This window comes from Capra hircus, chromosome 5 (assembly GCF_001704415.2).
Source record: "Capra hircus breed San Clemente chromosome 5, ASM170441v1, whole genome shotgun sequence".
Classification (NCBI taxonomy): domain Eukaryota; kingdom Metazoa; phylum Chordata; class Mammalia; order Artiodactyla; family Bovidae; genus Capra; species Capra hircus.
The window spans coordinates 79,716,291-80,293,006 of record NC_030812.1 but is presented as its reverse complement, the minus strand read 5'-3'; the positions used below and the strand labels follow the sequence as shown (position 1 = coordinate 80,293,006).

The window sequence follows — 576,716 nt, the reverse complement described above, 5'->3', positions numbered from 1 at the left end:
AAAATATGAGCAATGGAACTAAATCGACAGTTTTTTCCAAAGAAGACATACAAATGGCCAATAGGTACTTGAAAAGGTATTCAACATCACCAATCATCAAATGCAAATCAAAGCCACCATGAGATATCACCTCATACTTCCCTGTTAGAATGACAGGGTTGATTTCCTTTAGGATTGACTGGTTTGATCTCCTTGCAGTCTAAGGGACTCTCAAGAGTCTTCTCCAACACCACAGCTCAGAAGCATCAATTCCTTGGTGCTCAGCTTTCTTTATGGTCCGTCTCTCACATCCATACATGACTACTGGAGAAACCATAGCTTTGACTAGATAGGCCTTGTCAGAATGAGTATCACCAAAAAAAAAGAGAAGCGAGTATATGGAGAAAAGGGAATCCTTATGCATTGTTGATGGAAATGTAAATTGGTGTAGTCATTTTGGAAAACAGTATGGTGGTCCCTAAAAAAATTAAAAATAGAACTGTCATATGATCCTGCAATCTCACTTCTGGGTACATATTCAAAGAAAATGAAAACAGGATCTCAAAGAGATACCTGCATCTCCATGTTCATTGCAGCATTATTCTTAAGACACGGAAGCAATCTAAATGTTGATTGATGGATAAATATAGAATATTATTCAGCCATAAAAGGAAGGAACTCCTACCATTTGTGACACTATGGGTGAATTTGAAGACATTATGCAAAGTGATACAGACAGAGAAACACAAATACTGTATGATCTCACTTATAGATGAATCTAAAAAATATTTAACTCATAGAAACAGTAGATTGGCAGTTCCTGGAACCTAGGAGATGGGAGAAAGGGGGAGATTTTGGTGAAAGGCTACAAGCATACAAGCTGAATAAGTTCTAGGGATTTAATGTACAGCATGGGGACTATAGTTAACAATACAGTTTGTATACCTGAAGGTTGCTAACATAGTAGATTTTCCCCCCACCCTGTTAACTGGAGATGTATTAATATGCCTTTTGTTACCCAAATGTTATTGACCAGAGATGTTTTAATATTCACTTACATAACAAATTGCTGGTGACAGGCATTAGTTTCCACAAAATTTCCCCAGTCAGTAGTGTGTTAAATGTTTTCATCACACACGCAAAAAGTAACTATGTGAGATGAAGGATATTCTAACTAACCTTTGTGTGGTAATCATTTCACAATATATATGTAAATCAAATTATCACACTATATACTTTACATGATATTATGTCAGTTATATATTGATAAAACTGTAGAAATATAAATTTAGCTATCAAAAATGAAAAAGTAGGGAAAAGAAAATTAATGCTGTGATATATCTTTTTTACTTAGATTAATGAAGATGAAAGAAATTATATAACTGGTGACAATGTATGGATATTAGAAATTTTCATACATAGTTTTTGGGAGTATAGATTATCCAACCTCTGTGGAAAGCAACTGTATGATAGCTATCCATAAACTGGAAATGTCTATAACCTTTGGCTTAGCAATTATATTGTTAGGAATTTATTCCCCAAGTATACTTCAGCATTTCCATACTATGTGTAAGGGAATATACTTCAGTATTACTGATAATAGAAAAAATATATTGGAAATAACTTAAGTGCTCTTCTTTATGGGACTAATTTAACACTGAAATAAATACAATGAAACACTATGCAGCCATTAAACTTAATGAAGGAGCTCTGTACATAATGATATGAGGCTATATTCAAGAATATTGCTAAGCAAGATATAGAACAGGTTGAGAGAAGCACCCACCAATGATGCAAAAAAAAAAAAAAAAAAAGAAATCAATTAGAGAAAGTTAAGAAGACATAAGGAGCAGCAAACACAGGATAAAGATCTCTGTGAGAAAGAAATTCAATATAACCCGATGGCCTGGAGACCTGTGGCTCCTGGGTTCCAAGATTAGAAGCACATTCTAGGAGACAACATCATTGAGAATATGGAGTTTAGTATGTTTTCCTGGGGTCAAATTTTAGAGTTTTAGTAACATGACCTGGAGCAAGAGCAGTCTCATAACTCCTTTACGCCATGAATTGAAGATATGATAAAAGGGAAACCATACAAATATTAAATGAAAGAAGAGTGCTGTATTAATATTAACATCAGACAGATAGAATTGAAAGCAAAAACCATTGCTGGAAATGAAGGTATACACCACATGATAATAAAAGTGATTGTTCCATGAAGAACGTATATCATGAACTTCTATACACTTAAGTTTAAATTATATTCGATAGATGAAAAGCAAAGGGAATATATTAAGCTTTAAATAAAGAGTTTTATATAATTCCATGTGAGTGCTCAGTCGCTTCAGTCATGACCAACTATGTGTGACCCTATGGACTGTAGCCCACAAGGCTCCCTCTGTCCATGGGATTCTCCAGGCAAGAATACTGAAGTGGGTTGCCATGACCTCCTCCAGGGGATCAAACCCAGGTCTCCTGCATTACAGGTGGATTCTTTACCACTGAGCCATTGGGGAAGCCCTAAATCTCCCCAAAATAAAAATATACATTACCTTCAAGCATACACAATATTTACTTTTTAAAAAATTACCTATATGCTAGACCACCAAAGACACCTCAATAAACTATAAGAAATTAATATCATGTAGACTGCATTTTCTGACCATAATACAATTAAACAAGAAATCAAGATCAAAAAGTGATTTGAAAGAACTCATATGTTTGGATTTTAAAATATATTTCATGTGTTAGAAAAATATATAAATATAAATAACAATGAAATTAATGCTATACATAACATTTTAGAAATAAGTAAAAAGAATTGGTATATGGCTGCAAAAGCAGAGCCTTTAACATGTTGAAAATAAAGATTTGAAACAAATAAATCATCTAATTCAGGAGGCTAGGGGAAAAATAAAGGAAACAAAAAAGTATATCTAATTTAAGGACACAATAAAGATAACACAAATTAATAAGTAGAAAATTAAGAAATGATGTGGAGGATTAATAGGCCTGTAAGCTAAAGCTTTGATAAAAAAAATGTAAAAAATAGAGAGCACATATAATTAGTAATAAAAAGGAGACAAAATATAGACATAGTACAGATACTAAAAATAAGAGGGACATATTAAATCAATTTAAGATTTAGATGAAATGTCAATTTTTTAGAAAAATTAAAATTACCAAAATTGACTAGTGAAAAAAAATTGAAAACATGAATAAACTAATAATGAAAGAAATTAAGTCTCTTTCCAATGACACCAAGCCAAGCCATCTTTAGAGGTGTATTTTAACAAACTTCCTAAAAACAAATATCTGTTGTTTTACTATGAATTGTTTATAATAAAAGTCAAAGAAAAAAAGCTGGCTGGCTCAGTTTGTGAGGTTAATATGCTGTTGATACCCAAACTAGACAGAACATTATAAAAATGAAACTATAGAAAAATTCGTATATGGGCATAAAAATAATCCTAAATAAAATATTACAAGTTGAGTTCATTAGTGTATTAAGAATACACACACACCATGTTTAAGTAGGCTTTATTGCAGAAGAGCAAAGCTGTTTCAATATCATAAAATCTATCAACTGTATTAGTACATAAATCATAGGTGCAGGAAAAGGAAAGACTATTTATTCATGTGTTTATTTAACAAATATTGATTTAGTACCTACTGTGTGTTAAGCATTGCCTAGGCAATGGATTGGAGAAAGCGATGGCACCCCACTCCAGTACTCTTGCCTGGAAAACCCCATGGGCGGAAGACCCTGGTAAGCTGCAGTCCATGGGGTCGCGAAGAGTCGGACACGACTGAGCGACTTCACTTTCACTTTTCAGTCTCATGCATTGGAGAAGGAAATGGCAACCCACTCCAGTGTTCTTGCCTGGAGAATCTCAGGGACGGGGAAGCCTGGTGGGCTGCCGTCTATGGGATCGCACGGAGTCGGACAAGACTGAAGCGACTTAGCAGCAGCGGTAGCAGGCAATGGGTATGTAACAAGTAAATAGAGAGGAAAGTGCTCTGCTTCATAGAGTTTACATTCCAGCGGATGAATCACGTGAATATGTGCTAAGTCGCTTCATTCCTATTGGACTCTTTGCAACCCTTAAGGACTGTAGCTGTCCAAATTTCCTTTGTCTATGGGTTTCTCAGGTAAGAATACTGAAGTGGCTTGCCATGCCCTCCTCCAGGGGATCTTCTCCAACCAGAGATGCGACCTGGGTCTCTATGTCTCCTGCATTGGCAGGCAGGTTCTCTACCACTAGTACAACCTGGGAAGACCCTCGGATGAATCACACACATAACCAAAGAAAGATAGCAAAACTGCATAAAGTCATGGTGTAATAATCACTATCCTCATAGCTCAGTCGGTAAAGAATCTGCCTGCCATGCAGGAGACCTGGGTTCAATTCCTGGGTTGCGAATATCCTCTGGAGAAGGAAATGGTAACCCTCTCCAGTATTCTCTCCTGGAGAACCTGGAGAATCCCATGGACAGAGGAGCCTGGTAGGCTACAGTCCATGGGATTACAAGAGTTGTTCACGATTTAGTGATTAAACCACTACCAATAATCCCTACAGAGAAAAACGAAGCAAGACAATGAGATAGAATTTGATGCTGAGTGGTTTTGAGAGGATCCCTGGATGAATGGAGGCAGTAAGACAAAAGTTTTAATGAGAGAGCACATCAGGCAGAGAGAACTGTGAATGCAAAGCCCTCAAGATAGGAATCTGCTTGGATCAAAGAAAGAAGAGGAACATTTAGAAGCATGCTTGGCCAGCATAAGGAGAAATAAGATGGTTGGAAGGACTGAGTAAGAGGTAAGAGTTTGGAGAGAATGCTAGAACTCAAATCATGAATGGTTTAATTTACCAAAATAAGGACTCTGGATTTTATTCTAAATGTAATGGGAAAATCTTTAAGGGTGTTCAGAAGGGGAGTTACAAGTTCTGATTTGTGTTTTAAATGACTTCTCTGGCTAACATGTAGGGAATAATCTATACTAGAGTGAGTATAGCTGATATAAAACCAGTTAGAAAAGGAAGACCAACTAAGAAGAAATGGTAATACCCCAGATGAAATGACTTGGTGGCTTATACTAGGGATATTACAGTGGTGAGAGAGATTAAATTGATTCATGGATAAAACCTAGTAGCAAATGGATTGGTCAGGGCTTTCCAGAGAAAGAGAACCAATAGAAAATATCAATATATGTGTCTTCTTATAAGGAGTTGACTTGCCAGTTATGGAGACTGACAAGTTTACGATCTGTGGTTGGCCAACTTGAGACTCAGGATAGCTAACAGTATAGTTCTAGTCCAACTCCTAACTCCAGAGAACCAGGTTGTAATTCCAACCTGAAGGGTGGTAAGCTTGGGACCCAGAAAGAGCCAAAGTTTCAGTTTGAACCTGAAGGTAGGAATGATGTTCTATCTTGAAGGTAGTTCAAGAAGGAGGAGTATCCTTTTACTCACTGGAGGGTTCAACTTCTGTTCTCTTCCGGGCTTCAGTTATTGGATGGGGCCACTCACAATAAGGAGTGCAACCTGCTTTACTTACCCTATTGACTCAGATATTAGTCTTATCCAGAAACACTATCATAGCATATCCAGAATAATGGTTGATCAAAGCGTCTAGACATCCCATGGTCTAGTCAACTTGACACATAAAATTAGCCATCACAGCAAACTAAGAGTAGCCCTTAATAAAGAATAGCAGCAGCAGCATGGAAAATCTAGAGATATCACACATAAATGTGAAATTTTAGAAGTGCTCCTAGCCTCAGACAAGGATATCACTATAACCACCTGTAGGCAACAGTGTGCTCAAGGTCTCATCTGGGACAATATAAGAAGAAAGGTAAGTGCTACAAAATTTGAAAAAGAAACAATAAAACTTTCCTTATTTGTAAAAAAAAATGTGATTTTAAACCAAAGAAAATCCAAGAACTTGTAAAGCTATGAGAACAAATAAGAAAGTTCCATAAGTTTATTGGACTCAAATCAGCATGCTAAAACCACTGTTTTGTCATTTCAACAAAGCAATAATAACCAACTAGAAAATCAAACAAAAAAGTCTACAAAATAAACCTAGAAATAAACCTAGTGTATGATGGTTAAGACCTCTAACAGGAAAATGAAATATTTTTGAACAATAAAAAGATTTGTATAGGGATACACACTGTTATATTAAAAAAATTTAAAGATGTCACTTTCTTTCCAAAATACTCTATAAACTTGATAAAATTCTAACCAAGATAAAAAAGAGACTTTATGAAACTTGACAAGTGAATCTTAATATGGAAGCACAAAGAATCAAAAATAGCCAAAATAAATTTAAGAAGAATAAGATGGGGGGAGGGGAAATTTGCTTGACCAAATGTATCAGGAATTTATAGAGCTATAGAAAATAAGACTGTGGTATTGGCATGGGAAGAGTCAAATAAACTCAAGTAATATGATAGAGAACCCCAAAACAGATGCTTTTATATGTGGAAACTTGAATTATGACCAGGGTGGCAATACAAATCAATGAGGAAAAGCAGGACTATTCACTAAGTGGGAAAAATTAAGTAATACTGGATCCCAGTCTGACACCATATACAAAAACAAATATCAGATGGATTAGAGATCTAAATGTTAAAAGCAACTTTTGGTAGAAAATATGGAATATCTTCATAATATTTAGTTGTGGAAATTTTTCTTAGACAAAACAAAAAAGTAGAGGAAAAGATAGGTAATTTGATACACCAAGATAAATTTTACAAACATCTTACTTTCAACAAAGACATAGCAACCAAGTAAAAAAAAAATAAACCACAGCCTGTAAAGCACATATGAATGACAAAGATATTTGTTATTTTTTCCTAACCAAAGAGAAGAATGAACAAAGTCCATTAACAGGCAACTTAAAGAGAAAATAACCTAAGCAAATAATGAATATATGAAAAGATGCTCAACCTACCAATAATTAGGGAAAAATAGCAGTGGGATATCATCTCAAACAGGCAACATTTCAATTATGACAGTATCAATAGTTGTCATGGTTGCAGTAACTGTAACTCTTATATGCTCATATACTACTAAGCAGCGTGTGAATTGGTATCATTACTTTGGAGAGCAATATTGAAATATCGGGTAAAGCTGACATTCATACTCTTCAACTCAGTAATTCCCCTGCCATATATATATATATATATATATATATATATAGTACTTCCCCTGGTATATAACTTGGAGAAAATGTGTATGCTAGTGAATGGGTGCACTTTGTTTCAGCATAGTTTCTAATGAAAAAAAAGTAGAAACAGAAATGTTATTCAATAGGAGAGTACATAGATAAATTGTGATACACTGGAATACTGTATAGCATTTTAAAAGAATGAACTAAGATGAACAGTGAAAGCATAGAGTGATGGGGGAAAAAGCAAGTTGCAGAATGGTATTTTCCGTAGTATACCATTTAATAAACTTAAAAAACTGGTAAACATAACCACATCATGTAGTATTTCTACAATGATGGATACGTAAATACTGAGTGAAGATATGAGTTATGCATGGAACTTATAAAACTAAATCTGTGAATGTGGCAAGAAAGCAAAATAATAGATCAAGAAGGGATACTCAAATAACTTCCACTGTCAAAAGTTTCAAAAATTTGGAGAAAATATAATCATTTTGATATGCTTTCATAAAACTGTGTGGTGAATATGATGCCAAAATATTCATCTTTTGTCATTTTCCATAGGGCTACCTTACTTCACAGAGAACCAATCACATCATAATCAATATAAGAGGTATCCCATGGAGCGGTGAGGTCCACAGCTTGTGTAGGAATATGAAACAATATGTTATCTATATGTTTGAAATGTTTCAAAAGAGTTAAAAACATTTAACGACATGAAAGCAAAGTGCCTAGTACAATATATGATATCCTATATATTCTATACATTTTCAAGCATGACACAACTCTGGAAGAATAGTAGGGAACTGTTCACGGTTCTTTTCCCTCCATTTAGGGGACAAGGACATGAGAGAGACATATCTACTGTGTATTCTTTTGTACTCCTTCAGTTCAATTCAGTTCAGTCCAGTCACTCACTTGTGTCCCACTCTTTGCAACCCCATGGACTGCAGCATGCCAGGCTTCCCTGTCCATCACCAACTCCTGGAGCTTACTCAAACTCATGTCCATCTGTGATGCCATCCAACCATCTCATCCTCTGTGGTCCACTTCTCCTGCCTTCAATCTTTCCCAGCACCAGGGTCTTTTCCAATGAGTCAGCTCTTTGCATCAGGTGGCCAAAGTATTGGAGTTTTAGCTTCAGTATCAGTCCTTCCAATGAATATTCAGGACTGATTTCCTTTAGGATAGACTGGTTGGCTCTCCTTGTAGCCCAAGGGACTCTCTAGAGTTTTCTCCAACACAGTTCAAAAGCATCAATTCTTCAGCTTTCTTTATAGTCCAGCTCTCACAAGAGAGAGTGAGAGTTGTGCGAGTTGTACTCTCTTGACTATATTATTTATTTAAAGTCTGCAACAACTTAAATGAAGGGAGACGGGATGGTGGAAGAGATGGTGGAGGAGAAAATATAACTACATCAAAAATACATCTACATGTGAAACAGTTCTCACGGGACATTTACTGAATGCTGGCAGAAGAACTCAGACCTCCAAGAGGGCAAGAAAATTTCCATATAACTAGATAGAACAAAACGAAGAAGAAACAGAGAGAGAGAAATAAATTAGGACAGGACATGCCAACCCTGGGAAGAAGCTGTGAAAGAAGAAACATTTCCATACCCTAAAAAGCCCTTTCACTCTTGGGAAGATCAGAAAGGAGAGATGGGGAGCTTCAGGGCCTTGGATGAAAATACAGCTACCAATTTGCTGACAGCAAAGTGGAGAGAGACTTGCAGAGATGGTTAGTGCTGCAGCTCAGAACTCCCCAGCCTGAGATGCTCATTGCCAGTGTGGGTGGCAGCTGGGTGCTGAGGCTTGGGCTTCAGAGGTCAGACCTGGGGAGAGAAATGGGGTGGGCTGCATGGAGATAGCCTGAGAGGGCTGTGTGTGGTATGCCACAACAGAGGGTGTAGGAAGAAGCCTGGGCCTGCTAGAGAGACAAGATGCCATTGATAGAGGTGCATGAGGAGAGGGGCTGGACTGTCATAGGAGCTTCCTTTTCTATGTGTGCTCTCAGGTGGTAGGGTACTGCCCACATGACCTCCAGGGTAGATGTGAGAAGGTGCCAGCTTCTGCCTCTATTTCAGACTCCAGAGGAGGGGTGCAGGCCATTGCCACTGCGGAGGATCTCACGAGCTGGAGTCAGTCGCAGTTCCTGCCTTTCCAGGAACAAGTTTTAGCTGCAAATCTGCGTACTCCCTCTCAAGGGGATAATAGCCAGCACACCCTGAGGAAAGAGATAACAAATATCTAAACTAAAAGCAGCCCATGTACCAAAAAATTTTAAATGCAAGCAAGCTACACAAGGACATTCCTGCATATAAATAGCCCTCTAGGACTATAGTGGAGGTGATGGAATTCCAGTTGAGCTATTTCAAATCCTGAAAGATGATGCCGTGAAAGTGCTGCACTCAATATGCCAGCAAATTTGGAAAACTGAGCAGTGGCCACAGGACTGGAAAAGGTCCGTTTTCATTCCAATCACAAAGGCAATGCCAAAGAACACTCAAACTACTGTACAATTGCATTCATCTCACATGTTAGTAAAGTAATGCTCAAAATTCTCCAAGCCAGGCTTCAGCAATATGTGAATTGTGAACTTCCAGATGTTCAAGCTGGTTTTAGAAAAGGCAGAGGAACCAGAGATCAAATTGCCAACATCTGCTGGATCATCAAAAAAGCAAGGGAATGCCAGAAAAACACCTACTTCTGCTTTATTGACTATGCCAAAGTCTTTGACTGTGTGGATCACAATAAACTGTGGAAAATTCTGAGAGAGATGGGAATACCAGACCACCTGACCTGCCTCTTGAGAAACCTATATGGATGCGAGAGTTGGACTATAAAGAAAGCTGAGCACTGAAGAACTGATGCTTTTGAACTGTAGTGTTGAAAGAGTCCCTTGGACTGCAAAGAGATCCAACCAGTCAATCCTAAAGGAGACCAGTCCTGGGTGTTCATTGGAAGGACTAATGCTAAAGCTGAAACCCCAATACCTTGGCCACCTCATGTGAAGAGTTGACTCATTGGAAAGGCTCTGATGCTGGGAGGGATTGAGGGCAGGAGGAGAAGGGGATGACAAAGGATGAGATGGCTGGATGGCATCACCGACTCGATGGACATGAGTTTGAGTAAACTCCAGGAGTTGGTGATGACAGGGAGGCCTGGGGTGCTGCAATTCATGGAGTCACAAAGAGCTGGACACGACTGAGTGACTGAACTGAACTGAGCTGAGGATTACAGTAGATAATTTTTTCTCCTAAATTCACAAAGTAAGAGAAATATAAGTATAATGAAGAAGTTAAGGAACCACTCCAAGTTAAAAGACTAAGAGAATTCCCTTGAAAGAACAAACAATAAAACAGACCTTTTCAGCCTAATAGACACTGAATTCAAAAAGAAGGTATTGAAAATACTGAAGGAATTAAGAAAGGCTATTGACAAAAATGCAAATTACTTTAAGAAAAGAACTAGAAACTGTAAGTAGCCAAGAAAAATTAGAAAATTCATTTGCCTAAAGAAAAGTTGAGCTAAAGGCAATGAAGAGCAGAATGAATAATGCAGAAGAAAGGATAAGTGATCTGGAAGATAAAATAATAGAAATTACCTAGTTAGAACAGTTAACACAAAGCCAGATGAAATTAAAAAAAAAATAAAGGCAATGTAAGAGACCTTTGGGATAATATAAAGCATACCAATCTACATATGATAGTCATTCCAGAAGAAGAAAGAGAAAAGGGGACTGAAAAATATATTTTAAGAATTATGGCTGAAAACTTCCCAAGCATAAAGAAGGAAACTGATATTCAGATACAGGAAGCACAGAGGGTTCCCAACAAAATGAATTCAAACAGATGTACACCAAGATATAATAAAAACGGCAAAGAATTAAACAGAAGATTTTAAAGGCAGGAAGAGAGAAGCAAAAAGTTAATTACAAGGGAACCCCCATAAGCTTATCAACTGATTTCTCTACAGAAATTATGCAGGCCAGAAGGAAGTGGCAAAATATACCCAAAATCTTGAAAGGGAAAAATTTGCAACCTAGGATACTCTACCCAGCAAGATTATCATTCAGAATAGGAGAAGAGATCAAGAGTTTCTCAGACAAACAAAAACTAAAAGAAGGCAGCAATACTAAACCTATCTTAAAAGAAATATTGAAAGGTCTTCTTTAAAAAGAAAGGAAACAAGATGATAGAGGAAAGAAGAAACCACAGTTGGAAAGTAAATCACTTAATTAAGCTAGTATACAGATTAAAAAACCAAAAATCTATTTGTGAAAGTGATGATAAACACAATGAACAGCGAAAGGATAAAAATGATAGTATAAAAGAGGCCATCAAAATTGTAAAATTTGAGGGAAAAGGGTAAGAAAACATAGATTCTTTTTTTTTTTTTAGAATGGGTTTGAGCCTACACGACTATCAGTCTAAAGCATCAGATATGGGAAGGGGTTAATATATTTGAAAAACAAGATAACCACAAATCAAAAACATGCAATAAATTCACAAAAACTAGAAAGAAGAGAACACAAGCAAAGAATAGAAGGAAATCATCAAACCACAAAGAGAAAAACAAAAAGGAAAAGAAAGGAACAATAAAAGAACCATAGAATCAATTAGAAAACAAGGTTTAAAATGGCCATAAATACATACTTATCAATAATTACCCCAAATTTCAATGGAACATGTGCTCCATACCTAAAGACACAGAATGGCAGATGATTAAAAAATCAGAGCCTATAATATTCTGCGTATAAGAGACCCACTTTAGGCAAAGGACACATATAGATTGAAAATGAGGAGATGGGAAAAGATACTTCATGCTAGTAGACATATAAGAAAGTGGGAGTCACTATACTTATATCAGACAAAATAGACTTTAAAATAAAGGCATAAAGAAAGATAAATAAAGATACTATATAATGATATAAAGATCAATAGAAGAAGAAGATTTTATACTTGTCAACATATATGCACCTCAGTTCAGTTCAGTTCAGTCACTCAGTTGTGTCCGACTCTTTGGACCCCATGAATCGCAGCACGCCAGGCCTCCCTGTCCACCAAATCCTGGAGTTCACCCAAACTCATGTGCATCGAGTTGGTGATGCCATCCAGCCATCTCATCCTCTGTCGTCCCCTTCTCATTCTGCCCCCAATCCCACCCAGCATCAGAGTCTTTTCCAGTGAGTCAACTCTTCGCATGAAGTGGCCAAAGTATTGGGAGTTTCAGCTTCAGCATCAGTCCTTCCAGTGAACACCCAGGACAGATCTCCTTGCAGTCCAAGGGACCCTCAAGAGTCTTCTCCAACACCACAGTTCAAAAGCATCAATTCTTCGGTGCTCAGCTTTCTTCACAGTCCAACTCTCACATCCATACATGACCACTGGAAAAACCATAGCTTTGACTAGATGGACCTTTGTTGGCAAAGTAATGTCTCTGCTTTTTAATATGTTATCTAGGTTGGTCATAGCTTTCCTTCCAAGGAGTGTCTTTTAATTTCATGGCTGTAGTCACCACCTGCAGTGATTTTGGAGCCCCCAAAATAAAAGTCTGACACTGTTTCCACTGTTTTCCCATCTGTTTCCCACGAAGTGATGGGACCGGATGCCATGATCTTCATTTTCTGAATGTTGAGCTTTAAGCCAACTTTTTCACTCTCCTCTTTCACTTTCACCAAGAGGCTTTTTAGTTCCTCTTCACTTTCAGCCACAAGGGTGGTGTCATCTGCGTATCTGAGGTTATTGATATTTCTCCTGGCAATCTTGATTCCAGCTTGTGTTTCTTCCAGCCCAGTGTTTCTCATGATGTACTCTGCATAGAAGTTAAATAAGCAGGGTGACAATATACAGCCTTGATGTTCTCCTTTTCCTATTTGGAGCCAGTCTGTTGTTCCATGTTCAGTTCTAACTGTTGTTTCCTGACCTGCATATAGGTTTCTCAAGAGGCAGGTCAGGTGGTCTGGTATTCCCATCTCTTTCAGAATTTTCCACAGTTTATTATGATCCACATAGTCAAAGGCTTTGGCATAGTCAATGATGCAGAAATAGATGTTTCTTTGGAACTCTCTTGGGCACCCAAATACATAAAACAAATGCTAAAGGACATAAAGGGAGAAACTGATGGAAAAACAATAACAGTAGGAGACTTTAGCACACCACTTACATCAGTGGACAATTCTAGACAGAAAATAAATATGGCAACCAAGATTCCAAATGAAACAATAAAAGAGTTAGAGTTAGTTGTTATTTCCAGGACAGTACAATCAAAAAGTGAGAATACACGTTCTTTTCAAGATGTGCACATGGAACATTCTCTGGGACAGGCTGTATACTAGGGCACAAAACAAACCTCAACAAATCTAAAAGTATAGAAATTATTTCAAGTGTCTGACCACAGTGGCATAAAACTAGAAATGAACCACAGCCAGAAAAAGAATGAGAAAAAAAGATTACATGGAGACTAAGTAACATGCTACTAAAAACACCAATGGGTCAATGAGAAAATCAAAGAGGAAACTGAAAAATATCTTGAGACAAATGACAATGAAAACACAACCATAGGAAATCTATTGGAGGTAGCAAAAGCCATTCTTAGAAGCTCATAGTTACACAGGTTCTTCAAACTTCACCTCCACCAAAAAGAATTAGAAAAAGAACAAACAAAACCTACAGCCATCAGAAGAAGGGAATAATCAAGATCAGAGGGGACGTAAAACAGATTTAAAAAAAAATAGAAAAAGTCAATAAAACTGAGAGCTGGTTCTCTGAAAGGGTGAACCAAGTTGACAAAAATCTGGCCAGACTCACCAAGAAGAGAGACAGAACCCAAATAAGCAAAATAAGAAATGATAAAGGAGAAATCTCAATGGATACCACAGAAATGCAAAAACCGTAAGAGGATACTATGAATAATTATTTGCCAACACATTTGACAACCTAGAAGATATGGACAACTTTTTAGAAACATACAGTCCACCAAATGTGAATCTAGAAGAAATAATTTGAACAGACTAATCACTAGAAATGAAATAGAATCTGTAACAGAAAAAACTCCCTACAAAAAAAATAGTCTAGGACCAGATGGCTTCACAGGTGAATTCTACCAAATATGCAAAGAAAAATGTATACTAATCCTTCTCAAATTCTTCAAAAGACTGAAGAGGGAAAAATCCCAAAGACATTCTATTAATCACTCTCATCCTGACACTTAAACCAGACAAAGATACCACTAAAAAAATGGTCAGGTCAATATCTTTGATGAATATAGATGCAAAAATTCTCAACAAAATAATTGCAAACCAAATCTAACAACACAGAAAAAAAGATCATACACCACAATGATGTGGGATTCATCACAAGGATGGTTTAACATACACAATCAATCAATGTAATACATCACATTAAAGAAAGAAAAGACAAAAACCACATGATCATCTCAATAGATACAGAAAAAGCATTTGACAAAATTCAATATCCATTCAGATGACATGGTACTATATGTAAAAAACCCTAAGGACTTCGCACCAAACTACTAGCACTGATAAATGAATTCAGCAAAGTAGCAAAACACAAGATTAACATTCAGAAATCTGCTGCATTTCTTTATACTAACAATGAAATATCAGAAAGGGAATGTAAAAAAAATGCTCTTTAAAATTGCACAATCAAAATAAAATATTTAAGAATAAACCTGAATAAGCAAATGAAAGACTTATACACTGAGAACTGTAAAACATTAATAAAGGAAATTAAAGAGGATTCAAAGAAATAGAAAAATATCCCATGCTTTTGGATTGTAAGCATTAATATTGTTAAAATGGCAATATTACCCAAAGCAATCTGCATATTTGACATGATCCCTATCAAATTACCCATGACATTTTTTAACAGAACTAGAACAAATAATCCAAAAATGTATATGGAAGCATAGAAGACCCAGAATTGCCAAAGTAAAACTGAGGGAAAAAATGTGAATCAGGAGGTACAACTCTCCCAGACTTCAGACAGTATTACAAAGCTATAGTAATCAAAACAGTGTGGTACTGGTACAAAATCAGACATGCAGATCAATGGAACAGAATAGAAAGCCCAGAAATAAATCCACACACCTATAGTCAATTAATCTTTGACAAAGGAGATAAGAATATAAAAAGAGACAAAGACAGTCTCTTCAGCAAGTGGTATGGAGAAAGTTGGACAGCTGCATGTAAATCAATGAAGAAAAAACACCCACTCACACCACGCACCAAATAAACTCAAATATACACAAAATAAACACAAAATAAACAAAATAAAGACTTAAACAGAAGACGTGCCACCATAAAACTCCTAGAAGAGAGCATAGGCAAAACATTCTCTGGCATAAATTGTACCAAAGTTTTCTTAGGTCAGTCTCCCAAGGCAATACAAATAAAAAATAAATAAACAAATGGGACATAATCAAATTAACAAGATTTTTCACAGCAAAGGAAATCATAGAGAAAAAGACAACATATGAAATGGGAGAAAATATTTGTAAGTGATGTGACTGACAAGGGCTTAATCTCTAAAATATGCAAACAGTTCATGCAATTCAACAACAAACAAAAAATTCAGCAGAAAAATGGGCAGAAGAACTAAATAGACATTTCTTCAAGAAAGACATTTAGGTGGCCAATAGGTACATAAAAAGATGTTCAACATCACTGTTAGAGAAAGGCAAATCAAAACTACAATGAGATATTACCTTACACTGGTCCGAATGGCCATCATTAAAAGTTCCACAAATAACAAATGCTAGAGAGAGTATGGAGGAAAAGGAACACTCCTACACTGTTGATGGGAATGTAAGAAATTGTGGCCAGTATGGAAAACACTATGGAGGTTCCTCAGAAAACTGAAAATAGAATTACTATATGACCCAACAAAACTGTTCCTAAACATATAGCTGGACAAAACAATAATTTAAAAAGATATATGCATGTCTATGTTCATCAGAGCACTATTCACAATAGCCAAAACATGGAAACAACCTAAATGTCCATCAACAGATGGCTGGATAAAGAAGACGTAGTACATGTGTACAACGGAGCACTATTGCTGCTGCTGCTAAGTCGCTTCAGTCGTGTCCGACTCTGTGCGACCCCATAGACGGCAGCCCACCAGGCTCCGCTGTCCCTGGGATTCTCCTACTCTGCCATAAAATAGAACAAAGTAATGCCATTCTGCAGCAACATGGCTGAAACTAGAGATTATCATACTAAGTGAGATAAGTCAGAAAGGGAAAGACAAATACCATGTGCTATCACTTATATGTGGAATCTAAAATATGACACAGATGAGCACATCTAAGAAACAGAAGCATAATCATGGACAGAGAACAGACTGATGGTTGCCAAGAAAGGGGTACTGGGAGAGGCATGGACTGGGAGCTCGGGCTTAGTAGATGCAAAATACTACATTTAGAATAGATAAACAAAAAAGTCATACTGTTTACACAGGGAAATTTATAGAATCTCCTGGGATAAATCATAATGGAAAATAACATAAAAAAGAATGTATATATGTGTATAACTGAGTCACTTTGCTGTATAGCAGAAATTAACACAATATTGTGAATCAACTATGCTTCAATAAAAAATAATGTAAGTATAAAACTCATTTTTACTATGTATTTTCATTTTTTACTCTTTCTTTCTTACCTGCAAGCCCTCCAACCTTAAAAAAGAAAGTCACTCCTCTTTCTTTTTCTTCTAGAATCTATTATATGTTACCATTTTAATAATCAGAGGAAGTGTTTGAGTTGTTTGTCATTTCTGTAATAGTGTGGCACTGCTGCAGCTGCTGCTGAGTCGCTTCAGTCGTGTCCGACTCTGTGCGACCCCATAGACAGCAGCCCACCCGGCTCCCCTGTCCCTGGGATTCTCCAGGCAAGAACACTGGAGTGGGTTGCTATTTCCTTCTCCAATGCATGAAAATGAAAAGTGGCACTACTGTGACATTAAATCAGGTTTTACGACTTCAAGTCTAGAGTTCTTTAAAGGAAAAACTATATATGTATATATACTCTATATTTATATACACACACAAACGTATCCATACATATACACATCCCATACTACCTAGGATGGTTTCAAGAAACTGAAACCTGAGTTTGTTGGTTTTTAAAGCATAGAACACAATAGTCCTACTTCTTATGCAAATATCACAAACCAGGCCCTATCTTCTGGCCTCTCACCTGGCATTTTGGAGACTAGGACCATTTCACGTGTGTTCAGTTGCTCAGTCATGTCCAGCTCTTTGCAGTCCTATAGACTGGAGCTCGCCAGGACTCTCTTTCCATGGAGTTTTTCAGACAAGAATAATAGAGTGGTTTGCCCCTTTCTACTCCAAGGGATCTTCCTGACCCAGGGATCAAACTTGAGTCTCCTGTGTCTCCTGCATTGGCAGGTGGATTCTTTACCACCAATGCCACTTAGGAAGCCCCAGGACCATTTCACATTTGTCTTTCCATCCTCAGCATGTGAATAAATTATGAATAAATGAATAAAGACACAAACCTCAAAGTAGTCTCTATGTTTAGAATATAACTGTCCAGAATCTACCATACCTTTCTAGGGAGAATGTAAAAATATTTTGAGAAATCTGAACTATCTTTATGAAAGGTGATTTGTTGTAGAATCAGATACCGTGTTTTCAAATAAAATATATTTCAATTAAGATCATTTATACTGGAAGCACGAAAGCTAGAAATCAATTTCCTATAATGGCTATTTCCCTCTCATTTGGGAATAAATTTGGAAGGTGAGGCTTCTGCCTAAACAAAGGTTGATGGAAACATTTCAGTGTCTGAAAATACATGAGCTGAACAGATTTTCCACTCCCTCAACTGCTTAAGACAAGTTACTGCTTTCGTAAAGTATGAACTCAATCCTGGAATTCACTGAGTTGGGGTTTTTTTTGCCCCTGTTTACTGTGTGGCATCAACTTCAGTAGCTTTATTAAAACAGTTGTGTCAGAGGCCTTGATAAGTTAATACCCAGCTGGGTTTTAAAGTCTTAATTCTTCATTCAAATAGTAATTAAACTCCAAAGCTTAACTCAGTTAAACCTTTCTTTTTTCCTTCCATTGAACTAGCATGCTTGTCATGGCAGGGGGTTCCTAAACTTCCTAAGCCCTGATTAAAATATTTTTTTACAAACATAAGACACAATCACCTTATATTATGTAGCTGTTCTTTTTTTTTAATCTTATGGTAGAAAATGCAAGCTGATAACAGCAAAACAATTTTTTTTTTCTTTTTCACTAATGTATTTAATTCTACCAATTATTTTTACTGAAGATGTATTTCAGTGAATAATTCACATTTACTAGAAAATTTGGAAAACAAAGTAAAAAATAAATAAAAGATCTATAATCCTCTCACCTAAAGACAACTCCCATTAAATGTTGATGAGTTTTTTTATTTCTATTTAGCCTTTTTTGCATGTACAATCTTTTGGTTTGGGTTTTACATCATTATAACACACCACAGGAAGCATTAATTTTTGTTTTGTTTTGTTTTTAAGAAAGTGATACAAGCTAAGCAAAATCTTTCAGGCCAATAGGGCCAATCTAATTTCTTTTTTTAAAGCAGGATCAACTAACTATAAATCAAACTTTGGTTGTTTTATTCTTTGGCATGGCTCAATTAGTTTATTTAGGTCCTTCTGATGTAGGACTTTAAAGCTATGTGTTTTAGTGGAAAAAAAGTTTGGAATCTCATCAATCTAGGTATGGATTCTAGTTTTTTCTCTTAGTAACTATATTTCTTGGCTATGTTCGGTTTTGCATATGTGTGCTGCTGTACATGGTCCACATTTGTGTTTGCTTGATTTCTGTTTGTTTGTGTTTTTTTTGGTATGACAGACACTGTTAGTCTGAAGTATATATTTAACCTCTGGGAATCCCCGTTCCTTCCTTTGTGAAGTGAGAAAAATGCATCCTTTCTTGCAGGACCAATGAGGGCACTAGAAGCAGAGTGTGCTAGTGAAGAGTACTACTACTAGTACTAGTGTGTCGAGTGTGAAGACTGTGTACAAACTCACGGAATGGTGACTATTTGAGTCACTTAGAAAAATCCTCGCGGATTTTCAAACACACTAGCTTCCAATTAGGCAAACTATTAATGACAGAAATAAAGTAGTTAATTTTAAAGGAATTAATTCTCTCTGAAGAAAGTGTTAAAGTAAAGCAACAAATGGGCGTCTGAAAGTTTTCACACTTGCTGCTCTGCTCAGAAGCTCTGTAGATCAGCAGGCTGAGACAAAGAAGAGGAAGGAGGAGGGGGTGGGTATGATGAGGAGAAGGAAACAAAGAAGGAGGAAAGGAAGGAAGAGAGAAAAGAAGGGAGGACGGGAAGGGAGGGAGGAGGGGAAGGAAAGAGCGAAGGAAGGAAGGGAAGAAAAGTGGATTTGACTCTGGCACAAAGACTCTAGAAGTATGGGCAGTGTGAATTGATTAGAAAAAAATGGGAGTGATGGGACTTTCCCAGTGGTGCAGTGGATAAGAATCCACCTACCAATTCGGGGTACGCAGCTTCGTTCCCTGGTCTGGGAAGATTCCACGTACTGCGGAACACTAAGCCGGAGTGCCACAGCTAGGCACACTCTAGGGCCTGAGTGAGAGTCACAGCTAATGAGCCTGTGAGGGCAGCTACTGAAGCCCAAGTAACTTGGAGCCAGCAAGTCACAGCTACTGAGCCCGCATGCTACTGAAGCCTGTGCACATAGAGGCTGTGCTTCATAGCAAGAGAAGCCTGCACACAGCAAGAGAGAAGTCCTCACTCCCTCAACTAGAGAAATCTCCTGCTCAGCTAGACAAGACACAGTGCAAACAAAAATAAGTAAGTAGATATAAAAAAAGAAAAAAATAAAGTGTCTGTAAACAGCTGAAGGATATGAATCCTAAAAGAAGAAGAATTCTGCTGTGAATATGAGACAAGAAGGAAATAGTTCAGAGCAGCTGCAGTAAAGGATGAACTGATTTCACAGCTAAGTGGGATAGTCACTGTGATTGTATTCCAAAATACAGACTTTTAAGAACAAACTAATTGCCTTCTTCTGACATAGAAATTGTGTTACTTCAAGTCCATTGGGTTAATTATCTTCTGAGAATAGTCTGATAATGGTGACAGCCTATCACCAGCAGCCCTAACACTGGCCAAACTGTCCTGCACACTATCCTCCATCTAATCCCTGGCCCCGCCGCCCGCCCCCCGCCCCAGAGCATCTCTGAATGGTAAAGGAGTTAAGGGCAGGTGAAGGAGGAAAGAAATGGTATGCCTTCCTTGCACTGAGGGAAATAACTACTGATTGTAGTAAAATAAATAACCTAATTGCTGGGTTTGTCTTTCTGAGCTTTTAAATAAACACCAACAAAAAAGGAATACACATTCTATAACAAACTGTATTTACCTGGTAATACCAAGTTGCACTAATTTGACATTTTTTCTTCATTGCTTTTTAAAAGAGAGCACTTAAAAATGTAAGCGTTAAAATCCACGTAGTTGCGTAAATGCCAATGAAGAGGTGAAACGATGAACTTGCATTTGTAGGCAGACAGAGGGCTGAAGTGATAGATTTCTGAGAATCAGCGGCTAGACAACCAGCTATACTTTAGCAGCTCTGCTCTGATCCCTTCTCACTAAAGCAAAGGCTGCTATTATGACAAATAGAAATTCTTCTGGTAAGTTTTTCAACATAATTATTGAAACTTGTATGCGGTACTCTTTTTCCTAATTCTCTGGTTTATAAGGTTTTTTTTGTTTAAGTTTTATCTTTTAAAGAGAATTGCTAACTTAGTGTACTATCTACCAAATCAAAAAGTATTGGCATTTTGATGGCACATTCAAATGTGTTTTATATTCCCTCTTCCCTTTGGCCCTTCTGGGGTAGGTTTAACTTGGTTTCATATAAAGGATGAGCCAAAATTGGGATTTTTTTTTTTCCATTCCCTTAACAGCTATAATTAGAACCACTTTCCATCAATTTTGATCCATTTTTTCCTTTTTTTTCTGAAGTATGAAAATCTCCAAATTAAAAAATTGTAATCTGAGGTATTTCTCCTGTGTATTGTAGATTATTTCTTCTTATGAAATTTTGGAGGGCTAAACAAAGGCATTGATAGTTAAAAAAATAATAATACTTTAAAGATACAAAATAAATACACAAAATCTTTACTTATATTTAAGATAAAATTAGATTAGTAAGAAAGCAACATCAAAAAAGAAAAGCAATTTCTACATGAAGTCAAAGTATTTAAAGAAATATTTAAAAGCAAAGAATTCAGGTAAGAATGGAAACAAAAAATGAAATAAATAGGTTAAGAATTGACTATATTTGGGGCATAGTAACTTTGAGAAGAAATGTACCCAAGAAGCAGATATCATCACAGTAGTTTTTTATGATACTCTATTTCTGTGTTTTCTTTAAGACTTAGGTTTTAATTATCAAAGGAATATTTAAAATGAATCATTTTATACATGTAACACTTTAAAAAATCTATTGTGAATACTATATATCAATCATTTTATATCTTTGAAGTTTATACTTTGACATCCTCAAAGCAATGAAGAAAAACTAAATTCAAGCCCCAGGGTATAAACAGTAACAAGGAAAGGTCAAGCTGAATCTTTTTCCATGTTAATGATGGTGAGAGTGGGTTTAATTCTTTATTGAACAGTGTGGACCTTTATTTTGATACAGTTTCTCTCCTTAGAAAATTGGATGAAAACGGCTGACTTAGAGCAGACAAGGGAATTTCTTGCTGTAAGGAACAAATGTAATGCTTAATCAAACTTCTCATAGCCTGACAAGTGCCACAGAAATCCATACAGATACAGTAGAATGCCAACTGGCTAGGGCACAAAGCTCCCAGTTTTGTTGAAAGCATCCAAATGCAGTGAAAATGTGACATTTCTTTAAATATCTTCCTCTCTCTTTTTTTGTGGTATATCAAAAATATTTTGAATATGGGTTTCCCCCCACGCTCTCTCCTATTTACTAATAACATCACAAATACTATAGTTCTAAATTTCTTGGCTTGTTATAACCGACATAATTTGTTTATTCTTCTTCCAAGAATTGTTTATATCTAAACTTTCTTCATATTCTGTGATGCACACGGTAACCAAAGGTTTTCTAGTAGTTTTTGTGTTTCAGGTTGGAAAAGAAAAAAATGATATCACCCATTATGTACTGTCCAAAGTAAACAAAACTGAAATACTTCCAGCATTTGTTTTGCTGTTTCTTTCAAAGTGCTGGGACTTTAAAGGAGATTCTTTTAAAAAGGACTTTAACAATAGAATATTAAAAGAATAAAGATTATTATTCTTCATCAATATAAAAATCCAGCTAAACTTTTTAAAGCATTTTTTAGTCACTTATGCTCAATAACTTTTTCCATTCTTATTTTAAAACTTGTGAATTCTTATTTCAAATAATTATGATAATGTTTCTCCTTGATTAATTGAAATTATCCTCTAGATTCAAGAAGGATGATGATAGAATTTATTGATCTAATGCTATGTTTAGCTTTCAATGAAAAATAATAGTCTTAACTATTACATGGCCCAGAAGCTTAACACTGGCATTTCCCCTTTTCCCTCATTTCCAAAATATGTTGCTGTTTTAATTGTGAAGCATTTATAAAATTATTTCTTCCCCGCATGTAAGGAAAAATTGCAGCTTCCAATTTTAAGATTTAGAGATTTTTTCACTTTTAGCAGAAATCTTGTTGCAACAACAAGCTGAAATAGGTGAGACCTCATTGCATAGACAGAGTTAAAGATATATAAATTTGTCAAAAGATCCCTCAAGTGTTTTGTTTTAATTTTTAAAACTAATCATTAAATACCATAGGGCTATTTGGTAATTATGGGTTCTTCAGATATTGATTGCTGATTATTCTGGTTTTTTAAGGTTTTCATAGCTATAATATTATGATAAGAGGTTGAGTTAAGGAGAATTTCAAGTTTTTATCTTCTAAACAAAAATCAAATTTATAATGAATCTTAATGCTATGAGTAATGTGTTTGTTGATCATAATTTTTTATTGTTATATGTAGAAAAAGTTTTTCATACTAACTTATAGACACCTGGTTAAGTTTTATGGAGAAATTACCTTTGTATTCAGTATAACACCTAATTCAGCCATATACATAATAAATATCAGGTTAGCCAAAAGTTCATTCTGGTTTTTCCATAACATAATTGGTCAGTAAATAACTGTTCTTTGACATGTTGTAAAACTGATATCATTTCACATAAAATGATCTCATGCAAACTTTCCTGTTCATGTCCCTGAAAAAAAAAGACTTTATTGAATAACTCTGTCTCTGCCTGGCCTTATTTCAACTGTAAACACTTCTCTTGGCAGAAGTCAATGTAGATATTTCTCCAACTTCAATGTTTGTTTGCTAGTTAATTTACTCATATTTAATTTTCATTTATTCGTGCTGCCATGTATTCATTCTCTATTCCTCTTAAGAGACCATTATGTATGTAAGGATGATTATCTGATTTAAACCAGTGATCTCAGGACCAATATCTTTTACTTTCTTCTGCTTCACTAGCTCTGGAAAAAATTAAAACAAGTATTCTCCAAATGTGATAAAGGCAAAAATTACATATCTGTACTACTTTCACCATGATATCTGATTTCTTTCAGAAGTGACTAAATGTTTTCAAGTGTAAGAAAGCATGGAATGCCTTGGATCACAAGATCTTTGCTTTAAGATAGCACCCTTCATTCTAAAAACTCTAGAATTCTAAATTCTAAAATATACACATCTTCTGCTTTGACCAGAGAGAGTAGAGTAGCACTCCTATTTTTAAAGATGTATAGAAGAAGTATGTTGTTGTTCGGTTACTAAGTCATGTCTGACTTTTTGTAACCCCGTGGACTACAGCACACCAGGCCACTCTGTCCTTTGCTGTCTCCTGGATTTCATGTCCATTGAACTGATGATGCTATCTAAACATCTCATCCTCTGCTGCCTCTCCTCTTTTTGCCTTCACTCTTTCCCAGCATGAGATTTTTCCAATGAGTTGGCTCTTTGCATCATGTGACCAAAGTATTGGCATAGAAGTATAAATAGTATAAATGAGCTACAAGGATATATTGTACAACACAGGCTATATAGCCAATATTTTATAATAACTGTAAATGAAGTATAACCTTTAAAAATTGTGAATCACTATGTTGTACATCTGAAATGTAATATTGTGCATCAAGTATACTTCAATTAAAAATAATTTAACTAAAGAAAAAGAAGTCTGAGAGAGTTTTTCCAACAATTTCCATTTTATTTTTCACCTCTAAGGAAACTGTTTCCATGGAGATGCCTGGTGACCTTCCCTCTACCAGCATTAGGCTCAGAGGATTGGCATGTGGAACTTATGCTGACGAAAGACACAGAGGTGCAAAGTCCTGTCATCTCACGCTCAACCCTCCCTCCCTTCTAAATAGCTACCCCATGAAAAAACAGACTTTTAATCATCACACAGCCCATAGCATGCTGATCTGGTAAAGGCCAACGCCACAGAATGAGGCCTTCGGAAAACGTTTCCATGCCTGTTCTCCTCCCTGCTCCCTGACTCACTGCTACCTCGCTTATGTCATTGGCTATTCGAGGCATCCTGTTGTTCAAACGAAACTGCTACCAAGGTATTTGCTGACCACCTACCTCACAGAAGTATTGTGAGCTTAGCTATTAAGCTGCTGTAAAGCCATCAGAAAACAAAGTGCTACAGAAGCATTAACAGCAGTGACTCAGTGAGGAAAGGGACCATATTGTACATTAAATCATCATCATTTCCTTCTTTTAGTCTTTTGTGGTCATCTCTTGAGGAAAAGTGCTATTCTAGAACAGTGAGATCTCTGCCTGCTCCTGGAAGGTAACCAGGGCGACCGATTTTAAAAACCAGTAAAACCATAATATTGAATTCTTAATTTGGGGAAACTGATTTTTTTAAATGAGTCAAATTTTTCAGGGAAGTTTTAAGTTTACGGAAAAGTTATCAGAAGTTAGAGAGTTCCTACATGGGTGTGTGCACATGCACACACACACACACGCACACACACAGAGCTTCATCTATTATTTATATCTTGTGTTACTGTGGTACATTTGTTACGCTTGAGGAACCAATATTGATCCATTACTATTAACTAAAGTCCATAGTTCCCTCATGGCTCAGATGGTAAAGAATCTGCCTGCACTGTAGGAGACCTGGGTTGGATCCTGGGTCGGAAAGGTCCTCTGGAGAAGGGAATGGCTACCCTCTCCAGTATTCTTGCCTGGAGAATTCCATGGACTGAGGAACCTGGTGGCCTACAATCCATGGGGTCACAAAGAGTCTACCATGACTGAGCAATTAACGCTTTCACTTTCTTAGTTTAATTAGGATTCACTCTTTGTGTTCTTCTTCAAAATCATAGAATGGACTTGAAAAATCAATGTTTTTAATGAGTAAAAGAGTTGTAATTGAAAACACACATGCATAATATATGAGGAAACAATGACAAAAGAGACCAGTCAGTTCTCAGAATAGAAGATGCTTTACATCATTCACCTATGCTGAACATCATTGAACATTGAACATCATGTTAGAGAAGAGGGGAAGAGGCTGGAGTAAGAATGCAGAGCAATTCAATTACACAAATAAGAAAAAAAAAAACTGATGGAAATTTAAAGTTAAAGGATATTTTTTGGGAAACCTGTAGTTATGCAAAATTTATTTCAAGCAAATGAGATAGGGGAGGCCCTTAAAATTCTCACCTGCAAAAGGCGGGTAAAAACCTAAAATTAAACTTTGAATGGGAATTGGAAAAGTGTTAGGATCACAGAAAAAGAAACTTAGAGACTATATAGTAGGGGAATTTTGAGAGTATTTAGTATCTTTCAAAAGTGAGAACTTGAAAATGTTTTAACTGTGACTTTATGAAGTCGAAGGGAATCTTTGAGAAGATAAAAGGAGCATTCAACCATTATGCTGACTTTCTTATATGGTTACCATTATTCTCATACAGATGAGCCTATATTAGTCCAGAGAACACCCTTCACTTATTCCCCTCTTTGTAGTATCAGTTCATGATTTATTTTAACTTCCAATGAAATATGGAGCAGGGAGAATTAAGGGGTGATTTTGTGGGAGTTCTCATTCCTTATTAAAACCCAAGTAAGGAGCTTGCTGTTAAATAAAAAACACTCTTGAAGGCTATAATAATGAGGTCACACAGTAGAGAACAAATACAAAATACCAGGATCTAATGACCCTTAAGAAGTCACAAACTGTAAGTAGCTCTATTATCTTATACATCATGAAAGAAAACTTTCCCAATGATTATTTTAGTAAGGATCTTAATTTAAATGTTTAAATGTGGAAAAAAAAATGTGCCTTAGAGTTGATGAAATACAGCTTATGGAGTAATCTAGAAGATGAAATACTTGATTCTTTCTGCCTCCATGTAGAAAGGTAGCCTATTTAAAAGATCCTTAAATTGTTTCACATTTAATCCTCCATTAGAGAGTTTCTTTCTTCTTCCTGCTATATTAGTTAATTGCCAAAAGCATTAATGAGTCTGCCCAATTTCAACATTCTAAGTTTGAGATCCTTCTATTATCAGAAAAGAAAATTCACATTTTGAATCAGTACCAGTTTGATTTAATTCCAAATGAGTTCTTATAACTCACTAAGCCTCAATTTTGTGAACTATAAAATGAGTATAATAATAATGCTGATTTTAAGGGTGATTATGAGAGATAAAGGAGCATTGTACCTGGTGCATTGAATTAATATCAGCTACTCAGGGCTTCTCTGGTGGCTCAGATGGTAAAGAATCAACCTGTAATGCAGGAATCCTGGGGTTAATCCCTGAGTTAGGAAGATCCGCTGGAGGAGGGTATGGCAACCCACTCCAGTATTCTTGCCTCGAGAATGCCCCTGGACAAAGGAGCCTGATAGGCTATAGTCCATGGGCTCACAAAGAGTCAGACATGACTGAGCAACTAAGCACATCCAGCTATTATTATGATTTGGTATGCAGGAATCATACTGATTTAGGTTTACTTTCTTTTGCTATAATTTTCTACTCATATCAACTTGAAGAAATTGATTAGCCTCTGTGCCTCAATTTCTTCATCATAAATGAGGCTAGTGACACTGGTCTTTCAGGTTCTTAGGAGGATTTAATGAACTACTTGAAACATATCACCTTTCTTACAGCCAGCAACATTCTGCCGATTAACTGAAAATATGATACTAGTATATAAACAGTAGTATGTGTTTGTGTTCACACACCTTATACTCATTGACTCATTTAATCCTCTCAATAATCCTAGGAAGAAGCTAGAGTTATTATCCTCGTTTTACAAACAAGGAAACAGGCACAGCTGAACACAGCCTGGGCAGCATGGCCCCACACCTTGCAAACTGCTTAAGCTACTCTTTCACTTGCCCCAATATTAGCATTAGAAACAACACAAGGCAGCCTTCCAGAATGGACATGGCCTTCTGCTAGACCACAACACCAGGGAAAGAGCAATCATCCAAGTCGCGCTCTTTGGTGGAAGGCAAAGGCAGGCCAAGGGATGTGCCTTTAAAGAGAAGGCTTGCTCACAGCTACAGTATTTGGCACACAGTTAAGAGTTGAGTCATTGAGAAGTCTCTACATAGCCACATAAGCTGGGGAATAACATGGAAGGTATTTAACAATCTGTATGAACACGTAAACCCAGCGTAATAATGAGTAATCTGTCTCCCCAGTTAATGAAAAGAGAAACCGTTCTAAGCAAATTTAAACATTTGTGCAGACAACCATATTTAAGGATGAAAGGAATGTAATACTTGTGCTTGGAAATATTTAATAGATAGGTCAGATGAAGTTCAAGGGAAAGGAGTCAGATTGACTAAAATGGTAGAGGGCAATGGAAAGATTGAACTACACAGGGCACAGAAAATGACAATATAGAGCAGGTAGGGAGGGAGGTGGTATGGAAACCAATTTGAAAAACAGCTCATGAACTCTGAGCTCCCATTGTACCGATAAGTAGTCGTGTAGAGTTTTAAGTTTGGATTTTCCTTTGTTTCCTGTGTGTTTATGTGGGTTCCTAAGCAAGACCAGTGACTGCAATGATGCAGTGAGAGACACACTAAGATTGGGATCAGAGGAGAGTTGTCTAAGACTGGCCTGCCTCCTCAGCCAGATGTCTGCAGACAAATGTTTCTTCTATGTCGAAGGTTCCTCATCTGTGAAATAAAGATAAGAATATCTACTTAAAATAAGAATGCGTGTGGAAGGATTTTATAAAATGTATCAGTTCAGTTCAGTCGCTCAGTTGTGTCTGACTGTGACCCCATGAATCACAGCACGCCAGGCCTCCCTGTCCATCACCCACTCCCGGAGTTCACTCAGACTCACGTCCATTGAGTCAGTGATGCCATCCAGCCATCTCATCCTCTGTCGTCCCCTTCTCCTCCTGCCCCCAATCCCTCCCAGCACCAGAGTCTTTTCCAATGAGTCAACTCTTCGCATGAGGTGGCCAAAGTCCTGGAGTTTCAGCTTTAGCATCATTCCTTCCAAAGAAATCCCAGGGCTGATCTCCTTCAGAATGGACTGGTTGGATCTCCTTGCAGTCCAAGGGACTCTCAAGAGTCTTCTCCAACACCATGGTTCAAAAGCATCAATTCTTCAGCGTTCAGCCTTCTTCACAGTCCAACTCTCACATCCATACATGACCACAGGAAAAACCATAGCCTTGACTAGACGGACCTTTGTTGGCAAAGTAATGTCTCTGCTTTTGAATATGCTATCTAGGTTGGTCATAATTTTTCTTCCAAGGAGTAAGCGTCTTTGAATTTCATGGCTGCAGTCACCATCTGCAGTGATTTTGGAGCCCCCCAAAATTAAGTCTGACAGTGTTTCCACTGTTTCCCCATCTATTTGCCATGAAGTGATGGGACTGGATGTCATGATCTTCGTTTTCTGAATGTTGAGCTTTAAGCCAACTTTTTCACTCTCCACTTTTACTTTCATCAAGAGGCTTTTTAGTTCCTCTTCACTTTCTGCCATTAGGTTGTTGTAATCTGCATATCTGAGGTTCTTGATATTTCTCCTGGCAATCTTGATTCCAGCTTGTGTTTCTTCCAGCCCAGTGTTTCTCATGATGTACTCTGCATATAAGTTAAATAAGCAGGGTGACAATATACAGCCTTGACGTACTCCTTTTCCATTTGGAACCAGTCTGTTGTTCCATGTCCAGTTCTAACTGTAGCTTCCTGACCTGCATACACGTTTCTCAAGAGGCAGGTCAGGTGGTCTGGTATTCCCATCTCTTTCAGAATTTTCCATAGTTTATTGTGATCCACACAGTCAAAGGCTTTGGCATAGTCAATAAAGCCGAAATAGATGTTTTTCTGGAACTCTCTTGCTTTTTCCATGATCCAGTGGATGTTGGCAATTTGATATAAATGTGAGGTTTTCAGAAGAAAGGAAAAATCTTGAGATTATAATACCTGAGATCAAGACTTTGTCGCTTACTAGTTTTACGACTGGCATAGAATAATTCACTGACGTCACTTAACCTCTCTGAACTTTAGTTTCTTTTATCTATGGAATCAACCATTTCAGTGGACTTCTGTGCAGGACACATCATCCCTGCAATGTAGATAGCATCACCCCCAATTTTATAGATAAGGAAACCGTGGAATGATGTTTTCCCCTGTCATTGTCATAAGGATTCTCTTAAGGTCTGCAACAGTTGTGGATATGAAATAAAAACAGATATTTATTGGTAGATGAATTCAAGTACATAGTTTCTTAACGGAAGAAAACCATATGTCAAATAGAGGATCTCTTATCAATTCATGAAGGACATGTTATAAAATGCCTTCCTGGGATGGTTGGTCCAGATGATCTCCCAGTGGTCCTTTCAGTTATATTATTCTGGGAAGTCAAGGAGAAACTGAACAAAGAACATAATTGGCAGAAATGAAATTACTGCTTTCCTGGAGACAGTGCTATTTGTCTGAAAATTGTAAAATGTAGATGGGAAGGAGGAAATAATAGGTCTGTGATTCATGATACTAGAAGCTAAGAAAAGGTGGGTTTTCTTTGTGGCTATAAAACAAACAGAAAAAGTACATAAACCCAGTATTTAAATGTTAATTTGCTACAGCCCATCATATGTTTATAGCAAGAATTTGATGGAAGCTTCAGATTAAAAAAACCAAATCTTTCCCATTGCTTCATTCTTATAAGGAAGATACCCAACTGTCTTTAGCAATGCGTATTTACATTTCTGCAGGGAATGTCCTGACCTTTTTTGCTGTCATGACCATGAAACAATGCTTCTGTGATGGGTAGTATGAGATATTTCAGAACAAAGCAAAACCTTGTGGTTTCTTAGATAAAGAAAAGGCTATCCCTATCTTGCATTTCTTGTAGTTACTGCTCTGTACTTGATTTATCTATTAGCCAGTGTACCCTGAGTGCCTTGTAACTGCCCTTCGGACTTGCTCAACTCTCCACATTTTAAAGCAGACATTTGAAAATCTAAAATGGTTAACATGGTATCTAACATGTTACAGATTTTAGAGGCTTTTGGCAAACAAATGAACAAGGAATTGCTTATTCATCTGAAACAGTATCCAGGCACAGGACATGTTTCCCCCAACTTTCTTTACTTAAACACACTTTTATCTACTTTGAGTTCATCTTATATTGAGGCTTAAATCAAAGAGGAAAAAAGAACTCACAAAGTTCCATAGCATTCCATCTGACAAACTTTAATAAGTAGGCTGTTCTGTAAAATGTCTGGTCAGGGAAAAGGCTGAGACTACCAACTAAAACGAGGTCTGAGTTTCTTCTGAGAATTAGAATTCCTTGTGCTCTTCCAAGTCCTAGATGACATAGATAATGGAAAATTAATTTTAATGCTAATGATATGCTTAAATTGGCAAAGATCAGTAGTCATTATGGACTGGTTTTTGTTCATGTCTTAATTTTGCCATATTCTAAACCTTTGAGCAGGTTTTAAAAACTTACTACAGTACTCCCCAAACTCCAGTGTTTACCTTCCTCCCCAATCCATCTTTTATTATTTTACTTTCCTTCCACATAGAGAAGTATGAAGGTTTTGGAGCAAGACTGACTGGATTAAATCCAAAGGTTTCTGCTAAATTGTGTGACTGTGGGCAAGGTTTTTGATCCCTTTGTAAAATAAGGATACTATCCTAGAAGACTCTCCTCTTAGGAGTGAGTGAGGATTAAATGAGACACTATGCACAATGACTGGATCAACTTAAGTCTTCTCATAAATGTTAGTTATTGTTACTCCATCTAGTAAATCGAAGTATGTGAATATTTAAAATGTTTCCTACTCAATGTCCAAATTGCTTTGGAATTTGGGTTATAATCAAAGTTAGCCCTTTACAGCTATGTGACATTGATAGACTCCACCCAAAGGAAATAGATTACATATGCAAACTAAAAATGTTTAATGAAACACAAGTCTGAAAAATTTTAGTAAATTTTTGGGTTTTTAAATTATTTTATATCTCTATAAAGCTCTTAGAGCTATGTGAGTTTTTTTTTTAATTGATCCCATTTGTTCTTTTTTCCACATTTTCCTGCCTTCTTTTGAATTTAGTGTTTTATATTACATTTCATTTCCATTAGGTTTCTTAAATATATCTTTTATATTTTTATTGTTTGTTCTAAAGGTTTGTAACATGTATCGTTAATCTATCACAGCCTACATTCAAGTAGTGTTTTATGTCCTCATATATTGGCAAGAATCTTAAAGTAGAATATTTTCTTTTCCTTCCTCAAGAATGGTATTAGAAATCAAGATTTATTTATTTTTTTTGTTTTCTTTTTTTAATTTTTAATTTTAATTTTTTTTTATTTTTTAAATTTTAAAATCTTTAATTCTTACATGCGTTCCCAAACATGAACCCCCCTCCCACCTCCCTCCCCACAACATCTCTCTGGGTCATCCCCATGTACCAGCCCCAAGCATGCTGTATCCTGCGTCAGACATAGACTGGCGATTCAATTCTTACATGATAGTATACATGTTAGAATGCCATTCTCCCAAATCATCCCACCCTCTCCCTCTCCCTCTGAGTCCAAAAGTCCGTTATACACATCTGTGTCTTTTTTCCTGTCTTGCATACAGGGTCGTCATTGCCATCTTCCTAAATTCCATATATATGTGTTAGTATACTGTACACGACAGTGCTATTTGTTTGCAGCATCCCCCCTCCCCACAGCGCGACTATGTGAGTTTAGAATTGAAACCTTGAGCAAGTTGCTTATCCCTTTGTCTTTTGTTTTCTCAATTGCAAAATGAGCATATTATAGTACCAATTTCATAGTGTTACTATGAAGATAAAGTGAGTTAATACATTTGAGAGTAGAATAGTGCCTGACATCTCCAGTGAATTCTCAGTTAAGTATTAGCTATTATCATTAATTTATTATTATTTTACAAATGAGGAAATCAAAGTCAAGCAAGGAAGTGAATTTCCCAGTTTAAGTTAATGACAAGCAGTAAGGTCTAGTATTTCTGATTTTAAGTCTGCAGTTGTTTCCACTCTGACACCAATTTACTCTTAATCTTGGCCTTGCCCCTAGATATGCTTCAGTTCTTCCACTGTGGACAAGAACTTTGCCTTGTTCATCTACAGCTTAGACAGTGAAGATATGAATTCTGATCATTGATATTTATTGCTGATATTGCAGAAAGATTGACCTCAGACAGTGAAAGAGTTAAGTTCTACACTTGGGTGGCACTTGAAGTTTCTGCTCAGGTTCTATCTTTAGCCTTTCCTTTGATTAATCACAAAATATCCTACATAAACTAACACAACAACTACAACAGCAGCAAAAAAAAAAAAAAAAAAAAAACCTACAGCAAAGCAAAAGATAAAGAAAAATTTTCTAGAATAAAAACTGTAGCAACTCCTTAAAGAATCCATGATGTGATTTAGCAGATTACTTAACAACTCTCCCAAACCTGCAAAGCATGGGCACACAATAAGAGTATTTTCAGTGTATCTGAACTGGAGAAGAGGCCGGTTTACAGTGTTTCCCCTGAGGAATCTTTCCCTGCAGGAAGTAAGCAGCAAAGAGAAAAGGAGGCAGACTTGTGCGGGCAATAAGTTAAACCTCATTTTCTTTTTAGCTCTTTGCACATTCCGACTTCAACACCCACTGTAGCCCCTACCTATTCATTCTCTTGTGTCATAATCCCAGGTGCACTCAGCAGCATGCAAAACAAACTGAAGGTGGATATATTTGCATGTCAAGATGGATAAACCAAATTTGGGCAAATGGATAAAAACAAGCACAAGTCATCAGTCTATGCTTGCAAACAACTTTTCAGTTAGACCTTGGGAACAAGGAATATGAGAGTCTTTCTACAAACTAGTGTGCTTTCTTACTGGAAATAAGTTTTTTTGGGTTTGTTTGAAGGAAATGTTCTGAGTCTATTTTAAATGTTCAAAATTGGTTGTCTGCTAACAGGGAGTTGCTAGAGCTTGGATGTTCATGCTTTGATGTCTTTAGGCATAAATTTTCCAATTTTTCTACCAAAGTAAATTAATCACAGTCAAGAGCAAAGACCAAAGGTTAGAGACAAAACCTAAACAGGTTAGCCAGAGGTAACTTTCTCAAGTTTTCCATATGTGGGGCATAGAGTTTAATAATGTAGATTCTTAAAGACAAATGGTCTAATCTTGAATCCCTGAGCCAACACTGACTAGCTGAGTGACGTTGAACAAGCAACCTATCCTTCTTCTGCTGCGGTTACTTCAGTCTGTTCAGTGGGGATAATAGTGGTGTCTCTTTCTGGAGCTGTTGTGAGGATAGAATGAGTTAATTCAAGTGAAGTACTCACAAGAAGGCCTGGCATACACTGAGGGCTCAGTAAATGAGTTTTGATTATTTTGAACATAATCCTTTGCATTCTATGCTATAATATACCTTTGTTTACTTAAAAATAATTGATCCCTACCCCCCCCCCAAAATGAAGAATGTATTGAGGGCATATTGAAGACCTATGCTGAGCTTGCCTGCTAAGTCACTTCAGTTGTGTCCAACTCTTTGCAATCCTATAAACTGTAGCTGTCCAGGCTCCACTCTCCATGGGATTCTCCAGGCAAGAATACTGGAGTGGGTTGTCATGCTCTTTTCCAGGGGGTCTTCCAGACCCAGGGATTGAACCCGTGTCCTGCACTGGCTGACGGGTCCTTTACTACTAGTGCCACCTGGGAGACATTGCGAAAGATACAAAGATAAAGCACACAGCTGGCTCTCAAGGAACTTAGTCTTCTAGAGGAAATGAATGAAATAGAGACTGGCCCAATAATAAAAACAAGCATTTATCGACAAAGTACTATAGGTTCCAAACAGTCCTGCAGGGTGGATATTAGTTTCACCATCGTACAGCTGTAGAAGCAGAGGCTCAGGGAGGTCAGGTAACATGCCCAAATCACAGGGTCTGCATGTGATGGAGCAAGGACCTGAATCGATGTCTGTCTGAGTTCACAGCCCATGACTTCTCTGCTCCACCTCCATCATTCTAGTTTGTTGACTCAGTGGTCTCGGTTTGGAAACTGGAAACCCCAGATAAGGACTGGTACCCAGAGAAGGACAGAAACATCAAAAATTGTGTAAGGATGGGAAATGAGAGAAGGGAATGGGAAATGAGAGAAGAAAGAGATCTCAAAAAAAAAAAAAAACCCAACCCCACAAATAATTGGTTCCACATTGGAGAGCCTAAGTCTGGGCAAGGACGAAGGAGAGTAGTGGGTTTCATCTCTTGTGCTGGCTCTGCTTGGAGGGTGCTGTTGGGAACGCCAGGTTGGGAAGCATTGTTGATCACGTGGACTTAGTGCAGAGAGTTCCTGTCCAATCATCTGTGTCTTCTGTGAGCAGTAGGAGTGGGGTGGCAGCGCGGTGTCTGTAAGCCCCAGCCTGGGGTAAACAGAAAAGCAATGAAAGCAGAAACAGATGAGGATAATTAGTAGGGATCGCTCTGAAGGGTAGAAGGAGGCAGTGAAACTAAAACAGAGGATTGAGCTATTTCTGCTCAACCCTTGATGTCTGGAAAAACAATCTCTTGAGTTCAGACTATGGTACCACACCCTGAGAAAGACTGAAACTGTTCTAAGCTCTGTCCCCCTAATTTGGATTCCAGTGGTATCTCCTGAATTTTGCTACCAAATTGCCCTGGATAATACAAAGTCCAACTGAATATCTCCATTTGGATGTTCTGCAGGTTCCTAACTCCATTTCATCAAAAAGAACTCATCTTCCTTCGAAAACCAGTTCCTTTCACAGTGTTCAATGTTATAGTTTAACAGTATCAAATCTATCCACTCATGCCAAATGAGAAGCTAGTCCTAAATTTTAGTCGCTCAGTCGTGTCCAACTCTTTGTGACCCCATGGACTGTAGCCCACCAGGCTCCTCTGTCCATGGACTTCTCCAGGAAAGAATGCTGAAGTGGAGAGTTGTTCTCTTTTCCAGGGGACCTTTCCAACCCAGGGATTGAACCCAGGTCTCCTGCATTGCAGGCAGATTCTTTATGATAAAATTCTTCCTTCAAGTTTTCTATTTCTGCTTATGTACTACCACCTCTCTTCTCTATTCAAAGTGTCAAATGAATCAATTCTTTGAACAAAGACACATCATTGTCACTGTGGGAAGTGTGCTGTTATTGGCTTATAATTCCCAGAAAAGTCCTATTCAAAGCCAAAGTCATGGGATCACCAGGGCTAATGTCCTGTAACCTCATAAAACTCTAGGCGGAAACACCAGAAAAGGGACACTTTGTGAGAGAAAAGAGGGTGAGAAATATTGGGAACATACGAAACTTTCCAAAAGGAGGAATGGAAAACAAATAAGCAAATTAACATTCCCACTTCATTATTCTGCTCAGAGAAGTCGGTTGTAAGAAAATGGGCTTAGAGCTTTTCAGTATTGGTTGGGGAAAGGTGAAGCATGAAAAAGCAAGTTGGATAGTCCACCTTCTTCTTTCATCTCCTAAATCCACTACTCCTGTGGCCTCCTAGATATGTATCTTCATCAGACATGACAGAGAGGTGATGATTACATCATTTGAAGTTTCACTAAAGTCCTTATAAATATGAACTTTCATTGAGGGAACCCTAAGGTTTCAGTGCAGTATTTATACTGTGAAAGTACTGACATCATTTCATATAATTTAGTGTTCTTAGCATACTCAATTCAGAAGAGCCTAAAACCTTGGGTGCTAAAGGTCAGGGCCTGAGGTACATTGGCAGGGCTGTCTATGGGAAACTTATTGGATGTCTGATCAAGTATTGATTAAAGGTACTACAAATGTCTAAATTGCATTTACCCTAAGTTTGCTGGAGTTTTTGAAGGACAAATCCTATTCACAGGTCAGAGGGACACTTGTGATATAAGTCAATTAGTGAGTTGTTCTTTTGAACTGTGTTGATTTTACTGAATTGATTTTCACTTGTTATTCTACCTTGAGCTAATTAAGTAAGTTGTCCCAAGCTTTAGATTCTCCGTCTGTGCTGTAGGAGTAATAATACAACCTAATTCATTGGACCATTGGAGGAATAAATTAAGCAATCCTGGCATACAGTGCATGCTCAAATAATACTAGTTGTCTAATAATAATAATAATAATAATTCTACCAAAGGACTATTAATTTTGAAAACTCTTTAAACCCTTCTCTACTTCTACTGGACTTCCCTGGTGGCTCAGATGGTAAAGCATCTGTCTATGATGTGGGAGACCCGGGTTCAATCTCTGGGTTGGGAAGATCCCTTGGAGAAGGAAATGGCAATCCACTCCAGTACTCTTGGCTGGAAAATCCCATGGACAGAGGAGCTCCATGGGGTCACGTCTGAGCGACTTCATGTTCACGTTCTACTTCTGCTATTATAGGCAGGGATAGGGAAAGAATACCTGCAAAGTACTCTTAATAGGACAAGTTTGGATTTAATTTTTGTCTTTCTTTGCCATCTCTGCTTCTATTGCTTTTAAATCAAAGTACTGTAGAACATTACCTAAAAAGCGAAGCAGTGCTAGAGAAACAATGATGAAAAATAGTGGCTACTACCCCATTTCTGCCTCTTGGAAGTAATCCTTTAACTCTTCTAGCTACTTCTGGTATTTCTAAATAGCATGCTTATGGTGACTTTTTTCCTTTCCTTGTATTTCAGTATTAGAATGTATTCACTGACTTCCAAATATGGGAGGTAAGATTGGTGTTCTTTTATTTCATACACACACACACACTTCACCATTTTCCTCCTCTTCTTCCAGAAAAGTTCCTTTACATTCAGTGTCTAGCTTATCTATTTTGTTCACCAGCGAGTCATGACGGGTGTGATTACGTTTCCTTTACTGCATGACTCTTTGGTTTTCCTTAGAGTTAACGTATACCATGTTTGCTTGTCTGTCTCAGTTTCTTTGTTTTCTAGGTACCTGTTATTAATATACACTCAAATTTTCTACCCGATCTAACTGTAAAACTGTTGTGAATACAATCTCAGACACATTAGGTAATTTATGTTTAGTTTTTTTGCTTGGAATCATGTCTCTATCACTCTCTGCTCCAGTCTAAACACGTTGCTCTTTGGATGTACTATGTAGATTCTTTCTTGGTATTTCCTTGGTCATTATCCTGGGAATTTCTGTCTTCTATTGGAGTTTCTTGTCCTGGACTTGACTTCTTCCTCTTTATGGTTTATTTTTCTGTTTTAATGGCACATCTACTCCAGTAACTGCCTGAAAAAGATGCAGAAAAGGTATATTGCATGCTTGCATGTCAGAAGCTGCTGGTTGTTACCAATACTTCTATTCCTTTTCTCTCATAGTTACAGATATTTTAGCTGAGCCCATAGCTACCTCCCAAGATTGAAGACCAGATTTTCCTGTGTCTTGAGCAGCTATGTGAGGTTAGTATGTCTAAATTCTGGAACAAAAGCATCAAATGTTAATCTTCCAGGGAACTTCCATGAGATAGAGATGAAACAAACCCTTTTTCATGCCTAGAATATAGATGCCACCTTGGACTATGAGAACCTGGGTCAAATCTAAGGATGATAGAACAAAGGATTATAAGGGGTCTGGGTCCCTGAGGGCATCATGGAACAAATCCCACCCTGACTGCATAACCCTGTACTTTTACGTAAGAGGGAAATGATGTCTATTCCAAGGACTACATAATCTCGTCCTTCCCATTATACCTTTCATGTAAGAAAATTTCTTTACCTTCAGACTTGAGTGAAAATTTGGTTCGGTTTAGAAATCTAAGTTGGAAACTAGGCTCTCAGAAATATTGAAATCTAGGTACCTTCTAGCTTCTAGTAATGTTGAGAAATCTGTTGCTATTTTGATTCTTAATACTTTAGATATGAGCTTCTTATTTTTAATGTCTCTCTCTGAAATCTTTTATGGTTAGTCTGATATTTAATGACCTGTTTTGATGTGGATCATTTTTCATTCCTTGTGGAAACCATTTGAGGGGCCTCTTCAAAATGGAAATTTATATATCTCAGTACTAGGAAACGTTCTTAATTTATTTCTTGAATAATTTTGTCTCCTTTCTGTATCTATTTCTGGAACTCCTATAACCTGGATTATTAGATCATTATTTTAAATTTATTCTGTATTCTTTGATATTTTTCATCTTTTTATCTATCTTTTGCAAATCTGTATTCTCACATGCAACTCATATCAAAGTTTTATTTCTTCTATAACACTATTCATCACAAGACATTTTTGTTATCTCTAAATATATCCTTTTAAAATAGCAACCTATTTTGTCTCATATTTTTCTATGCATATTAATAATTTTAAGTGCATTTTTCCTTCTCTCTGAAATACTGATTCCCTCTGAATTTCTTTTTATTAAAATTACAGTTGATTTACAACATTGTGTTAGTTTCAGGTATACAACAAAGTGATTCAGTTGTATATATATATTTTTCAGATTGTTCTCTAGTACAGGTTATTAGAGATGCTTGGTTGCTCAGACTGTAAAGAATCTGCCTACAGTGCAGGAGACCCAGGTTTGATCCCTGGACCAGGAAGATTCCCTGGAGAAGGGAATGGCTACCCACTCCAGTATTCTTGCCTGGAGAATTCTATAACAGAGGAGTCTGGCAGGCTACAGTCCATGGGGTCACAAAGAGTCAGACACGACTGAGCATGCACACACACATATAGGGAGAGCCCTCCTGTTCAGTATGCACACTTGGTCCCATGTCCAGAGCCCAGGATACTTTGGGGTTTTCCTTGTGGCTCAGCTGGTAAAGAATCCGTCTGCAATGCAGGAGACCTGGGTTCTATCCCTGGGTTGGGAAGATCCCATGGAGAAGGGAAATGCTACCCACTCCAGTATTCTGGTGTGGAGAATTCCATGGACTGTATAGTCCACAGGGTCGCAAACAGTCGGACCCAACTGAGCAACTTTCACTTTCACAGGTTAAGATATTAGGTACAATTCCCAGTGCTATACAGTAAATGTGCTATACAGGGTTGCAAAGAGTCAGACACCACTGATGTGACTTAGCACAAACACATACAGTAAGTCCTTGCTGCTTGTCTATTTTATATATAGTAGTTTGTATCTGCTGTTGGGCACTTGTGTTGTTTCCATGTCTTGGCTATTGTAAATAGTGCTATTATGAACATTGGGATGCACATATCTTTTCCAGCTAGAAGTTTCATCTTTTCTGGATATTTTCCCAGGAGTGGGATTGCAGAGTCATGTGTGCTAAGTCACTTAGTCACGTCCAACTCTTTGCAATCCTATAGACTGTAGACTGCCAGTCTCCTCCGTCCATGGGATCCTCCAGGCATGAATACTGGAGTGGGTTGCCATGCCCTCTTTCAGGGGATCTTCCTGACCCAGGAATCAAACTTGCTTCTCTTATGTCTCCTGCACTGGCAGGCTAGTTCTTTACAACTAGTGAAACGGGGAAGATCTGCAGAGTTATCCAGTTTTCTAAGGAACCTTTATACTGTCTTGATACCCTGGAGGAGGAAATGGCAACCCACTCCATTATTCTTACCTGGAAAATCCCATTGACATAGGAGTGCTGCACTTCATGGGTTACAAGAAAGTTGGAGGTGACTTAGCTACTGAACACGCATAGTGTCTTCCATAGTGGTTGCACCAAATTACATTCCCACCAATAATGTAGGAGGATTACCTTTTCTTTACACTCTCTCTGGCATTAGTTATCTGTAAACTTTTTGATGATCATGTGAAGTGATAACTCATTGCAGTTTGACTTGCATTTCTCTAGTAATTAATGATGTCAAGCATCTCTTCATGTGTCTGTTGGCCATCTATATGTCTTCTTTGGAGTAATGTCCATTTAGGTTTTCTGCCTATTTTTTAATTGTTTTTTTCTTTTGGTATTGAGTTATATGAGCTGTCTCTATATTTTGGATATTAACCTGTTTTTGGTCACATTGTTCGCAAATATTTTCTCTCTTTCTGTAGGTTTTTTTCATTGTATTGATGGTTTCCTTTGTTATGCAAAAAGCTTTTCAGTTTGATTAGCTCTCACCTCCTGAATTTCTTTTTATCTTTGTTTTGGTCTTTCATGCTGGAACTTTCTTCCAATATATATTGTATTTTGCCATATGTTCATATTTAAGAACAATGTACAAAAAATCAGATTGGAAAGCCTGCATATGTGTAAGAGGGAGAAGGGGTTCTCATATTCATAATGTAGATCTGTGCTTACATCTCCTACTTTAGGTGGGATGCCTCATCCCTGACCGCTCATCTCATCCTGAGCTTCTGTTCAGTTTCTAGTCTTTTGTCAGTCTGGAAGAGAGCTTATTGCCTGGTTATATGAAGTTGGAGAGTGGACCAGGGATCTAGTTTCTTTTATAAGAATTTCACCTCATCATCTTATTTTTTCAAATATACTATACAGTCTCTTCTGGGCTCTCTGGTGCCTCCAGTTCCTGAGACTTTTCAAGGCTCTGCAGTATGACTTGTTCAATTCCTGCAGCCATTCTGTCCATGAATACTTAGGTTTCAGCTTGATTGTGTCAGTTACGGCTCATCTATGTGTTTTCCATTTTTGAAAAAAAAAATTTTGGTGTTCCTCGACCCACCAATTGATAGTTCATTGACATCATTTTGCCCCTGCAAATGTGCTTATGTTTTAGGGGAAGATACAGATAATAAGCAAAAACCTAAAAGGTACAATGGCTATAAATGCTGTAAAGAAAAGTAAATTAGGATGAGAGGGATAAGAATGACAGGAGTGCTAGTTCACATGGCATGTGCACAGAAAGCCTCTTCCAAAAAGTAGCATTTGGATAGAAGCCTGAAGAAAGTTAGAGAAGGAGATGTGCAGATATGGAGAAGTTCAAGTGCAAAGGACGTGAGGCAGTAGAACCAGCTTGTAAGGAACAGCAAGGAGGCCAGTGTGGGGAAAGGCGGAGGTGATGTCAGAGAATAGAGGTAGTGTAGTGTTTGTGCAGGGGCCTTGTAGCTTGGCAAGGACCATGGACTTTGAGCAAGATCGGAAGATGTCGGTGAGTTTTGAGTTAGTAGTGATATGATCAGGTTTAACTTTACACCCAGTATAGTCTCCTCTCTGGTTTTAGTGGTCCTTGTGAGGGTTTTTTTTTATTTTTTTAATCTGTTTACTGTGTTTTGTGTAAGGTTTGGTTACAGTGTGTAAGAGTTCAATCCATGTGTTTGACCAGAAGTCATAGCTTCCTTATTTTAAGAAATTTTCTAACAGCTGGAGTTGTCTCAAAAAATGGAATGACCTGCTGTGAAGGCAAAAAACAAAGATGGATAATCACAGTCACTCTCAATCAAATAAAATTTTGCTTTCTCCCTGTGGATTTTCATAGCTAAAATGAGCTTTAAGGTTGGGATGAATTGGGAGACTGGGATTAAAATATATACATTATTGATACTATGTGTAAAATAGATAAGGCTTCCCTGGTGGCTCAGATGGTAAAGACTCTGCCTGCAATGTGAGAGACCCAGGTTCAATCCCCGGGTCAGGAAGATGCCCTGGAGAAGAGAATGGCTACCCACTCCAATATTCTTGCCTGGCAAATTCCATGGACAGAGGAGCCTGGCAGGCTATTTACTCAGTCTCATCTTTACTTTCACTAAATAGGTAATTAATGAGAACTTATTGTGCTCTACTCAATTCTCTGTGGTGACATAAATGGGAAGAAAGTCCAAAAAAGAAAGACTATATGTATGCAAATATCTGATTCACTTTGCTGTATAGTAGAAACTAACACAGCATTGTAAAAAATTGATTTAAAAATTTTAAGTAAAATGAGCTAGTGAGACAAGGTACACTCTTGGAATATCCCACATTCCAGCAGTTCTCACCTGGGGTTGAACCCACCCCTAAAGGGGGCATTTGGAAATGTACCCACTCAGCCCAAAGGGGCATTGAGAAGGTATGGGGATGCTATAGTTTCATCCTGAGGATTCCCCCTTCTCTCTGCCACTGTTGTGCCACAAAGAATTATCCTATCCAGTAATCCAATTGCATGCCCATTGAGAAACAGCTTTAAGTCTCTCCTGAAAAGGAAGTCCAAGAATCCTGTCTCTCCATAATGTGAGGATGAGAGTGAGTCTGGGATGCCTAAGTTTGGCTCTAAGTATCAGGTTCCTCAGGCGTATTGATTTTACACATGAGGGTACCACAACGCTTGAGGTGTACTGGGTGGTTAAATTACACCTGTCTTTGAGTATTATCTTTACCCTCAATCAGATTACAAGTTTCTTAAGGAAAAACACGTGGCTCTTCCTTTCCTCACCATTGTGGACACATAGTAATTTCTAAATAAATACTTGTAGGTAAATCTGAGTTCTGATACTGATTTTGTCATATGAGGTGATGCTTGTGGAGCACACATCTTTACTTTGATCAAATCAATCTTCTGTGAATTAGCTTTTTAAATAAAATATTAGTATGGCACATATTACTGTAACTCACATATAGTAGTGGAACTTACCTTCTTCCTTGACACTCTGTGAGGAATAATTGCCATATGATTACAAAATCCCATGAGAGTATGAAATATTTTGTAAGAAGGAGGTGAGGTAAGTCATTATTACATAAAATGCAATTCCTCCTATCATGGCTTGTCTGTGGTGTGGAAGGCCTTGGAGGCGAGCCACAGAGGGCAGACCTTGTCATCAACACACATCAACTCTGAAGAATGAACACTCACTGCTTGTGATCACAGATACAGCTGAGCCCACAGGAAATACCTAACTCACAATCGATCTCCTCCTCACTGTGGTCTGGCAGGACAGGTGATACCTGTCTTCATGAATTTTTGTGCGGGGAATTCATTTTTATTTCAGAATGGAAATCACAAACCTTTATTGACCAGTGGGAAACATGCTGATGGTCTATCATGCTTTTATTTGTTTTTATAACAACAGGCCTTCCATGGCCATTGCTATTTGTTTAAATGACAGCATTTCTTCATGTGAAAAGCTTTCTTTCAAAATATTTTCAGAATTATGTCTTTTTATTCTTCCAACAATCTTGTGAAGAAGTGAGTAAAAATGACTTCCATGACAAACAGAGTTCAGAGAGTCCATGGTGTTAAATAAATTGCTTATCAATATTGATTTCTTTATTCAACAATGTGAATAAATGAACAGTTAAAAAAGCCTGTGCTGAACATCGGTACAAATGTCACCAGGCTCCCCCGTCCCTGGGATTCTCCAGGCAAGAACACTAGAGTGGGTTGCCATTTCCTTCTCCGATGCATGAAAGCAAAAGGTGAAAGCAAAGTTGCTCAGTCATGTTCGACTTAGCGACCCCATGGACTGCAGCTTACCAGGCTCCTCCATCCTTGGGATTTTCCAGGCAAGAGTACTGGAGTGGGGTGCCATTGCCTTCTCCATGTGAGATTTTAGTGCCGTTTATTGACTATGATTTAAATATTTTGTTTGATTTGTAAATCTAGCCTTTCCAAAAACCCTTGTCAAAAATCTGCAATGAGTCACGGTATGGGAAACCAAGAGGTAGTTCCTGCCATGTATTAAATCACTTTTGAAAAAACCATTAATCCCTACATATGTGGAATACAGGGAAACAGAATAATTTAATAACTATATTTAAAAAAAATTTATACTGAATGTATAATTAATAGAACTTGCTTAAAATTGACAAGAAGAAAAGGAAAGGAGTGTGAGAATGAGGTAGAAAACTATATTTTAATAGCTTTAAACAAATAAGAATAAATACAAAACAGCTTATTACAGTATTAATGTAATGCCAGTTGGACTTTGTTGAATACTCACATATTAAGGTCAAACTATTGCAGAATGTTTGCCTTAAATGGAAGCAAGAAAATCTAAATATAGTCCAGATAGGTTAAAGATTTCAGTGCATATAAGAAATCATAATACTAATAAAAAATAAATTGTCTTATAATTTTACATAGAGAAAGGCAAACATAAAGGAAAGAATGAATAAATGGATAAGTGTTATAAATTTGTATAATCAAAATAAAATATATGCAAACTATGGCAAACTGCGCACAAGTTTCATGTTGGCATAATATACGGCAATTATTAATAGACTGAAGATATGAGAAGCATTTGTTGTTATTTAGTTGCTAAGTTATGTCTGACCATCTGCAACCCCATGGACTGCAGCCCATCAGGCTCCTCTGTTCATGGGATTTCCTGGACAAGAATAATGGAGTGAGTTGCTATTTTCTTCTCTAGGGTATCTTCTTGAGCCAGGGATCACACCTATGTCTCCTTCATTGGAGAGTAAATTCTTTACCACTGAGTCACCAGAGAAGCCCCTGAGAAGTATTTACAAATTGATAATAAAATTATATACACCAATAGCAAGGTGAATAAAGACCCTAAACAGGCAATTCATCAAAGAAGAAATGTGTATGATCAATAAATGTATGAATGGATATTCTCCCTCATTTGTAATCAAAGAAATGCAAACTCCAATGACACTTTTTACACACATATTAGATTTCCAAAGATGAAAATAATAGAAAATACCCAATATTGATAACATTACATAACTTACAAACAGCTATGAAAAGATGAGAAAGGAAAGGCAAAGGAGAAAAGGAGAAATATACCCATTTGAATGCAGAGTTCCAAAGAATAGCAAGGAGAGATAAGAAAGTCTTCCTCAGTGATCAATGCAAAGAAATAGAGGAAAACAATGGAATGGGAAAGATTAGAGATCTCTTCAAGAAAATTAGAGATACCAAGGGAACTTTTCATGCAAAGATGGGCACAAGAAACGACAGAAATGATATGGGCCTAACAGAAGCAGATATTAAGAAGAGGTGCCAAGAATACACAGAAGAACTATGCAAAAATGATCTACATAACCCGGATAATCATGATGGTGTGATCGAATGCGAAGTCAAGTGGGCCTTAGGAAGCATCACTACGAACAAAGCTAGTGGAGGTGATGGAATTCCAGTTGAGCTATTTGAAATCCTAAAAGATGATGTTGTGAAAGTGCTCCACTCAATATGCCAGCAATTTTGGGAAACTCAGCAGTGGCCACAGGACTGGAAAAGGCCCATTTTCATTCCAATCCCAAAGAAAGGCAATGCCAAAGATTTCTCAAACAACCACACAATTGCACTCATCTCAGATGCTAACAAAGGAATGCTCAAAATTAACCAAGCCAGGCTTCAACAGTACTTGAACCGTGAACTTCCAAATGTTCAAGCTGGATTTAGAAGTGGCAGAGGAACCAGAGGTCAAATTGCCAACATCCTTTGGATAAATGAAAAACCAAGAGAGTTCCAGAAAAATATCTATTTCTGCTTTATTGACTTATGCCAAAGCCTTTGACTGTGTGGATCACAATAAACTGTGGAAAATTCTGAAAGAGATGGGAATACCAGACCACCTGACCTGCCTCTTAAGAAATCTGTATGCAGAACAAGAAGCAATAGTTAGAACTGGACATGGAACAACAGACTAGTTCCAAATTGAGAAAGGAGTATGTCAAGGCTGTATGTTGTCACCCTGCTTATTTAACTTATATGCAGAGTACACCACGAGAAATGCTGGGCTGGATGAAGCACAAACTGGAATCAAGATTTCTGGGAGAATTATAAATAACCTCAGATATGCAGACGACACCACCTTTATGGCACAAAGCAAAGAACTAAACAGCCTCTTGAAGAAAGTGAAAGAGGAGAGTGAAAAGTTGGCCTAAAACTCAACACTCAGCAAACTCTCATGGCATCTGACCCCATCACTTCATGGCAAATAGATGGGGAAACAGTGGAAACAATGGCTGACTTTATTTTTGGGGGCTCCAAAATCACTGCAGATGGTGACTACAGCCATGAAATTAAAAGATGCTGGCTCTTTGGAAGAAAGATTATGGCCAACCTAGACAGCTTATTAAAATACAGAGACAATACTTTGTCAACAAAGGTCTGTCTAGTCAAAGCTATGGTTTTTCCAGTGGTCATGTCTGGATATGAGAGTCAGACTATAAAGAAAGCTGAGTGCTGAAGAATTGATGCTTTTGAACTGTGGTGTTGGGGAAGACTTTTGAGAGTCCCTTGGACTGCAAGGAGATCCAGCCAGTCCATCCTAAAGGAATCAGTCCTGGGTGTTCATTGGAAGGACTGATGTTGAAGCTGAAACTCCAATACTTCAGCCATCTGATGCGAAGAACTGACTTATAGAAAAGATCCTGATGCTGGGAAAGATTGAAGGTGGGAGGAGAAGGGGATGACAGAGGATGAGATGGTTGGATGGCATCACTGACTCAATGGACATAAATTTGAGTAAACTCCGGGAGTTGGTGATGGACAGGGAGGCCTGGCATGCTGTAGTCCATTGTGTTGCAGAGTCAGACATGACTGAGTGACTGCACTGAACTGAACTGAATGTTGATAAAGTTGTGAGAAAGTGGGCATGTTTATTGGAGGAAACAGATTAGTGATTTTTTTTTTCAGATAGTAAATCTGAAATACAGGTTTCAACAGATTTCAAATATTCTACATACAGTACATTCCCATATTCAGTTCAGTTCAGTTGCTCAGTCATGTCCAACTCTGTGTGACCCCATGGACTGCAGCACGCCAGGTTTCCCTGTCCATCACCAACTTCTAGAGCTTGCTGAAACTTGTGTCTATTGAGTCGGTGATCCCATCCAACCATTTTACCCTCTGTGGTCCCCTTCTCCTCCTGCCTTCAATCTTTCCCAGCATCAGGGTCTTTTCCAATGAGTAAGTAGTTTGCATCAGGTGGCCAAAGTATTGGAGCTTCAGCTTTAGCATCAGTCCATCCAATGCACATTCAGGACTTATTTCCTTTAGGATTGACTTGTTTGATCTCTTTGCAGTCCAAGGGACTCTCAAGGGTCTTCTCCGACACCACAGTTCAAAAACATCAATAGGATTCTGTTTAAGAACAAACATGTGTACTGAGATAGATACATGAATATTCAAATCAGCATTATTTACAATGTTTAATGTTTTTCAAAGAGCAAAATGAGACTGCTTTAAAAACTATAGTTGATCCATATCATATTAAGTAGACATCAAAATGATTTCTGTATCTATATTCATCTTGCCCCAAATAGTGTATTTTTTGCTGCTCTGCATTCTCAAATAACACAAAAGTAAAATGCCACCAACACTCAATACCTCAAAGATCCAGGGATAAATCATGTTCACAGACAGACATACACTCCTTCAAAAGGTTTTATGTATATATAGGTATAGCATGAACGTTAATGACAACATTGAACACAGAACTCTGGTCTGTAATTTCTTTAAAAAGATTTTTACTAAAGTACAGTTAATTTACAATGTTGTGCCAAACACTAGTTCCTTTTCTTTTTTAATTTAAAATATGTTATAGATATCTTTCTTTGGCTGAGTAGTTGATACTTGGCCATTGGTACAGAAAAATGTTTACAACATAGAGTAAATGAGAAAAATAGATAAATAAATAAATGGCATTAGAACAATGATTCTCAAATGGAGAGGTGGGAAAAATGGAAAGGTATGAAAAAGGAGGCGGAATCATTCGCTCTTCTCTCCTCTCTCTCATTTTGTCTTTGCAGGAGCCATGTTTGAGTAAGGTGGCAAGCCATGCGTACACTTAGAGAGAGCCCCACATGGTTCCAAATCACCAGCCGCACCATCCTTTTCCTCCCATACTCTTCCCAAGTCAAGAATCATGGCTGTTTTTTTACCTTTTAGGAAAATAATATATATGAATATGAGCAGAGAAAAAGTATCTGGAAGTATGTTAACTGCAGTGATCTTTGTAAGGAAGATAGGTAATTCTTATTTTCAGCTTTATATATTTTTTGGAATTTTTCATTTGTTGAATTTTAAATAATATTAACATTACTTGCATTAAAAAATAAAACAAGAAATTTGAAATCCTTGAAAACCACTGCTGGAGAAATCAAGTGACAGCAGTGCAACATGTAACCACAATCATAACAAGCTGAGAAGTACATAACAATAGATACCTTTTGTACTAAACCATAGTTACATGTTCTAACCCAAGAAGCTAGATAAAGTCAAGTGTACAGCATAGATGGCCTGGAGAGCAACAAAAGTTTAAGAATTTGCAACTTTGGTAAATGATGGTGTAAATAAGAAAAAAGAGACCATCTAAGTTTCTAAAGTTGTGAAGTACACTGATAATCCTATTAAAATGAGGAACATCCCCATAAACTTTGTTAAACAGAAATTTAGAAGAAAAGGTACATTTTATATAATGGACAGAAAACTTGAAATGCATTATCTCTAGAAATGAATGAGAACGACATACATAAATAGGCTGAAGAGATAATTACTGAATAAGAAAATTAACATTAGATTAAGGAAAGAAAACAGAGAATTGGGGAGTGTAATTCTAAACACTCTAGTCTGACATTAGAAAAGCCCACTAATTTCCCCATAAATCATCTCTGTGATCAGAGACAGACCAGAATTGCATGAATCTGGGTCTGACCACAACAATTTTTTTTCCATTATAAATTCCAGTTAATGGAATACAAATAATGATAAGCTTACCATCTATTACTTGTGTTCAGAATCGGCAGTTTAAAGATTTAAGTGAAAATATTAATGAAATGGATCTTTTTAGCTTCATGGAGAAGATTCAAAACAGCAGAGAGGGGATGCTGCTCTTTTTTTTGCTTTCTGTGCACTTGTCGGTTCACGCTGGACTTGTGGTCAAGCAGAATTTGTCTACGCTTGTCCTGAGACTTCTGGGTTCTAGAAATAGTAAAGTCATCCCCCATCCAAATTAAAAGAGAAAAATTATTAAGGAAGATATGAGCAATTAGTACAGATGTAGGCAGGGAAAGATGTAGGGTTTGCTAAGGTGTGCCAAAGCAGGAAGAGGAAACAGTGCAAAAATTATTTGAGGTAAAGATTCCAGCCAGGCGTGTGGTTCGTGGAAGTGCCCTTATTTCTATTTCCTATTCAGAGAAATATGCTTTTAGCTTATCACTGTATTTTCAATCTGACATCACCTACCAACCAAAGAAAGCAATTTCTTAATTGAAATGGAAACGCCTTTTGCAAACTAATCTTAATCTATACTCTTGATTGCTATTCTTCACCCTCTTCTCACCGAAGAGTTAGGAGAAATCTTCTTCCTGAAAAGCTCTGTTCGTCATTACAATTATCCGAGTATTGGGTTAAGTTTGTAATTCTTTACTCCATTAGTTCTCAGAATTACCACAAGTCATTCTTTTGTTAACGTGCTTCTTTCCTTGTTTCCTTTTCGCATGAACACACAAATACCTTTTCTGTTTCAAAGTTCACCTGATCTAGACTCTGTTCCCCCACGATCTCCACCCCTGTTGAAATCATAAGTTTCTGCATATGATCTTGTAGTCTAGACACACTGTTGATGTGCTAATTGTCACGTACAAAATCTTATAAAATCAGAGACGTGCATGTAGGTGCAGGTCTGGGAGAGGATTTTGCAAGGTAGATGGTGACGCACTTGTCCAGATTCTGTTCCCTGGGTGGAATTGACCCCACAGGCTGTAAGATTGGTTTTTCTTCTTCAAATAGTTTTATTAGAAGAATTAACAGTGAGAAATAATGAGACCTCATTTCTTTTATCAGTTAGTAACAATAGGCAGAAGTCTCTCCCTTCAGTTCAGTTCAGTTCAGTCACTCAGTTGTGTCCGACTCTTTGCGACCGCATGAATTAAAGCACGCCAGGCCTCGCTGTCCATGACCAACTCCCAGAGTTCACCCAAACTCATATCCATCGAGTCGATGATGCCATCCAGCCATCTCATCCTCTGTCGTCCCTTTCTCCCCCTGCCCCCATCCCTCCCAGCATCAGAGTCTTTTCCAATGAGTCAACTCTTTGCATGAGGTGGCCAAAATATTGGAGTTTCAGCTTTAGCATCAGCCCCTCCCTTAAATTAGTCCAGATACTTTGCTTTAAGAAAGTACTTCTTTTGTTGCAAAGGAGCTTCGTTTTCAAACTTTTGCTTTATTTTGCAGTTCTCTGCTATGTCTGTGAAGCTTTGAGGCAGTTAAGGCTGAACCATAAGGAGTGAATAGGGGAAAGCGGGGAGATACAATAACAAGGAGGAAGGAGTTAGATCATGAAGGGCCCTTAATGTTCATTAAGGAAAGGAGCTGAATTTTTAAAAATAGGTGATGAAAATTCATTGAAAGGTATTAAGCTGAGAACTGTCATGACTAGTTTTGTGCTTTAGATACAAACAGCAACAATGTAGAACCCAGATTCAGGAGCCAGGAAGCATGGGAAAGCCTGCAGGCAAGGAGATCTGGTCATAGGCTGCTGCAGCAGAACAGGCAAGGAGTGCTGAGTCTGAAGTCAGACAGAAGTGGTGGGCATGGAATGGATCCAAGAGATGTCCATAGACTCAAGCAGACATAATGAATTTTTATATACAGGTGTAATGAGGAGGAAGTGATTCTGAAGTTTCTGACTTGGATACTAAGATCTAATGAAATGAAGTGGAGCAAAATTAGAAAGAGGAAATAAGACAGTTTAATTTTGGATTTGCTAAGTTTAAGATGTGTGTGATATATCAATAGAGAGGTCTATTGCTGAGTTGCTTCGGCCATTGTCTGGCTCTTTGTGACCCTATGGACTGTAGCCCGCCAACCTCAGCTGTCCAAGGGATTTCTCAGGCAAGAATACTGGAGTGGGTTGCCATGCCCTCCTCCAGGGGATCTTCACGACCCAGGAATTGAACCCATTGTCTCTTATGTCTCCTGCATTGGCAGGTGTGTTCTTTACCACTAGTGACAACTGGGAAGCACACAAGCCTAGAAATACGAAACTGAGGTTCAACAGAAGGGTCTGTACTAAAGATAAAAATCAAGAGTCATAAATGTCTGGCACCTGAGAGTACAGGATTGGCCAAGACTGTCATGGAGAGTGTGTAGAGAATAGACAAGTGCAAGGACAGAATCTTGGAAGTAAACCAGAGTGTAAACAGGGCCAATTGTAGAAAAAAGAAACCAAGGAAGAAGGAGATAGAACAAATAGAGGTAGAAGAGGATCAAGTAATTGCCACATAAAGTAAGAAAGGCAAGCATTTCAAAGAGAGCTGGTAAATATTTTAAACTCTGTTAAAAAATCTATTGCAATAATAATTAAGTTCCCATCAAAATTTGCAACTATAAGGCTTTTGGAGACTATCACAAAAATAATTTTCTGAGTATGAAGGAGGAAAAAGCCAGATTGCAAGAGATTCAAGAGAGAAGAGGAGGGAAAGCAGCAAAAATATCAGAAGGATAACTCTTGCTAGAGGTCTGAGTGTGAACAGAGGTGGAAGAAAGCCAGCTTTCTCTCTCTTCTCCTCTCTTTCTCTTCTCTTTTTCTTTCTTTCTCTTTCTGGTCTCTTTTTTCTTCTTTGTTCTCTCCCTCTCCTCCTCTTTCTCCTCTTTGTTCTTCTCTTTCTCTCTCTAAGAAAAGAAAGATTTTTTTAAAGCTAAAATTAAGAGGCATTATTTCAAAGAGATGCCCTGATTTTGGAGGGTACTATTAATACAAACATCTGCTTTTGGGGACAAGTCTTTGTATCCTTTAATTTTTTTCATCTATACTTAGGTTTCCAGGAACACCATCCGATCTGTGACAGACCAACTTTTACACTTATAGCCCTTTGTCCTGCAGCAAGATTCAACTGCACTCACACGGAAGAGCACATGGAGTGAAGCCACCAGCCAGAAATTCCAAGAATACTGAGAATTACTCAGCAAAATGAAGTACTTTCAGCCCAGTGTGTAAGGGTGTAATACCATGCACAGTATTTTTAGTTATTTTCTCTTTATTAAGTCCATTAGATAGATCAATTTAAAAAGCTACTCAGTAAGCATTTATTTTGTACAAAATTAAAAGTATTATAGATCATCTTATGATCATTGTGTACTAATATTCTTGAATTTGTCTCCTTGGGTTCCTTCAGTTCAGTTCAGTCACTCATTTGTCTCCAACTCTTTGCAACCCCATGGACTGCAGCACGCCAGGCTTCCCTGCCTATCACCAATGCCAGGAGTTTGCTCAAACTCATGTCCGCTGAGTCGGTGATGCCAACCAGCCGTCTTATCCTCAGTTATCACCTTCTCCTCCTGCCTTCAATCTTTCCTAGCATTAGGGTCTTTTCCAATGAGTCAGTTCTTCACATCAGGTTGCCAAATTATTGGAGCTTCAGCATCAGTCCTTCCAGTGAATATTCAGGGTTGATTTCCTTTAAGATTCACTGTTTTGATCTCCTCACAGTCCAAAGGACTCTCAAGAGTCTTCTCCAACACCACAGTTCAAAAGCATCAATTCTTCAGTGCTCAGCTTTCTTTACACATATAAAAAGAAATAAAGTTCATAGAATCCTTATGGTTCTTATATTTGGGAAACTTAAAACCCCTTTCAGATATTACCTTAGTAATCCTCATAGCTTTTTATGCTATTTTTTTCCCTAAACTCCACATCATTGCCTTGGGTAGAAAGTAAGAGATGTGTCATTATGACAAACTCTGTTTTCTATCCCAGGAAATACAGCTTGTACAGACAGTTTTGGCTGACTAAAAGGCTTTTGAGTCTCAATAAAATGAACTATCCTTGGCTGTGATCCAAAAGTCTACAAGCAATAAATGCTGGAGAGGGTGTGGAGAAAAGGGAACCCTCTTACACCGTTGGTGGGAATGCAAACTAGTACAGCCACTATGGAGAACAGTGTGGAGATTCCTTAAAAAAACTGGAAATAGAACTGCCTTATGACCCAGCAATCCCACTTCTGGGCATACACACCAAGGAAACCAGAATTGAAAGAGACATGTGTACCCCAATGTTCATTGCAGCACTGTTTATAATAGCCAGGACATGGAAGCAACCTAGATGTCCATCAGCAGATGAATGGATAAGAAAGCCGTGGTACATATACACAATGGAGTATTACTCAGCCATTAAAAAGAATACATTTGAATCAGTTCTAATGAGGTGGATGAAACTGGAACCTATTATACAGAGTGAAGCAAGCCAGAAGGAAAAAAACCAATACAGTATACTAACGCATATATATGGAATTTAGAAAGATGGTATCGATAACCCTGTATGCAAGACAGCAAAAGAGACACAGATGTATAGAACAGTCTTTTGGACTCTGTGGGAGAGGGAGAGGGTGGGATGATTTGGGAGAATGGCATTGAAACATGTATAATATCATATATGAAACAAATTGCCAGTCCAGGTTCGATGCATGATACTGGATGCTTGGGGCTGGTGTACTGAGACGACCCAGAGGGATGGTACAGGGAGGGAGGAGAGAGGGGGGTTCAAGATGGGGAACACGTGTATACCTGTGGCGGATTCATGTTGATATATGGCAAAACCAATACAATATTGTAAAGTAATTAACCTCCAATTAAAATAAATAAATTTATATTTAAAAAATTTAAGAAAATGAACTATCCTGTTAACTGTTTTTCCACTCATAGCCTCTATTTTACAGATGAGAAAACTTAAATGTATAGCGTCACAGAATTAAAGGGTAGAGAGGGATCTCTAGATTGTTGGTTGTTAATAACTACACACAGGATGACTGGAACAGGTAACAGGAAGGATGTCTTGAATCCAGGCAGATTCTATCACTTATTGCCTTTTGCTTCTGCCTTTTGCTTCTATATTTCTCTGTCTTCTAGTTGGTTAGGTAGAATATGGCTCAAGTTTATACACTGCAACCTGAAATATGCTCAGCAATATTAAATACTGAATCTCCTTCTTTCCACCACAGTTCCATACCCTGAGGGAGAAACACTGATTGGTGCTACTCATGGTCCAATCAATTGTGGTTGTACCTCATCAAGCTATAGGAATATATCTCTGAGTTTGGGGTGGAGAAAGGAAGTAGTTAAGGGGATCATTGTAGGCTAAGCAGATATTCCAAAATTTGTCCCTCAGAAAGGTTACTCCCACCTTGCACCCACTATCGCTACCCCAAACACATCATTTTAATGGAAGGAAACATTCCCTCAAATAGTAAATTACTTGGCCAAGGTCATAAAGTGAAAGTTTCCCATCTAGTTGTAATTTTTCATATGCTTTAGCTTTCCAGTTGGCACTTGTGGTAAAGAATCCTCCCGCCAATGTAGGAGAGGTAAAAGATGGGGGTTCGATCTCTGGATGGGGAAGATCCCCTGGAGGAGGGCATGGCAACTCACTTCAGAGTTCTTGGCTGGAGAATCCCATGGACAGAGAAGTCTGGCAGCACATGACTGAAACAACTTAGCACGCTCAAATTGTTTGTTGTTGTTGTTGTTATACTTTTATTTTATTATTATTTTTTAGACAGTATCATATTTCTTTATTATTATTTATTATTATTTATTATTTATTTTATTTATTATTATTATTTTTTAACTTTTGCTTTTCTTTATTTCACTCTGAATCCCCCTGCTTTTCCATTTGTTTTTAAAAAGTTAGAAGGAGATCAGCCCTGGGACTTCTTTGGAGAGAATGATGCTAGATGGCTGGATGGCATCATGGACTCGATGGACGTGAGTCTGAGTGAACTCCGGGAGTTGGTGATGGACAGGGAGGCCTGGCGTGCTGCGATTCATGGGGTTGCAAAGAGTCGGACATGACTGAGCGACTGAACTGAAGAAGTTAGAGAAAATGCTGTTAGATTATTTTTTTTTCAGAAACTCTTACCCTGGTAGTATATTGACTTGTCAATTATTCTTTATGTTCAAAGAGCATGCTTTTATGCTTACAAGTGGAGGGAAGTTAACTCTAGGGTATGAGAACAAAAGAATCAAAACTCAAGACCTCTTTTTTTCCCCAAAGTAACTTTCCTAAATAATTGAGAGAATAATGTAGCCATAAATGATAGCAAACGTAAATGTATAGCAGTGTAAGCCAAACTACCTAGAAATCACTAAAGGAATAGAAAATAAAGACTATAAATGGAAATCTGCAGAGAAACTTTTAAGGAAATTTGTAATAGCTCTTAGAGAAGATAATGGTAATTATACCTCAGAGGTTGCAAATTTGTGGCCCTCAGACGAATTAGCTTTCCTTGTGTTTTATTGGGACAGCATGGTATTTTGAAAACCATCGTAAATTTGAATGTTTTTACATGAGACCTGCTGCTGCTGCTGCTGCTGCTAAGTCGCTTCAGTCGTGTCTGACTCTGTGCGACCCCATAGACGGCAGCCCACCAGGCTCCCCCGTCCCTGGGATTCTCCAGGCGAGAATACTGGAGCAGGTTGCCATTTCCTTCTCCAATGCATGAAAGTGAAAAGTGACAGTGAAGTCGCTCAGTCGTGCCCGACTCTTAGTGACCCCATGGACTGCACCCCACCAGGCTCCTCTGTCCATGGGATTTTCCAGGCAAGAGTACTGGAGTGGGGTGCCATTGCCTTCTCTGTACATGAGACCTGCTCCTTCCAATGTAGCCATGCTCTGAACTACTCCTTGGTGTCTTGTTCTGTCATTTACTGTATCATGACTATGCTGCCTGCCCTGGCCCTGAAGGCATGTGAGTTTTTACTCCCTAGATGTTGACTGTCATGATGAAAGATGGGGGCACTCATTCATTCTTGGCAGATCAGCTCATACAAAGGCCAAGACATGTGAGCCATGGATGCGTGTAAGTGAAACAGGGATGCCATAGCAGTTGTCCGAATGAAATTAGGAGACTCTATTGGTAGAATTCTAACAGATGAAAAGGGAGAGTTTCAGAAGGAACTGGTGACAGAGGCCCATAAGTAATGAGCTCAAAAAATTTAGATTTTCTCCGTTAAGCAGTTGTCTGACACTTAAATTCTTGTTTAAGAGTGTTTGGAGTTACTTGAGGCAAGGCACTTAACTTCTGTATAATGGTTAAAGTTTCATGAAAAGAAAGATATGAGCTCAACACTTTTTCATTAATCCAAGTAGGAGATAAGAGTTTTAATAAAGGTGGTGGTGGTGATGATGGAAAGACATAGAAAAGAGGGTAACAGAAAATGGGATTAGACAAGAATGACAAAAGAATTTATGAGACTGCTCTTTCCACAGAGACAAAGAGAAGCGGAGAGAAATGGCAGAATGTGGCATTCTGTTACAAAGGTAATGAAATCAGCCAATGCTGGTTTTCATGTGAGCACAGAGCAGCTCTCCATCCTGCTGGTCGGTGTATTTTCTGCCCACATAGTTACTCATGGCTCTAGCTACTTAACCATGCAGCTTGTCAAGAAAAGAACAGGCAGCTTCAAGGGGTCTTCTGTATTTTATTCATTACAGCTCCTTTTATTTGTTGTTTTAATGTATTTAATTTACTAAATTATTACAGATGTTTTGTATTACAATTCTAACAAGAAAAATGTGAAAAGATGCCCAACTTCTTTTAAGTCTGGTAGAAGTGGAAACATTTTTCCTTCTGCCCGTTCAAATTTCAGTTGATTCTTTTTGAAAATGCTGACTTAAAATGGATGGGTCCTACTCATTTTAAATAGAGAGAAGGGGGAACAAATTTTAAGTGACATTTTGAAGAAAGCATTATAGCTTCTGCTTTGAGAATATTTGTGACATTGAGAATCTGGAAGTCTCATAAAGGTCATTACAAAGTACACTGCTACTCTTTTCTAGTATCTTTATTATTATTTGAAAATATTATACACATACATGTATTTGTAGAGGAAATACTGATAGCATGCCAGCATTATTTGGTGTTAGTATTTGTTGGGGTGTGTGACAACCTTTGGAGAAGGCAATGGCACCCCACTCCAGTACTCTTGCCTGGAAAATCCCATGGAGAGAGGAGCCTGGTGGGCTGCAGTCCATGGGGTCGCTGGGAGTTGAACACGACTTGGCAAACTCACTTTCACTTTTCACTTTCATGCTTTGGAGAAGGAAATAGCAACCCACTCCAGTGTTCTTGCATGGAGAATCCCAGGGACGGGGGAGCCTGGTGGGCTGCCGTCTATGGGGTCACACAGAGTCGGACACGAACTGAAGCAACTTAGCAGCAGCAGCAGTAACAACCTTAGACCCAGATTTTGTGGATGGCTTTTGTGGGAAATATACTTCATGTGGAACAAAGGAAAACCATCTCCCAAGAACTGTATTTATGTGTGATTCATATATGTGGATTAGACCACTTAGGAAAAATCTCAACAAAGAAAAAGAACTTTCCCTCCGGGCTTCATGATTTATCCAAGTTAAATTTGTCACTGTTCAGACAGTTATAGAAGGCTCACCTAAGGTTGTATTCTCCAAACCCTGGACTGCATTAAAGCTTAGGATACAGCCACAGGTAACTAACTTTCTTTGAACTCTCCCCTAATTGGTGCCTTGTCACTGCAGAAAGAAGTTGAAATTTAATTAAGGGGCAGGAAACTCCCATCTAATTTTGTCCCCGAGCTCTCTGTGGGTTGTCTCGCAGAACTTCAACAGCTGGTGAGTGAAGGTTTTTGGCGCAGATGCTAAATAATGCCTACCCTGGTGAGGCACTTCTTGATCACCAAACAGCACAATGGCTTCTTTCTAGGCAGCTGACTCTCTCTCTATGGGACACATTGTGTTTCGCTGTCAGACTCCTACTTGCATAGATGCAATTTTTTTTTTAATTTTTGAAAAAATTTTATGAAAGGATAGTTGACTTGCAATGTTGTGTTAATTTCTGCTATACAGCAAAGTGACAGTTTTACATATATATATATATACATACATACACACACATATATTATTTTTCATATTCTTTTCCGTTCTGGTTTATCACAGGGTATTGAATACAGTTTCCTGTGTATACAGTAAGACTTTGTTGTTTATCCATCCTATATACACTATTTTGTTGATGCAGTTTTTAGGGGCACCTACAAATAAGGGCCAAATGTAATCAGGATAAAAGTATTTCAACAAAGAACTCAATTTTTCTTTCTTCTATTCCAGTTATAAATTTCCTGTTGTTTTGGTACAAAATACCCCCCAAATAATCAGCTCATCTGAACCTAGTGGGGAAAACCAAAAGGCAGTTAAGCAAATACATGTAAAAAAAGATCTCTACAAAGAAGAAAAATTAATGTATTATCAAATACTGTTTTAACAAAAACAAACTTCCCAAAGACACAGTATAAATTTCTGTAAGATTCGTGCCAAGAGGATAGCAGAGCTCCGCTTCCTACATTAGCTCCTTGGAGTAGGCCCAATGTGCTGTCTTAGGAGCATATCCTTCCCACCAGAGTGGATTTCTTCAACCACTCTCCAATGCGTGACAAGGATTCTTAACTACCTGATTGGCTTACATTATATAGAACATACTGGATATTTAGCAATCCAATATGTGCATCTGCTGAGCAATTTAAACATAACTACTGTGTAATGCCTCTAGTAATAATAAAAATATGGTGTTCATCTTTTCATTATGTGAATAACTTAATTACCAATGAGTAATTTCTACTTTATGGTGCAAACTTGACTCATTTGGAAAAGACCCTGATGCTGGGAAAGACTGATGGCAGGAGCAAAGTTGGGGACAGAGGATGAGATGGTTGGATGGCATCATTGACTCAATGGACATGAGTTTGAGCCAACTCCGAAAGATAGCAATGGACAGGGAAACCTGGTATGCTGCAGTCCATGGGGTCACAAAGAGCTAGACATGACTGAGCAACTGGACAACAATAATTTCTACTTTGGGGCTTCCCTGGTGGGTCAGTGGTAAAGAATCTATCTGCCAATGCAGGAGATGCAGGTTCAGTCCCTAGGATGGGAAGATCCCCTAGAGAAGGACATGGCTACCCACTTTAGTATTCTTGCCTAGAAAATCCCATGAACAGAGGAGCCTGGCGGGCTACAATCCATGGGGTTACAAAAGAGTCAGACAAGACCTGGTGACTAAACAACAATGAATTTCTACTTTATCATATGGTCTAATATATATAATATATTATATATGTAATATCTATATCTAATTTTATATATATATATATATATATATATATATATATATATATATATATAAAACTATCTACAAGTTCAACTGGACTAAATTTTTGGAATGGCCAGAATCCCAAAGGTTCAATTTGAAGTGATAAAGTCATACAGTGGGCAAAGCCTAGGTCTCAGACCAAGCAATGTCAGGATGAACCTTTAGGGATAAAGCAAAGATTCTGAGTATTGCGCTTGTTTGCTTGCCTTCATTAATATACGGGCTTATGGATATCAAATGAAACAGAGGATAAATGTGGTATATTACCTCTAACATCTAACTGAAAGGCATTTGGGTACTACTGCTGAATTGCTTTACCTGCTTCAATCTTTGGGGAATATAGGGCTAGGAGAGTTGGACTGAGAATCATTTTGACTGGATTGCCCATGGAGGCTTGAGTTTCATGGTCTGCTGACATGGGTGACTTGTACTACCCATGAATGTTCAGCTGTTTTACTGGAAATTATGTTTTTATATGGGGAAAATATAAGTAGTAAAAATTCCCAAATCATCAGTTCTGATCTTTTCAATACAATTGATACTTATAAAAACTGGAAGTTGTACTTCAAGTGTATAAATATTGGAATAATTCAGTGAATTTTTCATTCTTCCAAATATGTTGTTTTGAATAAATACAGCTTATGAATCTTTTTAACATATTGTTGCCATGTTACCATGTGCTGTAAATGCAATAGACCAGTTAAAGACCAAGTACTAACCGCAGTCATGTATTTCCTTTGTTTTATATATTTAGGTCAGACGCTAAACATGGGTTTAACATATTTTCTTTGTGGTTTAATTTCCTTTGTGATGATTTCTTTTATTTAATGGGAGTGTAAAAATGTCCCAAGGACTAAAAACAAATTGCAGCTTATTTTTAACACAGGCATTAAGAAGTTCTCTGTTATTTTGCCTATGGGTCAAGATTAAACTTTCAGGATCATTTTGGGTTAAAAACGCAACAGCGAGACATTTACATTTTCTTAACAAAATATAGGGGACTATATTCACGTGGCATGCTTGCACACCCACTTGGGCCCAAGTCTTACAACAAACAAGGAATGAGAAAACGTGGGCTCTACAGTGACTTTCAGTGTATCTCTGGTCTGCGCCTCCCTAGAGATGCCTGGAAGGCGCCTGCTTGCAGTACCACCCCGCAGCTCATAATGACTCCCGGGAGATGGGGAGGGATTCCTGGACATATAAGAAGGAAAGGCAAACGAAGTCATCAGGGCAGCACCCCAGGACCACCGTGAACTTCACAGCAGTGCACAGAGTGATGTGTATTCATCTCCTAAGTGTTAAAGCTGCAACGGGGTTTTTCATTTCAAATTTACTATCCAGCCCATTAACGTATGTTTGCTTCTGGCACTTCATCCAGTTTATACCCCGATAGTGAACAGGTCTGTTTTAATGGTGTGTGTAATTCTCCTTTCTCAGTAATTTGTTGAAATGTTTGCTTCTTAAACAAGACAGGAGCCTTTTCTGTTGTTGTTGTTGACATTCACTTACCTGCCTGTTTAGTGAGTAGCAGAAATGTATTTTCTTTTACTTTGGGCTTTCTAGACACAATGTATTTGTCAAATCTTGAAATGCATGCCTAATAGAATGTCCTTTGATTTTATCCAGGATTTACTATATTTAACACCTGGATAAATTTAGAGGTTCTTTTGAACTAAATGAAATCACTGAGAATCTAACAGTTACCAGACAGCTGTTAATAGTTTTAATAACTTCTTGCAGTTGCCCAGAGGGAGGAAAATGTGCTCTATTTCAGATCTTTATATAAAATAGTGAATTACGATGGGAACAATAATTTAGCTTTAATAAAGGGGAGACTTGTTGATTTTAATAGAACTAGTATTTCAGTTAAAACATTAAATATCTTCACTTTTTTCTTTGCATTAAAAATGAGAATCCTCTAATAAATGTACCCATAAAAATTAGTAATGATTTTCTATTCTTATTCTCATTATGGGTGGAAAATACATCTTGAAATGACACAGAAAAGTTTTTCTAAGAATATTTATTATTTGAATAGCAAATTCCTATTTTCCTAAATTGCACTGAAAGTTAATATTGTCTTAAACTAGTGGCAAAAGTAAACAAAACACAGAAAAATTTAAGCAGTCTCTATCTTTTTCTAGGAAGGCATAGGATATTTAAGAAAATGAGGGCAATTATTAAGCGGATATTGTTCTAAAAAAACAAAAATATTAAAATCAGACATAAATTGATGATTTTTATTTAAACATTAATGAAATTTTCCTAAATTCTTTTTGCTTTGCCAAAAGACAATATAATCCACTAACCACTTATCTAATTTGTAAAGGTTTGTTTTCTTATGTAAACAAATATTAGATACACACATGGTTATGCAGATTCAATTCAGAGTGTTTCAGACTAACCATGCTGATTTTAATAAAAATATTTCCCTAAAAAAATTGCTATTGGTTAACTTTGTTTCTTCATGAAACGTGTTTCTACTGCTTCCAAAGATCTGGTAACCGTTCACACAAATGAAAAAAAAGTATGTTTTCCATACATGCATAAGTTGTTCCACAAACATCTGTTAATGAAATTTTGAAAGTTGCTAGATTCTGAGCCAGACCAGGTGTTCTCTACAGCATCTCTAGAACTCAGCAATTGCCTGCAGTAATTTGTTGCAACTCGTATTGGCATTTTTATGGTTATGATGAGGCAAAAGGTGATGACATCATGTACTAATGTTTCGAAGGTGCTGTGAATTCAGTGTGAAAATTCCATCAATGAGTGATTGTTCCTGAAATTGACTACATTGGTGGCCATCACATTTTGCCAACTGAAACATCTGGGCACAAGTTAGTCGTGGCACACCTTGTAAATAACTTAATTGAAATTAATTGCCAGGAGTTTGCAGTACCCTAGGTAGTTTATAAGTACCACTTCTTATTCTACTGCAATGTTTTTGGGCTTAAGGATCTTGTGTTGTCAGATTCCATGGCAGCAGCTTGTGATAAAATTGAAAAGTGTAGAAAACTTATAAGTAAATAACAGGACAACAAGGAAATGAAAATGCTATTTATATATAAAGAAGAAAACATTATATCTCATATATCTACTTTAATGTATAAAATATTTATCTCACAGAAATAATTTTTAAATTATTGTATCTAAAGCAGTTTAATAAAAGAAGATAGTTGAATAATTGGAGTTGGGTCTCTATTACTCTGAAAAGAAATATTTAGTATTCAGTTCATGTTATAAATATCAAATGTTTACTGTGTTGATAAAAATACTTGAAATTATTGTAGACTAGGAAATCACATATTTGAAAAGATTAAGGGGTTGTTCTATGTATCAAGGGAGAAGGCAATGGCATCCCACTCCAGTACTCTTGCCTGGAAAATCCCATGGGTGGAGGAGCCTGGTAGGCTGCAGTCCATGGGGTCGCTAAGAGTCAGACACAACTGAGTGACTTCACTTTCACCTTTCACTTTCATACATTGGAGAAGGAAATGGCAACCCACTCCAGTGTTCTTGCCTGGAGAATTCCAGGGACGGCAGAGACTGGTGGGCTGCTGTCTATGGGGTCACACAGAGTCGGACACGACTGAAGTGACTTAGCAGAAGCTTAGCAGCTACGTAAAAAGCGGGAGTCTGAATAGAAAATCTGGGTCTTATTTTTGCTGTATAGATTCTAAAGCACAAGTTCAAATAATTTTCTGATTTATTCACAGTTTCATGCACAGTTCAGTTCAGTCACTCAGTTATGTCCAACTCTTTGCAACCCCATGGACTGCAGCACACCAGGCTTCCCAATCCATCATCAACTCCAGGAGCTTGCTCAGCCTCTTTCCATTGAGTCGGTGATGCCATCCAACCATCTCAGCCTCTGTCATCCCCTTATCCTCCTGCCTTCAATCTTTATCAGCATCAGGGTCTTTTCAAATGAGTCATTTCTTTGCATCAGGTGGCCAAAGTATTGCAGCTTCAGCTTCAACATCAGTCTTTCCAATGCATATTCAGGACTGATTTCCTTTAGGATTGACTGGTTGGATCTCCTTGCAGTCCAAGGGATACACAAGAGTCTTCTCCAACACCACAGTTCAAAAGCATCAGTTCTTTGGTAGTCAGCTTTCTTTATAGTCCAACTCTCACATCCATACATGACTACTGGAAAAACCATAGCTTTGACTAGATAGACCTTTGTTGGCAAAGTAATGCCTTTGCTTTTTAATATGTCATCTAGGTTGGTCACAGCTCCATGCATCGTAATTAGGTAAACGTAGAGCCAGACATCCTGGAATGTGCAGTCAAGTGGGCTTTAGGAAGTATCACTATGAACAAAGCTAGTTAGTGGAGGTGATGGAATTCCAGTTGAGCTGTTGCAAATCCTGAAAGATGATGCTGTGAAAGTGCTGCATTCAATATGCCAGCAAATTTGGAAAACTGAGCAGTGGCCACAGGACTGGCAAAGGTCAGTTTTCATTCCAATCCCAAAGAAAGGCAATGCCAAAGAATGCTCAAAATATCACACAATTGATTTCTTCTCACATGCTAGTGAAGTAATGCTCAAAATTATCTAAGCCAGGCTTCAACGATATGTGAACTGTGAACTTCCAGATGTTCAAGCTGGATTTAGAAAAGGCAGAAGAACCAGAGATCAGATTGCCAACATCCGCTAGATCACTGAAAAAGCAAGAGAGTTCCAGAAAAACATCTATTTCTGCTTTATTGGCTATTGTAAAGCCTTTGACTGTGTGGATCACAATAAGTAAGTAAATAAGTAAGTAAAGTCACTCAGTCGTGTCCGACTCTTTGTGACCCCATGGACTGTAGCCCACCAGACTCCTCAGTCCATGGGATTCTCCAGGCAAAAGTACTGGAGTGGGTTGCCATTTCCTTCTCCAGGGGATCTTCCTGACCCAGGGATCGAACCTGGGTCTCCCGCGTTGGAGGCAGATGCTTTAACCTCTGAGCCACCAGGGAAGCCAAATTCTTGAAGAAATGGGAATACCAGACCACCTGACCTGCCTCTTGAGAAATCTATATGCAGGTCAGGAAGCAACAGTTAGAACTGGACGTGGAACAGCAGACTGGTTCCAAATTGGGAAAGGACCTGCTTATTTAATTTATAAACAGAGCACATCATAAGAAACCCTGGGCTGGATGAAGCACAAGCTGGAATCAAGATTGGTGGGGGAAATATCAATAACCTCAGACATGCAGATGACACCACCTTTATGGCAGAAATCAAAGAACTAAAGAGCCTCTTGGTGAAAATGAAAGAGGAGAGTGAAAAAGTTGGCTTAAAACTCAACATTCAGAAAACAAAGATCATGGCATCTGGTCCCATCACTTCATGTCAAATAGATGGGGAGGCAGTGGAAGCTTAATTAATTTTATTTTGGGGGGCTCCAAAATCACTGCAGATGGTGACTGCAGCCATGAAATTAAAAGATGCTTACTCCTTGGAAGGAAAGTTATGACCAACCTAGACAGCATATTAGAAAGTAGAGTCATTACTTTACTAACAAAGGTCCATCTATTCAAGGCAAATAGATGGGGAAACAATGGAAACAGTGGTTGACTTTATTTTTCTGGGCTCCAAAATCACTGCAGATGGTGACAGCAGCCGTGAAATTAAAAGACGCTTACTTCTTGGAAGGAAAGCTATGACCAACCTAGAAGCACATTTAAAAGCAGAGACATTACTTTGCCAACAAAGGTCCATCTAGTCAAGGCTATGGTTTTTCCAGGAGTCATGTATGGATGTGAGAGTTGGACTATAAAGAAAGCTGAGTGCAGAAGAATTGATGCTTTTGAACTGTGGTGTTGGAGAAGACTCTTGAGAGTCCCTTGGACTATGAGGAGATCCAATCAGTCCATCCTAAAGGAGATCAGTCCTGGGTGTTCATTGGAGGGACTGATGTTGAAGCTGAAACTCCAATACTTGGGCCACCTGATGTGAAGAGCTGACTCATTGGAAAAGACTCTGATGCTGGGCAAGATTGAAGGCAGGAGGAGAAGGGGACGACAGAGGATGAAATGGTTGGATAGCATCACCCACTCAATGAACATGGGTTTGGGTGGACTCTGGGAGTTGGTGATAGATAGGGAGGCCTGGCGTGCTGCGGCTCATGGGGTCGCAAAGAGTTGGACACGACTGAGCGACTGAACTGAACTGATTCAAGGATATGGTTTTTCCAGTAGCCATGTATGGATGTGAGAGTTGGACTGTGAAGAAAGCTGGGTGCTGAAGAATTGATGCTTTTGAACTGTGGTATTGAAGAAGACTTTTGAGAGTCCCTTGGACTGCAAGGAGATCCAACCAGTCCATCCTAAAGGAGATCAGTCCTGAGTGTTCATTGGAAGGACTGATGTTGAAGCTGAAACTCCAATACTTTGGCCATCTGATGCAAAAAACTGACTCATTGGAAGAGACCCTGATGCTGGGAAAGATTGAAGGCAGGAGGAGAAGGGGATAACAGAGGATAGGATGGTTGGATGGCATCACGGACTCAGTGGACATGAGTTTGGGTAAACTCTTGGCATTGGTGATGCACATAGAGGCCTGGCATGCTACAGTCCATAGGGTTGCAAAGAGTTGGACACGACTGAGTGACTGAACTGAACTCAACTGAACCAAAATATTACAAGGATGTTTGAATCAACAAATTTTAATGTCAACTCTTTGCTTCTTTCCTTCTTGAATAGCCTTACCTTTGAATTTTTCTCTTTTAAGAAAGGTTTTGCAAATATACCAGTTTAAAAATATTCTGTTGATTGTTTATATTGACATGAAAATTCAATTAATAAACTAAAGTTTATACTTTCCTTGAACATGTTACAACTTATTTTTACACAGAGCAATATAAACTCCCATAATGAACTCAATATTTCAAAACTTTTGTGAAATGTCTATTTTTAAAAATAACTGTGTTGTGACTTCCCTGGCTGTCCAGGGGTTCAAACTTTGCCTTCTAATGCAGGGGGTGTGGTTTCAATCCCTGCTTGGGGAACTAAGATCCCACATGCTTCATGGACAAAAAAGAAAAATACAGAAACAGAAACCAGAATTAATACTGCTACAAATTCAAGAAAGGTTTTAAAAATGGTTCATATCAAAAAATCTTAAAAATATAATTGTGAAGTATGAAGATTCATCCATATACCAGGTTTGTTTTAGAGTTTAATGCAGGTAAGAAGTTTTTCTAACTAGTATAATTCTTTTTAGTATATTCAGAAATCTGTGCAACTCATATATATATATATATATATATATGGCTTTACTATCAAGGAGGTTAAAGATAATTTTTTGGTTGAGTCAGTAGTTATCCTGAGTTCAGACTTTCTGGTACAACCAAATTGCTTCTCTCTTTCCCCTTTTACATTTCTTGGCTTTTGGGCTTATGCTTCTATACTTGCTTCAATAATCAATTGTATCTGTGTTTTCTGTGCAGACTAGAGTAGGTGGGATTTAAATAACAAATGCTTTAGAATATCTAAAGCCATCATGTGGTATTCTTTCATATAAAAAATTTGCAAGTCTATTTATTCTTCCTAGAGCTATGGGTATTTTATATCTGAATTTTTTCTCCTTATAGCCGACTATAGTTAGATAATACTTTCTGACAACAGTGTTCTGCATTGTTTTTGAGAACAGAAGCCCTTATGTCCACAAATGAGCTTTTGATATAGCAATACAACCTAGCTATTACAATAAAGGATTTGAATTCTTTTCCTGAACTGAAAAAAAAAAATGTCTCTCTATACTCATTCATAAAAGTAATCCTGGTGCTTTGTATAACATACAGTTCAGGCAAAGTGAGTTAAATGTATTATCCAAATGTAAGAAAGGAATCCATTTACTCTTTGCTTTTGTTAGAAACAAGCGTGGAGAGTATGGGCAAAGAAGCAGCTTTAACTTATGGTTTTAATCTTAAATGTTTGAATCCCTGTAAGTTTCCCCGAGGTTAATATTTTAATGGTATCAGATCAAATTAAATAAAAAATACATAAAAGGAATGGCAGGCAATTAACAGAGCCATACAAAATCAATGATAGTTGCTTTTTAATCAGATTTCCACTCAGCTGTTTTTCACTACAAATAAATGTATTTTATAATACAAATACATAAGTGTTTGAGTTATAGGTAGAGCTGTATGATTTTAGGATATAGCTTTATAATTTAAGGAATTTTAAAAGTTTTTTTTTTTCCTTAAGGGTCTTGCTCTTAATAACAGCTACATTTAGTAAAGCTATAAAAGAGTCAGAAGTAGAAAAATGAGCCTGGGGTTTTGCTAAGGTGTTGCAGAATTGAGAGACATTGAAAGGTTTTTAGGATGCAGTACTGAACAGCACAAGAAATACAGCAAGTCCCCTACATGAGAACCTTTTATTTGCCAACTTTCGAAGACATGAATGTGCATTTGAATGTCCAATCAGGTAAGTTAGTTTACGTCTGGCCTACATTGTCATATATGTGCATTCTCTACAAGTGGTTGTTCTTTTGCATACTTTACTATACAGTATTGTATAGAGTACCTTAGTATAGTATCTTTATTTCAAGCCCAGGATGTCTGAAGTGAGCTTACAGCAGCAGTGATGTAGCTGGTACTGCTAAGAAGCACCAAGCGATAATAATGGAAACAAAAGTGAAAATAATTGAGAGTGTGGAGCAAAGTGAAAAGATGGTAAACATCACTCAGTCTTATAACATTGAACTCCTTGCTGTGCAACAAGAGGAGCTTTGTAATGAAGACCTGTTAGAATTGGAGGCTCACAGAAAGAATGAGACACTAGAGGAAGAAGCAGTAATTGAAGGACCAAGAGATTCATGACACAGGAAATGGCAAGGGGATTTTCTTTATTTGAAGGGGCACTGTTAACTTTTGAGACAAAGGACCCAAACATAGAACTGTACATGAAGGTTGCAGCAGCCATTCAGAATGCAATCTAGTTGGAAGAATCAATATTGTGAAAATGACTTTATTACCAAAAGCAATCTATAGATTCAAAGCAATCCCTATCAAATTACCAATGGCATTTTTCACAGAACAAAAATTTTCACAATTCAGATGGAACCACAAAAAACTTTGAATGGCCAAAGCAATCTTGGCTGGAGGAATCAACTTTCTTGACTTCATATACTGAGCACTGAAGAATTGATGCTTTTGAACTGTGGTGCTGGAGAAGACTCTTGAGAGTCCCTTGGACTGCAAGGAGATTCAACCAGGCCATTCTGAAGAGATCAACCCTGGGATTTCTTTGGAAGGAATGATGCTAAAGCTGAAGCTCCAGTACTTTGGCCACCTCATGCGAAGAGTTGACTCATTGGAGAAGACTTTGATGCTGGGAGGAATTGGGGGCAGGAGGAGAAGGGGACGACCGAGGATGAGATCGCTGGATGGCATCATGGACTCGATGGACGTGACTCTGAGTGAACTCTGGGAGTTGGTGATGGACAGGGAGGCCTGGCATGCTGCAATTCATGGGGTCGCAAAGAGTCGGACACGACTGAGCGACTGAACTGAACTGAACTGAACAATGATATAGTCATCGAGACAGCATACCACTGGCCACACACAGAAATATAGGCCAATAGAATAAGATAGAAAGTCCAGAGATAAACTCATAAACCTATGGGCACCTTATCTTTTACAGAGGAGTCAAGAATATACAATGGAGAAAAGATAGTCTCTTCAATAAGTGGTGCTGGGAAAACTGGACAGCTATGTATAAAAGAAGAGAAGGCAATGGCAACCCACTCCAGTACTCTTGCCTGGAAAATGCCATGGATGGAGGAGCCTGGTAGGCTGCCGTCCATGGGGTCACTAAGAGTTGGGCACGACTGAGTGAATTCACTTTCACTTTTCACTTCCATGCATTGGAGAAGGAAATGGCAACCCACTCCAGTGTTCTTGCCTGGTTCCCAGGGATGGTGGAGCCTGGTGGGCTGCCATCTATGGGGTCACACAGAGTCGGACATGACTGAAGCGACTTAGCATGTATAAAAGAATAAAATTAGAACACTTCCTAATACCATACAAAAAGATAAACTCTCAAAATCAATTAAAGACCTAAATATAAGACCAGAAACTATAAAACTCTTAGAGGAAAACATAGGCAGAACACTCTTTGACATAAATCACAGCAAAATCCTCTATGATCCACCTTCTAGAATAACGGAAATAAAAACAAAAACAAACAAGTGGGATCTTATTAAACTTAAAAGCTTTTGCATAGCAAAGGAAACCATAATTAAGTTGAAAAGACAACCCTCAGAATGGGAGAAAATAATAGCAAAAGAAAGACTGGCAAAGGATTAATCTCCAAAATATACAAGCAGCTTAATCAACTCAATACCTGAAAAACAACCCAGTCAAAAAGTTTGGGATCGCATGTAAGAATTAAAGATTTAAAAAAAAAAAAAAAGTTAGCAGAAGACCTAAACAGATATTTCTCCAAAGAAGACAGATAGATGGCTAATAAACACATGGAAATATATTCAACATTGCTTATTATTAGAGAAATGCAAATTATAACTATAATCATATCATCTCATACCAGTTAAATGGCCATCATCAAAAAAAATCTACAAACAATAAATGCTGGAGAGAGTGTGGAGAAAAAGGAGATCGTCTTTCACTGTTGGAGAGAGTGTAGACTGATACAGCCACTATGGAGAACAGTATGGAGAGTCCTTAAAAAACTGTGAACAAAACTATCATATGACTCAGCAGTCCCACTTCTGGGCATATACCCATAGAAAACCATTATTGAAAAAGAAACAGGTAACCCAGTGGTCACTGCAACACTATTTATAATAGCTAGGACATGGAAGCAACCTAGATGTCCATCAACAGAAGGACAAACATGTGGTACATATATACAATGAAATATTACTTCTCATATAAAGAAATGCATTTGCGTCCATTCTAATGAGGTGAATGAACCCAGAGCCTATTATACAGAGTGAAGTAAGTCAGAAAAACAAGTATACAATATTAATGCATATATGAAATCTAGAAAGGTGGTACAGATGAATCTACTTGCAGGGCAGCATAGAGACACAGACATAAATAACAGACTTGTGGACACAGTGGGGGAAGAAGAGGGTGGGACGAATTGAGAGAGTAGTATGGAAACAATTATATTACCATGTGTAAAATAGGTAGCCAGTGGGAATTTGCTGTATGACTCAAGGAGCTCAAACTGGTACTCTGTGACAACCTAGAGGGGTGGCATGGGGTGGGAGGTAGGACGGCAATTAAGGAGAGAGGGGACATATATATACCTATGGCTGATTCATGTTGATGTATGGCAGAAGCCAACACAATATTGTAAAGCAATTATTCTCCAATTAAAAATAAACACATTTTTTATCCTCTATCACCCACCTCCCAGAATACTGGAAATAAAAGCAAAAATAAACAAATGGGACCTAATTAAAATTAAAAGCTTCTGCACAACAAAGGAAACTATAAGCAAGGTGAAAAGACAGCCTTCTGAATGGGAGAAAATAATAGCAAATGAAGCAACTGACAAACAACTAATCTCAAAAATATACAAGCAACTCCTGCAGCTCAATTCCAGAAAAATAAATGACCCAATCAAAAAAATGGGCCAAAGAACTAAATAGACATTTCTCCAAAGGAGACATACAGATGGCTAACAAACACATGAAAAGATGCTCAACATCACTCACTATCAGAGAAATGCAAATCAAAACCACAATGAGGTACCATTTCATGCCAGTCAGAATGGCTGCGATCCAAAAGTCTACAAGCAATAAATGCTGGAGAAGGTGTGTAGAAAAGGGAACCCTCTTACACCGTTGGTGGGAATGCAAACTAGTACAGCCACTATGGAGAACAGTGTGAAGATTCCTTAAAAAACTGGAAATAGAACTGCCTTATGTCCCAGCAATCCCACTGCTGGGCATACACACTGAGGAAACCAGAATTGAAAGAGACACGTGTACCCCAATGTTCATCGCAGCACTGTTTATAATAGCCAGGACATGGAAGCAACATTGATGTCCATCAGCAGATGAATGGATAAGAAAGCCATGGTACATATACACAGTGGAGTATTACTCAGCCATTAAAAAGAATACATTTGAATCAGTTCTAATAAGGTGGATGAAACTGGAGCCGATTATAGAGTGAAGTAAGCCAGAAAGAAAAACGCCAATACAGTATACTAACACATATATATGGAATTAAGAAAGATGGTAACGATAACCCTGTATGCGAGACAGCAAAAGAGACACAGATGTATAGAACAGTCTTTTGGACTCTGTGGGAGAGGGAGGGGATGGGATGATTTGGGAGAATGGCATTGAAACATGTATAATATCATAGAAGAAATGAATCACCAGTCTAGTTTCAATGCAGGGTGCAGTATGCTTGGGGCTGGTGCACTGGGATGACCCGGAAGGATGGTGTTGGGGGGGAGGTGGGAGGGAGGTTCGGGATTGGGAACACGTGTACACCTGTGGCAGATGAATGTTGATGTATGGCAAAACCAATACAATACTGTGAAGTAAAAAAAAAATAATAATAATAAATTTTTTTTAAAAGTAAATACATTTTTTTAAAAAAGAATGCAATCCAGGCTACCATGTCATTTATGATGAGAAGGAAAAGAGCTACTAACCAGACATCATTGGTTTGTTTTTTCAAGAGTGTAGAAAGAATCTAATCCAACCAGGAATGAGAACCTGTGCCATTAATGTCAGGCATAGGCGAAATTGCAGTTTGCCCTCCATCTCCTATTGCTGACGACCTTTCAGTTCTACCATCTCTCACCTTCTTCCCCTTCTCCAGTCAGTAATTCTTCTTGCCTGTTCACTGGATGTCAGCCCCTGTATGCTATCTGTTGGATTGTGCTACTGTCCTTTTCAAGGTACTGTGCTGTAAGATTAAATATGTTTTCTTTATGTTTTTGTGTTTGTTTTTTATGTATCGCTTGTGTGAAAAGCATAATGAACCAATTGTAGTGCAGTACTACACAGCCAGCCTTGTTGGTTGGGTATCTAGGCTAACTTTGTTGGATTTAAGGACACATCAGACTTAAGAATGCACTCTCAGAATGGTACTTGTTCACATGCAGGGGACTTATTGTAATGAATATGATGTGATACAGACACTAATACTTAGGAATATATCTACCTAAAGAAACTAAAGACCTATATATAGAAAACTATAAAACACTGATGAAAGAAATCAAAGAGGACACTAATAGATGGAGAAATATACCATGTTCATGGATCGGAAGAATCAATATAGTGAAAATGAGTATACTACCCAAAGCAATTTACAAATTTAATGCAATCCCTGTCAAGCTACCAGCCACATTTTTCACAGAACTAGAACAAATAATTTCAAGATTTGTATGGAAACACAAAAAACCTCGAATAGCCAAAGCAATCTTGAGAAAGAAGAATGGAACTGGAGGAATCAACTTGCCTGACTTCAGGCTCTACTACAAAGCCACAGTCATCAAGACAGTATGGTACTGGCACAAAGACAGACATATAGATCAATGGAACAAAATAGAAAGCCCAGAGATAAATCCACACACATATGGACACCTTATCTTTGACAAAGGAGGCAAGAATATACAATGGAGTAAAGACAATCTCTTTAACAAGTGGTGCTGGGAAAACTGGTCAACCACTTGTAAAAGAATGAAACTAGATCACTTTCTAACACCGTACACAAAAATAAACTCAAAATGGATTAAAGATCTAAATGTAAGATCAGAAACTATAAAACTCCTAGAGGAGAACATAGGCAAAACACTCTCAGACATAAATCACAGCAGGATCCTCTATGATCCACCTCCCAGAATTCTGGAAATAAAAGCAAAAATAAACAAATGGGATCTAATTAAAATTAAAAGCTTCTGTACAACAAAGGAAAATATAAGCAAGGTGAAAAGACAGCCTTCTGAATGGGAGAAAATAATAGCAAATGAAACAACTGACAAACAACTAATCTCAAAAATATACAAGCAACTTCTGCAGCTCAATTCCAGAAAAATAAACGACCCAATCAAAAAATGGGCCAAAGAACTAAATAGACATTTCTCCAAAGAAGACATACGGATGGCTAACAAACACATGAAAAGATGCTCCACATCACTCATTATTAGAGAAATGCAAATCAAAACCACAATGAGGTACCACTTCACACCAGTCAGAATGGCTGCGATCCAAAAATCTGCAAGCAATAAATGCTGGAGAGGGTGTGGAGAAAAGGGAACCCTCCTACACTGTTGGTGGGAATGCAAACTAGTACAGCCACTATGGAGAACAGTGTGGAGATTCCTTAAAAAATTGCAAATAGAACTACCTTATGACCCAGCAATCCCACTTCTGGGCATACACACGGAGGAAACCAGAATTGAAAGAGACACATGTACCCCAATGTTCATCGCAGCACTGTTTATAATAGCCAGGACATGGAAACAACCTAGATGTCCATCAGCAGATGAATGGATAAGAAAGCTGTGGTACATATACACAATGGAGTATTACTCAGCCGTTAAAAAGAATTCATTTGAATCAGTTCTGATGAGATGGATGAAACTGGAGCCAATTATACAGAGTGAAGTAAGCCAGAAAGAAAAACACCAATACAGTATACTAACACATATATATGGAATTTAGGAAGATGGCAATGACGACCCTGTATGCAAGACAGGAAAAAAGACACAGATGTGTATAACGGACTTTTGGACTCAGAGGGAGAGGGAGAGGGTGGGACGATTTGGGAGAATGGGAATTCTAACATGTATACTGTCATCTAAGAATTGAATCGCCAGTCCATGTCTGACGTAGGGTGCAGCTTGCTTGGGGCAGGTGCATGGGGATGACCCAGAGAGATGTTGTGGGGAGGGAGGTGGGAGGGGGGTTCATGTTTGGGAACGCATGTAAGAAAAAATAAATAAATAAATAAACATAAAATAAAAAAATAAAAGAAGGGACAAGCTAAAAATATCTGTCAACTGCTTCTAAAGGAGATCAGTCCTGGGTGTTCTTTGGAGGAAATGATACTAAAGCTGAAACTCCAGTACTTTGGCCACCTCATGCGAAGAGTTAACTGATCGGAAAAGACTCTGATACTGGGAGGGATTGGGGGCAGGAGGAAAAGGGGACGACAGAGGATGAGATGGCTAGATGGCATCACCGACTCGATGGATGTGAGTTTGAGTGAACTCCGGGAGTTGGTGATGGACAGGGAGGCCTGGCATGCTGCGATTCATGGGGTGGCAAAGAGTTGGACATGACTGAGTGACTGAACTGAACTGAACTGAGACATTACTTTTTACTTTAAATAAAATCGCATTTTACTTTAAAAGACAGGGAAGCACAGAGACAACAAATCTGAATTATGATGTGTTAGATATCAAGATAATGTTAAGCTTGGAAATGAAGGATGGGTGGAAGAAAGAAGGGAACACAAAAGACACCTTGAGCTTCTGCTAGGTTGTTCCTTGGTCTGCATGTTGCTTACATGCATGTATTCACTTTGTGAATATTCACTGAGCTATACTCATGATTTGTGCACTGTCCTGAATTTAAAACTTAGTAAAAATTTACATGAAAGTGAAGAGAAAAAAAGATAGGAACTGTTGAATAAATACTTAAAAGTTATGTCTTCCTTTGCTTTTTCAAAAAAGCTGTCTCAGCTCTTTGTTACTACTCAGTCTATTACAACATCTAGTACCCGTCACACATTTCCAAGATTCAGCTCTACAGGACTGTCAAAGACAGGATCACCAACTCTCAAGTCCTTTTTCAATCTTTACCTCCTATAGTGGCTCTGGCCCCTTGATTCTTTGACTGTTCTTTACCTTAAATTCTTTCTTTAAATTAGGATATCTTGAAATTTTTTTTTCCCCTAATTTGTCTTTTGTGACACCACACTCTCCTGGTTCTTATTCAATTATTGACTTGTTTCTTCTCAGCCCTTTTCACTAGATTTTCTTCTGACAGTTCCTTAAATATTTATGCTCCTCTGTTTTCCATCTTCAGCATTTTCTCTTTGCTATACTTTTTTTGGGGGGTGTTAGTTCTAGAAGGTCTTGTAGGTCTTCATTAGAACCACTCAGCTTCAGCTTCTTCAGCATTACTGGTTGGGGCATAGACTTGGATTACTGTGATATTGAATGGTTTGCCTTTGAAACGAACAGAGATTATTCTGTCATTTTTGACATTGCATCCAAGTACTGCATTTCAGACTCTTCTGTTGACTATGATGATTACTCCATTTCTTCTGAGAGATTCCTGCCTGCAGTAGTAGATATAACGGTCATCTGAGTTAAATTCACCCATTCCAGTCCATTTTAGTTTGCTGATTCCTAAAATGTTGATGTTTACTCTTGCCATCTCCTGTTTGGCCACTTTCGATTTGCCTTGATTCATGGACCTAATATACCAGGTTCCTATGCAATATTGCTCTTTATAGCATTGGACTTTACTTCCATCACCAGTCGCATCCACAACTGGGTGTTGTTTTTGCTTTGGCTCCATCCCTTCATTCTTTCTGGAGTTATTTCTCCACTGATCTCCCATAGCATATTGGACACCTACTGACCTGGGGAGTTCATCTTTCAGTGTCTTATTTTTTTGCCTTTTCATATTGTTCATGCAGTTCTCAAGGCAAGAATACTGAAGTGGTTTTCCATTCCCTTCTCCAGTGGACCATATTTTGTCAGAACTCTCCACCATGACCTGTCTGTCTTAGGTGACCCTACACAGCATGGCTCACGGTTTCATTGAGTTAGACAAGGCTGTGGTCCATGTGATTAGATTGGTTAGTTTCCCATGATTGTGGTTTTCAGTCTGTCTGCCCTGTGATGGAGAAGGATAAGAGGCTTATGGAAGCTTCCTGATGGGAGAGACTGGCTGAGGGGAAAACTGGGTCTTGTTCTGATGAATGAGGGGCCATGCTCAGTAAATCCTTAATCCAATTTTCTGTTAATGAGTGGTGCTGTGTTCCCTCCCTGTCATTTACCTGGGGCCAAACTCTGGTGGAGGTAATTAAGGCAATGGCGACCTCCTTCAAAAGGTCCCACGCGTGCCCTGCTACACGCGATGCCCCCAGCGCTGCAGCAGGCCACCGCCGACCCACACCTCCACCGGAGTCTCCTGGATGCTTGCTGGCAAGTCTGGGTCAGTTTCTTGTGGGGCCACTGCTCCTTTCTCCTGGGTTCTGGTGCACACAAGGTTCTGTTTGTCCGCACCAAGAGTCCGTTTCCCCAGTCCTGTGTAAGGTCTGGTGGCTCTATGGTGCAGTTAATGGTGACCTCCTCCAAGAGGGCTTATGCCATGCCCAAGTCTGCTGCACCCAGAGCCCCTGGCCCTGCAGCAGGCCACTGCTGACCCATACCTCCACAGGAGACATGCAAACACAGTTCTATCTCAGTCTCTGTGGGGTCCCTGTGTCCTGCGGTTCACAAGGTTTGTTTGAGCCCTCTGAGCATTTCTGGCGGGTATGGGGTTTGATTCTAAACGTGATTTCACCCCTCCTGCCATCTTGCTGGGGCTTCTTCTTTGCTCTGGGATGCTGGTTATTTCCTCACAGTTGCTCCAGCACCATGCAGCCACTTCAGCACCTACCGTTTGGCTGGGGCTTCTCTGCCCTTGAACGTAGGTTATCTTCTTAGAGCCCCTCCAGCACTGTGCAGCTGTCACTCTAGTGCCTACCATTTTTTATTGAACATTAGCACAGAAAACAAGGTTCAAATTTGTCATTTCAAAAGCCCACTCAATGCAAAAAAGGCAAAACCAAAAAAAGATATCCTTTTCATTATAGGGGACTAGAATGCAAAAGTAGGAAGTCAAGAAATACCTGGAGTAACAGGCAAATTTGGCCTTGGAGTACAGAATGAAGCAGGGCAAAGGCAGATAGAGTTTGCCAAGAGAATGCACTGTCCATAACAAACACACTCATCCAACAATACAAGAAAAGACTCTACACATGGACATCACCAGATGGTCAATACTGAAATCAGATTGATTATATTCTTTGTAGCCAAAGATGAAGAAGCACTGCACAGTCAGAAAAAACAAGACTGGGAGCTGACAGTGGCTCAGACCATGAACTCCTTATTGGCAAATTGAGAAATTTGCATTTGAATTTGAATTCAAATTCAACTCTTAAACTGAAGAAAGTAGGGAAAACCATTAGACCATACAGTTATGATCTAAATTAAATCCCTTATGATTATACAGTGAAAGTGACAAATAGATACAAGGGATTAGATCTGATAGACCGAGTGCCTGAAGAACTATGGATGGAGGTTCATGACATTGTATAGGAGGCAGTGATCAAGACCATCCCCAAGAAAAACAAATGCAAGAAGGCAAAATGGTTGTCTGAGGAGGCCTTGCAAATAGCTACCATCCCCAAGAAAAACAAAAGCAAGAAGGGCAAAATGGTTGTCTGAGGAGGCCTTACAAAGAGCTGTGAAAAGAAGGCAAGCGAAAGGCAAAGGAGAAAAGGAAAGACATATCCATTTGAATGCAGAGTTCCAAAGAATAGCAAGGAGAGATAAGACAGCCTTCCTATGTGATCAGTGCAATGAAATAGAAGAAAACAATAGAATGGGGAAGACTAGAGATCTTTTCAAGAAAATTAGAGATACCAAGGGAACATTTCATGCAAGATGGGCTCAATGAAAGACAGAAATTGTATGGACCTAATAGAAGCAGAAGATATTAAGAAGAAGTGGCAAGAATACACAGAAGAACTATACAAAAAAGATCTTCATGACCCAGATAATCGTGATGTTGTGATCACTCACCTAGAGCCCAACATTCTGGAAGGTGAAGTCAAGTGGGCCTTAGGAAGCATCACTATGAACAAAGCTAGTGGAGGTGATGGAATTCCAGTTGAGCTGTTTCAAATCCTAAAAGATGATGCTGTGAAAGTGCTGAACTCAATAATCCAGCAAATTTGGAAAACTCAGCAGTGGCCACAGGTCTGGAAAAGGTCCGTTTTCATTTCAATCTCAAAGAAAGACAATGCGAAAGAGTGCTCAAACTACCACACAATTGCACTCATCTCACGCGCTAGCAAAGGAATTCTCAAAATTCTCCAAGCCAGGCTTCAGCAGTACATGAACCGTGAACTTCCAGATGTTCAAACTAGATTTAGAAAAGGCAGAGGAACCAGAGCTCAAACTGCCAACATCCACTGGATCATTGAAAAAGCACGAGTGTTCCATAAAAATATCTACTTCTGCTTTATTGACTATATATTTATTGTCATTTATTGACAAATGCCAAAGCCTTTGACTGTGTGGACCACAACAAACTGTGGGAAATTCTTCAAGAGATGGGAATACCAGACCACCTGACCTGCCTCTTGAGAAATCTGTATGCAGGTCAGGAAGCAACAGTTAGAACTGGACATGGAACAACAGACTGGCTCCAAATAGGGAAAGGAGTATGTCGAGGCTGTGTATTGTCAACCTGCTTATTTAACTTACATGCAGGATACATCATGAGAAATGCTGGGCTGGATGAAGCACAAGCTGGAATTAAGATTGCTGGGAGAAATATCAATGACCTCAGATATGCAGATGACACCACCCTTATGCCAGAAAGTGAAGAAGAACTATAGAGCCTCTTGATGAACGTGAAAGAGGAGAGTGAAAAAGTTGGCTTAAAACTCAACATTCAGAAAGCTAAGATCATGGCATCTGGTCGCATGATCAGGGACCAGATTATTAAAAAGCAGAGACATTCCTTTGCTGACAAACGTCCATCTAGTCAAAGCCGAGTGTTTTATTTAATTCAGTGTTGAACTGCCTTTGATGCTTCTCTCGATTATTCTATATTATTATTTTTCCTCTCTTTTTGGTGTTATCTCTCTTATTGTTTAGTTGAGATTTCCCATTGGCTAGAGACTTATATTTGAAAACATTTTAATTAAGAATATTTGGGTCATATACCTTCTGAGTCTCTGCACATATAAGAATGTCTTTCTGTTGATTTCATATGTAAAGAACAATTTAGTTGCATTTTGGGGGGTTAACAAAACTTTATTTCAAAAGAATACAATGTTTTCTTTCCTTTAAATTTATATTCAGGCCCAAGGGTGATCTGAGTTTTACTGCTTTAAAGGCCATCTGTGTTAACTGGCTGCCATGGTGTAGAATATTCTTATCCTTTGAAATTAAAAATTCCATCCTAATGTATCTAAGTATTAGTACTTTTATATTAATTTAGCCCAATTCAGTTATTGAACTATTTTCATTACAAGTGAACATGTTTCTTCAGCTTTAGGAAGCTTATTTTTCCTATTATAATATTGGTTAAATTGAGAAGAGCACAGATCTATATTTATTCATAAAATAGGGGAAAATGGAGAGAGGTAAAAAGGGTATTGGATCCAGAAGTGTTTGTCGGTTATTTCTAATTATCTAGTAATAGATAATTACAAATGATAAATTTAAATTATTTTAGAATACAGAAAAAGATGACAGCTTTCATTTTATAAAGCAAGTATAATCTTTGTCCAGTAGCAAAATTGGACAAAGATACCACATACAAGTGCAGAACTCTTTTATAGATATAATGCAAAAAAAAGCTAAATAAAATAGAGTTTTTAACTAAATTTTATGATATATTAAAAATAGGTAGGTTTTATTTCAAACCAATGAGTAGGACACAATTTAGTGATAACAAGTGATACAATTCATCACATTAAAAGAAATTTATATTTATATATCATTACTACTCTTTGTAGTAATGATCACCTTCGTAAATTGGATTGGATAGTTATTCACTTGGCATCACTTCTCTACCCTTTTGTTGTAGAGAAGAAGTCACAGGCTACAACTCCTAGTCAGAAGTTGCCGATAAGACGCACCGACATGAGCTTTTTAGGATTCAAGAGGAGAGACCCTTATCTCTGAGGTGGTTGCAAACATGGGATTTGTGAACCACCTACTCTGAGTTCAGACTGAGATTTTCAGGTTTTAACTCCTTGACCTTTGTTTCTGTAGTTCTTCCACAAGATGTATAAATCCATAATTCCCACATTAAACTCTAGGTATATGGATTACTTGAAATGCCAAGTTCAGACTGATACAATACAGAAATTATATTTGATAAGCTTCAAAATCCAATCCTTAATAAAAAATAAATCCATACCTTTAAATCATGACAATTTCTTGTGTTCTAGAATGTTTAATGGTAAAATATTAGAGGTATTCCAGTAAAAATGAAAACCAGTGCATGCTGCACGCTTACACCACTCTTCTTTACTGACATATATCCATGCACAACAAAGTGTGGTTACAGGATAGGAGGAGAACAAAATGTTCATCATTGTTGAATGTGACTCTTTTTACTCCGCAAAGCTCAGATAAATTAATGCTAAAATCATAGAAATCAGTGGGTTTATTTTCCATGCCAGCAATAACAATCATTATTCAGTTAGGAAAGATGGTGATGAAATTTTATAATCATTATATGTATAAAACTTAACAATAGTAGAAAATGCTTAAAGAAGTCAATAGAACTTTTCTTAAACAAATTTTGAATAAATGAAAAGACATACCTCATTCTTGGATGTTGAAGTTTCAATATTATGAAAATATCCAGTCCCTTCAAATTAATTTATACACTTAATGTGATTTAAATAAGATTTTAATGAAAATTTTTTTTTAATTTGGTAAAATTCTTATAAACTTTTCTCAGAAAGAATCATGAGCAAGATTAATTTATTAATGAGAGGACAATATACAGATATTCCACCCACTAAACATTAGAGCAAATTATAAAATTATAATAATTAAAACTGTGATATGGTGACATATCACCATAGATATAGATCAGTAAGAATATAATAAAAATATATAAAGAAAATCTAATATACATGGGAATAATAACAAAGCTGTGTTTTTAAATTTTTCTGTTGCCTCCTCTGGTTGTATTTTAATTTTTTATTAGATAACTCCAATCCTCAATCTATTACCAACTTCTTGGAATTTGACATCATGAGAGCCTTGAATAAAATGTTTCAAGTGCTTTTCATCTAATAAAATGAGCTTTTTAAAATAGCCTTTGTTTTCAGGCTTATAGAAATATTGGAGATTGGAAGACTTATCTTCCAATACATTATTGGACTTATCTTCCAACATATGTTAAGATGTCAATACTACACAAAGGGATCAATAATTGATCCAATGCAATCAAGGTCCTATCAAAAAATCCCAAAGACTTTTTCTGGCAAAATTAGAAAAACCTATCTTGAAATTCATATAAAATCTCAAGGGACTCTGAGTGTCCAAAACAATTTTGAAAAAGATCAAAGTTAAATGTCTCATACTTCTTGATTCCAAAGCTTACTATAAAGTTATAGTAATTAAAACTGCACAGTGCTTCCTCAAAAAATTAAATATAGAATTGTCATATGATCCAGTAATTCTGCTTCTGAATATACACCCAAAAGAATGGAAAGAGTTACCTGAAGAGAGATTTATACATTCATGTTCACGGCACCTTACTCACAATAGCTAAATTGTGGAAATAACCCAAGAGCCAAAGACAGATCACACTCACTCACACACACACACACACACACACACACACACACACACACACGTATTTTTCAGACTTAAAAAAGAAAATTCTGAGACATGCTAAAGCATGTATGTGAAATAGAACCAGTCACAAAGAAACAAATAGTTAATTTCAAGTAATCGAATTCATAGAGAGAGAAAGTAAAGTGGTGGTTTCTAGGTGCTAGGGGGAGAAGGGAATGAAGATTTTTTGTTAACTGGTATGGGGTAGCAAGATGAAGGGTTCTGGAGACAGATGGTGGTGATGGGCACACAACAATGTGAATGTATATAATGTCACTGAATACACTTAGAAGTGGGTAAGATGGTAAATTTTATGAGTATTTTATTGCAAATAATTAACTGATTACATACACAAATAAAGGTATATTGGAGAGATTATCTCTGAAAGGGAAGAACAGAGATTTTTTTTTTTCTGTTTTCTGATCCTTGGATAATAATTATAATCTCATTTCCTGGTACCACCTTTTTTCCCTTTAGTGGAATACCAGCCAAAATCACAACCTTCTCCACTTCCAGAAATCTTGTCACTATTTGACATCTCCACTCCTTTCTTGCTTTCCAGCAAGTTGAACTCAGAGAACTTCTTAAATTAGAAACCATCCTTCCCCTTAGAGGGTTCACATTCCTGTATTGATACATAAACAAGAGAAGGGGTGATGACAGAACAATGTGGTGGTGTCAGTTTCTGAAGTTCACCTAAAGTCCTGATGGTGTTGAACTCAAGAGGGCTTCCTATAGTACTTCAGACCATCTTGGGGACCAAGAGAAGTGGTATTAATAGTAGCATAAAGCATAAAAGTTCTAATTTAATAAGATATTTACTAAGAAATATCATGCATAATAGCCTACTAAGATGAAAGGCTTATTTTGTTCTAAATAATTATATCATTATGAGGGCAGAGTGGAGAGAAAATGATTAAAATGTAGAATACTAAGTGGTTTACGCAGAAAAAACTTCAAGCTCTAAGTCCACAGGAATGGACAAAAGTTATCTAATAAACAAGTATTTAAAGGGTCAAGATGAAAGGTAGGATTATTAAAATTCAGTTAAGTGAGAAAATTTAATAATAGATTCCTTTTTTTAAAGTGGCCAAGAAAAGAGTCTATTCTACTTATATCATTTGTTTAATTTGAGTAGAAAAACTAACAGATGAACTCAAGGCAACTCCAAAACTTCCTATATGATTGATTGAAAAACTTGCCACAAAGCAGATGCTTTAACTGGAAAAGTTTCTTTCATAGCTTCGTCTCCGGGTTTTGTAACTGTCAACCAAATTAGGGGAAAATATTAAAATGTGTTTGAGCAACTGTGCCTCCATCACAGCCTTTTAGGTTAATGTAAGAAACATGTTTGAAAATATTAAAGAAGTTATATTTTTTGTTTTTTTTTAACAAGATTGTTATTGATTCATTTAAATGTTCTATCGTATATTTTTCTTTTTTTGCATATTTTTCTATTAAAAAATAAAAAATACATAGAGTACGGTTCTTGCATGGGTGAAAAGTTCCAGCTCTTTTCTTTTCATTAAGCAGAAATTCACCACCTGCTAAAATTAGGATATTTTTAATTTTTTAAACAATAATAAATTTTTATGAATCTTATTTTCCTCAGCGGTGAGAGAACACCTTGCATTTCCTCCCATTTGACATGATGACATGATTCAAGCCTGTTAACCTGAGTGTAAAATAAACTCCTCTTAGACTTCCACATTTTAAACTTTCAAAGCATTTCAATAAACAAGTTTGTTGTTGGAGAAGACTTTTGAGGGTATCAAAAATAATGAGTTCTTCATCTGAGTTAATTTGGAAAAACAGAGAAACATTTAGCTTCACAGAGATTTGACTAAGATATTCTGTTGAAGATTTTTGGTGGATGTTATCTATTTCTTTCTCAAACCTATTTCTTCTGGGACCTATCTTTCAATGTCATCATCCTTCTGCTTGGGCTCACAACCTCAAACTATGCTCTCTTTTCACTTCACCCACATCCACTTAGTTTTGACTTTTATAAATGTTTGTTGGCCTTCTTTTCAATCTCAAAATCCACATGATATTGAAATAACCTTTTGACTCAACTCCCAACCTTTCAGTTCAGTTCAGTTCAGTCGGTCAATTGTGTCTGACTCTTTGTGACCCCATGGACAGCAGCACACCAGGCCTCCTTGTCCATCACCAGCTCCCAGAGTTTACTCAAACTCACATCCATTGAGTCCAATGGTTGCCATGCAACCAACTCATCCACTGTTGTCCCCTTCTCCTCCTGCCTTCAATCTTTCCCAGCATCAAGGTCCCTTCCAATGAGTCAGTTCTTTGCATCAGGTGTCCAAAATATTGGAGTTTCGGCTTCAGCATCAGTCCTTCCAATGAATATTCAGGACTGATTTCCTATAGAATGGACTGGTTGGATCTCCTTACAGTCCAAGGGACTCTCAAGAGTTTTCTCCAACATGACAGTTCAAAAGCATCAATTCTTTGGCACTCAGCTTTCTGTATAGTCCAACTCTCACATCCATACAAGACTACTGGAAAAACCATAACTTTGACTAGATGGCCATTTTTTGGGAAAGTAATGTCTCTGCTTTTCAATATGCTGTCTAGGTTGGTCCTAACCTTCCTTCTGAGGAGTAAGTGTCTTTTAATTTCAGGCTGCAATCACCATCTGCAGTGATTTTGGAGCCCCCCCAAAATAAACCTGTCACAGTTTTCATTGCTTTCCCATCTATTTGCATGAAGGAATGGGACGATCTAAGATGCCATGTTCTTAGTTTTCTGAATGTTGAGTTTCAAGCTAATTTTTTCACTCTCCTCTTTCACTTTCATCAGGAGGCTTTTTAGTTCTTCTTCACTTTCTGCCATAAGTGTGGTGTCATCTGCCTATCTGAGGTTAGTAATATTTCTCCTGGCAATCTTGGTGCCAGCTTGTGTTTCATCCAGCACAGTGTTTCTCATGATGTACTCTGCATATAAGTTAAATGAGCAGGCTGACAATATACATCCTTGACATACTCCTTTCTCTATTTGGAACCAGTCTGCTGTTTCATGTCCAGTTCTAACTGTTGCTTCCTGACCTGCATACAGATTTCTCAAGAGGCAGGTCAGGTGGTCTGGTATTCCATTCTCTCACAGAATTTTCCACAGTTTATTGTGATCCAAAGGCTTTGGCATAGTCAATAAAGCAGAAGTAGATGTTTTTCTGGAAATTCTTGTTTTTCCAATGATCCAATGGATATTGGCAATGTGATCTTTGGTTCATGTGTAGAGTCTTCTCTTGTGTTGTTGGAAGAGGGTGTTTGTTATGACCAGTGCATTTTCTTGGCAAAACTCTATTAGTCTTTGCCCTGCTTCATTCCACATTCCAAGGCCAAATTTGCCTGTTACTCCAGGTGTTTCTTGACTTCCCACTTTTGCATTCCAGTCCCCTATAATGAAAAGGACATTGTTTTGGGATGTTACTTCTAAAAGATCTTGTAGGTCTTCATAAAACCGTTTAACTTCAGTTTCTTCAGCGTTACTGATTGGGGCATAGACTTGGATAACTGTGACATTGAATGGTTTGCCTTGGAGACGAACAGAGATCATTCTGTCGTTTTTGAGATTGCATCCAGGTACTGCATTTCAAACTCTTTTGTTGACCATGATGGCTACTCCATTTCTTCTGAGGGATTCCTGCCTTGCAGTAGTAGATATAATGGTCATCTGAGGTAAATTCACCCATTCCAGTCCATTTTATTTCCCTGATTCCTAGAATGTCAATGTTCACCCTTGGCATCTCTTGTTTGACCACTTCCAATTTGCCTTGATTCATGGACCTGACATTCCAGGTTCCTATGCAATATTGCTCTTTACAGCATTGGATCTTGCTTCTATCACCAGTCACATCCACAGCTGGGTATTGTTCTTGCTTTGGCTCCATCACTTCATTCTTTCTGGAGTTATTTCTCCACTGATCTCCAGTAGCATATTGGGCACCTACTGACCTGGGGAGTTCCTCTTTCAGTATCCTACCATTTTGCCTTTTCATACTGTTCATGGGGTTCTCAAGGCAAGAATACTGAAGTGGCTTGCCATGGACATCACCAGATGGTCAACACTGAAATCAGATTGATTATATTCTTTGCAGCCAAATATGGAGAACCTCTATACAATCAACAAAAACAAGACCAGGATCTGACTGTGGCTCAGATCATAAACTCCTTATTGCCAAATTCAGACTGAAATTGAAGAAAGTAGGGAAAACCACTAGACCATTCAGGTATGACCTAAATCAAATCCCTTATGATTATACAGTGGACTTGGCAAATAGATTTAAGGGCCTAGATCTGATAGATAGAGTGCCTGATGAACTATGGAATGAGGTTCATGACATTGTACAGGAGACAGGAATCAAGACCATCCCCATGGAAAAGAAATGCAAAAAAGCAAAATGGCTGTCTGGGGAGGCCTTACAAATAGCTGTGAAAAGAAGAGAGGCAAAAAGCAAAGGAGAAAAGGAAAGATATAAGCATCTGAAAGCAGAGTTCCAAAGAATAGCAAGAAGAGATAAGAATGCCTCCTTCAGCGATCAATGCAAAGAAATAGAGGAAAAGAACAGAATGGGAAAGACTAGAGATCTCTTCAAGAAAATTAGAAATACCAAGGGAACATTTCATGCAAAGATGGGCTCGATAAAGGACAGAAATGGTATGGATCTAACAGAAGCAGAAGATATCAAGAAGAGGTGGCAAAAATGCACAGAAGAACTGTACAAAAAAGATCTTCATGACCAAGATAATCATGATGATGTGATCGCTAATCTAGAGCCAGACATCTTAGAATGTGAAGTCTTGTGGGCCTTAGGAAGCATCACTATGAACAAAGCTAGCAGAGATGATGGAATTCCAGTTGAGCTGTTTCAAATCCTGAAAGATGATGCTGTGAAAGTGCTGCATGCAATATGCCAGCAAATTTGGAAAACTGAGCAGTGGCCACAGGACTGGAAAAGGTTAGTTTCATTCCAATTCCAAAGAACGGCAATGCCAAAGAATGCTCAAACTACCGCACAATTGAACTCATCTCACATGCTAGTAAAGTAATGTTCAAAATTCTCCAAGCCAGGCTTTAGCAATACGTGAACCGCGAACTCCCTGATGTTCAAGCTGGTTTTAGAAAAGGCAGAGGAACCAGAGATCAAATTGCCAACATCCGCTGGATCATGGAAAAAGCAAGAGAGTTCCAGAAAAACATCTATTTCAGCTTTATTGACTATTGCAAAGCCTTTTACTGTGTGGATGACAATAAACTGGAAAATTGTGAGAGAGATGGGAATACCAGACCACCTAACCTGCCTCTTGAGAAATCTGTATGCAGGTGAGGAAGCAACAGTTAGAACTGCACATGGAACAACAGACTGGTTCCAAATAGGAAAAGGAGTATGTCAAGGCTGTATATTGTCACCCTGCTTGTTTAACTTATATGCAGAGTACATCATAAGAAATGCTGGGTTGGAAGAAACACAAGCTGGAATCAAGATTGCCGGGAGAAATATCAATAACCTCAGATATGCAGATGACATCACCCTTATGGCAGAAAGCGAAGAGGAGCTAAAAAGCCTCTTGATGAAAGTGAAAAAGGAGAGTGAAAAAGTTAGCTTAAAGCTCAACATTCAGAAAATGAAGATCATGGCATCTGGTCCCATCACTTCATGGGAAATAGATGGGGAAACAGTAGAAACAGTGTTAGACTTTATTTTTCGAGGCTCCAAAATCACTGCAGATGGTGACTGCAGCCATGAAATTAAAAGATGGTTACTCCTTGGAAGAAAAGTTATGACCAACCTAGATAGCATATTCAAAAGCAGAGACATTACTTTGCCGACAAAGGTCCGTCTAGTCAAGGCCGTGGTTTTTCCTGTGGTCATGTATGGATGTGAGAGTTGGACTGTGAAGAAGGCTGAACGCTGAAGAATTGATGCGTTTGAACTGTGGTGTTGGAGAAGACTCTTGAGAGTCCCTTGGACTGCAAGGAGATCCAACCAGTCCAATCTGAAGGAGATCAACCCTGGGATTTCTTTGGAAGGAGTGATGCTAAAGCTGAAGCTCCAGTACTTTGGCCACCTCATACGAAGAGTTGACTCATTGGAAAAGACTCTGATGCTGGGAGGGATTGGGGGCAGGAGGAGAAGGGGATGACAGAGGATGAGATGGCTGGATGGCATCACAGACTCGATGGACGTGAGTCTGAGTGAGCTCCGGGAGATGGTGATGGACAGGGAGGCCTGGCGTGCTGCAATTCATGGGGTCGCAAAGAGTCGGACACGACTGAGGGACTGAACTGAACTGAACTGATCTCTGGTTCCTCTGCCTTTTCTAAATCTAGTTTGAACATCTGGAAGTTCATGGTTCATGTACTGTTGAAGCCTGGCTTGGAGAATTTTGAGTATTCCTTTGCTAGCATGTGAGATGAGTGCAATTGTGTGATAGTTTGAGCATTCTTTGACATTGCCTTTCTTTGGGACTGGAATGAAAACAGACCTTTTCCAGTCCTGTGACCACTGCTGAGTTTTCCAAATTTGCTGGATTATTGAGTTCAGCACTTTCACAACATCATCTTTTAGGATTTGAAATAGCTCAACTGGAATTCCTTCACCTCCACAAGCTTTGTTTGTAGTGACGCTTCCTAAGGCCCACTTGACTTTGCCTTCCAGGATGTTGGGCTCTAGGTGAGTATCACACCATCATGATTATCTGGGTCATGAAGATCTTTTTTGTATAGTTCTTCTGTATAGTTCTTCTTGCCACCTCTTCTTAATATCTTCTGCTTCTCTTAGGTCTATACCATTTCTGTACTTTATTGAGTCCATCTTTGTGTGAGATGTTCCCTTGGTATCTCTAATTTTCTCGAAGAGATCTCTAGTCTTTCCCATTCTATTGTTTTCCTCTATTTCATTGCATTGATCACTTAGGAAGACTTTCTTATCTCTCCTTGCTATTCTTTGGAACTCTGCATTCAAATGAATATACCTTTCCTTTTCTCCTTTGCCTTTCTCCTTTGTCTTCTTTTCACAGCTCTTTGTAAGGCCTCCTCAGACAACCATTTTGCCTTTTTGCATTTCCCTTTCTTGGGTATGGTCTTGATCACTGTACAATGATCACTCCTGTACAATGTCTTAACTTATGTCCATAGTTCTTTAGGTCCTTGGTCTATCAAATCTAATCCCTTGAATTTATTTGTCACTTCCACTGTATAATCATAAGGGATTTGATTTAGGTCATACCTGAATGGTTTCATGGTTTTCCTACTTTCTTCAGTTTAAGTCTTTATTTGGCAATAAGGAGTTCATGATCTGAGTCACAGTCTCCTTCCAGTCTTTTTTTTTTTTTTTTCTGACCTGTATAGTGCTTATCCATCTTTGGTTGCAAATAATATAATCAATCTGATTTCAGTATTAACCATCTGGTGATGTCCATGTGTTAGATTCTCACTTATCCAGTCCACTCCCACACCATACTACACAATTTTCGTGGTAAACAATATTAATGCTAACTTTATGCTCCTATAATTTTCCATTGTCAGTTGCCTTTTGGGAGCATGTCTGATATGCAGTGCTCTCAAGGTCCTATTCACAATGCAGCCCTGTAGCATTATTTCCCACAACTACCTCTTATATACCCTAAAATCCTAGTATCCATGATGTTACTTTCATAGAAGATGTGTTTTCATCACTGTCAATACATCTAAGTGAATTTTGACTCATTTCCAAGACTAAGTTCTGACTCTGAGCTCTCCCCCAAAGCCTTGATCTTTCCATTCTCCAAATTCTCATAGAACTTTCTATAAATCACCTACTTTGTATAATTTTGATCATGTATTCAAATTTTCATTTGCACTTTAATGCATTGATATATTTCAAGTTCCTTTTGAGCAAGGTTAATAGGTGCTTTATCTTGTTATTCCCTATACTCCAATGTTCAATAAATATTCACTTAATCATTTAATCTGTGTGTAGAATTAAAAACCCTTGAGAATTCAAGTGTGAGATAGATAAAGGAAGGGAATTTACTTAGCTCTGAATAGTATTATGCGTCTGTAAGTTTAAAGAGGAGAATTGAGTTTAGTAATCCCAAAGCTCTTGTCATAAATTTGAAACTGTTACCCAGAATTTATGAAAAACTCATAAAAATACATCACATCTCATATGATTGGTTAATTTCTAAGTATTAAAAATTCCATGTAGGGGGAATGGAAACATAACAAAACAACTTCCATACTCTGTTGTCTTTCCTGTTGCCTGGTTCTGGTGATTTGACCTTGGCTTTTTCATAGGAGATACCCATTGCAGGACACAGTAGAACTGATTACTGCACACTGCCCTCTGGTGAGCCACAAGGGTAATCTAGAGGGGAAAACTTGTGGTTGCGAGTATAACTTACTCTCCATGCACAAGATGCCAGCTGGTGCCAAAGAATGATGTCACATTTTATGATGTGATCACTTCTCTCAATTGTGCTCTCTTGAGTCTACCAATTCTTTCCATGCAGGTCATCAAACGGCCATCAGTTGGTAAAACTTTCCTCTTCGCTAAGCCAAAAATGGATCCAGAATAGATGTAATGAGTTTTACTAACCCAAGCTTTAAAATAAATATTACTATTACTCCCACCACGACATTTCCCTGCATCTTCCAATATCCCCAAAGCACTGCCTGAAAATAATGATAAAAAATATTCTCAGTTTTCAAGGAAAATAGACTCTTAGTAAATGACTTGTGGAACACTCATATCCGCATAAACAAATTGTATTTCATGTATAAAAATATAGAGCTTTCTCATTCTTCAAGAGAAGGCCAAAGCCCAAATAACCAACCCAATAACATTAGAAGCACTGTTTGACTTGGAAAGACCACAAGTATATCTGGCTTTTGACCATATTAAAACAGTCATATTTTGGGGTGATGTTATTCATCTATTCATTTACCACCTGACCAAATACCATCCATGACTAAATCAATAATTTAAAGTTTCAGAATAGACATGGAACTACTCAAAACTATTCTTCTAGGAAGGATACATATAACCCCACATCCAAAGAGGTGTTTCATTGGCTTATGTAGTAGCAGTGTAGCAGTGTTAGTCACTCAGTTCTGTCCAACTGTTTGGGACCCCACAGATTGTAGCCCACCAGGCTCCTCTGTCCATGGGATTCTCCAGGAAAGAATACTGGAGTGGATTGCTGTCCCCTTCTCCAGAGGATCTTCCTGACCCAGGGATCGAACCCAGGTCTCCTGCATTGCAGGCAAATTCTTTACCATCTGAGCTACAGGGAAGATACATTTACTGTTCATATACAAGGACATTTGTTGTTTTCTTATTCTATTCCCAACTTTGGGAAACTACATGCTATGAGTGATACCAATAATGGATGACCTTCAAATAAGTGGAAATTTCCTTTCCAAAGTAAAGAAAGATTTGTAGAAACATCAGAGAAGAGCCTTCTTATTTAATGGAGTCCTAATTTTTTTTTTAAAGTTCTATTTTATCAACACTTTGAATTTCCTCCAACTCTAAGGAACTGATACTGCTTTAAAAAGTTCTAACCTTCTAATATAGAAATGTAAATTTTCATTATGTAGTAGCTGCAAATGTTTTCTTGGCTCTCAATCTTATGGTTTTTTTTACTTATGGTTAATTTATTTTACTTTCAAGTAAGAAAACTTTCTGTGGAAGATTTAATACTGATTTCTGTTGAATTGTTACTTAAAGTGGGTAAACAGATTCTTGAATTCAGAGAGAAGTTTAGATAAAATAATATCTAAGGTCCTTTAAACTCTCAAATTCAGTGTTGTCACTGGTGTCATATAGTGGTGAATAATAATTTTAAAGTTTCAAATATTAACCACATATGTAATACATACTTAAACTCAATCTTTATATTGTTGTATATTATGTAACTATAAAAGTACCATAAGGAGAAATGGTACAAATGTGTCTTTTTTTACCACAGAAACAATGTTATTCAGTTCAGTCGCTCAGTTGTGTCTGATTCTTTGCTGCCCCGTAGATTGCAGCATGCCAGGCTGCCCTGTCCATCACCAACTCTCAGAGTTTACTCAAACTTATATCCATTGAGTTGGTCATGCCATCCAACCATCTCATCGTTTTTCTTGAAATGAGAACTCAGGATTTACTCTCAATTTTAATATATAACATACAGCAGTGTTAATCATTTCCTTCTCCTCCTGCCTTCAATCTTTCCCAGCATCAGAGTCTTTTCAAATGAGTCAGTTCTTTGCATCAGGCGGCCAGAGTATTGGAGTTTCAGCTTCAACATCAGTCCTTCCAATGAATATTTAGGACTGATGTCCTTTAGGATGGCCTGGTTGGATCTCCTTGCAGTCCAAGGGACTCTCAAGAGTCTTCTCCAATACCACAGTTCAAAAGTATCAATTCTTCAGGTATTCATTGTTATTCAGGTTTGATTAAATATCAATTCTATGTCTACTCAGCATTTACTCAAACAGGATACATCTGTATTTTGTAGTAAATGCTTCTACAATAAACTAAATATTTGTCAAACAAATATGCAAATTAATAGCATTGTATGTTATAAATATTATATAAAAATTTCTTTTCCTTTTTTTATATCCAGCTTGTTTTTATGGATACTGATCAAAAAGTAAAAGGCAATAACCAAGTCATAGGATTTAAATGGCTTATTTATTTTTAATCTTTAATTTTAAAAATATTTTATTGTGGTGAGAATATTTAACATTAACTCTACCCTCTATTTGATTATTATAATAAGCTTAATGAATATTGTTCATCTCATACAAATATAAAATTAAAGAAATTAAAAAAAACTTTTTCTTGAAATGAGAACTCAGGATTTACTTTCTTAATTTTAATATATAACATACAGCAGTGTTAATCATATTTATCATGTTGTACATTATAACACTAGAACTTGTTTGTCTTATAACTGGAAGTTCATACCTTCTGATTGCCTTCATTCAGTCCCTTTTTCCTCTACCCACAGCCCTAAAACTTCCACCTCAGGTAACCACAAATCTGATCTCTTTTTCTATGGGTTTGTTTGCTTTTTAAGTATAATTGACCTGCAACACTTTTTTGTTTCTGCTATATAACACAGCGTGTGCTCAGTCGCTTCAGTCATGTCCAGCTCTTTGTGACCCTATGCACTCTAGCCCACCAGGTTCCTCTGTCTATAGGATTCTCCAGGCAAGAATACTGGAGTGGGTTGCCATGCCCTCCTCCAGGGAATCTTCTGGAGCCAGGAATCAAACCTGGGTCTCTAGCATTACAGGTTGATTCTTTACCACTAAGCCTCTGGAGAAGCCCACAACAAAGTGATCTGATCTGATTTGAAAATGATCACCATGATGAGTCTGATTACAATCTGTCATCATACAAAGATACTACATAGCCATGGACTATATTCCCACACTGTATACTTCAAACCATGACGTTTATTTCTCAGCTGAAGCTTGTACCTCTTAACCTATTTTATCTATGTCTTTTCTTTCTCCACTCCCCTCACCTCTGACAAAAACCTGTTGTTCTCCTGTGTCTATAACTCTGTTTCTGTTTTGTTATGTTTGTTCATTTAAGATTCTATGTATAAGTGGAATTTTTGCCTTTCTCTACTTATTTTACTTAGCATAATACCATCAGGTTCATCCATGTTGCTGCAAAAGATTCCATTCTTTTTTATGACTAAGTAATATTCCATTGTGTGTGTGTGTGTGTGTGTGTATTTCATATTTTCTATATTCATTCATCTGTTGATGTGAACTTAGATTGCTTCCATATTTTGATTATTGTGAGTAATGCTGCAATGAATATAGGAGCACATATATCTTTGCTAATTAGTTTTTTCATTTTCCTTGGACAAATTCCCTGGAGCAAAATGAGACTTCCTTGGTGGTTCAGATAGTAAAGAATCTGCATGCAATGCAGGAGGCATGAGTTCGATCCCTGGGTTGGGAAGATCCCCTGGAGAAGGGATTGGCTACCCACTCCAGTATTCTTGCCTGGAGAATTTTGTGGATAGAGGAGCCTGGTGGGCTCTAATCCATGGGGTCACAAAGAGTCAGACATGACTGAGTGACTAACACTTTTACTTTCTTTCACGGCATGGTAATTCTACTTTTATTTTTTTTCAGAAATATAATATCCATGCTGTTTTCCATAGAGGCTGCACCAATTTACATTTCCACTAATAGTGCAAGAGGTTTCCTGTCTCTCAAAATTCCTCAACAACATTTGCTATTTGTTTGTCTTTTTGATTAAATCCATTCTGACAAATGTGAAGGGATATCTCATTATGGTTTTGACTTGCATTTCCCAGATAATGAGTGATGTTGAACATCTTTTCATGTGTCTGTTAGCCATCTGCATGTCTTCTTTGGAAAAATGTCTATTCAGATCCTCTGCCCACTTTTTAATAGAACTATTCAGTTTCTTTTTTATATTGAATTGTATAAGTTCTTTGAATGTTTTAGGTATTAACACTTATCTTCTCCATTCACTAGGTGGCCTTTTTGTTTTGTTGAAAGTTTCTGTTATTGTGCAAAAAATTTTAGTTTGATGTAGTCCCATTTGTTAATTTTTCCTTTGACTTCGTTTGCCTGAGGAGACCTATCCCCACAAAAAAAAGAAAAAAAAATTACTAAGAACTATATCAGAGAGGTACTGCCTATGTTTTCTTCTAGAAGTTTTGTTGTTTCAAGTCTTATGTGTAAGTCTTCAATTCATTTTAAATTTGAATTTATTTTGTGCTTGGTGTGAGAGAACAGTCCAGTTTCAGGCTCCTGCATAGAGCTGACTAGTTTTCCCAACTCAATTTATTGAAAGTGCAGTCTTTCCCCATTCGGAGAAGGCAATGGCACCCCACTCCAGTACTCTTGCCTGGAAAATCCCTGGCTTCAGTCAATGAGGTAACACAGAGTCGACTGAAATAACTTAGCAGCAGCAGCAGCAGCAGTCTTTCCCCATTGTAGATTCTTAATTATCTTGTTATAGATTAATTGTCCATGTAAGTGTGGGTTTATTTGGGGGCTCTCTATTCTGTACCATTGATCTATATGTCTGTTTTTGTACCACTACCATACTGTTTTGATTTTTGTAGCTTTGTAGTATAGTTTGAAACCAGGGCACATGATATCTCTAGTTTTGAACTCTTTTCTCAGGGTTGTTTTGACTTTTTAGGGTCTTTTGTGTTTCTACACAAATTTTTAATTTGTCCTAGTTCTGTGAAAAATGCTGTTGGTATGTTGATAGGAATTGCATTAAATCCATAGATTTCCTTGGGTAGTATGGTTGTTTTAACCGTATTAATTCTTCCAATCCATGAAACCAGCATATCTTTGTTATCTTCAATTTCTTTAAACGTTTTTTAGTTCTCCAAGTCCAGAGAACTGATTAGAATTATTCCTAGGTATTTTATCTTTTTTGATGTGATTATAAAGATTGTTTTCTTAATGTCTCTTTCTGGTAGTTCATTGTTGGTGTATAGGATGCAACAGATTTCTGTATATTAAATTTGTATCCTGCAACTTTACCAAATTCATTGATGAGTTTTAGTAGATTTTTGGTGTTGTGTTTAGGATTTTCTATGCATAGCATTATGTCATCTACAAATCTGTCGTTATTTCCTTTACTTTCTTTCTGATATTTCATTGTTGTTGTATAGAAATGCAACAGATTTCTGTATGTCAATTTTGCATCCTGCAGCTTTCCCAAATTCATTGATGAACTCAAATAGTTTTCTTGTATCATCTTTAAGATTCTCTATTGTCTGCAAACAATAACAGTTTTACTTCTTTTCAAATTTGGATTTCTTTTCTTTTTCTTCTTTAATTGCTGTGGCTAGGACTTCCAAAACTATGTTGAATAAAAGTGATGAGGGTGGGCATCCTTGTCTTGTTCTTGATACTATAGGAAGTGCTTTAAGCTTTTCACAATTGAGAATGATGCTAGCTATGGGTCTGTCATAGATGATATTTGTCATATTGAGTATGTTCCCTCTATGCCACATTCTAAAGAGTTTTTTTATCATAAATGGATGTGGAATTTTATCAAAACCTTTACTTCATCTACAGAAATAATCATATGGATTTATCCTTTAATTTGTTAATGTGCTGTATCACATTGAATGATTTGTGGATACTGAAAAATTCTTGCATCCCTGGGGTAAATCCCACTTGTTCATGGTGAATTACTCTTTTAATATATTGTTGGACTTGCTTTGCTAGCATTTTGTTGAGGATTTTTGTTCTATATTCATCAGTGATATTGGTCTGTAATTTTGTGTATGTCTGTGATATCTTTGTCCATTTTGATATCAAGGTGATTTGGGCCTCATAGAATGAGTTTGAATGTGTTCCTTCTTCCATAACTTTTTGGAATAGGTTCAGAAGGAAAGTTGCTAATGTTTGGCAGAATTCACCTATGACCCCATCTGGTCCTGGACTTTGTTTCTTGGGAGTTTTAAAATTACTAATTCAATATCAGTACTGCTGGTTGGTCTGTTCATTTTTTTTTTTCTTCCTGGTTCCGTCTTGGGAGATTATATCTTTCCAAGAATGTGTCCATTTTTTCTAGGTATCTATTTTATTGGCGTTTAATTGCTCATAGTGTCCTCTTGTGATCCTTCGAATTTTTGTGGTGTCAGTTGTAATTTATTTTTCATTTATGATTTTATTGAGTTGGGTACTCTCCCTTTTTATTCTTTATGAGCCTGGCTAAAGGTTTATTCACGTTATCTTTTCAAATAACCAGTCTTTAGTGTAATTGACTTATCTGTTGTTTCTTCTTAGCCTATTTTTTTAAAATTTCTGTTCAGATCTTTATGATTTCTTCCTTGCTGCTAACTTTGTGCTTGTTTGTGTTAAAGAGTCTTGATATTATGGTATTACTGTGAATTTTCCCCCTCGTATCTGTTAACACATGCTTTTTGTAATTAGGTCACCTGAAACTCCAACACTTTGGCCACCTCATGTGAAGAGTTGACTCATTGGAAAAGACTTTGATGCTGGGAGGGATTGGGGGCAGGAGGAGAAGGGGATGACAGAGGATGAGATGGCTGGATGGCATCACTGACTTGATGGATGTCAGAGTGAACTCCAGGAGTTGGTGATGCACAGGGAGGCCTGGCGTGCTGTGATTCATGGGGTCGCAAAGAGTCGGACACGACGGAGTGACTGAACTGAACTGAACTGATGATGTGACTGGTGATAGAAGCAAGATCCATGTTGTAAAGAGCAATATTGCATAGGAACCTGGAATGTCAGGTCCACGAATCAAGGCAAATTGGAAGTGGTCAAACAAGAGACAGCAAGAGTGAATGTTGACAGTCTAAGTATCAGCGAACTAAAATGGACTGGAATGGGTGAATTTAATGCAGATGATCATTATATCTACTACTGTGGGCAGGAATCCTCCAGAAGAAATGGAGTAGCCATCATGGTCAACAAAAGAGTCTGAAATGCAGTACATAGATGCAATCTCAAACGACAGAATGATCTCTGTTCATTTCCAAGGCAAACCATTCAATATCACAGTAATCCAAGTCTCTGCCCCAACCAGTAACGCTGAAGAAGCTCAACTTGAATGGTTCTGTGAAGACCTACAAGACCTTTTAGAACTAACATCCAAAAAAGATGTCCTTTTCATTATAGGGGACTGGAATGCAAAAGTAGGAAGTCAAGAAACACCTGGAGTAACAGGCAAACTTGGCCTTGGAATGTGGAATGAAGCAGGGCAAAGACTAACAGTTTTGTCAAGAAAATGCACTGGTCATAGCAAACACCCTCTTCCAATAACGCAAGAGAAGACTCTACACATGGACATCACCAGATGGTCAACACCGAAATCAGATTGATTATATTTTTTGCAGCCAAAGATGGAGAAGCTGTATACAGTCAACAAAAACAAGACTGGGAGCTGACTGTGGCTCAGATCATGAACTCCTTATTGCCAAATTCAGATTTAAATTGAAGAAAGTAGGGAAAACCGCTGGACCATTCAGGTATGACCTAAATCAAATCCCTAATGATTATACAGTAGAAGTGAGTAATAGATTTATGGGCCTAGATCTGATAGATAGAGTGCCTGATGAACTATGGAATGAAGTTGGTGACATTGTACAGGAGACAGGGATCGAGATCATCCCCACGGAAAAGAAATGCAGAAAAGCAAAATGACTGTCTGGGGAAGCCTTACAAATAGCTGTGAAAAGAAGAGAAATGAAAAGCAAAGGAGAAAAGGAAAGATATGAGCATCGAAATGCACAGTTCCAAAGAATAGCAAGAAGAGATAAGAAAGCCTTCTTCAGCGATAAATGCAAAAAAATAGAGGAAAAGAACAGAATGGGAAAGACTAGAGATCTTATCAAGAAAATTAGAAATACCAAGGGAATATTTCATGCAAAGATGGGCTCGATAAAGGACAGAAATGGTATTGACCCAACAGAAGAAGAAGATATTAAGAAGAGGTGGCAAAAATGCACAGAAGAACTATACAAAAAAGATCTTCACGACCCAGATAATCACGATGGTATGATCACTCATCTAGAGCCAGATATCCTGGAATGTGAAGTCAAGTGGGCCTTAGGAAGCATCACTAGGAACAAAGCTAGTGGAGGTGATGGAATTCCAATTAAGCTATTTCAAATTCTGAAAGATGATGCTGTGAAAGTGCTGCATGCAATATGCCAGCAAATTTGGAAAACTGAGCAGTGGCCACAGGACTGGAAAAGGTCAGTTTTCATTCCAATTGCAAAGAAAGGCAATGCCAAAGAATGCTCAAACGACCGCACAATTGCACTCATCTCACATGCTAGTAAAGTAATGCTCAAAATTCTCCAAGCCAGGCTTCAGCAGTACATGAACCGTGAACTTCCTGATGTTCAAGCTGGTTTTAGAAAAGGCAAAGGAACCAGAGATCAAATTGCCAACATCTGCTGGATCATGGAAAAAGCAAGAGAGTTCCAGAAAAACATCTGTTTCTGCTTTATTGACTATTGCAAAGCCTTTGGCTGTGTGGATCACAATAAACAGTGTTAAATTCTGAAAGAGATGGGAATACCAGACCACCTGACTTGCCTCTTGAGAAATCTGTATGCAGGTCAGGGAGTAACAGAACTGGATATGGAACAACAGACTGGTTCCAAATAGGAAAAGGAGTATGTCAAGGCTGTATATTGTCACCCTGCTTATTTAACTTATATGCAGAGTACATCATGAGAAACGCTGGACTGGAAGAAACACAAGCTGGAATCAAGATTGCCAGGAGAAATATCAATAACCTCAGATATGCAGATGACACCACCCTTATGGCTGAAAGTGAAAAGGAACTAAAATGCCTCTTGATGAAAGTGAAAGAGGAGAGTGAAAAAGTTGGCTTAAAGCTCAACATTCAGAAAACGAAGATCATGGCATCCAGTCCCATCACTCCATGGGAAACAGATGGGAAAACAGTGGAAACAGTGTCAGACTTTATTTTTGGGGCTCCAAAATCACTGCAGATGGTGACTGCAGCCATGAAATTAAAAGATGCTTATCCCTTGGAAGGAAAGTTATGACCAGCCTCGATAACATATTCAAAAGCAGAGACATTACTTTGCCGACAAAGGTCCGTCTAGTCAAGGCTATGGTTTTTCCTGTGGTCATGTATGGATGTGAGAGTTGGACTGTGAAGAAGGCTGAGTGCCGAAGAATTGATGCGTTTGAACTGTGGTGTTGGAGAAGACTCTTGAGAGTCCCTTGGACTGCAAGGAGATCCAACCTGTCCATCCTAAAGGAGATCAGTCCTGGGTGTTCATTGGAAGGACTGATGTCCAGGCTGAAACTCCAATACTTTGGCCAGCTGAAACTCCAATACTTTGGCCACCTCATGCGAAGAGTTGACTCATTGGAAAAGACCTTGATCCTGGGAGGGATTGGGGGCAGGAGGAGAAGGGGATGACAGAGGATGAGATGGCTAGATGGCATCACCAACTCGATGGACATGAGTTTGGGTGAACTCTGGGAGTTGGTGATGGACAGAGAGGCATGGCATGCTGTGATTCATGGGGTTGCAAAGAGTTGGACATGACTGAGTGACTGAACTGAACTGAACTGAGCTACTTCCTTCTGGTCTTTAAAGTTTTTACTGAAAAGTCAGCTTATCACTTTATGGTAGTTCTCTTGTATGCAAGTTATTGGTTTTATCTTTTTACTTTAATATTCTCTGTCTTTAATGTTTGGCATTTTCATCATAATAAGTGTTCTTTAGCATGGCTTTCTTTGGGTTCACTCTGCTTGGGACTCTCAGTGCTTTCTGGACCTGGATATCTGTTTCCTTTCTCAGGTTAAGGAAGTTTTAGCTATTACATCTTCATATATATTCTCTGCCTCTTTCTCTCTTTTTTCTTTATGGGAACCCTACAGTGCAAATATTAGTATACTTCGTGTCATCCAAATTGTTCTCATTTCTTTTTGCTTCTTCGTTTTTTTCACTGTTAAGCTTGGGTGATTTCCCCTACTCTGTTTTTCAGCTTGCTGATCCATTCCTCTGCATCATCTAATATACTGCTGGCTCCTTCTAGTGAATCTTTCACTTCAGTTATTATATTCTTCATCTTTGGTTCTTCTTTATATTTTCTAACCCTTCATTAAAAGTTAATTTCTCATTCTGCTCATTAATCTTCTCCCAGGTTCTTTGAGTATCTTTATGGTCATTATTGTGAACTCTTTATCAGGTAGATTTCTTATCTTCACTTTTTAAAATTACATTAATTAATTTTACTTTACAATATTATATTGGTTTTGCCATACATTGACTTGAATCCGCCATGAGTGTACATGCTTCACTTAATTCTTCTTCTGAGATTTTTTCTTGTTCTCTTATTTGAAATATATTCTTCTGTCCCTTATTTTGCTTAACTTGATGCTTTTATTTCAATGTGTTGAGTAGGTTGGTTACATTCCCCAAACTTGGATAACTGGCTTTTTGTAGGACATCTGTCCTGTATTTTCCATGAGTACACTTCCTTCTGGTCATCAGAGGCACCCTCTATGTTTGGCTGTGTGGGTCCTTCTCTTGTGGTGGTCTGACCACTGTGGGTAATCTGGTAGGTGTGTCTGGTCCCCAGTGTGGTTGGTTGCTAGGTCCTGCCCTGTGTGGATTCTCCTGGCTGCTGGTGGGAAAGACTAGATCACAAAACAGCTAGTTGCAGAGCCCAGAGGGTACTGGAGCTAGTGCTGGCCCATAGGTGGGCAGAGTCAGGTTCTGTGATAGGTGGTTGTACTGCCAAAGGTCCCAGATATAGTGTCAGCCTATTTATGAATTGGACTGGTCCTTGATATGGTTGACTGCAGCGTGGGGGTGTCCCAAAGCTGGTATCCACTCACTGGTGAGTGGGGCTGGGTCCCAGGATGGCTGGCTGTGAAGTTTAAGGTGTTTTGGAGGTGGTGTTGGCCTGCTGGAGGCTAGGGTTAAGAGCTTGGCTTGGTCCTAGGGTTGGTGCTGGCCTGTTGGTAGATGGACTGGTTCCTGACACAGCAGTCTGTGGGGATGCAGTGGTCCTGGGGCTGGTGTCCATTTACTGGTGGGTAAGGGTGACTGCAGCCATGAAATTAAAAGATGCTTACTCCTTGGGAGAAAAGTTATGATCAACCTAGATAGCATATTCAAAAGCAGAGACATTACTTTGCCAACTAAGGTCCATCTAGTCAAGGCTATGGTTTCTCCAGTAGTCATGTATGGATGTGAGAGTTGGACTGTGAAGAAGGCTGAGTGCTGAAGAATTGATGCTTTTGAAGTGTGGTGTTGGAGAAGACTCTTGAGAATCCCTTGGACTGCAAGGAGATCCAACCAGTCCATTCTGAAAGACATCAGCCCTGGGATTTCTTTGGAAGGAATGATGCTAAAGCTGAAACTCCAGTACTTTGGCCACCTCATGTGAAGAGTTGACTCATTGGAAAAGACTCTGATGCTGGGAGGGATTGGAGGCAGGAGGAGAAGGGGACGACCGAGGATGAGGTGGCTGGATGGCATCACTGACTCGATGGACGTGAATCTGAGTGAACTCCGGGAGTTGGTGATGGACAGGGAGGCCTGGCGTGCTGCGATTCATGAGGTCGCAAAGAGTCAGACACGACTGAGAGACTGAACTGAACGGCTAGGTCTGACCTGAAGGCCAGGTCCTGGGTCTGGTTATTCATTAGAGGACAGAGACAGCTGGAGTCTCTGGCTGCAGGGCTCAGGGGTCCTGGAATTCATATCAGCCTGCTGGTGGGTGAGGCTGAAGCTCAGGTTGTGCTAGGGCTAGCACCCGTCCAGTGGTGGGTGATCCTGCTTGCAGGGAAGTGCTAGCCCACTCCTGGTCTCTGGCTTCAGGATGCTGGGAATCTGGGAATTGGTGTCAGCACGCTGGTGAGCAAGACTGAGTCCTGAAACCTGGCTGTGGAGCCCCAGGGCATTTCAGGTCTAATGCCACCAGTATACTGGTGTGCGTGGACTGGTCTTGAGCCCTCTGGTAGACAAGGATGGTGCCCAGTGTGACTGTGGATTCAGGATGTCTTAAGGCAGCTGGTTTGCTGGTTCTTGGCATAAGACCTCCCATTACTGCTACTTACATACTTGTGGGCAATGCCAAGGCCCTGTGCTAGAGGATGGGTTCCCAAGCGATGTTTGTCAACACCAGTGTCCTCCTGGTGCAACAAGCACTCAGAATGACTCTCCAGTGTCTATGTCCCCAGTATGAGCTCCAGTTGCCTCCTATATCTCCAGGAGGCTCTCCAAGATCAGCAGTGGGTCTGGCTGAGCTCCTTTCAAATTACCACTTCTGCCCTGGGTCCTGAAAGATGAAAAATTTTATGTGCTTTTCTGGTGGCTGGGTGGTAAAGAGTCTGCCTTCCAATATAGGAGACTCAGTTTTGATCCTGCATTAGATTGCATGGGCTTTTACTGTTCTGGATCTCATTGTCCATTCTATATATCTTTGGTTGTAGAAGATCTTTTCTGCTAGTTTTCCAGTCTTTCTAATCAGTCAGTTCAGTCACTCAGTCGTGTCTGACTCTTTGAGACCTCATGGACTGCAGCACTTCAGACTTTCCTGTCCATCACCAACCCCTGAAGCCTACTCAAACTCATGTCTATCACGTTGGTGATACCATCCAACCAACTCATCCTCTGTCATTCCCTTCTCCTGCCTTCAATGTTTCCCAGCATCAGGGTCTTTTCAATGAGTCAGTTCTTCGCATCAGGTGGCCAAAGTATTGTGGTTTCAGCTTCAGCATCAGTCCTTCCAATAAACACCAAGGACTGATCTCCTTTAGGATGGACTGGTTGGATATCCTTGCAGTCCAAGGGACTCTCAAGAGGCTTCTCCAACACCACAGTTCAAGAGCATCATTTCTTCAGTGCTCAGCTTTCTTTATAGTCCAACTCTCGCATCCATACATGACTACTGGAAAAATCATAGCTTTGACTAGATGGACCTTTGTTGGGAAAGTAATGTCTCTGCTTTGTAATATGCTGTCTAGGTTGGTCATAGATTTTCTTTGAAAGAGCAAGTGTCTTTTAATTTCATGACTGCAGGCACCATCTGCAGAGATTTTGGAGCTCCCCAAGATAAATTTTCTCACCAATACTGATAAACTATTTTTTAATACATTTTTCAAATTATTGAAAAAATAGTTTTCCTTAAATAGTGAAAGCTTTGGTGTGTCCATCTGAATTAATCACCCCAGGGTCTTCCTACTCTGCCATCTTGGCCATGCCTCCAAATAGCTTGTTTAAAAATGACTCTGGGAGATTTCCTACCTGAGAGAGTCTCATTAGTGGAAGTCTAGCTGACAGTGCAGGGGACACAAGTTTGATTCCTTGTCTGGGAAGATGCTACATGCAGTAGGGCAGCTGGGCCTGTTCGCCACAACTACTGATCTTTGCTCTAGAGCCCAGGAACTGCAACTAGTGAGCCCATGTGCCACAACTACTGAAGGCTGAACACTCTAGAGCATGTGCTTCAAAAGAGAGAGGCCACGGCAATAAGAAGCTTATGTACTATGACTAGAGAGTAGCTTCTATTTCTCACAACTTGAGTAAAGCTTAGTGAATTGGCCAAAGAATTCAGATATTTGAGATATATGGAGAATATAGTAGCTCTAAAGACAGTGGTAAGAGTGGCAAGAATACGCAGAAGAACTGTACAAAAAAGATCTTCACGACCTGGATAATCATGATGGTGTGATCACTCATATAGAGCCAGACATCCTGGAATGTGAAGTCAAGTGGGCCTTAGGAAGCATCACTAGGAACAAAGCTAGTGGAGGTGATGGAATTCCAATTGAGCTATTTCAAATCTTAAAAGATGATACTGTGAAAGTGCTGCACTCAATATGCCAGCAAATTTGGAAAACTCAGCAGTGGCCACAGGACTGGAAAAGGTCAGTTTTCATTCCAATCTCAAAGAAAGGCAATGCCAAAGAATGCTCAAACTACCGCACAATTGCACTCATCTCACACACTAGCAAAGTAATGTTCAAAATCCTCCAAGCCAGCCTTCAGCAATATGTAATCCATGAACTTTCAGATGTTCAAGCTGGATTTAGAAAAAGCAGAGGAACCAGAGATCTAATTGCCAACATCCATTGGATCATCCAAAAAGCAAGAGAGTTCCAGAAAAACATCTATTTCTGCTTTATTGACTATTGCAAAGCCTTTGACTGTGTGGATCACAATAAACTGGGGGAAATTCTGAAAGAGATGGGAATACCAGACCACCTGACCTGCCTCTTGAGAAATCTGTATGCAGGTCAGGAAGCAACAGTTAGAACTGGACATGGAACAACAGACTGTTTCCAAATAGGAAAAAGAGTACGTCAAGGCTCTATACTGTTACCCTGCTTATTTAACTTCTATGCAGAGTACATCATGAGAAACACTGGGTTGGAGGAAGCACAAGCTGGAATCAAGATTTCCGGGAGAAATATCAATAACCTCACATATGCAGATGACACCATTCTTATGGCAGAAGAACTAAAGAGCCTCTTGATGAAAGTGAAAGTGGAGAGTGAAAAAGTTGGCTTAAAGCTCAGCATTCAGAAAACTAAGATCATGGCATCTGGTCCCATCAATTCATGGCAAATAGATGGGGAAACAGTGAAAACAGTGGCTGACTTTATTTTTTGTCAAAATCACTGCAGATGGTGATTACAAAAAAATCATGAAATCAAAAGATGCTTACTCTTGGAAGGAATATTATGACCAACCTAGACAGCATATTAAAAAGCAGAGACATTACTTTCCCAACAAAGGTCCATGTAGTCCAGGCTATGGTTTTTCCAGTAGTCATGTATGGATGTGAGAGTTGGACTGTAAAGAAAGCTGAGCGCTGATGAATTGATGCTTTTGAACTGTGGTGTTGGAGAAGCCTCTTGAGAGTCTCTTGGACTTCAGGGAGATCCAACCAGTCCATCCTAAAGGAGATCAGTCCTGGGTGTTCATTGGAAGGACTGATGTTGAAGCTGAAACTTCAATACTTTGCCCACCTGATAGGAAGAACTGACTCTTTGGAAAAGACCCTGATGCTGGGATACTTTGAAGGCAGGAGGAGAAGGGGATGACAGAGGATGAGATGGTTGGGTGGCATCACTGACTCAACGGACAAGAGTTTGAATCAACTCTGGGAGTTGATGATAAACAGGGAGGCCTGGTGTGCTGCAGTCCATGGGGTCGCAAAGAGTTGGACACGACTGAGCAACTGAACTGGACTGAACCGAACCGAACTGAGAGATAGTGGGACATAATTGTTCTTGCTAAGCAGCATGGATGTTCTACAGTAGGATAGTGAACAATTCAGAGTAAATAACAGGAAACTAAAAGTCATGTGGGAAGTTGAATGGGCCTCTTTTTTGCATACAAGCATGGTCTCATTTCCTGCAAGGGAAAACTAGAGAAAGCTGAGGGCCAAGACAAGACTTTATGGTCACAGTGGCTGAATTTTAAAGGCGACTAAATTTTAACCAAGATACATGGTCAATGGTATGTAAAGGTGATATGGTAGGATTGCCATGTTAAAATGTTGGTGTGCATGTGTGCCTGCGTGCTCAGTTGCTCAGTCATGTTTGGCTCTTTGTGAGCCCATAAACTGTAGCCTGCCAGGTTCCCCTGTCCATGGGACTTCCCAGGCAGGAATACTGGAGTGAGTTGTCATTTCCTCCTCCAGGGGATCTTTCCTACCAAGGGGCCAAACACACAAAAGTTCAGGAAAGGGAGTAAAAGCTCAAGAAAATAGGCATGCTACACACACACACACACACACACACACACACACAAGTATGGCTGCCAGACGGTGAGATCAATATGTTCCATGGGCAGGCCAAGAGGATTCACAGTTTACCAAGAACATAAGGAAGTGCTGGTGAAATAAGCACAGCCACTGAACAGTAGCTTGGTAGTGCTCCTCTTTAGGGTGAAATTACAGTAAAGAGAGGTCTTTATAGGTCTCATCTCATTGATAGCAAAGAAGATGTTAGGACCCTGAAACACTAGAGGTTGGGTGGAGGCACTTAACTACCAGAAGACAAGGGTTTTCAATTATTATAATGACTGAAAAGTTCAGTATGAATGCCAAGACGTACAGTGTTACCAAAAAAGTTAGGAGAATGTGATAGCCTTATGGGCAAAATCGATGGGCAGTGATAAATGTAATCACTCAGCATCTACCAGCAGAAGAATGCAAGGATGGATAACTGGGAGGCTGAGTGTGGCTGCCATAATAAATGTGCCACGATCGTTGTCCAATTTATGGATCGAAGCCAATTTTCAGACCACAGAACCCATTCATTGTAGTTTTAGGTCCCCATGGGGATTGACCCTGTTATGACCATGGCATGCATATGCGTATGACTCCTATAGTCTTTCTCAAAAGAGACCAAAGGCCATGCACATTTTAAAAACAGCTGGGCACTAAGCTTTAGTTAACACCGAAACCAGGAAACCTAACATACATATCATTAGGACCTCAGTCAGAGTGAGAGAATATTTAGGGTAGTTGAAGAATGGAGTTCTGTCCAAGGTTTACAATGGGTCCACTGATTGGAACAGAAACTACCTGGCCTGCACAGCCTGAAATATTATCTAGCCCTTTATAGAGAAAGTTTGCTGGCTTCAGATCTAAAGGATGCCAGAGTAGTTATCCCTATCATACTATCATATCTCCATTCGATTCACTCATCTGGCTCCTGAAGAAACTAGATGGATCCTGGGAGACGACTATAGACTATCTCAAGCTCAACCAAGGTATCCTTGATCATAGCTACTGTGCCAGATGTGGTATCTTTGTTAATCTAAGTTTATTGTTGCTGTTCAGTTGCTAAGTCATGTCCAACTCTTACAGTGAATTAATTTAGCCTTAGAAACAAGATATGTAGCAACTGGTTTGATGAATGCATTCTTTTCCATCCAACTCAGATAACGGGGTCAAAAACCTTTCAGGGTATGTTCACATGAAAAGAATAAATATATATTTCACAAGGCAGTAGCAGGAGTGAACTATCAGATAGTGGATGTGAGAAGGATCAACACTTGTTCTCCAGTGTATATCATCTTCTTCCTGCTTTGTGGTGGAATCTCTGAGTCTCAGCAGCCTCAGAACTGCAGCTGAAGAGGCCATTTCCCAGCTTCTCTTGTAGCTAGGCATGGCTGGCCAGTGGGATGTGAATTGAAATGATATATGTACCTTCTGTGCCCTAACCTTAAAAAGAGGCATTTCCTTTCCTTCTCCCTTTCCCTTGTTCTGCCAATTAGAATGTGGATGTGATGGCTGGAGTCGGAGCAGGTATCTTGTTGTTGTTGTCCAGTCACCCAGTCGTGTCTGCCTTTTTGTGACCCCATGGACTGCAGCACGCCAAGCCTCCCTGTTTCTCACCACCTCCCAGAGCTTGCCCAAGTTCGTGTCCATTGCATTGGTGATGTCATCCAGCCATCTCATTATCTGATGCCCTTTTCTCCTTCTTCATGAGGTTCTCATGGCTGGCCATTCCCTCCTCCTGTGGATCACGTTTTGTCAGAACACTCCACTGTGACCTGTTCATCTTGGGTGGCCCTACACAGCATGGCTTATAGCTTCATTGAGTTACACAAGCAACTTCACCACAACAAGACTGTGGTTCCATGAAGGGGCCATGTATCTTAATGTAGGTTAAGAGAGAAGATTTTATATGGAAGACTCCTGTAGGTTCCAGAGTCATCTGTAGAAGGGATAAATTTCTCCTGTGGTGAGAAGAAAAAATTACCCACAGAGAATGGCTAAACCTGAGCAAGAAGAAAACAAAAAATGAATATTCACAGATCAGCTACATTGAAGTAGAGGGACTTTTTGAATTGGATGAAGAATAATCTGGAAAGTCAGAGAATCAAGACAGAATTTTGTTAAGGTTGATGGGGGAGTGAATTTCTGTAAAGAAACTGACTCAGTCTCAGATGCTTGTATATTTTAGGTAGTAAATCTAATGGGGAGATAATAAACATACACACATATGTCTTAGATACAGTGATTGTAAAACATTCAAGTCACTACAGAGTGTTAACAAAGAGACTTTATGCTATTATTATAAAGTTGGGCGTAATGTTGCCTATGCACCTCAGTCACATGGTGATCAAGGGTTCATAGCAAAGTACTAGAAAACAAAGAGCACAGAATCATTCATATTCCTCACAACAGGACTCATATAATCCATTTTTAATTCAGAAGTCTTGTTATCAAATATTTCTATAAAATCCTACATTTGGGGTATCTCATAAATCTATATAGATACACTATATAAAAATCTAACTTTACTTAAAAGTAACTTCATTAATGTAAAAGCTAATTTTATTGTCACTTAATCCCTAATTACTATCTAAAGGTATGATTAGCATTTGTTAAATTGGGAGAGAAATTAGGCAAAGTACTATATGATGTTGGGGTTTAAGATACACATCTAGCAAAGATTCTAAGTGTATTAAAATAATGTAAAAACTTATAACATGAGTAATAGTTAAAACAATGGCTTAGCTGTTTGTTAGTAGACTCCCTCATCGTCCCAAAAAAGCTTTTTTTTGTTTGTCGCTTATTGCCAGAAACAGATTTAGACACTGCAGGTTTGGTACACTTTGTGCCTTTATATCCTTATAACTATGCTTTCAAACTTAGAAGTTGTCATCAAAGAAAAAATTAATTAGTGTTTTATTTATAATTTAAATTGTAAGCCAGGTATTCCTGGATGACAGCTTAATAAATATGCAGGTAGAACTGTCTCTAACAGTATTCTCCAGTTATTTGGATGATTTTTTCCTATGTGAGGTGTCATTTGACATAATGACAAAGAATTCTTTTTATCATTACAATCACTTAATATCCAAACTTAAAGAAATAAATGGAAGGCCCTTCCACAGTTCATGTGTAATACTTTGCTTTCTCTGGTCAACTTAAAAAAGTGATCAGACTCTCAGGAGAATGCTGCTTGGGGTTCCACCATGATCTTTCAAACCCCATTTTTCAAACTTCAGAGTTTTCTCATGATGTGTTAATTCTGTGGTGGACCAAAATTTTTGAAAAAGTTTAATTCAAACTCAATTTATCTTAGTTGTAGCAGCTCTGGCATGGCTTTCTGCCCAGAGTATTGCCTGTTCCATCTGCAAAAGTGGTAGAGTAAGTTCTAAGGAAGCAATATGATAGTTTAATGTAGAGGTAAAACCTAGGTCATGTTTGGATTTTTCAATATGCATCACATAAAGTAGTGTTAGCAGCCACAGATACAACATTTAATTAAGGATTTGGAATTATGTGAATAATTTTGGAGTTAGAATTAACTCAGAATACTAAAAAAATTCAACATTTTTAATGTTTTTATAAAGTTTAATGACCTAATCCTGAGATCTCAGTTTAAAGACCACTGCATTATTGAGGATATTTCGAAGATGAACAGGGGGAGAGAAGGGCAAGGCACAAGTGATTTATTCTTTGTCTCCATAATAATCATCATGTATGCAGTCATCTCTGTAATGAGAGTGATTCTTCCTTTAGTTAAATTGAAATTAAACTCTTCCACCTTTGACATGCTTAAGATTTAAGTATGCAGACATTTAAGTTGGAGGTCTGAAGGCTATTTTTCCTACAGAACTGTGACTACCGTGTTTCTTATTGTCTTGGTCATGAAAGGTATGGACTTTCTCTGACATATTTTAACCAATATATATATCACCAGGCTTCCCTGGTGGCTCAGAGGTTAAAGCGTCTACCTGCAATGCGGGAGACCTGGGTTCGATCCCTGGGTTGGGAGGATTTCCTGGAGAAGGAAATGGCAACCCACTCCAGTGTTCTTCCTGGAGAATCTCACGGGCAGAGGGGCCTGGTGGGCTACAGTCCATGGGTCGCAAAGAGTCGGACACGACTGAGCAACTCTTGGTATATATCATAAATCCACTGGCTCATCTATATAATATCCATCAAACTAATCAAAAAACTTAATTTTAGACATGAAAACCCACTTATAGCATTCATTTTATTGGTTAGCAAAGTCTGAAGTATTAATGGAAGACAGTGAAAGCTGAAGCACTTATCCTTGCTGTGTTTGGAAAATAGTCTTTTGATTAAACACCATCTGAGTACATCTAGTGTGAACTCTAGATTATGGCAACTGACGATTATTAGATGATAAAGTAAATTAAGTAACATGTATGAATGCATATCATATTATCTAAAGTGCTTTGAGGTAAGGTATAACAAACTAGTGGTAAAGAGCTTGCTTGCCAATGTAGAAGACACAAGAGCCGCAGGTTCAATCCCTGGATTGGGAAGATCCACTGGAGGAGGGTATGGCAACCCATTCCAATATTCTTGTCTGGAGAACTCCAGGGATAGAGGAGCCTGGCACACTACAGTCCATAACACGCATGCACGCACATAAGAAGCAAATTCAAAGTGACTTAACATTCCACACAATATTCAACACTGAATATTGAGGATGAGTAGCAGAAAAGTCAAACTATGTTGATTTGATTAGAAGGCTCACATATATGAACAATGAATACGGAAAAAGCAAGGGGCCAGAGGAGTGCTTGTTTAAAACTTTTACAGCTTGTTCTTTTGCGGCTTGTTCCTTATATCCTTTCGTCTATTTGCAATGCTACAGATCTTTGTTTATTTGATCAGCGTTCCGGCTCCATGTCTCCTTCAATTTTTGGTCACAAGATGACTACCTTCAACAACAAGCACCACATGCTTTCTCGTTCAGATCAAGGGCAGGGTAGGAGGGGAGAGGGTGCCACGTCTCACAACCTTGGGCAAAGTCCTGCAGTTGGTGCCCACTCTAAAACCGTTTGTTATGACCAGGGGAACACCACAGGACAGGACTGATCCAAACTGGATTTATTTTGGGAGAAGTGTGAGGTTAGTTCCACCTAAATTTCTGAGGTATGTGCTATACAATGTAAAATAAATGTCAGGCAAGTGTTCACCACAATCACTATCAAAGCATGTAAATATACAACAATGATATGATTTTCTCTGTTGAAGTGAAAACAAAACGAAACAAAACAAAACTTTACTCTGAGCATATGTAATAAAGATCCTGACTCTATTTTTGATGTTTGATCACTGACAACTTTCAAGCCTCATCCGTTCTCTCTTGACCTGCATCGGGGCAGGCTGATATGAAAGCCCCGATGCTCCTTCTCTGGTGCCATAGAGAAATTCAGGCTGTAGAAGCCCTGGTGGCTGCATGAGAATTTTCATCTTAGAGCTACAACCTAGCCACCACAAAATGCCCAAGGCTAGTCTCCAACTCCACTACAAGGACATTTTGGATTTGCTAGGAAGGCTTGCCCTGCTCTTTCTAGAAAGTCTCATTATGTGAGCAATAACTTTCATATACCCCTTAGTATATGTGTGGTTGAAATCTGAACCAAATTTCAGGTGTGTGTCCATTTCACTCCTGTGGGTGATTGCAATAAGTTATAAGAATAATAAGTTGTAGTGTTTCATTATTCTTATCAACAAATGTATCATCTTCCTGAATCCCCTACTTCTTTCAAAATTACCAGAAACTTGGGATATATCTTTTGTTCTTTCCTAATTTTTCTTTTTTCTTTTTTGCTGTCCACCATGCCTTTCAAATCCTCTTTGCCAACTTCATGACTACTACCTCAACTCAGACTTTCAAAATTTCTCATTCTAACTGAAGAAAGCTGAGCGCCGAAGAATTGATGCTTTTGAACTGTGGTGTTGGAGAAGACTCTTGAGAGTCCCTTGGACTACAAGGAGATCCAACCAGTCCATTCTAAAGGAGATCAGTCCTGGGTGTTCTTTGGAAGGAATGATGCTAAAGCTGAGAAACTCCAGTACTTCGGTCACCTCATGCGAAGAGCTGACTCATTGGAAAAGACTCTGATGCTGGGAGGGATTAGGGGCAGGAGGAGAAGGGGACGAGAGGGTGAGATGGCTGGATGGCATCACTGACTCAATGGATGTGAGTTTGAGAGAACTCCGGGAGTTGGTGATGGACAGCGAGGCCTGGCGTGCTGCAATTCATGGGGTTGCAGAGTCGGACATGACTGAACAATTGAACGGAACTGAACCGAACTGAACTGAACTGAACTGAATTATTTCATCAGTCTTCCATTATAATAATTGGTTTGTTTTCCCAGTCTTGGCCATTTATTCTCTAATATCTCCATCTTCCACACTGTTCCTGAAGTAATTCTCCCCTAAACTTGCCTAAATAATCCATTAGATTTCCATTAGATTTCAAACTCCTTAGAAGTTAGCAAAACTATTCATCTTGCCCTATCTACATTTTTCCATTTCCTCTGCCACATTTCCACTCATCATTACCTTTGCTTCCATTATACCTACATACACACTACACAACACTTAAGTAAACAGTTCATATGCAAGGAAATACATATAAAGGTACATGCTTCTTTGTCTGGAGCACATTTGCATTTCTTAGCTTGGCCAATTTTAATTGATTCTTCAAGATTCATCTTGTGCTTTATATTTTATGAGAAGTACTTCCTGTTTAATGCAGAATGAGTGAGATGCTCCTCCACATTTCAACAAACTTGATCTCAGTGCTTACTATCGTTATGGTTGATTTGATCCTCTACATCTTTCTTCAAATTTGATCTTCTTGAGGGCAGGAACTACGTGTCTCATTTTAGAAGGTCACAATCTATTAGGGTGGTAAGTCTGTAGATACATAAATAACAAAGGTAACTAACAATAAAAAAGATGACTTATGGCAAGTAAGTAACAGAGTCATAAGTTCTAGAGGAGATAAAAAGGCTCACTGTGGAGAAATTAGGGCCTTAGTACGTTGCAAATGGAAATGAAAAAATAGTAGCCACTTTGGAAAACAGTTCAACTGTTCCTCAAAAGGTTAAACATAGAGTTACCACATGACCCAGCAATTCCACAATATATATACACACACACACACACACAAGAGAAATGACAACATATGTTGATACAAAAACTTGTACATCAATGTTTATAGAAGCATTACTCATAATAGCCTAAAAGTGGAAACAATCCAAATGTCTACCAATTGAAGAATGGATAAACAAAGTTTGTCAACATGGCTTGAAGTGAAAGAAGCCAGTCACAAATGACTGCATATTGCATGATTCTGTTCACAGGCCATGTCCTGAACAGACAAACCTATAGAGACAAAAGAGTAGATTAGTGCCTGTCTAGGGCATCAGGGAGAAGGGAACAAGAGGAACGGGGAGTGACTGACAAAGGCTATGAGGTTTCTTTTGGGAGTGATGAAAATGTTCTGAATTTGATTGTTGTGATCGTTGCACAACTTTGTGACTATACCAACAACCACTGAACTGCACTTAATAAAAGGAGAGAAAGACTTTCTGGTGCTGCAGAAATCTGGATACACAAATGAATGATGTGAAAAGCAGAGACAGCACGTTGTAGTGAATTAACAAATCTTTTTGTTCAGCAGACTTGATCTGAATCTGCTCTGCCACTTGGTCAAGTTACCTTTCCTAAGCCTGTATCCTCATCTAAAACGTGAATATATCAGTATACTTATTTCAGAGGATTAGTGTGATGACAAATTATATAACAGATGAAAATATTTAGCCGAGAACAGAGCAAGTGTTCAATAAATATTAGTTTCTATTATTATTATAAACCCGCTCAAATTGAATATTGGATTAGGTGGGACAGAAGGAGCATGTTATATCAGTGAAAACGCTCAGAAACTTATTTAACGTTTGTAGCAGAAAGAAATTTGAGGCACAAAATAATACAAAGATAATAGTATATATTCAACTTAAGAAACATTTATTAAATTCTTCCTTCTAGTCACTAGACACTGTGCTAGATTGCAGAATATAAAAGATAAAGGAGAAGTAGACTAAAAGATGTGCAAATAAGAAGTGGTCCTTGACTTGGTGGTCCAGTACACAGGTAAACAAATAATATGTAAGAAAGGATCCTATTTCTTATAAAACAAATGTTGGCTTTGCATACACCTAAGATGGTGGACAGGAATAAAAGGGTACATAAGAGGTGACATCCATGCTCAATATTGAAACTGTTTGTTAATCCCTTGAGCCTGCAATTACTGGAAAACTGATTGTTAGGATTCTTTGCTGACATTTTCCACCTGCAATACAGAGCAGAGATGATTACAGGCTTGATCAACTTTTCTTCAATGGAAAGATGAGAAAAATAATGTCCAAAATGTTAAAGTTCAAAACGTTAAAGAACGCCTGTTATAATCATCAATATTCCAGACACTAATGATTAAATTCCCTGGCTACTTGTCTTTTTCATTTGGCTGTCGACTCCTTGAAGGCAAAAATCTTGAGTGTATCTTGTGCTCTTTTTGGATTGTCCCAATTTGGCTCAGTAGTTACATTAACAATTGTTAAATGTTTCCCAAATCCCTCTTGGCTTTCCCGGTGGCTCAGTGGTTAAGAATTCACCTGCCAATGCAAGAGTCACAGGTTTGATCTCTGGGTGGGGAAGATCCACTGGAGAAAGTAATGGCAACCCACTCCAGTTATCTTGCCTGGGAAATCCCATGGACAGAGGTACCTGGTGGGCTACAATCCATGGGGTTGCTAAGAGTCAGACATGACTCAGTGACTGAACAACAACAAATCCTTATTATGTCAAAATTGGAAGAATCTTTATTTAAAAAAATCTATATAACTATGAGTGTCTTCTCTAGCGGCTCAGACGGTAAACAATCTGTTGGCAATATGGGAGACCTAGGTTAGATCTGCAATGGAACAACAACAACAAAACAACTTTATATAACCATGCTTGTTTTCAAATAAAATGGTCATTTTTGTCATTCTCTCTTTTCTTTAGGAGAAACTATTTGAAGGTTTGGTAAACAGGGGGTACCTTGGCAGCTGAAAATAGATTTTCCTTTGAACAGAGATGGCATGTACAGATCGCTGTGATGTGGAGATAAAGAGAAGAACAAATGTAATTCTAGAGCAGAGCTCTTTTGCTAGAGTCATGCAGCAGTGGTCTGGAGAGGCTCTGGACTTGACTGCAACCCGGTGCTGTGAGTTCTGATGGTCAAGAGGAGACGTTGTCTAGTCCACTCTTTTCTTGATCACTTAACTCAGTTCCAGTATTTAGGGTACTCTGCTTGAAGGTGGTTAAGAAATCAGGGCCCGTTCTTCTCAGGACCAGTCCTACAAAGTCCTAGACAGGCGTGCCATTATGGGGATGGTTTGACTTGTATGGGTTAGGCACAGAAACAGGGTCTGTCATTCAAGTGAACAAGAAGCTGGAACCAACAGGAGGTAGCGCCCGAGTCAACCTGTTTCACAGGGAAGCGCTCTGACGATCACAGGAGCCAAGAGTGGCGGGTCAGAAGATCGGGCCTGGGGCTCGCGCTTGGCCTTGGCACACGTGACGCGCCTGTGGGCGTTGAGTGACAGGCGCGGCGTAGGGCGGGCCTTGGCGGAAATCAACTTCCGGGGGCAGAGGCTCTGGAAGCCGGGTGGTGAGCGCGCTGTCTCAACGCCTGTACCTGGGCCGCATTCCCCTAGGTTTGGGTCGCGCCCGGGTGCGCGCGCGTCGCTGTGTGCTGGGGTGGCTCACCAGGCGCTGTGGGGGAGCAGCGCGGCGGTGGTGGCAGTGACGGCAGGCGGCAGCGGCGAGAGCTGGGGCGCAGGTAAACGGACGCTCGCCTTCTGGGCCTGGGTCTGGGGCCCGGGCCGCAGGAGGCCGGCGGCGCGCCCTGAGGCGGCCTGGGCACGGGCGGGGAGCGCGGCCGGGCTTCCGCCACCGGTGGGTACGGCCCCGGCCCAGGGAGATGTCGGGCCGGGGAGTCACGGGGCGTGACCCGCCGCGGGCTGGAGCTGAACCTCGCTCCCCAGCGGGCGGTGTCTACCCGTGCTTGCCCTCGCCGGCAAATTTCTGCCCCGGCATGTTCCAGAACCTAATGTTTTCGGAAGTCTACGCACAAGTACACGTGATTACTGTGTCACCAAAGCTCTCATGAACGGTGACTTTGATCCTTGCCGAGTTTTCACCGATCGCGCCTGGTTTAAGTTTTCCCTTTGACTTAAGTACAACAGTGTCCGTCAGACAGTCACATTTCCTTGTCGTTACTTTGTGCCACAGACTGCAATAAAAGTAGCATTTCAGAGTGAAGGCAGTGGCTGGTAACTTTCCAAGTGGTGAGGCATCTTTCATCCCCTTAAGTGCGCCCCCTCTCCCACAATAAAGATGATTCTTCCATCTGCCCTTTTTGCACACTGCGGAGCAAAGCTTTGGACGTAAAACCTATTAAAAGCAGCGCTGAGTGGTTTTTTTTTTTTTTTTTTTTTTTGGTAGGATGCTGCTGCTGCTACTCTTCCCTGATGAGAGTTGGGGCACAGCCTAATTACCTGGAGGGTCAAGTTCTGACCACAGTTGTAGGTGATTCAGAGGCGCCTTAGGAATTAGGGCTCTTTCTCCTTATCTCCCCTTCTGAACTGTACAGGAACTGATGCCCACCTTACTCGTTAAATAATTATCTGGGCGGTAGTTGGAGGAAGGCTTTTGGACAGCATTTTGAATGTTGCATTCGTGCTGGTGATTGGGGGTAGGCTGACTTTTCATCTCGTCACGGGGGAATGGGCTAACATTTCACCCTACAATTTAAGACCGAATTCCCAGAATATTTAGTTGGGTGGTATGACAGGGACTGGCAATAAATTCACGTTGTTCTCTGCCATCAGAGACCTGTATCCTTCATCTTATTTGCTTTCTGCTGCAGTTTCTGTTCCGTTGAGGGGATTAGCGCTACTGTACCTGTAAGGTTAATGGAGCTGGAGGATGCCAGAGGGAGTGCACCTGTGTGGTGCTGGCGAGTGGGTAAATTGTGTGGTAGAGAATTGACCAGGTTATGAAGTTTGGTTTACTGCAGGCTGGCTAGGAGGTTGTTCTGTGAGTTGGGAAATCTTATTATTAACTGGTTTCCTAGCAACAGTACACGCCAAATGGAATAAACATAAAACAAAGTGGTGAAAGTTACAATTTACCTAACTTTTATTAAATGGAAAAATGTATCTTCTTATTGGAGTGATCAGCTCAAAACTCATGTTTATTTTAATCGTTTTATTTTAATCATCTTGATATCAGACAAACTGCAGAAAGTCATCATAGAGAGACAGCATTTTTTTTTTTTTAGTGGCAGCGTGGGGGGGGGGGGAGTGGGGGGAGAAAATAGAAGGTTACCAAGTAGCTAGTCTGAAGCTTAAATGAACAAATAGGAATTTGCCTAGTTAGAGGCATTTTATCTTGTATTCCTAGCTATAGATATATGGTTGTAAAGTATATGGGATTGTTATGAATAAAGAAAACTATGTTTATTGTCTTGTTCTTCATAGCAGAAATTGGGGTGGAAGTGCATTCGGTTGGCTGAGGTCATTTTTATTAGTAACTTGGAAAGGGCATGTTTAGGTGAGTGTTTCTAAATTTTAGCTTGTAATCACTGTGCCTCTGTTCCTTGTGACTTTTGGTCTTTCTTGAAACTCATCAAATTTTGTTATTTTCTGTCTAAGCAATGAGAAAAATAAAAAGGACACACTGGAGTAACTTTTTATATCAGTGTGTTTCTTCTTACTAATGATAAGTCAGTTTTTTGATTTGTAATATTTCTAAAACTTTTTTGTTTCCCCCACGGTTTCTCCTCCACCCCAATACCCATTTAGATGGGTTGTCATTTAATTTGAAACATATTTTTCAAAGCTTCCCTGGTGGCTCAGTGGTAAAGAACCCACCTGCTAATGCAGGAGACTGGGACTTGATCCCTGGGTGGGGAATATTCCCTGGAGAAGTAAATGGCATCCCATCCCTGTATTCTTGCCTAAAAAATTCCTTGGACAGAGGAGTCCAGTGGGCCTCAGTCCATGGCGTTGCAAAGAGTCAGACATGACTGAGCAATTAAATAACAACATGTTTTTCAAAAGAGCATGTCTTGTGTCTTTTAAAATGTGGGCTTATTGAGGTATAGTTTATAAGTAAAAACACTCTCTTAGTATCTTGTTTTTAAACTGACACATGCACAATATTCATATAACTACCACCACAACCAGACACAGAACATTTCAGTCATTCCAAACGTTCCCTCATGCGACTTTGTAGTTGGTTTCCTCCCCTCAGTGGTAGATCAGGCAACCACTGATCTGTTCCCTATCCATATAGCTTTGTCTTTTCTGGAATGTCATAGAAACGAACTCCTACAACAAATAGAATTTTTTTCTGGTTTCTTTCAGTTAATGCTTTTGTTATTCATCCATTTTGGTGCATGTATCAGTACTTTGTCCTTTTTTGCTTTATTGCCATGTACTATTTCATTTCTTTGCATTGATCACTGAGGAAGGCTTTCTTATCTCTCCTTGCTATTCTTTGGAACTCTGCATTCAAATGGGTATATCTTTCCTTTTCTCCTTTGCCTTTAGCCTCTCTTCTTTTCTCAGCTATTTGTAAGGCCTCCTCAGACAACTATTTTGCATTTTTGCATTTGTTTTTCTTGGGGATGGTTTTGATCACTGGCGCTGCACAGTGTCATGAACCTTCGTCCATAGTTCTTCGGGCACTGTGTCTATCAGATCTAATCCCTTGAATGTATTTGTCACTTCCACTATATAATCATAAGGGATTTGATTATGTCAAACCTGAATGGTCTAGTGGCTTTCCCTACTTTCTTCAATTTAAGTCTGAATTTGGCAATAAGAAGTTCATGATCTGAGCCACAGTTGGCTCCTGGTCTTGTTTTTGCTGACTGTATAGAGCTTCTCCATCTTTGGCTGCAAAGAGTATAATCAGTCTGATTTTGGTATTGACCATCTGGTGATGTCCATGTGTAGAGTCTTCTCTTGTGTCATTGGAAGAGGGTGTTTCCTATGACCAGTGCATTCTCTTGGCAAAACTCTGTTAGTCTTTGAACTGCTTCATTTTGTACTCCAAGGCCAAATTTGCCTTTTACTCCAGATATCTCTTGACTTCCTACTTTTGCATTCTAGTCCCCTATGATGAAAGGGATATCTGTTTTGGCTGTTAGTGCTAGAAGGTCTTATAGGTCTTCATAGAACTGTTTAACTTCAGCTTCTTCAGCATAACCAGTTGGGGCATAAACTTGGGTTATTATATTGAATGGTAGAAGGGAAAAGACTGGAGATCTCTTCAAGAAAATTAGTGATACCAAGGAACATTTCAGGCAAAGATGGGCAAATAAAGGACAAAAATGGTATGGAACTAACAGAAGCAGAAGATATTAAGAGGTGGCAAGAATACACAGAAGAACTGTACAAAAAAGATCTTCATGACCCAGATAACCACGATGTGTGATCACTCATTTAGAGCCAGACACCCTGGGATACGAAGTCAAGTGGGCCTTAGGAAGCATCCTTAGAAACAAAGCTAGTGGAGGTGATGCAATTCCTTGGAGCTATTTCAAATCCTAAAAGATGATGCTGTGAAAGCGCTGCACTCAGTATGCCAGCAAGTTTGATCAGCAGTGGCCACAGGACTGGAAAAGGTCAATGTTCATTCCAGTCCCAAAGAAAGGCAATGCCAAAGAATACTCAAACTATTGCACTCATCTCACATGCTAGTAAAGTAATGCTCAAAATTCTCCAAGCCAGGCTTCAATAGTATGTGAACTGTGAACTTTCAGATGTTCAAACTAGATTTAGAAAAGGCAGAGGAACCAGAGATCTAATTGCCAACATCTGTTGGATCATCAAAAAAGCAAGAGAGTTTCAGAAAAACATACTTGTGCTTCATTGATTATGCCAAAACCTTTGACTGTGTGGATCACAACAAACTGTGGAAAATTTTTCAGGAGATGGGAATATCAGACCACCTGACCTGCCTCCTGAGAAGTCTGTATGCAAGTCAAGAAGCAACAGTTAGAACCAGACATGGAACAATGGACTGGTTCCAAATCAGGAAATGAGTACGTCAAGGCTGTATATTGTCACCCTGCTTATTTAACTTCTATGCAGAGTACATCATGAGAAACACTGGGCTGGATGAAGCACAAGCTGGAATCAGAATTGCTGGGAGAGATATCAATAACAGATACGCAGATGATAGCCCTACTTTGGCAAAAAGTGAAGGAGAACTGAAGAGCCTCTTGAAGAAAGTGAAAGAAGAGAATGAAAAAGCTGGTTTAAAACTCAACATTCAAAAAACAAAGTTTGTGGCATCCAGTCCCATCACTTCATGGCACATAGATGGGGAAACTCTGGAAAGAGTGACAGGCTTTATTTTCCTGAGCTCCAAAATAATTGCAGATGGTGACTGCAGCCATGGATTTAAAAGACACTCCTTGGAAGAAAAGCTATGATCTAGACAGCATATTATAAAACAGAGACATTACTTTGCCGACAAAGGTCTGTCTCGTCAAAGCTATGGTCTTTCCAATAGTCATGTATGATTGTGAGAGTTGGACTGTAAAGAAAGCTGAGCACTGAAGAATTGATGCTTTTGAACTGTGGTGTGGGAGAAGACTCTTGAGAGTCCCTTGGACTGCAAGGAGATCCAACCAGTCAATCCTAAAGGAAATCTGGCCTGAATATTCATTGGAAGGACTGATGCTCTACTTGAAACTCCAGTACTTTGGCCACTGATGTGAAGAACTGACTCATTTGAAAAAACCCTGATACTGGGAAAGATTGAAGGCAGGAGAAGGAGATGACAGAGGATGAGATGGTTGGGTGACATCACCAACTCTATGGACATGAGCTTGAGCAAGCTCTGGAAGTTGGTGATGGACAGGGAAGCCTGGTATGCTGCAGTCTTTGGGATTGCAAAGTGTTGGACTGACTGATCTGACTGCCTATTTCATTTTATGGCTATATCACAGTCTTATTTATTCACCAGCTGATGGACATTTAGGTTGTTCCAGTGTTTCTCATTTAGGAATGAAGGCACTATAAATATTCATGTACATTTCTTTGACATTCTTCTGTGGGTCTTTGTGTAGATAAATGCTTTCATATCGTTTGGTTAAATTTCTAGGAGTATGAGTCTCTGATCATGTGGCAAATGTTCACTTAACTTTATAACAAATTACCAAAGATAAGAAATTATCAGCATTGTTTGATGCTTCCATTTTCTCCACATGCTGGTCAGCATTTGTCATTTTGCTTTTAATTTCAGCTATTCTAATAGATATTTAGTGCTATCTCAATAATGTTTTAGTTTGAATTTTCCTATCAGCTAATATGTTGAGCTTCCCTGGTGGCTCAGATGGTAAAGAATCTGCCTACAACGCGGGCGACCTGGGTTCGATCCCTGAGTTGGAAAGATCCCCTAGAGGAGGGCATGATAACCAACTCCAATATGCTTGCCTGGAGAATCCCCATGGACAGAGGAACCTAATGGGCTACAGTCCATGGGGTCGCAAACAGTTGGACATGACTGAGTGACTTAAGCACAGCAATATTTTGAGCATCTTTTCATGTCCTTATTTGCTATCTTGTGTGTTTTCTTTTGTGAAGTGTCTGTTAAACTCTTTGGTCTGTTTTATTAGTGAGTTATAAGAAGTCTGGATCCGATTCCTTTATCAATATAGGTTGACAGATATTTTCTTTCAGTCTATGGTTTGTCTTTATTTTTTTAATTGTATTTTTCAAAGAGTTGAAGTTGTACATTTTGAAGAAGTCCACATTATCATTTTTTTTCCTTTTGTGATTTGTGCTTTTGCACCCTATCTAGAAAATTTTGACTAAACCAGAGATACAGTGATTTTTTTTGTGTGTTTTCTGTTAGAACTTTTATAGTTTTAGATTTTACCTTTAGGTCTGTGATCTGTTTTGATCTGCTTTTTATTCATTTCTGTTTGTAGTACAAGATATGTGTCAAAGTTCTTTTTCTCTCTTTCTTTCTTTTTTTTGTATATGGACACCTAATTTGTCCAGTAACACTTGTTGAAAAGACTATCCTTACTATCCTTTCTTCCGTAAAATTTCGTAGCTTCTTTGTCAGAAATCACTTGACTCTATGTGTAGATATGTTCCTGGACTCTCAGTTCTGTTCTGTCATTCCATGTGTCTTTCTTTTGGCCAAACACACTGTCTTCATTAATGTAACTTTGTAGTTTTGTTTTGAAATTAGGAAGTCTGAGTCTTCCAATTTTTTTTTTTTAAATTGTTTTGGTTATCTTAGCTCTTTCTTTCCATGTATGTTTGTAGAATCAACCTATTTCTATAAAAAAGCATCCTGGAATTTTGATTCTGGACGCATTGAAGTTATAATTTTGCTTGAAGAGAATTGACATCTGAATGGTTTCTAATCCATTAATAAAGCCTTGATTTTCCTCATTAATATTTTAAGCTTTTAGCAGAAAACTGTAACACATTAAAAAACATATATGTCTGTTTCATGTTTTTGGTGCTGTTGTAAATGATATTCTTTTTAAAAATTTCAATTTACAATTATTTATATAAATAAATTGATACTTTATTTTGACCCTGAATTCTCAACCTTGTTAATAAATTCACTTACACTAGTAGGTTTTGTAGACTGTTTGGAATTTTCTGTGTAAACAATCTTGTCTGCCAGTAGAGACAGTTTTAGTTAGTTCATATTTTCCTATTTGCCTTTTATTTATTTTATTTTCTCATTATACTGGCTGGGATCTTCATGATGAGGTTAAACAGAACAAGTAAGAGCTGACATCCTTGCCTTAATTCTCATCTTAGTGAGGAAAGTGTGTTATCTTTTACCATGAAGTAGTTAATTATTGTTTTTTTGTAAATACAATTCTCATCAAATTGAGGAAATTTTCTTTAACTTCTAGTGAAAATTTTTTAAAAATCATAAATGAATTTTGTATTTTTTTGATTGTGGAAATTGTAGTTGATTAGAATGGAAAGTTGAGAAATAAACCAGTAAAGAAAAGAATTAATCCATTTCTATTAGTGTGAAATAATTCCTGCTGTGTCTTGCTGGCATTTTTTTGTTTGTTTTTATTTTGAAAACATTTAAAAAACAAAGTTGTTAATATTGTTATATTTTTTCATTTTCACTAAACATTACACTCATTGCTTACTACATCATGAATTACTTGAAAATTTGACTTGTATGTTCTTGATTTGTCGTTTGGATGGTTGTTTTCCCCATTAGAATTAATATTAAGTCTATGGGCATAATTCTGATAAAATTCTTTTAGTTAATTAAAAAAAAATTGATTATTACTCAAAATGCATGAACTTTTTTCAAATTCTTAATATACACTGCCCCCTTGTTTAATTTTATATTCCTAGAATTTATCTGCCTGGACTTTAATTTGCAACAAATCTTGGAGCCAAAGGTGGCAGTTAATATCGTTGATTTTTTTGAGCCGTGTTGCAAGATAGACTCCTAGGATTTCAGAAACTCAGTTTATTAGATTGATCTAGTTTATATCATTTATTTTATAGGTTTAGCATGTGCAATGGGTAAATGACTTTTCCTTCCACATTATTATTTTCCTGTCAGTGATCTAGATAAAATTCCTAATGCGTTTTGTGTAATGTAAAATGCTCAAGTTCTTTTTATAAGGATTGTAGAAATCTTTGTGTTCAATATCATGCAGAAACCCTTTATGCATGTTGTTTTATTGAATTCCAACCATAACCTTTTGTTGTAGGTAAGTAGTATTTTCCCCATTTAATAGGTGAGGAAACTGAGTCTCAGACAAGTGAACCATGTTATTCAAGGTTGTATCAACAGTGAGTGGTAAAGTTGGATTTATCACAAGTGTTTTTTTTATACTGCTTTTATTTGTAGACTACAATATCAATATTTGTATTTGTAAGGCCTCCTCAGACAGCCATTTTGCTTTTTTGCATTTCTTTTTCTTGGAGATGGTCTTGATTATTGTCTCCTGTACAATGTCACAAACCTCCGTCCATAGTTCATCAGGCACTGTGCTATCAGATCTAGTCCCTTAAATCTATTTCTCACTTCCACTGTATAGTCATTAGGGATTTGATTTAGGTCATACCTGAATGGTCTAACGGTTTTCTCCACTTCTTCAATTTCAGTGTGAAATTGAATAAGGAGTTCATGATCTGAGCCACAGTCGGCTCCCGGTCTTGTTTTTGCTGACTGTATAGGGCTTCTCCATCTTTGGCTGCAAAGAATATAATCAGTCTGATTTTGGTGTTGATCATCTGGTGATGTCCATGTATAGAGTCTTCTTTTGTGTTGTTGGAAGAGGGTGTTTGCTATGACCAGTGCGTTCTCTTGGCAGAATGCTATTAGTCTTTACCCTACTTCATTCTGTACTCCAAAGCCAAATTTGCCTGTTATTCCAAGTGTTTCTTGACTTCCTACTCAGGCTGTCTGGGGAGGCCTTACAAATAGCTGTGAAAAGAAGGGAAACGAAAAGCAAAGGAGAAAAGGAAAGATATATCTATTTGAATGCAGAGTTCCAAAGAATAGCAAGGAGAGATAAGAAAGCCTTTCTCAGTGATCAGTGCAAAGAAATAGAGGAAAGCAATAGAATGGGAAAGACTAGAGATCTCTTCAAGAAAATTAGAGATACCAAGGGAACATTTCATGCAAAGATGGGCACAATAAAGGACAGAAATGATAGGGACCTAACAGAAGCAGAAGATATTAAGAAGAGGTGGCAAGAATACACAGAAGAACTGTACAGAAAAGATCTTCACAACCCAGATAATCATGATGGTGTGATCACTCACCTAGAGTCAGACATCCTGGAATGTGAAGTCAAGTGGGCCTTAGGAATCACTACGGACAAAGCTAGTGGAGGTGACGGAATTCCAGTTGAGCTGTTTCAAATCCTGAAAGATGATGCTGTGAAAGTGCTGCACTGAATATGCCAGCAAATTTGGAAAACTCAGCAGTGGCCACATGTCTGGAAAATGTCCATTTTCATTCCAGTCCCAAAGAAAGGCAATGCCAAAGAATGCTCAAGCTATCATACAATTGCACTCATCTCACATGCTAGTAAACTGATGCTTAAAATTCTCCAAGCCAGGTGTCAGCAATACATGAACAGTGAACTTCCAGATGTTCAAGCTGGTTTTAGAAAAGGCAGAGGAACCAAAGATCAAATTGCCAACATCTACTGGATCACCAAAAAAGTAAGAGTTCCAGAAAAACATCTATTTCTGCTTTATTGACTATGCCAAAGTCTTTGATGGTGTGGATCACAATAAACGGTGGAAAATTCTGAAAGAGATGGGAATACCAGATCACCTGACCTGCCCTTTGAGAAACCTGTATGCAGGTGAGGAAGCAACAGTTAGAACTGGACATGGAACAGACTGGTTTCAAATAGGAAAAGGAGTATGTCAAGGCTGTATATTGTCACCCTGCTTATTTATATGCAGAGTACATCATGAGAAACTGGGCTGGAAGAAGCATAAGCTGGCATCAAGATTGCCAGGAGAAATTTCAATAACCTCAGATATTCAGATGACACCACCCTTATGACAGAAAGTAAAGAGAAATTAAAGAGCCTCTTGATGAAAGTGAAAAAGGAGAGTGAAAAACTTGGCTTACAGCTCAACATTCAGAAAACGAAGATCATGGCGTCCGATCCCATCACTTCGTGGGAAATAGATGGGGAAACAGTGGAAACAGTGACTTACTTTATTTTGGGGGGCTCCAAAATCACTGCAGATGGTGATTGCAGCCATGAAATAAAAGACACTTACTTCTTGGCTGGAAAGTTATGATCAACTTAGACAGCATATTCAAAAGCAGAGACATCACTTTGTCAACAAAAGTCCGTCTAGTCAAGGCTATGGTTTTTCCAGGAGTCATGTATGGATGTGAGAGTTGGACTGTGAAGAAGGCTGAGTGCCGAAGAATTGATGCTTTTGAATTGTGGTGTTGGAGAAGGCTCTTGAGAGTCCATTGGACTGCAAGGAGATCCAACTAGTCCATTCATTCTAAAGGAGATCAGACCTGGGTGTTCATTGGAAGGACTGATGTTGAAACTGAAACTCCAATAGTTTGGCCACCTGATGTGAAGAGCTGACTCATCTGAAAAGACCCTGATGCTGGGAAAGATTGAGGACAGGAGGAGAAGGGGACAATAGAGGATGAGATTGTTGGGTGGCCTCACCGACTCAGTGGACATGGGTTTGGGTGAACTCCGGGAGTTGGTGATGGACAGGGAGGCCTGGCATGCTGCGGTTCATGGGGTTGCAAAGAGTCGGACATGACTGAGCGACTGAACTGAACTGACAATACCAATATGGAGTTCATGTAAGCATTTTGTATAGATTCGGCTTGTTCTGGATTGGTCGTCTTATTTTAATTTTTAGAATAAGCTCATTAAGCTATTTAATCAACACGAGACAGTTTCAGTTAATTCTAAAGTGACCAAATAGAAATTTGTATTACATTTATATCATTTTATATTGTCTAATTTAAATTATTTTAGATATTTCTTGCCCTGTATCCTCTTCCCTTCCCTGTCAAGTCTCAAATAAGGAGTATAAAGACTGTTATTAGCTATTGCTGTAGTTTTACTTAAAGAATTAGAGATACATTTATTGTCACTAGTAGAGAATACAGTAATTTTAAAATTTTGAAATGAGAAGATTATTTTTAAGTTACAGGTTTATTAGATGAAGATTAGAAGTAATGTTAGGTACTTTAAAATGCAGCATGTTATAATTCTAGTAAACCTTTTATCTTTAGAAGTGTATGAACATTTTGGCATTTACATAATGCTGTTGAACACATATATTCATTTAGACTAATTATATCAATGAAAAAAACCACTGTTTTGTAAAGTGTGAAATCACTTTTTCCATGAAGTGCTATTCAGGAGAAACTGTCTTTCTTCTCCCTTTGCCAGCCTTGCTAACATAGACCATGTGCATCTCCTACCCAAAGCAGGCATAGATAGTGAAGAAGCCAGCCTAATTGCCTTTTATGTTGTATCCAGTTTTGTGGTAAGAGAGGGTCTACATGATCATTTCAAGATGTTTTACTTTTGTGTTATAAGAATTCAAAATTTCTGCAATTGTAGTAAAGATAGTAGTGCTATATTATGCAAGCTCCGTTAATATGTGTATGCTTCTCTGATAGACTTAGGTGTTTACATGAATATTACTAAAAAACTACATGTTGGATGAATGAAAGTCAGATTTTTGGTTGATTTACAGACTTTTAAGAAATGGATGCTCCAAACCTTGGGTTGTTTATAGTATACCATTCTGCACATTGATTATGAAGTATTCAGTTATACTTCATGTGTTACTGGTGTGCAATATTATACTTGTGTCTTTGAATCTAAGGCATTGTAGTCTGTACATAGTTGGATCATGCTTTTTCTTCATTCTGCAAATTTCTGCCTTTTGATCAGGTTGTTTAACACATGGTTATTTAAGAGAACTATTGATAAGATAGGGATTATACTTGCCATTTTACTGTTAAGTTGGTGCATATGTAATTGAAGTTTCGAATCATGAATTTTAAATCATTATAACTAGGCTTAGGAGAAGGCAATGGCAACCCACTCCAGTACTGTTGCCTGGAAAATCCCATGGACGGAGGAGCCTGGTGGGCTGCAGTCCATGGGGTCGCTAAGAATCTGACATGACTGAGCGACTTCACTTTCACTTTTCACTTTCATGCATTGGAGAAGGAAATGGCAACCCACTCCAGTATTCTTGCCTGGAGAATCCCAGGGACAGCGGGGCCTGGTGGGCTGCCTTCTATGGGGTCGCACAGAGTCGGACACGACTGAAGCGACTTAGCAGCAGCAGCAGCAACAGCAGGTACATCTTTATTAATCAAAATAGTAACCATTACAACAAACATTTTTGCCAGTGAGAAATAGGTTTGTTTATTCCTGTAGCATAAAAATCTGTGCTTTGGGATTTGATGAACTCTTGGAAAGAATTTTCTGCTTCATGCTGGTTGTGGAAGCATTTTCCCTGCAAAAAGTTGTCCAGATGCTTGAAGAAGTGGTAGTTGGTTAATGAGAGGTCAGGTGAATATGGTGGATGTGGCAAAGTTTTGTAGCCCAATTCATTCAACTTGTGAAGCATTGGTTGTGTGATGTGTGGTCAGGTGTTGTAATGGATAAGAATTGGGCCCTTTTTGTTGACCAGTGTGTGCTGCAGACATTGCAGTTTTTGGTGCATCTCATTGTTTTGCTGAGCATACTTTTCAAATGTAATGGTTTCTCTGGGATTCAAAAAGCTGTAGTTGTTCAGATCACCAAATAGTGACCGTGACCTTTTTTTTGGTGCAAGTTTAGCTTTGGGAAGTGCTTTCGAGCTTCTCAGTCCAGCCACTGAGCTAGTTGTTGCTGGTTGTCATATAAAATCCACTTTTCTTTGCATGCTACAGTCCAATCGAGGAATGGTTAACTGGTATTGTGTGGAATAAGAGAAGACTCTTCAGAACAATGATTTTTTTAATTCGCGGTCAGTTCACAAGGCACCAATTAACAAGCCTTTTCACCTTTCGAATTTGCTTCAAATTCCAAAGGACTCAACTCAGTGGCTGATGTTGTATTCTTGGGCAACTTCTGTGGTTGTAAGAGAATCAGCTTTGATGATGTCTCTGAATTGGTTGTTGTCAACTTCTAGTGGCTGGCCACTACACTTTTCATCTTCAAGGCTCTCATCTCCTTTGCAAAACTTCCTGAACCAACACTGCACCATATGTTTGTTAGAAGTTCCTGGGCCAAATGTGTTGTTGATGTTGTGAGTTGTCTCTGCTGGTTTACCTCCCATTTTGAACTCAGATAAGAAAATTGCTTGAATTTACTTTTTGTCTAACATCAATTCCCTAGTCTAAAGTAAATATAAAATAAACAGCAAGTAATGTCAGTAGAAAAAAATAAAGAAATGCATATTAAAATGATGTTTAACATAACCACATTTAAGAATGTATTCCAATATCAAATGGCAAATTTCTACAAACAAAAACTGCAATTACATTTGCATCAACCTAGTATTTGTTTTCTGTATATTTTTAAGTGTTTTTGTTGCTGTTCCTTAATCCCATTACTGCTTTGTGTTGTATTAAATAGTGTTCCATTTTAATTCTTTTATTGTTTCTCTCACTATGTTTAAGTTACTTTTTTAGTGATTGCCCTGGGGATTATAACTAATGACTTTATAACAGTCTGTTTGGTGTCTATTTTGAATTAGCACCAACAATCTCAAATTTATAAAAAGTTTGCTCCTATGTAGTTCCATTTCTTCTCCTTTGTTGTGCAACTATCAACATAAATTACATCTTTCTACGTTGATGCCCATCAACACAGATTTGCAGTCTTTCTTTGTGCAGTTGTCTTGTAAATTGTATAGGTGAAGAAAGAATTACAAGTACACCTTTTGTGAAAGTCACTCAGGTGTCTCTGACTCTTTGTGACCCCATGGACTGTATAGCCTGTCAGGCTCCTCTGTCCTTGAAATTCTCTAGGGCAGAATACTGGAGTAGGTAGCCATTCTCTTCTCCAGGGGATCTTCCCAACCCAGGGATCAAACCCAGGTCTTCCACATTGCAGGCAGATTCTTTACTGTCTGAGCCACCAGGGAAGCCCAAAAGACAATTTTTATATTTACCTGTGTAGTTATCTTTACTGGTGCTCTTTATTTCTTTGTGAGGATTCAGTCGCTTTGTCTGGTTCTTTCATTTCAGCCTGATTACTCCTTTTAGAATTCCTCATAGATAAGACCTCCTGGTGGTAAATTTTCTTTGTTTTTGCTTCAAGTAAGTCTTAATTTCTCCTTTTTTTTTTTTTAGTATTAGTTTTGCTGGGTATAGAATTCTTGGTTGAAAGTCTCTCTTTCAGCACTTTGGGCCATCACATTGCCTTCTGGCCTCCATGGTTGTTTATGAAAAGTCAGGTTAAAAATCTTATCACTGATTCCTTGTATGTGATGAGTAGCTTCTATTTTGCTGATTACAAGCTTCTCTTTTTGTCTTTGGCATTTGAAAGTTTGATTATGACACCTTAAAGTGTGGGTCTCTTTTAATTTTATCCTACTTGCAATTTGTTGAACATCTTGGATGTGTAGGTTAATGTTTTTCATCAAATTTGTGAAATTTTCTAGCATTATTACCTCAAGTAGTTTTTCTGCCCCTTTCTTTCTCTCCTTGTTTTCTGGAACTCTGATTATGCTTATGCATATGTTAGTATTCTTGGTGGTTAGCCACAGGTCTTTGATACTTTGTTAACTTTTCTTTATCCTTTTTCCTTTTGCTCAGACTGGTTAATCTCAATTGACCTATCTTCACATTCACTGATTCTTCCTTCTATCAGTTCATAAATTTGCTGTTGAAGTCTTCTAGTGGATGTTTTAACTTTCAACTCTAGATTTTTTTTTAAATTTTTTTTTTTTAATTGGAGGATAATTGCTTTTCAGAATTTTGTTGTTTTCTGTCAAACCTCAACATGAATCAGTTATAGATATACATATATCCCCTCCCTTTTGAACCTCCTTCCCATCTCCTGCCCCATCCCACCCCTCTAGATTGATAGATAGATTGAGCACCTGTTTGAGTTTCCTGAGCCATCCAGCAAATTTCCGTTGGCTGTCTATTTTACATATGGTAATATAAGTTTCCATGTTACTCTTTCCATACATCTCACTCTCTCCTCCCCTCTCCCCATGTCCATAAATCTGTTCTCTATGTCTGTTTCTCCATTGCTGACCTGTAAATAAACTCCAGGTTTTATGTTTTATTTTTATAACTCCTGTCTTTTCATTAATATTCTTTATTTTGTGAGACATTGTTATTATTTTTCCTTCATTTAGACACAGTTTCCTGTGGTGATTTGAGACATTATATTTGAACATATTAGAGTTGTGAATTTTAATATCTTTGTCTAATAAGTCTAATGTCTGAGTTTCCTCACGAGTAAATTTCTGTTGACTGCATTTTTTCCCTCTGTGTAGGGGCTCTATGTTTTTGTTTCTTGGCATGTATCATAATTTTTGTTGAAAACTAGACATTTATAAATATATGTCTGTTGGGTATATATATTTTAAAATACATTATATATATGTAATGTGGCAACTCGGGATATTAGATTTTTTTTCTCTCCTCTCCAGGCTTTTAATATTTTTATTGTTACTATTTTTCTTGCTATTTTTCTGTCTTGGTGAACTCTTTATATAAACTCTGTGTTCTTTTCTTGTGTGGCCACTTGGAATTATGCCATTCTCTTTTATATTATTGGGCCAGTTTAAATAGAGGAAATATTTAATTAGGGCTTGTGAATTATGCTTAAAAATTAATAGAATTATCAAAATGATTATAAAAAGTAAGAAAACATTATTGAATGCTTATAGTATGCTATGCCTGAACATAGTACTTGGTTAATGGGATTTTCTAGTAAAGAAAGATAAGTAGAAGCTCAGGGTTTTTTTTTTTTTTCCAATTTGGTGAAAAATGTCTAGACTTGTACTTGTGGAGTTTTAATGCCTTAGTAATTAAAGGTAACTGAACTTACTATTTTTCCCTAGCATTTAACTCACTGACTTAGCATCTTGTCATCTTGTACTACCCAAGAGTCATAATTGAGAATGTAAGTTTCACTGCTTTAGAAGAGATTTGGATGATTGTTGCCTTCAAACAGTTGATAAGAACATGGGGTTAAAGTGTAGAAACACTTATACACAATGAATGGAACTTAAGTGAATAAAACTTACTGTTGTCAGTGCCATCACCCTAATAGCTAGCATTTTTGGATTTGGTTATATATTTACTCAGTGGAGAATGTCAGTTGACATTTCTGTAGGATCTTGACACTATTGCATAAAACAAAAACAAAAACAAAAAACAAACATTGGGAGTGCCTAGATTGCCTTGTGAGAAAACTCTGAATTTTTAGCTAATGGCTCAGTTCATAATGGTACAGAGGAAAAGTTTTTCAAACATTGCTCAGAAGATGTCAGATTTTTCAGGAATATACCCAATTATAGAGGCTTTGTGTGCTTCAGACAATTTTGTTTCCACATGCTTATTTAATTCTGTTTTGGATGAGCTAGAGTCTATATATTTTAGAAGTCTTTAAGATAAATTTGGTACTCAATTACTTATTATATATGAAAGTAAAAAAAATAAATTATGGGTTGAAATCAGATGAAAAAAATAATCCTGCCAAAGATACTGGTACCTTAATTCAGGAAGAAATGAAAATCCGTGATTAGGACAGTTTTATATTATCTTAGAAAAATGTGAGCAAGCAAGGCCTTTATGTATTTTTTTGGTAAACAGGTGTGTTTTCTGTTAAAGGACACTACTAGCAGATGAAGACCTTTGATAGGTGCATGAACAAGGATTTAATGACTGTCAAACTGAGTTTATGAGAGTGAAATAATGGACTTATAGAGCTATGGGGAGAAGCAAAATTCAACTCAACAGAAATCTTTATTGAGCCCTGACTATAATTTCAGGGTTCTGTACTAGGCAGTGGAAGATACAGAAGTAAATGTCACTTGATTTTCAAGGATGTCCCAGTCAAGTAGGTGAGAGTAATGTAAACGATATATTATAGGGAGAGCACTGATTGAAAAGTAATGGGGTTGTGAAAGTTAGATTAGGAATGCAAGGGAAGACCCTGATGAAGCTGGACACATTGAGCCCCTGAATGCTGATGAGTATTTTTGCCAGTGGAAGCATCCTTCCCATATGCTCAGTGATAGTGGCTTTCTCATCCTCACTGGGAGCTCTGCCTCACTCCCATGGGAGTAGCTCTCCACAACTGTCTGAGATCTGAGGGGATTAATTCTGCATTAATGGTTACACCAGAGGCAGTTGCCAAAAAAGGCAGTGCTGATCTTAAGACCTGCCCCTACTACTCTCAAGACCTGCCTCTACACTCTTGTAGATCTATGACTAGACTCAAATCCCAGCAGGTTTCTAAAGATGAGGTACAAAGTGTGACTCATGGGGAAATGTAGTACACTCCAAAAGAACTACTTGAGCTTTCTAATTTATAGACAGAAATCCAGGGAACATGTGTGAGAATGATACTAGAGGTATGGCATAATCATGAAAAGAACATAAAACTGGACCAGACAGAATTTATTTATATGGGCTCACTAAGCAGAGCTTCTGCATTTAGTGTGGCTGTTTGACTGAAATGTGCACCAAAAGGTGGCACACAGTGAGTGAATTGGAAACACAGGACCTACCTATTTTGGTTCAGGGATTCAAAGGCTTTGAAGGGATTCAAAGGCTTAGGGAGATAGGAATATTAGAGTGGATTTGTCATTTAAGAAGTGCTCACCCCAACTGGGAGGGTCCAGAGGACACACCTTTTACTAATATTATGAGTGATACATTGTGAGGGGAGTCCTGGCATCCTTGAAGAGCTCTGTGATTGATTCAGTGGGAATGCAGTCACTGAATCGGGAAACCTAAATGCAATAGGAGGCAATGAATTCCAGGGTGACAGGGCCCAGTCGTGACATCTAACTGTAAAGGCAAGGTGAAACAGGTTTGGACAGCAGAGTCAAAATGACATTTATAATAGTCTGACTCATGCAGAACAGTGGTGTTGGCCAGTTGATTATGGTGGTCCTAGAAGTGAAAAGATAGGAAGCCTACTAAATTCTTATTTGATCTGTATAAGCAGAAAAGTTCTAGGTCAGGTGAACAGAAGTCTAGCCTGAATCATAAACAGAGTCATGACCCATCAGTCAATTCTAAGACTTGAATTTTTGCAGACCTAGAACCCTTTGAGTGAAGAGGAGGCAAGGTCCCCTTGAAGAAGGACTCTGGTACACTGCCAAAGTGTATACCAGTAATCTTTTTCCCAGCCCTCCCCAAAGGGACCTACAGCCTTTTACTAAGGTAATTGTGCATTGGGGAAAAGGAAATAATCAGACCTTCCAAAGACTACTGGATATTGGCTCTGGACTGATGCTAATTCCAAGAGACCTAAATAGTCCCTTTGGTCTATCAGTCAGCATAGTGGCTTATGGAAGTCAAGTAATCACAGAAGTTTTAGTTCAAGTCTGTCTCACAGTGGGCTCAGTGGGTCCCCAAGTCCATCCTGTGGTTCTTTGTCCAGTTCCAGAATGCATAATTGGAATAGATATACTCAGCAGCTATTGCAGTCTCCACATTGGTTCCCTGACCAGTGGAATGAAGGTGATTATGGTGAGAAAGGCTAAATGGAAGACAGTATAATTGCCTCACCTAACAACATAGTAAACCGAAAGCAGTTTCTCATTTCTGGAGGAATTGTGGCTATTAGTGCCATCATCAAGGACATGAAACATGCAGGGACAGTGATTCCCACCACTTCCCCATTCATCTAATCTGTTTGGCCTGTGCATAAACAGATGGATCTTGGAGAATGACAGTGAATTGTTATAAGCTTAGCCATGTGGTGATTGCAGTTGTAGCTGCTTTACCAGATATGGTTTTATTGCTGGAGCAGTTTACTACATCCCCAGGTGACTGTACAGCTGTTGATCTGGCAAATACCTTTGTCTCCATCTGTCAATAAGGTCTAACTGAAAAAGTTTGCTGTCAGCTGTCAAGGCCAGCAATACACCTTCACTGTCCTACCTCAGGGGTTCAGTTCAGTTCAGTCGCTCAGTCGTGTCTTGACTGTTTGCGACCCCATGAATCGCAGCATGCCAGGCCTCTCTGTCCATCACCAACTACCAGAGTTCACTCGGAGTCGTGTCCATCGAGTCAGTGATGCCATCCAGCCATCTCATCCTCGGTTGTCCCCTTCTCCTCCTGCCCCCAATCCCTCCCAGCATCAAAGTCTTCTCCAATGAGTCAACTCTTCGCATGAGTTGGCCAAAGTACTGGAGTTTCAGCTTTAGCATCATTCCTTCCAAAGAAATCCCAGGACTGATTTTCAGAATGGACTGGTTGGATGTCCTTGCAGTCACAGGGACTTTGAAGAGTCTTCTCCAACACCACAGTTCAAACGCATCAATTCTTCAGCGCTCAGCCTTCTTCACAGTCCAACTCTCATATCCATACATGACCACAGGAAAAACCATAGCCTTGACTAGATGGACCTTTGGCAAAGTAATGTCTCTGCTTTTGAATATACTATCTAGGTTGGTCATAAGTTTTCTTCCAAGGATTAAGCGTCTCTTAATTTCATGGCTGCAGTCACCATCTGCAGTGATTTTGGAGCCCCAAAAAAGAAAGTCTGACACTGTTTCCGCTGTTTCCCCATCTATTTCCCATGAAGTGATGGGACCGGATGCCATGATCTTCGTTTTCTGAATGTTGAGCTTTAAGCCAACTTTTTTGCTCTCCTCTTTCACTTTCGTCAAGAGGCTTTTTAGCTCCTTTTAACTTTCTTCCATAAGGGTGGTGTCATCTGCATATCTGAGGTTCTTGATATTTCTCCTGGCAATCTTGATTCCAGCTTGTGTTTCTTCCAGTTCAGTGTTTCTCAGGATGTACTCTGCATATAAGTTAAATAAGCAGGGTGACAATATACAGCCTTGACGTACTCCTTTCCCTCTTTGGAACCAGTCTGTTGTTCCATGTCCAGTTCTAACTGTTGCTTCCTGACCTGCATACAGATTTCTCAAGAGGCAAGTCAGGTGGTCTGATATTCCCATCTCTTTCAGAATTTTCCACAGTTTATTGTGATGCACACAGTCAAAGGCTTTGGCATAGTCAATAAAGCAGAAATAGATGTTTTTCTGGAACTCTCTTGCTTTTTCCATGATCCAGCGAATGTTGGCAATTTGATTTCTGGTTCCTCTGCCTTTTCTAAAACTCTGCCTAATTTAGTTTGTGTGGCTCTGAATCACCTGGTTCACACTGGTCCATTAAATTGACAACATTATGTTGACTGGACCTCGTGAATAAGAAGCACCAACTACATTAGACTTGTTAGTAAAACATTTTAGTGTCAGAGAGTAAGAAACAAATCTGATAAAAGTTCAGGGGCCTCCTACCTCAGTGAAATTTCTAGGGGTCCAGTGGTATGATGTATCTTGATATATCACTTCTAAGGTTAGGACAAAGATAAGTTTTTACATCTGGGCCCTCCTACAATCAAGAAAGAGGCACAACATTCAGTGGCTCTCTGGATGTTAGAGACAACATAGTCTCCATTTGGGGTATTTTGCTCTAGCCTGTTTCCTGACTCAAAATGCTGCTAATTTTGAGTGGGACCCAGAACAAGACCAAGATTCTGCCAAAGGTCCAGTATGCTGTGCAAACTGCTCTGCCACTTGGGCCATGGGATCTAGGAGATCTAGTGGTCCTTCAAGTGTAAATGGTGGCTAGTGATGCTGTTTGGTACCTTTGGCAGATTTCTTCCAGAAAATCACAGGGCAGGCCCTTCGGATTTTGGACCAATGCCTTGCCATCCTCTGTGGATAACTGTGCTTCTTGAGAAATAGCTGCTGTTCTACATTTGGGCCCTAGAGACTGATTGCATAACCATGGGCCACCAAGTTACCATGTCACCTTAGCTGCTCATCATAAAATGAGTGCTGTCTGACCCACCAACCCATAAAATTGGGCATGTACAGCAGTACTTCATTATCAAATGGAAGCGGTATATATCTGATCAGGCCTGAGCAGGCCTTCAGGGCACAGACAAGTGGAAGAAGTGGCCCAAATGTCCATGGTCCCGACTCTGATGCAGTGTCTTCTTTTTCCAGAGTACACCTGTGGCCTCGTGGAAAGTTTGCTAAGATCAGACCACAGAAGAGAAGACTAAAGCCTGGTGTATAGATGGTTTTGCATGGTACACAGGCAGCCCAGGAAAGTGGTTGACTGCAGTAGTACAGCCCGTTTCTGGGACATCCCTGTAGGATAGTAGTGAAGGGAAATCTTCCCTGTGGGCAGAACTTCAGGCATTGCACCTGGTTATTCACTTTGGTTGAAAGGATAAATGACCAGACATGCAGATGTGCACTGATTCATGGTCTATGGCCAGTGGTTTGGCTGGATGATCAGGATCTTGGGAGAAACATGTTTGGAGTGTTGGTGACAAGGAAATTTGGGTGACAAGGAAATTTGGATAGACTTCTTTGAATGGGGGAAAAAAAGTGAAGATATTTGAATTTCATGTGAATGCTGACCAAAGAGTAATCTCAGCAGAGGAGGATTTTAATAATCCAATGGATAGGATGACTCTCTCATTCTCTGGATATGAGTCAGCCTCTTTTCCCTGTCATCTGTGTCATTGTCTAGTGGGCTTATAAGCAAAGTGGCCATGCCGGCAGGGGTGGACGTTACAGATAGACATAGCAGCATAGACTTTCCCTCATCAAGGCCAGCCTGGCTATGGCCACTACTGAATGGCCCAATCTGTCATCAGCAGAGACTAACCCTGAATCCTTGGTATAGCACCATTCCTAGTGGATGAGTAGCCAGCTAACTGGAGGCAGGTTGGTTATACTGAACTGCTCCCATCATGGAAGTGGCAGTGATTTGTTCTTACTGGAATAGATGCTTAGTTTGTATATGGATTTGCCTTCCCTGCATGCAGTGCTTCTGGCAAAACTGTCGTCTCTAGAATTATAGAATGCTTCATTTACTACACGGTATTCCACATAGCATTTCTTCTGTTAAGGACCTCACTTCACAGCAAAAGAAGTGTAGCAGTGGGCCCATAGTCATGGAATTCACTGGTCTTACCTTATTTTCTGGGCTTTCCAGGTAGTGCTAGTGGGAAGGAACTTGCCTGCCAGTGCAGGAGACATAAGAGACTGGTTTGATCTCTGGGTCAGGAAGATATTTTGGAGGAGGGCACAGCAACCCATTCCACTATGTTTGCCTGGAGAATCCCATGGACAGAGGAGCCTTGTGGGCTGTGGTCATAGGGTCGCAAAGAGTCTGACACGACTGAAGTGACTTGGCACCGCACACAGCACAGCATCCTACCATCCTGAAGCAACTGGCTTGACAAAATGGTGGAACGGTCTGTTGAAGACCAGGTTATGGTGCCATTAACTTATTATGGTGTCAGTACCCTGTAGGACTGGGACAAGGTCCTCCAGAAGTTGTATATACTTTGAATTAGCATATAGTATATGTTGCTGTTTTTCCCATAGCCAGGGTCACAGGTCCAGGAATCAAGGGGTGGAAATGGGAGCAGCACTGTTCCCTGTTGTACCTAGTGACCCTTCAGCAAAATTTTTGGTTTCTGTTTCTATGACTTTATGCTCTGCCAGTTTATAGGTCCTAGTTCCAAAAGGAGGAACGCTTTCACTTGAAGTGATTTCACTGAACTGGAAATTAAGACTACTGCCTAGCTACTTTGGGTTTCTCATGCCTCTGAATCAACAGGCAAAGAAGGAGTTATTGGGTTGGCTAGGGTGATTGATCCCGACTACCAAAGGGATATTAGACTTATATTCCACAGTGAAGGTAAGGACATCTATGGCTGAAATACAGGAGATTTTTTAAGGCATCTCAGTATTATGTCTTGTGATTAAGGTCAATGGAAAACTAAAACAACCCAATTCAGGGAGGTCTTCTAATGGCCCAGACCTCTTAGGAATGAGGATTTGGATCACCCCACCATGTAAAGAACCATGACCAGCTGAAGTGCTTGCTGAAGATACTTGATTGGACTTTATTCTGAATGTGTTTGTGAGATTAACATAAGAATTACTAGACAGAGTAAAGCCCATTGCCCAATAGAACAAAAAGCTGAGTAAGACAGAACTTCTGCCCAATTGCCTGAACTGGAAAATTGGTCTTCTCTTACTTTTGGACACTTTGGATGCAGACTGGGATTGCACCATCCATTCTCTTGGGTTTCCAGCTTGTCACCTGTGGATCTTGGGACTTCTTAGCTTATGTAATCTTATGAGCCAGTTCCTCTTAATCTAGTTCTCTCTCTGTGTCTCTTTTATGTGTGTGTGTGTACATGTATAAAATGTATATATAAAATATGCAATTATATTAAAATTATGTAGTATTATAAAAATAGTAATTACAAAGCTGCAGTTACCAAATAGTATGGTACTGGCATAAAGACAGAAAAAGATGCTCAATTTCACTAATTAGTAGAGAAGTTGAAATCAAAACTACAATGAAGTATTATCTCACATGGTTCAGAATGGCCATCATCAAGAAGTCTACAAATGGTAACTTCTGGAGAGGGTGTGGAGAAAGAGAACCCTCCTATACTATTGCTGGGAATGTATATTGGTATAACCACTGTGGAGAATGGTATGGAGATTCCTTAAAAAACTAAAAATAGAACTACCATATGATCTAGCAATCCTACTCCTGGGCACATATCTGGAGAAAACCATAATTTGAAAAGATACATGCATCCCAGTGTTCATTGCAGAACTATTTACAATAGCTAGGACATGGAAGCAACCTCAGTGCCCATCAATAGTGGAATTGATATAGGTGTGATACACACACACAGTGGAATATTACTCAGCCATACAGAAGAATGAAATAATGTCATTCACAGCAACATGGATGGCCTAGAGATTATCAGACTAAGTGAAGTAAGTCAAAGAAAGACAAATGTCATATAATAATCACTTATATGTAGAATCTAAAAAATATGATACAAATGAATTTATTTATAAAACAGAAACAGATTCATAGATGTTGAAAACAAACTTATGGTTAACAAAGGGAAAAGGTGGTAGGAGGAGGGAAAAATTACAAAAGTTTGGGATTAACATATGCGCATTGCTAATATAAAATAAGGAGCTACTGTATAGCACAGGAAACTACTCAGTCTTCTATAATAACTTATATGGGAAAAGAATCTGCAAAGAATGTATATGTCTAACTGAATCATTTTGCCATACATCTGAAACTAACACCACATTGTATATTAAGTATAGTTCAATATAAAATAAAAAATTAGAAATAAATTTATAAATATTACAAATAAAATTATATATTATATACAAATAACAATTTTTCGTTGTTGTTGCTAAGTCATGTCTGACTCTTTGCTACCCCTTGGACTGTAGCCTGCCAGGCTCCTCTGTCCATGAGACTTCCCAGGTGAGAATACTGGAGTGGGTTGCCATAACAGTTGTATATAGTTATTATTTTTTGTACTGCTGATCCTTGAACAATGTAGGGGTTGGATGCTGGACCTCATGTAGTCTAATGTCTGAATATAACTTTCTAGTCGGCCTGCTGTATCTGTGGTTCTGCATCCATTGCTTCTACCAACCATAAATCATGTCATATTGTAGTATGTATTTATTTGAAAAAAATTTGCATATAAATGGGCCTCTGCAGTTCAGTCCCATTGTTGTTCAAGGGTCAGCTGCAGTAATCTGGAGGATCCTCACTAATACACTCTCCATGGACAGAAAATAATTGACTATTTTGCAAAGTGGAGTGTCAAATATGGAGCTAATAAAAGTTTTAAAGAATATATGGTCATCTTACCACTGTATCAAGAAGAGTGACCTTGCAGTTTACTTTGTAAATTGCTTTCATTCCTTCAGTTGAGTTCGTTTGCTCAGTTGTGTTAAACTCTGTGACCCCATGGACTGTAGCACGCCAGGCTTCCCTGTCCATCACCAACTCCTGGAGCTTGCTTAGACTCATGTCCATCAAGTTGATGATGGCATCCAACCATCTCATCCTCTGTCGTCCCCTTCTCCTCCTGCCTTCAATCTTTCCCAGCATCAGGGTCTCTTCCAATGAGTCAGTTCTTCACATCAGGTGGCCAAAGTACTGGAGCTTCAGCTTCAGCATCACTCCTTCCAGTGAATATTCAGGACTGATTTCCTTTAGGATGGACTAGTTTGATTTTGCAATCCAACAGACCCTTAATAGTCTTCTCCAACACCACAGTTCAAAAGCATCAGTTCTTCAGTGCTCAGCTTTCTTTTTTATTTTTAAAAAATTTTTAAGATATAAATTTATTTATTTTAGTTGGAGGTTTATAGTCCAACTCTCCCATCCATACATGACTACTGGAAAAACCATAGCTTTGACTAGACAGGCCTTTGTTGGCAAAGTGATGTCTATGTTTTTTAATATGCTGTCTAGGTTGGTCACAGCTTTTCTTCTGAGGAGCAAGTGTCTTTTAATTTCATGGCTGTAGTCACCATCTGCAGTGATTTTGGAGCCCAAGAAAAACAGTCTCTCACTGTTTCCACTTTTCCCCATCTATTTGCCATGAAGTGATAGGACCAGATGCTGTGATCTTAGTTTTTTGAGTGTTGAGTTTTATGCCAGCTTTTTCACTCTCCTCTTTCACTTTCATCAAGAGGCTCTTCATTTCCTCTTTGCTTTCTGTCATAAGGCATATGTAGATATGTTATCTGCATATCTGAGGTTATTGGGATTTCTCCCAGCAGTCTTGATTCCGTCTTGTGCTTCATCCAGCCTGGCATTTTGCATGATGTACTCTGCACATAAGTAAGTAAGCAGGGTGACAATATGCAGCCTTGATGTACTCCTTTCCCAATTCATTTCTTACTGTATTCCAAATCTCACATGATAAAGAAATTACTATAAGATGCTGAGTCCTACTACTATAAGGATAATTTATAGTAAAACTCTTAGGAATCATGACTAAGTTCTCAGAATTAATTAGCCTCAGACACATTCAGTGTATTGACATTTAACAACTGTCTGTCATGATTACTGACAGATGTCTACTTTTGTTTTAAATGTATCTAGTAAAACTTAGTTACTGTTACTGCTATTGTTCTTTGAGCTTTTATTTTTATCATAGTCTCATTAGATTATGGAAACTAGTCATTATGCTAAGAAGTTAATCACGTATACTGTAGAGAGATTTAATGAATATAAAAAAATGAAATCATATGTCTGATAAGATACTACTTAAAAAGAGAGAAAAAAAATCTGTGAATAGCAGTACTCAGTACTTGCTTTGTTTTCATTTTTCAAAAGTAAATGAAGGGGCAGTCATGAAGTCTATAGGATTTTCCCTTTTCTGAAAAGTTTTAGGGAAAAAATATTTGGATATTTTCAGCATTTCCGTTCAGTTCAGTTCAGTCGCTCAGTCGTGTCTGACTCTTTGAGACCCCATGAATCGCAGCACGCCAGGCCTCCCTGTCCATCACCAACTCCCGGAGTTCACCCAAACCCATGTTCATCAAGTCGGTGATGCCATCCAGCCATCTCATCCTCTGTCGTCCCCTTCTCCTCCTGCCCCCAATCCCTCCCAGCATCAGAGTCTTTTCCAATGAGTCATCTCTTCGCATGAGGTGGCCAAAGCATTTTAGTTTCAGATTCAACATCAGTGCTGCCAATGAACACCCAGGGCTGATCTCCTTTAGGATGGACTGGTTGGGTCTCCTTGCAGTCCAGGGGACTCCCAAGAGTCTTCTCCAACACCATATTTCAAAAGCACCAATTCTTTGGCACTCAGCTTTCTTCACAGTCCAACTCTCACATCCATACATGACTCCTGGAAAAACCATAGCCTTGACTAGACGGACCTTAGTTGGCAAAGAAATGTCTCTGCTTTTCAATATGCTATCTAGGTTGATCATAACTTTCCTTCCAAGCATGTTTTAATTTCATTGCTGCAGTCACCATCTGCAGTGATTTTGGAGCCCCCCAAAATAAATTTAGCCACTGTTTCCACTATTTCCCCATCTATTTCCCATGAAGTGATGGGACTAGATGCCATGATCTTAGTTTTCTGAAAGTTGAGCTTTAAGCCAGCTTTTTCACTCTTCTCCTTCACTTTCATCAAGAGGTATTTAAAGCTGATTAATTACCACACGTTCTTTCCATTGTGATTATGTAGCAGAGCTGAGGTCCAGAATCAGGCAAAAAGCATGTTTGTTTTTTCTTTTTTAATTTGACTCTCAGTAGACTTGTTCTTGGAGAAGGCAGTGGCACCCCACTCCAGTACTCTTGCCTGAAAAATCCCATGGATGGAGGAGCCTGGTAGGCTGCAGTCCATGGGGTTGCTAAGAGTCGGGCACGACTGAGCGACTTCACTTTCACTTTTCTCTTTCATGCATTGGAGAAGGAAATGGCAACCTACTCCAGTACTCTTGCTTGGAAAATCCCATGGATGGAGGAGCCTGGTGGGCTGCAGTCCATGGGGTCACTAAGAGTCAGACATGACTGAGCGACTTCACTTTCACTTTTCACTTTCATGCATTGGAGAAGGAAATGGCAACTCCCTCCAGTGTTCTTGCCTGGAGAATCCCAGGGATGGGGGAGCCTGGTGGGCTTCCATCTATGGGATCCCACAGAGTTGGACACAACTGAAGCGACTTAGCAGCAGCAGAAGCAGCAGCAGACTTGTTCTCTGTGTCTCTGGTGTTGGATTTTATAGCAAACTTTTGTTGGTTCTCAGGCTTGGAAAATGTATAGTGGTTTTCTAAGCAAATCTTCAGTCACTTTGTGTCATTACTTTGTGCAGTTCAGTTACTTTGTGTCATTAATTAAAAGAAAATATGTATTGTGCCTCAAAAATATCACAGAATTAGTTATTCTAATAGAGAAATCTGTAGATCTTTTTGGGAGTTTCTGTGTAATGATTTATGGACATCGTCAGCCTTCGGGGAGGAAGGAAACCATAACAATTGAATAAAACACCACTAATTGGTTTTATATGTGAAAGCTGGAGCATATGTTTCTATGTGTAACTGTGACATTCTTTCATGTAATTATCTGCTCTTATCCATTCTTAAAATAACACAATGAGAATTGTTCAGAGTAATCTTGTTAAAATAAACAGGAAATGCTGTTTCTTCATCTTTGAAATTGAAACTGAAATTTGTTGATGACCAAGTTATATGTGTCTGTGTTCAGAAAGAAAGTTGTTGTGAGGCATATAAATAATATTGCTTTCATTTTAAGATATTCTTTGTTTTGGCCTTTCAGAATATCATAAAGATATCAGGGAATATCATACGCATCAGGGAATCAGTGTGATGACAGTGAAGGAGGCAGGGCTTAGGAGAATTGCACTTTTGTTCACATCACTGCCATTGCTTTTATGTTACCATAGTGCATATATACGTTTCTCCCATAAGGAAATTTTGGCCTAGGGAAGCTCTTAGCATATTTTTAGGGACTATGGAAAAATGAACTAGATGGTTGTATTATGGTACTGACAGCAGAGATGCTGGCACAGACTAGGACACATAATTGAATATATTTGTATATTAAGATATATGCCCGTATGTATATGTTTCACCTTAAGTTGCCTGGGCATATTGAAATCCCTCAACTCATTGTATTCTTTAAATATTCTAGTAGAGTTGTTTACACATATGTCAAGTTTGTGGATATTTGAGTTGTATATAGCTCTTGAACAATTTTTAAGTAAATTTCTGAAATAGCAATTTTGAACTGACTACTTTGTTTTATATTAATAGCTACAGGCATGCTTTGGATTTTTTTCTCATTTGAGAAGTAGAAGTCAGTAAAGTCAATCAAAAATAATGTGTTTATTAATGAACTATTGTTCTGCGCAGGAAAAAAAATTGCAAACTTCAGAATGGCTGAAAGAGTCAGAAGATGAGACTAGAAATGTAAATTTGAGCCAGATCATTAAGGGACTCTCGGATCTCTAACGGAGAAGGCAATGGCACCCCACTCCAGTAATTTTGCCTGGAAAATCCCATGGACAGAGGAGCCTGGTGGGCTGCAGTCCATGGAGTCGCTAGAGTCGGACACGACTGAGCGACTTCAGTTTCACTTTTCACTTTCATACATTGGAGAAGGAAATGGCAACCCATTTCAGTGTTCTTGCCTGGAGAATCCCAGGGATGGGGAAGCCTGGTGGGCTGCTGTCTATGGGGTCGCACAGAGTCGGACACTACTGAAGTGACTTAGCAGCAGCAGCAGCAGCAGGAGGAGGCTCTCTAAGGATAGATTACTGGTAGCAGTATAGCGGAATGTATAAGCTTCATCATGGGCATGATGAAGTCCACCCTGGGCAGGCTGGGATAATGCTCTTACCTGTTAATTGCTTGGGGAAAAAACAAAACAAAACATTATGTAATCATTGTTATTTAGCAATCTTAAAAAATAAGGCTTTTCTGGGGACAAAGGGTGGTGATATGACAGAAAGTTTAAAAGAAAGACAGAATATCAGAAAGCTGATTACAATTTGAGTATGCCTGGTAGCTTCTCCAGTCTCAGGCAGCCTGGCTTACAGTTGTTTAGTTGCTAAGTCATGTCTGACTCTTTTGTAATCCCATGAACTATAGGACTGTAGCCCACCAGGGACCTCTGTCCATGAGACTTTCCAGCAAAGAATACCGGAATGGGTCGTCATTTCCTTCTCCAGGAGATTTTCCCAACCTAGGGACTGAATCTGTGTCTTCTGCTTTGGCAGGTGGATTTCTTACCACTGAGCCACCAGGGAAGCCCCCATATTTCACTTAACATCTGAGGCTATCTTCCTGTGTTCCTAATACATCTATCCCCTTCTACTCTAGTCTCCTTGGTTTTCTAGCTTGAAAACTCCATGATCTGTTCTCACTTCCTCTGTCCTTGGATACTCTATTTCAAGGTTACCCATATTACATACCCTGAGGTACTTTACATACTGCATATCTTTTTTCTCTAAGTCTCACTCCCTCCCCTCTTTGATTTTGCTAGCAGCTATAGTTCAGCCTAAGAGATCATCTTTTCTCTGACCTTAATTTCAAGAAATGACCATTAGCTGGACTGTTTCCACATTGTGCTCTTTCTACTCCCACCCCTGCTGGAGGAAGGGACTTAGCACTAGTGATAAGCAGTGGGATTGTGATAAAAGTCTCAAGAGTATTCTTTTCCACTATTTATTCTGTATTCTGTGGTGATTTAAAAACTCAGTTTTATTGAGATGTAACATTTATACAATGAAAATAACCAATAATATAATAATATTAAAATCTTAAAAAATAAACTAACATGACACAGTGGTGGTGGTTTAGTCACTAAGCTGTGTCCGACTCTTGCGATCCCATGGACTGTAGCCTGCCAGGCTCCTCTGTCCATGGGATTTCCCAGACAAGCATACTGGAGTGGGTTGCCATTTCTTTCTCCAGGGGATATTCCTGACCCAGGGATTGAACCTAGTCTCTTGCATTGCAGGCAGTTTCTTTACCACCTGAGCCACCAGGGAAACACCAAATCACACGACTTCTGACAAATATTCAGTATTTGTGAATATTACATTCATGATGTAGAACATTTCCATCACTCTGAAATACTTCCGTGAGTCTCTTTACTGTTGATCCTGTGTTACCACTCTTGGTCCCTGGCAACTATTGACTTGGTTTTGGTTACTAAGGTTTTGCTTTCTTAAGAATTTAATATAAAAGGAACATTATAGATGTCTTTTTTTTTTTTTTTTTTTGTATTTGTGTGTGATCAGCTTCTTTCACGGAGAAGGCAATGGCAACCCATTCTAGTACTCTTGCCTGGAAAATCCCATGGACGAAGGAGCCTGCTAGGCTGTGGTCCATGGGGTCACTAAGAGTTGGGCACGACTGAGCGACTTCACTTTCACTTTTCACTTTCATGCATTGGAGAAGGAAATGGCAACCCGCTCCAGTGTTCTTGCCTGGAGAATCCCAGGGACGGGGGAGCCTGGTGGGCTGCCGTCTGTGGGGTCGCACAGAGTCGGACACGACTGAAGCAACTTAGCAGCAGCAGCAGCAGCAGCAGCAGCAGCTTCTTTCACTTGATATAATAGAGATTCATCCATGTTGCACATATGTTACTCATTTTTATTGCTGAGTAGTATAGCCCACTGTATGGATGCACCACAATTCTTTTATCTGTTTACTGGTTGATAGGCATTTTAGTTGAGTCTGTTTTAAGTCTTTTTAATTTTAGCCACTTTAGTAGATGTGATCAGTACCTGCATTTTGGATCTAATTTTCATTTTTCTAAAGGCTAATGATGGTTAAACATCTTTTCATGTGCTGTTCTTATTCCTTCTTTTATGAAATGTGTATTCATTTTTTTGGTCATTTAAAACATAGAATTATTCATCTTATTTAGTTGTAAGGGTTACGATTATATTCTGGATCTAAGACCTTAACCAGATGTATTTTTCAAATATTTTGTCCCAATCAGTGACTTGCCTTTTCATATTCATAACAATACATATATTTAAAAAATTTTAAAACTGTGGTAAAATATATATATAGCATAAAGTTTATCATTCTAATGTTCAGTGGCATTAAGTACATTGATATTGTTATACAACCATCACCACTGTCTATCACCACTTTTTTGTCATCCTTAATTGCAACTCTGTACCTATTAAACAGTAATTCCCCACAATCTCCCACCCTAGTCCTTGGTAACCACCATTCTACTTTCCCTAAGAATTTGACTATATCAGTGCCTTATATAAGTGGAATCATATAATATTTGCTTTTTTGTTTTTGTCTTATTTCACTTAATATAATGTCTTTGGGTTCATTTATATTGTGTCATATATCAGAACTTCATTCCTTTTTAAGGCTGAATTGTATTTCATTCTATGTATGTAGTACATTTTGTTTATCTGTTCATCTACAGATAGACATTTGGGTTGTTTTCACTTTTTGGCTATTGTGAATAATACTGCTATAAAGTTGAGCATATGATTATCTGCTTTCAGATAATTGTGAGTGTTTTAGTGTGTGAGGAGTCTCTGCTTTAAGTTCTTTTGTGTATATACCCACAAATGGAATGCTGGATTATATGGTAATTCTGTGTTTAATCTTTTGAGGAACTACCATTCTCGTTTCCGAGACACGCTACATTTTTAAAGTCTATTTCCTTTCTGCCTTGGTTCAGTGAGTGTGCTTCGTCATTATAGACAGTGAACCATTGGGAAACAGCTACTAGTACAGGAAGAATAGCCAAAAAATCTGCAGGTTTGCGTGCTTTCTCCCTTATTTCCATAAAAGCTGTTACTTGTGTTAATGCATTGATCTGAAAGTTAAATGTTTCTCTGAAAGTGGTTCAGCAACCACTGGCATCAAAAATAACGTTATATATTCAGATTCTTGAATATTCGTCACTCTGATTCAGACTTTCTGGAAGTAAGAACAGACAAACATGTGTTTTGAACAGACGTGTTTAATTTTGATAGTCTCTTTTGTTTCTTCTGTGGTTTGTACTTTTTGTTTTATTTAAGAAATTTCTACCTAACCTGTGGTCTGAAAGATTCTCTTCAGTGTTTTCCTGTAGAAGTTACATGGTTTTAGGTTTAGGTTTATTATCAGTTTCAAGTTAGTATTTTCTTTGCATGATACACTGTAAATGTCAAGGTTCATTACTTTGCATATTGATATCCACCTGGTCAAAAGACTCTTCTTTCCCTATTGTATTACCTTCGGAACTTTGGGGCATATATGTGTATCTGTTTCTGAACTCTATGCTTGTCACACTATGTTGGCTTACTGTAAGAATCATAATCATATAGTGTGAGTCTTTCAGATTTGTTCTTCATTTTCAAACTATTGATTATTTAGGTGCTTTACATTTTCATGCATATCTTGGAAATAGCTTGACAGTTTTTAAAGTAAAGCCTACTGGGCTTTTGATTAGGAAAATATTAAGTTTACATTTCAATTTGAAGAGAAGTAGTAGCAATGCAGAATTAATCTGGTTCCTATATATATTCTGTACACATTTTGTTAAATTTATCATTGTTTCAGATGTTTGATGATACTATTGGTATTGTTTATTTAATTTTCAATTATTAGTTTCTAGACTATAAAATACGGTTGATTTTTTTATATTGACTTTGTGTTTTTCAGTCTTTGACCTTTAACACAAAGTCAATATAAAATTTTTAGTAAATTCCTTAGGATTTTCTTTATAGAGAAGAGTGTTTCCTGTGAATGAAGATAGTTATACATCTTTTCCAGTCTATATGTTTTTAATTTCAGTTTACTGTCTTATTACACTAGCTACGACTTCCAGTAAGATCATGCATCTTTGAGCTCTTTGGGATCTTAAGATGAAGGCATTCAGTCTTTGACTTTTAAATATGTTAGCTGTGAGTTTCTTGTTTTTGTAAATAGCCTTCATCAGGCTGAATACATTTTCTTCTGTTTTTTGTATATTGAATGGGTTTTGAGTTCTGTCAAAATGTTTTCTACATTTATTGACATGATCATATGATTTGCCTTCATGTGAATTAAGTTTTTATTTAGTTTTGGATATTCAGCCTAACTTGTATTCCTGCTGCTGTTGTTCGGTTGCTCAGACATGTGCAAGTCTTTGCGACTCCATGGGCTGCAGCATGCCAGGCTTCCCTGTCCTTCACTGTCTTCTGTGGCTTGCTTTGATTCATGCGCATTGAGTCAGTGATGCTCTCTAACCATCTCATCTACCTTTATTTCATGTTATATTATCTTCATACATTGCTAGAAAGTTGTTTTAACTTTGTTAAAGTGTTTTTATTTATCTGTATTGATATTGGATGTTATATAATCTTTTATTCTCTGATCTTTGTCTGGTTTTGGTATTGGAGTGATACCAAATACAGTTAACTTCTCTATTTTGTTAAAGAGTTTGTGAAAAATTTGTTTTGTTTCTTGAATTTCATAAACTTCTCCAGTAAAGACGCCTGCACCTAAAAGTTTCTTTGTAGAAGGATTTTAAGTATGAAATCAATTTCTTTAATAGATCCAGCTGTAGTCAGTTTAATCTATTTATCTGGAGTGACTTTTGGAAGTTTTTCATGTTTTAACGAATTTGTCCATTTTATGTAAATATTTGACATTATTGGCAAGAAATGCTTTTTAAAAAAATATAACTTGCCCTTGTTATTCTTTTAATATCTGTATGTTTCTGGAGATGTCCTAATATTGAAATTCTTACATTTCTGATATTGGTAATTTGTGTTGTTTCTTTGTTTTTGTTATCAATTTTACTGATATTTGGGAAGAATCATCTTTTGTTTTTTGTAATTTTGTCTGTTTTTATATTTTGTTTTTTTAATTGTTGTTCTTTCTTTTGAGTTTAATATGTTCTACATTTTGAGATGCTTAAGGAGATAGCCTTAGATCAATTATTTGACTGCTTTTTTGTTCTGTAAATATAAGTATATAATATTTATAAATTTCCCTTAAAGCACTGTTCTAACTGTATCCCACAAATTTTGATATGTATTATTTTTGGTTATATTTACTTCAAAATATTCCTCATGGTTTATTTAGAGTTGTGTTGTTTAATTTTCAGGTATTTGGGAGAATTTCCAGATTTCTTTCTTACATTGGTTTTTAATATATTTCTTCCCCATCTAGAGAAGATACTTTGACTGATTTCTCTATTTTTGAATCAGTTGAGACTTATCTTGATATTGTATTCTATAATGTTTAATCTGTTGTTAATCTCATCTTCTTTTTTTTCTTTTTTTGTTTTAGAAGTTCTCTGGAAGGTCCATTTGAGTCTTTTTTACATCTTCCATGTTTCTTATCACCATGATCGTTTTTTCTTCTACTTTCTTAAACATGAAACGTTTATAATGGCTGTTTTCATGTCTTTGCTTCTTCTCTTATCTTGCTAATTTCCGTCTGTTGGGTGATTTTTCTCCTGGTTATAAGTCAGATATGCAGATGACACCATCCTTATGGCAGAAAGTGAAGAGGAGCTAAAAAGCTTCTTGATGAAAGTGAAAGAGGAGAGCGAAAAAGTTGGCTTAAAGCTCAACATTCAGAAAACAAAGATCATGGCATCCGGTCCCATCACTTCATGGGAAATAGATGGGGAAACAGTGGAAACAGTGTCAGACTTTCTTTTTTTGGGCTCCAAAATCACTGCAGATGGTGACTGCAGCCATGAAATTAAAAGACAAAAGTTATGACCAACCTAGATAGTATATTCAAAAGCAGAGACATTACTTTGCCGACTAAGGTCCATCTAGTCAAGGCTATGGTTTTTCCTGTGGTCATGTATGGATGTGAGAGTTGGACTGTGAAGAAGGCTGAGCGCTGAAGAATTGATGCGTTTGAACTGTGGTGTTGGAGAAGACTCTTGAGAGTCCCTTGGACTGCAGGGAGATCCAACCGGTCCATTCTGAAGGAGATCAACCCTGGGATTTCTTTGGAAGGAATGATGCTAAAGCTGAAACTCCAGTACTTTGGCCACCTCATGCGAAGAGTTGACTCATTGGAAAAGACTCTGATGCTGGGAGGGATTGGGGGCAGGAGGAGAAGGGGACGACCGAGGATGAGGTGGCTGGATGGCATCACGGACTCAATGGACGTGAGTCTGAGTGAACTCCGGGAGATGGTGATGGACAGGGAGGCCTGGCGTTTTGCGATTCATGGGGTCGCAAAGAGTTGGACACGACTGAGCGACTGAACTGAACTGAATAAGTCATATTTTTCTGATTTCTTTATATTCCTGTTAATATTTGGTTGGATTAAGACATTTTGAATTTTATCTCATTGATTGACGACTTTTGTTGTACTTCAAATAGTGCTGCATTTTGTTCTGGCTCTCGGTTATATTGTGTGGATTCAGTTGGATTATTTTGAGGGACATTTCAAGATTTTTAGTTAGTGTCCAGAAAATCCTTTCGTTGTGGGTCTAATTTAGCCTCACTGCTAAGGAGATGCCCTTTTGAGGATTTGCTGAATACTCTATGCATTAAGAGATTTATCTAATCTGACTGATAGGAATACAAACTATTGCCTTGTTCAAGCTTCAGATGTTCTGCTTACTTTTATTTTACTTTTCCTATCCTTGTGGAGTTTTCTCATGTGTATAGAGGTTATTACTCAGCCCAAGACTTGAACAGATCTTTCTAACTCTTAGGGTTCTTATCCAGTGTAGTTCTATCTTCTCAAGTATTTGGCCCTGGAAATTCTACCTATCTTGTAAACTTTTAACTCTGTCCCCTTAATTCAGTGAAGAGGCTTGGGTTTCCCTACCATTTAACCAGCCTGTAAACTGACTTCAGGTTGTAAAACTTGTTTCCTTTCTCTCAGGAATTATAATTCAGTGCTGTCTGTTGTCTCTTATACAACTGTTTCATGTATCTTGTTCAGTTTTCTAGTTCTTTTAGTTGGGACATTGTCTGTGTGTCTCCATTTTGATTTGAAGTAGAATGCTGTCTGTATATTGTAGTTTAAACTTTTCTCCAACCTTTATCATCGTTTTATTTTGAAGCATCCATAGTACAGAAATAATAGACACTCCGGTGGTGTGTAGTAGTAAAGATGTTTACAAATTAGCTACTGGTGATATTTAGAAAATGCATTTAAAAATTTATTTCTATTGTCTTATATTCTGTGTTATATTTTATAAAGTATACTTGGTAAATTACTCAGAAAAGTAATATTTCTCCTCTTAACATATTACTAAGTCTTTGTATAAAATTTATCCACTTGGAAAATGTACCATATTTTTTGGTACTTTGCTGTATCTTAAAACATCACTTTCTACTTTTAGTAAACCGTAAGGAACCAGACATTTTCTCATTCCTGCATCCATAAAAGATCATTTTACTCAGCAGCTATTTAGAAAATATCGAGTTACTTTACTACAACGTGAAGAATTTTGGTGTATAAATTTTATTTTGTTTATGTAGAGATCCTCAATATAGTTATAGGAGTTCCCTGTTCATTTTCTGAAGTGAGTCTAATCTAATGTCTCTTCCAATCTGTATTCTTTCGGACTAGGTGACAATCCCAGGGCTTTCCATCTTTGACATTATTATATTTTCATTATTTTCAAACTATTTTAAGATACCTACAATTGCACTTGAATGGGTTCAGTGCTTTGGATTTTTTAGGATTCATGCATGTGGTAACAAATACTACCAGTGACATCTTTTCCAAGGCATAAAGACTATAGATATATACAATTTAAAATTATTTCTTTTGGAAACTCATCTATTTTTCCATTTTTTCTGTATTTCTTATGGAAGTTATTATGGAATAATAAGTTTCTTTATTTCTTATGTCAAGGTTATGCAAGCTTTGACAGACTGAGATTTGCCAGCCTATCCAAGGGAAAAGTCAGCACCTTACATAGTGCCAAAGTAGAGGGAAAAAAACCCGCCAGTCTTTATGGCATTGTATAAGGAAATTGAAAACTTGGTGAAAAGTATATGTGCAGATGTATATAAACTTGTAGTTCTTGCATTGCTTCTTGGTTTTTATTGTGTTCTGTTTATGTTCTGTGCAGGCTATATAATATGGCCCTGAAAACGCGCCTGTCCCCCTTTATTCATACTTATTTACAGGGATGTGTGAATTTTTAGTGATGTTGAGGGTCAAGGTTAACTTTCTGCCTCCTGTTGATATATCTAGTACTTATCTGATATTTCTGTACATGAGTGGAATTTTTTGTATTCTTTGCATTTTACCCTAGGCAATGCTGTGTGCTAGACTGTTTGACTCTGGTTTCATTTGGCTTCATTTTCTGTACCTTTTACCTATTGAATGTACCCAACCTAGCTTCTACTGTCCAGTGCAACTATATGCCACCCTTATAGTTTGCCTGTCTCCTGAGCAATATCCCTTCATTTATATTTATTCCTTCTGCTTTTGAAACTTAACCTTTCTAGTATACTGTTTCACTAGGATATTACATAATTTGATAAATTGAGTAATTATCACATATTAATGATATTGCTACTGATAGAGAATGGTAATTCCAGGAGATTTTTAGTTAATGTGTCTTTAATATTATAATTAAGTACTCTGAGTGAGATTTATTTTATTTTGAGGTATTTTAAAGCTTTGTATAAATTCTTAACTGTGGGGAAAAAAATGTCTTCTTAAAAAAAGGAAGTGGTCCTTGAAAACTGTTATGCTCTCGTTGGGAAAAGTTTTTCCTGTTGAAACTCAGGCTGGTGCAGGTATGTCTGCACTGTTTTCTTGGTAGGTCCAATCATATTTTCATGGATGATCTGCTTGTCCCAGAAAGTGGGAATCTTTCATTTGGGAAATGAATCTTTCATTTGGGAAGTGCTTAAGTGCTCTTCTACAAATCAGTGACCAGAATCATTTCATTTTGTGCCCATGTGGTTTCTGTGGGTGGTTTGTTGTTTTAAAAACTGTTTCAAAAAAGTACATTTTTTTTTCCTGGCAAACATGTATATCCTGTGTAAGTATTTTTCATTATTAACAATTTTGAGAAGAACCATCTCCAAGTCATAATGCAGTTGGCTTAAATCATGAGGTTTTATCGAGTCATCCCATATGACTTTTATCTGGTTTGCCAAGATTGGTTAATTTGAAGTTCCCAAAGGATAAGATAATGGTTTCCTTTCCTGTGTCTCATTGTCACCAACCTGTTTTCGGAAATTATTTCTATCAATTTTATGTAAATAATCATCTTTAAGAGAAATTCATGAGACATTAAGTTACTTCTATGTTTATATATTGGTTTACTTTTGGAGGTTCAGTTCAGTTCAGTTGCTCAGTCGTGTCTAACTCTTTGCGACCCCATGGACTGCCGCATGCCAGGTCCCCCTCTTCATCACCAACTCCCGAGGTTTGCTCAAACTTGTCCATTGAGTCGGTGATGCCATCCAACCATCTCATCCTGTGTCATCCCCTTGTCCTCCTGCCTTCAATCTTTCCCAGCATCAGGGTCTTTTCTAACGAAACAGTTCTTCACATCAGGTAGCCAGAGTATTGGCACTTCAGCTTCAGCATCAGTATTTCCAATGAATGTTCAGGACTGATTTGCTTTAGGATTGACTGGTTGGATCTCCTTGCAGTCCAAGGGCCTCTCAAGAGTCTTTTCCAACACCACAGTTCAAAAGCATCAATTTTTTGTTGCTCAGCTTTCTTTATGGTCCAACCCTCACATCCATACGTGACTTCTAGAAAAAGCTTTGACTAGATGGACCTTTGTTGGGAAAGTAATGTCTCTGCTTTTTAATATGCTATTTAGGTTTGTCATAGCTTTTCTTCCAAGGAGCAAGAGTCTTTCAATTTTATGGCTACTGTCACCATCTGCAATGAGTTTGGAGTCCAATAAATCTTGTCACTGTTTTCATTGTTTCTCCATTTATTTTCCATGAAGTGATGGGACTGGATGCCATAATCTTAGTTTACTGAATGTTGAGTTTTAAGCCAACTTTTTCACTGTCCTCTTTCACTTTCATCAAGAGGCTCTTTAGTTCTTCTTCACTTTCTGTCATAAGGGTGGTGTCATCTGCCTATCTCAGGTTATTGATATTTCTCCTGGCAGTCTTGATGCCAGCTTGTGCTTCATCCAGCCCAGTATTTTGCATGATGTACTCTGCATATAAGTTAAATAATCAGGATGACAGTCTATAACTTTGATGTGCTCCTTTCCTTATTTGTAGTCAGTCAGTTGTTCCATGTCCAGTTCTAACTGCTGCTTTTGACGTGCATACAGTTTCTCAAGAGGCAGGTCAGGTGGTCTGGTATTCCCATCTCTTGAAGAATTTTCCAGTTTATTGTGATCCACACAGTCAAAGGCGTTGGTGCAGTCAATAAAGTAGAGGTAGATGTTTTTCTTGAACTCTCTTGCCTTTTTGATGATCCAGTGGATGTTGGCAATTTTATCTTTGGTTCCTCTACCTTTTCTAAATCCAACTTGGACATCTGGAAATTCTCAATTCACGTACTGTTAAAGCCTTGCTTGGTTAATTTGCTAGCGTGTGACATGAGTGCAGTTGTGTGGTAGTTTGAACATTCTTTGGCATTGCCTTTCTTTGTGATTGTAATGAAAAATGACCTTTTCCAGTCCTGTGGCCACTTCTGAGTTTTCCAAATTTGCTGACATATTGAGTATAGCACTTTCACAGCATCATCTTTTAGGATTTGAAACAGCTCAACTGGAATTCCACCACCTCCACTAGCTTTGTTTGTAGTGATGCTTCCTAAGGCCCACTTGACTTCGCCTTCCAGAATGTTTGGCTCTAGACGAGTGATCATACCATTGTGATTATCTGGGTCGTGAAGATCTTTTTTGTACAGTTCTTCTGTGCATTTTTGCCACCTCTTCTTAATATCTTCTGCTTCTGTTAGATCCATACCGTTTCTGACTCTTTGTGACCCCATGGACTGCAGCATGCCCGGCCTCCCTGTACATCACCAGGTCCTGGAGTTTACTCAAACTCATGTCCATTGAGTCGGTGATGCCATCCAACCATCTCATCCTCTGTCATCCCCTTCTCCTCTCACATTCAGTCTTTCCCAGCATCAGGGTCTTTTCCACTGAGTCAGTTCTTTGCATCAGGTCGCCAAAGTATTGGAGCTTCAGCTTCAGCATCAGTCCTTCCAATGAATATTCAAGACTGATTTCTTTTAGCATTGACTGGTTGGATCTCCTTGCAGTCCAAGGGACTCTCAAGAGTCTTCTCCAACACCACAGCTCAAAAGCATCAATTCTTTGGCACTCAGCTTTCTTAATGGTCCAACTCTCACATCCATATGTGACTACTGGAAAAACGATAGCCTTGACTAGACAGACCTTTGTTGGCAAAATAATGTGTCTACTTTTTAATATGCTGTCTAGGTTTGTCATAACCTAAAGGAATGTTGGATCACACCAAAAAAAGATACCTTATGTCCAAGGGCAAAGAAGAAGCCCCAGCAAGACATTAAGAGGGGCAAATTGTGTTTAGAATCCAACCGCATACCTGCCAGAGATGCTCGGAGGGCTCAAACAAAACCTTTTGTGCACCAGGACCGAGTGGCCCCACAGAGATTGAGCCAGACATACCTTTGAGTGTTTGTCACCTGCAGAAGCACAGGTCAGCAGTGGGCTGCCCCAGTGACAGGGCCTCTGACTTCAGCAGCCCTGGATCATGCAGCATTATCCACTATAGAGCCGCTGAGCAGATGACCCACAAACTGCAGAATTATTATACCAAAGAAATTCATGCACTGCTAAGAAAGTTCTAGGACTCAAAACAGATTTCCTAACCTGGGGATCCGGCGAAGGGACTGAGAACCCCCAGGGAATTTGACTTTGGAGGTCAGTGGGGTTTGCTTACAGAACTTCCACAGGACTGGGAAAACAGACTCTTGGAGGGCACAGACAAGACCTTGGGCACACCAGGAGCCAGGAGAAAGGAGCAGTGACCCCACAGGAGACCGAGTTAGACTTGCCTGTGAATGTCCAGGACTTTCTGGTGGAGAGGTGGGTGGACAGTTTGGCCTCAGGCCAAACAACAAGGAGGGATCACAGCCCCACCCATCAACAGAAAATCAGATTGAAGATTTACTGAGCATGGCCCTGACTATCAGAACAAGAACCTGTTTTCCCCACAGTCAGTCCGTCCCATCAGGAAGCTTTCATAAGCCTCTTATCCTTATTCCTCAGAGGGCAGACAGAATAAAAACCACAGTCACAGAAAACTAAAGCAAATTGATCATGTGAACCACAGCCTTGCCTAACTCAGTGAAACTATGAGCCATGCCATGTAGAGCCACCCAAGACGGATGGGTCATGATGGAGAGTTCTGACAAAATATGGTCCACTGGAGAAGGGAATGGCAAACCGCTTCAGTATTCTTGCCTAGAGAACCCCATGAACAGTATGAAAAGGCAAAAAGACATGACAGTGAAAGATGAACTCCCAGGTCGATAGGTGCCCAGTATGCTACTGGGGAAGAATGGAGAAATAACTCCAGAAAGAATGAAAAGATGGAGCCAAAGCGAAAACATTACCCAGTTGCAAATGTGACTGGTGATGAAAGTAAAATCCGATGCAGTAAAGAACAGTATTACATAGGAACCTGGAATGTTAGGTCCACGAATCAAGGTAAATTGGAAGTGGTCAAACAGGAGATGGCAAGAGTGAACATCGACATTTTAGGAATCTGTGAACTAAAATGGACTGGAATGGGTGAATTTAACTCAGATGACCATTATATCTACTACTGTGGGCAAGAATCCTTTAGAAGAAATGGAATAGCCATCATAGTCAACAGAAGAGTCCAAAATGCAGTACTTGGATGCAGCCTCAAAAACAACAGAATGATCTGTTTGTTTTCAAGGCAAACCATTCAGTATCACAGTAATCCAAGTCTATGCCCCAGCCACTAATGCCAAAGAATCTGAAGTTGAATGTTTGTATGAGGACCTACAAGACCTTCTGTAACTAACACCCCCCAAAATGTCTTTTTCAGCATAGGAGATGGGAATGCAAAAGTGGGAAGTCAAGAGATACTTGGCGTAACAGGCAGTTTTGGCCTTGGAGTTCAAAATGAAGCAGGGCAAAGGCTAACAAGAGTTTTGCCAAGAGAACGCCATGGTCATATTAAACACCCTCTTCCAACAACGCAAGAGACCCTACACATGGACATCACCAGGTACATTGTCAGTACCGAAATCAGATTAATTTTATTCTTTGCAGCTGAAGATGGAGATGCTCTGTACAGTCAGGTAAAACAAGACTGGGAGCTGACTGTCGCTCAGATCATGAACTCTTTATTGTAAAATTCAAACCTAAGTTGAAGAAAGTAGGGAAAACAACTGGACTATTCAGGTATGACCTAAATTAAATCCCTTTTGGAGGTTATTTCCCCACTATGTCTTTTTCTGTGTAGAATTCCTATTTCTGATTAAGGGTTGAATTCCAGCTTTCTCATTGTGCTTTGATTTTCATCTTCTCCATTTTGGCTTATTCGCTAGACATCTTGTCTTTCATTGAATTTCAAAGTGGTTACATTTTTGTCATTTTCCATTCCCCGTCCATCAGTGAGGGTTTGCTTCTGTAGGTATACTGCAACCTTTCAGTAGTGAATTTGAATTTAAAGAGAAGTTAAGTGGAGTTTTGAGCTATTTCAGAATTGTAACATCAAGCTATTAATATCTGGCCATGGTGAAGGGTTTCATAAAAGTAAAATTTTGTAGGAGAAGCTTCATGTCATCAGCTTGTAGGTAGTCCTGGAAGGCATCTTTAGGATTTGGCTAGCCCAGACTTACAACTTGAAATAGTCTGCATAAATATTTTTGTTAACGAATGAGTATTATTTATAACTTGGAATGAACTAGAAAGAATATTTGAAGATGACCTCTCTGGACTTTCTAATTTAACAGAGGAAGAAACTGAAACAAAGATAAGGTGTTTCAGATAACTGAACACAGATGACTGAAACTGCACAGATAAGGTGACCATCTGTGTAAACACAGTGATTTAGTGGAAGAGTTAAGTCCAGAGCTCTTTGTACTCTTTCTGCTACCTTGGGATCTCTTACCATTTTATCTCCAGCACAGTAATTTTGAAGAGTAAAATGAAATCAAGGATCTGGTTTTAAAATACCCCAACACATTTTATCTTTTGTGATATGAATTTGAGTGATAAGAGAAAATTTACAAATTCATACCACTTTTTTCCTCTTGATCTATAAAATGCTGTCTTAACACTTGTTTATTTGAAGAAGAAAATTATTTGGCTCTTATTTTAATTTGAGCTTATTTTCATTGCATTAAAGGATTTTAAAAACTTCCCTGAAGGTAGGAAATCATGCAAATAAGAACCTCCTGTATTGGCTAACTGTTTATTGCATATTTAGCCTTATTATTCTCCTATCTGCCTTTCTAACAGAACCTATTTGTTCACATATCTAACCCTCCTTCACCTGACTTAGAGAGAGTCCTCATTCCTAGTTCCAGGATTGGTTTTAATAAGTCTAAGTGAAACATAGTAATTCCCTTTCTTTGTTAATAACAGGTTCAAAGATGAGCAGACCATGGTCTCAGAATAGTTTGCTCTTATCTCCAGCCTATGGATAAAGTTGTACATAGGAAATCAGATCCAAGGGAGTCACAGAGAATATCTGAAGCTCTGATTTGTAGTGCTTAGAGCCTGCTCTGCCTATGGGCTTGTTATATGAGATCATGGTTATACATTTGCTTATTGTTTAAGCCAGTTTGCTTTTGGAATTTTTTGTTACTCCCAGAGTAAAGTATGGTATCTGGTGCATCTTGTACTACTTTTCACTGTGAATAAAGACTTCATATGAATTAAGTTTTGGTGATTAAACTGATCTGAATTCAAGAAAGACCTTCGATTCTTGTTCAGGGAACTAAGATCTCACTTCAAGTCACTGCTCACTGCTGTCTCCTCGAGGTAAATACTGTATTAGGTTTTTTAAAAATTATTTTTTAATCAAAGGATAATTACAGAATTTTTTGTTTGTTTTTTGCCAGTTACCAGCATGAATTAGCCATTGGTATACATATATCTCCTCCCTCTGGGACCTCTTTCCCATCTCTCTCCTCCCTCTGGGACCTCTCTCCCATCTCTCTCCTCATCCCACCCTTCTAGGTTGATACAGAGCCCTGGTTTTAGTTCCCTGAGTCATACAGCAAATTCCCATTGGCTGTCTGTTTTACGTATGATGATAAAGTTTCCATGTTACTCTCTCCATACACCCCAACCATATTACATTTAACGGTCATGGGTCCTCTTGGCTGATGTTTTTTTTTACCTTGTTTTTGATGACCTTGACAGTTTATTTTGAGGTGCAGTAGTCACGCGTTTTGTAGATTGTCCCACTGTTGGTTTTGGTCTGATGCTTTTCTTATGTTTAGAATAGAGTTACGGGTTTTGTGGAGAAAGACTACAGAAGTAGAGTGCCATTTTCATCACTTCATATCAAGGGTAAAAACTGTCATCATGACTTATTGTTGATACTGACTTGGATTATCTGGCTGAGGTGGTTTTTATCAGGGTTCTATGTTCTAAAGTTATTCTTCTTCACTCCCCCTTTCCATATTGTACTCTCCAGAAGGAAGTCACTATCTGCAGCCCACACTTAAGGGGTGAGGAGTTCCACCTCTGTGAGGGTACAGTGTCTATACAAATTGTTTGGAGTTTTTCTGCATGGAAAATTGATCAATTTCCCCTACTTATTTATTTGGGGCTTCCTAGGCAGAGAATGAGATGGCACCCCACTCCAGTGCTCTTGCCTGGAAAATCCCGTGGATGGAGGAGCCTGGTAGGCTGGAGTCCATGGGGTCGGGAAGAGTCGGACATGACTGGGCAACTTCACTTTCAGTTTTCACTTTCATGAATTGGAGAAGGAAATGGCAGTCCACTCCAGTGTTCTTGCCTGGAGAATCCCAGGTACGGGGGAGCCTGGTGGGCTGCCGTTTATGGGGTCACACAGAGTTGGACACGACTGAAGTGACTTAGCAGCAGCAGCAGCAGGTGGCGCTAGTGGTAAAAAAAATCCATCTGCCAATACAAGAGATGCACGTGGGTTTGATCCTTTGGTCAAACTGGAGTTTCAGAAATACTCTGGGAATGGCAACCCACTCAAATATTCTTGTCTGGTGAATTCCATGAACAGAGGAGCTGGCGGGCTGTAGTCCATGCGGTCTCAAAGAGTCAGACACAACTGAGCATTCACTACTGACATTTACTAATAACACTATGGACTTGTGGATATTTTCTACCTTGCTTGGCCTCATATTTTAATTGCTCTTTGTATATTGATAATTTATAAATATGTTTGTCTTAACCAGTCTTCCCACCTTTATTTTAGAAAGAACTCTTTTTTGTTAACTTCCTATTGGACCTTTTTCTTTCTTTCTTTTTTTTTTACTGAATCTCAAAAAAACAGGTCCATATTGCCTAGGCTCAGCCTACTCATTTTATACCTCATCTCTTCATTTTATGCTTCATTCAGTTCAGTTCAATTCAGTTTAGTCGCTCAGTCATGTCCAACTCTTTGCGACCCCATGAATCGCAGCACTCCAGGCCTCCCTGTCCATCACCAACTCCCAGAGTTCACTCAGACTCACGTCCATCGTGTCAGTGATGCCATCCAGCCATCTCATCCTCTGTCGTCCCCTTCTCCCTCTGCCCCCAATCCCTCCCAGCATCAGAGTCTTTTCCAATGAGTCAACTCTTTGCATGAGGTGGCCAAAGTACCAGAGTTTCAGCTTTAGCATCATTACTTCCAAAGAAATCCCAGGGCTGATCTCCTTCAGAATGGACTGGTTGGATCTCCTTGCAGTCCAAGGGACTCTCAAGAGTCTTCTCCAACACCATAGTTCAAAAGCATCAATTCTTTGGCACTCAGCTTTCTTCACAGTCCAACTCTCACATCCATACATGACCACAGGAAAAACCATAGCCTTGACTAGATGGACCTTAGTCGGCAAAGTAATGTCTCTGCTTTTGAATATGCTATCTAGGTTGGTCATAACTTTTCTTCCAAGGAGTAAGCGTCTTTTGATTTCATGGCTGCAGTCACCATCTGCAGTGATTTTGGAACCCCCAAAAGAAAGTCTGACACTGTTTCCACTGTTTCCCCATCTATTTCCCATGAAGTGATGGAACCAGATGCCATGATCTTCGTTTTCTGAATGTTGAGCTTTAAGCCAACTTTTTCACTCTCCTCTTTCACTTTCATCAAGAGGCGTTTTAGTTGCTCTTCACTTTCTGCCATAAGGGTGATGTCATCTGCATATCCGAGGTTATTGATATTTCTCCCGGCAATCTTGATTCCAGCTTGTGCTTCTTCCAGCCCAGCGTTTCTCATGATGTACTCTGCATATAAGTTAAAAAAGCAGGGTGACAGTATACAGCCTTGATGGACTCCTTTTCCTATTTGGAACCAGTCTGTTGTTCCATGTGCAGTTCTAACTGTTGCTTCCTCACCTGCATACAGGTTTCTCAAGAGGCAGGTCAGGTGGTCTGGTATTCCCATCTCTCTCAGAATTTTCCAGTTTATTGTGATCCACACAGTCAAAGGATTTGGCATAGTCAATAAAGCAGAAATAGATGTTTTTCTGGAACTCTCTTGTTTTTTCGATGATCCAGCGGATGTTGGCAATTTTTTCTCTGGTTCCTCTGCCTTTTCTAAAACCAGCTTGAATATCTGGAAGTTCATGGTTCACATATTGCTGAAGCCTGGCTTGGAGAATTTTGAGCATTATTTTACTAGCATGTGAGATGAGTGCAATTGTGTGGTAGTTTGAGCATTGTTTGGCATTGCTTTTCTTTGGAATTGGAATGAAAATGGACCTTTTCCAGTCCTGTGGCCACTGATAAATTTTCCACATTTGCTGACTTGTTGAATGCAGTGCTTTCATAGCATCATCTTTTAGGATTTGAAATAGCTCCACTGGAATTCCATCACCTCTACTAGCTTTGTTCATAGTGATGCTTCCCAAGGCCCACTTGACTTCACATTTCAGGATGTCTGGCTCTAGATTAGTGATCACACCATCATGATTATCTGGGTCGTGAAGGTCTTTTTTGTACAGATCTTCTGTGTATTCTTGCGACCTCTTTTTAATATATTCTGCTTCCGTTAGGTCCAGACCATTTCTCTCCTTTATCGAGCCCATCTTTGCATGAAATGTTCCCTTGGTATCTCTAATTTTCTTGAAGAGATCTCTAGTCTTTCCCATTCTGTTGTTTTCCTCTATTTCTTTGCATTGATCACTGAGGAAGGCTTTTTTATCTCTTCTTGCTATTCTTTAGAACTCTGCATTCAAATGCTTATATCTTTCCTTTTCTCCTTTGCTTTTTGCTTCTCTTCTTTTCATGGGCTATTTGTAAGGTCTCCTCAGACAGCCATTTTGCTTTTTTGCATTTCTTTTCCATGGGGATGGTCTTGATCCCTGTCTTCTGTACGATGTCACGAACCTCATTCCATAGTTTATCAGGCACTCTATCAAATCTAGTCCCTTAAATCTATTTCTCACTTCCACTGTATAATCATAAGGGATTTGATTTAGGTCGTACCTGAATGGTCTAGCGGTTTTCCCTACTTTCTTCAATTTAAGTCTGAATTTGGCAATAAGGAGTTCATGATCTGAGCCACAGTCAGCTCCTGGTCTTGTTTTTGTTGGCTGTATAGAGCTTCTCCATCTTCGGCTGCAAAGAATATAATCAATCTGATTTTGGTGTTGACCATCTGGTGATGTCCATGTGTAGAGTCTTCTCTTGTGTTTTTGGAAGAAGGTGTTTGCTATGACCAGTGCATTTTCTTGGCAAAACTCTTATTAGTCTTTGCCCTGCTTCATTCCACATTCCAAGGCCAAATTTGCCTGTTACTCCAGGTGTTTCTTGACTTCCTACTTTTGCATTCCAGTCCCCTGTGATGAAAAGGATATCTTTTTTGGTGTTGGTTCTAAAAGTTTTTGTAGGTCTTTATAGAACTGTTCAACTTCAGCTTCTTCAGTGTTACTGGTTGGGGCATAAGACTTGGATTACTGTGATATTGAATGGTTTGCCTTAGAAACGAACAGAGATCATTGTGTCATTTTTGAGATTGCATCCAAGTACTGCATTTCGGACTCTCTTTTTGACCATGATTGCTACTCTATTTCTTGTAAGGGATTCCTGCCCGCAGTAGTAGATATAATTGTCATCTGAGTTAAATTCACCCATTCCAGTCCATTTTAGTTCACTGATTCCTAGAATGTCGATGTTCACTCTTCCCATCTCTTGTTTGACCACTTCCAATTTGCCTTTATTCATGGACCTGACATTCCAGGTTCCTAGGCAATATTGCTCTTTACAGCATCAGACCTTGCTTCTATCACCAGTCACATCCACAACTGGGTATTGTTGTTGCTTTGGCTCCATTACTTCCACCCAAATTTACTTTTCCACCTGCTTGCTCAAGCTAGATATAAGTGAAATCCCACAGTATTTTCCCCTTATCCCCTCTCCCTCAGTAGCTCTCATTTGGATTATATTTGTCTGTTGCAGATCTGTGCTACTACTATAGAATTTTCCTCATTGACTCATAGCTGTTTTCCTTAAATTCATATCATTCATTCAAAATACTCTGTATTACACATCCCTTCTCATAATTCTTAAATAAATTCTGTTTCCAACACTAACTTAATTGTGATATTAGTCAAATTACTTGGTCTGTCTCTAGCCTAAGTTTTCTTATTTAAACAGTGTAGATAATGATAGGGATCTTCTGAAGACTAAAACTACTAGAGTGTCTAAAGAGTTTAGATATCTGTCTGGAACAAAATCATACAACTCTGACAGTCATTTTTATTATTTTTGTGATTCCTTCCAAATTCCTTGTCATGACCGTTCATATTTTGTTTCCTAGCTACTTCTTAGCAGCTTCATTCGTGGATGCTCTCTAACCATAGGGTGCTTATCATTAAGTGGCCACATTATCATTAAGCATCCTTTACTGGTGGTTATCTGGCTTCCACTTGAAGCTGTCTAGTAGGAAAAAATTTGTAATTGGAGAGTTATTGATTACTTTTGGACAGGTCTAAGTTTTAGAAAATATTTTTAATTGTATATTTGAAATCTGTTTACCATTAGTTTTTATTTGTTCCCTGGAGTGATAAACAATGTGAGCATTCAGCATTTTACAAGCATTTTACCATCAAATATGTGTTCAGTACATTTCAAAAGTCTCTTGGTTAGAAATGAGAGAAACCGGAAACACTCTAGCCTAAGAAAGACAAATTTGCTCATTGACAGTAATAGTCTCCTGACTTTTTCAGTTGTTTCCCTCTGTTAAGTAGTAGATGTACATCCAGTACGGAGAAGGCAATGGCACCCCACTCCAGTACTCTTGCTTGGAAAATCCCATGGACAGAGGAGCCTGGAAGGCTGCAGTCCATGGGGTCGCTGAGGGTCGGACATGACTGAGCGACTTCACTTTCACTTTTCACTTTCATGCATTGGAGAAGGAAATGGCAGCCCACTCCAGTGTTCTTGCCTGGAGAATCCCAGGGACGGGGGAGCCTGGTGGGCTGCCGTCTATGGGGTCGCACAGAGTCGGACACGACTGAAGTGACTTAGCAGTAGCAGTAAATCCAGTATGGGTATATCTATCTGTACATTGTGTACATACAATGACTATAATAATTTATTTTGTACAATATAAAACAAAGGATAAGAGAAAATCCTTTTTGGATGTAGTATTTCTTTTCAAATTCTGGTGGATTATCTTATGTACCCCGTAGTTCTCCTCAGGTTGGTTAATGCATACCACTTTAAAGTCCTCTAATATATATATAATCAAGCTGTAGTATGGGTAGAATTGGAGCTGGCCTTTGGGATGACTGAACAGACTCAGATGCCTCAAGAAATTCTGCTTTTTCTTTTTGAATCTTTCCTTAATGGCATCACTCTTTCAGACTGACTTCCTCTTGGAGCTAAGACCATGGCTGTTGGCTTTGGGCTCATTTCTTCACTTACTCAACAAATTATGAATGGAGTATATAGTTTGTGCCAGATGCTATTTTAGGTGTTTGAGATACAGCAGAGAGTATTAAAAAGAAAGATACTAAGTGGTAAATGCTATTGCAGAGAATTAAAGTGATAGGACAGTGATTAAGTGTCTGCTTATGAAGGCCTTTGTCCACAGGGGACATTAAAGCTGAGATCTGAATCAGAAGAAATAGCCAGCCATGCAAATATCAGAAGGAAGAGTACTCTGGGGAGTAGCTCAGGCAAAATTTAGAGGGACTGAACTTGCATGCTGAAGAGTAAGTTAAGGCATTGGATTTAGAACTTAGAAGATGAAGAAAGTTTTGTGATATATGGGATTTTCCCTTCTATCTCTAGCTGGAAATATCTCTGGGAAAGACTGATCCAGCTGGAGTCAATTCTTTATCCTTCAGTTCAGTTCAGTTCAGTTCAGTTCAGTTGCTCAGTCATGTCTGACTCTTTGCGACCCCATGGACTGCAGCACGCCAGGCCTCCTTGTCCATCACCAGCTCCTGGAGTTTACTCAAACTCCTGTCAATTGAGTCAGTGATGCTCTCCAACCATCTCATCCTCTGTCGTCCCCTTCTCCTCCCGCCTTCATTCTTTCCCAGCATCAGGGTCTTTTCCAGTGAGTCAGTTCTTTGCATCAGGTGGCCAAAGTATTGGAGTTTCAGCTTCAGCATCAGTCCTTTCAATGAATATTCAGGACTGATTTCCTTTAGGATGGACTGGTTGGATCTCCTTGTAGTTCAAGGGACTCTCCCATAGAGCTGCCAGAACTTACACAGGACTGGGGAAACAGACTCTTGGAAGGCACAAACAGTACCTTGTGTGCCCCAGGAGAAAGGAGCATTGACCCCATAAGAGACTGACCCAGACTTGCCTGTGAGTGTCCAGGAGTCTCCGGTGGAGGTGTGGGTCGGTGGCCTGCTGCATGGTTGGGGGCACTGAGTGTAGCAGTGTGTGCATGGGATGTTTTGAAGGAGGTCACCATTATCTTCATTACCTCCACCATAGTTTTTATCCTTAGGACTAATTATTATGGCTAAGATGTGTAGCTTGGTGTTGGTTAATTGTCTATCGTTATGGCTAGAAGCATGGAAGGAAGGGATGTGGGTTGGCAAAATGACTATGGACCTTGTGGGTCAAGAGCATTTCATTTCGTTAGCTAAGAGTTTTGTTGTAACATATTTGAAGATACCTGTTGTTTGTTATCTTTGTTGACTTTTTATCAAGGCTAAACTTTTGTAGTATTCTTAATATATCTTCATTCCCTGAATAGTTTGTATGTAAAGGATATATGTACTTTATTTCCTAAGGCAGGGAAATTGGCCAGTGTATTTCATAAAGTATTTCTTAAGTTGAAAGGGTTTCCTATGTGCTGCAGGGGGTAAACACTCCACCTGTCAATGCAAGAGACATAAGAGACTCAGGTTCAGTCCCTGAGTTGAGATGGTCCCCTGGAGAAGGAAATGGCAATCCACTCCGGTATTCTTGCCTGGAAAATCCCATGAACAGAGGGGCCTGGCTGTACGGTCCATGGTGTTGCAAAGAGTCAGACATGACTGAGTGACAGAGCATGTAAATTGAAAACAAAAGGAGTTTCCAAATGTGTCTTCCTGAGAACACTTTAATTCATATTGTTTCATCTTCCAAATATCCCAAGTGTTTTTTGATTAATATTTTTCCTTATTAGTTTTTGGTAATATTGGAGACTGATCAGTATGGCAGTGAGGGTTGAATGGTTTGAAATCTGTATAGCAGTGAGGGGCCAAAATACCGACTCATCGTGGTATTCACTGTTACAGGGAAAGATCGGTACTAGAGTCTGGCATTTTTGAAGTGATGCAGCTGCAACATGTCAGCTCTCTGATGCTGCACGACAGTCTTAATTCTTGAACTCACATGGAGTAGGTGCCTATAAAGAAGCATGAGACTAATTTCCATTTAGGATTGCGTATGAAATATAGTGTTAATAAATGATGAAATAATTATAGACTTTGATATCGTGTCCTTTTTAAGCAGTCGTACCATTATTTATTCAATTTTCAGTGTTTGAGCTAAGTTAGGTTTGATTCATAACCTAAAGCAACTCTAACTTAGGTTAGAGTTCCAGTGTGAACCTTGTGTGTTTGAATGCTTAATTTACATGTTGAAATGTTGTGTATTATGCATAGAGACTTAAAAAATTCACAAGAGAAGAACTCTGTGGTGAATTATTTTGCTTTATTGTTATTACAGAGTTTTAGCAATGCTTTTCTATGTTGTGATTTTGGTTTTTGTACATGCAGGTTGTGAGAAATAAACTGGAAATCCTGTCTCTGTGGTTGGAATCTAGTGTGGCTTCAAGCAACAAACAAAATATTTTATTTAGTAGCATGTATGTGCCAGGTAAAATTTTAAATGGATTTTCCATAGGGTACAAACTTTTGAAGCCAGCGATTTTATAGTTCTAGACAGATTCCTGTTGACTTACAGTTGATTTTTTTACCTTATAGGGCGGAATCACTTGCTGATTACACAAACAAAGAAAGAAATATATCTGTACATCCTTAGTACAACTTATTCCTATGTACTTGAGACAAATTGTTTGGGAAAGAGTTCTGAGGTGACATGCCAAGGCTTATTATCCTAAAAGTCTAGGAAGGTTTTTTTCTTTATATTTTAAAAATGACGGGTGTATTTCAAGATGCAGAATTTCTTGATTTGTTTAAAAGAATCTGGAAGAGTTGAAATGAGTAATTGTATGTTTTCAATTGTACTTGAAGAAGATACACGTTTTCTTCTTTCCTTTCTCCTTATATGAGAAAGGAAAACATTTCTTTAGGAAAACATTGTAGTATTATTAGGGTGGCCAAATTTAGAAAGGTCTAGGTGAATTTATTGTCTTTCAGCTTGCATCATTCTTATTTATATGATTGGCTAGAGATGTCATATGTAGTTTGAGGTCTCTGCGTCTGGTTTTATATTAAGTGAATCTGATCTAAGCTCAGCTTTCTAAAATGGTGATTTTCCCAGCTTTAAATTAGGACTTTAGCATTGAAAACTGTGTGATTTTGCGTAAGTAGAACTCAGATTGTGATGTTGTCTGTCACTTCATAATTCTAATTTTGGAGTTTTAGTTTTTAAAGCAGAATAATTCACTCTAGAAAAGTTCACAATCTGTGATTTTCCATACATTACCAGGAACATTGATGGTCAATGTTTTGAATCAAACTGGCTCTCTTTTATTAGAAATTTGGTGGAACCTTTTACTCACCCACTCATTGAATTGTAACCATGAATCTTCTATCTTTTATGTATGAAAGTACAGGAGACCCTTTATATTTGCATTCATAAATTTCTTGGGAACACAGATTTTTATGGAATTTTCCTGCACTGATAATATAAAGGGATTGTATCTCTTTTTTGATCTAAGGATAGACCTAGAGGATGAGTCACTTAGTGCTTTCTTGCCTTACAACAAAAATTCACCTTTTAAAATATTGGTCTGAATTGCACAGAGTTTCAATTAGAATATTGCAAATATCATGAAGTCTTTTTTTGTAGCTATTGTCTATTGTATAACTGCCGTGTACTGGTTTATAAATGCCTTGGGGATCAAGTTTACTATATATTCAGTTTTGTATTACATTATACTTAGCTCCTCACATAATGTGTTACACAGGGTAGGTATAAGATGTTTGTTAAATTAAATAGTATTGACTTGAAATAGAAGCAAGGAATTAGGCAGATGGAAAAACTGGGCTAACCTGAGGAAAGCTGAGTCTTAAAGTCTTTCTAGATATCTTATTGTTTTAGTTTAAGGAATCAAAGATGATGATATTATACTTACATTTAAAAACCTGTATGATGGACTAGTCAGAAGTTGTAGCATGTCTTTGTTCTGTATCAGCTAGAGATTTACTTTTCATTAAGCTGCTCTGTGTAATAATTTTGGTGGTTAAGAAATACCATTATTTTGTTTCAGGAGACAGCTCTTATGAATTAATTTCTAGATTGAATTTCTTTAGTCTTTCTGCATCCTCCATACCTCCATTTTTTAAAAAAAGTGTACTTTGCATATATTGTGAAAAGTAGAGATCAGAAGTGTTTGCCTTGTTGTGTTCTGACAAATACAAACTGCGTAACTATACGCTGATGAAGATACAGCACATTTTCATTTCTCTAGAAAATTCTTTAATACTCCATGTAGTCTCTTTTTACACCACTCTGTTCCCATGCCCTGTTTCACTCTTCTGATTTCTGTTTGCATAGATTAGTCTTACTTGTTTCTAACTTCATGTAAATGGAATTATGCAATATGTACTGTTTGTTACTGGCTTAATTTGCCCAGTGTAATACTTTTGATTTATTTGATTATTATTATGACATCTCTTCACTTAAGTCTTTTTGATGCAAAACATTAAGTTCACCATCTTTATCATTTCAAAGTGTATAATTTAGTGGCATTAAGTACAATCACATTGTTGTGCTACCATCACCATTACCATTCATCCTCTTTTAATTGTAAAACTGAAACTTCATCCTTAAGAACTTACAGTACAAGCTTCTGTAATGCAACTCACTTGGCCTGGTAATTAAGTTTATAAAATTTTTTTTGGCCAGAGTGAGTAGTCATAAAGATTATCTGTATATACCTTAAAATGTAATATATATTTATTATTAGTCTTTTGATGTTGGGTCTACATCTATTCTATGAGCATAGATCTGATTGGAGTTCATCATGGACTTCCTTAAATCAAACTTTTATCTATTATCTTCAATTTCTAGTTTCAGTTTTCTTTCAAGTGTCCTGAGACAGTTAAAAATTGTCTCAGTGGTTATTGTACAAAGTGTTTATAAATAGTCTTGCCGCTTGACGGTATTTATTTTTAGAGCAATTAGCCTTTATCAGTTTGTTATAAAGTATCCAGTTTATTCACGGAAACAAGTACTTCTAGTTCTCATAAATTTTTAAAAATAATTAACCAAATTATATTATTGTATTAACAGATACAACTCATAAAAATGCATAGTACAAAAACACCTCATTCTTGATAGTGTACAATTCAGCTGATGGGAGTCATGTAAAAGTTCAGGGTCATGTCCTTGTAACCTTGACACTTTCCTTCACACTGTGAGAATCAAAAGTAGTTAGGAATATTGGTTTATCTCTTAATTTACTCATGAGTTAGTTAATGGAAAACAAGAGAACTTCTGCAGATAGTAAGTTGATAATTTAAAAGTTTATAAAAATTTAATGCCTTAACCCTATAATGGAGAAGACAATGGCAACCCACTCCAGTACTCTTGCCTGGAAAATCCCATGGACAGAGGAGCCTGGTAGGCTGCAGTCCATGGGGTCACTAAGAATTGGACACGACTTAGTGACTTCACTTTCACTTTTCACTTTCATGCATTGGAGAAGGAAATGGCAACCCACTCCAGTGTTCTTGCCTGGAGAATCCCAGGGATGGGGTTGCTATCTATGGAGTCGCACGGAGTCTGACACGACTGAAGTGATTTAACAGCAGCAGTGGCAGCAGCAGCCCTATAAATTGGCAGTGTAAGGAAAAGACTCTCTGCTTTCTTTTCTGTTGCTATAGTGAGTGTTTACATGCTGTATGATGAAATTATAGTTTTTGTTTTTCTGTTGTGCAGCAAACATCACAATTTATTTAATTTTGCTCATGATTTTGCAGGTCAGGGAATTTGGCTAGGGTTTTGCTGGTCTTACATTGTTCTACTCAGGTGGTGGCTAAGTGCTGGGGACACCTGAAGCCCTCTTCATTTACATATCTAGCATGGAAGCAACCTTTGCTTGAAGAGAGATTGAGTAGATGTTTTTCCCTTCATGTCGGCTCTCCACATGTCTGTTTTGGGTCACCTTTCAGTGTGGTGGTCTCAGAATAGTCAAATTTCTTCTGTGGAAGGTGATTTCCTCCAGAACAAGTGTTCCAAAAGATAGGAGGTGGAAGCTATTACTTTCATAAAGTATAGGTCTAGAAAATAATACAACGTCATTTCTACCACATACTGCTGGTCAAAGCAATCAATCACAGAGCCCATTCGTATTTAAGAGGAGACAGAGACTCTTCTCTCTGTAGGAGGCATGTCAAAGAATTTGTGGTTGTTTGTAATCTGCCATGGGTTTAAATGGTGTGTATAATTAATAACATTTTTACTTTAGAAAGCTTGAGTGTATTTCTGTTGGATGTCAACATTGAGGTCTATGGAAGAAAACATGGGTTTATATTTAACTGGTTTGAATTATAAATGAAATATTTGGAAAGAGTAAAACTGATGAAGACTAGAATGCTGGTGGCAACTTCATTATAACAGTGGTTATTGTAAGATTCTTATTTATCAATCCAGTTCCTGTTCTACCATTAGGTTTGAGTTAAAGTGCTGCATCACATTTAAAAGGGGAGGAAAATAACGCTTAATAAAATATATAAATGAATTTAAGTTTTAATTTATTGGCAGGCTGTAAATCCCATTTGGTATCCTCATAACAAACATTTTAGACAATATTGTGAGTTGGTTTTAAGTGGACCAGCTCTGAGTTTCATGTTTTAGAAGTCAGCATTTTAAAACAAATTTAACATTTATAAATATTGTTTTTCTTCTTTGTTACATAAGGTGGATGCAGTGTCATTTTTGTATATAACTTGGTAAAGTTTATCTTTGTTTTTAAATGTAATAATCTTTTATCACCTGTTAACAATACAGGACAATCAGATTTTATGAGTAATATATATTTCAGTGACACACTTAATGTGATCTTTTTTGATGACCCATTGTTCATCACAGTGAAGAAACAGTGAAGAATTTCTAAAATGGTCTTTAGAAATAATTTATTTCACTAGGTTTTGCTATGCTTGCTGTTGGAAGTAATGTCACTTTATGATCAGCCAGCATTTGAATGTGTGTTATGTTTAGTTGGATGCTGAGAAAACATAGATCAAGGAAATTGGATCTATATATTCTTATATAATTGGTATCAAATTGATGTAATTAATACCAGTATTGAATTATTTTTTGAATAAAGCAAGAATGGAAATGTTCTCTGTCTCTACTTGTGACTGTGACACTTGTTTCCATGATGGTGCCATGAAGAATTACTTTCAGATTTTAATTAAGTCATTTCTTCTCTTTAGACAAAGGCTGGTTATTTCCAGTGACTTGTAAAGCAGTGTTATTAGTAATGACTCATTAAATTTCTTACATACTTTGGTTCTGTTGCATAATTTATAGTAATAAATTAATTTTTATAACCATTAACTTTGTTTCCTTATTTTATATAAATATTATATATTAGAAGGTAGAGGCAGTTTTCTATGAAAGAATATTTCTATTTGGCTTTATGATACTTTATATATAATATATATATTATATATAAATTTAGAATATATATATTCTAAATAGCAGTATAAAATTATGTTTTTAAGTTTAATGTCACTGTTTTATTATAATATGCCTTCTTCACTTCCATTCAATCTTTTTGTGCCTTGAACTGTTTTATTAAAATAAATTACTTTATTTCTAAAATTAAAAAAATTTTGTTCATTTATTTTTTACCTAATATAATTGACCTACAGTATTGTATTAGTTTCAGGTGTACAGCACCTGATATATCTGATATTTTTATGCATTACAAAGTGATTTCTGTGATATGTCTAGTTACAATTTGTCACTGTGCAAATTACAACAGTACTTGTGACTGTGTTCTGTGTTGTACAGTACATTTGTTTTACAAATGGAAATGTGTACCTCTTAATCTCTCTCACCTGTTTCACTTGTCCCCTGATTCACTTTCCCTCTGACAAATACCATTTTGTTTTCTGTTTCTATGACCCTGTTCCTGTTTTGTTATGTTTGTTCATTTTGTTTTTTAGATACCGCATATGATATTTGTCTTTCGTGGTGTGACTTGTTTTACTTAGCATAATACCCTCTTTTTTATGGCTGAATAATAATAAGCCATTGACTGACTATACCACATCTTATTTATCTGTTCATCTATTGATGGTCACTTAGGTTGCTTCTGTATCTTGGCTATTGTAAATAATGTTGCAGTGAACATAAGGGTGCCACAAATACCTTTTTGAGTTAGTGTTTTTATTTTATTTGGAAAAATAAACAGAAGTAGAATTGCTGGGCCCTATTATAGTTCTATATTTAATTTTTTGAGGAAACTTCACATTGTTTTCCATAGCAGATGCACCAGTTTCCACTGTGAAAATTATACAAGAGTTCCCTTTTCTTTTCCTTGTCAACACTTTTAATTTTTGTTTTTTTTGGCAATAGTCACCATGGCAGGTGTGAGGTCATACCTCGTTATGGTTACGATCTGCATATTCCTGATGATTCGTGATGTGAGCATCTTTTCATGTGTCTGATGGCCATCTGTATGTCTTCTTTGGAAACATGTTCAGGTCCTCTGCCCATTTTTTAATCAGATTACTTATTTTTTGATGTTGAGTTGCATGAGTTCTTTGTATATTTTGGATATTAAGCATTGCCAGATATATTGTTTGCAAATGTCTTATCCGTTTCAGCAGGCTGCCTTTACATTTTGTTGATAGTTTCTTTTATGGTACAAAAGCTTTTACTTGATGTAGTCCTATTTGTTTGTTTCTGCTTTTGTTGCTTGCCTGATAGACATATCTAAAAACAGTACTAAAACTAATGTCTAAGAGGTTAACTACGTATGTTTTGTTCTAGGAGTTTATGGTTTAAGGTCTTTCATTTAGATGTTTAATCCAGTTGGAGTTTGTTTTTGTATATAAGAAAGAAATCCAGTTGATTCTTTTGCATGTAGCTGTCCAGTTTTCCCAACACCATTTATTGAAGAGATTGTCTCATTGTATATTTTGGCCTACTTTGAGTAGATTAGTTGACAGTTTAAGCATGGTTTTATTTCTGGGATCTCTATTCTGTTCCATTGATCTATGTCTGCTTTTATGCTCATACTATATTGTTTTGATTACTGTAGGTTTGTAATATAATTTGAAATCAGGTAATGTGATGCCTCCAGCTTATTTCTTCTTTCTTTTTTTAGGTACCTACTGTCTTTTGTGTTTCCACAGAAAGTTTTGTTTTAGTTCTGAGAAAAGTGCTATTGATATGTTGGTAGGGATTGTGTTGATTCCATAGATTTCTTTGGCTCATATGGTCATTTTACAGCATTAATTCTTCCAACCCAACAATATGGCATATCTTTTCCTTTGTTTGTGTCATTTTTAAATTTCTTTTCAGTGTCTTTTAATTCTCTGAGTCTATGTCTTTTACCTCTTGTTAGATTGATTCATAGGTATTTTATCTTTTATGACGTAATTATAAATGGAATTGTTTTCTTAATTTCTCTCTTTGATAGTTCATTGTTAGTGTATAGAAGTGCCACAAATTAACATCTGTTAGTTTTCTGTCCTGCAATTTTACAAATTCATCGGTTAGTTCTAGTAGTTTACTTAGTGGCATCTTTAGGATTTTCTACATATGCTATCATGTCATCTGCAAACGGTGACAGTTTTGCTTCTTCCTTTGTAATTTAGATTTCCTTTATTTCTTTTTTTGGTCTGATTGTTGTGTCTAGAACTTTCAGTACTATGTAGAATAAAAGTAGTGGACCTCCTTGTCTTGTACCTGACCTAAGAAGAAATACTTTCTTCTTTTCTTGTTTGAGTTTCATGTTGGCTGTGAGTTTGTTATATATGGCCTTTATTATGTGGGGTGTGATCCCTCTATACCTACTTTGTTGAGAGTTCTTATCCTAAATGTATATTGATTTGTCAAAAGCTCTTTTGTGTGTCTGTTGAGATGTTTATATGATCTTAATTCATTCTGTAGTTTGTTAATGAAGTTTATCACATTCATTGATTTCTGGATTGAACTCTCCTTGCATCCATTGGATAAATTTAACTTGGTCATGGTGCATGGTCCTTTTAATGTATTGCTGAATTTGGTTTGCTCATATTTGTCCATTTTATTGTTACTATGTAAAAGCATATAACAATAATCAACTGTTAGTTTCATTGATCTTTTTCATTGTGTTAGTCTCTAGTTCTTTTATTTCTACTCTGATCTTTGTATTTATTTTCCTCTTCTAACTTTGAGTCTTGTTTATTCTTCTTTTTGTAGTTTCCTTTGGTGTAAGTTTAGGTTAATTGCAGTTTTTCATGTTTTCTACGGTAGGTTTGCATAGCTGTAAACTTCTCTCTTAGAGCTGCTTTTGCTGTGTCTCAGTGGTTTTGTATCATTATGTTTCCATTTTCATTTGTGTCCAGATGTTTTCTGATTTCCTCTGTGATTTATTTAGTGATCAGTTGGTTGGTTAGTAGCCTCTACTTGTTTGTGTTTTTTGCCGTTTTTTTCTTGTAGTTGATTCCAAGTCTCATGGTATTACAGTCAGAAAAGATGCTTGATATGATTTCAGTCCTTTTATTTTGTGGCCTTGCATCCTTGTCCTAGAGAATGTTCCATGTGCAGTGAAAAGAATGTGTATTCTGCTGCTTTTGGATGGAATGTTATCTCTATTCAGTCTATATGGTCTAATGTCTTGTTTAATGCCTGGGTTTCCTCATTTCCTGTTTGCATAATCTGTCCGTAATCTGTCCGTTGGTTAAGCGGACTGTTTAAGTCTTTGACTGCTACTGTGTTACTGCTTCTTCCTTTATGTTTGTAATATTTGCTATATTTAATTAGGTGCTTCTGTGTTAGGTGCATGTATATTTATATATTTTCAGTTGTTATATATTACTGTTGGATTGACCCTTTTGTGACGTGAAAGTGAAAGTTGCTTAGTTGTGTCTGACTCTTTGTGACCCCATGGACTACACAGTCCATGGAATTCTGCAGGCCAGAATACTGGAGTGGGTAGCCGTTCCCTTCAGGGGATCTTCCCAAGTGAGGGATTGAACCCAGGTCTTCTGCATTGCAGGCAGATTTTTTACCATCTGAGCCACCAGGTAAGCCCAAGAATACTGGACTGGATAGCCTATCCCTTTTCCAGCAGATCTTCCCGACCCAGGAATCGAACTGGGTTCTTCTGCTTTGCAGGTGGATTCTTTACCAGCTGAGCTATCAGAGAAGCCACTTGATCCTTTTATCATTATGTAAGGTCCTTCTTTGTCTCTTGTTACAGTCTTTATTTTGAGATCTGTTTTGCCTGATATAAGCATTGCTACTTCAGTTCTCTTTTTTAAAATTTTATTTACAAATCAGTATGAGTATACCTGGCTATTCAGACAGAGTTTTCCTAGTACAACCAGTAATTCTTGTATAATATATGGTATCATTTTACATTGAATTTTGATGATTCTCACATTAAATTTTTTCTCCTTTCTCGTTCTCTTACCCACCCTGTTATATACATACAAAAATCATACATATTACTGTATTCTCATGTTATAATGTGATCAATATCTCAAATCGTCATATCCCCAGTTCTAGTTCTCTTTTTTACATTTGCATGAAATACCTTCTTCTATCTCCTCACTTTCAGCCTGTATGTGTTTGAAGTGAATCTCTTGTTGGCAGCATATATATGGGTCTTGTTTTTGTATCAGTTCAGCCAGTCTGTGTCTTTTGACTGGATCATTTAATTGATTTACATTTAGAGTAATTATTGATAGATATGTACTTATTGTTGTTGTGTTGATTGTTTTCTGGTTGTTTTTGTAGTTTTTTTCTGTTCCCTTCTTTGCTCTTTTCCTTAATGATTTAATGAGTATCTTTAGTGCTTTTTAAAATATAAATTTATTTATTTTAATTGGAGGTTAATTACTTTACAATATTGTATTGGTTTTGCCATACATCAACATGAATCCACCACAGGTATACACGTGTTCCCCATCCTGAACCCCCCTCCCTCCTCCCTCCAATCTTCAGTGTTATGTTTGAATTCATTTCTCTTTTTTTAGCATGTATCTTTTTTAGATTTTTGGTTTGTGGTTACTATGAGTTTTATATACAAGAATATGTATTTACATACATCCATACATATGATTTTTTAAAGCTGATAATTTCTTAAGTTCAAATGCATTCTGATAACCCCGCATTTTTACTCCCTCACTCCCACACATTTACTTTTTTTGACATCATATTTTACATCTTTTTTTGTGTGTGTCCTTTAACTACTTACTGGCTTCTTAAACTATCCTCATTAAAAAAAAAAAAACAAAAAACAATGTTCTTTCTCTCTCTCCTTTTTAGTTCAATTTGAGTGACTTCCTCTACTCTGTTTTCCAGTTTTCTGGCCTCTTCCTCGGTATGATCCAACCTATTGTTGATGCCTTTGATTGTATTTTAAAATTCTGTTATTGTGTTTTGCAATTCCATTTGATTCTTGTTTATATTTTCTGTCTGTTAAACTCTCTACTTGCAGAGCAATGTATTGTGTTATATGAGGATATATAATGATAGGGTTGAAGGATAGGCTTTATCCTCATAGGAGCTATATAGTCCATTAGGGAAAGTTAGACAAGTATATTACATTTTAAGGGAGGTGGTAAAGTGATATTACTTCAGAGAAGTGAACTCTGGTAGCTATGCTTAGCACTAGTGGTAAATAACCCACCTGTCAATGCAGAAAGCATGAGGGAGGCAGATTCATTCCTTGGGTTGGGAAGATCCCCTGGAGGAGAGTATGGCATCCCACTCCAGTATTCTTGCCTGGAGAATCCCATGTATAGAGGAGCCTGGCAGGCTACAGTCTTTGCGACAAGGGGTCTCAAAGAGTCAAACATGACTGAAGCAACTTAGCACGTGTGCATGCTTTTTTTTGGCTAAAGGAGAGGATAAATAGGGAAAATAAAGACTGTAAAAAAAGTTGTAAACTTAACAATTGTATAAGGCATGATTATTTGAATATTATGGGCTTCCTTGGTGGCTTGGATGGTGAAGAATCTGCCTGTAGTGTAGTAGACCTGGGTTTGATCCCTGGGTTGGAAAGATCCCCTGGAGAAGATAATGGCTATGCACTCCAGTGTTCTTGCCTGGAGAATTCCATGGACAGAGGAGCCTGATGGGTTACGTGGGGTTACAAAGTGTTGGATATGACTGAGCAATTAGTACACACACATATGAATATTAAGCTGCATTCAGTCATATTTCTTTTGGTCAATTCAAATGGGATTTTACTTTAAAATTATGCCTTACACTGCCATCTTGGTTATTAAGGTCAGTATAAGGGAGAGGTTTTCTTGTGGCTAGATAATTCCAGTTTTTTTCTTTTAGGTATATGACATAGGAGAGAAATGCATGATATAAGTTATATTAGTAAATATAGACATTTTTATAAAGTGTATTTTTGGATTGGCATGCCTGTCTGTCCTCCCTTCCACCTACTTTCCTAGTCTTGTTCTTGAGGGATGAATGTATAGATAATGTCCTCAAGAAAGGGCATTCCAGGAGGGAGATATGTGTAAGAAGATAGCATATAGAGTGTACCCATTAAATGTTATTTGGTTTTTAAATAAACTTTTGTTTTAAAATAGTTTTAGATTCACATAAATACTTCAAGATTGTACAGAGAGTTATTTTATATCCCACATCTATTTTTTATTGTTATTATTTTATACTGATATGGTATGGATTTCCATAGTTTCTGCCTACTGTCCCTTTTCTATTTTAGAGTCCTGTTCATGATACAAATTGTATTTGGTGGTCATGTCTCCCTAGACTCCTCTTAATTGTGATGGTTCTTCAAACTTTGCTTGTTTTTGATGGCCATGATAGTTTTGAGGCATGTGGGTAGGTATTTTGTAGATTGTCCTTCACTTGACATTTGTCAGATGTGTTACTCATGATTAGACTGGAGTTACGGGTTTTGGGGAGGAAGACCACAGAGGTAAAAATAATTTTCATCACATCATGTTAAGGATACATATTGTCATCTGATTTACCACTGTTCATATTGAATAGTGATCATTTGGCAAAACCAGTGTTTGTTAGATTTTTCCACTATAAAATTATTCTTCCTTTCTATACTGTTCTATGCTCTACATATCTGAGGGTAGCATATACGTATAAGTTATTTGAAATGTTTCTATATAGGAGGTTTGTCTATTTTTCCTTATGTATTCATTTAAGTATTTATATCAGTATGGACTTATGGATTCTTATTTTAAACTTTTAATTATAATCCAATTACTTAATTTTGTTTGCATAAATTATTCTAGCCTTGGCCAGTGGGAGCTCTTTCAGTTGACGCTGTTTAACCATCATTTTGTGAGTTGTGTGTGTGTGTGTTAGTAATTACTTTCTGACATTATAAGATTCTCTAGGCTCATCCTTATGCTTCCTGACCAAGTCTTAGAACCAACCATTTTCTCAAAGAGCTCTTGATTTTTCTTTTAGAGAATGGTGTTAGAAACGAAGATTTGGTTGATAGGTGTTCTCATTGCTATCAGGGCGTGGATGCTTGTAGACTTTCTCAGCTGACAGAGAAAGAAAATATATGTGAGTATATACACGTATTTATGAATATTTTTCTCTGTAATCAAATTTATCTCTGAACTAAAGTATACTAAACATACTTCATATTGATGTCTTCATCTCTAACCCATTAAGCCAGCATCATTCCTGCTTTCTCTCTTGCTTATTTGAAACTTTTTCTCCTACAGTGAGAAATCTGGCTCCCACCATCTGCCATTCATGTACTGTATTGTTTAATTCCAGTATATATGTGTGTAGCATAGTTTCAGAATTGATACTTGACTATAGTTCTTGTGGATAGTTCTCTTTGTTTTTAGTGTTAGGGACTACTTATTTCCAAAGATGCCTAACTCCTTTCTTCTCTCAGTGAGCGTATTTCAACATTTGTAATACAGTTAAATTATTTGATCACATTCAATTTCCTATTCTGAGATTCCCTCAATTTCTAAATTATTTAAAAATTTTACACATAGCAAGGTTCATTCTGTGTTCTAATACATAGTGTCATATATGCACTGTTACAGTATCATGCAAAAATATCCTTATGAAAATCTGCTATGCTATAACTATACATTTCCCACCTTTAGCACTTGGCAACCATTAGCCTAATAACCATGTTCTCTAGTTTTGCCTTTATTCAGAGTGTTGTATTATTGTAATTATATATGCAAAAAAGCAAAATGGCTGTCTGAGGAGGCCTTACAAATAGCTGTGAAAGGAAGGGAAGTGAAAAGCAAAGGAGAAAAGGAAAGATATAAGCATCTGAATGCAGAGTTCCAAAGAATAGCAAGGAGAGATAAGAAACCCTTTCTCAGTGATCAATGCAAAGAAATAGAGGAAAAGAATAGAATAGGAAAGACTAGAGATCTCTTCAAGAAAATTAGAGATACCAAGGGAACATTTCATGCAAAGATGGGCATAATAAAGGACAGAAATGGTAGGGACCTAACAGAAACAGAAGATATTAAGAAGAGGACAGCAGGATCCTCTATGATCCACCTCCCAGAATTCTGGAAATAAAAGCAAAAACAAACAAATGGGATCTAATTAAAATTAAAAGCTTCTGCACAACAAAGGAAAATAAAAGCAAGGTGAAAAGACAGCCTTCTGAATGGGAGAAAATAATAGCAAATGAAGCAACTGACAAACAACTAATCTCAAAAATATACAAGCAACTTATGCAGCTCAATTCCAGAAAAATAAACGACCCAATCAAAAAATGGGCCAAAGAACTAAATAGACATTTCTCCAAAGAAGACATACGGATGGCTAACAAACACATGAAAAGATGCTCCACATCACTCATTATTAGAGAAATGCAAATCAAAACCACAATGAGGTACCACTTCACACCAGTCAGAATGGCTGCGATCCAAAAATCTGCAAGCAATAAATGCTGGAGAGGGTGTGGAGAAAAGGGAACCCTCCTACACTGTTGGTGGGAATGCAAACTAGTACAGCCACTATGGAGAACAGTGTGGAGATTCCTTAAAAAATTGCAAATAGAACTACCTTATGACCCAGCAATCCCACCGCTGGGCATACACACCGAGGAAACCAGAATTGAAAGAGACACATGTACCCCAATGTTCATCACAGCACTGTTTATAATAGGCAGGACATGGAAACAACCTAGATGTCCATCAGCAGATGAATGGATAAGAAAGCCGTGGTACATATACACAATGGAGTATTACTCAGCCGTTAAAAAGAATTCATTTGAATCAGTTCTGATGAGGTGGATGAAACTGGAGCCGATTATACAGAGTGAAGTAAGCCAGAAAGAAAAACACCAATACAGTATACTAACACATATATATGGAATTTAGGAAGATGGCAATGACAACCCTGTATGCAAGACAGGAAAAAAGACACAGATGTGTATAACGGACTTTTGGACTCAGAGGGAGAGGGAGAGGGTGGGATGATTTGGGAGAATGGCATTCTAACATGTATACTATCATGTAAGAATTGAATCACCAGTCTATGTCTGATGCAGGATGCAGCATGCTTGGGGCTGGTGCATGGGGATGACCCAGAGAGATGTTATGGGGAGGGAGGTGGGAGGGGGGTTCATGTTTGGGAACGCATGTAAGAATTAAAGATTTTAAAATTTAAAAAATAAAAAACTAAAAAAAAAAAAAAAAAAGAGGTGGCAGGAGTACACAGAAGAACTATACAAAAAAGATCTTCAAGACCCAGATAATCATGATGGTGTGATCACTCACCTAGAGCCAGACATCCTGGAATGTGAAGTCAAGTGGCCTTAGGAAGCATCACTGCAAACAAAGCTAGTGGAGGTTATGGAATTCGAGTTGAGCTATTTCAAATCCTGAAAGATGATGCTGTGAAAATGCTGCATGCAAAATGCCAGCAAATTTGGAAAACTCAGCAGTGGCCACAGGACTGGAAAAGGTCAGTTTTCATTCCAATCCCAAAGAAAGGCAATGCCAAAGAATGCTCAAACTACTATACAGCTGCACTCACTTCACACGCAAGTAAAGTAATGCTCAAAATCCTCCAAGCCAGGCTTCCGCAATACATGAACCATGAACTTCCAGATGTTCAAGCTGGTTTTAGAAAAGGCAGAGGAACCAGAGATCAAATTGCCAACATCCACTGGATCATGGAAAAAGCAAGAGAGTTCCAGGAAAACATCTATTTCTGCTTTATTGACTATGCCAAAGCCTTTGACTGTGTGGATCACAATAAACTGTGGAAAATTCTGAGAGAGATGGGAATAATACCAGGCCACCTAATCTGCCTCTTGAGAAATCTGTATGCAGGTCAGGAAGCAACAGTTAGAACTGCACATGGAACAACAGACTGGTTCCAAATAGGAAAAGGAGTACATCAAGGCTGTATATTGTCACCCTGCTTATTTAACTTAGATGCAGAGTACATTATGAGAAACGCTGGGCTGGAAGAAACACAAGCTGGAATCAAGATTGCAGGGAGAAATATCAATCACCTCAGATATGCAGATGACATCAACCTTATGGCAGAAGGTGAAGAGGAACTAAAACGCCTCTTGATGAAAGTGAAAGAGGAGAGTGAAAAAGTTAGCTTAAAGCTCAGCATTCAGAAAACTAAGATCATGGCATCTGGTTCCATCACTTCATGGGAAATAGAAGGGGAAACAGTGGAAACAGTGGTTGACTTTATTTTTGGGGGCTCCAAAATCACTGCAGATGGTGATTGCAGCGAAGAAATTAAAAGATGCTTACTCCTTTGAAGGAAAGTTATGGCCTACCTAAACAGCATATTAAAAAGCAGAGACATTACTTTGCCGACTAAGTTCCGTCTAGTCAAGGCTATGGTTTTTCCAGTAGTCATGTATGGATGTGAGAGTTGGACTGTGAAGAAAGCTGAGGGCTGAAGAATTGATGCTTTTGAACTGTAGTGTTGTAGAAGACATCCAGTCCATCCTAAAAGAGATCAGTCCTGGGTGTTCATTGGAAGGACTGATGTTGAAGCTGAAACTCTGATAGTTTGGCCACCTGATACGAAGAGCTGACTCATTTGGAAAGACCCTGATGCTGGGAAAGATTGAAGGCAGGAGGAGAAGGGGATGACAGAGGATGAGATGCCTGGATGGCATCAGTGACTCGATGGATATGAAATTGAGTGGACTTCAGGAGTTGGTAATGGACAGGGAGGCCTGGTGTGCTGTGGTTCATGAGGTTGCAAAGAGTGGGACACAACTGAGCGACTGAACTGAACTGAACTAAACTGAAGTATATAGTATGTAGCTTTTTCAGACTGGTTTCTTTCACTTAGTTCTCTTCATTAAAGATTCATCCATGTCTTTTTGTGGCTTGATGGCTCATTTCTTGTTACCACTGCAAAGTATTTCATTGTGTGGATGTATCTTAGTTTGTTTATTGTTTTTCATATTGAAGGACATTCTGTTTGCTTCCAATTTTTGGTGATTGTGAATAAAGCTATGAACATTGTCCTGCAGGTTTTTGTGTATATATCTCGTTATTATTTTTAAAGACTTAGAGTCTGTGTTAGTTCTACTGTACATCAATAATATATTTTTACTTAGACCTAATCATATACTGAGGATATAATTTTGAAAAATAATTTGGTTTTAGTTTTAATGTTTGTAATAGAACCGTTCACATACTGTAAATAGGCTTCTATAATATTTGGTTATTCACAATTAAATGTTAATTGATAACTTTGGTATTATGAATAAATATAATTTGTAGATAAAATTTATAGTAACATGGTAGTAAGACTCCATTAACCCTAAGGTGAGTACCCATTTGGACTCTAGCGATTCAACAGGGTTAATGAACTTTAGGACAAAGCAGTTTCTTACTGGGGTCCAGTCAGAATCAACTTTATTATTATTTGTTTAATTTGAAATATTTATATTCTGCTGTATGTGGGGACAAAATGGGAGCAAGACATAAACTTAGGCAGAAAATAGAGTAGGTGATGTTGATAAGTGGCTGCATTAAAACATGTAGTCTTAAAGTTTATGCATTCAGCAACTAACAATTGAGCAATTAATAGCATGTCAGCCATTGTTGATGGGGATATGATAAAGACAAACAAGGATATTTGATGAATAGTATTAAAAAGCTTTGAAGTAAAATAATTTATGTGAATTAAATAGAGAATCTGGAAGTAGATCTCTATATATATACCAGTGTTAATTATGAAAATTCAATTTGGAAGAATGAGGATAGGTTTTAATAACTAGTTCTGGCACATCTGGCTATCCACTTTGTGGGAAATAATTTGGATCTCTATCTAATACATTATATAAAAATAAATTCCATGTGGAAAGAATAATAAAAATTCTGCACTAAATTTGGGAGATTGCATGTGCATTCTTGTAATGAGGGTGACATGAGCCATCATTATAAGTCTATAAACTATAAGAAAGAAGACTGTAAGAAACAGCTTTGGATGAGAAAAGATAGCATATGAACAGTGTATCTGAAAAAAATATTTACATTGCAAAGAAGGGACAAATGGATATCTCTTACATGAAATAACTACTTAGATATTGACAAAAAGGGAACAGCAATAATACAGGAAAACTAGTGCAAGATATGAAGAAGCAAATCCAAATGTCTCACAATATATAAAAAGATGTTCATACTTAATAGAAGAGTAATGCAAATTAAGGTAACAGTGTATTTTAACTTTGTATCTATGAGACTGCCTTCTTAGCCCCTACCCTTTTTGAAAAAGAAAAAAGGGGCAGCAATAATCTTTTGCTGACAGTAGACTAAGGGAAAAAGCTATTTTTATATTTTGTTGGTAGAAAGATGAATTAATGGAGTCTTTTAGGAAGATGATCTGATGACCATCTATTAAAGTAAAAAATATTCTCTGTATACTAGTTGACCTAGCAAACCTATTCTTTGGAATCTAGCCCATTGAAACATAACTCTGCATATAAAGGTTTCTGTACAAACATTTGTTTCAGTTCAGTTTAGTTGCTCAGTTGTGTCTGACTCTTTGCAGCCCCGTGGACTGCAGTACACCAGGCTTCCCTGTCCATCGCCAACTCCTGGAGCTTACTCAAACTCATGTCCATCGAGTTGGTGATGCCATCCAAGCATCTCATCCTCTGTTATCCCCTTCTCCTCCCCCTTTCAATCATTCCCAGTGTCAAGGTCTTTTTCAGTGTGTCAGTTCTTTGTATCAGGTGGCCTAAGTATTGGAATTTCAGCTTCAGCATCAGTCCTTCCAATGAATATTCAGGACTGACTTCTGTTTATTCATTTATTAAACAAATAGTGGCAGAAAGACAGAAACAAAGTGTACAAGACAGAAACAAAGTATAGGTTTATTGGTAGAGGAATGACTGAATAAATATGTATTGAATATATATCTACATGATGGAATCTTAGTAGCAGTTAAAAAGAATGAATCAGATATATTTCTGTTGGGTATTATGCTGTGGGAAAAATAAGGTAACGAAAAATGTGTGTGACATCCTTTATTTTAAAGAAAATGCAGTACCATTATAACAGTACCATTATATATACAGATGTCTACATGAAGATATGTAATTGGATATGATTACATGAGGATAGAAGTACAAGCTAGATATGTATTTGGTTGTTTACATATTGCGTTCTTTACTTGGGCCATCTGGATGGGCAAATGGATGGTGCTTTTATGTGGTGCACGAAAGGAAGGTATATTGTGAGTCAAGGAAAGATGTCCACAAAGGAAAAGAAAGATTGCATTAAAAATAGTATTTTTATGATAGCAAAATCATACTTATGCTTTAAAGTTATATATTTTTATATCTATATTTAAATAATTAAAAAGATTGCATGTATGTTATTAATCAGTATAGTTTCTTTGGAAAGTGATTAAACAAACTTCATCAAGCAGTGTTCATAGTCTTTGACCTAATCAATCTGTACCTAGAAGTTTATACTATGACCTAAAATAATATTAAAAAGTTAATGTATAATGAAGTCATTGTGACATTGGTTCTACAGTAGGGAATATATTGGATAAACTGTAGTGTTTAAAAGTAGGATAATGAATAGATTGTCATGCTGATGGTATATTCAGTTCAGTTCAGTTGCTCAGTCATGTCTGACTCTTTGCAACCCCATGAATTGCAGCACGCCAGGCCTCCCTGTCCATCACCAACTCCTGGAGTTCACTCAAACTCAGCCATCTCATCCTCTGTTGTCCCCTTCTCCTCCTGCCCCCAATCCCTCCCAGCATCAGAGTCTTTTCCAATGAGTCAACTCTTCGCATGAGGTGGCCAAAGTACTGGAGCTTCAGCTTTAGCATCATTCCTTCCAAAGAAATCCCAGGGTTGATCTCCTTCAGAATGGACTGGTTGGATCTCCTTGCAGTGCAAGGGACTCTCAAGAGTCTTCTCCAACAGCACAGTTCAAAAGCATCACTTCTGTGCTCAGCCTTCTTCACAGTCCAACACTCACATCTACTCATGACCACAGGAAAAACCATAGCCTTGACTAGATGGACCTTAGTCGGCAAAGTAATGTCTCTGCTTTTGAATATGCTATCTAGGTTGATCATAACTATTCTTCCAAGGAGTAAGTGTCTTTTAATTTCATGGCTGCAGTCACCATCTGCAGTGATTTTGGAGCCCCCAAAAATAAAGTCTGACAATTTTTTCACTGTTTCCCTATTTATTTCCCATGAAGTGATGGAACCAGATGCCATGGTCTTCGTTTTCTGAATGTTGAGCTCTAAGATAACTTTTTCACTCTCCACTTGCACTTTCATCAAGAGGCTTTTTAATTCCTCTTCACTTTCTGCCATAAGGGTGGTGTCATCTGCATATCTGAGGTGATTGATAATTCTCCCTGCAGTCTTGATTCCAGCTTGTGTTTCTTCCAGCCCAGCGTTTCTCATACTGTACTCTGCATCTAAGTTAAATAAGCAGGGTGACAATATACAGCCTTGATGTACTCCTTTTCCTATTTGGAACCAGTCTGTTGTTCCATGTGCAGTTCTAACTGTTGCTTCCTGACCTGCATACAGATTTCTCAAGAGGCAGATTAGGTGGCCTGGTATTATTCCCATCTCTCTCAGAATTTTCCACAGTTTATTGTGATCCACACAGTCAAAGGCTTTGGCATAGTCAATAAAGCAGAAATAGATGTTTTCCTGGAACTCTCTTGCTTTTTCCATGATCCAGTGGATGTTGGCAATTTGATCTCTGGTTCCTCTGCCTTTTCTAAAACCAGCTTGAACATCGGGAAGTTCATGGTTCACATATTGCTGAAGCCTGGCTTAGAGAATTTTGAGCATTACTTTACTAGCATGTGAGATGAGTGCAATTGTGCAGTAGTTTGAGCATTCTTTGGCATTGCCTTTCTTTGGGATTGGAATGAAAACTGACCTTTTCCAGTCTTGTGGCCACTGCTGAGTTTTCCAAATTTGCTGGCATATTGAGTGCAGCACTTTCACAGCATCATCTTTTAGGATTTGAAACAGCTCCACTGGAATTCCATCACCTCCAGTAGGTTTGTTTGTAGTGATATTTTCTAAGGCCCACTTGACTTCACATTTCAGGATGTTTGGCTCTAGATGAATGATCATACCATCATGATTATCTTGGCCATGAAGATCTTTTTTGTACAGTTCTTCTGTGTATTCTTGCCACCTCCTCTTAATATCTTCTGCTCCTGTCAGGTGCATACTATTTCTGTCCTTTATCGAGCCCATCTTCACATGAAATGTTCCCTTGGTATCTCTAATTTTCTTGAAGAGATCTCTAGTCTTCCCCATTCTATTGTTTTCCTCCATTTCTTTGCATTGATCACTGAAGAAGGCTTTCTTATCTCTTCTTGCTATTCTTTGCAACTCTGCATTCAGATGCTTATATCTTTCCTTTTCTCCTTTGCTTTTCACTTCTCTTCTTTTCACAGCTATTTGTAAGGCCTCCCCAGACAGCCATTTTGCTTTTTTGTATTTCTTTTCCATGGGGATGGTCTTCATCCCTGTCTGCTGTACAGTGTCACTAACCTCATTCCATAGTTCATCAGGCACGCTATCTATCAGATCTAGGCCGTTAAATCTATTTGTTACGTCCAATGTATAATCATAAGGGATTTGATTTAGGTCATACCTGAATGGTCTAGCGGTTTTCCCTACTTTCTTCAATTTAAGTCTGTTTTTGTTAATAAGGAGTTCATGATCTGAGCCACAGTCAGCTCCTGGTCTTGTTTTTGTTAACTGTATAGAGGTTCTCCATCTTTGGCTGCAAAGAATATAATCAGTCTGATTTTGGTGTTGACCATCTGGTGATGTCCATGTATAGAGTCTTCTCTTGTGTTTTTGGAAGAGGGTGTTTGTTATGACCAGTGCATTTTCTTGGCAAAACTCTATTAGTCTTTGCCCTGCTTCATTCCGTATTCCAAGGCCAAATTTGCCTGTTACTCCAGGTGTTTCTTGACTTCCTACTTTTGCATTCCAGTCCCCTATAATGAAAAGGACATCTTTGGGGGATGTTATTTCTAAAAGGTCTTATAAGTCTTCATAGAACCATTCAAGTTGAGCTTCTTTAGCGTTACTGGTTGGGGCATAGACTTGGATTACTGTGATATTGAATGGTTTGCCTTGGAAACGAACAGAGATCATTCTTTCGTTTTTGAGATTCATCCAAGTACTGCATTTCAGACTCTTGTTGACTATGATTCCTACTCCATTTCTTGTAAGGGATTCCTGTCTGCAGTAGTAAATATAATGGTCCTCTGAGTTGAATTCACCCATTCCAGTCCATTTTAGTTCACTGATTCCTAGAATGTCAATGTTTACTTTGCCATCTCTTGTTTGACCACTTCCAGTTTGCCTTGATTCATGGACCTGACATTCCAGGTTCCTATGCAGTATTGCTCTTTACAGCATCGGACCTTGCTTCTATCACCAATCACGTCCACAGCTGGGTATTGTTTTTGCTTTGGCTCCATGCCTTCATTCTTTCTGGAGTTATTTCTCCACTGATCTCCAGTAGCATATTGGGCACCTACTGACATGGGAGTTCCTCTTTTAGTATCCTATCATTTTGCCTTTTCATACTGTTCATTGGCTTCTCAAGGCAAGAATATTGAAGTGGTTTGCCATTCCCTTCTCCAGTGGACCACATTCTGTCAGACCTCTCCACCATGACCAGCCCATCTTGGTTTTCCCCACAGGTATGGCTTGGTTTCATTGAGTTAGACAAGGCTGTGGTCCTAGTGTGATTATATTGACCAGTTTTCTGTAAGTATGGTTTCAATGTGTCTGCTCTCTGATGCCCTCTTACAACACCTACCATCTTACTTGGGTTTCTCTTACCTTGGGTGTTGGGTATCTCCTCACGGCTACTCTAGCAAAGTGCAGCTGCTGCTCCTTAACCTTGGACGAGGGGTATCTCCTCACCACCGCCCTTCCTGACCTTCAACGTGGGATAGCTCCTCTTGGCCCTCCTGTGCTGGGGCAGCCACCGCTCCTTGGAAGTTGAGTTGCTCTTTCCGGGTGCCGCTCCTGGCCTTGGGCATGGGGTTGCTCCTCCTGGCCGCCGCCCCTGTTATGCAGATTGAAATAATACAGTCATGAAGAGTACATTTACAAAGCCTGTAATTTCTTTGAAGTATATTAATGGTGTAATACATGAAAATGGAATTTATAATTTCATGTGCAGTTGAAGCATATATGTATACATTTGAATACTATAAATTAATAGGCTAGGATAACATCATAGCAAATTGTTTTTATGTTGTTTTGACAATAAAATTCTCAAGCAAAGTATAGTTCAAGTATTACAAAATTTAGAAGAAATACTTATTAAAAATTAATATCTAGCCTTATGTAATTTTATATGTGGCAAAATAATTTTAAAGTATGCTGTAGGCATTTGCAGACTGTACATTTGAAGTCAACTGAGCATCTTTATCAGTATCTTATCCAAAAAATTTCAGTCTCTTCATGATTTATTAATGAGAAATCTTTAGTTTCATGTGCCATATTTCTTACTATGAGAAAATTGTTGAGTATCTGGAAATAATTAGCATGATTTCATGCTTTTATAGTTACAGTGTTGGTAGAGATTCAGATAGCCAGTTCTATAACAGCTTAGCTGTTGTATGTCATTCAGTTATTTGATGATTAACAACTTAGCTATTTTCAGAGGTGAACATTTATGTAGCTGATTTGTTCGTTACATATTAGAGGAGAAAGAGAATTTGATTTTAATTGCCTATTCTATTTTTGATGGATCTTTCCAAATCTCTTAAACACTTTACTTTTTGTGTACTTTTGTGCATCTTATCTCACATTAGATTTTATGAGAGTTTGTGTACTTTGTATGTATCCGATGTGGGTTCTTTAAAATTTCTTGGTTTGTGTTTGTTGTCTTTAATTGATTGGAAAAACTTTCAGCCAATATCTCTTTAAATAGTCTCTCTTCTCTCTCTCTCTCTCTCTCTTTTTTTTTTTTTTGGTGATTTTAATTACACATATGATAGACCTTCCAATACTGTCCTGCAATTTATGGATAGATTCTTTTTTCTCTCTCTTTTTTTAGCCAATATCTGTTTGTATGTGTTCCAGTTTGAATAATTTCTGTTGATCTATTTTCAAGGTCACTGCTTTTTTTCCCCTAGTCTGTACATTTTGATGATAAACCCATGAAAGATATTTTGCTCCCTGATACATTACCAGCATTTCCATTTTACTCTTTTTAATAGTTTCCATCTATCTATTGATAGCCATGTATGCATATTTTCCACCTTTCCATTGTATTCTTCTATCACAGCTGCTTTTTTCTTTTTTAATTCCTGTCATCTGGAGCATTGCCTAGGCTGGTTTTGATTTCTTTGTCTCTTGATAGTTTTCTCTCTCTTTTACTTGTCTCATAATTTTTGTTGCTATTTATGGAAAATGGAGTTGAATTGTATTTATGACTAAACAGGAACACATCTCTTTTAAGTCATTGGTGTTGAAACACCAACATGCTAATATCTAGCCTTATAATAAGTTTTCTTTGTGGTAAAATAAGTTTAAAGTTTCCTTTAGGCATTTGCAGACTGTAAATTTTCAGTCAGTTGAGCATCTTTATCAGTATCTTATCCTAAAAATTTCATTCTCTTCATGATTTATTAATGAGAAATCTTTAGCACCATAATGGTAAGTTAATGCATTATGAAGCTAAGTCAATTTAAAGGAAAATGCTCTGTAAGTCAAAATTTTTAGAGACATTTAAATTTTGTTTTAATGAAGTACATAATTTAACTTTTTCAAGATACATGGCTTAAAAAAACTTCATTTTAAGGAAACTTCATTTTGAAATGTTTGTAGATTCATAAGAAGTTGCAAAGATAGTACAGAGAAGTCCTGTTTTGTTCAGTTTCCCAAATGGTTATATTTCATGTCAGTGTGGTACAGTAATCTCCCCCCAGGTGGCACTAGTGGTAACAAACCCACCTGCAGGAGACATAAGAGATGCGGGTTTGATCCCTGGGTCAGGAAGATCCCCAAGAGGAGGACATGATAGCCCACTCCAATATTCTTGCCTGAAAATCCCATGAACAGAGGAGCCTGGTGAGCTACGTCCATAGGATGGCAAAGAGTCAGACACAATTGAAGCGATTTTGTATGCATAATACAATGTCGAAACTGGGAAATTGATGTTGGTACAGTGTGTGTGTACAGTTCTATCATTTTATCACATCTGCAGATTTGTATAACCAATATCACATCAAAACACAGAACTATTCTGTCATCAGTAAGATCTCCTTGTGCTACCTTTTTATAGTCAGCCTTATTCCTTCCCTTCCTACCATCCCCAACCCCTAGCAACTGCTAATTTGTTCTCCATATTTACAGTTTTATCATTCTGACAGTGTTACATAAATGGAATCATACAGTATTTGACCTTTTGAGAGTAGATTTTTTTTTCTCACTCAGTTAATGCCCTTGTGATTTATCTAGCCTGTTGCATGTATCAGCAGTTATTTTCTTTGTAATGTTGACTAATATTATAGTAGCATGGATGTGGCACTGTTTAACTGTTCACTTATTTTAGAACTTTTTGGTTGTTTCTGTTTTTTGACTGATGAAAACAAAGGTATGAACAATCATGCACAGATTTTTGTGTGGACGTAAGTTTTCATTTCTTTGGGAGAAATACCCAGGAGTACAATTCTAGATATTTTGATAAGTGTATATTTAACTTTTAAAAACACTGGCAAATTATTTTCCAGAGTAATGGAAATGACTGTGCCATTTTACATCTCCACTAGTGGTGTTTAAAAGATCTAACTTCTCCACAGAATGGAAGGAAATATTTGCAAACCATATATCTGATAAGGAATTAATATTCCAGAATATACAGCGAGCTCCTAAAACTCAGCAGGGCTTTTCTGGTGGTTCAGGGGTAAAGAATCTGCTCGCCAGTGCAGGAGACGTGAGTTTGATCCCTGGGTCGGAAAGATCCCTCAGAGGAGGAAATGGCATTCTACTCCAGTGTTCTTGTTTGGGAAATTTCATGGGCAGAGGAGCCTGGCAGTCTGTAGCCCATGGGGTCACAAAAGAGTTGGACATGACGTAGGAACTAAACAATAACAGCAACAACAAAACTCAACACTAAAAAGCAAACAAGTAGATTAAAAAATGGCTAACGGACTTGACTGACATCAGTTTGAGCAAGCTCAAGGAATTGGTGATGGACGTGAAGGCCTGGATGCTGCAGTCCATGGACTCACAAAGGGTCAGACATGACTGAACGACTGAACTGAACTGGAATGTTTTGAATAGACATTTCTCTAAAGATGTGCAGAATGCTAATAAACTCATTAAAAGATGCTCAGCATCATTAACCGTTGGGGAAATGCAAAGTCAGTTGTAATGAGATACCGCCTCACACTCATTAGGATGGCTACTATTACCAAAAAACCCCCAAAACAAACAAACAAAAAACCCAGAAAATAATAAGTTTTGATGAAGATATAGAGAAATTGGAACACTTGAGCACTGTTGGTGGGAATGCAAAGTGGTACTGCTGTTGTGGGAAACAACTGTATGGAAGTTCCTCCAGAAATTAAAACTAGAATTACTTTATACTTTAACAATTCCACATCAGGATACATACTCCAAATAATTAAAAGCAGAGTACAAGATGCTGACTCAGAGCCGTATTCTTCACAAAAGCTAAGACATATGAAACAACCCAAGTATCTTGACATATATGGATAAACAAAATGTGGCACAATGGAATATTATTCAGTTAGAAAGAAAGGGACTTCTGATATATGCTACAGCATGGAAGAACTTTGAGGACATTATGCTATGTGAAGTAAACCAGTCACAAAGAGACAATTACTGTATTATTCCGCTTAGGTAAGGTACTTAATGTAGTCAAAATAGAACATAGAATGATGGTTGTCAGGGCCTAGGGAGATGAGAATAGGGAATTACCATTTAATGGGGACAGAGTTTTAGTTGTGCAAAGGAAAATGAAAAGACGGATGATGGTGACTTCATAGTAATATGAATATACTTAATACCACTGAACTGTACACTTAAACATGATTAAGATAGTAAATTTTGTGTGGTATTTATTTTACCACAATAAAAAAATCAACCATGATGAAATTATTAACAACTTTATGCCAGCTGTTTTTTAAAAACTTAGAAGAAATAGACACATTTCTAGAAAAATATTACTTACAAAAAATGAGGGAGAAATTAAAAGTCTGAATCATCCTATAATTACAAGAAATTGAATCTTACCACAAAGAAAGCAACAAGTCCAGATGATTTGCTGAGCAAGTTTCTACCAAAATTTTAAGAAATAGGTTATTCCAATCTGATGCAATCTCTTTTAATTAATAGAAAAAGAGAATGTTGCCCCACCTAGTTCTGAAAGCCCTATGTAACCCTGATATCTAAACCAGATGAAGGCATTAGAAGAAATGAAAATTACAGTTTATTTCACTCTTGAGTGTAGATGTAGAAATCGCAAACAAGATATTAACATTTTGAAATGTGCATTGTAAAAGAAGAAAAATGCTATCACCAAGTTCTGTTTATTTTAGGTATGCAAGGATAGATAACTATTATATCTATCCTTTTAATCTATTAATATAATCATTTACATTTATAGATTAAAAGAGAAAAATCATATGGTAATGTCAGTAAGGTAGAAAAAAACATCTAATTATCAATGTAAATTCATGATTAAAATGCTTAGTAAATTAGGAAAGTTGGAATTGTTTAACCTGTTGGGACTATTAAAAAAAACCCAACAATAATCAACAGACATGTTTTTAAATGGGAATATATTAAAAACATTCCCCTTAAAAACAGGACTGTTACAGACATGAATGTTATCACCCATTCTAGTGGTTTTATTGCTACATAAGAAATCATCTTAAACTTGAGGGCATTAAACAACTATTTTATTATTCCTATGGATTCTGAGGGTCAGGAACCTGAACAAAGTAGGAAGGTTTGTTGCTGCTCCCCCCTTGCTAATGCATCATTGGGATGACTTAAATACTGGAAGTGGCTGGATAGCTGGAAGCTGGAATCATCTGAAAGTATTTTCATATATCTGGTGATTTGATTCCAGTTGCTGGCTGGGGGCTCAGGTAATCAGTTGAAAAACTTGCAGGTGACTTCTCCACATCATCTTTCCACATGGTCTGGCTTGGCTTTTCTCACAACATGGTAGCTAGGTTACTAATCAGGCAATACAAAGACACAATCAGAAATTAGTTTTGTGACCTAACTGGGAAAGTCACACATGTTAATTCTACTGTACTATATCGGTTTTGGAAGTTTAATGATTAATATCCCATAGTTTCAAAAGGAGAAAACAGAACTATTATGACTCTTTGGAATGAGTATCAGTGTTTCATTCTTAGGAGAATATGTGAGTTAGGAGATATTTTTGATAATGTCTTTGAAGACTGCAGTCACCACATTACCTCTTGTACTTAGCTCTTGTACTTACCTCTTGCACTTTATTGAAGGACATAGCCAGTGCTTGAAGATAAGAAAAATAAATTAGAGAGAGAGAATTGGAAAGAAATAAAATTGTTATCTGGAGATAATATGATCATTTACATATAAAATCAAAAGATATAAATTATAGATGTCAGTTTGGCAAAGCTGAATGGATATAAGATTAATATACAAAAGTTAAAAGTTAATTGTATTGTTATACAACAGCATCAGACAACTAGAAAATACAATTTAAAAGAAGATATTAATGTATCCGAATGTTAGTATCTAGGGATAAATCTAGTAGATATAAAAGACTTCTTCATTGAAAATTATAAGATTTTATTAATAGGCATTAAGAAAGATTAATTATGGTACATCTTTTCAGTAACAAAATATTATAAGCCACACAAATGTTTGTTGAAAAGAAAGTGACTGAATAAAGGTATATTAAAGTAATAAAAAAGAATGAACGGTAGCTAAAATAATATTAGCAACATAACATGAAAAAATTAAATCCCCTAAATTAATGTCATAGGATGCCCTATAAAAATAGCTAAAATATACCTTTTGGTGGTAGATAGAAAATGGAACTTCATTAACTTGCAAACAAAGGAATGATGAAAAATAAATTTAGGATTGTGAGTCCAGAGAGATCCAAGGAGGGGTTATATGTAATTTGTTATGATCTGCAGTTTTATGCCTGGTGGTGGGTTTCCGTATTTTAATTTTATTTAAAAAAATGGAATAAACAATTTAAAAAAAGACCAAATGCCTTGAGGCAGGAGTATGATTGTTAGAGAGGCTATGTAGCTAGAACACAGTGAGTCAGAGGGAGTTATAGTTTAGATCAGAGAGGCACTGGATGCTCTAATTATGTCTAGGAGAAGAGTAAACAAATTCTTAACAAAGGTTTAAAGCTGTCTGTGGTTAAATAACCAAACACTGAGACGTTGTGTTTTAATTTTACTCTTACCCAACAACAACAACAACAATCTACCTAGGAGTTTTATGCTTATTATAGCAGAACAGCCATGTTCCAGATAGATGAGGTTATTAAATATATCTGTCTAGATAAATGAAAATTCACTATAAATAGAAAAAGATAAAAAAGCACATATAACACTATGAAAGATATGAAGCACTTTATAAAGTTGTCAACACTGTACTGTGTTGTTAACTAACACTTTTCTCTATTTGTTATATAGTGAAAGTGAAAGTGAAGTTGCTCAGTCGTGTCCGACTCTTTGCGACCCCATGGACTGTAGCCTATCAGGCTCTTCCGTCCATGGGATTTTCCAGGCAAGAGTCCTGGAGTGGATTGCCATTTCCTTCTCCAGGGGATCTTCCTGATCCAGGAATCGAACCCGGGTCTCCCGCATTGCAGGCAGATGCTTTACCATCTGAGCCACATTGCCTTAATATTGGGATGTAATTGCAGGCTTTTTGCAGAATATATTTTTACTTCTAATCATTAGTCTCAATTTACAACTTTGTCATCATGTTTGCTTTGCTTAGTGGTGAGACTCCAGAGTTTGTGTTCTATAGAGGCATGAGTTTTTAGAAGAAGTCACCTGTGTAGCAGAGTGTTGGATGGAATAGAAAGGCGCAAACTGGAAGCAGAAAACTATTTTGAAGGCTGATGCTATGAACCAGATAAAACATAAAGGTGCTTTAACTAGGGTAAAACTATTAGCAATTGAGTAGATAAATTATAGAAGTATTTAAGACACAGTATTTGGTGAGAGAAGGAGGAGGCAAGGATGACTCCAGCTTTTGTTCTTGGCCAACTGTGAAAGAATCCTAGAAAATGAAAGGTGAAGTCGCTCAGTCGTGTCCGACTCTTTGCGACCCCATGGACTATAGCCCACTAGACTCCTCCATCCATGGGATTCTCCAGGCATGAATACTGGAGTGGGTTGCCATTTCCTTCTCCAGGGGATCTTCCCAACCCAGGGATAGAACCCAGGTCTTCCGCATTGCAAGTAGACGCTTTAACCTCTGAGCCACCAGGGAAGCCCAGAGGAAGAGTCAATTTGAGGTTGGTGGGAGAGATCTTAGGTTCAGGTTTGATTGTATTGAAGTACCTGTTAGATGAAAAAGAAACTAGTCAGTTGTCTTTTGAGTTTATGGATCTGAAGCTCAGGAGGTGGATCTGAACTAGAGATCCCTTAGATTGTTTGTAAATAAAATGAATCTAAAGGAATGAATAACCTAGAGAGTTTATTTGAAGTGAGATAAAAATGCCAGCATTTAAAGTGTAGGTAGAAGAAGGACCTGTAAGGGAGACTGGGAAGAAACAGTCGGAGAAACAGGAAGACAGAGGGAACAAGTATGGTTGTTTTGCAAGCTGGAGATTGAGAGTGTTTTGAGAAGGAAAGACTGGTCAAATGCTGTTAGTGTTCAAATATGACAAGGAATTGAAAGTGTCTTTTTGCATTTAGTGAAAAGGAGGTAATTGGTTGCAGGCACAGTCTGTAGGTCTTTAAGAATAGAGCATCTGTGATGTTGAGTTGTGAAAAGGAGAGGGCTGTGGTTGGAGAAGAATGTGCAGTTAAGGATGGTTTTGCTTTTGTTTTTGTTTTGTTTCATTTTTAAAGATGTAGGACGTGGAACATGTTTCATTGTTAATAGGAAGGAGCCAAATAAAAGGGGAAAGTTGAATATTTAATAAAGAGAAGGAATAATTGAGAGAGTCAGGTCTCAGAGCACAGATAGAGTGGAATAGCTGGGCTTCCCTGGTGACTCATACAGTAAAGAATCAGTGGGAGACCTGGGTTCGATACCTGGGTTGGGAAGATCCCTGGGAGGAGGGCATGGCAACCCACTCCAGTATTCTTGCCTGGAGAATCCCTGTGGACAGAGGAGCCTAGCAGGCTACAGTCCATGGGTTCACAAAGAGTCAGACGCTACTGAAGCGACTAAGCACATCACAGTTGCATACACATGCTAGTAACTGTAGTTTTGGTAGAAAAAAGTAAAGGGCCTTCCCTTAAAATGCCTTCTTTGTTTAGCAGGAGGCTTGATCATGTACTTCGATTACTGAAAGTAATAGGTTGGAAAGTTTGAGGAGAGCTGAGAAATCTTTGAAATAGCTTCTGGAGAAGGGGAGCAAGAGGCTTAATTAAAGAAAAAATGTATGTGGTTGGCAGCACTGTGGACCCAGTTGAAGATGGAAAACATGAATTTTGTGATCCTTCTAAGCAGAAGGCAGGCAGTTGGATATTGTTGGTGGTTCTGTATGAGAGCTATTATCTCTTGCCTTGTAAGAACTCCAGGTTCTGAAGCTATTGAGAAATAGAACCAAGAGTTATAAGAACCAGAAAAGTGTCTCTAGTCTTAAAAGTTTAATGTAAATGTGGCTTGGATTGACGCTGAAATGAGGTCTCCCGCAATTTCTCTCCTGAATTAAATTAACCCATTGGCTAAAAAACATGAATCCAGACTAAGAAAATAAAGTTTTTCTCTGGTGAATTTCCCTTGTGAGAGCTAGATCATAGAAAGATTATATTGTTTCTGGGCATAAAGTTCCCAGTGAGGAACCCAAAGAACTTGCTCTGTGCACGCATGCTGACCTCTACACAGTTAGCAGAAGAAGATGGCAGAGGATAAAATGGTTAGATAGCATCACCTGCTCAATGAACATGAATTTGAGCAAACTCCGGGAGATAGGGAAGGACAGGGAAGCCTGATGTGCTGCAGTCCATGGAGTCGCAAAGAGTAGGACACAACTTAGTGACTGAAAAACAACAATGACAACAGGAAGTTTCAAAATTACCATTAGTTACAATAATAATTGAATAAGAGAATGAGTGTAGCACTGTAATTTCTTCTAAGATGTAGACTTTTTGTGCTCAAACTCCAGTGTATTTTTCTTGGAGAAATAAGAGGAAAAGCAGAGTATTGGAGGAACTATTAGGAACTCATTTGCTTTCATTCAGTCATTTATTCTAAAAGCATTGATTCAATAACACTTTTTGGAGTTCCTACTGTGTGCTAGGAACTGCATAGTTGAAGGTTCTAGGGAAAAAAAAGTTTAAGAAATGGTCCATAAATTACTTTGGAAGACCTTATGGAAATTCAGGTAAATAATTTCCTTGACAAGATAAGCTTGAAATTCTGATTTTGTGTTTTGATTAGACTCTTCCATTTAATTCAATCTTAATGGCTATTCACTTTTACCTTAGCTAAGGGTGTGTGTGTCTGTCTGTGTTTATGTGTATTTCCTTTGTTATGTTTCCTCTTACCAATTTATATTTGCTTTGGATTGTCTGAAAAAAATCACCTGTCTGTTACTTTTAGGAACATGGCATGAAATAGTCTCAAATAGAAAAAAATTTGGATGTTGGTTAGCCAGTAATTTTCCAGATGGGATAGAGATTGATTTAAATGCTGAGTGGACAGTGTAAGGCACTTTGGGATGACTGAATACTCTGGATAATCTCTGGAGATGGTAATTTATGAAGTCAGTTACTTTAATTGTCTACTTTTCTATTTGGTGTTTTTTTGCATTTTATTTTGAGCAACTTTGGTGTCTGAGATACACTTTTACATTTTGTATAAATATTTATAATACGGGAACATGTCATAAAGAAGACTAACATGAAACATTTTCCATTTATTCACTGATTAAAGGCTAATTTAAAATATTTAAGCCTTCTCTTAACAGTTTATTTTGAAAAATAAAACTTGCCTTGAGTTTTCTTTTCAGAGTAGTATTTTGACGCAAATAAAGGGTACTTGATTCATTGTGCCATGATTGTTTCTATGCTGTCATTAAAAAAGTCAATTATGAAAGCTCACAGTTTAAAGTTGTAAAAGGCTTGTTATGGCCGAAGTCCATCTTATGATGCCCTCTTTTCCAGCTTCTCCATTTCTTGGTTTCTAGAAGCAAGATATTTAACAGCATATATAGCTGAATCTTTTAGTGTTTACCAGTTAATCACAAAATAACATTTATTATTGCTATGTCTTGATTTTTAAATTTCATACCCATTGTCTTTCCAATGTGGAAGATAAGACCTAAACTGTCTTTTACCTCTGGCTCATACCACATCCTTCATCATCTTTCTCTTACCTTCTCAATATGGTTATAATTTTGGTACAGGTAGTTATTCACTGTTAACATTATTAGGACCATGCACATACTACTCACAGCTGAAAAATGTAGTATATTATGTTTGCTTTTCCTGTCTAACACATTGTTTTCTTGCTGTTTTCATTTAGCTAATTTTCTAATCACTTATTCAAGCCTACATTTTTCTCCAGTTGTTTAAAATTACACTTATTATGGTAAAACAGAGACAGTCTATTAATTTCATTTCCTCAAATACATCTCCCAGGAGCTTTCCTCTGTACTCCAATTTAGACTTGTTGCTGTCTCTTCTTGCTACTCACTTCATTTTTCTGGGACAATTCCTTTTGTTTTTAACTTTATTTGGATCTCCTTTTTCTTAATCCCATATCTCTCTCATGTCTTATTCCTTTGATTTACTCCACATAATTGTTGGAAAATAACTTTTTTTTGAGACTGTCAGGTGTGAATATGACTTATTTTCCCTCTACTTGGTTATTTGTTGGATTGGCTGATTAAATAAGTTCTATGTTGTAAAAATTTCCCTCAAAATCCTAGCTTCATCCCTTCATTGTTTTTCACTTTTCAGTGATGCTCTTGTAAAGTCTAATACCATTACATATATTCTCTATCCATTGTACAAAACCTATTTTATCTCTTTATAAGCTTGTAGGATCTTCTCTTTTTTTTGTAGGATGTAAGACACTGCACTCTTAGTGTGGCTTTTTACTTCTATTTTCTTAGATACCTAAGGAACCATTAAATCTGCAAATTATATCCTTTAGTTTTAAAAACTTTTATTATTTGGCTCATGATATAGCTTTTGTTTTCTCTATTCTTTCTAGAATTCCTAAAATTAAATATTGCATATTGTAGACTGGATCTTATAATTTTCTTACATTTTTACTCTGATTTCTCATTTCTTTTTCTTTTATACTCTGCTTCTTAAAGGAAATTTTCTTAGCTTTATTATCCAACCTGAAGTGTTTCATTTCTGTAATCATTTATATTTTCAAGGCCATAGTCTTGTTATATACCACCCAACTTCCCTCCCAAATTAATGCTTCTTGTTATTTCATGAATGCACTGTCTTCTGATCTCAACTCTCTGAAGGTATTTATTATAGTTTTTATTTTGTAGCAAATATTTCTCTCATATGTAGTCTCTGTTTCTTCTGTCTTTTTTCCTTTTTGCAGGGAGTTCATTTCTGTCTTTCATACTGTTGCTTTTGTTCTGTCTTTTAAGTTGTATCTGACTCTATATAGCCTCATGGACTGCAGCATATCAGGCTTCCCATCCTTCACTGTCTCCTGGAGTTTGCTCAAATTGAGTCAGTGATGCTATCTAACCATCTCATCCTTTGCCACTGTCTTCCCCTTTTGCCTTCAGTTTTTACCAGCTTCAGGGTGTTTTTCAGTGAATCAGCTCTTTGCATCAGTTGGCTAAAGTATTGGAGCTTTAGCTTCCTTATAAGTACTTCAATGAATATTCAGGGTTGATTTTCTTTAGGATTGACTAATTTAATTTCTTTGCAGTCCAGGGTACCCTCAATAGTCATCTCCAGCATCACAATTCAAAATCATCAATTCTTCAGCACTCAGCCTTCTTTATGGTCCAACTCTCACATCCATACATGACTACTGGAAAAACCATAGCTTTGGTTATACGGGACCATTGTTCACAAAATGATGTCTTTGCTTTTTAATATGCTCCCTGGGTTTGTCATAGCTTTCCTTCCAGGTAGCAGGCATCTTAATTTCATGGCTGCAGTCACCATGTGCAATGAGTTTTGGAGCTCCAGGAAATAAAATCTGTCATTGCTTCTGCTTTTTCCCCTTCTATTTGCCATGAGGTGATGTAACCAGATGCCATGATCTTAGTTTTTTGAATGTTTTAAGCCAGCGTTTTCACTCTCCTCTTTTACCCTGATCTAGAGGATCTTTAGTTTTCTGCCGTTAGAATGGTATTATCTGCACATCTGAGGTTGTTGATATTTTTCCTGTATTCTTGAATCCAGCTTGTGAGTCATCCATCCTGGCATTTTGCATGTTGTACCCTGTATATAAGTTAGGCAAGCAGGATGATGACACTATACACTTTGTCATACTCCTTTCCCAATTTTGAACCAGTCTGTTGTTCCATGTAAGGTTATAACTGTTGCTTCTTGATCCACATACAGATTTCTTAGGAAACAGGTAAGATGGTCTGATACTCTCATCTCCTTAAGAGTTTTCTATAGTTTGTTGTGATTTACGTAGACAATGTAAATTGTCGTTGAGAATGGCTTTCACATTGTCAATGAAGCAGAAGTAGATGCTCTTCTGGAATTCCTTTGCTTTCTCTGTGATCCAGTGAATGTTGGCAATTTGATCTCTGGTTCCTCTGCTTTTTCTAAACCTAGCTTGTACATCCTGAAGTTCTCAGTTCATGTACTGCTGAAGCCTAGCTTGAAGGATTTTGAGTGTAATTTTAATGAGTGTGCAAAATGAGCACAATTCTGTGGACATTCTTTGGCATTTCCCTTCTTTGGGACTGGAATGAAAATTGACCTTTTCCAGTCTTATGGCTACTTCTGAGTTTTCCAAATTTGCTGGCATAATGAGCATAGCACTTTAACAACATTAACTTTTAGTGTTTTAAATAGCTCAGCTGGAATTCTGTCACCTCCACTAGCTTTGTTCCTAGTAATGCTTCCTAAGGCCCACTTGACTTCACACTCCAGAATGTCTGGCTCTAGGTAAGTTACTGCACCACTGTGGTTATCCTGGTCATTAAGACCTTTTTTAATATAGTTCTTCTGTGTATTCTTGCCACCTCTTAATATCTTCTGCCTCTGTTAGGTCCTTGCTATTTCTGTCCTTTATTGTGCCTGTCCTTGCATGAAATGTTCACTTGATGTCTCCAATTTTCTTGAAGAGATCTCTAGTCTTTACCATTCTGTTGTTTTCATATGCTTTATTGCATTGTTCACTGAAGAAGGCCTTCTTATCTCTCCTTGCTGTTCTCTGGAACTCTGCATTCAATTGGATATATCTTTCCCTTTCTCTCTTGCTTTTCACTTCTCTTCTTTCTTCAGGTGTTTGTAAAGGCTCCTCAGACTACCACTTTGACATCTTGCCTTTTTTTTTCCTTCCTTTCAGATGGTTTTGTTCACTGACTCCTGTATACTGTTATGAAACTGTCTATAGTTCTTCAGGCATTCCATCTACCAGATCTAATCTCTTGAATCTATTCATCACTTCACTGTGTAATCATAAGGGACTTGATTTAGGTCATACTTGAATGGCCTAGTGGTTTTCCCTATTTTCTTCAATTTAAGCCTGAAATTTTCAGTAAGGAGCTGATGATCTGAGCTACAGTCAGCTTCAGGTCTTGTTTTTGCTAACTGTATAGAGCTGCTCATCTTTGGCTGCAAACAATATACGATCTGATTTTGGTATTGACCATTTGGTGATGTCCGTGTGTGAAGTTGTCTCTTGTGTTCTTGGGAAAGAGTGTTTGCTGTAACCAATGTCCAAATGTGTTCTCCTGACAAAACTCTGTAAGCCTTTGCCCTGCTTCATTTTGTGCTTTAAGGCCAAACTTGCCTATTACTCTAGGTATCTCTTGTTTCCTCCTTTTGCATTCCAATCGCCTGTGATGAAACAAATGTCTCTTTTTCGTGTTAGTTTTAGACGATCTTGTAGGTCTTCATAGAACCGTTCAACATCAGCTTCTTTGGCATCAGTGGTTGGGGCATAGACTCGGGTTACTGTGATGTTGAATAGTTTGCCTTGGAAATAAACTGAGATCATTATGTCATCTTTTGAGATTTTACTCAGGTATTGCATTTCAGACTCATCTGTTGACTATGAGGGCTACTCCATTTTTTTCCTAAGGGATTCTTGCCCACAATAGTATATATAATAGTATTCTGAATTAACTTTGCCCATTCCCATCCATTTTAGTTCACTGATTCTTAAACTGTTAATGTTCACTCTTGCCATCTCCTGCTTGACCATGTCCACATTATCTTGATTCATGGACCTAACATTCCAGGTTCCTATGCAGTGTTGTTCTTTATAGCATCAAACTTTAGTTTCACACCAGACACATCCACAACTGAGCATCATTTCTGCTTTGGCCCTGTCACTTCATTCTTTCTGGAGCTATTAGTAATTGACCTCTGCTCTTTTCATATTAGCTATTTTCTTTTTTTTGTCATTGGAATATTCTTATTTTTTCCCCCATATTTTAAACTTTTTATTTTTATTAGGGTGTAGCTGATTAGCAATGTCGTGGTAGTTTCAAGTAAATAGTAAATGGACTCAGCCATACATATACATGTATCTGTTCTTCCCCACTCCCCTCTCCCTTCCAGGTTGGCACATAACATTGAGCAGAATTCCATGTGCTATACAATAGGTCCTTATTAATTACCTATTTTAAATATAGCAGTGTGTATGTGGCCTTCTCAAAGGCAACCAAATTATCCCTCCTCTACCCCCTGGCAACCATAATTTCATTTCTACATATCTGAGGGTCCTTGCCTATCTGTTCAGATATGAATGAGACACTAATTATAAGGTAGCTTATGCTTATGTAATGATTAAAGTGTGTCAGACATTGTTCTAAGTGCTTCGTCTATTTTAACTTATTTAATCCTCACAAGGACTTTAGGAATTGGTTACCATTATTGTTATTCCTGTTTGACAGACAAGAACACTGAGTCATAAAATGATAAATAAGTTGCCCAGTTTTACACAGTTTGCTAAGTGGCAGACCTAGAATCTGAATCCAGGCAGCTGAACTCCATATTCCCTTCTTTTAACTGTTATACTTATTTTGTCTCTTAATGAAATAAGGAGCAAATTGGAAATTCCATGTATGTGGGTTGCTGTTCAGTAGCCCAGTCATGTCCGACTCTTTGTGACCCCGTGGACTGCAGTGCACCAGGCCTCCCTGTCCCTCACCATCTCCTGGAGTTTGCCCAAAGTTCATGTTCATTGCATTGGTGATACTGCCCAGCCATCTCATCCTCTTGATGCCTTCTCCTTCTGCCTTCAGTCTTTCCCAGCATCAGGGACTTCTCCAATGAGTCATCTGTTCGCATCAGATGACCAAAATACTGGAACTTCAGCTTCAGCATCAGTCCTTCCAGTGAATATTCATGGTGGTTGATCTCTTTCAAGATTGACTGGCTTGATCTCCTTGCTGTCCAAGGGACTTTCAGGAGTCTTCTCCGGCACCACACTTTGAAGGCAGCAATTCTTTGGCATTTTGCCTTCTTTATGGTCCATCTTTCACAACCGTGGGCTTCCCTGGTGGCTCAGATAGTGAGGAATCCACCTGCAGTGTGGGAGACCTGGGTTCTATCCTGGGTTAGAAAGAGCCCCTGGAGAAGGGAATAGCTACCCACTCCAGTATTCTTCCTGGAGAGTTCCATGGACAGAGGAGCCTGGCAGTCTACAGTGCATGGCGTTGCAAAGAGTTGTACACAACTGATTGACTTTCACTTTTCACTTTCACAACCCTAAGGGACCACTGTGAAGATGATAGCCTTGAGTATACAGACCTTTGTCGGCAGAGTAATGTCTCTGCTTTTCAACACACTGTCTAGGTTTGTCATCACTGTTCTGCCAAGAAGCAATCGTTTTCTGATTTCATGGATGGCTGCAGTCACTATCTGCAGTGATTTTGGAGCCCAAGAAGAGGAAATCTGTCACTACTTCCACCTCCTATCCTTCTGTTTGCCATGAAGTTATGGAACCAGACACCATGATCTTAGTTGTTGTTTTAAATATTTAGTCTTAAGCTGGCTCTTTTACTCTCCTCCTTCACCCTCATCAAGAGGCTCTTTAGTCCTCTTAGCATTCTGTCATTAGAGTGGTATCATCTGCATATCTGAGGTTGTTGATGTTTCTCCTGCTTATCTTGATTCCAGCTTGTAATTCATCCAGCCTGGCATTTCTTATGATGTGCTCAGCATGTAGGTTAAACAAACAGGATGACAGCCAACAACCCTTTGAAACTCCTTTCTTGATCTTGAACCAATCAGGGTTCTAACTGTTGCTTCTTGACCCGTATATGGGTTCAGTTCAGTTCAGTTCAGTCGCTCAGTCGTGTCTGACTCTTTGCGACCCCATGAATTGCAGCACGCCAGGCCTCCCTGTCCATCACCATCTCCCGGAGTTCACTCAGACTCACGTCCATAGAGTCCGTGATGCCATCCAGCCATCTCATCCTCAGTCGTCCCCTTCTCCTCCTGCCCCCAATCTCTCCCAGCATCAGAGTCTTTTCCAATGAGTCAACTCTTCGCATGAGGTGGCCAAAGTACTGGAGCTTCAGCTTTAGCATCATTCCTTCCAAAGAAATCCCAGGGTTGATCTCCTTCAGAATGGACTGGTTGGATCTCCTTGCAGTCCAAGGGACTCTCAAGAGTCTTCTCCAACACCACAGTTCAAACGCATCAATTCTTCGGCGCTCAGCTTTCTTCACAGTCCAACTCTCACATCCATACATGACCACAGGAAAAACCATAGCCTTGACTAGACGGACCTTAGTCGGCAAAGTAATGTCTCTGCTTTTGAATATACTATCTAGGTTGGTCATAACTTTTCTTCCAAGGAGTAAGCGTCTTTTAATTTCATGGCTGCAGTCACCATCTGCAGTGATTTTGGAGCCCAAGAAATAAAGTCTGACACTGTTTCTACTGTTTCCCCTACCGGAGTGAGCTATATCTTTGTGGAGCGTCTGGTGAGGTCCTTTGTCAGGGAGTGATTAGATTAGATCAGAGAAGAATCTTATAATCTACTGTATAGGAGTTGAAGACCTGCAACTGGCAGTTTGGTTGCTGAGTGGTGAAAGAAGATGAGGGAATGGGTCTTAAAATTTAATACAATTTTGATTTAATCACCTGTCTCTGATCTTCCAGTCTAGAGATTTGCTTTTACACTGTCCAAGGATTAAACCTTCAGTCTTCTTCTGTGATGAGGAATTATTAATTGCCCAGTTGTGCTGATTCTGGGAGGGGATCTTGGGATATATCTGTGATTCTTATGTTGAGTCTCATCTTTACTCGTCTTTCAGTGCTGCCCATTCCTGAGCCTTTTGTGGTTTCCCTGATGTAAATGTGTTTGATTTTCATTTTCCCCACTGATAGTATAAGATTCATCTTCCTTGTATTTGCATTCCCTTTTTTTTTTTTTTTCTTTTTACCTACTCTTGGACCTTTGTTTATGTGGAAGCAAACAATCCAATCCTCACTTGCTATCTTTTAGGAAAAGATTTTAGGAAAAGACTTGAGTATAATCCATGTTCTTAATGTGCCATTTTAAATTCTCTGCTAAGTCTCTTGAAATAAATTTCAGATGTCTCCTTTTACCTGAAGGATTTCATAATGCTCCAACTTCTGAAAATTTTTTCCCGCCTTGCATGTAAGACCCTTTCATATTTTGTGTTATTTATATTTGCATGCTCTTCTTACACACTGCCCTCTGCTCTACAGCAGACTGTAACTTCTTGAGGACCTTGAGTGAGCCCTTCTGTATAGTTGCTCAGGAAAAAAGTTACATTAAAAGTGCATGGATTTAGGAGCCTGGTGGGTTAGAGTCCGTGGGGGTCACAGAGTCACACATGACTGAGCGACTAACACATTTTTCTTTCCTAAGTGTTGTGTATATGTTTTTCTGGATCACTCTAGTGGCTCAGATGGTAAAGGGTCTGTCTGCTATGCAGAAGACCCAGGTTCTATCCCTGGATTGGGAAGATCCCCTGGAGAAGGAAATGGCAGCCCACTCCAGTATTCTTGCCTGGAAAATCCCATGGCTCTCGGAGCCTGGTAGGCTACCGTCCATGGGGTTGCAAAGAGTCGGACACGACTGAGCGACTTCAGCAATATATTAAATCAGCAATATATTAAATACTGAGGGTAATTTAGGAGAGAATTAATACAGTCATGCAACAAGAGAGATTAAATTCTGAAATAAATAAGTCTGAGAATTGTCATTGTTCAGTCACTAAGTCATGTCCGAATTGTTAAACCTGGATTTTATGAAATCTTTCAACATAGATAACTAATCATAACAAAGTGTTCATCTCTCCACTTGCCATGACACCAAAGAATGAACTGCATGGATATGCCAATTTTTTGGCCAGGCTCATGATTCTATAACTTTTATGACAGAAATATTTTAATGTTTTAAAATAGGGTTGCTTAATTTTATATGTACTTCAGGCAGATAATGTTAAGTGCTGGAAGTCTTCTAAAAGGTTAATAAATGCACTGTAGATGAAGCAGTGTTCTAAATATATTGTACTAACTAAATAAAGAAGCCCACACTTGTAATATTTCCTTTAAAAACTAATTTTTAGTTTTTGTATTTTGTAAAGTTGATTTTGACAAATCAGTGCTGTTAATTTTGCTTCCTCCTGCTCTTTAAAATATTCAGAAGGAAACAAACTATTTCAGAATTTGAACTAAATTGTTCAGAGAAAGGCTATTACTTTAAAATAATTTTTATTTCTCTAGTACTGTATTTTAAGAAACTCAGGACACGTTTGCCTTTTAAAAATATATTAATATTTCTTTGAAAATAAAATACTGGATGACTTATCTGCATTTTAATATTTAATAGTTGCCGGGGTATGGAAAGCATCTGTGGTCACTAACATCTTCTTTTGTAGAGCTAAATCAGTACTTAGGAAGCTGATGGTATTTGGTTGATTACCACAGGCAAACAAGCTGGAATGATTCTTAGGCATGGATATTTGTTTTTGTTTTCAAATTTTCTGGTATCTTAACAAATAACTTACTGGGCTGTGTCATATGAAAACACATAGATGCATTACTCTAAAAATTCCATTCTTTTGAAACCAAATTATTTGGGTACAGTGTTTGCAGATGCTAAAAATAGCTTTTAATTGTCTCCTGAGATTCGTGGGACACATGGAAAAGACAAACTTGGTGTTTATAATTTGACTTGGTTAATTCTCAGTATCCATATCACTCTTCTTTCATAATTTCTTCATGAAAAATGTAATCACATACAGATTTCTACTCGCTTGCATCAGAATTAATGTGAATTCCATTTCAAACTAACCACCATCAAAAGTTTCTGAAAGTCTGGTTCATATTTTTTAAGTGTATGTGGATGATTTGCTTCGTTTTGATTTTTGGAGAAGTACATCTTTTGAAATTTTTCAACAGATTGTTAAATTGTGGGTAATGGTGACAATACTGGTATTATATTCTGGTTAATTTAGTGCTGTCCATTTTTATAATGTATTGAATATTTCTATCTATATATTTCTTATAGTGTCATTGCCTACTGAGTTTCTGTGAAAATAAATTTTCTTTGTCTATTAAAATAAAACAATCCTGAGATTGCTTTTTACTGTTTACTTTTCTTTGACTATTTTTGAGTTTTATTTTTCAAGGCATTAGTGTTAATTAATGCCATGGACAGTGGAGCCTGGCCTGCTGTGGTTCCTGGGGTTGCAAAGAGTTGAACATGACTGAGCACGCGCATACACAGTAGTAATTTTGGTGACAAGGTAAAGCATGACGGCTGCTTTATCAGTCAGAGCAAAATGCCTTAGAAAATACCTTTAGAATTATTGCTTAGTATATACAGTTTAATTTGCTTAGCTGTTTTTGTTCTTTTTTTAGAAGTTGGAGAAGATTTTTTGTAATGAAGTCCATCTTGTATTATTGAGACAAGAAAGCTGTAATTAATATGTGAATATGTCCACTTTTGAAAGATAGAAAAGGAAAACCAGTTATTGACCAGAGCGTGACTTCTGTCCACCAATTCACAATTTATTGTAAATTTAATTTTGTCTTGATGTATATCACTTATTACTTGTTTTACCTTTCTGTTTTTTAGTTCTTTCATGGTTTGTTCGATGAAAGCATCTCCTTTTTATGTTTTTCTTCTTTTTAAAGCCCAGGCACTCATAGTTTTACCCTTTTATTTTTATAGAATGCATTTAGGACAAAATAAAGCATGTATTATCCCACTGCTTGTCTCGCTTACATATTTTAAGGGTAAAGAAGACAGGTATTCTGGATATTTGCTTGTGTTTTTCTCTTCCCTAGTCTCCATGAATACATGACTTGATTTATCTTGATCAGCCTAGTAACTTGCTCCACATTTTTCCAAAAGTGCAAAGCAGTTTCAGCTAAAAATACACATATCAAAATGCTCCAGAAGTTGTGGCCACAGCTCAAAAATGCTGATCAATTTTGAAAATCTAAATCAACCTCGGCCATGAAACCAAGGGAAGAACCTTTGTGGTGTGGGACAGATTTCCAAAAATTCACCACAGTCCTGTTCTTAGCTGGAGTTTGTGCTGATGTTGCCAGACAACTGAGGAATAGATGCAAAAAGCAGGAAGCATTATTGAATTGAGCCCTAGTGCCAATTTGGGAAAAGCAAATTAAAATGTAAAAGAATATTTTTCCACTCCTGGCGTCTCAACACAAAATGGCAAAATACATGGTTGCTGAAAAAGTCACAGAAATTGTTAATATTGCCAGAATGGCTAATTTTGTCAAGAAAATCTCAGTCCTTTTGTGTTAAAAATGCATATGTATTTAGTTAAATCATTTTCTTAACCCAAATGAAATAGTTCTAATTTAGAGATCAAAAAAACAAGTCAAAATGTATATGCCCTTAAGTGAGAGCAGTGTTCTGATGTAAATGACCATGTGTGTGGCCTGTTTCAATGGCTTTTGTTTTTCAGGTGCACTTAAAGAATGGATGATGATGATTTTGGTGGTTTTGAGGTATGTGCTATTATTTACCTTATTTTACTTATGTAATTGTTTTAAATGTTTTATTAATCATTGATGTTCATGATCCTTTTTTGATCATTTTGAATGTAACTCTGGAATAAAAAAATGAAATACAGAAAAATTAAAATATATTCCCTCTGAAAGTTAAAATTGATTTATTATTATTGAACACTTGATCATACCCATAGGAATGTTTTAAATTGAGGTAATTAAGTGCTGCTGGTGGAAGCACTAAAGAAGAGATTTGAGAAATTGTCAGCAGATGATTCTGTTGGGATACATGTCTATTAGGAAATACTTGTGAGATGAGGGATGAGTGTTGAAGATCTGGGACCTATTTTCATGTTTATACCTGTAATGAGTTGATTTAATGTGTTAAGTACATCACCTTTTGGTGGCTTACAGAGCTAATTAGTGTGTTTGTGTTGTTAGATTATTCTCTCAGGTTTTAGTTGGATGCTTTGTAAGGAAATTGTTAACTGAAGAAGCCCTGTCTTTTCCTTAATCCTTTTCAGTATGTGTTCATTTTATTGAAATATTTTGTAACCCAGTTATTTTTATGGAGCCAGTATAGTCTTGCAGGAAAATCTCTGGATTAGGAGTCAGGATGCCTGAGCTCAAGTCCTGGAACTACCATCAAGTGAGCTCTGTGATTTTTTTTTTTTTCTTTAAGAAAGACTTTTATCTAGTTTGGAACTTGGTGAAAAGGAGATTGTTAAAGATAGTGACTGTAACTGATGACAGTACAATAGGAGAAATGAGACATTAGTATATATTCAGTGTTCTGAATGTCATGAAAGAATGGTATGAGTTTATTTTAGGTTAAGATCAGTTTCCCTCCTGTTGCTCTTTAATATCTGTTAATATGGAAATAATCAGAATATGAACTTACCTATTTTCTGCATTTCATCTAAAACTTTCTGTTTAGCACATTGATATGCTTTCTGCATTTGCTTTAGTATTTTGGGTTGTCGGGTGACTGAATCTTATGTTTCTTGATTTATTTTATCAGAGAACTCAGAGTAGATAGTATTCTCTAGAGTAACAGTTATACTTCAGTGTATAGTCAATGGATCTATTCCTTTGACTATTACACAGGTACAGTACTAACCAACCATTCCAATTTAATTATGGTTGCTAGGATTCTTTCTTCTACATTCTGCTGTAAAAATATGAAAGGTTTCTATCCTTAGGTATAGAAACCTTTCTGGGAGGAGACATCTGAAGATCAGTTAAATACATTATGATTCTTTACTCCTAGATACTTTAGTGTGTGTTAATATTTCCTAAGAATAAGGATATTCTTTTGCTTAACAACAGTGCAATTATCAGTGTCAGTGAATTAAGCATTGATGGAATATTCTGAAATTATTTTTAATACAGTTAAGAAAATAATTGTATTGTAATTTTAGAAGTATTTTTAGTGCAGAAAAATTTGAAAAACGACTAATAGCCAAATGAATAAAAATTGCCGCTAGAAAACCTTGTTTTTAATTTGTTTTTTGTCTTTCTTACCTTTTTTCTAGATAAATATATAATTTTTCCTAGACAACTACTATCTGTATTTTTATGTGAACATATTTTAGATGTTATTAAGATTTTTGTTCCTAAAACATTTTTAATGGTTTTAGAGAGTTCCAGTATATGAGTAAAAGATGATTTATTTAATCAGGTGTCTGGTAAATGTTTAGATTGTATCCAATGATTGCCTATTATAAGTAACCATTTGGTATACATCCTTTTGGGTAAATTTTTGCAATTATATGTTTAGGATGAATTCTTAGAAATGGAATGTCTAGGTCAAGGAATATGCAGTATTTTTATTTTATTTTATTTTTTTGACCTTCCCTCATGACTTGTGGGGCTTCCTAGGTGGTAGTATTGGTAAATAATCCACCTGCCAATGCAGAAGACTAAGAGAAGTGGGTTCAATCCCTGGGTTTGGAGGATTCCCTGGAAAAGGGCATGGCAACTCACTCTAGTATTATTGCCTGGAGAATCCCATGGACAGAGGAGCCTAGCAGGCTACAGTCCATTGGATCATAGAGTCAGACATGACTGAAGTGACTTAGCACATTTTTCATAGTTTGTAGAGAGTAGCTTCTGTATTCAACATCACTCAACTGCTGTGGCAGATTCCCTCAGTTGACTTGTCAATTGCCCAATTGACTGTCTTTGTGGCTGACAACTCAATGCAGAATCCAAGTTGAAATTCTGGTCCTTTTTTTCCAATAGCAATTTTCTTGTGACCTGAACAGTTAAGAGAGAGAAAACTTTTCACTTTTACCCACAAACTCAACATTCAGTAATTGGCTGTCTCATAGTTTAAAACTGTTTAAAATGAGGGTTTAATTTAAATGTCAAGTTTAGGAGTTTTCTAAATGTTGAATGCTGGTAAGTCCAGCTGGTCTATTATTAAAGTGAAAGTGAAAGATGCTCAGTCGTGTCCAACTCTTTGTGACCCCATGGATACAGGGAATTCTCCAGGCCAGAATACTGGAGTGGGTAGCCTTTCCCTTCTCCAGGGGATCTTCGCAAGCCAGAGATCCAATCCAGGGCTCCCGTATTGCAGGTGAATTCTTTACCAGCTTAGCCACAAGGGAAGTCTGGTATATTATTAAAGCATATGGGTAAATCTTGTTTCTTTAATCTCTTTTTGATCTTGTGATAGTTAAATAAAAAGATTTAATGTCTATATTTTTGAAGAAAAATAATGTATTTTTCCTATATACATAGGTAAATATTGCAGGTTCAGAAATGAAACTGTGAGGATATGTAAAATAAAATTTCATTGACAAGAAATATATCTGAGTAAGGAAGGAAAATTTAACTCAAGGACAGAGCACAAGCACTGGGGGCAGTGACTAGTGGTTGGAAGTGGTAGCACTGAAGACTGAAAAACAATTTAGTATTCAAAGGAAATTTGAAAATGTGTAGCGTATTACAGCAGAGAAGGCAATGGTGACCCACTCCAGTACTCTTGCCTGGAAAATCCCATGGATGAAGGAGCCTGGTAGGCTGCAGTCCATGGGGTCGCTAAGAGTTGGACACGACTGAGCGACTTCACTTTCACTTTTCACTTTCATGCATTGGAGAAGGAAATGGCAACCCACTCCAGCGTTCTTGCCTGGAGAATCCCAGGGACAGGGAAGCCTGGTGGGCTGCCATCTGTGGGGTCGCACAGAGTTGGACATGACTGAAGCGACTCAGCAGTGGCTACAGCAGCGTATTACAGAGAATTATGCTTGTAGAATTGGGAGGCTTCATTGCTTAAATAACATTTCTACTTTTCAGATTTTCTAAAATAATTTTGCCTTCGTTTTATAGGCTGCAGAGATTTTTGATGGAGGAAATGGGGAAACCCAAACTACATCTCCTGCCATTCCCTGGGCTGCTTTTCCTGCAGGTAGTATAGAGTAACTTAGAATGTTTTTCTTATTCAATACTTTTGCCTTTCTTTTGAAAGCACCTTTCTACCTTTGCACTTTGCCTTCTTTGATCTGATAAATGGAATGACCCAAATTTAACCTAGTTTTTTGCGTAACTAATTATGAATTGCATAACAAATTCTGAAATGGTGGCTTGAGGCATGATTCCAAAAATGATACCATCAGCATTAAAATGGAATTAAAGTACAATTTGCATTTCCAAATTTGTTTTAGTTTTAGAAAGGTGAGATGCCAAGTAATTTTTTAGTGTCCAGTTCATTAATTAAAGACTTCTTAATATTCTAAAGATTATTTGTCATCCCCCACAGTATTTAAATTTAGAAGTATTTCTATAGGAAAATCATTCAAAAATATTAAGAATTAAGTCATCTAAGAAATGAAATACAAAAATAAATTCCATTATTGAGAAGTATTTTGTGGAAGACCTAATGTTCAGTATTAATATAATTCATATCTAAATATTATTTTGTGTTTTCTTTTTTCTGCCAAATTATTATAAAGTCAGGAGTCAAAGATGAAAATATTCTTTAACAGGTCTGTCTCAGATTATTAGAATTATTCATTTTACAAATATTTTTGAGTACCTTTTATGCATGAGACACTATGCAGACATGTCCTTTACTTCAAGGAAAGACAAGGCAAGCATATGTATATATGTAATATGAAGCAGATTTGTGATTTGGGAAGAATGATGATCATCCAATTTTTTGTCATCTATTCCTTTAGTAAATGTTACTTCATGCCTCAAATGAGTCAAGTATTGTCCTTGAAACTGGTTATATATCGTCTGTCTGGGCTTTGAAGGATGAATTTAATCTCAATAGGCAGAGATAAGAATGAAGAAAGATTTTGAAGGGAGAAAAATGCATGGAATAAAGGTGTAAATGTGGAAAAGAGGATGGCACTGTTAGGATGCTCATTTTTGTTTGAGGGGTATAAGTGTTGTTTCCTTTGCCTCAAATTGCTCATCTTTTTCCTACTGCTGCTCTCCCCCACACCCTTGCCATATAGACTCATGTTTGTTTTATGTATTGTTTCTTACTTTATTATTTCTTTTTCTGGGAAGTTTTCCCAGAGAACCTTCTCCCATCTACATGTACCTGTTTTCTGACTTTCATGTTAGACTGTAAGTTATGTAAGGCTGCATCTATTTGTTCTGTTGTTATGTTTTAACTGCTGAACATAGTACCTGGATTGTACTTGGTCCTTTAATAAAAGAAGAAAAGGAGTGAATGAATGAATAAGTAACTGAATAAATGACTAGACTAGGGTGACAGCAGGAGGTGGGTAGGAAGACTAGATAATATATTTACATAATGGTTGAGGATTTTCAGCACGCCATTATGTATTTGTTTTTTGTGAAATAGGTAGGGCAGCTGCATTCTTCCCATTGTTCAGATAATGAAATGATAGCTTATGAAAGTTTTGGAGTCTGATACAGATAAATATGTTTAGGAATGAAATCTAGACTTTCAGGTTCTTGTTTCAGTTTATTGTCAGGAGCTCTGTCTTTTGAGAAAAGCATCAGCAGGACTGTCTGTCTGACTGATTGCATGTTTGGGTGAAGGAGGAGTCAGAGTTGATTTTTAAGGTTACAAGACTTGGTTCTAAAAAGGATAGTATTACCATGAAAGAAATAGAGAATTTAAAAGAGTTGGTTTGGGACAGTATGAGGCCTTAATTAATTTGTCTTAGACATGTTAATTTAAAGTACCTAGAGTTCAGGAGAAAGGTGGACTGGAGGTCTTGGTTTGGTGGTTTTCCCACTGATATGACAATTGAAGTTGTAGGAGATCACAGTGGGAAGCCGCATATAGAACGAATAGAGTTAAGTAGAGAAATTTAGATGCCCATAGTTAGGGAACAGGAGGAAAAAAAGAGACTTGAGAAATAAGGAGAGTATGGAATAGTGCAACACAGACATCAGACATAGAACATTTCAAATGGTTTTGTAAATAAAGACTGAGTTGGCCTAGTGTGCCTAGTGATTAGTCTGCTATAGGGCTGGCAGTCAGTTAGAGGATGATTTCCTTATAGCAACTGGGATAATTTGCCTCTGAGACTATCTGTTTTAGCTGTCAATACTGTCAATCAAAGGAGGTACCTAGGGACATGCATTTTTCTGTAATATTAGCGTCATTTACTTAGTGGGATCTTTTAAAATACTAGATTATATGCAGTGCTGATAATAAAATTTAAAAATTATAGAGTAAATGAAATGCACATGTTGCTTCTTCACACAGATTATTATTTCTAGGCCCATCTCTCCTTATGGTGAGGCATCTAATTAATGATACGTGTATATGCACTTCCTTAATCATAGGAGTTGGAGAATGTAGGATGTGAATGAATATGAAATTATGAATCTCCTTTTTAATTCCTGCCTTTACTCTTAGTAAAACTGGGATAAATATTGCCTCATTTCAGTAAAAGCTATTCAGTGAGAATTGGTATAGAATTTAAAGACTCAAGAGAGTTTTCTATAACAGGTTAACCTGGGGTATCCTCTAATGCACATTAATGAAGTCTCCTTTATATACATTTGGGAAGGTCCCCTGGAGGAGGAAATGGCAACCCACTCCAGTATTTTTGCCTAGAGAATCCCATGGACAGAGGAGCCTGGTGGGCTACAGTCCATGGGGTCACAAAAAGTCAGACATGACTGAGCGACTACTGCTGTACTGCTATTCAGTGAGAAGAATTGCCTCAAGCATTCTCCTCTCTCCTTCATAGCCTTACCCTCTAGCTTGTCTCCCTGGCTGTTGTTTGAAGCCTATGAATCAAACTGTGATCTACATTATGTTTCTAGATGATGTCTGCTACTGTTTGCCATTGCTTCTGGTTGTCATACCTAGGGCAGGTATGACATCCCCTGTCTGCTTACTTGAGTCTTATTTTTCTTGTTAAAAAAATACAGTTCTCACTGAATTTGTTCCATTTCTCATAATTGCTTCTTGGTCTGAGCTACTGTATCATTTTTTTTTTTTTTCTGTCTCATTTCCTTGGCCCTTGGCATATACCAATTTGTGCCTTTTAAAATTTATAAATAATAAAAATTTAATAAATAATAAATATGGACTATTTCTCATTATATGCATTTAACCACAATTTTAAAAAAGAGCTGACTCATTTGAAGAGACTCTAATGTTAGGAACGATTGAAGGCAGGAGGAGAAGGGGATGACAGAGGATGAGATGGTTTGGATGGCATCACCAACTCAATGGACATGAGTTCGAGTAAATTCCGGGAGTTGGTGATGGACAGGGAGGCCTGGCATGTTGTAGTCCATGGGGTCGCAAAGAGTCAGATACAACTGAGCGGCTGAACTGAACTGAATTAATGATTTATTGGAATATATTTGATCTACAGTGTTGTGCTAGTTTCTGCTGTACAGCAAAGCACATCAATTATACATATACATATTGAAATATCCACTCTTTTTTAGATTCTGTTCCCATATAAGTCATTACAGAGTAATGAATAGAGTTTCCTGTGGTATACAGTAGGTTCTTATTACTTACCTATTTTATATATAGTAGTGCATATATGTCAATCCCAATTTCCCAATTTGTCCCTTTCCCCACCATATTAATCAGTTTTGTGTCCAATTCAGTATTTTTAGTTATATTCATATTGTTGTGCAACTAATTTCTAGAACTTTTTCATTTGTAAAACTGAAACTCTTTAGCCATTAAACAATAACTACCCAATTTCCCCTCCCTGCAGCCTCTGTCAACTCCCATTCTACTTTCTATCTTTATGGATTTGACTACTCTGGATATCTCATATAAATAGAATCATCTAGTATTTTCCTTTTTGTGACCAGTTTATTTTACTTTAGCATGATACATTCTCAAGTTTCATCCATGCAGTAGCATGCATCAGAATTTCCTGACTTTCTAAGCCTAAATAATATTCCAGTGTGTGTACAGACTACATTTTGTTTATGTGTTCATTTGTCCATGGACACTTAATTGCTTCCTTTGGCTATTGTAAATAATGCTGCCTTCGACATTGGTGTACTAATACTTTTAAAAATATTAGTTTTTCAGTATGACATTCGTCTCTGCATGTCTACTTTAGTCTAAGCCTTGGAGGGCAGGGACTATGTTTTAAGGTTTTTTTGAATCCTAAGTACCTAGATAGCATTGTGCCTTGCTAATGAACAGTGCTTGGTAATTGTTTCTTGATAATGAGTAGAGCAGATTTACTTTCAAGTAACTCTTTTTGATTATTTTAATTCTTTGAGAGTATTTAAATAGCCTGTTAATCACAAGTTAAAGGAAGGCAAACTTAAGTTTTCCTTAAAAATTACAGTAATCTAGAAAAAAACACCTGGAAATCTTAGATAATTATTCAAGGATGGCTAACAAGCTGTTTCGTCTGGAGCTCAGCTAACTTTCCTGGTCATTCCACATTTAGACAAATAACCTGGGGATAATGATTGACAAGAGTAGTCACAGATTCTCAGAAAGTGAACAGCTATTTAGCTATTTTTTTATTTTCATTTTCTCCCCTGGTCCTACAGTGTGTTGGCAGGTAACAGTAGAGGACAGCAGCAGTTAGGCTGAATTTTAGTTCAAGATGTAGGAGTGTAGAAGCAATAGTAATAGTATCCAGTTCTTTTACCTCCTTTTAAAAATATTATTTTTCTAACGTTTTCCCAAAGAAAAGTCATTCCAGATTTTGCATATCATAAGATATCAGTAATTTTTTGAATTGGCTTCTTTTATGAACTGTACTTTTTCAGAAAAACAATTTTTTGGCTGAGAAATCTATTTTTTCAGAATCATTTTTGAGCAATTGACTGTCTTTTGTAAATTTTTAGAAGACTGGTAATACTCTGCTTTTTAGAAAAGTAACTTTTTGAAATGAATGTCTATCTTCGAAATGAATGTCTAACTTTTGATATACATATGTTTGTGTTCCTTTATACAAATGCAAATGTATACACACGCACACACACACACATAACACGTGTAGACATATATTCCACTTTTACCTTGATTGCAAATTACCTTTCCTACTGTACTCTTTTGAAGGAAGGATTTTATCTTTTCTTGACCTTGCAAACTCTAAGAACATTAGACTGTTAGTCTTAGTTTGGCTTTTATATATTTTTTATTATGCTTTCTGAATTCAGCAGACTCAAAGTTACAGAATCCATGATGTTTATTTAAGTTAATTATTTAACTTGTTTGTTCATTCATTCGCTAATGCACTCATTTATCACGTTTGAAAATATACTGTATATCTGACACAAAGTACCATGTGCCGTGGACCAACTTATGCCACTTTCAGTGATACCGTATGAAAAGAGTCATCTCAAATGACGAGATGGTCTGTGAAATGTAATGTTAGTACTGGCAAGTGATTTTATCAATAACTTTAGCTTCAAATCTATGATAGAGGTTGCACGAAAAGTATATTAGGTCAGCAAGTATCATCATGATGCCGTTGTCTTCAATGTGGATGGTGCTGTTTCAGAGGCAAATGACTGCCCTTTTTTACTTTTAACTGTATAAATGTAAATTGCCTAGAAGGTGAGGTCCAAGGCAAAACCTTGAATACTGTCCTTTCCAATATGCTTCCAAGTTCCTTGCAGCACTACACAGACCACATTAAAATGCATTAACCATCAAAGGTAAAAGCACGTGGTCCAGACAGATAACTTTAATCCAAATTAGCTCCTTCAAAACAGCTTATATAGGAAGCAACTAAACTGTCTTTCACAAGCTGACTCTTTAGAAGGAATAATGGGAGTTGGACCAGCAGATGTTGAACCGAATAACTTAGATGTGGTTCACTTTGCATCTGGAGCTATTTGCATACAAAGCCAACAGGAAAGTTCAAACATTTTTCTCAAGACATTGGCAGAAAGAAACCTGGAAGACAGATGCCTTTTTGATTTCATGGTTCAGTTTTTCCATTCTCCATTCTCCTGGCCAGGAAAACCTAGAACAACAAATCGGTTCTTTTATTAATATCCCATTACTCTCCTTGCTAACCCTGTTTTTCCAGTAGAATCTGTGTTACGCATCTATAAGAACTCAGAACCTGAGTCCACACATTTTTTGTTTGAGAAAAAGTTGTGATATTTTCTTTCAGATTAATCTGTGGTTTGCACACAGGGATAGTAAATATTAATTGAATTCATTGGTCTGATCTATCTTTGAGGTAAAATTTGAAGATGACCTACTACATGTTCACCTACTGTATTATGATAGGCAGTAAGGGTGATGTTTGAAAACTTTCCATTGCTTCTACTTTATATCCACATTGGATATTTTTTGCCAGGACATCAACTGGATTTCAGTTGTAGTGTAGTAATTTTATAATATTGTTACACTGGATGTTTGAATGGAAGGTTGCCAGTTAGCTTCTTTTTGCTACTTGCATTTTTTTCTCCCTCCCTAGATTTTTAACTCACCTTTATTTTTTCTGAAGTCAACTTTATAAATGAGGACTAAAATGTTTAGCTTCTATAGAGGTATGAATTATTCCTGTACATATATTAGGCCTTATGTGGATTTTCAGTAATTTATGCAACTTTTGTCTTCATTAATGCATATAATAAAGAATATAAAAGTGATATTTATTATGACCTTGAAGATTAGGTTTATAATGTGTTTTAGAATCCATTATCTCTGACACTGAATGAGGAGTTCTGGTTTTTGCGTTTAGCTAACTGTGTAACTTCTCTGAAACTCAATTATTTAATCTATAAATTGAAGGACTAGATGATATCTAAATGTCCTTCCAGAGTTTGAGCTCCACGTTTATTTCTAATTTTTTTCTGATTATAGTGTCTGTAATATGCGTAGCCTCCAGTAGGTGAATCATACCACCTCATTTTTAACTGCATGGTCCCACTGACACAGTGCTGATCTAATTACACTTAATCTAAAAACATAGCTGTAAACCTAGAACACAGATGTCACTATAAAGAACTATAATACTGAAGAGAAACTTTTCTATGCATTTTAATTATTATCAGTTACTGTTTAAACTGATTTATTTTCCGATATTTTATGGTACAGTCTGTATCTCTTCTGTCTGATTCTGAGCTTGCTTATTAAAAAGACAGTGGTTTCAGCAAAGGAAACTGTAAGGAAGATGAAAAGACAACTCTCAGAACGGGAGAAATTAATTGCAAATGAAAGAACTGACAGAGGATTACTCTACAGAATATAAAAGCAGCTCGTGTAGCTCAATATCAGAAGAACAAACAACCCAGTCAAAAAATGGGCAGAAGATGTCAACAGACATTTCTCCAAAGAAGCTATGCAAGTGGCTAATAAACACGTGAAAAAATGCTCAAAATTGCTTATTATTAGAGAAAAACAAATCAAAACTACAATGAGGTGTTACCTCTGGTCAGATTCTCCATCATCAAAAAATCTAAACAATAAATGCTGATATGAATGTGGAGAAAATGGTGCGGGGGGCGGGCCGGAAATCCTCTTGTACAGTTGGTGGGAATGTAAATTGATATGACCACTATAGAGAGCAGTATGGAGATTTCTTAAAAAACTAGCAATGTAATGTGGCAGTCCCACTACTGGGCATATACCCTGTTCAGTTTAGTTCAGTTGCTCAGTCCTGTCTGACTCTTTGCAGCCCCATGGGCAGCAGCACCCTGAGAAAACCACAATACTGAAAGACACATGTACCCTGGTGTTCATTGAAACACTATTTACAATAGCCAGGACATGGAAGCAATCTAGATGTCCATTGGCAGATGAAGGGATAAAGTTGTGGTGCATATATACAATGGAATATTATTCAGCCATAAAAAACCAAATTTTAGTCACTTTCAATGAGGTAGATGAACCTCTAGTGTTTTATATCATTTCAGTTCAGTTCAGTTGCTCAGTCGTGTCCGATTCTTTGCAACCCCATGAATTGCAGCACGCCAGGCCTCCCTGTCCATCACCAATTCCCGGAGTTCACTCAAACTCATGTCTGTCGAGTCGGTGATGCCATCCAGCCATCTCATCCTCTGTTGTCCCCTTCTCCTGCTCCCAATCCCTCCTAGCATTAGAGTCTTTCCAATGAGTCAACTCTTCGCATGAGGTGGCCAAAGTATTGGAGTTTCAGCTTTCGCATCATTCCTTCCAAAGAACACCCAGGACTGATCTCCTTTAGAATGGACTGGTTGGATCTCCTTGCAGTCCAAGGGACTCTCAAGAGTCTTCTCCAACAGCACAGTTCAAAAGCATCAATTCTTTGGCACTCAGCTTTCTTCACAGTCCAACTCTCACATTCATACATGACTGCTGGAAAAACCATAGCCTTGACTAGATGGACCTTTGTTGGCAAAGTAATATCTCTGCTTTTTAACATGATATCTAGGTTGGCCATACCTCTCCTTCCAAGGAGTAAGCGTCTTTTAATTTCATGGCTGCAATCACCATCTGCAGTGACTTTGGAGCCCCCAAAAATAAAGTCTGACACTGTTTCCACTGTCCCATCTATTTCCCATGAAGTGATGGGACCAGATGCCATGATCTTTGTTTTCTGAATGTTGAGCTTTAAGTCAACTTTTTCACTCTAGAGTTAAGTAAATAAGAAAATGAAGAACAAATATTGTATATTAACACACGTGGAATCTAAAAACTAGTACTAATTTTTGCAGGGCAGCAGTAAAGACTTAAACACAGAGAACAGACTTGTGGACACAGTGGAGTATGGAAAGGTCAGGATGAATTGAATGTCACATTGAAACATATACCTACCATATTTAGAATTAGCCAGTGCATATTTGCTGTATGACATGCAGGGAGCTCTGTGTGGTGCTCTGTCATAATCTAGAGGGTTGCAGTGGGGTTGGAGGAAGGTTCTAGTGGGAGGGGACATATGTATACCAATGGCTGATTCATGTTGATGAATGGCAGAAACCATCACAATATTGTAAAGCAATTCAGTTCTGTTCAGTCGCTCAGTTGTGTCTGACTCTTTGCGACCCCATGGACTGCAGCATGCTAGGCCTCCCTGTCCATCACCAACTCCTGGAGTTTACTCAAACTGATTTCTTTCAGGATGGACTGGTTGGATCTTCTTGAAGTCCAAGGAACTCTCAAGAGTCTTCTCCAACACCACAGTTCAAAAGCATCAACTCTTTGGCACTCAGCTTTCTTTATAGTCTAACTCTCATTTCCGTACATGACTACTGGAAAAACCATAGCCTTGACTAGATGGATCTTTGTTGGCAAAGTAATGTCTCTGCTTTTTAATATGCTGTGTATAAAGCAATTACCTCCAATTTAAAAAAATGAAAAAGAAGAAAAAATAATGGTTTGATTTGGAATATTATAGAATACATGTAAAAATGTTTGTAATAGAGCTTTATAGAAATTTTTTCCACATTATTAAAAATGATGAAGGCTTGGCAGTGACTCTTTTCTCTGTAAGATAAAGGTAGTGTTCTTACTCTTGATGACAATGCTGAATTAACCAACAGCAATAGCAACCAAAACTTAGGCTCTGTCTGGCTCAATAACGCTAGAAGTTTTTGTCAAATGTTCTGATAGGAATATGTACATTTCCTTATGGGTCTCCTTATACATTACACTAATTGACTCAGAAAGTAAACTTCTTATTCTTTGTGACAGATAGGGAGACATACACATATGTGGTAAAAATGCATGAAATAAAAGGGAAATAATGTTAAAGATATACAGTGAGCATTTCTTCTTTTTTGGTAGGCCCCTAGTTCCACTCCCTTGATATAACTTATTTACACTTTTTGTTGAAACCCTCCAGGTATCTGCCAGGTGTATATAACGTGAATGTATCCTCCTCCTCTCCTGAGATAGGCATAGCATACTGTACATATGTACATGCTATCACCTCCTGCTTTTTTCGCACACCAGGAGATATTGCTACAGGAGTACTTGTCGATCTTCCAGATTCTTGTTAGTAGTTGCATGACACACTTTTCAATGGATGTGCCCTTAGAGACGTAACCAGTTATTTTACTGTCAGTTTTTTTCTGTTACAAGTAGCCCTAGAATGAATTTTCTTGTATGTATTTTCGCTAAAGCTGTTTTAATTTAGCTGATAATATTATATTGTTCGTGTATCTTAATGGAAAGATTAGTTAAAATTAACATATTTCATTTATTAATTTCACTAATATGAGCAGAAGGCAAACATTCTCTTACTCTAAATAATGTCAAATTTTATATTTATGTAGCCATATATAAGAAAATGTTGGTCACATTGGTTGCATAAAATGACCACACTCATGGTAATTTTATGAGTATGTGCTTAGTCACTCAGTTGTCTCCAACTGTTTGCCACCCCATGAACTGTAGCCTGCCAGTCTCCTCTATCCATGGAATTCTCCAGGCAAGAACACTGGGGTGGGTAGCCATTGCTTTCTTCTGGGGAGCTTCCTGACCCAGAGATCGAACCCAGGTCTCCTGCACTGCAGGCGGATTCTTTACCATCTGAGCCACCTGGGAAGCCCAAAGAGTGGTTTTGCTCTCAACCCCATGGACCTATAGCCCACTAGGCTCCTCTGTCTTGGAATTCTTGCAAGAATACTGGAGTAGGAAGCCATTCCCTTTCCCTTTATGAGTATGTTGAAAATAAAATCTTTAGCTGGCAGTCTTCCCTTGTGGTTCAGTGGCTAAGAATCTGCCTGCCAATGCAGGGTCATGGGTTTGATCCCTGGTCTGGGAAGATTCCTCATGCCTCAGGGCAGCTAAACCTGTGCGCCACAACTACTGAGCCCGTGTACTCTAGATCCTGTGCTCTGCAATAAGAGAAGCCACCACAATGAGAAGCTCTTGCACCACAGCTAGAGAAGGCCTGCACGTAGCAACAAAGACACAGTGCAGCCAAAAATAAATGAAATTAAAAATCTTTAGCTGTCTATGAGCAAAGTAGCATGGTAGGTTGAAATAAACTTCAGTTGTTACACTGTATTTTTTAATGTGTCAAATAATGTTTATTGCAACACTGTTTATAATAGCTTAAACTATTTTTGCCTGGAAAATTCCCCGGGAAGAGGACCCTGGTGGACTATAGTGCATGGGATCACAAAGAGTCAGATACAACTTAGAGTCAGATACAACTTAGCGACGTTAAACAACAACAAAGCTAGTTTTCTTTAGAATCCTAAGTCTGTAATTACAGTTACTAAAATTCCCCTGCAGTGCAGAAGTCACAGGTTGGATCCCTGGTGCGGGAACATCTCTGGACAGGAGATGGAACCCACCCTGGTATTCTTCTTACATGAGGAGTTCTATGAATATTGGAGCCTGGTGCGTTACAGTCCATGGGGTCTCAAAGAGTCAGACATGACTTAGTGACTAAACAAGAACAAGAAATAACCCAAATGTCAGTCACAAGGAGAAAGCTTAATATTTGGGGATATATTTATTTGACAGACAACCATACACCTGGAAAGCTAGCAAATTACCACTGTACATAAAAACAAGGAAGAGTATCCTGAACATAGGCACTGTTTTCACAGTGTCTTTAAGGGATCAGTCAGAAGTCTCAATTGACAAAGTGTTCTATAATTCAGAGCCTAGTACTAAAATCTGAAGTTTGCAGTGTCAGCCTCCATTTAGAGTCCTGGAATTCTTGTTCTTCATGATGTTGAGGGTTCTATGTTTTGGCCAGAGAGCTAGGCTTGATACCTGTTCATAGTGGGCCCCATGTCTGAATCTGCCAAAGGGCGGAAGTTGTCATCTTTTTACTCACTCAGGACAGCGTGGGGTAAGGAGTGGGGAGTAGATTTCAGATAAAAGGGAACAGTGGATGAATGGGGTAATATGAGACTAGGAAATACTTCTGGCTTAAATTCTCTGGATGAAGGTCAGAGGCAAAGACCAGACGTGAAGCTAACAGAACTGCCTGTGTCTCTCATCCCTTCTATCCCTTTCCCCCTAGGATTCTTGTTTTAGACTCTAAGACCTACCTCAAGCTTGAAACAATAAAATCTTCTACTGTGGGAAAATTCAAGTGGCCAAACTGAAGCTTGAGGGGCCCATGGGATCGTGACACTTGACAGGATGATTGGACCAGCACAGCCAGAGGTTCTGCTGCTGTGCCTGCTGCTCACACCTGACTTGATGTCTTTGGACTGATGTCTTCTCATGAACACTGTTGCTTCAGTGTGTTCTTTGTGCTCACTCAGGTTGAGTTTTCAAGTACTTCTTCCTCTTTTTGAAGGTTGGGTATTTGATCTTCTCAAATAGAGTCTCCAACCCTCTGTGCTGTTCTATAGATGCTGCATTTCTGGGGATCCTCTTTGAGGAGTACCATGATTTCTTGAGATTTTTGAATCTTCTGATCTTGCTCTATTCCTGTTCCCTCCTTGTGGTTTTATGATGTGCAACCTACCCATCATCAAATACTGTAGGTTCTATGTTTAATTAAACTTGGTATCTTTTCACTTCTCTCTACTTCCCTAGTTGTGTGCGAAGTCGCTTGAGTTGTGTCTGACTCTTTGTGACCCTATGGACTGTAGCCCAAAAGGCTTATCTGTCCATGGGATTCTCCAGGCAAGAATGCTGGAAGGGGTTGACATGCTCTTCTCCAGGGTCTCTTCCTGACCTAGGGATTGAACCTGGGTTTCCTGCATTGCAGGCAGATTCTTTACCGCTGAGCCACTGGGGAAGCCCATTTTCCTAGTTACTGCCCCAGTAAAAGGTCCCATCATGTCTTTCTGGGATGACTTCTGGAGTTTTTATTCCCACTCTTAAATCTGTCACCACTTCTAAGTGGCACCCAGAGGTATGGGCCCCAGTAAATACTTATAAGTAAATCTTGGCTATATGTGGAATTTGATTTTAAAGTTTAGAAATTTTTTTTTAAAATCTTTGTGGCTTCCTGAATTATTGCTGTTGCTGTTCAGTTTCTAAGTCATGTCTGATCTTTGCAACCGCATAGACTGCAGCACGCCGGGTTTCCCTGTCCTTGACTGTCTCCTTAAGTTTGCTTAGATGCACGTCCATGGAGTTGGTGATGCTATCTAACCATCTCATCCTCTGCCACCCTTTTTCCCTTTTACCCTCAATCTTTCTGAGTATCAGGGTCTTTTCCAGTGAGTTAGCTCTTTGCATTAGGTGGCCAGAGTATTGGAGTCTCAACTTCAGCAACAGTTCTTCCAATGCATATTCAGGGTTGCTTTCTATCAGGATTGGCTGGTTTGATCTCCTGGCAGTCCAAGGGATTCTCAAATCTCCTCCAGCACCACAATTTGAAGGCATAAATTCTTTGGCACTTAGCCTTCTTTACAGTCCAACTGTCACATCCATACATGATTACTGGAAAAACTGTAGCTTTGACTATATGCTGTTGGCAAAGTGATGTCTTTGCTTTTTAATGCACTGTCTAGGTTTGTCATAGCTTTCCTTCCAAGGAACAAGCATCTTTTAATTTCATGGCTGCACTCAACATTCACAGTGATTTTGGAGCCCAGGACAAGAAAATCTGTCAGTGCTTTCACTTTTCCCCCTTCTATTTGCCATGAAGTGATGGAATTGGATGCCATGATCTTAGTTTTTTGACTGTTGAGTTTTAAGCCAGCTTTTTCACTCTTTTTTTTTTCACCCTCATAAAAAGGCTCTTCAGTTCCTCTTTGCTTGCCCTTAGAGTAGTATTATCTGCATATCTGGGGTTGTTGATATTTCCCCCAGCAATCTTTATCCCAGCCTAACATTTTTCATGATGTACTCTGCCTATACATTAAATAAACTGAGTGACAATATACAGTCTTGCTGTATTCTTTTCCCAATTTTCAGCTAGTCAGTTTTTCCATGTAAGGTTTTAACTGTTGCTTTTTGACCCACAAATGGGTTTTTCAGGAGACAGGTAAGGTGGTCTGGTATTCCCATCTCTGAGAATTTTCCACAGTTCATTGTGATCCGTACGGTCAAAGGTTTCACATAGTCAGTAAGCAGATATAGGGGTTTTTCTGGAATCCCCTTGCTTTCTCTGTGATCCAGCAGATTTTGTTGTCACTTTGATCTCTGGTTTCTCTGCCTTTTCTAAACCCAGTTTGTGCATCTGGAAGTTCTCACTTCACATAGTGCTGAAGCCTAACTTAAAGGATTTGAGCATAATCTTCGGTTCAGTTCACTTCAGTTGCTCAGTCCTGGCCGACTCCTTGCGGCCCAATGGACTGCAGCACGCCAGGCCTCCCTGTCCATCACCAACTCCCAGAGTTTACTCAGACTCATGTCCATCAAGTAGGTGATGCCATCCAGCCATCTCATCCTCTGTTGTTGCCTTCTCCTCCCGCCTTCAATCCCTCCCAGCATTAGGGCCTTTTCTAATGAGTCAGTTCTTTGCATCAAGTGGCCAAAGTATTGGAGTTTCAGCTTCAGCATCAGTCCTTCCAATGAATATTCAGGACTGATTTCCTTTAAGATGGACTGGTTGGGTCTCCTTGCAGATCAAGGGACTCTCAGAAGTCTTCTCCAACACCACAGTTCAAAAGCATCAATTCTTGGGTGCTCAGCTTTCTTTATAGTCCAGCTCTCACATCCATACATGACTACTGGAAAAACCATAGCTTTGAAAAAACCATAGCTTTGACTAGCTGAACCTTTGTGGCAGAGTAATGTCTCTGATTTTTAATAAGCTGTCTAGGTTGGTCATAACTTTTCTTCCAAGGAGCAATCATCTTTTAATTTCGTAGCTGTAGTCATCATCTGCAGTGATTTTGGAGCCCCTCAAAATAAAATGTCACTGTTTCCTTTGCTTCCCCATCTATTTGCCATGAAGTGGTGGGACCAGGTGCCATGATCCTAGTTTTCTGCATGTTGAGCTTTAAGCCAACTTTTTCACTCTCCTCTTTTACTTTCATCGAGGCCATTTAGTTCTTCACTTTCTGCCATAAGGGTGGTATCATCTGCATATCTGAGGTTATTGATATTTCTCCCGGCAAGCTCTATTCCAGCTTGTGCTTCATCCAGCCCAGCGTTTCTCATGATGTACTCTGCATATAAGTTAAATAAGCAAGGTGACAATATATAACCTTGACGTACTCTTTTCCCGATTTGGAACCAGTCTGTTGTTCCATGTCTGGTTCTAATGATTGCTTCTTGACTTGCATACAGATTGCTCAGGAGGCAGGTCAAGTATTCTGATATTCTTGTCTCTTTAAGAATTTTCCACAGTTTGTTGTGATCCACACAGTCAAAGGCTTTGGTATAGTCAATAAAGCAGAAGTCGACATTTTTCTGGAACTCTCTTGCTTTTTCGATGATCCAGCGGCTGTTCACAATTTGATCTATGATTTCTCTGCCTTTTCTAAATTCAGCTTGAACATCTGGAAGTTCACGGTTCATGTACTATTGAATCTTGGCTTGGAGAATTTTGAGCATTACTTTGCTAGCATGTGAGATGAGTGCAATTTTGCAGCAGTTTGAGCATTCTTTGGCATTGCCCTTCTTTGGGATTGGAATGAAAACTGACCATTTCCAGTCCTGTGGCCACTGCTGAGTTTTCCAAATTTGCTGGCATATTGAGTGCAGCACTTTCACAGTATTATCTTTTTAGGAATACCTTTTAGAACTATAAATACATAGTAATGTTTTTTCCCAATCTTATTCCTTTAAAAAGTTTGTCTGCCTGACATGAAGGTTGTGATTATTTTCTATTTGTCAAGTTAAAGGTCAGAATGAAGGAAAGTGGGTAAAAGGTAACTCAGGTCATTTGGATAGAAATTTTTAAATTTATTTTGGCAGATGTCACAGAACTGTCACAATATGGTAATAAAATATTTCTTGCAGTTGGTTATTATGTAACCCTTTAGCCATATAAATAAAACTGTTATTGTCTTCAATCATTCTTTGACACTTATGAATATACAGCAAGTAAAACAAAAGGAAAACTTTGCTGATAGAATTGCTCATTTAAGAGTAAACAGACATTTATGGATTTTATCAGTCTATTAGTCCTTAAAGAACATTCTCTAGTAATTTACTCCTTGGTCTTATGATCTGAACACTAATACTTTTTTTTTTTTAATGAAACACGTAATGAAATTTAAGAATTTCATTTCTAAATTGTTAAAGATTAGATTCTCATTTGATTACAATCCTGTTTGTAGTCAGGGCATAGAACTTTTACTTTCTACCTTCTTTTGTTTGTTCCCCCACCCCCACCCCCATACAATAAGTATTTATTGTATATCAAGTACAGGGAGAACAACGCAAAACAGCCATGATGAAAATGCTATGAATTTGTTACCTAACATTTGTCAAGTGGAGCACAGGCTGCCTTATGGTGAGTTTAGTCCCACAGCAGACTATAGGAGAAGTTGAAATGAATAAATTTATTGCTCATAGGTCCTGGAGGAAGTACATGGCATGCCTTGTGGGGCCACTTGAGAAATGAAGCTAGAGTGCAGAGAGAGAGTATGGAAGAACTCAGGGCATATGCCTTTATTTGTGTCCCTGGGTAGAGGTCTTAGGGGTTTCAGGGTAAATCTGGATTGCTCAGTTTACACCTGAAGAGCAGGGTATAGGATCCTCAACCAGCGGTCTTATCAAGGAGGTGCAGAATGTCTTGGGAGGCATGGGGGGACTGCTGATCACAAGTGTTGTAGGGGAAGTCGTATTAAGAACTTAAATTTGCTTGTGACCTGTGTGTGGGCTGTTATCACAGGGCGTGTGCTTGCCCACGAAAACTATGGCAGTTTGTTGTCCCCGCAGGCCACTTCACCAAACAAATGAATTTGGAGGCAGTGAGACTGTGGAGTCTCCTTCAACCTTGTAAGGTACACAAATATTAAACAAACAGTTACATTTCATTATTTAATTATAACTAGGATATCATTTTTAAGAGCTGAAACTCCAGTACTTTGGCCACCTGATGCGAAGAGTTGACTCATTGGAAAAGACTCTCATGCTAGGAGAGATTGGGGGCAGGAGAAGATGGCTGGATGGCATCACTGACTTGATGGATGTGAGTTTGAGTGAACTCCGGGAGATGTTGATGGACAGGGAGGCCAGGCGTGCAGCGATTCATGGGGTAGCAAAAAGTCGGATGCGATTGAGCTACTGAACTGAACTGAACTGAACAGGATATCAGGATAGCAGGAGCAGAGAGTGAAGTGAATACTCTCTGGGGATATTAGACCCTGTCAGTCCAAATAGGGGTCAACATCAACAGGCCAAAAAAAAAAGGGCCTCTTATGCTTAGGGAGACAGACTCTTCTGAAAGACCTGAAAGCTTTGCAGTAGAGAAGGGGACACCGAGACAATATTTCTAAAGATACTAAGTTTTGGTAGTGTCAACATTCTTAATTTTACGTTTGTTTTTCAGATTTATTAACATCCCTTTCATGATTGCTCTTCTCTTTCCTCTATTTTGTTGGGCTTATTTTTGTATTTTTTCCTAATTTAAAAAATTTGATGCCTATCTTGTTCATTTTAACCTTTTCAAATATAAGGATTCAAGGATATAAATTTCCCATTGATTATTACTTTAGCTATGTCTTGCTGGTTTTTGTTTCTTCAATCCTCCAGTTATATATATTTTCTAATTTGGAGTCTCAATTATTTCTTGAGTTATTTTAACAGTGTTTCTTAATTTCTAAGCATGGATTTTTTTTTTTTCTAGTTACTGTTCCTATTTTTTGATTGCTTTATTCCTAGAGAAAGTAGCTCAATATATATATTTGTAATTTGATGAAGTTTGCTCTGTGACATGTTATCTGAGGATTAATTATAGATGTATCTTGCATTTCACTGTGCTTTTTTCATCATTGTCAAAGCTGATACATAACCTATCCATTGTTTGTAATTTTCAACTCTCTTTCTTTCTTTCTTTTCCCCCTCCCCACTCCCTCCCTCCTTCCTTCCTTCTTCTCCTATCCTCTGCAACATCCATCCCACCCTCTGCTGCACCCCCTTTTCCAGCTTTCCTTTCTGCTTCCCTTCTCCTTTTCCTTTATCTTCCCTTTTGCTCTTTCTTTTTTTTCCCTCCCTGTCTTATACCCTTCCCTCCTACTCCACCCTTCCCTTCCTTCCATTGCATTGTTTGATACAGGCTGTTTTCTTTCTTTTGTTCTAGGATGGGTACATTACTTTTAGTTTATTTTTACTTTGAGAATATATTCTTTTGGGGGTCAGATGTATAGGGGAGGGCCCTTGAGTGAGTCCTGAACTTCTTTCTTTGTCCCCTATGTTTCTGAGGTTATGAAAACCAAAACTGAGGTTTACAAAGTTTGGCAAATGTCTTCAAGACAAAAAGTTACTAATCTCTGTTACATATTTAGCTTTTACCTGAGTATTTCTTACTTCTAGCCAGATCCTCAGGTTGATTTTTCTTTTTTTATGTTACTCTGTACATTTAATTGAAATAGAAGTGCTTCTGTTAGCCAGATACCTACTTTCCCATAATTTTGGAAATAGTTCTAGGACTTTTTTGATGAAAAAAAGTATTCTACTCCATGTATTCTACTACTTGATGCCTGGTCTTTGCTAATTTCCCTGAAAGTAAAAAAAAAAAAAAAAAAGACATGAAAAATTAGGCAAATGGATTTTTGTTTGCTAGATTCTAGCAATTAGAGTATATAATTGTATATTTAATATATTTCAGAGTCTTGTATCATCATTGTAATATATTTACTGTGGCCTAATTAAATATGATAATGTCAAATGTGCTGGTATTGACTTTTTCTTAGACCCATATACTATATAAATCATAGTTTATATCCCTTGATTATTTAAGAACATTTGGTATGTTTATATTAATTGAATATTTTATATATAAATATATAGATACATGATTCTTAAAATTTTTGAGTTACGTTTCTTTAGAAAGAGAAGGTATTGTTATTGGTCAAGAAAGTACTGTTTAGAGTTTAAACCTGATGTCATTTTGGATTAATTGGGTGTAAACCAAAGAGATATATGTTTCCTAGGTTTTCTTATGTTTAAAGTGAACTAAATATACAATCATTTTTACCAAGTGTATAATGAAAATACACTGGAGCTTCCTTGTAGCTCAAATGGTAAAGAATCTGCCTGCAGTGCAGGAGACCTGGGTTCAATCTATAAGGGAAATGGCAATCCACTCTAGTATTCTTGCCTAGAGAATCCCATGGACAGAGGAGCCTGGTGAGCTACAGTCGGGGGATCAAAAAGAGTTGGACATGACTGAGCGACTAACACGCACATGCAATGAAAATAAATAGTGTGTTCTTTCTCTGGAGGAGATGGATATGACTCTATGAATCTTTTACTTCTGGAAAGTGGTTCACATTTTCATGTTTCTGATGTACCATTTGTATAGTTTTTTTATGTAGCTCATAAAATGTTAAACAGCTGGGCTGAGGGATAGATTGTGATTTTTGCTTTATTTGCTTTATTCTCTTAGGTTTCTGAGTCTGAATCAGTCTTCTTGGGGCAATTGGATTTTAAAGTTTTCATAGAAGGGCAGTGTTTTTAGAAAGAAATATAGAAGTTTAACTGGTCAAATTTGGTTTAGAAAAGGTCTTCATTGTTTTGCTTATTGAAATTATTGGCAAGACTTCTTTGTGGATTAAAACAAATCTGACATGACAGAATCCATACTATAAACTTTTATCATTTCTCTGTTGAAATTTATATGTATATTTTTATAGGTTAATATATAGTTACTGCATGTATAATTTAGAGAAATTTCAGCTTTTTGTTTTTAGATTTTTAATTTTATAATTATGTTTTACTTACCTGCCAAGAGTTACAGGAAATTGAATTTCAAAGATATGCTATTAGTTTTCCTAAAGGCTAATTGAAGCCATATTTCATAAGCTCATAACATATACTGATATATTTACAGATTTAGTAAGTAATATAAACCTTTCTATTTAAGACCATGTAAAGTATACATTAAAATTAATAAATGTTTTAGAACTACAAAAGCTTTATGTTCAAATATATTTTTATAAGAAGATGCCACAAACTGACTTTCTTCATAGTAATTGAAAATTTTAGAGATTTACAAGTGACTTACTATAATAATGGGAATTTCTAATATTCATCATGAGTGCTATAAATACTACTATGTCAGCTAAGTTTGAAATTTTTTTTAATGGAGTAATCTGTTTCTAGTATGACAAATGCTCTTTATTTTAGCTTTGTCTTGAAATGACCTTGCCTGTTGGTTAATCCAGTTACTTAACTTTAGCAAAACCTGAACAGAGCTGCATTGCTAAGTGCTGTTGGCTAAGTTCTGTTTTATGCATCAGCCCTGTTGTTGTTTTCCCTACTGTCACAATAGCTTGAATTTATACAGCATTTCATATGAACTGTTATAAATATTGTCTTAAGTGGCCCTTTTGTCTTATAATTCATCTTATACATGATTTCCAGAAGTTTTTATATCATGGCATTCAGAACCCCTAAGTTCTTTTGTCTGACTTTCAAGGTCCACTGTTACCTGGTAATGACCTGGCTCTGCTGACTTTTCACTCACTGTTACCCTTGACATACCAATGATTCAGTAAAATGGAAATTACTTGCTCTTTTCTGCACATTTTCCCAGTATATTCTTCCTTCAGTTCTGTGTTCTAGTTTTGCTTTCTAGCTGAAATATTATTCTTCATCTCTGCATGTTCAAATCACATCCTACCTTCAAGACCTGGTTTAAATATCTTAGTTTTCCTCACTCAACATTTTCAGCCCACCTCAATTCTTCCCAAATCTGAAAGTGACCTTTTTCTATTAATTACTGTTTTGTTTTATCTGTGCCATTTTTCTGTTAATAATTCCTTTAAGTTCGATGGTTATTGTGCCATGTAACCCTGGTTCTGTCCTACTTCTCTAAACTTTCCTTTTGGCTTCTTCACTTTATTATTTTCTTTCTCCCTTCCTCTTAAAAATTGTTGTTTTGTAGGGTTTTGTCTTTGACCTTTTCATTTTTTCACTAATGGAACCTTTTAAATGGGGACTTCCCAGGTGGTGCTAGTGGTAAAGAACCCGTCTGCCAGTGCAGGAGACGTAAGAGACGTGGGTTTGTTCCCTGGGTTGGGAAGATCCCCTGGTGAAGGGCATGGCAACTTATTCCAGTATTCTTGCCTGGAGAATCGCATGAACAGAGGAGCCTGGGGTCTATGGTCCATAGGGTTGCAAAGAGTTGAATACTACTGATGTTACTTAGCATACAGTAATCCAAGTTTGTTCCTTTACTCTTTTGTTTTAAATTAAAATTTTTAAAAAATTTATTTATTTGGAGGCTAATTGCTTTACAGTATTGTGGTGGTTTTTGTCATACATCGACAAGAATCAGCCATGGGTATACATGTATCCCACCAATTTGAATCCTCCTCCCACCTTTCTTCTCACTCCATCCCTCTGGGTTGTCCCAGAGCACCAGCTTTGGGTGCCCTGCTTCATGCATTGAATTTGCACTGGTCATCTATTTTACATATGGTAATATACATCTTTCAGTGCTATTCTCTCATATTGTCCCACCCTCGCCTTCTCCCACATAGTCCGAAAGTCTGTTCTTTACATCTGTGTCTCTTTTGCTATCTTGCATATAGGGTCATCATTACTGTCTTTCTAAACTCCATATATATGCATTAATACACTGTATTGGTGTTTCTCTTTCTGCCTTACTTCACTCTGTATGATAGGCTCCAGTTTCATCCACCTCATTAGAACTGACTCAAATGCATTCCTTCTTATAGCTGAGTAATATTCCATTGTGTATATGTACCACAACTTCCTTATCTATTCATCACTGATGGACAACTAGGTTGCTTCCATGTCCTAGTTGTTGTAAGCAGTGCTACAGTGAACATTGGGGTACAGGTGTCTCTTTCAATTCTTGTTTCCTTGGTGTGTATGCTCAGCAGTGGGATTTCTGGGTCGTAAGGCAGTTCTATTTCTAGTTTTTTAAGGAGTGACTCAGAGGTTAAAGCGTCTGCCTCCAATGTGGGAAACCCGGGTTCAATCCCTGGGTCGGGAAGATCCCCTGGAGAAGGAAATGGGAACCCACTCCAGTATTCTTGCCTGGAGAATCCCATGGACAGAGGAGCTTGGTAGGCTACAGTCTATGGGGTCACAAAGAGTCGGACATGACTGAGTGACTTCACTTTCACTTTCAAGGAATCTCCACACTGTTCTCCATAGTGGCTGTACTAGTTTGCATTCACGCCAACAGCATTCACCTTCTCCACCATTTATTGTTTGTAGAGTTTGTGATGGCAGCCATTCAGACTGGCATGAGATGGGTACCTCATTGTGGTTTTGAGTTGCATTTCTCTGATAATGAGTGATGTTGAGCATCTTTTCATGTGTTTGTTAGCCATCTGTATGTCTTCTTTGGAGAAATATCTCTTTAGTTCTTTGGCACATTTTTTAATTGGGTTGTTTATTTTTCTGGTTTTGAGCTGCATGAGTTGCTTGTATATTTTGTAGTTTAATTCTTTGTCAGTTGCTTTGTTTGCTATTATTTTCTCCCATTCTGAAGTCTACCTTTTCAGCTTGCTTATAGTTTCCTTTGTTGTGCAAAAGCTTTTAAGTTTAATTAGATCCCATTTGTTTATTTTTGTTTTTATTTCCTTTACTCTGGGAGGTGGATCATAGAGGATCTTGATGTACTTTATATCAGAGAGTGTTCTGCCTTTGTTTTCCTCTAGGAGTTTTATAGTTTCTGGTCTTACATTTAGATCTTTAATCCATTTTGAGTTCATTTTTGTGATGGTGTTAGAAAGTGTTCTAGTTTCATTCTTTTACAGGTGGTTGACCAGCTTTCCTAGTACCATTTGTTAAAGAGATTGTCTTTTCTCTATTGTATATTTTTGCCTCCTTACTTAGCAGACAGCACACCCAAGTTTGTGCCTTTACTCTTGTTTAAAATTTATTTTTTAAGTTGGAGGATAGCTGCTTTACAATGTTGTGTTGATTTCTGCCATACAACATCCCCACAGTCATAATTATATATATATATATATATATATATATATATATATATATATATAATATATATCCCCTCCATTTTGAGCCCCCTGACTCCATCCTGCCCTTCTAGGTCATCACAGAGCACCAGGCTGGACTCCTTGTGTTATATAGCAGCTTCCTGCTAGCTATCTGTTTTACACAGGATCATGTATATATGTCAATGTATATATTTCTCAGTTCATCCTACCCTTTCCTTCTCCTCCTGTGTCCACAAGTCTGTTTTATATGTCTGCATCTCCATTTCTTCCCTGTAAATATGTTCATCATTTTTCTAGATTGCATATATATGTATTAATATATGATTAATTAAAAATACTTAATTTTAAAACTTTAATTAATGCAAGTTTAAAAATAATTTTTAATTAATTTTTTCTCTCTGTGAGTTTCTTCATTTTGTGTAAAAAGCTCTAGGTTCATCATACCTTTACTCATGCCCTTCTTTAGAGCTCCAGGTTGGTCTTTCTGATCTAGCTATCTCCATATGTACCATAAAGTCTACATGTTTGTAACATGACCTGTCTCTCCTATTACTGCTTCAGGCCTGTACTCTTCATATATATATTTCTTGCACTTAATGAAATCACCATTCATTCACGTATATAGGTCAGGTAATTATGCTATTCTCATGTTGTTTTAAAAAATTCGTTACATTTAGTTGATTGGGGCCTCTGTAATTTCCATATTTCTTTTGAGCCTTTTTTTTCTCAATTATGCTCAAAAACTTGCTGTACCCTAAACACATTATGTGAATTCATGATTCTATATATTTTTTGGGGTACCTTTTTATATGCCGTTCCATTTGCCTAGAAAGTCCTAAGTAAGAATTATACAGACGTAGGTATGAGTCTGAGCTTCACAATTAAAAGCCCCGTGACCTTTTTAAGTTAAGTACACTTTAAAGTATCCATTTACTTATCTATAAAAGTTTAATTCAGAAGAGATATTGTGAAGATCAAGTGATGGTACATATACATACTTTCACATATACAGGTATATGTTGTTTTTATTGCATTTTGTAGATACTGTGCCTTTCATGGGAACCCTGCATCATGCGAGTCTGCCAGCACAGTTTTTTTTCAGCAGCATTTGTTCACTTTCTGTCTTTCTGTCACAGTTTGGTAATTCTTGTAGTATTTCAGATGTTTTCATTATTATCATATTTGTCATGGTGAGTTGTGAACAGTGATCTTTGTTATTATTGTAATTGTTTTGGGGCACCATGAACCATACCCATATAAGATGGCAAACAATTCATAAATATGGTGTATGTTCTGACAGCACCACCAACCGGCCATTCCCCCATCTCTCTCCCTCTCCTCTGGCCTCCCTAATCCCTGAGGCAAACAGTATTGAAGACAATATTGAAATTAGGCCAGTTAATAACCCTACAATGGCCTCTAGATCTTCAAGTGAAAGAAAGAGTCACATCTCTCTCACTTTAAATCAAAGGCTAGAAATAATTAAACTTAGTGAGGAAGACATGTTGAAAGCCTCTTGAATGAGTTAGCCAAGCTGTTAATGCAAAGGAAAAGTTCTTGAAGGAAGTGAAAAGTGCTACTCCAGTGAACACAGACATGATAAGAAAGTGAAAGAGCCTTACTGCTGATATGGAGAAAGTTACAGTAGTCTCGATAGCAGATCAGATTAGCTACAGCATTCCTCCAAGCCAAGTCCTAGTCCAGAGCATGGCCTTAACTCTCTTCAAATCCTATATAGGCAGAGAGAAGTGAGAACATTGCTGAAGAAATATTTGAAGATAACAGAGGTTGGTTCACGAGGTTTAAAGAAAGAAGCCTTTTTAATAACATAAACAAGTACGTAAATAAGGTAAAGCAGCAAGTACTGATGTAGAAGCTTCAGCAAGTTATTCAGAAAGTCTGGCTCAGATAATTAATAAAGGTGGCTGCACTAAGAAACAGATTTTCGCCATAGACGAAACAGCTTTCTATTGGAAGAGATGCTGTGTAGGACTTTCATTGCTGAAGAGGAGAAATTTCAGAGCTTCAAAGGACAGGCTGACTTTTCTTGTTAAGGGGCTAATACAGCTGGTGGCTAAAAGTGGAAGCTGGTGACTTTAAGTACAAGCTAATGTTCATTTTCCATTCTGAAAATTTTGGAGTCCTTCAAAATTATGTCCCTATTTTATAAATAGAACAACACAACCTGGATGACACATATTTGTTTACAACACAGTTTACATGGGAAGCGGTCAGAATATCAGCATTCATAGGAATTTGGAAGAAGCTGACTCCAGCCCTCATGGATGACCTTGAGGGTTTAAAACTTCATTGGAGGAAATCACTACAGATGTGGTGGGAATAGCAAGAGAAGTAGAATTCAAATAAAGCGCGAAGATCTGACTGAATTGTTGCAGTCTCATGATAAAACTTGAAGGAATGAGGAATAACTTATGAATGAGCAGAGAAAATGGTTTCTGTAGATGGCATCTGCTCCTCATGAAGAAGATCCTGTGAAGATTATTGAAATGAGAACAGAGGAGTTAAAATTACATAAACTGAGTTGATAAAGCAGCAACAGTGTTTGAGAGGATGGGCTCTACTTTTGAAAGAAGTTCTTCTATGGGTAGAATGCTATCAAAAGGCATGGCATGCTACAAAGATACAGTTTGTTAAAGGAAGAGTCAAGTGATGTGTCAAAGTTCATTGTCTTATTTTAAGAAATTTCTACAGTCACTCCAACCTTTACCACCACTCTGATGTTTCCTCAGCTGTCAAAATTGAGGCAAGCTCTGCCACCAGCAAAAGACTCATAAAAATGAGTGAAAGATTGACATTTGCAACAATACGGATGGTTCTAGAGATTATCATACAAAATGACATTAAGACAGAGGAAAAACAAATATATGATATCACTTATATGTAGAACCTATAAAAGAATACAAATGAGCTAATTTACAAACAGAAATGTACTCACAGACATAGAAAGCAAATCTATGGATACCAAAGGGGAAAGGAGGGATAAACTAGGAGTATGGGATTAGTGTGTTGTTGTTATAGTTGCTAAGTCATGTCTGACTCTTTGTGACCCCAGGGACTGTAGCCCACCAGGCTCCTGTGTCCATTGGGTTCTCCAGGCAAGAATGCTGGAGTGGGTTGTGATTTCCTCCAGAAAGTCTTCCCCACCCAGGGATCGAACCCGAGTCTTTTGCATTGGTAGGCAGATTCTTACTGCTGAGCCACCAGGGAGGCCCTTATATGGTAAATACTAGTTGTTTATATATTTTATATAGAAAAGACAGAGAAACCAGAGATCAAATTGCCAACATCCTTTGGATCATAGATAAACTAAGAGAATTCCAGAAAACATCTGCTTTGTTGACTACACTAAAGCCTTTGATTGTGGATCACGGCAAACTGTGGAAAATTCTTCAAGGGATAGGAATACCAGGCCACTTTACCTGCCTCCTGAGAAATCTCTATGCAGGTCAAGAAGCAGTAGTTAGGACTGGATGTGGAACAACCAACTGGTTCCATTGGAAAAGGAGTATGATAAGTCTGTATATTGTCACCTTGCTTATTTAACATGATGCACATGTGCAGAGTATATTATGTAGGCTGGATGAAACAAGCTGGAATTAAGCTTCAAAATCACTGCAGATGGTGACTGCAACCGTGAAATTAAGACGCTTGCTCCTTGATAGAAAAGCTATGACAAATCTAAACAGCATATTAAAAAGCAGAGACGTTACTTTGCCAACAAAGGTCTGTCTAGTCAAGCTATGGTTTTTCCAGTAGTCATATATGGATGTGAGAGTTGGACCATAAAGAAAGCTGAGCGCCAAAGAATTGATGGTTTTGAACTGTGGCATTGGAGAAGACTCTTGAGAGTCCTTTGAACAACAAGGAGATCAAACCAGTCAATCTTAAAGGAAATCAGTCCTGAATATTCATTGGAAGGACTGATGCTAAAAGCTGAACCTACAGCACCTTGGCCATCTGATGTGAAGACCAGGGTCATTGGAAAAGACCCTGATGCTGGGAAACGTTGAAGGCAGGAGGAGAAAGGGACAACAGAGGATGAAATGGTTGGATGGCATCACTGACTCGATGGACATGAGTTTGAGCAAGCTCCAGGAGTTGGTGATAGACAGGGAAACCCTGATGGACAGGGAAGCCTGGTGTGCTGAAGACCATGGGATCGCAAAGAGTTGGACATGACTGAGCGACTGAACTGTAACTGTACTGTAGTGTGTGTTAATCCCATGGGCTTCCCAGGTGACAATTCTGTACAATATGAGGATTTGTACTGTTCATTTTTCTGTCTGTGTGGATTTTTTTTTCATTTTTTCTTTATCTACTTTGTTCTAGAAAGGGCTTAATGCATTTGATAGGTTTGTTGGCAATGTTTATTAGATCTAAAAAAATTGGAAGGTTTTTATCCATTAAGCATTTGTGGGAGATATTTGAGTATCATTTGTTATGTGGACATGTCATTTGTATCATCCATAGTTCTAGTAGAGAAGCAGAACCAGTAGGAAATATGTGTCTGGGTGTGGGTTTAGGTGTGACTGTGGGTGTATGTATAAAGAGACATATTCCAAGTAATTGGTTTGCATGGTTTTAGGAGCTGGCTTAGGCAAGTCTGAAATCTACAAGACAGATCATCAGGGAGGGCAGGTTTGAATTATTAGGCACAGTTTGAAGCTGCAGATCACAAGCAGAATACCTCAGCTCTCCTTTCAGGATATCTCAAGTGATTGCATCAAGTCTATACGAATTATTTAGAATAGTCTCCCTTGCTGAAGTTATTTGATTTTGAGCTTTAATCAGAATATCTTCACAGCAATACCTAGATTACTATTGCATTTAAAAACTGGTGATGATAGCATATCCAAATTGACATATTAAAAGACTGTCACAGTATTCTTACTTACTCTTGTGTATGCCTGTCAGCTCAGTTAAGTTGCTTAGTCACATTCAACCCTTTGTGATCCCATGAACTGTAGCATCCCAGACTTCCCTGTCCATCACCAACTCCTGAGCTTGCTCAAACTCATGTCCATCAAGTCAGTGATGCCATCCAATCTTCTTATACTCTGTTGTCGCCTTCTCCTCCTGCCTTCAATGTTTCCCAGCATCAAGGTCTTTTCCAGTGAGTCAATTTTTTGCATCAGGTGGCCAAGGTATTGGAGTTTCAGCTTCAGCATCAGTTCTTCCAATGAATATTCAGGACTGATTTCCTTTAAGATTGACTGGTTTGATCTCCTTGCAGTCCAAGGGACTCTCAAGAGTCTTCTCCAATACCACAGCTCAAAAGCATTAATTCTTCAGTGCTCAGCTTTCTTTATAGTTCAACTCTCATACCCCTATGTGACTGCTGGAAAAACCAAAGCTTTGACTAGATGGACCTTTGTTGACAAAGTAATGTCTCTACTTTTTAATATGCTGTCTAGATTGGTCATAGTTTTTCTTCCAAGGAGCAAGTGTCTTTAATTTCATGGCTGTAGTCCCCATCTGCAGTGATTTTGGAGCCCCCCAAGATAAAGTTTCTTACTGTTTCCATTGTTTCCCTGTCTATTTGCCGTGAAGTGATGGGACCGGATTCCATGATTTTAGTTTTTTAAATGTTGAATTTCTTGACAACTTTTTCACCCTCCTGTTTCATTTTCATCAAGAGGCTCTTTAGTTCTTTGCTTTCTGCCATAAGGGTGGTATCATCTGTGTATCTGAGGTTATTGATCTTTTCCCCAGCAATCTTGATTCCAGGCTGTACTTCATACAGCCTGGCATTACACACAGTGTATGGCTATGTATCTATTTAAATGTAAATTTTAGCATGATTATGTTATTTCTATTTGTCTTGCCATTAGAGGCAGCGGTCAGTCACAGTAGTATTTAGTAAGTATTCAGTAGTTGAAGTTGTAAAAGGAACTGTTTTATCTTAATCTATTCATCTTATTTCTATTACTGCAGTTTTATAAATTTCTCAAAGCTGCTGATTATTACTGCTGAAAGGATATACTTTGGTTTGACTTATCCCATAGAATCCTAGATTTAATGAAATAAATGGGGTAATGTATCTAAATTATTTCTTCTATTCTTTAGTCTATGCACCATGTATGGAAAAGAGTTGTAAATGATTTGATTGAAAGATATATTTTATGAGATAGCAGGAATCTTTTAAATATCATAATTTAAAGGTAGAAATGTATATGTAGCACCAATAAGAGAAAACTAAACAATGAAAATAACTGTATTCAGAATATTTATAATGATAAAATAGAACCTTGCACTCTATTATTTGGTTGGTAATTTTTTCTTACCTTTGATATTTTTCATCATCCTGTCAATACAAACAGGTTTTAAAATTCCAAATTAAGTCTAATTATGTGATTAAGGAGTTCTATGGGATAATGATACTGTTTACCATAGAAGCAGAAAGAACTGAAAATTATGAAATCATTGATAATTTTACCAATCATATTAAGATTATTCTAAGTTGTTTATAACTCTAAAACTTGATTTTAATTTCAGAAAATCATTTATTTCATGGCTATTTTTGTCCTATATTTTAAATCTAGAATTAATTTATATGGCACATTTTTTCATTTCATGAAAATTACTATTTGTTTATTGTAAAGATATGTCTCTGTAGAGTAAAATAAACTTTTTATTGTATACAAGGTGGGGACACTTTAGAGGGACATTTTGATAATTTCTTTTTTGGAAGTAGTCAAGCTGCATGTCATTATTTCAATTTTTTCTTTGTTTCTAGAATTACTATTGTAAGTAGATTTCAGTCTAGTCTCTTTTTAGATTCATATGATCTATTGATAGTTTAATTAGATGTCTATTAAGACATATCTATTAGAACAAATATGTTCTTTTCTAAATACATAGTTAATGTTGAATTAACTTTCTGGCTCTCTTCCTCTGAAAACATGATGAAGTAGAAGGTCATACTTGTTACCAGGCAGTAGTATTCATGGATGAAAAATGAACTTGGTAAGTAAATTCTGTGTTTTGTAAATAAGCAGTATATACCTGGTTGGAAGCCATAGTTTTGGACTGCATGTTAATTCTTGTAACCGAGCATGTCTGTTTTAAAACCCTGATAGCTGTGCCTACAAAGTTGTTTCAAAAGGTATTGACTCTTGGGGAGCATATGGATGACTTCTCAGTGGAGATGAGTCTCACTCTCACCATACTTACTTGATTATGAGCTTTGGCTTGGTTTGAGAGCATATACTGTTTCTACCCTAAATCTTGTAAGTGAATCTGATGCCCCTTATGATCTGGTAGTTTTGAATCCACCTGTCTGGTTAGAAATAAAAGAATCACTTTAGGGGTATTGTGAAGTCCAGATTTGAACTCCTTTTCTGTCCCTGACCTAAACCCCAGCAACTTTTTCCAGCTTCAGTTCAGTTCAGTCACTCAGTCATGTCCGACTCTTTGCGACCCCATGGATTGCAGCATGCCAGGCCTCCCTATCCATCACCAACTCCTGGAGTTCACTCAGACTCAAGTCCATCAAGTAGGTGATGTCATCCAGCCATCTGATCCTCTGTCGTCTCCTTTTCCACCTGCCCCCAATCCCTTCCAGCATCAGAGTCTTTTCCAATGAGTCAACTCTTTGCATGAGGTGGCCAAAGTACTGGCGTTTCTTTCAGCTTTAACATCATTCCTTCCAAAGAACACCCAGGACTGATCTCCTTTAGAATGGACTGGTTGGATCTTCTTGCAGTCCATGGGACTCAAAAGAGTTTTCTCCAACACCACAGTTCAAAAGTCTCAATTCTTCAGCGTGCAGCTTTCTTCACAGTCCAACTCTCACATTCATACATGATCACTGGAAAAACCATAGCCTTAACTAGACTTAGCTGTTGGCAATTCCATCCTTTCTTTAAATGCTCGAGTCATCTTTACTCTTTTTTCTTCCTCTTACACCCTCCATCTACTTCAGCACAGAATCTTATTGCCTATACTCTCAAGAATATGTATTTTGTCACTCTTATCTACTATTAATAGTTTGAGTCACCATCATCTCTTGACTAGGTTTTTGAAAAGATCTACTAAGTAGATCTGGTTTCTTCTAACCCACAACAATCTGTTCCCAGAACAGCCGCCACAGTGATGCCTTTAATACATAGGTCATCTCTGCTCAGAATTCTAAATTGGATAACAGGATTGTCTGAAACTGCTTTTTTTTTTTTTTTTGATGGCCAAAAATCTGAGATAGGCATTTCTCCAAAATTTGTAGGGGATTTCAAAGTATTTTCTAGGTACATGTTTGTTGTCATGTATATAATACTAGTAAACTTTGCCTTCTTGATAAAAATTTAGTGCACAGAGGTATTAATAGCTGATGCAAATTAGATTTTTGGACTTTCTAACATTCCCTGCTTTCACCCTTTGTGATTATACCTTTTGTATTTAATGTCTGTCTATAGAAATGATGTTTGTCAACCAGTACCTCATTATGTCCATGAACATGGCCAGTATTTACTGAGTTTTTGTGAATTGTATATACACTGAAATGAAAGTAGCACAATTTAACCCATGGTCAGGCAATGAGGATTAAATAAAAGTAGAAGCAGGTTATTTACTCTGAAAATGAGGTGTTCTTCCTTCTTTTTTTTGGTCTGGCCTTTGAACTACTCCCTGTGAAATTCCATATATTAATTGTCTTCTGCTATAAGTAGCCTCTAATGAAGAAAGGTTTTTTTGTCTTCGAAACATAACTTTGTTTTCATGAACTTTAAAAGTTTCATGGAATGTTCTCCCAAATGTTACTATATTATGCAGAATGGGTGGAAAGAACTGCCGTTAGACATTAGGAAAGTCCACGTGGAGCTATTGCTAAAGAACCTACCTGCCAGTGCAGGAGACACAAGAGGCATGGGTTGAAGATCCCCTGGTGGAGGGCATAACAACCCACTCTGGTATTCTTGCCTGGAGAATCCCGTGGACAGAGGAGCCTGATGGGCTATTATTGTCCATGGGGTTGCATAGAATTGGACAGAACTGAGCGACTTAGCATGTATGCGTGCGTTATAGTCTGAATCTTTTACTGTTCAGCAGTATAATTTAGATGAGACACTTGAACTTTTTAGACTTAATTGCCTATGATATGTAAATTTTTTTCTATATGTTGTCTTGGTTACAGACACTGTGATATTGTACCCACATGAAAAGCTTGGCGCACTTTTGCCTAGGAGGCTTTAGAGATGGACAGTTATTTTCCTGTTGAATTTGCTCCTACTCAGGGTTAGAAACTGGCCCTTGTGGACTCAGTTATCTAATTTTGTCAATATATTGAGAGTTGATTTATCTCAGAGACAAACTAAACTCATGAAACTTAAATATAAAACCAGATTGCAGATTTTTAAATTTACAGTATAAAACTTTTCTGTCAGAAGATGAAATGCTCAGAGTCTGTTGTCTCCCTCAGGCAGAACAAATGGTAAATAACATTATGATCACACAGTGTGTGGTGAACATGGAACGAGAATAAAAGGAGTTAAATAAATTGAGTTAAATGATATTATGGTGAGGTAGAATGTTTCTTTTTTTTTATTTTTTATTTTTTATTTTTTTTTTTAATTTTAAAATCTTTAATTCTTACATGCGTTCCCAAACATGAACCCCCCTCCCACCTCCCTCCCCACAGCATCTCTCTGGGTCATCCCCATGCACCAGCCCCAAGCAAGCTGCACCCTACGTCAGACATGGACTGGCGATTCAATTCTTACATGACAGTATACATGTTAGAATTCCCATTCTCCCAAATCATCCCACCCTCTCCCTCTCCCTCTGAGTCCAAAAGTCTGGTATACACATCTGTGTCTTTTTTCCTGTCTTGCATACAGGGTCGTCATTGCCATCTTCCTAAATTCCATATATATGTGTTAGTATACTGTATTGGTGTTTTTCTTTCTGGCTTACTTCACTCTGTATAATTGGCTCCAGTTTCACCCATCTCATCAGAACTGATTCAAATGAATTCTTTTTAATGGCTGAGTAATACTCCATTGTGTATATGTACCACAGCTTTCTTATCCATTCATCTGCTGATGGACATCTAGGTTGTTTCCATGTCCTGGCTATTATAAACAGTGCTGCGATGAACATTGGGGTACATGTGTCTCTTTCAATTCTGGTTTCCTCGGTGTGTATGCCCAGCAGTGGGATTGCTGGGTCGTAAGGTAGTTCTATTTGCAATTTTTTAAGGAATCTCCACACTGTTCTCCATAGTGGCTGTACTAGTTTGCATTCCCACCAACAGTGTAGGAGGGTTCCCTTTTCTCCACACCCTCTCCAGCATTTATTGCTTGCAGATTTTTGGATCGCAGCCATTCTGACTGGTGTGAAGTGGTACCTCATTGTGGTTTTGATTTGCATTTCTCTAATAATGAGTGATGTTGAGCATCTTTTCATGTGTTTGTTAGCCATCCGTATGTCTTCTTTGGAGAAATGTCTATTTAGTTCTTTGGCCCATTTTTTGATTGGGTCGTTTATTTTTCTGGAATTGAGCTGCAGAAGTTGCTTGTATATTTTTGAGATTAGTTGTTTGTCAGTTGCTTCATTTGCTATTATTTTCTCCCATTCAGAAGGCTGTCTTTTCACCTTGCTTATATTTTCCTTTGTTGTGCAGAAGCTTTTAATTTTAATTAGATCCCATTTGTTTGTTTTTGCTTTTATTTCCAGAATTCTGGGAGGTGGATCATAGAGGATCCTGCTGTGATTTATGTCGGAGAGTGTTTTGCCTATGTTCTCCTCTAGGAGTTTTATAGTTTCTGATCTTACATTTAGATCTTTAATCCATTTTGAATTTATTTTTGTGTACGGTGATAGAAAGTGATCTAGTTTCATTCTTTTACAAGTGGTTGACCAGTTTTCCCAGCACCACTTGTTAAAGAGATTGTCTTTACTCCATTGTATATTCTTGCCTCCTTTGTCAAAGATAAGGTGTCCATATGTGTGTGGATTTATCTCTGGGCTTTCTATTTTGTTCCATTGATCTATATGTCTGTCTTTGTGCCAGTACCATACTGTTTTGATGACTGTGGCTTTGTAGTAGAGCCTGAAGTCAGGCAAGTTGATTCCTCCAGTTCCATTCTTCTTTCTCAAGATTGCTTTGGCTATTCGAGGTTTTTTGTATTTCCATACAAATCTTGAAATTATTTGTTCTAGTTCTGTGAAAAATGTGGCTGGTAGCTTGATAGGGATTGCATTGAATTTGTAAATTGCTTTGGGTAGTATACTCCTTTTCACTATATTGATTCTTCCGATCCATGAACATGGTATATTTCTCCATCTATTAGTGTCCTCTTTGATTTCTTTCATCACTGTTTTATAGTTTTCTATATATAGGTCCTTAGTTTCTTTAGGTAGATATATTCCTAAGTATTTTATTCTTTTCGTTGCAATGGTGAATGGAATTGTTTCCTTAATTTCTTTTTCTACTTTCTCATTATTCGTGTATAGGAATGCAAGGGATTTCTGTGTGTTGATTTTATATCCTGCAACTTTACTATATTCATTGATTAGCTCTAGTAATTTTCTGGTGGAGTCTTTAGGGTTTTCCATGTAGAGGATCATGTCATCTGCAAACAGTGACAGAAATCTTCCAGCAAACAAAAGCCCAGGTCCAGACGGCTTCACAGCTGAATTCTACCAAAAATTTCGAGAAGAGCTAACACCTATCCTCCTCAAACTCTTCCAGAAAATTGCAGAGGAAGGTAAACTTCCAAACTCATTCTATGAGGCCACCATCACCCTAATACCAAAACCTGACAAAGATGTCACAAAAAAGGAAAACTACAGGCCAATATCACTGATGAACATAGATGCAAAAATCCTCAACAAAATTCTAGCAATCAGAATCCAACAACACATTAAAAAGATCATACACCATGACCAAGTGGGCTTTATCCCAGGGATGCAAGGATTCTTCAATATCCACAAATCAATCAATGTAATTCACCACATTAACAAATTGAAAAATAAAAACCATATGATTATCTCAATAGATGCAGAGAAGGCCTTTGACAAAATTCAACATCCATTTATGATAAAAACTCTCCAGAAAGCAGGAATAGAAGGAACATACCTCAACATAATAAAAGCTATCTATGACAAACCCACAGCAAACATTATCCTCAATGGTGAAAAATTGAAAGCATTTCCGCTAAAGTCAGGAACAAGACAAGGGTGTCCACTTTCACCGCTACTATTCAACATAGTTCTGGAAGTTTTGGCCACAGCAATCAGAGCAGAAAAAGAAATAAAAGGAATCCAAATTGGAAAAGAAGAAGTAAAACTCTCACTGTTTGCAGATGACATGATCCTCTACATGGAAAACCCTAGAATGTTTCTTTCACTTTATAGAAATGGTTTTGGCAAGAGGAGAGAAATAGTTTAAAACTTTTAAGTGTCCTTTTCTCTGGATAATACATGAATTCTGCTAATATTTCTCTATCTTTCCTTTTAAGTTTCTGACTAGAACCTATCTTCTTCCTGGTTGCTTGTTTTATTTCTTTAAATATATTAACTAAATAAATTAATATTTTGTATTTCACTCTTTCTAGCTTTGGAATAGTTCTCTCTTATTTAGAAGATTGTGCATATTTGTGTGTTTTGATCACTTAGGTGATGATTCTTCTGATAACTTGAGTTTTTAAAGCAGTTCCCCAGTCATTATATTATTTGGTTATCATAAATTTTGTTTGTTTCTTTTTTGAAAAAAGGCTGGTTTTGTTTTTTTCCTTTTATAAATGAAGAAATCAAGGCCCACTGTCTGCCTTGGGGTACTGAGTTCTACCCCCTACAGCCCATTGTAGAACTGGGATATAAATCTAATTCTTAAGGTTCATTTTTTCTTCTCCGTTCTGTTCCTCTTGTGAAAGGAAAATCTAAATGGAGTTGGTATTGCTAAGATTGCTCTCTAAACTGGAGTGGGGAGGCCACTGAAGTGTGGCTTATGCATATTTCAGCCTAGGTAAAATCTGCCCTCTTGAGCACTTACTGTCCTAACAGCATCTAGAACATCTGCCAGAAACCCAAGATATGTATTGGAGTTTTACCCTAAAACAACTGGTAACAGCTTACTCATTAAGGACAAATATTTCTTTTCTTGTGTCAAGAGTATAGCCTTTTGCCTTTATAAGACCGTGACTCTTTTCTTCCTTAGAACACTCTTTTGGTTTTACCTGAGTCTGTGTCTCGTGAGTTGTAGTTCATCAGACCCCAAATAAACACCTTTGTTCTTTGCAGCCTAAATGTTGTTTATTCTTGGATACTCTGGAGGAGTGGCTTGAGTTCCATTAAGAACACTGAGACTAGGAAATATGCATTAAAAGCATTGATGTGCTTCTGATCTCAGATTTTGTTTTCTTTTTCAAATTATTTATTCATAGATAGAAAAGTGAACTTTCATCAAGGAAGTATAAGCCAATTGTATTTTATTTTTGTGAATTGTAGATGTAAGTTTTGTTGCAGTTAATTAAATTTATTTATTTATTTTTTGGTGAGTTAAATACTGAATATTCTAAACCTTAGCTTGTTGTTTCTCTTAAATGAACAATTGTTAAGGGTTCGCATCCATTCTATGCGGGGTTTTTTTCTTTTAAGTATAAGATTTTTCAGCACTAGGGTTTCTTATTAAAAATTTAATTTTTTGTTCTGTCTTTTATGCTTACTAAGAAGTATTAGTTAGATGTTTCATTGCACTCTTGTGACAGACATTACTTAGATGAAGTTGTATTCCTTTTCTTTTAATTTTTGTTTTGAGAGCTGCTGCAAGATGTATGCTGTTTTCAATTTATTTTAACCACATGGTTCATTAATTTTAATGGGTAAACTGGGAATAGAATTTTATTTAAGCTACATATTTCATATAGATTTGGGCCTATAAAATTTCTTGAAGGTAATTCTAAGAGTTTAGGTGTCTAATAGCTCCTATTGTATTTAAATTACTGATAAAGAGGATATAATGACCTCCACTTTGGGTTGAGGACATATAGCTTTAGATATCTATCTCTAAAGAATATGTTGGTGTGGTAAGTTTTTTTTTCTTAATAGTGTATTCATCATATTGATAAAAAGTAGACTAGTCTGCTGCTGTTAAAAATTTTGCTGTTTATAAAGTTTATGAAAGTCACATACATGTATGTATTACACACATAAGCATATAGATACTACATTACTTTAATGGGAATACTTAAATATACTATACTGCTTAGAATAGTATAGATGCTTCAGACTTGAATACAGGAAAAGTACCCCCCAGTCTCTATAAACTGAACAGTTCCATTTGTATACAATGATGATTCATTTTGCATAAACTCTGAGAATTATTATGGGGCCGTTTATTTCATCTTAGGAGGCTGAGCTAGCTTCTTGCAAATAGGAATCATGCTGTAATCTACTGAAACCAGTCAGTATGTTGCTATGGAAAATTTTAAATTGATATTTCTATTTTATGATTTAGATAACCAAGAAAAGAAAAACTATTTTGACTTCAAGAAACAATGATTAAACCAAAAGTATTAACATATGTTTTAAAAAGATTTGTGGCAGAAGTGGCATATTGGAAGAGAATAGTAAAGGGTCTTTCAGAGAATAAAAGAAGAAATTTGCTATTGATGAGAGATTAGTATACATCAGAAACAAAAAGAATAGCAAATAATCTCCACACTGTATAGAGAAAGGAAATTGTGGCAGAGTTTATAGTGAAGGTTTAAAGAAAGAGGAAAGAAAGAAAGAACTGTGAATTCCGTTTTTCTGACATTCACGTTTTGTAAGTAGATTAGCTTGGCCATTTGATTAACTCAGAGGGCAGAAGTGAGCTTTAGTTTTACTTCATTAGTTTTGCTTTTCATTGTCAATAGTATGTAGTTAAGAGTTTATTTGAGGACTGCTGTTTTTTCGTTATTCTTTGAATTGGCATTGTTAAATTACTGTACATATGATAGCCAGATTTTTAATAACAGAATAGTAGCATTGGTTGTTAGTGTCATGTAAATATATACTTTATTGAGGATAAAACTTTTATTAAATTCTTAAGTTTTCATCTCTTTTTTACTTTATACTTTTACTGTTAGGTGGTGTAGGTTTCATTTCCTTATATTGTATCTTTCATTGTTAACATACACATAAACCTCAAATCCTACAGGATTTTAACTTGGATTTTTGATCATTTTAGCATACAGACTGAGCCTTTGAAGCAAATAGACATTCTGATCCTGACAGTCTTTTGGCCATGAGGTCAGGGACATAATAGTTAAAACTGAAACCTTTAGGTTCTTCATTTATAAAATGATTATTATTAAGTATCTAATCATCTGGCTTCCAAGTCGTTCAGATGGTAAAGTATCCGCCTGCAATGCCAGAAACCCAGGTTTGATCCCTGGGTTGGCAAGATCCGTTGGAGAAGGAAATGGCAACCCACTCCAGTATTCTTGCCTGGAGAATTCCGTGGACAGAGCAGTCTGGTGGGCTATAGTCTATGGGGTCGGAAAGAGTTGGGCATGACTGAGTGACTAGCACAGACACAATCAGCTAACAAACAGAATATTTTGCACAATGCCTGGCATTAACTATGTACTCAGTCAATGACAGTTCTCTCCCCTTTCATGATTTCTTTTTAGTGGACCTATGTATTGTCTACATTCAGCATAAATTTAAGGATTATCTGATTCTAGCCCTGTCCATGTCTTTGGACTATTTTATATTTTACAGCTATTTATATGTTATAGGTAACTGTTACACAGGTAAATTCTGTCATGTTGGGTAGAATTTCAGTTGTCTTCCTTCTCCTCTTTGGTTTCAGTTCATTTTAGCATTCTTTTACTCCCTATCAATTTGTGCTAGTTTAACTTTTCCTTTGAACTGGTTGTAACATTTGCCTGGTTCCCTCATTGTATGAGCAGAATAAAATCTTTCACGTGTTCATTTTGTATCCCTACGAGAGTCAAATTTTACCCTTTGTCTTGGAATGATTATCTTTCTTTACTATATTTAAATATTAATATACACTATTTCCAAGGAATGTCTAAATCAATCCTCCAGAGTAGATTAGTTTATTAAACACCTACCGTGTGTGCCTGTGGTCAGTTGCTCAGTCATGTCCGACTCATTGCAGCCTGATGGACTGTAGCCCACCAAACTCCTCTGTCCATGGAATTTTCCCAGGCGAGGATACTGAAGTGAGATGTCATTTCCTGCTGCAGGGGATCTTCCTGACCCAGGGATCCAACTCCTGTTTCTTGCATTTCCTTTGGCTCTCAGCCTTCTTTATGGTCCAACTCTCATATCCATATATAACTACAGGAAAAACCACAGCTTTGACTATACTGATCTTTGTCAGCAAAGTAGTGTCTCTGCTTTTTAATACCCTGTATAGGTTTGTCGTAACTTGGTATATTAATATTTTATTTTAATCATTTATTATTTGAGATGTTCCAACAGTGATACCAACTTTACAAACAATGGCAAGTCTCACTCACTATAAATATTTAACCACTAAGGTTTAATATTTATTATTTTAATACTAGTATGATATTCTTAAGGTGAATATAATATTTTATTATTATTTGTGTATTATTTTAATACTGATGTGATTGTCTTAGGGTGAAATTTCTAATTTGAAGGATTTGTGTTGTATCTTTCATTGCATAGTGTCTTGAATATAGTGATACTCTATAATTGTGTTTTCAATGAGTGAATGGATAAAGGAGTCCCTGAAAGACCACCACTTTTTTCCCTTAAGTTTCTTATCATATTGTAATGAGATTTAAAATTTCTTTTTTATTTAGGTATAATTGACATGTAACATATCAGTTTTATGCTTATAATGATGTAATGCTTATATATATTGCAAAAATGATCACAATAAAATCAAGCTAACATTTTTGCTCATACATAGCTATAGATTTTTTTTTCTTGTGGTAAGGAATTTGTAAAACTTCACGTCTTAGCAACTTTCAAATATACCATACATATTATTAACTATGGTCATCGTATATATATTATTTGTATATATTTAATATATATATAAAATTATACCTGTGAATATTTATTTTACAGCTTGAAATTTGTACCTTTGTACCCAGTCACCCATTTTGTCTTCCTCTACCCTCTGCTTTTGTAAACCACTGGTTTACTGTCTCTATCCATGTGCTCCTTTGTTTGTTTTTAGATTCCTTATATAGTCATAGCATAAGGTATCTGTCTTTGTTTGACGTATTTCACATAGTATAATGCCCTCAAGATCTATGCATGTTGTTGCAAATGGCAAACTTTTCTTCTTTTTTATGATCAAATAATATCCTGTGTGTGTGTGTATGTATTACATTTTCTTTATCCATTGATCCATTGATGGACACTGAGGTTGATTTAGTATTTTCTATATTATAAATGATGCTGCACTGAACATGGGTGCACATGGCTTTTTGAGTTATTATTTTTGTTTTCTTTGGATAAAATCCAGAAGTAGAATTGCTGCATCATACAATAATTCTATTCTTAATTTTTTGAGAAGCTTCCATATGGTATTCCATAGCATCTTCATCAATTTACATTCCACCGATAGTTCACAAGGGGCTGCTTTTCTCCATTTCCTTACCAACACTTGTTATTTCTTCCATTTTTGATAATAGCTCATCAAAGGTATCTCATTTGTGGTTTTGGTTTGCATTTCCTTGATGATTAATGATGCTAAACACCTTTTCATGTACTTATTGGCCATCTATATCGCTTCTTTGGAAAAATATCTATTGAGAACTTATATTTATTTTTTAATCAAAATTTTTTTTGCTATTGAGTTCTTTATATATTTTGAATATAACCCCTTTTGAGATATGTGGCTTGGAAATGTTTTCTCCTATTTAATAGTTTTTAGTTTGTTGTATTTTAGTTTTCTTGGTCATTTTGTTTTTGTTCCCTTTACTTTTGGTATCTAAAATAAAGTCTTAAGTAGCCAGTTTCCATAGACTGAGGAGTGAAAAACTATCTTAGCATAACACCTTAATATATTGCTTTAAGTTGCAATAGCAGTTTTTTTCTTTCTGTTGGGAAGTTGTTTAGAATTTGAATATGTTTGCCTATGAGCAAGAGATAAAACAAAAAGAAATCTCAGATTTTGGTATGTAACTTGGTCTAAAGATGTGTGATTTTGAAATATTTCTTGCGTATTCTTCCAACTTATAAGACTCAGACAATGCCCTCTGTATCTTGTTAGTTTCTGTTTTTATTTCTTTTGTAGTTGCTGTAGGGTTTTCTTCCTGCTGTGATAATAAAGAATCACTGGTGATGTAAGTAGCACAGTTCTTCATTTGCCTGTTCAAAAGTTATATTTATATGATACGAATTTTTGTTGACCATGCTAGCAATGGATTATAGAGACTTTACCTCTCTCTTTCTCTTCTAGAAATTATAACGTACTTTCTTTAGTCATCTGTGTAATTCTAAAAAGTACTCACTGAAATTTTTGGTATGTGTTAGTGTTTCCTTGGAGAAGGCGATGGCCACCCACTCCAGTACTCTTGCCTAAACAGCCCTTAGAGAAACACTATTATTCCTCAATTAATCAACTAGAGATGGAGCATTTATTTATAGAACGCTTTAAAGGGTAATAGAAAATAACTAAAATGATGTAAATTTAATCATGTATGTGCTACCCCTTTTATTAAGAAAGTAACATGTCTTTTTCTTATGATTCAACCTCAGGCTTTTTAAAGGTATTATATATTTCTCTTTTCTTGGGTTCCAAAATCACTGCAGATGGTGACTGCAGCCATGAAATTAAAAGATGCTTACTCTTTGGAAGAAAACTTATGACCAACCTAGACAGCATATTAAAAAGTAGAGACAGTACTTTGCCAACAAAGGTCTTGTCTAGTCAAAGCTATGGTTTTTCTGTAGTCATGTATGGATGTGAGAGTTGGATGAAAAAGAAAGCTGAGCACCAAAGAATTGATGCTTTTGAACTGTGGTGTTGGAGAGGACTCTTGAGAGTCCCTTGGACTGCAAGGAGATCCAACCAGTCCATCTTAAAGGAAATCAGTCCTGCATATTCATTGGAAGGACTGATGTTAAAGCTGAAATTCCTATACTTTAGCCACCTGATGCAAAGAACTGACTTATTGGAAAACACCCTGATGCTGGAAAAGATTGAAGGCAGGAGGAGAAGGGGGCACCAGAGGATGAGATAGTTGGATTGCATCACTGACTGGATGGACATGAGTTTGAGCAAGTTCTCAGAGTTAGTGATGGATAGGAAAGCCTGGTGGGCTATAGTCCATGGGATCACAAAGAGTCAGACACGACTGAGTGACTGAACTGAACTGATATTTCTCTTTAAATCTCTAACAGATATCTTAGATACATCTTGAATCCATTAAATTATGTTTACCCATTAGATTTTTAATCAAGAGGTATTTCCTATAGGGAACCTTTCTTATAGAGAGAAAATACTTTTCTAACCGGCAAATTTTACCCTGTTTTTTTGGTCAGTTAAAGTAAAATAAAGTAAAAATAAAAATTAAAAAATATATATATTATTAAAGAAAAAAAAAGTTTATCCACTTATTTGTACTTACTACCATCTTCATATTTAGATATGCTGTTTAGATTTTCTTCAATTCTTACATCTGTTGTTGTTCTGTTGCTAAGTTGTCTCCAGTGCTTAGTAACTCCATCAACTGCAGCATGCCAGGCTTCCCTGTCGTTTATTATCCTCTAGAGTTTGCTCAAGCTCATGTTCATTGAGTCGGTGATGCCATCCAACTGTCTCCTCTTCTGTTGCCTCCTTCTCCTAACCTCAATATTTCCCATATTTCCTCACTTATTACATATCCTTTGTTTTCCATATAGATGAAAGAATGTTGAAAAATGGGCCCTTGACTGGGTAGGGGCATCTTTAATTGGAAATTAAAGATCAAAAATTGTTTCTATGTTAAAAGTTGTAAAAATTATTATCATTATATTAGTATTCTACTCTTGAATTAACTATTAACAGATATAAACAGATTTCTTTGAGTATAGTTAAAAGTGCTTAGATAATTCCACCTATTTCTTGTTTTGACTTTGCAAGAGTTATTATGCTTGTGTAAACAAAATATAGTTGACCACAGGCAGAATTACTGGAAAAAAATGCATACTATTTGGAAACTTAGTGCTTTTTTGCCTGTGTGGTGTTGTGACTTAATGTGCTTTATTTTTGTGTTTTAGAAGAGGTCTGTCAATGAAAAATGGTATGTTCATTGACTATGCTAATTACCATTACAAAGTTAAAGATGAGGAACTGTCATTCATTGCACTTTTAATTAACTTTATTGCTTTAAAGGAATATATGATGACCTTGTATCCTTTAATTCTTAGAAAAACAAGAAGTTCTCATTTGAAATGAAGCAATTTGTGTCTGCAGTGTTGCTTACTTTGGCCACCTGATGCGAAGAACTGACTCATTGGAAAAGACCCTGATGCTAGGAAAGATTGAAAGTGGGAGGAGCAGGGGATGGCAGAGGATGAGATGGTTGGATGGCATCACCAACTCGATGGACATGAGTTTGAGTAAGCTCCGGGAGCTGGTGATGGACAGGGAAGCCTGGCGTGCTGCAGTCCATGGAGTCTCAAATAGTCAGGCATGGCTGAGCGACTGAACTGAAGTGGACTGAACTGAGTCTTGCTTAAGACTTAAAAGCAAGCAAACAGACAAAATACCTGAAGAAAATTTTGTAGATTTCTACTTCTTGAAAAGTGTTGGCTGAATTTTTATGGAAATTGTTGCTGTTGGGTACACTTGATGTGAATTTAAAGATTCTGGGCATAGACGTATAGCAGTCAACTTTCAATAGACCAAAGAAGACTACAGCAATTTGAAACGTTAAAAATTGTAACTTCTCAGCTAGATGAGAAGATAATTATATTTCACATATTAATATTCATAGTTTTTCATTGTTATGTTTAAAAATTCTCATTGAACAAACATGTATAAATATGTATATCATCTATATTATTGCATTACGTTTAGAATATGTTTATGTGTACAGTATTTATAAATGTAGATTTTTTTTTTTTAGGATGAATTGCTGTTTTTACATAGTCACCTAAAATTCAGTGAGAATATATGACTTGTAGCATAGGAGGCCTAACTGAAAAATACAGTTTCTGGTTAAAGGGTAATGTCGTTATATTCTCTTTTCTTTTGCAGCACTACTCATTTGTTTTCTCATTTAATTTTTAAACTAGGATGTGAATTATGTTCAGTGAACATTTATATTATCAAATTAAAAATATTCCTGAAAATTTTCTTAATCTTTCATAAGTTGAATGCACATGTAAATTCTAGGCATTTTAGGTTCAACTTTACTGATGCCTGCAATAAGTTTTGATGTGATTAGTAGGTTGCTAGAAGGATTTTCACCTCCAGATCTAATATTTATTGGTCTTTTACTGATTCTTGATATCTTTTCACTAAAGCATCATTTCTTTGAGTACACCGTGTGCTGTGCTCAGTTGCTCAGTCGTGTCTGAATCTATGTGACCCCATGGACTGTAGCTCACCAGACTCCTCTGTCTATGGGATTTTTCAGGAAAAGGTAGACATTTCCTTCTTTAGGGGTTCTTCCAGACCCAGGGATCAAAATCTGCATCTCCTGCATTGTGGGCAGATTTTTTACCGCTGAGCCATTGAGGGAGCCTAATTGGTCACTATTAGTCTTTAATTTGGATTAGAGTTATTTCTTCTCTTACTTACCCAGAGCAAATTTTGGTCAGTGAGAGGGTACAGCTCATGCATTTTGAGTACTGCAACAAGGAAGGACAATGAAACAAGAGATCTTCAAAAATATATTTTTAAGCATATGTAATTTTTTTGTTATATTTAAAATTTTGCCTCATGAATATAACTATTTAACTTAAGAATTAGAACATGACTAACTGTAACAACCCTGTTCTGTCCCTCTACTTTTCCCCAGAGGGAACCTCTGGCTTAAATTTTTGTTATAATTTACTTGATTTTGTAAAAAAAAAAAAAAAAGTTTTTTCTGTATATTACATATATATGACATTTATATATATGTGTGTGTGTATATCTATATGCCTACATATATATATATATATATGTATAGTTTTACTTGTTTATGTGCCTTGTAGAAATGGGTTGTTGGTGGTGGTGGTTTAGTTGCTAAAGTGTGTCCGACTCTTGGAATCCCATGTACTGTAGCCCACCAGGCTTCTCTGTCCATGGAATTTTCCAGGCAAGAATACTGGAGTCGTTTGCCATTTCCTTCACCAGGGGATCTTCCCGACCCAGGGATCTAACCTGGATCTCCTGCCCTGTAGGCAGATTCTTTAAATGGATTGATGCTGTGCAAATTTTCCTGCAGTTTTGTTTTTTTTTTTTTTTATCCAAAGTTATGTTTCAAGCCTTACCCATGTTGTTGTATACACTTATATTTATTTTCAGTGATATAAAATATTCTAATTTATGATTATCCCACAGCTTATTTAATCATTTGAGTGTCAGCAGATATGCAAGTGTCAGTATTGCTAGGAGTATTGTTATACATGTTTTCAGTGACACCAGGTCTGTATTCACCAGTTTCGCAGAGGGGAGACTTTTGTCGGAGACAAGCTATTTTCCCCTTCACGAGTAATTTCTTTCCTATTATACGTTTTTCCTTTTTGCTCATTCCTCTTGAGTTTTTACTTTTAATTACAGAAAAAGCTGCAAGAAATAGACAAAGAATTCCTCTGTACCCTTCATTCACTTTCTTCAAATATTAACATTTTGTCATGTTTACTTTATCTTTATTCTTTTCCCTCCTCTTCATTCTTTTCTTTTTTCTTCCCTTTTCCCTTTTTCTCCTGATAATGTATTTAGTATTTTTTGTTTGTTTGTTTGTTGTTATTTTACTGAGGCAATATAGGCAAAGTACTGTGTTCTAAAGTAGCATTTGATTCTCACCTTCTATCCTCCAATCCCTTTCCTTAGTAAAGCTATTATATTATTTATTTGAAATATGGTTTGATTATTGTTCTTTGTATTCCATTTTAAGATTCAGTTTCCCTATTCCTCTGCATGTTGATTCTAGTTTTATTTTATTGATTATGTGAAACATTAATATGGTTCCAGAACTCAGAAACATATTATGAAATTACATTTAGGGAAGAGGTACTTCCTACTATTCAATTCTGTGTCTTTCCACTTCATTCCACCTCTCTTCCACCTACCAGTCTCTTTATTTTTATTTTATCCTTTCTATGTTTCCTTTATGACAAATGAGTAAATGCATGCATCTGTATCTTTTCATGTATTTAAGGACTGTTTGTATTCTGTTATCTTTAAATTTTATTTAAGTTGATTTTTGATAGACAAAATATTTCTGTGTATTCTATAGTCATTTGTCAATCTTTTCTTCTGTTGTGTCTGGAATCGAGTCATAGTTAGCCATTTCTTACATTCTCGTGTATGTTCTTTTAGTACTTATATGATCTTATTTTTATTTAGAACCATAATCGATTTGTTGCTTTTATTTGTTTTTTGGTTTGTTTATAATGGGAGATATGAGTCTAATTTCAGTGTTTTCCAAATGGCTAATCAGTTCTTCAGGCGTTGTTTATTAGTAAGCCCATCTTTGCCCCAGTAATTTGAAATGCCATTTGGTCATATATTTATATTTCACATACATGACTCTATTTCTGGACTCTCTGGTATATTTTTCATTCTGTTCATGGCGTTCTCAAGGCAAGAATACTGGAGTGTTTTGCCATTCCCTTCTCCTATAGACCATGTTTTGTATTTTGTATAAATACACACTCTTAATTATAAAGGATTTATTCTTTATTTTAACATAATTATTATAGAATATCTTAACAAGGTCAGTAGTAGGTTTTATGGCAATTTAGTTTATTTTAATAAGGGGCAAGTATCCTCCTAATACTTTTTTCTTTTTTACCTTTTGTGTTTTTACTTTTTCCACGTAATATTTAAAGTCAATTTGTCTAGCTCCATTATAAAAAAAATATTTACTTTTACTGGAATTATATTTGTCTATACATTAACTAAGAAAAGACTGACATCTTTATGATGATTAGTTGCCCTATCTAATCAGAAGAATCTCTATTGCTGTTCAGATCTAGCATTGAGTCTTACAGAAATGCTTTAAAGGTTCCCTCATATTTTTTGATAAATGTATACCTAAGTATTTTCTCTTCTTTGTTGGTATGGAAAATAATATTTTCACTACTACCATATCCTCCAGATAGATACTATTTTTACATGAATATTATTGGCTTCTGTTCATTAAGCTAATATCTTATTACTTTACTGAATGTGTTTATTGTTTGAGTTAGTAGAAGCATAAGGTAGTTTTACTCCACGCCCAAGGTAAGAGAAACCCAAGTAAGATGGTAGGTATTGCAAGAGGGCATCAGAGGGCAGACACACTGAAACCATACTCACAGAAAACTAGTCAATATAATCACACTAGGACCACAGCCTTGTCTAACTCAATGAAACCAAGCCATGCCCGCAGGACAACCCAAGATGGGCGGGTCATGGTGGAGAGGTCTGACAGAATGTGGTCCACTGGAGAAGGGAATGGCAAACCATTTCAGTATTCTTGCCTTGAGAACCCCATGAACAATATGAAAAGGCAAAATGATAGGATACTGAAAGAGGAACTCCCCAGGGCAGTAGGTGCCCAATATGCTACTGGAGATCTGTGGAGAAATAACTCCAGAAAGAATGAAGGGATGGAGCCAAAGCAAAAACAAAACCCAGCTGTGGATGTGACTGGTGATAGAAGCAAGGTCTGATGCTGTAAAGAGCAATATTGCCTAGGAACTTGGAATGTCAGGTGCATGAATCAAGGCAAACTGGAAGTGGTCAAACAAGAGATGGCAAGAGTGAATGTCGACATTCGAGGAATCACTGAACTAAAATGGACTGGAATGGGTGAATTTAACTCAGATGACCATTATATCTACTACTGTGGGCAGGAATCCTTCAGAAGAAATGGAGTAGCCATCATGGTCAACAGAAGAGTCCAAAATGCAGTACTTGGATGGAATCTCAAAACGACAGAATGATCTCTGTTTGTTTCCAAGGCAAACCATTCAATATCACAGTAATCCAAGTCTGTGCCCCAACCAGTAACGCTAAGAAGCTCAACTTGAACGGTCCTATGAAGACCGACATGACCTTTTAGAAATAACACCCCCCAAAGATGTCCTTTTCATTATAGGGGACTGTAAGAATTAAAGATTTTAAAATTTAAAAAATAAAAAATAAAATTTAAAAATAAATAAATAAATAAATAAATAACTTAAAAAAAAGAGAGAGAGAAAAAAAAAAAAAGAAACACCTGAAGTAACAGGCAAATTTGGCCTTGGAATGCGTAATGAAGCAGGGCAAAGACTAATAGAGTTTTGCCAAGAAAATGCACTGGTCATAGCAAACACCCTCTTCCAAAAACACAAGAGAAGACTCTATACATGGACATCACCAGATGGTCAACACCGAAATCAGATTGATTATATTCTTTGCAGCCAAAGATGGAGAAGCTCTATAGAGTCAACAAAAACAAGACCAGGAGCTGACTGTGGCTCAGATCATGAACTCCTTATTACCAAATTCAGACTGAAATTAAAGAAAGTAGGGAAAATCACTAGACCATTCAGGTATGACCTAAATCAAATCCCTTATGATTATATAGTGGAGGTGACAATAGATTTAACAGCCTAGATCTGATATATAGAGTGCCTGATGAACTATGGACTGAGGTTCGTGACATTGTACAGGAGACAGGGATCAAGACCATCCCCATGGAAAAGAAATGCCAAAAAGCAAAATGGCTGTCTGAGGAGGCCTTACAAATAGGTGTGAAAAGAAGAGAAGTGAAAAGCAAAGGAGAAAAGGAAAGATATAAGCATCTGAATGCAGAGTTGCAAAGAATAGCAAGAAGAGATAAGAAAGGCTTCTTCAGTGATCAATGCAAAGAAATAGAGGGAAACAACAGAATGGGAAAGACTAGAGATGTCTTGAAGAAAATTAGAGATTCCACGGGAACATTTCCTGCAACGATGGGCTCGATAAAGGACAGAAATGGTATGGACCTAACAGAATCAGAAAATATTAAGAAGAGGTAGCAAGAATACACAGAAGAACTGTACAAAAAATATCTTTAAGACCCTGATAATCACGATGGTGTGATCACTCACCTAGGGCCAGCCATCCTGGAATGTGAAGTCAAGTGGGCCTTAGAAAGTATCACTACGAACAAAGCTAGTGGAGGTGATGGAATTCCTATTGAACTATTTCAAATCCTGAAAGATGATGCTGTGAAAGTGCTGCACTCAATATGCCAGCAAATTTGGAAAACTCAGCAGTGGCCATAGGACTGGAAAAGGTCAGTTTTCATTCCAATCCCAAAGAAAGGCAATGCCAAAGAATGCTCAAACTACCGCATAGTTGGACTCATCTCACATGCTAGTAACGTAATGCTCAAAATTCTCCAAGCCAGGCTTCAGCAATACGTGAACCGTGAACTTGCAGATGTTCAAGCTGGTTTTAGAAAAGGCAGAGGAACCAGAGATCAAATTGCCAACATCCACTGGATCATGCAAAAAGCTAGAGAGTTCCAGAAAAACATCTATTTCTGCTTTATTGACTATGCCAAAGCCTTTGACTGTGTGGATCACACTAAACTGTGTTAAATTCTTCAAGAGATGGGAATACCAGACCACCTGACTTGCCTCTTGGGAAATCTGTATGCAGGTCAGGAAGCAACAGTTAGAACTGCACATGGAACAACAGACTGGTTTTAAATAGGAAAAGGAGTACATCAAGACTGTATATTGTCACTCTGCTTATTTAACTTCTATGCCGAGTACATCATGAAAAACGCTGGCCTGGAAGAAACAAAAGGTGGAATCAAGATTACCGGGAGAAATATCAATAACCTCAGATATGCAGATGACACCACCCTTATGGCAGAAAGTGAAGAGGAACTAAAAAGCCTCTTGATGAAAGTGGAGAGTGAAAAAGTTGGCTTAAAGCTCAACATTCAGAAAATAAAGATCATGATATCCGGTTCCATCACTTCATGGGAAATAGATGGGTCAACAGTGGAAACAGTGTCAGACTTCATTTTTTTGGGCTCCAAAATCACTGCAGATGGTGACTGCAGCCATGAAATTAAAACACGCTTACTCCTTGGAAGAAAAGTTATGACCAATCTAGATAGCATATTCAAAAGCAGAGACATTACTTTGCCGACTAAGGTCCATCTAGTCAAGGCTGTGGTTTTTCCTGTGGTCATGTATGGATGTGAGAGTTGGACTGTGAAGAAAGCTGAGTGCCGAAGAATTGATGCTTTTGAACTGTGGTGTTGGAGAAGACTCTTGAGAGTCCCTTGGGCTGCAAGGAGATCCACCCAGTCCATTCTGAAGGAGATAGCCCATGGATTTCTTTGGAAGAAATTTTGCTAAAGCTGAAACTCCAGTACTTTGGCTACCTCATGCGAAGAGTTGACTCATTGGAAAAGACTCTGATGCTGGGAGGGACTGGGGACAGGAGGGGAAGGGGACGACAAGCTGAGCTTGCTGAATGGCATCACTGACTCGATGGATGTGAGTCTGAATGAACTCCGGGAGTTGGTGATGGACAGGGAGGCCTGGCGTGCTGCAATTCATTGGGTCGCCAAGAGTCGGACACGATTGAGTGACTGAGCTGAACTGAACTGAGGTAGTTTTCCTCCTTGTCTTATTTTTATGTTTCTATTCAGTTTCTCTTGTCTAATTGCATTGCTTTCGTGCAGTATTAAGTGGTATTGAGATAGTAGGCATCCTTGTCTTATTCTTGATCTTGGAAGAAATACCTATAGGTTTTTTCCATTAATTACCATGGTTACCTTAGTACTGAGGTCTGTATGTTTTACCATAAGAAATGATGCATTTTTATTTGTACAGTGTTTTTTGTTTTCCAGTGTTAATTTTGCTGTTTTTCTCCATAAGTCTATTAATATAGAGTGTTATATTAATGAATTCTCTAACCTTGCATTCCTGAACAAATCAAACTCATTCATTGCATATCATTTTCTCAATATGGTATTAGATTATGTTTAGTAATATTTTATTTAAAACTTATACCTAATTATTTTTAGGTAAATACTCCAAAATCTTTGTTGTTCTGGTTATAATTATTTTTATTATCAGGCTTGGCTATCAATGTTATGTTAATATTATATAACACTAGTGAAGTTTTCCTTCATTTTCAATGCTCTGTAATAATTTTAGAGTATTGGGATAATTCTAGTTTTGAATTTTTGTTAGAAATTCTCTTGAAATACTTTATAGAATGTGCTTAGTCACTCAGTCATGTCCAGCTCTTTTAGATCCCACTGACTGTAGCCCACCAGGCTTCTCCATCCATGGGATGATTTCTCTAGGCTAGAATACTGGAGTGTGTTGATATGCCGTCCTTCAGGGGATCTTCCCAACCCAGGGATCGAACCCAGGTCTCCTACATTGTAGGTGGAGTTTTACTAGTCTGAGCCAGCAGGGAAGCCCTTATCTATAAGGTAGTTGGCTTATAATTTTATTTTTTCCCCAAGGAAATATATGTTTTTAAATTATTTAATCCAGTCATGTTTTATAGACTATATTTCTATGGAGACTTTCCCATTATATCAAGATTTTTCAAATTTATTTACCTAGAAGTCTTAGAGGATTTTAGGATTAAAAAAAAAAAAAACTCTTCCATTTTAATTATTATGTTACCTTTGTTACTTAATTTTTATATTTGTACTTTTCTCCTTTTATAAGTTAATAAGTTAATTACTGTTCTCTTAATTTTCTTAGAATGTCAGGATTTTGTTTAATTTGATCTGCTTTTTTAATCTTTGACATCTGCATTGTCTATTTTTTTTACATGCTTTTAAAGTTTCTGTGTTGTTTCTATTTTAGTTTTGATATAGATATTTAATTCATTTTAAAATTTATTGAAGTGTTCAAGGCTCTACATGTTTTTTGTAAACACTGCTTTAAATGTATACCATAGATATGTAATGTTTTCTTTATTTCTTAGAAATGTGTAATGTCTTTATAGTGGAAAATTAAAATTGTACTGTGACTGGATGGATAATGAAGTAGGTGAAAAGATTTCTGGAAAAGCTTGTTGGTATTATTTTAACATTTAGAAGAGGAAACTGTGACTTATAGAGGTTTGTGTAATTTGCCCAAGGTTGCATAACAATAAGTTGTTATGGTTCAAATTTGAACCCATTCTGATTCCACAGCTGTGACTTTTACTTAAGCAATAATATTGTGAGGTCACAGAGGTACTGAACAGTGTGGCTTAATCAGGGAACAGTAAGTAGCACAGTGTGACTGGAGTGAAATTGGCACTTAGTGGTATCATTTCTGTGTTGGGCAAATATTTCTTTGGGAAACTATTAACATGAAATAAAGCAGGATTATGTAAGATAAAGGGTAAGTGTGATGCATGTACCAGACAACTCAATGCAACTGTCTGGTGGTTAGGTGAGCCTCTGGATCAGGAGGTCTGTAGAATGGTTTGTGTTGGACATGTGAATCATTTGTCATTAGCTTATAGATGATAATTTAAATAAAACTTCTGAACCTGGTAAGAATATTGTGAATACTGAGAAGATTAGAGGGTGTAAAAAACAGTGACATGAAGATTGAGTGGAAAAGAGTCTGAAAAACAAGAAAAAAACGTCAAAATACTAGAAGGAGTTTAGGATGTGTGTGCTAAGTCACTTCAGTGAAGTCCAACTCTGTAGCCTGTCCGGCTCCTCTGTCCAGGGGATCCTCCAGACAAGAATACTGGAGTGGATTGCCATGTCTTCCTCTAGGAATTTAGGCTATAGTGGCTTATAGGTGCCAAAGGAAGAGTTTCAAGGAAAAGGGAAAGTCATTAGTGTCATGTGCTCTGGAGTAAAAGAAGGATAAAATAAGAAATGTTCATTTAACTTAATAATAGCTGAAAGGAAAATTAATATCATAAATTATGAGTCTAGTGGAGTGACGAGGATTTGAAAGAAAAAGGAAATTTGGTTGTGAAGGGCAAGTGTGAGAGGGTGGTGGTAAGTATTGGAGTGTGAATGTGAGGGTGCTTCCTCGCCCTCCGTACTTTACTCCCTCAAACTCCCTTTTCCTTTCCTTTATTTATCTCATTCCTTTCTCTTACTTCCTTTATTCTACCCTCTTTCCCACTTTCTCTTCTTAACATGGCGTACTTGAACATATAATGTTACAGAGTGAGAATTTAACTCATGACAACGTGACATTTTGTCTTACATTATCGATACAAATATGAATAATATGCATGGTGGTATGGTGGTTTAGTTGCTAAGTTGTGTCTGACTTTTGCAACCCCGTGAACTGTAGTCTGCAAGCCTCCTCTGTCCATGGGATTTTCCAGGCAAGTTATACTGGAGTTAGTTGCCATTTCCTTCTCTGGGAGATCTTCCCTATGTAGAGATCAAACCCAAGTCTCTCGATTGCAGACAGTCTCCGGACACCATAGAGGTGTAATGGTAAAGAATCTGCCTGCCAGTCCAGGAGGTGCAGGAGCCTCGGGTTCCTCGGATATTATGCTGCTGAGCCACTGGGGAAACCTGTCCATACACTTTGTACCTTTTATACCTGGAAGTAAACATACTTGTCCAACAAATTTTAACAATCTTTGAAGTAATGATGAAGGTAATTTCAGCACAATGCTAAAAGCTTTACATATTTTAGTCAATTAAAACCTCATCATCACCTGTATGTCAGTTTTACAAATGAGGAAACTGAAGGAAGTTAAGTAAATTTGCCAATTGTTTTGTACTTATTTTGGCAATATAATTTCAAAGTTTATGCTCTTAATCATAAGGCTGTATTCCTTTTTCCTATACTTCAGTACCTATTGTCATTCCTTTAAAAAGTTAGTAATATTTTTAGTATAATTTTAATTTAAAATTAGAAGTTAGAATATTTTGACATTTTAGGGAAATCTGTCAGCATATAGAATAATGAAGGATAGAAAAAATAATTTCAGAAAAAGATATATCAAGTAGAAATGTGAATTACAATTACAGGGATTTTCTTTGTGTTTTAGTTAAAATAGTGAAATGCTTGTTGGAGAAACAAGGATACCTTGCCCAGTATGGCACACAGTATTTGAAAAATACAATATAGATATACAGTAAAAGCGTATATAAGATAATTAAGTAGTCCTGTATGGTACCAATAAAAAATTGATACAGTCTTTAGTTTGTTAATACCTAATGACCTTATAAATGTCTTTCTTCAGGGAAAAATGCAATTGCCATTGTGAGCTGCCTTCCAGAATTTATGCTAGAGCTTCGCTGACGTTGCTACTGATGCCAATGTGGAATAAAGGTCTTTATAATTTAGACAGTCAAAACGGATAAATGAATTACTCTTAAAAGTGATTTAGTTTCTCTTCTTAAACATTAAAACACACATACAAATGTATTTGAATTTTTAGAAGGGACATTTGAAAATAATCTGTTTATTTTGCTGTCATCAATATTTTTGTCTCATATCATGTTTGGAATTGGCTTTCCTTTTGTGACCTCTGTGTTTGAACTCTAATTACAATCTAATAATATTTTGTTGTGAAACTAAGTACAGAGTTGCTTTTCACCATTATTTGTCTGTGGAAACTAAAATTGACCTTAATATGAAAAAAAAAAATCTTATGTTGTTCTAAAAGAAGAAATTAACACAGAGACAGTAGATTAACTATTGTAATGTCATTGGTTTTCTTCTTAGCTCTGGTAGTAACTAATTCATCTGATTTGCCTCTTGGGTCATAAACTCACTGAATACGTGGATGCATGTCCTGCTCATTGCTGTATTCTCGGTGCCTAGTGCCTGTGTCTGGCACTTGGTAGGCATTCTAGTGCTTTTCATAACTGAATAGGTAAATAATAAAGTTAAATAATTTCTGAGTTGCAAATGGACCCCTGTGGTAATGTATTAACATTAAGATTCTATTAAATTGTTTTGTTTGCCTGGGTCTCACATGGAAATGTCATGTTAAATTTAGAAATGCTAGTTTTAGATCTTAGATAACAATCCCTGAAAAGTAATCATAGAATCTTCATTTTCTGTCCTTTGCTTTTACTTTCCTTGGCCTGTTTCCTTTCCTTCCCTCTACTCTCTTTCTTCCCCTTAATTGCTCTTTATTTTTTCTCTTTACTAATACTTTTTTTTTGGTTTGTTTGTTTTCCTTCAGTATCTGGAGTCCATCTTTCTCCAGCTTCTCCTGAGATTGTATTGGACCATGATCATACTTCCCCTTCAGTTGGCTGCCTCTCTTCTGAGCCCATCATTGCATCACCAGAGAATACACATGCAGATAATAGCATTGGCAGTCAGACTATTCCTAAAGCACAGGTAAAGACAAGCAAATTTTTATAGGAAGTTTTCCTACTTAAAAAATTGCATACTGATTTAATTGGTTTTCCTGATTTCCCTTTTTTTTTTTCTGTAGATACTCTTTGAGGTTAATATTCTGAATTCAAAAAACTGAACAATGTTTGTTTTGTGACATAATTTTAAGGTGTCCAAATAGCTTTATTTACTAAAATATGATTTGAATATCCTATTTATTAAAATAGACTTACTTTTACATTGGAAATCGTGAATTTCAAAAAGGAAAATAATTACAAAAACCTTTTTCTTGGGGCTTCCCTTGTTGTCCAGTGGTTAAGAATCTGCCTGCTGATGCAGGGCATACTGGTTTGATCCCTAGTCTGGAAAGAGTCCACATGCCTCGGAGCAACTAAGCCCATGCACCACCACTACTAAGCACTCTGGAGATCAGGAGCCACAGCTTCTGAAGCCTGCATCTCTAGAGCCATGCTCTGCAACAAGAGCAGCTACTGCAATGAGAAGCTTGCACATCACAACGGAAAGTAGCCCCCATTCATTACAACTAGAGAAAGCCCACATGTAGTAATGAAGACCCAGTGCAGCCAAAAATAAAATAAAATAAGTTTTAAGTTTTTTAGTGCTTTATTTGGAAAATAATAAAACCCTTAAACTCTTAAGTTTAGAGAAAATTTTCTTTCTTAGATCAGATTGTTGTAACAATTTGAGGTCTTCTGTTGATTTACTTAAAGGGTGAAATAATTTCAGAACCTTTGCTACAACTTAATTTCCAATGTGGTTTCTAGTAGCCTTTGGGTGATTTCTTTCTTGGTATAGTGTAAACTTTCCTCTCTTGTGTGTGTGTGTGTGTGTGTGTGTTTTTTTTTTAATGTGGTTTAGAATCAGCAATCAACACACACTCATCTGGATATCTCACTTTTTCCACTGGGTTTAACTGATGAGAAAAGTAATGGAACAATTGCTCTTGCGGATGATTCTGAGGATCCTGGAGCCAATGTATCAAACATACAGCTTCAGCAGAAAATTTCAACTCTGGAGATGAAACTCAAAGTTTCTGAAGAAGAAAAACAGAGAATTAAAAAGGTATATTTACATTTGCCTAAAAAATAAATGTTTGAATTGCATATTCTGGAAATATAATCCCAAACTCTGAAAATTCATCATTGGAAAAGCCGTTATGCTCTTTGTGATATGCTTAAGTTGGTTAGATGAGTCTATCACTTACAAAAGCCTTTGATAAGAAATTTCTAGCCATAAATATGTACTTTTAAAGATATGAATGGCTTTCACTAGATTTTTTTGTTTTCCTAATGAATGCTTTCCTTTGGATTTATTTTGAAAGCACATAGTGTTGCAATTTTATGTAGATTAGAAGATTTGTACTATTCATTTGTCATTAGAGAAGTCACGCATCATGCGATATTTGACAGAATACTTAGAAATACAGCTGTTCTAGTAAATTATTTGTGTGTGTTCTTATTTCTGTTTTCTACAAAGGTCTCTATAAAAAGACTTGAGCAAGTTTATGGGAAGTATGTGTTGAGGTCATTTCAGTTCAGAGGATCAGTCATGTCCGACTCTGCAACCTCATGGACTACAGCACGCCAGGCCTCCTTGTCCATTGCCAACTCCCAGAGTTTACTTAAACTCAAGTCCATTGAGTCAGTGATGCCATCCAACCATCTCATCCTCTGTTATCCCCTTTTCCTCCTGCCTTCAATCTTTCCCAGCATCAGAGTCTTTTCCAATGAGTCAGTTCTTCACATCAGGTGGCCAAAGTATTGCAGTTTCAGCTTCAGCATCAGTCATTCCAATGAATATTCAGGACTGATTTCCTTTAGGATTGACTGGTTGGATCTCCTTGTAGTCCAACGGACTCTTAAGAGTCTTCTCTAACACCACAGTTCAAAAGAATCAATTCTTCACCACTCAGCTTTCTTAATGATCCAACTCTCACATCCGTACATGACTACTGGAAAAATCATAGCTTTAAATAGACTGACATTTGTTGGCAAAGCAATGTGTCTTCTTTTTAATATGCTCTCTTGGTTGGTTGTAACTTTTCTTCCAAGGAGCAAGTTTCTTTTAATTTTATGGCTGCAGTCACCATCAGTGGTGGTCTTGGAGCCCCAAAAATAAAGTCTGTCACTATTTCCAAGGTTTCCCCATCTATTTGCCATGAAGTGATGGGACCAGATGCCATGATCTTAGTTTTCTGAATGTTGAGTTTTAAGCCAACTTTTTCACTCTCCTCTTTCACTTTCATCAAGAGGCTTTTTAGTTCCTCTTCACTTTCTGCCATAAGGGTGGTGTCATCTGCCTATGTGAGGTGATTGATATTTCTCCCGGCAATCTTGATTGCAGCTTGTGCTTCATCCAGCCCAATGTTTTGCATGATGTACTCTGCATATAAGTTAAATAAGCACGGTGGCAATATACAACCTTGACGTACTCCTTTCCTGATTTGGAACCAGTCTGCTGTTTCATGTCCAGTTCTTCCTGTTGCTTCCTGACCTGCATACAAGTTTCTCAAGAGGCAGGTCAGGTGGTCTGGTATCCCCACCTTTTTAAGAAGTTTCTAGAGTTTGTTGTGGTCTGCAAAGAGTTGGACACGACTGAGCGACTTCACTTTCACTTTCACTTTCACACAGTCATAGCTTTGGCATAGTCAAAAAAGCAGAAGTAGATGTTTTTCTGGAACTCGCGCTTTTTCGATGATGATCTCTCGTTCCTCGGTCTTTTCTAAATCTAGCTTGAACATCTAGAAGTTCATGGTTCATGTACTGTGGAAGCCTGGCTTGGAGAATTTTGAGCATTACTTTACTAGTATGTGACATGAGTGCAATTGTGCGATAGTTTGAGCATTTGACATTGCTTTTCTTTGGGATTGGAATGAATACTGACTTTTTCCAGTCCTGTGGCCACTGCTGAGTTTCAAAATTTGCTGGCATATTGAGTGCAGCACTTTCACAGCATCATCTTTTAGGATTTGGAATTCTGTCACCTCTGCTAGCTTTGCCTGTAGTGATGCTTCCTAAGGCCCACTTGACTTCACATTACAGAATGTCTGGCTCTAGATGAGTAATCACACCATCATGATTATCTGGGTCATGAAGATCTTTTTTGTACAGTTCTGTGTATTCTTGCCACCTCTTCTTAATATCTTCTTCTGTTAGGTCCATATCATTTCTGTCCTTTATTGTACCCGTCGTTGCATGAAATGTTCCTTTGGTATCTCTAATTTTCTTGAAGAGATCTCTAGTCCTTCCCATTCTATTGTTTTCCTCTGTTTCTGGGCATCAATTGCGGAAGAATGCTTTCTTATTTCTTCTTGATATTCTTTGTAACTCTGCATTCAAATAGATATATCTTTCCTTTTCACCTTTGCCTTTAGCTTCACTTCTTTTCTCAGCTATTTGTAAGGCCTCCTCAGACAACCTTTTTGCTTTTCTTTTCCTTGGGGATGGTCTTAATCCCTGCCTCCTGTACATATGTTGAAGTAGCATGTTGTTTATAGTTAGCTAAAATGCTTTTATATATTTATTTAATAAGCATGAATGCTTTTAGTATTATATCAAGGTTAGTGTTAATGTTAGTGTTTGCTATTGGTCTGGAAATGCGAGTTAAGCATACATTTTATATTGTTGAAATTTAAAGACCATGCTTCCTGTGGGTTCTTTCCTTTCCAAATATTTTCTATTGTGTCATTGAAAAATCAGAGTCTATTTTTTGCCATAAATATTATACAATTTATGCTTGGTTTTTTCTTTTAGGATGTGGAATCATTGATGGAGAAACATCGTATCTTAGAAAAAGATTTCCTTAAAGAAAAAGAGCAAGAGGCCATTTCTTTTCAAGATAGATACAAAGAACTTCAGGTAAACAGCAAATTAAAAATTTAATATTTAGGCCTTTTGATGAAGTATGTTACATATAATTTCAGAAAGTGCTCAATAAATGCTCTATGAGTGAGGGATCAGATACTTGCTTAAATATGTAAAATACTGACTAATATTGATGAAATCAATGATAAATGCCATTTTGAAAAGTAGATATCTCTGAGGAGCTGTGAAGGTTAGTTGCTTGAGTTTCAATCTGGCTTAAAATATTCTGTTTCTGATGATTTTCTCAATTTGGAAATTGCACATTGCAGTTTTTCATATTGTGATTACATTTGAAAAGAACTGATATATTTAACCTTTTTCATAAATGTAATCAGTCTCTTCTTCTCCTCACATTTCCTTAACACATTTGTTTCTTCTGCAGTCTTATCCGTCTCAGTAAATAGCAATTCTGTCTTTCCAGTTGCTAAAGCTGAAACCCAGATTTACACCTTTTGTACTTACTCCAAGTCTGTTCCTTTAGCTATTGGCTCTACCTTCACAATATCCAGGTTTTGACTGTTTTTCATTATGGTCACTGCTGCCAACCTATTCTAAGCCACTCTTATTTCTTCCTTGGAATGCTGAAGTATCTTCTATTCTAACTTATCTTTCTGCTTCTGTCGTTGCCCACTTACAGATCATTCTCTACATGGCAGCCAGTGTGATCTGTTTAATAGTTAAAGCTGCTCATGTCATTTCTCGCTCTGAAACCTTCGGTGGCTTCTCATCTCACTCAAACTTAAAGTCAAGTAAGTCCTTAAAATGGTTTGCAAGGCCCTTCATTTTCTTGCGTCCCTTCTCCCTTCTTTTCCCTGACTCTTCCTTCTCAATTGTTTTACTTTATCCTGCTGTCTAGAATACACATCCCTCACTTTTCTGCATGGTTTACTTTTTGATATCATCCTGGTCTCCATGCCAGTCTCACCTTATCAAGGGAAACCTTTTAGATAGTGCTGACATACCCTACCAGCCTTCCCATATTCTCCTTTATTTTTCTCCATAGCACTTTTTACATCTGACAAAGTGTGTATTTACTTGTTTATTTGCATAGATCATTTTAATAGTCTTCTAAGTGGTCTTCTAGCTTCTACCCTTGCTCTTCACTCCTGATGAGTCTTTGTTTCAGCAGGTGAAATAATGTTTTTAAGAATGTGAATCACTTCATTACCCAACCTCAATTATCATTCTCCTCTCAGTGTAAATCTTCTGACTTCTCGCCAACTCACTGCCAACACCCCCCCACGGCCCCCCACCCCCAACCCCACCCCACCCCACCCCGCCCCGAGTGACTCTTGCCTGACCTCACCTCAGCTGCTAACTTACACTGAGTTCCTAATGAGGTCCAGGTGAATGTGTGAGTCTATGTTACTGAGAGCATTCCTTCCCTGTTGGGGTGGTGCATGGAGGGAAACAGTATGTGATTCATTCACATTTTCTCCAACTGGAATGCTCTTCCTTTCAGATATCTGCATGGTTTTGTTTTAAAAAGGGCAAAACTTGAAAATAAGGGAAAGCATTAAGAGTGTGTTCTTTCAGGAGGACATTACTTACTTGACCTACTCACAGATTATTTAGGAGAAATGTAGCAGTGCTATTAAACAGTGCTCACTGTTTACTGTTGATTAAAAGTCTCAGTTGTATTGACGGTACATGCCAATTTTTTTTGACAGAAAAGGTACAAACAATACTGGTCTTTTAGAATTTCAAAAAATACTGTTCATATTACCTTATAGGATATTCATCATTTTTGTTTCTAACTAGGACTCTTGCTTAGTCTAATACTCTGTTATTTAAATTTTCTATCCATGTGTGCTAAGTTACTTCAGTTGTGTCTGACTCTTTTTGACACTATGGACTATAGCCTGCTAGGCTCCCCTGCCCATGGGATTCTCCAGCTAAGAATATTGGAGTGGGTTGCCATCCCCTCCTCCAGGGGATCTTCCCACCTAGGCATCGAACCCGTGTCTCTTATGTCGCCTGTGTTTACAGGCAAGTTCTTTACCACTAGCATTACCTGGGATGCCCTTTTTATAGGTATGCCAATTGAAATGCTCTTTGCAATGGTCTTAACATCTGATTCATTCTGTTAACATAAATGATTAATTAATAAAGAGTAGATTAAGTCTGTGATGTGTTTCCTTTATATTTATGTGAATCACATTTCAACTGTTTGAAAATTGTACTCCTTAACAACTCTCATGAACGCTTGCTACCTTTAGAAACTTGCTCAAATGCTACCTTCTTCTGGAAGCTTTCTTTGACACTTCTGTAGAAAATAAGAATCTGTGTACATGGTCAGCATTTCCTATCCCCATTTCTTTTCTCCCCCTCTCGTCATAACACCTGTTATTTCATTTTGATTTGTTTATTTTTTGTTTTCCTCTACCAGATTGTAAGCTCCATGAGATTAGGAACTTTCCAATGCTTGGAGCAATACTGGCTTATAATATGGCTCAGTTAATACTCTTGAATGAAAGAATTCATTAATATAATGCACCGTGCTCCCCAAGGGCTAATTACAGTGTGTATGTCCACATTTATAGTCCCATACTTAGAATTATAGTGCTTATTAGTAGGTTCAGTACTGAATACTGAATACTTTGTGTTTTCTTTTCTCTACATTGAGTGACTTATTCTGGGCCTGCTAGTGAGACAGATACCTTTGAAATTCAGTTTCTCAGTCTGTTAATGCGAACAATAACGTACCTGAGAGACCAACACTGACATCATAACACTTTGAGCTTTCCATAGTGAAGGCCAATAGTGCCAACATAATTGTTGACCTACAGCTTTTACTGTCAATAGTGATAAGAGTAACTTCAGTTTTCAAAATGGATATTCAGTATTAAAAATTTTCAAAACTAATATTCAATATTAAAACTAATATTCAATATTTAAAATACTTTCCTTTTACTAGAAACAATACTTCCCAAGAAAACATTTTTTGGTGATTTTCATTCAGTACCAAAAAGGACCTCTCTCCTTTTCTTACTATGTGTAAAAAAGAGTAAACTAACAGGGAGTATTTTATCACCTTGGCTAAATAAGTGATAGAAAAGTATACTAGGAAGTCTAATAGTCAAATTGAACTCAAAGACAGGCATTCTGTTTAGTTTCCCTATCACTGCTGGGTGATAGAAGAAGTCTGGGCTTATCATTTTGGTCTTTGCTCATAGAGCTGGAGAAGGGACCATGTATTTTTCCAAGGGGTTTGACTCTCATAGGGTGTTGACTACCTAAAAGTTACCTGTTCTGCTAGGTTGCCCCTTTCGTGAACCTTTGGGTAGAGAAGGATAGCTTTTCTTTGGGCTTGTTTAGTTTGTGCTCCTTGGCACGTGCTCATTGCTGGTCATTCCATTATCCAGTTTGGAATTTATGAGGGAGACTAAAAGCAAACTTACAAAATTTGCTACTGTGTCATTCCTGGGTCCTCAGATTCCCAGGTGGTCTGTTTTCTTGTCTCTCTCTGTAGTTTTCTTAGATTTGTTTTAAAGATAATGTCCGGGCCTTTCAGCTGTACTTCCTGAGAAACCTAGGGAGAGGTGCATCTACCTCATCTTAGTCTAGAAGTGAAATAAGAAGAAATATTTTAAATTTTAAATATTATGTATTGTAGCTACTACAGGAAATCAATTCCACCTTAAAATACATTAATTTAAAGCAAGTATTTTGAGTAAATTTTTAAAAATGAAATTAGTGTAAGTAATCAACTCATAGAGTCATTGTAGATAGAGGAGGGGCAAATAAAAATATGTGTAGCTCAATTTGTGAGATAATTCATAAATCTCTATATCTGCATTATGCTTATAAGTTTATGCATAAATAGGTAATGCGTTAGACTTTTTGGAAGGATATTTTTAATAAATATTTTTAAATTAATTGTACCTGATTATTAAGAATTGAGAAAATCTTGGGCTTTGCTCTTTGACCTACTTTGTGTAATTCATTTTTTTCTGGGAATATAGCCCTTTTAAAAAAACTGGTGCAAAGTTTTTTCTATCTAGTACTTTTTAAGAAATAGAAGATGTGATTAAATTTGTGAATATCAGAGGAGAATACTCTATGCTAAATATAAGTAAGATGAAATTTTAGCAAAAGTGACTTTTGAAATCATGAATATTAAGTTTTTTGCTTAAATTTGTGGCCTGTCAGTCACCCCTCAGATATTTGAAAGTTAATGTATTTATTGTATATTTTCTTCAGACTGTGGTAATCCATATAATTTTTCTTTAAGCCATATGTTACATACAAGTTTTCTTTTTTTTTTTTCATACAAGTTTTCTAAGTGTGTGTGGAGCTCAGTGAAATAGAAAACATTTTCTTTTCTGCTATTTTTGATGATAGGGATAATATATTGGTGCTTGCCTCTTTGTGATATCCTAAATGAAGCAAAATATCCTGGAGTACACAAAGATAATCCTGGCAAGACTGGATTAAATTAACTGAAAAGTTTATGTGTGGAGGTGTACAATACAGAAAAAGAAAAAAAAAATTCACACCTTCTCATCACTATGAAAAATCTAGGTATTTTCAAGTGATCTGAAAATGTAGTACTTTAATTTTTAATCTTGTGAAGAAATCTGCTTCCACTTAGACTAGTGTTGGGTGTACCTTTGTCATGATTTTAGTCTAACCAGAGATGGAGTAGTTAATAAATGGAATGTTTGTAAGACCCTTAAACTTTGAAAAAAACAAAACAAAACAAAAACACTAACTGTTACAGAGAATTCTGCCAGTGTTGATTTTTGTGATATGGTCTAATTGCTAGGCTAGGTGGAGGGGTGTGAATGTGCCGATAACAGAAGGAAATAACAAAGAACATGAAGGCTGCAGTACAATGGGGGTGTGCACTACCTCTCCTTTCCTGTTCTGTCCAGGGTGTGTGGCCCTAGCAGAGGAAGAAACGTGAGTCATGCTGCGTTTGTCTGAGGCAGCTATTTAAAGGACTTCTCATGAAACATGAATAGAGAACTTATCTTAGTATAATTTGGATTCCAGTGTCTTCTGTTTTCTTTCTTTGACTCTCATAGCAAGTACATCATACCTGTGACAGGCAGTGAGGAAATTTGGAAGCTTACCAAATTGTGCATCTCATAGTGTGACCACATTTTAACAGGTTTAACCAATAGATCTTAGCTGATTGTTAAATTATCTCTGATAGTTGTCAGTATTGGTACCTATGGCTAGATCTGGGAATTTTCTATAGAAACTCTTTAAAGATTGAGTCTGTTCCTCCAAATGCTATTCTCCATTGATGTTGCTTAGCTATATAGTATGTTGAGTATTGTGTTTGAGAATTTAATTTTAAAAAATATTGTGAAAATCCAGTGTTTCAGAGGACTTTCAGTTGATCTCATAAATGGGTTTTTACCTGTGTTCTGTTGCTGATTTCAAAGGTTACATTACTTCAATAAGAATAGATATTATTCTTAGTATTTTTGCATACTTTTAAAGTGAATACTAGTCAGCTGTTGGGAAGTTGGGTGCTTAGCCAGAGACCAAGTAATATTAATAGTTATGCTTTATGGCGTTAAAGCAATGGCTTTGATATCCTCGAGCATTTAACTTGACAACTTGTGAGGAATTAATCAGTTCTGCATAAGTAAACCAAAATGTAGTTGATGGTAGAAATACCAAGAGAAGTAGAATTGAAAATACAGCCTGGAGACGTTACTGAAATTTAAGAGTTGCTTCTTTTGGTTTAGCAGGGAGAGTGGTTTCTTGAGATGGAATCTGCTCTAGGTGAAAAAGTTGTGAAAGTGGTCAAATGACAACCAGGGTTTAGAATATTATGTAAACTTAGGTGGTAAATGGCAGGGTTTGAAAGGATTGACTCCAGTTTTGGAAAAGTTCTACTGTGGGTCCAATACTATCAAGCAGCACTGCATGCTACCAAGAGTGTTTGTGAAAGGAAGAGTCAGTTGTTGTGGCCAACTTCATTGCTAGCCTTATTTCAAGAAATTGCCATACTACCACAGCCTTCAGCAACCACCATCTTGATCAGTCAGAAGCCATCAACACTGAGGCAAAACCCTCCACCAGCAAAATGAGTAGAATTCACTGAAGACTCAAATGATTACTGGTATTTTTTAGCAGGAAAGTATTTTTTGACTAAGGTCACTACATTGTTTTTTTATACATAATGCTATTTGCACACTTAATAGATGAAAGCATGATGTAAAGATAACTTTTATGTCACACTTGCCAAAATATTTGTGTGACTTGCTTTATTTCGGTATCACTTTATTGTGATGGTTTGGAATCAAACCACAGTATCTGTGAGGCATGCCTATATACAGGTGGTAGTGTACTAAATAAATATACTTTTATTTGAGGAAATATTCTCCTTTTCCTTTTTAAAGAATATTTCTTGGATGCCCATGCATAGTGGCTCATTAAGAGATTCCTTATTATTTTCATTTTATATTATCTGAATATATTATTCTGTTTTCTTTTATTATAAAGTATTACTTCTTTTCAGTCTATTCTTTCAATTTCTTACTCTTTAAAGTCAAAGAATTTTACTATAATATGTCTTGGTATTGGTCATTCTGGGTTGATTTTCCTAGATTTCCAGTATGTCCTTTAATATACATCAGTTTCAGTTCAGTTCAGTCGCTCAGTCGTGTCCGACTCTTTGTGACCCCATGAATCGCAGCACACCAGGCCTCCCTGTCCGTCACCATCTCCTGGAGTTCACTCAGACTCACGTCCATCGAGTCCGTGATGCCATCCAGCCATCTCATCCTCGGTCGTCCCCTTCACCTGCCCCCAATCCCTCCCAGCATCAGAGTCTTTTCCAATGAGTCAACTCTTCACGTGAGGTGGCCAAAGTACTGGAGCTTCAGCTTTACCATCATTCCTTCCAGAGAAATCCCAGGGCTGATGTCCTTCAGAATGGACTGGATGGATCTCCTTGCAGTCCAAGGGACTCTCAAGAGTCTTCTCCAACACCACAGTTCAAAAGCATCACTTCTTTGGCGCTCAGCCTTCTTCACAGTCTAACTCTCACATCCATACATAACCACAGGAAAAACCATAGCCTTGACTAGACGGACCTTAGTCGGCAAAGTAATCTCTCTGCTTTTGAATATACTATCTAGGTTGGTCATAACTTTTCTTCCAAGGAGTAAGCGTGTTTTAATTTCATGGCTGCAGTCACCATCTGCAGTGATTTTGGAGCCCAAGAAATAAAGTCTGATACTGTTTCCACTGTTTCCCCATCTATTTCCCATGAAGTGATGGGACCAGATGCCATGATCTTAGTTTTCTGGATGTTGAGCTTTAAGCCAACTTTTTCACTCTCCTCTTTCACTTTCATCAAGAGGCTTTTTAGTTCCTCTTCACTTTCTGCCATAAGGGTGCATATCTGCATGTCTGAGGTGACTGATATTTCTCCCGGCAATCTTGATTCCAGCTTGTGTTTCTTCCAGTCCAGCGTTTCTCATGATGTACTCTGCATATAAGTTAAATAAGCAGAGTGACAATATACAGCCTTGACGTACTCCTTTTCCTATTTAAAACCAGTCTGTTGTTCCATGTCCAGCTCTAACTGTTGCTTCCTGACCTGCATACAGATTTCTCAAGAGGCAGGTCAGGTGGTCTGGTATTCCCATCTCTTGAAGAATTTTCCACAGTTTATTGTGATCCACACAGTCAAAGGCTTTGGCATAGTCAATAAAGCAGAAATAGATGTTTTTCTGGAACTCTCTTGCTTTTTCCATGATCCAGCAGATGTTGGCAATTTGATCTCTGGTTCCTCTGCCTTTTCTAAAACCAGCTTGAACATCTGGAAGTTCACGGTTCACATATTGCTGAAGCCTGGCTTGGAGAATTTTGAGCATTACTTTACTAGCATGTGAGATGAGTGCAATTGTGCGGTAGTTTGAGCATTCTTTGGCATTGCCTTTCTTTGGGATTGGAATGAAAACTGACCTTTTCCAGTCCTGTGGCCACTGCTGAGTTTTCCAAATTTGCTGGCATATTGAGTGCAGCACTTTCACAGCATCATCTTTCAGGATTTGAAATAGTTCAATAGGAATTCCATCACCTCCACTAGCTTTGTTCATAGTGATGCTTTCTAAGGCCCACTTGACTTCACATTCCAAGATGTCTGGCTCTAGATTAGTGATCACATCATCATGATTATCTGGGTTGTGAAGATCTTTTTTGTACAGTTCTTCCGTGTATTCTTGCCACCTCTTCTTAATATCTGCTGCTTCTGTTAGGTCAAGTAGTTTTTATTAATTATAAACTTAATACCTGTATTATTTTCTCACTATTTTTTATTCATTCTGGTGACTAATTGTGTGTGTATTGGTTACTCTTTGTCTTCCATATTGCCCTTTATTCTTGAATCCTTCTCATCTCTTTTTTATTATACTGTTGACATAAAATGTGTTTCCTCTTATTCTCTTAAGGTGTTAAGAAAATAAATGTTCTTAAATGTGTTCTCTTAAGGTATTGTCCATTCAGCTCATTTGATATTATGTTCTTTTTAATTTAGTCATCATTTCTGGAATAATTTATTATTTTATAATTAAAAAAAAATTTCTTACATCATTCCTGAATTTTTCTAATAATAATTCATATTATTCTATAATCTACTTTATTACTTTCATAATATCTTTTAACTTACCTTGAAGTACAAGGATAGAATTTAAAATTTCTTTTTGTAATATGTATTTCTACTGTGCCTTTATATTCTGTGGGGCTGTCATGCTGTTCCATAAATACATAAATAAAACATTGTCTGGCATTTGACTTAATAATTTTGTTTTGTTTTTATGCGAAATTAGTTTTCTTGATCTTTTTAACTGGAGCAGTGATTTAAGGCTTTTTTTCCCCGCTCATGATTGTATAGTGCTCTTGTATTTTTGTCAGATTAAAAGAATGTGGCAGAATTAACTTGATATTCTTTTTCTTCCTTTTTTTTTTTTTTAGTGGTTGTTGTCTCATGCTTGGTCTGTGTGGATTCCGTTCCTAGCATTTTCTGCTCAGTACGGGGCTGGCTTTCTCTTGACGTACTTAGAGTTTACTGGATCTAGTTTATGCAGGCCATTTACACTGGGGACACTCATACTTACGGGAATGGAAGGCCCCTCCGTCTTACCTGCTGTCCTCATGCTGGCCTGCTGAGTTGTTGTTGTTGTTCACTCCCTCAGTTGATATGATTTCCTTTGGGATTAACTGGTTTGATCTTGCATTCCAAGGGACTCTCAAGAGTTTTCTCCAACGCTGTAGTTCAAAAGCATCAATCTTTTGGCGCTTAGCCTTCTTTTTTTTTTTTTTTATGGAATCTTTTTTATTTTTTAATTTTTTAACTTTTTATTTTTTTAATTTTAAAATCTTTAATTTTAACATGCGTTCTCAAACATGAACCCCCCTCCCACCTCCCTCCCCATAACATCTCTGTGGGTCATCCCCATGCACCAGCCCCAAGCATGTGATCCAACTCCCATCTATTAGCTGGTTTGGAGTTCTCATGTCTGTCTGATATCCCATTGCTTTCATCTTTCCTCCTGCACAGATTCTGATGCCATGTAATCTTTAGACTGTTCTTGGTTTATCCTCACTTGCTTATATCTGGCATTCACAGAGATACTGTCACATCTGTTTTTATGAATGATATTGATTATGAACTTTTAGTTCATATTGGTTCATATTTCTTAAGGTGCTCTATGTGTTTTTGTGAAGGAATTTTGGGAGATCTAAAAACTATATCATCACTACTGCCAGAGACCCAGTATGCTCTCATTGTTGTTGTTGTTCAGTTGCTAAGTCATGTCCAACTTTTTGCACCTCATGAACAGCAGCATGCCAGGTTCCCTATCCTTCATTATGTCCCTGAGTTTGTGCAAACTCATGTCCGTTGAGTTGGTGATGCCATCCAGCCACCTCATCCTCTGTCAGCCTCTTCTCCTCTTGCCCTCAGTCTTTCCCAGTATCAGGGTCTTTTCCAATGAATCAGCTCTTTGCATTAGGTGGCCAAAATATCGGAGCTTCAACTTCAGCACCAGTCCTTCCAATGAATATTAAGGGTTCATTTCCTTTAGAATCGACTGGTTTGGTCTCCTTGCTCTCCAAGGGATTCTCAAGAGTCTTCTCCAGCACCACAGTTTGAAAGCATCAGTTGTTCTGCACTCAGCTTTCTTTTTTTCTGCTTTTCTCTTCTTACCTTTTTTTATGGTCCAAATCTCACATCCATGCGGTCACTGTTAATGGTTATTAAAGGGAGTTGTCTGGGATGGTGAAGGTTAAACATATGCTTTCCCCAAGGATGCTTACCTGTTAATGGAATTAGTACTAGATTGCAGGGAGTCATAGGTTTCTAAATTGCTTAATACAATTTGTGGCTAAAAAACATCTTTTGTTTATTTTTATATACTATTGCTTGGTCCTTGTAGGTGCCTGTGAGAATTATTGAACTAAAAGAGAAATGTCAAGAGAATAAAGGAAAACTACTTGGGAAGACTACTACTTTATGTGTTGTTTCATCTTCAGTTTTATAGAAAGTCAATTATATTACATTATCCATATAGTTATTGAATTTCATGTGCTTCATTTCATTTTTTTAATGAAAGTAAAAAAATAAATTAATTTGAGTAGGAGGGTATTTGCAAGCATATCAAAATGGCTACTACTCATTTGATTTTTTGTTCTGTAAATTATAACTTATATTTGTAACTTTATACCTGTATCTTTAGAGTCCAGATCACTAAGATCATGATTGGTGTTCCTAATAAGAATCTTGTTAAGTCACCCCCCACCCCTGCAAAGTGTTAACTATCTTGAAAATAAACACAGGTTTTATACTATTTCTCCTCATTCAATATTCCCTAACTTAGGTGTTGACAACCTTTCCCTAACTTGCTGCTGCTACTGCTGCTAAGTCGCTTCAGTCATGTCCAACTCTGTGTGACCCCATAGACGGCAGCCCACCAGGCTCCCCTGTCCCTGGGATTCTCCAGGCAAGAACACTGGAGTGGGTTGCCATTTCCTACTCCAATGCATGAAAGTGAAAAGAGAAAGTGAAGTCGCTCAGTCATGTCCCACCCTCTGCCACCCCATGGACTGCAGCCTTCCAGGCTCTTCCATCAATGGCATTTTCCAGGCAGGAGTACCGGAGTGGGGTGCCATTGCCTTCTCCATTCAATAACATAGGAGTTAGCAACTTTTTCTTTTAAATGAGGATCATTTTTTAGCAGATACAAATGGTGTACTTTTCCAAAAAGAAAACAATAAACTCAAAAAAAAGACTAGATTTTATAAAACAGTTTAAATAATAACAAAATTACAAATACTTTATAAAAGCACCCTTCCCCTTTTTATCATCCAAATATGCAGTTTTTAGAAAAGCAAAAATATTTTTAGTTCTACCAATGGTAAAAATGTGTAATTGACCAGATGGATTGTTTGTTTCTAGATAGCAGTAGTAATGAGAAAATTGACCTTTTAATTTCATAGAGTTCCAAGATTGGAAACATTTTTGAGAACTGACATTATAGGTATACATTTTTAAAATTTTACACCAGTTAATATTTGAAGGTATCATGTGCTTTTTCTCATTCCTATTCTAATAATTTTGAAAATCATGTTGTCCCTTTATCAGAACTTAATTGTGTAATTTTGAATTCATTAGAAGAATACCATCTTCAATTCTATAGACTAATTGACCATTGTGAAAATCTTTTTATTCATTTACACAGCAATAGAAATTTAAAATGTTTGCTACCACTTCACAAATCTAAGATAACATAGATTACATAGATTATCTAAGATAACTTAGACACAGCCTATTAAAAAGAGTCAAGTAAGAAAGAAAAATGAATATTGTATGTTACTGCATATATATGGAATCGATAAAAATAGTACTGATGAACCTCCTTTCAGGGAAGGAATGGGGACACAGACGTAGAGAATGGACTTGTGAACATAGTGGGGGAAGGAGAGGATGGGACAAATTAAGAAAGTAGTATTGATGTATATACACCATCATGTATAAAATAGATGGCTGGTAGCAGTTTGCTATACAGGCAGGGAGCCCAGCCTGGTGTTTTGTGACAATCTAGAAGGGCAGGAGTGAAAAAGTTGGCTTAAAGCTCAACATTCAGAAAACGAAGATCATGGCATCTGGTCCCATCACTTCATGGGAAATAGATGGAGAAACAGTGGAAACAGTGTCAGATTTTATTTTTGGGGGCTCCAAAATCACTGCAGACGGTGACTGCAGCCATGAAATTAAAAGACACTTACTCCTTGGAAGAAAAGCTATGGCCAACCTAGATAGCATACTGAAAAGCAGAGACATTACTTTGCCAACAAAGATCCGTCTAGTCAAGGCTATGGTTTTTCCAGTGATCATGTATGGATGTGAGAGTTGGACTGTGAAGAAAGCTGAGCGCTGAAGAATTGATGCTTTTGAACTGTGGTGTTGGAGAAGACTCTTGAGAGTCCCTTGGACTGCAAGGAGATCCAAACAGTCCATTCTAAAGGTCAGTCCTGGGTGTTCTTTGGAAGGACTGATGCTAAAGCTGAAACCTCATTACTTTGGCCACCTCATGTGAAGAGTTGACTCATTAGAAAAGACTCTGATGCTGGGAGGAATTGGGGGCAGGAGGAGGAGGGGATGACAGAGGATGAGATGGCTGGATGGTGTCACCGACTTGATGGACGTGAGTCTGAGTGAACTCCGGGAGTTGGTGATGGACAGGAAGGCCAGGTGTGCTGCAATTCATGGGGTCGCAAAGAGTTGGACACGACTGAGTGACTGAACTGAACTGAACTGAGAAGGGTAGGATGATAGCAGAGCGGGAGGCTCAGGAAGGGAGGACATATATGTGTAATTATGGCTGATTCTTGCTATTGTAAGGTAGAGGTTGGTACAGCATTGTAAAGCAAGTATCCTTCAATTAAAGGAGAAATTAAAAAATAAAGGTTTTTTTTTTAACCTGCTTTTAATTTAAAACTAGTTATCGTAGTTTTAATGAATTGCCTTCATTAAAGAGATTTTCTGCAAAAAGTTTTTCTACGAAAAACTGGATTAAGAATCTACCTTAAATTTAATTACTTATATTCTCATAGTATGATTCTGCATAAAATTTTAGCAGCAAGTGTATATTACTTTTATATGTTTATTTGGTCTTAAAAGTTTTGCTCATTTTTCATTGAGTGATTCAAGGCTGGATGCTAATTTCATTTCATAGTCATGATTTATTTTCAAGTCAGATAGTACATGACCCCTTGTGAGCTATACTAATGCCAAGGTTTATATGAACACATGTCAGAGATGGTATAGAATCATCATTATAATTCTTATTCTGTGACACTGAATTCTTTTTTTTTTTTTGAGCGAGCAGTAGGAACTTTATTTGGAAAGTCAGCAAATGGAGAAGATGATTGGATAGTATCCCAAAAAATCATCTACCCTGAGTTAGGATTCAGGCTTTTTTAATACTGAAAGGGGTGAGATGTGGTTGTTTGCTGCAGATTTCTTAGTGCCTGAATCTTTTGTTCTTGCAGCTGTCTACATAGGCAGGTCACCATATTCATGTAAACCTCCAATAGACAGGGACTTCCCAGCTGGCACAGTTAAAGAATCCATCTGCCAATGCAAGAGATGCAAGAGACTTGGGTTCGATCTGTGGGTTGGAATGATACCCTGGAGGAAACAGCAACCCACTCCAGTATTCTTGCCTGGAAAATTCCATGGACAGGGCAGTCTGGTGGGGTACAGTCCATGGGGTCACAAAGTGTCAGACACGACCCAGCATAGCACAGCCTAACATCCAGCAAAAGAAATGTTATTTTCTATGATGCAGCATTTTATTAAACTCTGTGAATGGAAAACTCTTAAAACTTTAAAGGTCACAGCCTTCAGAAAGGGCTATCCAATAACTTATCTCAGGCTATAGGCAACATTCTTAACTTGTAGCAAAAGCAATAGAATACAAAGGTTAAAGTAAAAGATTCAATATGGAGTCACATTTGTTGTTCTCTTTTACGGAGTGTCCACAATTTTGTTTGTTCATTCATCATACCTAGAAATGTTTCCTGGAAACGACCTATCGCCTTTCACATAAATACTTCAATATGCATCTCTAACACATAAAGACTTTATAAAATGAGCACTAACTCTTTAAGATCCCCTACACTCAGCCCCGGTTTGGTTGCTCCTTACTGTCTAAGCAGTGTCACTTGCCCCAGTGAGATAAATCCTCCCATTTTCACTCAATCTTGGAAAAAACATGGGGCTCCTCTCTGCCCTAGATGCCAGTTATAAGACTAACATTCTGCTCTCCCCCTTTTTTAATGATATTTAATTAGATCTTTAACTTGTCTTAAAAATTGAAATAATCTAAAATTTTCATTTCAGGATCACATAAATTGGTAAAATATAATTTAAATGTTTATTTACAGTAATCCTATTTACTATTAGGATGTTTATAAATACCTTTGTCACTTTAAGAGTTCATGGTTTACCTTCTTTATGAGATTGTTAATCACCCAAGGAAAATTCTTAGAGTGCACTTGGATTTTTTTGTACCCAGTGTTTTTGAGCAGTGCTTAGTGATAGATTTGTGTGTGTGTGCGTGTGTGTAATGGTATTGCCAAAAAAATAGGAAAACATGGACTTCCAATGTGGCTAAGCCTTATTCTCATCCAGTGGTGAGGCAAACCTGTTATTTTTGAATACTCTAGTTTACAATCTCAAGGGATATATTTACTGTATTTTCCTACTTATCTGAGGTCACACTCTGACCTCAACCATTCTAGAACAAAGCCACAGACCTCACCAGTAAATGAAGAGAATGGTTTGAGCAAATTCTTTAAAAATCCATGTACTTTATTTGGTAGGTAAGTCATGGGGTCTTTTTCTGTCTCAACCAGATGGTTGAGTGCAAAGTAATGGAGAAAAGATGTTTACACTCACAGCAGACAAAAATGAATGTTGAAGGAGAAAACACACCCAAAGCTTGAAAATCTGAGAAATTTTGAGGCAGGGTTAGGTAGCTCCCAGGGTCTATATGTTTTCTGTATATTTGTTTGATGAACTTAAAATTTTAGACTTTACTCAGGTAAAAACGTTTAGGAAAGTGGTATCGTAAGGCACATTTACTACATATCCATAGTTTTGCTTTCAAGTGTACTATCTCCTTTTCTCTTTGAATGTTTACTTGCTTTACATATTCCTTCTGAATATTGTGATTCTGAAGGGAAGAGTCAGAAATTTACTATCTAAAACCTTTTCACAATACAGAGAATAGTGGCCAAAATTTGTTAGCTTTGGAAGGATGATTATGTAGAATAAATGCTAAGAATTTTGTGATCGGCTTAACTAGTTCATTGTTACTTCATGATTTACCTCTTAACTGAAAGGCCATGTTTTGAAATAACCTTCTTCAGATTTATCTGCTAAAGTAGTTTCTGCTCCCCATAACCCCACTCTTGTGTTTTCCTCAGAGTACTTAGAAGAATGTTGCTTATGTATTTATTGTTTGACTCTTGCTCCCTTTTCTCAGAATATAAGTTCCAGGAAGGTGAGGCATTTTCTGTCCTTTTTAATCACTGTATTATCAACTCCCAAAGTAGTGCTTGACACATAAAAAAATGTATGTTGGTTGGTTGGTTGACTGAAATTGTTAATAGCTTGTGAAGTTCTCTGAATTTAGTGTCTCTCCCTACTTCCCCCTTGCTCAAATTCATATGCTGAAGCCCTAACCCCCAATGTGATTGTATCTAGAGATGGTGCCTTTGGGAGATCCTTTCACTTCAGTAAGGTCAGAAGGAAAGGAAAGGATTAGTGCTCTTTTAAGATAAACCAGAGTGCTTGATCACTGTCTCCCCACTAGGGATGTGAAGACACAGCTTGAAGGTAGCTTTCTCTAAGCTATAAGCTAGAAAGAAAGTCCTCTCTAGAAATCATTCATCCTAAGTTTCTTCAGTCTTGTCTGACTCTTTGAGACCCATGGACTGTAGCCCTCCAGGCTCATGTGCCCATGGGATTCTTTAGGCAAAAAAACCCAAAGGAGTTGCCATGCCTTCCATCAGGGGATCTTCCTAACCTAGGGATTGATCCTGTGTCACTAAGATCTCCTGTACTAGCAGACTGATTCTTTATCACTAGCACCACCTGAGAAGCCCCAGAAATCATTCATCTTGGCACCTTGATCTTGGATTTCTAGCCTTCAGAGCTGTGAGAAAACAAATGTCTGTTGTTTATCACCAGTATATGATATTTTGTCAAAGTATGCTGAGCACACTAAGACATGGAGTATAGGTGTTTTTGATGCCTTTGAATTGAGGTGCTGGAGAAGACTCTTGAAAGTCCCTTGGACAGCAAGGAGATCAAACCAGTCAATCCTAAAGGAAATCAGCTCTGAATATTCATTGGAAGGACTGTGGTGGCAACTGAATCTCTAATACTTTGGACACCTGATGTGAAGAGCCTTCTTGTTGGAAAGACCCTGATGTAGGGAAAGATTGAAGGCAAAAGGAAAAGAGGGCCACAAAGGGTGAAATGGTTAGATAACATCACTGACTCACTGGACATGAAGTTGAGCAAACTCCAGGAGATAGTGAAGGACAGGGAAGCCTGGTGCACTGCAGTCCATGGGGTTGCAAAGAGTGAAACATGACTTAGAGACTGAACAATAACAACAAATAGGTGTTTTATATTTAAGGCTATAGTGTACTTCATCATCCATTTAATGTTTCCTTTTGTGAGCCATCTGTATGCTAAAACTTAGTTGAATTCAAGTATTTAAAAGATAAAAGTAAAATACTTTTTTTCTTTTTCTTTTTTTCTTTTTTTTAAATTTCAAAATACTTTTAATAATTTTAAAAAACTGCTTAAGGAATTTATGGTATTTAAAGGAAGATTTTGTGATAAAAATACTAGGAAATGTGTATTTTCTTTTGAGCTCATACATATATTACCCTTGTATTTTGTTAAATAACATCTTATAAGAAAATATATGGTTTCAGCTATAGATACAGAATAGAGGGCATTTTAGTAATGAAAAATAGATATAAATATGCTACTTACTCCTTCTGCTTCTAAAATTACAGACTAACAGCCAGGGAGTGTCACAAGTTACGGCAATGTCTGAAATCACAGAACAGCCTGAAACCTTTAGAATCTGAAAAAGGTAGCCTTCATAGTAAACACTAACTTGCTCTTTACTGCATAGGAATTTATAAATGTGGCAATAGCTCAGGTCCTGCGTCTGCTTTAAGACTTAATCAAGAACCTCACACAGTTTAAAATCATTGACCCCTCTTTTGCTTTCAGTTTCATAAGACTTTTTCCTCCTCTGTTATTTCAGACTTGTTCCCCACTTGGCCTTTGAACTCTCCCCCATTTTGTCATAGTTTCTTTTATACAGGTAGTATGCTTCCTGGAAAGTTTATTTTTCTTATTTTTCAGTATGTGTACATTTTATATATGTCTAAATATACTTTCTCTGCCTTCCATATTATTTCTTCTGTCTTAGACATTTTCTTTAGCTCTCTTTCTTAAAACATAATCTTTCTAGCAACACGATCTAATAAGAATTCTAATATAGAAACTTGTAACTGTGAAAGTTGCTTATAATTTCATACCTTACAGATAACATTAAGATAGATACTATCAATTTCTCCTCTAGAATATTGTATAAATTTACACCTTTACCAAGAAATAAATCAATGTGCCTATTTGGCCACTGCCTACGCTATGTATTACCAGTCTTTTTGCCAATTAGGAAAGTAAAATATATCTCTTGTTTTTTAATTTTTATTTTCTTATTGGCATGTATGAATTTTCCTTGTGCTGTTAACCATTTTCATGTCATTGTTGAGTTTTATTTCTTTTTTGTCCATTAAAAAATCTGTTCATCTAATTTTTAATGATTTAAGAAAACCTTTATACATGACGGTTATTTACACTTTGCCAAATATTATGAGGATTATTTTCTATTTAATTGACCATTTAGTTATCTAAACGTTATACTTCTTTTTCTTAGCTAATCTTAACTATTAATCTTCCAGTTAGATTTTATACTCATTCAACATGTTAAATTTAGAAAGAACACTCAAGATTCTAATAGAAATTTCATTAAATTTTTAGATTTACATGTAGAAAATTGACATTTTTCCGTGTATACAGTTCAGTTCAGTCGCTCAGTCATGTGCAACCCTTTGCAACCCCAAGGACTGCAGCACACGCCAGGCCTCCCTGTCCATCACCAACTCCTGGACCTTGCTCAAACTCATTTCCATTGCGTCAGTGATGCCATCCAACCATCTCATCCTCTGTCATCCCCTTCTCCTGCCTTCAATCTTTCCTAGCATCAGGGTCTTTCCCAATGAGACAGTTTGCATCAGGTGGCTAAAGTATTGGAGCTTCAGCTTCAGCATCAGTCCTTCTAGTGAATATTCATGACTGATTTCCTTTAGGATTGACTGGTTGGGTCTCCTTGCAGTCCAAGGGACTCTCAAGAGTATTCTCCAACACCGTAGTTCAAAAGCATCAATTCTTCAGTGCTCAGCTTGTCCAACTCTCACAACCATACATGACTACTGGAAAAACCATAGCTTTGAGTAGACAGACCTTTGTTGGTAAAGTAATATCTTTTCTTTTTAATATACTTTTCTTGGTCATAGCTTTTCTTCCAAGGAGCAACTGTCTTTAATTTCAAGGCTGCAGTCACCATCTGAAGTGATTTTGGAGCCCAGAAAAATAAAATCTGTCACTGTTTCCACTGTTTCCCCATCTGTTTGCCATGAAGTGATGGGACCAGATGCCATGATCTTAGTTTTCTGAATGTTGAGTTTTAAGCCAACATTTTCACTCTGCTCTCACATTCATCAAGAGGCCATTTAGTTCTTTGCTTTGTGTTATAAGGGTGGTATCATCTGCACATCTGAGGTTATTGATATTTCTCCTGGCAATCTTGATTCCAGCTTGTGCTTCATCCAGCCTGACATTTTGCATGATGTACTCTGCATATAAGTTAAATAGGCAGAGTGACAATATACAGCCTTGATGTACTCCTTTCCTGATTTGGAGCCGGTCTGTTGTTCCATGTCCAGTTCTAACTTTTGCTTCTTGACCTCCATAGAGATTTCTCAGGAGGCAGAGCAGGTGGTCTGGTATTCCTATTTCTTTCAGAATTTTCCACAGTTTGTTGTGATCCACACAGTCAAAGGCTTTGGCATAGTCAATAGTGCAGAAGTAGATGTTTTTCTAGAACTCTCTTGCCTTTTTGATGTTCCAGCAGATATTGGAAATTTGATCTCTGGTTCCTCTGCCTTTTCTAAAACCAGCTTGAACATCTGGAAGTTCATGGTTCACGTACTGTTGAAACCTGTCTTGGAGAATTTGGGGCATTACTTTTCTAGCATGTAAGATGAGTGCAATTGTGTAGTAGTTTGAACATTCTTTGGTATTCCCTTTCTTTGGCATTAGAATGAAAACTGACCCTTTCCTGTCCTGTGGTCACTGCTGAGTTTCCCAAATTTTGAAGGCATATTGAGTGCTGCACTTTCACAGCATCATCTTTTAGGATTTGAAATAGCTCGACTGGAGTTCTGTCACCTCCACTAGCTTTGTTTGTAGTGATCCTTCCTAAGGCCCACTTGATTTCACGTTCTAGGATGTCTGGCTCTAGGTGAGTGACCACACCATCGTGGTTATCTGTGTCATAAATTCCGTGATTCCATGTATTAAATTGTTCTTTAGGGGACGTGTTTCTCAATTTATTCCAGACTTTTAAAATATCCCTCAGTTGAGTTTTATAGTTTTCTTCTTATAACTCCTGGACATTTGCTGTTAAATTTTTCCTAAACATGTTAAGAGTTTGTGTTTCACAATAAATTTATAATTATATTTGTATTGTGAATTTATACTTTATAATTCTAAATAACAAGTATAGCAATATACTTGTTATTTAGAATCAGGTTTCTTGTAATCTCACTTGGCTTTCAATCTTGATAGTTAAAAGCCCTTTAGCACCTACTATTGCTATAGATTTTACTCCTGAATTCAGTGCAACAAACTAGAGTACATATACTCTCCCAGAAACTGTGTTAAACCATGAAGGTAGAAATGTTATTTGATTGGGTGAATGAATGAAAAAATAAATGCAAACATTGTCATGTAGTCTGACAGTATGCTAAGTATGCAAGATCATGAAGGATGAAAAGTCATTAGAATTTTGACTCAGAAGGTTGATTGGTCTTTGTGGTCATCAGTGGGGAGGGGATGGATTGGAGAGGGAAGAACATGTGCAAAGTCCTGCAGGTATAAAATAGTGTGACTGGTTTGAAAGACAGCTAGTACTGGAGATTCAGTAGTGAGTGTGTCTAGTTTGGATTATTAGCACAGGACATGAAAGCTGCAGAATCTGAAAAGGTTGCTGTGGTCTATCAAAAGCTTTTGGTATTTGTGTGACACTGACTTTTTTGGTGTTTTCGAAAGATGTTCTTGCAGTTGATAGGTATGAGTTGGAGGAAGATGAGATGCAGTTAGGGAGGCCTCCAGTATTCTTGCTTGGGAAATCTCTTGGACAGAGGAACCTGGCAGGCTACAGTCTATGGAGTCAAAAAAAAAGTCAGGTATGATTGAGTGACTAGGTATTATTTTGCTAGATATAAGTTGGGTGCTTGATATATTAGTGGAAAAAAACCAACAGCAGCAAATTGCTGTTCATGGAACCCCCTTTTTAGTATATGAAAGAGAGTAATAACTTTACAGTAAGCTAAATAGAAGCTGTTTAACTTAGAAGAAAAAAACAGAGCAGGATAAGGGAATTGGGGTTACAAGGGAAGGAAGAGTAAATCAAAATTTTAAGTGGAATGATGAAGGTTTCAGTTAAAACATGACTTTTGAGCAGAGACTTAAAGATGGTGAGAAGTGAAGATTTTAAGTCTAGAGCGAAGACAAATGAAAATACTCTGAAGTCAGAACCTACAAGAGCAGTGTGGCTGGAGCAGAATGAATGAAGGAATGTAGGAAATGAAGTCACCTCCCAGTGGAGGTGGAGCAGGGGATGGGAAGGGCATAAAAACTGAATTTTATTTAGGAAAAAATATTTTTATGAAACTGTTCAATTTTACACTTTAAAAATGTATGAATATCATCACATTTTGTTGAAAGAGTATGCCGCAGTAAGTGGTAGTGTAGGCAGTAACAGACTATATGTTCTGCAAAGCAGGCTGTCTGTTGTCGTTCTAGAGCATATATATTCTTTGCAAGTAAAGCCTGGTCAGCAGCCAGCTTTCTTCCTTCATCGGAGACTCAGACATGGCTCAGCACACTTTTTGTTTCAGCTTTTTTTGTCTGAAATATTTTTGTGGCGCTGCACATTTTTCCCTCCGGTGGATCTCTCTCCCTCTTTTTTTTTTTTTTTTTCCTGTGTCATTGCAAACATGATCTGCTTTAGGATTACAATATAAATCCATTTTTATTTCTCTGCAGTTGTGAGATGTGGCTGGGAGTTCAAATAGGATTAGTTTTTAAGCAAGATTGAACTTGATGGACCATTTGGCATATTTCTTGTATATCTTTGGTAGACTCTCAGCAGCTTTAGTATTTTAATGATTTTTAAAACTATTTAAGATAATTTTAAATCTCCACTGTACTCATAGAAAACTTGACAGCTAATTTTTTTAAAGAAACTAATGAAGCAGATTTTGTTGTATGTGGAATTCAAAGGATTCCCTTGTATCATGTATTCTTGATAATATACTTTCACAAATTAGTACTTTGCTAATTTGCATTTTGTAGGTTTTTAAACTTCTGTGCCTTTCAGAAGTATCACAGATTTAACTGATGTCTTGCATTGCTATCAGCCTTTCAAAACTACAGGAAAATTGAATCATAGATACTTCCATCTACCTTACATCATTATCTAGAGAAAGATATCTAGACGATACTTCAAACCAAATTTACACTTTGGGTATTTTTAGCTTTGGTTGTTTTTTGTAAGCAAAAAAAAAAAAAAAAAAACCTGTAGATTTATATGTACGTATTTGCAACTCATTTCTTTTCACAAAAACTTCCTTTTTAAAAAAGTTTTGTTTATTTAGTTTTGGCTGCACTGGGTCTTCATTGCTGTATGCAAGTTTTTCTCTAGTAGTGGCGAGGGGGGCTACTGTCTAGTGGTTCGCAGGCTTGTCATTGTGGTGGCTTCTCTTGTTGTTGAGCATGGGCTCTAGTTACACAGCAGCACGGCAGTTCAGTAGCTGCAGCTCACAGGATCTAAAGCACAAGCTCAGGCGTTGTGGTGTACAGGCTTACTTGCCCTGCAGCATGTGGAATCTTCCCAGACCAGGGATCAAGCACATGTCCCCTGCATGGGCAGATGGATTCATGATCACTGGACAACCAGGGAAGCCCTTCTACAAAAGTTCTGAGTGTCTTTTTTGATTTGAAACATCAAAGTAGATGTTTGAAGAACATCAGAGTCATGTTCTGATGATTCTGAAGAAACTCAGAATCAGGGAATAGACAGAGTGGAATATTAAAGCCAAGAGAAAAGCAGGGCATGTATAATTATTTCTAAACTTTTTTTTTTTTTTTTTAGCCCTGAGCTGCAGGTTTTACTCTCAGATGACTAATTTTGCTAAACAGGCCGGCATTGTAACTTGTAAAGAAAAACTTAAATGAAAGTTGCATAGACATTTAGTAGAATTTGTGGTAATAAGGCCTAAAAATTTGGATGAAGGACTTGCACTTCAAAGCAGTATAGTTGCAGAAAATGAAAAGGGAAGAGAGATGACAAAACATTTCCCTCTGCCCATAATCATGTGCTGTTGTTCATCTTCTTGAAGAGGCATCACAGTTGTCGTATACCAGTAATACCAAGAATTATTATTTCTGTTTTCTGTGAAGGTTTTAGATATGAAGTAAATAGAGGTCAATTTTTTAACCTTCATTTTGTTTTAAACAAGGTAATGGAATTTCATATGTGAATATCAGAAAAATATATTCTTAATTTTCATTTTTAGGCCACTTAGCTGTTGGACAATTTTATTGGATACTTCAAATAGGCACTTTTCCTTCAGCTGATAGTTTGATAGTAGAGACAAATGATAGACTTTAGACAATGGAAAAGAGAAATGATGATGTTTGGGGAAAAATATTGTAATCCATTTACTTTCTACTAAGCTCATAAAATCTGTCTCTTTGAAAATAGAGATGCATTTTCATACCTGGACTCTTCATATGGTATTGAATGGAAAATAAAGGAGTCTTTCTGAAATAATACTGAAGAAAGAAAATTAAAATGTGACTCAGTTCCCTGTTATGCAAATAATGATTCAGTTCAATTTTGGACTTCAGGGGCCAATAATTTTTATGAAAGTATTACTAAAGCAAGGTGTTTGGGTTGGATTTTAAAATCAACGTCCTTTGGTTGACTTCCTTTCAGCCCCCTCCCCCCCCATTTTGGAGTACTTGTTTATCGTATTGTGGCATTTATTTCGTTCCCTCTAAATTTTTCCTTTAGCATCCCTAGCACAAATGTGGACATAGATCTAAATCTAATCCATATGCTAAATAAGTTGTTTTTCCATATGCTGTAAACCCTGTTGTGTATTCCTAAATATATTATATTTTATATCATTTGAGTTCTCGTATGCTTGGCATACTTTTTAATTTTATGGGAGTTGAATCAGTAATTGTGACCAAATGACAGTTACAGACTCTGTATGTGTGTGTGTGTGTGTGTGTGTGTGTGTGTATACACACATACACATGTATATATACACACATATATATAGTATAAATTATTAGACAGTTTAAAGAACATTTTGGTCAATACTGAGATAATTGCTGACATGATTTAATATAACACTTAATGGGGACTCTGATAGTTGTTGCAGCCAGATTGGAAGATAGCCAAGGTTATTGCTCTTTATGTTGAGCTTATTGCTATCTGCAGGGTTATACATATTTAGCTTCTACCACTTCTTAATGCTTCCAAGTGTTGCTTTTTTTTTTTTTTTAAAGAAAACAACTTAGTCATGCAAGAAAGCCTTGAGAAGAGAATATTAGTCATCACTAACTAGTAAGCATCATAAAATTGACTTTAGCCTGTTCTTTTTGATTATGTTTTTAATTTCAGCAATAAAAGCTCATGTTCCTGGATTAGAATTTATTTTTGAGCTTTCAATTATGTGTCAAAGTCATCTGTCAAAGCTGTGATCTGGTAGTTTTAAACTTATTTAAAAATCAGGAAATATTCTGAGGCAAAGAGAATCATTCGTAGATTTCTCCTTTTATTTATTTCACCTTGGTCATATAAAAACTGATGAACTGCAAGCTAAATACTACTTTCTAACCCCAAAGGCATGCTTAAATGCTATCTTAACTCCATGCTTGTGGTTTTTGAGTTGTCAGTAATCTCCAGGATGAATATTGTGGATTGGTTATTTGCTGCCAACACAGCATCCTCCTGACAGAGGTTCATGTGAGGAAAGAAAGTCAGACTGGGGTAAAATTACAGGACAAAAGGGAAGCAAAAGTATTGTATTCTATGAAAATGGTGATGGTGTTATAGTTTTTGCCACAAGCCTTTTTGGAAAATCATTTTTAAAATACTGTAGAAATGCCACAGATTTTGAAATACAATTTTTCCCCTTGTTTTGAAGCCTAGGATTTAGGGATGATAGTCATAACAAGTTAGTCTATTTTTGGAAAGATTACTTTGTATGCCCCAGTTCTTCACCCTGAGTTAGGAGACAGTTCACTGTTTTTATGCAATTATATTTGCCCTCATCCATTTATTTAATAAGCACAAGGGAGGTAAAAATAGAATCAAATGTTCATTTTACTAAATCAGAAGTTAAATATTTTTCATTTATGTAATTCCTTCAAGATCATTGTTAGAAATTATAACTTTTGAAATAACTTCTTTGGGAATAGATATTTTAGTACTTGAAAAAAATTCTAACCAACTTACTCCTTTTTTGTTCTAGGAATGGGTTTTTAAGGATTACTAAAATATGTAAGAAATGATACCTATTCTTAAAATCATATTGGAGATTATATATACATATATAAGACAAATCAATATGTGATAAGTTTATAAGATAGGTGTCGAATTTAGTAAATATTTTAGATAAGGCTTGCATTTTTAAGTCCCAGTGCTTCCTTAAAGGATTTATTTCTTTGATAATTAGAAAGCCGTGTAATTGAATGTTTTATTAAAATTTGAAAAATATATAGATTAAAAAATATATAGATTTATTGATATCCTTTATTCAGAAAGGATTCAGAGTAGTTAATTATACTTATTAGGAAATTATAAATACAAGGTGTATAACTAATATAGATATTCTAAGTAAAATATTATTGACAGAGGTATAGTCACATCAGATAGGACTTATTCTTTCAATAATTGCCTCCCAGTTGACTCAGTGGTAAAGAATCCGCCTGCCAATGCAGGAGACGCAGGAGATGCAAGAGATGTGGGTTCGATCCCTGTGTTGGCAAGATCCCTGGAGGAGGAAATGGCAGCCCACTCCAGTATTCTTGCCTGAAAAATCCCGTGGCCAGTGGGGCCTGGCTGGCTATAGTTCATGGGGTTGCAGAGAGTCAGACAGGACTGGGTGACTGAGCATGCAAAGCACAGTGACAAAACTAATTGGCAAATAAAAATTCCAATTTGTAAGATGGTGATACATACTCTTGGGTTCAGGTAAACTTGGCAGCTGTTGGAGCATTTTAAGAATGACTTTTCTAGTTTTTGCAGTTTATATTTTAAGGAAGCAATTAAAAAGCTTGGAGGGGATTCAGAAAAGAGCCTCTTTAGTATTAAACGGAAAATATGACCTAAAAGCATGGTGGATTGTAACTTGAATTTTTCAGAAATTTTCTTTTGATTAATAAAGACTTAAAAATACTTACTTTTGTATACGTGTGCTTAGTCTCTCAGTTGTGTCTGATTCTTTGCAACCCCATGTACTACAGCCAACCATACTCCTCTGTCCATAGGGATTCTCCACACAAGAATACTGGAGTGGGATGCCATGCCCTCCTCCAGGGGATCTTCCCAATCCAGGGATCGAACCTGGGTCTTCTGTGTTGCAGGCAGATTCTTTACCCACTGAGCCACCAGGGAAGCCCAAGAATACTGGAGTGGGTAACCTATCCCTTTTCTAGAGGATCTCCTGACCCAGGAATCAAATTGGAGTCTCCTACATTGCAGGTGGATTCTTTACCAACTGAATTACCAGGGAAGCCCTTACTTTTATATACCAGTATATTATCTTTCAAAGAAATAGATTAAGAAATGAGGGGAACGATCTTTGTTCAAACTGTTTATCTTGATTTTTCATTTGGAAAATGTGTTCTGTCATTTGTGATAGTTAATAAAGATTAAGTGTATTAATGTTTTTTATTAGTATATAGTACACCAGTCCAGATTGATGTCTGCTCTTCCCGTCTGACTTTCTAGTCTGTAGCTCTCCTGGTGAGTTGGGAGGAAGTGGAGGAATGGGTAAGCACCTTAATAATTATTGGTGATGTGAGACATACGCATTCTTCATCTGGGTGAGATCTGATTTCATTGACTGATGGTGCTCCTAATAATTTCTTGGCCCCCACATGGATTATGAATGGTTTTCATTGGGCAGTGCTGAGATTTACCTCAGCAGTAGTATTTGCTGAGGACTTCTTCAGTGTGGCTACCTGCTGGCTGTGTCAGTTGTCTAGGACAAGGTCATTCTCTTGGTGGTGTGACTTCTCATCTAGTTCAGCAGCTGCTGATGCAAGTCAAGAGAGTCAAGAGTAAGGAGGACCTTCTAAGATGTTACGAGAGACTGACTCTATTTTGTTACCCAAAGAAAAAAGAAAAAAGTGAAAGTGTTAGTTGCTCAGTTGTGTCCATGGACTATAGCCTGCTGTGGGCTCCTCTGTCTGTGGAATTCTCCAGGAAAGAACACTTGAGTGGGTAGCCTTCCCTTTTCCAGGAGATCTTCCTGACCCAGGGATTGAACCCAGGTCTCCTGCATTGCAGGTAGATTCTTTACTGTCTGATCAGACATGAGTAAATACATTCCTCTGGGAGGGGAAAGAGAAGCTTTTCTCCAGCAACGTCATTTCCATGAAAATGAAGACTTCTTTCCTTATTCCTTCTTTTCTTCCCTTGTTGCTCTTTGTGTACCCCAGCAGTGATGGTGACTGTGGCAGTGGCACAGGCATTTAGAAGTGGCAAGGGCCAGCTCTGCTACAGTTTAGTTAACTCTGGGAGCAAGAGGGCACATTGTATCTCGACTGTAGTTTTGAAGCTTCACTGCAGTTCCAAGATAACGGAAAAAATCCTTAGCAACATCCTCTCACAAACTTGTTCCTCTCTGTTCTTTCTATATGTGTGCATGGTAGAGGGAGGAGTGTTTGTGTGTTGGCATAGTTACCATGTTTCTTTTTTTTAATGCTCATGTTTGGGTGACTTTGTCCAGAAATTGAATTTGCTGTGATATAAAAGCTTATGGGTAACACCTTGATTCTGTTCCCCTTTTATGTGAGATCAGCTGCCTTTTTTCTGTGCAGAACAGTTTGAAGCCTGTTCACAGTTCTGTCAGATGAGGCAGTAGTTTTAAGTCCTAGAGTGTTCAGTTGAAGAACTGATTAGATTTGTTAGAGTATCTGGGCTCTAATTGCTTCACAGGTTTCTATCCGGATGCAGTGTACCTGTTTTTCTTTTCTCTACATTTAATACTTTTGAGCTTTGGATCTTTTCTTCACTTGTAGTCAGTAGTTCTGAAGACATTACTTCCATCTACCTCTTAAAGCAGCCATGTACTCACTATTCAGAATTCTGCAAGAAGAATGCTGACTCCAGGGAAAAAAACTCTTTGAGATATTGGACAGCTGGAAGCAGAGACACCACTACTATGTCCCTCTCCCCAAGCTCCACCCTTCATTTGTGGCCTAGATGATGCTGAGTTTGGTTTAGGAGTTAGGAAACTCCAGTGTGTATAAGCATTCTTTTAGATGGAAGCTCATGGATTATTGATGTAAATGCTTCCTGAATGGTGGATATAAGCCTTGAAAATAAGAATTGTAGTCACACGTTTTCACAAATCTGGTAGGAAAGTGTGTATCTTAGCATGGAACCAAAGAGTGAGGGAAACAGTGTGCTTTAACTGCTCCTCCTGTAAATGGCCATCTCAGTTTAAATGAGTTATCTCTTCTTAGGTTATTGGATCAAGAAATTAAAAGGAGTCTTTTCTTCTGGCCAATCCATATTCTACCTGAAAAACTGTGGAAAGCGCCTCAACTTGTTTCTCTTGAGAATATTAGTGCGACGTCTCCAGAATTCCCTTGTGGGGCTTAGGTGATTAGGCTGGAGCTGTGCCATGGTATGACTCTCTATTCCTCCAGAGTTTCTCATGTGCTCATTTTCTAGGCTAAGTTATACTCTTTGAAAACTAATCTTCTTATACATTGGCAGAAAAACGTAATGTGCTGTAGTTTGTTCTTTCATATTAAAATTTGTTATTTAAAAAATTTTATTTATTGTTGTTCAGTCAGTAAGTCGTGTCTGACTCTCCGTGACCACATGGACTACAGCACATCAGGCTTCGCTGTCCTTCACTGTCTCACAGAGTCTGCTCAAACTCATGTCCATTGAATCAGTGATGCCATCCAGCCATCTCATCCTCTGTCACCCTCTTCTCCTTCTGCCCTCAATCTTTCCCAGTGTCAGGGTCTTTTCCAGTGAATTGGTTCTTTGCATCAAGTGGGCAAAGTATTGGAGCTTCAGCATCAGTCCTTCCAGTGAATATTCAGAATTGCTTTCCTTTAGGATTGACTGGTTTGATCTCCTTGCTGTCCAAAGGACTCTCAAGAGTCTTCTCCAGAACCACAGCTTGAAAAATTGAAAGCATCTATTTTTCAGCCCTCAGTCTTCTTTATGGTCCAAATCTGACATCCTCATGTCTACTGGAAAAACCATAGCTTTGACTACACGGACCTTTGTCAGCAAAGTGATGTCTCTGCTTTTTAATATGCTGTTTAGGTTTGTCATTGGCAACCCACTCCAATATTCTTGCCTGGAGAATCACATGGATGGAGGAGCCTGTTAGGCTGCAGTCCATGGGGTCGCTAAGAGTCAGGCACGACTGAGCGACTTCATTTTCACTTTTTACTTTCATTCATTGGAGAAGGAAATGGCAACCCACTCCAGTATTCTTGCCTGGAGAATCCTAGGGACAGAGGAGCCTGTTGGGCTGCCGTCTCTGGGGTCGCACAGAGTTGGACACGACTGACGCGACTTAGCAGCAGTAGCAGCAGCAGCAGGTTTGTCATAGCTTTTCTCTGTAAATTTGGTATAGCTGAGTAGCAAGTTACTTCAAAACTCCTACATTAAACCAGTAATCATCTATTATTACTGTTCATGAGCATTTGGATCAGCTGGTTCTGCTGATGTAGTCCAAATTCAGCTGATTTCTGTCGAGCTCTCTCAGAAATCTGCAGTCATCTGATGGGTAGGCCTGGGGCAGGCACATCTGGATAGACCTCGTTTACATGTGTGGTGATTGACTGGCTGTTGGCTATGGTGACCAAGTAAATGGGCCTCATATCTCGTCATCTAGTAAGCTAGTTTTGTCTTCTTATGGTGGCTGAAAAGAGTTTCAAAAATATCAAGAGAGCAAGTTTCAATATGCAAGCACTTTTTCAGTTTCTGCTTTCATGATGTTTGCTAACACCCGACTGATCCTAGTAGATCTCATGATCATGACCAGAGCCAGCATGGGAAGGCCTTACCAAATAGCCTAGCTTCTGGTAGAGGTGAACAGTTGAGACTGTGACTGCAAAAGCACATACTTTACATTGTTTATATTGTCAGACTTATTTCCCCTTTATTATTGTTTAATGTTTGAAAAAGGTCTCCCTTTGGTGGTCCCTTTTAAGCTGTTTTTTCAGTACAGGAGAATTTTTACATTTCTTTATCTTCCCCGCTCTGGATTCTTATTCTAATACAGTTGATTCCCATTGTTCAATAAAATAGTTGTGTCGAGTAAAGTCACTGAAAGCACTGAATTCTCAAAGGCTGAACCACTGCTCTTAAGAGAAATACAGGGTGAGGCTCCTGAGATCATCTGATCACAATACTTTTATCAACTGAGCTATATTTAACCTTGTTTTATGTGTGTTTTTATGAAAATTACCGTTTAGTAGATATGTTGATGTCATGGCCAACAACACTATAACTTATGGTTGAACAAAGTGTATCTAACACAACTGTTTTCTGCATAAGTCACATCACAGCCTTCTTGCTTTTAGAGACACTAGTCAACACTTCAGCAGTGTGCCTGAGGACCATTTTAAAAATGAAATCACCAAGAATAAGCACAAAAATGCAGAAAACATGGTAGTGAATAGGTTGACAAAGTTATTTGTTTATAGAAGGACAGCTGAATCAAGAAAGCAGAGAGAATTGCCCTATTTGACCTGACCTGGGAATGTGTATGTTGGGTAATTCAAATTCTTCAATGTTCTGTGTTTATCCTCAGATGTCTCTAAAAGTACCTAGAGTATTGATTTGAGTTACAAGTAAATTTTAGCTACTTGTAACTAAAGACAAGCAAAGAGGAACTACAGAGCCTCTTAAATAAATGTGAAAGAGCGGAGTGAAAAAGCTGGCTTAAAACTCAAGATTGTAAAAACGAAGATCATGGTATCCAGTCCTATCACTTCATGGCAAATAGATGGGAGATTAAGGGAAACAGTGACAGACTTTATTTTCTTGGGTTCCAAAATCACTGTGAGTGGTGACTGTAGCTATGAGATTAAAAGATGCTTGCTCCTTGGAAGAAAAGCTATGATAAATATAGATAGTGTATTAAAAAGCAGAGACATTACTTTGCCTCCAAATCTATATAGTCAAAGTTGTTATTTTTCCAGTAGTCATGTACGTATTTGAGAGCTGGGCCATAAAGAAGGCTAAGTGCCAAAGAATTGATGTCCTGTGGCTACTGCTGAGTTTTCCAAATTTGCTGACATATTGATTGCAGCACTTTAACAGCATCATCTTTTAGGATTTGAAATAGCTCCACTTGAATTCTATCACCTCCACTAACTTTGTAGTAATACTTCATAAGTCCCATTTGACTTCATACCTCAGGATGTGTGGCTCTAGGTGAGTGGCCACACCATTGTGGTGATCCATGTGATTAAGATTTTTTTTTTTTTGTATAGTCTGTCTATTCTTGCAAAATTTTAAAAATCCCTTCTGCCTGCCTTTCTTAGGTCCTTACTATTTCTGTGCTTTATATGCCCATCCTTGCATGAAATATTCCCTTGGTATCTCCAATTTTCTTGAAGAGATCTCTAGTCTTTCCATTCTGTTGTTTTCCTCTACTTCTTTGCATTGTTCATGGAAGAAGACCTTCGTACTTTTCTTTCATTTTCTCTGGAACTCTGCATTCAGTTGGATATATCTGTCTGGTTCTCCCTTGCTTTTTGCCTCTCTTCTTTCCTCAGCTGTTTGTAAAGCCTCCTCAGACAACCACTTTGCCTTCTTGCATTTCTTTTTCTTTGGGATGGTTTTGGTCACTGCCTCCTCTACAATATTATGAACTTCCATCTGTACTTCTTGAGGCACTCTGTCTACCACGTCTAATCCCTGAATCTATTTTTCACTTCTACTGTATAATCATAAGGGATTTGATTTAGGTCATACCTGAATGGCCTAGTGGTTTTCCCTACTTTCTTCAATTTAAGCCTAAATTTTGCAGTAAGGAATTCATTGTCTGAGACACAGTTGGCTTCTGGTCTAGTTTTTGCTGACTGCATAGAGATTCTCCATCTTTGGCTGCAAAGAATATAACCAATCTGATTTCATCACATTGGTGATGTTCATGTGTAGAGTCATCTTTTGTGTTGTCGGAAGAGGGTGTTTCCTATGACCAATGTGTTCTCTTGACAAACTCTATAAGCTTTGCCAAGCTTCATTTTGCACTTTAAGGCCAAACTTTGCTGTTACTCCAGGTATCTCTTGACTTCCTACTTCTGCATTCCAGTCCCCTCTGATGAAAAGGACATCTGTAGATATTCATAGAACTATTCATCTTTAGCTCTTTGGCATCAGTGGTTGGACATAGACTTAGCTTATAGACATCACATAGATAACTGTGATGTTGAATTGTTTGCTTTGGAAAGGAATCAAGATCGTTCTGTCATTTTTAAGATTGCACCCAAGTACTACATTTCAGATTCTTTTGTTGACAGTGAGGGCTACTCCATTTCTACTAAGGGATTCTTGCCCACAGTAGTAGATATAATGGTCATCTGAATTAAATTCACCCATCCTTGTCCGTTTTAGTTCACTGATTCCTAAGATGTCTATGTTCTCTCTTGCCATCTCCTGTTTGACCACATTCAATTTACCTTGATTCATGGAACCAGCATTCCAGGTTCCTATGCAATATTTTCTTTACAGCTTTGGACTTTAACATCAACACCAGACACATTCACAGCTGCACGTCATTTTCACTTTGGTCCAGAAGCTTCATTCTTTCTGGAGCTAGTAGTAATTGCCCTCCATTCTTTCCCAGCATATTGGACTACCTGGCAGGCTTGTCTTCTGGTGTCATGTCTTTTTGCCTTTTCATACTGTTCATGATGTTCTTGCAGCAGTAATACTGGAGTGGTTTGCCATTCCCTCTTGCAGTGGACCATCTTTTGTCAGAATTCTCCTCTTGGATTGTCTTGCATGGCATGGCTCATAGCTTCACTGAGTTATGCAAGCCCCTTTGCCATGACAAGGTTGTGATCCATGAAGGGGTTTAAAAATATAGCTTATGTTTAAGTTTGTTTCAATACCCATTTTAAGATGGACTTATATACTTGTCCTTTAGTTGGAGTTGAAATGGTTTCTGGGAACATTTGTGTATATATGCATGTCTTTTAGTTACAATCTCAAATAGGAGTGTTTCAGTTCAGTTTTATTCAGCCACTCAGTCGTGTCTGACTCTTTGCAACCCAATGGACTGCAGCATGCCAGGCTTCCCTGTCCATCACCAACTTGAGTTTGAGCTTGCTCAAACTCATGTCCATTGAGTTGATGATGCCATCCAACCATTTCATCTTCTGTTGTCCCCTTCTCTTTCTGCCCTCAATCTTTCCCAGCATCAGGTTCTTTTCCAATGAGTCAGTTCTTCGCATCAGGCGGCCACAGTATTGGAGTTTCAGCTTCAGCATCAGTCCTTCCTCGAGTGTTTAAAGGTTTATTTTCTCAGGAATCTAATAGCCTAAGGAATATGAGGTACTGAAAGCAGCAGGTAAGTTTTCTTCTGTACGGAATAGTTGCTTTTCCATATTTAGTGTGGGAGTCAGTTTGTTGGCATATTTCTGTTGTTCTTTACTAAGATTGATTGCTTTAAGAAATTTAAAAGAATGATCTTCAACGGAACAAAATAGCCCAGAGATAAATCCACACACCTGTGGACACCTTATCTTCAACAAAGGAGGCAAGAATATACAACGGATTAAAGACAATCTTTTTAATGAGTGGTGCTGGGAAAACTGGTCAACCGCTTGTAAAAGAATGAAACTAGAACACTTTCTAACACCATACACAAAAATAAACTAAAAATGGATTAAAGATCTAATCTAAACGTAAGAGCAGAAACTATAAAACTCCTGGAGGAGAACATAGGCAAAACACTCTCCGACATAAATCACAGCAGGATCCTCTATGACCCACCTCCCAGAATACTGGAAATAAAAGCAAAAATAAACAAATGGGATCTAATTAAAATTAAAAGCTTCTGCGCAACAAAGGAAACTATAAGCAAGGTGAAAAGACAGCCTTTGGATGGGAGAAAATAATAGCAAATGAAGCAACTGACAAACAACTAATCTCAAAAATATACAAGCAGTCTCAAAAATATACAAGTTCAATTCCAGAAAAATAGATGACCCAATCAAAAAATGGGCCAAAGAACCAAATAGACATTTCTCAAAAGAAGACATACAGATGGCTAATAAACACATGAAAAGAAGCTCAACATCACTCATTATCAGAGAAATGCAAATCAAAACAACAATGAGGTAAGTACCATTTCACACCAGTCTGAATGGCTGCGATCCAAAAGTCTACAAGCAATAAATGCTGGAGAGGGTATGGAGAGAAGGGAACCCTCTTACACTGTTGGTGGGAATGCAAACTAGTACAGCCACTATGGAGAACAGTGTGAAGATTCCTTAAAAAACTGGAAATAGAACTGCCTTATGACCCAGCAATCCCACTGCTGGGCATACACACCAAGGGAACCAGAATTGAAAGAGACACGTGTACCCCAGTGTTCATCGCAGCACTGTTTATAATAGCCAGGACATGGAAGCAACCTAGATGTCCATCAGCAGATGAATGGATAAGAAAGCTGTGGTACATATACACAATGGAGTATTACTCAGCCATTAAGAAGAATACATTTGAATCAGTTCTAAAGAGGTGGATGAAACTGGAGCTGACTATACAGAGTGAAGTAAGCCAGAAAGAAAAACACCAATATAGTATACTAACACTTATATATGGAATTTAGAAAGATGGTAACGATAACCCTGTATGCGAGATAGCAAAAGACACACAAATGTATAGAACAGACTTTTGGACTCTGTGGGAGAGGGAGAGGGTGGGATGCTTTGGGAGAATGGCACTGAAACATGTATAATATCATATAAGAAACGAATTGCCAATCTAGGTTCAATGCAGGATACAGGATGCTTGGGGCTGGTGCACTGGGATGACCCAGAGGGATGGTATGGGGAGGGAGGTGGGAGGGGGGTTCAGGATTGGGAACACATATACACCCGTGGCAGATTCATGTTGATGTATGGCAAAACCAATACAGTATTGTAAAGTAAAGCAAAAAAAAAAAAAAAAAAGATCTTTGAAAAGGAAAGCAGGTTTTACTAAAGCAATTTTTAAAATGCACCTAGTAAGAACTCATCATTTTCTTGGTATTATTAAAAGAAAAAAAAGGTTCATTTTTTCTAAAGAATCCAGTTTCCTTGGGGCTTCTCCAATGGCTCAATGAGAGAAAAATCCACTGGCAATGCCAGAGTCACAAAATACGTGGGTTCGATACCTGGGTTGGGAGTATCCCATGGAGGAGGAAATGGCAACCCACTCCAGTATTCTTGCTTGAAAAATCCCATGGATAGAGGTGCTTGGCATGCTACAGTCCATGGGGTCACAAAGAGCTGGACACGACTGTGTGACTGAGCACACACAGTGCACACATCCCTGCATGCAGTATTCTTTCCCTTGCTCCTTCTCATCTGCTGAAAGCTTAGAACCTGGATTACTAAACTTGGTGGACTAGCTTGAAGAAGGGTTAGTAGCCACTGTATTAGACTTTGGGGCAATTCTTCTTTATATAGAGCAGAGAAATTCTGGAGCACAAATTTTTGTCAACTATTTTTACTTTTTAGCATGCATTGATTTTTTACTTTAAAAAGGTTTTTTTGGTTTGTTTATTTAATAAGATTTAAGAAAATTCAATGATCAGCTTTATATACTCTTAGCTTATAGGAAATTTATGTACTAGCCAAAGCAAAAACATTTTGTGCCCTAAGTCAAGCAAGCAGATGTAAAAACCCTTCTCTCCAAATGGACAAACAAAATTGACTTACACCCTAAAATGTGTAATCGTAGGGTGAGTTGTGCTATGCACTCAGTCAGGATATTCCAAGTATCCCTCTTTTACTGTTAACATTTCGCTGTAATATGTGTAATTCGAATGTTTAAAATCCATCCACCCCCTCTCTTGCCCTTACCCACAGTATTACCCCTTAATAGAAATCAATTAGTGTATCTGATGATTAACCAGAGATAGTGATCAATTCAGTGTTATAGAAACTATATTGGATAAATAGAGAAGATACAGTATGTTGGATTCCTGGGTGTCTGTTTTCAAGAAATTGTCAGGACCAATTTTGACTTTCCCATGTGTTCTGACTATAACCCAATTTTCATATGAGGTACCTCTCTTTTCAGTGTTTGGTTGTCTACAGTATATTAATTACCATACTAATAAACCCTTGACATACTTACTTTCACTTAATTCCCACTTTAGGACGGTCTGATTAGCATTATTAGTCCCATTTACAGTTGAAGAAAGTGATGATAGTAAATTGCTTGTCCAGGGTTCACATTGCTAGTAAACTCATGCCCTAGGTTTACAACTGGATAGACTTTAACATACTAGAATGGTATTGGAGGTGATATTTTGTTGTAATTGTTTCCTTAGAGGAGATAAAGAATGTTAGCTTTTATTCTGTTCAGAGTTTAATTTTGAAAGTATTTTATTTAAATACTTTAATTATTTTGAATAGAACTCTGACATATAGCAAACATCTCCATGTCTCTCTTTATTCTTTTTGCTTTTGGAGATTATATCAAATATCTGTTACCATTTGTTTGGTAGAGGGACAGCTTTGTGAGCACTGATTCTTATACTGACATGTTAACTCTTGTTGCTCTCATGGTCTGTAGAGCAGTCAAGACTGTATGTCCCTGCAAGAAAACCAAGAGAAACATATCACATTTTTTCTCTTCATCTCATATATAACAGAAGTATTTGCCACAAATTTTAATTTTCTCAGAAATGATCATTGTATTTTATCATCAGAGGATAGTGTTTGAGATATCCTGAGGGGTAGATTAAAAAAGCAAACAGCAGCTTTTGCTGCTTTTTTCTAATCCCAACCCCCTTTTCTAAAGAAATACAAATAGATCATTTTATCTAATTTCTTAGTAATAAGTGGAAAAAATAAACAGGCAATTCCCAATCATTGGGGCCCTCATTCAAAAGAATAGGATACTCCCAGAAGGGAATTGGTTGGAATATTTTATTCTTGTCTAGCTTGGCTAGCTGTTAGCAGAAATAATTAGTAATTTATGGCAGGACAGGAAGAGAATCTGATTCATAGATACACTAATCAGAATAATAATCATTGGAAAATTGGGACATATCCATATTGTATTGCTCAATGTGATTTTTGAAAGTGTTCCTTAAGTTCTGTTGGAACAAACAAGGTTTATACTGTATATTATTACACGTATTGGACATAGTGGCAGTGGTAACAGTGTTGTAAAGGGCTTAGTAATTCAACTTCAGAGTTTTGTTTTAGGCTAAGATTTGGCAGAGTTAGGCTTACTTAGTTCATTGGTGACTAATTTATTTTCTAAAGTTTGAAGAGTTTTGTTCAAATCCTAGTCAATTGTTATTTCTATCATGCGGGATATATATATTTATTTATTTTTTTTCCTAGAAAATTAAGGCACATTTTGGGAATGATTACAAACATAAGAGTAGACAGGAGAATAGGAAGATCTGTCATTTCTTATGCTTCTGTGGCTACATTTTTGAATCACCTTAAAGAAGAAGAAAGTAAAAAATAGTCCTTGCCAGAATGCCCTGTGTGAAAAATTTTTTTCTAAAGTAAAATTTGGTAACTATTCTAACTTTGGATATTTATATGGATTCCTACATGTAATTTTCCATCTTTTTAAAACAGTTGCTACTAACTGAAGAAGATATTTTCCATTTTTCAACATATTTATTCAAATTAATTCCTTCTGTAAGAAGATCTTTGTCTTAATAGTGCTGTGTTTTATCTGGATGATATGCAGAGTACTTTCCCAGCATCAGTTTTGGTTCAAGTTACTGAGTACTTGTTAAAGCCCCACTGTCAAGTAGGTTTTCCAGGTCAGTTGTCACCAATTTGAAACGGTTAGTTTTACCTAGTTTTCTTTCAATTTATGGCATAATTTTGAAGCTAACCATTGTTCCTTGGAGATAAGTGTCTCTCATGCTAAGAATTATAAAACTATCTATAATACTTTCACCAAACACCATCATGCATTTGATATGTTTTTCTTTTTAATGATATTCAGAATGTGTCAAATGCAAACTATTTGTGTGCCATTATTTATCTAATATAGCTTACACATTTCTCATACTCCTGTAAGTTCTTTACAGATATTTTTGCATAATATTATGCATTGGAATGAACCATAATTTTCAGAATCTCCTCTTTTTGCTGTTTTACATATTGATTATTATTGGACTTCCCTAGTGGCTCAGACGGTAAAGCGTCTGTCTACAATGTGGGAAACCTGGGTTCAATCCCTGGGTTGGAAAGATCCCTTGGAGAAGGAAATGGCAATCCACTCCAGTACTCTTGCTTGGAAAATCCCACGGACAGAGGAGCCTGGTAGGCTACAGTCCATGGGGTCGCAAAGAGTCGGACACGACTGAGTGACTTATTTAAAGATATTTTTAGTCTTTTAAAATCATGTTCCCCAAAAATTTTTATGTAGAAAACCTATCTTGATTTATTATTTCTTTTTAATATAAATTGTTAGAAGAGGAATTGGCATGTCTGACTCTTTGTGACCCCATGGACTACAGAATCCATGGAATTCTCTAGGCCAGAATACTGGAGTGGGTAGCCTTTCCCTTCTCCAGGGGTTCTTCCCAACCCAGGGATTTAACCCAGATCTCCCGTACTCTAGTCAGATTCTTTTCCAGCTGAGTCACAAGGGAAGCCCAAGAATACTAGAGTGGGTAGCATATCCCTTCTCCAGCACATCTTCCCGACCCAGGAATCAAACCGAGGTCTCTTGAATTGCAGGCAGATTCTCTTATCAACTAAGCTGTCAGGAAAGCCCATCTTGATTTATGATTTTCTTTTTAATGTAAATTGTTAGAAGAGGAATTACTGGATCACAGGGTGAAAATATTAACATTAAGTTAGCTTCATGAAAGGTTGAACCAAGTTATGTTGCCAGTGCTTGTTTCATAAGAGAACGTGAAGTCACTCAGTCATTTCTGACTCTGTGACTGCAGGGACTGTAGCCTACCAGGCTTCTCCATCCATGGGATTTTCCAAGCAAGAGTACTGGAGTGGGTTGCCATCTCCTTCTCCAGGGGATCTTCCTGACCCAGGGATCAAACCTGGGACTCTCGCATTACAGGCAGACACTTTACCTTCTGAGCCACCAGGGAAGCCCTGTGCTTGTCTCATACTTGCCTTCTAATATAGATTACATTCAAGAAGAGTTTTGTTAATTTGAAACCCATAAAATGGTATCATCTTTTAATTTAATCTTTTGAAATTATATTTTGTGTTGGACTTAAAAATATTTCCATCAGATATTTCTTTTTTTCCATAAGAAGTATCTATCCCATACTTTGAACATTTTCCTTTTATGATTGCAACATTTCTTCTTTTGGGCTGTGGCATGCAGGGTCTTAGTTCCCCAACCAGGGGTCGAACCCACACCACCTTTAGTGGAAGGATGGAGCCTTAACCACTGGACCACCAGGTGAAGTCTTATACACTTTATAGATACGTTTTCTGTTGTGGGTATTAAATATTTTTCTTGTATGTGAATATTTTTCTTAGAATAATAATTTAATGATGATGGTTAATAAATAGTGAGCAGCAACTTACCAGACATCGTTAGAGACAAAGTCCTGAATTTAGAGTCCAACTTTTAGTGAAGTATAGACAGTTTATAAACAGATAATCTATAGTTTGTCATGCCATGATAAGTACTATAAACAAATAACAGAATAAAGGATCTGGAAAGTGTTAGGATATGATAAAGTGGTAGTGGAAAGCCTCTCTTGACAAGAGAACTTTTGGAAAAACAAGTATAGGTAGGCCTTCTGGACCCTGGGTATGTGAGAGAGAAGTGGGTCAGACAGAGTAAACACATGAAAGAGGTAAAGTTGTATTTGATATGTTTTTAGAAAGCAAGGAGGTTGGGTTTCTGAGAGGGATGTACATCCATCTGCTTTCCATCCCTTGTCTTCTCAATTCTTTGACTGTTTGCTTTTTAGTTTTGTATTATTACAAGCACACATAAAAAAAGAGGAAAAATTGGAAGGCTAAAAATCTTTTCAGGTATTTTTGTTACATTTGGAGTGGCAGAAGCCATAAATATTCATGTATAATCTGCCATTTCTTTTAAAAATCCGCTGTTGTTGTTATGATGAGGGTTTAAACATGTGTTAAATTGTCAATATCCTAAAATAATAGTTATTATTTTGAACAATTCATTTCAGTTCAGTTCAGTTGCTCAGTTGTGTCTGACCCCTTGCGACCCCATGGACTGTAGCATGCCAGGCCTCCCTGTCCATTGCCAACTCCTAGAATTTACTCAAACTCATGTCCATTGAGTTGGTGATGACATTCAAAAATCTCATACTCTGTCATCCCCTTCTTCTCCTGCCTTCAATCTCTCCCAGCATCAGGGTCTTTTCAAATGAATCAGTTCTTCACATTAGGTGGCCAAAGTATTGGAGTTTCACCTTCAACATCAGTCCTTCCAATGAACACCCAGGACTGATCTCCTTTAGGATGGACTGATTGGATCTCCTTGCAGTCCAAGGGACTCTCAAGAGTCTTCTCCAACACCACAGTGCAAAAGCATCAATTCTTTGGTGCTCAGCTTTCTTAATAGTCCAACTCTCATACATGACTACTGGAAAAACCATAGCTTTGACTAGACAGACCTTTGTTGGCAAAGTAATGTCTCTGCTTTTTAATAGGCTGTCTAGGTTGGCCATAACTTTTCTTCCAAAGAGCAAGCATCTTTTAATTTCATGGCTGCAATCACCATCTGCAGTGATTTGGAGCCTAAAGAAATGAAGTCTGTCAGTGTTTCTACGTTTCCCCATCTATTTACCATGAATTGATGGGACCGGATGCCATGATCTTAGTTTTCTGAATGTTGAGTTTTATGCCAACTTTTTCATTCTCCTCTTTCACTTTCATCAGGAGGCTCTTTAGTTCTTCTTTGCTTTCTGCCATAAGAGTGGTATCATCTGCATAACTGAGATTATTGATATTTCTACTGGCAGTCTTGATTCCAGCTTGTGCTTCATCCAGCCGAACGTGTCTCGATGTACTCTGCACATAAATTAAATAAGCAGGGTGACAATATACAGTCTTGATGTACTCCTTTTCCTGTTTGTTCCATGTACAGTTCTAACTGTTGCATCTTGAGCTGCATATAGATTTCTCAGGAGGCAGGTCGGATGATTCTAATATTCCCATCACTTTAAGAATTTCCCATAATTTGTTGTGGTCCACAAAGTCAAAGGCTTTGGCATAGTCAATAAAGCAGAAATAGATGTTTTTCTGGAACTCTCTTGCTTTTTTCATGATCCAGCAGATGTTGGCAATTTGATCTCTGGTTCCTCTGCCTTTTCTAAAACCAGCTTGAACATCTGGGAGTTCATGGCTCATGTACTGTTGAAGCCTGGCTTTGAGGATTTTGAGCATTACTTTGCTAGTGTGTGAGATGCGTGCAATTGTGTAGTAGTTTGAACATTCTTTGGCATTGCCTTTCTTTGGAATTGGAATGAAAACTGACCTTTTCCAGTTCTGTGGCCACTGCTGAGTTTTCCAAATTTGCTGGCATATTGAGTACATCACTTTCACAGCATCATCTTTTAGGATTTGAAACAGCTCAACTGGAATCCCATCACCTCCACTAGCTTTATTCATAGTGATGCTTCTTAAGGCCCACTTGACTTCACATTCCAGGATGTCTGGCTCTAGGTGAGTGATCACACCATCGTGATTATCTTGGTCATGGAGATCTTTTTTGTATATTTCTTCTGTATATTCTTGCCACCTCTTCTTAATATCTTCTGCTTCTGTTAGGTACCTACCATTTCTGTCCTTTATTGTGCCCATCTTTGCATGAAATATTCCCTTGGTATCTCTAATTTTCTTGACGAGATCTCTCAACTGTCACATTCTGTTGTTTTCCTCAATTTTAAACACAATTAGGTAAGAAGAAATCCAGCAAAAGGCTGTGTGATGTCATCATTAGGGGAGATATCTTATTGTATTAATATACTGAGCTGACTTAAAATCAGTATAAGAAAATCTTATAAGAAAATCAGTATAAGAAAATCAGTATAAGATCATGGCATCTGGTCCTGTCACTTCATGGCAAATAGAAGGGTAAAAAGTGGAAGCAGTGACTGACTTTTATTTTATTGGGCTCCAAAATCACTGTGGATGGTGACTGCAGCCATGAAGTTAAAAGACACTTGCTCCTTGGAGGGAAAGCTATGGAGACCTAGACAGTGTTTTAAAAAGCAGAGACATCACTGCTGAGAAAGGTCCATATTGTCAAAGCTGTGGTTTTTCCAATAGTCATGTATGGGTGTGAGAGATGAACCATAAAGAAGCCTGAGCACTGAAGAGTTGATCCTTTTGAATTGTGATGCTGGAGAAGCCTCCTTATAGTCCTTTGACCAGCAGGGCAATCAAACCAATCAATCCTAAAGGAGTCAACTCTGAGTATTCATTGGATAGACTGATGCTGAAGCTGAAGCTCCAGTACTTTGGCCATATGATGCAATAGGCTGGCTCATTGCAGAAGACCCTGATGCTGGGAAAGATTGAAGACAGAAGGAGGTGGCAGAGGATGAGATGGTTAGATAGCATCATCGACTTAATGGACATGAATCTGAGCAAACTCTGGGAGACAGTGAAGAACAGGGAAGTTTTGCATGCTACAGTCCATAGGATCATAAGGAGTGGGACACGACTTAGCAACTGAGCAACAACAACAAATACTGAGTCTCCTGAGAAGAAGAGTACTGAGGTGCTTGAGGTTTGTTGGTGAGTAAAGGAAGAAATTCTTTCAAAGAGGGACATTAGAAGTACTGTAATAGATTTCTTATGGTTGCCATAACATATTGTTATGAACTAGGTGGGCTAAAATGACAGAAATTATTCTCTCAAAGTTCTAGAAGTCAGAGGTCTGAAATTAATGTCTGCAGGCCCACTCTCCCCCTCAAGGTTCTAGTGGAGTGTCTTTCCTCCTACAGCTTTTGATGGCCCCTGACTTCCCTTGATTCTGGGAGCAAAACTTCATTATCTTCTTTTGTCGCATGACCTTTTCCCTGTATCTCAAATCTTCTTCTCCTTTCTATAATAGGGAAACCAGTCAGTAATAAATGGTGAAAACCTGAAAGCTTTTCATTGAAAACTAGGAATAAGGATGCCTACTCTTGCCACTTTTATTCAACATAGTACATAGACAGAGAAATAGGCAAGAAAAAGAAATGAAAGGATTGCACATTGGAAGGGAAGAAGTAAAGCTGTTAGAATTTGCAGAAGACAGGATATAATATAAAGAAAACTAAAAAAATGTTAGAACTAATAGAATCACTGAAGTTATAGAATATGAGATAATATTTTTATACACTAATACAATTAACAATAAAAGAAATTAAGACAATAATCTCATTTACAATTGAATCAAAAAGAATAAAATATGTAGGATAAAGTTAACCAAGGAGGTGATTGACCTTTACAATGAAAACTATAAGAAATTAATTAAAAAAATTGAAGAAGACACAAATAAATGGAAAAATATTCTATGTTCATGGATTGGAACAGTTAAAATTGTTAAATGTCCATACTACCCAAAGCAATCTATAGATTTGGTGTGATCCTTATCAAAATTCAAATGGCTTTTTTTCACAGAAATAAACTATCCTAAAATTTGTATGGAGCCACAAAAGACCCTGAATAGCGAAAGAAGAAGAAAGCTGGATGCATCACACCCCTGATTTCAACTTTTTACAAAGCTAGAATATTGAAACTGTATGTTATTGGTATAAAAACAGACAAATCACTGGGGCAGCATAGGGAGTCCAGAACTCAACATGTATAGCCAATTAATTTATGACAAGGAGTCATATATATATGGATGGATTCTCTCTTCAGTAAATTGTGTCGTGAAAACTGGATAGCCACATGCAAAAGAGTGAAACTGCACCACTGTCTTACATCATACAGAAAAATTAACCCCAAGTGTATTAAACACTGAAATCATAAAACTTCTAGAATACAACATGGGCAGTAAGCTCCTTGACATTGAGCTTGGTGATGATTTTTAGGATCTGACAGCAAAAACAAAGGCAACAAAAGCAAAAATACGCATAGAACTATATAAAAAGAAAACCAAACCAAGGTTAGAAATAAAACAGATTGGCGGTTGCCAGAGGCAGGGAGTGGGAAGTGGGAAAAAAATGGGTGAAGTGGGTCAAAGGGCAAAAACTTTCAGTTATTAAATAAGTGACTCCTGGGGATGTAATGTGAACCATAATAACTATCGTTAAAAATACTATGTTGCATATTTGGAAGTTCCTAAGAGAACAGATCTTAAAAATTCTCATTATAGGAAAAAAACTCTGGCCATATGGTAGCCAGTGTTGACTAGACTTGTTATTGTGATCATTTTGCAGTATATACAAGTATTGAATCATTGTGTTGTATACAACATTGAAATAACATTGTTATGTATCAGTTACTGGGCTTCCCTGGTGGCTCAGGTGGTAAAGAATCTTTCTGCAGTGCAGGAGACCTGGGTTTGATCCCTTGGTCAGGAAGATCCCCTGGAGAAGGGATTGGCTACCCATGCCAGTATTCTTACCTGGAGGATTCCAGGGACAGAGGAGTCTGGCAGGATACAGTCCATGGGATTGCAAAGAGGCAGACGTGACTGTGTGAATAACATTATATGTCAGTTATACGTTTAAAAAGAGAGAGAGGAAACCAATCGTTGGATTTAGAGTAAATCCAAGATGCTCTCATGTCACAATTTGTTTTATAAAAAAATGTTAAATTGATAGATACTAGAAATTAGGAACTTGATATATCTTTTAAGGACACAGTTTAATCCATTACAGCCTGCTCCCTAGAACTCCACAAATTTCTGCCCTTCCAAAGTACAAAATACATTTACCCTATTCTAACATCCCCAGAAACTTCAGTTCATTTCAGTATCAGCTCTGAGTCTAAAATATCATCTAAGTGTCATTAGCTAGAAAATCCCAAATGTTGTCATCTAAATTATCTAAACCAGATACAGGTGAGACTGGATATGATCCATCCTGGGGCAGAAGTCTTCATTGGTACATCTGTCAAACTATAAAACAAGTCATCAACTGTCCATCACCAACTTCTGGAGTTTACCCAAACTCATGTTCATTGAGTCATGTTCATTGCCATCTAACCATCTCATCCTCTGTTGTCCCCTTCTCCTCCTGCCTTCAATCTTTCCCAACATCAGGGTCTTTTCAGATGAGTCAGCTCTTCGCGTCAGGTGGCCGAAATGCTGGAGTTGCAGCTTCAATGTCAGTCCTTCCAATGAACACCCAGGACTGATTTCCTTTAGAATGGACTGGTTGGGTCTTCTTGCAGTCCAAGGGACTCTCAAGAGTCTTCTCCAACACCACAGTTCAAAAGCATCAATTCTTCGGCTCTCAGCTTTCTTTGTAGTCCAACTCTCAAATCCATATATGACTACTGGAAAAACTATAGCCTTGACTAGATGGACTGTTGTTGACAAAGTAGTGTCTCTGCTTTTAAATATGCTATCTAGGTTGGTCATAACTTTCCTTTCAAGGGGCAATCATCTTTTAATTTCATGGCTGCAGTCACCATCTACAGTGCTTTTGGAGCTCAGAAAAATAAAGTCAGCCACTGTTTCCTCTGTTTCTCCATCTATTTGCCATGAAGTGATGGGACCGGATGCCATGATCTTAGTTTTCTGAATGTTGAGATTTAAGCCGACTTTTTAACTCTCCTCTTTCACTTTCATCAAATGGCTCTTTAGTTCTTCTTCACTTTCTGTCATAAGGATGGTGTCATCTGCATATCTGAGGTGACGGATATTTCTTCCTGCAATCTTGATTCCAGCTTGTGCTTCCTCCAGCCCAGTGTTTCTCATGATGTACTCTGCATATAAGTTAAATAAGCAGGGTGACAATATACAGCCTTGACATACTCCTTTTCCTGTTTGGAACCAGTCTGTTGTTCCATGTCCAGTTCTAACTGTTGCTTCCTGACCTGCATACGGGTTTTTCAAGAGGGAGGTCAGGTGCTCTGTTATTCCCATCTCTTTCAGAATTTTCCACAGTTTATTGTGATCCACATAGTCAAGGGCTTTGGCATAGTCAATAAAGCCGAAATAGCTGTTTTTCTGGAACTCTCTTGCTCTTTCGATGATCCAGCAGATGTTGGCAATTTGATCTCTGTTTCCTCTGCCTTTTCTAAAACCAGCTTGAACATCTGAAAGTTCATGGATTACGTATTGCTGAAGCCTGCCTTGGAGTTTTTTAGAGCATTACTTTACTAGTGTGTGAGATGCGTGCAGTTGTGTGGGAATTTGAGCTTTCTTTGGCATTGCCTTTCTTTGGGATTGGAATGAAAACTGACCTTTTCCAGTCCTATGGCCACTGCTGAGTTTTCCAAATTTGCTGACATATTGAGTACATCACTTTCACAGCATCATCTTTTAGGATTTGAAATAGGACAACTGGAATTCCATCACCTCCACTAGCTTTGTTCATAGTGATGCTTCTTAAGGCCCACTTGACTTCACATTCCAGGATATCCGGCTCTAGATGAGTGATCACACCATCGTGGTTATCCAGGTCATGAAGATCTTTTTTGTACAGTTCTTCTGTCTATTCTTGCCACCTATTCTTATTATTTTCTGCTTCTGTTAGGTCCCTACCATTTCTGTCCTTTATTGAGCCCATCTTTGCATGAAATATTCCCTTGGTATCTCTGATTTTCTTGAAGAGATCTTTAGTCTTCCCTATTCTATTATTTTCCTCTATTTCTTTGTGTTGATCGCCGAGGAAGGCTTTCTTATCACTCCTTGCTATTCTTTGGAACTCTGCATTCAAATGGGTATATCTTTCCTTTTCTTTTTGCTTTTTGCTTGTCTTCTTTTCACAGCTATTTGTAAGGCTTCCTCAGACAGCCATTTGCTCTTTTTCTTGAGTTTTTTTTTTTTTGTTGTTGTTGTTGTTCCTTGTAGAATCCCAGAAATCCGGTACCCTTCTCTCATTTCCTTCCATTTCTGTCTCTCTCCATCCAGCTTTGCTGGTATAACATTCTTAAAAACTTTGTAGATCTCCTGTGTAATCTGAGAGGATTAATGCCATTAAACAGGTGGTGGTTATTCAGTCACTCAGTTGTGTCCAACTCTTTTTAACCTCATGGACTATAGCATGACAGGCTTCCCTGTCCTTCACCATCTCGTTGAGTTTGCTCAAACTCGTGTCAATTTAGTTAGTGAGGCCATTTCATCTTCTGTTGTCTCCTTCTCCTTCTACCTTCACTCTTTCCCAGCATAACGGTCTTATCCATTGAGTTGGGTCTTTTCCATTAAGTCGGCTCTTTGCATCAGGTGGCCAAAGTATTGGAGCTTCAGCTTCAGCATCAGTCCTTCCAATGAGTATTCAGTGTTGATTTATTTTAGAATTGACTAGTTTGATCTCCTTGAAGTCCAAAGGACTCTCAAGAGTCTTCTCCAGCACCACCGTTTAAAGGCATCAGTTCTTCAGCACTCAGCCTATTTTTGTCCAGTTCTCACATCCATCTGTGACTACTGGAAAAACCACGCTTTTGACTATATGGACATTTGTTGGCCATGTAACGTATCTGTTTTTTAATATTCTGTCTAGGTTTGTCATAGCTTTTCTTCCAAGGACCAAGCATCTTTTAATTTTGTGGCTGCAGTCACCATCTGCCGTGATTTTGGAGCCCCCCAAAATAAAGCCAGCCACTGTTTCCACTGTTTCTCTACCTTTTTGCCATGAAGTGATGGACCAGATGGCAGGATCTTTGTTTTTTGAATGTTGAGTTTTAAGCCAGCTGTTTTACTCTCCTCTTACCTTCATCAAGAGGCTCTTTAGTTCTTCTTGGCTCTCTGCCATCGGGTGGTGTCATCTGCATATCTGAGGTTATTGATATTTCTCCCAGCAATCTTGATTCAGGCTTGTGCTTCATATAGCCTGATATTTCACATGAAACCTGTATTTCCTAAAGCTGTAACTAGGTTCCACAGACTTGATCACTGATATTAGCAAAAACTTTTTCTCTCACAGTTATAGAAAATAAAGTCTAAAATCAACATGTTGGCAGTGATGTTCTTGGAGTTGGCATTCTGTGTCTCAAAGTAGCTAAAGTCAGTTTCTGCCTCCTTCTTCACTAGTCTCAGTCCTCTTTCTTACAGAGAAACTAATCTTAGGACTTAGGGTTCACTCTGTGTCCAAGGTAATCTTGTCTTGGGATATCAAAGACCCTAGTTCCAAAATGCATACACAGATACCAGCAATTAGGAGATTATCTTTTTTGAGGGTGTCTCAGTTCAACCCACTGCAGGCACCAAAGGTGAATCTCAATGTATTTTAAATGTGAATGCAAATCTTTATTATGTAGGTAGAAACACTCAGAATATGAAGACAAATGACCAAAACATTAAAAAGCAACTTTTATTATTAAGCCATTTTTCTTTTCTCCATCAAAATATTAACTATTTTGAGAGACAGTGTTGTTAGAAAGTCCCATTCTGTTATCAGAATTTAAAATACAGCCAAACTTTGGAGAGCAGGCTTAAAATGAGAAAAGTTGTAAGAAACTAGAATTTGATGATGTTGACATCCGAATGGTAGGGTAATGTTTGTCGATGTGTACATAAGGCTTAAGTCTTTCCCATTAACTGCTACAAGCTGTCTGCTCTTCCTTCTTTCCCCCTCCTTATCCTCCTTTCTTCCTTCCTTCTTCCTTCTTTTCCTTCATCATCTTTTCCTCTCCCTTTCTCCTTTCCATTCCTTTCTTTTCTTTTTAGTTGGCTTGAATTAGCTTTGAGCATCTGCTTCTCAAGGCACTTTGCCTTTGAAGACTTTAACAAAGTAGAAAATAAATAGTAATTTGTTTTAAATGTGGCACAAGTGGAGTTTCTGCCTTTCACTTTGGAGCAAATAATAAGGTGACGTTGAAGTAGCAATAGAAGCAGTGCCAATCCAATCAATAAGTCAGCTAAGAATTTAGCCAGGGTTATGCAAGGGGCCAGATTCTCAGGCTTTGAAGGATTGGCCTTTATTCTTTAATGGGTTATAGTTGGTGGAGAAATTGTTGTGTTAATAGAGCAATATAGTGACAACAACAATGGCACTGCTAAAAACATATCATCTTCTGTTATGAATTGCACTTGAGTCGTTGTTTTAATCTTTAAACTAAATAGGCTATGGCCTGCTTACTCATTTCTCATTTGAAACTATTAATTCTTTCCTAAAAGTTTGCTTTAGACATGGATGTGACATTGTCACATTTGGGTTTTGTAAGGTGGCATGTAGAAAAGTCAGTTACCTCCGTGCTGGTGTGAGGACATCATGGGATTTTTTTGCATACCGTCATCCGTTGTATCTGTTAGAAAAGTTCGAGAAGAAGTTTGTTCCATTATGTTGTTTTTGACTGAGAGTGGGCCACAAAGCCAATAGTTTGGGATCTGTGTGCTGATGAAATCCATACAGTTGGGTTAAGTTGGCCATTAATGGGTCAGGGCCAGACATGAAAATTAGCTCTTAAAAATTTTTTTGAAATCTTAAGCTGATGGGACACACATATTAAGGGTGTCTGTTTCAGTAATGGATACAGTTGATTATGGCACTAATGCTTTATTTCCATATGTAAGATTACTTTACCTTTAGGCTGATTGATTCTTTCATGCTTGTGTTATTTTTTTTCTCCCATTTTTGTATTTGGCTAAGAATTTGAATTAGTCTGTGAAACTGACTTGGTAGTATTTTGAAGGATCCTGTCATGTATTGTTTTTACTGGTTGTATAGGGAAACTAAGAAATGAGGGGGCAAGGAGGTAAAGATTAAACATACATTCAATGGGAAAGACTGCTGCATCATGCCAGTGAAACCTACTTTTCTTTATTATAGAACACAACTAGGCTTGTTTCAGCTATTGAATGTGGGGTCAGTAAGAGATGGAGAGGCGGTGTTTTGTTGTTTTTGTTCTGTTTTGACAAAGTGGATGCCTGTGGGATAATTTCATCTTCCTGCTTTTCTGACATTTATAATCAGGCCATATGTTGGAATCTTCAGATTTTGGTGGGAGCAGTTTATACCATTTCTTACTCCAAATCTTTCAGTCCATTGGTTAGATGTTATCCCACTATTTTTATTTTGATTTCTTGCCCTGCAAATTTCCTTTTGGAATATCTGGAGATGGTTAAGACTGCCTTACCCAATATAGTGGATTTGTAAGGGATATAATATTGTGGCTTCAGAGAGAGAGTGGTGATGACACCTGGATTAGAAAACTTTTCTCAATCAGGCTATATTAGCTAATTGTATTCTACTAATTATGTTCAGCCTAATTATAGACGTGTTCTTGGCCAAAGAATTTGGAAAGTGAAAAGCAACTGCTTTCTAAAAGGTGAGGTAGAATGGTGGATTGGACTTGTGAATTTTTCTTTCTCCCTCTGTCCCTCCCTTCCTCCCTCCATTCCTTGCTTCCTACCTTCTGTCCTTCTCAAGTTTTTTTTAAAACTGCTATAAGAATTCATTCCAAATACATCAGCCAAATGTTGCCTTTTACCAGCTTTAATGGAGAGGATCCTGCTGCTATGCATCAGTCAATTTATTAGGGATGATTAGTATGGGCTTCCCAGGTGGCACTAGTGATAAAGAACCTCCTTGCCAATGCAGGAGACATAAGAGACATGGCCTTGACCCCTGAGTTGGGAAGAGCTTCTGGAGGAGGACCTGGCAACCCACTCTAGTATTCTTCCCTGGAGAATCCCACGGACAGTGGAGCTTGGCAGGCCGTAGTCTATAGGGTTGCACAGAGTTGGACACGACTGAAGTGATTGTGCACACAGCACACAGTATGGGTTCTACTGGATTTTTTAATGACCAATAATAATGTGAATCGTAAAGTGTTTATCAATTTTTCCTGTAAGCTTTGGCTTAAAAATATTTTTCTGCATGAATTGTGATTCAAATATTTGAATAGAGTTTTGTCATTGATATAGCAATGAGATTTTAAAGCTGCTAATTTCTCATTTTCCCATTAAACATCTATATTTGTTAATTTTATGGTTCATATTTACACGTGTATTCAATCAAAGATGATTTTTCAACAACAAATATATGCAGGCATATTAAAATACTAGACCTATGTATGTTTAATAATTTTGACAAAGGATTGATATTGGGAGATTGTGAGTAGCAGAGAATTGGTTAATGTGCTTCTGGTAACATTTGAAAAGCACCTTTCACATTTTTGTCAGACCAGAATTTCTGGTTGACAGTAATGAATTGATGAATGACCATTTCAGCTTTACCAATAGTGATCAGTTTGTGTGTTATTTTCATCAGATATTGTTCATTGTTGTTCAGCTGCTAAGTTATGTCTGACTCTGCAACTCCATGGACTGTAGTATGTCAGGCTTCTCTGTCCTTCACTATCTTCTGGAGTTTGCTCAAACTCATGTCCTTCAGAAGGAGTGACTTATGATAGATTAGTCTATTTATTAATGAGTTTTTATAGAAAGCAAATCTATTGAAAAGCAGTTTGGAATGTACTCAAATATCAGATAGTTCAGTCTTTGTCATGATATTTTTTAGTAAAAATCGGGCTGACAGATCAGAAGATGTGATTTAGCCTTTGCCCTGCCCTCACTGATAACTCAGTGATCTTGAACAAACTTCTTGATCTCTCAGCCTTAGTTTCCTCATTTGTAAAATGAATGCATTGAAAAAGCTTACCTTTGAAGTCTTGTTTAGAAACTCTGTAGCTTTATTTAAGGTGAGGGTATTTTCCTGAATCTTCCCATTCTTACGATGGTTTTGGGTTTGACATTTTGAAAGAAAGCTATCATTGTGGTCAGATTTGGTTTTGACTACTTTGAACATAGGTTGTAAATTTTGGGCTCTATTTTCTTGAAATAAGAATTTCAGGCCATGTATGACTATTTGGTTATTCCTGTGTTTTTCTTTTGGTAAGTGGGAAGCCTGGTCTGTTACAATGTGGTTGTATGATTACCATCAGTAACTTTGAAGTAAGCAAAGTGGGTTGATTTATCTAGCCAGTTTTAACATACAGTATCATAGAATGATATCATAGAATGTTATTCATTGTTGTTCAATTGCTAAATTGTGTCCTACTCTTTGTGACCCCATGGACTGTAGCACACCAGGCTTCCCTGTCCTTCACTATCTTCTGGAGTTTTCTCAAACACATATTCGTCAAGAGTTGGTAGTATATTTTAGAAATGATTTAATCCAACTCTCTTATTTAATAGGTAAAGAAACCTGCTCAAAGATGTTTCTTAATTTATATGCTAGGCTTATATCAGAAAAAGAGCATTGATCATAATCTCATTCATTCATTCAACAAACAGATATGTGAATCTATCAAGTAGCCTTCTTTTTGAAGACCAAAATTTAAATACATTTTTAACAATTCTTACTATGATTTTAAATAACTCTCTCTGTTGAAGAATGAAACACCATTCTTACTTAACTAATATATTTGGCCTTCAGATCCTGTCCATTCAATCTCATCTTTATTCAGTCCTTATTTATTGAGCAGACATTATATACAAGGTGCTATCTGAGATATGAATGTTCAATTGCAAGTGAAATTTCGCCTTCCTAAATTGAACTTAATGTCAAATTTTGAAATCTCCCTACTGTCTGTCTTTTCCTCACTTTCCCAAGTGCCATAGTGTTAAGAGTATCATCATTGTTTTCCCCAGTATGTGAGAGAGATGGGCAATGAAGAGTACAAAACAATAAGTAGTGATAAGGGCAATGAATAAAAATAAAGCATGATTAGTGGACAATGATGAGTGTGTGCTATTTTATATAGGGTGGTCAGCGAGCATCCCTCTGGTACAGTGGTTTTTGAGTAGTATTCAGAGGAAATGAGTGTGTGATATTTGGGGTGAAAAGTATATCAAACACAGCAAATAACTTCAATAGCCTTATGGTAACAATGTGTTTATAATGATTTGAGGAAGGCCAGTGACAACAGATGGAAGGATTTAGGGACAGAGGGGTATAACTTTGGGCTATGGGAGGGATTATAGAGTTTATTTGCAGTAATGTGGAAGCTTAGAAATTGTAGTCAGATGTGTGATATTTTATAATTTAACAGATATTTATTGAGTACCCACACTATGTCTGGTACTATTTTACGTGTTATGCATACTGTGGTGAACAATTCCTGCCATCATAGAAATTACATTCTTTGTGATTGCCCTCAAGTTTTAGGGTAAAGTGTCTGCCTACAATGTGGGAGACCTGGGTTTGATCCCTGGGTTGGGAAGATCCCCTGGAGAAGGAAATGGCAACCCACTCCAGTACTCTTGCCTGGAAAATCCCATGGACTGAGAAGCCTGGTAGGCTACAGTCCATGGGGTCGCAAAGAGTCGGACATAAAGCGACTTCACTTTCACTTTTAAGTTTTAAAGAATTGTTTTTGCTGCAGTCTTGGAAGAAGAGTAGAATCAAAGAGGCAGGGATGTTGGGAAATGATCATAGTGTGGACTAGAGAAGTAGCAGTGGAGATGTTGACAACTGTCCAGATTGTAGATCATGAGATGGAGACATTCAGTCCGTTCAGTTCAGTCGCTCAGTCATGTCCGACTCTCTGTGACCCCATGAATTGCAGCACGCCAGGCCTCCCTGTCCATCACCAACTCCTGGAGTTCACTCAGACTCACGTCCATTGAGTCCATGATGCCATCCAGCCATCTCATCCTCTGTCATCCCCTTCTCCTCCTGCCCCTAATCCCTCCCAGCATCAGAGTCTTTTCCAATGAGTCAACTCTTTGCATGAGGTGGCCAAAGTACTGGAGTTTCAGCTTTAGCATCATTCCTTCTGAAGAAATCCCAGGGAGGCATTAGGAGGTTTAAATAAATAAATAAATTGCAAAGGGTTTGCAACAGTGCCTGGCACACAGTTGTATTGCTAAAGACTTTGGTAAAGAAATTTTAATCAGGTGTTTTAGACTTTGTTGAAGTTAACAAAGTTAAAGACTTGGTTAAAAAAATAAAAATGAACATCAAGCCAGTAGGGTTTTGTGGTATATCAAAGAATCAAAGAGGCAGGGATGTTGGGAAATGATCATAGTGTGGACTAGAGGAGTAGCAGTGGAGATGTTGACAACTGTCCAGATTGTAGATCATGAGATGGAGACATTAGACATTTGGTTAAAAAAATAAAAATGAACATCAAGCCAGTATTCTTGCCTGGAAAACCCCATGGATGGAGGAACCTGGTAGGCTACAGTCCGTGGGGTCGCAGAGACTCGGACACTACTGGGCGACTTCACTTTCTTTAGATATACATGTAAAGACCTTAATAGGCAGCTAGATAAAGAAATCTGAGGATTAGCTATGGCAGAATTGGAGATATAATTTAAGGAGTTGTACAAAGATGATATTTAAATTTACTCATCAGTTGAACAAGTTAAAGAAGAGGTCTCATTCTCTGGAACTCCTGCAGTTTGAGATTGGGGCAGTGAAGAAGAGCAAACAGGATGGACTGATAAGGAGAAGAAACAAATGAAGAAAATATTTCAAGAAGGAAGAGGGGTGGATTGGGCTTGGTGATTGGCAGCAGCAGAGGCTACATGATTTTTGAATCTTCTTATATTTTCTTATAAAAACTAGTCTAAGGTAGTTAAGGGGAAAAGTCCATAAATAACATCTTGAATAGGAAAATAGATGGCAATTATGCTTATATGATTTATGGTGCAGAAGCTAGTAGAGCTGAACTATAGACAGCAACATGGTAGGCATGTCTATCACATCCATGCTTGAGTGATGGAGGGGAACATAAAGGAACATAAAGCCCTCGTTTCTTTTGGAAATACGCAGAGAAAGTACCCATCTTAAAGTCATCCATGCTAAGGAGAATGGTAAAACATCATACAGACACCGAAGGAGGAGAATGTTCAGATACTGGTAGGGAGGGGATCAGAGAAAGCATTTATCAAAAAGTACTCAAGTTGCTGCATTGGAAAAACACTTTTAAAATAAAAAAAAAAAAAACAAACCTTATAATAGCCAACAGAAGAGGAAGCCCTAGAATCATGAAGCTGCGGAAGTTCTTCAGGCTAACTTCAACTCAGGGTAAACTGGTACATGGTTAAGAGAAAAGGATTGTTGCAGAACTGAGTACAGTGATGGAAGCATTTGAACAGCAGGAAAAATCAAAAATAGAACAATAGTTCCAAAATGAGAAAAGAACAAATAAGATAAAGCTGATAGAAAAAAGACATAAAAGAAAAAAAATCCCAAAATGAAGATTAAGCCTGAAGGAATAAGAGGGAATACAATAGTATAGAAAGAAAATAATAATAAAGCATGACAAAATGAAAACTAACATAAATGAAGAAGAATTTGAGAGAAAGGAATAATTACAGAAAACAAACGGTGTGTTTGTTTTTACCCGATCCAGTATGTATGTAATTGGATTCCCCAAAGAGGAAGACCAAAGAGGTGAAACAGAACTATATGAAAAATCTAATTCAACCACCATAAATGATATGAAAGAAGACTGGGGCCTATTTTGAAAATGTACATGTATACCTGAAAAAATAGACCCCTAACAGTCAATTATGAGACATCTTCTAGTGACTTTAAACAAAGTGTTTTTCAAAATAATATCTAGGAAATCTGTAACTCCAATGACTCTGCTTTTTTGGTTTTCCCAGGATAGTCTATATTTATACTGTTATCCTAGTGCAGTTATTACCAGAAACACCTTTTATTCTCAAAAGTGATCCAATTTGGAAAGTAAATTGTATAGTCAATCTAAATATAAAATAAAATTAGATACATGACAGACTTTTTAAAAAACACACTATATACCAACAGAATAATGTAAGATAATTAGAATATTCAAATAAAGTATGAATCAGCACAGCTAACTGGTTTTCTATTTTAAAAGCTGCAAATCGTTCTCAGCAATCAGAAACTTAAAGATTGTTATTCTCTTGGTTGTTTATGAGAAATCTTTCACCTCAGTGAATTCCAAGAAGTAAAATTTTAAAACCAGCATTCTATGATCAAAGTGAAACAAAATTAGAAATGAAATCTCAAAATCAAAGAAAAACACCATTCAGCTTAGAAATTAAATTGACACAAACATACTATTTCTTTCTTCCACCAGTGTAGGTTTTTGGCATTCATGTAACATTGGCAGAACGTAAAATTCATCATTTAAAATGATATAAAGTATAGTTCAGTGTTTTGGTTTTTTTTAAAGTATATTCACAATATTGTTGTACTATAACTAGTATCTAACTGGCCAGATAGTATCATCACCTGAAGCAGCCTTGTATGCATTAAGCAGTTGCTCCCTAGGTCTCTTGTTCCCCAGCACCTGACAGTTGCCAATCTACTTTCTGTTTCTGGATTTACCTATTTTACCTATTTACCTATTTTGGACATTTCACATAAAATGAAACCATGGAATATGCAGCCTCTCGTGTCTAGCTACTTAGACATAGCATAATGTGACATTATACAGGAGACAGGGATCAAGACCATCCCAATGGAAAAGAAATGCAAAAAAGCAAAATGGCTGTCTGAGAAGGCCTTACAAATAGCTGTGAAAAGAAGAGAAGTGAAAAGCAAAGGAGAAAAGGAAAGATATAGGCATCTGAATGCAGAGTTGCAAAGAATAGCAAGAAGAGATAAGAAAGCCTTCTTCAGTGATCAGTGCAAAGAAATAGAGGAAAACAGAATGGGAAAGACTAGAGATCTCTTGAAGAAAATTAGAGATACCAAGGGAACATTTCATGCCAAGATGGGCACAATAAAGGACAGAAATGGTAGGGACCTAACAGAAGCAGAAGATATTAAGAAGAGGTGGCAAGAATACACGGAAGAACTGTACAAAAAAGATCTTCATGACCCAGATAATCATGATGATGTGATCACTCGCCTAGAGCCAGCCATCCTGGAATGTGAAGTCAAGTGGGCCTTAGAAAGCATCACTACGAACAAAGCTAGTGGAGGTAATGGAATTTCAGTTGAGCTGTTTCAAATCCTGAAAGATGATGCTGTGAAAGTGCTGCACTCAATATGCCAGCAAGTTTGGGAAACTCAGCAGTGGCCACAGGACTGGAAAAGGTCAGTTTTCATTCCAATCCCAAACAAAGGCAACGCCAAAGAATGCTCAAACTACCACACAGTTGCGCTTATCTCACATGCTAGTAAAGTAATGCTCAAAATTCTCCAAGCCAGGCTTCAGCAATACGTGAACCGTGAACTTCCAGATGTTCAAGCTGGTTTTAGAAAAGGCAGAGGAACCAGAGATCAAATTGCCAACATCCACTGGATCATGGAGAAAGCAAGAGAGTTCCAGAAAAACATCTATTTCTGCTTTATTGACTATGCCAAAGCCTTTGACTGTGTGCATCACAATAAACTGTGGAAAATTCTTCAAGAGATGGGAATACCAGACCACCTGACCTGCCTCTTGAGAAATCTGTATGCAGGTCAGGAAGCAACAGTTAGAGCTGGACATGGAACAACAGACTGGTTCCACATAGGAAAAGGAGTACGTCAAGGCTGTATATTGTCACCCTGCTTATTTAACTTATATGCAGAGTACATCGTAAGAAATGCTGGACTGGAAGAAGCACAAGCTGGAATCAAGATTGCCGGGAGAAATATCAGTCACCTCAGATATGCAGATGACACCATCCTTATGGCAGAAAGTGAAGAGGAGCTAAAAAGCCTCTTGATGAAAGTGAAAGAGGACAGTTAAAAAGTTGGGTTAAAGCTCAACATTCAGAAAATGAAGATCATGGCATCTGGTCCCATCACTTCATGGGAAATAGATGGGGAAACAGTAGAAACAGTGTCAGACTTTATTTTTTTGGGCTCCAAAATCACTGCAGATGGTGACTACAGCCATGAAATTAAAAGACGTTTACTCCTTGGAAGAAAAGTTATGACCAACCTAGATAGTATATTCAAAAGCAGAGAGATTACTTTGCCGACTAAGGTCCGTCTAGTCAAGGCTATGGTTTTTCCTGTGGTCATGTATGGATGTGAGAGTTGGACTGTGAAGAAGGCTGAGCGCCGAAGAATTGATGCATTTGAACTGTGGTGTTGGAGAAGACTCTTGAGAGTCCCTTGGACTGCACGGAGATCCAACCAGTCCATTCTGAAGGAGATCAGCCCTGGGATTTCTTTGGAAGGAATGATGCTAAAGCTGAAGCTCCAGTACTTTGGCCACCTCATGCGAAGAGTTGACTCATTGGAAAAGACTCTGATGCTGGGAGGGATTGGGGGCAGGAGAAGAAGGGGACGACCGAGGATGAGATGGCTGGATGGCATCGGGGACTCGATGGACGTGAGTCTGGGTGATCTCCGGGAGATGGTGATGGATAGGGAGGCCTGGCGTGCTGCGATTCATGGGGTCGCAAAGAGTCGGACACGACTGAGCGACTGAACTGAACTGAACTGAACTGAACTGAATGGTTTCAAGGTTCTTTCATATTAAAAGATGTATCATTTCAGTCCTTTTATGGGTGAAGAATATTCACTTCATTGAATGCAAGTATTATCCAGTATGGATAATACTTCATTTAAAAAAAAACGAATAGTTGATCAAAATTTACATTGTTTTTACTTTTTTGCTATTATTAAATAATGCTCATATGCACGTTTGTGTCCAAGTTTTTGTGTAAATGTATATTTTCAATGCCCTTGGGTGTATAATTAAGAGTGAAATTTCTGGGACATTTGGTAGGTCTATGTTTAATTAAATATACCTTAATTTTTGAGAAGCTACCAAACTTCTTCACTGTGGAAGCACCATTTTACATTTCAACCAGCAAAGTGGAAGGGTTTCAGTTTTTCCACCTCCTTAGCAATACTTATTTTCTGAATTTTAATTATAGCCATGCTGTTGGATGTCAGTGGTTTTGACTTGAATTTCTATAATGGCTAATGATGTTGAACATTTGTTTTTGGAGAAATAGTTACTCAAGTTCTTTGCCCATTTTTAAAGTTTGATTATCTTTTTGTTGCTGATTTACAAGAGTTGATTATATATCCTGGATCCTAGATCTTAGATCTGTTGATATTTTTACAGATATTCAGTGGGTTGCTTTTTTGGTTTCTTAATAGTATCCTTTAATGCACAAAGTTTTAAGTTCAGGTATTTTTAACTTTCTTTGGTTGTGCTTGTATTTTAGTGTCATATTTTTAGAAACTGTTACTTAATCCAAGGTGATAAAGGTGTGTACCTGTCTTTTCCTCAAGAATTTAGTAGTTTTATCTTTTCTATTCTGAAATTTGATAGATTTGGTTTTAATATTTATACATCATGTGAATTGGGGTTCCAGGTTTAGCCTTTTGCATGTGTGTCCAGTTTCCCACCATCATTTGTTGATAGAATTATTCTTTCCCTATTGAACTGACTTGTTTACTCTTGTAAAAAATCAGTTGCTTATAGATATATAAACTTATTTTGATGCACTCATTTTCATTTTCCACTGGAATCTCTGTCCTTATGCAAATACCACATTGTTTCGGTTATTGCAGCCCTTTGCTCAGTTTTGGAATTAGGAAGTGTAAGTCCTCTGATGTTGCTTTATTTTTTGAAATTGTTTTAGTGACTCATAATCACTTGCAGTTCTATATGAATTTTAGGATGAGCTTGTCTGATAATGCAAAATATAGTCACTGGAATTTTGATAGGGATTGCATTGAATCTATAGACAAAATTTGGGATTAGTGACACTTAACATATTAAATCTTCAAATCCAGGAATACAGGATGTCCTTCCCATTTTTTAAGACTCTACAATGTTTTATAGTTAGTAGTGTAAAAATTTCATACTTCTTTGGTAAAAAGTATTTCTAAGTATTTTACCTTTTTTATGCTTTTGTAAATGGAATTTTTTTTATTTCATATTTGGATTGTTCGTGCAAGTGTATAGAAATACAACTGATTTTTGTGTTAATCTTCTTTCTTATAATGTTATTGAACTTGCTTATTGAGTAGTATTTTGTTTATTAGACCTAATAATTTTTCACAGTTTCCCATATATAAAATCATGTCTTCTGAAAATCTGGATAGTTTTACTTTTTCATTTCTAATCTAATAATTTCTAAGAACACTTTTTATTTATTTTTCTTGCCTGATGCCCTTGCTAGAATTTCAGTATACTTTTTAATGGAGTTGGAAAGAGTAGGCATTCTTGTCTTGTTCCTAATGTTAGGGGAAAGTCCTCAGTCTTTCATCAATAATATGATTTCAGCCGTAGGATTTTCACAATGCCCTTTATCAGGTTGAAGATATTGCTTTTTAGTTCTTAATTTTCTGAATATTTTCATCATGAAAGTTTGCTTGATCTTGTCACTGTTTTTCTGGGTACTAAGATAATCTTGTAGGCTTTTATTTCCTTCATTGTTTTAATGTGGTATATTAAATGGATTGATTTTTATATGTTGAACCACCTATACGTTCCTGAGATAAATTACACTTGGTCGTAGGCTATAGACTTTTAAATATTCTGTTGGATTCTTCTTACTGCTGTTTTTTTAAGGAATTTTGCATCCATATTCTTAAGAAACATTGCTTTGTCTTTTCTTGTGTTGTCTTTGTGTGGCTTTGGATTAGTGTAATACTGGCTTTATAGAATCAGTTAGGGCATGTTTTCTCATCTATATGAGAAAGATTGGTGTTAATCCTTTTATAAACATTTGTTGCAATTCACCACTAAAGTCATTTGAAATAAAGGATTTTCTTTTGTGTGAAGTGTTTTTGATTACTGGATTCAGTCTCCTTACTTGTTATAGGTCTATTTGGTTTTCTGTTTCTTCTTGAGTCAATTTTGGTAGTTTGCATATTTCTAGGAATTTGTACCCTACAACTTTGTTATCTAATTTGTTGGCGTGTTGTTTTTGTTCAGTCACTAAGTCATATCTGACTCTTTGCAGCCCCATGAATTGTAGTGTGCCAGGATTTCCTGTCCTTCGCTTTTTCCCAAACTTTGCAAAAATTCATGTCCATTGAGTTGGAGATGCTATCTAACGATCTCATCCTCTGCTACCCTCTTCTCCTTTACCTTCAATCTTTCCCAACATCAGGGTCTTTTAGTGGTTCATAATATTTTTTGTATGTTCTTTTTTGTTTCTTTAAGTTCAGTAGTAAGCCCTTTCCTTGTTATTGATTTTACTGATTTGACTCATCCCTTATCTCTTTTTTTTTCCTGCCTTGGTCAATGAATGTTTATCATATTGCTGATTTTTTATAAAGAACCAACTTTGGTCCAGTTGATTTTCTCTCTTGATTTTCTATTCTTTTCTTTATTTTCTTTTTATTCTTTTAGTTTCCTTCGTTATGCTTGATCTGGGTTTAGTTTATTCTTCTTTTTCTAATTCCTTAAGGTGAAAGGTTAGGTTATTGGTTTGATGTTTTCTTCTTTTAATATAGGTTTTTAATTTCCCTTGTGATTTCCTCTTTGAATAATTGGTTATATAGGAATATGTTTGATTTCTATAAATTTGTGAATTTTCTCATTTTTTCACTATTATCTCAAATTTCATTCCCTTGTAGTTGAAGAGAATACTTTGTGTGACTTCAGTATTTTAAAATTTATTAAGACTTGTTTTATGGTTTGCCATGTATTCTATCCTGGAGATTGTTTCATGTCTACTTGAGTATAATGTGTATTCTGTTGTTGGGCGCTGTATTCTATAGTTGCATTTCTTATAGTTGGTGTATGTGTTGTTCAGTCTTCTATCATTTATTTTTTGGGGGCTCAAAAATCATTGCTGATGGTGACTGCAGCCATGAAATTAAAAGACACTCCTTGGAAGGAAAATTAGGATCAACTTAGACAGCATATTTAAAAGCAGAGACATTACTTGGTCAACAAAGGTTTGTCTTGTCAAGGCTATGGTTTTTCCAGCGGTCATGTGTGGATGTGAAGTTTGGACTATAAAGATAGCTGAGCGCTGAAGAATTCAAATGTGGTATTGGAGAAGACTCTTGAGAGTCCCTTGGACTGCAAGGGGATCCAACCAATCCATCCTAAAGGAAATCAGTCCTGAATATTCATTGGAAGGACTGCTGCTGAAACTGAAACTCCAATACTTTGGCAACCTGATGTGAAGAGCTGACTCATTGGAAAAGACCCTGATGCTGGGAAGGATTGAAGGCAAGAGAAGGGGACGATAGCAGATGCGATGGTTGAATGGCATCACCGACTCAATGGACATGAGTTTGTGTAAATTCTGGGAGATGGTGATGGACAGGAATGCCTGGCGTGCTGTGGTTCATGGGGTCTCAAAGAGTTGGACACGACTGAGAGACTGAGCTGAACTGATATCAATGATGAGAATTTCAGCATAATCCATCAAGCATTTGTCAATAGCTGCTGTATTCTGAGGGGCTTCCCAGGTGGCGCTAGTTGTAAAGAACCCACTTGCCAGTGCAGGAGATTAAGAAACTCGGGTCAGTCCCTGGGTTGGGAAGATCCCCTGGAGAAGAACATGGCAACTAACTCCAGTATTCTTGCCTGGAGAATCCCATGGACAAAGGAGCCTGGCAGGCTACAGTCCATGGGGTTGCACAGAGTTAGACACAACTGAAGCAACTTAGTACATGCTGTATCCTAAGTCTGTAAGAAGATGTAGCCATCGATTAAGTGTTTATTTTCAACTGCAATAAAATATGTCATAGAACATTTTTATCATTTATAAAATGTCTATTTGAAAGACCTGTTATATGAATTGCTTAATATATTGTACTCTATGTGTGCCTTTAATAGCACCCCAATACTTTTTAATGGTTCATGTCATTATTCAGAACCATAGTTGCTGAATGGTCAAACTTTATTATTGAAATGGTGCATATTCATCTTCAATTTCTAGATAATGATGTAAAAGTAGAATATATTCTGTTTCATTTAGCAGATCTATGAATTTGCTTTGCTTTAGATTGTAAAACACTAAAAAGCTCTTGGACCTTTTTGGTTCTAAATTTCAATTCTGAACTAAAGAGATTAGTTGGTAATAGGTATTGTCAATGAGAGAAAAAAGTAAATTAACATTCAATTAGTTAAGTCTGAAAAATCTTGGTTTTAGTAAAATTCAGTTGTTTCTTCTGGATTTGTAGAAGGTTTAATATTTTAATATATATTGTTAATTTCCAGAATTTGTTTGCCCATGTAACCTATTTTATATGAGTTTGTTTTTAATCAGTGGCCTTAAGGTAGAATATATGCTTCTCAAGAACTGCTTAAGATGTTCCACTGTGATGTGAAAAGAAAATGTCATAATACCTGTTTCTCTTTATTTTCTTAAAAATCTTGAAAACTAAGAAAAACAAAATCTATGTTATTATTCATTATAGAAATTGATACCTTTGCCCTCCTAGGTGCCTTTATGAAAGTTGCATACCATTAGTGAGATAACCTGACCTGAATGGGAGTTCCAAAGTGATGAGTTGGTGGTGCTGCCCATGTGCCTTTGCTTGTTTTTAGTATAATAGAATGTATGAGCTTGCTTTACTAGGTGATGGGATTTTGCTGCTTTGCTATTTAGTTTTGACTAAAACAACTCTTTAGTCCATCTTAAAGGAGATCAGTCCTGGGTGTTCATTGGAAGGACTTGATGTTGAAGCTGAAACTCCAATACTTTGGCCACCTCATGCAAAGAGCTGACTCATTGGAAAAGACCCTGATGCTGAGAAGGATTGAGGGCAGGAGGAGAAGGGGACGACAGAGGATGAGATGGTTGGATGGCATCACTGGCTCAATGGACATGAGTTTGTGTAAACTCTGGGAGTTGGTGATGGACAGGGAGGCCTGGAGTGCTGCGATTTATGGGGTTGCAAAGAGTCAGACACGACTGAGCAACTGAAGTGAAAACAACTCTCACAGAAATGGGAAAATGAGTTTAAAAAAAGATTGTTGCCATGAGCCATAGATTGATAATCATACCAACAAAAATCAGTGTCTATATCAAGGGCCCTTATTGGTCCTTTATGTTTAGGTTTTTCGGTAAAGAGTGATTTAGCTACAGAAAGATATATAAAGCTGTATACTGGAAAAGGCAATTAGAATTTGATAATGAAATAGAAATTCTTGAATACATTAAGTATAAGCAGTTTATAAATGAGGAATTGGTAACATTCCCAGGTGGCACTATTGGTAAAGAACCTGCCTGCCACTGCAGAAGATGTAAGAGATGCAGGTTCGATCCCTGGGTCAGGAAGATCCCCTGAAGGAGGGCGTGGCAACCCACTCCAGTATTCTTGCCTGGGGAATCCCATGAACAGGGAAGCCTGGAGGGCTATAGTCCATATGGTTGCACAGAATTGGACATCACCATGGCAAGTTGGCACACACTCTCACAAGAATAAATGAACAAGAACTGTTTTTCTTGTCTTTTTTCCTAAATATCATTAATTTGCTCACCAAGTCCACTGAGGTGATGGTGTAGTCATTCAGAGTCCCTGGCTGACAGAGGCCCTCCTGCTGTTCGCAGCACATGGCTTTAATTGTCATCCATGGCAATGACATCAGCAAGCAAATAGTGGGGGACAAAGGAAGTACATGGAGGATTTGTTGGAGGTTTTGTGGTTCAGGTCTGAAATGGTGTGCATCACTTCTACCTACCTGACATTCCTAAAATAAATCATACTTGGTTGAGATGTATTATTTATTTATTGCTGGATTCCAGTTACTAATATTTTATGTAGAATTTTAGTTTTTGTTTTCATAAAAGAGATTGGTTCATAATTTTATCTTTGCAGATTTAATTATAAAGGATATGTTTTCTTAATAAAATATATGGGGAAATGGTCCCTCTTTTTTCATTCTCTGGAAGATTTTGTGTAAGAGTTCTGTTATTTATTGTTTATTAAAAGTAACCTTTTTAATAATCTGCACTTATATGTTTCTTGGTCAGAAGTTTTATTTTGTTTTTAACGTAATATAGGTTCAGTTTTTTTCTTTTTTCTAAACACATACAAAATTTTTCAGAATTTTTATTTCATCTTCTTTCAGTTTTGTTTTTTTCCCTAGGAGTTTTTTCATTTTACCTAACAGTTCTTATTTATTGCTGTAATATTTAATAATATCTTACTATTTGTTTAGAAAAATCTATTGGTTGTATAATATCTTGAATTCATGAGTAATATTAGAAATTTTTGTTTTTTATTTTTATCACTTTATTGTTCCCATCTTGCTAGATTTTATTTATTCTTTTTTCTTTGGATTATTTTTTTAACAATTGTTTTACATAAATATTTGTCTTCTTATTTTGTCTCATCTTTTTAAAGGTTTTTTTTTTTTAATATACTTTCAATCATCTTTTTCTCTTTTGCTGTAGGTTTTCCCCCACTATCTTTTGGTCCTCTAATCCTGCTTTCTGCTGTTTTACTTATTCTTTACCTCATTTATTGCATTGAGCTGTAGAATTTGTTTTATGAATTCCAATTCTCTGAAGAAATTTTCTGTACTATCCACTTTCCCCACTTCTTTATTTTCTTGTGTATATTTATTCATAAATATTGTAAACTTTTTGATAACTAATATCTGAATCACCCATGGGTCTATTTCTTTTGTCTTTTCTATTTTATGTTTCTTTGGTCTCATCTGTTATCACTTCTGATAATTTTGCATTGAAATCTTTACATTGTGTTTGAGAAATTGGAAAGGTTCTGTAGGATGTTAACATTCTCCAAAGAGAGTTCAGCTTCTCCTTTCCTCAGAAGGTAGAATGAGGGTTTGTTCTCCTTAATCTAGTAATTCTCAAATTTTGTGACATATTGACATATTGACATGTGTGTATTACTGGAGAAGTAATGAGAAAAAAAAGGTTCCAGCTTTTTGGATGACACAGGGCCTCCTATCTCTAGATCCAGGTCCACAATTGCCAGATGTCTCAAGGGATAACACCATTGCCTTGGATTATCTTACTTGTGAGCATGGTTTTCCTTTCCCAGTTATGGTTTCCCTTTAATCTCTCATTGCTATCTTCAGAATGCTTTTAAACAGAAAGTTTTTTTGAATGGGTTTCTCTTTGTTTTCAGCTGCAACATTGATGTGCCACAAATCACTCACAAATCACTTATAAATGCAAAAGTCAGTGGTGTGTTATTTTGTAAACAACAATAACAACAAAAAGTCATAGCTTAGTTTCTTATTTTCTTTCAGGAAAAGCATAAACAAGAATTGGAAGATATGAGGAAAGCGGGTCATGAAGCCCTCAGCATTATTGTGGATGAATATAAGGTAGTTATTTGAGAGTCTGTCATATGTGTTATTTGAGAGTCTATCAGATATCAGATTGGTTTTTCTTTAAACCAATCACATGTGAATGGTTTGATGTCCATTCTTCTAGAGATTTCTCTTTAAATACATACACACATATTTGCTCATGTCATGCTGCTATATAATTTTGATTTGCTTTTAGAAATATGTTCTTCTACTCAATCTATTCTTTTGTTTCTTGCTATACTTACATGGCATTATATATTTTCCTGTCAGTATATATAAACATCCAATTTTTGTCATTGTTCTATGCTACTACATTCTATATTTATACACATGCTCACACATATATATGTAAATATACATGCACCATAATTGGCTTAATTCTACCTGTATAATTAGGCATTAGCTTATTTTTTATTGTTAATTATTATAATAACTGTTTAAAAAAACCCCTCTATCATATGTGGAATGTAGACATTATTTGTTGATTCAACTTCATCCCTAGACAAGATAGAAGTTCATTTCATTTTAATTAGCTGACATTTTAATGTCAAAAGCTTCCCATAACAAGTCATTTGAATAAAAGTAGTAAAAGAAATAGATCTAGATTTTAAGTGAAAGACACTTTAAAAAAAATTGAAGGTATTAAAATAGTCTGGTAGATGATAATAGGTCCTGGGACCTGGAAGGTCATTTTTATGACCACACCCAATACAGAAACTTGTGCCATACTTGAGAAGGCTGTTTTAAAATGTCTGCTTTTTATAGCTGAGACTATTGGCTCTTTTCTTTATAATGTTGGGAATTTTTCATTCTACTAATATAAACCAGCTTTATAGTTATTGAGTTGAAGGAAAGTGTATAGGATCTATTTTGAACTATCTTTTCTTTTGTCCTAAGGCTGAGTGGGGAGAATTAAAATAATGGAATTTACATAATTCTCCTGGATATTATATGATGTATTTTTGGATGACTTTATGTTTTACTTATTTATGTTTATGAATTCTAAATTAAATGTTGTGAAAGTACTTACATTGTTGTGTTGTTCTGAAAAACTTAGTATTTTATATTTAAAATTTTTTTGGTTCTGGCTCTACATATTTCCTTTGCTAAAAATATGTTTATAGTGTATTACTTTCAACACTGGCAAATAATTAATTTAAAAGCATAAGTGACAACTTTCAAATATATTTTGTAAATTATATTTTAAAGAAAATTAGTTGAGAGCCACTCATTTCACCTCTTTGTCTCATATCATTATGGGATGCTCATTTAGAAAAAGAATTTAGAAGTTTCAGGCATTATGCATTTATTTCAATTTGCTTAAAAGGATTAGGTATCAAATCAAGTATCCTACAAAGTTATATTTAATTTATCATAGTATACTTATAGTCAGTTAATACATAAAGTATATAAATTCTCTTATAGCATGGAACTTCAGTGTAAATACATTTTATATAGCCTTCTGTATTGATTTATTGGTGAGCTTCACATTTTACACAAAGATACCTCAGTATTTTTACAAAAGATATATCTGATAATTAATTATTGTATAAAATTTTAGAAACCAAAGGGTCTTAGAATGATACTGACAACTTCATAGTACTATGGAAAAGGTAAAGTAATGTAGATAGGAAAAATGTCAATGTTTTCTTGGTTGGTTAGTTGTCTTTGTAATGTAAATGTTAATGATTTGTGGCCCATTATGGAACAAGAAAGCAATTTTGTTTTTTTCCATCATGAATTCATGCATGAGAAGTTCATGTCCTAATTATTTTATTTTACTTCTCTTTTTGCCTTATTTGCCCCAGACAAGGTACTGGAGAAGTAATCAACCCAGAAATATCAATGAGGTCAGATGATAGACCCCAAGAAAAACCTACTCTTTCTGTCCAGAAGACCAGGAAAGCTTCCACTTGCTTTAGATAATAACCATTCTAATTCCACCAAATACCAGCAAACTGTAGCCCGACTCCAAGCCCTGCCCACAAAGGCTGGTTAAGGGGGCCTAGATTTGACCTTTTATCAGTTTGTAATGAGGTGCCCTTTCTCATCCTCATTGGGGTGGTGTATGTGTTAATTGCTCAGTCATGTCGGTTAGTTGCTCAGTCATGTCGGACTCTTTGTGACCCCATGGACCGTAGCCTGCCAGACTCCTCTGTCTATGGGATTTACCAGGCAAGGATACTGGAGTGGGTTGCCATTTTCCTTCTCCATGGATCTTCCTGACCCAAGGATCAAACTCAGGTCTCCTGCATTGCAAGCAGGTGCTTTACCATCTGAGTTACCAGGGAAGCCCCATTGGGGTGGGGTCACTTTCATTTTTATATTAATTTTAGAATCAGTATGTAAATTTAAAAAGTCCAAGTTGGATTTTAATTGTGTTTTCATTGAATATGTAGATCAATTTAGGGAGTATTGCCATTTTAACTGCATTAAGTTTTCTGATCCCTAGTCATAAAATGGCTTTATGTTTATCTTCTTTAATTGCTTTCAACAGTGTTTTACAGTTTTCAATATTCTTTTATTCTTTTTGACAATGTTCTAAATTGAATTGTTTTTCCTAATTTCATGTTTAGATTGTTTAGTGCTGCCATGTTTTTGCGTGTTGTTCTTATGCATGGTCATTAGTTCTAATAGTTGTGTAGATTTTGCAAGATTTTCTATATATAAGACCATGCCATCTGCAGCTAGAGATTGTGTCCTCTTTTTTAATCTGGATGCTTTTCATTTCTTTTTTCTTACCTAATTTCCCAGGTAGACTTCCAATATAATATTAATAAGAGCTGCAAAATATATATGTATATATTGATTAACCATTAAGTATGATGTTATCAGTGAGATTTTTATAGATGGCCTTTAACCCACTCTAGTATTCTTTCCTGGAGAATCTCATGGACGGAGGAGCCTGGTGGGCTACCGTCCATGGGGTCGCAAAGAGTCAGACACGACTGAGTGACTTAACTTCTAACTTCTTCTTTATTAGGTTGAGGAAATTTCATTTTTATTTGTAGTTGGTTGTTTTTTTAAAATCATGAAAGGCTGTAGGATATTATCCAATGCTACATCTCTGTTGAAAAATTATTTTTTTTTTCCTTTATGTGATGTGTTCCACTTGTCTCCTGCATTGCAGGAAGATTCTTTACTGCTGAGCTTCAGGGGAAGCCCCTAATATTATGTATTATGTTATGTACTAATGTCCTTATCTTTTGCTACCTTTAATAATGATATATCATAATTCATACATTTTTATTTTCTAAATTCCTGAAGGAATTTGCATCTCTGCAAAAATTTCCTCCTTAGGACTGCTAAGAATTTCTGCTAGTAGAGCTGATTGATTTAGTCAGATAAACCTGAGCTAAGCCATAGCTCTGGTACTTACTAACAGTGTCACCTCTGGCAATTTATTATATATGAATTTTAATTTCCCTATAAGTATATGAGGGAATATAACATAGAACCTATTAAGAGAAGTATTGTGAGGACCCAGTGAAATAATGAATGTTGATCATGGCTAATAATATCACTGGACATAAATAGTGGACATGAATTTGAGCAAATTCCAGGAGATGGTGGGGGGCAGAGGAGCCTGGTATGCTGCAGTCCATGGGGTCCCAAAGAGTTGGATGTGACTTAGCAACTGAGCAACAAAAACAACGATAATGATGCTGTCAATAAATTTTTGCAATTTAGTTTTTATAATATTCAATATATCAGTTTTCTAGTATAGCAATTTTGATGGCTTGTCCTTATCTTACAGCTGACTATTAATTAGCTTACTTCTCATACAGTGCGGGTGCTTGTTTCAGTCTGTTTTAGAAATGTCTATTTAAGAGAAAGCAATCATGGTCCAGCCCTTCATATTCCTGGGCTTCTGCTAAAAAGTCATTGTTCTTTTATTCATTTAGAAAGTAAAGTTGTTATTCTCCAAATAAAATAATTAATTAAAATGAAGAAAGTAAATAGCTTGCTTCAGACCGATGAGTGAAAGAAAGTCAGTGAAGTCACTCAGTTGTGTCCGACTCTTTGCAACCCCATGGACTGTATCCTACCAAGCTCCTCCGTCCATGGGATTTTCCAGGCAAGAGTACTGGAATGGATTGCCATTTCCTTCTCCAGAGGATCTTCCCAACCCAGGGATCAAACCTTGGTCTCCCACATTGTAGGCGGACACTTTACCATCCATCTGAGCCACCAGGGAAGTCCATGATGAATGAAAGACCATGTGTAATTCTGCTAAAGTGCAGAAGAAAACAACGCTAACACTAACTTAATGTGCTACATATGCCAACTTTTCCTGTAATATTCTCTTCATTGTATTTATTTTGTTTCTTTCATGTCATGATTTAAAAATCTTTTATCCTGATAATTAACAACAGTAAAATAAATGTAGATCTTGGGAGGCTTGCCATAGGAGCATGCCACATCTAAGATTGTTTACTACAAGGAACAAGAATTTTCCTTTACTTGTTTAACTGGGCTTTTTTCTTCAAATTGTCATTTGCTACTATATACAGTAGCTCAGACTTCACAATTCTTTATATCTGTAGTTTTCTCTATCAAGTATTACTATCCATGATATGTGTGCATGCCAAATCACTTCAGTTGTGTCTGACTCTGTTATCCCATGGACTATATAGCCCGCTAGACTTCTTTGTCCATGGTGTTCAAGCAAAATTACTGGAGTGGGTTTCCATGCCCTCCTACAGGGGATCTTTCTGACCCAGGACAAACCTGTCTCTCTGAAGTCTCCCGCATTGGCAGGGGAGTTCTTTACCACTAGTGCCACCTGGGACACATCCATGATGTAGAGCACCTTTTTTTATTAAGGTAATGTGTAGCTGTATTACTGGGCTGCTATTTTGCTTGTGATGCACTCATCTGTTGTCATTGATTAGGGTATCTTAACCTGCACTTTTTGCAGGACATAATTTATTACTTGGGTTGCTTTTAAGAAATCATACTAATTTTCTTCTCTGGAAATTTAAAATCAGTTCACATAGGTGGGATTTGGGCATCTGTATTTTCTTTGAAGTTTTAGAAGTCATTCTGCTACCCCAAGGAGGTTGTTAACCATCAGCTTATCCCTTCATGTTTATTTGCCCATCATTGTATCCTATTTGTTGCTATTTTCCTCATTCTTATTATCTGAATTGAGCCTGTCAAGATTGTGTGTGGGTGGGTTTGTGTGTCTGTGTGCATGTTTAAATTGAAATCACTATGAAATTTTTCCTTATGAGAAAATGAGAGATATTCTGACAGATTTAAATGACAGTTGAATGGACCACTTTCTGTTTTTAAAAGTTACAAAAGAAGCAAAAGTTTTAGCTGTAACTAAGGAACTAGATTTATCCCACATTAAGATTTTTTAAGTGAAAAGTTGAAGTGAAGTCGTTCAGTCGTGTCCGACTCTTTGTGACCCCATGGACTGTAGCTACCAGGCTCCTCTGTCTATGGGATTTTCCAGGCGAGAGTTCTGGAGTGGGTTGCCATTTCCTTCTCCAAAGATTTTTTTTAAACTTATGTCTTATTTTCCTTTATGTAGGATAAGTGATCAGAGCAAGAAAAAATTTCTTTACAGTGGAGTATTGGTATAATAGCACAGAGGGGCTGTCAAAGAAAATCATATAGAAAAAATACAGGCATATTTGCTAAAACAAATGTAGTTCTTTAACTTAAGGCACATGATGCCCTGAATTTTAAAGAGAAAGTATCTTGTGATCTCTCATTTCTTGCACAGATATGTTTGGTTCTTGTTTTCTTTTTCTTTTTTAAACTATCTCTGTATACATTTATTCAGTTAATATACTGTATGTAAGTGCTTGAGGTAAAACTATTTTAGATGTTAATACATTCTTAAAGTTAATTTTCTTTTTTATCCAAAATGACTTTTGGAAAGAATTTTCCAAAGAAAGTTCTAGTTGACTCAGTGTGTTAAACTTCAAAGCTAGAACTTTTGCTCACATGCTCTAACAGTGAGTGGAAAGTACTCAAAAAATTAAGTTTAGCATGTTGTTTCTATTTTATTTTATTTTACTTTAAGTCTAGTTCATTGATGATCCCAAATTGACATGTATAAGATAACATAGGATTTTTTTGGTTGATAGTTTTGTTTTACTACTATATACTGAATCTTCTTGTTCAAGACAATGACAAAAGACTACCTCCTTTCTTTCTTTCTTTTTAATGTGGCATTTGCTTTAAGATAGATTAGTTAGAAAAAAGTGCTTTTCCTTTTGAAACTCTAGTATTCAGAATTTATTTCATCCTGAAGTTGTATTTGCAAGTTAGTTATTTTCTTTGTTCGGACTCAACTTGTTTATTTTTCAAATTGACTTGCACTCAGCTGTTTTGTTGTTTAAACTTAAGGGATTTAGACATTTTTCAAATCATAGGAGATAGAAGTGTTGAAACATTGAATTTGATATAGTTGATAGATGAGTCAAAATGGTGACTGGAAAGTTAGCCCAAAAAAAGGCAAAAAAGAAAATGCATTTTGGTTTAATATTTATTGCAAACACCAATAAATTATAACTGTAGTGATTTAAGGTCTATTACATGTTTCTTGGCCCCCTCATGGGTGCCTAACCTAAACGTTTTCTGTATCAATTTTTTGGTGATATGAAAATTAGTTCCTGGTCATCACATTCATTTTCAAAATTATAGCCTCCTCTGAAACTTTAGAGCTTTCTATTCTAACCCTTGTGTTTTGCGTGCATGCTTTCAGCCAAGTTGAGTACATTAAAAAAACTCAGGCTTATTTATATTTATTTACATATCTCAAGATATTTCCACCAGATTAGACATATAGACATATACTCATTTTTAAGTCTTTGTTTCTGAAAGCTTGTCTGAATTGATGATCTTTAACTTGGTTTATTACATCCCAGATGCCAAAAGCCACTGAGTGCTAGACACATGATTAGTGCTTATAAATATTTTACTCATTTAAATGAGCAGACAAGGAATTAGCTGATTCTTTTCTAAAGTCTCAGAACATTTTATGAAGAGAATTTCCTGATTTTTTTTCTTATGATTAAGTACCAGAGTATTAAACTAGATGCACTAGAGTTTTTGCTTATCAGACATACACATTCTCTGCTGTTCAGAGTGAAAGATGGTGCAGAATTGCTACATAAACTTAAATTGTTCTGAAATTATCTTGAGTAAAATTCTTTATTTCCCATTTGATCAACATTAGTTTTATTGAGAGTATTGGTTCATTGTGCATTTCTCAAAGGTTAGTTGCCTTAAGTCTCTTTTGCTGTGGACTGCTTTGAATTTCAGCAGTGTAACATATGTCAAATGTCAGCTTAGAATATCACATGCCTGCTATATTCCATTTTTCAAAAGCATCTACTTGCTAGCATTTTATTTGAACTCTTGAGTTGTTTGTACTGTTTTATAAGGGAGAACATAATACATTTTGGAGACCAGTTTTTCCCAGGGTGTAGAATTACTTTTATTGTATAAAGTTCTGCTCCAAGGAGGAGGAAATGACATTTTCTTTTCTTTTGATGTTTTCCCTTGATTAGAGATTGCTAACTTTTTGTGTAAAGAGGGGATAAGTAAAAATGAAGATATGTGAAATGTGTTATGTATCTTTTTAAAAAAAATTACACCTTTTTGTTAACCCAAAGATATGAAATAAATTTATAGTTTTAGTTATTTGATTGAACAAGGATCCTCATAAATTCCAGCTTTTATCATATGATCAGATTTTTCCTGGACAAATAAAGATGCTTGCTGTTGCCAATAGCATTTGGCCTAACAGCATGCTAGATACTAGTGATTGGTTTGGAACTCATAACTTGGCTTGTCCATTCTTATCCCTCCCATCAAACTTAACCTCAGCAGAGGATTGAGAAAGGTTTCGTAGTTGAGAACTGTTCTTATGTGCCTCTGAGTTTTCTGGGCTAAGCCAGAATCTTGCATGCAAGGCTATTCTTGTGGTTTTCCAGCCAGGCCAAAACCAAAAGGCATTGGAAACATTGCAAGAAAAGTTGTTCTAATATAGATTTAAGGCTTTCCTTTATATTGTGACTGGATTTTCAGCCTGATAGTCAAAGAAATGAAGAAAAAGACTCCATTCTGTATTGAGGATATAAATTTCAAATTTTTGCTGCAGAGAAGTCTTTGAAAAATAACTCCAAAGATTAACAAAAAAATTAATGAATAGGTTTTATTTAGTTGTTTCTTAAGACATGTAAGACCTGCCTTTTTCCATTAGTTATTTTTGGCTTACCTTCCAAAATTAAATTTAAATGTCATTTTTTTTATATCATATCAGGTTAATATTTGTGACTAATCTTAATGAGACTTGAAAATTGTGATTCCTGTCCATTGTTAATTAATTACAGACTCCTGCTTATTATCATGAAAACTCAAGCTGGTCTATCATAAGTACCTTTTATCCATAATAATATTTTCTTTCTGTGTTGAATGAGGCTGGGTCTGTTTTGTTCTTATAGAGTTGAAATAAACCTTCTGTTTAACAATGTTATTCAGGAGGTATCTACATTTAGTAGGAATGCTGAATGAGTGAGTTTATAGTAGTATCTGAAGAATGTAATTTCTGTAACTATTCTAGTCAATGTGATGTATCAGTTATGTGATTTTTAATATTCTGTTATTGTAGTGAACTGAATTATCAGTTTATTATCATGTTTATTAGACTTTAGAAGAGATGTAATTGATGTGTTATAGATTTATTTTTATTGGAAACTAATAATCCAGTTAGTGGATAATTACATACCATAGTTCTTAAAGGCAGAAAAGATAAACTGGTTAAAATTATTCTTATAAGTCCAAATGAAGATATATATATATATAAAACTACCTTTAAGATTTTTTTCTAATTTCTTGCCTGCTTGAAAATTAATAAAAGAGGAATGGTTAACTTTATGCTTTAATCTGAACTATAAACCATTAGTGTGCAACAAAGTATCAGAATACACGTCTGGTTTTGATTTTATCTGTTAAGTTTTAGTTAATTAGCTTTTGGGAAATTTTATATATGCATATATATATACATACATATATGTATGTTTTATATAATTTTATATATACAGATATATGTGTATCTATAACATATATATATAGCTTATATATCTATACGGATATAGATATATAAGTGTATATAAATGTATAAATTTGTATAAATATATATAAACATAGGCAAAAAGTGAAGAGAAACTAAAAAGCCTCGACGAAAGTGAAAGTGGAGAGTGAAAAAGTTGGCTTAAAGCTCGACATTCAGAAAACGAAGATCATGGCATCTGGTTCCATCACTTCATGGGAAATAGATGGGGAAACAGTGGAAACAGTGTCAGACTTTATGTTGGGGGGCTCCAAAATCACTGCAGATGGTGAGTGCAACTATGAAATTAAAAGACGCTTACTCCTTGGAAGAAAAGTTATGACCAACCCAGACAGCATATTGAAAAGCAGAGACAATACTTTGCCAACAAAGGTCCAGCTAGTCAAGGCTATGGTTTTTCCTGTGGTCATGTATGGATGTGAGAGTTGAACTGTGAAGAAGGCTGAGTGCCAAAGAATTGCCAAAGAATTGATGCTTTTGAACTGTGGTGTTGGAGAGGACTTGAAAGTCCCTTGGACTGCAAGGAGATCCAAACAATCCATTCTGAAGGAGATCAGCCCTGGGATTTCTTTGGAAGGAATGATGCTGAAGCTGAAACTCCAGTACTTTGGCCACCTCATGTGAAGAGTTTACTCATTGGAAAAGACTCTGATACTGGGAGGGATTGGGGCCAGGAAAAGAAGGGGGCGACAGAGGATGAGATGGCTGAATGGCATCACTAACTTTATGGACATGGGTCTGAGTGAACTCCGCGAGTTGGTGATGGACAGGGAGGCTTGGTGTGCTGCTATTCATGGGGTCGCAAAGAGTCGAACACGACTGAGCGACTGAACTGAACTGATACATATATATGATGGTAAAGCGTCTGTCTACAATGTGGGAGACCTGGCTTCGATCCCTGGGTTGGGAAGATCCCCTGGAGAAGGAAATGGCAATCCACTCCAGGACTATTGCCTGGAAAATCCCATAGACAGAGGAGCCTGGTAGGCTACAGTCCATGTGGTCGCGAAGAGTCGGACACGACTGAGCAACTTCACTGTATCCCTATATATATGTGTGTGTGTATATATATATATATATATATATATATATATATACACATACACACACACACAGGTGGTGCTAGTGGTTAAGAACCTGCTTGCCAATGCAGGAGAATGAGAGACACAGGTTCAATCCCTGGGTCGAACAACAGACTTCATCCATCATGCAAAATGAGTACAACATACACAATACTGGGATGGATGAAGCACAAGCTGGAATCAGGATTATCAGAAGAATAATCAATAACCTCAGATATGCAGATAACACCACCCTTATGCCAAAAGCCAAGAGGAACTAAATAACCTCTTGATGAAGGTGAAGGAGGAGAATGAAAGAGCTGGCTTAAAACTCAACATTGAAAAACTAAGATAGTGCTTGCTTCGGCAGCTGCTGCTACTGCTACTGCTAAGTCACTTCAGTCGTGTCCGACTCTGTGCGACCCCATAGATGGCAGCCCACCAGACTCCCCCATCCCAGGGATTCTCCAGGCAAGAACGCTGGAGTGGGTTGCCATTTCCTTCTCCAGTGCATGAAAGTGAAAAGTGAAAGTGAAGTTGCTCACTCATGTCTGACTCTTAGCGACCCCATGGACTGCAACCTACCAGGCTCCTCTGTCCATGCAATTTTCCAGGCAAGACCACTGGAGTGGGTTGCCATTTCCTTCTCCATATACTAAAATTGGAATGATACAGAGAAGATTAGCATGGCCCCTAAGCAAGGATGACACACAAATTCATGACATGTTCCATATTTTTGTAAAGTAATTAGCCTCCAGTGAAAATAAATAAATTTATATTAAAAATAACAAATTTTAAGTAGGAAATAAAATGATTATAGAAAAGAAAAAAAGAATACATATTCTCAAACTGTATAGCATAGCATTCTATATTCAATATCCTGTGATGAACTATAATGGAAAAGAATATGAGAAAGAATGTATACATCTATGTGACTGAATCACTTTGCTGCACAGCAGAAATTAACACAACATTGTAAATCAACTATAGTGAGTGAAGTCGCTCAGTTGTGTCCGACTCTTTGCGACCCCGTGGACTGCGGCCTACCAGGCTTCTCCGTCCATGGGATTCTCCAGGCAAGAATACTGGAGTGGGTTACCATTTCCTTCTCCAGGGGATCTTTCCAACCCAAGGATCGAACCCAGGTCTCTATATTTCAATAAAATCAATTGAAAAAACAAAAGTAAACATTTTAGCTACGAAAAAAAAGAAAAACTAAGATAATGGCATCTGGTTCCATCTCTTCATGGCAAATAGATGGGGGAACAATGGAAATGGTGACAGACTTTTATTTTCTTGGGCTCCAAAATCAATGCAGATGGTGACTGCAGCCATGAAAGTAAAAGACACTTGCTCCTTGGAAGAAACTCTATGACAAACCTAGGCGGTGTATTAAAAAGCAGAGACATCACTTTGCCTGTTGACAAATTCCATAGAGTCTAAGCTATGGGTTTTTCCAGTAGTCTTGAATGGATGTGAGAGTTGGATCATAAAGAAAGCTGTGTGCCAAATAATTGATACTTTTGAACTGTGGTGTAGGAGATCAAACCAGTCAATCCTAAAGGAAATCAACCCGAATATTCATTGGAAGGACTGATGCGGAAGCTTGAAGCTCTTATACTTTGGCCACCTGATGTAAAGAGCCAACTCATTAGAAAAGACTCTGATTCTGTGAAAGATTGAAGGCAGGAGGAGAGGAGGACAGCGAGGATGAGTTGTTTGGATGGACATGCGTTTGAGCAAACTCCAGGAGATGGTGAAGGACAGGAAGCCTGGCATGCTGCAGTCCATGGGGTCACAAACAGTTGGACCTGAGTGAGCAACTGAATAACAATCAAGAATAAATTAAAATTATTAGGAAGTAAATGATTTGCCCTATTGTCTTCAAAGTATCTAATTTATTTACCAACGAATCATGCATACAATACAAAACTTAAAAGATATGAAAGTATGCGTGTGTGTGTGTGCTAAGTTACCTCATTTGGTCCGACTCTTTTTGTGACCCTATGGACTGTAGCTGCCTGACTCCTCTGTCCATGGGTTTCTCAAGGCAAGAGTACTGGAGTGGATTTCCATACCCTCCTCTAGTAGATTTTCCCAATCCAGTGATTGAACCCGTATCTCTATGTCTCCTGCATTGGCAGGTGGATTCTTTACCACTAGCGCCACCTGGGAAGCCCAGAAATATGCATAGTAAAAATTAAATTTTGCTCCCATTGCTGTCAGAGTATCAATTCCCATTTATTCTTTAGGCTTTATTGCTTCCGGAAATGAGATAATTTGCTAAAGATTGTCATGTCTGATTTGCAATAAATTGATTGTCAAATTGTTTTATAGCAGTGAGAAAGGAATTCCATTTGAGGAATAAAACTTATAGAGTCTGATTTTATCCATATGGTTAGAAGCACCAAGTTCAAAAGTTATCCTGTTTTGGTAGTTTAGCAGAATATTCTTGTAACCAAGTTTCTTGGTAGTTAATTCATTGTAACAACCTAATTTGGGTGCCAGCAAGGTCTTCCCTTGTGGCTCAGCTGGTAAAGAATCCTCCTGCAATGCGGGAGACCTGGGTTTGATCTCTGGATGGGGAAGACCCCCTGGAGAAGGTAAAGGCTTCCCACTCCAGTATTCTGGCCTGGAGAATTCCATGACTGTATAGTCCATGGGATCGCAAGAATCAGACACGACTGAGTAACTTTCGATAAATCGATAATAAATCACTACTTTATATTTTAATGGTGAAATACTTCCATTCTAGTTAGTATATTAACAATTCCTCTGAGACACTTTGATGACTTTGTCCCTTCCCTGAGGCTTCATCCTAATCCCTCCCAGTCAAGCTAGAGATCAGCACTGCAAGGACCTCTTGACACCTGCTCCAGTGCTGGGGATGACACTTCTGATTTTTTGGTGCCCAATCTTATGGATTTTAAATAGTTTACACATCTCCCCGTGCAATGTCATTTCTGTTATATATGGTTTTGGTGTTGAAACGCCAATGCTTTGGCCACCTGATGCGAAGAACCGACTCATTGGAAAAGACTGTGATGCTGGAAAATAATGAAGGTAGGAGGAGAAGGGGATGATCAGAGGATGAGATGGTTGGATGGCATCAATGACTCGATGGATATGAGTTTAAACAAGCTCCAGGAGTTTGGTGATGGACAGGGAAGGCTGGTGTGTTGCAGTCCGTGGGTGTCACAAAGAGTCAGACACGACTGAGCGACTGAACTGAACTGAATATATGGTTAACACTTAACTGGAAAAGAACCAGGTTAAAGTACCTTAAATTGTCATCTAAGTTTACGACATTCTTCTCTTTGTGATCAAAAAGAAGACATAAAGGAAAATTTCATCTTTGTCAGTGTGAAAATGAAAGTGAAGTCGCTCAGTTGTGTCTGACTCTTTGAGACCCCATAGACTGTAGCTTACTAGGCTTCTCTGTCCATGGGATTTTCCTGGCAAGAGTACTGGAGTGGGCTGCCATTTCCTTCTCCAAGATACACTTTGTCAGTGTATCTTCTGATAAATTGATTTAGATGAAACCTCTAATCTCACTCAACTTTTCAATGCGAATAAAAGTTCTTTTCTAATTTTTGAGATCTATATTTGGTAAATGGATGTCTGTTAATTTGGAGGGAAATTATTTTAACTATCTTAAATCTGGTAATTTAAAAAATATTGTTGATACAATTTGAATCCAAATGGCTTGAGTTTCCTTTTCATGCAAATAAGGAGTTTAGTTTTCAAAAATCAGCAGAAGGCTGAACAATTCTCTTTTGAAAGTTTATCAATATAAAGAATTAAGTTAGCAGTCAGAATTTCACAGAATTCCTGTATTACTGGCAGAGACGAAGCTCTATTACTCTTCCTATTTATTAGATAACACATCTGAGGCATGGAGAAGCACAGTGCCCTGATCAAACACATACAGCCAGAAAAGGAGTTGTGAATATAGTCAGATCATTCAAAGCTTGATCCAGAACTGTATTTAGCAAGTATGCTGCCTCCTTGGAAGGTTAATGATTGTGTATTTAAGTCAAATATTCCTGACATGTACATGGGTTTTTTTTTTGTGGTGTCTGATATTTCAGAAAACGGAATTTTATGTCTTTAGTGTTTAATAACTAGGTACTTCATTGAATCCTATGAAAGATTCTGGAGAGATTTTAGTCAGAGTTCTTTTTTTTTCCTTTTCTTTCATTCCTTCCTTTCTTTCTTCTTTAACTGAAACTGTAGCTCTTATGCAAGTCACAAGAAATAATATTGTGGCATCTGAGGGAGAGGCATGTCCATATGGCAGCTTTTCAGAAGTTTAAAGTATCTGGAAGGCAGACATGCAGCGTCTCTCTGCTGAACTTAATTTTAGAAACTTCTTAATTTTAATGTGTTGTCCATGGCACAAAAGAAATTTTCACTGGGAGACTTTTGTGGTGTTTGAGGTAACAACTCTGATGTTACTAGAATCCCTTAACAACAGGGCCAACAGGAATGATTTCTTCTGTCCTAAAGATTTTTTTTTTTTTTTTTTTGCTTTCACAGCCCGCAGAGCATTTTATAGCATGGCTAGACTGTATTGAATTTCCATGTTTAGATCTACACCCATAATTTAGCGTTTTTCTTTTTGAATTAGTATAGTGCCACTGCACAGCACTTCAAATACTAGAAAAATTTAGGATCTGCAATTCGAAATGCTTGAGATCTGTGACAAATAAATTTTCACCAGCTTCTCTATGACCTTGACACTGCTCTTTGTTTAAGTTAAGGAAAAGGAAGGTTGCGGTCATTTGTTTTTTAATCCATTTATCCATAATTTTAGGAATTGGTTTTTGTCCTGCTTTCTAAAAATAAATATGACCAAATCCATTACTATAACTCCTGAGACATCTGGAGTTTACACTCTTGAGAAGCATGCACCTTCATTTTCCCCAAGGGTTGAACTTAAAGATTATAGACGTTGCTTAACTTCTGCCTGCCTGGGTAGTCAGGCCATGAACCTGAGCTCGGATTTAGATCTAGGTTTTTTAGGTAAACCCAAGCCTTAAGTTCAGATACAAGTTTTTCTTTAAGAGAGTTATATTCCCTAGTCCTTATTACCTTGTATGTTTAAATCATTTACCAGTGATAGATTTTGATTACATTAATTCTTTTTGTATTCCAACAAAATTTTCTAAAATGTCTAAATATTGTTTTCAGAGATAACCTAATGTTTCTCTTCTAATGCAACTACATCTGTACCACAGTTGAATTACTAACTCACTGAGGTCTTAAAATATGTGTGTCTGTATCAGTTTTTCTTCCCAAACTACAAGCCAACAAAGCTATAGATTGACATTTTAGATCCCAACATTAGCAGAAGATATCTGATTAGCCAAGAGTCATTGAACTTTAAGACATGTTAGTGAGCTGCCATCATTTGGACACTATATATTAATTTTCATAATCTTATCTTGTCAGTCTAATTCAGTATAAAATGGAGAATGTAAGTATTATAGAAGAACTTCATGCTAATAGACAGTGTGTCCAGATGAAGTTCAGGCAGATGTTAATTGCCAGATATACTTGCAGCATATATATGGCACTTTTCTGAGAGACCATGAAAATAATTCAACTGTTCTTTTTAGGATTCACCCCTTCATTACAAGAGAGGATAATTTCATTACTCTTAATTATACTGAATAAAAAGTGGTATATGCATGGTGCATTTATATGTGTGTGTGTGTGTGTGTGTGTGTGTAGCTGACAGAAATTGGTGCTACATATTTCATTCTCACAAATTGTCTATGTCTATTGTTTTATGTCATTTGACTGTTTTTTGTACTTTGAAACACTGAAGAAAATGAAAGTAGGTCAGATTATAGAAACTTCCTTGTCTGAGTAAAAAATAAAATGCATTTCCATGGTTCTATGTGATTGCCTTTGTCTGGAAGTCTGGTGCTACTATAGCATCCGGTTGGATTCCCCGTTTCGTATGATCTACAGTGGCCTTTTTTCTAGTTTTTCAACTCATCAGCCTTTATTCCTATGATAAAACTTTGTACATTTTTCTTTGTTGAAAGTGTTCTTCCCTCAGATTCAAAATAAAACTGAGTTTTTTTCTTCCTCATTTGTGACTTCCTAAGAGAGCTCTTGACTTCCCCCTCTGAAAAGTTTCTCCCCCATTATTCTATTCCTTTAGCCCTTTTCAATTTTCTTTACAGCATGTAACACCATCAGAAATATTTGTTTATTGTCTACCTTGCAATCTTCTGGGGCTTCCCAGGTGGCTCAGAGGTTAAAACGTCTGCCTCCAATGCAGGAAACCCGGGCTCGATCCCTGGGTCGGGAAGATCCCCTGGAGAAGGAAATGGCAACCCACTCCAGTATTCCTGCCTGGAGAATCCCATGGACAGAGGAGCTTGGTAGGCTACAGTCCACGGGGTCACAAAGAGTTGGACATGACTGAGTGACTTTACTTTCACTTTCACTTTTGCAGTCTTCTTTGTCTTCTCCACTTTCCTTATCTACAGTGTGAATTGAGGAGAGTCAGGCTCTTATCTCTCTTGTTGGGTATGCATCCCCAGTGCCTAGAACAATGTTTGGAATAAAGCATGCATTCAGTAAATATTAGTTGAATAAATGAAGCTTTAATAAATAATTGTTGTTCAGTTGCTAGTTCAGTTCAGTTCAGTCGCTCAGTGATGTCCGACTCTTTGCGACCCAATGAATCGCAGCATGCCAGGCCTCCCTGTCCATCACCATCTCCCAGAGTTCACTCAGACTCACGTCCATCGAGTCGGTGATGCCATCCAGCCATCTCATCCTCTGTAGTCCCCTTTTCCTCCTGCCCCTAATCTCTCCCAGCATTAGAGTCTTTTCCAATGAGTCAGCTCTTCGCATGAGATGGCCAAAGTACTGGAGTTTCAGCTTCAGCCTCATTCCTTCCAAAGAAATCCCAGGACTGATCTTCAGAATGGACTGGTTGGATCTCCTTGCAGTCCAAGGGACTCTCAAGAGTCTTCTCCAACACCACAGTTCAAAAAGCATCAATTTTTCAGCGCTCAGCTTTCTTCACAGTCCAACTCTCACATCCATCCATGACCACTGGAAAAACCATAGCCTTGACTAAACGGACCTTTGTTGTAAAAGTAATGTCTCTGCTTTTGAATATGCTATCTAGGTTGGTCATAACTTTTCTTCCAAGGAGTAAGCGTCTTTTAATTTCATGGCTGTACTCACCATCTGCAGTGATTTTGGAGCCCCCCAAAATAAAGTCTGACACTGTTTCCACTGTTTTCCCATCTATTTCCCATGAAGTGATGAGGCCGGATGCCATGATCTTCGTTTTCTGAATGTTGAGCTTTAAGCCAACTTTTTCACTCTCCTCTTTCACTTTCATCAAGAGGCTTTTGAGTTTCTTTTCACTTTCTGCCATAAGGGTGGTATCATCTGCATATCTGAGGTGATTGATATTTCTCCCAGCAATCTTGATTCCAGCTTGTGTTTCTTCCAGTCCAGCGTTTCTCATGATGTACTCTGCATATAAGTTAAATAAGCAGGGTGACAATATATAGCCTTGACATACTCCTTTTCCTGTTTGGAACCAGTCTGTTGTTCCATGTCCAGTTCTAACTGTTGCTTCCTGACCTGCATATAGGTTTCTCAAGAGGCAGGTCAGGTGGTCTGGTATTCCCATCTCTTGTAGAATTTTCCACAGTTGATTGTGATCCACAGAGTCAAAGGCTTTGGCATAGTCAGTAAAGCAGGTGACTATATCAGTAAAGCAGTTGGCATAGTCAATAAAGCAGTTGACTATGCTAAGTCAACAAGTTCAGTTGCTAAGTCATGTCCAATTCTTTGTGACCCCATGGACTGCAGCCCACCAGGCTCCTCTGTCCATGGGATTTCCCAGGCAAGAATACTGGAGTGGGTTGCAATTTCCTTCTGCAGGGCATCTTCCTGCCCCAGGGATCAAACCTGTATATCTTGTATCTCCTGCAATGGCAGGGGGATTCTTTACCACTATGCCACCTGGGAAGCCCAACCCAACCCAAGAAACAGGTATTAAAAAACATTCCTAAAACAATACCAAAACATGCAGAGTTTACTAAAGATTTTCTGTTTACTACCTGATTAGTTTTTCTTTCCAATGTACAAACCAAGTATATGTGAATATCGGTTGTTGTTGTTTCAGTCCCTAAGTAGTGTTCACCTCTTTGCGACCCCATGAACTACAACATGCCTTGCTTCCCTGTCCTTCACTATCTTCCGGGAATTGCTCAAACTCGTGTCCTTTGAGTCTGTGAGGCCATCCAACTATCCCATCCACTGTCACCGCTTCTCCTCTTGCCTTCAATCTTTCCAGCATTAGGATCTGTTCCATTGAGTCAGGTCTTCACATCAGGTGGCCAAAGAATTGGAGATTCAAGCTTCAGCATCAGTCCTTCCAATGAATATTCCGGGCTGATTTCCTTTAGGATTGACTGGTTTGATCTCCTTGATGTCTAAGGGACTTTGAAGAGTTTTCTGTGGCACCACAGTTGGAAATCATCAATTCTTTGGTGCTCAGCCTTTTTTTGTGGTCCAAGTCTCATATCCATACACGACTACTAGAAAAAACATAGCTTTGACTCTAGGAACCTTTGTCGGCAAAATGATGTATCTGTTTTTTAATACAATCTGGGTTTATTGTAGCTGTTTTTCCAAGGAGCAAGCATCTTTTAATTTCATGGCCACAGTCACCATGTGCAGTGATTTTGGGGCCCAAGAAAATAAAATCTGTCACTGTTTCCATTGTTTCCTCATCTATTTGCCATGATGTGATGGGAACCTCATGCCACAGTCTTCATTTTTTGATTCTGAGTTTTAAGCCAGCTTTTTCACTCTCCTCTTTCACCATCATCAAGAGCCTCTTTAGTTCCTCTTCACTTTCTGCCATTAAAGTGGTGTCATCTCCATATCTGAGGTTATTGATATTTCTCCAGGCAATCTTGATTCCAGCTTGTGATTGATTCACCCTGGCATTTTGCATGATGTACTCTGCATATAAGTCAAATAAGCAGGGGGACAATATAAAGCCTCAATGTACTCCTTTCCCAGTTTTGAACCAGTGTTGTTCCATGTCCAGTTCTAACTGTTGCTTCTTGACCTGCACACAGGTTTCTCAGGAGGCAGGTAATGTGTTCTGGTATTCCCAGCTCATTAAGTATATTCCACAGTTTGTTGTGATCACACAATCAAAGGATTTAACATAGTCAACGAAGCAGACGTAGATGTTTTTTGAATTCCCTTGATTTTTCTATGATCCAGCATATATTGACAGTCTCTGGTTCCGCTGCCTTTTCTAAATCCAACTTGTACATCTGGAAGTTCTTGGTTCATGTACTGCTGAAGCCTGGCTTGAAGGATTTTGAATATAATCTTTCTGGCATGTGAAATGAGAGCAGTTGTATAGTAATTTGAACATTCTTTGGCATATATAATTAACAGTATTTTGTAAAAACATACACAGTTTTGTTTGGTTATCATATACCAGAAATCTTGCTAACTCTTGACCAGACCCTGTGCAAAAAAGGTGAATCACTTTGGTTCAGAAAGAAATAGGTCCTTAAAGAGCAGCTGTGTAGGAACCTCCTGTATAAAGTGACTGGGAGTAAGAGATCTCAGGTGTACCTTAAATAAATTTGAAATCAGAGGCAATTTTTTAAGTATAAATGTCTATAGGAAAAAGGAAAAAACAGCAAATCAATAACTTAGTTATCCATATTAAAAGTTCAGAAAAACAACAAACTAAAGTAAAAAGCAAGCAAAACGTCAGGTAGAATAAGTAAATTATACAGTGGAAAAGCAAGGGAGAAAATGAACAAAACCAATAGTTAATTCTTTGAAAACACAAACAAAATGAGCATACCTTTAGACCAACTGATCAACTAAAGCAGAGGAAAGACTCGAAGTAGAAAATCAGGAACGAAAGAGAGCATATCAGTACTTACCTTACCAAAAAAAAAAAAATAATAATAATTAAGGAATACTGTAAACAACTGTATGGATGCTAAGTCACTTCAGTTATATCCAATTCTTTGTACCCCTGTAGACTGCACCAGCCAGACTCCATTGTCTTGCAGTGGGTTGCCATTTTCTACTCTAGGGGACCTTCCTGACTCAGTAATCTAATCCCCATCTCTTATGTCTCCTGTATTGGCAGGCGAGTTCTTTATCACTTACCCCAACTGTGAAGCCTACTGTGAAAAACAGCTATATGCTGTGTGTGCTAAGTCCTTTCAGTTATGTCTAACTCTTTGCAACCCTGTGCACAGTACCCCACCAGGCTCCTTTGTCCATGGGATTCTCCAGGCAAGAAATACTGGAGTGGGTTGCCATGTCAATTTTCTTATTTTATTTTTAGTTAAATTGGGAAAGATCTGAAATAGATTTTAAAAAAGCAAACTGTCTGGCTAAGTCACTTCACTGTTCACCTGAAATCGCCACAACATTAATTGGCTATACTCCAATACAAAATGTTTGTGGTATTAAAAAATTAAAAAAAAAAAAGCAAACTGTAATAGTTTCCTAAGAAAAGTAAAATTGTATTTGATTTCAAATGACCCTTTACACCAGTTTATTTATGTGTACTACTGCAGTCCAAAAGCTAAACTAAGAATATAAATACAGACATATTTATCATCAGTGTTTTAATAGTTTTTCTATGAATTGGCAAATAATACAAATTGGATATACTGAAATCATGATTCACTTCTTCAGTTCCTTCAATAGTTATTTGTCTTCTGTTAGGTACTATTGTAGGTAAAATGGATACATCAATGAATTAACTACAGATTCCTGTTTCCTAGGGCTTAATTTTTACAAGGGATATTTATTTTGTGTTTTGCCTCTAGCTTATTCCTGTTTATAAATTATGACTTAGAGGATTGACTTTTAAAGTAATTTTGATTAATTAACTATTGCCTAAAATTAGCTATGAAGTATTCTCCTAAGGTTATGTGCTAAATGCCAACATTGGAAACCATCTGGTTCTCTAGACACATCTACTCTGAAAATCTGGACAAGTAATTAAATTTGATGAGCCTGGAATGAGATCTGTAAGAACTGGGCTGTTTCTAGGGAAAAGAGAAATTCTGTGGATTTGTTGGTACAATGGATTGTAGTTTGGTTTGCAGGAGTCCACTTGAGCTGTAACTTCTCCACTCACTTAAATTCCAGAGTGTACTCAGTTCCATTAAAAACAGTCTGTCTACTGCTTATGGGTATTGGTTGGTGTAGCAAAGTTTTTGACTTAATATCATTATTTTCTAGTCTAATTGTTAAAGAATTTATAACATACTTTTTTTTCAAGGAGTTTATCATCCTTCACATGCTCTATTTTGTTTATTCAAAATTTATACTTGTGGAGTAGAAAGAATAAATATTTCTAATCTAAAATAATAAAAAAAAATTCAGATCTCTCTTATGTATTAAATGTATTCAGCAACAGAGTTGGTAACTGAACTTGGTAGTTATAATTTGAAACTTAGTGAACTTTCTAATGAATATTGGTATCATTAAAACTATGATTTTTAAAACATTAATCTCAGTATAAGGAATGCCACTCCCCAAACAGCTATTGCATGTGTATGTTATGTACAAATAACTGTAAAAACCTCTGTGTGATATGCAAAGCTGAATATAAATGTGACATAGTTCCTGTTTTAAAGAAATCTATGATCTTGTTGACACCTTTAAAATTATTCTTGAAGAAGTGTGGTCAGTAGTTTTCCTGTCTGCTAGGATGATACAGAGGATCTCGTAGGACTGAAGCTAAAACCTAAACATGTTGAAAATTAGCAAAATATTCCCTGCTTTTGGTATCATTTTTTTCTTTATAGAATGTTTGTGTGCATCTTTGTTTTTCTGCCTCTACACATAATGAAAATCTTAGTGCTTTTATTTGTGTTTAGAGGAGTTTAAAATAGCTGATAAAGGAAGTAATTCTTTCATGAATCATTTTTGTAGTGTTATTTAAACCCAAGGGAAGGGTTACTTGTGTCTTTGATATCTCTAGAGCCTATTACAAAGGAAAAAAACAATTAAAGGAAAATATTAAGACTAATGTGCATTTTTGAACATAACTGCACAGGAAGTTGAAACACAAATATTATAGTATATTACACAGGAGAATAAATATCCAGTTATATAATGATAGAATTAGCTATAAAACCTTGTAGATTAACCTTGTATAATAAACCATTGTTTATTATTATGTATTCCACAATGATTAATATTCTACTTCTAAGGATTGTTTTCGGACAGCACATCCTTTGTTTGGACAGTGACAATAATAATTCCACTGTACAGCATTATCAGTCAGTCAGTTCAGTCACTCAGCCGTGTCCAGCTCTTTGTGACCCAATGAACTGTAGCACACCAGGCCTCTCTGTCCATCACCAACTCAGAGAGTTTACCCAAACTCATGTCCATTGAGTCGGTGATGACATCCAACAATCTCATCCTCTGTCGTCCCCTTCTCCTCCTACTTTCAATCTTTTCCAGCATCAGGGTCTTTTCCAATGAGTCAGCTCTTCGCATCAGGTGGCCAAAGTATTGGAACTTCAGCTTCAACATCAGTCCTTCCAATGAACACCCAGGACCGATCTCCTTTAGGATGGACTGATTGGATCTCCTTGCATTCCAAGGGACTCTCAAGAGTCCTCCAACACTACAGTTCAAAAGCATCAATTCTTCAGGGCTCAGCTTTCTTTATAGTACGACTCTCACATCCATACATGACTACTGGAAAAACCATAGCCTTGACTAGATCGGCCTTTGTTGGCAAAGTAATGTCTCTGCCTTTAAATATGCTATCTAGGTTGGTCATAACTTTACTTACAAGGAGTAAGCATCTTTTAATTTAAAGGCTGCAGTTACCATCTGCAGTGATTTTGGAACCCCCAAAAATAAAGTCTGCCACTGTTTCCACTGTTTCCCAATCTATTTGCCGTGAAGTGATGAGACCGGATGCCATGGTCTTCGTTTTCTGAATGTTGAGCTTTAAGCCAACTTTTTCACTTCCTTTTGCTTCATCAAGAGGCTCTTTAGTTCTTCACTTTCTGCCACAAGGGTGATGTCATCTGCGTATCTGAGGTTATTGATATTTCTCCTGGGAGTCTTGATTCTAGCTTGTGCTTCTTCCAGCCCAGCCTTTCTCATAATGTACTCTGCATCTAAGTTGAATAAGCAGGGTGACAGTATACAGCCTTGACATACTCCTTTTCCTATTTAGAACCAGTCTGTTGTTCCATCTCCAGTTCTAACTGTTGCTTCCTGACATGCATATAGGTTTCTCAAGAGGCAGGTCAGGTGGTCTGGTATTTCCATCTCTTTTAGAATTTTCCACAGTTTATTGTGATTCACACAGTCAGAGGCTTTGGCATAGTCAATAAAGCAGAAATAGATGTTTTTCTGGAACTCTCTTGCTTTTTCGATGATCCACTGAACGTTGGCAATTTGATCTCTGGTTCTTCTGCCTTTTCTAAAACCAGCTTGAACATCTGCAAGTTCACGGTTCATGTATTGCTGAAGCCTGGCTTGGAGAATTTTGAGCATTACTTCACTAGTGTGTGAGATGAGTGCAATTGTGTGGTAGTTTGATCATTCTTTGGCATTGCCTTTCTTTGGGATTGGAATGAAAACTGACCTTTTCCAGTCCTGTGGCCACTGCTCAGTTTTCCAAATTTGCTGACATATTGAATCTAGCACTTTCACGACTTCATCTTTCAGGATTTGAAATAGCTCAAGTGGAATTCCATCTCCTCCACTAGTTTTGTTTGTAGTGATACTTCCTAAGGCCCACTTGACTTCACATTCCAGAATGTCTGGCCCTAAGTGAGTGATCACACCATTGGGATTATCTGGGTCATGAAGATCTTTTTCATACAGTTTTTCAGTGTATTCTTGTCACCTCTTCTTAATATCTTCTGCTTCTGTTATGTCCATACTATTTCTGTCCTTTATTGAGCCCATCTTTGCATGAAGTATTCCCTTGGTATCTCTAATTTTCTTGAAGAGATCTCTAGTCTTTCCCTTTCTATTGTTTTTCTCTATTTCTTTGCACTGATCACTGAGGAAGGCATCTTATCTCTCCTTGCTTTCAAATGGGTTCATCTTTCCTTTTCTCCTTTTCTCCTTTGCTTCTCGTCTTTTCACATCTATTTGTAAGGCTTGCTCAGACAGCCACATTGCTTTTTTGCATTTCCTTTTCTTGGGAATGGTCTTGATCCATGTCTCCTATACAATGTCAAAAACCTCTGTCCATAGTTCATCAGGCACTCTATCAGATCTAGTCCCCCAAATCTATTTGTCACATCTGCTGTATAATCATAAGGGATTTGATTAGGTCATACCTGAATGGTCTAGTGGTTTTCCCTACTTTCAATTTAAGTCTAAAACAGGCGATAAGGAGTTCATGATCTGAGCCACAGTCAGCTCCCGGTCTTGTTTTTGCTGACTGTATAGACCTTCTCCATCTTTGGCTGCAAAGAATATAATCAGTCTGATTTCAGTGTTGACCATTTGGTGATGTCCATGTGTAGAGTATTCTCTTGTGTTGTTGCAAGTGGGTGTTTGCTATGACCAGTGCATTCTCTTGGCAAAACTCTGTTCACCTTTGCCCTGCTTCATTCTATACTCCAAGGCCAAAGTTGCCTGTTACTCCAGGTGTTTCTTGACCTCCTCCTTTTGCATTAGCCATGCTGTGTGGGGTCACCCAAGACGGACGGGTCATGTTGGAGAGGTCTAACAGAATGTGGTCCACTGGAGAACGTAATGGCAAAACACTTCAGTATTCTTTCCTTGAGAACCCCATAAACAGTATGAAAAATCAAAAAGATCGGATATTGAAAGATGAACTCCCCAGGTCAGTAGGTGCCCAATATCCTACTGGAGATCAGTGGAGAAATAACTCCAGAAAGAATGAAGGGATGGAGCCAAAGCGAAAACAAACCCAGTTGTGGATGTGACTGGTGATAGAAGCAAGGTCTGATGCTGTAAAGAGCGATACTGCATAGGAACCTGGAATGTTAAATCCATGAAACAAGGCACATTGGAAATGGTCAAACAGGAGATGGCAAGAGTGAATGTCTACCTTCTAGGAGTCAGCAAACTAAGATGGACTGGAATGGGTGAATTTAACTCAGATGACCATTATATCTACTACTGTGGGCAGGAATCCCTTAGAAGAAATGGAGTAGCCATCATAATCAACAAAAGAGTCTGAAATGCAGTACTTGGATGCAGTCTCAAAAATGACAGTATGATCTCTGTTCATTTCCAAGGCAAACCATTCAGTATCACGGTAGTCCAGGTCTATGCCCTGACCAGTTAATGGTGAAGAAGCTGAAGTTGAACAGTTCTATGAGGACCTACAAGACCTTTGAGGACTAACCCCCCAACAAGATGTCCTTTTCATTATAGGGGACTGGAATGCACAACTAGAAAGTTCAGTATCATCAGTTCAGTTCAGTTCAGTTGCTCAGTTGTGTCCGACTCTGTGTTCAGTATTATAGGCCCACTTAAAAAAAAAAAAATCTTGTTATGGCAATACAAAGATTTTTAGTATATGGCACCTGCCTACTTTTCTATATTTTCTGCCATTCTGTCTGCCTCCACTCTTAATTCCAGCTAGTCTTCTTTATTTAATGTTCTCTGTGAATAGCAGTCAGCCTTACAGGCAGGCCTTGGGCATCTTTTCTGTCTCTGATAAGCACCTTGCACCTTCTGTTTTCTAGAGAATGTTTCTCTTCAACAGTAGAATGAACTCAGTGAGGACCGACTCTTTAAATCTTTCTGTTCCTGTTATCTACCTTAATGTCCTTTTTATAAAGGGATACATTTAAGTAACTGAATGGGGCTGAGAGGCTTGAACTATGTGAAAACTGGTCATTTGTGCAAGCTTTTTTCCATGTTCCATAATTACAGTTTAGCATTTACATGATTCATTATCCTATGGTGCTTACTTCCTTAAAGTTTGGTAGAAAATGAGTATGTAGTTTACAGATTAATCACCGAAGGAGAAAGTACTGTTCATTTGTGTTTCTTAATTATGATGAGGAAGTATTATTTTATTTCATTAATTTACCTGTCACTCTAAAGGATATAATTTACTAAAAAATAACATCTTGATATTAAAACTGGGATTATTTGGTATCATAGCAAATATGGAAATGAAAACAATCCTTTCCATTAAGCATAACAGTTCTGCCATAACCCAAGTCCCCCCAGAGAATGACTTTTTTCTATCTACAAAAGATGCCATGAATGTAACCCAAGAGAACTGGCCATAAATCTACCAACCTTTAAATTTTCTGAAGTCCAAAAATAGTATTATATTGTACCAAAGGTAAATAGGAGCTTTACATTATCTAGCCAGTTTAAATTTTAATTGTTTTCGTAAATTATCATTATGGATTCTTTAGAAGACATAATATATAAATGAAAACCTTAAGCAGTGCTGTTAAGCAGTTCTTTTTATGTTGGTGAAATTGCCGTCAGAACTTTATTTTCCTTTACCAACTTACTGGTAATTCTGCAGCTTCAGAGTGATGACTGTTGAATTATAGGAGTAGAAGCATCATGAGACAGTTTAACATTTGCAAGAGAAAGTTAATTATATGAAGATTTGAGACTTATCCAGAGGTTTCAAAAATATTTTTGTCTCAGTTTTTAAAAATACATGCATATTTATTTAGCCTCTTAATGCATGTTGTTTCCAACCAAGTAAGTCTATTTTCAAAACAGAGATTATTTAAGAGATTTGGCATATTTTTCTTTTCTTGGTAAATGTGCCAAAGGTCTGTTTTCTATAAGACATGTGTCTGTTTCAACTTACTATTTTGATTATGAGTAGTTTATTATCCAGATAGACCTTCAAAAATAGAATATTTGCTGGAGTTCTTATGCGTATGGTGAAGTGAATATTTTAGAATGATTCAGGATTTATAAATAGCATGTAAGATAATATTGAGAGCACATTAACTATAATGTATAATGCCTTTAAAAAAAGGAAAGATGATAATATTCTAAGCGTCGCCAATACGGAAGTAAGTGGGCGGAACGTCTTCCAATGCTGATTTGGCTTCCCTTAGAACAGTGTTAACATCTTTATATTTAAGTGACTGAGGTTCCAGTGTTTACACTGTCCACTTGCGTTTGTCTAGTCTCCCAAGTTTTATTACTTCTTATGAATACTGCCTTGAGATTCTGCCATCCACACTTTGCCTTACACCTTTTCACATTAGGGGTGTGCACTTCCTAGGGGGCAGTTTTTTTCATGATTGAAACTGCTCAGAGTTTCCATCTGCTTTTACTTGACTTGTGGTCTTGAAGATCATGCTTGGCCCATGGGATATTACAGTGTGCCGAGAGGATGTGGAGTTTTGTCAGCCAGTGAAATATGTCTGGTTTTTTTTTTTTTTTTTTTCTCTTTTCTTTTTTTCTTCAGCAGCTTTCATATGCTTCTCATCCTGTGTGGTCTTTGCTAAACTGAATTTATATTTAACAGAACTGCTCACTCTCTTTATCATCTTCTATGACTTGGCCTTTTTAAAGAGAAGGTGTGTAGAAGGAAAATCTGAGCCAAAAAACTGTAGTCTTGGCAATAGGAAAACCTAAAACCAAAAGCTTAAAGTAGTCTTATATGTGAATGTGCTTTAATATTCACAAATGTTTATTTTGTAATGCAGAAGATCATATTTCAGACATGTACATCTGTCAAAAAAATTTATCATGCCAATAGTAGATTCCAAGTTTTGTTTGTGATCCAAATAACATTTTTGCTTGTTTTTAGGCACTACTACAGTCTTCAGTTAAGCAACAAGTAGAAGCTATTGAAAAGCAGTACATTTCTGCAATTGAGAAACAAGCACACAAGTGTGAAGAGTTGTTAAATACTCAGGTAATAAAGTTGCACATCCATTATATATTTATACTTTTCTTCTGACTCTCTTCCCCTGAGAGCTCTATAACTGTTTATTCACTTTCATGCCATTTACTTTCCTTGATGTATTTTGGAGAAAAAAAATCTGCTGATGTAAAATCAGTGTTAAAATTTGGGAATTTTATGATAGACTAAAAATAGGACTAAAGGCCTAAAATATGTGAATAGTCCCCAAATTAATGATAATTCTTATACTGATTTCTGGAGTATCATATTATTTATCAAATAGCAAAAGCAAAAGAGATGACTGTAAATGTATTATGGCATGTGAAATAATTTGTGGTGTAAGATTTATAAATAATATTTTAATTTAAGTACTTATTTGTGTTTGATTTACCTTTAATTGCTTATATTATTTCTATTTTGATATTTTCTCGTGATTTTTTTTGTTTCTTCTTGATTATTGTCTTAGAAAGCATTGCAGACATGATAAGTACATTTACATGAAATAGTCAATTGAAAAGCCTGTATGTATGTGTCACAGTATAAATAATATGTGCAAGAAGTTCCCAGCTACACTTTTGAATAATGTGAAGCTTGATAGGTGAAAATAAAATCAACCTTATGTAAAAGACCGATTTCATATTACAGGAAGAAAATATACTAATAGAAAATTTAGATCTAGAATTTAAATGAAGATTTATAAACATGCCACTTAGTCCCCAAGATTGGGTAAGCTTGGTTCAGTATTTTCAGAGTCATTTTAATAAGTGGTTTGGAATAGGAAATGCACGGCAAATTTTATAAATTTGATAGAAAACAATTACATTCTCTTGACTGGTAGAATACCAGGTTGTCAGAGATAAGAAGGATATGTCTGTATAAATGTACAGAAAAGTCACAGAGAAGAGGAGGTTACAGAACCGTGAAACAGCATAAGGCATGTATTAGCCAGGCCAGCGCATGTTATGCCTTAAACTCCCTGACTTCAGACAGTGAAGATTTATGTCTTAGCCAATTCTGTGTATACACTGAGGCTGCTTTGAGGGCTCAGTGTCACGATGTCCTCATGATGGAAACTAGTCTGATAAAACAGTTCAGTTGTGGAATGTTACTTGTTACCTGGTAGAGTTAAAAAAAAAACACCTCAGATCAAAGAAATTCAGTCAAATTTCCTACTGGTGTTTCAGCATTCTGGACTGGAAATGACACTTCTACTCCCAACTTGTATCTGCAGTGCCCGCAGTTATCTTGGGGTCAGGGAGTGAAACCCTACTCTAAATCTGGAGTAGGGAGAGGGAAAGGGCAGAAAATCTTTGATAAGCAGCACTGGTATACTATGGTCTGCTCTTTGGGTTGCCAGATAGTTCCAGCCTTCATCTCTCAGGTAAAATTTCTTAACCTGCCCACATGGGAGAAAATATGAAGCTTCTATCCAGATATTGTTGTTGTTGTTCAATTGCTCAGTTGTGTCTGACTCCTTGTGATCCCATGGACTGCAGCATGCCAGACTTCCTTACCTGTCCATCGCTATCTCCTGGAGTTTGCTCAAACTCATATCCATTTAGTCAGTGATGACATCCAACCATCTCATCCTCTGTCACCCAATTCTCTTCTTATTCTGAATCTTTCCCAGCATCAGGGTTTTTTTCAGTGAGGCAGATCTTCCTATCAGGTAGTCAAAGTATTGGAGCTTCAGCTTCAGCATCAATTAGTCCTTCCACTGAATATGCAGGACTGATTTCCTTTAGGATTGACTGGTTTGATCTCCTTGCTGTCCAAGGGACTTTCAAGAGAATTCTCCAGTATTACAATTTGAAAGCATCAATTCTTTGGTGCTTGGCCTTCTTTATGGTCCACCTCTCACCGTCTGTACATGACTACTGGAAAAACTATAGCTTTGACTATATGGACCTTTGTTGGCAAAGTGATATCTCTGCTTTTTAATATGCTGTCTAGGGTGGTCATAACTTTTCTTCTAAGGATCAATCATCTTTTAATATCATGGCTGCAGTCACCATCTGCTTTGATTTTGGAGGCCAAGAAAATAAAGTTTGTCACTGTTTCCCTTAATTTCTTATCTGTTTGCCATGAAGTGATGGGACCGGATGCCATGATCTTTGTTTTTTGAATGTTAAGTCAGCTTTTTCACTTTCTTCTTTCACTTTCATCAAGAGGCTTTTTAGTTTCTCTTCACTTTCTGTCATTAAAGTAGTATCATCTGCATATCTGAGGTCATTGATATTTCTCCCAGCAATCTTTATTCCAACTTGTGCTTCATCCAGCTCAGCATTTTGCATGATGTACTCTGCATATAAGTTAAATAAGCAGGGAGACAGTATACAGACTTGGTGTTGCCCTTTCCCGATTTTGAACCTGTCTGTTGTTCCATGTCCAGTTCTAACAGTTGTTGCATGACCTGCATACATGCTTCTTAGGAGGCAGGTAAGGTGATCTGATATTTCCATCTCTTTAAGAATTTTTCAGTTTGTTGTGATCCACACAGTCAAAGACTTTAGTGTAGTCAATGAAGCAGAAGTAGATGTTTTTCTAGAATTCCCTTACTTTTTCTACGGTCCAACGGATGTTAGCAATTTGATCTCTGGTTTCTCTGCCTTTTCTAAATCCAGCTTGTACATCTGGAAGTCCTTGGTTCATGTATTGTTGAAGCCTAGCTTGAAGTTTTTCAAGTATTATTTTGCTAGCATGTGAAATGACAGCAATTGTATGATAATTTGAACATTGTTTGGCATTGCCCTTCTCTGGGATTGAAATGAAAACTGACCTTTTTCCAGTCCTCTGGCCACTGCTGAGTCTTCCATATTTGTTGGCATATTGAGTGCATCATTTTAATAGCATCATCTCTTAGGACTTTTATTAGCTTAGCTGGAATTCCATCAGCTCCACTACCTTTGTTTGCAGTGATGCTTCCTAAGGCACACTTGACATCACAGTCCCAGATGTCTGGCTGTTGGTAAATGATAGTCTTATGCTCAGAAGTCCAGGATATTTGAGTGATTGGTGGGAAATGATGTGCTGTAGTCTCTACATCATCAGGTCTAGATATATAGTTCCTTTTGACCTGAAGAACTAGAAACTAAAATATATGTTGTTTACTGCCAATAGATCTAGTATATAGTAGTGAGATAAAGGGCAGAGTATATACTGTGAATGCTCTCAGAAGGAAAGATGAATCAGAGATGCATAGCTATCATTACTATGTAGCAATTCTAAAATCTCAATGAATAGATTCAGTAAGTATCTCTGCTTTGGGGGTTTGATTTGCTTTTTAATTTACCATGATTCACATTTCAAGGTTTAAGGCCAGGGTTTCTTGTCCATTGTTCTTTATGAATCCTATAGGGTCTAAATTTTTAGTATTTTTTCTTTTTTGGCTATACCTAATGTGAGTATTGGAGATTATAGAATTTCTCACCCTGCTCCCTCTCTGTAAAAATTTGGGAGTCCTGGGTCATTCAGGGTAGGAAACAGTCACAGTTCAGGATGACAAGTCTTTGGACATTTTATATGGTTACAATTGGCTCCATTTGTTAGATGCAAATCCCTAGTTACTTTAGAGACCCATGTTCTAGATTTAATATGTTAAATATGTTCATGCTTCCTGTCTGTCTATGTTTCTCTCATCTTATGATTAGAGATAGCTTCGTTTATGAAACCAGTTTGAAGAAATCCCAGTGTTCTCTTTTTCTCAAACCATTTGGTCCTAAATGAAAGCATATACAGGACCATCACAGACTTATTGAGTCTTTTCTTGGGGATCCTTTAATCCATTGAATCTTTAACAGTGAGTTCGCCTATTTACAGTTTGCAAGAGCAGTTTAAAGAGTAAACTGTCTTGGAGACATTTTTATAAAAAAATATAATTAACCAAGCAGAAGAAAGACTTGTAAGCTAAAACTGCAAAACATTGCTGAAAGAAATTAAAAATAACCTAAATACATGGAAACACATTGCATGTTCATCAGTGGAATATCACCAGAAATGTTTCCATGAGAACTATGTAGTGAAGAGCACTCAAGACTACCATGGGACATTTAAAGGATGACTGAACTGAACTGGACTGAAAGCAATTCAGTGTGATGAAATAGTACTTAATAGCGATATGATCATTAGATAAAAGCATATAAAGTGTTTAAATGGCATCTCACAGATATTTTCCAAATCATATTTCTTGAGATGTCTTTTGAAATTTGAAGTAAGTAACTTTAATAAAAATAATACCTGAATTGTTCTTTAAGAATAATTTGGCTTTCATGTGTATATGAGTCTTTTTTTTTTCCATTTTATTCAAATTTAGAATTTAAGGGAAAAGCAAGTTAAGACTCATAAGAGTAGTTACAAGCATGTGATCCAGAATCAAAGAGGCTCCATTATCCCTGGCTTTGTCACTTAGCTGTGTTACTGTGGAATGTCTTTAACCTCTCTGTGGTTTATTTTTCTCATCTATTAAATGTATTAGGTTGGTGCAAACATAATTGTGGTTACGGACCGTGAATTTTAATCGTTATAACTAGGCTCAAGCACATCTTTATTAATCAAAATAGGAACCATTATGCGATCAACACATTTTTGCCAGTGCAAAATAAGTTGGTTTATTCCTGTAGTGTAAAAATCCATGTTTCAGGATTCGACAAACTCTTGGAAAGCATTTTCTGCCTCCTGCTGGTTCTGGAAGTATTTTCCCTGCAAAAAGTTTTCTAGATGCTTGAAGAAGTAGTAGTCAGTTGATGGGAAGTCAGGTATGGAGGAGGCAAAACTTCGAAGCTCGATTAGTTCAACTTTTGAAGTGTTAGTTGTGTGATGTGCAGTCAGGTGTTGTCATGGAGAATAATTTGCCCTTTCTGTTGACTAATGCCCACTGCAGCAGTTGCAGATTTGGGTGCATCTCATAGATTTGCTTCAGAGAAGGCAATTGCACCCCACTCCAGTGCTCTTGCCTGGAAAACCCTATGGACGGAGGAACCTGGTGGGCTGCAGTCCATGGAGTTGCTAAGAGTTTACATGATTGAGCGACTTCACTTTCACTTTTCACCGTCATGCATTGTAGTGGCAACCCACTCCAGTGTTCCTGCCTGGAGAATCCCAGGGATTCTCCTGGTAGGCTGCCGTCTATGGGTTGCACAGCGTCCAACATGACTGAAGCGACTTAGCAGTAGCAGCATGGATTTGTTGAGCATTTCTCAGATGTAATTGTTTCTCCGGGATTCAGAAAGCTACGGGGGATCAGATCAGCAGCACACCACCAAACAGTGACCATGACTTTTTTTTAGTACAAGTTTGGCTTTGGAAAGTGCTTTGGAGCTTCTTCTCTGCCCAGCCACTAAACTGGTTATCACCACTTGTCATATAAAATGTACTTTCTGTTGCATGTCACAATCTGATCGAGAAATGGTTTGTTGTTGTTGAATAGAATGACCTTGTCTGCTACATTGCCTGACCTGAAATTGGGTGCTATTATAAGATATTAACCAGGAAAGTGACATTTGTCCCTAATTGTTGTTATTGTTTTCTCATAATTGAATTTTCAGTTTGTTTGTTTTTTTACATATTCTAGATATAAATCTTTCTTCAGATATGTGCTCAAATACTTTATCATAGTCTGTGACTTTTCTTTTCTTCTAATGTATTTCCAAAAGCAGAAATTTTAAATGGCATACAAATCCAATTCATCATTTTTTTTCCTATGGGTAATTCTTTTGATGTTACATCTAAGAAGTCTTAACCTAACCCCAAATCAAAAATATTTTCTTCTGTATTTAATTTTAAAGGTTTTAGTTCATAATTTCAGGTTTTCAAATGATCCAGCATATGATTTTTGCATATGGTTCTAGATATGGACTGAAGTTTCTTCTTTTTTTTTTTATATGGATGTCTAAGCATTACAGTCTTAATTGCTAAGATGACTTTTCTTTCACCAGTGAATTTCCTTTGTACCTTCTTCAAAAATTAATCATATTATGTGTGGGTTTGCTACTTAATTTGCTACCAGTTCAATTTATCTATTTGTCTGTTTCAACTCAAGTCTTGTACTATTTATTTACCATAGACATTGAATAAGTCTTGAATTCAGGTAGTGTAAATCTTCTAATATTGTGCTTATATTTCAAAGTCATTTGGGCTATTCTAGGTCATTCATCGGAGAAGGCAGTGGCACCCCACTCCAGTACTCTTGCCTGGAAAATCCCATGGACAGAGGAACCTGGTAGGCTGCAGTCCATGGGGTCACAAAGGACACGACTGAGCGACTTCACTTTCACTTTTCACTTTCCTGCATTGGAGAAGGAAATGGCAACCCACTCCAGTGTTCTTGCCTGGAGAATCTCAGGGACGGGGGAGCCTGGTAGGCTGCCGTCTATGGGGTCACACAGAGTTAGACATGACTGAAGCGACTTAGCAGCAGCAGCAGCAGCAGCAGCAGCAGGTCATTCATATTTCCATGTAATCTTTATAGTCAGCCTGTTGATTTCTACAACAAAGCATGCTAGGATGTTTTGAACTGTGTTTACTCACAGCCAAATATTCTTGACACCGAATATGTGGATTTTAACCTCAGAGATTTCTCCAGTTCTCTATGTACACCAACTGGATGTCCTAAAGTGAATTTAATTCTCACACTGCCCAGAGTTAGTGCAGACCCCACTGGTTAAGGGCTCAGTTCCACAAGGCTACACCAACTTCAAATGCCAGTCCCAAGTCCTGGACCTCCTCTATTTCTGACCAACTGGGTATAAAGCAAGGGTTCTCACAAATTCCTTTTGAGGCTTTAATGGTTTGCCATTTTATTATAAAGGATGCAATGTAGGGCAAGATAAGGGTGGAAGAGATGCGTAGGGCAAGATAAGGGTGAGAAGGTACTCTCTGGGTGTGTATCTCTTCCAGCAACTTGATGTGTTCACTAACCTGGAAGCTCTCTGAATCCTTTTGTTTAGGGGTTTTTATGGAGGTTTCATCACATGGGTATGACTGGTTAAATCTATGACCATTGTTGGTTTACTTGTTCTTCAGCACCTCTCCTTTCCATCCATGTTGAGGAAGAGGATAAGGTTGAATGTTCCAACTCTTTCTTTTATGATATGGTTTGTTACTCTGACAATCAGTCTCCTGAAGATATCTTGAGACCTACCAAGAGTCTCCTCAAACATGAACTCAAGTATTGTTGAAAGAGTCTTCTTGTGAATAATAAAAGATACTCCTTTCACTCCTAAATACCCTGGATTAAAAGGGTTTTAGGTCTCTGCTAGGAACTGGGGATAAAGACCTAATATATATTTCTTATTGTATCACAGATACTGATTGGATTAAGTTGATTCTATTTAGATGCAGTTGACCGCTTAACAGTATTCAGTCATCTTACCTAATAATACAGTTTATTGCTCCACTTATTTGGGTCTTTTTAAAATTTTCCAGTTTAAAATTTTTCACTGTTCAAGTCGAACACAGTTTTGGGGTCAAATTTATCCTGATATATTTTATGTTTATTTAGTGCTAGTTTGACATATACTTTTAAGAATTTTAATTACCCGGTTCCTGTTGCTGGTACATAACAGTCAATACAATTCTGTAATGATGCTAAAATCCCTTACTAGTTTAAGCACTTCTTTTTGTAAAGTCTATAGGGTTTTCTGTATAGATGATCATGTTGTCTGAGAGCAGAGACATCATTTCATTTTCCATTTAATCTCGATGCCTTTTATTTATTTTTTCTTAACTTACTGAACTAACTGAACCTCTAGTAAATGTTAAAATAGAAGCATATCTTTGCCTTTTTTTGACCTGGGAAGAAAACATTCAATTTTTCATCATTAGATACAAACTTAGCTATAGAAACCCTAAAGGCATTTATTAGGTTAATATTTTCTTCCTATTCTCAAGTTTTTATTCCAGGAATAGATGTTGGATTTTGTTGTCATTTTATCTCTGTATATGTTTATGGTGTAATTTTTTTCATAAATCTTTGGTGACTTCTCTTATTTTATTCCAGTTATTAGTGATCTGTATCCTCTTTTTTCCTCATTAACTCTTTAGCAAAAGTGTTAGTTGCTCAGTCATGTCCAACTCTTTGTGACCCCATGGACAGTAGCCCACCAGGCTCCTCTGTCCATGGAATTCTCCAGGAAAGAATACTAGAGTGAGTTGCAATTCCCTTCTTCGGGGAACTTCAGACCCAGGGATCAAACTCCTGCACTGCAGGGAGATCCTTTACCATCTGAGCCACCAGGGAAGTGACAGTTTTGTAGAGGTTTATTATTTATTTTATCCTTTCAAAGAGTCAGCTTATTTCATTGATTTTCTTTGTTTTTTTTTCTTATTTCTGTATCACTGATTTCTACTCTGACCTTTATTATTTTCTTTTTTTATTTCATTTTACTTTACAATACTGTATTTTATTTCTTTAGCTTAATTTTAATTTGAGATTTAATTTGTACTTATTCTAGTGTGTTGAAGTAGACACTTAGGTCATTGATTGAAGTCTTGCTTTATAAATAACCTATTTAGTAACATGAATTTCTTTCTAGGTACTACTTTAGATATGTATTTCGCAGTTTCAAATGTCATATTTTCATTTTCAGTGAGAAAAAATACTTTTAAGTTTTTTTATTGATTTCTTTTTTAACCTTGGATTATTTAGAAATGTGTTATTTCATTTTTAAATATTCTGTGGTTTTCCAAATGTACTACTTTTATTGATTTCTGATCTCATTGTAATATAGACAGAGAATATACTTCATATGATTTAAATACTTTCTTTAGATTTCTCTGTCTGCTTGAAAAGAGTGTTCATTCTTCTGTTGGTGCAGTTTTTTTTTTATATAAGTGTTAATTGGATCAAGTTTTTGTCATGTTGTTTAAGTCTTCCATGTTGTTACAGATTTTTGTTCTATTGTCTACCAATTACTGAGAGGCAGGTGTTAAAATATCTGACTATACTTATGCATTTGACTAGTTTCCCATTTATCTGACATACTTGTATTTGGTGCATAAATGTTTAGGATTATTATGTCTTCTTCACATAATTTTATGGCCTCTGTTGGTTTATCATTTACAAATCTTTGTTGTGCTATTTATATTGCTTTAAGGGAAGTTTGACAAATCTTTCCCAAAAAGATAGGTATTAATAGTAAATATTTTAGGCTCTCTGTTTCAACTGTTTAACTCTGCTGGTATAGTGAGAAAGTGCCTATAAATACTATGTAGTGAGTGGGCACTGCTGTGTTGCAATAAAAATCAGGCTCCAGATTAGATTTGAAATGAGATTTGCCAGCCTCACAGATCTAGGACAGGAACTAGTATAACTTGGGGAATTTTAGTTTTCTAGGCTCTTAATTTCCTCCTGATGATAATTGTTTCTTTCTGAGATTTTCTTTATCATGAAAAGTTCTTGGACTGCTTTATTTGTTAACAACATTCTCTTTCCTACAGAGTTTGATGCAGTAAATCCAACAGGGCAAAGAAATATATGAAGCTGAACCTTATGAAATTGGCAATACTTAGCTGTTTTTTTGTGTACAAAAGCAGCATTTATCAGTCTGTTGTAGTTTTAACAGGAAACCAGGAAAGTGTTTGTTTCCACATTATTGGGAAATATCATTTTGGTTAGTGTTTTTCAATGAGACTGCTGGAGATATTTGTTTAGATTAACAGACTTCTTGGCCATTAATTTTGATTCTTAATAGTTTAGTTGGAGCCCAAATATATGTAATTCTTATAGACTGATCAGGTAATACTTATCAAAGAACTTAGTATTGCCTCTGTATTGCTCATCTTCAGCACTTACTATGCTTAATTCTTGCCATCTCCTGTTTGACCATTTCTAATTTGCCTTGTGTCATGGATCTGACATTCCAGGTTTGTATGCAATTTTGCTCTTTATAGCATCAGACCTTGCTTCTATCACCAGTCACATCCACAACTGGGTATTGTTTTTACTTTGGATTTGCCTCTTCATTCTTTCTGCAGTTATTTCTCCACTGATCACCAATAGCATGTTGGTCACCTACCAACATGGGGAGTTCATCTTTCAGTGTCCTGTCTTTTTGCTCAGATCATAAACTCCTTATTGCCAAATTCAGACTAAACTTGAAGAAAGTAGGGAAAACCACTACACCATTCAGGTATGACCTAAATAAAATCCCTTATGATTATACAGTGGAAGTGAGAAAAAGATTTAAAGGACTAGATCTGATAGACAGAGTGCCTGATAAACTATGCACAGAGGTTCATGACATTGTGCAGGAGACAGTGATCAAGACCATCCCTGAAAAAAAGGAATGCAAAAAAGCAAAATGGCTGTCAGGGAAAGCCTTAAAAATAGCTGTGAAACAAAGGGCTGCAAAAACAAAGGAGAAAAGGAAAGCTATACCCATTTGAATGCAGAGTTCCAAAGAATTGCAAGAAGAGATAAGAAAGCCTTCCTCAGGAAATGACAACCCACTCCAGTATTCTTGCCTGGAGAATCCCATGGCCTGAAGAGCCTGGTGGGCTGCAGTCCATGGGGTCACAAAGAGTCAGACACGACTGAGTAACTTTACTTACTTCCTTACTCAGTGATCAGTGCAAAGAAATAGAGGAAAACAATAGAATGGGAAAGACTAGAGATCTTTTCAAGAAAATTAGAGATACCGAGGGAACATTTCATGCAAAGGTGGGCTCAATAAAGGACAGAAATGGTATGGACCTAACAGAAGCAGAAGATATTAAGAAGAGGTGGCAGGAATACACAGAAGAACTGTACAAAAAAGATCTTCATGACCCAGATAATCCCGATGGTATGATCACTCACCTAGAGCCAGACATCCTGGGAATGTAAAGTCAAGTGGGCCTTAGGAAGTATCACTGCAAACAAAGCTAGTAGAGGTTGAGCTATTTCAAATCCTGAAAGATGATGCTGTGAAAGTGCTGCACTCAGTATGCCAGCAAATTTGGAAAACTCAGTGGCCACAGGACTGGAAAAGGTCAGTTTTTATCCCAGTCCCGAAGAAAGGCAATGCGAAAGAATGCTCAAACTACTGCACAGTTGTACTCATCTCACACACTAGTAAAGTGAAAGAAAGTAAAAGTGAAGTTGCTCAGTCGTGTCCAACTCTTTGCAACCCCGTGGACTGTAGCCTACCAAGCTTTTCCATCCATGGGATTTTCCAGGTAAGAGTACTGGAGTGGGTTGCCATTTCCTTCTCCAGAGGATCTTCCCAAGCCAGGGATCAAACCCGGGTCTCCTGAATTGCTGGCAAACGCTTTACCCTCTGAGCCACCAGGGAAGCCCCATGCTAGTAAAGGAATGCTCAAAATTCTCCAAGCCAGGCTTCAGCAATACGTGAACTGTGAACTTCCAGTTGTTCAAGCTGGTTTTAGAAAACCCAGAGGAACCAGTAATCAAATTGCCAATATCTGCTGGATCATCGAAAAAGCAAGAGAGTTCCAGAAAAACATGTAGTTTTCCTTTATTAACTATATCAAAGCCTTTGACTGGATCATAGCAAACTGTCGAAAATTCTGAAGATGGGAATACCAGACCACCTGACCTGCCTCTTGAGAAACCTATATGCAGGTCAGGAAGCAACAGTTAGAACTGGACATGAAACAACAGACTGGTTCCAAATAGGAAAAGGAGAACGTCAAGGCTGTATATTGTCACCCTGTTTATTGAACTTATATGCAGAGTACATCATGAGAAATGCTGTATGAAGGCTGGATGAAGCAAAAGCTGGCATCAAGATTGCTGGGAGAAATATCAATAACCACAGATGACACCACCCTTATGGAAGAAAGTGAAGAAGAACTAAACAGCCTCCTGATGAAAGTAAAAGAAGTGAGTGAACAAGTTGGCTTAAAGCTCAACATTCAGAAAATGAAGATCATGGCATCTGGTCCCATAATTTCATGGCAAACAGATGGGGAAACAGTGGCTGACTTTTATTTTTTTGGGCTCCAAAATCACTGCAGATGGTGAGTGCAGCCATGAAATTAAAAGACGCTTGCTCCTTGGAAGCAAAGTTATGACCAACCTGCTGCTGCTGCTAAGTCACTTCAGTCGTGTCCGACTCTGTGTGACTCCAGAGACGGCAGCCCACCAGGCTCCCCCGTCCCTGGGATTCTCCAGGCAAGAACACTGGAGTGGGTTGCCATTTCCTTCTCAAATGCAGGAAAGTGAAAGTGAAGTCGCTCAGTTGTATCCAACTCTTTGCAACCCCATGGACTGTAAGCATGTTAAAAAGCAGAAACATTATTTTGCCAACAAAGGTCCGTCTGGTCAAGGCTATGGTTTTCCCAGTGGTCGTGTGTGGATGTTAGAATTGGACTATAAAGAAAGCTGAGTGTTGACGAATTGATGCTTTTGGACTGTTTTTGGCGAAGACTCTTGAGAGTCCCTTGGACTGCAAGGAGATCAAACCAGTCCATCCTAAAGGAGTTCAGTCCTGAGTATTCATTGGAGGGACTGATGTTGAAGGTGAAACTCCAATACTTTGGCCACCTGAGGCGAAGAGCTGACTTATTGGAAAAGATGATGATGCTGAGAAAGATTGAAGCCAGGAGGAGAAGGGGACAACAGAGGATGAGATGGTTGGATGGCATCTCCGACTCAATGCACATGAGTTTGAGTAATCTCCCGGAGTTGGTGATGGATAAGAAGGCCTATCGTGTTGCAGTTCATGGAGTCGCAAAGAGTCAGAAACGACTGAGTGACTGAACTGAACTGAAATGAACTGATGTTTAATTCTTCACCCTTTAAGTTTCAGAAATTTAGATGAAGGAATTTTATTCCTGCATTTTATTTAGGTGGTTTTGACATCAGAGAGCAGTGTGAAAGCGTATACTCTACCATATGTAAAATAGATAGCCAATGGAAATTTACTGTATGACTCAGCACACTGAAAATGGGGCTCTGTAAAATTCTAGAGGGGTGGGAAAGGATGGGAAATGGGAGGGAGGTTCAAGAAGGTTGGGACACATGTATCAGTTTAGTTCAGTTCAGTTGCTCAGTCATGTCCGACTCTTTGCAACCCCGTGAATTGCAGCACGCCAGGCCTCCCTGTCCGTCACCAACTCCTGGAGATCAACCAAACTCATGTCCATTGAGTCGGTGATGCCATCCAGCCATCTCATCCTCTGTCGTCCCCTTTTCCTCCTGCCCCTAATCTCTCCCAGCATCAGAGTCTTTTCCAATGAGTCAACTCTTGGCATGAGGTGGCCAAAGTACTGGAGTTTCAGTTTTAGCATCATTCCTTCCAAAGAACACCCAGGGCTGATCTCCTTTAGAGTGGACTGGTTGGACCTCCTTGCATTCCAAGGGACTCTCAAGAGTCTTCTCCAACACCACAGTTCAGAAGCATCAATTCTTCGGTGCTCAGCTTTCTTTCTTTCTTTTTTTGTTAGTGGGTATAGTTGTTTGTTTATTTATTTATTTATTATTATTATTATATATATATATATATATATTTTTACTTTACAGTATTGTATTGGTTTTGCCACACATCAACATGAATCCGCCACGGGTGTACACATGTTCCCATTCCCGAAACCCCCTCCCACCTCCCCCCCCACACCATCCCTCCTGGTCATCGCAGTGCACCAGCCCCAAGCATCCTGCACCTTTCATCAAACCTAGACTGGCGATTCGTTTCTTATATGATATTATACGTATTTCAATGCCATTCTCCCAAATCATCCCACCCTCTCCCTCTCCTACCGAGTCCAAAAGACTGTTCTATACATCTGTGTCTCTTTTGCTATGTCGCATACAGGGTTATCATTACCATCTTTCTAAATTCCATATATATGCATTAGTATACTGTATTGGTGTTCAGTTTTCTTCACAGTCCAACTCTCACATCCATACATGACCACAGGAGAAACCATAGCCTTGACTAGACAGACCTTTGTTGGCAAAGTAATGTCTCTGCTTTTGAATATGCTATCTAGGTTGGTCATAACTTTTCCTTCCTAGGAATAAGCGTCTTTTAATTTCATGGCTGCACTCACCATCTGCAGTGATTTTGGAGCCCCCCAAAATAAAGTCTAACACTGTTTCCACTGTTTCCCCATCTATTTCCCATGAAGTGATAGGACCAGATGCCATGATTTTCGTTTTCTGAATGTTGAGCTTTAAGCCAACTTTTTCACTCTCCTCTTTCATTTTCATCCAGAGGCTTTTTAGTTCCTCTTCACTTTCTGCCGTAAGGGTAGTGTCATCTACATATCTGAGGTTATTGATATTTCTCCTGGCAATCTTAATTCCATCTTGTGCTTCTTCCAGCCCAGTGTTTCTCAAGATGTACTCTGCATATAAGTTAATTAAGCAGGGTGACAGTATACAGCCTGGTCATACTCCCTTTTCCTATTTGGAACCCGTCTGTTGTTCCATGTCCAGTTCTAACTGTTGCTTCCTGACCTGCATATAGGTTTCTCAAGAGGCAGGTCAGGTGGTCTGGTATTCCCATCTCTTTCAGAATTTTCCACAGTTTATTGTGATCCACACAGTCAAAGGCTTTGGCCTAGTCAATAAAGCAGAAATAGATGTTTTTCTGGAACTCTTGCTTTTTCGATGATCCAGTAGATGTTGGCAATTTGATCTCTGGTTCCTCTGCCTTTTCTAAAACCAGCTTGAACATCAGGAAGTTCACTGTTCATGTCTTGCTGAAGCCCGGCTTGGAGAATTTTGAGCATTACTTCACTAGTGTGTGAGATGAGTGCAATTGTGCAGTAGTTTGAGCATTCTTTGGCATTGCCTTTCTTTGGGATTGGAATGAAAACTGACCTTTTTCACTCCTGTGGCCACTGCTGAGTTTTCCAAATTTGCTGGCATATTGAGTGCAGCTGTTTCACAGCATCATCTTTTAGGATTTGAAATAGCTCAAGTGGAATTCCATCACCTCCAGTAGCTTTGTTTGAAGTGATGCTTTCTAAAGCCCTCTTGAGTTCACATTCCTAGATGTCTGGCTCTAGGTGAGTGATCACACCATCGTGATTTTCCTATGGCTAATTCATGATAAGATATGATAGAAACCACAGCAATATTATAAAGCAAGTTTCCTGGCTATTTAAAAAAATAAATGTAAAAAAGGATACAATGGAAGAAAGGACCTGTAAACTTTTTACTGTCTTTGTGACCTTAGAAGCCACTTATGCTGTTTTTTATTCTTTATTTGTAGTTTGAATTGAGGCAACTGTGTAATTTTTTGTGCCTCTTTTTAAAATCTCTAAGTTAGAGTTAATTATAGTTTCAACAGATCTATGTAAAGATAAATGAAGCACAGTGCCTAGAATATAGTACTACTCAATGATCAGTAGCTGTTGTTACATGGAGAAATATCTTGATCTGCGATTACTTTTATGTAAAGGAAGTTCATCTTTCTGAAACAAGAAATAGTTCACTCATCCATTGTTGTGTCTTTTTTATTTTTGGTTTCCTTTTTGAAAGAATATTTAGATTTTCAATCTGGCTATAGTTTCTATTAGCATTTGGCAGGTTTATTTTTAAAAACATTATTTTTGCATATTTCAGTTCAGTTCAGTTGCTCAGTCATGTTTAACTCTTTCCTACCCCATGTACTATACAGTTCATGGAATTCTTCAGGCCAGAATCCTGAAATGAGTAGCCTTTCTCTCTTCTCCAGGGATCTTCCCAACCCAGGGATTGAACCCATGTCTCCCGCATGGCAGGTAGATTCTTTACCAGCTGAGCCACAAGATTGGTGGATGGAAAATTTTATGACCGTATTGTTTTGCCTTTTCTACGCAATATTATGTAAATGGAACCTGGTAGTATGTTGAGTTTCAAGACTTGTTTCTTTCACTTGCTATAATACATTTCATATGCCTCTATGTTGTGTATTTAACATTAGTGTATTCTTTCCATTGCTATATAGTATTACATTGTATGAATGTGCTACAGTTTGGTTCTCCGTTTACCGTTTACCAGTTAAAGAAAATTTAGGTCGTTTTCAGCTCTCAATGATTATGAATAAAGCTGCTGTAATATATTTATGTGAAATTTTGTAACAAATGTATGTTTTCATTTAAAAATTTTTAGTATCTGTGTGGTTAGGTAGTATCTGCTTAACTTGATGTCAGCTGTCTGTTTTTCAAAAGTGGTTGTACTGTTTGTACACCTACCAGCAATGTAAGAGTGTCTCATATTATTTTATCAGCTCTTGGCACAATGTTTGTTTAAGTTAAGCCATTCCAGTAGTTGTGTAGTGGTGGCTTATGTTTTTAAATTTATTTTTATTGGAGTATAGTTGCTGCACAGCACAGTGAATCAGTTATACATATTCTATGTTAATATAGCCGCTCTTTAAGATTCTGTTCCCGTATAGGTCATTACGATCTATTGTGTAGAGTTTCTTGTGCTATACAGCAGATTTTTATTAGTTACCTATTTATATATGTAATAGTATGTATGCCAATTCCAATTGCCCAACTTATGCCTTGTCCTCCTTTCCCCTTAGTAACCTTTAGTTTGTTTTCTATATCTATGACTGTTTCTGGCCCATAAATAGGTTCATTTATACTGATTTTTAGAATCCCATATGTGGTTTTAATTTGCATTGACTTGCATTTAATATGCTTATAAGTTATATTCAGTTTGCATTTGACTAATAGTTTTAAGTATCTTCCTGTTCTTATTTACCACCTGTGCATTTTATTTAGTGAAATATCTGTTTTATGCTTATTTTTTATTTTGGATTATTAATTTCCTTATTTTGTTTTGAAGACATTTCATATACTTGTCTTTTATCAGATTTATCATTTGTAAATATTTACTTTATATTCTTTTAACAGTGTCTTTGGGAAGAGCAGGAGTTCATAATACTGATGAAGTTCACTTCATCAGTTTTCTTTCTCATGAATTATACTCTCGGTGTTACACAGAAGAACTTGTTACCTATCCCAAGTCAAAAGATTATATTTTCATCTAGAAGTTGTAGGCTTTACATTTGAGTCATTTTTGTGTATGGCATGAGGTATAGATCAAATTGATTTTTTTTTTTGTGAGTATCCAATTGTTCTACACCATTTATGAAAATCCTTTTCTCCATTGACTTTCCTTTGCACTTTTGCTGAAAATTAATTGCACATATGTGTGTGGGTGCTTTTATGGACTAAGGCAGTGGGTACTTTGTATTTATTTGCCTATCTTTGAGGTTGCCATGACTTTGTTAGGATGCTTAAGTACTTTGTCATGCTTCTGTATACATACTCTGTTCGTCTATTGGAGTTTTGTTTAGCTATTTATATAATCAGTGAAAGTGCTGGAAAGCCTTCATTTGCATCTGTCACTCTTAGTACCTCTATCATTTTAGGGTATGTCAAATGCTTATTGTAAATCATATGATAACTTAGGAAGTTATTGAAGATTTTTGGTTGTCACCTTTATTGTGTAAGAGTGCTATAATTACATTGGAATAATCAAAGTTTAGTTTTCTCATAAATTCAAATTCATTTAGTTATGCTAATTCATCAATTTTTTGGTAATTATTTTTTCATACTGCTGTTTATATAAATAAAATTGTAGATATCAAATTTAAAATTTTATAAGAATTCATTAGTTGCAGATATTACTTATTTTAAAACTTAATTTCATATATAAAACATTATAAAACATTAAATTTTAATGCTTTTATATGAGTTATGGTGTTACTATTCTAATCCCTTCTTAGCATGTCATCAGGATCACTTGAATCTCATTATCATAAAATAGGCAGAAAAAGTTTGCCTTGAGATCATTTATCTGCCAGGAAAAACACATTTTATTACCTGCTAATTATTGTCCCAAATGTATATAAGTGACATGATCAGGTTGTGGTAGCCATAAAATTGTTTTTCTCTCTTACCACATACTTCACTTTTCTTTTTTCTTTATGAGTAGTAAATTTAAGAGAGTGAATAAAGAGGTGAAATTTTAAATTGAAATCTAATCTACTACACAGAAAATAAGAAGCATACTTCCTCTTTTTCCTGAATATATTATTTTAGAGAATAGGTCAATCATCATCAACATTTAAAACACTGTGAGTCTGTTTGCAGATGACATGATCCTCTACATAGAACATCCTAAAGACTCCACCAGAAAATTACTAGAGCTAATCAATGAATACAGTAAAGTTGCAAGATATAAAATCAACACTCAGAAATCCCTTGCATTCCTATACACTAATAATGAGAAAGTAGAAAAAGAAATTAAGGAAACAACTCCATTCACCATTGCAACGAAAAGAATAAAATACTTAGGAATATACCTAACCTAAAGAAACTAAAGACTTATATATAGAAAACTATAAAACACTGATGAAAGAAATCAAAGAGGACACTAATAGATGGAGAAATATACCATGTTCATGGATCGGAAGAATCAATATAGTGAAAATGAGTATACTACCCAAAGCAATCTACAGATTCAGTGCAATCCCTATCAAGCTACCAGCGGTATTTTTCACAGAACTAGAACAAATAATTTCAAGATTTGTATGAAAATACAAAAAACCTCGAATAGCCAAAGCAATCTTGAGAAAGAAGAATGGAACTGGAGGAATCAACCTGCCTGACTTCAGGCTCTACTACAAAGCCACAGTCCTTAAGACAGTATGGTACTGGCACAAAGACAGAAATATAGATCAATGGAACAAAATAGAAAGCCCAGAGAAAGGAGGCAGGAATATACAATGGAGTAAAGACAATCTCTTTAACAAGTGGTGCTGGGAAAACTGGTCAACCGCTTGTAAAAGAATGAAACTAGAACACTTCCTAACACCACACACAAAAATAAACTCAAAATGGATTAAAGATCTAAACGTAAGACCAGAAACTATGAAACTCCTAGAGGAGAACATAGGCAAAACACTCTCCAACATAAATCACAGCAGGATCCTCTATGATCCACCTCCCAGAATACTGGAAATAAAAGCAAAAATAAACAAATGGGATCTAATTAAAATTCAAAGCTTCTGCACAGCAAAGGAAACTACAAGTAAGGTGAAAAGACCGTCTTCTGAATGGGAAAAAACAATAGCAAATGAAGCAACTGACAAACAACTAATCTCAGAAATATACAAGCAACTTATGCAGCTCAACTCCAGAAAAATAAACAACCCAATCAAAAAATGGGCCAAAGAACTAAATAGGCATTTCTCCAAAGAAAACATACAGACGACTAACAAACACATGAAAAGAAGCTCAACATCACTTATTTTCAGAGAAATGCAAATTAGACCACAATGAGGTACCACTTCACACCAGTCAGAATGGCTGCAATCCAAGTCTAAAAGCAATAAATGCTAGAGAGGCTGTGGAGAAAAGGGAACCCTCTTACACTGTTGGTGGGAATGCAAACTAGTACAGCCACTATGGAGAACAGTGTGGAGATTTCTTAAGAAATTGCAAATAGAACTGCCTTATGACCCAGCAATCCCACTGCTGGGCATACACATTGAGGAAGCCAGAATTGAAAGAGACACAAGTAAACCAATGTTCATCATAGCACTGTTTATAATAGCCAGGACATGGAAACAACCTAGATGTCCATCAGCAGATGAATGGATAAGAAAGCCATGGTACATATACACAATGGAGTATTACTCAGCCATTAAAAAGAATACATTTGAATCAGTTCTAATGAGATGGATAAAACTGGAGCCGACTATACAGAGTGAAGTAAGCCAGAAAGAAAAACACCAATACAGTATACTAACACATATATATGGAATTTAGAAAGATGGTAATGATGTGAGACAGCAAAAGAGACACAGATGTATAGAATGGACTTTTGGAGTGTGAGGGAGAGGGAGAGGGTGTGATGATTTGGGTGAATGGCATTGAAACATGTATACTATCATGTAAGAAACGAAGTGCCAGTCTATGTTCGATACAAGATACAGGATGCTTGGGGCTGGTGCATGGGGATGATCCAGAGAGATGATATGGGGTGGGAGGTGGGAGGGGGATTCAGGATTGGGAGCTCGTATACACCCGTGGCAAATTCATGTCAATGTATGGCAAAACCAATACAGTATTCTAAAGTAAAATAAAGTAAAAATAAAATTAAAAGAAAATAAAACACTGTGAGTAATGTTTGGGCTTTCCAGGTGACTCAGTGGTAAAGATGGAGAAGGCAGTGGCACCCCTCTCCAGTACTCTTCCCCGGAATATCCCATGGATGGAGGAGCCTGGTGGACTGCAGTCCATGGGGTCACTAAGAGTTGGACACGACTGAGCGACTTCACTTTCACTTTTCACTATCATACATTAGAGAAGGAAATGGCAACCCACTCCAGTGTTCTTGCCTGGAGAATCCCACAGATGGGGGAGCCTGGTGGGCTGCCATCTATGTGGTTGTATAGAGTTGGGCACAACTGAAGTGACTTAGCAGCAGCAGCAGTGGTAAAGAATCCACCTGCCAATGCAGGAGAGACAGAAGTATCAGATTAGATCCCTGGGTCTGGAAGATGCCCTAGGGAAGAAAATAACAACCTGTTTAAGTATTCTTACCTGGGAAATCCCATGGGACAGAGGAGCCTAAAGGGCTACAGTCCATGGGCTCACAGAGTCAGACAGGACTGAGCATGCATGCACATACAAGAAACGTTTACATAAGAAGAAAGCCGTGGAAAGAATAGTCCTTCTCATTACTTGAGGGGAAATTTGTAGTGATCAAAAGAAGGGAAAACTTCTTAATTCCTGGTTAATTTTCTTTTCTTTTTTATTTATTTTTTTTAATTTTTATTTTTACTTTTACTTTACAATACTGTATTGGTTTTGCCATACATTGACATGAATCTGCCACGGGTGTACATGAGTTCCCATTCCTGAACCCCCCTTCCACCTCCTACCCCATATCATCTCTCTGGATCATCCCCGTGCACCAGCCCCAAGCATCCTGTATCCTGCATTGAACATAGACTGGCGATTCGTTTCTTACATGATAGTGTACATGTTTCAGTGGTTAATTTTCTTAAGTCCGTGTTGTATTTTGTTTTTACTTTCATTACTCTCTCTTAGTACAAAAATCACTTTTCACAGAGGACATTGGTAAAGGAGAACAGAGAAGCCCAAATCAGTGAAAAAGATTGCTATTGTGCACCAGTCTGCTGCTGATATGTCCATAATTGCTTGTCCAGGTGAATTGTTGATCAAGGAACTTGGTAAATGAAAGAGATGAAACATTGCCTGTAATCTTTTGAATTTTAAAAGAATGTGCTAAATACTCTAGATCAGGGGTTCCTAACCCCTGGGCCACAGACTGCAAGTGATCTGTGGTCTGTTAGGAACCTGACCATCCAGCTGGAGGTGAATGGCAGGTGAGTGAATGAAACTTCACCTGTGTTTAACAGCTGCTCCCTATTGCTCACATTACCACCTGAGCTCAGGAAAACAAGCTCAGGGCTCCCACTGATTGTTCATTATGGTGGGCTGTGTAATTCGTTCATCATGTATCACAGTGTGATAATAATAAAAATAAAGTGCACAATAAATGTAATCATCTAGAAATGACCCTTCATCCTGCAGTCTGTGTAAAAGTTGTCTTCCATGAAACTGGTCCCTGGTGCCAAAAAGGTTGAGGGCTGCTACTCTAGATTACAAATGCAAAAGTATTTGTAGTAACTTTCAAAAGTTACTTTTCTGTAGTGACTTTCAAAAATTACCTTTTTGTAGTGACTTTCAAAAGTTACTTTTTTGTAGTGACTTTCAAAAAGATTATTTCACAAACTAGTGATTGTTGAGATGTTTCCTAGCATGATTGTATAATGGATTGTTAAAGAAGATTGGTAACTTCTGGAACCAAGATTGATTTCCTAATGAAATAAAGTCTGCCTAAACTTATCCATTTGGAGGTCAGATTTACTAGACTAGACAGGAAAATGGGATAGAACAGATTATCTCAAATTTAACAAATTAAGTCTCTCACAAACTCATTGTGAACAAAAGTATAAAATACATGAGAGCAAGGGCAATAGATAAAAATTGGCTAAATGGCCTTGCCAAATATATAGATATTTAGGTTAATATCCACTCAGAAGAATGATCTATAGTGGGATGCTGCAGTGTTGCCTAATGGGTCACAGTTTCTTGAAAGAGGCATTGCAAGGAATTCAAATTTGAGTTTAAATTCAAAATGTTACTTCTAAGCTAGATTCAGACAGTCCTTATGGTGAAACAATGCTTTGCATATCCAGGTAATATAATTATATTTTATCTTACATCAAATTTCTGATTCATGAGTTTTAATCATAAGGTATAAAAAATAATGGTTAGCTCTGAAGTCTGAATTATTAAATTGTTTATATGATAGAGAATCCATTGAATATAAAGATCTTTCTTATGTCTCCATTTTTTGTCAAAATTGTTACATATAACACATTTTTAAAATCTCTGAGCAAAGAAAATAAGTTTAATTGGTAGAAACTAGTTTTCAGAATAACTTTTCTAGATTAAAGTTATTTATTATTATTTCTACTTTCAGTACTTTGTTTTCTAAAAGTTAATAAAAGTATTTTCATAAGAAATTATTTCTAATCAAATAATTAATTTTATCCAGAGTGGATATTTTAAAGAAAATATTAATATTTCTAAAGGAAAATACCCAAGATACTAGTTTACAAAAATAAAATATTTTTCAAAAAAGTTATAAATGTGAAGTGGTTTTTAAAATATCCACATTAAGAGTTGGAGTAAACAGCCTACTGATATATAAAATATTCCCATATCATATCCTTAAATTTAGCAAGAGATATTTGTGAATCTTGACAAATGAGAATATTCTAAATCAACAAAGCTAATGTCAAATCTACTCATTCCCCTGTGTATCTGGATTTCCATTCAGCAAATGCATAGTGAATCCAAATTAAATTCAGTTTCTCGAATCACAGAATCTTTGGATCAGAAATTAACTTAAGGGAAATATTTTAACTAGTCATCCAGTGCTTGAAAACCCTCTGTAAATTACTCATTAAATGATCATCCATATTATGAGGAGGTTACTCAAGTAAAAAGAAATTTGCTACCTGAAGGAACACTTGTTGTTTAGTCTCTGAGTTCTGTCTCTTTTACAACCCCAGGCACTGTAGCCCTGCCAGGCTACTCTCTGTTCATGGGTTTTTCCAGGCAAGAATACTACAGTGGGTTGCCATTTTCTACTCTAGTGGATCTTTCCAACACAGGGATCAAACCTGCATCTCCTGCATTAACAGGTAGATTGTTTACCACTGAGCCACCTGGGAAGCCCATGAAGGGAACACTGTTCACTCACTATCCCTTTATATTGGGTTGAAATATATGAAATAATTATTTTTATAGGTAAAAATGGTCTAATATAGCTGATTTCATATCAACCCAATATAGTTAGATGGAACCTAATACCTTTGTATTTTCATGAGTTAAACTGTTTCTTTCTAGTTTTAATACATTGACCCTAGTTCTGTAAGGATCCAGAATAAGTCTATTCTTTCTTCATATAAGTCTTCCAAATAGGAAACTTGATTTCAAGTACCTTCAGTTGTTCTTCATACTGTATGTTTTTATGTCCCTTCAATCCTGTATCCACTGGCCATTAAATATTTTCTTGTTTGAATACAACCTTTTAAAAGTATGATACTCAGTACTAAAGGGAATTATGTGATATAAGTTGAAAAAGAGTGGGACTTTCTTCTTCCCATTGTTTTTTTGACAGTTAATTTCAATTACATCAGACTAAAATGACATTCATTTTTAAAACTAGCCTTTAAAACTTAGTGTTAAATAAAAGGCTTCCCAGGTGGCTCAGTGGTAAGAATCCATCTGCTAACACAGGAGATGTGGGTTTGATCCCTGGGTTGGAAGATCCCCTAGAGAAGGAAATGGCAACCCATTCCAGTATTCTTGCCTGGGAAATCCCATGGGCAGAGGAGCCTGGTGCACTACAGTCTGTGGCATCACAGAGTTGGACAAGACTTACTGACCAAGCATGCACACAAATGTTAAATACATGTTGTGTGGCTGAAGTTGTTCCTAATCATCTACTAATGCTGAAGTTTAAAGTAAAAGACATTATTCCTTCTGAATTTCAATTTTGGATATAGCCCCGCTGCTCCAGCATTTAAAAAAAAAAATACTACTTCATGTCACATACAAATGTGTAAAAATTTGTATAAGTAAGAAAATTTCAGGGCCCCCCTACCCATTTCAAAAGCTAGCACGAGTTACACCTTGTCCTTGGAAATTAAGATACAAAGGAATGGGTGTAAGCTAAGCAATCTATCAAAACTCCCAGCTGCACACCTGGCCATTAGTGGATCAAGCTTTGTGTTCTCTGTTTCATGGGTAGAAGAAGGCAGCAAGAACTTGTGACCCAGTAGAGTATCTCAAAAATATCTTTCATAGATACTTAAGAGTTTTCCATGTATCCTTATCATGTTCTAACCACTGTAAAGCTTTTAACACTTTGGTAGTATGAGCAGCAATGACAGAATAAATAAATAGGTAAAATGAGGATTGAAGTTGAGATTATACAGCTGTCAGATTTACTGTAAGTAGCATGTCCAAAAAAGCATGTACACTTACACTAAATATGTACATGCTCTAAACATTTTACTCTATTAACTAAATTTGGTATGTTTCATTTATGTTAAAATGAGTGGAACAAATAAGTTGACAAGCTGGCACAGAACTTACATGAAGTTTTTCCCGTTATGCCCAAAATAGTGATCCTACAGGCTCTGCTCAGAATAGAAGGACCTGGAATAAATGGAAGGCTCTATAGTGCAGCAGCTACCAGCCAACAGCTACCAGCCAACAGCTACCAGCTGTTTGAGATTAGTCAGTTCTGTTTACTCTATTGTGCCTTCCTACTAAAAGCCATGAACCAAAGGCTGCTGAGAACTCACCTTCAGTCTGAATGTGGTTTAAAGCTTGCTGCAACAAGGCATGAAAGGGGACCATGTATGTCTTGGGATTAGGGGCAAATAATGATAGAATGTGAGGATTATAATTGGTCATTGAATGGTCTTGCAAAGATTTGTCAGAATGTATTTAAAAATTGGTCATTACATAGAAACAAATGAAAATGAAAACACAACCACAAACACAACCCCAAACCTATGGGATTCAGTAAAAGCAGTGCCAAGAGGGAGATTTGTAGCAAAACAAGCCTACCTCAAGAAACAAGAGAAACATCAAATAAACAGCCTAACTTTACATCTAAAGCAACTAGAAAAAGAAGAATCCCAAAGTTAGAAGGAAAGAAATTATAAAAATCAGAACAGAAATAAATGAAAAGTAAATGAAGGAGACTACAGCAAAAAAATCAACAAGACTAAAAGCTAGTTCTTTGAGAAGATAAATAAAATAGAGAAACCATTAGCCAACTCATCAAGAAAAAAAGGGAGAAGAATCAAATCAGTAACATTAGAAATGAAAATGGAGAAATCACAACAGACAACAAAAAATACAAAAGATCCTAAGTTGAATTATATGCCAATAAAATGGACAACTTGAAAAAATGGAAAAATTCCTAGAAAAGTACAACCTTCCAAAACTGAACCAGGAAGAAATAGAAAATCTTAACAGACCCATCACAAGCATGGGAATCGAAGCTGTAATCAAAAGTCTTCCAAGGAGCAAAAGCCCAGGACCAGATGGCTTCACAGGTGAATTCTACCAAAAATTTAGGGAAGAGCTAACACCTTTTCTACTCACACTCTTCCAGAAAATTGCAGAGGAAGGCAAACTCCCAAACTCATTCTGTGAGGCCACCATCACCCTAATACCAAAACCAGATGAAGATGCCACAAAAAAAGAAAACTGCAGGTCAGTATCACTGATGAACATAGTTGCAAAAATTCTCAACAAAATTCAAGCAAACAGAATCCAACAACATATTAAAAAGATCATAAATCATTCCCAAGTGCTTTATCCCAGGGATTATAAGGATTCTTCAATTTTCACAAATTAATCAATGTGATACACCATATTAACAAATTGAAAGTTGAAAACCATATGATTATCTCAATAGATGCAGAGAAAGCCTTGAAAAAATTCAGCAACCATTTATGATAAAAACTCTCCAGAAAGCAGGCATAGAAGGAACATACATCAACATTATAAAAGCCATGTATGACAAACTCATAGCAAATGTTATCCTCAATGGCAAGTAATTGAAAGCATTTCCTCTAAAATCAGGAAAAAGACAAGGGTGCCCACTGTCACCACTATTTTCAACATAGTTTTGGAAGTCCTAGCCACAGCAATCAGAGAAGGAAAAGAAATGAGAGGAATCAGATTGGAAAAGAAATAAAACTCTCACTGTTTGCAGATGACGTGATCCTCTACATAGAAAGCCCTAAAGACACTACCAGAAAAGTAGTAGAGCTAATCAATGAATCAATGAACTGGTTTCAAATAGGAAAAGGAGTACATCAAGGCTGTATATTGTCACCCTGCTTATTTAACTTATATGCAGAGTACATCATGAGAAACGCTGGGCTGGAAGAAGCACAAGCTGGAATCAAGATTGCTGGGAGAAATATCAATAACCTCAGATGCAGATGACACCACCCTTATGGCAGAAAGTGAAGAGGAACTAAAAAGCTTCTTGATGAAGGTGAAAGAGGAGAGTGAAAAAGTTGGCTTAAAGCTCAACATTCAGAAAATGAAGATCATGGCATCTGGTCCCATCACTTCATGGGAAATAGATGGGGAAACAGTGGAAACAGTGTTAGACTTTATTTTGGGGGCTCCAAAATCACTGCAGATGGTGACTGCAGCCATGAAATTAAAAGATGCTTACTGCTTGGAAGAAAAGTTATGACCAACCTAGATAGCATATTGAAGAGCAGAGACTGCTTTGCCAACAAAGGTCCATCTAGTCAAGGCTATGGTTTTTCCTGTGGTCATGTATGGATGTGAGAGTTGGACTGTGAAGAAAGCTGAGCGCCGAAGAATTGATGCTTTTGAACTGTGGTGTTGGAGAAGACTCTTGAGAGTCCCTTAGACTGCAAGGATATCCAATCAGTCCATTCTGAAGGAGATTAACCCTGGGATTTGTTTGGAAGGACTGATGCTAAAGCTGAAACTCCAGTACTTTGGCCACCTCATGGAAGAGTTGACTCGCTGGAAAAGACTGATGCTAGGAGAGATTGGGGGCAGGAGGAGAAGGGGATAACAGAGGGTGAGATGGCTGGATGGCATCACTGACTCAATGGACGTGAGTCTGAGTGAACTCTGGGAGTTGGTGATGGACAGGGAGGCCTGGTGTGCTGCAATTCATGGGGTCACAAAGTGTCAGACACGACTGAGCGACTGAACTGAACTGAACTGAATCAATGAATATAGTAAAATTACATAATATAAAATTAATACACAGAAATCCCTTGCATTCCCATACACTAACAATGAGAAAACAGAAAGAGAAATTAAGGAAACAATCACATTCAGCATTGCAATGAAAAGTATAAAATACTTTGGAATAAGTTTACCCAAAGAAACAAAAGACCTATGTATAGAAAACTATAAAACACTGATGAAAGAAATCAATGATGACACTAATAGATGAAGAAATATACCATGTTCGTGGATTGGAAGAATCAAGATAGTGAAAATGAGTATACTGCCCAAAGCAGTCTATAGATTCAGTGCAATCCCTATGAAGCTACCAATGGTATTTTTCACAGAACTAGAACAAATAATCTTACAATTTTCATGGAAATACAAAAAACCTTGAATAGCCAAAGCAATCTTGAGAAAGTAGAATGGAACTAGAGGAATCAACCAGCCTGACTTCAGACTATACTACAGAGCTCCAGTCAAGACAGTGTGGTACTGGCACAAAGACAGAAATATAGATCAGTGGAATACAATATAAAGCCCAGAGATAAATCCACACCCCTATGGACACCTTATCTTTGACAAAGGAGGCAAAAATATGCAATGGAGAAAAGACAATCTCTTTAACAAGTGTTGCTGGGAAAACTGGTCAACTACCTATAAAAGAATGAAACTAGACCACTTTCTAACACCATACACAAAAATAAACTCAAAGTGGATTGAAGATCTAAACGTAAGACCAGAAACTATAAAACTCTTAGAGGAAAACATAGGAGGAACACCCTCTGACATAAATCACAGCAAGAGCCTCTGATCCACCTCCCAGAGTAATGGAAATAAAGGCAAAAACAAATGGGACCTAATTAAACTTAAAAGCTTTTGCACAATGAAGGAAACTATAAGGTGAAAAGACAGCCTTTAGAATGGTAGAAAGGAATAGCAAACAAAGCAACTGACAAAAAATTAATCTCCAGAATATACAAGCAACTCGTACAGCTCAGTTCAGTTCAGTTCAGTCGCTCAGTCGTGTCCGACTCTTTGCGACCCCATGAATTGCAGCACGCCAGGCCTCCCTGTTCATCACCATCTCCCGGAGTTCACTCAGACTCACGTCCATCGAGTCAGTGATGCCATCCAGCCATCTCATCCTCGGTCGTCCCCTTCTCCTCCTGCCCCCAATCTCTGCTAGCATCAGAGTCTTTTCCAATGAGTCAACTCTTCACATGAGGTGGCCAAGTACTGGAGTTTCAGCTTTAGCATCATTCCTTCCAAAGAAATCCCATCTCAATACCAGAAAAATAAATTACCCAGTCAAAAAATGGGCCAAAGAACTAAGCAGACATTTCTCCAAAGAAGACATACAGATGGCTAACAAACACATGAAAAGACGCTCAACATCACTCATTATCGGAGAAATGGAAATCAAAACCACAATGACATACCATCTCATGCTGGTCAGAATGGTTGCCATCATAAAGTCCACAAACAATGAATGCTAGAGAGGATGTGGAGAAAAGGGAACCCTTTTGCACTGTTGATGGGAATGCAAACTAGTACAGCTGCCATGGAGAACAGTATGGAGATTCCTTAAAAAACTGGAAATGAGGTGGGGAGGGAGGTAGGAGGAGAGTTCAGGTTGGGGGACACATGTACACCCATGGTTTGCCAGTGTATGGCAAAAATCACTACAATATTGTACAGTAATTAGCCTCCAATTAAAAAAAGAAAAAAAAAAACAGGAAATAGAACTTCCATACAACCCAGGAATCCCATTGCTGGGCATACACACCGAGGAAATCAGAATTAAAAGAGACACATGTTCCCCAAATTTCACTGAAACACTCTTTACAGTAGCTAGGATGTGGAAGCAACCTAGATGTCCATCGGCAGATGAATGGATAAGAAAGTTGTGGTACATATACAGGATGGAATATTACTCAGCTATTCAAAAGAACATATCTGAGTCAGTTCTAATGAGGTGGATGAAACTGGAGCCTATTATACAGAGTGAATTAAGTGAGAGAGAAACACCAGTACCGTATATTAATGCATTGTGTGAAATTTAGAAAGATGGTAATGACAACCCTATATGCAAGACAGCAAAAGAGACACAGATGTAAATAACAGACTTTTGGACTCTGTGGGAGAAGGCAAGGGTGGGACAATATGAGAAAATAGCATTGAAACATGTATATTGCCGTATGTAAAGTAGATGAACAGTGCAAATTCGATGCATAGAGCAGGACACCCAAAGCTGGTGCTCTGGGACAACGCAGAGGGACGGGCTGGGGAGGGTTTTGGGAGGGGGTCATTCAGGATCATGGAACACATGCACACCCATGGCACATTCCTGTTGATATATGGCAAAAACCATCACAATATTGTAAAGTAATTGGCCTCCAATTAAAATATATAAATTATTTTTTAAAAGAAAAAACTTGCTCATCACCTCTTGGCCGTTGGCTAACATCAAATGTATTTTAAAAGTTGCTGTAACAATCTGTGATCTTTGGAATACATTAGTCTTTCTAGGGTTACTTTTAGGTTAGTTTTTCTGTGCTCTTGGGAAGGATGAGTATGTGTGAAATGTCAAAAAGATTTGAGCTTAGATAGTCTGTTATGTGCATCATGGTTAGGTCTGGCACAGTTTATTTTGTGACGTAAGTATGTTTTGAAAAATATGGTTTTGTTTCCATTCATAGTTCTCCCTCTTGGGCTAGTTGTCAGTAATACTATTTTCTGCTTTATTGGTATAATTGTAATATTTTCATTAAACTTAGGTGAAGAAAGTTAATCATACTTCTCAGTTCTTGGCTTATTATCCTGTTGTATCTTACAAGGCCCTTCCCTATGTGTGTGTCTGTGCATGTGTAAGTGCATTTATGTGTACATTTATACAATTATACAATTTTTATCCTTCCTACTTCCCTACTTTTATCCTTCTTCCTTACTCCTAGTGCCTTCCCTCCATTTTAATATATGTCCTTATTTGAATGTGCTCTTGCAAACTCTGTGTTATTTGATGTGCATATTTTTTTTGTTGTTTTACAAAAATGTTATTATGTATAGAATGCATTCTGTTTCCTAGGCTTCTAAGGTCCACTGAACATTTTGCTTTTAAAATCTGAAACTGATGTTATGTGTGCATGTAAATCCTGTGTTTTAATATAAATCCATCCATGCTGTGTGGCTTTCAGGGTCTTAGTCTCTTGACCAGGGCTTGAACCTGTGACCATAGTAGTGGAAGCACTGAGTCCAGGGAATTCCCAGAATTTTACTTTTTGTAATAAACTATAGATACCTCATTCTTAACTTAAATTTCTTGTAAGTTTTTTACTTTGGAGATAACTTTTCAGTAATTTGCCTATTCATTAACCTTTTGTAAAATTGAAGTTGATATATTTTTCTTGTCAGTTTGCAGGAGTTCTTTGTAAACTGAAATATTAACCCCTAAAGGCTTTTAGATAAAGTAGATTTCTTTCATCTGTAATTGGAATACTAACTTTGTTCTTAGTATTTATTGCTAGAAGCAAATCCCTTATTTTGATGTAATCCAATTAATGTTTTTTGCCTTGTGGTTTGTATTAACGTTCTTTAAGAATTTCTTTATTGTCCTTACAGCCAAAGGCATATTGGTTCATGTTTTTCTTATTAACTTTATTATTTTACCTTTCATATTTTGGTATTGTATCCCTATAGCCTTGCTTTGTTTATCATCTTAGATAAAGATTCAGTATTCATTTTTAGGCTTCTCCCTAAAATGAGCCACTTTTCCTAGTAGCATATACTTGAGGAGTCTGATTCCTGGTTAAAAACCTGCATGTTTTTTAACTGACTGTTTTTTAACTGCATGTTTTTTAGTCTGACTCTAGGCTGTTACAAAGGCTTTACCTGGCAGGCCTCAGAGAGAAAACAATTCCCCTTAGTAGACTTACTACAAAGCCAGGGCCTTGCAGCCTTAGCATTCAAGTCCTCAGGTCCCACTGCTGGTCTTGCTCTTTACATAGTTGCTTCGGGTTTCCCTGGTGACTCAGATAGTAAAATAATACACCTACAGTGTAAGAGCCCCAGGTTCGATTCCTGGGTCAGAAAGGGAATGGCTACCCACTCCAGTATTCTTGCCTGTAGAATTCCATGGACAGAGGAGCCTGGTGGGCTCCAGTGCATGGGGGTAGCAAAGAGCCAGACATGACTGACCAGCTAACACTTTCACTATTCATTTCTGCCTCAGGTGCCTTCATTCCTAGGGCTCTTTATATGTGCCCTGGGCAAAAGTCTTCCCAGGTGATTCTGCCAAGACCTCCTCTTTGGGAGGAGGAGAGAGAAACTTAGACACTTCCCTACTCTGATTCAGTCTTCATAACTTTTCCTCTCCTTCCCTGCCTGGTTTTTCCCTCCTTTCCACCTGAGGGTTCGTACAACACCCAGAGACTTGTTGGGAGCACCTGCAGCAGTGAGATGACTCCCACTTCTACTCTGATTCACTTGACCTTCACCTTCTGTGCTGTTCCATGGTGCAGGGTGGGATAGGGGGAGGCAGTGGGTTTTAGCCACTTGCTTGTACTACACCGGTAAGTGATTAAAGGCTTCTTTATTACTGTCATTTTGGCTCATTGTTGGTTGCTTAATCAGCAAGTCTGACACTTGAGAGTTTGCTCTCTTCAGCTCACCTGAGCTCTCAGGATCACTGTGATCAAGGATCTCAAACTGTAGTTCTTCAATCAGCAGCTTCACTGTCAGCATTACTTGGAACGGTTGGAAATGCAAGTTCCCTAGTGCTACTGCAGACTGCTGAATCCAAAACTCTGCTCTTGGGCTGATCAAGCTCATAACAAAGTCTTCACATGATTCTGATAACATGCAGAAGTTTGAGAACCACTGACAAAACCTGTTACCCTTTATACATTGTTTTTTTGTGGTACTCCTTTAGGTCCTGCTACCACTATCCTAGCAGTGCTCAGTCGCCTCTGACTCTTTTGTGACCCCATGGACCGTAACCTGCCAGGCTCCTCTGTCTGTGGAATTTTCCAGACAAGAATACCAGAGTTGGTTGCCATTTCCTACTCCAGGAAGTCTTCCCAACCTCAGGGATTGAACTTGCGTGTCTTGTTTCTCCTGTATTGGCAGGCAAATTCTTTACCACTAGTGCCACCTGGGATTAAGTTCCCAGGGATACATGGTCTGTCTCTGAGCTTTTTATTCTGTTGCATTAATCTGTTTTTTTTTTTTATGTAAATATTATGATATTTTATTACTACACAGTGTGGTATTTCCCAGGGTGTGGTATGGCAAGTCTCTGCTCTTTCCTTCTGATGATTTTTGTTTCAACATTTTAAATATTTAACTCCTCTCTAGTAGCTGCATGGTTTCTGAAATCTACTGTCATTCTTAGCCTTTTCCTCTTGTAAGTAAAGCATTTCCCCTTTCCTCTCTTCCTATCCTGGCTTCTTCCATGATCTCTCTCTCTCTCTCTCTCTTTTTTTTTCCCTTGCCATCTGAATATAATACACATAGGTGTAGGGGTTTTGTGGAATTTTTTTGGTACTTATCTTGCTTGGTGTCCTCTATGCTTCCTGGATCCATGGTTTGGTATTTGTCATTAATTTTAGAAAAATTTTGGCTATTATTTCTTCAAATATTCTGCTTTATTCTTCTCCTTTTGGTATTGCAGTTACACATACGTTATGTCATTTAAAATTGTCTCGTCATTCTCAACTGTTCTGCTTTGTGTTTCTGTTTTCCTTTTTTTCCCTCCCTCTTTGTACTTAAGTCTAGGAAGTTTTCATTGGCCTATCTTCTTTCTTTGGTTAGGTTGACTCTGCTGACGAACCCATCAAAGGCATTCTTTCTTTCCGTTTTTACTTCTGCTGTTTCCCTTTGTTTCTTCCTTGGAGTTTCCATCTGTGCTTTATTCACCTGTTCCTGCATGTTATTTTCTTTTTCCATTAGCTTCCTCAACATATTTAATCATTTTTATTTTAAATTTCCAGTCTGATAATTCATAAACCTCTGACATATATGAAACTGGTTCTGATGCTTTTTTTTGTTCCTTCAGACTTTTTAGCCTTTTAGTCTGCCTTAATTTTTTTGTTAAAAGATGATTTTTTTATCTATGTATGGTGACTGATGTTAGATTTATTATAGTGAAAATTTCTGAGTATATACAGGTATCAAACCAATATATTGAATACCTGAAATTAATATAGTGTTACATGTCAGTTATACTTCAATTAAAAAAAAAGATGAACATGTTGTATCATGTAATCGGAATTGAGGTAGACTCTTAAGGGGCTTCATCAGTGTCTCAGATGGTAAAGAATCTGCCTGCAATGCGGGAGTCCTTGATTTGATCCCTGGGTCAGGAAGATCCCCTGGAGAAGGGATTGGCTACCCACTCCAGTATACTTGCCTGGAGAATTCCTTGGATCAAGGAGCCTGATGGAATACAGTACATTGGGTTGCAAAGAGTAGAACACAACTGAGCAGCTAACACATTTAAAGGGAGGTTTTCTTAATTTGTCTCGGAATGAGTAGCTGTGTTTAATGTTTTCTGTTGCTGTAAATTTTTTGCTAGAGGGTTCAGATTCCTCAGAGTTTTTGTTTGTTTGTTTGTCTCCCCTCTTGTGTTTCGCTTCTCTAAGAACTCCTCCTTAAGGAGAGTTTGTGTCTTACTGCTCTTTCAACTGTTATCCACTATGATTTTCTAGAACCTTGTTGGTTTTGGAGAAAGAAATGGCCGCAACCCACTCCAGTATTGTTGCCTGGAGAATTCCATGAACAGAGGAGCCTGGCTGGGCTACAGTCCATGGTTTTGCAAAGAGTCAGACACAACTGGGTGACTTTCAGACACAACTGGGTGACTATCACTCACTCACTTGTTGGTTTGGTGATATAAGGCATTGGAGAGGGGAAGTATTCTGTAATTGATTAAATTTTCTTCTTTCAGTGAGCCTGTGACCTTCACAAGTGTTTGTTGGCTTTTCCCTCTCTTTTATGTGAGTCAAGAAGGGTTGAGGGAGCTGGAATCTCGGTAAGGCCCTTTGCCCAGGTTTAAGGTTTCATAAGGTTTTGATAAAGTCTTTTCACCTAAAGCATACTTTTGTTATGGAGAATGAAGAGAAGGGCTACCCACTCCAGTATCCTTGCCTGGAGAATTCCATGGACAGAGGAGACTGGCAGCACAGTCCATGGGGTCGCAAAGAGTCAAACACAACTCAGCAACTTTCATTTCACTTCATGCTCTCGGAATGATTCACAGTGGTTACTTTTTCTACTCCCTTCAACAGAACATGAGGGGAAATTTCTTGGCTTTTCATACTGAATGATTCACAGTGGTTACTTTTTCTACTCCCTTCAACAGAACATGAGGGGAAACTTCTTGGCTTTTCATACTGAGATTCTGATGCAGTTTCTGGAGGGAGAACCCATTAAACTGTGTGGAACCCCCTAAACCATCACCTGGCAGAGTTGTCACTCTCATACTCATCCTCGCTCAGCCTCAAGCAGTTCCTCAAATTTACCATCTAAGTGCCGGCTGCTGCTGCTGCTGCAGTTGTTGCTAAGTCGCTTCAGTCGTGTCCAACTCTGTGCGACTCCATAGACGACAGCCCACCAGGCTCCCCTGTCCCTGGGATTCTCCAGGCAAGAACACTGGAGTGGGTTGCCATTTCCTTCTCCAAGGCATGAAAGTGAAAAGTGAAAGTGAAGTCGCTCAGTCTTGTCCGACTCTTCATAACCCCATGGACTGCAGCCCACCAGGATCCTCTGTCCATGGGGTTTTCCAGGCAAGAGTACTACCAGTTTATATATCCAATAGCTTCTGCTCTTGGTAAGATGATCTTAGTTGTGACTCTGGATTTGCCTAGTTGTAAACTGATCATGATGGTGGGGATGGGAGGGTTTGCTTTATTCTGGTTCTCTGATAGATCTAAGCATATGATCTTTAGTTTGTTTCAGCCTTTTTCTTGTTCAAGAATCACGTTGATCTTCCAGGCTCTTTACATGTCAAAGCTGAAACCAAATGTGTGAATATACAATTTCATTATCTATTTTAGCAAGTGTCTTATCCATTATACCTTTTCTTAGATTTAAGCTTCTACTGAAGCTTATTCCTACAAAAAAGACCAATAAAGGCATAGTTGACTCTAGTTGAAATAGAGATGGGGATGTCTAGTGCTCTGTTGGGCAGAATTTGAAAACCACCAGTCCTTACTATAAACTAATCAAGACCAGGGCTGAACCCTTCTGAATATTCTCTTGATTTTTGTCAATCATTCTGTCTTTAATTGATGTTAGGAGTTAATGGTGTGTTTTTTATAATATGCTGATTCATTATAATTCACAGTGTTTACTGTATATCCTCATATACTTCATAGATACATAGTTATTTGGGGGGAAAATGGAGTATGCTTTATTTTAAAATATATATTTTATAAAGCTGTAAAAATAAAATATTCTGCTTAAAGAATTTCCCCATTGTCTGGAGAATTTGTTTTTCTTTAATATGGAAGAGAGAGAGGCACTGTCTTTTTATTTTCTATATTCTTTCCCTATGTATAATCTTTTAGAAAATACGTCAAAGATATTTGATGTGATTATTTCATTTCCCATCTAGAAGATACTAAATATGTGATAATATTTCCCAAGGTGTTATCACCAAATCTGCATTTCATAGTAATTATAAAGTTTGTGTGAGAAAATTGCCAGACCTTTTTTACGTCTTCCAACTTCAGAGTCTTTAAACTTTCAGCTAAATTTTGAGGAGTGGGGCTGGGAGTCTGATATATAATTCTTTTTATTGGCTTTCCAATTTCTGTCATGTTATATATGCTTCTGACCTGTTTTTCATCTGAACTAGTAATTTAGTCCATTACTGGTCTGTGTAAATCTTAGCCACAGCTATTTCCCAAGGTGGTTTTGGGTCTAACGAGTGGTTGGTGTTGATGTCCAGCAGGAAATCTTGCAAACCAGATGATTGGTGTGGTTCAAACTGTAACCTTGTGAAAGCATTGGTCAGGTTGCACTTAGAGCTATTTAATTAGTTTGCCAATAATATTTGTGTACAATTTTTAGGTGACCACTATTTTTTTTTTCCTTTCATCATAGGAAAAACTTAGTTGCTTGTTGTTATCAGAGTCATATATTAATCCAGCACATTTTTTTCCATTAGTTTATCTTTAGGCAGGCATTATAATAACTGTTAGATATTCCCTTGAACACTAGTATCTATAATGGTGTTGTCAACTTGAATGGAAAGTGTTTAATATATCAGGCACTGTACTAGAAAGGTTTTTTAAAAGTATAAGAACATTCTTTGCCTTCAAGAAAGTAATAGCCTTATTATGAGACACAGCTGTAAAATAAATTACAATAAAATAATGTATTAATTATAGAAACAAAATGCTCTAAGATTATAGATAAAAGAGTAGGAAATTCTTTCTGGGTCTTCAAGAAAGAATTTAAAAGAGGTAACATTTTAATGGGGAAAAGGTTTGTTTTTGACTGGAATAGGAAAGTCAAGCTATCTCAAGGGGACAAAACTAGTATGAGTTAAAAATTAATTTAAAATATATATATACTTTTTTCTTCAAATTTATTGAAAATAATTCACATAAAATATGTACCCTTTTAGATGTACCATTCTTTGCATTTTGACAGACATGAACATTTTTACAACTAGCACTTAAAACAAGAATAAAATAAAACATTTCCATTACCCTTCCAAAATTCTCTCATGTTCATTTATAGTCAATATATACATGCATTTTTAGTAGAATTTTTATATGGAAAGTCAACTTATACATTAGTTCTTTCATGGATTGTGCTTATAATGTTATATCCAAAAAATCATTGCCTTATCCAAGGCCATCTAGGTTTTTTCCTAAGTCATCTAGGAGTTTTAAAAATTCTGTGTTTTAAATTTAGGTCTATGATCCACTTTGAGTTAATTTTTGTGAAGAGAGAGAACTGTATCTAGATTCATATTTTTCATGTGGATGTCCAGTCGTTCTAGCAATACTTGTTGTAAAGACTATAACACTGTATTGATTTTGCATCTTTGTCAAAGATCAGTTGACTGTATTCATAGGGGTCTATTTCTGAACTGTTATGTTCCATTTATCTCTTTGTCTAATTTTTGCCATTACCACACTATCTTGATTATGGTGGCTTTATAGTACACCTTGAAGTCAGAGAGTATGAGCCCTCCAACTTTGTTCTTGTTTAATACTGTGTTGGTCATTCTGTTTTTTTTTTTTTTTCCTTTCTTTCTCTCCATATCTTTAAAATCTGTTTGTCCATATCCACAAAATACCTTGCTGGGATGTTGACTGAGATTACATTATGTTTATACATCAATTTGGAAAGAACTGACATATTGATAGCATTCCGTCTCCCTTTCATGAACATGGAAAATATATTTTGATTAATTGTTCTTTGATATCTTTCATCAGAATTTGTAGTCTTATATAGCTCTTATACAGATTATGGTAGATTTATACCTAATATTTTCATTTTGTAGGTGATTATGTAAAATGTATTGTGACTTTGCCTTTTCATACTGTTCATGGAGTTCTCAAGGCAAGAATACTGAAGTGGTTTGCCATTTCCTTCTCTGGTGAACCACGTTTCATCAGAACTCTCTACCATGACCTGTCCGTTTTGAGTGGCCCCATTGGTTTTCCAGTAGTCATGTATGGATGTGAGACTTGGACCATAAATAAAGCTGAGCAGCGAAGAATTGATGCTTTTGAATTGTGGTGTTAGAGAAGACTCTTGAGAGTCCCTTGGACAGCAAGGAGATCCAATCAGTCAATCCTAAAGGAAATCAGTCCTGAATATTCATTGGAAGGAGTGATACTGAAGCTGAAACTCCAATGCTTTGGCTACCTGATGCAAAGGACTGACTCACTGGAAAAGACTATTGTTGGGAAAGATTGAAGGCAGCAGGAGAAGGGAATGACAGAGGATGAGATGGCTGGATGGCATCACTGACTTGATAGACATGAGTTTGAGCAAGCTGTGGAAGTTGATGATGGACAGGGAAGCCTGGCATGCTGCAGTCCATGGAGTTGCAAAGAGTGGAACACAACTGAGCAACTGAACTGAAATGATTGTGACTTTGATTTCAAAGTTGTTTGCTGTATAGGAAAGGGATTGGCTTTTGTGTATTAATCTTATATACTACAATGTTATTATAATTGCTTATCAGTTCCAGGAATTTTTTAGTTAATTCTTCCAGATTTTCTACAAAGATGATCATGCTATCTGTGAAGAAAGACAGCCTAATTTCTTCTCCCTTTTTATCTCCGATTTTTATTGTGTTTCATTAGCTAAGACATCTAGTTCAGTGATGAAAAGCAGATGTGAGAGGCATCATCCTTGCCTTCTTCCTCAGTTTTTGCTTCATCCGTTCGTATTACTCCCTCGGATCAAGCACCTGTTTAAGTTGGAGGAATAACCTGATTGCTTCCATTCTTTACGTGTATTAGAAATTATGTCTATTTGGTGAAATAAATTTAGCATAATCTATCTTTAGTCTTGGGCTTCCCTGGTGGCTCAGATGGTAAAGAACCTGCCTGCAATGCAGGAGACTTTGGTTCAGTCCCTTTGTTGGGAAGATACCCTGGAGAAGGGAATGGCTACCCACTTCAGTACTCTTGCCTGAAAAGTTCCATGGACAGAGGAACCTGATAATCTATAGTCCATTGAGTTGCAAAGAATCAGACACGACACTGAGGAACTTAACACACACACATCTTTAATCTTATTTTATTTCTTTAAGAAGTTTTTTGATATTATTGAGTTTGTGGTAAAACTGTTTTAAGTAGATCTCATAGTTCATCTTATTTATGTTTATATTTAATGTATTAGCCCATGAAGAGATGAAACAGCTGAAACTCAACATTATATTAAGACATTTATTGCATTTATTTAGTATCCATCAAATCATGTTAATATGAACATGTGATTTAAGACCACGCTTCAGGCTTCCCTTGTGGCTCAGCTGGTAAAGAATCCTCCTACAATGCGGGATACCTGGGTTCGATCCTTTGGTTGGAAAGATCCCCTGGATAAGGGAAAGGCTACCCATTCCAGCATTCTTACCTGGAGAATTCCATGGACTGTATAGTCCATGGCATCACAAAGTGTCAGACACGACTGAGTGACTTTCAGTTTCACCAGACCTCTTGATCTTTTTTCAATTTTTATGCTTATTGGAATGTGCAGAATATATACTATACATATAAGATAATGTGAAGTTTGTGGACTTGTGATAAATTGATAACTGTATACCTGAACATGAGCTTCTCGGATTCCTTAGTCAAAAATTTGATGTTCAAAAACTATCTACATATGATTGTGATTAAATCTGTTTACAGTATCTCCTATGAGTCACATTACAGGAAAGAGGATTTTTTTTTTCTTTTCTTTTTTTGCAAAAATCATGTGAAAACCACATAACCTCTATATTTATATTTGAGTCTATATCAAAAATTTTTCTCTTGAAAAGATTTCTTCCATAATAGCAGAAAAGAAGAACCCACTTCTGAATGCCTTTTGTTTTAGGCTGAATTTCAAAGGGCTGTTCTTGGTATTGTTACACTAAGCACCTACTCTGTAAGATTAATGGGACTCTGTAGTTTGTCTTTATTTCTTTAAATTGCTTTAAAAATTACTAAAATTTCAGTATAGTTTTAAGAAGCAATGAATAGGATATTTTAGATAATCAGAGTATAATAAGCTTTTCAGTGTTTCTAAATGAGATTTACTGGTTTAGATTTCAACTCATTTTCATAATGCCTTTCGAAGTTTTGTAAGGCGATGTCTTGCAAATTCTGTAGAAAGGACTGCTTTGTTTCAAAATTGTAAATATTTAAAGAGTCATATGATTAAATGTTTTCATTGATTCAATTCTGGCTCTGAGGTATGTAACAAAAGGTGTTCAGAACATCCTCACGTTGGAATGGTCTGCTAGTAAGGTAGAAAGACTGTACTGATTATCCTTTATATCATCAAAATCCATGTTACCTACTTCCATGGTGCTAAACTTTAATTTAGACAAGTAGGGAATTCTCTATTGAGGCAGGCAACAGAAGTAATACAGGCAATCTCCAGATATGCTTTATATTTTATTTTAGATTTAATAAAGAGAGTCTGAAACCTTTTTGGCCAAATTATCTCTCAATACTTTTTAATTTCTACCTTAATGTGATTAAATAATGAAAATAATCTCTGGCCCAGAGAGGAAAGATATTCCTACATTTGAAGAACCTGTCAGTGAACAAACCTCAAATCCAGTGCACCTTCTTACTACACTCTCCTACAAAAGTTGAAAAAAGAGCTCCAATCATTTTCCTTCTTATACAGATAGTATTATGAATAGTAATAGTTGAAATGTAGTAGTTAAAATATACTATCAGAAGTAGAAGTAGCATTTAAAGATGTTCAAATGCTTGGTTATTAGGAAAATTCAAGTAAAGGCCACAATGATATTGCTAAAATGACTGTCAGTTCAGTTCAATGGCTCAGTCCAACTCTATGCAACCCCATGGACTGTAGCCCACTAGGCTTCCCTGTCCAACACCAATTCCTGGAGCTTGCTCAAACTCATGTGCATTGAGTCAGTGATGCCATCTAACTATCTCATCCTCTGTTATCCCCTTCTTCTGCCTTCAGTCTGTGCCAGCATCAGGGTCTTTTCCAGTAAGTCAATTCTTCCCATCAGGTGGCCAAAGTATTGGAGCTTCAGTTTCAGCATCAGTCCTTCCAAAGAATATTCAGGACTTATTTCCTTTGGGCTGACTGGCTGGATCCCTTTGCAGTCCAAGGTACTCTGAAGAGTCTTCTCCAACACCACAGTTCAAAAGCATCAATTCTTTGTTGCTCAGCTTTATGGTCCGACTCTCACATCCATACATGACTACTGGAAAAAACATAGCTTCAACTTTGTCAGCAAAGCAATGTCTCTGATTTTTAATATGCTATCTAGGTTGGTCATCACTTTCCTTCCAAGAAGTAAGCATCTTTAAATTTCATGGCAGCAGTCACCATCTGCAGTGATTTTCAAGCCCCCCAAAATAAAGTCTGCCACTGTTTCCACTATTTCCCCATCTATATGCTATGAAGTCATGGGACCGGATGTCATGATCTTAGTTTCTTGAATGTTGAGCTATAAGCCAACTTTTTTACTCTCCTCCTTCACTTTCATCAAGAGGCTCTTTAGTTCTTCTTCGCTTTCTGCCATAAGGGTGGTGCATATCTGCCATAAGGGTGGTGTCACCTGCATATCTGAGGTTATTGATATTTCTCCCGGCAATCTTGATTCCAGCTTGTGCTTCTTCCAGCCCAGCGTTTCTCATGATGTACTCTGCATATAAGTAAATAAGTAGGGTGACAATATACAGCCTTGACATACTCCTTTCCTATTTGGAACCAGTCTGTTGTTCCATGTCCAGTTCTAACTGTTGTTTCCTGACCTACATACAGGTTTCTCAAGAGGCAGGTCAGGTGGTCTGGTATTCCCATCTCTTTCAGAGTTTTCCACAGTTTGTTGTGATCCACACAGTCAAAGGTTTTGGCATAGTCAATAAAACAGAAATATCCATTCATCTGCTGATGGACATCTAGGTTGCTTACATGTCCTGGCTATTGTAAACAGTGCTGTGATGAACATTGGGGTATACTTGTCTCTTTCAATTCTGGTTTCCTCAGTGTGTATGCCCAGCAGTGGGATTGCTGGGTCATAAGGCAGTTCTATTTCCAGTTTTTTAAGGAATCTCCACACTGTTCTCCATAGTGGCTGTACTAGTTTGCATTCCCACCAACAGTGTAAGAGGGTTCCCTTTTCTCCACACCCTCTCCAGCATTTATTGCTTGTAGACTTTTGGATTGCAGCCATTCTGACTGGCGTGAAATGGTACCTCATTGTGGTTTGATTTGCATTTCTCTGATAATGAGTGATGTTGAGCATCTTTTCATGTGTTTGTTAGCCATCGCCAGTCCAGGTTCAATGAATGATACTGGATGCTTGGGGCTGGTGCACTGAGATGACCCAGAGGGATGGTACGGGGAGGGACTAGGGAGGGAGGTTCAGGATGGGGAACACGTGTATACCTGTGGTGGATTCATGTTGAAGTATCGCAAAGCCAATACAATATTGTAAAGTAACCTCCAATTAAATAAATTTATACTTTAAAAAATTAAAAAAAGAACCCAAGCAGTGAGTTTGACCCCTGGAAACCAGTTTCAAAAATTGAGGGACTTCCCTGGTGGTACGGTGGTTAAGAATCTGCTTTGCAACGTGGGGGGTATAGGTTGTATCCCTGGTTGGGGGAACTAAGATCCCACAGGCTCTGAGGCAACTATGTCTGTGTCCTGCAAGTACTGAAGCCCATGTGCTCTGGAAGCCACATGCCATGACTAGAGAGTCTGTGTGCCACAGTGAAAGATCCCGCATGATGCAGCAAAGATCCTTGCAGCTAAGACCTCATGCAGCCAAATAAATGAATAAATAAATAAGTAAATAAATATTTTTTTAAATAAATAAAATAAAGAGATGTTTTTCTGGAACTCTCTTGCCTTTTCGATAATCCAGCAGATGTTGGCAATTTGATCTCTGGTTCCTCTGCCTTTTCTCAAACCAGCTTGAACATCTGGAAATTCACAGTTCACATATTGTTGAAGCCTGGTTTCGAGAATTTTGAGCATTACTTTACGAGCATGTGAGATGAGTACAATTGTGCGGTAGTTTGAGCATTCTTTGGCATTGCCTTTCTTTGGGATTGGAATGGAAACTGACCTTTTCCAGATGAATTTTCCAAATTTGCTGACATGTTGAGTGCAGCACTTTCACAGCATCATCTTTTCGGGTTTGAAATAGCTGAACTGGAATTCCATCACCTCCACTAGCTTTGTTCATAGTGATGCTTCCCAAGGCCCACTTGACTTCACATTCCAGGATGTCTGACTCTAGATGAGTGATCACACCATCATGATTATCTGGGTCGTGAAGGTCTTTTTTGTACAGATCTTCTGTGTATTCTTGCGACCTCTTTTTAATAGGTGAATTTAACATGGTCATTTCCTCTACCCCTGTTACACACACCCAAACACATCACTAAAATGGCAATTTTCAATTCAGTTCAGTCACTCAGTTGAGTCCTACTCTTTGTGACCCCATGGACTGCAGCACGCCAGGCTTCCCTGTCCATCACCAACTCCAGGAGTTTGCTCAAACTCATGTCCATCGAGTCACTGATGCCTTTCAACCATCTTATCCTCTGTCGTCCTCTTCTTCTCTGCCTTCAATATTTCCCAGCATCGGGGTCTTTTCAATGAGTCATTTCTTCACATCAGGTGGCCAAAGTATTGGCATCAGTCCTTCCAATAAATATTCAGGACTGATTTCCTTTACAATTGACTGGTTTGATCTCCCTGCAGTCCAGGCAACTTTCAAGAGTCTTCTCCAACACCACAGTTCAAGCGTCAATTCTTCGGTGCTCAGCTTTCTTTATAGTCCAGCTCTCACATCCATACATAACTACTGGAAAAACCATAGCATTGAATAGATGGACCTTTGTTGGCAATGTAAGGTCTCTGCTGTCTAGGTTTCTCATATCTTTTCTTCCAAGGAGCTAGTGTCTTTTAATTCCATGGCTTCAGTCACCATATGCTGTGATTTTGGAGCCCAAGAAAATAAAGTCTCACTATTTCCCTTATTTCTCCATTTATTTGCAATGGAGTGATGGGACTGAATGTCATGATCTGTTTTTTTGAATGTTGAGTTTTAAGGTAGCTTTTTCACTCTCATCTTTCACTGTTATCAAGAGGTTCTTTAGTTCCTCTTCACTTTCTGCCATAAGGGTGGTGTCGTCTATGTATCTGAGGTTATTGATATTTCTCCTCGCAATCTTGATTCCAGCTTGTACTTCATCCAGCCCAGCATTTCACATGATGTACTCTGCATAGAATTTAAATAAGCGCAGTGACAATATACAGCCTTAACATACTGCTTTCCCATTTTGGGACCAGTCTGTTGTTCCATGTCCAGGTCACTGGACATGTTGCTTCTTGACCTGCATATGCATTTCTCAGGAGGCAGGGAAGGTGGTCTAGTATTCCCCTCTCTTGGACAGTTTTCCGCAGTTTGTTGTGATCTATCTACACAGTCAAAGTCTTTGGCGTAATCAGTAAAGCATAAGTAGATGTTTTTCTGGCACTCTCTTCCTTTTTCTATTATCCAACGGATGGTGGCAATTTGATCTCTGGTTCCTCTGCCTTCTATAAATCCAGCATCAACATCTGGAGGTTTACCTGTTGAAGCCTGGCTTGGAGGATTTTGAGCATTACTCTGCTAATGTGTGAGATGAGTGCAATTGTACCATAGTTTGAACAGTCTTTAGCATTGACCTTCATTGGGATTGGAATGAAAACTGACTTTCCAGTCCTGTGACCACTGTTGAGTTTTCCAAATTTCCTGGCTTATTGAGTGCAGCACTTTAACAGCATCATCTTTTAGGATTTGAAATAGCTCAACTGGAATTCCATCACCTCGGCTAGCTCTGTTCATAGTGATGTTTCCTAAGGGCCACTGGACTTCATTTTCCAGAATGTCTGGCTCTAGGTGAGTGATCACACCATTGAGGTTATCTGGGTCATGAAGACCTTTTTTGTATAGTTCTGTGTATTCTTGCCAGCTGTTCTTAATATCTTCTTTTTCTGTTAGGTCCATACTGTTTCTGTCCTTTATTGAGCCCATCTTTGCATGAAATATTCCTTTTTTATCTTTAATTTTCTTGAGGATATCTCTAGTCTTTCCTGTTCTGTTGTTATCCTCTCTTTCTTTGCTTTGATCACTGAGGAAGGCTTTCTTATCTCTCCTTGCTGTTCTTTGGAACTCTGCATTCAAATGGATATATCTTTCCTTTTCTCCTTTGTTTTTGCATCCCTTCTTTTCATAGCTATTTGTAAGGCCTCCTCTGACAGCCGTTTTACTTTTTTGCATTTTTTTTTCTTGGGGATGGTCTTGATCTCTGTCTCCTGTACAGTGTCCCAAACCTCCGTCCATAGTTCATCAGGCACTCTGTCTATCAGATCTAGTCCCTTAAATCTATTTCTCACTTCCACTGTATAATCATAAGGGATTTGATTTAGGTCATACCTGAACGGTCTAGTGGTTTTTCCTACTTTCTTCAATTTTAGTCTGAATTTGGCAATAAGGAGTTCATGATCTGAGCCACAGTCAGCTCCTGGTCTTGTTTTTGTTGACTGTATAGGGCTTCTCCACCTTTGGCTGCAAAGAATATATTCAGATTATAATATATTTTGATTTCAGTGATGACCATTGGGTGATTTCTATGTGTAGTGTTCTCTTGATCTTAGTTTTTTGAATGTTTAGTTTTATCCAACGTTTTCACTCTCCTCTTTCCCCTTCATCAAGAGGCTCTTCAGTTCCTCTTCACCTTCTACAATAAGGGCTGTGTCATCTGCATATCTGAGGTTATTGATATTTCTCCTGACAATCTTGATTCTAGCTTGTGCTTCATCTACCCCACCATTTCGCATGATGTTTTCTCTATAGAAGTTAAATAAGCAGGGTACAATATACAGCCTTGACATACTACTTTCCCAATTTGGAACCAGTTCGTTGTTCCATGTCCAGTTCTAACTGTTGCTTCTTGACCTGCATACAGATTTCTCAGGAGGCAGCTAAGGTAGTCTAGTATTCCCATCTCTTGAAGAATTTTCCACAGTTTATTATTATCTACAGAGTCAAAGGCTTTGGGAAGAGTAATTAATAAAGCAGCTGTAGATGTTTTTCTGGAATTGTCTTGCTTTTTCTATGATCCACTGGATGTTGGCAGTTTGATCGCTGGGGTTCCTCTGCCTTTTCTAAATACAGCTTGAACATCTAGAAGTTCACAGTTCACATACTGTTGAAGACTGGCTTGGAGAATTTTGAGCATTTCTTTGCTAGCATGTGAGATAAGTGCAATTGTCTTGTAGTTTGAACATTGTTTGGCATTACCTTTCTTTGAGATTGGAATGAAAATTGACCTTCTGCCATACCATTAAATATCTTTTTCAATCATCTTTCCTAATAGCAATGGATATTTATTCAAAGAATCTTTGTAATACTATTCTGAAAAAAAAAAATCAAAAGCTGATTACTGAAATCCTTTTAAAGCCAAGTGGAAGTGAGGTCTTACCAGTTATAATACTTATATCTTGTAGCTTTAGTAACTAGGTAATACTGGCAATGCTTTTAGCTTTTAAATGATTATTGCTGCTGAAAATGAGTATATAGATGTAATTATTGCTGAAGCTCTTCCTTCAAAACCTGAAAATTTCTTAGCCTCTCTGTGTCTCACATAACTCACTCTGAAAAATGAGGAAGACTGTCATTCAGTTTAGCAGTTTCTTGTGTTTATTATGGTGCAATTACATGTAAAACACTTTTAACAGTGTCTGAAACTTTAAAGTGCTCAAAAATGTTAGCTATTATTTTATATGTGTGTATATACACACACACACACACACACACACACACACACACACACACACATATATGGTAGTTACTTTGTATTTTCTCCAGTAGAACTATAATTTTACTTAAGGTGTATTTTATGTAGGGTGCTTCTTTCAAATGATTATCCTGAGTTTATTTTGGCTCAAACGAACTCAAAAATAGTGTTTTATTATAGTGTACCTCAGAATTAAGAAATGAAGTTCAGAAATGAATTTTCTAATCCTTGCATTGTCATTTTTAGCTACTGTATCATCTTTTACTAGGTCTTGTTGGACCCTTGGAGAAATGTGGCCTCTTTGTAGTTTAGTCGCTAAATCTTGTCCAATTCTTTGTGACCCCATGGACTGTAGCCCACCAGGCTCCCCTGTTCATGGAGTTTCTCAGGCAAGAGTACTAGAGAGGACTGTCATTTCCTTCTCCTGGGAATCTTCCCAACTCAGGGATTGAACCTGCATCTCCTGTATTGGCAGGTGGATTCCTTACCACTGTGCCACAAGAGAAGCATCAGAGAAACGTGGCCTACTTATAGTTAATTACTTACTGATTTCCATTAGTCTGATTTATTATCTTAACTGTTCATTTTAAGAAGAAATCACTTTCAATATTATTGACGACTCTTAAAAATTTCTTCTATAGTTTAATTCTGGTAATTTTTACTTGTTCCATTTTTGCTATGTTTACCCTCATTTCAAAGCCTAAATTGAATATTTTCAGTCTCAAGTGAGAATTGTACTTACCATTTTTTGTCTAATTATTTGCCTGGTTAAACATTTTATCATGTGTGTTTTATAAAGAGTATTAGATGTTGTTTCTGACTTTATTAAATTCTGTGTGCATTTAGACTTTCAAAGAATATAACATTAAAGTCTTAGTTATTATATATCATATGCTAGGCTTACTGATTTATTATTCAAATGATTTCCACAAATTCCTAGGATACCAACAATTTTTCATCATGGTGTCATGATTTATATTGCAATGTAAATTTGTTTTTAAAGAAAAATCACATTTTTCTTGTAATTTTTCTTATTGTAATTTTTCCTATCTTGTAAATTAAGATAAAAGCATTAAAATTAAAAATAGAAATCATAGATTATCTGAAATTTCTGTTTGGTCACTTACTCTCAACTTAGATTATTTCCTGAAAGCTATTTCAATCAGAACAACTTTGAATGAAATAGATCTGCTTTAAAATACTGAGTATCTGAAATTGGTTCATATGTAAAGGAGGCTCTTATGTATATGGTTCTAAATCTGAGAAAATATTTTATTTGCCTTTAGTAACTGAGGAGAAATCTGTGTGAATGGGAATACATATGTTTCGCTTTTCCTAAGAGCGCTGTTCAAAACAAGTATCTGGCTTATCTATATTGAAGGTGTTGAGGCCATAGAGGTCAAATTTTCTCAACAAAACTTCATTCAAACTCCAAGTTTGAATAATGATAATTTGATGAAGATTCTGTGTGCTTTTTTACTAGTACAGAATAAAAATGAATACACGAACTCCGTATTCTTTAACAGTAGCTATCACAATAATATTCCTTTAATACTTTCATATATTTATTTATATTTTTTGAATCCGTAGTAAAATCTTAGGATGAGACTACTGATCTTTCAATTTCTTTAACAGTACTTTACTAGAAACACAAATATTCTGTTAGGATAATTTTTCATGAGGCAGACATCAGTTATAATCTGATTGCTCTCACTGTAAGCTGATAATAATAATTTTAATGAGTATATTTTCCAAGTTTAATTTTAGAGAAGAACATTTTATCATTTTCTGATTCACTTCATATTTGGAATATCTTTCAGATTAGATTTCATGTCATCTACTATACTGAATTTGGGGATGAAAAAAGTAGTCTTGACTGATGAAAGAAATGGGAATTCAGATTTTTTGGCTCCTAAGCCCTCATTTTAGCCAGCTTTCTTATTTCCCCTGGTAACTACTTCAGATGAATTCCACCAGCTGTTCTCCGTGTTGATAGGTTATCTATCTCAGAGCCATAATCTTAATGCAGTTAACTTTGCTTGTAGCATCAGAGGCTCCTTGAAATGCTTGACACAGAGAAGGAACTGTTAAAAGAAAAAATAAAGGAAGCTTTGACTCAGCAATCTCAAGAACAGAAGGTAATATTTTAATTTTGCTTACAGTGTGGAAAGAATGTTCTGTTGCCCCAAAAAATACTGTAATATCTAACCATCTTATCATTTACAGGAAATATTGGAAAAATGTTTGGAGGAAGAAAGGCAAAAAAATAAAGAAGCATTAATATCTGCTGCAAAGGTATTTCTATCTGCAAAGTTTATTGTGAAGTTTAATTCCAATACTTTTTATTAGTTCAATTGTTTTTATGTTTACCCCACCTCAAAGCCTAAAGTGAATGTTGTTGGTCTCATGTAAGAATTGTTTTTGTTATATTTATGCCTAAGTATTTACCTGGTATAGACCCATCAGTAATAAATTTCTTTGTAAGTAAGTGGAATTAATAAACTGAGTTCATTAATGGTATAGTCAGTGCACTTTTAAAATATTTCATTCCAGAAAATTCAAAATTTTTTTTCCTCTTCTGCTGTTTGTATTCTTATTAAACATACATTACATACAAGATAATGATATTGAAATGCTTTACATTTAGATTATCAATCATGTTAAAAACAATATATCTACATAGGCGCAACAATATCCACTTGGTATTTGACAGGTATCACACAAGTATTAAGTATATGTGTTTATTTGTATGTGCATATGTGTTTATCAAGGTGAATGATTTTTAAAGCCAACTTTGAAATAAATCATCTGGATAGTATATGCATAGATTTTAAATATATGTATGCTAATGTATACATATGTTGACCTGAAATACACCATCAGATATTTGTCCAACAAAAGTATGTTTTTTCATTATTATGATTGAATTTCAGTTTGGGGTGTGCTAGCATGGCAAGCCACATACAAATTCCCATGTGGCAATAAGAACACTTTAATAGAGAGGAAAGGAAGTTGTAAGGTTTGCAGGAAATAGAGAGTTCATGGCTTGTCGTTGGCTGAGTCCCTGGCAGGAAAGAAGAGGAGGTCTTTCTTCCTCCTCTTGGGCTCTACTATAGTTGCAGGGTGTGACAGCTCCCCCTTAAAGGGGTCTCCTGACACTATTTAATTGATGTTTCTGTTTCTGAATTTTTTGCGTTTTCCCCTTTGATCAAGATCTTTCTCTGAAAACATCACAGATTAAGAACCAGGGTTTCTGGTTTCAGCAATTTTTGTCCATCATTGTCAGAAGCAAAGTGGTGCAGTTTGGAGAACTATTGCAGTTGCATTCAAGTAAGGAGGGGTAGGAGGGAGACATCTTAGGCAGTTTTTATCTAAAGTCTACATGTTATCAAGATTGTAGACATCAGAGATCATCTGAAGTGTTATGTCATCATCATCAAAGGTTTGATGACAAACTTCTAACAAGCCTGGTCTAGGTATCTAGGGAAAGCTGTCTCATCAGATGTCGTTGACTTCATTTCCAGGAAGTCTTTACTTTGAGGTCACCAGATGATATGCATGACCAGTTGGGGTTCCATGCTTTCTTAAGCTGTGTACTGTGAATCCAAGAGTCTATTCCTTGGAGTTTGATAGTGCAGAGGCTAGTTATCAGTGCCTGATAGGGGCCTCTCCAGTGAGGTGGAAGAGCATTCTTCTGGAAGTATGTCTTCCAATAGGCAAATCTCCAGGTGCAAGGTATGATGCTTAAGGTCGTCACCTCTCAAGGGTATGTTGTGAAAAGGTTTCCTCACCAGAGCATAGTTGTTCTTCATGGAAACATGTTCTTCATGGTTGTTCTTAATGGAAACTACTAGGCTTTTGCAATATTGGAGTATCTCCCCTTTTGTTAGTTGTGAGTCCAAAAAGGCAGGAGCCAAGTGCATTGGATGTCTTGTGACTGTCTTGGAGGGTGAGATTTTAGTTGTGACATTTGGAATGATTTAATTGTGCCATGCGAACTCTTTGGTCCTGCATGCCATAACTGAAGATCCCGTATGCCACAACAAGATCAAAAGCCCCACATGCTGTATCTTAGACCAGGTACAGCAAAGTAAATAAATAAATATTTTTTAAGAGAGGTGAGCATTATATGAGTTCCAAAAGGGGTGGACCTGGGATTTAGAAAGAAATTTTGCCAACTGAATCTCAGTATGCTATGAGTGTATTCAGCTAAGCCAGAAGGATTGAGAGTGGTAAGCACAGTGAATGGCCTACTTTCTCTACCTTGCTTAGATTGAAGAAAGCAGGAAAACCTGAATTTTGCAATAAGGAACTCATGGTCTGAGCCACAGTCAGCTCCAGGTGTTGATTTTGCTGACTGTATAGAGCTTCTCCATCTTTGACTGTAAAGAACATAATCAGCCTGATTTTGGCATTGATCATCTGGTGATGTCCTTGTGTAGGGGTTTCCCTGGTGGCTCAGACAGTAAAGAATTCATCTGTAGTCAGGAGACCTGACTTTGATCCCTGGGTCAAGAAGATTTCCCGGAGAAAGGAATGGCTCCCTACTCCAGTATTCTTGCCTGGAGAATTCCATGGACAGAGGAGACTGGTGGGCTAGAGTTCAAGGGGTTGCAAAGAATTGTAGATGACTGAGGGACTAACACTTTGGTGTCCATGTGTCGAGTTATCTGTGTTGTTGCAAAAGGCTGTTTGGTATGATCAGTGTGTTCTCTTGACATACTCTTAGTTAGCCTTTGCCCTGCTTCATTTTGTACTCCAAGGCCACATTTCCCTGTTACTCCAAGTATCTCTTTGAGTTCTTACTCTTATATTTCAGTCCCCTATGATGAAAAGGATATCTTTTTTTGGTGTTAGTTCTAGAATGTCTTATATATCTTCATAAAACTGGCCAACTACAGCTTCTTCAGCATTAGTGGTCAGGGTATAGACTTGGATTACTATGATGTTAAATGGCTTGTCTTGGAAATGAACCAAGATCATGCTGTCATTTTTGAGATTTCACCCAAGTACTGCATTTTGGACTTTTTGTTGACTATGACGGCTACTCCATTTCTTCTAAAGGATTCTTACCCACAGTAGTAGATGGTGCTCTGAATTAAATTCACCATTCTCATCCATTTTAGTTCACTGATTCCTAATATGTCGATGTTCACTCTTGCCATCTCCTCCTTGACCACATCTAATTTACCTTGATTCACAGACCTGACATTCCAGGTTCCTATGTGATATTCTTTTTTTTTTTTTTTTTAACAGCTTCAGATTTACTTTCACCACCAGGAACATGTACAGCTGAGTATCATTCCTCTTTTGGCCCAACCTCTTAATTATTTCTGGAACTATTAATAATTGCCCTTCACTCTCCCCCAGTAGCATATTGGACACCTTCCAACCTGGAGGATTTATCTTCTGGTGTCATATCTTTTTGCCTTTTCATACTGTTCACGGAGTTCGCACAGCAAGAATATTGGAATGGTTTGCCATTCCCTCCTCCAGTGGACCACATTTTTTCAAAACTGTTCACTATAACCCATCCATCTTTGGTGTTCATGAACTTCATTGAGTTACACAAGCCCCTTCACCATGACAAGGCTGTGATCCATTTGTTGGATGATATAGAAAGCAAATGAATTCCAGAAAAATATCTACTTCTTTTCACTGACTACACTAAAGTCTTTGACTGTGTGGATCACAACAAACTAGAAAATTCTTAAAGAGATGAGAATAGCAGACCATTTTACCTGTCCCCTGGGAAACCTGTATGCAGGTCAAGAAGCAACGGACCTGGACATGGTACAGCTGACTGGTTCATGGAAAAGGAGAAGACAAGGCTATATATTGTCATTTTGCTTATTTAACTTATATGCATAGTACATCATGCAAAATGCCAGGGTAGATGAAGCACAAGCTGGATTCAAGGATGCTGGGAGAAATAGCAACAACCTCCAGTTACGCAGAAGATGCTACTCTAATGGGAGAGAGTGAGGAGGCATTAAAGAGCCTCTTGATGAGGTGGAGACAGGAGAGTTACAAAGCTGGCTTGAAACTCATGGCATGAAAAAACTAGTATCATGGCATCCAGTCCCATCACTTCATAGCAAATAGAAGGGGGAAAAGTGGAAACAGTGACAGATTTTCTTTTCTTGGGCTCTAAAATCACTGCATACAGTGACTGAAACCATGAAATTAAGACACTTGCTCCTTGGAAGAAAGCTATGACAAACCTAGACAGTGTATTAAAAAGCAAGGACATCACTTTACTGACAAAAGTCCATATAATCAAAGCTATGGTTTTTCTAGCAGTCGTATGTGGATGTGAGAGGTAGACCATACATAAAGAAGGCTGAGGGTTGAAGAATTGATGCTTTTGATTATGGTGCTGGAGAAGACTCTTGAGTCCCTTGGACTTCAAGGAGATCAAACCAGTCAATCCTAAAGGAAATAATTCTAAATATTCACTGGAAGGACTGATTCTGAACCTGAAGCTCCAATACTTTGGCCATCTGATGTAAAGAGCCAACTCATTGGAAAATACCTTGATGCTGGGAAAGATTGAAGGCAAAAGGAGAAGGTTGCAGCAGAGAATGAGATGATAGACACAATGGGCATGAGTTTGGGCAAACTCCAGCACATAGTGAAGGACAGAGAAGCCTGGCATGCTGCAGTCCATGGAGTCGCAAAGGGTTGGACATGGCTTAGTGACTAAGTAGCAACAAACAACAAGCACAGTGAAAATGTTTTAAAACCAGCCAAACAGCACAAACTTGTTGAAGTGCATAGCCAGTGAAATGGATTTTTAGATCACTATGATGTTTGAAATGAGCTCCTCAGGTAGGGACAAACTTTTCTAAAAGTACCTTAGCCACAGAAGAGAGAATATCCTGTCTGTGAGGGGAGGCTTCTTTCAGTCCACTCTGAAATCTGTAGACCATGAATAAAAGAAGTTCATTAGAGATCCTCACTATTTGAACCACAGCAAGAGCTGCTTTAAAGTAATGAGATGGAACCCTGAGACTATGTATGCCTTTGTTGTTGGTTAAGACAGGAAGAGATTCATCCTCAATCACGAAAAATATTTCTCCAAGCCAACTGAAAGGGAGGACTGGGAAGAGACCCTGTAGTTCCTCAAAACCCTGCAACTGAGAATTGAAAGGACAAGGGAAAGGCTGATTAGAGGATCGAAAACACTCAAAATACTTAAATTTGTAACAGTCTTTTCCAGTGGCCTGGCTCTTTGCAATTATAGCAGAAACTGGGAAGGTTTTGGTTTCATTTAGAAGTCTTCATTTGCTGGATTTGAAGATTAGGAAACCTGGTATTCTTCTTTTCCAGTGACTCATCTAGAGTGTGAGAGAGCTGGTTTGCTAGATTAATTAAGTCTGAAGTAGACATAGTTTTCCATTCCATCCTCGTCCTTTTTACTAGACGGAAAGAAAGAGGTCCCAGTTCAGCCTATTAATAATACAAAATTCAAAGCTGCCTGGGTGGAATCAACATCTGAAGGACGACCAGAATTTTCTTAAAAGCATTCTGAAGTTGATTATAGTAGTCATAAAAAGGGTCATCCAATTTTTGTGTGCAATCCTGAATTCTGTTTCAATTGACAGGTTTTGGAAAAGCCCCAGGAATTGCTCGATGAAGTCATCTAATGATTGCCTGACCTTTCAGGATTTTCCCAGTTAGCGGTTTTCATCCTATGCTGGGCCTGGCCTTAACCAACAAGTATATGAACTAGCTGACATGAGTCAGAGGAACACTGTTGATAAGTTTGAATGACTGTATTAAATTCCTCAGCAAATGTATGAGGATCTTCAGTTTACTTTGAGAAAATATTTTATTATGACTTGCAGTTCAGGTTTAGTTCAGAGAATATAAGAAATTAAAGGTTTAACTTCTGGATCCTCAGAAGGCTTAGTTTTACAAGAAAAGTACTGAATATTTCAGAGGAAAATGGGGTGGGAAGAGTTTTAGAAAAAAGGGTAAGTTTGATAGGATAATTACTGTGGGATGTAGAGGAGGCATCAGGGGCACAGAAAGGTGGGAGGAAGACAATGCCAGAGGCAGAGTCTGGGCAAGAAGATCCAAGGATGAGAAAGATAGTGCTGCGGAAACCAAGGAAGAAGAGCCTGAGGCTTTCGGAACCATTTCATCTTTCCTTAATTGTTTGTTTGCCTCAGTTAATCTTAAAATCTTATTTTGCACAAAGGCTATTTTCAGCTTTGGATAATGGTGAGAAGTCTTAAGATACCAATCAAAACAGGCGTACCACTCTGTTCTGAAAGGTTTTGAACTGTTGTGATCTAATTCAGTTTTAAGGAAATTAAGGTTAGGAATTTCAAAACTTTCCCATAATGGCCACTGATATTCTAACTTGTCTTTAGTCAGGTCAGTTTTTCTTTTTTTCTTCTCTTTTTTTCAAAAATGAGCATGAGGAGGATTAGAACTATTGTGTTTAAAGATCAGTTTAGCTGGAGTCCCTGTAGGGAGAGTGACCTCAAAATACTTAGATAAGTGGTATCTCATTTCTCAGAGGATTTTCTCTAGATTAAAAGGACAATTTCAAACAGTTTAACAGCTTGCAGCTCAAACAGCGTGTAAGCTATCACCAGTCAGTTCTAAGGAGACAGCGTGGCCCTGGAAGAACCAGGCCTAAGGCCTTTTCAGTCAATTTCCAGAGAATAGTCCCTTCCAAAGAATTGGCCAAAGGATGAAAAACAGATAACAGTTTCAGTGAAGAAGTCACTATTCCCAAAGGAACGGACTAAAGGCATTTCCAGCCAGCTTCAATGCAAACAGTCTGAACTCAAAATCAGACTGAAGCACCAAATGCATACAGAACAAGGCCTTTAGCAGAAATGCAAAACCTTAAAACAGGGTCTGAATAAAACCTGGAGAGCCTCAGACACAAAGAAGGCATGAACTTAGGATCTAGGAGAAAAGTGTACCTATAAAACTGCAATCAGTGAGAAAGCAGTGACAGTGGGTTCCACATCTGTTCAGTAGCCCCAGAGCCTTCAGGCGTCTTCTCTGATCCCTATGCAGGCCACTAACATGTTGACCTAAAATAAATAGAATGCCAGATATTTCTCCAGCGATGATGCATCTGTTCAGGATTGTAACGGAATTGCAATTAAGGGTCTACAACCATATTGTGAGCCATGTGCAAGTTCCCATACCAGCAGGGAGGAAGAAGAAAGGGAAGTTGGGAGGGCCATGGTGAACAGAGTCCATGGCATTTCATTGGCTGAGTTCTCACCGGGAAAGTAGAGGAGTCTTGCTTCTTCCTGCAAGAAAGGAATGGCTCTGCCATGTCACAACATGTTCTATCTTACGGTCTCCTGACACTATTTAATTGAAGTTTCTGTTTACTAATTTTTTTTTAACACAAATAGAGCACTGAGGGTTGCATTTGAGATTTATATTGAAATTTAGCAAACAAATGTTGAAAGCCTCCTATGTACAAATCACTATGCTGGGGTGGATGTTCAAGAATGACTATGATTGTGTCTTTTTCTTAAAGAATTTACAATCAGATTAGAAAACCTTCCTTATATACTAATAAGGTAAAAAGGAACGCAATAAATATTATGAGTGCATAGATTGTGTTTCCATGTCGCAGTAGTTTGTAATGGTAAATTTCTTTTGGACTGAGCCTTGAAGGATGACTAACATTCTGAATAGTGAGTTGGAATTTTATTCCATAGAGAAGTAGAGACACATTGAAATTTCCAAGTATAGGTGGGTCATAATGGTAACTGATATTAATTTGGGGGAAACTGTAGCAAGAAAGGCCAAAGCCTGAGAAGGAATTAACAGAATGTATCGGAAGTCTGGGTAAGAGATAGTGAATGGCAGAAAGAACTTGAGTAGCAGTAGTAACTTGGAAAATAATGAAATAGCCAAATTCTGGAAATAGAAGATGGAATCAACATGTTTGGTATGGATGATACAGAAGATGGCCAAGTTGTGAACTCCCAGAGTATTCCTTCAGATCCAGAGAAAGAAGTTCCAAAGAATTGAAAACACTCAGCAGGATGCATAGAAGAATATATGTAGCATGCTGTCATGCAAACCAGGAAAAGAGAGGGCTTTACAAAATCAGAAATAATCAACTATGTAGAACATTGCTTGAGGTCACGAAAATAAGGATTAAAACAAAGAACAAAAAATACCATTTGGTATAAACAACATGGAAGGCATTGGTGTACACAGTAGGGGAGTGATTCGAAAGAATTGTGAAATAAAGCAGGAGTTAAAAACATGATGACTGTCAGCTTTAATGGCTTTTGTCAAACTTGCTTATGAGCTGAAAACAAGAGAAACAGTGGTAACTCTCTCAGGAGTGGGAGGCCCATGGACTTTACTGTGTACCAAAATATGATGATTTTCTTGAGGAAAATTCTTAGGCAGCTGTTTGAGTTGCATCCAAAATGGGCTCTTTTTTTCATGGAACACCATTGTACTGAATTACTAGGGTTATACAGACTTTAGTATGTGGCAGACACTTTCTCCAAAATAAGCAGAATGAGCCCAACACCTTAAGGGAAAAAAAAAACCCCAAAACTGACAGTTTTTGTTACCAATGATAAAATTAGAGATTTAAAACAAAAATTAGAAATTTGGAAGATTTATTTCTACTTTTTAATACTTAAAGACTGTTCTAATGAGATTGATGGTAATATTAAAAATATGACTGGTTTGGTTATAATATTGAAAAATGTGTCAACATCTGAAAGAGATGCATAACTCATTGAATCAATGTTTTCCAAATAAAAAAATGTTTAAAAAATCATCTGTAAAGAATTCATTCAGAAGGTAAGAAAAGATTGTAATGTAACAGTACAAGAAGTTCATTGATGTGATTTTATTTTCCTTATTGCAACTTACTTTAAGAACTACTCTTTGTTAAGTTTTGGTGTGAAATCAGGAAGAATGTCCACAGTGATCTCAACTGGATACATTTAGTATGTATAAGATACATTTTATTTTCTACTTCATATCTTTGTGAGGCTAGGTTGTTACACACTTCAGCAAAAAAAATCATGGCAGATTTAGTACAGAACTCATATGAGAATCTAAGCTTTCTTCTATTAAGTCAGATAGTAACGAGGTTTGCAGATATTCTTCTAACTTTTTAACTTTGGAAAATTAGTTTTTTTCATAAAAATTATTAATATATATTTAATGTTATTAATTTTTAATTAATTAGTTAATATGTTTATCTTCTGGTTTGCATATCTAAGGTGGAAAATCTTAATTGTATAACCCATGTAAACAAAAGCTCTTAGAAGTCCTCTATAATTTTAAGAGTGTAAAGAGGTCCTAAGGCAAAATAGTTTGAAAACTGCTACTTTAAATTAAGGCTTGGTTTCTCTGAAGTTTAGAAATACCATTGAAATAAGTTGGTTATTTGTGTAAAACCAAATAATTGATTTTATTTTACAGCAGTTATTACATATGAATTAAAAAAAACAATGTCAGAAATAAACCCAGTAAGATCAAAGTTTTGTGTTTTTTAGGTTAACTCCAGTGTGTCTTATTCAAGGAATTACTGTGGTCACTCACTCAGATATTTTTGTTGTGGTCATTATTTGTTTTGAAGCTTGAGAAAGAAGTGGTGAAGGATGCAGTTTTAAAAGCTATAGAAGAAGAAAGAAAACATTTGGAAAATGTCCATGCTGAAGAAAGGGAGTTATGGAAGACTGAGCACACAAAAGATCAAGAGGAAGTATCTCAGGCAATTCAAAAAGCTATACAAGAGCAGAGAAAAATTAGCCAGGTTAGTAAAATTAGCTCTTTATGAATATTTTCTTCCTTCTAAACTTTCTCAAAGTAACTTTACTATTATTTTATCTTACTTAAAATCACCTTATTGGGCATAATTATTTTACTTTTGAGTTTAATATTTTAACTGAATAATTTTTAATATATCTGTACTTTTCATTTTTAATGCTGATAATTTTGCCTTTTCAGTCTATTTTCAAATAAGTCAGAATCCAAATTTATGTTTAATCACTATAACTACATTGTCTCCTCTTTGATATGCTTGTTTTCCTTTTTCACAAACACACATATGCACATAAAATCAAAGAAAATAATATATATGTGTTGAAAACAGTTTAATTAGAGTCATCTAATTTGTGTAGCTATATACCTGTGAAAGCGAAAAAGTCGCTCAATCGTATCTGACTCTTTGCGACCCCATGGGCAGTAGTCTGCACCAGGCTCCTCCATCCATGGGATTTTCTAGGCAAGAGTACTGGAGTGGGTTGCCATTTCCTTCTCCAGGGAATCTTCCCCACCCAGGGATCGAACCCAGGTCTCCCGCATTGTAGACAGACACTTTACCCTCTGAGCCACCACGGAAGTCCTGGTGGTAGTAAAAGTTATACCTGTAGTTGGTAGTAAAAATAGAACCTCACAAATAACCCCTGTAGTCTCATGAAATATACACATATCAACAAATATGGCCTACATTCAAAATATCTTTTGATTACATTAATGAAGTTAAAAATTCATTAGTTTAATTTTCTGTATTTGAATTTGCATGGTTCTATTAATACTTGCATTTAGTCATCTCAGGTATGAGATAACTGAATAAATCTTTCCTCCAACAAACATGAAAAGCAAAAAATAACATTCATAGAAGTCTTTGTTTTACATGATTGTTCATTTGACCATGCTTTATAAATGTGACTGAAAGGACTTTTCTTTTCAGCTTTTGAGAACAAAAACCCAGATTTTCTTATGACTTGTTAATTTTAATGAAGCACTAGGAAACCGAGTGCTTCTAGTAACTAGGATCAATGTTATAGTTTTTTTTTTTTTCTAATGTCACTTAAGTTTGTTCTCAAAAACACAAAATTACCCATTTATTATGAAAATTAAACAGATCTGTCAGTAATATCTATCTATGGTAAGAAAACAGTGTAACAGTAATGTGATAAATTTTATCTTTTTTTCTTTTCTTTTTTCCACCAGCATAATGATTATTTTCTAATTCTTTCTGTAACCTATGTTAGTGTCACAAGTTTATATTGTATATATGTTTAATTGTCTGTCAGTTCAGTTGGTTGGAATTCCATGCCACTAATGTCAAGATCATTGGTTAAATCCTAATTTGGAAGAGTTTACTTAAAACTTCTTTGTGACCGCAGACCACTCCTTTAACCTCACAAAGATGTGGGCTGTTAGTCACCATGAAATTGGGAAAGATGGCATGAATAAATCAGCACATGTTCATCACCCAAACTAAAAAACATAGACGAGTACCCTCCTCTGTGAATTTGTAAGTATTCTTGTCCATAAGAAACATTATAGTATATGACAGATGCTGAAATTTGTTCTCTATAGGCTCAGGGTACCATGAGGACAATCCAGTCATGTCATGAATAAATATATTGTGTTTCTTTTCTTACAAATGGATGCATATTTTGATAAAGAGAAAAAAAGTGTGTGAGTGTGTGTATATGTGTGTATAATTGCCTAGTAGCTGACAGTTGACTAGAGATCCACAACAGAAAGAACAAACAGTGTTGCCAGGGAGCTCCGATAAGTGATGCGGTCCTATCAAATGTGTTCCAAGTTTTCCTTAAACAGCTCACTACTTTTATTCTCACATGGTTGCAGAAAAGGCAAAACCAATACAATATTGTAAAGTAAAAATAAATAAATAAATAAATAAAGATAGGATGAGGAAAAAAAAACTACAGCGAAACAACTGGCATTCTCTTAGCCTCTTAAAGCTTCACAGTCCTATTCTAGAAAGTTGACAAATTACTTTTCTTGGGAAGCAGATGGAGCTTATATATCTGTTATGTACTTTACCTACTTAGACCAGCAGGATAAGCCAGTAAGTTACCATGTTCAAACTTTGGTGTTTTATATTAATAATTGAAAAGACCACCTGAAATGTTCCAAGGACTATACTTATTTCTGAGGATACTGTAGTGAGGAAAAAAAAAAAATCCCTTTCCTTCTTGTAAAGAAAACTCACAGGAAACTATTAAAGATGTAATAAAATGTGAAGTAGTGATCAGGGTCATGAAGAAAAATGAAGCTATCTAAGAAGCTAAAAGTGAGGGGACCATTGTATAAATAGTGTAATCAAGTAAGGACTTAAGGAGGTAGCATTTGAGTTGAGACCTGCGTTGAAGTGAGGAGTTTACTTTGAGACTAGCTGGGGAAAAGAGTCGGAGAAGGCAACAGCACCCCACTCCAGTACTCTTGCCTAAAAAATCCCATGGATGGAGGAGCCTGGTAGGCTGCAGTCCATGGGGTTGCTAAGAGTCGGACACGACTGAGCGACTTCACTTTCACTTTTCACTGTCATGCATTGGAGAAGGAAATGGCAACCCACTCAAGTGTTCTTGCCTGGAGGCTCCCAGGGACAGGGGAGCCTGGTGGGCTGCTGTCTGTGGGGTCGCACAGAGTCAGACACGACTGAAGTGACTTAGCAGCAGAAGCAGCAGCGGAAAAGAGTATTTCAGGCATGGAGAATAGCAAGTATAAAGGCTTTGAAGCAGAAAGATGCTTGTGAAAGTGAAAGTTGCTTAGTCGTGCCTCCTGACTCTGCGACCCCATGAACTATACCTACAGTCCATGAAATTCTTGAGGCCAGAATACTGGAGTGGGTAGCTGTTCCCCTCTCCAGGGGATCTCCTCAGCCCAGGGATTGAACCCAGGTCTCCCACTTGCAGGCGGATTCTTTACCAGCTGAGCTATGAGAGAAGCCCAAGATTACTGGAGTGGGTAGCCTATCCCTTCTCTAGCAGATCTTCCTGACCCAGGAATGGAACCAGGGTGTCCTTCATTACAAGTGGACTCTTTACCAACTGAGCTACCAAGGAAAGATGCTTGGTGTAATTAAAACTGTATGGCGCTGCTATGGATATAGATAGATACAATGACCAATAGAATAACATAGAATACAGAAAGAGACACAAATTTTTTCTGTAATTTACAAATTTTTAATCTGGGTTCCATAGAAAGGGGCCCTAAACAGTATGTGAATTTACTGAAATTATGCAAGATTTGTGTATATGTGCAGATTTTTCTGCAGAGATACGCTGTAGCATTTATTAGATTCTCAAAAGTATTTTACTAATTATCCAAGACAAGATTAAAAATACAGTCATTGTTTAGTATCTGTGGGGGAGTGATGCCAGAGCCCATCATTAATACCAAAATCTGCCAACTCTTCAAGTTCTAAAATCAGACCTCATTACCACAGTTCTGCATGTGCAGATTCAAGCAGTCACTGTGTTTACTGAAAAAAGTAATACACGTTTAAGTGGACTCGCAGTTTAAGGCTGGGTTAATCAGGAACAATTATAATTGCAGCTGGCTGTAATTTTTTCCTGGACTTTTGTCTACTAATATGAATTTGAGATAAATTAAATATTTAAATCTAGAAATTTAATATGTTAAAAAGAAATTGGGCAGATGTCGATACTCTTTGAATGGAGAGTTCAAGCAGGACTTGAGATCCTTAGTCTCTGTCAAATATTTTATCCAGAAAGGCAATGAGAATACTAGCAAAAATTGTCATAAGAGTTACAAAATGAAAGTTCCTAAATAGACAAGAAGCACAAAAATTATTCCTAGAGGATGGAGATGTATTTTGATTCTCCAGTTTTTATCAGCACGACATTGTAAGATATACAAAGGAACAGAAAGATGTGCTTATAAACAAGAACTACAGTCCTGCTAACAGTCTACAGAAACTGCATTAATGTTGGACTTAATAAACAAAGACTTTAATCTGCTATTTTAATGTACTAGTATTAGGAGATCCATTGTTAATCATATAAGGCAGAATTGAAATCCCATGTTTATCATAATGCAAAGGAAAAAGAAGTAAAAAAATGAGAAATAAAGTGCTTTGAATTATTTTTTAGTTTAAAAACTGAATGGTGATATTTCTTGGTGAAAAGTATACATGGTTTGGTCTTCAACTTTGAAAAGGCATGCTAATTTAATGACATGCTTGAGCATATCTAAATGAAATTGTCGTATGTGGCCATGGTCTTTGAAGCCCATTAGAAAACATGGTTTTGTTCTCTTTCTTGGATCCATGAAAGCTGGAACTTGGTATGCTTTTCACATACCAAATTCTTTTTGGATAAGAGGTTTGCCGTTGTAAACTAGCCAAAATTTTATGCCCACCAGCCCTGAAGTCTTTCATCATTAATGAAGTTTGCTTCTTTTCTCTTCCCCTCACACATACCCTAGCCTTCCTTCTTGTAACTAATATGCCTAAAATATGGTCTGGGCCTCTGGGCATATCAGTATGTAAAGTGTAGTCAAGCTTGTTCTGATTTTATTCTTTTACTGAAGGCTTTTGCTAATAGTATCCAAATGGAAAATAAAATTGATGCTAGAGCACAAAATTTTATGAATCTTCCGTTTTAGGAAACCACTAATTTCCTGTTCCTCACACTTGTTGAAAATAATCCTCAATCTTAGTGTTGATAAATTTCTACCTGATAAGCTCTATATGGATTCTCAGAAAAATTAATATTATAATAGATATATAGGTCAGTGAGAGTTAACTGTCACAGTTAACTGTAGGTTAACTGTCACAAAATGAAAGTCGCTCAGTCGTGTCTGACTCTTTGCGACCCCTTGGAATAGTCCATGGAATTTTCCATGCCAGAATACTGGAGTGCGTAGCCTTTCTCTTCTCTGGGGATCGAACCCAGATCTCCCACATTTCAGGAGGATTCTTTACCAGCTGAGCCACAGGGAAGCCCACCTGTCATAAAAGAGTATCCTAATTACAGAATAAACCACAGTACCTACATTCTTGGATTTGGTCTGTGTACATTTTTTTCCTACCTTTGACAGGATGAAAATTCACATCAACCTCCAAGTTTGGAAAACATTGCATTGACACTTTTATACTGGCCTTTTAGGGGTTCACTGAACACAAACACCAAAGAATTTTGGAAATTTTTATTCTATCTTGAGAGAATGCCTCAGACTCTCAGTGGTCAGGACTCCAGTTGGGGTAACATTGGTTTTCACTATATTTAAAAATAAATGGTTTGAAATAAACTTAATTATCCTCTAAAAAAGAATAGAATTTAGATTGGTGTTCATATTGCCTTGCCGTTTTCATAATAAGCTCACCACTACTGAGTTTATCATCAACATGTAAAGTTTTTCTCAACTAATGTGGCTAATAAGGTGACAGTGTGATTCATATGAGTATCATTGTAAGACTTTGATGTTCTTTATCTGTCTTCTGTCCATGTGTTTGTTGCTGTTTATTTTAGGTCATTAGCTTAAAAACAATTCTTAAGGAACTGTTTCTTCATATTTGCACAAAACAGTAAGATAGTGGTGTTGATGATGGTAGAGATGGTGATAATTCTAACGATATTGGCTATCTTTAATTCAGTTCTAACTATGAGGTACTTTTTAAATTGTTTTACATGTTTGATCTCACTTAAGCCTTAAAACCAACTTATGAGACAAAAACTATCACTCTCATTTTCACATATGCAGAAATTAAACTCAAGAAGATTATTTAACTTGCTCAAGGCCATAGTAACTCAGATGAGGCAATAGGACACGTTGAAAATCAGGCAGCCTTACTCTAGAGGCCTTGTGACTTACTACTGTTCTCTCTCCCAGTGTGCTCATCCTATAACAAATACAAACACATCTTATTTGTAATTAAATGTATAGGTAATTTTAGTAGGAAAACGTGAGGGAAATTTTTTATGTTTTTATTCATTCAGTAATATTTATTGACCATCTGCCATGTATTGGCACTTTTGGAAGCTATGAGCATATAGCATTGAGTAAGATACCCAAGGTCCCTAGGCACTCATAGAGCATATATTCAAGTTGAGAATGACCCATGATAATTAAAGTAATTCATTATAGAGATATGGACTTTGAAGAAAAAAAATGAAGGTTCTGTGTTTGGGTGAGGATAGGTGCTAGGGGAACTTTTAGATATGTAAGTTAGGTAAGAAGCCAGACTCAAAAACTTGCATGCTGCATGATTCTACTTACAGGCACACTTTGTTTTATTGTGTCTCACTTTACTTAAGCTTTGTGGATGCTGCATTTTTTACCAGCTGAAAGTTTGTAGTACCTTTGCCTTGAGCAAGTCTATTGGCACTATTTTTCCAGCAACATTTGTTCACTTCATGTCTCTGAGTCACATTTAGTAATTATAATATTTCCGAGTTTTTCATTATGCTTCTGTTTGTTGGGATCTATGAACAGTGATCTGTGCTGTTACTATCACTGTTGTTTTGAGGGCACCACAAGCTGCACCTATGTAAGTCAGTGAACTTAGTCTGTAAATTTTGTATGTATTCTGACTGCTCCATCGATGAGCCGTTTCCCTATTCTTCTTCCTCTCCTTGGGCATCCCTATTCCCTGAGACACAACAGTATTGAAGTCAGGCCAATTAATAATTCTTAAATAGTCTCTAGGTGTTTAAGTGAAGGGAAGAGTCATACTTCTTTTACTTTAAATCAAAAGCTAAAAATAATTAAGCTTAGTGAGGGGTGTTCTTGCTGAGTTGCTTCAGTGGTGTCCAGCTCTTTGCAACCTTATGAACTGTAACCAGCCAGGCTCCTTTGTCCATGGGATTCTCCAGGCAAGAATACTGGGGTTGGTTGCCATTCCTTCCCCCAGGGGATCTTCCCAACCCAGGGATCGAAGGCATGTCAAAAGCTGAGACAAGGTGAAAGCTAGGCCTCTAACACCAAAGAGTTAACCAGATTGTGAATGCAAAGAAAAGTTCTTTAGGGAAATGAAAAATGCTACACCAATGAACGCACAAATAAGAAGAAAGCAAAACAGCTTTATTGCTGATATGGATAACGTTTTTCTGGATAAAATATAAAACCAGCCACAACATTCCTTTACAACAAATCCTAATCCAAAGCACGCCCCTGACTCTGTTCAGTTCTGTGAAGGCCAAAGGAGGCAAGGAAGCTGCAGAAGAAAAGTTGGGAGCTAGCAGAGGTTGGTTCATGAGGTTTAAGGAAAGAAGCCTTTTTTGTAACATAAAAGTGCAAGCTGAAGCAACAAGTGCTGATGTAGAAGCTGAAGCGAGTTATCCAGAAGATCTAGCTCAAATAATTAATGAAGGTGACTGCAGCAAATAACAGACTTTTAATGTAGATGAAACAGCCTTGTATTGGAAGAAGATATCATCTAGGACGTTCACAGCTATAGAGAAGTCAGTGCCTGGCTTCAAAGCTTCAAAGTACAGGTGACTCTCTTATTAGAGGCTAATGCAGCTGGTTAAGTTGAAGCCAGTGCTCCTTTGGCCCTGAAAGTCCTCAGGCCCTTCAGAATTATTCCCAATTTACTCTGCCTATGCTTCTTATAAATGGAACAACAAAGCCAGGATTACAGCACATCTGTCAACAACATGGTTTACCAAATATTTTCAGTTCTGTTTCTACTACTCAAAAAAAAAAAATTCTTTCAAAATATTACTGCTTTTCGACAGTACACCTGTCCACCCATGAGCTCTGATGTACAAAGAGATTAATGGTGTTTTTATGCCTGCTTAACAGAATGTCCATTCTGCAGCCTATGGGTCAAGGAGTAATTTCAACTTTCAACTCTTATAATTTGAGAAATAGAGTCTGTAAGGCTGCAATAGATACTGATTCTTTTGATGGATCTGAGCAAAGTAAATGGAAAACTTCTGGGAAAATGCCACCATTCTTGATGCCATTAAGAACATTCAGATTCATGGAAGGAGGTCAAAATATCGACATGTAGGAGTTTGGAAGCAGTTGATTTCAACCTTCCTGGATAACTTTGAGGTATTCAAGACTTCAGTGGAGGAAGTAACTGCACATTTGGCTAAAGCAGCGGCAAGGGTTTGTGAGGATTGACTCCAAATTTGTTAGAAGTTCTACTCCAGGTAAAATGTTATCAAACAGTATTCCAAGTTACAGAGACTGTGAAAGGAAGTCAATCAGTGCAGCAAACTTCATTGTTCTGTCTTATTTTAAGAAACTACTGCAGCCACCCCAGCCTTCAGCAGCCACCATCCTGATTAGTCAGAAGTCATCAACCTTGAGGCGAGACCCTCCACCAGCAAAAAGATTAAGACTCTCTGAAAGCTCAGAGAATGTTTAACATTTTTTAGCAATAAAGCTTTAAATGAAGGCATGTATTACTTAAGACATAATGCTGTTGCACACAATAGACTATAGCAAAGTGTAAACCTAATAACTTTTGTATGCTCTGAGAAAAAAGATTTTGTGACTTATTTTTTTCCAATATTCATTTTATTGCCGTGATCTGGACCCAAACCCACAATATCTCCAAGATATGCCTGTATTTAAAATCCTAGAGAAGGCAAAATTAGCTTGAGAGGGGGACATTTGAAGGTGATGAAAATGTTTTAATCATAATTGTAGTGGTGCTTACATTTGATTTGCTAGAACCATATCAAATTATATATTTCATACTGATAATTTTACTATATATAAATATTTTAATGAAGCTAATTTTTATAAACAAATGACTACCAAGAATAAATTATTGGATAGATAGCAACTTTAGATGGTGACTTCATTTATCAGTACTATGGTGAGAAAGAATTCAGTTTTATGGAGATAACTAGATAATTAGATTATGGAGATAATCTAATTTGTGCACACTAAATTTGAGGTGTCTATTCATAATCCAAGAGGAAATATTCAGTAGGCAGTTATAAATATGAGCCTGGAGTTGAGGTGAGTTGTCAGGGCTAGAGACCAAAATTTGAGATTAACAAGTATATAAGTGATATTTAAAAGCAAAAAAATCTGCACAAGACTTTACATGACATTCTTTTATGGAACTTGGGCCATTTTCTAACTAGAAAGAACTACATTCACTTTAAATTAACTGTGTAATAGTAGAATCAGTCTCACACTCCTGATTACTGTATCTCAGATGAAATTGGGAAGGTATTAAAGTTATTGATGCTTTCTGTATCACACTATTACTCAGGGTTGATCAACCAGCTCTTCATCTACATTTTCTGGGAAGCTCAGAGCCAGCAACACAATAGCAACTCCTGCCACCCTCTGCCCAGCTCCTGTCTGGTTTCAGAGGCCACTGCTCATTCTGTCTGCTAGTTCTTTGGCAGCTGGTTGAGAAACATCAAGCCTGAAGAACTACTGTCCTGGGAACTATAAACTGCTTGAGTACTGACTGAAGGGCCTGGCTTTGTGAATGTTTTCATTAATTCCAAGATTTAGGTCACTCCACAGCACTCAGATATGTCTTTAATGGAAAGAATTCCAAAAATAAAATTTGTAATTAGCAGCACTTAACATCTTGGCCACTAAGTCTTACTCAAATGTGGAGAGAATAGCATGTGGCAAAGCGAAAAGCAATCAGGCTTAACTTAAGCAACATCATTTACTCCTGAGAAATTCAAGGGGAAAAACGGCTTTTGCTTCCCAATTTACTTCTAGATTTTCTCTGTATTAATACTGACTGTAACTGAGGAGAGAAATGTTAAACTATGACCAAAAACATGCTACCTAAGGATTGTGGCACATATTTATCCAAATGTACTTGAGAGATGACTTGATTTGATTTGGCCTTGTTCATAAAGTAAGACCAAGTCACAGTGTTGATTGTAGACTTGCACTTTTTTTTCTGGTATATTAAGGAGAAAGCTTATGACTCTGGCTTATTTGATGTTCATATTAAATTAATTCTGTGTTTCTTAAAAATCTTTGTTAAAGCACGTTTGTTATTGACACCAAAGTGGGCAAAAAGAGTCATTAATTTTGCTGTTCTAGCAAAGTCTTGTAAAAAGACTCCAGTGCATACAGACACTTAAACTATGTCTGACGTTGGAAGCTCTTCATAATAGTTTATAACCACAGCCACAGTAATTTGGGGTTATGTTTTCCCCAGAAACCACAGACATTACAATCAGTGGTTAAATTTTCTTTGAAAAATTTAGCATTGCCACCTGACCCTTCTTTTTAAAAAGGAAATAACGTTTCTATTTTAACTTAGCAGGCCAGATAGTTTCACAACACTGAAATAATTTTTCAGTATTGACTTATTTTGTTTTGATTCATTAGTTTTAAATTTTTTTATGTACTGAAATTTGATAGTAACCTAGTTAGGTATAGGTAAAATCTTAATTAGATTTTTAATTGTCAAAAGTATTGTATCTAGAGACAAGTGAACAATAGTACGTCAGCTTACCTTCTCATCTCTCAAGACTTTTTCCTCCTGTTACATTTCCTATTTTATTCAAATAGTGAAATAGCCATCTACCAAGTTAGCCAGTCCAGAGAAGGAACTCCTCCTAAACTTTTCCTCTCTTGTCCCCATTTCACTACCTTTAAATCATTAAAGTTTTCCCAATTTACCTGTTAAATAATCCTTAAACATTCACACTTCCTTCCTACCTGCTATCACTGTCTTAATTAGGGTTCTTATTGCTTACCTTGACCTCTTATGTACATTTCTTCATTTCCAGTTTTGTCCCTTTTCAAATTGGAATAATGTCAGTGCCTCCCATAGCCCGTAGAATATACATAGAATGATCCACAGATCTTTCAGAACATAAAATAGAAATCTTTTAGTGACCTGGTCTCCACATTTCCAGCTCATATTCTGCCACTCTGCTTCACACTTCATGCTTTTTGTACCATCCTGCTGGTACACTTACTAGCCTGTTCATGATGTGTGTTAGGCACTCAGTTGTGTCTGACTCTTTGTGACCCCGTGGACTGTAGCCCATCCGACTCTTATCTCCATGGAATTCTCCAGGCAGGAATACTGGAATGGGCAGCCATTCCCATCTCCAGGATATCAAAACTGGGTCTTTTGCATTGCAGACACATTTTTACCATCTCAGCCACCAGAGAAGCCCCATTTTTGGTACTGGGCCTTTAGTAATACTGTGCCTTCAGCCTAGAATGCCATTGCTTTCCTGACTTTCAAAACCCTCTCTTGTTAATAACTTAGTATTTTTTTTTTTAATTCAGTAAATTTCTTTGTCCATTTCTCAGATTAACTCAAGGTTCTTTCCCCTTCATTGGCAGTATTTAACTCTATAGTGCCTAACCATATTATGTTAAAAGGATCTGCCTCTATGTCTTCTTCATTATATTATCAGCACTTTTAAAGTAGGAATTGAGTCTTGAACAAGCTGCAAGACGTTGTGAAATGGTTCTGGACCAGCACTGTTTTAGGAGAATCGTTAATCTTTCAAAAATGAACTTGATCTCTGATAATACAATTTGGCTCTCTTAAGAATTTTGCTTGCTTTTAAATGGAATGTGTTACTAAAAGTAGGATCACCTAAATTAATGCTTTGGCTATTATGATCCCTTTTTTTAAAAAGTATGCATTAGATTGTCTGTTGGGTGCCAAACTGAGATGATTCCTACTACTATTGAGGTTTAATAAAGCACTCAGAAAGAAATCTGGACCAAAAAAAAAAAAAAAAAAGAGAGAGAATTAATTTCAGATTCAGAAAAGTGTTTACTTTGAACAACTAGTTTCGATTTGTTGTAAGGTAGTGATGAATTACTGCATGAGTAGTAGTAGGAATTTTTTAGTCACAGTAAAGCACACACTCTGACTGGTCAGATGGAAACAGCACATTCAGTTCCATATACCATGTTTTAAGAGAGACATTTCCAAATCAGAATGGGACTAACTTAAGACATTTATTAGTGCTCCCTCAGCATCTATTCCTCTCTTCCCAAAGTGATACTTTTTATTTCTTAGCCATGTGGTTTAGGTGAGATTTAACCTACTTTCTAATCTAGGCATAAGTCCTTATTTACTTAGGCTAATGATTATATTCCATCCCCATGTTAGAAGGTTCCAAGAACTCACACATATTCTGAGTCAAGCCTATAAGACTACATTTGGGACTTGGATCCTCAAGTACGTAAACACTCTCATTCACAGAAAAAAATGAGAAAATCTTCGGAACTGTAGGTGACCATCTTGGGACCATATGTGTAGAACTTTTTGTGCAAATGGAGCCAACACCAAAGGCAGAGCTAGGGAGACAGATCCCCATCACATTGCTGGAACCTGTATTTCTTTTATGTTTTTCTGTGTGAGACTGAATTAGTTTTAGACAGTTTGTGCTGAATTTTCTGTTACCTGTGATTGAAATAACTAACTCATTGCCAAATAAATGTGCTAAGTCGCAAATGGGGTTAGATTTGAGTCCTAGCTTGTGACTTGTGTTACCTTGACCAATTTTTAAAAATGGATGAGGCCCCATTTCCTCCAATCCCACTGTAAAGTGGAATTAATAATACCTGCTTTGTAGAGATGCTGTGAGACCTTAAAAAACATGTCTTTCAAAAAGAATAAAAACATAGAAAGATCGATTGTCGAATAAAAATATTGATAGATTATAAAACAGCTTTAGACACCATAAAATATCATGTAGATATTATGTGGTATTGTGGTCAAGTCAGTGACAGAGCAGGAAACTTTGCCATATAGTTTTGAAGGAATTGGAGTACGTAGCTCAGAGAAGAGGAGAATAAAGATATGAGAACATTGTTCACATATTTGAAGGGCTGCAGTGAAGAGTTATTGTTGTTTATTTATTTGAAGAGGGACAGATTAGAAGAAATAGGTGAACAATTTTAAATTTCCCAATATGATAAAAAATCATTAGATCACAGGTTATCTAGCAACAGGTATATAATTTTTATCCAGGACTCTGAAGAAAGGATTAAGTAGGAGACCGAAGAGTGTATATATATTGAGAATATCATTTCTACTGTCCTTTTTTTGTTATAGAATCTCTCTGTTCCTGTGTCAATAGGAATTACCAACCCTGCAGATTTGTACCCAGTTACTAACATTGTGTTAACATAATCATTGGAAATTCTTCCAGAAATAATTACTATAAAATCTCTTTAAAATATGTTTGAAATTTTTGAAATTGCCACTTTTTAAACATAATTAAGTGGTTTTACTGCTTTAAATCTCAGGATATACCTGCCTCTCAAAATGGTTCTGAAGATTAAGTGAAAAACACACATTAGTTTTCTTACTTTAAATACCAAATATCATTGCTTTTTTAGTTTTTAATACTGTTTACACTATATTTTTCTTAACTCCGCTCTTCACACGGACCTCTATTAGGTCACCGAATCTTTAAGCACTGTTGATAAGTTTATAGCCCAATATAAATTCACTTAGCTTACTTAGCATGTTGCCTGAAACATAAGATTTGTTGTAACTGAGATGACCACTGCTGTTGTTGATGCTGTTTATTTTACCATTATCACCACCACCTTTGTAGTTTTAACACCTAGAATAGTAGCATGTGTGATAAACAGTTGGACTGTGAAGAAAGCTGAGCGCCGAAGAATTGATGCTTTTGAACTGTGGTGTTGGAGAAGACTCTTGAGAGTCCCTTGGACTGCGAAAAGATCCAACCAGTCCATTCTAAAGGAGATCAGCCCTGGGATTTCTTTGGAAGGAATGGTGCTAAAGCTGAAACTCCAGTACTCTGGCCACCTCATGCGAAGAGTTGACTCATTGGAAAAGACTCTGATGCTGGGAGGGATTGGGGGTAGGAGGAGAAGGGGACGACAGAGGATGAGATGGCTGGATGGCATCACCGACTCGACGGACATGAGTTTGAGTGAACTCCAGGAGATGGTGATGGACAGGGAGGCCTGGTGTGCTGTGATTCATGGGGTCGCAAAGAGTCGGACACAACTGAGCGACTGAACTGAACTGAACTGATGATAAACAGTGAGTGAGTGGCTAATTGCTGTGATTACTTCAGGCTATAGTTTCTAAACTGAATCAGGGTGCCCTGCACTGCAGTGACTTCACAAGGATGCTGCCTGGTATTTTAAGTATTAAAGGGCAACACAGAGAAGACACTTGAGATCTCTTGACTAGCTTGTCAATACTAATGACGGTCTTACATTTCTTTCTATTATTATCATATCTTAGTGAACGTGGGTTTTATGTGTTGCTATGATAAAAAAAAAAAAAAAGTACCATGCAAATATCATTGTGGAATAGGAAATAAAGTCCGGTCTTAAGTCAAGATTGTACAATGCCTGACATGTACAAATTCCCATAAATAACTATGGTTAATAATGAATTAAAAGTTTTTTTCTTTCCATTATTTGTATCTTTTCAAATGGCTACTAAGATATGTTCCATTAATAGATGAGACACTTAGGTATTTCTTCTGGCCTAGAGGGCACCATGAACAAAATTACTGAGACAGCCAAACAAAGCATGAACTGAAAAAGCCAGGGAAGCTTTAACCTAGGTATATCCACAAGATATACACCTCTTGTGGGGTCCACAAGAGATGTAAGTTATAGTCCCTATGCTTAAGTAGGTTTCTTTGAATTGAGGAAACAAATTCACTCATTTGTTGAAGATTAATTAGGCATTTCTGCTGTATACCAGGTACTCATTTTGCCAACAGAGTTTCATATAGTCAAAGCTGTGGTTTTTCCAGTAGTCATGTACAGATGTGAGAGTTGGACCATAAAGAAAGCTGAGCACCAAAGAACTGATGCTTCTGAACTGTGGTGCTGGAGAAGACTCTTGAGAGTCCCTTGGACAGTGAGGAGATCAAACCAATCAAACATAAAGGAAACCAACCCTTAATATTCATTAACAGGTCTGATGCTGAAGCTGAAGTGCCAATATTTTGGCCACCTGACCTGATGCTGGGAAAGATTGAAGACAAAAGGAGAAGAGGGTGTCAGAGGATGAGAGGATGCTGAGGCTGAAGCCCTAATAATTTGGCCACCTGATGGGAAGAGCCGACTCTTTGGAAAAGACCCTAATGCTGCAAAAGAGTGACAGCAGAAGGGGGTGATAGAGGATGAGAATATGAACTGTAATAATTATAATCACTGATTTCAGTGAAAAGCATTATTCACTTCTGTGGCATTCTCAAAAATTCATAACCCCGTCTAATTGTAAGAGAAAAAAACACCAATCCAGATTTCTTCAAAATGAAAAGTACTTTTCAACAGTGTCAATATAATAAGGAAAGACTGAGAAACTGCCACAAATTGGAGGAGACTAATGAGACATGATGTCTGAATGCAATATCTTACCCTAGTTTAATCCTGGAACAGAAAAAAGGCATTATTAGAAAAGCTGTTTTATATGCTCAACAGAATAATCTATTGAGTGTAATCTATTTAATATTACCATATGATATTAATTTGTTAGCTTGATAAATGTACCATAGTTATGTAAGATGTTAATATTAGAAGAAGCTGTGTTAAGGGCATATGAGAACCCTTGTACTGTCTTTGTAAGTTTTCTGTACCTCTAAAATTATTTCAAAATAAAAAGTTTCATACATTTTTTTCAAACACATATCCAGATAAAAGAGCAGTTTTATTAACTCCCTTCTAAAACCTCACCGAAATGAAAACTCTGAAATGGAGCCCTAACTTAGAAGTGGAGATGACTGAGAAGACCAGTGTACAACATGCAGTGTACTCTGGGGGAACTCCCAAAGGCTTCCCAGTTGGTGGAACCAGGCATCTCTAGAAGTGAAAATGAAGATGAAGCTTCAGTTTGAAGAGGTTTGGAAGTTTGTGTAATAAACAGATCCCCACGCATCCTCTGCAAATTCTATCAGCAACCTGGGATTAGTCCTCTGGGGGAAAAAGAAAAAGAAAGTGGAAGGTGTCTGGACCAGGGATCACCAAACATACTTGAAGGTATAAATGCTTTAATGAAATGGGATTGGGAGGACAGCAAGGTGAAAAGTTTTCAGCTGCTTATTGAGAACATTACCCGTTTTTCCCATCACAGCTCTCAGAATGCTGAAAACCAAACAGGAAATTCGAAGATTCTTTAACTGAGGCATCTAGGCAGCCCAGAATAAAAGACTTAACTGTATTGGTATCCGAAATCTCCCTAAGGAAGCAACTCGGCCAGATTACTCTGCTCTTAAAATCACAGTCCATAAACCACAACTGCAAGCACAGATATGTTACTCAGCATTTTAGTGCTCTACTCTTAAACATGAGCAAATAGTCAAGTATAAATAGAATACTCCTCATGAAAAGCAGAGATTAAAAACATTCTATGGAGACATGAAAAGTTAAAAAAAAACCACTATCGTTAATTTCCTTAAAAGTAAGAGATTTTGCACCTGTGAAACAGGAAGAGGGTGCCTTTTTAAAAGTCACTTGAAAGGATTAGAAATTTAAAATACAATAGAAAGTTTAAAAAACAACAGCAAGAGTCAGAAGATGAAGTGTTAGGAGTCTTCCAGAGAACATTGTATAAAAATACGAAGAAATGGAAAATAGAAGTGAAAAGATGAGGCAATTAGGCAATTGGTTCAGGAGATTCTTTAGCTGAATCACAGGATCTTGAGGTGAAATAAAAGGCAGAAAGTAAAATGCAGTAAGTATAATAATAATAATAGTATTAAAGTAAATCTTGCAAAATTGAAAGACATGAGTTTCTAAATTATAAGATACAAGTTTCTAGGTAGGGCTGTTACTAAGTTTATCATTAAATTTTTGAGAAGCAAAGGTAAAGAAAATACATAAAGGTTCTCGTAAGAGGGATACATTTATGCAAATGATAATGAATCAGAATGTGTAAGCAGACTCCTCAATAACCTTGAAAACTGCACAAATTTTCCCTAGAAAGCTACACTCAGCCAAACTATAATTTAAGTGTGAGGGTAAAATGAAGGCATTTTCAAGACAAAGGAGATACCAAAACTTATGCTTCTCATGTACCTTTTTCTGAAGAATCTCCTGAAAGAGGTACTCTATCAAAACAAAGAAAGAACATGCCTTTTCTGAGGGATCTCCTGGAGGAGGTAAACTATCAAAACAAAGAAGTAAAGAAAGAAAAAAGAATCCAGTGGTATCTAGAAAGTTGATAAGCTCCAGAGAGATGTAGCCAAACCCCTAGAAAAATCATGGAAACCCCAGAATAACTGACCTAGAGACCGACCAATCCTGGTTGGAGATATGTCCAGGAGATATGTCTCTAAGAAGGTAAACAGACTGCTTGATACCTTTGAATGTATTGAAAAGACATATAGACAATTAGATAAGAATTTTGGAATTAATGTTTAATACATATTTGCTTAAGCCAGTATAATGTGGCTACAGTAACACTATCATTTCTGAGCCCATATCTTAAGAGACATTCCACCCTTTCTTTTACGATTCTGTCCAGCAGCTACATGAAAAATCCCTAACTAGTCTGCAGGAGATAGGAGCCCATAGGAAGGAGAAACAAGCCAGCCTACTGTAGGCCATCATTGTAGCAGCAGCCAGATTGGGACCCACCAGTTGATGGCAGATACATGGGTGAGCCCAGCCAAGACCAAAAGAACTGTCCAGCTGAGCCCAGCTCAGGTTGCCAGCTTACAGAATCATGAGCTAAATCAGGGATTGGCAAACTTTTTTTGTAGAGAGCCAGTTAGTAAATATTTTAGAAACTTACGGGCCAAGAGGCTTAATTGAAAATATTATGTAGAGCTTATGTTTACACAAGAAACAGCAAATATTCACAAATTTTTGTTGATGAACTTCAAAATATAGTAATATTAATTTTTAATAATGTGCATCTACTTGTGTTCTTCGCTAAGTTGTGTCTGACTCTTTGCAACCCCTTGAACTGTAGCACACCAGGCTTCCCTGTCCTTCACTACTAGTGAGAAGAATAGAATTTTCTTTGGAAAGAATAACATTTTTGCTTAATGTGGTTCCATTAAGTATTCCTGTCATCAAAAATGATTACAAATACTTATTTATTAATGCCAATATCTAATGAGACTCTACATATTTCATCTTTAAGAATCTCTTTCACAGAAATAAGTACTGGAAAACATTGGTATCAGTCAATGAGTATATAATTTTAATTGAGCGTATTCATTATTTGAGAAGCATTTGTAGAATTAAATTCTTCTCATTTTGCCTATCATTACACTGCAGATTGATTATTTCCAATTGAAAATTAGATGGAAGCTCCTCAGTTACCTGGCAGATGAATTTTGAAATATGGAAATTTCATCTGCAGTTAGATCAATATGTGAAAAGCACTGATGGAGCTGTAATGTGAGCTCATAAATTTATGTAGGAATTGAAGTCCTACTTCCTTAACTGTTGATACAAAGGAACTGCATAAAGTAGGTTGACTTATGATTCAGACATTGATTTTCCACAACCACATGCAACTTTTAAAGTAATACATAATTAAATAATTATGAAGAGTAGAGACACTACTCTGCAGACAAAAGTCCGTGTAGTCAAGACTATGGTTTTCCCAGTGGTCATGCACAGTTTTAAGAGCTGAACCATTAAGAAGGCAGAGTGCCAACGAATTGATGCCTTCAAACTATAGTGCTGGAGAGCACTCATGAGAATTCCTCAAACAGCAAGATCAAACCAGTCAATCTTAAGGGAAATCAACCCCAAATACTCATTGGAAGGACTGATGCTGAAGATGAAACTCCAGCATTTTGGTCATCTAATGTGAACAGCTGACTCATTGGAAAAGTCTCTGATGCTAGGAAAGATTAAGGGCAGGAGGAGGAGAGGGCATCAGATGAGATGGCAGGATGGTATCACTGCTGCAAAGGAAATGGGCAAACTTTGGGAGATGGTGAGGGACAGAGAGGCCTGGCGTGCTGCAGTCCATGGAGTCACAAAGAGTCGGACATGACCGGGTGACAGAACAACAGCAGCAATGTATATCATGTATAGAATCAAAGTAAAGCACATTGTTGCTCTAGAAAATATTTGATTAGTTCAGTTCAATCACTCAGTCATGTCTGACCCTTTGCGACCCCATGAATCGCAGCACACCAGGCCTCCCTGTCCATCGCCAACTCCCGGAGTTTACTTAAACTCATGTCCATCGAGTGGGTGATGCCATCTCAGCTGCTTCGTCCCCTTCTCCTCCTGCCCCTAATCCCTCCCAGCATCAGGGTCTTTTCCAATGGGTCAGCTCTTCGCATGAGGTGGCCAAAGTACTGGAGTTTCAGCTTTAGCATCAGTCACTCCAATGAACACTCAAGACTGATCTCCTTTAGAATGGACTGGTTGGATCTCCTTGCAGCCCAAGGGACTCGCAAGAGTCTTCTCCAACACCACAGTTCAAAAGCATCAATTCTTTGGCGTTCAGCTTTCTTCACAGTCCAACTCTCACATCCACACATGACCACTGGAAAAACCATAGCCTTGACTAGACGGACCTTTGTTGGCAAAGTAATGTCTCTGCTTTTTAATATGCTATCTAGATTGGTTATAACTTTCCTTCCAAGGAGTAACCGTCTTTTAATTTCATGGCTGCAGTCACCATCTGCAGTGATTTTGGAGCCCCCAAAAATAAAGTCTGACACCATTTCCCTGTCTATTTGCCATGAAGTGTTGAGACTGGATGCCATGGTCTTCGTTTTCTGAATGTTGAGCTTTAAGCCAGCTTTTTCACTCTCCTCTTTCACTTTCATCAAGAGGCTCTTTAGTTCTTCACTTTCTGCCATAAGGGTAGTGTCATCTGCATATTTGAGGTTATTGATATTTCTCCTGGCAATCTTGATTCCAGCTTGTGCTTCATCCAGCTCAGCATTTCTCATGATGTACTCTGCATCTGAGTTAAATAACCAGGGTGACAGTGTACAGCCTTGATGTACTCCTTTTCCTATTTGGAACCAGTCTGTTGTTCCATGTCCAGTTCTAACTGTTGCTTCCTGACCTGCATATAGGTTTCTCAAGAGGCAGGTCAGGTGGTCTGGTATTCCCATCTCTTGAAGAATTTTCCACAGTTTATTGTGATCCACACAGTCAAAAGCTTTGGCATAGTCAATGAAGCAGAAATAGATGTTTTTCTGAAACTCTCTTGCATTTTTGATGATCCAGCAGATGTTGTCAATTTGATCTCTGGTTCCTCTTCCTTTTCTAAAACATTGTACAGGAGACGGGGATCAAGGCCATCCCCAAGAAATAGAAATGCAAAGAAGCAAAATGGCTGTCTGTGAGGCCTTACAAAAAGCTGCAAGAAGAAGAGAAGCTAAAAGCAAAGGAGAAAAGGAAGATATAAGCATCTGAATGCAGATTTCCAAAGAACAGCAAGGAGCGATAAGAAAGCCTTCCTCAGTGATCAATGCAAAGAAATAGAGGAAAACAATAGAATGGGAAAGACTAGAAATCTCTTCAAGAAAATTAGAGATACCAAGGGAACATCTCATGCAAAGATTGGCTCAATAAAGGACAGAAATGGTATGGACCTAACAGAAGCAGAAGATATTAAGAAGAGGTGGCGAGAATACACAGAAGGACGGTACAAAAAAGATCTTCACAACCCAGATAACCTCGATGGTGTGATCACTCATCTAGAGCCAGACATCCTGGAATGTGAAGTCAAGTGGGCCTTAGGAAGCATCACTACGAACACAGCTAGCGGAGGTGATGGAATTCCAGTTGAGCTATTTCAAATCCTGAAAGATGATGCTGTGAAAGTGCTGCACTCAATATGCCAGCAAATTTGGAAAATTTTCCCACAGGACTGGGAAAAGTCAGTTTTGATTCCAGTCCCAAAGAAAGACAATGCCAAAGAATGCTCTAACTACTGCACAACTGCATCTTCTCACATGCTAGTAAAGGAAATGACCTTCATCATGACCTATTGTAACATTATAGAAAGTGATTCTAGTAAGGAGTACTGGAAAAATTAGTAAGTAGAACTCTTTCTTCCACACTTAAAAAACTAGTTATATAATAATGTGGATTTAATTTTTTACACATATTTTAGTTTTAACAAAATATATTTAGAATGAGAAGTGTCAATATATTTTAACAAACTTACCAACATATGCAAATGGATGTTTTTCCCTCCAAACTGTTAATTTTAGAGCAGTGCTTCTCAACTGAAGATGATCTAGTAAGCAAATACCAAATATACTACTTATAATAGTACTCCCATCTCCACCCCCAGCAAGGAATTGCCATTAGTGCCAAGGTTAGAGTATAAATCATGCCTTAGAGAATATATCATGTTCCAGGATGTGCACATTACTAAAATATTCTGGAAAGTATTCTTTCAGAATTGCCTTGTTTGAATGTATTCATTAGTGGCAAATCATCATCCCTCATGAAGTATATTTTATTTTAGACTAAGTCTCATGACTCACAGGGACAATATAGTTCATTCATGGAATTCAAGAAAACATGCAGGCAGACACATGAGCATGCATACAAAATTCACTGTTTGTTGCTTGTTCCGAATTTAGTTAGAAAATAAAAGGTTTAAACTTTCTTTGTCATATTCAAAAATACTTATTTATTGAAATAAATGAAATAATAAAGTTTTTTTTCCTGTTTTCATTTATATTTTATACTGGAACATAGATGATTAACAATGTTGTGTTTCAGGTATACAACAAAGTGATTCAGTTATACACATACATGTATCTATTCTTTTTCAAGTCCTTTTCCCATTTAGGGCGTTACATAATATGGACCTGAGTTGCACGTGCTATATAGTAGATACTTGTTGGTTGTTGTTGTTAAGTTGCTCGGTTGTTTCCAGTTCTTTTCAACCCCATGGACTGTAAGACGCCAGGCTTCCCTGTCCTTCACAGTCTCCTGGAGCTTGATCAAACTCATGTTCAATGATAAGTGATGCCATCCAACCATCTTATCCTCTCTTATTCTTTTCTTCTCCTGCCTTCAATCTTTCTAGCATCAAGGTCTTTTCTAATGAATCACTTCTTTGCTTCAGGTGACCAAAGTACTAGAGCTTCAGCTTCAGCATCAGTCCTTCCAATGAATATTCAGGATTGATTTCCTTTAGTATTGACTGTCTTAATCTCCTGGCTGTCCAAGGGACTCTCAAGAGCCTTCTCCAACACCATAGTTCAAAAGCATCAATTCGTCAGTGCGCATTCTTCTTTATGGTCCAACTCTCACATCCGTACATGACTACTGGAAAAACCATAGCTTTGACTAGATGGGCCTTTGTCAGCAAAGAAATGTCTCTGCTTTTTAAATATGCTGTCTAGGTTGGTCGTAAATTTTCTTCCAAGAAGCAAGCGTCTTTTTAATTTCATGACTGCTGTCACCATAATCTGTGATTTTGGAGCCCCCCAAAATAAAGTCTGTCACTGTTGCTGTTGTTTCCCCATCTATTTGCCATGAAGTGACGGTACCAGATGCCATGATCTTTGTTGTTGTTGTTGTTGTTTTGATTTCTGACACCAAGTTTATTTATATCACTCAACATTTTCAAGGAATGATGTTCTACATGGTCTTATAAACTACTTACCTCAGAAATATGTCATTAAAGATTTTAATTAGTAATATATTCAAATGTTTATGATCAAATACTACCAGAGACCTTATAATGAATCAAGTCACCTGCTCCACCCCTCCCCATCCATGGTTCTGCTCCCCCGAGACAAATTCTAAGCCTTTCTACTTAGAATTAATTTGGAGGTTACTGCCGTATTTCTTTCTTTTTTTTTTTAGGCCAGTTCTTCTGTATCCCTTTTCATTCATCATCATTAATGTCCTTGTTTGTGTGTATATCAGCCTCTTCCTTTGAAGACATCGAGAGTTGTTGTTTGTTTGTTTCTTTTTTTTTTTTACTTTTTCGTTTTCCTCTTCTACTTTCATCAAGAGGCTCTTGGATTCTCTTCACTTTCTGCCATGAGGGTGATGTTATCTGTATATCTCAGGTTACTAGTATTTCTCCTGGCAATCTTGATTCCAGCTTATGCTTCATCCAGCCCAGTATTTTGCTTGATGTGCTCTGCATAGAAGTTAAATAAGCAGGGTGACAATATACAGCCTTGAAGTACTCCTTTACCGATGGAACCAGTGCATTGTTCCATGCCCAGTTCTAACTGTTGCTCCTTGACCTGCATACAGATTTCTCAGGAGGCAGGTAAAGTGGCCTGGTATTCCCATCTCTTGAAGAATTTTCCAAAGTTTGTTGGGATCCACACAATGAAAAGCTTTAGCATAGTCAATGAAGCAGAAGTAGATGTTTTTCTGGCACTCTCTTGCTTTTTCTGTGATCCAGCAGATGTTGGCAGTTTGATCTCTGGTTTCTCTGCCTTTTCTAAATCCAGCTTGTACATCTGGAAGTTCTCGATTCATATACTATTAAAGCCTAGCTTCGAGAATTTTAAGCATTACTTTGCTTGTGTGTGAGATAAGTGCAGTAGTTTGAGCATTCTTTGGCATTGCCTTTCTTTGGGATTGGAATGAAAGCTGACCTTTTTCCAGTCCTGTAGCCACTGCTGAGTTTTCCAAATTTGCTGGCATATTGAGTGCAGCATGTTAATAGTATCATCTTTCAGGATTTGAAATAGCTCAACTGGAATTCCATCACCTACACCAGCTTTGTTTATTGTGATGCTTCCTAAGAGATCCTAACCATTTGTTGGATATCTGTTTTAAATATAAGTATGTATATATAGATTTTACAACCTTGACTGTCACCTAACTGCCAGCTGGGGAGGAGAGAATCAAGGGAGACTTTGTAAATGTTCTTCTTCAACTCAAAATTTAAGAAAGAAAGGAGCCTCAAAAGTATCCACCCTAAAAAAAATTTTTTTTTAACTGAAGAACATAGTAGCTAACTCTCTTCATCTTTTTCCTGGATATATTCCTTTTATTTAAATTGATGGTTTTGTTTTCAAACATTTCTAGTCAAATTTGACCCTTACTAGATAGAAATTGTGTTTGATATTCAATATGATATGGATTTATCTTCTATATTCAACTAGTCTAGGTCTACAGTAGTTTTAAAATTATAAAATCCTTAAAAAGCAAGGCTTTTTGCAAATGCTGTCCTGAAATAATGTGAAACTATTTACACTTTTTATTTACCCACATAGTGTGAATATTCACACCCTTCATCACAGAAATATTATTGTGTTTTATTTCAGGGGGCTTAGTAACATACGTATTAACTTTTTGCCTTTATAAAATCTGAAAAGTTTCAAATTCCAAATTAGTATGTGTGAAACCAACAGGAGTTGTAATAGTAGGTGCTTTTATTTGAAATAATCTTTTTGTCTTTTTTTTTTCAAAAATCATTATAGCTTTACATAATGAAGTATCACCTCATACTGGTTAGAATAGTCATGATTTAAAAGTCTACAAATAATAAATGCTGGAGAGCATATGAAGAAAAGGAACCATCTTACACTGTTGGGGAAATCTAAACTGGTGCATCTGCTATGGATAACAATATGCAGGTTCCTGAAAAAACTAAAAGAGTTATCGTATGACCCAGAAATCACACTCCTGGGCATATATACAGAGAAAACTCTAATTTGAGAAGATGCATGCACCCCAGTGTTCATAGCAGCACTATTTACAATAACCAAAACATAGAAGCAACCTAAATGTCTGTTGACATGAATGAATAAATGTCCTATGTACACACAAACACACAATATGGAATGCTATTCAACTATTAAAAAAAGCACAAATTAATGCCATTTGCAGCAACATGGATGGACCTAGAGATTGTGATAGTGAGTGAAGTAAGTCAGAGAAAGACAAATATCACATGATATCACTTATATGTGGAATCTGTTCGTGATACAGATGAACTTATTTACAAAAGAGAAACTCACAGATACAGAAATTAAACTTATAGTTACTTCAGGGGACAGGAGGAGGCATACATTTAGAATTTGGGATTAACAGATAGGGCTTCTCAGGTGGCTCAGTGGTAGAGAATCTGCCTGCCAATTCAGGAGACATGGGTTCAATCCCTGGGTCAGAAAGATCCCCTGCAGAAGGAAATGGCAGCCCACTCCTGTATTCTTGCCTGGAAAATCCCATGGACAGAGGAGCCTGGTGGGCTACAGTCCAGGCAGTTGCAAAATAGTCAGACCCAACTTATGTATGTGTGTGTGTGTATAAAATTGGGAAAAACTAAACCAAAACATGTATACACAACAAAGTGAAGGGTCCTCAAGAATAGCAAAATGAGGGAAATACTATTGAGAAATATCAAGGTGTCTTCTGATTGCCTGTTCAAAGAAAGATACTGCCTGTGTAGACAAAAGGAAGTTAGAGTTTGTAGCATTCTTCCAATCTATGAAATGCTATTTTAGCACAAAATATTTCTTAGTTTTTGCGAAGTGTTAATATTTCTTCTTTAGAATTTTAGCCATCTTTCTCTTTACCTGAAAATTTGAAATCTCTTAGGGTCCTTGATTACTATTTCGGCAAAATGAGTAGTACCACTTTTCTTCCTAGATTTCTCATTTCAGATATTAGGACACAGAGTGAAATTTTTACCTCTCATTCATGGTGTCCAGCTCTCAACGTCTTAACCTGGCAGGAGGACTAAACTATCTGTAAATCTTACCACCCGGACCACACTTGATTATTGTGTGATGGAAAAGCTAAATGTGAATAAAACAGCCTAGAACATTAGGGTGTTCTTGGAAGAATAAATACAAGTTGGAAGTCTTATGTGAATAGTGCAGAGTACAGGAAGGCAATCAATCATGTAAACATCAAATGAAAGGTTGGTAAGGAAGCTATTGGAGTATTTTAGGCTCTCCCTGCAATAAATGGCTTACTCCATTTTTTTTCCCCTTTCACTCAGTTTGAAAAAGTGAATTCTGTGGAATCTGTTCACAGAACCCAAAAGATTTCTGTAAGTTCTTATTCCTGTTTAAAGACATGCTTTGAAAAGAATGAGTTCAACCCTTGGAACATTTTTAGTTTATATAAAATGGGCACAAACATGTCATAGCACAACCTCCCTGACTTTTTCTCATCCTTCCACAAACAGGAAACAGTTAAGGCAGCAATAATAGAAGAGCAAAAACGAAGTGAAAAGGCTGTGGAAGAGGCAGTGAAGAGAACAAGAGACGAACTGATAGAGTATGTAAAGGAACAGAAAAGGGTAAGTATCCCCTGAAGGTTTTAATTTGTTCTTCCATAAACTGAAGCATTGGCTTCTGTACAATGACATTAAATTTTAAAATATTTAAAACATCCTTTTTCATCTAATTTAGGAATCTTCATCTAATATTTTTTCTGGTATAAGTATATATTCTAATAGTTAAGTCTGTAAACATAAATTCCATTTGTTAACAAAAAAAAAAGCACTGAATAATTTCCTGCTGGATTCCCAGAAATGACCTATTTTCAGTTTGACTTTACACTTAAAAAGAAAGTAGACAGGTATAGATTTTTTAAGTTTTTGCCGTAAGTTTGTTATTTCTTATGTAATGGTTGTCAAAATTTGTGTGCACTCTTTAGGCCTTAGGACTAGGTTCACACCACTGTGGTTCTGATAGATTTTATTACAGTTATCAAATTAGGGCTCTTCTGCCATAGTTTCATTTTGAGAACAAAATTCAGAAAATGCTTGTCAGAATTTATAATGCATATTGAAGCTTTACAAAATAAATGTCATTTTGGTACAGTGTGGTTTTATTAATTTGTAAGTCTGAGCAGTAGCTGAAAATAATGTATTTAATAGCTTAATTTTTAGACTTTTCAACAAATCTTTATTTTTTTTAGTATCCAGGATGAGAAACACTTAGGATGAGATGTTTAATGGTAATCTCTATAATAAGCGTGTTAAATTACAGTATATTATATAATAAGTTATATGGTGAATTCTCACATACTATTTTGTCTTATTTATATGTTTAGTATAACATAGATATTAAAGGACTATATATTGCACAATGTATGGTATTATACAACATAATAAAATTATAAATAAAGCATAAAACATAGTGTGTATAAGGATATTTGGCACAGGTAATGGTTGTCAGAGTAAGAAATAAAAGATTACTTTTCAGTTGGCAGTTAAGTAGAGTAATGATACTCCTAGGAATGTCATAAGAACTCATGATACCGCTTGAGTTCCATACTCTTAATTTAAAATCAATTTTGGTATGATATAAAGAAAATTCTTACCTCTCAATAGCTACCATTAGGTTTCAACAGAGTTTTGTCAACAGAGCAAAAAAAAAGAAAAATTCTAAGTAAGCTTTCCAGATTAATTAATCACTCACAGAAACATTTCATGTGGGATTAAATCTCTGTGCAACTTATCTCAAGATGTTTTTAAAAGTAACTTAACCGCCCCCCCCCAAAATATCTAATAGATATATAACCTTCAGAAGAGTGACTTAGCTGCTAAAGAATCCACCTGCAATGTGGGAGACCTAAGTTTGATTCCTGGATTGGGTAGATCCCCTGGAGAAGGAAAAAGCTACCCACTCCAGTATTCTGGCCTGGGGAATTTCATGGATTGTATAGTCCATGGGATCGCGAAGAGTTGGACACAATTGAGCAACTTTCACTTTAAGAAGAGAAAATTCTGAGCCAGATGTCATCAGCTGACCTTTCAGGAAGTGATATTTTCCCAGAAAACTGCTATTTACATGTGTTTTCTCAAGGAGTTTATGTTAAATAACCTACTTCAAAAGCAGTCATACAAGAAAAGAATTATAGATGCTTTCCACATACACACAGAAATTGTGATAGTGAAAGAACACAGACTTGAAATAAATTCAGGGTATTGTGGATGTATCCTTTAAAAAAAAACCTGAAGTATAGTTCATTTCTAATGTGTTAGTTTCATGTGTACAGTAAAGTGATTCAGGTTATATATGTGTGTGTGTATATATATATATATTTCAGATTCTTTTCCCTTAAAGATTATAACAAAACGTTGAGTATAGTTCTTTGTGCTGTACACTAGATCCTTATTGGTTATCTGTTTTATATATAGTAGTTTGTATATGTTAATCCCAAACTCTTATAGATGTATTCTTTTTAATCATCTTTTCTTAATAATATATGACCAGTTCTTATTTGAACACTTAATTTGGACAAGAAATTATGTAAAATAGCAAACTTATTCATAAGGGTATCTTAGATGAATATTTCTTTGATCAAAATTGAAATTTCCTCTTAAAAAAACTTTAAAATTGAATATTACTTTCTGCTCAAAAGAAATTTTGCGACTACCATTAGAAACATTTAAAATGAGAACAGGAAATGCCTTTACAGGAGTCATCTGGTTCCTGTGTGAGGTAATTAACCCTTGAAGAAAACTGACAATGATCTCTGCCATTTAACCTGTGATCTTGCAAATTATATTAAAGGATTGTGCTTATATACTCAGTCATGTCCAACATTTTGCAACCCTATGGACTATAGCCCCCAGGTTCCTCTGTCCATGGGGTTTCTCAGGCAAGAATACTGGAGTGGGTTGCCATTTCCTCCTCCAGGGGATCTTCCCGACCCAGAGATCAAACCCACGTCTCTTGCATTGGCAGGTGGATTCTTTACCACGGAGCCACCTGGTAAGTCCATATGAAAAGATTCAGTTCAATAACAGTTCAGTCACTCAGTCATGTCCGACTCTTTGTGACCCCATGGATGCAGCCTGCCAGGCTTCCCTGTCCGTTACCAACTCCCAGAGCTTGCTCAAACTCTTGTCCATAGATTTGGTGATGCCATCCAACCATCTTATCCTCTGTCATCCCCTTCTTCTTCTGCCTTCAATCTTTCCCAGCATCAGGATCTTTTCCAATGAGTCAGTTCTTTGCATCAGGTAGTCAAAGTATTGGAGCTTCAGCTTCAGCATCCGTCCTTCCAATGAATATTCTGGACTAATTTCCTTTAGAATTAACTGTTTTGATCCCCTTGCAGTCCAAGGGACTCTCAAGAGTCTTCTCCAACACCACAGTTCAAAAGCAGCAATTCTTCGGCACTCAGCTTTCTTTATAGTCCAACTCTCACATCCATACATGACCACTGGAAAAACTATAGCCTGACTAGACGGACCTTTGTTGGCAAAGTAATGTCTCTGCTTTTTAATATGCTGTCTAGGTTGGTCATAACTTTCCTTCCAAGGAGTAAGCGTCTTTTAATTGCATGGCTGCAATCACCATCTGTCATGATTTTGGAACCCAGAAAAATAAAGTCAGTCGCTGTTTCCCCATCTATTTGCCATGAAGTGATGGGACTGGATGCCATGATCTTAGTTTTCTGAATGTTGAGCTTGCCACCTCTTCTTAATCTCTTCAGCTTCTGTTAGACCCATACCATTTATGTCCTTTATTGTGCCCATCTTTGCATGAAAAATTCCCTCAGTATCTCTGATTTTCTTGAAGAGATCTCTAGTCTTTCCCATTCTATTGTTTTCCTCCTTTTCTTTGCACTAATCACTGAGGAAGGCTTTTTTTTAATCTCTCCTTGCTAGTTTTTGGAACTCTGCATTCAGGTGGGTATATCTTTCCTTTTCTCCTTTGCCTTTAGCCTAAAAGATTAGTATCTCTTTATGTTAGATAAACTAGTTATCACCTTTAGAAGTGTTCATTAAATCACAACAGTCATTACAATATTAGATTCTATTTGCACCAAAGTTCCACTTCTCTATCCTTCTTCCTTTATATAGTAAGAACAATAAATTTAATTTATTAAATAAATTAACATGATTTAGAATAAACATGATTCTAATAGTTTATTCGACTCATGTTACTAGATTCATAGATGATTAAGACTAATTTAATTAATATATTAATAGAAAGTTTATTACTTTCACTTCGGGACTTGAGAATTTTTTAAATAACACACATTGTGGAATACTTTTAACATTTGAATGTTTCCACCTCTCCAAATAGAAAAGCTATAAAAAAGGAAAGTGGCTAGAACATCTAAAATGAAAACACCCACCATGAGATTTCTTATAACTTTTTAAAAATTAAGATTCTCTATACTCTGATTCTTTTTGAAATGGATTTCAGTGTTTCAAGTTAATTTTTATGAATTTTGGAGGCTTGCAAAGTTTTCACATGCACACCAAAAAGACATCTCGTAGCTTATAAAGTAATACTTAGAAGAAACAAAAGATTTTTTTAGCAAATTCATAATCTTTTTGTCTGTTTCCAAAGACTAAATTAGAGCAGCTCATCTCTCCTTATTCCTTTGTAAGATGAATTTCCTTTTGCATCAGAGAAGAACACTTTTCCAGAACAAAAATTTTCCTTTCTCCTCTCCAGCTTTTTTAACTAGAGTCAACTTGAGATTTTCAACATCAGACACCTCAAAAGCCCTGTAGACCTTGATTCCAACTGGGCTTACATTCCAGTCTGTGAAGTAATCGTCCCCTCTAGAAGTTTTCCAAAATCTTTGAAAGAAGAAGTCTAACCCCATGTTAGTTTCTGTCTTTATATGTCTTTTGTCCTAACCAGTCTTTAACTTTTTTTAAAACTGTAGTGTAACAATCTTCAACATACGTTGTTAAGCAAAAGCCACAGTTTGAATCATTGTGTATCGGAGTGGCCTTAAGAAATGCAGTTTACATTGTGACCCAATTCTCAGTGAATCTATAAGCAAAAATAAAAATTAGAAAAAAAATTTACAAGACAGTACCTACCCTCACTATGAACAGTGTACTCTGGTATTTTCTATTTTTTTCTTTGTTTTTTACAATTATTTTTAACTAGATAAATTAAGATTTTTAGTTGGAATTTCAAAGTCTCAAAAATTAATAGAATGAATAGACAGAAAAGTAGGAGGATATAGTAGACCTGAAAAGCACTATGAACCAATTCAACATAATTAAGATTTATAGAATTTTCACACAACAACAGGATACAAATTCTACTCAAGTTCTATAGAGTATAAACGAGGAGACAGTGGAATATATCCAGGGACTTTAAAACAAGGTACAAAAATTTCATGGTCTTAAGATATTGAAGTCATACACAGTCTGTTCTCTTATCACTGTGGAATTATGTTAGAAATCAATATCAAAAGATAGTTAAAACTAACTACATATTTTCATGTGCAATGTGACATTTGCCAAGAGAGATCTTTGACTTAGCCTTTAAGTCTCAATAAAGCTAAAAGTTCAGTATTTTAAAAGAGAAATAGAATGAAATATCTGAAATGATTATCTTTTCAAATAGCTTATAATTTATCCTATAATATTAAGTACAGTAGAATTACAAATCACTATAGAGGATAATATCCCTTTTTCTGGGTATCTGGATTCAACAAGTTTTTAAGCAGTGATCCAACCCTTTTGAGGATTACAGTTATACTCAGAATTAGAATTAGAATTATACTAGGATTAAATTAAAATTATATTGAGAAAATGTTTTACTTTTAAATGTTATTTAACAGGTTTTTTTTGTTATAAATAGAGATGTCACTAAACTTTATAAATACTTACCTTCATCCATCTAAACATCTTACATTGGATGAAGGGATTACCTATACCTATACTACCTATGTACTAATTATGTGAATCAAAATTTACACTGAAATTACATCCTGAATTATTTATTAAGTTGAATACATAATATGTATACTGTTAGTCCAAGTCATAATAATAATCAAAAGTTTGTGTGTAATCAAACTATTCCAAGAAAGCTTTTAAAATGATCAACCAGAAAAACAATTCAAGTTAATAATGAATCTGTTTCAGTGACTATCTTGAAAGTGCTTATTTGTAGGTATTCTAAATTGATAGTATTAAAAAAATCCTCTATAAACTATCTTGTTAAACTGAGAAAATTATTATATTGAGTTCACTAATATAGTATGAAATTGAAAAGCCAAAGTTTTGCAATCTCACTTCTTATAATTTTTTTCATATTAATTGATAGAAATTGTCTAAATTTTTAATGAATTTATAAATTTTTGTTATAATTTATATGTTAGAGAGGAAAAGGTAAGCAAGAAAACCTGAAAAGATTTTAACATACACTCAGTTTATCTGGGAATCAGCTAGGTATCCCTAAGGGTAGTGATTTGACCCCATGGACTGTAGCCTACCAGGCTCCTCCCTCCATGGGATTCTCCAGGCAAGAGTACTGGAGTGGGTTGCCATTTTCCTTCTCCAGGGGATCTTCCCGACCCAGGGATTGAACCCAGGTCTCCCGCATTCCAAGCGAATGCTTTAACCTCTAAGCCACCAGGGAAGCCCTATGACAGCCATACTATATTAAAATTATTTTTTTTTATTTAAACTCTCTTGAATCATTACAAATTGTGGATTAAGGGATAGCAAACTACAGCCTATGGGTCAAATTTGATTTTCTGCCTGTTTTTATAAAGTTTTATTGAAACACACAACCACATCCATTCATTTATGTGTTCATACTGCAACCACAGAGTTGAGTAGTTCAGAGAGATCATGGGGCCCACATAACCTAAAATATTTACTGTCTCGCCCTTTACAGAAAAACATTTGTCAACTCCTGTTCTAGGCTATCAAAATAATCTTGATGAGAAAATTTCTTCCTGTCAGCCCTTCAAGATATTTATTCTTTCATTATGCCTCATTAAAACTAGACAATTGAAATTCCTAAGGTGCTGGAAAAGATTTCTCTCTTGATATTAATTACCAGATAATGCATTATAGTATTTCAGACCTGGTCATTAGTGACATAAACTTTATTTTAGACTAAAGGAGATTGTAGAAAAATGAGATGGGAAAGACCACATCCCTTGACACTTCCCTAGGGAGGAAGAATTTGTGGTTGAAAATGACCTATGGCCTTTGGATTAGAATGAAGTGTTCTAACTCATCCCACAAGTTAAGACTGTTACACATGAGCTTGCTATGAGGGAGGAAGTGTGAATAATATTCAGCAAGCAACAACTACTCACAGCCAAGCAGTGATTCCTAAAAAATAAAATCCCATCCAAATGTAATAAAAGATTATTTTTTTTTCCTCTTAAGAACCAGAATTATGGCCTGTATTTTCTAAATCACCTCCAGGAAAATAATCTGCACTTTAGAGGATTCTTTTAATTTAGATCTTCAGAGAGGAGTAAGGAGCAATAACCTTTACTTCAAAGTTTCTGTGGTCAAAGCATTGTTATAACTCTTTAATTATAAAAGGACTGATTTGATCCAGGTTTTCTATAGTATTCTTGAGTGTTTGCATGTCAAACTATTTAATAAAAGGCAATATTTGGCCAAAATGAACTCTCTTTAGTTTCTGATCTTTTATATAGTTACTTGAATTAAACATGATTTCAAGACAAGTTCTTTAATAACTTGTGTTGCCTTACTTTTTTCCTCTTAATAATTTGGGAGTCAGACCAGCTGGTCTCTAGTGTGGGTCTTACAGTTCTGAAATCTGTTAAGACTATGAGTAACATTTTCCTTGACAACTGATGAATCTCTCCATGGGTTTTTAATTCTTGGTATAAATCACTTGCATCATTTATATTTATTTGGTGTATTATTTATACATCACTGTAGGGAAATGACACTTTCCTGACATTCCCCAGCCTCTTGCCCATTCTCATCCTAATCAGTTGGCCTTGCTTCTCCTATCTTGGGGAAGGCTATATTGTTACCTGCATAAGAAGCAACTCAGTAGGAATTCAACATCTGCCCTTGTAACTTTTGCTTTGGGTCTCATATTAGAAAAGGCTTTTATCTGACCAGGTCATATTAAAATGAATAATACACCCTCACATTCAATCATCATCTGTACTTTCAGTTGTACCTCATTTTTTATGTCAAAGGGAATTTAAAGATTCGTATAGGTATGATCTAAAAGGTTATTATTTTTATATCTTATACTCTGAAAGCTAGTTTCATACAGTACACCTTAAAATTTATTGCTGTTTTTCAGTTTATATTTTAACAATCTTCTTGATCCTCTTTCTTATTCTCCTGGACTCACTTACATGAGAATAGTCTTGAAAGAACTTACTGACATGTTAACAATCATGGACTTTGGTAAGGCAAATCTGTTCACCATTTCCATTTCAACAGTGGGGTCATTAAGAAGATACTATAGACATAACAATGCTTACATTAAGTACTATAATTCCTGTTTCAGGGATAAGTCATAAGTATGTTCTAACTTAAAATTTATGTATTTGCACTTAACTGGTTTGGCCCAGCAATTAATTTAATACTCTTCTTTGTTCTTTGTGATAACATTTTTGTTTAAGGCAAAGCAAAACTTCTAAATCAGAGTACTGTAAGTATAAATACTTTGGTTAGAGTCAGTATCTAAAAATGCCTATTCTGTTTTTGTGTAACATAAATGTTCATCTAAATAATTCAATCAATTCTTGAATCATTATAGTGATAGTGAAGATTAGCTTTATTTTTCATTAAAAGGTTTTAGTTTTTTCTTAAATATTCAGTTGATTTTTCCATAATTGTACAATATTAAAGTTCTTAAAATTTAGATGGTGATAAGAATTGATTCAAATCATAGTTAAATCAACAAAATCAAAGTGTCAACTTTGAGTCAGGCCACAGAAGTGAAGAGTTGACACACCCGATGGCTATGCTATCATTAAAGGCCTAGTTGGGTATAGCTTCTTGAGATGAAGAAGAGCTGAATAACTTTTGATGTAAACAGTGAGCAGCTGATATGGAAGGAAAGGCAGAGGTCAGATCTAGAGGAAGTGGTGGCTACCAAAGGCCCCCAAATTGAAATAATGATGATGACAACAACAATAGAAGCTAATACTTATATAGCATTTACTAGGTTTCAGGCACTAGTCCAAGGATATTATTACATGTGTGAGTGTGTATATATTCATTACTCACAATAATGTTATTAGCCACCAGATCACAAAGCTAGAAGGTGACAGTCTAGCTCTGGAGCCTGAACTGTTAGCCGCTGGGCAAACCATTTCTGTGGGCAAGATGCAGCAATGAAGAACAAGGAAGAATTTTGTGAATAGGTCAGAGTGAAAGTTTCAAATTAAAAGCCAAGAAGAGTAAGAGGATAACAGAGATTCATGTTTATGTTTTATAAGTTGCATGGCACTACATGGTATCTACCAGATCAAAGCTCCTGTAAAGGACTAGAACCACCATATCTTTAAAAAGCTATAAGTTTTGTTTTAGAAGGAAAGCATAAGAGCATATTATCTTAAGTAATTATATAAGTTCAAAAAAATGGCTTGAAGCAATAGTAAACACCATAACATAATGTAGTGCTTGCAAAAAGGTCAAAAACATTATGCTGATAATAATTAGCAATAGAATTCCAGAAGATCACTTAAGACTACAATGATAAGAGTGGGCTTTTTCATTTCAGTCAAATAGAAACTAAAATATGGACTAGCTGCTGCTGCTAAGCTGCTTCAGTTGTGTCTGACTCTGTGCGACCCCATAGACGGCAGCCCACCAGGCTCCTCTGTACCTGGGATTCTCCAGGCAAGAACACTGGAGTGGTTGCCATTTCCTTCTCCAATGCATGTATGCAGGCTAAGTCACTTCTGTCGTGTCTGACTCTGCGAACCCATTGACAGCAGCCCACCAGGCTCCTCTGTCCATGGGATTCTCCGGGCAAGAATACTGGAGTGTGTTGCCATTTCCTTCTCCAAATATGGACTAGACTACATAGTAAATGGAAGATGGACAATGTTACATGAGAAACCAAAGGGTTTGGTTTCCTATAGGAATAGGCAAATTGATTTGTCAACATTTTTATTACAAAGCCTATTTCTAGATTCTTGATACACCTTTTGGTTGCAGTTCTATAAGGTTCTAGTTCAGGAAGCTGTTGTTATTGAGGATAGTGGAGATGGAGATTTCGTTGTTTTTTTTTTAAGATGTTGTTTTACTTACCCTTTAGCCACCCTTAGAAGTTAAAAAGCTTGTATATATAACTTCATTTATTCATGAAGTATTTATTAAGAGTCACAGTTGCCTCTACCATGCTGCTATTAAGCTGGTTAGAAAGAAATGAATAAGAAGTGGTATTTCAGATTGCCAGAATCTTCATCTATACAACATAGATCCTTATATCTATACAACATACATCTTTATATACCCTCCCATCTTCCTACCTGAGCTGTGTACTGGGAAGTTTCAGTTTTAATTTTTTTCCCATTCTATAAACAACTGTTAAGCATCTTTAATGATGTTCTGCTGTGCTCAGGACATGAGGTTAAATGAGATAATCAAGAAAGAGCTTTTTCCTTGGTATCCATAATAGCAACACGTATATGTTTAACAACTAAAATATATAAAGATTTTTACCTCTGTTATTTGATTCTTATAATCAGTTCAGTTCAGTTCAGTCACTCAGTCGTCTCCGACTCTTTGCAACCCCATGAACCACAGCACACCAGGCCTCCCTGTCCATCACCAACTCCTGCAGTTCACCCAAACTCATGTCCATCGAGTCGGTGATGCCATCCAGCCATCTCATCCTCTGTTGTCCCCTTCTCCTCCTGCCTTCAGTCTTTCCAACATCAGGGTCTGTTCAAATGAGTCAGCTCTTCACATCAGGTGCCCAAAATATTGGAGTTTCAGCTTCAACATCAAAACAGCAGCCATTTCTGAGTGCCAGGTTTGTCCAGGACACCATAGTGGCTGCTTTGTTTATACTGTTTCACTTTATTCTCAAAACTTTTCTAAAATAGTATCTGGATTTTACAGACAAGGAAAACTAAGTCACTGATGTAAGCTAACTGCCTGAGATCAATAAAAAGAGGCAAGATTTTAACTTGGTTCCGTCTGACTGCAAACTATGTATGGTGATTCCTGAATAAAGTTTTAAATCTGGTTGGATAATTTACTTTACACATTATTTTTCATGTGGTATTTTAGGATTGTCAGTTTCTTCTCTAACAAACTTGTAATTATATGTTTTATTTTCATAGGCTCCATCTAAATAAACTGGATACATTTTATAGGTTCTGTCTAGATATTAATATTAATTAAATTGGGTCCATCCAGATAAATTAGGTAAAAAAGTAGATTGACACAGACAATGCAGACATATACACACATATGAATACACAATTCATTTGGGAAATAGCTTGAAATTATTCATTACATAAAATTTGTAAATTATTTTTAAATACATTTTTCACCTATGGTAAACTTTTGAGTATCCTAGCAAAGGCTATTTGTTTAGATACTTGAAATATTATTTTATTCCTTCAGGGTCTTAAGGTTTTGATTTATATAAAATTCAGTCCCTACTTAGTTTTCCTCATTGTCATGACAAATTAGGTGGTTTAGAACTAAACCCTTAGCCTATTCTCTTTAGTTGTCATTAAGTCCCCATCAGTTCAGTTTAGTTGCTCATCATGTCCACCTATTTGTGACCCCATGGACTGTAGCACGCCAGGCTTCCCTGTCCGTTACTAACTCCCAGAGCTTATTCAAATCATGTCCATCAAGTCAGTGATGCCATCCAACCATCTCATCCTCTATTGTCCATTTCTCCTCCTGCCTTCAATCTTTGCTAGCATCAGGGTCTTTTCCAGTGAGTCAGTTCTTCCCATCAGGTGGCCAAAGTATTGGAGTTTCAGCTTCAGCATCAGTCCTTCCAATTAATATTTAGAAATGATTTCCTTTAGGATTGACTGGTTTGATCTCCTTGCAGTCCAAGAGACTCTCAAGAGTCTTCTCCAATACCACAGTTCAAAAGCATCAGTTCTTTGCCGCCCAGCTTTCTTTATAGTCCCAACTCTCACATCCATACATGACTACTGGAAAAACCATGGCTTTGACTAGACAGACCTTTGTTGTAAAAGTAATGTCTCTGCTTTTTAACATGCTATCTTGATTGGTCATAGCTTTTCTTCCAAAGAGCAAGCGTCTTTTAATTCCATGGCTTCAGTCACCATCTGCAATGATTTTGGAGCTCAAAAAAATAGTCTGTCACTGTTTCCATTGTTTCCTCATCTATTTGCCATGATGTGATGGGACCAGATGCCATGATCTTCATTTTTTGAATGTTGAGTTTTAAGCCAGCTTTTTTACTCTTCTCTTTCATTTTCATCAAGAGGCTCTTTAGTTCTTTTCACTTTCTGCCATAAGGGACATCATTGGAATTAATGCTCGTTTCTCGGGACATATAGGCTAATGCCAAATTCCCTTGAAATTATACTTTCTCTAGGAATTTTTTAAAAAATGCAAAACAGAACTAACATGTCAAAGTTACTTCAGCCCTTTAAAATATATTAAAATATACGAGTAAGTATTGCAAACTTTTTTTTTTTTTTTATGGAGCAAGTCAAGAAAATGAGCCATGAACTCAACATATTCTATTTGAAAACTACTCATTTTTTTAAATTCTAAAGTTCAGTTAGCTTGGAGAATATATATATTTTATTTTGTTCAGTTTTAGCCTGGAGCTAAACCACATTGTTGTTCAATCACTAAGTTGTGTCCAACTCTTTGGGACCCCACGGACTGCAGCACTCCAGGCTTCCCTGTCTTTCATTATTTCCCAGAGTTTGTTCAAACTCATGTCCATTGAGTCCATGATGCCATCCAACCATCTCATCCTCTGTCACCCTCTTCTCCTCCTGCCCTCAGTCTTTTACAGCATCACGGTCTTTTCCCATGAACAGCTCTTTGCATCAGGTGGGCAAACTATTGAAACTACAGCTTCAGCATGAGTCCTTCCAGTGAATATTCTGGGTTGATTCCATTTAGGACTGACTGTTTCTCCTCCAGTCTGACACTTCTCTTCAGTGGCTCTGTTTTTCATTCTTTCTGCATGACTTGCAGGAGCTTAGTTCCATAACCAGAGATTGAACCTGTACCACAGCAGTGAAAGAGCTGAGTCCTAACCACTGGACAGCCAGGAAATTCCCTCAGTTCCTAATTCTGTTTTGTGATGTAGAAAGAAGAAATTGTTGTTATTATAAAAAGATACAATGATTGAGCAATATCAATTCAGCCTTTCCACTAATATCTGCAAAAGTTTCTTGGAAGACATTTAAAAATACACTACCTTCCTCTTGTATACTTTAAACAGTTGTTCCATAGAAATTACATCTCTTGGATTGTAGACTTCATAATAGGTTAATAGTCTTTTAACTATCCTGAAGGTTTATGAATACCTGCTAGTTCTGATTCTTTTATTTCTTTTTCAAATATATAAATAGTTAAGAAATGAATTATTTTTTATGTGCTGCTTTTTAAAAGAAATTCCTGAAGTGACTGTTGTCTTATTTCCTTCCACTATCAAAATCTCCAACTTCCAGTAGAAAGGAGATGGTATTATTACTAAAGAATATTTGGTAGTTTTAAAATTTACTCTATTTGATTTATTGTATAGTTATTTTCCATCATATGTATCTTTTCAGCCATCAGTTATTTCCTTTAAAAAAAATAGCAAAAACAACAATTTGGTTTGTAACTAATAGTGCCTTGGAAACAGCATGAAAAAATCATTTTCTAAGAGATGCGGTATTTTTCTTCTCATATGAAAACAGAGAAAACCTCCTTGATGTTCTATTCCTTGCTGATTCATATGCACTGACATGACCTCTCTGTGCTCCTGTCTTGCTCTGAAAGCTTCGTACTCACTCTGTAAAGGGAGCCCAGTTATTTAATATATGTGAACTCTAGGCTGTAACAGAGAATTAAAAGATATGTCATTTATGATCATCACATTATTTTTAATGAAACCATTAGATTATAGGTGAATCATATCTGACTAAATTGTCAGACTGTTTTTGTTATTTTTTAAAAAAGGTAATACTGGAATAATACTAAATGGAACACTAAATGAATAGTCAGGATAGTAATTTTATTAGCACTTCTTTTCCTTCTCTGAGATTGATGTACCAGTATACATCTCTTCTTGTTCTTTCTCCTTTAAAGATATTCATTGCCTATATTTTTTCTAGTAATTTTTCATTTGTTCCCTCATCATTGATTAGTTCAACTGAGATTCTGTACTTGAGATTTCATAATCCTCAGTTTTATATGTAAAGCTCCAACATTCAAATCGGTTTACCACCTAAGAACTACTTTTTATCTTTGTATCCCTTGATCAGAGATTTGAGAATAACATAATATTAATATCCTATAAATATTCAATATGTTGTTGGTCTGTTTGAAAATTATGTATTTTTATATTCAAATTGAACTCCTAATTTTAAGCAACAGTTTTCTTTGATTGATTCAGAAAAAGAAAAAAAAGGAGTTTGTTTATTAAGAGGTTATTTGGTTGAGAGAAACAGTTAAAACCATGACATAGAACTGGTCTTCTGAGGAAATTCTGGTGCTGCTGCTCTCCCCCCAAGTGTTAAAGAAGACTATGATTGCTTCTGCTTTCCTATTATGCCATTTGTGTATCACTAAAACCATTTCGCAACCTCTGCTTTGAAAACGCAAAGTCTGCCACCACTTTCACCAGCAGGGAAGATTCCACATCAAGTTTCACTGTTCCAGTTGCTTATTTCTTACTTCTTATTCCTCTATCAGAACTCCCCACAGGCTCTTAATAAACTGTTGACAGTTCTAACATCTGTTGAGTCTATTGGTCATTAAGTCCAAGTAGATGCACTGCAGCCTGGACTAACTAGGAAGCCTCCTTTTTCCTCCAGAGTCCACTCACAAGTAGAGGCTTTCAGGCCACTTCATAAATAGGTCAAAACAAGATTCCCAAGCTTTAGAGTATATATATACACACACTCGTATTACCTTCAAGCGTCCTATCTAGCTCTCTGCTGCTCTTTTAGTGGCAGAAGGTACAGTAAGTTATCTTTAACTTTGAAGAAGCTGTCCTGATATGCTGAAGATCACTGGACTCTCAGAAACTTCACTGAGGTATAGCTCTTCTATTTTTGTTTGATGTATCTCTCACCATACTGCACTCGTATTAGACTCACAGGTATTTTTTACATACCTGTTCTTTATGAAGAATCTTGAGTAGTATTATTGTAGGTCCTAGAGACATATATCATCAGTACAGTTGTCCTGTGTAATAGAGAGACAGTAATGGTCTTAGTGAAGTAAGTATACTGTGGTTCAGAGCCAAATAATGTATATAAGCCTAAGATAAAATGAATTATTGTCCTACCTGTCATATGAAAAATAGCTATGGTAGGTGTTTCTGTGTCTATTGTAATAGAGGCGGAAAAGCATTTTCCAGGTTATACTTGGATACGTGGTGCTGAGTTCTGGTAGAGAGTGCATGTCTGCTACAGCAGCTTTGTAGAAATGACTATCTGATTAGGCTTTAGGCATTTATATCTTCCACCAGTTCTAACTGTATACTCTGTATGTGTTAAGGGCCCAGCTGCCCTAGATAGGAGGCAGATTCAGATTAAAAGTCCACTCATCATTTAATTCCCACTAGCATCCTTTCTGACCCCTAGTCCACAATGGTATTCTAGGCCCCCAGTTTTAGTTCTCATTCAGAGCAATTGGAGGAGGCAATGGCACCCCACTCCAGTACTCTTGCCTGGAGAATCCCATGTACAGAGGAGCCTGGTAGGCTGCAGTCCATGGGGTCGTGAAGAGTCGGACCTGACTGAGCGACTTCACTTTCACTTTTCACTTTCATGCATTGGAGAAGGAAATGGCAACCCACTCCAGTGTTCTTGCCTGGAAAATCCCAGGGACGGGGTAGTCTGGTGGGCTGCCGTCTATGGGGTCGCACAGAGTCGGACACAACTGAAGCAACTTAGCAGCAGCAGCAGCAGCAGAGCAATTAGATTAGATAGTAGTACCCAGAAGACCAGGCATTTCCCTTTCTTCAGTGCAGTTGCCTTTATGAGGAAGGCCAAGCTGAAAATTTACAGTGTACACCTGCAATATATGTCTTCAGGGACTTGCAGTCTCTCCTTCACTCAAAAAACTCTGGGTCTGTGAATTGACTTATGACTAGAAATTGGAAAAGACATTACACATTACAAATTTTTGTTGCAGTGGCTCAAGTCAGACCTCTTTCACTAAATCTAGATACCTTAATCATTTTATTAAGTTGGAAATTTTTTTTTTTTGTATCGCTATCTGTTTGATCCATACAGATCATCTGATCAGGTAGCCAGAGCTAATGATCACTGCAGGCCAAAGAATTTTAATTCAGCCCTTCTAATAATCACAGTAACCATTTCCTTCTGCCCCTCCTAGTTATGTGCTTCTGGCTGAGGTCTTTCACCTCCACATCCCGTGGTCTAGGTTGAAAGCAGTGGTACCCGTCACCTCTCTTGGGTCATAGAAGACGATGCTTGTCACTAATGCTGGCTTCTCCCTCCCCGGGAACAGGGTTAAGGAGTAGCTCATGGCTGTGGTGGCTGTGTTTCTTGCCTTGAACTGAGAATTGTAGCATCATTAGGATTGTGAGCACTTCATATCTTTTTTCAAAGCCGTGCTGTGGAATGAGAAGCAACTAACTTCTTGCTTGAATTTTTCATACACTGGATCTCCCAAAGTCTTGCCTTCATTTGTCACTTCAAGTGACTGTAATTAATAATTTGTTTCCTTGCTACTGTGGGCTATGGGCTGCCAGACTTTTTTTTTTTTTTTTTCCTTCAGAAAATTAGCTGGATTTTTGGAGCCATCAACCCTTATAGCATCAGATAACCATTCATAATCTTTTTGATTTTCCTAGGGATGTCTTGCCTTCAACTGCTTCTAGTAGCCATTTAATAACAACCAGGGTTCTTATTTTAAGTAGAAGAAAACTGCCTCCAGTCTGTTAAGCAGCAGAAGTTTTATTAAAAGGATATTGAGTAGTTGACCAAGTTGTTGAGAGCTGGAGAACCAGGGTCAAGGTAAAGCTTCCAGAAACAATACCAAAAATGACACCACCAAACTTGCTTAAAGATGAGTCCCTTTTTGTTGCCACATTCTCATCAGTGGGAACCCATTGCTTAATTTAGTCAATGCAATACTCAACAGTTGCTACTGTAGGCTATGGGCTGCCAGATGTTTTTTTTGTTTGTTTGTTTGTTTGTTTGTTTGTTTGTTTTTTTCAGAAAATTAACTAGATTTTTGGAGCCATCAACCCTTATAGCATCAGCTAACTGTTCATAGATCTTTTTTATTTTCCTAGGGATGTATTGCCTTCAACTGCTTCTAGTAGCCATTTAATAACAACCAGGGTTCTTATTTTAAGTACAAAAAAACTGCCTCCAGCCTGTTAAGCAGCAGAAGTTTTAATAAAAGGATATTGAGAATGAATGATTCTTATCCTTATGAGCAAATGGGTGCTATACAGAGCCTCCTTCCCCTATTGCTCACTTCTGAATCAAAATCTTTCACAGTTGACTCTGATTATCAGAGCCTTCAGGGTAGGGCAGGCTAGATAACTAAATTTTCTGGGTTTTACCTAAGGGAGTCATACTTCATAAGACTAGAAATCCATCAAACATAGGAAGGGTATCAAAAACCAGAGAACATTACAAATGGTCACTACATATTTGGGGAATTTTTTCCAAGTTGCTATGGTTATAGTAGAAATATTTTTCCAGCTTTTTAGTCTCTTGGCTAATTCTAAAACTGATCCTTTGAAGTCAGACTAGATGGGTTTCATTCTTCCTAAAACAGAACATTAGCAATTGCCAGGTTCATCAGATATCTTGTAGAAAGTTTGTCACCTGGCCACTACCACTTCATTCTTTTTCAGTAGTCTGAGGTTTCTACAGTTATGTATGTGACACTGTTCAGAAGATATGCAATACTTTGGATAGATAAAGTTTTTGTTTCCGTGTACTTATGCTAAATACTGATTATTTTAGAAGGTATAAAGAGATTTTTTTAAATTTTTTAAGTTTTAGTGATTAAACTTATCTTTGAATTAACCAACAGTTTCACTCCCTGGTAATTCTGGGACATTTTTGTTTGCATTAGTTATAGAAATTCTTTTCGTAGAGTGATGGCCACAAAGGTGACTAAAGAGAGCTCGATTGACTTGTCTTTCTACTGAATTCTCCTGGATTGAGTTAATTGCCTCTGTTTCCTTGGCACCATCTTTGTTCTCTGTATTTACTTCACACTCTGACAAGTGGGTCTCTTTCTTCTATCTTCCTTTCCATTTTCTTGCAATCAAACCTGTTATCCATGGCTTCTGGATATTTTTTTCAACTCTGATTAAAGTGTAAAACTGAAGAAAATGGTGAGAAACTGAGCAGCAAAGTACTGTTTATCAAACTAAGTAACATATTCTAAGCCTGAAAAAGGAGAGCCTTCAGTTCTATAATATGTAATAAATATATAGGTTTCGTTGTGTCTCTTTTGACTGGTCCTTGTTTCTTCTATCATTGTTTGAGCTTCTGGGTTGTTACAGAAGATTATGTTCAAAACCTGGCTGCCAGTCAGAACATTCTTATACTAGTAAGTCTGAAAGTTAGATCACTCCAATTTGAGTTTTTTCTGAATGTTGTTTTCCAGTATAGATGACTTTCTGAACATTTGATTTGAAGTAGTGTATTTTGGATAAATCCTATATCTGGCATTCAGTGTACATTGGAATTGATTCGTTAAGTAATCCCAATATTCCTGTCCTGTCACCATGGTTTTTCATGTTTTTTGCATGTATAATGTGATTATTGCCTTGTACCAGGAACATATAAATCATAGTTTCTTTGCCACTTTATAAGAATTTTAATGTCTGCTTTTTACTCATCTATGGGGACATTTGGCATATGAAATAACTTTGTTGCTTCATTTTTCCTTTATAGTTTAGAGTGCTTATTCATTTAAGATTTGGTGTGACTATAATATATTCAACACTTTGCTTTTGTCCTCTATATTTATTCCATTCCTGTGGTTCACATTTTCCTTTTCTTATGTATCATGTGTTGAAAATGGAAATATCTTGTCTAGGGTGGAGCTTAGCCATGGGACTAAACAAACATGCTCTCCTTCTGCACTTTGTTGATTTTAGTGGTTAAATTACTAAAAATCCTGTAATTAAAAAAAAAAAACTTTATATCTACCTTTTTTTCATTGAGTCCTTTCACAGTACAGATCCCTTCCTTTCACAGCTCTTACCCAAAATACAACTTGTTTGCTCATACTTCTTATATATTTAGGACTCCCACAGCGGTAGTCAAGAGATTAGTGAAAGTAGCATCAATAGGCGAGATACTAATTCACTAAAGTTAGTGAAAGAAACTAAACCGCTTGAACTGAGCTTCCAAAACTCAGAAGAAATCTATGATGGGCATGCTCTTCTCATGTCAGGGGTAGAAGTACTGAAAACCCAAAACATGTAAACATTGGAAGTTTCTGATTTTATCATATCTCTGACATCTTGTTGGCCAAAGCAAGTCATATGGCCAAGCCCATAGTCAAACGCTATAAAGTACATTTCACCCATCGTGAGGCCAAGCATGTTGCACAGTCAAATTCAACACTGATGGCTTGGAAAAATTCTTTTTCTCATGGAGGTGGAAGGAAATAGTGGATGAATATTTGCCAAATAATAATTCGATGTACCACACTACCCAGTCTCTAGGTTAGCTATACTCTTTCAAAGTATACTCCATCATATCACCATGCTGTTTTATTTTCTTCTTAGTGCACATTATCTGAAATTATCTTATTAATGTTTGTTCAATCAAGCAATATTATCAAATACTTAATAGGTACCAGACAGTACTCAAGTACTAAGGATACATCAGTAAATAGATAAAAACTCATTATCTATGTCCCCTGATAAAATATAAGCTCTGAGAAAGAAAAGACTTTGTCTGTTTCATGTTCTCAGTGTCTAGAATAAGCCTAACACATAGCAGATGTTCAATAAAATTTCATTTCATGCATGTATATTATCATAAAACAGATCGCCAGTCCAGGTTCGATGCATGAGACAGGGTGCTCAGGGCTGGTGCACTGGGATGACCCTGAGGGATGGGATGGGGAGGGAGGTTTGGAGGGGGAATCAGGATGGGGAACACATGTACACTCATGGCTGATTTGTGTATGGCAGAACCACTACAATATTGTAAATAAATTAGCCTCTAATTAAAATAATTAAAAAATCTTGTTTCATGAATGCCATTAAACATGTATGTAATCTAACTTCATTTGCTCAGATTTCATGCATATAAGACAGTTTTGGAGATGTTTTTATAGTTAGCCTTGTGAATTTAAGATACTCTAATTTTTCTGCTGAGAAAAGGATCTGTGCTTAGTATATTTGTAAGTCCAGAGTTTATACCTCAAAGTAACTGAAAACCAATCCTTGAATGTAGTAGTCTAACCAGGGTAAAACCACCTTGAGAGACTTCTTAAGGAATGGACCCCATTGGCTAAGTATATATTTAATTCCCTTCCAAACAGGAACAGCATTAAAGATAATACAAAGGGATTTTTTACATGGAGTATGTTATACTCAATATCTCATGAGAATTATGTTCACTGTAGATACTTTATTGTCTTTGCTTCAGGGCCCTACTGAAAATAGTTTTAATGATAAAGAATTTGCCCATTCTTGTTAGGCTCGTATATGGCAAGCACACAGCATGTGTTGAAGGGTGAAATTAGTTGATACTGACATCAAGTTTTGAGTCATGCTGCTCATTTACTTTGGTCTTTTAAAGTTCTGTTTCAAGAACTTTGTCTCAGATTATGTACATATGGTACCAAACCAAGCAAAAACTTAACAAGAGAATATCAGAATAGATCTGCTCATAGAAGTCTGAACTACATAATTCAACAGTTATCGCAGGAATGTTTCCAACCCCCATCTCTGAAGCTTTAGTTGTTTTATTTTTATAGTTAACCTATTAATGTCTTATAGTATATATGCTGTGGCCAATCTCACATTCAGATGAAACCAGTCGTAGCAATTCTCATTTATACTTTAGGTCTTTAAATATTTTCATGCACTCAGCTTTGAAACAGTATTAGATGCCCTTGATACAATCATTCAAGAGCTACCACCATTTGCTAAAGAATATACTATTATCTAATTACAGTAGTTCATAGTAAAGTCTAAGTGATCCTTAACTATTTATATAGAATTAGTGATATAGCACTGTTGAAAAATGAGAAGTAAGGTTTTATACAATTGTATACCTGGGTCACACAGAGTCGGACATGACTGAAGTGATTTAGCAGCAGCAGCAGCAGCATACCAAGAAAATTTTACCTTTATACTGTAAACAAGATAAATTGCCACACATGTGACAGTGCTGTAAGGGAAATGGAACAGGTGGAGCTGTAGAAGCCCATAGGATAAGGAGTTAAGGAAATCCTCATGGATCAGAGAAGCCTAAGCTTAAACTTCAAGAATTACTTGTTTCTCTGTATGTCCAACACATAGGGAAGACTATCCTTGGAGTATATCCAGATTCTGACCATCACAACTATGGTTACCACTAAGCCACTAAGTCTTCTGCCTGGAATTCTACAAAAACCTCCTAATTGGTATCTTTACTTCTACTGTTACGCTCCAAAGTCTGCTCTTAACACAGTAAGCGGAGTCATTTTTTGAAACTTAAGTCATATTAGTCGCTTCTCTGCACAAAACCTTGAAACAGCTTCAGTTCAGTTCAGTTCAGTTCAGTTGCTCAGTCATGTCCGACTCTTTGTGACTCAATGGACTGCAGCACGCCGGGCTTCCCTGGCCATCACAAACTCCCAGAGCTTGCTCAAACTCATGTCCATCTAGTCAGTGATGCCATCCAGCCATCCAGTGATGCCATCTCATTCTCTATTGTCCGTTTCTCCTGCCTTAGAACTTTCTTGGCATTAGGGTCTTTTCCAGTGAGTCATGTCTTCACATCAGGTGGCCAAAGTATTGGAGTTTCAGCTTTAGCATCAGTCCTTCCAATGAATATTCAGGACTGATTTCCTTTAGGATTGACTGGTTTGATAACCTTGCAGTCCAGGGGACTCATGAGTTTTCTCCAGCACCACAGTTCAAAAGCATCAGTTCTTCTGCACATAGTTTTCTTTACAGTTCAACTCTCACATCCATACATGACTACTGGAAAAACCATAGCTTTGACTCGATGGACCATTGTTGGCAAAGTAATGTCTCTGCTTTTTAATATGCTGTCTAGGTTTGTCATAGCTGTTCTTCCAAAGAACAAATGTCTTTAAATTTCATGGCTGAAGTCACCATCTATAGTGAATTTGGAACCCCCCCAAAATAATGTCTGTCACTGTTTCCATTGTTTCCCCATTTATATGCCCTGAGGTTATGGGACCGGATGCCATTATCTTAATTTTCTGAATGTTGAGTTTTACACCAACTTTTTCACTCTTTGCTCTTTCATTTTCATCAGAGGCTCTTTGCTTCCTTTTCACTTTCTGCCATAAGGGTGGTGTAATCTGTGTCTGAGGTTATTGATATTTCTCCTGGCAATCTTGATTCCAGCTTGTGATTCATCCAGCCTGGCATTTTGCATGACATACTCTGCATATAAGTTAAATAAGCAGGATAACAATATACAGCCTTGATGTACTATTTTCCCAATTGGAAACAGTCTGTTGTTCCATGTCCAGTTCTAACTGTGGCTTCTTGATCTGCATGCAGATTTCTCAGGAGACAGGTCAGGTGGTCTGGTATTCCCATCTCTTGAAGAATTTTGCATAGTTTCTTGTGATCCACATAGTCGAAGGTTTTGGCATAGTCAATGAAGCAGAAGTAGATGTTTTTCTCGAACTCTTTTGCTTTTTCTATGATCCAGTGGATGTTGGCAATTTAATCTCTGATTCCTCTATGTTTTCTAAATCCATCTAAAATATCTGGAAGTTCATGGTTAGCGTACTATAGAAGCCTGGCTTGGAGAATTTTGAGCATTACTTTGCTAGCGTGTGAGATGAGTGTAATTGTACATAGTTTGAGCATTCTTTGGCATTGCCTTTCTTTGGGATTGGAATGAAAACTGACCTTTTCCAGTCCTGTGGCCATGGCTGAGTTTTCCAAATTTGCTGGCTTATTGAGTTCATCACTTTAATAGCATCATCTTTTAGGACTTGAAATAACTCAGCTGGAATTCCATCACCTTCACTAGCTTTGTTTGTAGAGATGCTTCCTAAGGCACACTTGACTTGACATTCCAGGATGTCTGGGTCTAGGTTGGTGATCACACCGTCATGGTTATCTGGGTCATGAAGATCTTTTTTGTACAGTTCTTCTGTGTATTCTTGCCATCTCTTCTTAATATCTTCTGCTTCTATTAGGTCCATATCATTTCTGTCCTTTATTGTGCCCATCTTTGCATGAAATGTTCCCTTGGTATCTCTAATTTCCTTGAAGAGATCTCTAGTCTTTCCTGTTCATTTTTTTCCTGTATTTGTTTGCATTGATCACTGAGGAAGGCTTTCTTATCCCTCCTTGCTGTTCTTTGGAACTCTGCATTCAAATGGATATATCTTTCCTTGTCTCTTTTGCCTTTAGCTTCTCTTTTTTTTTTCAGCTATTAGTAAAGCCTCCTTGTACAACCATTTTCCCTTTTTGAGTTTCTTTTTCTTGGGGATTGTCTTAATCACGGCCTCATGTACAGTGTCACAAAACTCCGTCCATAGTTCTTCAAGCACTCTGTCTATCAAATCTAATTCCTTAAATCTATTTGTCACTTCCACTGTTTAATCATAAGGGATTTGATTTAGATCATACCGGAGTGGTCTTAGTAGTTTTCTCTGCTTTCTTCAATTTGAGTCTGAATTCAGCAATAAGGAGTTCATGATCTGAGCCACAGTCAGCTCCCAGTCTTGTTTTTGCTGACTATAGAGCCTCTGCATCTTTTGCTGCAAAGAATATAATCAATCTGATTTCAGTATTGACCATCTGGTGATGTCCATGTGTAGAGTTGTTTCTTGTGTTGTTGGAAGAGGGTGTTTGCTGTGACCAGTGTGTTCTCTTGTCAAAACTCTGTTAGCCGTTGCCCTGCTTCATTTTGTTCTCCAAGGTAGAATTTTCCATCTCACTCTAAAAGTTGGTCGTTGCAACATCATATATGACCCTTGTGACCTGGTCCCCTGTTTCTTTTCTTACCTCTTAAACACACCAAACAGAACAGAGAAATATTGCAACTTTCTCATAGGTTTTTGCTGTCATCTAATACTGCATTCAGTGTTTTCAAAATGTTACTAAATTGAACCCATGGGTGAAATTGAAAACTGAGAATCTTGATTTAGTAAGTACAGTTAACTATGCATTGTTTCAGATTTGACCCACATATCATTTTGAGGCATCTTTTTCAGCTATGACAGCCATTAAAACCAAGTGCAAAAATATATGATATCTAGAGCCAAATTGCTGTATTGCAGTGTACTAAACCAAGATTTTCAAGTATAGTGAAATATTGTTCAATTGTATGAATCTCACTTTTTAAAAAATTGTGTATTTCATATTATGCATTATGTTAGTAAAAAATACAAATATATGTTCATAATTAATAAAAAGCATTACTTAGTGGTAAAGTGTTTCTATTTTAGATCAGTGGTTTTCTGCACACTCATGTCTAGGACAAGATTCCCATAAAAACTTTTTTAACTAGGTAGTGTAGTGAGAAAACCAGTTTCATGCTTTTGCTGAGAAAGTTAGCTATTCAGTTTGTTCTCTCATTTCAAATTGGAAGAGAATATTTGACAGGGAGAAACAAGATGGAAAGAGATGTAACACAGATGTCACAATTCATTTGTGCCACCATCATTTTAGTGCTATATTTAAAGTTATTTTAAAATATACTTTGCTCCCTAAGAGCTTCAGTATTAAAAAAAAAAAGAATATTTGTTACATTTGTCTGTTTTATTGCTTTAATGTTGATAGGAAAGCTAGGAGCTTAAGGAAGAGTAGAGAATCAATAAGACTTATGGCATTTCAGAAAATAGCTAGATTGCTTGTGGAGTAGTCCAGAATGAAAATTTTTTTTATTGAGGTATAGTTGATGGACAAAATTATGTTTCAGGTATCCAGCATAGTGATTCAGAATTCTAAGTTATATTCCTTTTATGTGTGTGTATATGTGTGTGTCAGTTACTCAGCTGTGTCTGACTCTTTATAACCCAGGGACTGTAGCCCGCTAATATGGAGTATTGAGTAGAGTTCCTTGTGGCATAAAGCAAGTTTGTATTAGGTAATCTAATTTATATATAGTAGTGTGCATATGTCAATCCCAGTCTCCCAGTTAATCCCTCTGTCTCTTATCCTCTGGTAACCATGACTTGGTTTGTACATCCGTGATTTTACTTCTATTTTGTAAATAAGTTCATTGTACCCTTCTCAGGTGGCACTTGTGGTAAAGAACCCACTTGCCAATGCAAGAGAAGTGAAAAACGTGGGTTTGATCCCTAGGTCAGGAAAATCCCCTGGAGAAGGGTATGGCAACCCACTCCAGTATTCTTGCCTGGAGAATCTATGGACAGAGGAGTCTGGTGGGCTACAGCCCATAGGGTTGCAAAGAATCAGATGCAACTGAAGCAACTTAGCACCCATGTTTTAGGTTCCATGTATAAGCAATAATAGATGATATATGTCTTTCTGTGTCTGACTGACTTCACAGAGTATGACAATCTCTAGGTCCATCCATGTTGCTACAAATGGCATTATTTTGTGCTTTTTTTGTTTTTTGGCTGGGTAAATTCCATTGTATATGTATACCACATTTTCTTTATCCATTCCTCTGTTGATGGACATTTAGATTTCTTCCATGTCCTGGCTATTGTAAATAGTACTGCAGTGAACATTGGGGTGCATTATCTTTTTGAATTGTGGTTTTCTCCAGGTATATGCCCAGAAGATGGATTGCTAAGTCATATGGTAGTTCTATTTTAATTTGTTTTTTTTTTTAAATTTTTAAAAACATTTTTTTAATTGAAGAATAGTTGCTTTACAGAATTTTGTTGTTTTCTGTCAAACTTCAACATGAGTCAGCCATAGATATACATATATGCCCTCCCTTTTGAACCTCCCTCCCATCTCCTGCCCCATACCACCCCTCTAGATTGATACAGAGCCCCTGTTTGAGTTTCCTGAGCCATACAACAAATTTCTGTTGGCTGTCTATTTTATGTATGGTAATGATGCTTTTGAACTGTGGTCTTGGAGAAGACTCTTGAGAGTCCCTTGGACTGCAAGGAGATCCAACCAGTCCATTCTGAAGGAGATCAGCCCTGGGATTTCTTTGGAAGGAATGATGCTAAAGCTGAAACTCCAGTACTTTGGCTACCTCATGCAAAGAGTTGACTCAGTGGAAAAGACTCTGATGCTGGGAGGGATTGGGGGCAGGAGGAGAAGGGGACGACAGAGGATGAGATGGCTGGATGGCATCACTGACTCGATGGACGTGAGTCTGAGTGAACTCTGGGAGTTGGTGATGGACAGGGAGGCCTGGCGTGCTGCTATTCATAGGGTCGCAAAGAGTCAGACACGACTGAGTGACTGAACTGAACAATGTAAGTTTCCATGTTACTCTTTGCATACATCTCACCGTCTCCTCCCCTCTCCCCATGTCCATAAGTCTGTTCTGTATGCCTTTTTCTCCATTGCTGCCCTGTAAATAAATTCTTCAGTACCATTTTTCTAGATTTCCGTATTTGTGTGCTAGAATACAATATTTATCTTTCTCTTTCTGACTTATTTTAGTTTTTTAAGGAACTTCTTAGGTTGTGTTTTAAAGAACTGTTCTCCATAGAAGCTGTACTAGTTTACACTCCCACCAAAAGGTGTAGGAGACTTCTCTTTTCTCCCCACCCTGTCCAGCATTTATTGTTTGTAGTTTTTTTTGATGATGGCTATTCTGAACAGTGTGAGATGATACCTCATTGTGTGTAGTTTCTATTTGCATTTCTCTAATAATTAGTAATGTTGAGCATCTTTTCATGTGCTTTTTAGCCAACTGTAGTCTTCTTCGCAGAAATGTAAATTTAAAACTTCTTTCTTTTAAATTTAAATTTATTTATTTTAATTGGAGGCTGATTACTTTACAATATTATGTTGCTTTTGCCATACATCAACATGAATCCGCCACAGGTGTACAGGTGTTCCGCATCCTGAACTGCCCTGCCCCCTCCCTCCCCGTACCATCCTTCTGGGTCATTCCCCATTTTTTCATTGGGCTATATTTATTATTATTATTATATATTAAGCTATATGAGGTGTTTGTATATTTTGAAGATTAAACCCTGTAGTTGCTCATTTTTTACAAATATTTTCTCCTATACTAGTTCAGTTCAGTTCAGTCGCTCAGTCGTGTCCGACTCTTTGCAACCCAATGAATCACAGCACACTAGGCCTCCCTGTCCATCACCAACTCCCGGAGTTCACTCAGATTCACATCCATCGAGTCAGTGATGCCATCCAGCCATCTCATCCTCTGTCGTCCCCTTTTCCTACTGCCCCCAATCCCTTCCAACATCAAAGTCTTTTCCAATGCGTCAACTCTTTGCATGAGGTGGCCAGAGTACTGGAGTTTCAGCTTTAGCATCATTTCTTCCAAAGAAATCCCAGGGCTGATCTCCTTCAGAATAGACTGATTGGATCTCCTTGCAGTCCAAGGGACCCTCAAGAGTCTTCTCCAGCACCACAGTTCAAAAGCATCAATTCTTTGGCACTCAGCCTTCTTCACAGTCCAACTCTCACATCCATACATGACTACTGGAAAAACCATAGCCTTGACTAGACGGACCTTAGTTGGCAAAGTAACGTCTCTGCTTTTGAATATGCTGTCTAGGTTGGTCATAACTTTTTTTCCAAGGAGTGAGCGTCTTTTAATTTCATGGCTGCACTCACCATCTGCAGTGATTCTGGAGCCCAAAAAAATAAAGTCTGATATTGTTTCCCCATCTATTTCCCATGAAGTGATGGGACCGGATATCATGATCTTCGTTTTCTGAATGTTGAGCTTTAAGCCAACCTTTTCACTCTCCGCTTTCACTTTCATCAAGAGGCTTTTTAGCTCCTCTTCACTTTCTGCCATAAGGGTGGTGTCATCTGCATATCTGAGGTTATTGATAGTTCTCCTTGAAATCTTGATTCCAGCTTGTGTTTGTTCCAGTCCAGAGTTTCTCATGATGTACTCTGCATAGAAGTTAAATAAGCAGGGTGACAATATACAGCCTTGACGTACTCCTTTTCCTATTTGGAACCAGTCTGTGGTTCCATGTCCAGTTCTAACTGTTGCTTCCTGACCTGCATACAGATTGCTCAAGAGGCAGGTCAGGTGGTCTGGTATTCCCATCTCTTTCAGAATTTTCCACAGTTTATTGTGATCCACACAGTCAAAGGCTTTGGCATAGTCAATAAAGCAGAAATAGATGTTTTTCTGGAACTCTCTTGCTTTTTCGATGATCCAGCGGATGTTGGCAATTTGATCTCTGGTTCCTCTGCCTTTTCTAAAACCAGCTTGAACATCAGGAAGTTCACAGTTCATGTATTGCTGAAGCCTGGCTTGGAGAATTTTGAGCATTACTTTACTAGCCTGTGAGATGTGTGCAATTGTGCGGTAGTTTGAACATTCTTTGGCATTGCCTTTCTTTGGGATTGGAATGAAAACTGACCTTTTCCAGTCCTGTGCCACTGCTGAGTTTTCCAAATTTGCTGGCATATTGAGTGCAGCACTTTCACAGCATCTCCTATACTAAGTTATGTCTTTTTGTTTATAGTTTTGTTGCACAAGAAGTTTTAAGTTTAAATAGATCCCACTTGTTTACTTTTGTTTTTGTTTTCATTAGATGGGTCAAAAAAAAAAAGATCATGTTGCTATCAAAGAGTTGTTTATATCAAAGAGTGTCTGCCTATGTTTTCCTCTAAGAGTTTTATTGTGTCTAGACTTACAATTAAATACTTAATCCATTTTGAATTTATTTTTGTATATGTTGTTAGGAAGTGTTCTAATTTCATTCCATACATGTAGCCATGTGGTTTTCCCAGCACCACTTATAGAAGAGACTGTTTTTTCTCCATTTATATTCTTGCCATCTTTGTCATAGATTCGGTAACGTAGGTGTATGGTTTATCTCTGGTCCTTCTATTCTGTTGCATTGAGCTACATTTCTGTTTTTGTGCCAGTATGCTGTCTTGATTATTGTAGCTTTATCATATAGTCTTATGTCAGGGAGCCTGATTACTCCAGCTCTTCCTTTCTTTTTCAAGGTTGCTTTGACTATTTGGGGTCTTTTCTGTTTGTGTACAAATGTCTTTCTTTGTCTGGCTTATTTCACTTAGCATAATGTTTTCAAGTCCATCCATGCTATTGCAAATGAAATAACTTCTAAGCAATAGTGATAAACTATAATTTACTTTTCTAGAAAACAGGATTGAAGTAGAACTCATGAGTAAATTCATCAATAAATTAAATACCATATTTATATGACACACAAGTAATAAAAAATTTGTTCTTATTTTCAAGGGCTTATGAGATGATCTGTCAAAAGATATATTTAAAAATTAATGCATTATATGAGGCAGTACAGGATTGTTGTAATACTTAACTCTGCCTGTCATTGCTCTGAGCCTTCAGAAAAAGGACCATCAGGAAAGACTGAAATGTAACAGAAAAGACTATTAGAGACTAGCTCTTCATCTAACCTTGAAGAACTGTGACCAGCAGTACCAATTCCCCATATAATATGAAATCTCCCCTTCTGCCTACTAATAGAATGCCAAGGTTATTTAAGGTAGCACTTTAATGATTTATGACAAACACACAACTCCTCAAATTCCTCTACAAGCCTTTAATGGCCGTGTAACCTAATTCTAGGCACTGTGGTGCCAAAGGGAGTCTATTGTGTGAGAGTTTTAAGAGAGCTATTGTTTTCCTGGTAAAAAGGGACAGACCCCTTTGGCAAGTGTGTGTTTTGCATGTCCTTTCTTTTTTTCCCCACGTAGAGCATAGGCTAATGCCTGAAGGTGCAGTCACCATCTTATAACAAAAGGGAAAAATACATGCTGAAGATAGACAGCATAATAAAAAGCAGAGATATTACTTTATCAAAAAGGTCCAAATAGTCAAAGCTGTGGTTTTTCCAGTAGTCACGTATGGATATGAGAGTTGGACTATAAAGAAAGCTGAGCACTGAAGAGTTAATGCTTTTGAACTGTGGTGTTGGAGAAGACCCTTGAGAGTCCTTGGACTGTAAGGAGATCCAGCCAGTCCATCCTAAATGAAATCAGTCCTGAGTATTTATTGGAAGGACTGATGCTGAAGCTGAAGCTACAATACTTTGGCCACCTGATGTGAAGAACTGACTCATTGGAAAAGACCCTGATGCTGGGAAGAGTGAAGGCAAGAGGAGAAGGGGACGACAGAGGATGAGATGGTTGAATGGCACCCTTGACTTGATGGATATGAGTTTGAGCAAGCTCTGGGAGTTGGTGATAGACAGGGAAGCCTGGTGTGCTGCAGTCCATGGGGTCGCAAAGAGTCAGACATGATTGAGTGACTGAACTGAACTGAAGATAGGTGTGGAGAAAAAGTCTGGTTTCTGGACTCTTTACCAGCTCTGCCCTGTATACCCCCAGGCCTTGATGCATTAAATAATAAAATCTTGTTTAAGCCACTGTTTTTCATTTGTCTGTTGCACACAGTCTGAAGGACGAAAAAGAGTGTTTGAGGTTAGAGTAAGTAAAAAAGTGAAAGAAAAAAAGCATCAAGTCACAGTTAAATTACTAATATGAGAGTACAGTGAAGAGACTGAAGGCCACTAATATGAAGTTTATATTGACTCACTATATTATATTAGTTTATATTGACTCACCATTTATATTTAAATGGACAAATTTCCATAACAATTTTAGGAAAAATTTTTAAATTATTTTCTTTGTTATCATTTATGAATTATCAGAAAAAACTTGGCATTCTTCTGTCCATTTTTCTTAAATGAAGGCAGAATTCCATAGGTCCCTATATTTAAAAGTATTCAATAGTCCATCAGTCAGTTGTAGATTTCTTCGAGCTTTCCCCATTAAAGACCTTAAACTATCATGAAGGATAAGCTATTTCAGTAATTTTTCATGTTTTTCCAACAACTTTACACCACAGAAATGCTCTACTCAGACATCAATTTGTCATCTGCAGGATTGACACATCCAGCATTATTTCAAAGAAATCATATTGCTTGTTTTCTTAGCTGCAATCCAGTAATCTCTGATTTAAACAAAGGACAAGGAAAATTCTCAAAAGTAGCAAAATATATAAGGTAGTGAGTATAGCTTCGGAGAAGGCAATGGCACCACACTCCAGTACTCTTGCCTGGAAAATCCATGGACGGAGGAGCCTGGTAGGCTACAGTCCATGGGGTCGCTAAGAGTTGGACACCACTGAGTGACTTCACTTTCACTTTTTATTTTCATGCCTTAGAGAAGGAAATGGCAACCCACTCCAGTGTTCTTGCCTGGAGAATCCCAGGGACGGGGGAGCCTGGTGGGCTGCCGTCTATGGGGTTGCACAGAGTCAGACACGACTGAAGTGACTTAGCAGCAACAGCAGCAGAGTATAGCTTAATTGTATTCAAACTGAAAAATGTCAATCTCTTTAAGGAGAAAGGTTTAAAATCATGTAGTTTAATAAAAGTAGTTAGCATTCAGTGCATCTCTGGTAGAAGGAACTAGTAGAGTTTCATGTAGAGAAAAGTGGGAGTCACTGAAATCCCTTTTTCTGATCCCCTTGGGAGGAGGGAAAGAATGAATAGGTGCAGCCATACACTGAAGAACATTTCCTCTACTTTCATGGCTGAAATTCAAGTATTCTAAATCTCGTAGCGTGTTTGGAACTAGGGTATAAATTGCAAAATTTGATTGTGATTTAAAAGTACCTGTTGTGATTTAAAAGTACCTGAATTCTTATTATGAGTAAGGTTATTATGAAAAGAATTGGTGTTGAAAATGTCACTTTAGGAATTGAAAAGATTATTGATTGATGAGTTCTATTATGTATATACATTCAGTATCATCCATAATATGTTGAAATCTCTTACAACTATGGTCTTTATACTTCTCTGAGATCTTGGAATTGCCAGCTAGTAGGTTGAGGAAAAAAAGGTGTACAGCTGAGAAGAAAGAATAATCAAAAAACCACCCTGGATCAATTGCTTCTTTACTACAAGAAGATAAAATATTTCCTAGGAAAAGAAATAAATTATATAATCATGAAATATTTTCATGTCTTCTATAAGGTTTTTTCCCCACAGGAAAGTTTTGAGCCTGTTATTAAATTGTATGTGATGAAATGCTTATGTCACTTAAAAGATTCTTATGCATATCTTTCATTCATCGTTTATAGGTCAAGAAAAATTACTGTCTGGCCAGTAACTGACAAATGAAGTTTGCCAGAAAAACAGCTACTCTGTAGCTATAACTTAATCAGCAGAGATCATTTTGGAGTTGCCGTTTCTATTTTAGAAACTTGCATGGTGACAAATGGATAATAGTACTGTGTGTGTGTTTTTAGTCACTCAGTCATGTCCTACTCTTTACAACCCCATGGAGTGTAGCCCACCAGGCTCCTCTATCCATGGAACTCTTCAGGCAAGAATACATAGCGGGTTGCCATTTCCTACTCTAGGAGACCCTCCTAGACCAGGGATTGAACCCACATCTCCTGCTTTGGCAGGTGAGTTCTTTACCACTGTGCCATCAGTTCAGTTCAGTCGCTCAGTCATGTCCAACTCTTTGCGACCCCGTGAACTGCAGCACACCAGGCCTCCCTGTCCATCACCAACTCCCGGAGTTCACTCAAACTCATGTCCATCAAGTCGGTGATGCCATCCAGCCATCTCATCCTCTGTTGTCCCCTTCTCCTCCTGTCCCCAATCCCTCCCAGCATCAGGGTCTTTTCCAATGAGTCAACTCTTCGCATGAGGTGGCCAGAGTACTGGAGTTTCAGCTTTAGCATCATTCCTTCCAAAGAACACCCAGGACTGATATCCTTCAGAATGGACTGGTTAGATCTCCTTGCAGTCCAAGGGACTCTCAAGAGTCTTCTCCAACACCACAGTTCAGAAGCATCAATTCTTCTGCACTCAGCTTTCTTCACAGTCCAACTCTCACATCCATACATGACCACTGGAGAAACCATAGCCTTGACTAGATGGACCTTTGTTGGCAAAGTAATGTCTCTGCTTTTGAATATGCTGTCTAGGTTGGTCATAACTTTCCTTCCCAGGAGTAAGCCTCTTTTAATTTCATGGCTGCAGTCACCATCTGCAGTGATTTTGGAGCCCCCCAAAATAAAAGTCTGACACTGTTTCCACTGTTTCCCCATCTGTTTCCCATTAAGTGATGGGACCATAGGACAACCGAAATTATAGGCATCATAACTGTTAAAAGCTGCTTCAGTGTTACTGAAAATAAGAAGTGTTACTCATTGCAGCATCTGCTAATGGGCTTCTTTCCTCATTTTATCTTTAAAGAAAAAAGATGACATTTGTCTTAATTATTCAGCAAGGATCAAAGAGTCTTTGATTTTCTTATGCATGTATTTAGTTTTTCTAGATTTCTTTGCTTAAAGAATTGTTACTGAATCAGATGATCTGGGATGTGGGAAACGCTAATGGAGCACTGAACTTTATATACCAGATTATGGAAAAGAACGTATTTTTGTGCCCTGCACTGAAGTGCCGTTTTATTGGCTTCTTCGTATAACAACACAGCTGATGGAAGCATGGCCTTGGAAGAGTTATTCTGGGAAGTGAACACGATAGCAACTCAGAGAATTGCCATTCTATCTTCCCACAGTGAAAAATGAAATGAATCAAAGCATCTGTAAAGCATAAACCAAAGTGATTATTCATTTCTTTCCTTGTTTAAGAAACATGCTGTACACTCCTGCTGAAGTCCTCGCCTCCAACCCCAATGCCAGTAATTGCAGATTCAGATTTACCACAACAGAGTCTGACCCAGAGCTATACCCAAAGAGCAACCACATCCAAGACACAGAAGGAAAGCCAAAAATAATGAAAGGCTCTATATCTGAAAAGATTCTTATTTAAGATCTCAGGTGAGCCTATAGAATTATGGACCCAGGCAATCAGACATCAGTCAGACATGCAGTTTCTTTTCATTTGCCTTGTATTTCTTGAAGTCCTACCAAGAAGTGCTCCAACGGAGAGCAAATAGAGATGACTGCTTAAACAGCACCTTTGCTCCACAGGAAAATTTTCTTTAGGTAAATAGTCTTCAAGACTTATATAGATTTCACTGTGCATAAATATGTAATAAGGCTAAAACCAAAAGGCAAATGAATGATTAAACATATTTCTGAAGGCAGAGAAAATTAACTAAATCATATTTGTATCTAATAATCACATATTAATTAAATTATCTCTTTGGTGTTTGGTGCTGGTGTGATATATAGCACCTACATATCTGCACAGTTCTTTGGTTACAAGCAATACAACTGAATCAGGCTAACTTTGGAATAAGGGAGTTTGTTGAAAGGATATCCAAAGCTTGGAGAATTGTTGAAAGGCTGTACCTTAGACTTAGAAATGGGCAAAAGAAACAAGTCATCTTTGGAAATTCAGAGGCAACAACATTAACAGTGGTGTCACAACTTAAGAAAAGCAAACTGGGTAGTGTACCATTACTAGATGAGGACAAAACTAACTATATTCTGTGTGTGTGTGTGTGTGTGTGTGTGTGTGTGTGTGTGTGTGTGTTAGTTTGGCTTACATGCCAGCCCTCTGGCTAGTTAAAGGCAAATTTTCTTATTACAGACCATCAGACTGTACCCCATTGGAAAGAATTAATACTCAAATGAAATCTCTCAGAGGTTAAAAGACCACCAAAAGAGACTTTTTAGCAAACGGTATACATAAGTATATTAAATCCACCAGTAGTCTTGTATAAAAGAATAAGTAGCTAGGTATTATCCAGATGAAAATATTTAGCCGCCATGGGTTGAATCTTGAAGTCTGAGAGGATGAAGTTGGTGTTTAGATAGGAAAAAGAAAAAATGGTTTCTGTGAAAGCTTGTCATGCTTCTTAACAAATTTTCTAATTCCATTCACAAAATTAGACTTTAATAACTAGTTGGATAATGACTTGTTTCATAAATTTATTGAGCCTGTTTTCTGTGCATAATTCTTTGGATAATGTAAAGAAAGATGAGGTAATTATTTTTCACCCCAGAGGAACACAACATGAAGACTGCCTGTCTTGTGAGGTCTACCTTAGGATATGGGCTGGGAAGAAAGCCTCAGTATGTCTAAAAGGGAAGGGATTCTTGATTTCTACCACCTGTCTTCTACCAGATTTTCTCCTTCCGAGGTCTTTCTCATCTTAGCAAATGGCACAGTCACTCAAACCAAAATACTGGGAGTCATCCTCTTTCCTCAGTTCACGTAGATTTCCAAGACTTCAAATAATGCTGATTTCATCAAGTTTTCACCTCCTCTCCATCTCATCCTCTCTAATCCAAGCTGATAGCGTCTTTCAGCAGGTCAGATATGCTGCAGAGTATCTCCTCCATCTCCGCAACTGTGTCGTAAGACCAAGCCTGCTTCTATTCCTCTGCCCCCTTCCTCGCTGCACTGTATTGTCCATCCAGCATCCCAGATCTGTCTTCTCAAAGCGTAAATGTGATCATCACATTATAATGCTTGAAATCTTCCAAAGTTCTCCTAAATGTTATCTGTTCAGAAAGGCCATCCCTTAGCCATTCTAGCTAAAATCACTCCATACATTCTTCTCCGCACCTGCCATACCTCATCCCCTGCACCCCCACCCAGGACTTATTTTTATCTCTTAGCACTTAAGAGTAACTGAAATGATCCTACTGTTTTAAATGGTCCTGTTTCCCCTAAAGAATAATAATGTGCTTTAAAAGAAAAAAAGCCAAATGTTCCAGTAGATACCCTATTTTGTAGGCATTCAGTAAATATTTGCTGAATAAATGAGTGATGGTCACAGCAGGGACTGAGCCAGGGGTGATTCCTCTTACTGAAGTAGTTGTTCTATTCAGTAAGGTCTGAGAAAAACCCGTACTTACTTTGCTAACTTTGTTTTACGAAAGGTGCCTTCAATGTGTCTGCATCTCACATGTCAATTTTATGTTGGGGAAAAAAAAAAGGGTGCTGTGGTCCCTTGCTGCATTTTCTGCTGCGATCAGTCTTCTGTCTCCACCGAGCCATGAGCATTTCTTGTTACTGGCAGATGAACATGCTTTTTGGCCATGAGAAAATAATAAAAGGTTCTTAGTTCTAGGGCATTCTAAGATTTTTCATAATGTTTTCAGTGCAGTTACCTCCATTCTTTCATTTAATGGAAATAGCTCTGAATGTCATTAAAAATACAGGTGTTTGTGACTAGATGGATTTCAGTACTTAACATCTTGTGTCAATCTTGTTTTTTAAATCCCACTGCCAACCACTGTGGCCTGGTCGGACCACCCATATTTGAGTTTCTGTGATGCATTCTTTTATGAATAGGGCCTTTTTTCCCTATTGGATTTTCCTACCTATCGACAAATGACTGTTTTCTACTTGCAAGGGAAAAGATACTACACTGAGCGAATTTATACTCCCAGATCAATTTGAATTTCTTGTCAGATTTTTTTTCTTTTCCTAATGTGATTTCCTTAAATCAGTAGAAATAATATTCTCTAAAGCTCTAGAATCTGATTTCAAAGAGGAAGAAGTATAATCCAGAATAACAGCAGAAGGAATGTGGATATAGAGAACTCAGAATTAACCCCAGTTCCTCCCCATTTTCTGCATTCCCTTTTTCAATGCCCTTGGCTCTATCAAGCCAGATGTATTTTCTGAGGCCAGCTAGCTGTCTAGCACTCTAAAAGATAGTGTGGGATAAAGCAGGGGTTTGCCAAACATGATCAGCTTGCTGCGTATTTTTAATAAAGTTTTATTGGAACATAGCTACATCCATTTGTTTGCATATTATCTATGGCTGTTTGTGTGATACAAGAGCAGAGTTGAATAATTATGACTGAGACATATGGCCTGAAAAGCCTGAAATATTTACTGTCTAGACTTCTGCAAAAAATATTTGCCAGCCCCTGGTATATAAAGAGGGAATTCCCTGGTGGTCCAGTTACTCCCATTCTCATAGAGTTTATGAACTGATTGAATTGGTTGTTATCACATGGAATAATTGGCAAACAGTAAATGACAAATTGAATGATACTAAGGAGAATAGGTACCACAGAATGGTTATTGATTGGCAGATAAATCTCATCTATAGTGAAGCGATTATTTAAGCATGCTGAAGTATGGAAAGCTTCCTTGTAATTACTTTCCCCTGTTACTCTGTGCTTTTCTTTGTTGAGTCCCAGATATGCTATAACAGTCAAAGACATTCACAGCATCATTGTCAAAACTTCTCCCAGAAGTATGTCCTCCATCATTCCCCCAAAGAAGTGAGTTGGAGAAATAGAATCTTAAGGCTGCAGCATTGTTTAGAACCTCGCCTCGCATATTATAGATCCTCAGCTATGCTTGAAAAAGTGAAAGAACCTCCAAATGATAAAGGAGGTAAATTCTGTGCAAGTAATAGCTAATCTTATTGACTATTCAGAATGTGCCGCCTTAGAATGGTGTTTCTCAGCAAGAAAGCTCCTACGTTTTTAATAATTAAACAGTAGTGGGCATGTAACCCACTTAGCTCAGAGCCTGACACCTGGCACATTACAAGTGCTTAGTTAGTCTTTACTGTCAATATTTAGAGTAAATTGAATAGTTTATTTCAGACAGTATTATGATAATTATGCTGATGAAAGTAAGGAAAGCATATGTTAGCCCTTGATTGCATCACCCTCTCAGTTAAGAAAACATTTGTACTTAGGAAGTGCGTAACAAAGTGATTCACAGTAATGTAAAATTAGCTGTTTCATCAGTGTAGAGAAGACTGTCTTTTGATTTGGTTGTGCTGATTATCAGTAATAGCCCTTTAATATTTTTTAAATATCAAGAGAAATTAACTAGAGTAGATGAAGCTGTATCTACTCAGCTGCTTCTCTTTATAAAAACCTTTTATTTTAGTTTAATGTAAATTCTAAGGCTACCACTCAATGAATTTTCACAAAGGAAGCACACTTGTGTAACCAGAACGTTAGTCAAGCAGAAAACTGCCAGCATCTCAGACACCCCGGCCTCCTTCCAGTCACTGCTACTCCCCCAAAGGGAAACTTCTTCCTTAGGAACTTACATTCTAAAGACAAATGGAGGAGATGTTAGCACATTCTTTTAATAAGCCCACAGACTCATCTAGACCCTTTGAGAATAATCTGACATTTTAAGAAGAGAATAGTCTTCAGACACTAAAGTATTTCATGCTAAACATGTCAAAGTCCTTTTTACACCATCCCCAAGTGTGCTTTGGCATGTTTCATATGAAAGCCTTCAGGGGCAGACAATTATTTTCCCTTTTTAAAATAGAGAAGAAGGAAGGGTTTAATTGTATTAAAAAGTTCATGATTAAAAAAGCAATAGCAATAATCAGTCTGTTGTGGCTTCACTAGAATAGCTATTAGTCAGTCATGCAAACTTCACCAGACATGGAGATATGGAAAGTGAATTGGAAAGAGTCTGTTCTGCTCTTATCTCATGCATTCAGGTAATTTTAACTTTTTATATTTTTCACTAATGTCTGAATAGAATTCATGTATCCCCCTCCTCTTTCTCTGTTTCAGAGGCCATGCTGATCGACACTGACAATTAATTAGGTGCTCTGAATTATATATGAATATCCTATCCAAGAAAATGCTTTGAAAGATATCCAGTTTCCTATTTCTTAGAGTTATTTCCCCATCCTAATTTTTCTGTGTTTTGCTTCATGTTATATGTTTTTAAATTACTTAGAACAAACAAACATAAACAGAAGGTCATTACAATTCTTGTTCCCAAATGTTTAGTTTGGCATCTGATGCAAGGCCTCAATTGCAGGCTGGAGTGCCAGAAGCTTGAGCTGAAGACACGAATGTGGTGCACAGACATGATTCGAATTCGACAGAGTGTTTATATTTTCCCAAGGGCCTCATTAACAAGAGTTAAGCCCTAAGCCCTGTTACTACCAATATATCTTAACAGGTTAACTTTTCTGATTTGTGAAGTAGAGTATCATCTTACATATATACATCTTTAAACAAGCTCCTCTTCCCTTTCAACTGCCCTGTAAGCTACTACAGAAAGTTTAACACTCAGTCCCTACCACATTTGAAAATGTGTTTTGTTAAATATCCCTTAGCACATAGTCACCCAAGTAGAGTTCTATTTTTTGGTAGTTTCAAAGTTAGAATCAACCTAAATGTCCATCCACAGGGAACTGATTAAATGAATTATATTATGATAGAATATCGTGTGTCTGCTAAAGCAAATCTACATTTGTTGATATGATTGTAAAACCTCCTGGATCATATGATCCTGTATATATAAACATATTTTGCTGTATGCCTCTGTGTGAGTATTGTACTAGAAAATATATTTTAATAAACAAAAGGAAAAAGTGATCGATGGTCTTCTCTGGGAGGTGTGTTAGGAGAGATTTTGCTTCCTGCTATATCCTGCTTTGTTTAAATATATGATATATTGATTATATCTTAGTTTTAAAAAGAAAAAACAAGTTTAAGTAGAGTGTTGTCTGTTTTTTATATGTCCATTATTTCAACCCTTGTTCTTTACATTTTAAAAGTATATTCACAATCCTCTTTGGCTAAAACAGGTTTGACTTGAGTGTCCAGCTGGAGAAGGCTGGAGTTTTGGTTTCCCATTTGATCCATGTCATGCTTAGAGAAAGATGCTGACCAATGAAGTCAGTACCAAAACTGACAGTGGTATTGGGGTTGTAGAGAGTTCTTTAGCTCAGTTTCCTACCCATTATCTGGGTGTGTTTTGTGGTTTTTATAGGATTAGAAACAATTTACATTGAGGCTTCAGGAGCATTTTCATGCTGCTCAACTCACGGAGCAATATAAACCCACAGGACTAAGAATGGGCTTTCTGTGAAGTTAATAGGGTAAGATGAGTACAAGCACCTGGTTCCCTTCTTGTTTCCTATTTGCTAAGGAAGGCAAGTAGATAGTGGGGTCAGAAACATATGTGTAGGCAAGGGCATAGTTTTCAAGGAGATATGGTATGATATGATTTTGAGGATGTTGCTGAAACTTTTTAAGAAGAAAGGCAAGTTCAGTTGCAAGTGATTTGTGGAAATAAACCAGTGAGGAAAATAATTTGTCTCTTCAATATATTATGCCATCACTATTTGCCTAATCCTCCATATTTATTTCTTGACCTTGATTTTTCCTGTGTTTGTAGTCTGATAAAGATTATTCTTCCTGAACACAATTCAGAGGCCTACGATACCTCTTGTAATTTAGGTAAATGTTTACGTCCTTCAACAGTCACCTGAACTGGAGGTAGAAGTAACACCCTCAAGAAATTGAGCGTGATAAATAGCATCCAGGTAGCTCCTGTGTTGGGTTATATTCATCAAAAAAGGCCACAGTAGTGTTTCCAGGCCAACATTCTCCTGTCATTCCCCTCAGTCTGAGGCTGAACTTTGCGAATGCCTCAGCAAATAGAATGTGGTGGATATGTGTCTGTGCATGCTAAATTGCTTCCGTTGTGTCTGACTCCCTGTGATCCTATGGACTGTAGCTTGCCATGTTCCTCTGTCCATGAGATTTCCCAGTCAAGAATACTGGAGTGGGTTGCCATGCCTGCCCCAAGGGGATCTTCCTGACCCAGGGATCAAACCTGCATCTCTTATATCTCCTGCATTTGGCAGGTGGATTCTTTATCACTGTTGCCACCTGGGAAGCCCGTGATGGATATGACACTATGTAATTTCAAGGCTAGATAAGGCAATAAGGCTACCACCTATACCTTTTTCTTTCTTGAAACACTAACTTGTGAAATCTGGCCACCTAGCAGTGACAAAATTGAAAGTAGCCTATGTGGGGGGACCAGCATCAACCATCAAATATGAGAGTGATTGAGTCCTCAGGTGTGCTAGCTCCTGGCCTTCAAGTTTTCCAGCTGAGATCCCAAACATTAAGGAAAAAGAAGCTGTCCAGCTGCACCATATTCCGATTCCTAACTCACAAAATTAATGAGCATGATCAATGGTTGTTTTATACCACTAAATTTTATGATGATATTAATAACTGGTACTGGGCCACTTCTAAATATTAAAATCTTGAAAATTTTGAAAATGTATGACAGTATTTTTTTTCTAAACTGTAACTGCTAAAATAAATGAGTAATTATTTTTTTCTCTTTTTGTTCTTTATTCAATAAATTCATCAAACATTTAGTCAACACCTCGTATGCCAGGTACTATTTTAGATGTTGTAGATACAAAAGTAAATATATAAGAATGCCTATTTCCCTTAGGATTTTCTAGGGGGCTTATATTTTAATGGGGTACGAGACTGACAATAAGTACATGTATAAGTGCATGTATTTTGGTGGAATCAAGCTGGAATCAAGATTGCTGGGAGAAATATCAATAACCCCAGATACACAGATGACACTACCCTTATGGCAGAAAGCAAAGAGAACCAAAGAGCCTCTTAATGAAAGTGGAAGAGCAGACTGGGCTTAAAATCAACATTCAAAAAACGAAGATCATGGCATCTGGTCCCATCACTTCATGGCAAATAGATGGGGAAACAATGGAAACAGTGAGAGACTATTTTTGAGGGCTCCAGAATCACTGCAGATGGTGACTGCAACCATGAAATTAAAAGACACTTGCTCCTTGGAAGAAAAACTATGACCAACCTAGACAGCATATTAAAAAGCAGAGACATTACTTTGCTGACAAAGGTCCATCTAGTCAAAGCTATGGTTTTTCCAGCAGTCATGTATGGATGTGAGAGTTGGACTATAAAGAAAGCTGAGCGCCAAAGAATTGATGCTTTTGAACTGTGGTGTTGGAGACAACTCTTGAGAGTCCCTTGGACAGCAAGGAGTTCAAACCAGTCAATCCTAAAGGAAATCAGTCCTGAATATTCATTGGAAGGACTGATGCTGAAGCTGAAGCTACAATACTTTGGCCACTTGATGCAAAGAACTGACTCTTTTGAAAAGCCCCTGATGCTGGGAAAGATTGAAGGCAGGAGGGAGAAGGAGATGACAGAGGATTAGATGGTTGGATGACATCACCAACTTGATGGATATGAGTTTGAACAGGCTCTGGCAGTTGGTGATGGACAGGGAAGTCTGGCATGCTGCAGTCCACAGGGTCACAAAGAGCTGGGCAGGACTTGAGCAACTGAACTGATAATATTTGGGGATGATAAATGTCATGAAGAAGGATCAGGAGTTATTGATGCAAATGAGTAGGGGTGCTCTTTTAAAGTGAGTGAGAGCAGCCCTCAGTGATGAACTGAGTTGGCATTGAAGAATAGACATGAATATAGAGAGTGATCAAGTCATGCAACTGTCTAGGAGAAGAACATTCCAGATAAAACACCAAGAGCAGTGGGCTGATGTAGAAGACTGCTTGGTTGTATTTGAGAATATGTAAGAAAGACAGGATGCTTAAAGCAAAATGCGCAGCAGGAAGATGGTTAGAAAGTGCAGTTTGAAGTGTTTGCCCAAAAGAAAACTGAAAAAAGTGATTTACATTAAGGTGTGACTGATCTCTATCAAGTGCTATCATGGACTTATAATTGAGCAGTCCTTAATTAATGTTATCTCTGATGACCTAACAGTGAAAGGACTTCAGAAATTGTAATTTAAACTCTGAAAAGGCTCAATGAATTTTAATTGTTAAATGCATATTTTCAGAGAAGTAAAATGGAATGGTCACTGTTGAGCATAACATATATTGCTAGGGTAAAAACAGTAGGGAACACTGGGTGAATATAAAAGTTTAAAGAGAGAGGAAGAACAATGTAAAATTTCCAGATTTTAGAGAAGAGTATGCTTATATACTTTTTAAATGAGCTTTTAATTATAGTAAAATTCTATATTAAAATATTTTCATTGAGTCTCTTTTTCACATTTTGAGAGTTGTGAAATTGCACCTGGCTTATTCATACTCAAAATCAGGCACCTGCAATCTCTTAATTAGGAGCAAGTTTCCAAAACAAATAATCCTTATTTTTACATTAAATTTGTTCACTTCATTTTCTGTCAATAGTTTGCTTGCCTATAAAATATAAACTATGTTTTAAATATTTTCTTCAAGATTAATTTTTGTGACTTTATCCTTTAATCAAGTAATTTATGTCAATTTTCTAGTAAGTCACACTTTAAGTGGTTGTTGTTGATAACTATCATTTTGATATTTTGATTATCTGATAAGCACACTCCTCAATTCTATTCATACTTTCCCTTTTTGCATTACCAAAGACTATTTTGAGGTGGATGTAACTAAAAATTATGTGGTTCCCTTTGTAATGACTCAAGAATACAGAAAATTTAGCCACTGAAGTGATCCTTAATTATTTATTTATTCATTCATTCATTCATAGTGCTCCCCCTCCCCACCATTTATTTTTTTATTATTAAATAGCCAAATAATGAGAACCAGATTTTGAAATGTTGCTTTGCTGTGATTTTTTTTTCCAAACTTTATTTGAAATGTGTTTCCTTTTTTTTGTTTGTTTTTTTTTCTTTTTTTTTATTTTTATTATTATTTTTTTTTAATTTTAAAATCTTTAATTCTTACATGCATTCCCAAACATGAACCCCCCTCCCACCTCCCTCCCCACAACATCTCTCTGGGTCATCCCCATGCACCAGCCCCAAGCATGCTGCACCCTACGTTAGACATGGACTGGCGATTCAATTCTTTTTTTTTTTTTTAATTTATTTTTTTATTTTTTAAATTTTAAAATCTTTAATTCTTACATGCGTTCCCAAACATGAACCCCCCTCCCACCTCCCTCCCCACAACATCTCTCTGGGTCATCCCCATGCACCAGCCCCAAGCAAGCTGCACCCTACGTCAGACATGGACTGGCGATTCAATTCTTACATGACAGTATACATGTTAGAATTCCCATTCTCCCAAATCATCCCACCCTCTCCCTCTCCCTCTGAGTCCAAAAGTCCATTATACACATCTGTGTCTTTTTTCCTGCCTTGCATACAGGGTCGTCATTGCCATCTTCCTAAATTCCATATATATGTGTTAGTATACTGTATTGGTGTTTTTCTTTCTGGCTTACTTCACTCTGTATAATTGGCTCCAGTTTCATCCATCTCATCAATCAATGGAACAAAATAGAAAGCCCAGAGATAAATCCACACGCATATGGACACCTTATCTTTGACAAAGGAGGCAAGAATATACAATGGAGTAAAGACAATCTCTTTAACAAGTGGTGCTGGGAAAACTGGTCAACCTCTTGTAAAAGAATGAAACTAGATCACTTTCTAACACCGTACACAAAAATAAACTCAAAATGGATTAAAGATCTAAATGTAAGATCAGAAACTATAAAACTCCTAGAGGAGAACGTAGGCAAAACACTCTCAGACATAAATCACAGCAGGATCCTCTATGATCCTCCTCCCAGAATTCTGGAAATAAAAGCAAAAATAAACAAATGGGATCTAATTAAAATTAAAAGCTTCTGCACAACGAAGGAAAATATAAGCAAGGTGAAAAGACAGCCTTCTGAATGGGAGAAAATAATAGCAAATGAAGCAACTGACAAACAACTAATCTCAAAAATATACAAGCAACTTATGCAGCTCAATTCCAGAAAAATAAACGACGCAATCAAAAAATGGGCCAAAGAACTAAATAGACATTTCTCCAAAGAAGACATTCGGATGGCTAACAAACACATGAAAAGATGCTCCACATCACTCATTATTAGAGAAATGCAAATCAAAACCACAATGAGATACCACTTCACACCAGTCAGAATGGCTGCGATCCAAAAATCTGCAAGCAATAGATGCTGGAGAGGGTGTGGAGAAAAGGGAACCCTCCTACACTGTTGGTGGGAATGCAAACTAGTACAGCCACTATGGAGAACAGTGTGGAGATTCCTTAAAAAATTGCAAGTAGAACTACCTTATGACCCAGCAATCCCACTGCTGGGCATACACACCGAGGAAACCAGAATTGAAAGAGACACATGTACCCCAATGTTCATCGCAGCACTGTTTATAATAGCCAGGACATGGAAACAACCTAGATGTCCATCAGCAGATGAATGGATAAGAAAGCTGTGGTACATATACACAATGGAGTATTACTCAGCCGTTAAAATGAAATGTGTTTCCTTAACCCTCCCAACAGCTTCACTATTTGATTTGGACAACAGAAGTACTTTGTAGTCTTCAGCATGTGTAGATATCTTGAAATAATTTTCTAATTAAATGTTTTCTTCATTTTTCCTATACTTTCATGTATGTTAGCAACAATGCATAGCTGGTGGCTCAGATGGTAAAGAGTCTGCCTGCAGTGCAGGAGACCTGGTTTGATCCTTGGGTCGGGAAGATTCCCTTGGAGAAGGAAATGGCAACCCACTCCAGTATCTTTGCCTGGAAAAATCCATGGATGGAGGAGCCTGGCAAGCTACAGGCCATGCGGTCGCAAAGATTCGGACACGACTGAGCGGCTTCACTTTCATGTATTTTAGAATCTGAATAGTCCTTTACACTGTTATTTATTCTCCCTATATAATTTACTAAAGTTGATTTAAAAAGATAACCTCCCCACAAATACTATTTTCATTAAATATTCATCTTCTATCACAAAGTATTGGACATTAACTCAGCACGACAGCATGAGTTTAGACTCTGGAGCCAAGAACTTGTATGTTCTGAATATAGTTTACTGCCAGTCCTCAGATACAGAACTCTTTGATGTTCTAATTTCCTCATCTGTAAAATAAGAGTGACGATCAGAATTGTCAGTACTTAGTTTCCATTCTACTTTTGAGACTTCTTTTGAAACTACTAAATTTACCTGATGAAATCAATATCTTGTACAACTTTGTACAATTCTTTTTGTGTAACAACAGTTTTAGTACAAGGAACCTTGTGGAGTGATCATCAAATAGTGGGATGAAGTCCCTCAAGGAAATGAAATGCCAGTCAGCTTTCTTTGCTTTCCAGGACTTCATCCCTCTTTGATGATTGCTCCACGTGGTCCCTGATTCAAACCAATCAGTTGTGACTTTGTTCCCTATCTACAGGATACATGTAAAATCTATTTGTAACACGCCCCCAAAGAACTCAATTCTTCTGTTGACTTTAACTGAGCAAGACTCCATACATGTCTTTTCTTAACTGTGGTTCAATATTCCTTAAAATATGAATACCAGATTGGTAATTTTGGCAGTAATTTATGAACTAATGAACTCTTGGCAATCCCAGCTTTAATGCCACCTCTGAGGAAGATTACTTCTGCAGAGGTCTCTAATATCTGCATTAGTATAGTGGTCTTCCTCCCTAAACAGTATCCCTACACATTCTCATTTCTCTCTGAGCTCACAACATAGGTAATTCTGGACACATAATTCATTTTTATGTAAAGCTCTCCAATCACTGAAAGGTCTACTTTTTTGTTAAAAATTGTACTTATTGTATACATACTCAACATAAATTTTAAAATATACTTCAGTGTTTGAATAAATGAAGAACTATATAGATTTATCTTTTTAGTAGTTTTAGGTTTATAACAAAATTGAGAGGAAGATAAGAGATTTACCATATACTCTCTGCCCCCAGAGATGCACCATCTCCCCTGTTATCAGCGTCCCCCACAGGTTAGTACATTTGTTACAACTGGTGGACACACATTAACACATCACAATCACTCAGAATCCACAGTTTAGACTAGGATTCATCCTTTGTATTGTACATTCCATAAGTTTTGACAAATATATAATGATATATGCATGCTAAGTCACTTCAATCATGTCCGACTCTTTGTGACCCTATGGACTGTAGCCTCCCAGTCTCCTCTGTCTGTGGTGATTCTCCAAGCAAGAATACTGAGTTTCCATGCCCTCCTCCAGAGGATCTTCCCGACCCAGGGATCGAACCCGCATCCTGGCATTATAACATCATACAGGGATCAAACTCATGACCTGCCACCCTATAACATCATACAGTTTATGTTTACTGTCCTAAAAATCCTTTGTGCTCTGCCTATTCAACACCTCCTACTCTACCCCGACCACCAGTGATCTTTTTACTGTCTGTGGTTTTTCCTTTTCCAAAATGTCATATAATTGGAATCATATGTAACCTCTTCAGATTGGCTTCTTTCTCTTATTATTAGGCATTTATGGCTTCCCAGGTGCCACTAGTGGTAAAGTGTGTTGCCTTCCAGTGCAAGAGACATGAGAGATGCAGGTTCAGTCCCTGGGTCAGGAAGATCCCCTGGAGAAGGGAATGGCAAACCACTCCAGTATTCTTGCCTTGTAGAACCCGATGAACTGAGGAACTTGGCAGACTACAGGCTCTGGGGTTGCAAAGAGTCAGACATGACTGAAGCTCCTTAGCACACAGCACAGGCACTTAACTTTCCTCCATGGCTTTTCATGGTTTGATCACTCATTTCTTTTTTTGTGCTGATTAATATTTCATTGTCTGGATATACTACAGCTTACCCATTCACCTGTTGGGGGACATCATAGTTGTTCCCAAATTTGGGCAGTTATGAAGAAAGCTGCTATAAACATTCACATTTAGGTTTTTCTGTATGGACATAAATTTTCAACTCCTTTGGTAAATACCAGGGAGCACAATTTCTGAACCCTATAGTAAGAATATGTTTAGTTTTAAAAGAAACCACCAAATTGTTTTCCAAAGTGGCTGGACCATTTTGCATTCCCACCAGCAGTGAATGAGAGTTGCTCCATATCCTCACTAGCATTTAGAGATGTAAATTTTCCAGATTTTGGTCATTCTAATAGGTATGTAGGGGTATGTCATTTTAATATGTACTTTTCTGAAGGCATATGATATTGAGCATCTCTTCATATGTATGTTTGCCATCTATTTATCATTCCATCTTTATTATAAAACAAAGATTTTTATCTTCCTTTCAATCTGTATAGCTTTTATTTTGCTTTCTTGGCTTATTGCATTAGCAAGGACTTCTGTTATGATGTTGAAAGTGTGGTTAAGAAGAGGACATCCTTGCCTTGCACCTGATCTTAGTGGGAAAGCTTTGAATTTATCACCTAAAGTATAATGTTAGCTCAAGGTTTATTGCGAATAGTCTTTATGAAGTGAAGAAAGTTTCCCTCCTTCCTAGTTTGCTGAGGGATTTTATTGTGTGTGTTAAATTTTGTCAAGTCATTTTCTGCATCTATTTATATGATCATGTGGTTTTTCTTATTTATCTTGTTGATGTGATGATTACTTAATTTTTGAATGTTGAACTAGCCTTGCATACTTGAGATAAAACCTACTTTGTCATTGTATATAATTCTTTTTATACTTTTTTGGGTTGATTTGCTAGTATTTTATCAAGGATTTTTTTCATCTGTGTTCATGAGAGATGTCTGTAGTTTTCTGTTCATGTCTTTGTTTGGTGTTGGTATTAGAGTAATGTTGGCCACATAGAATGAATTAGGAAACATTCTGCTTCTCTCCTCTGATTCCATATAGCTTTTGACTGCTAGATTTTCATAGAAAAATTAGTGAGACCAGCTTCTACTCAGAGCACATGATTTGATATTTAGTTTAGCATACTTAACATTTAACATATATTTAATATATATGGTTATATTCAGAGTCACTATCTTGGCATTTCCTGAAGATTTTAAACTCCATAGTGTCTTTTACTTACAGAAATCTAGATATATATCAGCAAAATTATCTTCTTTCATCCAAGCGTAGTGATATCTCTATAGTAAATGAGGTGGTAAGCCATTTGGATAGGTCATACCTATGGAATTTCTCTATGATAATAGTCTGCATTTGTTTTACCACACACCATTTAGATTACTTGATCCTTCTATTTCCTTGTATAATGTCATTTGTTTACATCAGAACACAAGAAGAAAGAGTTTTAGTGTATTGGCTGAATTTGTTCACATTAAAACAAAAAGAAAGTTTTAATATATTGGCTGCATTGCCTTAATTAATGGCGTACTTAGATAGTACACTGTAATGGAGAAAGAGCAGATGTCTTTGGACTGTGTGATACTTTCTGTGATATTTTAGGTGCATCTCGAATGCAGTATGCACTTATGGATAACTTTTTTAAGAAATAAAATTATCCTCCCACCTTTGTTAATCTTACTTCCTAGTTGTAATGCATTGTAAAGATGCTTGGGGAAGGTGGATTACACTTGAGACACTTTGCCAGGTTTTCTTCTGAACCTTTCTCCCTTGTCAATATAAATATAAAAATACAAGTATAGGTGAGAAATAAGAATTTTTATTAATTGACATGGCTATTTCTGTAAGAATTCTAGTGTACAACCATTTGCTTTTGGATGTATAAAAAGCAACTACAGATGATCATTGTTATTTATTTGACAAGAAAAGTAAGTGGTTGAAATAGAAACAAGTCATATAAGAGCTTTTATACCAGCCTCACAAATATCTCTGGGCTATGAACCATCAACTTATGAAATTTCTACCCAAAACGCCATCAATTCTGATTTGCAAATTCCCTACAGATATTTAAAGAAAGAAAGAGAAGATTCTTTGCCTTTTCTTGTTTTGTTTACCATTACTGGATTGTCCCATTTTATTGGAAAGTCTTTTAACTTTAACATAGTAGCATGGCATAGGTTTACTTTTCATTTTAGTAAGAATAGTATATGATTAGAAATGTGTGGTTTTGAATCAGATTTCCTGGATTAAAACTGACCTTTGCAATTTATTAGATGTGTAAATTTAAGCAAGTACTTTAACCTCTCTTACCACATTTTGTTCATCTGTAAAATGGAGATTAAAATAGTTCCTACTTCACATAGGATTAGTATGAGAATTTAATTAGTTAGCATGTGTAGTGTTTACATTACTTGGCACATAAAACATTCACTTTTGGTGTTAGCTACTGGTGCTATTATTTTATTGTTGAGATGAGTCCCTTAGCTGTTTGGCTGAGATCAGATTGTGTTTGGTTCTACTCATTCTGTCTTGATTTTTAAATATTTGTTAAATGTTTTTTGTTCCAGAAGTGCATAAAATATATGTTTTATATATTTCATGTTGAAATATAAATTTCATGTTGAATGGAAAACGAACACCAAACAATGAGTGTGAAACTGATGGAAAGTCAGTATAAATATATATTTATGCCACAATGTCCTGTCTACTTACCAAAGTTAATCTGCAAAATTACTTGGAATTTCCTGGGGACAAAACTATCATATTTTATCTATAATATAAGTTTCAAATTAAGAACTTTGTTTCTTTCCATATATTAACTTGTTTGCCTAGGCAAAATTTTACTGCTTTAGTTTAAAATTCATCCCCTCTATTTATTTTTTAACATTTTTAGGTGTTTTCACTCTAAAGTTTGTAAATTAGATACTCTAGCAAAGAACAAGAAAAGAAAAGATACTTGTCAATGCAACTTGGAGGTATATTTGTTCAGGTGATTGGCATAACCTGATTACTATGATTTTTTATTTTTAACCATTCATATACTCTTAAGCTATTAAGACATTATATTATAGTATAATATAATATAATATATATTATAGTATAGTATAATATAGTGATATATTATTATATTAATATATAATATAGTAATATAATAATATATTATATTACAGGACATTATATTCCACTAGTTGTTTTTCAGCCCCCAAATTAAAATTTCTAACTCAGTGGAAATTTCAGTCTCACTTCCAACATCTTGAGCTTATCCTCAAGTAAATTTTTGTTTCTGTTATAGTAGTAGACACATGCAGTGTAGGCTTGGTACCTTTATCACTGGAACTTATATTTTCCTCCTAGTAACATAAGCTAGAAATAACAATAAGTCAGAGGTGAGTAGTTTAAAGGTACAAAAGCTTAGCAAAGTCATAAAAAATTCAGGATCCTTCTGACTTTGTAGGGCTTTCCTGATAGCTCAGTTGGTAATGAATCCACTTACAATGCAGGAGACCCTGGTTCGATTCCTTGGGATGGGAAGATCTGCTGAAAAAGGGATAGGCTACCCACTCCAGTATTCTTGGGCATCCCTTGTGGCCCAGCTGGTAAAGAATCCGCCTACCTTGTGGGAGATATGGGTTCAGTCCCTGGGTTGGGTAGATCCCCTGGAGAAGGGAAAAGGCTACCCACTCCAGTAGTCTGGCCTGAAGAATTTCATGCACTATATATATAGTCCAAGGGGTCATAAAGAGTCAGACATGACTAAGTGACTTTCACACACACACACTCACTCTGACTTTGTACTTTTTAACTCCTTAGCACTGGCTTACATGATTAAGGCTATAAAATGGCAGCTGGAGCTCCAGTAAACACATTTGAGGTAGCGGAAAAGGGAAGGATGCAAGAATCAAAAAAGGGAAAAGAAAATCAAGACAGGTGTCTGTGCCACTTTTAAGGAGCTCTTCTGGAAATCCTCCTCAATAACTTGCACTAACATCTCTTTAGTTACCCCTTGAAGCCAGCTGGAAGGAAATCTTGGGAATGATACCTTGAGGAAGTTCACATTTTTCCTAGGACTAAACTGGAATTTTATTGGTAAGAAAGATGGAGTGGATGTTGGAGAGAGAACTCTCAAGCTTTGCCGTAATCCCTGACTTCTCGTATCTTCTGTTTGGTAGGTTCCAGTGTTGAGTATTTTCAACATCTCTTTAAGCAGGTGCTATTGCCAGTTTTAGACAATAATATCCAAATTTAGCTTTCTTAATTGAAACCAAACCTTCTTTACTTGTTTACAAGGAGGGAGGTTATGGTTTTCTTACATTTCTCAATCCAGCTGGGATTTTAGGAGGACCGACAGGGTGTTTTCCACTTGATTCCTTTAGTTGGGTAAATGTGTTTTAAAATGTGCCAGACATACGGCATTGTGTTTTTTCAAGGCTTTAGCGGTCAAGTACCCTGTAAAATCCTGAATAGAGAAGAAGAGCAGCCCTATTTATTTAAAATAAGAGGAAAAACATCTATTCTCACTGACTTCCATCTGATTAAATGTTTCTTTGTTCCATTGGTTCTATTTTGGATACTGAGGATTTCCTAATGGGAATCAGATATGTGTCGCAGGTGTGGGGTAGCTCACCCTGCGCATGTAGCCCTTTCTATCACTAGTGGAGAAGAAGATAAGCAAGCAAAGATTGCCGAAACCTCAGAGGTACCCCCAAGGTGAGGTCCACCCCACACAGTGCCTTTTTGAGTATTTCCCCTTTCTTTCATTATGGATCTAGAAAGAAGTAATCTATTGTTTTTATATACATCCTTTAAAGCATATGTGATGTATTTAATGTGCCAGTGTTTCTTCAGATGCTTCTGTTGCATTTTCAGGGAATCATTTGTATGTTAATATAACAGAAAGCTTCCTGAACCTGCTGTTTAGGAAGAGAAGAAAATTATATGTTTTAATAACTATATCTATAGGGCTTTTGGCATCTTGACAAGTTTTTGCACAAGTGTACACAGTGCAAGAAACCCCTACATATTTATAGCAAAACAGATACTGTGCCAAGGCCCCCAGCCATAACTGAAGTTCTTATCTGAAAAGGCGCTGGAGTATCGTGGTTGAGAGAATAGCTTGGTATCATACACACCTGTATTTGAATCCTGTCCCTACCACTCGGGCAAGTCATAACAGTCCTAAGCCTCAATGGACTCATTCAGTTTCAGTAGAATAAAAATGAGATAATGCACAGTAGATAGCTTCCAGTGATACCCTGTACTTATGTAATTACCTCCCCTTGAGCCTGGGCTGGATGAAGTGAAGTTGACTTTTAGGAAGATTGTGGCCTCTGTCTTGGGTGTTATCTTGCTCTCTTGGTGTGCTCCTGCTGTGTCTAATTCTCCCTTGGGTTCCTTGCTTTGGAAGTCAGCTGTCATGTTATTAAGCAGCCTTGTGGAGAAGCTCACATGAGCTCTATTGAAAGTGGATGTTTTGAGGCCTATCATCAACCACTCGGGGAGCTTGGAATCAGCATCTTTCCCAGCTGAACTTGGAGCTGACTGCAGCCCCAGTTACGCCTTGATTGTAACCCCTTGGTAGAGACCATGCATGAGAGGCACTCAGTTAATCTGCATCCAGTTTCCTGACCCACAAAAACAGGGAGATAATTAATATCACAGTTTTTTGTTTGACTTAAGCCATTATTAGGGTGATTTGTTACACAGTAGTTGATAACCAAGGGCTTCCCAGGTGGCTCAGTGGTAAGACTCCACCTACCAATGCAGGAGACAGGTTCTATCCCTGAGTTGGGAATATTCTCTGGAGAAGGTAGTGGCAACTGACTCTATCTAGTATTCTTGCCTGGGAAATCCCATGGACAGAGGAGCCTGGCGAGCTACAGTCTAGAGTAGCTATAGCCCAGATTGCAAAGAGTCAGACACTACTTAGTGGCTAAACAACAATAACAAATATAACACAGAGGCAAGTTCACCTGTGCATAGCAGGTAGTGATAGTAACACTGTTCTCAGAACAAGAAAAGATTAGACTTGATATGTGTGCAGAGAGCTTGCAATAAAGCCTTTTGGGGAATTTCCTGGCTGTCCAGTGGTTAGGACTATGTGCTTTCACTGCCAAGGGCCTGGGTTCATTCCCTGATCAGTGAACTAAGATCCCACAAGTTGTGCGGTGTGGCCAAAAAAAGAAGTAGGTTTGTGAACAGTCCTTTGCCTGCTTTTGTAAATTGAAACATAAAAGACAAAATGCATCAGTCATTTGAGAATCTTAAGATAGAACAGGAAGACAAGAACCCCCAGAAGTCATGTAATTCTTCCTCCTATTTGAAAATAAGATGAAATTTAAATTGCAAAAAAGCAAAACAAAAAAAGGATATAGAAAGTAATTTGCAAATATTGTTCCTTAGATTGGCACAAAAGAATTGCTAAAATATTAAACTGATGAAAATATAAGAGTTTATTTTTGTTGTGGTTGATCAATTTGTTACTTAATAATCTTTGTTCAGGATTTTTGTGTTGTTTAATTTACAAAAGACCAGTGATCTTTGCAATGCTTTTGCACTAACCAAGATTTGAAAATATGTAGAAAAAGGTTTTTCATGGCTTGGGAACATGTAATAAATTGTATTTAACACTTTATGTGGAAATGTCATATTAAAATCGGTTAGTCTGTCTTGCCAGAATCAATCCATTTTTCATTTGAGATAAATTCTTACCATTGAACTCTGGAAAGTAGGGTATGGAACTTAATAGGTAAATACAACCTTATGGGTCAGAGCCCTAGGATAGAATTTCTATGCAATTACTACTTTACTATACAATTTTCCACATGGTGCTAGTGGTAAAGAACCTACCTGCCAATGCAGGAGACATAAGAGTCCCAGGTTTGATCCCTGTGTCAGGATGATCTCCTGGAAAAAGGCATGGCAACCCATTCCAGTATTCTTGCCTGGAAAATTCCATGGACAGAGGAGCCTGGCAGGTTACAGTCCATAGGGTCGCAATAACTTGGACACAACTGAAGCAACTTAGGGCACTTAACACATACAATTTTAATTACCTTTACTTTTGTTGTAAAATTTTCCTAAATCTGTAGCTTTTTTCAGATGTTCTGGAAATTGTCTGAATTAGGAGTAAAGCAGTTGTTATCAGAATTATTTTCTTTTCAAGTTTATTAAGCTTCACACATGGAACCTTCTACTAGAACGTCTAGTGGCTGTTATCAGGGAAGCAAAGGTAAAACATTCACTTACTCCCCCAGTGCATCCTTTTCTGGCCTACTGCTCTTGCTTTAACTTATAAGACTGAATAGTGTGCTTGCACATTAAAGTTTGGAATACATGTTGGTTTATGCTGCCCAGATGATTTAGGGAAGAACAAAAATGAGTGTTCCCATGCCCCCGTGGATTCTGTGGTAGTTTGGGATAAAAAAGCAAAACTGCCCAAATATGTAGAGCTATAGATGACTCAAAAAAAGAGAATTTACTTACCCTAAGACATCTTAAAAACGAAAGCAAAACAAATCAAAACTCACAGTTCTTTAGTTGTGGCCAATAGGATTTAAGACTCTTTATACCCGTTTTTCATTTACTCTAAAAGAGCATCTGTAATTCATCTTGTGCTTGCTGGCAAGTTACACAGCTTCTTTATATGTTGATAGATTTTTACTAAATAGATTAGTTTTGAAATATACTTTAAAGTATAGGAAAGGAGATGTGAACTCTGGATTGAGTATTCAATAGACATTAAAGTTCTTTGAATGTTCTGATAAAGATCAGGGCAGCATTTCAGAAGTTCAGGTCAAAGCACCTGGCACTGCCTTAGATCAAATCACTCTCCTGATCATATTAAAATCTTTTAGAGTCAGAGTCATTTTAAACATATGTTTCTATATCACTATTATCCTGAAGTTGGTTCAGAATCTCTTTCAACATGATGTATAATAACAACATAAAGCTAAAGCTCCAGTACTTTGGCCACCTGATGCAAAGAGCTGACTCATTGGAAAAGATCCTGATGCTGGGAAAGATTGAGGGCAGGAGGAGAAGGGAGTGACAGAGGATAAGCTGGTTGGATCAATGGACATGAGTTTGAGCAAGCTCCAAGAGATGGTAAAGGACAGGGAAACCTGGTGTGCTGCAGAGTCAGACACGACTTAGCAACTGAACAACAACAATAGTTGTATTCCCAGAGAGGGAGTTTTCTATCTCAACTTCAGCTTTATATACAGTATATATTTCTTGTAGTCCAATTTATTTATCTGAAAATATAACAAAAAGATTATTTTATTACTTGTCTAAAATATGTAGATGATTTTAAAAGAGAAACTCTTTATGGTTATAAAATCAGTAATAAGACATTTACTATCGAGACTCCATTAATGCTACAATAATATTACAGGTAAGTCTAAATTTTCTTAGGCTGAAATGCAGAAATTGAGGATATAGGATATAGGTGGTATTCAAAGCAAAAATGTTTAGATGTCACAATAAAATCATCTTCAAGTCTGTGAGCCCCTAATGGGATAATTTCATGAAACCAAGTAGCCTATTATGAGTATGTGTGCATATTAAGTTTTAAAACTGATACATAATCCACTTCTTTTATGGCTACATTAAGAGGCAGGATATTTATATCATTCCCCCAGAATGACTGTCAGCACCTTTCTGGTCCTAGTGCTGGTACTCAAGTCCATTGTCAAAATGTAGTGAGGCCATGCTGCTGCGAAGTCCGACTCTGTGTGACCCCATAGACAGCAGCCCACCAGGCTCCCCCGTCCCTGGGATTCTCCAGGCAAGAACACCAGAGTGGGTTGCCATTTCCTTCTCCAATACATGAAAATGAAAAGTGAAAGTGAAGTCACTCAGTCATGTCTGACTCTTGGTGACCCCATGGACTGCAGCCTACCAGGCTCCTCCATCCATGGGATTTTTCCAGGCAAGAGTACTGGAGTGGAGTGCCATTGCCTTCTCCAAGTGGGGCCATAGTCGTCTTGATATATAGTTTCTTAAGCACAGATAAACTCAAGCTAATACTTGTAAATATATTTTGAAGAAGTGTATTTTTTAAGTGTAAGATGACATATTGTAGTTCAGTCACTAAGTTGTTTCCGACTCTTTGCAACACCATTAACTACAACACACCAGGCTTCCCTGTCCTTCACTATCTCCTGGAGTTTGCTCAAAGTCATGTTAATTGTGTTGGTGATGCCATCCAACCATCTCATCCTCTGTTGACCTCTTCTTCTCCTGCCCTCAATCTTACCCAGCATCAGGGTCTTTTCCAATGAATCAGATCTTCAGACCAAGTGGCCAAAGTATCAGAGCTTCAGCTTCAGCATCAGACTTTCCAATGAATATTTAGGGTTGATTTCCTTTAGTATTGACTGAGTTGATCTTCTTGCAGTTCAAGGGACTCTCAGGAGTGGTGCTGTGATTCTCAGAACCAGTTTGAAGGCATCAGTTCTTTAGCAATCACCCTTCTTTATGATCCACCTCTCATATCCATACGTGACTACCAGAAAAAACATAGCTTTGACTATATGGACCTTTGTCAGCAAAGTGATACTAGGTTTGTGAAACTGGTATATCAACAATTCAACATGTCAGTTTTCCAAAATTGTAAAATGTAGATGTTAGACTAAGCAGCCTCAAAGTCTCTTAACATTAAAATTCCAAGATGATGGGGGACTAAGGGGAAACTGAATCAGTGCAACCTTCTCTCTATATACACATTTCATTTTGAGTCTAGGGGAGTTCTCAAGAAAAATTGATTTGTGGGGCATTTTCCAAAGTATGCTTTATACACACACATGATTCCAAGGTCTAAAAGTTTGAAAAACATTACTTATGCCCTAGCCATATTGGCAGCTCACAATACTTATTAGCACTAAGACTCTGAGAATTTCTATATAAATGGAACCCTTTTTTATCTTTCATTTCCCCAGTTTTCTCCAGTTCATCATATCTTAGAAATGACACCACTATTCTAAGAATCACCTTTTATTTCTTTTCCTTTCATCCACACACTCCCTATCCATCAGTAACTCCAGTCGGTCTTGTCTAGAAATAGAAGCAACTGTTAAGCCTCTACTGCCAATAGTCTGATTAACTTTACGTTTTTTCCCAGGCCAAAAATTCTCTTAATTGGATTTTCTTTGTCCATTCTTGCCCCCTCTACAATCTCTTGTTCCCAGTAACAATGTGTGATTTTGTTGTTGTTGTTTGACAATTCACATGGCTTATGGGATCTCAATTCTCTGATGAGGGATTGAACCAGGGCCAGAGCACTGAAAGCTCAGAACCAGGGAACTCCCTGCAAGTGTGACATTCTTCAGACATAGAATATGGCCACATTTTAGCTCAAAGCTCTCCAGATTTTTCCCATGCCCTGTAACGCCTTCCTGCTCTAATCACTGTCTACTTCTCCGATGCTCTCCTACCCTACCAGTTCCCCCTTGCTCATTTTGCACCTGTCTTATACATACTACCAGTCGTCACTGAAACCAAGTCTGAAGACACACTTTGGACTTTAAATTTGGACTTTAAAAGTGTTTTCATCTGCTATGGACATAACTTCCCTGATGTTTTTGCATGGTTCCTTTCCTCCCTCACTTCTCTTTTGTTAACATTTTTTTTAATTAATTTATTTATTTGGCTGAGCCAAGCCTTAAGTGTGGCACGAGGGATCTTTTCATTGTATCAGGTGAACTCTTTGTTGCAGCATGTGGGATCTAGTTCCCTGACCAAGGATTGAACCTGTGACCTCTGCATTGGGAGCATAGTCTTAGCCACTGGACCACCACTAAATCTCTTCAGTTCAGTTCAGTTCAGTCGCTCAGTCATGTCCAACTCTTTGTAACCCCATGAATTGCAGCATGCCAGGCCTCTCTGTCCATCACCAACTCCCAGAGTTCACTCAGACTCATGTCTATCAAGTTGGTGATGCCATCCAGCCATCTCATCCTCTGTCGTCCCCTTCTCCTGCCCTCAATCCCTCCCAGCATCAGAGTCTTTTCCAATGAGTCAACTCTTTGCATCAGGTGGCCAAAGTACTGGAGTTTCAGCTTTAGCATCATTTCTTCCAAAGAACACCCAGATCAATCTCCTTCAGAATGGACTGATTGGATCTCCTTGCAGTCCAAGGGACTCTAAAGAGTCTTCTCCAACACCACAGTTCAAAAGCATCAATTCTTCTGCACTCAGCTTTCTTCACAGTCCAACTCTCACATCCATACATGACCACAGAAAAAACCATAGCCTTGACTAGACAGACCTTTGTTGGCAAAGTAATGTCTCTGCTTTTTAATATGCTATCTAGGTTGGTCATAACTTTCCTTCCCAGGAGTAAGCGTCTTTTAATTTCATGGCTGCAATCACCATCTGCAGTGATTTTGGAGCCCCCAAAAATAAAGTCTGACACTGTTTCCACTGTTTCCCCGTCTATTTCCCATGAAGTGATAGGACCAGATGCCATGATCTTCGTTTTCTGAATGTTGAGCTTTAAGCCAACTTTTTCACTCTCCTCTTTCACTTTCATCAAGAGGCTTTTTAGTTCTTCTTCAAGATCCCTTGGAGAAGGAAATGGCAATCCACTCCAGTACTATTGCCTGGAAAATCCAATGGACAGAGGAGCCTGGTAGGCTACAGTCCATGGGGTCACAGAGTCGGACACGGCTGAGCAACTTCACGTTCACGTTCACGTTCACTTCCTGCCATAAGGGTGGTGTCATCTGCATATCTGAGGTTATTGATATTTCTCCCAGCAATCTTGATTCCAGCTTGTGTTTCTTCCAGCCCAGTGTTTCTCATGATGTACTCTGCATATAAGCTAAATAAGCAGGGTGACAATATACAGCCTTGATGTACTCCTTTTCCTGTTTGGAACCCGTCTGTTGTTCCATGTCCAGTTCTAACTGTTGCTTCCTGACCTGCATATAGGTTTCTCAAGAGGCAGGTCAAGTGGTCTTACTGCCTTTTCCAAGTGGTATTCTCTAATCATCCCTCCAAAAAGATCTCCTCTCTGCCTCTGTCAAATCCTCTGCTCTACTTTGTTATGTTTTATAGTATTGATCTTCACCTGAATAATATTAATTTGTTGTCTCCTCAAACTAAAATATAAAGTGTACAGTAGCAGAAAATAGTCTTGTTTACCACTCTATTTCTCTAGTGCCTGAATCAGTGCTTGGCACATAGTAGGTACAGAATAAATATTGAATAAATGAGTGAATGAAAGACTATATGACTACTCCTAAGCTCCACTAAACTCAAGTGTCACTTCCTTCCTCAGTGTCACTAAACAGTCTATCTTTGTTCCTGTTCATCTGCTTTCCTAGATTTTTTGTCCACATCTTGTTTCTCTTTAAGAAAACACTCTTGATATTCTCTTTCAGTCTCTTCAAATCCCCTCAACCTCTATGAAGTTGTCTCTGCTGCACTCTCCCACAGTGATCTCTCCCCAATTTTGACTTTCCATCGGACTCATCTTTACCTAATTGTCATCACCTAGTTGTTCTTTAATGGTTGTGTGTATGTCTTCAAAAACATTATAAACTTAAGGACAAGACTGCTATTTGTATATTTTTAGGGGGTTCAGAGTAATAACGCACAAATAGTAGCAGTCTTAACTTTTTTATTTATTAGCTGATTGACTAATTAATAGATTAGCTCGATCTCAAGTGTGTCTATAAATGAAACAACAGCTTGAAGCCGTGTGTGTATGATTGTGTGTATGTGGTGGGTGTATATAAAGTCAGAAAAAGAGAGGCATTCATATCCAACTAACGTTGTTAAAAGAGTAGCATTGTAATAAAAACTGAAGAACTATTTCATTTATCAGAAGGTAAACAGTCCTTCTTACCTGATATGATATTATCAACTGGAAAACCTGCCTGAGTAATTACAGTTCCAGATCATCATACTTGACCTTTCTTCAATGCCTGTGAAAGAGCTTGTTAGTGACTGTGAAAACAGAATCCATTCAATATATTACTAAACATAAAAACATATGTTTATGAGTAATTGTCTATCAGTAGATTTGCTGAATATTGCTTTTTAAAAGCATAAGTTTAAAATAAGCAGGAGGGAAGGTTGGAAAAGTAACTTTGATAAAAGTAGACCTGTTTTCACATCTTCTGGTATATCTTGTTGGTGAAACCCTAGACAATACTGACATCACAATTAATACTCTGTATTTTAAATTTCATATATATTAATTATATACATTCATATATTTATATACATATATATTCAAAAACAACTATCAGATTTTCTAGGATGTAAACAGTGTTCTTAATAGTCCCATTAAAATAAGCTATGTTTGTTCTTAACTAAATTTGAATTTTGCTTTTTTGACCAGAATAAGTTGACCATGTATCCTATTATGTTTTGGTGAAAGGAAATAAAAGCTAAAGTCGCTGTTTTGTTTTTCTTTTTCTTTTGCTATGGCATGAAATACTAATGAACAAGTGAATCTATTATAGGGAGTTATTGAAAAATCATGTCTTTTTACCCCCTAACCTTAATATTAACTTTTAACAAGCCATATGTATGCTTCTACATGGGTTTCAGCAGTATGCCAGCAAACTGAAGAGATGACAAAGGGAAAAAGATTTTTAAAGTCTCAGTGTCCAGAGACTCTGAGTCCAGAGACTCAGAAAAGATGTGAAGTTTAGCTACCTAAACCCAAAGTTAACACATCAGTCATTTTACGGTGACTACTTCCAGGGTGACTTTTAAAACAGGCAAGAGAAAGGAGTGCTTGGAGTCTCTCAAACATTTTTGTCCTTGTGCATATCTCTGCTTTTTACAAAATTATAGCATATTCATTCTGATGCATAATCTAGAGGATTGTTATTTAGAGGATTGTTACAGTCGTAGGTTGATTGCTAGTTTGTGCAATTATGAGTTTATGCTATATGGTCTCAAGGAGAAATTTCTCCTCTTATCTAACATTCATAAATTCTAAGATATTAAATCAGTTTGGCTTTTAATAGAACTCCTGGTGTTTTGGGGACATGGAGAGTTTATAAAAGATTTTGAATTTATTAAATCTAACATTATATGTAATGAACCATAGTAATAAAACAAAAGCCACCTCCAGTATAAATCTATGTATTTCATTCTGACTCTCCCTTCTGAATACAAGTGTCATCAGTTTTGGTTACATAAGTTTCTTGTCCTGAAATGTTGGCAACTCCATGAAGCCAAGGAGATCAAGAAGCAAAGAGCTCCCCACCTCCAGCAGCAGCAACATTCACAGCCGCCTGTGCTAAACTGTCTCTGATTATGACCCGGAGAAGATTACGGGATTCCCATTCATCCCAAGAGGACAACCACCTTCACAAATTGTTTTAAGCCAAACCATTTCAAAGAAAAGTATCAGGAAAACACAAAAAACTACAGTCATGAATGAAGATCTTGTAATCAGCCTGTGTAGACCCCCTCTAAGAATCTTAATATCTGATTCACCATATAAAACAAATGGAAATACTAAAATGAGTGAATTAGAAGTCACTAGTGGATCATCAAAAAAGCAAGAGAGTTCCAGAAGAACATCTGCTTCTGCTTTATTGACTATGCCAAAGCCTTTGACTATGTGGATCACAATAAACTGTGGAAAATTCTGAAAGAGATAGGAATACCAGACCACCTGACCTGCCTCTTGAGAAACCTGTATGCAGGTCAGGAAGCAACAGTTAGAACTGGACATGGAACAACAGACTGGTTCCAAAGAGGAAAAGGAGTAGGTCAAGGCTGTATAGTGTCACCCTGCTTATTTAACTTCTATGCAGAGTACATCATGAGAAACACCAGACTGGATGAAGCATAAGCTGGAATCAAGATTGCTGGGAGAAATATTAATAACCTCAGATATGCAGCTGATACCACACATATGGCAGAAAGCGAAGAACTAAAGAGCCTCTTGATGAAAGAGGAGAGTCAAAAAGTTGGCGTAAAACTCAACATTCAGGAAACTAAGATCATGCCATCTGGTCCCATCACTTCGTGGCAAATAGATGGGAAAACATATTTTTGGGCCCCAAAATCACTGCAAATGGTGACTGCAGCCATGAAATTAAAAGATGCTTACTCCTTGGAAGAAAAGCTATGACCAATCTAGACAGCATATTAAAAAGCAGAGACGTTACTTTGTCAACAAAGGTTCATCTAATCAAAGCTATGGTTTTTCTAGTAGTCATGTTTGGATGTGAGAGTTGGACTGTAAAGAAAGCTGAGTGATGAAGAATTGATGTTTTTGAACTGTGCTGTTGGAGAAGACTCTTGAGAGTCCTTTGGACTGCAAGGAGATCCAACCAGTCCATCCTAAAGGAGGTCAGTCCTGGTTATGCATTGGCAGGACTGATGCTGAAGCTGAAACTCCAGTGCTTTGGCCGCCTGATGCGAAGAGCTGACTCGTTTGAAAAGACCTTGATTCTGGGAAAGATTAAGGGCAGGAGGAGAAGGGGAGAACGGAGGATGAGATGGTTGTATGGCATAACCTACTCAATGGGCATGAGTTTGAGTAAGCTCTGGGAGTTGGTGATGGACAGGAAAGCCTGACGTGCTGCAGTCCATGGGGTTACAAAGAGTCAGCACAGCTGAGCGACTGAACTGAACTGAACTGAGTGCTTCTCAGTGGTAAAGAACTCTCCTGTCAGTGCAGGAGACATAAGAGATGTGGGTTCAATCCCTGGATGTGGAAGATCCTCTGGAGAAGGGCATGACAACCTACTCCAGTATTCTTGCCTGGAGAATCCCTTAGACAGAGGCTCTTGGCAGGCTATGGTCCATAGGGTTGCAAGGAGTTGGACATGACTGAAGTGACTTAGCGGATAGTGTCCAAGAAAAGGTTAATTTCTTGAAAGAAGGGGAAACTGAGGAAAACAAGACAGCTCCGACAGTGATGTTACTGTTGTTAAGGTCAGGGCCAGGGATTCTGTTGGGTCTGAAGACCAGACCACCAGATCATCAATCAAGTCAACATTCTTGGCAGTTGACACTGCCTAGAATCACTTCGGCAGTCGTCACAAAGCCGCGATCTCACAGCTTTTGATAAATAATAATTAGTACCAAGCTCGGGATATGAGGGGAAAAAAAAAACCCTCAGGAATGGGTTAAACAAACCGTAAGGATAAGGGCTAGGATGCAGACATCATCATCAGGCAAGTATTCAGTAGATGGCAGTTTTTCAGGTGATGACAATGTTCAGAAATCAGAGCTTGAAAACCAGTCTCCCTTAATCTCCAGCAAGCAAGTTGTTGTTGACTGGACAACCCAAAAATACATCTTTTGTCAAGATGAAGTAGTGTTGGCCCCTTGTTCTGACAGTTGCTCTTCTCTTTGGGAGTTTCTGGTACACTTGTCCTCCTGAAGCAGAAAGTGTCACTGTTCAAGAGTTCCAGAACCAGATGAAACAACAGATAAATAATTACCAAGGTCAAGATGAGAAGCTGTGAAAAAGGAACCTAACATTCCTAGAAAAACATCTTAATAGCGCCCAACCTTGGCTTCACCCTTCTATCTTGCTGCTCACTGCTGACCAAGATGCTGAAGGAGCACTCAGGTGTCTGAACAAATCACCGATGCCTATTCATCCAGATTGATGGAGCAGGTAAAGCAACTGAAGACAGTGATATTGTCAAACAAGAGGTAGGTCAGGAACTGAGCAATGGATTCTGAAATGGCCAGAATACAGTTGTGGTCCTCTACTTTGAGTCACTGCCTGCAGGCTCTACTTTGATCTTCTTTAAGTATTGTGACCATGAAAGTGCAGCTTTCAAAGATGTAGCCTTAGTCCTGATTGTCTTGTTAGAGGAGACACTTGGAACCAATCTAGGCCTAAAGGAAACTGAAGAAAAAGTGAGGGATTTCCTCAAAGTCAAGTTCAGCAATTCTGACACACCCAACTCCTACAAACATATTTGTTGTTGTTCCAATGCTAAGTCATGTCCAACTCTATGCGACCATGGAGTGTAGCACACCAAACTCATCTGTCCTCCACTGTCTCCTGGAGTTTGCTCAAATTCATGTCCATTGAGTCGGTGATACTATCTAACCATCTAATACTCTGCTGCTCCCTTCTTTTGCCATCAATCTTTCCCAGCATCAGGATCTTTTCTAATAAGTTGACTCTTCACATCAGGTGGCCGAAGTATTAGAGGTTCAGCTTCAGCATCATTTCTTCCAATGAATATTCAGAATTGATTTTCTTTAGGATTGACTGACTGGTTTGATTTCCTTACCCAGACAAATAGAGTGGGCTTTGGAGCAGTATTTCTCACTTAGTCCTGTTGTGTAAAACCCAAAATTGACCTGAAAGGGAGTATCTGCTTATAAGAGAAGACAGAAAATCATCAAGTTCTGAGAATTTTTCAAATTTTCTAACCAGAAACAGGATTCAGAGCTTTTTTTTGAAAGAGCTGGTTTTTTAAAAAAAATATTTTTCATTCGAGGATATTTGCTTTACAATATTGTATTAGCTTCTGCCTTGCAATAATGTGCATCAGCCACAAGTACAAATATGTCCCCTCCCTCCTGAACCTTTCCCCCCTTCACCTTATCCCACCTCTCCAAGGTTTCTTTTTAAAGGAGCTTAATTAAGTTCTTCCCTGGTGGCTCAGAGGTTAAAGCGCCTGCCTCCAATGCGGGAAATGTGGGTTTGATCCCTGGGTTGGGAAGATCCCCTGGAGAAGGAAGTGGCAACCCACTCCAGTATTCTTGCCTGGAGAATCCCATGGACAGAGGAGCTTGGTAGGCTACAGTCCATGGGGTCACAAAGAGTCGGACATGACTGAGTGACTTCACTTTCACTTTTGATTAAGTTCTTAGGTACTAACATGGAACATCTAAATCATTTATTCAACCATTTATCTGTTATTTGAGAGAAATGTTTCCCTGTTTCCTCTGACATCTGTGTTAATGATATCTGAGGACTAAATTCTATGCAGTTACTTAGAGGATCTACTTAGATTCCGGGTTGAATCATTATTGCTATGGTATGATGAGTGGGAGGGATCAGGCTCCTTCCAATGAATCCTCCCAAGTTTTTAGCTTAGTTTTTTTTTTTTTTTCAGACTTTAAACTTTTTTTTATATTGAGGTTTAACTGATTAACAATGTTGTGGTAGTTTCAGGTGAACAGCCAAGGGACTCAGCCATGCATATGCATGTATCCATTCTCCCTCATATGCCCCTCCCTTCCAGGCTGGCACATAACACTGAGTAGAGTTCCATGTGCTATACAGTAGCTCCTTGTTGATTATCCATTTTGAATACAGCAGTGTGTACACAGCCATCCCAAACTCCCTAGCTATCCTTTCCCCTGGCAACCATCAGTTCATCTTGCAAGTCTGTGAGTCTCTTTATGTTTCTTAAGTTCATTTGTATCATTTCCTTTTAGGTTTTGTTGAGTTATTAAGCTCCCTAAGCACAAATGTGGGTTTCCTCTTTTACATCATTTGGATGTAAATTACTTAGCTTCTGCTTATAGGAACAGAAATAATGAAAGGCCATCTGAGTGTGTATGTGTGTTTTTTTTTTTTTTTTTCTGAATTTGGAGGACAGGAAAAAGGAAACAAGGGAAAAGTTGTGGAAAGGGAAGGAAAGGGAAGGGGGGAGTCTTCAAGATGAAAAGTTAAAATAAGCCTGACAGTCCAGTGGTTAGGACTCCCAGCTTAGCTTCCAGTGCTGAGAGCCGGGTTCAATCCTTGGTCAGGGAACTAAACTCCCACAAGCTGCCCTGCACAACCAGGAAAAAAATGGTCATTGACACCTAAGGTTAGTCAAACATAGTTATATGAGCTCCATTCTTAGTGAAGTCTATCACGTATCCTTTTTTTTTGGTTTTCTCTTTAAGAAATTTTTAGTCCTCCCAAAGATTTTGAAGCATGTACCTGATGAGCATTAGTATATTTGCTCATTTGGCTCTGAAGAATGGGTAAATTCAGGCAGTTTATTTTAGTCTTATCCCGAAAGTTTTGTTAGGAAATATAATTTCAGGAATTGGCAAACCATTTGTTACCAGATCTCCTGGGCTATTGAAGAAAGATTTAATTTTCTACATGTCCACTTGTTTCAGTCTGAATCCTTTAATGACACTCTTAAAACAAGTATAAAGATTTACTGTGCATGTGATAAATTCTACGGAGCACCTCCAGCCAAAAAGAAAGTTAAGTTTACCATACATGAAGGATGTTAAAATATACTGCTGTACATTACTGTAGAATTTCGGTTTTAGTGTTACATCTCTAACAGCTTTCTCATCTGTCGACTGTTGTATTTTTCTTAGAATTTTAAAATTCTAGATCCAATTTATTTTTTATTGTCTATAAACCTTTAAATCACAATATTGTCTTTAGAATACTAGAGCCTGTCAGTGCCCTCATTGTTTACCTTTTGAGGATCCCATAACTAATTGTAGAGTATGGTCTCATTTCTTCCCACTAGGACTATCAGTATTCATAAATTCATACTCTTCATTGTAGTTTGTTCCTGAATATCAGAAGTCAGATGTTCTGATTTATAGAGGATTCTAAAATAAGTTTCTAAAAAGCCTTATCTTATATATGTGTGTTATATGGAGGAACTAATATTTCTATTAAATGTTTCATTGACCAAAATTTTAAAGTAAGTAATCTGCCTGCAATGCAGGAGATGCAGGTTCAATCCCTGGGTCAGGAAGATACCTGGAGAAGGGAATAGCAACCCACCCCAATATTCTTGCCTGGAGAATTCCATGGACAGAGGAGCCTGGTGGGCCACAGTCCATGGGGTCACAAAGAATCAGAAACAACTGAGTGACTAACACTATATCAGGAAAAGTAATTGTAGCAGCTGATTTGTAAATTATTTTAAAAGCTATTTTAGTAATTTAAATAAATTTGCTTCCTTGTTTTGTACTCATAAAAAAAAAAGAAATGTTATATTGCCCATTAATGTAAGTCATGGCAATATATTTTTAAATTTTGTTTAGTTTTTACACTTTAAGTAAAAAAAGTATCAGACTATCTGTCGTCTGATTTTTTCCTTTTTAATTTCAATTTTATTGCAAGTGTTTATTGCCTCTAGAGAAACCTGTATGCGGGTCAAGAAGCAACAGTTAGAACTGGACATGGAACATCAGACTGGTTCCAAATAGGAAAACAAGTACGTCAAGGCTGTGTATTGTCACCCTGCTTATTTAACTTATATGCAGAGTACATCATGAGAAATGCTGGGATGGAGGAAGCACAAGCTGGAATCAAGATTTCCAGGAGAAATATCAGTAACCTCAGATATGCAGATGGCACCACCCTTATGGCAGAAAGTAAGGAAGAACTAAAGAGCCTCTTGATGAAAGTGAAAGAGGAGAGTGAAAAAGTTGGCTTAAAGCTCAACATTCAGAAAACTAAGAACGTGTCATCTGGTCCCATCACTTCATGGTCAGTAAATGGAGAAATAGTGGAAACAGTGGCTGACTTTATTTTGGGGGACTCCAAAATCACTGCAGATGGTGATTGCAGCCATGAAATTAAAAGATGCTTACTCCTTGGAAAGAAAGTTATCACCAACCTATACATTATATTAAAAAGCAGAGACATTACTTTGTCAACAAAGGTCCGACTAGTCAAGGCTATGGTTTTTCCTGTAGTCATGTATGGATGTGGGACTTGGACTGTAAAGAAGGCTGAGTGCTGAAGAGTTGATGCTTTTGAACTGTGGTGTTGGAGAAGATTCTTGAGAGTCCTTTGGACTGCAAGGAGATCCAACCAGTCCATCCTAAAGGAGATCAGTTCTGGGTGTTCATTGGAAGGACTGATGTTGAAGCTGAAACTCCAATATTTTGGCCACCTGATGCGAAGAGCTAACGCATTTGAAAAGACCGTGATGCTAGGAAAGATTGAGGGCAGGAGGAGAAGGGGACAACAGAGGATGAGATGGTTGGATGGCATCATTGGACATGGGTTTTGGGTAGACTCTTGCAGTTGGTGATGGACAGGGAGGCCTGGTGTGCTGCAGTTCATGGGGTCACAGAGTCAGACACAACTGAGCGACTGAACTGAAGTAATTTATGTTCTTCTAAAGTATTAGATGGTATGGTTGGCTGAATGGTAGGTGCATGTGATATGCAAAAATTTATTTACACAGTTGTAGTATTTAAAAGAGCATATTTCCATGGGCTTCCCCAATGGTAAAGAAAGTGAACGTCTTAGTTTCAGTCATGTCTGACCTTGTGAACCTATGGACTATAGCCCACCAGGCTCCTCCGTCCGTGAAATTTTTAAGGCAAGAATACGGAGTGGGTTGCCATTCCTTTCTCCAGGGGATCTTCCTGACCCAGGAATTGAACCCAGGTCTAATGCATGGCAGGCAGATTCTTTACCATCTGTGTAACCAAGAAGTCCATGAGTGATAAAGAATCTGCCTGCAGTGCAGGAGATGTGGGAGACTTGTGTTCAATCAGGACTTCCCTAGTGGCTCAGATGGTAAAGCATCTGTCTACAATGTGGGAGACCCTTGGGTCAAGAAGATACCCTGGAGGAGGGCATGGGAACACACTCCAGTATTCTTGCCTGGAGAATCCCATGGACAGAGGAGCCTTTTGGGCTACAACAGTTCATGGGGTCACAAAGAGTCTCACCCTACTTAAGTGACATATTTACATAGGAATAAGGTGAGCTGTCTGTGGAAGCAGAATAGGGAGGCTGAAGAAAGATTCAGGCATATATGGAAACCTGATTTACGATAGAAGTAGCATTGCAGATGACATGTTTTTTGGCTCAAGCAATATCTGTAAGATATTGTAGCATACAGAGGTCTGTGTGATGGGTGTTCACTACAGCATTTTGCTAGTATAAAAGCAAAAGATTGTTCATCCAAATGTCTGTCGATAGTATAATTTTTAAATAAGTAATAAAAATTCATTATATATATTATATTATAAATATACAATGGAAAATTATACAGTGATTTAGACAGAGAAAACAGGGAAAAACCACTCCTTTTGTACACTACATCTGAGACTAATAGGTGGCTCAGACGGTAAAGAATCCAGCTGCAGTGCGGGAGATCTGGGTTCAATCCCTGGGTTAGGAACATTCCCTGGAGAAGGGAATGGCTACCCACTCCAGTATTCTGTTCTGGTCCCAAAGAGTCAGACACGACTGAGCAACTTTCACTGTCACTTGCTCTGGAAAGCAATTTGGTAATAACTATCACAATTTAAAATATGCAGATCCTATCAAACAACCTGATTAAAAATGGATGGAAGAACTGAATAGACATTTTTTTCCGAAGAGGAAATGCAGACAGCAGACAAACACATGAAAAGATGATCAACATCACTAATCATCTGGGAAATGCAAATCAAAACCATGATGAGATATCACTTCACACCTACCAGAATGACTATCATTGAAAAGAATAAAAATTACAAATATTGGTGAGGATGTGGAGAACACTGAACTCTCATATGCTGTTGGTGGGAATGTAAATTGGTACAGCCACTGTGGAAAACAATATGGAGATTTCTCAAAAAACTAAAAATGGAACTATCATATCACCCAGCAATTCCACTCCTGGGTATATAGTTAAAAACAAAAATACTAATTTGAAAAGATACAGGGACCCAAATGTTCATTCTAGCATTATTTATACTAGCCAAGGTATAGAAGCAACCTCAGTGTCCCATCAACAGATGAATAGTAAAGATGGTGTATATATAGACACACACAATGGAATATTGCTCAGCAATAAAAAGAATGAAACTTTGCCATCTGCAACATCATGGATGGACTTAGAGGGCATATTAAGTGAAGTAAGTCAGAAAGAGAAAGACAAATAGTATATGATATCACTTATATGTGAAATCTAAAAAAAGTGCAATAAACTTGTGAATAAAACAAAAAAGATGCAGACTCACATATATAAGAACACACTACTGGTTACCTCTGGGGAGAGGGAAGGGAAAAGAGGCAACGTAGGGGTAGAAGGGAAAAAACAGGGTTATTATGAGATTATATGAAATCGTCCATGTAAAACTTTTGAAAATTACAAAGCATTACAGAATTTAATCTTCCATTCAGTAAAAAATAAATAATTTTTTTAAAGGACAGGATATGAATGGATGAACAGAGGTGACTGGCTAGGTGTCTAATCAGAACACTGGCATTCCCCATGAAGAATGCTGCTGGCTACTCTGGATTCTGGAACACTGAAAACAGCAACTGCACTGACAGTAGGAAAAAAATGAATTATAAGTACTTTGGCATCTAAGAGAGAAGTGTGTGTCTGATCACTATTGGCTTTAATATTTTTGGTCAATTACCTAGAAGTAGCAACAACATGTGAACTGTGAACTTCTAGATGTTCAAGCTGGTTTTGGAAAAGGCAGAGAAACCAGAGATCAAATTGCCAACATCTGCTGGATCATCAAAAAAGCAAGAGAGTTCCAGAAAAACATCTATTTCTGCTTTATTGACTATGCCAAAGCCTTTTGACTCTGTGGATCACAATAAACTGTGGAAAATTCTGTAAGAGATGGGAATACCAGACCACCGTCTCTTGAGAAACCTGTATATAGGTCAGAAAGCAACAGTTATAACTGGACAGGGAATAATAAACTGGCTCCAAATAGGAAAAGGAGTATGTCAAGTCTGTATATTGTCACCCTGCTTATTTAGCTTATATGCAGAGTACATCATGAGAAACGCTGGGCTGGAGGAAGCACAAGCTGAAATCAAGATTGCCAGGAGAAATATCAGTAACCTCAGATATGCAAATGACCCACCTTTATGGCAGAAAGTGAAGAGGAATTAAAGTGTCTTTTGATGAAAGTGAAAGAGGAGAGTCAAACAGTTGGCTTAAAGCTCAACATTCAGAAAACTAAGATCATGGCATCCAGTCCCTTCACTTCATGGGAAATAGATGGGGAAACAGTGGAAACAGTGTCAGACTTTATTTTAGGGGGGCTCCAAAATCACTGCAGATGGTGATTGCAGCCATGAAATGATAAAAGACGCTTGCTCCTTGGAAGGAAAGTTATGACCAATCTAGACAGCATATTAAAAAGCAGAGACATTACTTTGCCAACAAAGGTCTGTCTAGTCAGGGCTATGGTTTTTCCAGTGGTCATGTATGGATGTGAGAGTTGGACTATAAAGAGAGCTGAGCGCCGAAGAATGGATGCTTTGAACTGTGGTGTTAGAGAAGAATCTTGAGAGTCCCTTGGACTGCAAGGAGATCCAAGAAGTCCATCCTAAAGGAGGTCAGTCCTGGGTGTTCATTGGAGGGACTGATTTTGAAGCTGAAACTCCACTACTTTTGCCACCTCATGTGGAGATCTGACTCATTTGAAGAGACCCTGATGCTGGGAAAGATTGAGGGCAGGAGGAGAAGGGGACGACAGAGGATGAGTTGGTTGGATGGCATCACTGACTCGATGGACATGGGTTTCAGTGGACTCTGGGAGTTGGTGATTGACAGGGAGGCCTGCGTACTGTGGTAGATGGGGTCGCAAAGAGTCAGACCCGACTGAGCGACTGAACTGAACTGATCAGAAGTATTACACTTTTCTCTATTAATGAGATTTTTTTGTTAATTGTGTTTATTTTTCACACATTTACTGACTGCCTTGTATATTGTATCTCTTGGTGTTTTTGTCTTGCTCTTTTCATAGCCTGTTCTTCACACAGTGCCCATATGAACATACTAATATGTTCAACCATAATTATATGATATTTTATCATATATCATCATATTATTTTGCTTCTAAAAATAAACTATCCAAATCTTACAATGTAGAAAATCCATATAATAGAATCCCTTTAGAAACCCTTGAACATCTGAAGGTAATGTACCCAGGTTGAAATTTCTTTGGTGCTGTAAAAATAAGGCAAAATTGAAATAAACTTACATGTCTATCAGTAAGAGAGTTGCTAAATAAATCATGGAATACAGTCAAGCAATATCTTAAAAAAAAAAAGGAAAAATTTCCAGTTATGGCATAAACCCTCCCATGGTTAACAGTTAGAGCATCTGGACCAAATTTTTTTTAAAACCCATCTTTAAGTGCTTGGAAACATCCAAAGTAGATAGAAACTACTAGGAATATACTAGACCTGGGTGTTGGTATACCCTTCTGTGCTATTTGAATTTAGACCAAGTGCAAAACAATTTTTTAAAACTTCAAATAATTAACTTTCATTATGCTTTCTGTGTATTAAAATGAAACTTTAAAAATTTCAAATGTCTACTACATAGCTTTTAGATTATTAGGCATGTTTTTACTTTTAGAATTAAAAGTATACCTATCATTTCCTAGTAGATTGTTTTACTCTGTTTGGGTTAAGTATTGATTCATTCAATCTCAGAAAATATTTATGGGATGTCTAACATTAGACTTTCTTCTAATGCTGAGGTACAATAGTCATCAAGACAGAGAAGCTCTCTGCTCACTTGGGGTTTACCTTGTAAAGAACTGTCTTACTTAATAGAGACTTTGTAAGCAAAAGATATATATTTACCTAAAGTTATCATCTGAGAGAAGAATGGGAATAAAAAAGGAAAAAGGATAAGCAAGAATCCTGTTTCTTTATGTACATTAAAATCCCTAATATTAGAGGGAGTCTTAGTAGTTTTCAATCTTTTTACATGAGGATTTTGATAAATTTACTGTATTTTTGATTAATTTTTAGGATATATCAAAATTTTAATCTATTTTTTCAGTCATTTTAGAAATTAGTGGATTATAGATGTGTAATTTACTAGAGAATTTTTGTTTGGATTTGTCCTTTATGTTGAGGGAGCTTGTGGAGGAATATGTCAACTTTTACATAAATATGACAGGTGTGTATTGTGAAATGGAATTTATTTGGCTTTCTTTTGCATTCATCCATTCTTCTATAACCTGTAGGTAATATGTTGTTGTTGGTTATTTTCATACCTGAGCAATTTTTTAAGGCAGGAGAATTAAAAACTTTTTGATGTAGTTAATAACCCTTAACATTATGAAAGTTTTATATGACTTTTATTATTAAACCTCTGTGATTTTGTTCACTGCGTTTGTTATTAATACACTAAAATTATCCTAATAAAAAAATCTCTGACTCAGCAGATAGACCAAATCAAATTTAAGTTTCAACAGTATCAAATATTCCTTAAAATACTCCTTTCCCAGGAACTTTCTCTTAATTTTAGGATATTGGGTATGTCCTCACTTATCCTTTGTCCCAGGTAACCTTAGGCCTGGTGTAATTATGCTGTTTTTCCCTACTATGTTTTTCTTTTGTTTTTTGCATCTATTATGTTTTTATGATATTTGTAGATGTCTTGTCTGTATATTCATTAAGAAATGGTATTTTAAATACTATTTTGTATTTTCTGAAATCATTCTGATCAAATTTATGATATTTTCCAGTAGCTGAATATCAACATCAATTATAAAATTGTAACAATTATCATTTCATCTTAGATGGTAGACCAAAAATAGTGACTGCAGTATATCTGAGTTTAAAGCACTGTTTGATTTTCTAAATCAGCATCTGAAAAGTTTTGTCTAGTGGGCTTCAGTGGCATACTATTCTTTATCCCTCAACTAAGTATATTCTTTTTTCTTTCTCTCTCTCTCTCTCTTAAAAAAAATATCAACAGCTTGACCAAGTCATCCGCCAAAGAAGCCTGTCCAGTTTGGAACTGTTCCTTTCCTGTGCTCAGAAACAGTTAAGTGCTTTAATAGCTACAGAACCAGTTGACATTGAATAAAGAAAACGTGACAAGCTAACCCACACTGGCAATGGATAAATCATTAGACCTCTACAATTCATGCTCTGAATTATAAAGATACTTTTGTTTTCTTTCCAAACCTTGGAAAATTGGTTTCCACTTCAAGGATAAACTAAAACAACATTTAGAAGAACAAGAGATCTAATTTATTTTCTTTTATTTTCTCCTTTATGTTTAATGTTATTTTATTAGTAGCAGTAGTAGCAGCAAAAGACAGTATGATGTGCCCTCAAAACCATTGAAAATTACCAAAATTTAATTAAATAAACTTATAGCTTCCGGTGGCCGGTTACATTGTATTTGGCAAAAATAGTAAATATCTTTACTTATCATTTCACAGTAACTCCGGATGAGATTCTAGAATGTCATCATACATTTATTTGATTTTGAGGATATAAATAGCATGGTTTTCAATGTCACCTTTTTATCTGTGTAACTTAGCTATAAAGCATGGATATGCCAGAGAATCATACTGATATTACCAACCTCTTCTATAGTGGGATCCATATATTGTCATTGGTAGCAATTAAAAACACTGAAGATTATTAAATTAATTCAACTTTGATCTTATGTACCACCTAAAGGAATATATATGTATAATATGCTTATCTCCTATTTCTGTTCTTCACAGTCACTATAAATCAATAAAATCTTTTTTCTTACAAATCACACCATGAACTTAATCTCTAGAAAGAGAATATAACTTAGGGAATTTATATTCCCTCTTATATATAAATATAATGGAATCAGGTCCAAATATGAGATGTGAAAACCTTTCCCAGTCCTTCAGGATGTACTTAATTCATGAGCAGTGTGCTTCAGTGCAAAATCATGAAGTTTTTGTTTTCTCTTTTGACATCAAAACTAAAATATCATTTAAAATGTTTGCAAACATTTTTGTTTTGTTTTCTGAAATGCTCCTACTTTCATTGGCTTTGTACTTTTCTGGGATTTCTCGGTGTAATAAAGAGAGCTTCAAATATTATTTGGTTGTTGTTATTTTAAATGCTTTAAAGTTTTTTCTTTAATTTTTTTTTTTCTAAATCTAACTTCTACATCTGTGGATGATGATGTTTTTAACTTATACCTACACACCAAGAATCTTTAACAAGGGCTTATTTTACCAAGGGCTTCTCTGTTGGCTCAGATGGTAAAGAATCCACCTACAATGTGGGAGACCTGGGTTTGATCCCTGGGTTGGGAAGATCCCTTGGAAGAGGGCATGGCAACCCTCTCCAGTGCTCTTGCCTGGAGAATCCCGGTAGACAGAGGAGCCTGGAGGACTACAGTACAGAGGAGGCAAACAGTCGGACACTACTGAGTGACTTTTACTTCACTTCAAGAATCTTTAAATTGTTAATGACTACTTAGTTGTTTTATCTTACAAATTTAAATAAGAAATGAAAGCAAGCAGGCCACTGATTTGAAATGCAGCACAGTTAAAAAGGGGCAAAAGGGCTTTTAATCCAGAAACAAGTCTATAAAACATTGAAATAGTCATGTTTAAAATCAGTTGACTCTGTCATCAAATTTAAAATGATAGGATATTTGACAAGTTACTCAGATAGGAGTTCAATGAAAATGAAGCATAGAAGGTCATTGAAACTAAGATCCAGAGATATATTCAAGAGAATATAATCATCTCCACCTCTCTTTCTATCCAAGCTAGCACAGAATGATTTTTTTGTTCTTCCATTTGGAGTTCTAGTTTTGCTCTTGACATAGACTAATTATTGTCTGAAGTAATTTGGAACAAATTGATACTGATCAGTCTCTGAATATTTGCAGAACACCCACCATGCACAATAATAAATTCTTAGATTGCTGCAATATTTTTATCCCATGGAGTTGTCCTTAAAGATAACTGAGAATAATCATCTGGACATAGAACTAATTAATACATTTATCCTTCCAAACTGAATTAGCTAATAATCTGTTTCAGTGATATTCAGTTACAGGTTTCCACATTTAGAACTGTATTCTCTTTTTGTTCTGGTTATCACAAGGACATAAACCATGTCAGGTAGCATTCACTAAGAGAATTAGACTTAAACATTTAAATCTCATGCTTACAATTTAATTTCTCATGATTTAAGCATTATGCTGTTGTTAGGGGAAGCACACTGACTGAGCCCGCCCACCCTGGCCAGGCACCATAGTAACTATTTGCATGAGTTGTTTTGACAGGAGGTCCTGGTAAAGAACATGGAACTAATAAACCGTCAACCAGAAGAACTCGGAAAAGGTCAAAAGGAGACACCACATGTCAGATCACCTCCCAGAATCCTTCTCACTGGCATCCATATAGACTGAACAAGGCATGCACGACCAGGAAGGACTGTGAGTCAGAATGACTGGCTAAAGACAACCCAGAAACTAATCCCATCACCACAAAACACAAGACTGCTATGTGGCAGAGCAGTTCCCCTAGGTTCCCTTGCCCTACTGCTCTCCACCCGGGCCCCCAGTAAAACTGGGGATTTTATTCCCGATAACATCTCTTGCTTTGTCAGCACATATATCTCCCCAGACAATTCATTTCTGAGTGTTAGACAGGAGCCCAGTTTTGGGCCCTTGATGGGGGTCTCCCTCCCTGCAACACTGTGACTAAAGATAAGATTCTCCCTGATACATGAGCTGAAAGTCTCAAACTAGTCAAATGTTTTGTATCTAAAACTTTCCCCTCCTATTGTATGGTTTCCTTACCACTTTTTAGAGCGTTTCCTATCTTTATGTCTAGGTGAATAAAGCACCATCTTGAAAGACTATGGGTAAGAGAGTAATTAGATTTTTTGAGTGACAAAGCATTGTCAAATTGTGACTCCATTTTTAGTAACATGCTTGAGGGTTCATTATTAGAAGAGTTATTTCCTCAAAAAACAAATGAATATCTGCTTTGAACCAAGTATTTTCACATTGTTATCTCAACACCCCTGTGAAGTTGAAATAACCCTGTATAGGAGATGATATATCCACGTTGATTAGTGTAGATTAGGTGTTTAATTGCCCATGAGGACCAGATAGAGTTTGGGGGGATTCAACCCCAGATCTTTCAACAGGTAGTTTTATTCTTTCTAGTACAAAATTGCAGATACCTAACATCTTTTAGAACTGGACATGGAACATCAGACTGGTTCTAAATAGGAAAAGGAGTATGTCAAGGCTGTATATTGTCACCCTGCTTGTTTAACTTATATGCAGGGTACATCATGTGAAATGCTGGACTGGAAGAAACACAAGCTGGAATCAAGATTGCAGGGAGAAATATCAGTCACCTCAGATATGCAAATGACACCACCCTTATGACAGAAAGTGATGAGGAAATATCTCTTGATGAAAGTGAAAGTGGAGAGTGAAAAAGTTGGCTTAAAGCTCAACATTCAGAAAACGAAGATCATGGCATCTGGTCCCATCACTTCATGGGAGATAGATGGGGAAACAGTGGAAACAGTGTCAGACTTTATTTCTCGGGGCTCCAAAATCACTGCAGATGGTGATTTTATGCAGCAGCCATGAAATTAAAAGACGCTTACTCCTTGGAAGAAAAGTTATGACCAACCTAGATAGCATATTGAAAAGCAGAGACATTGCTTTGCCAACAAAGGTCCGTCTACTCAAGGCTATGGTTTTTCCAGTGGTCATGTATGGATGTGAGAGTTGGACTGTAAAGAAAGCTGAGTGCCGAAGAATTGATGCTTTTGAACTGTGGTGTTGGAGAAGACTCTTGCGAGTCCCTTGAACAGCAAGGAGATCCAGCCAGTCCATCCTAAAGGAGATCAGTCCTGGGTGTTCATTGGAAGGACTGATGCTAAAGCTGAAACTCCAATACTTTGGCCACCTGATGCTAAGAGTTGACTCATCGGAAAAGACTCTGATGCTGGAAGGGATTGTGGGCAGGAGGAGAAGGGGATGACAGAGGATGAGATGGCTGGTTGGCGCCACTGACTCGACGGACATGAGTCTGAGTGAACTCTGGGGGTTGGTGATGGACAGGGAGGCCTGGCATGCTGTAATTCGTGGGGTCGCAAAGAGTCAGACATGACTGAGTGACTAAACTGAACTGAACATCTCTCCATAAGAAATTATCTGGAAATATTTATCCAAATAGTCATCACATTACTTTAATCTTTAAAGAAGGAGACTAACCCCCTTTTATAAGCCTAGTTAGAATTCAAGCCCTGCCACATTCTAACTGTGGAACATTGGACAAGTTGCCTAGCCAAATGGAGTCTCTGTTTTCTCATTTGTGAGGTGAAAATAGTGAGTTTAATAGGCTTAAAAAAAAAAAAATCAAGCTTGTAAAATGCCCCATAGAGTAGACCTCATTGGTATGGCCTCCAGTTCACAATAAGCCCCCTTTTTCTGGGAACTGCCCACAAAACACAGGTGCAGTTGCCCACAAGCAACTGGCTAAACAATATTATTCTGCCCCTCTGACACTGACTGGCTGTTCTATAGGCGAAGACCAAAACTAGGCCTCTTGTGAAAAGTCATGTGCTGAGATACTTCAACTATTTTACCCTGCAGGGCAAGACATGAACTCTACTTCTGAGGGCAGAAGTCCCCTGATCACTGTCTTTCCTGAGTCTTGGATTCTTTGAGCTACCCAAATATTCTTCCAATATGCCAGCACCACTTACTTTTTTCCCTTAAGCTAGCCAGAGCCAGTTTCTATTACATGCAACCAATAAAGTATTAACCAAAGCAGTCCAGCACAGAGCCCAGCTCATAATCCCTGGATACCTGGCACTTATAAATTCTTCATTTCCTCCACCATACTAATCCTCATCCAAAATGGGAACATTCTTTGATTTATTTTAAGGAATGTTAAAAATATAACTGAACCAAAGCCCCTATTGTCTAATAAAGCCAAGTAAATCACAGATACCTAAAACTGTGAACAAACAGTGCCCTATTTAGAAGTTCTCTGTCACTCAGAATCTGGAATAGAGGTTTAAACTCAGCCTCGCTAAACGCTGATTCATGTTGCAGTTCAGTGAAGCCTTACTCAGTAATTGCTTTGAAATCAAAACCAGAACAGTGTCCCTATGATTGATATGATTCTGCACTGTCAGGTATCTACAGTTATAACTTTTTTCTGACAGTTATACTGACTGGAATCAGGAAATGCTTAATGCTTTAAAGAATGACAAATTACTCATTTGCTAAATTAAAATAAGTTTGCATAATAAATTCTGAATAAGAAAAAAGATATGTAAATACCTGGAAGACATTTATAAAACTATAAGAGAAAAACGAGTTATTGAATCTAAGCACTTAGCCCCTAGTCTTCTGTTTACATACCAGTAAACAACTCTACTAAGTCTCCAGACTACTCAGAGGAGCAAGAAGCCAAAATAAATTAATAGTTATTCGGTTGGGAATTGGATTTATATGATCACACTGAAAATATAATTTTGTCAAAACTTTAGAGATTAAATTGTAATTTCCTATGTAATACATATAGAATGAAATAATATTTTGTGTTTGTTGTTGTTTAGTCGCTAAGTCATGTCTGACTCTTTGCGACCCCATGGACTGTAACCTGCCAGGCCCCTCTGTCCATGCAATTTTCCAGGCAAGAATACTGGAGTGGATTGCAGTTTCCTTTTCCAGGTGATCTTCCCAACCCAGAGTTGAACTCGCATCTCCTGCATTGGCAGGTGGATTCTTAGACTGCCGAGCCACCAGGGAAGGCCATGGAGTACATACAGAATTAAATAATATTTTGTGTTAGTTGCCACTTATAATAATATGTGTTCTTATTTGTTTTATACATATCTTTCTGAAGGAAGAGCCCGCATCTATCTTGTTTATTATATCCTGAAGGAATTTCCTGGTACTTAGCCTGTGTGTGAACTTGGTATATAGTAGTGAGTTCATAAATAATTGATCAGTTATTCCACTAGTAATAAATTAAACTTGAGCTAATAGAGTCTGAGTGCTAATTTAAAGGAATAACTAAAATTGCTGTGGTACAATAAGAAATGAGGTCCTATGAGAAAGTTAAAGAACTGTCATAAAACAGTAACCTGCCTTTTAGACACTTTAAAATGAACCTGCATTTCCAAAAGGTACATGGATAACTAAATCACAGCTACTAGAATGCTGCTAAATTGATGCGCTACCCAAATTTACAAGATCCCCTAAGAGTGTAAGTAGGGACTATGTGCTATGCTTAGTCGCTTAGTCGTGACTGACTCTTTGTGACATCACGCCCTGTAGCCCGCCAGGCTCCTCTGTCCATGGAGATTCTCCAGGCAAGAATACTGGAGTGGGTTGCCATGCCCTCCTTCAAGGAATCTTCCCAACCCAGGGATCGAACCCAGGTATCCCTCATTGTAGGTGGATTCTTAATGGTCTGAGCCATAGGGAAGCCCAAGAATATTGAAGTGGGTCGCCTATCCCTTCTCCAGGGGATCTTCCCAATCCAGTAATTGAAATGGGATCTCCTGCATTGCAGGCTGATTCTTTACCAGCTGAGCTACCAGGGAAGCCACATAAAAAATTACATGTCAAATAATTTCATACAGTACCAAGCTATACCTGGCCTCCCAGTATTGGCAGTGAGCTGTAAATAATAGACTCACTGGTCCTGGTCCATCAGGTTTCAGCTACAATAGTAGGGAGGAAGAAAAGTTAGAGAAGGGATTGTATGCACAGGATTTTAGAGTCAAGAATAGGAGATCCAGAGGACCCAGCAGGAGCTGGGTGAGGGATGGGGACGGGGACAGGTGAAGAGAAGAGGGAGTTAGGGATCAGGTCAGAAGTGGGAATATTCAGAAGAATGTGTGAGTCCTAGTGTTAATGAATGCTGAAGGATATCTAATAGGCGTTTAGACTCCCACTCTGACTCACAATTGTGGTGCAAACTAGTCTTTTATTTTTGAGAAATACACAGAGATCAAGGAGCAAAATCATTCAAAAGATAGGAAAACTTGACTCAGTCCTGGCAAAGATTCAGTTCTCAAAAGTCTGGAAGCTGATTTAAAAAGAAATAACTGAAGCTACAGAATGAACAAATCACTGACTTAACAAGTTCATATGCTGAAGCAGATTATAGAAAATGTCTTGTGGCAAGATGTATAGTAATAAATTCTGAGTTTTTGCTCTTTTGTGTAGGTGTTCTTTTCTAAAAATGTTAGATCCACCAAACACTGTGAAACATACTACCTTTATGAAACAATTTTCTGTAATTCTCTGTATCTCTTTTTGTCTGCTTTCCATAACTTCTAAAAATGTAAAGATTTATAGATTTATTAAAAATATATAACAGGGATGCAAGTAGTCCAATTTTAGTAATTGTCTCAGTGAGCTATTTTTTGGAATTAATTCTACATTATAATTTTACGGGCAAACCGTATGATTTTTTGTTCATGGCTTTTTATGTAGCTAAAAATAATAGCACACTTTATTTTTCTTATAATTTTTCTTTTTTCTCATAAAGCAAGTCATAGACTTTTACACTTTGTATCAAATCAAAACTGATATTGGCAGCAGTTTTATAAAATGACATAAGCTAGGTAGAAATATCAAATCAGAATTTTTTAGAGAACTCCAGTCCTAGCTTCCAAGAAATCCAGATAACCAGCTACAGTTATTGATAAGAGTGAGACATGTTCTCTTTTATATGAATTAAATTCAGAGTGTCACAGGGATTCTACCTTGGTAACGCTGTCAGTTCCCCACACGAATTCTTGTGCTTGGAAATGTCTTTATCTTTATTCCTTAGAAATTGAAAGGCATATTCTCTATTACACATGTTAAGTAATCTAAAGCCTGAAAATTCTATATAACCCACAATGCAGTGTTATATAGACCTTAATCTTAAATGTAATGGGGCTGATGCCCTCATTTCTTTATTCTCTCTCTGTTTCTCTTCTGATTCCACAGCTTTGCATACTCGCCATAGGCTAAAAGATCATTGTCTTTTAGGTCCAATCTTATATCCATCTGCCTGATTAATGTGGTACCAAACATGTCAAACCAGTGCTCTTCATCACCACCTCACCCCTGCCAACCAGAGATCTTTCTCTGTCTTTTGTAATATTTCCCATCTCGACAAATTTAGTCCTACTTCAAATTTAGTCCTGTCAGCTGTACTCCAAGACTTTTCCTCAGTTCATCTACTTTTTTCCATTCATTCTCACAACTACCTCGCTAACCAAAGCCTTTGTCATCTTGTGCCTTGTTGTTCGGTCACTTAGTCGTGTCCCACTCTTGGCAACCCCATGGATTGCAGCACCCCAGGCTTCCCTGTCCTTCACACTGCTTTTGAAATAGTCTGCTAAGTGAGTCCTTATTTTCATTCTTGCTCTCAAATCATCAATTCTCCACGTTACAGTTAATGATTTCCTAAAGCCTAAATTTATTGAACCAACTAATGTGTCTATGGGAAAATACATTCATAATTTTACTCCGGGTGCTAGGAACATATACAAAGTAGTAAATAGTTTCAAATCATTGGCAGTGGTTTCAATCACTGGGGCAGGGATACTAACATGATCAAGTGTAGGTGGTGAAAGTATGATTGGGCTGAAGAAAAGGAGAAAGTGGTAAATGAATGGTTGAGACTTGCAAGTGTGCAATGAATATGTATATACTTTTGGGATCCAACTCATTCTTTTTCACATCCTTTCCCTCTATATGGCTTCAGTTTGACCTGTTTCTCTACAATTATTAACTTTTCTATACCAAAATGTTTCTCCTTAAAGGTTTACAAGGGAATAGAATTCAGCATCAAAATATCCATGATCTCTTAGCAGTCTCCAACCTGTTTGACAGGGAAGATGGTTTGGGGATGGTTCAAGCACGTTACTTTTATTGTGCACTTTATTATTATTACATCAGCTCTACCTCAGATCATCAGACATTAGACCCTGGAGGTTGGGGACCCCTGTCTTATATAATCCTTTTCAAGATTGATTAGGGATTTTATTCACAGCGGTGGGAAAGTGGGAGCAAAATATATTCCTTTCCCCCCACCCCCCATGGTGAATCTTTTCATCCAGTGTTGCGTGTACTACAAAGGAACATGCAGTTTCAGGCCATTCTGGGCGTTTTCTAAGTTAGTCCTGACTTGCAGCATGAAGGACGAACATTTTCTCAACCTTCATTAGCTACCTTCTGGGGATGAGAGACAGAGGCTTCTCAGCCCTCAGGAAAAGTTCACTGTCTCTTCTTGCCGTGTGGCACCACCAATCTTGCCATTATGGGGAACAAGTAACAAGGTAGGAAACTCAAGTAAGATGGTGGCCTGGGGTTGTAAGAATGGAGGAAATAGCAAAATTTGAGAAATTTCAAACAGGAGCACCCTGACCTTTTCTAATTACCTGTTCTAATTATTACCTATCAGTTAACTAACAGAAATACTTAAGAAGTAGAATGTATCAGGTACCCTCTGGGCAATTAAGCTTGCTTCAACATGCTGAGATCACTCTCAGGTGGCCATGCGTCTTTCCTTTATGAAATAGAGGACATGGGACCACGTAAGACCCCTAGGTTGGAGCAACTCCATGAAATAGTCAAAACAAGGAGTGTGAATAAAAGCATGAGATGGTATTCAATTTTACATTTTGTGCTCTAAGTATTTTTGCATATTTCTTTCTCTTAAGCCTTTGACTGTGTGGATCACAATAAACTGTGGAAAATTCAGAAGGAGATGGGAATACCCACCTGACCTGCCTTTTGAGAAACCTATATGCAAGTCAGGAAGCAACAGTTAGAACTGGACATGGAACAACAGACTGGTTCCAAATAGGAAAAGGTGTACGTCAAGGCTGTATGTTGTCACCCTGCTTATTTAACTTCTATGCAGAGTACAACATGAAAAATACTGGGCTGGAAGAAGCACAAGCTGGAATCAAGATTGCCGGGAGAAATATCAATAACCTCAGATATACAAATGACACCACGCTTATGGCAGAAAGTGAAAGGAACTAAAAAGCCTCTTGAAAGTGAAAGTGGAGAGTGAAAAAGTTGGCTTAAAGCTCAACATTCAGAAAATGAAGATCATGGCATCTGGTCCCATCACTTCATGGGAAATAGATGGGGAAACAGTGGAAACAGTGTCAGACTTTATTTTGGGGGGCTCCAAAATCACTGCAGATGGTGACAGCAGCCATAAAATTAAAAGACGCTTACTCCTTGGAAGAAAAGTTGTGACCAACCTAGATAGCATATTGAAAAGCAGAGACATTACTTTGCCCACAAAGGTCTGTCTAGTCAAGGCTATGGTTTTTCCAGTGGTCATGTATGGATGTGAGAGTTGGACTGTGTAGAAGGCTGAGCGCCAAAGAATTGATGCGTTTGAACTGTGGTGTTGGAGAAGACTCTTGAGAGTCCCTTGGACTACAAGGAGATCCAGCCAGTCCATCCTAAAGGAGATCAGCCCTGGGATTTCTTTGGAGGGAATGATGCTGAAGCTGAAACTCCAGTACTTTGGCCACCTGATACGAAGAGTTGACTCATTGGAAAAGACTCTGATGCTGGGAGGGATTGGGGGCAGAGGGAGAAGGGGACAACAGAGGATGAGATGGCTGTATGGCATCACAGACTCGATGGACGTGAGTCTGAGTGAACTCCAGGAGTTGGTGATGGACAGGGAGGCCTGGCGTGCTGCGATTCATGTGGTCACAAAGAGTCGGACACGACTGAGTGACTGAACTGAACTGAACTGAAGAGGAAGATAATATCTTAGTATGCTCAATGTGAAAGAAAAATAATCTGGGACATTTACCATTAATTGTGTAGCAATGCCTCTGGATAGAACTTTCAGAGATGAAGGAAACTTTCTATATATGCATTATGATATAGTAAACCACTAGCTGTAGGTGAGTACTGAACACTTAAAATGTGGTTTGTGTGACTGAGGAAGTTAATTTTTAAATTTAATTTAGTTTAAATTTATACGGCCACATGTGACTAGTAGCCACCATATTGTACATTGTGAATCTAGAGATTTTCTTGCCAGGGAAGAAGCAGTGACAATTTGTTACCCTTGATCTTCAACACAGTCAAACTTGTTTGCTTCCACCCATCTTAAGATTAGTGTGGAGACTGAGCAGGTCAAGAGTTCAAATGCATGTGAAATTCTTTAAGGAAAGATATCTCACCAGCAGAAGGCTGAGAAGGCAGTGCTGTTGATGTATTTAATTTTATCATGACTAAAGAGTAAAAGACCTACTAAGTCAGAATAACTCAGTGACTTATTATGACTCTTAGAGCTAGGAGCATTTCTGGTTTAGTGCCTGCAAAGAAGAACCATTTATCTTTGACCAAAATAATCCAAAAAATCAGAAACTCACCTCCTAGATTCACGGAAATACTTTAAATTCAGTCTTGGTTTGCTTTTGAGAGGGACTTGGAGAATCAATGTAACTTTAATTTTTTAAATTAAGCAGAAATTGAAGAATGTCATTATTCAATCAGTTTAGAATAATTCAATTTATTCATCGTTCATAATTGAATACTAAGGATTCAGACTTCCAAAAGATTTTTAATTAATGAAATAATGTCTAATTAATTATGTCTTTCAAGAATATTTTATGTACACTTTTTTCCCAGTAATTGAATTTGTTGAGAAATGGCTTGTCATTTCGGAGAAGGCGATGGCACCCCACTCCAGCACTGTTGCCTGGAAAATCCCATGGACAGAGGAGCCTGGTAGGCTGCAGTCCATGGGGTCACAAAGAGTCGGACATGACTGAGCGACTTCCCTTTCACTTTTCACTTTCATGCATTGGAGAAGGAAATGGCAACCCACTCCAGTGTTCTTGCCTGGAGAATCCCAGGGATGGGGGAGCCTGGTGGGCTGCTGTCTATGGGTCACACGGAGTTGGACACGACTGAAGTGACTTAGCAGTAGCAGCAGCAGCTTGTCATTTAAAAAATAAATGCACTGAGCTCCTACTATGTGTCATGCATTGTGCTTGGCAAATACAGCTAATTAATGCTCTTAACAGTTCTTTTTTAGGAGGGGAAAATAAGGCTGAGAATGGGTCAGTAACTCACCAGTGATCATAGCTTGACAAGCACCGCTTCATAAGGTGTAAAGCCAGATTCCAGCCCATGTCTACCTGATGACAGTCCGTGCTTGTCAGAAGGCTAAACAGTTCCTTCTGCCAGTTACATTCACCTATTTTATTTAACCAAGCTGCTCAGTCTATTTAGGTTCACTTTTGTGATGTGTCTCCCACCAAAGGATGCTGATGATCTTAAAGAATTTACAAATTCCACGCTTAGCTTCTTGGCAACCAGATTACACTGACTGATATGTCATCACACCTGGCACTAAACTCTGTAGCTTATTGGGGTGCCAGGGTTTCTGCTAATGGGGCAAAGTTATGGGAAAATAATTTCCCTTCTAAGCCAAATTCCATTTAATTGCTCTTGTTTACCTGGTGGGAAAAGGTTTACATCCCACAGCTCAAGCAAATCAATACTGCGATTTAGCCTGGAGTTACATTAGCTAAATGACAAGAATATAAAATCAAGAGATCAACTTCTACAGTATTGGCTAATATAATGTAACAAAGAGTCTGCCAAAAGACTAATCTTCTCCCAAGCTCTAATCAATTCTTAAGGGAAATTGTCAATCTAAATCAATAAGAACTTGATGGTATGATGAGCATTATAACCTTACATTTTCAGAGAAGGAAACAGAAAAGGTTTGAATAAAGTAATTTAATTCTCTTCTAAATCTTAGTCATAGAGCACAAAACAGAGCCAAGAACCACTAGCTCCTTTTCTCAAATTTTACCTATTATTTGAAATTGATACAGCTCTCCAGTGATATTAACATCAGAAATTACATATTAAGTAATTTGGAAATAGACGAGAGAGTATTGTTTCCATTGCAAGACTTTAATGAGAATGTTTGTATTCTTCCCTTTCATAAATTAGCACAGGTTGTGCAGGATGGAGCCTGGATGTGTGAGTTCAATTCTCAGGTCCATCATTTACCAATTTAGTATTTAACCTGTTTTCTGCCTCAGTTTCCTCAGTTTTAGACTAGAATTCACTTCATAAGCCTTTTAGGTTAATGTGTAAAGCCATTAAAATATTGTCTGGCCCATATTTCAGAATTTATCTTCTGTATTCATAAAGAATAAAGTTGCTATTTTTATTATCTTTAAGATTTTTCATTATTATTTTTGTTAATGTTTTTCATATTGATTGAATGTCATTTTTTTTAGCTTTTAAAAATACTTGCGTTATTTTGACCCATTTGTTCTGATTCATGGTTTTTCTCTTCTGTCAAACCATGTCTTCATTTATTTGAAACAGATTTATGATCTGTCATCTTTCAGCCACATGTCCCAGTAGATTCCAAGTAAGAAGCTTAGAATCCTGTAAAACTTCGTCTTCAGAAAGGGTGAAAATAATGCTTTCCCAAATGATTTTTTTTTCCAGTGGCAGCAAAAATTTTGAGAATTCTAAAACGCTCTTTCCTTCAACAGTTATCTAAAATTAAGGCATGCACATCTGACCGCCATGCAACCTCCAAATTTCACTGTTGTGATTGTCTCAGGTATGTTTACCTTCAACAGACTTAGCCCCTCCTCCTCCTTCTCCTCCTCCCCTAGTCTGCTGAATTCCTGTTTGCTGTGAAGAGTGGTGACAAACACTGATCTGAACTAGACCACATTCAGATGAAGTCAGATGGAGGACTTGGCCTCACACCAAACCTTAAAGCAGAGGGGAAGGGTGGAAACTGCTGTCTTGTAAATAGCGAGCCACCCAGTGCGTAAGCCCTGAAAACATGTAAGTAACACTACGTCTCCTATGCTTTAATTCTCAATTTTGTTATGCTACCTTTGCCAGCTAGTTTAACTGAGTATGATTTGCAATGTTATTTTATTGAACATTTTTTGACAATTTGAATACAGCTTTGAATGCAGTGTTAAATCCTCTTCTGGCTCAGCAGATTGCAAAATTGCACGCTCTGTCTACACATCAAATCCTAGGTCTGGAGGGGATTTCAGACTTGACCTAGTTCAGCACATCCAGAAAATACTGCATTTGAACTTTCTTATAACAGATGGTATCTCAAACTATGCTAAATGACATCCATATAAGAAGATTAATTATATTATTAAAGACTTTCTCACAAAGGTTAACATTAAGCTTGGCTTCCATTTCTGATAAATTCATACAATTTTGTCTTCTTGTTTAAGGATCACCAGCCAATTCCAGTGTCTGGACCAGTAAGTTTAATCACCATTTTGTGACTAAGGAGGAAACTAAATGTCATAAATTATGTTAACAATCTAGTTCTAAATTTTTTGTGTCAGCTTTATGTGTCAGGTTTGGGACTGGTCAGTTTTTGTTAATCCATCAGGGATCCAGTGTTGGAAAAGTCCCAGAGAAGAGCTACTCTGAAGAACTCTCAGAGAATTCAGCTCAATTCTGGCAGTCCTTTTATAGAGATTTTGAGATGACCAGAAACTACACCAGCATAATACCTAAAGCTTCGGCCTAACAGGAATTTAAATTATAACTACATTACATTATCATGTTTTTGTGAGAATTACATAAGAAAAAAAAATTTATATTGTCAAAGGAAGGAAAGTTTGCTTTAATCAATGCCCCAATGATTGAATAGCATATATTCCATAACACAATAAAGATTTACCTCAAAACCATTGGGCCTTCTATCCTCCTACTTTCTATTATTATTTAGAATTATTTTTCAGTTATAAGTTGACAATGATAGGTTGCTTTAAAATATTAAATGTATGGCGTTTTAAAAATTCACATGGATTTTAAACTTAGCTTTAGTTACATTTTTAATGTATTCAAATTGTAGAATACTTCATAATCAGCATCTAAGAGCTGTTCATTTCATTTATGATTAAATAGTCTCTTCATCAATCTATTTATTTTTTTTAAGTTATTTTCCCCTTAAAAGAAATGAACTGCTGTGTTGTGTGTTTTCTTGGAAACCATTCAGGCTGTATGTGGAGACTTCTGTTCTTATTCTCTCCAGTTGTCCTCTGTTTCAGAGACAGAGGATGGGTTGTATTTCCCTAAGCCATAGCAGTTCAGTGAGGCACTGCTGAGATACTAATGAACAATGAGCAGAACTGAAGTGTATCATGTCCAAGCCAAAACATTCAATTACTGCTGCCAGACCCACCAGCCCAAAGCTCTCTTCCCCTGCTGAGTGACAGTGGAAGAGACCTTGTGTTGAAATGGTAGAGACACGAGATCAAACGAGATCAAACATCCTGCATCACTGAGTTGCCACAAGGACAGTTGTTGGAGGAAACCTATGCCCGCACATGGTTTTAATTGAATGAGAAATAAACTTTTTTTTTTTTGTATGTTAAGTTGGAGATCTCGGAGTTTTCTGTTATTGCAGGAGAACTTGATCTATCTTAATATAACTAGAAATAGATAAAATAAATCTCAGGATAAACTAACTTCCTTGGGATTCTACTAATACCCATTTAGACCTTGTCTCAAAGAGATCAGTCAACTTCCACAACGAGTGTTGGTTCAGTGTCTAATGTTTCCAGTCACTACACAAGATACCTGTGAGAGAAAGATTGTGAGGCTACAACCTCTTGACTTTAGATCACACAGAAGTACTTCCTAGGGTTTTGTTGAGCCAATTCAATGGCGGGAAACTTTACTGAAAATATTTTATTATCAAAATAATTTGTTAATCTGAAAATGGTGCATACACACATTGTGTGTACACATCATACATGCTGAACGCACTCAGTCGGCATGAATGTTTTAAGCATAGATGTATGTATATATTTGAAGGAGTAGGGGGGAGAGAGAGAAAATACAAGGCACCACATTCTTCAGTTGGTCTTTCACTAAATTCCAAAAGCCAGACAGAATAAATTTGTAATCAGTGTAATTGTGGTCTACCTGACACTGTCTTGCACAGAATAATAATGGTTCCCTGATAACATGGAAATCACATATTTCATTTCCAGCCAGTGGCTAACTGATCATTTTGTTTGTTTGTTTTTTCTTTCTTTTGTAGAATAGGTTGAAATTGTCTGAAATGAATTAGTGCAATAAAAAAAAGCATATATTTTACTATTACATTGTATGTGCTTAGTCACTCAGTCATGTCCAACTCTTTGCAACCCCACACTGTAGCCCACCAGGCTCCTCTGTGCATGGGATTCTCCAGGCATGAATACTGGAGTGGAGAACTTCCCAACCCAGGGATCAAATCCAGGTCTCCCTCATTGCAGGCAGATTCTTTACCATCCGGAGCCACCAGGGAAGCCAGTGTACATATTATGTATATACTATTACATGGTATGTGCACTTAGTTGCAGTTTTTTGTCCTAAATTAAATGTAGATTTCATTGAATTACTATTAATGCCAAAGAACTGCTATTCAGTCACATAACTGTTTCATAGTTGCACCTTACCTTGCCTCTGACCTATTACCTATGCCACTGGGCAGTGACACACCCATCATATTCAGTTCAGTTCAGTTCGGTCGCTCAGTCATGTGCGACTCTGCGACCCCATGAATCGCAGCACGCCAGGCCTCCCCGTCCATCACCAACTCCCAGAGTTCACTCAAACTCATGTCCATCGAGTCGGTGATGCCATCCAGCCATCTCATCCTCTGTCGTCCCCTTCTCCCTCTGCTCCCAATCCCTCCCAGCATCAGAGTCTTTTCCAGAGTCAACTCTTCGCATCAGGTGGCCAAAGCATACGAGTTTCAGCTTCAGCATCAGTCCTTCCAATGAACACCCAGGACTGATCTCCTTTAGGATGGACTGATTGGATCTCCTGCAGTCCAAGGGACTCACAAGAGTCTTCTCCAACACCACAGTTCAAAAGCATCAGTTCTTTGGCACTCAGCTTTCTTCACAGTCCAACTCTCACATCCATATATGACCACTGGGAAAAAAACCATAGCCTTGACCAGATGAACCTTTGTTGGAAAAGTAATATCTCTGCTTTTCAATATACTATCTAGGTTGGCCATAAGTTTCCTTCCAAGGAGTAAGTGTCTTTTAATTTCATGGCTGCAATCACCATCTGCAGTGATTCACATAAGTAAAAGTGCTAGTTTGTGGGAAAGAAACATGGAAAATCTGGCCTTAGCTTTTCTTTATTTAGTTGACTAATCTAGTTCTTGAAGTGATCAATAATGAAGAGATTATTATTAACATTTATTTTGTCCTTTTCATGACTAAGTGTTTTTAAAAACATGTATTTCAACCCTACAATACCTCCTTCAAGTGGCTAATGGTGTTCTCATGGTACATATTAGAAAAGTAAGACTAACTAACTTATCTAAGACACACAGGTATCAAGTGAACAAACTATCATCCAAACTTGGATCAGTGCTCTGATAACATATGTCATTACAGTTTTTAATAGTAAAAAATCCTATTTGCAAATGTGCAGGCATGCTCAAGTCATGTCTGACTCCTTGCAACCCCTTAGCCTGTAGCCCACTAGGCTTCTCTTCCATGGGATTCTCCAGGCAAGAATACTGGAGTGGACTGCCATGCCCTCCTCCAGGGGATTTTCCCCACCCAGGGATTGAACCCAGGTCTCCTACTTTACAGGTGGACTCTTTATCATCTAAGCCGCAAGGATAGACTCCAGTTTGCTCTAGAAGTGCCTAAATAATCTCTAACAGCATTTCTAGAGCACTAATCATGGGTCACCTGCATCAGAATCAGCTGGGGTACTTGCTAAAAATGCAGATTCCTGGTCCTCTACCTAAACTTTATGAGTCAAAATTTTCTAAAGAAGGTTTCAGAAATTTTCATTTTTTACTTGTTTTCTAGATGACTCTAATATACAGTAAATTTCGAGAACTGCTGAGACATACTTAGTCATTCCCAAACAACTGGGAGACTCTCTCAACCCTTATAGAAGTGACTGATTTTATCACAACACCTCATAAGCTGCCTTATGTTTGACTACTTCACCTGTGTCAAGAATCGGAACAGTGAATGCAGGTTAGCTAGTAGTAGGGGCCAGAGAGATGCAGTGGTAACCAAAAAGCAAGGGGTAACAAGAGGAATGTGTGTTAGCTGCTCAGTAGTGTCTGACTCCTGCAACCCTATGGGCTGTAGCCCACCAGGCTCCTCTGTCCATGGGGATTCTCCAGGCAAGAATACTGGACTGGGTTGCCATCACCTTCTCCAATACTTTTTCTTAATTTGCAGAGTAATTTGAAGAAACACTTAACATAAGTATACTAATGGGTTAATTTTAAATATGACATTGAATGCTATCTTTAGAAAATATTAAGAAAGCCAAAATTTATAAATTTGGAGACTTATGCTAAGGAAGAATTTGAATATAAAAAATGAAAATGAAACAGGTGGCTTGGAGTGGTGCAGCATAGTTAGGCAAGCAGTTGTCTACCGCTGGATGGAGAGAAGAGAAACAGACACAAGTAGAGGGTGTGGAGGGTAGCATTTGAGAACAAAACACCGTCTTTACACACATTCTTTTAACCCAGGGTTAAGTGGTGGTATCCTGTTTTGCAGTTTCAAAATTTGAGTCATAGAGAAGCTCCATGAATTGCCAAAGTTCAATCGGTTAGTCAATGGCAGAATCAACCATACTCCAGTAACTCCAAACCCACTGCTTTTCCACCCAATTATGTTGCATTTTCTTTTGTTTTAAGCCTTCCAAGTAATTTTCAGTTCATCTGAAGCTATTGTAACTGTCCGAGTCAATTTGGACTAATATGGCAGAGCACTGGTAAGCACTGAGCATTTTTGAGTGTTTCTTGCCGTTTTTCCCCCTTTGGAATAATTAAAAATTGTTGTGTTTTAATTACAGTGACTTTAAAGATGCTCCAGATTTTTTCCAAACAGCTTTTGTATTTTCTTCCCCTACCTTTCATCATAAGATTTCTAAACTCTTCTGTATCCCAGTGGAATTTTTCCTTAAGAAGAAACACTAAACCAATATAGTACACCTGGGTAACATGGTGGGGAGGACACAAAATAAGCTCCACTGAATAGTCGGTGGAAACGATTTCAGGTAGCTCTTCCTGGCTGAAAACAGTATAAAGGAATACTCTTGCTCCAAGTCATTTGGAGGCAATTTACAGGTAACAAACAACATGGTCTACATAAAAGTAATAATTCGGATTTCCATGTGTCATCTGCACACTGCACAACTCTGTAAATTGTTCATAGAAACAGAAATTAGGGGAAAGAAGTAATTCTGCAGTATGCTGTGATTAAAGAGTCCCCAAGCACCTCTTACTTGGCTGATAGTTAAGATATATGTTTGTTCGTTTTAAAAACCACAAATTGAATGGAACGTCTCCAACTATAATGTGCAAAGAAAATAGGTAATTGTATTTTGAAGGCAGCAGTGCCCTTTCCATAAATAATCAGATTTTTCTACCCGTTAAGAATCACTTTCCTGTGCTGTATTTAAGAAAGAAAAGAAATGACTTAGTTTATACTTCTTTCTGAATCATCACTGATTGCTACTCACTTGAGGTATATGGTTCTCGTCTCTCCTTCCCGATGTATCACTGCCAGCTCTTCAAACGATCCCACAGAACAGGGGATGCTCAAGCAGGTGGTGGCCTGCTTCTATTGATAGTTTTGTCATTTCAGTCTTTTCTTAAGAAACCACTTTGTAGTGGTATGATTGATGTGTAAAAGCTACACATATTTAGTAATATGCAACTTTCTGAGTTTGAGGATAAGTATTCAAGGGGACGACAGAGGATGAGATGGCTGGATGGCATCACTGACTCGATGAACGCGAGTCTGAGTGAACTCCGGGAGTTGGTGATGGACAGGGAGGCCTGGCGTGCTGCGATTCATGGGGTCGCAAAGAGTTGGACACGACTGAGCCACTGAACTGAACTGAACTAATTCACCATGAAACCAGCACCATCACCAATAGGCACACATCCATAACCTCTCAAAGTTTTCTCCCATTCCCTTTTTATAATAATAATTTTATTATTATTATTATTATTTTGTTATAGAACACTTAACATAATTTCTACCCTCTTAGAGAATTTTAAGTACAGTATTGCTATCAATAGGCACTATGCTGTGTAGCAGATCTCCTGAACTAATTTATGGTCTATAACTGCAACTTTGCACACTTTGTAATATTCCCCATATCCCCATAGTGACAGCACCTGGCAATCACCAGTGTGCCCTGTGCTTCTATGAGTTTGACTGTTTTAGATTATATTGGGTTAACCAAAAAGTTCTTTCTGACTTTTCTGTAAGATGTTACAGAAAAACCTGAGAGAACTTTTTGGCCAAACCAATACATATAGTAGCTCAGCTGGTAAAGAATCTGCCTGCAATGCAGGAGACCCCAGTTTGATTTCTGGGTCGGGAAGACCCGCTGGAGAAGGGATAGGCTACCCACTCCAGTATTCTTGGGCTTCCCTGGTGGCTCAGCTGATGAAGAATCCACCTGCAATGGGGGAGACCTGGGTTCGATCCCTGGATTGGGAAGAGCCCCTGGAGAAGGGAAAGGCTACCTACTCCAGTATTCTTGCCTGGAAATTCCATGGACTCTATAGTCCATGGGGTCACAAAGAGTTGGACACAACTAAGTAACTTACCTATACATATAAGTGAGATCATACAGTATTTGTCTTTCTGTGTTAGACTTATTTCACTTAGTATAGTCTCCTCCAGATCTATCCAAGTTGCTGTAAATGGTAAGATATCCTTCTTTTACAAGGCTGAATACTCTTATTTATTTTATCACATTTTCTTTATCCATTCATTTGTCAATGGACATTCAGGTCATCACAATATCTTGGTTACCATGAATAATACTGCAATGAACATAGGAGTACAAATATCTCTTTGAGATCCTTATTCCAGTTCTTTTGGATAAATACCCTGAAGGGGGGTTTCTGGACTGTCATATGATAATTCTATTTTTAATTGTATCATGTCCTTCATTACTGCCATCTCACAATTATAGACATGTCACTGGCTGTTCTTAAGCACTAGAAAAAACAAAAATTGTGATTCTTGCAGAAAAAAATTTTGACCAAGCACTTAGTATTTCCATAATTGAAAATAAAATCCCCAAATTTAATTCCTTATACCCAATATCATATAGCCACTGATGCCTTGTGCTGTGCTTAGTCACTCAGTTGTGTCCCACTCTTTGCAACCCCATGGACTGTAGCCCACCAGGCTCCTCTGTCCATGGGATTCTCCAGACAAGAATATGGGAGTGGGTTGTCATGTCCTCCTGCAGAGGATCTTTCCAAACCAGGGATTGAACTTGGTCTCCTGCATTGCAGCCAGATTCTTTACCAGCATAGCCACTTATAGGAGTTCCTAACCTCCTCACTTCCTGTCCCAAGTCTCATTTTTCTCTCCAAGCTATAACACCATATTTTATTCCTATACCATTTGAATACAAAACCTAATTTTTTGGAAAGATTCAGTCATTATCCAAAAGCTTTATCATCCCAGGACTCAACTCCTCAGCAGTACATTTCCTAAAGTCTAAGGTTTTCTTAGGACTATTAAAAAAGAAGAAGAAGAAGAAGAAACTAAACTCAGCAAAATTTATGGGTTTCAGGAAAAGCTGAAGTGCTTAGAGGGAAGTTCATAGAACTGATGTCCAACTCTTTTGTGACCCCAAGGGCTGAGCCTACCAGGCTCCCCTGTCCATGGGGTATCACAGGCAAGAATACTAGAGTAAGTTGCCGTTTCCTTCTCCAGGATATCTTCCTGACCCAGGGATTGAACCTGCACCTCCTGCTTGGCAAGTGGGGTCTCTACCACTGAGCCACTTGGGAAGCCGAAGTTCTCTCCTTTGTTGCTGTTGTTGTTCAGTTGCTCAGTTGTGTCCGACTCTGTGATATTATGGACTGCAGCATGCCAGGATTTCCTGTCCTTCACCATCTCCCGGAATTTGCTCAAACTCATGTCCATTGAGTCAGTGATGCCATCAAACCATCTTGCCCTCTGTCATCCCCTTCTCCTCCTGCCTTCAATCTTTCCCAGCATCAGGGTCTTTTCTCATGAATCAGCTCTTCGCATCAGGTGGCCAAAGCATTGGAGCTTCAGCTTCAGTATCAGTTGTTCCAATGAATATTCAAGGCTAATCTCCTTTAGGATTGATTGGTTTGATGTCTTTGCAGTACAAGGGACTCTAAAGCATCTTCTCCAACACCACAGTTCAAAAGCACCAGTTCTTTGGCACTCAGCCTTCTTTATGGTTCAACTTTCACATCCATACATGACTACTAGAAAAACCATAGATTTACTATATGGACCTTCATTGGAAAGTGATGTCTCTGCTTTTTAATACTCTGTCTAGGTTGGTCATAGCTTTTTTCCAAGGAGCAAGTGTCTTTTAATTTCATGGCAGCAATCACCATCTGCAGTGGTTTTGTAGCCCCCCAAAATAAAAGTCTGTCACTGTCTCCATTTGTTTATCCATCTATTTGCCATGAAGTGATGGGACCGGATGCCATGATCTTCATTTTTTAAATGTCGAGTTTTAAGCCAGCTGTTTTCACTCTCCTCTTTCACTTTCATCAAGAGGCTCTTTAGTTCTTCTTCCCTTTCTGCCATAATGGAGGTGTCATCTGAGTATCTGAGGTTATTGGTATTCCTCCTGGCAATTTTGATTCCAGCTTGTGCTTCATCCAGCCCAGCATTTTGCATGATGTACTTTGCATATAAGTTAAATAAGCAGGATGACAATATACAGCTTTGATGCACTCCCATCCCAATTTGGAACCAGTCCATTGTTCCATGTTCAGTTCTAACTGTTGCTTCTTGACCTGCATACAGGTTTTATAGGAGACAGGTAAGGTGGTCTGATATTCCCATCTCTTCCACGGCTTGTTGTGATTCACACAGTCAAAGGATTTTGCAGAAGTAGATGTTTTTCTGGAATTTTCCTGCTTTTTTCTATGATCCAATGGATGTTGGCAAGTTGATCTCTGGTTATCTGCCTTTTCTAAATCCAGCTTATACATCTGGAAATTCTTGGTTCATGTACTGTTTGAAGCCTAGCTTGGGGGATTTTGAGCATTACTTTGCTAGCACATGAAATGAGTGCAATTGTGCAGTAGTTTGAACATTGTTTGGCATTGCCCTTCTTTGGGATTGGAATAAAATCTGAAAGAGTGAAGGGATATATATTCTTAGAGCTGATTCCCATTGTTGTATGACAGAAACCAACACAACATTGTAAAACAGTTATTCTCTAATAAAAATAAAAAATTAAATCCAAGATAACCAAAGGTAAAGAACCAATTAAAATTACGGCAGAAATCAATTAAAATGAAAAAGAGAACCAAGAAAGCTGTGGTACATATACACAATGGAGTATTACTCAGCCGTTAAAAAGAATTCATTTGAATCAGTTCTGATGAGATGGATGAAACTGGAGCCAATTATACAGAGTGAAGTAAGCCAGAAAGAAAAACACCAATACAGTATACTAACACATATATATGGAATTTAGGAAGATGGCAATGACGACCCTGTATGCAAGACAGGAAAAAAGACACAGATGTGTATACCGGACTTTTGGACTCAGAGGGAGAGGGAGAGGGTGGGATGATTTGGGAGAATGGGAATTCTAACATGTATACTGTCATGTAAGAATTGAATTGCCAGTCCATGTCTGACGTAGGGTGCAGCTTGCTTGGGGCTGGTGCATGGGGATGACCCAGAGAGATGTTGTGGGGAGGGAGGTGGGAGGGGGGTTCATGTTTGGGAATGCATGTAAGAATTAAAGATTTTAAAATTTAAAAAAAATAAAAAATTTAAAAAAAAAAGAGAATAAAATCAAATAATATGGCTCTTTAATAAGATCAATGAAATCAATTTTTCTAGTCAGGATTTGAAAAAGGGAGGATACCTGCTAATATCTGAAATGAAAATAGGGATATCCTTACCAATCCTGTGGATATTAAAAGGGCAATAAAAGAATACTATTAATATGAACAATTCTATACCCACAAGTATGATAGCATATATGAAATGGACCAATTCCCTGAAAGACACAATTTGCCAAAACTAATACAAGAAGAAATGGACAATCTGAATAGTCTACTCTTTATTTAAGAAATTGAATCAATAACTAATGATCTTTCAAAACAAAAGCACCAGGCCCAGATGGGTTCACTAGTAAATCCTAACAAATATTCAAGGAAGAAATAATGCCAGTTGTAGACTGCCTCTTTCAGAGAATAGAAATAGGAGGAATGCTTCCTAATTCATTCATGATGCAACATTACCCTGATACCAAAACCAAAGACAATAAGAGAAATCTACATACATCTTTCATGGCATAGATGAAAAAAATCCTCAAAAATTTAGCAAATCAAATCCAAAAAGGTATGAAGAGAATTAAACACAACAACTAAGTGGGATTTACCCCAAGTATGTAAACAGGTTTAATATTTTTAAAATTAATCAACAGGTTGTTGATATCAACATTAATCATATCAATAGCATAAGCCTTTGATAAAATCCAACACCCATTTTTAATGAAAACTCTTAGCAACATTCAGAAAACTAAGATCATGGCATCTGGTCCCATCAGTTCATGGGAAATAGATGGGGAAACAGTGGAAACAGTGTCAGACTTTATTTTAGGGGGCTCCAAAATCACTGCAGATGGTGATTGCAGCCATGAAATTAAAAGATGTTTACTCCTTGGAAAAAAGCTATGACCAACCTAGACAGAGTATTGACCAACCTAGATAGCATATTGAAAACAGAGATATTACTTTGCCAGCAAAGGTCCGTCTAGTCAAGGCTATGGTTTTTCCAGTGGTCATGTGTGGATGTGAGAGTTGGACTGTGAAGAAAGCTGAGCGCCAAAGAATTGATGCTTTTGAACTGTGGTGTTGGAGAAGACTCTTGAGAGTCCCTTGGACTGCAAGGAGATCCAACCAGTCCACTCTGAAGGAGATCAGCCCTGGGATTTCTTTGGAAGGAATGATGCTAAAGCTGAAACTCCAGTACTTTGGCCACCTCATGTAAAGAGTTGACTCATTGGAAAAGACTGTGATGCTGGGAGGGATTGGGGGCAGGAGGAGAAGGGGACGACAGAGGATGAGATGGCTGTATGGCATCACAGACTCGATGGACGTGTGTCTGAGTGAACTCCGGGAGTTGGTGATGGACAGGGAGGTCTGGTGTGCTACAATTCATTGGGTTGCAAAGAGTCGGACACAACTGAGCGACTGAACTGAACTGAAATGAAATATTCAGGTGTAAATATAACAAATATACACAAGACCCATATAAGCAAACTATAAAACTCTGATGAATAAAATAAAAAACTAAATAAATACAGATATTCTATGCCCATGAATAGGAATCCTCAATATTGTCAAGATATCAGTTCTCCCCAACTTGATCTATAGATTTGATGTAATTCCAATCAAAATTATGTCAAGAAAATGAGAAGACAAGCCACAGACTTACAAAAGAAACATCTGATAAAGGACTTTTATCCAAAATATGAAAAGGGATACAGCATGCTTGGGGCTGGTGCACGGGGATGACCCAGAGGGATGTTGTGGGGAGGGAGGAGGGAGGGAGGTTCATGTTTGGGATCGCATGTACACCTGTGGTGGATTCATGTCAATGTATGGCAAAACCAATACAGTATTGTAAAGTAAAATAAAGTAAAAATAAAAATTAAAAAATAACATAGTTAATTGGTTATACCCCATTACAAAATAAAAAGGTTTTTTAATAAATAAAAAAAATATGAAAAGAATTCTTAAAACTTAACCAGATGCAAACTACCCAATGTAAAAACAAATGATCTAAATACCTTAACATATATAGATGGCAAATAAGCATATAAAAAGGTGCTTCACTTTATATGTCATTAGAAAAATGCATATCAACACAAGAAGATACCACTACACCCTTATTAGAATAGCCAAAGTGTAGAACATAGACAATACCAAATGCTGGTGGAGATGTGGAACAATAGGAATTCTCAGTTATTCCTGGTGGAAATATTAAATAGTGGAAATTCAAAATGGCAATTTAGTGGAAGGCAATTTAGTGGTTTTTTACAAAACTAGACAAACCCTTATTATATGGTTCAGTGAATCCACTCCTTGGTATTTACCCAAAGAAGCTGAAAACATATTCACACAAAAATTTGCGCATGGATGTTTATAGTAGCTTTATTTATAATTGCCCAAACTTAGATGCAACCTAGATATCCTCCAATAGATGAATGGATAAATAAACTGTAGTACATCCAGACAATGGAATATTATTTAATACTAAAAGGAGATAAACTATCTGACCATGAAAAGACAGGAAGGAAATTTAAAAGCATATTAATAAGTGAAAAAAGCCAAGCTGAAGTGGCTACATATAGTTTGATTCCAACTACGTTACATTCTGAAAAAGGCGAAACTATGAATATAGTACAAATAATAATGGTTACCAGGACCTAGGGTGGAAGGAGGGATAAATGAGTGGAGCGTAGAGGATTTTTAGGGCAGTAGAAATATTCTGAATGATACTACTGTGGTGGATACCTTTGTCCAAATTTGTAGAATGTACAACATAAAGAGTGAAACTTCGTGTCAACCATGGACTTGGGTGTTGATGTTGTGTCAATATAGGCTCATCAGTTGTAACAAATGGAGCACTCTGGTGGGGAATATTGATAACAGGGAAGGCCATGTGTGTGTGGATGCAGGCAGTATATGGGAAACTTTCTCTCAATTTTGCTGTGTACTTAAAACTGTAGTGAAAATCAGAAGCTTGGGATAAACACACATACTATATATATAAAATGGATAACCAATAAGAGCCTATTATATAGCACTGGGTACTCCACTCAATATTTTGTGATGACCTATGTGAGAAAATAATCTAAAAAAGAAATAATATATGTATATGCATAACTGAATCACTTTGCTGTACACCTGAAATTAACACAAAATTGTATTAATAAATCAACTATACTACAATAAAAAAAAAAAAAAGAAATCTTTCATTAAAAGAAAAAAACAGTGTGAGCTAACTCAGCTGCAAACTTTCTAATGCTGCTCCCTTAGTGGTAAGTAACTGGAAACTCTATCATTACACTAAAAACATAAAACCTGGCGGAGCAGCAGCTGCCACCCCAGCATGTTCTGACTCACTCACACAGCACAACCAAGAGCCATATTCAAGAGTCATATTCACAGTGGTCTTGGGAGACATTTTAACCCTAAATAAGCACAATATGTAAGGAGGGAAAGAACTCTGAATGTTGATGAACAAACCTGGGCCTCTCTCCCATGGAATCACAATGAGCGTGCTCAGCAAAGATGGAACAGATGCTAAGAACTTAGAGTAGGACCACAGTTGGCCAGCATCAGGGCAGAAGGGGTGACCTGGCATGAGACGGGAGATTCAGCTGTGGGACAGAAAGGCATATTCTGCACTGGAGCAAAGTCTCACAGTCACAAAACCCTGGTGTCCTATTGTGAGAGGTGGAGGCTTAGATAAGCAGGAGAGGGAAAAGGCGCCAGCAGGAGATGGTAAGGTAAGGGAACAAGGTCTCAGACAGGAAAGCAGGCAGTGGCTTGGAGAAGGCCTGGGAAGGGCCTTTAGTGTCTGAAACCAGGGTTGACCATGGAGAGTTCCCTTCTAATGCCATTAGCTCCCATTAATAAGTTACATCAACTTACGTGCATTTTCCATCCTAAGGGCGCAGCAAAACCACTGCCTCTTGGCACCACACTCATGGTGCTGATCCGTTTCTGCACGGTTTTTCTAGGAAGGGTAGAGTATCATGATGGGTTGAGGCTGCCCTGGGACAAACATTAGGCGCTTGACTTGCTGGTGGCCCGAGAGTTGCCTGCGGTCACACATCAGAGACAAATTAATACTGGCACCAATCTTACATTTATTTGAGAGACAGGGTAACCATTTACAGGCTCCAAATGCTTTCATATCCCTTCTCCCTGAATCCTCGGCTCACATCTGGTGTTGCTCAGGCACATCTGGAAGGCCAGGCGTGGGTAGACCACATCTGTAAGAGTTGGGGTAGAGAGACACATCTGTGCTCTCCTCTCCCCACCTTCCTCCCTATCACTTTCTTCAGAAAGCTCAGGGCAAGGTGTCAGGACAGCTGGCTTTAAGCCCCATTCCCCACCACTGACTGACCATGAGTTCAAAGGCAAAGTCACACCACTTCTCTGGGTCTGACTGCTCAGCAGGTGATTTCTAAAGTTCCTTCCAGCTCCAGGGTCCTAGGATACTGTGACAACCAGGAGAGACAGTTGCCCTGGACACCCTGCTATTCAAAGAATTTCACAATGCCCCCACCAAGTTCACAGGTGGTGCATGTCTCTGGATACTGTCACTTAGTGTTTTTGCCACAGTATCGCACGCACGTGTGTTTGAGCACATATGTGGATTAACACTGACCTGCTTGGCTCTGGCTCAAATAACCAGATACAGATGAAAGAATCCATGCTTTCAGCTAAGCTGCTCCAATTACTTGGACAGTAGGTGGCTAAATGAGATTTCACAAACTGACAGCCTGCAGACAGGATTTGTCCTGAAGGCCTGTTTTATGTGGCTGCCTGAGTGTTTCAGAAAAAAAAAAAATTACATGTTGTTGTATTTTAAATTCGGGGTATTTTAAATAAAAAATTAAATGTTCAGATTCACTTTAAAAGCCAAAAGCTCTGGCATCATGACATTAAGTGGCTGAAACAAGTTTATCATTATATTGTCCTTTCAGTTCACGTTCTCCAGACCTGGCACTGTTGAGATAGGGAGCCACATAACTCTTGGTTGTGGGCGTCTGTGCTATGGAGGTTATCTGTCCAGTCCTGTGCCCACCAGGGGCTGTAGTGGTAGCACATTTGCTTCTGTGTGACAACCAGTGGTGATATTGCCAATATTCCCCAGGGGGCCACATGGCCTCTGGTTGGGAACCATGACTGTCCGTATTTGAGCAGGGACCCCTGGACAACAGAATTTTAAGTGTCCCAAAAGGTGTTGTGCTACCCTCTCCTTTTACAGAGAAAGAAGCTGAAACTCATCTCTTAGGTGGAGTAACTAGCTCAAAGTGACATGACTGGGACGGCCAGGGGCAAAGCTAGGGCTGGAACCCAAGACTTCTGAATCCTTGTGCAATGCACTTCTCCCCTCACCTTCCAGGCTCCCACATGCCTGCCAGCTCCTACAGCTTTAGTTGCTGACCTGAAAAGTCCTGACAGCTCCTTCCCGCCCTCCCCTATGGACACTGATCCCTGCTCAGGTCTCCCTGATGAACAAGGAGTAGCCCTTCACTCATGGGAGCATCCTCCCAGTGAAGGCTGCCTGCCCTATCTCACTCAATGGGAAGGGCTCTTTCATAAGCATTGACCTTGTTCTCTTCTCTTTCAGCAAGGATGGCCCTCATTCCCAGCTGATTGAGATCACCAGCCTCTTCTGTGCTCTTGAAGCAATATTTCCTCTAAAGCCATGTACGCTCTGTGCAGCCAGAACCAAATGTTTATTTGAAGTCATTGGTCATTCTGCACACTCCTCAGGAACGTGGTCAACCTACAACAGTCAGATGACAGTATTTATACACTTAGAACTTGTTTCACCACCGCAGGTCTCGTCCTTTTGATAAAAATGTTTTTAAGGACAATTCCATGATTTCTCATAAGAGATATTTTCTTTTCAGAATAAGAGATTCCTCTGATGTCAGGAAGTATATGATGAGGCCTGTTGGGTCAGGAGACCCCAATACTTAGGTTTTACTTTTGACCCTGTCCGTTGGTATGGGCTGGGCAGGTACATAGTCTTGTCAACTGTAAGATGCTGTGTGTGAGTGGTCACGAGATCTTTTGAAGCTCTTATGTGGGATTACTTATATTCTTGTTTCATCTGTTAGTCAAAGAGTCCATGTGAGATCTCTCCCCCATCAAGTCTCGTTCTAATTGATCTATTGTATTTTTGACAGAGAAAGCCCCAAAGACATCTGTTGTAAAATGTAATTCTTTAACAAGGCTACAAGGTGCCATGGGCTTCCCAAGTGACACTAGCGGTAAAAAACCCGACTGCTAATGCAGGAGACACAAGAAACGTGGGTTTGATCCCTAGGTCAGGAAGGTCTGCTGGAGAAGGGCATGGCAACCCACTCTAGTAATAGTTCTTCCTTCCGTTTGGGGCTGTATCCTCCTTGGACATCCCACTGAACTGAGGGTCATTTGAGCGTGGAATGATGCACGAGTCACTCTCTTCCCCTTCTCACAACCTTCAATCCTCCTGTCCAGTGTAGTGGGACTTGTCAGATGTTCTTCTCTATTGTGATTTGGAGTTTATGGAGGACTGCCATGTGACCACTCACCACCACATGTGTATTTTTATCGTCTGAGTTTCTATTCTAGCTACATCTCTCTCTGGTATAGTTTCCTGACATCAGGGCTTCTGATCATCTCATCCCTTTTCTTTTCTTGTCTTGGAACTTGGGGAAGAAAGAATTTCTGCATGAAAGGTAATAATCATAGCAGAAGAGTGTATATAAGCATTGTTGGTAACATTCCTTTGTGTCATATTTTGGATCAATCTTATCATGAGTGTGTCTGGACAAGTGGAGATGGAGGAGAAGAGGCACAAGAGCTGAGATGCAGGAAATAACAAGACAAATCAGGCATTAAGGGTGGACTGCAATTTGGATTCACCCAGGACACACCTGATTCTGAACTTAGCTCTAGCTATAAAACTGACTAGATAACCTGATCAGGATTGGTTGATAACCTGACCCCCTGATCAGGAGTGGTTGAAGAACTGGGCAAGGATGGGCCCATAGGTAAAGCCTTCCCTACCTAAAACTGAGCAGAGCCAATAATCCAGTGCAGCACAAGTCATTTTATCTCCAAAGCTCAGTCATGCTTAATCTGACCCACATTGTGTGCCTCTGTGTGGAGGTACATATGCCTTATGACTCTTTATTAAGAATCAAATCAAATTGATTAAAGTTTTTACTTAAAATTTTAAATAGTTTAGAAGAACTATACAAAAAAAGATCTTCATAACCCAGATAACTGCAATGGTGTGATCACTCACCTAGAGCCAGACATCCTGGAATGTGAAGCCAAGTGGGCGTTAGGAAGCATCACTATGAACAAAGCCAGTGGAGGTGATGAAATTCCAGTTGAGCTATTTCAAACCCTAAAAGATGATGCTGTGAAAGTGCTGCATTCAGTATGCCAACAAATTTGGAAAACTCAACAGTGGCCACAGGACTGGAAAACATCAGTTTACATTCTAATCCCAAAAAAGGAAATGGCCAAAAAATGTTCCAATTACCGCACAATTGCACTCATCTCAAATGCTAGCAAAGTAATGCTCAAAATTCTCCAAGTGAGGCTTCAACAGTACATGAAGTATGAACATCCAGATGTTCAAGCTGGATTTAGAAAGGGCAGAGGAACCAGAGATCAAATTGCCAACAACCTCTGGATCATTTGAAAAGCAAGAAAGTTCCAGAAAAACATCTACTTCTGTTTCATTGACTACACCAAAGCCTTTGACTGTGTAATCACAACAACCTGTGGAAAATCCTTCAAGAGATGGGAATACCAGACCACCTTACCTGCCTTCTGAGAAATTTGTATGCAAGTGAAGAAGCAACAGTTAGAACTGGACATGGAACAACAGACTGGTTCCAAATTGGGAAAGGATATGAATGATGCTAAAGCTGAAACTCCAGTATTTTGGCCACCTCATGTGAAGAGCTGACTCGTTGGAAAACACTCTGATGCTGGGAGGGATTGGGGCAGGAGGAGAAGGGGATGACAGAGGATGAGATGGCAGGATGGCATTACTGACTCGATGGACGTGAGTCTGAGTGAATTCCGGGAGATGGTGATGGACAGGGAGGCCTGATGTGCTGTGATTCATGGGGTCGCAAAGAGTCGGACATGACTGAGCGACTGAACTGACTGATGTCAAGGCTGCATATTGTCACCCTACTTATTTAAATTATATGCAGAGTACATCATGCAAAATGCCAGGCTGGATGAAGCACAAACTGGAATCAAAGTTTATAGGAGGAATGCCAATAACCTCAGATACTCAGATGACACCTCTTTTATGGGAGAAAGGGAAGAAGAACTAAAGAGCCTCTTGATGAAAGTGAAAGAGGAAAGTGAAAAAGTTGGCTTAAAACTCAACACTCAGAAAACTAAGATCATGGTATCTGGCCCCATCACTTCATGGCAAATAGATGGGGAAACAGTGACAGACTTTATTTTTTTAGGCTCCAAAATCACTGCAGATGGTGACTGCAGCCATGAAATTAAAAGACACTTGCTCCTTGGAAGGAAAGTTATGACCAACCTAGACAGCATATTGAAAAGCAGAGACATTACTTTGCCAACAAAGGTCCATCTAGTCAAAGCTATAGTTTTTCCAGTAGTCATATGGATGTGAGAGTTGTACTATAAAGAAAGCTGAGCACCAAAGAATTGATGTTTTTGAATTGTGGAGTTGGAGAAGACTCTTGAGAGTCTGTTGCACTGCAAGGAGATCAAACCAGTCCATCCTGAAGGAGATCAGCCCTGGCTGTTCGTTGGAAGGACTGATGTTGAACCTGAAACTCCAATACTTTTTCACACCTGATGCGATGAAGTGACTCATTGGAAAAGACCCTGAGGCTGGGAAAGATTAAAGGCAGGAGGAGAAGGGGACAACAGAGGATGAAATGGTTGGATGGCATCACTGACTCGATGGACTTGGGTTTGAGCAGCCTCTGGGAGTTGGTGATGGACAGGAAAGCCTGGCATACTGCAGTCCATGGATTCACAAAGAGTTGGACATGTCTGAGTGACTGAACTGAACTGAAAATTTTACTTAAGAGTGACTTTGTAGCAAACGTTTTACATATGGTATTTTAGAAGAGGTCACAAGAAATGCTTAGGATAATTGCTAGCTGCCCTTGAGTTGTCCCTTTCTTCCTTACTAAGAAAGTCCTGAAGTTTAGCATGGCACACGGCCCCCCAGCTAAAGACTCCATCTTCTAGCATGTTTTACAGACTGATGTGGCCTCGTGACTGACAATGGCATGTGAGCAGAAGAGATGTAAACGACTTGCGCCCTTGAAAAGGGAAGGATTATGCCTCACTTCCCCCTCTCCTCTCCCACTGACTGTAGCATGAACATGAAAGTAAGAGATGGGAACAGGTTGAGTGTTAAAGATGCGAAACAGGATCAGAGGAGACTGGTCCTGAAACAGTGGTGCTCCTATCTCAGTCTGGACAGGTTATGGTCAAACAGTATCATGAGAGAGAAACTCCTGTCTTCTTTGAGCCACAGTTATTATAACTTTTGTTACAATAGCCAGATCTGTTTTCTAACTAATGCTTGCATTCATTTTTATATCCTTTGTGCAAATAATCATCTGAGCCTCAGAGACAAATAGGTTCCCTAAAATCACAGTCCCTCCAAGCAACTCAAATGTGATGCTTTCTCTTACATGTCAACTCTGATATGGAAATGCCAGTGCAATTATACAGCTCTCTCCCCAAAGCAAGAGGAATGTCATAGGCTGAAGCAAGGATGTGTTCCGGAACATCTCCCTGGGTGAGGGAGCAGCAGTGATCTCTGTTAACCTCTATCCTGGGACTCCAATCACATCAGAGGATGAGCTAGTTTTGCAATGAAGATAATCCATATGATAGGTCCAGACATCATCATCTTGATCATCTCTACTTTGTACCAATATCATTACTAACACTTTACACTTAAGTGCTTTGGTTTGGAATTTTGTATAGTTAAAATGAAATTGTTTAGCACCAAAATAGAGAATTCGTTCCAAGATATTTTATTTGTTCACTTGTTAAAAGTTTTAACATTGCATGTTAGTGAGATGTGGGTTATGAGACCTCTCATGGCATCTCTAATATATTTCCTTCCAGGGGGCCTCAGAGGCTACTCATGAGATGCTAAAACAGTAGCACTCCCTTGGTTATCTGTGACCAGCTTTCTTGCACCTTCATGGTGATCTGTGCTTCTAATGCCACTGGGAAATTTCTGGACTTGGTCTAAATCCAGAGCTGTAGGACAGCTCAGTTATATCTTTGAGCCATAACTGAATGTCAGTCATCCCTGAAGCTATTTCCAAATTAGGCAGGATCATATAAGCAGACAAACTGACAGTCAGAAATTTCTTTCCTTCTGCATATGCAAGCACTGGTTATCCACAGAGTACAACAAAAGTCAGGTATTATGTTGACTGTGTTACTGGAAAAACCCTTGCATTGACACTGTGTTTAGAAACTTATGCTTTTGCTTTTGCCATTTCTGAGCACTAAAGAATTGATGCTTCTGAACTATGGTGCTGGAGAACTCTTGAGAGTCCTTTGGACTGCAAGATCAAACCAGTCAATCCTAAAGGAAATCAACCCTGAATATTCACTGGAAAGACTGATGCTGAAGCTGAAGCTCCAATACTTTGGCCACCTGATGCGAAGAAGTGACTCATTGAAAAAGACCCTGATGCTGGGAAAGATTGAAGGCAGGAGGAGAAAGGGATGACAGAAAACGAGATGGTTGGATGGCATCACTGACTCAATAGACATGAGTTTGAGCAAGCTCCAGGAGTTGGTGATGGACAGGGAAGCTTGGCGTGCTGCATTCCAGGGGGTCGCAAAGAGTCAGACATGACTGAGTGACTGAACTGAAAAATGTCTCATTAAATATTTCTCACTCCTCTCAGTGTTATCTATAAATTATCAAATGCCACTTAACTAGAGCATCTCATTCACCAGACTTTTTGAAGTGTATTGTTCTCTATCTAGAGATCTCACCCATTTTATACAACTCCCTTTATCAACAATAAGTGAAATATAGGTCTTACATTTCTTTTTCTTAAACAATTCTTCATTTCTCAGATAAATATATTCTTATGGTAACATATTTGTGATTGAGGAGCAATGATAGTAAGGGGGAATAAAAATGATTTTCAACTGATTAAAAGGTAAGGCTTATTGTCTGTCTTGTCAGGACTGTGAGCGGTCACACAGCCTGGAAGCAAGACAGGATACATTTATTCAACTACAAAGATTCTCTTTTTTTAAACTGAAGTGTAGTTGATTTATAATATTAGTTTCAGGTGTACAACATAGTGACAATATTTTTTAGATTATACCCCACTTAAAGATATGACAAAATAATAGCTATATTTTTCCGTGATGTACGATGTACCCTCATAGCCTATTTATTTTGCACACAGTAGTTTGTATTTCTTAATCTTTTGCCCCTGCTTTTCCCCTCCCCACTCCCCCCTCCCCACCAGTAATCACTAGCTTGTTCTCCATATCTGTGAGTCTCTTTTCCTGTTTTGTTGTATACATTCATTTCTCTTATTTTTTTAGATTTCACATGTACATGATAACAAAATATTTGTCTTTCTTTGTCTGTCTTATTTCACTAAGTGTAATACTCTCCATACTACTCAACACAATCTACAGATTTTAATGCAATCCCGATCAAAATACCCATGACCATTTTCAGAGGACTAGAGCAAATAACATTAAAATTTCTATGGAACCACAATAGACCCTGAATTGTCAAAGCAATCTTGAGAAAAAAGAACAAAACCAGAGGTGTCATGCCCCCTGACTGAAGACTATGCTACACAGACACAGTAATCAAAGCAGCATAGTATTAGCACAAAAACAAACACATAAACCAATGAAACAGATTAGAGAGCTCGGAAATAAACCCACACACCTATGGCCAGTTAATCTGTGACAAAGAAGGCAAGAATATACAAAGAAGAAAAAAAGGAAGAAAGAAAAAAGACAGTCTCTTAGAGAAAAGACACTCTCTTCAATAAGTGGTGCTGGGAAAGTCAGCCAGCTACATGTAAAAGAATGAAGTTAGAACATGTCCTTTAATCATATGGGGCTTCCCTGATAGCTCAGTTGGTAAAGAATCCAGCTGCAATGCAGGAGACCTGGGTTGGGATTCAATTCCTGGGTCAGGAAGATCAGCTGGAGAAGAGATAGGAAACCCACTCCAGTATTCTTGGGCTTCCCTTGTCCATGGGGTCACAAAGAGTCAGACATGACTGAACGACTTTAGGGGCTTCCCTGATAGCTCAATCCTGGTTCAATTCCTGGGTCAGGAAGATCCGCTGGAGAAGGGATAAGCCGCCTACTCCAGTATTCTTGGGCTTCCCTGGTGGTGGCTCAGCTGATAAAGAATCTACCTGCAATGTGGGAGACCTGGGTTTGATCCCTGGGTTGGGAAGATCCCCTCGAAAAGGAAGGGCTACCCACTCCAGTATTCTGGCCTGGAGAATTCCATGGACTGTATAATCCATGGGGTTGCAAAGAGTCAGACACAACTGAGTGACTTTCATTTTCATCATATTAAAAAAAGAGAAAGCTCCAAATGAATTAAAGACTGAATTGTAAGACCTGAAACCATAAAACTCCTAGTAGAGAACATAGGTAGAGCACTCTTTGACATAAATCATAGCAATACTTTGTTGGACCTATCTCTAGGGCAAAGAAAATGCAAACATTCTTGAAAGGTGTCCATGTTCCTCTGCCTTGGGATAAAACTTTGATAAGAATCTACCTGTAGCTCATGAAGCTTATAGTCTACGGGGTAGCTAAGTAACAAGTGATTTTAAAACCTTGGACTTGGAGATGTTAAGAGGATGATTTCAGAGTGCCAGAAGAACAGGTAGTAGTGATATCCAACTCAGACTTAAAGAATCAGGGATGGCTTTCTGGAAGAGAGGTTGATGTTTCGATAAGACTTGAATAGAAGCAGCCCATGTGAAAAGACAGAGAAAAGTATCACAGGGCTCCAGAAATGAGGCAGAGTAATTTGGAAACAGTGAGCAGTTCTAGAAATATGGACCTTGGAGACGGAGTGGCTGACTAGTGACAAAAGCAGGGACCAGCTTCAACATCCAGGGAGCTGATGTGTCAAGTAGGTAGGAGTCAGAGGTCAAAACAAACAAGCATCCAGCCAGGCTGAGGAAGTTTCATCCATACCATTTTAGGGTGGGGTTGCTGAGGGGAGTGTTAAAAGAAAATCTAGAGAGATTTACTTGATATGAATATTTTATTAAGTGAACAAATTGTTCATGATCAGGGGTACTTCAAACCCCAAACTGGTTTGAAGATGCAGATTTGTGACATTACAAGATGCTTATAATGTGAAAATGAAGAAGGTGTTTCCTGTCACAGTGATGGGTCATTCCTGTGGTGGTTTCCAGATGACAGAAAATTGGTTACACGTGATTATCTTACACCATTTAAGGAAGATGAATTACATTTCTTTTATGATTATCTGCGGCATTTATAAGAAATAACCTAAGTTAAACTGTGCTTATGTTCATAAAACAAGCTAGATTTAATTTTGCTTACATAACTCAAGTGGTTTTGTTGATTTGGGAGATTTTCAAGCCTTTTCTCCATTTTATTTTAAGAAAAGGAAATAAAACTTTGGGATGTTTACTATCTGTCAGATGTGGTATATTACCTAGTCAAATTCTCACACAAATCCTTAAGAAGGTATAATTATCAACATTTCAGAGCTAACGAACATGCTCTAGAAAAGGTGTCACAAAATTGATGAAGAGTACATCCGGGTTTTAAAGTGATTTCATTCTGAAGCCTGTGTTCTTTCTGTCAATAGAAATGACCAGAGCAAGGGGTCAGCCAAGACAGGGCAGGCTGTAATGAACTGGATAGAAGTAATTTCAGGGAGTCAGACCTGGGCTTTATGCAATCACATGGGGACAGGGTAACATCTGGCACAAGACTCTTAGGGAGAAGGCTCTTTTTGGAAAAACATATTGATAAACTGACCTGGGTGTGGGACAGGAGGTCTCAAGAGCAAGGTCTAGAAGAAGAACAAAAGCATCATCAAATTTCTCTACAGAGGAAGTTAACTGGAATCTGAGATATAAGCAAAATATTAGACAGAAAAGAGGAAGAGTTAAGAGAAGGGACCAAGCATGGTGGGAGGTGGAAGTTACAGATAAAGATGTCCAGGGAACAAGGTCCCTGGTGATGAGCTTGCTGAAAACTTTGGAAGCCCAGGAATATAATTTAATCATAAATTGATTGCTGCTCTATAAACCTAAACAGTTGCCCCTATTCTCCTATAACAGTGTGGTGCACACAGTTACACAACTTGGTGTTTAAGGTGAAACAGGAAATGTCAAAACAGGAACAAGGAGGCTGCTTGGTGTGGAGGCCCAGGGAAACAGAAAGGAAAACAGGAAAAACAGAAGGGAGACCAGGCATAGACGAGCAAGGAGCCATACATGGAGTTGTCTGGCTTTAGCCAGAGGCAGCCAGGACAATTGTAAACAACCTCCTGCCCACATGCCAAAGATTAACAGAGTTAGAAAGAGTTGCTAAATGGCTTACCTCATAAGGCATGAGAATTCAAAACAATTTCATTTAAATCTAAAAGGGCAAGTTGACTTTAGCTGACATCTGGTTTATGAAGGGAAGATATTTCTAAGAGAGCTACTCAGGATTAAGTGGGTGACCTCAAGCAGCAGTTAATTTTCCATGCTTGGAAGTGTTTAGGGAAAGGTAATACACACCCTGATTATGGCAATGGTAGGGCAGGTTCAAGTGTTAGATGAATATAGACTATAGAACCTTTTGAACTCCCTTCTGACCTTGGAGTCCAAATTCTAAGTCTAAAAAAGCAACTTCCAAGGCTTTTAAACAAATCAAGTGTCCAAGGAAACAGGGCTCAGATTGGGAATGCATGGTGTCAGTGACAAAGCTTAGAGTAAAGAATTGAAAAGTCCACCCCAACAGGATCAAATTAAAACCATTCACATACAAGCCATTTTATTGAGATAAGTTTCTGGTTCAATGCAGACTTGCACATATATTCTCTGCCATTCCATAACTAGTGGCTTGGTTTGGGCAGCCAGGATTTGGTCTCAGAGCAGGTAGCAGATACACCTGCCTGATGATGGATCTAACCTGGTGATGTCCTTGTCTTTTGAGATGTAGGTCCAGATCTGTTTGACCCAGCTCATCCGTGATGTCCACAGGGCTGAGGCACCTTGAGGGATGGAAGCCCATCAGCTTCAAGAGAGGAAACAGTGGTAAAAAGAGAAAGACTGAGAAGCTGCACAACCAACTCTCTTTCTTTATGGCTCAGCCAGAAAAATCCCACCGGATGCTCCTTCAATCCTAGACTGTTTCCAAGGACAAAGTATATATCAGTAACCAGAAGATATATAAAATAATTATATTAAAAACAAAAAAAGCTTTTTGAATTATCTTTCAAAACATGCCTAGAAGAGTATATATATGCAAGTCAGAGAAAAATACCTAAGTAAGTATGATATCCTGCCAACACTCAAATTTTACGTGTAGCTAGGGATGAAGACCTGGGGTACATGAAATTCATAGATGAACATACATTTACAGAAAGCAGACTTTACTGGTTTGAATTTCAGTATGTAAGGTTTTTCTCCACCCACTCATGCTAGAGCAACAGTGAATAGTCAGAAGTCACAAAGGAGGAAGAGAGGCAAATGACTTAACCACAGACCAGATCATCAGCCCTGGAAAACTGAATGTAGGCCTCAGATAAGTGCTGATATTTGAATCAAAACTAAAAGTTCCCACATGAAACCAGTCTAGGAAAGGCATTCTTGATGATTCTCATAGACTCTCTCATGTGTTAGATTCCTCCACTGAGCAAGACTGAACACAGATTTGGAGGCCACACCCACAAAGATTAGGCTTGAGAGACTAAGGAGTTTCATTCTTGCCCCAGAGTGTCCTACTTTTGTGGTAACCAGCAGCAAATTGACAAGCTCATTTACTAGTTCCAGAAAGCTGAATCACATTTAAGCTGCCACTCAAGCTTCAGAAGTGTTTTTCTTCCAAGAAACTATATTTAATTAGTGAAAAATGTTAGAATGTGTGATCACCTTTCATTTAAAAGATTTTTTAGTCCCTCTCAAAATCCAGGTATTGTACTAGACTTTTCAGGTACAAAGAGGAAGGCATTGTTGAAATTGTCTAGAGTCTAGTGAATAAGATATTCATGTGAACATGATCAAAACCCAGTGAACCCACCTCTCAAGTCAAGCCTGCCCCAAGTGCCCAGTGTGTCCTGAGCATTGAGAGAAGCCTCACAGCCCAGGAGCAGCCTGAGCTGAGCAGCTGATACATGAGTGGGAATTATCAGATGAGAAGCAGGTGAATGGCATTGCAGGATGAGGAACTAGTATCAAACATACCAAAAAGGGGAAGACCATAACCGTGTATAAGGAGAGTCAGTGGTGCCATGATCAAAGTAAGAGGTTGTACTCCCTGACTGCACGTTTTCCTAGAAAATGAAAAAATGCTTGGCAATGCTTATTAGCTTTCTTACATTCAAGGTTCAGCAAGTCTAAAGATACTAATTCAGAGCAAAAGGAAATAAAAACTTTTCACTTTCTTTGTGATGCCTCAACACATGTGCCCAGGGACTTAGGGATTATGTCTCTAGAGTAGTCAGGGATGCTTAATGGGTGTGTGACCTGCAGTCCACAGGACCCCATGTTCAGACTTCTACACTTGAACAAAAGCTCTGTTGTTCCTTCCTTGAAAGTCTTTAATGCTTTTTGTTCAAAGTGTCCTGCATTTTCATATTTCACTGGGGCCTGGAAATTATGTAGCTGATCCTGAGAATAGGACATTTTCACAGGATTTGAAACAGTACATTTTTTTTGTATACAAAGTAAAAGGAGGGAGAAGTGGCTGATGAAGTTGAACAGGCAGGTAATGGCACATATTGGAAGGCCTGGGAGGAGAAAAGGACAAGATGGTAAAGTAGAAGTGCTTAAGCTCATATCCTTTTATGAAGACACCAAAATCACAGCTAAACAACCATTGACGAAAAAGACTGGGACCTACCAAATATGTTATCCTACATCCAAAGACAAAAAAGAAGCCACAGTGAGATGGTAGGAGGGGTGCTTTCACAATACAATCAAATCTCATAACCACTGGGTGGGTGACCCACAGACTGGAAAATAATTCTATCACAGAGGATCTCCCACAGGAGTGAGAGTTCTGATCCCCATATCAGCCTCCGCAGCCTGGAGATCTGGCTTCAGGAGCAGGAGCCTCCAGAGTATTTGGTTTTGGGGCCAGTGGGGCTTGAGTGCTTGAGGTCTACAAGGCTGGGGGAAACAGTGACTCCACCCTTGGAGGGCTCACCCAAGGTCTCATGTGCACTGGAAACCCCCCAGGGCAGATCAGTGGCTTCATAGGAGCCTGGGCAGGACCCACCTTCAGATCTTGGAGGGTCTCCTGGGAGGCAAGGATTGGCTGTGGCTGGCTGTGGGGACAAGAACATCAGTGGCAGAAGTCCCCGGGGATATTTATCATTTTGAACTCTCTTAGAGGACACCATTTTGGCACTGATTCCTGGCCCAACTCAATAGCCTGCAGGCTCCAATGCTGGGATATGTCAGACCAAATAACCCACAGGACAGGGACACAGCCTCACTCATCAACACACAGACTGCCTAAAGTCATCCTGAGCTCATAGTCATCTCTAGACACACCTCTTGACACAGTCCTGCCCACCAGACTCAGCTCCCCCCACCAGAGGGCAGGCACCAGTCCATACACCAGGAAGCCTGCACAACTTTTTGGACCAACCTCACTAACCAGGGGGCAGACACCAGAAGCAAGAGGAGCTACAATCCTGCAGCCTGTGGAATGGAAACCACCAATGCAGAAAGTTATACAAAATGATGGGGTTTCCCAGATGGCACTAGTGGTAAAGAACAGACCTGCCAAGAGACATAACAGACATGGGTTCGATCCCTGGGTAGGGAAGATCCTCTGGAGGAGGGCATGGCAACCCACTGTAGTATTCTTGCCTGTAAAATCCCATGGACAGAGGAGTCCGGCAGGCTACAGTCCATAGGATCTCACAGAGTCGAACATGACTGAAGCGATTTAGCATGCATGCATGCAAAATGAGGCAGCAGATAAATATGTACTATAGAAAGGAACAAGACAAAATCCAAGAAGAACAACTAAGTGGAGACAGTAGAGAGAATTCAGAGTAATGATAATAAAGATCAAAGATCTCAGAAAAAGAATGGAGGATAAGATCTCAGGAAAAGAATGGAGGCTAAGATCTCAGGAAAAGACTGAGAGAATACATTTCTATACCAAAGAGCTAGAAAATCTAAAGAACAGAGTTGAATAATGCAGTAACTGACATGAAAGGCATTAAGCATTTAAAATTTGCCTGTAGAAGGACAGTTACTGGAGGCTCTGAATAAGAAATTACCATGAACAGATTTGACTTTTAGGTCACTGGTGTAATGAAGACAAGAGAGTGAAGGTAAAAAATTTTAATGCCTTTTCATTGTTCAAATTTCATTTATTGGGGTTACAGATTTGATCCAAAATGGAAAGCTCTCTGAGAGGAATATCTACTGAGATTAATTTACATTTTAGGGTAAATTAAAAGAGAAAGATCTACAAGCGCTTTTGAGAACTCGAGGTAGAAAAAGAGAATTGGAAAAACAGGACGCAGAGGGCTCTGGTGGAGATCAGAGGCCACAGGGAGGCTGGGTTTTTAGGGGAAAGCTTAGATTTCATCTCATTTTGCACAATATCAACCTGATCCACATGTATTTTTTTTTCTTCAAATTGCTTTTAGCCCCTGATACTCAGATTCTTGTACAATGTCACAAACCTCCGTCCGTAGTTCATCAGGCACTCTGTCTATCAGATCTAGTCCCTTAAATCTATTTCTCACTTCCACTGTATAATCATAAAGGATTTGATTTAGGTCATACCTGAACAGTCTAGTGGTTTTCTCCACTTTCTTCAATTTCAGTCTGAATTTGGCAATAAGGAGTTCATGATCTGAGCCACAGTCAGCTCCTGGTCTTGTTTTTGCTGACTGTATAGAGCTTCTACATCTTTGGCTGCAAAGAATATAATCAACGTGATTTCACTGTTGGCCATCTGGTGATGTCCATGTGTAGAGTCTTCTCTCGTGTTGTTGGAAGAGCTGTATATTGTCACCCTGATTATTTAACTTATATGCAGAGTACATCATGAGAAACACTGGGCTGGAAGAAGCACAAGCTGGAATCAAGATTGCTGGGAGAAATATCGATAATCTCAGATACGCAGATGACACCATCCTTATGGCAGAAAGTCAAGAAGAACTAAAGAGCCTCCTGATGAAAGTAAAAGAGGAGAGTGAAAATGTTGGCTTAAAGCTCAACATTCAGAAAAAGAAGATCATGGCATCCAGTCCCATTACTTCATGGCAAATAGATGAGGAAACAGTGGAAACAGTGGCTGACTTCTTTTTTTGTGGGGGGGGGGGCTCCAAAATCACTGCAGATGGTGATCGCAGCCATGAAATTAAAAGACGCTTACTCCTTGGAAGGAAATTATGACCAACCTAGACAGCATATTAAAAAGCAGAGACATTTCTTTGTCTACAAAGGTCCATCTAGTCAAGGCTATGGTTTTTCCAGTAGTCGTGTATGGATGTGAGAGTTGGACTATAAAGAAAGCTGAGCGCCAAAGAATTGCTGCTTTTGAACTGTGGTGTTGGAGAAGACTCTTGAGAGTCCCTTGGACTGCAAGGAGATCCAACCAGCCCATCCTAAAAGAGATCAGTCCTGGGTGTTCATTGGAAGGTCTGATGTGAGGCTGAAACTCCAGTACTTTGGCCACCTGATGTGAAGAGCTAACTCATTGGAAAAGACCCTGATGCTGAGAAAGATTGAAGGCAGGAGGAGAAGGGGACGACAGAGGATGAGATGGTTGGATGGCATCACTGACTCAATGGACATGAGTTTGGGTGAACTCTTGGAGTTGGTGATGAACAGAGAGGCCTGGCGTGCTGCGGTTCATGGGGTCACAAAGAGTCGGACACGACTGAGCGACTGAACTGAACTGAACTCAGATTCCTTTATTGCTGTAGTTCTCAAAGTGTGGTTTCCAGGAATGCCACATCATTGTCATGTGGAGTTTGTTAAAAGCACATTCTCTGCCCCACCTCAACTTTACTGACTCAGAAATATTGTATGACATCCCTTATATGTGGAATCTAAAAAGAAATGATACAAATGAACTTACTTACAAAGAGAAAGAGACTCACAGACTTAGAGAATGAACTTATGGTTGCCCAGGGGAAGAATGGGGAGAAGGTATAGTTATGGAGTTTGGGATTGACATGTCTACACTGCTATATTTAAAGTTGATACCCAGCAAGGGCATACTGTATAGCACATGGAATTCTGCTCAGTGTTATGTGGCAGCCTAGATGGGGCGAGGGGGAGTTTAGGGGAGAATGGTTACATGTATATGTGTGGATGAGTCCCTTTACTGTTCACCTGAAACTATTACAATATTGTTAATCAACTATACCTCAGTGGAAAATAAAAAGTTTAAATTAAAAAAATATATGTTATCTATATCTCTCTAACTCAGATATAAAAGAAGGTGGAAATGCCTGTTTGGCATTATAATGAATAATCAAAAGTGATTTTAATACCAAGAGAAGTTCAGCATTGTTATAACTATGCTTTTACATGGATGTATGTCCAGTGAATGATCTAGAATATATATGAGTACAATACCTTCATAGATGATGTCGCCATAATTCTAGAGCTGGCTTAAAAGGACATATATTTTTGCACCAGTTATGAATCATAGCTGCTGGAGTTAATAGTATTTAGCAAAACAAGATAAAAATGATCCTTCTTTTCCTACGCAAGCATGGTCATTATACACATGAGAAGAATGCTTAATTTGTCCCATCGTCTTCCAAATAATCATCCCTGCTGATTATGCTGTAATTTTTCATTTTTTTGTGCCTACATAGCACCCAAACAGTATTGCAGCTATGTTAATACATGTGAAAAAGTCACATTCATTTACACAGTCTGTAATATTTCTGAAATGCAGTCTGAGTTGCTGCTAAAACTAGAATTTTTCAGATTCTTTCAATTGTCTTCCATGAGTAATTCAATACACATGGAAGGGTAAAAAAGTAAACACTTTTATGATAATCCAAATTTTTCCAATGGAATTTTAAACAATTTGACAGTTCAGTCTTGTTAAAAAGTGATATAAAATATATGCTTCTTAGCAAACAATTGTCCAGTAAATATTATAATTCTGTCTCATATTCTTGTACTGGATTGTTTTCTGAGCCTTTCAATAGAATTCCTTCAAATTAGAGCTCAATGACCTTCTTTATATTTTATCCAAGGTTCGAAATACATGAACCTGTCTGTACTTATTTGAACAATGGCCTCTATTATGGTGTCTTTTTCTTTAAATCCAAATATTATGCTCAGCATTTTAGGAATTCTCTATTCCAAATACAGGCAATTAAATTGTCTGTAAGTTACTCAGAGCCTTAGAAAATGAAATGAAACAAGAGTTCGTACTTTGAAATGAGTTCAAAAATGTATACCATTTGTCAATGCTAGTTCCTTTCAAATAGTCCTCATTATCTTCTGCTTCTGCTGTTAACAGATGAAATAATCTGACACAGACTTCTCTAACAAAGCTGTTTCCTTCCTAGGAGAAGTTTGGCCTTTCTCAACAATCAAGAATCAAATTCTTGACCTTGAAAATGGGAGAGAGAACAGAATGCTTCCTGATGCCATAGTAAGCTGAATGAAACTTCAAACAGCCCCCAGGATAAATAGGGGGACACATATAAGCATTTGTATTGTTTCTGCCAACTTCTAGCACTAACTTGGAGCTGATAGCCAGAGAGCCTCTACAGTAAGAGATCACAAATCTGGAACTTGGGAAACCCTGGAGGCAATGCCCAAAGTCAGGGCTCAGATGCAAGTTCACATCAGCGTCCTGGCCTACATTTGGTGTCATGGCTCTGGATTGATACCAGAAAAAAGTTAGCATCTTTTTCTGTTCAGTGTTCCTTCAATCCACCATTTTTGCACTGGTCTTGTAATCTAGTGTTCCAAGAGTGTGGTTCTGTTTCTCTCTTAGAAACCTTGATATAACAAGGAAGGAAGCAAGTGTTTATGAAATCAGTTTATAGGAAGAGATGAAAGAATGATGGTCTCATTTTGAGATATTTAAATATTAACCACATGAATCTAATTGGTAGACTTTTAAATAGTATAGAGAAAGCTTTTGGGAGCTAGGATTTCCTCTTAAAGCAAAGAGGATAGGGTCACATTTTTATTTTTTCCTTATTATCATTTTCTCCCTTTTCTCCCTGAACCACCTCACCTCCTTCCACATCTCCTTCTTGGTTGTGGATAAGGGATGTCCATTGGTGCTGCTGTATTCCTCTTCCATCACATCCTCATCTAGTGTCTGAAGTTCAGACTGTTCTGTCTTAACTTCATTTTTCAGTAATGGGCTGTAACAGGAGACCAGTTCTTCTTAAATGTCTCAGAGGAACTATAAATTGCACATCTGAAAAATTCACTCCCTACACCCCGTATCTTTTCCTTACCTGGAAAGTGAAAGTAGCTCAGTCCATGGAATTCTCTAGGCCAGACTACTGGAGTGGGTAGCCTTTCCCTTCTTCAGGGGATCCTCCCAACCCAGGGGTCAAACGCAGGTCTCCCACATTGCAAGGAGATTCTTTACCAGCTGAGCCACCAGGGAAGCCCTTATCTGGAAGGACCTCTGATAGTGGTCTTAGTTGGCCAAGTGAAAAATTTGGAGATACTTGATTCTCGAGGAGGTATTTAAAAATATTATAAGGGCATGGGAGCTTTTATGGAACACAGATAGTGGGAACAGAAGATATTTTGAAAGTCAGAGGTTGATTATAGCCTGAAGCATGCAAAGGAAGACAGGAGACAGACTGAAGTGTGGGCTTTATGCAGGCAAGTCGACTGTAACTTCTGAAAACCTCAGTTAGTGTGGAGGCTGCAGGTCTAGGGAAGGGCAGTGGAAGGAGGAAAAGGAGCACCAATTCTAAGGAGTGGGAGGAGGAGGATGCACACTTCTTCCCCTGAGCAGATAGCTCCTCTAACCCTCCAGACTCAAAGAAAGTTCCCGTTTCCTTTCCTCCTCAGTTTCCATCTCACACATGGAATCATTTCAGGGACAGAACTAGGTTGTACCAGACAAACATGAGTCTGGGAAAGCAGCCTGATTCCCACCTCACATAGAACCCAATCTGACAAGGAACAGACATATAATCTGAACAAATTCATATTTTTACTCAGTCTCTCGAGACACAGCCAAAGGTGGGACTGAGGTAGGGGAAGGACATTTTTATGCCATAGAAAAAATAGCAAAACATGAAAATCCATTCTTCCCTACTTTGACTACTTTGCATAGTCACCACTCTCTAACATTTTTTAAAACTCTCCCCTACTCTTAACTCCCAACCTCAATTCCCATTCTCTTTCCAATATAAATTTTCTAATTTGTCCAGATTGCTCCCAGCTCTTTACTTACATCAAACTGTATAACATGGTCCAGGTGAGTGTGTGAGTCTGCAGAGGGAAGGGGGCCGGGTAAAGAGTCGGGGCGAGGAGGGCTCTCCTTGGCTGTAGGAAGAATGAAGAATGAGTGGAGAGAAATGGGCTAATTCCTTTACATGACTCTCTGCCTAGAATGTTCTTTTCCCAGTCATCTCTCCATGGCTCTTTTAAAAAGAAAAAAAAAAAAAAGCAAAACTTGAAAATAGAAGGAAAGGTGATCAGCGTGCCCTTTCCATGGCCTATGGGTACATTGTTTAATAGGCTCAAGATAGCATTCATTACTCAGGGGATGTACTTTTGTACTTTATTTGACTTACTGTTTACTATTGATTGAAAGTTCCAGATGTAGCAAAGCTACTAAATTTTTTTTTACGAAGTTTTTTTTTTTTCTTTTAATGAGAGATCCAGACAATTTTTGTCCACGAGGAAAAATGACCCCAAAGAACATAGTTCATTATCCTGTGGGACATTTACCAGTTTGGTCTTTCTTAGTTGAACATTCTGTTATTGAATTTTGTTTAAATATCAGATACTTGAATGCCTTTTGAACCACTTTTTTTTTTTTTTGGTTGCATCCGTGGCATGAAGGATCTTAGTTCCCTGACCAGGGATCAAACTTTCACCCCCTGCAGTGGAAGCACAGAGTCCTAACCACTGGACTGCTGAGGAAATACCTGAACCACTCCTAGGATCTTGCTGTTTCCTTATTACTTAGTGAATAGAATAAATCTTTGACATATGCTCAGTTTCAAATCATGTGAGAGTCACTTTTTGACTGTTTGAAAATTTTACTTTTAATAACTTTCACTGAATCCTAATTTCCTTCTCAAAATGCTACTTTCTTGTGAAAGCTTCCTTTGACTACACTGTATAAAATAACACCATGAGAGAAGCTCAGCAGTCCCTAGCCCCCTTCCTTTGTTTTATTTTTCCCACAGCAGTTACTTTCACCTGGTATTTTATTTTGATTTCTCACCAGCCTCGCCTCAGCAGAATATAAACTTCATGAGATTAAGGACTCTCCTTGCTACTACCTGGAGCATGTAATGAATAATCACCGATGTCAAATTAATGCACTAATACACTGACATCATGTATCTCTGCCTCACTGATCAACACTATGCTTGGAATTATAGTGTGTATTAGGAGGTGCAGTGCTGCGTACTGAGAGAAATCTGTGTTTTCTTCTGCCTCCACTGAATGATTTATTCTGAGCCCTCGAATGAGACAGACA

At 37.6% G+C, this 576,716-nt stretch overlaps 1 protein-coding gene across 4 annotated transcripts; it reads left to right on the top strand.

Annotated features, from left to right (window-relative positions):
• On the top strand, nucleotides 116,230–529,028 carry CCDC91 (coiled-coil domain containing 91). Of its 4 annotated transcripts, none has more exons than XM_018048368.1 (13): nucleotides 116,230–116,451; nucleotides 212,437–212,479; nucleotides 215,816–215,894; nucleotides 271,101–271,261; nucleotides 272,138–272,341; nucleotides 275,032–275,136; nucleotides 341,207–341,284; nucleotides 369,240–369,347; nucleotides 418,207–418,299; nucleotides 418,388–418,456; nucleotides 427,764–427,940; nucleotides 453,951–454,064; nucleotides 492,434–493,164. In XM_018048368.1, the coding sequence occupies exons 2-13, from the start codon at nucleotides 212,450–212,452 to the stop codon at nucleotides 492,443–492,445; spliced, it is 1,230 nt and encodes a 409-aa protein (XP_017903857.1). In that variant the 5' UTR covers nucleotides 116,230–116,451; nucleotides 212,437–212,449; the 3' UTR covers nucleotides 492,446–493,164. The 4 variants fall into 4 exon arrangements, with proteins under 4 accessions (XP_017903857.1, XP_017903856.1, XP_017903855.1 ...); XM_018048367.1 differs by lacking the exon at nucleotides 492,434–493,164 and adding an exon at nucleotides 527,912–529,028 and having other exon boundaries at nucleotides 116,231–116,451; nucleotides 272,206–272,341; XM_018048366.1 differs by lacking the exon at nucleotides 492,434–493,164 and adding an exon at nucleotides 527,912–529,028 and having other exon boundaries at nucleotides 116,231–116,451.

Bases quoted from the DNA above. Each gene is read 5' to 3' on its own strand.
- CCDC91 (XM_018048366.1), top strand. From the start codon at position 212,450: ATGGATGATGATGATTTTGGTGGTTTTGAG. The intron at 271,262-272,137 runs GTAAAGACAAGC...AATGTGGTTTAG, and splicing joins AGACTATTCCTAAAGCACAG to AATCAGCAATCAACACACAC. The intron at 275,137-341,206 runs GTAAACAGCAAA...ATTTTCTTTCAG, and splicing joins ATAGATACAAAGAACTTCAG to GAAAAGCATAAACAAGAATT.